Here is a 541,217-nt window from a genome sequence, read left to right as displayed (position 1 = left end):
TCACCAATGAAAAGCTCTATCAGAAGATACAACCAAAACAGAATCTAATGCAGAAGATTATAAAACGGAAGCTGCAATTATTTGGACACATCTGTAGAAATACCAAACATAAAAGACATTTATGTTTGGTATTTTGGATGGTTTAAACAGAAGAGGTAGACCATACAGAGAATGGATAGACGATATAAAAGACTGGTGTGGAATGGGTGTACAAAAACTGCAACACTGTGCACTGGACAAAGAAAGGTGGAAGAAGATAGTGAAACAGGCATCAGACATCAACAGGCAGTGAGCTCATGGTTCGTGATGATGACCAATGCGACTCCATGGTAATACAAATTACTGGTATCCATGATATTTATATACGATTATAGGTAGGCTGACCATACGCATCGTTTTGAAAGGGGACAGTACTGTCATATTTCCTGGCCGTCCCTTCGTTTTAATAAAAATGTCCCATTTTTAATAAAAACTATAATTAGATTTTAATATAGATCAATCATAAATTATTATTCATAACCTATAATCGTATATCAATATCATGGATACCAGTAATTTGTATAACCATGGAGTCGCATTGTTTTATACTAAATACCGATATCCGCAGTGATTTGTTCAGAGAAAATAAAAAAAAATACATGTTGGCAACACTTGCGTGTCTCAGACGCGGCGTCTGTTCTGCTGTAGCGTTAGTTTTTGTTTTACCTGTATGCAAACCGGTGGCTTTATTATTCGATGCCAGTGGTTTATATATATTTTTTAAAGCTTTAAGTCTATCCTTGCAATGTCAGAGCGGCGAAACTGCAGTTTTAATTACGATCTCAAGAAAGAATTCAAATTAGTGATGGAACAAAAGTCGTATGCCAACATTGTAATGTCCATGTAATGTCCATTTTCTTGTTGTTCGTGGAGGCAGAAGCGACCAACATCAACCGACATCAACCAACATCTCCATAGCCAGCAACATGTGGAAGTTGAAAAGACTTTGGCTTCATTTAAAAACATCAGCTCGTTTATGGTGAGACATGATGTCGATAGTGAAAGCGATAAAATTGTAGCAAATGAAGCTCTTGTTGCTTATCACACTGTGCATCACGGCCAAAGTTTTCGCACAAATGACTGCTTGTCGATATTGATAAAGAAAATTTTTGAACCAAACGTTTCTTTAGCATGCCCCAAATCAGAAGCATTAATTACCAACTTTTTATCATCATACATATTGGGCAAAGTAATAGAGAATTTGAATGAAACAGAAAGCATTACAGTCAGTTTTTAGATGCACAACTTTTTTTCAATCTTATGGGCTGTGCTTTGTTGTCAAATTGTGGTGTTCAAGACGAAATTAGAGACTTCCTATTTCCTTACCTGGTGAAATATTCGACCTACAGTGTGTTATGTTGAAGGAAGTAAGTGACGAATTTGCCTTACAAAAAGAAGTTGTTGCTTTCTATGCAGATAACGCAAACACCAATATTAGTGGCTGCAAAAGACTTGGTAAAAATAATGTGCAGCAAAAAAATTGAAACTGAAACTGAAGAAGCAGATTATCTGCAAGCTCAATATGTTTATGTATTAAAACTTTTTTATCGTCTTACTTTTTCATGAATACAGAATATTACATAACTGTCGTATTCCCGTTTTTGACTAAAGGAAATATGGTCAGCCTAATTATACATTATGAATAATAATTTATGATTGACCAGTATGAAAATATATTTATAGTTTTTATTAAAACGGGACAAAATTGATATTTTTATTAAAACGACGGGATGGCCGGCAAATAAGAAAAAAACGGTACTGTCCCGTTCAAAACGGTACGTGTGGCCAGCCTATGCAAGGAGGAAGTAACTGAATGTGTCCCAAGAGTTCGAAGAATAAATTGAGTGGGCAGTGAAATGGATGTGCAGCCATATTAAGGAAGGATCGATAAAAAGATGATATGGAAAGAATATTCTGAGGACACGATTGAGAGAAGTTGCGAAATATATAAAGCGCAAGCCAGAAAAGTTAGTCGTAGGACTAATGTAAGGAACGCTAAATTGAAGTATGAAAATAAATTAGCCGTGCGGTTAAAGACAGCTAACAAATTTAATCGCTATACTACAGTAAAAGAAAAATGAATGTGAAAGATTAACATTAATCAATGGAGACGGTATCCTATTATCAGAAGTAGATGATATTGTTCAAGTAACAAGTGTTCACTTCGCTAAATCTATCAAAATCTATCAACCAGGTGTATGTAGCAGGGTGCACAATGCTACGCCCACACTGATGAATAAGAAATTGGGTCAACAGTTGTTGCATTATCTGCATATCGATTCAGCAATAGCTCAGTTGAGATATCAGCCAGTTGAGATATCAGCACGTGTACTAAAAGAATGTTCAACCGTATAACTTTAGACTCAGCTCAGCACAGATCTACAGGAATGGAAAGGTTGTAATGTTAGTTCCGTTGATGTACAAGGGTGAAAACCTGATGTAACTAACTACCAACTTCTCAATATCTCTGGTGTGGTGGTCAATTTAGAAACGTTGGTAAGAACTCGCCTACACAAATGAGTAGACAAACAAGGGAAGTCATGTTTTAGCGATTTGTTCATATTATATAATAATATTATGGCTAAATCGGATAAAGGGAATGGATAACCTATTATATTGTTAGAATTTGCTAAGCAATTTGATATGATATCACATGAAATGATGTTGATTAAAGTGGAGAATATGAGATTAGATTACATTCTGTTGACTTGAATAAGTAGTTGACTGATTTATAGGTATATTGTGGTTATGTTCTTGGGCCACTGTTGTTCAATTTAAGCATTAATGATATTGGGAAGGAGCCGACAGGACATGTTCATTTGTTTGTTAATGATGCAAAGGTATGTAAACCAATCATGGAAGCTACTGATATCAAGCATTTACATAATGATTTGAATATGTTGGAATTTTCAAGAAATGATAATGCCTTTCAGTTCAATGTTAATAAGTGTATACTTATACACATCGGTGTGCTGAGATTTCCAACGGCATATAATAATGAGATTATGTTAAATGATATTGGTGAGACTGAAGATCTTAGAGTTATGGTGAATAAGAATGGTGAAGGTCGCATATCAAAAATTGTAAACACAGCTCAGAGGATAATTGAGAGATTGAAATGACCATATACATCTAAGATTAAGGAAGTAGTTTTGCCTCTAAAGAGTTTGATACGAATGCACCCGAGCAACTGTCTGCACAGTTGTTTTCCTGCATTCAGAAGGGATAAAAAAGTTGTGGAAAGGGTGTAAAGAATGGTAAAAAAGATTATATCGGGATTATGGAATGCAGATTACAATTTGACAGTGGTAAGTTTTATAGTAAGTTTCAGGGATTACACATGCAAGAAAAATTATATACAATTTATTCAAAAATATCAACATATTTCAACCAACGTTTCGTGGACATCGTCCGGGAAATTAACTACAATTAAAAGATTAATCAAAATAATGATTCAAAAGTAACATGCACATTAGCTCGTGCCTCGGTCGCAGCGAAAGTACAGTATATGATATTGCACAATTAGAATATCAAAAGAACAGTTGTAGAAAGTCGGGTAGATTAATGTATTTATCAGCTAACGCCTTTCAATCCCATATAGGGGAGAGGCGAGGCCGTTTTATCCTTTTGGAGATTGAGTGGGCAGTTCAATATCCACTGGTAGCAAATCAGAGATAGCTGGCCCAAGGCTATCACTAATAAAGCGGCACGCAATGAAGATACAGCTCAACAAGTCCTGTCATAGGTGGTCCCTGATGCTAACACAATATTCTTAATATCTTAAAATAGCATGTATTTTACGGTCGATTTTATTGAGTTTACGGGACGAAAAACACGAGTATCCGGGAGAAAAAAAATCACTTGCCCGTGCCAGAGATCAATTAACTCGGAAACCTGTCGAAAGAAGGGTTAGAAAAAGCTCCTTTAACTGACGAGTAGAAGCAAACTCGTGACGCTCTTTCTTCAGGCGGTTTAGCGCTGAGGAGCGTAAACACCACTTCCACCGAGCTGCATATAATTAATAATTCAGCTGCGACCGAGATATGAGAGGAATTAATATACGTATGATTTATGACTCATTATTTTGACTAATCTTTTGAATGCAATTAACTGTCTATCTCCGTGGCGATGTCTACATAACGCAGGATGAAATATATGAGTTTTTGAATAAATTCTATACAATTTTTGTTACATGGGTAAGCCATAAAACTTATTTTTAATATGGTAAGCAAGCGAACCCTCATATCAGGTATGTCTTCCTTTGGCTTTGAAGCAGATTTCCTGCACCTCCTGCAAAGGGTGGCCTTCCACCAACAAGCGGCAGACATCAGGTGGAATTTATCTCCATTCCTCCATAAAAGAGCACTGAGTTCAGCGACAGCTCGAGGTCGTGCTGCTCTCTTCAATCGCTGCTCCAATTCGTCCCATAGGTGTTCAATGGAGTTGAGATCAGGACTCTGTGCAGGCCACGGCAGTCGTTTAACATCCATCTCTTCATACCATTTCATAACGACTGCAGGTTTGTGGCATGTGGGAATTGTCCTCTTGATAGTAACACGGATCTGTTCCATAAAAATTCCAGAGTGTAGACTGCACCTAATTATCCAGAATATCAAGGTTTCCAGTATGAAGGTACTGAGCTGCCTTCATGGAACCATGGAAAACGACCAGTGGTCCCACTCAAAACCAGCTGAATGCACCCCACACCATTATTCTTCCACCACCAAACTTGACTTTGGGTACAACACAGTGTGGTAATAACCGTTCGCCAGGCTTTATCCACACCCACATCCTGTCAGCAAACTGGAAACAAATTGTTTCCTGGTTAATTGTTTAGTTCACACGCTCTTTACACCAGGCCAGACGAGCCGCCGTGTTCGTTGTTGTTGTATTGTTCGTCTTGTGTGTGCCGCTGCTCTTCCATAAAAACCAAGTAAATGGAGTTCTTTTCACACAGTATTAGTATTCACTGTGGTGTTACGAACGCTCTGGAACTCATGGGCTTAGCCGATTGCAACCGATATTTTGTATGCCGAGCGTTTTAAGAAACTCCTGTCCGTCAGTCATTTTCGGCGGCCACCCTGGGTGTTTTCCTGCACTAGTTATGCCAAAACGTCTCCATTTGTTGATCACATCGCCAACTGTTGATTTTGGATGCTCGACTGAGCGACAATGACACATACTGACATGACACCAATGTCACAACCCACGGTCACATCTTTCTCGAAGTCAATTCAGGTCGTTTGGTCATACCACCTGTATTCACTGCTACAATGAAATGCTGCTTTGTACTGTTGCTTCCTATTTTCTGTACACCGATTTTCATGTTATTAGTAAACCTGGAATGTTCCATATCTTCAAATAGGAAGGGTGTCCAGACAATAAATTATCATTAATTGTAAGTATAAGCTGATGAAGAGACTGGCAGACAAATGCTGCTAACCCATGTTCCCAAGCCTAACATAATATCTTATTGCTTGAAATATAAGTGTGTGTGTGTGTGTGTGTGTGTGTGTGTGTGTGTGTGTGTGTGTGTGTGTGTGTGTGTGTGTGTGTGTGTGTGTGTGTGTGTGTGTGTGTGTGTGTGTGTGTGTGTGTGTGTGTGTGTGTGTGTGTGTGTGTGTGTGTGTGTGTGTGTGTGTGTGTGTGTATAAACGTTGGATAACATGTTGGGTCGTCCGCTGTGAGTTGCACTTACAGTTGACTCTACACCAGGGGCCTTCAACCTTTCAGACAGTGCGGGCCGCATTAAAAATTTCAATGAAGTCCGCGGGCCACCAAGCTATACTGCGGTATTTAGAATTGTAAGATGCTTTCCAGATTCACAAGGAATGCTGTGCATTTGATACTTTACCTAAAATCCTATAAAAATAAACAAACTCAGCTTTAGGAGCGTAGGTAGGAGTTAAGTTCATGATAAGTAAATACAATCAATACTTGAAAAACAGATAATTTAACGAAGAAAACATTCATTTTTTACAATGTCAATGGGAAACTTGGCAATGTTTTTTCTTGACCAGCTTGTCGATGTTGGCATCAATATTGGAAGTCGCTATGCGCAAAGTATTCTCGAGATGTTGGTCTGTAATCTGAGTTCTTGTCTTGGACTTCATGTGCTTCATTCTGGAGAACTGCTCACATAAGTATGTGCTTCCTTACAAAGCGCACATCTTCAAAGCATGCCGGCGAAGATTAGGGAATGCGTCCTCAGAAATTTAGTCTTTGTAAAATGTAAGCAAGAGCACTAATTTTCATCTCAAAGAAGAATTCTTTTGAAGTTCGTGCAGCTCCATTTGTACTGAGCCTGGCATTTCAGCATCGACACTGAATGGCATTGAAAATAATTCTAAAGAAACTGTTGGAAATGAAAATCACTAAATCTTTCTTCGAACTCACTTCTCAAATCTCGAATCTCAAATCACATCTCGTCGTCCAAGATGGCTTTCGATTTTTTAACATGTTTTTCAGCTATTACATAACTTACTTTGACGCACGCTTCGCTCTCTGCCTTCTAAACGTACCCTGCTGGCATTTTAAATCAATTTAGAGACGGTTTACTTTATCCCCACGAAGCTGCCCTCGAAGATGATTGAAATTGGATGCATACTTTGTCTTATAGTGTCGATTTATATTGTATTATTTTGATACAATATAACACACTGACACTGTGTTCTCACACTGACTCATGACAAATTAAACACACTGACTTATCGTCGATTGGCACAAAAAAATATACAAATTGGTCCACTTTTCATTAAAACCCCGACAAGAATCACTTGATTTACGCTTTTTACTAGACCCCATAATGATGGAAGGTGAACCCAAAAAATGATCAAAATGGCTGTGTAACGGTTATTATTATTATTATTATTATTAGACACCTCCAGGGAGTCTAAAGACTCATCGATGGAGTCTTTAGTGGGCTAAGTGGGCACGAGGTGTGAGGACATTTGCGAGATATAGGGATATTCCAGTTTATGTATACTAATGCCAGAATTTGTCGAAATAACGACGAGGAGTTTTTAGCATTGGTTAGCTCAACTTAGCTTAAAGATATCAGCATTAGTAAGACTTTGTTGACTGACTACAGTATACTTATAGGAATATAATGCCCATGATATAATCTTCAAAGAGGATAGAAGGAACAGTATATGTGGTGGATTTTGCTAATGATAACAGAGGAATTGAAGCCAAAAGTAGAAAAACATCAGGAGGACAGAAATGCTATCAGTTCATATGAGGATATCTGCTGTGAGATAGATGCTTAGAGGACAAATTATATAACTGGTGCTGCTGTAATCCAGGAAAGGGATATGAGGAAGAATGTAGATGACGTGCATTGGCAAATTAGCATGATGAGCGCAGGTGAAGTAATTATAATCGGTGATTTCAACATGGAGACATATATTGTCTGGAGAAGAGGAGAAATGGTCACAGTGAGGAAAGAAACTGGTATTTATACAACTGATAATAGATAGTCAATTTCTTGAGACAACATGTAATGGAAGGGACACGAGGTTCGAGCATGCTGGATTTGGTCATAGCATGACCTTAACAATACTAATCTAGCTATGATGCCTCTGCTTTGAGAAACTTATTATTATCAAGGCCTTGAATTGCGAGATTGCCAGATATGCAGAACTTTCTGTTAAGAAGGGATATTTGTGGAATTCCAATTAAGTGATTATGACAAGCTGATGCATCAGCAATGCCATGGAATAAGAATTTGATTTGGATGGGAGAGAGGTTCATGGTGCATGAGAGATGGTCAAGTGGTGTTTGAAGAAAGCAGCATCAGAAAGAATATTCAGAATCAGAAGGATAAATCAGATATGTAGGAGTGAGATGGATGAATAATATCATTATTCAGGAGTTGTAGACAAGCAAAAGTTATGGAGAGAGTATAAAGGAAAAAGGTGATCAGCCTGCCCCTGAGCAGTACAAAGCACATATAAGAAAGATGAACTATATGGTAAGGAAGGCCAAAGCTAATTATGAGATAAAGCTAGCCGATGAGTCCAAAAGAAATCCTAAAGTTCTTTTGCTATGTTATAAGTAAAAGAACGAATGACTGTGAAAGAATAACTAAAAAAGTGCTGACGATAGGGGGTAACAAAAGCAACCCAAATACTTGAGTTAGTGGGTGATAATTTTGCAAGGGTCGTTTTGACTGACGAGAGAATGGAGATTGTAGAATTTTGAGATGCTTAGATTATTGCAGAAAATCAATGTTAATATGTTCAAGGGAATAGATGGCACATTGGCTGGTATGTTACAAGAGTGTACAAGGGAATTATCGGTTACGCTGTTGACTAGGCAGTTTAAGTAAAGCCTCAGTACTAGGAATGTGCAGCCATATGTGCCAGTAGGCAAGGAAAGCATTGGTGATGATGACTGGGAATGTACTACTGGTGTGGAAAAATGACAAAATAGTCTCGCTGCCTAAAGGAGGTCCATGACAGGAGTTGAAAATTATAAGTCAATCAGCATGTAAGGAGTGGTGGTTAAGGAATTGGAGAAATAGTTAAAAGACAGAATTCTGGACTGGGTGTTAAGCAGTATGATACTTAATAAGGGGAAACACGGTTTTATGAAGGATAGGTAGGTCTTGGTTTATTAATTTGATAATAAAGAATCAGCAAAAACGGCTTTTAATCCCCTATAGGTGTAGGTGAGGCCGTTTTAGCATATTCAACTTTTGGAGAATGAGGGGGGGGGAGTTCAATCTCTACCGGTAGCCAACAGAGATAGTTGGCCCATGACTGTCACTAATTATACACGCACCGGTGAGGAGATGCGGCTAACAAGTGCCGTCATCTTGTGGTCTCTAATCCTAATATATTTTACTGTATGAAAACAGTGTGGGTTCTACAGTTGATTTTTTTTTTTTTAGTTCACGGCAAAAAAACCGATTGCCGTCCCAGAGATCTACTAACTCGGGGACGGATCGAAAAAAGACAGTAAAAGTTCCTCTAGTCGGCGACTAGAATAGAATTTGCATCGATCTTCCTTCGGGCAGTTTAGCGCTGAGGATGACCTTCCACTGAGCTACATAGGCACTTTAATGAGGAGGATGCTTCGAATACTAAGTATACTTTAGATGTCACTACAACAGTGGGACTGGTGAAAATTCAGCATGTGTTATAAGAGAATGTTGCTTAAAGAAGTGACTGTACCACTGACATAGCCATTTAATGAGTCTTGTAAATGGGAAAAGTTCCCTGAGAAGTGAAAGAAGGATAAGATAGTGCCATTGCGTAAGGACATGGTAAAATGGAGTTATCAGACTACTCTTTGATTTGCATCTTATCAATTTCCTGCAATTTAATTCCATCAGTATAGTCCACTGTTTGTGATGTTTCATTTCCAAACTAAAGAATCGCTTTACAATTGACCATATTAAATTTGTAGCCATTTACTTTTGTCCATACTGCCAGTCTTTTTAATTTATCCTGCAGAATCTCTACATCATCTTCATTAACTATTATTCTTCCCAACTTTACATCATCAGCAAAAAACTGAACATTCCCACTCAAATCATTTCCTATATCATTGATATAAATTAAGAAAGGACTAAGTACCAAGCCCTGTAGTGCACCGGTGATCACCTGTCCTTAGCTCCTCCACAATTTGCTAATGTGATTTATTATTTATTATTTGCTAATTTTGCTTTATTATAACAACTTGATAATAAAGTGACAATGTAGTTGGATAAGAGAAATTGGTACTCAGTGGTACTAAGGGACATTGCAAAGGCATTTGGCAGAATTCCACATAGAACTCTGCCACATAAATTGAAGTAAATAGGTATGAACATGAATCTGATGATTAGATCAAAGGGTGGCTGATTGACAGATACCCAAAAGTGGTTTATTTTGAAGTTGAGTACAGCAGAAGGTAAGTGAATAGTGGTGCTCCACGGGTCTCTCTGTTGTTTAATTTGTACACCAATGATATGAAAATGATTTAATGGGAAATATTCAGTTGTTTTCTTATGATGCAAAAGGAACTGCAATAGTAAATGAAGGTGATGTAGAGATCCTGCACGATGTTTTAAATCGGCTAGCATTATGGGCAAATGTACATTGCTGCCACTTTCATGTCGCCAAGTGTAAGCTGATCACAAGCTGTGTACTATATTGGTGGAACTGAACTTCAGGAAACTGATGAAGCCTCTAACTTGGGGTGAGTGTTTACAGGAAGTTGATATTCAGAGGGCATATCAGAAAGTTAGTCAAAATAACACATCACATTACGTGGTTGTTGAACACACTAAAAAGCAGGGACAGAGAAGTTATTGATCTCCTTTATAAGACTTTTATAAAGCCATATCCGGACAACTGCACGAAAATCTAGTCTCTAGGATTCCGTGGGGATGAAGAGGTGGTGGAGAGAATCCAGAGGCGAGTGACAAAGATTGTGGTAAGTCAATGAAATGTACCTATGAGAATAGATTGACGTTTTGTGAGGTTCAAAAACTAGCTGAATGGAGGGAGGGGGGGGGAAGAACGTGATGGCAGAAGAACGTAAGTTATTAAAGACGTTTTACAGGATTACAGTGCCGTAACGTGGCGAAAGAGGCGTCCGCCACTGGCGCAACTAGGTTTGGGGCGCAAAACGTAAAAAATAAAAATAAATAAATAGGTATAAAAGTCCGCTATTTTATACAGTATTTTTAAATTTCGGCAATACGAAGCTTTAAACACGCAAATTCTGCAACACACTGCAACTCATTTTGATGGGGTTAATAGTAAGTATTTAACATATTGCACTCAGTAAAATTTAACTTGTTACAGTTAAATTATTTAAAATTTTTGTCATTTTTGGGTTAAGGGGATGCAAGTAAGACACTTACATTGGATTAGGGGGAGGGGGTTCAAGTTAGACACTTGCCACAGGCGCTGTATGCCCTCGTTACCGTGCTGCAGAATTGTGTAATAGTGTGGTTAGCAAGAGTTTTAGGGCTAGATTTTTTGCTTGGAGGAGTTGTGCAGGGTTGCAACAGATGGTTGGGAGTGCTTCCTCAGTGAGTGAGTTTAAGGAGAAGCATGATAGTTATTGTGTGAATAATGGGATGAGTCTTTTCACTCCTTGGATTATATCTCAGTTTTTTTTAAGTTCTAACCTAGTTTATTATATACAGGAAGGATAAATATATGGCTAGACATTTAAATATACACGATGCTATAAAGGACGAATGAAACTACTTCATCTTAAATCATACACCAGTGAAACATGTCCTTAGGACACAATAGGAACCCCGTAAACTTTTAGTGATATTAAAGCATACCACAAATATTTATCACGACTCTGCATTCATCATTGATGTATTGTACTGATGGAAGAACTTTATGCCATATTCATATGTACTGATCATGATCACATGCTGGAGCAACTTTCACCAAACGTGGCACAATACTAGTAAACCATGATGTAAAACCACAGCTAATATACAAATTTTTTAACAGGACAAATGTGGAAGCCTTAGGATTATTCTTACTTATTTTACTTATGTTTTCTCCTAGCTATATCTGTCGATGCGTCTTTATTACCTCTAACTCTTCCGTTTGATGTAGCTTCAACTGTGCCAGATGCTGCACCACAAAAAAGCTGATTCAGAAAGCGGGTTGTTGCTGCTGATTCAAATATTTTTTTAGTGAATCATGACTGGCCCAATACAGTGAAGAAAATGGTACATCTCTTAAGACAGTTGGTCCTCAACCTCGCCACACTGACAGTATACCCTGGGCATGTACTTGAGCACAAACAGCTTGACCAATTTCTAAATAACTAAGTTTTTTTACTGCATTTTTGTTCGGATTAATTCCAAAGGACAAATAGCAATGGCTGTAAAGTCTCTAGCTCCGCCGGCTGAGAGAACAGAAATCCAAAGTGGCTGGTGGGAATTCTGCAAGTAATTCATTATCCTTTCTCACATTTGATTATAAAAAAGTCACATAAAGAACAGCTGATGGAGCAGCCATGAAGAAAGTTGGTGGTAAACTACTCCACAGTGAACTAAGCCCTTCAGATCTTGCTATTTTGACAAAATCATCCAGAGTTTCTTTAAAATGTTGTGATTCACACCAATAAGCCATTTGAAAAGCAGAGTTATGACTTCCTCCACAGCACATTTCCAATTCACCACACCACTTGATGCATTTATTACTACTGGTTAGGAGTTCTTTCTTCTGAGCTTGAAGACGAACTTTTACCACATCGAAAGGTGTAACAAATAATAAAGTAACAAAAGCGCCTGTACAGGAAGAAATCATTTGCTGAACTGGTGTAATGCATTGCGGTTGTCATGCACGTGGCTGCTTAGAACAAATTTCAAACATTATCGGGGATAATTACATAAAAGAAGCAATTAAAACTGTAATTAAATACATATGTAAATATTTACAGACTTGCAAATATTGCGCAGGTTACAACTAAAGTTAAGTAAGCGGAGCATTCTTCAATATCTTTGTTAACCACATGCCGAACCCTTTCAAGCTTTCAATAATAATAATAATTTCATAGGGTGGTGTGTGATTGGAATGGATTGCCATTGGATGCCGTGAGTGCAAGCAGTATGAATGAATTTAAGAATAAGTATGATGGCTGATGTGCAGTGGCGTAGCTAGCGGTGGTGGTGGTGGGGGGGTCCGGTCTGTGCGGCACTTTGAACCTTTTTGAACTTTTGCAGTTAATTCTAAAATACAGTCTCGAGAACTCCGTTCCAAATATTGTAATACTACTGCGAATTTTCCTCACAATTGCTGTAAGTGTTGCTAGTTGTGAGAGGAATTTTTCTAAATAAAACTGATTAAGAATTATTCATGACTTATTTTTCACGGTATTAACAACACCACAAACACTTTTAACAACAAAGATGTTTTATTAACGCTTATATTTCGCTGATTTTCAACTCAGCATCATCAGAGCACAACACACATGTGAACGCGACAGTGAGTGAGTGAAACAATATAATTGCAAAAGACAAAAGATCTGAAGTCCTATTTTTGGCGCCCTCTAACGAAAAAAAGAACAACAGCAGTTATCCAGGAGTTTTTCTTAGGATAACCGTCTCCCAACTATAACGACTCCTAAATAGCACATTCGTTTTCCTCCATCTAATCCTGTGTGAAGGAGTGTCCAAAGCGTGGTCTGCAAGTCCCGACTTGCCATAGTAATAGTAGCGAATGTATCTTTAATGTTCTTCCAGGCGGATGTTCACTGATCTTCCTGTTTGCCCATAATAGGCCAAATCACAGTCACACGGAACTTCATACACTCCTGGGTGTGTTAAGGGTGAAGTTTATCCTTAGGCGAGCGGATCAGAGTTGCCAGCTTGACATGAGGTTTGAAAGTGGTGCGAAGGCCATGTTTCAACAATACTTTGGCTATCTTTTCCGATGTACCTCTGATATACGGAATAGAAATGGTCATGTTGTATTCTTGTGTATTAGGGGAGGGCAGAGTAATGGGCCTATGTAGTATTTTATCTATTTTGTAGGGATTGTAGCCGTTGGCTAAGAACGTATGGCGCAGGTATTGGAGTTCAGTGGTCAGAGCTGTATCGTTAGAACATATGGCTCTGGCTCTGTGTGTGTTTTTAAAATGCCGTACTGTTGGACATTAACATCTCCAATTTTGATATCAGGTTTAATACCACATTCCTTCATAATGTGATCCATATAGATAATGAATAACAGAGGGGATAATGTACATCCTTGTTTCACACCGGATTTAACATTAAACCATCTTCCTGTACTTCCTTCAATTCTAACTGCTGACTTACATATCAAGCAATACTTTGTCTTTATTTGAGTTGTAAGCAGCAGTTAGAATTGAAGGAAGTACAGGAAGATGGTTTAATGTTAAATCTGGTGTGAGACAAGGATGTACATTATCCCCTCTGTTATTCATTATCTATATGGATCACATTATGAAGGAATGTGGTATTAAACCTGATATCAAAATTGGAGATGTTAATGTCAGCTCTTTGCTTTATGCGGATTATGTTATACTTCTATATAAATCCGCTACAAGTCTGCAAGATTCTCTGACTAAATTGAATAGCTGTTGTAATAGATATGGTATGAAGGTCAGCAATAAAAAGACAAAGACAATGAAAATAGGCAGAATCATTGAAAATATCAACCCTGTTGTGAATGGAGAACCTGTGGAACAAGTAAAACATTTCAGCTACTTAGGCACGATTTTTACTGAAGATGGTAAATTAAATATAGAAATAAACAACAGAATAAGCAAAGCTGGTATGGTGGGAAGTCAATTGAATAAATTCATATGGAATAAGAAAGAAATTAGTCGGAACACTAAATTAGCTGTATACAAGACAGTGTTCAAACCAGTTTTAACTTATGGATCTGAGAGCTGGGTCAGAAGTAAAACACTTGACCAAAGACTAGAGACCGCAGATATGAGAGTCCTGAGAAAGATTAGAGGAGTGAACAGATGGCATCAATGGCAATATCATATTAAAAATGAGGATATTAGGAAAGAACTTGACATTGTCAGCATCCAGGAATGCGTTAGCAGAGCTAATCTCAGGTGGTATGGTCACTTAAATAGAATGGGAGAGGAAAGATTAGCAAAACAAGTGTTCTCTGCCAGGTTGACAGGAAAACGACCCAGAGGAAGACCAAGATATAGGTGGATTGATACGGTACAAAGTGCCTTAGACGATAGAAATATAAGATCTGATAATATTGGAGTCTTGACAAGTAACAGACTGATTTGGAGGAAAATTGTAGATAGGAAGTTAGTAATGATGTAATTTTTTCATGTAGTACTGTCATATCCTGTACACCCCTTGAGGGTACATGGCAGGAATTTGATGATGATGATGATGATGACGATGACGATGATGATGATCATGATGTACTGTTGGACTGGATGATGATGTGATTGTTTATGTAGGTATCTTGCTGTGTGTGTAGGCTTTCTGTAAATAGAAAAAGATAGTGCACCATCTGAAAGGCGGGTGACTAATGTGTCAAGAAATGGTAAACAGTTATTTGATTCTTTTTCTACTGTGAAGTGAATTTTGAGGTTTTGGCTGTTTAGGTAGGTGACAAAAGCATCCAAAGTGTCTTGTCCATGGGGCCAGATGGCAAACACATCATCTACATAGCGTAACCACACTTGTGGCTTGTATGTAGCTGTGGTAAGTACTTTGTTTTCAAAGTGTTCCATGTAAAAATTTGCTAACGGGGGAGAGAGGGGGGGAACCCATAGCAGTACCATTAATCTGTTTGTAGAATTCTCCCCCCCCCCATGTAAAGTAACCTGCATTCATGGTAAATTGAAATAATTCAAAAATATCTGGGGGAAATTTAGACTTGATTAAATCAAGAGTGTCTATAAGTGGTACATTGATAAATAAGGAGGTGACATCGAAACTAACCATTATGTCTGAATCTTTTAGGATTAGATTTTTAACCAGTGTTTTGAAATGGATTGAATTTTTTACAAAAGTAGAGGAGTTGCCGGTAAGGGGGGCAAGCGACTTGGCTAAATGCCAGGCCAGTTTATATGTGGGACTATCTATGCTATCAACTATGGGGCGAAGGGGAATATTAGTTTTGTGGATTTTTGGTAATCCATAAATACGGGGTGGTTTAACATGAATTGGTTTTATTTTCTTGATGATTTCTTTGGGCCATAATGTCACTTTTTTCAGTAATTTTCGGACTTTTTACTTTTGAGACATCGTAGGGTCTCGATGTATAATTTGATATGTGAAACTGTCACATAGGAGATCTTGCATTTTTCTGTTATACTCTTCTTTATTCATGATAACTGTTGCATTTCCTTTATCGGCTTTTGTAATAATAATATTTTTATTATTATATAACTTTTTTTTAGGGCAGTTATTTGTTTACGTGGCATATTGCTTTTTGGAGGCTTAGCCTTGTTTATAATACTAGCTATATCTAGTCGCACGTTGTTGGCCATTGCTGGCCGAAAATCGTGGATACCCCGTTCTACTTTCATCATAATTTCTAGTTTAGGAATTTGTCTGGGCGTGACGGCAAAGTTATGTCCTAGACTGAGAGCGTTCTTGGCTTCTTTAGTGAGTGTTTCAGACGAAGTTGAAAGTTGGTCTCGTCGAAGTTGCGGACGCGACTTCGTATGCTGGCGTTGTTGTAGGAGTTCAAATTTCTTTAGGTGTTTGCTTTTTACTTTTGTGAATTTTTTTTTGCTGCAATTTCGGAGATGTGTTGTAGGACAGTCCACATTTCAGGATTTAACACGTTTATTAGTTCTTGTTGTAGAGCTGTGATAGAGCTGTTTAGCTTACTAAGCTCTATGAGAATTGCGGCGATTTGTTCTCGAAGAAGCGCTAAACTCGCCCGTCGATAAATACGATGTGCCTTTGCCGATTGCAACTTTTCTTTGAATTTCAGAAAAGATGGAATTATATCGTTCTCGCGGCATCGTTTAAGGAAGGCTAACCTGTTCAATTTTCTGGACAATTTCAGTTTCAACTTACCGAACCGTCGCACTTTGTAAACAATATCTTCTCCGTGCAGAATGTTCAATCTAACAGATAAGCTTAGGTGTTGATGGTTATTCATGACTTATTTTTCACGGTATTAACAACACCACAAACACTTTTAACAACAAAGATGTTTTTTTTCCGTTAGAGGGCGCCAAAAATAGGACTTTAGATCTTTTGTCTTTTGCAATTATGTTGTTTCACTCACTCACTGTCGCGTTTACATGTGTATTGTGCTCTGATGATGCTGAGTTGAAAATCAGCGAAATATAAGCGTTAATAAAACATCTTTGTTGTTAAAAGTGTTTGTGGTGTTGTTAATACCGTGAAAAATAAGTCACGAATAACCATCAACACGTAAGCTTATCTGTTTGATTAAGAATTACCTACATTGCTATGAAATACACTTCGCCAATGTCATCGACGATTTTGCTAATAGAAAAGCAAGAAAAATAACATTTTAGAATGTTGAAATTAAAGTTTTACTTCAAAAATAAACATAGTGTTTTAATTTATTTCTCTATACGTCGTTTCGACTTTTTGTAGCATTTTTGGTGTATATTGAGACGGGCGACAAACTCAGGGACCACCCCGGGGAGCAAAAGCTCTAGCTACACCACTGCTGGTGTGTGTAGTATGTGGCCTCCCTCGATGAGTCTCTAACTCCCTGGAGGTCTCTCTCTTAATAATAATAATAAATCCCAAATGACTGGAAGATAAGCATCATAATAACAATTATCAACAAGGGAAATAAACGAAGGTGTGAAAATTATAGACCCATAACATTGCTAAATCATAGCTATAAAACTTCACACGCATTATTCAAAATCAAATCTGGACTAATGAATGAGATGGGAAAAAATCAAGCAGGATTCAGACCTGGAACGTCTACTATAGATAAAGTGACCATATTTGTTTGGAGAAAATAAAGGACAAATCGGAAATTGTTTCATAATAATAATAAAAAAAGCCGGTTGCGTTTATTTATTTCACTAAACTAAAAAGCTTTATAACATTTATTATAAAATATAAGCATATACATAGCATTTTAAACAATCATATTATTACTTTAAAATAATTAATTTTGATACTTTTCACAAGAATGAACTTTTTAAAATAAATCAGGTTTGTGTTTTAAAAATTGATAAAACTGTATACAAAGTTTTATAAATTTCAAAGCTGCACTAAGTCATGTCAAAGTTGCATTTGGTATAAATGCATGCTTTCAATGTTTTGATTTTTAATTGGTTTTTTCCACTGGCCCACATACTGTTCACTAATGAAAATATTCATTCAGTGGGAACATTAGATCCAGGGAGACATAAACAAAACTTCAAGACTTCAACTCACTCCTACCACAGATTCTACACTGCGCACATAGTCAAGTACAATATGTACACATGGACATCAACGAATCGTTGATGTGCATGCCGCGCCTCTAGCGAGTGCCGGTGAAATGACAGTTTCATAAAGTTACTTAAATATAACGAGCCAATAGGCTTCACTTCGGCGATATATATATTATTTAAATTAAGGGGATATTAAATCCCACATTGTTTTAAAACCAAATAAGAAACTCAAAGATTGGAATCTTTGAGTTTGGAAAGAATTGGAACCTTTGCTGCGAGTTGCCCGAGTTTGTACTGCGTACTAGGACTACTTGCATTAGCCCACGCTAGTAATCGCCGATACTTTTATAGCTTACTATATTCGGCATGAAACTCTCTGATTCCAATCTTTGAGTTTCTTATTCGGTTTTAAAACAATGTGGGATTTAATATCCCCTTAATTTAAATAATGTCTATATCGCCGAAATGAAGCCTATTGGCTCTTTATATTTAAGTAACTTAATGGGTGCACCTTTTTGACAACTCGTATAGCAGAGTATATAAGTTCTTTTCGCTATACCCTTTGGTATTAATTTAGTCTAGCTACTCACTGATGAAGCCTCAATAAAGGCTGAAACTGGTGGGGGCTAATATGAGTTCCCTTTCTTAAGGTTTTTGCCTTAAGGGAGCAAATTGCGTCTCTGGGGAAAGTGTTTTCCGGCACGGCCCGGTGAGGGGCTTTGTCAGTGAATGCTTTTCTTCAGAATATGAGCGGTTCTGCTCGGTGGTGGTGGTGGAGAGTGGAAGGCCATCACTGAGTGGAGCCAACGCTGAGATGGACGGTCTTTCGCCCACAGTTGAGTGGCCTAGAGATCGTCCGAATTTTTAGAGACGGCTTTTTTTATTCATAAGGCTGAAACCGATGAGATTGCTAATATGAGTTCGCTGTCTTACGGTTTTTGCCTTAAGGGAGCAATTTGAGTCTCCGGGGAAAGTGTTTTCTGGCACTGCCCGATGAAATGACAGTCGGTGAATGCTTTTCTTCGGAATATGAGCGGTTCTGCTCGGTGGTGGTGGGTGGAAGGCCCTCACTGAGTGGAGCCAACGCTGAGATGGACGGTCTTTCGCCCACAATTGAGTGGCCTAGGGATCGTCCGAATTTTTAGAGACGGCTTTACTTATTCATAAAGGCTGAAACCGGTCTGGGTAGTGACCTCCCACCATAATGTAATAACAGCATACATTTCCTAGGAAATGTGTTTTTGCATTATGGAAAATACCAGGAATAGTGATCAGAACTTTACCACCTTTGCTGCGAGTTGCCCGAGATTGTACTACGTACTGGGACTACTTGCATTAGCTCACGCTAGTAACCGCCGATACTTTTATAGTTTACTATATTCGGTATGAAACTCTCTGATTCCAATCATTGAGTTTCTTATTCGGTTTTAAAACAATGTGGGATTTAATATCCCCTTAATTTAAATAATGACAGTTTCATGTTTCTATGGGCCGTGTGCTGCGCGCCAATATTCAATATTCAATTCCCACGATGAGTCTCTGACTCCATGGAGGTCGAGTGTTGATGATAATAATAATAATAATAATAATAATAATAAAAGACTGTCCTCTTAAATAAAGGACGTATGGTCACCGTAACCACTGACCATATTTTTACAGTTAATAGCCTAGCAGAAAAGTATTGGGCGTACAATTTACCTATATATTGCAGTTTTATTGACTTCAAACACCCATTCGATTCCTTTAACAGGAACTAAATGATAAATATCTTAAAATCTATGACGTTAGATCCAGAACTACAAAACTTTATTATGAATTATTATAAAGATACCAAAGCAACTGTCAAATTTAATAAAATAAAAACAGACAAATTCAAAGTAGAAAAAGGAGTCATGCAAGTTGCCCTTTCACCAAATTTATTTATTATCTATCTCAAAGAAATATGCAAATTCATAGCTGAAGATCCAGGTCTACAAATAAATTATCAACCACATTAAATAATTAGAAAAAAAAACAATAAAATATTTAACTTCAATAAACTTAGGAAATCACATACTTGAACAAGTAAAACAATTTACAATCTGGTAGTTTCATTACTCCCAACCTCGGCAACACAGCAACATTAAAATACAAACTTTAATTTAAAAAAAAAATGGTCTAATATGAGTAAATTAAACAAAATATGGAAAAATAGCAGGATTTCAAGAAGCCTGAAACTAAAACTCTATAAAACCATTATTATATTTACGGCAACGTATGGAGCCGAGGCTTGGACACTCAATCAGAAAGAAATACAGAAAATCAGAGCATTCGAAATGAAATGCTTAAGAAAAAAATAAATAAGACTAAATAAATAAACAAAACAAAATGAGAACTTGGCTCAGTCTTTGAAGGAAAGGTCATAATTATCGAGCTTCAGAGAAAGATGACAAAAATGACCAGGGACAGAACTAGACGGCAAAGATTTGCACATAAGCGCCTCCGTAGCGCAATTGGAAGAATCTTTATCTGGACGATTTTCAATCGAAGGTGAGTTAGCCGATCTCATACGGAGGTAGCAGGGTTTTTTCCCCTGGAAACTAGGGTTTTTCATCCCGCATACAGACAAATCGGCCCTTCAGAACACACGCAATTTACAGACATAGAATAGCAGTTGTGGTGGTGGTAGAGGTGGGCGGTAGATGGCGTTGATGGAGACGATTCGTAGTAGAGGTTCGATGTAATGGTTGAGACAATTGTGGGTATCCTCCCGCGATGAGTCTTCGGACTCCTTGGAGGTGTCAGGAATAATAATAATAATAATAACATAAGGGACCCAACCCATCATCTGACAGATGAGAAGTATTAATAATAAAATAATAAATGATTTCCGACTGAAAGTGAATAATGTAAACAGATCAAGTGTAAGACAAATTTTCTCCACTGTTATTCATCAGCTGCGAGATGAAAAAGCTTTGTCGTTTCGACATTCAAATAAGTTTATTTACTTTGTTATGAGTTGTATTGTGTATAAATATTAATTACGTACACCAATCGGTGAAATACTGATGATTATTATGTTGATTAATACTATTATACCGACGATTAATACTACATATTATTATTATGCTGAGTAAGTACACAGATACCTAAAGTGTGGAAAAGGAGTGTATATGCTGGTTCATATTGTAGTTGGATAATTTACTGATCTGGTACTCTAAACTGCTCTAACTTATTAAAAACAAATAATGCGGCTGTTGAGAATTTAAGTATACAAGGTGTGCGAAGGTTTATAGATACAGAAATGCATGCAAAGAAGAATGAAGTCTATTTAACTATCGAAAATCAGCTAAAAAAAAATATCGATTTTTCATTTATAACTATCATCCTGGCGAACTGCATTTGACTTTTTTTTGCTGCCCGTTGATAGTATTCTGATAGATAATATTAGAAATGGATAATTAAGTCAGCACTGGCATGAACTGGTGAAATACTATCAGTGTTTGTAAACCTAACAAACAGCAGCTTTAGCATTTAGAAAAGTTAAAGATCTATATCACACTGCATCTGCCATGCGCGCGCGCGCACACAAACAAACACACACGTGTGAGACAATAATACAACATCATATGCATTTGTGTCTGTCAACTGACAGACACAAATGCATAAACCATTTTTGGTGACGCATTATTCTTATACGTTGCTTTCTGTTGAATCATTTTTAGAACGTTCTGTAATGGTCAGGTGGCATCGCTGAGTGTGAGAAACGGATAAAATCTGGTACATATATTAATTGTAGATTATTTCGAGTTTTGGACTTTCCCGACTTTGTAACAAACTGTCAAACAAAAAATCCCCACTTCCAAAATTACGCAATAAATATGCAACTCTAACCTCTGACCCACGGGATTCTTAAGTGAATAACATAACAGTAACCTAACATAACCTACAATGATGTGACCAAAAAGAAACATATTAGGGAATGGAGGTTGGAAAGTTAGTTTCTAAATATATAAAAAAAAAAACCCTGTATTAGTAATTTGATAGTCCTATTCTAAAGACCAAACTGGAACTTTTTTCAAGCCATTTCGGTCCTCCAGTAAGTGGGGTGGTTGTCTCAAAACAGGCGATGAAATGCATTCCTTACAATCACAACGCATCCATGTTCACAGGCATGACTCGGACGTGGAAGATCCTGTTGGATGAAAAAAGATTGAGGAAAATGAAAAACGAAAAAAAAAAAAAGTATCATCTACTGACAATATTATTTTCTGGAGACTTAAATACAAGAATACCAAAAAAAGTGTGCCAAAGATTCAGTGAAGTAACTGAAACTGAATGGAATAAAATTACTTCAATTTTGTACATATAACGACTTTAAAATAAATTATGCCTATTAAAGGGATAAAAAGTGATAGAAGAGTGAGGGATCTTGCTCCACCTTTGCTTCGAATTAATTGCCTTCGCCGATAGTTTTTCGGCATTGAAACTCATAGAGATCGTAGTTCTCGATCTTGAGTTTCACTTACTGGCTATATAACAACATAGGATTTTTATCCCTTTAATATCTATTAAATTGCCAGAAAACTAGCCGTTTGGCTTTTCATTTTAATTATAAATTATGCCTGTTTTAATACAGGAATAATAAAAAAAAATAACTTGGATAAATAACAGAGAAGATTACCAGCAAAGGTTAGTCGATTGGAAGAGCCTCTGCTACTAATGGCTTACACGAAAAGTTAAGCAAGTTTGAGCGCGGTTAGTAGTTGGAAGGGTTAGAATCGTTCGATGCAGTTGGCACACTCTCCCTCGATGAGTCTTTAGACTTCCTGGATTATTATGAGAATATATCATAACAGATAGAACAGCAACACAAAATGAAATATTGGATATTCACGTTCTAGGGTCTGTAGATATATCACGACTTATTTGATATGAAAATTTCGGTTCTAATAAAATATAAATGAAATGAAAAAGAAAATCAACGAAATCCAAAGAAAGAAATTTGAGGTGGAATTATTTCAAGAAGATACCATAAGAATATGAATAAATCAATAAAAAATAAATAAATATTTAATTTAATTTAAAAAAGAGTGAGAAAAAAAATCAATAATAAGGAAGATATTTGTATGTCTACAATAGTAGCCAGTCTTATATCTTATATCAGTACAGTATATATAAATCTATGTATTAATTCCATGCTTTCTTCTGACCGGTTTGCCTGTTTTGCAGGACTGGTAATTTAGACCTTAGCGCATAAAGTATATAAGAATAAAGAGACAGGTTTGAAACAGTACAATTTGAAACATTTTGTTAAAAATAAAATAATAAAATCATTACTTACATGATTGTTTTATATAAAAAAATAAAATGTTGAAGGAAATAGACGTTAGTTGATTATTATTGATTATTTATAAATTAAAAATATAATCAAATCGATTCAGAGCTTTTTCCTTTCTTTTTTTTTTTTTAATTTTTAATTTTCGTCGGAGAAACGATCCTGCTTCCATCCTACTGAGCGAAAATTATGTATTTAGGCCTTTATATAATATTCTCAGGTACTTATGGTCGCTCTTCGTTTTTTTTTTTTTTTTTTTTTTTTTTTTTTTTTTGTGCATGTATAACAAAGCTAATAGGTAGATTTTGATGATTTCATAATATTCGGAATCTTTCTTAAAATGTGTTGAACACATTTAAATTTCGGTTTTAAATTTGAAATATAAAAAGATAATAATAACTGGAACCAGACCAGAACTGTTTTCCGTGATATTCGAATAATTTCTATACTCGTTTTTAACATTATACGAAAGTTGGGTTTCAAATCCAAAATGTGATCCCAAAAGTTGTTGTGATCACGACATTTTCGTTTATTGAAAACTACAAGTCTAATCATGATTTACGATATAAAAAAGGAATTGGTAGCACTTCATCATTGATTTGGTGAGCTTTCATCATTCTTCTAACGAAAATAGAGAAAAGAGTATTTAAAAGAAGGAATATAATTAAAAGGTAAGAGTCAACAGTTATAATAGTTCAGATACTGTTAGTTTAATAGGTCGCCACTGATGAATTTAGGCTTATTAGTAGCGACCTACTGAACATCACTACACAAAAATGGATGGCAACCAATGGAATAGCGACTTATTCAATAGAGAACTTTATCTAGCACTTCTCAACATCAAAAACGAACATATCGCTTACCAGGTCATCAGGGTTGAAAACTAGGACTACACTGACCTATAATGGGAAGCACGAGGAAAGTATTAAGGAAACATTCCGAAAATCCTATAAACACACGCAACTTATTTTATGACGTTCCTGTCCAAAAGCCAATGACACGGAAGAGGGAAAATTTCTCTTTGGACTAGTATCACTAGCGGATGAGAAAGCTCCGAACAAACAGACAGTGAACGTTTTGTGTTAAGTAAGTAGTCAAGCTGTATTCACACGAGAACTGGAAGATTTTTTTTACCAGTAAAAGTTAAAATTTCGTTATGCAAGGTAAGTATTTTCATGAAAATCTTTCTATATATATACATATATATATATATATACAAATTTTATCTCTCTCTCTCTCTCTCTCTCTCTCTGTGTGTGTGATATAAGATATATATATCAATATATGCATGTGCGCACACACGCACACACACCCACACACACACACACCCCCACACCCACACCCACACCCACACACACACGCGCGCGCGCGGCCGCGCGCGCGCGCACACACATATCCGCCACTGAATTACCACAAAAATCAGTGGTATAGTCATGCGGCTGCCAATACGGATCCTCTTCAATTCACTGCGCACAGTTCGGTGAGATATTTGTCGGAAAAAGCCTTCATTAAATTAACGGTGATTTCGTTCCTGACAGACTGACTGTCTTAGGACCATAGTTACGGCTCTTAGACAAGCAAAGTGTATTATTTTTTCATTGATTAAAACCCGGGATATCTCACATTTTAAGAAATCAGTCAGCTCTGCTGTTTTCAAAATCGTGGCTGCAGCCAGACGGGCACCAATTTTTATCGAACTGCGAAAGATCCTCTGTGTTCTCCCGTGATCGTGATCAAAACTGTGGACGATTACTGACCGGCATCATCCTTACATAGTTGGCGAGAACACGTGGTGACGCAAGTGACCAAGTATTTTGCACATATGCTGCGAAGTGACGTTTACGTATATCTGCATAAAGGTTTCAAATTCAGTGGCCAGTGTGTGTGTGTGTTTTAGCACGACAAACTTTGAACTGTCATGCTAAAAAAAAAAAAAAACTAACCTCTCCACTTTTCCATATTAATGTTGTATTCTTCATACCATAAACACTGGCAACTGGCATTGTACATTCGCCTCCCTATTTTTTTCAAAAGGAAATGTTTTCGTTTCTTCAATCTTCTCCACATTTCTTAAATTACTCAAAATGCTTCCCCCCTCACATTACTTCAATCAACTGAACGTAATCTCCACCGAACACACTTCAGATTTATTTGACATTCTTAAAGAAGGAAGCAAGAAAAGTACTCTATAATATTCTTTATATATATATATATATATATATATATATATATATATATATATATATATATATATATATATATATATATATATATATATATATATATATATATATATACTGTATATATATTCATTTTTTAAATTAACTGACTTAAACCCGAGAATTATAACACAATGACATTTATTTGAAAAAAAAAAAAAAAAAAAATTATGACTTTGTAATTGTATAGCTTTGGAGTGTGTCAATGTTAATTTAAGTGTCTTTTATTATCTTTTCTATGTTCTTATCGCCTGAAGAAGTCATTTTTGACGAAACATGTTGCGTTTTTTTTTTTTTTCAAATAAATGTCATTGTGTTATAATTCTCGGGTTTAAGTCAGTTAATTTAAAAAATGAACATATCCCAACCCCGAGTTAATAGTACGTTTCATATATGAAACATATCGTCCACATATCGAAGCCAAATTTTTGGTTTTAAAGTAAAAGAGGAGATCGCCTTTTCTTCAAAGTCCTCGAAAAAAATGTTGGCTAACACAGGAGAGAGAGGGCTTCCCATAGCTAATCCTTTGACCTGTTTGTATAGTTTTCCTTCGAATTCAAAATAGCCAGAGTTTACACAGTGAGATAACAGAGAGAACATTTTATTTGAAATCTTGTTTTTTAAAATATGGAGAACGTCCTGTGTCGGAACGTTCGTAAAGAGTGCTACCACATCAAAGCTCACCATGATATCAGAAGATTTTAGTTTTAGGTCCTTTATTTTAGAGACAAAATCTGTTGAGTTTTTAATATAAGAAGAAGATTTTCCCGCATAAGCTTTTAATGATGACGCCAAATATTTGGATAACCTGTATGTGGGTGAGTCAATGCTGTCTACTATAGGTCTCAGTGGATAGTTTTCTTTGTGTACCTTCGGGAGGCCATATAACCTTGGAATGAGTGGGTGTAAAGAGCGGATGGAGAGCCGTGTATTCCGTGGAATTTCTGTGGTCTTTTGTAGGAGATTATTTGTTCTATTGTGTATTTCTCTTGTTGGGTCTCTCTCAATTTCCAAATAATTATCTGAATTTAACAGTGCTAAGATTTTTTCTCGGTAGTCTATTTTATCTAGAACTACAGTTGCATTCCCCTTATCAGCCTTTAAGATGACAATGTCCTTGTTAATCCGTAGATTTTTAATTGCAAGTCTCTCACTAGGGGATATATTATCAGAAGGAGGTTTTGCGTCGTTGATTGCAAGAATTGTTTCGATTCGAAGTAAACTCGCGTCTGCGGTAGGAAGTAGCGAAGCTGCCTTCTCCATCTTAGTTAAAAGCAATTCTTTAGGGATGCATTTTGGTGCTAACACAAAGTTTAGTCCTTTTTCGAGAATTTTCTCTTCATCGGGACTTAGCACGTATGACGATTTGTTAACCACCAAATTCTTAAGACCGCTATGACAATTATTTAAGGTAGATCTTTCTTGTTTTGACTTGAGAAAGTTGAATTTTCTGATTAGCTTTTGTTTGTTTAAGTTTTGATAATGTAATGCACGGTGTGCACTTAAATATTATTATATCAACTCTAGCGAATCGTGCAAGATCTGTACTGTCAGATGAAGAAGAACTGAAAAAGGAACTACAACATCTTAAATGGACCTTTAAAAACAATGGCTACTCTCTAAAAAGTATTAACAACCAATTATCCCGACGTCAACGTAACAACGTAGAGACACAGGACGACTCCAAAGGTCATATCGTCTTGCCATATATCAGCACACTATCCAAAAAGCTGAGCAGAATTCTAAAGAAGTTTAACATAAAAACGTGCTTCTCGACTCTGCCAAAAATAATATCACGCTTCAAGAACTATAAACAACCTCACAACCTTCTACAATTCCCAGGTGTATACAAGGTCACTTGTGAATGCGGAAAGCCTTACTATGGGCAGACAAAGAAATCTATCTTACTACGTCTCGAAGAGCATCAGAGAGACATTGCTTATAAGAGAACCAGAGCAACTGCTCTGTCGGGCCATGTCCTGCTTTCAATAAACACGAACAACGAAGGCCACCAACATGAAATAAATTGGACATTGACTTCAAACCTACACGTCTGCCATGATGAAATAGAGCGCCGCATTGTCGAGTCAAGGGAAATCACCTTAGACCCTTTGCATTTGAATAATAATCTTAGCTATAATTTGGCTGACTCTTTCAACTCTATTATTAGATACTGGAGATCGCGTGATTCCACACACGCACAGGTGCACAACAATAGAACATTAACTCGGACTGTAGTTCAAGCTCATAACTGTAATTTACAGTCGAATATTATGACTTTGTAATTGTATAGCTTTGGAGTGTGTCAATGTTAATTTAAGTGTCTTTTATTATCTTTTCTATGTTCTTATCTTTTTTCTGCTTCACCTTCTAAAAAATATTTATACTAAGCAACTTAAAATTAAAAAAAAAAAAAAAAAATCCTGTCCGATTTTCCTTAACAGACGCTTGACTAAATTATGCTCGCGTTGATATTCCAATTTGTTTGTTGCCGATGTGCTGTTTACCTTCTCAACTCCTATTGCACTTGTGATTCTACTTTTGATATTGCTTTATTTCGTGTTGTTCCCATCCATGCATAACCTATCACACCTGATCATTTCCTCCACCCCATTTTTGTTACTGCAAGTTGTGTTGAAACCAGCTCTGGTTATCTAAAGTGGTTATGTAATATTTTGGTTAACCACCCTGCACGCGCGCGAGCACGCACGCACGCACACACGCACACACACACACACACACACACACACACACACACACACACACACACACACTTCTATTTCTTGTCTGTCGTATTGATCATAGAGCTATTCTGGTAATTTACGTTTCTTATCCTTTGCTCTTTTTTTTTTTTTTTTTTAGAATTTATTATTATATTATTATTATTGAGATATCATTACATTACATCTCCATTTAGTTTTTTTTTCCAAAATGATAAAATTGTAAAACAATGACATCCTATGTAAAGCTGAAGAGCAGTTTCATGAATTACACTGAAAAAAAAAAAAAAAAAAGTATTTATTTTGTGCTTCTGTGTGCCCTGAATAGATAGTTATGTTAATGTTTGAACTAGTTAGTCAAGCTATTGAATAAGATAAATTTCTTCTCTGTGAAATTTGATTTTGAGTCATATCTGCTGAGTAAGCATAACTGTTGTTTGATATATATATATATATATATATATGTTAAAGATACCAAGCAATTTTAAACTTGGTTTTACTCCATTTCCCAAGTAAGCAAACAGACAAAAAGTCAAGTTTTCGCCTGCAATTGATGCAAGTCTAACTGATCCTAAAGGTAGTGCAAGACCAGGGCAACTCGTGGTAAAGGTGTGGCAAGCTCCGATCACTAATCTTAATATTTACCCTTAATGCCAAAACACATCTCCAAGAAGGGGATGTATGATGTTTTGTATTAAAGGCAAGGGGCCACTACCCAGACCGGTTTCAATGGAGTAAAACCAAGTTTAAAATTGCTTGGTATCTTTAACATAATTTTACCCAAGGTAAAAATACTTTCTACATTTATATCTCCTCCAGAGATTTTTGTTTAATAAGGTTAAAACACCTTATGGTAACTTGTTTTGGTAAAATACTTATAAGCTCTGTATTACTAAATCTTGGTATTCTAGCCTAGCTCCCACTGATGAGGCCTCAATAAAGGTTGAAATCGGTCTGGGTAGTGGCCCCTTGCCTTTAATACAAAACATCATACATCCCCTTCTTGGAGATGTGTTTTGGCATTAAGGGTAAATATTAAGATTAGTGATCGGAGCTTGCCCCACCTTTACCACGAGTTGCCCTGGTCTTGCACTACCTGTAGGATCAGTTAGACTTGCATCAATTGCAGGCGAAAACTTGACTTTTTGTCTGTTTGCTTACTTGGGAAATGGAGTAAAACCAAGTTTAAAATTGCTTGGTATCTTTAACATAATTTTACCCAAGGTAAAAATACTTTCTACATATACAGTAAAACCCTCTTTTTTACACTTTTCAGGGGACTGATGGAAAAAAGTGTAAATAGCAGGAAATGTAAAAAAACATTTAAAAAAGGCTAAAAGATGACTTACTGCTAGTATGTGAGTCTACATACTCGATTATAAAATTTAATTACTGAAAATAAATGAATTTACAATTACTTACATTTATCTATTTAAAAAAATCTTTAATTGTTCATTGTTTTTACTTTTTTTTTTTTTTTGCATATATTAAGATTAGTGATCGGAGCTTGCCCCACCTTTACCACGAGTTGCCCTGGTCTTGCACTACCTGTAGGATCAGTTAGACTTGCATCAATTGCAGGCGAAAACTTGACTTTTTGTCTGTTTGCTTACTTGGGAAATGGAGTAAAACCAAGTTTAAAATTGCTTGGTATCTTTAACATAATTTTACCCAAGGTAAAAATACTTTCTACATATACAGTAAAACCCTCTTTTTTACACTTTTCAGGGGACTGATGGAAAAAAGTGTAAATAGCAGGAAATGTAAAAAAACATTTAAAAAAGGCTAAAAGATGACTTACTGCTAGTATGTGAGTCTACATACTCGATTATAAAATTTAATTACTGAAAATAAATGAATTTACAATTACTTACATTTATCTATTTAAAAAAATCTTTAATTGTTCATTGTTTTTACTTTTTTTTTTTTTTTGCATAGAGCCAGATTGCTTTGCATTGAGTTCAATGCTTGACCTGTTTTTTACTATCGTGTTCAAAGTGGTGGACAAAGAGTCCAAGATCTTTTGCTAAATGCACACGTGTTCCGGCATGCCAATCTACACGTTGCAGAATTGCCGTCTTTTCTTCTACCGAAATACATTTTCTGTCTTTTTTCTCCATATTACCAACATGGATAATTCACCACCTAATTTGAAAGCAACTTTCACACGCTAAATTACGTAGCAGAAATTCTGCAACATCAATTCTTACTGTGATTGAAAAATCACGGTATCGCTCATCACTACATTACTGTTGCAAGCGTGCAGGTCACCGTGATGGCGGAAACGAAACTACAGCTGAAAGCAACACCATCTGGGAAGAGAAATGCACAGATTTCTTCATAAATCGATTCGAAAATCAGTAAAACCCAAGAAAAAAAACGCAAATTACGGGAAATAACATCCACATCAAGTTGTTAATGGCGGGAAAATATATCGTAAGAATAGGCCTTAAGACGGGACCAACGGAAAATGACGTAAATGGCAGGTAAACGTAAATTGCGGGAACGTAAAAACGGAGTTTTTACTGTATATATATATATATATTTTCACCTAATTAATAATTAAAAAAACAAGCCAGAATTACCAAGATAAATTATTTAAACACCAATCAGCAGAAAGGGGCTTCGAAAAATTTCTGTATTGTGCAGATTAATTCATTTTATAGAGTTTATGGAAGTAATAATATTTAAATAACTGAATAAGGAACTTTTCTTGGGGGGTAAATTGCTGTTGCAAATTCCATAATTCCAGATTTAATTATTTATTTCGCTTTCGGCACATGCAGTACAAGCAAATAGAATAATAATTAAAAAAAAAAAAAGAATACAAGCATGAACAGAGCTCCAGAAATCCACTCGCTCGCTCTCCACAGGCGATTAAACAATTTACGTGAATACCCAACATTAAGAAAAAAAAAAAAAAATTTTTTTTTCATCATATGCTAGCTATTTTCAGTACAGGTGCAGAAAACAATCGCATATAATTAACAAAGTGATACGAGATGCATTAAGCTGTCAGCCAGAAAGATCTACTAGAGCTAATAAAAAAAAAGTTAAAAAAGTAAGACCTCTAGTATGAAACTCAAGGTAACAAAAAATTGTAACCTCGAGTCTCATACTAAAGTATGTGGTCCTTCTCCGAATCAACTTACAAACCAGTCAGAGAACACATGTGATAAACATATATTTAATAAACGAAATAGAATTGGTGGATTGTATAGTGTAGCCTAGTGCAATGTAGCATAGTTACTCGTTATGAATCCAGAAATTCCAATCTTCTTCTCTCCTTAACCTTATGGTTGGTAGGATAGCAATATGCTGTTTTACTAGGGAATAATGATTATGGAACAAGGTGGTTTTCCATTGTCTTCCTTACCTTACATCAAGTATCTATGTCTGTAGATGTGTGTGTTCATGGGACTAGTTAGCCTGTTTTGAGAGATGAAAAACACGAGTTTCCAGGAGGAAATACCCTCCACCTCCATATGAGGCCCGCGTGATTCCAATGAGATGCCCAATAAATACATCTAATATCTTTTTTTTAATTATTTATTCTACAAAAGGAGTAGACCTCTTTAGCATTGAGATGTCCACTTTTACACATAGTCGATAGCTGAGTTTATAACTATCGATTATTTTGAAGACTTCAGGGTTAGAGTATGACAGACAGCTGCTATAAACCATATTGTGATCTAAACTTTATTATCTGCAATAGTGCTGAATGTGACAATATCATGCTCTATCATCTCCCCTTTGAGAAACTTGGCTTCCTGTAAGAGAAAAAAAAAAACACTTGCTTGTGTCATAGATCAAGTAACTTGGACAGAACCGACTGAAAAAAAAAGCTTAGAAAATGTTACTCTAGTAGAAAACTAGAATCGAATCATAACGGAGTTTGATTCGATTCTAGTTTTCTATTTATGTAGAAAATATATACAATTAAATATATTTTATATTTTAAAATAAATTAAAATAAATTTTTTTTTATATTACTTTCTAAACTGTTTATACATATAACTTTGACACATAATCTCTCAAATATTTACATATATACAATTATCATCTTGAATAACATTCAGTATATTATTTTACAAGGTTCAGCACCAAGTGCTACATATAATGAAATTTCAATAACAATGATGATAACATAGTTTTTTTTTTTGCTATATTTTAAAATAACAATCACAGTAACAATTTAGAATTATAGTGTTCAGAGGTACACACGTTATATAATATTTTATAATATAATATTATAATATATAACATAATAATACACAGTTATACTATTACATGCAGTTTACTTTTTTTTCTTCAAAGTTTGAGAAAGAGTGATTATACTACAGTATTTACACATGTGCAATTAAAAGATGATAAAATATAAAAATAATAATTTTTTTATTTTTTTAATTTACAATGGCAAAGTTTATTATTCTCATCACAAATTATTTACAAATATATAGCTGAAGTATTACTATCACATTTTCTGTTTACTACAAGTATTCATTACAGAGTGTTAAATAAATAATGTTAGATAAATACTACTACTGGGATGTAATGTCTCAACTGCATCCCCGAAGTTTTGTAATTAGCTTATCTGAGGATGACACTGGTTTTATATATATATATATATATAAAACCAGGCTTTTTTTTTCACTGGGGCAGCCTTTCTATGTCTTCTGAGCTTTTAATTTGTATCGGCTTTGAGGTTTGTGACTTCATTATAAATATCTTGGCATTTCTGGTCCACAAAAATTGGTATTTTTTTTTCTTCTATTTTTGCTTTCCTTGCTTGGTACAACAGATTCTGGTTGAATGGTGTTAAATATTCGGATAGGAAGATTGGTGAATTGTCTTGCTGTGCGTTCAAGTCCTTGGCAACTGTTTTATTCTGCCTGCTGGCTTATATGAGATTGTCTCTTGTGGACTTGCTCGTAAGATGAATTATGACTGGTGCAGGTCATGGCAAGCCTTGGTTTTTGCTCTTCCTAGGAATCCGATTTACGGTCTGAATGTCGTTAAGCTGCAGGGGGATATCAATTGCATGGCCTAATTTTAAAACCACGTCTCTGAGATTTTCTGTAGGTGCCGTTTCAGGAAGACCGTTTATGACAAGATCTTCTTTATGTTGTTGCTGATTTAAACGTTCGTATTGTAGTTTTAGAGAATGAAGTTCTTGACGGAGTTCAGATGTCTCTTTCGTCAAATTGTGTTGCCCGTCATTTAGTGCGTTAATGCTCATTTTAATGTCTTTTACCGTTTGCAACACTTCTATCACTGCTAAATTATTATGTTTTACGAAATCTTCATATTCGCTAGATTTCTATATTTGTTCGTTCTGTTTATTAAAGAGTTCTTGCACAAGATCTACTAAGCTGGCTTTTATGGTCTCTAGACTTTTCTATTAGTACATTTAATGAGTTAAAATAATAGGACTCACCTGCATTTTTTTGTCTGTTCAATTCGTCATCTGATTTTGCCTCCGGTATAATCGGCTGCGTCGTAGGTGGCTCTTTAGGTGCGTCTTTGTTCTTCCTACAGAGTACACACTTCCATTCCTCGCGCGTTGCATTGGATTTATATTTATGTTGCCTGGTTGTTTCTGAAAAGCCGGCACACATTTTAAGTGTTGAATCCTACTGCATTTCGTACAAGTTGTATTATTTCCGTCGGACTCTACTGTCCGACGGAAATAAACAGAAAACTCTACTGACACTAATAATAATAATAATAATAATAATAATAATAATAATAATAATAATAATAATAATAATAATAATAATAATAATAATAATTATTATTATTATTATTATTATTATTATTATTATTATTATTATTAGAGGCCTGTGTAGCTCAGTGGAAGTGGCGCTTGCGTCCTCTGCGCTTGGTCGCTTGAAGTCAGACTTGAGTTCAAGTCTAGTTGCTGACTGGAGGAACATTTTCTAAGCAAATCGACAGTAGAACCCACATTATTTCAGACATTAAATATATTGTGTTAGGGATAGGGACCACGAGATGGCGGCACATTTGAGCCGTCTCTCTTCACTGTGTACCGCTTAATTAGTGATAGCCTTGGGCCATCTATCTCTGATTGGTACCAGTGGAGATTGAACTGCCCACTCAGTCTCCAAAAGTTAGATAGGGCTAAATGGCCTCGCCTACTCTCGTATATGGGAATAAAAAGGCGTTAGCTGATATATATATATATATATATATATATATATATATATATATATATATATATATATATATATATATATATATATTATTATTATTATTATTATTAATTCTAGCCAAATAAAACCCGAGAAATTAAAATTTAAAAAGATGAAATCGATAGTTTCACATGCTTGTAGAAACAGGATAACTCCAATAACTATTATGTCTGGCTTCAGCTGCATTACTTTTTATGTCATAAATACTTTTTATCCATTCGAAGCATGAATTGATTAGCGATACTACTATTCTCCCATTTGGATACTGGGATGATCACTTTCAAAATAACGTTTTTATTACTCCATTTGGGGGTGGAAGGGGTGGTGAAGTGCAATACATAGCCTCTCCCACTCAAATGTGAACCTTACCTCCCCATGGTCCATCCTGTTCTAAAAGTACAAACGAGGCACTGGCGACCGAGTATGGGCGGTATAACCCTAACATCCTAACAGAGTAAATGTTGTTAGATCTGCCTGTCCAGAGGCGTTAGGTAGCAGCCCTACCACTGGACTTACCCAGCGACAGGTTAGTAACCTGCCCTGGGGAAATTCAAAATACTTTCAAGTTTCATGCAAAGAAAAACCGGACGGACTGTCAGGGAAAAGACCACAACCCAGGAAACGGTAAACGAAATTGGAAAAAGGAACACATAATGAAGATTGCAACATCCAATGTGAGAAGCATTGCACATAAAGAAAAAGAACTTGATAAACAACTAAACCAAGCTAACATAAAGATATGTATAGTAACAGAAACAAAGAAAAAACAAAAAGGTACAAAAGAAACAAACAACTATATACAAATCTACAGTGGGATAAAAAAAAAGAAGAAAGAGCAAAAGCAGGTATAATGATTATGGTACATAAATCCCTAACGAACAATATTGTATATTACAACTATTTGAATGAAAGACTAATAGAAATTAGACTCAAGACATTAAGAGGCCACATAACAATAATTGGTGCATATGCACCAGAAGAGGGAAAAGAAGAAGACAGTAATATATTTTATAAAGAATTACAGAATGCCATAGATAAAACAAACAAAACTGACTATTTACTGCTAGCAGGAGACTTAAATGCCAGAATAGGAAACAAAAAATACGAAACAAACATAGGTAAATTTGGCGAAGATACATGTAATCAAAATGGTCGCAGATTGCGCGATTTTGTCATATATAATAATATGAGAATAATGAATTAAATGTTTAAACACAAAGAAATACATAAATATACTTGGTCAGCCAGAGGATACAAATCAGTAATCGACTACGTTATCACAAATTTTAAATTAGCGGAGTTAATTTTAGACGTAAGAGCATATTGAGGCTTTGAATTAAACTCTGATCATTATATGGTATCGGCAAAAATTCGCTTTAAACCAAAGTGGCTAAAAACACATAAAATTGAAAATGCTTACCAACCAAGCTACAAAATTTCTTCATTACAGGATCCTCAAGTTAGACTATAATATCAAAAATGCAGAAACTTGAAAACAGAAACCACACATGAATCAAGTGACATAGAAGATGAATGGGAAAATTTGAAACAAATTCTCACAAAAGCAGCAACAGAAACCTTAGGAATAAAGCACAAGTGGATTAGAAAAAGAGGACTACGAGACTGGAACAAAGAAATAGAAAATATAATAAAAACCAAAAAGGACAGTTACCAGAAATGGCTAAATTCCAAAACAATAGAAGCAGAAATAGAGTATAAAAGAAATAGTGCAATTGCAAAACGAGAAGTAAGGAAAAAACATAGAGAAAGATGGAACAATTTCGTAACAGAACTAGAAAAGGATTTATTTAAGTCACAAGCCACAACCTATAAAGTAATAAAATACATGAATAAAGAAATAAAAGAAAAGATAAAAATACAAACAATAGATTTAGAAAATTGGGTGACCTATTTCCAAAATCTCTGGACAGATGAGAACAATGAATTAAAATTTTATAAGACAAAGAATGACCTAATAGAAAATATCACAATGTTAGAACTGAAAAATATAATAAAGAAGATGAAAAATAGGAAAACGCCAGGAGAAGACAATATAAATATAGAACTATACAAAAATGCAGGTGAAAAATTTAATGAAAGGCTTATGAAATTTTTTAATATGGTTCGGATGTCCGGAAAAACTCCTAACTCTTGGGAAAAAGCACTGTTTATCCCAATCTATAAAAAAGGAAATAAAGACAAATGCAATAATTATAGGGGAATTAGCCTGCTGAATACAGGATATAAAATATATGCAGGAATATTAAAAGAGAAACTAAGCAGCATTGTAGAAAACTAATTACTAGAAGAACAAAATGGTTTCCGAAAAGGCCGATCCTATTTACTTTAAAATTATTAATAGAAAAGAGAATTTCAAAAAGAAACACACGTGGCCTTTATTGATTATGAAAAAGCCTTTGACAAAATTAGTAGACAAAAATTATTTAAAATATTAACCGATTTATACATACCAAACCAACTTTTACAATCTATTCAAGAAATATATACAGGAAATAAAATAGCAGTTAAATTAGAACACACCTCAGAATGGAAAGATATATCAAGAGGAGTACGACAACGATGTACCCTCTCACCTCTGCTTTTCAATATATATATATATAAATGAAATATTAACAATCTGGAAACAGCATAATTCATTTGGTATACAAATGACCCCACAAATGAAGATAGATACACTACTATTTGCAGATGATCAAATAGTATTAGCTACATCAGAAGATGACTTACAAAGATCATTAAAATCATTAAATGATATCTCAAAGCAATATAATATGACAATATCCAAAGGAAAAAAAACAAAAATAATGGCATTCAAAGGAGAAAACCCAATAAGAAGTAAAATAGTGATAGATAATAAAATACTAGAACAAGTAAATACTTTCAGATACTTGGGATGTGATCTATCATACGAAGAAGAAAAAGACATAGACACTAAAATATCAAACTTTGTCAAAGTAAACGGCATAATAAATAATATATTTAAGCCATCCCTGGTACAAAAACACACTAGAATCAGACTATACAATGTCTTGTCAAAACCAACTCTACTATACGGAAGCGAAACATGGACCATGAAAAGGAAAGATGAAAAACGAATTCAAACAGCAGAAATGAAGTTCCTCAGAAAAACAGCTGGATATACCAAGTGGGACCACAAAACAAATGAAAAAATCTTACAATCCCTGAAAATAAAACCAATTAATTACTACATAAGACAGTATAAACAAAAATGGCTAGAACATTTAAATCGAATGGACAACAGCAGACTAGCAAAAATATCATACAGATACAAAAAAAGTGGAAAAAGAAGAATCGGAAGACCAAGAAAGAGATGGTATGAGACCGGAACAGGCCACATGGCCTAAATTCCATGTTAGGAAGAAGAAGAAGAAGAAGAAGATTACCCCATTTTTAGTATTATGAATAAAATGGTTATTATATTAATTTGAAGAACCCACAGAAGTGATAATGCCCGAAGGGACGACAGAAAACAACCTTTTCGAAAATGACGACGGTGTTATTTTGGTAGTTCTCTTAAAGCAGTTGCATCAAAATACAGAAACTTCACAAAATAATGCGATTAGTTTAAATGCAAAATCCAAATGTGTGTGTGTGTGTACAGTGTATATATATATATATATATATATATATATATATATATATATATATATATATATATATATATATATATATATATATATATATATATATATATATATATAAAACAAGTTTAATGACTATTACCGAGAGAAAAGATGGCAAGATATATTTAACAAGATACTACTAGTTTACTAGTTTCGTTACAAGAACATCATCAGGTATCATACTCAAAGAAATATATAAAAAATTACAGAGACTTAAAATTGTATTAACAGAACAAGTGAAAAACAGTAGCATGTTTGAAAAAATGCAAGTATGAGTTCCATACAAACGAATACTACGCGCTGTCGCGAGTGCGCCAGTACTGAACAGAAGCAACGTGTGCGTCCGACAGATTGTAACTCAGGCTGTTGTTGATATGAGAGGAATCTAGAGAAATTTCTCTTGATTCAACAATCTTTCTTACGAGTTCATCGTAGCACACATGGATATTAGCAGTTTGAGTCCAGTTTACAATGTGCTGGCGGCCTTCGTCTGAGTTAGCAGAAAAGAGAACGTGGCTAGAGAGAGCGCTAGCTCTAGTCCTATTATAGGAGATATCTCTACGGTGTTCATCCAAACGTAGAAGGATGGATTTGGCAGTCTGTCCATAATAAGGCTTTCCGCAATCACACAAAATCTTGTAGACTCCTGGAAACTGAGTAGGAAGATGTTTCTGTTTATGTTTGCAAAGTAATGAACGAAGTTTTGGAAGCGTAGTGTAGCACGTTTTGAAGTTAAATTTCCTGAGGATCTTTGCCAGTTTTGGTGAAAGAGAGCTGATGTAAGGCAAGGAGATGAAGGCTCTTGGGGGAGGGGGATCTTCAGCAGTAGTTGAGTGCCTGGGGGAAAGAAATTTGTCAATCTTCTTTGGAGAGAAGCCAATGTTAATAAACGTTTTTTTAAGAAAACTGAGTTCATTTATAATTTCTGTTTCTTCGGTAAGTAATGATTTGGCTCGGTGGGCTAAAGTGGAAATAATACCACATTTTTGTGGAGGATAATGATGGGAGGAAGCATGAAGGTATCTGTCAGTATGAGTAGGCTTTCTAAAAATTGAGATTTTAATGTTCTCAGCACATCTGGTAAGTTTGAGGTCTAAAAAGGGAAGACAGTCATCCGATTCCAGTTCGAGGGTGAAAGAGATCTTTTCGTGGCACTTGTTTAGGTGGTCTAAAAATAAATAGAGGTTATTGACGCCGTCTTCCCAGATGAGGAAAATATCATCAATATATCGGTACCAGACTTTTGGTTTAAAGTGAAAGGAGTTAATAGCTTTTCCTTCAAATTCGTTGAGAAATATATCCGCAAGAATCGGAGAGAGTGGGCTGCCCATAGCCAGACCTGCGTTTTGTAAGTAGATCTTGTTATCATATTTGAAGTGTCCTGATTTTATGCAATGGGAGAGAAGAGCAAAGAGTTTTTTTGATAATTTATTCTTGAGAAGATCGAGGACTTCTTGAGCAGGAACATTTGTAAAGAGAGAAACAATATCAAAACTTGCCATTAAATCTGTTTTTTTAAGTTTGATGTCCTTGATTTTAGAAACAAAATCTGCAGAGTTTTTAATATGTGAAGAAGAAATTCCAGAAAGATTTCTTAGAAAACTCGCTAGAAATAAATTACCTCTATTTATTTTTAGACCACCTAAACAAGTGCCACGAAAAGATCTCTTTCACCCTCGAACTGGAATCGGATGACTGTCTTCCCTTTTTAGACCTCAAACTTACCAGATGTGCTGAGAACATTAAAATCTCAATTTTTAGAAAGCCTACTCATACTGACAGATACCTTCATGCTTCCTCCCATCATTATCCTCCACAAAAATGTGGTATTATTTCCACTTTAGCCCACCGAGCCAAATCATTACTTACCGAAGAAACAGAAATTATAAATGAACTCAGTTTTCTTAAAAAAACGTTTATTAACATTGGCTTCTCTCCAAAGAAGATTGACAAATTTCTTTCCCCCAGGCACTCAACTACTGCTGAAGATCCCCCTCCCCCAAGAGCCTTCATCTCCCTGCCTTACATCAGCTCTCTTTCACCAAAACTGGCAAAGATCCTCAGGAAATTTAACTTCAAAACGTGCTACACTACGCTTCCAAAACTTCGTTCATTACTTTGCAAACATAAACAGAAACATCTTCCTACTCAGTTTCCAGGAGTCTACAAGATTTTGTGTGATTGCGGAAAGCCTTATTATGGACAGACTGCCAAATCCATCCTTCTACGTTTGGATGAACACCGTAGAGATATCTCCTATAATAGGACTAGAGCTAGCGCTCTCTCTAGCCACGTTCTCTTTTCTGCTAACTCAGACGAAGGCCGCCAGCACATTGTAAACTGGACTCAAACTGCTAATATCCATGTGTGCTACGATGAACTCGAAAGAAAGATTGTTGAATCAAGAGAAATTTCTCTAGATTCCTCTCATATCAACAACAGCCTGAGTTACAATCTCTCGGACGCACACGTTGCTTCTGTTCAGTACTGGCGCACTCGCGACAGCGCGTAGTATTCGTTTGTATGGAACTCATACTTGCATTTTTTCAAACATGCTACTGTTTTTCACTTGTTCTGTTAATACAATTTTAAGTCTCTGTAATTTTTTATATATTTCTTTGAGTATGATACCTGATGATGTTCTTGTAACGAAACTAGTAAACTAGTAGTATCTTGTTAAATATATCTTGCCATCTTTTCTCTCGGTAATAGTCATTAAACTTATTTTATAATATTCCTACCTAGTAAAAATGAATTCTCCTAATATATATATATAATTTGCATACATGCTCGCTTTTTTTCCCTTCCGAAAAATTAAAATTCGGGTTTTTTCATGCCATAACTCCAAAAATCGATTGTATAACACAGACTATTTGACAGTATAATACAAGAGCTGAAATTTATGTCATAATGTCTTGGTGCAAAGCCAACTTTCTGTTTGATCACAGTTTACCGTCATAAATTATTCCACAATAGGAATACCATTATTAGAAATGTTCTTCATGTTTTCGCTTTGGTGTATAGAAAAAAGTGAAAACAAGTTTTCATTTTTTTGTGAGATGACTTCTTTTTATTTGCAGAAATGAAAAATGACATTACTAAAGTCTTCACCATCTCAATTTAAAGGTTACTTAAAGACAAATACCTATAAGGTCTTCATATTTAGCATCTGTTTGGCCATTGCACTCATAGGAATATCATCGAACATAAGCTGGCCACAGTAAGTTGCATAATTTATTTTTTCATTTAAATTAGCCGATACTTTTGCCTGTTAGATATATTTACATGGTGTTATTCTGGCAGTTCTCTCAAACCAGTTGCTTCAAAATATAGAAACTTCAGAAAATAATGCGATTAGTTTAAATGGAAAATTTTTGAAATCAAGCTGTTTTAGTTTCACTGACTCAAAAGTAGGCTGACCATATGTACCGTTTTGAACGGGACAGTACTGGTTTTTTTTTTCATATTTACCGGTCGTCCCGTCGTTTTAATAAAAATGTCAATTTTGTCCCGTTTTTAATAAAAACTATAAATATACTTTAATATCGATCAATCATAAATTATTATTCATAACCTATAATCGTATATCAATATCATGGATACCAGTAATTTGTATAACCATGGAGTCGTATTGTTCGATACTAAATATCGATATCTGCAGTGATTTATTCAGAGAAAATAAAAAAAAATTACATGTTGGCAACATTTGCACGTCTGAGACGCGGCGTCTGTTCTGCTATAATGTTAATTTTCGTTTTGCCTGTATGCTAACCAGTGGCTTTGTTATTCGATGCCATGCTTTAAATTTCATATTTTTTAAAGCTTTACGTCTATCCTTGCAATGTCAAAGAGGAGAAACTGCAGTTTTAAACGATCTCCAGCAGAAAGAATTCAAATTTATTAAACTGAACATGCTGTGTAGTGATGGAACAAAAGTGGTATGCCAACATTGTAATGTCCATTTTTCCGTTGCTCATGGAGGTAGAAGCAACATCAACCAACATCTACATAGCCAGAAACGTAAGGATGCTGAAAAGACTCTGGCGTCAGTTAAAAACATCAGCTCGTTTATGGTAAGACGTGATGATGATGATGATGATAGTGAAAGCGATAAAATTGCAGCAAATGAAGCTCTTATTGCTTATCATATTGTGCGTCAAGGCCAAAGTTTTCGCGCAAATGACTGCTCGCCGATATTCATAAATAAAATTTATGAACCAAAATTTTCTTCATGAAGTACCAAATCAGGAGCAAGAATTACCAACGTTTTATCACCATACATATTGGGCGAAGTAATAGAGAATTTGAATAAAACAGAAAGCATTACAGTCAGTTTAGATGCATCAAACTTTTTCCAATCATTGTGCGGTACGTTTTTGGAAATTGTGGTGTTCAAGACAAAATTATAGACTTTATTTCCTTACCTGGTGAAACATACCTACAATGTGTTATGTTGAAGGAGGTAAGTGACAAAGCTGCCGTAAAACCAAAATTGTTGCTTTGTGTGCAGATAACAATCACCAATTTTGATGGTTGTAAAAGACTTGGCAGAAATAATGTGTGGGCAAAACTTTAAACTGAACTGAAGAGGCAGATTATCGGTATTTGTTGTGGGGCTCATATTATACACAATTGTTTCGACTGTTTACCAATTGATATTGAATGTTTTGCAGTGAAAGTGTACTAATACTTCAATATAAACTCAAGTCAGAGTTGAAGAACTGAAAACATTTTGTGACTTTGCAGGAAACAATTACGCTAAATTGTTAGAGCATGGAAATACAAGATATTTGTCCTTGGGTCCATCAATTGACAAAATTTTAAGCATCTTTGATGGGATTCGTTCTTATTTTCTTTCTCAAGAAAAATGTCCTGTTATGTTGTAAAAATGGTCTGAAGATCCCTGTTGGAAATTTTGGTTGTCATTTGCAAGAGATCAAGTGTCTATGTTCCAAACATACATTAACTTAATTGAAAAAGATAATATTTCAGCTACAGAAGTAGCCATGAACATTGAAATCTTGTAAACGATATAGAGTCTAGAAAAAGTGAAGTGTTTGTAAACAGTGCTTTTGAGGCTGTTTGGTGTGAGATACAAGCTAATACGACAAAGTATTTGGTTGGCTGCTGCTGCTATGTGCCAGAGAATGCAAAAGATGATGGAAGTGATATGCATCAGCAAATAAATTCAATAATTAGAGGAAGGGTAATTATTATGGGCGAAGTTAATTATTCCGAATTTGATTAGAAGGAGGAAAGGTCATGTGGAGCGGAAGGAAATGGAATTTGTGCAGCTTCTTAGAAATAATTATCCTAAAGGATCGAGAGTGCTGGATCTTCAGGGATCTGGGTGTAACTAAGATGATATATTGCCGCCAATCGGCGAGGTCGATCATTCAGTTTTGACTTGGAAGGTGACTAAGCATGTGGAACTGAATTTTCAGTAATGAAAGGTTTGATGTCGGATTACAAAGCTGGGAACTAAGAGAAACTTGGAAAAATTATTGGAGAGGTACTATAGGAGGATATATGTCATCAGAGCCGCAGAGAGAAATTTTCGGTCCTGTGACAAGTTTGTGGTCTGGGCCCCCCACTTAAAAAGTGCATCACTTTTGTTTAATAAAAAAAAGTCATAGTAAACATTTATTTAAAAAGTGTACAATAAATTAAAAATTCGATACATTACATACCATACAAAATACAAACATTAAATAAAAAGTTAATTTTTAAATTTTTATTACCTCATCTACTTTCAGAACCTGTGTAGCTCAGTAGAAGTGGCGTTTGCACTCTACAGCGCTTGACTGCACGAAGAAAGGATTTGGTGGTTCAAATCTAGTCGCCGACGAGAGGAAATTTTTCTAAGCCTTTTTTTCGGCCGGTTCCCGAGTTAGTCGATCTCTGGCACAGGCTAGAGGGTCTTTTCTCCCGGAAACTGGGGTTTTTCATCCCGTAAACTCAAGAAAATCGACCGTAGAACCCACACTATTTTCAGACATAAAAAATATTGTGTTAGAGTTAGAGACCACGAGATTGCGGCACTAGCTTGCCGCCTTCTTCACTGCGTACCGATGAATCAGTGATAGCCTTGGGCGAGCTATCTCTCTGATTGGCTACCAGTGGAGATTGAACTGCCCATTCAGTCTCCAAAAGTTAGATACGGTAAACGGCCCCGCCTACTCCCTATACGGGAACAACATAGGCGTTAGTTGATTTTTTTTTTCATCTACTTTCTTACTTTATGGTTAGCGAAATCTTTAATCACCTCGTCATAATCAATTTTCATTGCCAGGTCATGTTCTATTGATAGCAAAGCTAGGTCGTTTAATCTTTCCTGGAGCATTGATGATCTACTGAAGCTCTTTATTGCTGAAAGTTTACTAAACGCTCTTTCATCTTCGGCAACTGTTACTGGTATTGTGCAAAAAATTCTGCACAATTCGGGAACATTACTGTCAATGCAATTACTAGCTAGCGCTAGCGCTCCCGACTTTTAGTGCAACAAACTTTCACAAACGCCTATTGACGTCATCACCCGCTATAACTACAGCGATCCGCGCCGAGAGAATCAATGTCTTCCAGACGCTCACAGCGAGCTAAAGAGCGTAGCCGTCTTTCTAAAACAAAACCCAGTATCATTCTCGATATGCCATTATCCTTTATCATTGTTGTATCATTACGAGAATTAAAACCATGCATTTTAAACAGTTATGTGACACTTCGGGCCCGTGACAAAAGTCTCAGATGTCGCCCCCTCTCGTCGGCCCTGTATGTCATGGAAAAAAATATTAATAATCCCTGGGATAGGAGTTAAATGGATGCGTTACAGCATTAAGCAGGAGTTAAAAAGAAAGAGAAACACGTGGAAGAGATTCATACATACAGTTGACCAGCAAGCCCACGAGTGCTTTAAAGCACAGGCTAGAAGAGTGACTGGCATGGTAAGGAAGGCAAAATCGGAATGTGAGAGGAGATTAGCCGAACGAGCCAAGAGTAATCTGAACGAGTTCTTTCAATATGTGGCAACCAAAAGAAAGAATATATATATATATATATATATATATTTACACTTATCCCCTTGTGAGAAATATAAGAATCTAATTGCACGTTTTCTTACTGCATTTACATCTTCACATTTTCCATGAAGCCGATTTCCATCTCCTTGGTGGGCGGTTCCTACAGCCGAGGGCATTGATGTTTACCTTTTTTTATGGGACGTTACACTTCTGTTTGTGATATTGCTTTATAACGCCTTCTTTCTTTTAACACAAAAAATAAAAATAAGTTTAGTGTTAACCTAGCTGTTAACATGTAACAATTTTCGAAGTCTTTCTTCGGCCAGTTCCGTATATAACCAATATCTTGCGTGCAAGAAGAGTTTTCATTCAGGAAAGTGGTTTCTAACCATTATTCAAGAAAAATGATCTCAGAATTCATACTATTACAGTCGATAATACAATAATAGTAATCCTGAAAAGCTTGTATTTGTTCATGCTGTTGGCTCACTCTCTCAGTAAATGATTGAACAATCATTTACTGAGAGAGCTTGCAGACATCCTCCTTCTTCATAATTTGACATCTTAGTTTTATATGCCCCCTCAAAGATGGAAAGGAAGACCACCTAAACAATTCTGGAAGCATATTAACCACCTTATCAGCACAGATACTCTCTCTCCACGAGAAGAAACTCAACTGGCTCAAAACAGAGATGCCTGGAAAGCTACACTGATAATAATTAACTTTTTCTTATTGCTATTTATTTAGTTCATTTCCTTATTTACAAATTGTAAATAAACCATGATGATGAACCGCCTAGACAGCATATCCTCTCCCACCAATGAGATGTGGATTCGGAACGCGCATTAGGCATTGATGTTTGTAATCAGTCGCGCACTCAGGATTTAATCTTGGAGGGGGCCGAGCATTCGAGATTTAATCTTGGGGTGCGGGGGGGGGGAGTTGAGTAGACGATTTGAGAATACACGCTATGCATTGCATACGAGCTATGACTGAGCATCTGCAATGATCGCCAATACATGACACCCGTGATCTCCTCTGGCTCGGCTTGGGTAAATGAAGTAGCGCCCGAGTACTACTTAGTTCCCCTTGCGTTCACAGAGGCCAGGATTCCTGAATAGGGTATTCGCACCTTATGTGACCGCTAATTCATACGTAGCATAGAAATAGAAGACACGACACACCATAAAATTAAAATAATAATAATAATAATAATTTTAATTAGGAAAAGATATTTGGAAATTTTTTTAGTGTTTTTTCTTTTGGGGGGGAGCCAGGGCCCCTTGGCCCCCTCCCTGGGTGCGCCAATGTTTGTAATTGTTATTAGGGGAGAGATGAATTTCTTCGTCTGAAAATACTAGAAATGGAGGAAAAGGTAAAGACGTTTTATGGCCGGAGATGGCAATTTAGCTTATGCTGATTTACATCATTATGATAGCATTTTCGAAAATTCATTATAATTTTCTTTAATATAACTACTCAAAATTGCACCTATGATCTTAACTAGCTCTGTAAACGATAACTGCGTACAACATATCTTTTCTATGCAGGAAAAGTGGTAAATTTTCAAAATACAAGTGTATTCAATAACTGAAACATCTCATCTTCTGAATTAGTTCAGATAAAATGTGCGTATACAGAGTCCGTTAAGAAAAGCATACACACTTTAACAGATGTCATCTATGGACTTTTTTCGAAGTTGGATCGAATTACGGTAGTAATGTGTAGTATGATGTTCTCTCAAAAGATGTCATCACTTACATGAATTTATCATGTAAGTAATGACATCATCAACACGTGACTGGTAGGACAGTCAAACAAAATGGCCAAGGCATGATTGATGTTCAAGGAATGCAAGACCATTTTAAAATGGTCTTGCATTTTAGGTATTTAAAATTGACAATGTTGTTGAAGTTCAACGACAACGGAGGCGTGAGTGTGCAACACAACCTCCAACACACCTGACTATTGCACGTATTCGTGATAAGTTTGAGACCCCATGGTACCGTGTGTAATGTGCACAAGGGAAGATCCGGGAGGCCTTGCACAGCAACAAGTCCTGCTTCCTCGGCTATGGTACCGAAACAGTTTACACACACTCGCCACAGGTCCACCACACATTGTGCACGTGAGAAAGGAGTTAGCAGTGCAACATACATCACATTCTTAAAGCTGCTAAATGGAAAGTTTACACCCAAAGATTATTACATGCAATGAATGAAGACGATCCTGATCGAAGAATGCAGTATTGTGAGTGGTTTCAACACATGGTAGATGAGGAGTTTGTGAGGAAGATCGTTTGGTCTGATGAAGCACATTAGACCACACAATTTAAGCCTAATGGAACAGTGAATCGGCATAATTGTGCTTACTGGACTCAAGAAAATCCAGGCATTCATGTGGACAAGGCAGTCAGTTTATCGGGGCTCAATATCTGGTGTGGATTGTTATCTAGGGGTTTAATAGGACCATTCTTCTTTGAAGGTACTGTTACTGGTCAAGTGTACCTAGACATAATGACAGGTAAAATGCACATCCATTTTACCTGCCATTCATGCATTTTATGGGAATGATCAATTTCTCTTCCAACAAGATGGCACACCACCACACGAGACGTGAGAGGTTACCTCGATGAGTTTGCAGGGTCAATGGATAGGACGAAGAGGTGCAGTTGAGTCCCCGCCCCCATGTTATCCTAATTTAACACTCTTGGACTTCTACTATGAGGGACTCTAAAGGATGTAATGTATTGTAGAAAACCAGCTACACTGGTGGCCCTTCGGAAAGAAATTGAAACGGCATGTGCAGCAATCCGACTGGACACTCTGGCCAATGTTTCCCAAGCAGTAATTCGCCATAATAATAAGTGTCTGAATGCTAATGGTAACCACTTTGATCACTTCGTGTAATTGAAGAAGTCAAAGGTAGCTTGTATTCATCCCTTGATGTCTGTATAAATTTAATATTACAATTTTTATACAGGATTTTCTTTTGCTGAAGTGTGTATACATTTTTTTGACGGACTCTGTATATATCACATCTGGATGGGTGTCTAAGTGTGCAGAAAACCAATGAATGGTTCGCAGAATAAATATTCTTAAAAATAGTGCTCTTTCTCCATAAATCACCCTATTCCAGTTTTGTAAATATTAATATTCTATCAGCAGAACCCGTAGTTATCTAAGTAAGAAAGAATATTTACAACTCTTTAAGACGAAACAGAAATGAGAAAATTCACCAATCATTAAAATACAGGTAGGCATTCAAAAATCCAGTTCCTTCAGATATCCGGCATGGATTTCAGAGCGCATTTTCAAATTTACCGCGTCACTGTTTTCTCTTTATGTTTTGATGGCGCTGTAGTCGATAAGCATTGCGATAACTTGCTTATTCCTTCTCATTTTATCATTTATTTGCTGCTGTATAGCCCCATTATAGATTCAGCAAAGAAAAGAGGTGGCGTAAAACGTAAGCATCGTGCGTCGTCGATCGCAGAGAGAGTGGAAGTACTAAAAAAAACTTGATAGCGTCGTGTCTGTGAGAACCATTTGTGAAACATACGACATTGGCTCTTCAACAGTGTATGATATTAAAAAACAGAAAAAAAACTGTTAAAGTTCTTTTCTAACAGTGTATGAAAAAAGCAAATGTTTGTGAGGAAGTCAATGACGGAGGGAAAAAGTTCGGAACTGGACCAAGTTCTCATAACCTGGTTTAATTTTCATGTAAGTGAAGGTGTGGAAATTTCTGGTGATTTATTAAAGGAACAAGCCAAAATGTTTCATGAAGAGCTGGGATTGTAACACAAGTATGAATATTCAGGTTGGCTGCATCGTTTCAAGTCGCGGCATGGCTTACAGTTTCGTGCGGTGTGTGGGATAAAACGTTCAGCAGACAAACATGCGGCTAGTGCATGTGTGGATGAATTTGCAAAGTTAGTTAGTGATGAACATTTAAGTCCTGAACAAGTGTACAATGCTGACGAGACTGCCTTGTTTTGGAGATGTACACCAAAAAGAACTCTAACAACTGAGGATGCAGAATTGCCATCGGGGTCTAAAGCTTCGAAGGATCGCGTCACGGTAATGCGCTGCTCTAATGCTGCGGGTACCCACAGATGTAAGTTGCTCGTTATCGGAAAAAGTTTACATCCGAGGGCCTTCGAGAGTATGAAACACAGTTTCCTGTCCATTACCTTGTCAACAAGAAGGGGTGGGTTACCACTGATATTACATTGGATTGGTTTCAAAATTGTTTTGTTCGTGAGGCTAGGGCTCACTGTAACTCGGCTGGATTAGACCCTAAACGCAAGTTACTTATTTTAGACAATTGTTTGGCACATCCAAAAGCCGATCTTCTAGAGAAAGGTAATGTTTTTGTCTACCTACCACCCAACTGCACATCACTAATTCAACCACAGGAGGATGGTATTATACATTTTATGATGTGTAAGTATCGATCCCTGTTAATGAGGCGCCTAGTGAGTTCAATTAATTTAGGCACCCCCAGTACAGTTCATAAAAGAATTCAACATTAAGGATGCAGTGTACTGTGTTGCCAATGCGTGGAAGTCTGTGAAAACATCAACACTAAAAATAATATTGCAGGGTTTAGGGTTCCCAAAGAAAAGCAGCTTATACAGGAACTTCTTGCTTATGTTAAAGATGTAACTAATCCTGATGCCAAGGAACTTTCATCAAGGATAAATGAAGATGTTTTAACGGAATGGATGAATGTCGATGATAATGTGCCTGCAGTTCATCATTACACTGATTCCGAAATTGTAGATATGGTTAAAAGTCTGGAGAGAAATGCCTTTACAGGTAGTGATGAAGATGAAAGCAGTGACAAAAATGAGGAAGATGTGAGAGAAAGAATCTCTATTGACAGGTTAATTACGTTGACAACTGAACTGCTGGCTGGACTAGAGCAACGAAGTTTTGTAAGTGAACAAGAAATCATGAATGTTTACTTGCTCCAAGATGAACTTATTAGAAAAAGACCCAAACCAAATATATGAAGCAGCAGACACTGCACGATATATTCAAGAAAATAGCTAGGAAGCATCAATGGTGTCCACACTTGATAATCCACTGCCATTAACTTCAAGTCAACCAGATGTGCTGTCACCACCATCAACATTTTATTAATTAAAATTCTGAGGAACTATTTTATTCAGTTGAACTAGAATTCTGTAGAACAGTTATATTTAGTTGGTGAACATTAAAATTTCATAAGCTTTTCATTTTCTTTAAAGGACTGTACAGGTAGTCATTTTCTGTTAAAAATATACAGCATATATAACCATCCAAAATCCGGCACCCTTCAGGTCTGGAGGATGCCAGATTTTTGAAAACATACCCGTATTACTTTCACTGTATAAGAATAAAAAAGATTATGCAAATCTAATTAAAATCGAAATAAATAATACATATATGCATAAAAAAAACTATATTTTGTGAAATTTAACTTGTACTGCATTTACTTTTTATATATTGGTATCAATGCAATATCATTAAAGTTTGCCAACAGGAAAATATACCCGAGGAATAGAGGGAGAGTACCCTTGTCCCAATCTACAAGGGTAAAGGGGATGCACAAGACTGTAAAAATTACAGAGGAATAAAGTCGAAGTCCCACACAATGAAAATCTTAGAAAGCATTCTTGCTGGAAGATTGAGGAAGGAGGTGGAGATTGCAAAGGAACAATTTGGCTTCATGCCTGGTAGATCAACAACAGATGCTATCTTTGGGTTACGGCAGACGATGGAAAAGTTTCGACAGAAACAACGGGAGCTACATCTGGAGATGTAGCTACTGTTTATTGATCTGGAGAAAGCTTACGATAGAGTGCCAAGGCAAGAAGTCTGGAGGTGTCTGAGGGAGAAGAAGGTTCTGGAGAAATATGTCAGGTTGGTGGGGGAGATGTAAGGAAATGTGAAGACAAGTGTTCGGACCTGTCTGGGACAGACAGAAAGTTTTCAAGTAACAGTTGGCTTGCATCAAGGGTCAGCATTGTCTGTTTCTGTTTAACATTGTGATGGAGGTGGTGAGAGAAGATGCGCCTTGGACAATGTTGTATGCATATAACATCTTGCTGTGTGCAGATTCAAGAAAAGCAGGAACAGAACTGGAAAGATGGAGAAAAGTACTGGAAGAGAGAGGTATGAGACTGAGCAGAAGTAAGAAAAAGTATATGTGTTGCACAGTGGGCGGCGCCACAGTGGGCGGAGCTGGAAGGAAATGTCATCAGGAAGGTGAGGGACTTTAGATATTCAGGTTCAACAGTGAAAGAAGATGGAGGAGCTGAGAAGGAAATAGGATGCAGGATACAAGCGGGTTGGAGGAACAGGAGAGAGAGATGGCTGAGGTGTTATGCGATAAGAGGGTGCCGATCAATCTGAAAGGCAAAATCTATAGGACAGTAGTGAGGCCAGCTATGACGTATGCTATAGAAACTGTGGCCCTGAGGAAAAATAACATCAGCAGGATGGAAGTAGCAGAGATGAGAATGCTTAGGTGGATGTGCTGTGTGACCAGAAAGGATCGTCTGAGAAATGACTATGTAAGGGAAACAGTGAAAGTTATGAACTTAGGAGTGAAGAAACAGGAGGCAAGGTTGAGATGGTTTGGTCATATGATGAGGAGGGAGGACGAATATGTGGGAAGAAGGGTCATGCAGATGGATGTGCAAGGAAGAAGCATGAGCAGCCAAAAGAAGAGATGGAGGGAGCTGGTAGAAGAGGACTTGAGGATGAAGAACTTGGATGTGGTGACAGCCCAAGACAGGATGTGGAGGATACTCATCATCAACAGTGACCCACCCCACTTAAGTGGGAGAAGCTGCAGAAGAAAAAAGGTATCAATGCAATATCATTTCAATTTTCTAGCAAATAACATTTTCAGCAAATTTTTTAGGCAATCAATTGTCCGTGAACCATCTCATAATGGATGGCTTCTTGTCCCACTGAAGTTCAGCATTTAAGAAAAACAGCATTCAATTAAATTTCTTGAATTGCATGTTGCATTATTCTATACTTGGTTTTAATCCTTTACCCAAGTCAACAAAACAATGTTCATCATCATCATCAAATTCCTGACATGTACCCTCAAGGGGTATGCAGGATATGATAGTACTACATGAAAAATTTACATAATTACTAACCCTATCTACAATTGTCCACGAAATCAGTCTATTACCTTGTCAAGACTCCAATATTATCATTATCAGATCTTATATTTCTATCGTCTAAGGCACATTGTATTAAACCTATATCTTGGTCTTCCTCTAGGTCGATTTCCTGCCAACCTGGCAGAGAACACTTGTTTTGCTAATCTTTCCTCGCCCATTCTGTTTAAGTGACCATACCACCTGAGATTAGCTCTGCTAATGCATTCCTGGATGCTTACAAGATGCCATCTGTTCACACCTCTGATCTTTCTCAGGACTCATATCTCCGGTCTCTCGTCTTTGGTCAAGTGTTTTACTTCTGACCCAGCTCTCAGATCCATAAGTAAAAACTGGTTTGAACACGGTCTTGTATACAACTAATTTAGTGTTCCGACTAATTCCTCTCTTATTCCATATGAATTTATTCAATTGACTTCCGACCATACCAGGTTTGGTGATTCTGTTGTCTATTTCTATATTTAATTTACCATCTTCTGAAATGTTTTACTTGTTCAACAGGTTCCCCGTTCACAACACAGTTGACATTTTCAACAAATCTACCTATTTTTCATTGTCTTTTTAATGCTGACCTTCATACCATATCTATTACAACAGTTATTCAATTTAGTCAGGGAATATTGCAAACTTGCAGCGGATTTATTTAGAAGTATAACATAGTCCGCATAAAGAAAAGAGCTGACATTAACATCTCCTATTCTGATATCATGTTTAATACCACTTTCCTTCATAATGTGATCCATATAGATAATGAATAACAGAGGTGATAATGTACATCCTTGTCTCACACCAGATTTAACATTAAACCATCTTCCAGTACATCCTTCAATTCTAATTGCCAACTTACAAGTCAAACATAGACTAAGTATTGCTTGATAATGCCCCATTGACATCATAAAAGTGTAGCGTATTGAATAACTTCTCTCTTGGCGCCTTGTCATATGCCTTTTCCAGATTGACAAAACTTAAATACAGATCTTTGTTATATTTCCATGCTTTCTCGACTATTTGTCGTAAAGTGAAGATCTGATCCTGACAGCCTCTATTTGGCCTGAATCCAGCTTGTTCTTCACCAAGTTTTCTTCCACAATTCTTCTCAACCATTTCGCAAGTATACTTGCAAAGATCTTGCCAGGAACACTCAGTAGGGAAATACCTCTGTAATTCTCATATTGTTTTATTTCCCTTTTTATATATGGGCACTATTAGAGTTCTACTCCAATCATCAGGAATTCGTCCCTCTATCCAGACTTTCTGAACTATGCAGTGTAGCAACTGCAAGACTTTTATACCACCACACTTCGGCATTTCTGGTCGAATATCATCTACTCCTGCTGCCTTTCCACATTTCAAGCCTTTGATGGCTTTTTCTACTTCAAGTATGGATATGTATTCCTGACTGCATGCCTGGTCAGTATTTTTTACCACTGTGCTATCACTACTTGTTTCATTTAGCAATTTTTCGAAGTAATTACTCCATACTTCATGGATATCTTTGGTATTTTTGGTGTCGCACTGATTAGATCGTCGGCTTGTCGAGAGCTCCTGAAAAGATTAGTAGTATTTTGTGTTAACATTAGGAATTTTACTAGAATTTTAAGTAATATTGTTTGTTTTTTATTTCTTGGTGTGTCTGTGCAATTTTTGCGTGTTTTCTGTTATTTTAATTATTAATTTTAGGATAAGATAGCGTACATATGGCACCGATAAAGAAAAAATGGCGGCCAGGTCGCCATGTTTGTTTAAGAGTTTTGATGTAAACGATTTTATGCAATGTGCTGTCTGTGAGATGTATGCCTTGCGAAGAGCGGTGGGAGTCTGGTTAGAAAGTGATAGTGGAGTTAATATGTGCAGAAAGTGTAAAGAGAATGAGGATTTCAAGCGTGTTCGTGTGGCGAGAGTGATATCGTTAACGATAGTCAGAATGCAGAAAATGGCGGTGTGCTAGAGAAATGCGTGGTAGTGCAAGATAGGTGTGAGAGCGTCGTTGAAAGTGTAAATGAGGGTTGAAATACAAAACGAATGGATGATTTGATTGATAATGAAAATGGTGAGATAAATGCGAGTAGTGAAATTGCACGTTTGAACGGTGCGATACACGGAGCTAAAAGGCAACTGGAGCGTATGGAAAAATGTGTGCTGAACGTACCGACAAATAACCGGCGAAAGTCTGTGACGGCAAATAATAGAATGTTCTTAAACGTCAATAAAATGAAGGAGCGAGTGCTGTATGGGAATTCGCTATTAAGAAGCGTAATAGTTGAGAGTTTAGCGAAGTCGTACCAGCCGGGTGCGAACATAAAGGATGTCAGCGAATCTATTCGACTGCAAAAACAGAGGGTGAAAGAGATGATAATCGTGGCAGGAACAAATGATTTGAAAGAGGACAAAATGGAACAGAGGATGTGAGGGAATTATTTGAGGTAGCAAAAGAGAAGAGTGAAAGAGTTAGGATGGTATCTTACCGCGGTATGACAGCGAAGTGTTTAGAAGGAGGGCCATAATTGCCAATGACTTTATGCGTGGGTTATGCATGGAGAGTGGTGTGGAATTTGTGGAATGAGTTCGATGGGCAAAAGGACTTATATAAGATGGGTGGGTTACATTTGAATGGAGTTGGTGTACGGAGACTTGAAAAAGTGTTAATGAATGATGTGGAAGTGGATGTACAGACTCAGGGAAACTAGATTTATTAAGAGGGGGGGGGGAGAGTAGATATGCAAACTTTAGGGAGGCAGTTGAGTGTATGAATGAGAATATTATGCCCGAGTGTGTACAAAGGACAACAAATCAGAATGGGATAGTTAGTATAAGGCATCAAAGTAGGGATAGGACAAATGGGCTTCTGCAATTCATGTACACTAATGCCAGGAGTATTAGGAACAAGAAGGAAGAGTTTTTGGCCATGGTTGGCACTTCCAGGCCACAGGTTGGTATTAGTGAAACATGGCTGAAAGAAGAAGATAACGCTATTGGAATTGAATGCAACGGGTATAGCGTGTTCAGGAGTGACAGGGTGAATGAAAAGGGTGGAGGAGTGTTATTGATGATAGCTGATGAGCTGCAGCCAAGGAGTATAGAAGTTGAACTGCAGGATACAGAAAAGAGCACATTTGAGGCTGTTTGGTGTGAGATAGAATCTAGCAGAACAAAATATACAATTGGGTGCTGCTATAGACAAGGTGATGGAATAGATGGTGGGGATAGTATGCATAGGGAAATAGAAGAAATGAGTGGAAGGAGGGTAATTATTATGGGTGATTTCAATTATGGTAATATTGACTGGAAAGAGGAGAGGGAACATGGGAGGAAGGAATTGGATTTTATGCGGTTATTAAGGGACAACTATCTACAGCAACATGTAGTGGAAAATACCAGGGGGCAGAAAGTGCTGGACCTTGTAATTGCAACTGAGAATGTGGCTGTAACAAACATGACCATGTTGCCACCAATTGGTGAGAGTGACCATAAGGTCATGACTTGGGAGGTGGCTAAAGGAGTGGAATTTACAATTAAGACAGGGTACATGTGGAATTACCGGACTGGTAAGTATGACAAGCTTAGGTGTGTGCTTGGCTCAGTGCCATGGCCTGTAAAACTGCAAGGGCTGGATATTGATAGTGCATGGGAGGTGGTTAAGAACTGTTTGCAGGAGGCAATGGTTGACTGTATACCAAGAGTCCGAATAATAAATCAAGTAGGGGTTAAATGGATGAATAACACTATTAAGCTTGAGCTGCAAAAAAAGAAACAATTGTGGAGGGAATTTAAGGAGAAAGGTGACCATCAGGCGCAGGAACAGTATAAAGCTCAGGCCAGGATGGTAACAAGGGTGGTAAGAAAAGAAAAAGCAGATTACGAAAGAAAATTGGCCATGCAGGCTAAAGAGAATCCCAAACAGTTTTTTCAATATGTTGCCAGTAAAAGGAAAAATGCTCATGGTAGAATGATCTTAAAAAATGCTGAGGGTAGGGAGGTAACCGAATCAGTAGATATTGTGGAATTACTGAGCGAGCACTTTGCAAGAGTATATCATCCAGGTGGTGACTTTGCAGGAATGGAAGAACCAACAGCTAATACTAGAATTGTGATGAATGAAGTAGAGGTAACTAGCCTATTACAGAACCTCAATGTCAATACATCTGTGGGATTGGATGCTATACCAGCTTGTGTCGTACGTGAATCGGCTAAAGAATTGTCAGTGCCCTTGACCATTTTGTTTAACTTGAGCCTCGTGTCTGGGTCAGTCCCAAGGGGGTGGAAAGAGGGGAAAATAGTTCCGCTGCACAAAGGTGGTTCCAAGGCTGCTGTTGAAAATTACCGGCCAATCAGCATAACAGGAATCATTATCAAGGTCTTAGAGAAAATAGTCAAGAGGAAAATACAAGATTGGATAGAAGAAAATGGGATACTGTATCGGGGACAGCATGGTTTTGTGAAGGGTAGGTCATGCCTCAGTAACTTGCTCACGTTTTATAACACAGTGACGGCTGAACTGGATAAGGGTAATGGGTTTACAGTGATTCTACTGGACCTTGCTAAGGCCTTTGACAGGATACCACATGGAATTCTAATCAGTAAATTGCAGCATATTGGGATGGACATAGGGTTGGTGAGATGGATAGGAGGGTGGTTGACGGAGAGATATCAGAGTGGTTTACTCAGGAGTAGAGTCCACAAGATGGCCTGTGACTAGTGGTGTGCCAAAAGGATCTGTTCTTGGACCACTGCTATTTAATTTGTTCATTAATGATATAGGAAAGGATCTGAGAGGAACAGTTCATTTGTTTGCGGATGATACGAAGTTGGGGAGGGCAATAGTGAATGCAGATGACGTCAGAATTTTGCAGGATGATTTGGATAGATTGGAGTTCTGGGCTGAGGAGAATGGATGTCAACTTAATGTGGCAAAATGTAAAGTTGTGCATTTTGGGGTGAAAAGATTGGCGTCAGTTTACTGCATTGGTGGAACTGTGCTCCAGGAAATTGACGAGGCACGAGTTTTAGGAGTGTTGGTGGATAAGGAATTGAAATTTAGGGGACACATTGCAAAAGTGGCCAAAATCAGCTCATCAAATCACTTGATTGCTGAAGAATACGTTGACAAGCAGAGACAAGCAGGTTATTGTTCCTCTGTATCGAGCCTTGATAAGACCCTATCTCGACTACTGTGCCCAGATTTGGTCACCTAGGTTTCTTCTTGATGGGGAGGAGGTGGAGAGGATTCAGAGGCGAGTGACCAAGATGATAGCAGGTCTGTGGAATTAACCTTATGAGAACAGGTTGAGGATTTGTGGGTTGCAAAAATTGGTTGATAGGCGGAGGAGGAGAGATATGATTGAGACATTCAAATTACTGAAGGGCTTCTATAAAATTAATTCAGAAGATATTTTTGAGAACAGGGCTGATTGTGGGACTAGGGGACATCCATGGAAACCGGGCAAAAGTGTGGTTAGTAAAGGTGTTAGAGCTGGGTTATTACTTTTAGAGTAGTGAATGAGTGGAATGCGCTCCCAGAGTCTGTGGTGGATGCTGTGACAGTGAATGAGTTTAAGGCGAGGTATGATAGATACTGTATGAATGTTGAATAGTTGTGATGAATATGATTTGGGGCCTCCCTCGATGAGTCTAATGACTCCCTGGAGTTGCCGTAATAATAATAATAATAATATCTTTTTCTTCTGTTTTCATGTCACCTTTATCATCTCTAACTCCTTTTACAGCACTCTTTCCTCCATTTCTAAGCTTCTTCAACAACCTCCAGAATATCTTACCACCTTCTTGATATTTCATTTCCATGTTCTTGCCCAAGTCCTCCCATGACTTTTGTTTAGCTAGTTTTACACAGTGTTTCGCTTTCTTACATTTGTCTCTGTATTCTCTAAGAGCACAAGCTGACTTATTTGCCAGGAACTTTTGATATGATTTCTTCTTTTCCTTCACTGCACTTTAACTTCCTGTGTCCACCATGGAATTCTGATTTTTCTATCCTTGCAGACAACCTCACTACATGTCTCTCTGGCTGAATCAGTCAGGGTTTCTTCAAGGCTTGCCACTGAATCTCCAAGGTTTGGTTCCTGTTCTCAAACTCTTTCATTTTTCTTCAATAATCTTTGTATATGTTAGTCTACAGTTCACATCTGAGAGCTTCTCAACTTTTATTCGCTTTAAAACTTTCTTACATGTTATTCTTTTCAATATGACATTCAATTTTATCCTGCTCAAGACTAAATAGTGATCGCTTCCAATTTCAAATCCTCTGTATACTCCGGTGTCCTGCACCAGGGAGAAAACACCACTATCAACAATAACAGTCAATGAGACTTTTCTTATTCTTTGCCTCTTCTCTCCATGTGAATTTGTGCACATTTTTGTTGGAACATGGTGTTAGTAATAACCAGTCCATGTCCTAAGCAGAAATCCAACAGGTATTTGCCATTATTATCAGCTTCGCTCTTTTCTCCAAATTTTCCCAAAATATTTTTGTATGTCTCACACTCATTTCCTACTCTGCTATTTAGATCCCCAACAAGGACCAACTTTTCCTTTTTCATTGTGTCAGTTGCTTTTTCTAAAGCATCAAAAAATTCCTCCACTTCTATATTAGTAGAAGCTTCTGTGGGACCATAGGCACAAATAAGTCTCATTGTCCAGTTCCCCATTCTGATATTTGCCCACATCACTCTACTTGAGACTGCCTGCCATTCAAGAAGATTAGCCTCGTATTTTATGTTGAATACTATGGCTACTCCTTCTTTTCCTTGTCATTTCCTGAATATAACATTTTGTCTTTATTGTTCAGAAAGATCTCACCAGTTTCTGTCTTTTTTCTTTCAGTCACCCCTATTATGTCGATCTGGTACTTATCTAATTCCTCAGCTAGCTCCATTTCTTTGCCATTCAGGCTTATGTTGATAATACCGACCTTTAACTCTGATGATGTTGAGTTGGGGTGTGTTTTCAGATTTGTTCCAGTAGCTTACTTTTAGCCGTTCGCCTTGGTTCCCTGGCGAAAACAACGGGGGCCTTGCTTAACCGGGTGACGCCCCAGCCAGCATGAAATTTTGTCATGTTGTACCATCATTTTTTATTTTGGTTTAACGAATAAGAATACAATTTGTTTGATTAAATCCCAAATTGACAGCCCATCCTCGTTTGTTCAGTATCCAGGTAGATACCCAACAGGGTGCACCACGAGAAGGTGAGGACTGGACATTAGGTCAGAAGCCCTGGTCGGCTTTCTGCATTCCTTTAAAGGATATGTGGAGGTCTCCTCTCAGTTATACAGCTTTAACCCTTAAGCACCCCCAAAACAACGTTTTACACATGAAATATATTCATGTCCGAGTTACTTGTATATAGAGGCTAATGACGTCACATCACCTTAATATGAATCCCATAATGCAAAGCACCCCCCCCTTCTCTTTGGGATGTTAAAATGATATGATGTCATTAGCCTCTATATAGAAGTAACTCAAACATGAATATATTTTGAACACTGTTTTGCTTCCTTGGGTAAAGGATTAAAACCAAGTATATAATTTCTTGGTATCTTTAATGTATAGTAAAACCAAGGTTAAAAAACTTTCAACATTTTTTTGTCATCCAGAGCTTTTTATTAATAAGGTCTAGCATCTTTTGGATACTTGCATATGAGATATATGATTTATGCATTACTTCAACTTTGGAAGCTCTCCCAAGTCTGGCTCCAATTGATGAGACTTTGATAAAGTTCGAAACCGGTCTGGGTAGTGGCCCTTCCCATTATGCATAGTGTTTTACATTTCTGAAAGGATGTGTGCTTTGAATTATGGGATTCATATTAAGGCAAGTGATGTGATGTCGTTAGTCAGATTTTTTTTCATCTTGGTTCTGCAATACATTAAAGGTACAAAGAAATTATATACTTGGTTTTAATCCTTTACCCAAGGAAGCAAAACAATATTTTGCACATGGAATATATTCACGTCTAAGTTACTTGTATATAGATGTGAATATATTTCATGTGCAAAATATTGTTTTGCTTCCTTGGGTAAAGGATTAAAACCAAGTATATAATTTCTTTGTACCTTTAATGTATTGCAGAACCAAGGTAAAAAAAAAACTTTCAACAAGATGTTTTTGTCTGATTTGTTGTAGGTACAGAACGAGAGGAATGATATTTGCAACAATGTAGTAGTGACCATGGAAGTATCTGCAGAAGAGATAGAGAGATGAAATAGTACATCTCTAATATAGGCTGGGGAATGACAGATTACCAAAAGCATAGCAAACATTTTTTACTTAAAGTGTATTATAATTATTGAGATCAACTACAACAGTGCTTCCCAAACTTCTGGATGTCAGGGCCCCCTTTGCAAAAATTAAAATATTTCACGGCCCCCCTTCGAAAAAAATCGTAATAGAGAGATATATTATTATAATATTTATTGTATTTATATTCGATACAAAACATGCACAGCGAATATTGCAAAAATCAAATGCATATATTACATTTTTTGCCTCTTACCGTTTGGTTCTGAAGACGATGCGGGCTGTTCTGGTAAAATATGAAATACTATCTTTTTTTTTTTTTTTTTTGAGTTTGTTTCTGCTGCTTCTGATTGTTCGCGGGATTTTTTTGTATTTTTTATCAGCCACTTATCCATCTCAGGGTTAAATTTTTTAACGTAGAATAGATCAAATAATATCACCACTTACCGATACTGGCACACCGAATACTGATAACATGAAATTAGTGAATATTACTTGCATAAGGGGATCCCCGGACCAGGAACATTTTTCTCTTTTGTGACTTTTCTCCCTTTACGGTAATTAAGCCTAACGCGAAACAGACAAAGGCAGGTTATTAAAACGTGCATATGATTGGTGCAGTATTAACAAAAGATCGCGCAACTGAAAAATAAAAGCATAGCTGACAATTGAGTTGAAATGCTAACTCTCTTCAACCGAATTCCATATGTGAAACTGCCATAACATTCATTATATATATATATTACTTAGTTTTAACACTTTTACGAATTTTAACGCGTTCGGTTGAATTTTATTGCTGCCTTGGGAAATCGAACTCACACACATCTAATTAATAACAATAGTTTTTAGTTAGATACTGTGTTTGCCCATGCAACATATGGTTCTGTTTGTCTATACAGCATAGTTTCTATATGAGGGGACATGTGATTCATTAATTAGTGTGTTTTTATCCCAGTTGCCTCTAATTGCACTATTTGTTGAGAAATATATTACACAGACTCCTCATACCTTATTCACTGGCATAATAAAAGTACTTGTTTTTATTGCCTCTGCAGTATAGTGGCTCTTAGGGAGGGCGTGTTGTTTACCACTGCAAGTGAGTTACTATATCCCCACATGAACTTGTTTAAGCTTTTTTTATGTGTGAAGTATATGCGAAACTTTTATTGGTAACAGAAAACTAGCTCGGATGACTGACAAACGCCTGATGAAAGGGACAGGAAGATTTGGAGCTTCCCTGGAGAGCATTCGAAGTAAATACAATTAACCACCGCTTTGAAATGAAACATATGAATAAGCATATATTTACTAATATTGATTAAGTGCCGACAGGAAGCAAAGTTTGTGAACCAACACCAATGTGTGAATTTTTCCATTAAAATATAAAAAATAACAAAAAAGAAATAATAAATAATAAAAGTTAAATACATTTCTTTTAAAATAAAACAATCTACGTAGTCTTAAAACATTTTAAATTTTTTATCATTATTTCGTGGCCCCCCTCAACAAAACCTACGGGCCCCAAGGGGGCCGCGCCCCACAGTTTGGGAAGCGCTGAACTACAACATAGTGCCATCTACCACTACTAATAATAGTGCATTTTGTTTTTAAATTGTATGTATTCTAGATGAAAAACTTGAGTTTCTGGGAGGAAAAACTCTGCTACCTCCATATGAGATCAGCTAATTTACCTTCAATTGAAAAAGTCTATATAAAGATTCCTCTCATCATGGTGAGAATCAAACTTGGGTCTTTTCCAATCAAAGGGCACTTTTTCCAGTTGTGCTATGAAGGCTATATTTTTTCTCTCTGTCTTGTATTTCTTGAACAGATGGAAGTTGTAGTCTTTGGGACAAGTATGAAGCTGTGTTGTCTGGGATTATGGCTGAAGCAGCTAAGGCTAATTAATCCTGTATGTTCGATAACTGCATGCAAAGAAGACTGTTTCAATGAACAGGGATACATGAAATGAAAGAGAAGTTGTTTTAATGAATTTGAAGCTGAACTGTGTATGGATGTAGATGGTTGCTTGTTTGGGAAAGCAGCATCCCCCCCCCCCCCCCCCCCAAAAGGCATAAAACAGAAACAGACAATTTATGAGAAAACAATCAGAGTGAGGCATGTAAGAAAGGCATTATATATTAGCTAGATCTCTCTTCTGGGATAATTATCACACATTTTGAAGGAATTTAATACACTGTTAATAGTTTTAAAAGAGAAATAGTCTTCAACAGAAAAAGAGGCACAAGTTTCTGCAGGCCAAGGAAAGTATCAATATGATGTCTTTGTGCCAGGAGAGACTAGTTTGTAAGTCAGAGCAAAACATTTAATCTGACTGGAGATCACAGCATTATCAAAAGTGAGAGTAGATCTTATGAAAAATAATACAGCACTCTGTTTTAAAATGTAGCATTCATAAGAATATACAACATACCATTGGAGAACAGCAAGATGAGTATTAGAGGGACTGGTTAAAGAAGATCGACATATGAATAATTTCGGCACACTTAAAAAGGTTTGTCCAATGAATAAAAATAATGGAAAAACTATAGATGAGATCAGTAAGATAAGATCATTTATATACAGGAGGAAAGCCCTGGGGTACTCCAGCATCAGTGAAGGAATCTGGAGGTGTCATGTAATAATAATAATAAATTATTTTAATTATATTTCAGATTAACCAGCATATTTATTTATATTTAGATACCTGACTTACTGGTGGAGATGTATAGGGCATTTCAATCAAAACACTTGGGAGATAATCTACTGGTCCTGTAGAGGAAATCACTTCTCTTTGACAGTATGGGGTAAGTTTTTGGAGATTTTTTATTAATCTGTATTTAATTTCATGCTGATTATATATTAAATGGATTCAATACAGCTGATTTGATCTGTTATACCACACTATCTGGACTAGTACTAGATATTTTGCATCTGGAGTTGAATATCTTTTCAGGTGGCAAAACATAAAAGCCTTATCAGTATCTGTGCCATCATCAGGCAATTATCATCTCTTTGCATTGCTGATACTGGTCATACTGACATTCAGATGGAAGTACCCAAAAAATATCATAAGAAAATCATTCTTTGGTAATATTGACTAGGTTCATCCCCCTCCCCTCCACATATTACATACCCAATATTTGATCTAGCATTGTTAGATCAAATGTATTTAAGATACAGTGATCAAATGCAAAACAGTTTGCAATATAACTTCTGAAGCAAGATAAAATTGGGGAGAGGAAAAAAAAAACATTCACTTCTAAAGTGATACTACTGGTTTGGGAAAACAGATATAAGTACTGCATGGTATATTAAAAAAAGAATTTTTTTTTTTTTTTTGAAACACTCACTACCCATGAGAGAATTATAGCTTATCTGTCATGGTCTAAGAGTTAGACAATTTGGGGACTTTGCCTCAGCAACCAACATGACACTTTTTTCCCTTTTCCAAGTCATTTCAGACCTCCACAAAGTAGGGGATGAGATGAGGTAAATGTACTCATTGTGTGTGTGCGCGCACGCACACACACACACACACATATATATATGTATATATTTTTAAAAATAATAATTATACTGACTAGAAACACCGACTTCTTCAGGTGTGTAAATAACTATAAAAGAACTGGAAAAAATAACAAGTTAAAAAACATGGACATCTCATATAAAACAAATTGGGAATAATAACAGTCAAATTTGAACTAGTGTCCGTGTGGCAGGTCTAGCATGAGTGGCTACTGACTGGAGAGCGCCAGAATTGAATCGTTGTGCTGTGAGAGTCAGGCAAGCTGTAGCTTAAATTATTGTTCGTGTGTGATGGGTCCAGAACTATTTCTTTTGATTCTAAGATACGCCTCTCTAGTTCGTCACCGCATTTATGGATAGTGGTCGTAAGGTTCCGGTCTATCTGGTGTTGGCAGTCTTCTAGATTGGAGTTAGCGGAGAAAAGAATATGACTGGAGAGGGCACTCGCACGGGTTCTCTTGTAAGAGATGTTGTTATATCTAATTCTTGTTTTTATTTATACACTTAGGTTAACTTCCTTATTCTTTATAATCCTACCAGTTGCGCCATTTATGCTGTGACTTTTTCTTATCCTTTGTCTTTACTATCCTCTCGACTCCGTCATTTATGCTATTGCCCTTTTCTTAACTTATTTGCTTTTTCTTTACTTAATTAGTTATTTACCCTTTCTTAACTAATCCAATATTCTATCTTTCTTAAATTCAAAACTCGTCTAACACTGTACCTTACTTATACACATTTATCCCTTATAATTTAAACTCTACAATCAAATATTCTCTCATTTGCAGTCCTATTGGCCTCTCTATGTCCTAAACAAACAATCTGAAGAAGTTCACCCTATAAGTATTAACACATTTATATTTATGCTGTGCCAGCTAATACCTAGGTAGAAAGGATTCTTGTTCAGGGTGACCCCTTTAGAGAGTTAATGATTATTTGATCAAGCATAAATTTATCTCCCCCTTGCTTGTCCTTTTCTTTCTTACAGTCGCGGCTTACTTATTGTATTAGTATTCATGGGTTTATCCCGTCTTGGTTCGTTTGTTAATTTTATGAGCGGTAGTTTTGAATTCATATAATTTAGGCAGATCAGGCAAGTACATGAATGAAACAATTTAATTAGCTTTAAGGTGATACACTATGATACATTTCAAAACAGGATAATATGGTTGCGCTCTACTCAGATCAAAAGCTCTAATTAACTTGTACTTATCACACATACTAAATCTCAATAACCTTAAAAACAATCATAAAATACAATTCATAGATTATCATTAAGCCATTCGGATACACGTGGCTATCAGTGAACACATCAGCACAATTACACTTTTAGTTTAACATAATCTTGTATCTATTCGGCCTCTTGGGCAAACAATTCTTAACTCTGTCTCGGACACGTATCTAGTTGTAGGCCACTCTTAGAGTTCTTTAAGTTCAGTCCAATTTAAACGTTCACACAGGAAATTCACTCTCTTCTTACAACTGGAATTGGTATTTCAAAAGTCTACATTACCATTTCTGTCCTTGAACTCTTAAAACTTGTTCCTGCCTTGTCTAATCATCAAAGCCTTCAAATGTAATCGCTTTGGAGGATATCTTCCGTAGATCTGTGCGAGTAGAATCTCCGAGGAAAACATGAGAGGTGGCACGGTAACGTCGCCTTGAATGGACAGCTCAATTTAGTCCCTCCGTCGTACGACAACATCACAGCTATCCTAGGACACGGACATAGCTTGGCCCAATACGAACGCTACGATGGATGAACTAAGTGCCTTCTGCGACTGGCCAGGGACTTCCCTCCTACGACGAGCAGGACCACTCCGAGAGATCAGGAATCCAGGACAAAAAAAGATAAGAGAGCTCGAATCTTCATGCATGGCCTTTTTGTTCAATTTTCTCCTCTCGTTAAATCTCAATATTTGCGATACGTGCCAACTTGGTCACGTGTGTCCACGTCAATCTCATTAGCTCCCTCTATTATTTCTTTCACACATGTGTCTGCCCCCTATTCCTGGAAGACGCTTAGGTTTCTCTTTCCGATACTTTCATAATGCAGGACGGTAAAGTGACCCTTGAACCCTGACTCACAGGCTTTACTATTTCAGTGCAAGAGGCTGGTTTTTTACAAATGGATTTTGCCAGGTTACATGGATTTCTATTATCAGGCCCACACAAAATACAGATTATATTTAAACACTCTATACAATTTTATACAATTCCTTAAACTTTATCTTGACTTGTATTCACAAACAACTTATTTTTTCTATTGCCAACGTTCCATGTTCTCTGCCTGAGTAGAAATAATGTTGTGACCTGAATATTTTAATATAAACCTTTTTAATGCTTATTCAGGACACAACAATGTCACGTTGATGCAATTCAAGATGTAGTGAGACAGACTTATCTGTTTGTCCATAATAAAGTTTACCGCAGCTACAGATGATTTTGTAAACTCCTGGAAATTGAAGTTGGGTGCGTTTTTGTTTGGGTTGACTCAGGAAAGAACGAAGTTTTGGTGGGGTAGTGAAGTAAGTTCAAATTTGACTGTTACTATTCCCAATTTGTTTTATATGAGAAGTCCATGTTTTTTAACTTATTTTTTTCCAGTTCTTTTGTAGTTATTTACACACCTGAAGAAGTCGGCATTCCGATGAAACTAGTTGTGCTTGATTAAAGTTTTTATCATACCGTTTTTGGTGTTCCTAGTCAGTATAATTATTATTTTTTAAAATGTTTACAAGCCGAGTGAATAGAAGCTATAATAAATATGTGTGTGTGTGTGTGTGTGTGTGTGTATATATATGAAAGAATTGAATGACTAGAACCGAGATTTAAGTAAAAAGGTTTTAATATAAAACACGACTAGTTTCGGCTTGTAACAGCCATCATCAGGTGATTTTTCATGGTTTTATTATTATTATTATTGCACCTCCATGGAGTTGGCAGAATCATGTGGGAGACTCATTCAACTGACAACATATTTATCATACTGAATATTAAAATCCTTAACACTCCTTGCATTAACGACACATTCTGGTATTGTGTTTCATTCAGTTCTCCACGTAAAAAAAAAAAACCTATTCCTCACACACCACATGCTTACATAACCTCAGGGGATGGCCTCTGGTGTTTCTCCTCTTGTGTTTTACTCTTTTTATAATCCCATTTTGATTAATCCGAAAAAATCCTCTCACTAACTTAAATGTCTCTACCACATCACCTCTTTTTCTCCTGTCCACCAAACTCTGCAATCCACATTTCTTCAACCTCTCTCTCCATAGCCAGAATTCCAAATTGCCTTAATCACTCATCTCTAGGCACCCTCCAATGTTTCCACATCACACTGAAAACTAGGTAACCAAATTTGAGCACAATGGTCCAGGATTTGTCTGACCAGTGCTTTATAGAGTGGCACAACCACTTCCTTATTCTTACATGTTCAAGTACTTCTTATCATAGCAGTACTATGACGTGTGGTCTTTGCAACACTTGTAATTATGGCCTCTAAACTTCAGTCTAATGTCAACCACCATCACTCCCAAATCTCATCCACTTCCTGCAGTATGATACTGTCAGTATAGTACACAGCCTTATATTCCTGCACTCTAAAATTCAACACCTTGCACTTAATTAATATTAAACTTGCAACACCACTACTTTAAGTCAAAAGTCTGTTCAAATTTTCCTGAAGGGAATTAACATCAGCAGTGCTATTTATAATTCGCCCCAATTTTGCATCATCAGCAAACAACTGAAAATCCCAGTCAGTCCACATAATATATCATTTACAAACAAGTTAAACGGCAGAATCCCAAGAAAAGAACCCTGGGGCACACCACTGGTTACCCTCCTTTTTTGAGACACTGCTCCATCATACAAAATTTGCTGGTATCGTTTCATTGAGCCAAACTCCGATCCACCTAACTACTATCTATTCCCATCCTCTGCAGCTTTTACAACTTATCATGTGGTAATTATCAACTGCTTTTGCAAAGTCCAAGAATATCACTATATGATTTTCCCTTATCTACCTTATCTAGACACTCGTTACCTTATCATAAACTGCAGGATCTACCCTTAACAAATCCATGCTGACCATCATAAAGAATGCTATGTCCATCAACCCAATCCTGTATTCTATTCCTAACAAATTTCTCCAACACCCTGAATACAACTGCAGTTGTTCAGACTGGTCTATAATGGGATACTTCTGTCCTAGAACAATGCTTGTGGAGTGGTACTATTTTGCCTTCTTTCCACTCCTTAGAAATCCACTGCAAGACTTTCATTAAAGAAACAGGTCAAGGGCACAATTAACTTTGTGCACATTCCTTAAGAATACGTGGTGATATGTCATCCATTCCATAAACTGCAAGATCTACCCTTAACAAATCCATGCTGACCATCATAAAGAATCTATGTCCATCAACCCAATCCTGTATTCTATTGCTTAAATTTCTCCAACACCCTGACTACAACTGCAGTTGTACAGACTGGTCTATAATGGGATACTTCTGTCCTAGAACAATGCTTGTGGAGTGGTACTATTTTGCCTTCTTTCCACTCCTTAGAAATCCACTGCAAGACTTTCATTAAAGAAACAGGTCAAGGGCATAATTAACTTTGTGCACATTCCTTAAGAATATGTGGTGATATGTCATCCATTCCCTCAGCCTTATTAACATCTAACCCAATCAACAGTTGATACTCCTTTGATTCTTTCACTTCCAGTTCTCTTAATACTTACCTCCCTTCTATATATTGCACTGTATCATTTACACCAGTATTATATATACCTTGATGAAGTGCTCATTCAATAATTCTACTATATCCTTTGCAAATGTCATTCTGCTGCCATGACTATTCACCAGTGTCATCTTGCCATAATTCTCTTGTTTGCAATATAGAGGAAAAATTCCCTTTACTTTACCTAAGTTACTTTACTTACAATCTATCCTTTAACATTACTGAAAAAATTAGCACTGCCAAACAGGTAGAATAAATGAAAGATACCAAAGAAATTATATATTTGGTTTAATCCTTTATCCAAGTGTAAGCAAACAAGTTTGCACTTGAACTCTTTATATGCGTTGCCCCAGTCCAGTTCAGGTGCAAAATTATTTGCTTACATTTGGATAAAGGATTAAACGAAGTATATAATTTTTTGGTATCTTTAATTTATACGAGTTGCTCCAGTCCTGAAAATAGTTCAGGCGCAAACTTATTTGCTTACACTTGGATAGAGGATTAAACCAAATATATAATTTCTTAGTATCTTTAATTTATAATATAACCAAGTGGGGAAAAAACTTCCAAAAACAGGTAGAATAATAATAATAATTAACAATTCAGAATAACAGAAAAAAAATTCCCATTAATGATAAGATGCTTCTATTGATCTGTGCATGGAAAAGTAAAGACATTAACCACCTAGCCAATTTGACTACACTGCTAGTAGTAAGATTTTGGATTTGGCAATTGAAATGAGTGAGCCTTGTATCAACAAAGGCTATTAATATTAAATTCTTGCTTAAAAATATGTACAATACTAAATTATTGCCTAAAAGAATGTCTCAAAGAATAGAAAATGCAGTAGAAAGTTAGTTGCAATTCTTATATGATGGCTTCTATGAGAATTTGTAAGCAGCAAAACTATCATATTTTGCACACTCCATCAACCTATGTTTATAAGCTGGTAACATCAGAAATGCTGCTGTCTTTACTGAATAAATGCATGTGGATTTTGATGGGCCCAATATGACTAGTGATATTCAAAAATATCATTTCAGGTGAACACTGCATCTGTGGGAAGTACACAAGGGAAATCAATAATCCCTAACATACACCGTTGCAGCCGGTCCCAATTCCGGATAAATGGGGAGGGTTGGCGTAAGGAAGGGCATCTGGCCGTAAAAAACATGCCAAAACCAGGGATGAAATGTCAAATAACAGAGAAAGGACAACAGCTAGGGCGTTGTCCTTTCTCACAGTCTTCGGGCGACGCGCAGTTCTGTCGCCCGAGGACTGTGAGAAGTGGGCTTGGGCTACCGAACCAAGGACGGGTTCGATTAACGAAGTGAGTCCAACAGAAAGAGAGTTTAAAGTAAGAATCGGGTCGCTGAATGTGGGTGCAATGAATGAGAAGAGTAGGGAGATAGTAGACATGATGAGAAGAAGGAAGCTGAAGGTCTTGTGCATGCAGGAGACAAGGTGGAAGGGAAATAAAGCAAAGGAGCTGGCAGAATGATATAAATTGTTTTACAGTGGGGTGAACGAGAATGGAAGAAACGGAGTTGAAATCATCATCGACAAGGAGCTGAAGGGTGGAGTCTGTGAGGTGTGCCGGAAGAACAATCGGATTATGAGTGTTAAACTTGAGATTGGAGGAAGCATGGCTGTGATGAGGAGGAAAAAGAGGCATTCTGGAGAGAACTAGACCAGGTAGTAATGGGAATTCCTGATGGTGAGAGAGTGATCATCGGAGCAGACCTGAATGGGCATGTAGGAAGGCAACGAAGTGGTGAAGAAAGGGTGCACGGGGCTCGGAGTAGTGGTGAAAGAAATGAAGAAGGTAAAAAAATTGTAGAGCATGCTGTGGCCTTCGACCTGGCTATAGCTAACAAGTGGTTTAAGAAGAGAGTTGGATACCTGATAACTTATAAGAGCGGGGATAGGATGAGTCAGATTGACTATACTATGTGCAGAAGGAAACATCTGAAGGAAGTGAAAAACTGTAAAGTGATTAACGAAGAAAGTGTAGTGGCACAGCACAGGTTGGTTGTTGTAGACTGATATAAAAGGGGAAAAGAAGAATAGACGGAAAGATAGGAAAATAAAGTTGTGGAAATTGGAAGAGGAAGGTCCAAGGAATGAGTTTAAAGAAAAGGTATTGGAAGGAATGAAGTTACAGAGGATGTGGAAGAATGGTGGGATGTAAATAGTTGGAATATTAGAAAAATTGGAGAAGAGGTGCTCGGTATAACATCAGGAAAGGCCGCCTGAGGATAAGGTGGCATGGTGGTGGAATGAGGAGGAGAAGTTGGAGATCAGGGAAAAGAAAGAGGCAAAGAAAAAATGGGACATGATTGGAACCAGAGCCAACAAGGAGGCATATAGATTAGCAAAGAAAAGTGCAAAGAGAGCTGTGGCAAGAGTGAAGGTGAGGGCAGTTGAAGAGGTTTATGAAGTACTGGAGAGAAACGGTGGTGAAGCTAAGTTGTTGAGAATAGAAAAGGTAGAGATAAGGCCTCAAAAGACATAACATCAGTTAAGCAGATAAAGGATGCCACAGGAGTAGTACTACAAGAGGAGGACAAAATCAGAGGAAGATGGGAAGAATATTTTTGTAATCTACTAAATGAGGAGAATCCAAGAGAGAGGTGTGAGGATGGAGAGGCAAAGGAAGGATCGGTGCAGGACATAAACAGAGAGGAAGTGTATTGGGCACTGAGAAAAACGAAGAATGGAAAGGCTGTGGGGGGGCAGACTAGATACCTGGAGAAGCTTGGGCAGCGAGGGCATAGGCATGTTATGGGATCTGATGAAGAAAATAGCCCAACAGGAAAAGATACCAGAGGAATGGAGGAAAAGCATTCTCATCCCAATCTACAGGGGAAAAGGAGATGTTCAGATTGTGGTAACTATAGAGGGATCAAGCTGATGTCACACACTTTGAAGATATGGGAAAGAGTAATTGAAGGAAGGATACGACGGGAAACAAAAATTGGTGAGGAGCAGAGGGACAACGGATGTAATATTTGCACTAAGGTGATTGATGGAGAAATATAGGGAGATGCAAGCGGAGCTACATATGGTGTTTATAGACCTGGAAAAGGCATACGACAGAGTGGCCAGACAGGAGGTATGGAGGTGTATGAGGAAGAAGGGGGTGTTGGAAAAGTACATGAGGTTGGTGAAGGAGATGTACGAGGGAGCGAAAACTCAGATCAGGTCTAGTATCGGCATGACAGAGGGGTTCCCCATTGTCACAGGGCTCCATCAGGGATCAACTCTGAGCCCCTACCTCTTTGTGTAGAGGCTCAGAGTTTTTTTGACTAGTGGAGGACGTCAAGAAGGAGGCGCCAGGGAGCATGATGTTTGCCGATGATATTGTTCTCTGCGAATCATTCCGAGAGAAGCTTGAAAAGACCCTGGAAGAGTGGAGAAAGGTATTGGAGGAGAGAGGCATAAAAATTAACTGGGTAAAGACTGAATATATGTCAATGGGGAGTGACGAGGATATGATCATACGAACTCCAGGGTGAAAGGTTAACTTCAGGGAAAAAATTCAACTACCTTGGGTCGGTCGTTGAGAGGAATGGTGAGCTGGATGAGGAAATACAGCACCGAATAACATGTGGCTGGATGAACTGGAGGAAGATGAGCGGGATCCTGTGCGACAAGAAAGCGAGTTGTAAGATGAAAGCAAGAGGTGGTGAGGCTGGCGATGCTCCATGGCGTGGAGACGTGGCCTATAACAAAGGACAGGATAAGGAATGACTACATCAGAGGGACAATCGAGGTGGGACCGATCAGTAAGAAGGTACAAGAAAGCAGGCTGAGGTGGTTCGGTCATGTAGAGATAAGGAGTGAGGAGCATGTTGGTAAATGAGTGGAGCATATGGAGGTGGAGGGAAGGAGGAAAAGAGGCAGGCCCAAACTCAGATGGAGGGATAAGGTGGCAGAGGATCTTAGGGAAAAAGGATGAAGTCGGGAAGATGCCCTGGACTGGAGAATCTGGAAGAAGAAGATTAAAGATGGGAACACTGACCCCGTTTAACATGGGATAAGGCATAGTGGAAGAAGATTAAAAATTATAATCATCTGGCAGATATGCTTAAATCCTGCTGGAAATGAAACCAGAAGAGGCCAAATTTCATGGGATATATGTTGTATGGGAACCCCTCATACAACTGCTTTGGGGATACCCTCTTCCATAGCATTCTGCATGTGCTCGCATGTGCATTATGTGCTACTAGATGCAGTACATTTCCCTCAGTTTCCAGCACCCTCATTCCTCTCCTTCAATTTCATGGTGCAGTAACAGTAACTATTTCAGAGCATGAATTTGACAACTAGGGAAAGCCTCTTGATAAAGCTATATCCTTTGTGTATTTTCATTAGCATGTTCATAATAAAAGTACACATCAGCCAATTCAGTAAAAGTGAACTCATCAACCATTGCAAAACACCAACATATGACTTAGAAATGTTGGAACAAATAGTAACTATTATTTGCTCAGGGCAAACCTACTGGACTTAAGAGTGAAAGCAACTCCAGGCTCTGGATGTTCCCAATCATGTGATTCTTCAAGTTATATCTATCTGCTTTGATGGTTGTCTGTGTTTGTGCTCTTGGAACTGCATGGCTTCTAGATTGGGACCTTTTCATTAATTCTGACAGGGTTATGGACCTGTCTTGTATAATTCTGAATCTGTATGGACAAACAGGCCGACTGTATGCTCAACACCCTACATGCAATAAGATGGAGAAAAAACAGTTATCTTAAAAAAAAAAAGTCTTCACTTCAAAAGTGACAGAATCAGTTTATGCAACACTTCTAACTTAAATAACTGCACGTGTAAAAAACTGGAAGAATGACGTCTTCTACCCAAATCCACAAAACAGTCATTTTAACTGCACCCAGAGGCTGTTGTAAAAATATCTGAATTAAGTCCTAATTGACATTACCAGGTTAATTAAGATTCAAGGAACTCTTAAATGTCAATTGGAACAGTGCATATAACTGATCACAAGGAGTTCGCGTTCCACTTAATATCAAAACTGTATGCTTTCCTTCTTTTTCTTATTATTATCATCATCATCAATGAGTGCTCCTCTGAATAAAAACTGGAATATCTATTTATAGGTGGTCACCAAGAAATTTTACTTCCTCACTCTTTTTACAACAGAAGAATCATGATGTTATTCACAATTTCACATCATGTAGCTGTTCCTAATGTTGTTTAATTGCAATCTCTAGTGGACGATTTCACCATTTGATCTGTATGTTTTACTTTAGGTCATCTTATTTTTGCTTCCACTGAAAAAACTACCCTTGCAAAATGTTTTTTCCAGCCTAAGTGTACACACTTTGGGGTGAAAATTGCATACTTTACATTTTGCCACACAGAACTAGCAATATTATCCTTTGCTCATTGTCAGTCTGTTTAACTCAAATTTTCAAGATCTCCACATCACTATTACTTCCTCAGCATAGCATCATCAGAATGGGAATGCTAATGAGCTGGTGATACATAACATACAGCCTCTCCAGTCATCCCAATTCTACCTTCCTGTGGTGGGTGGTCTGTCTTCATGAAAAGGGCTCTGGTAAACAAAGTGAATATTGCTGCATCAAAAGCATATCTTCCCTAATTGGAGGAAATATAGCTTGACCTTGTGGTAGATAATTTTCATAGCCCAGTAAAACTCCACTGCCTTGCTTATTGGAGACTAAAGTGGTTGCTGCTATGACTATCTATCCAAAATCAATGAAGAAATAGAAGAACAATGTAAAACTTTAATAAAGATAATTCATAAAGCAGCCTCTGAAGTACTTGGAAAGAAAAATAAAATATTAAAAGAAAAACATTACAAATTTGGAACACAGACAGAGAAAATGTAAAAAAAGAAAAAACAAATAACATACAAATCACTCTTTCAAAAATGTACAAAGAAAACAGAAGAAATATACCAAAACAAAAGAAAAATATCTACAACTATAATACAGAAAGCTTACCAAGATTCTTGGGAAAGATTTATTAATAAAATAGAAGAAGACATACATGGAAGACCAGACACAGCTACAAAATATTACGGAAACTTAACAATGAAGAAAGAGATGCAGCACAAATCAACATAATACAAGAGAAACAATGGATAGACCATTATAAAAATTTATGGTATGACCCAAATTTAATAGCAGGAAATAATAATAAAGAAATCATTACTGATATAGAACCAATAAAATTGGAAGAACTAAAAGGAGCAATAAAGGTATCAAAAAATAGAAAATCAACTAGATTCGATGGCACAAAAACAGAGCTTTGGAAATATGGCAAAGAATATTTACATCACAGATTCTTAAAATTAATAAGTAACTGTTGGAGGAAATGTGAGGTTCCATTAGACTGGTCCAAAGCTAAGGTTATATCTTTATTTAAGAAAGGAGACAAAGATGATTGTGGAAATTACGGAGGAATAAGTTTATTAAATGCAGGTTGCAAAATTTACAGCAAAATCCTGAATAAAAAAACTTAGCAATATTGCAAACAATTTACTCTCAGAAGAACAAAATGCTTCCAGACATGGAAGATCATTGTGTATAGACAATATTTATGTCAGAACAAATTACTGAAAAAAAGATAAGAATTTAATTTATGGCCTCATCTGGTCTTTATAGATTATTAGAACGCTTTTGATTTATCAAAAGCGTTCTAATAATAGAGAGAAAAATTATGGAATATAATGAAAAAACAAGGGTATCCAATACATTTACACAAGCTATACAAAGTTTATATAAAGATATAAAAATACAGTTAGACAACAAGAGATTGAAATTAACCACGATGTTAGACAGGGTTGTAGCTTATCTCCAACTCTATTCAATACATATATTGATCAGATTATTAAAATATGGAAAACAACAATAAAACACGGTATCTGGTTAACCAGAAGAACCATTATCAATAAAATGCTGTATGCAGATGATCAGATTACATTACAAGACAATGAAGATGACTCTCAAAAATCAGCTTACAAATTAAACAAAATAAGCCAAAAATACAGTTTAAAAATTTCACAAAAGGAAACAAAAATCATGGCATTTAAAGGCTGATATCATGTTAAATCAAAAATAGTCATAGAAAATAAAATAATACAACATGTGACACAGTTTAATTATTTAGGCTGCACAATAACATATCTAAAAGATAAAGATAAAAAAAATAAAGAAATTTCAGGAAAAAAAATCTGTGGAACAACAATAAAAAATAATAAATGATGAGAAACTCAACTCAAATTTTAAAAAGTAATGGCCACTCCTACTCTGTTATATGGGTCAGAAACATGGACCGTTAAAAAGAAAGATGAAAGCAAAATACAAGTTGCAGAAATGAGACTTAAGATCAATTAAAGGATGCACAACACTGAACCATATGAAAAAATAAAGACATCAGAGAAGAGCTAGATATTTACAACATAAATGAAAAGCTCAAGGAATACAGAGAGAAATGGAAAGAGCATCTATTTAGGATGGAAAGATATTGGCTCCAAAAGAATTGTATACTCCCAGATGAGTCTTTGACTCCATGAGGTCTTGTTTAATAATAATAATATAAATATAGACCAAAGCGAGAGAGAGAGAGAGAGGAAGACTAGCTGCAAGATGAAAAGACCAGTGAAGCCAGAACAGCAAATCTCTAACACCATGTTCTTCTCTTGAAGAGAAGAACATGGTGTTAGAAACATGGTTCAACTAATTTTTCATTATCGGCTAGAACTGTTAATTATAGCAGAAATGAGCAGCTATAAATTCAGCAGTAACTATAGTATTCATCTCTATTAAAGTTTCTTTGCTTCCTTATAATATCCTCTTTGATAACAACATTATCTATTTATGCAAATCCCATCCATGAAGGACTATTAGCCTACAGCATCTTAATAAAAATTTTACATGTATGATAAAATAATTATAATGTGCATATTTCTTTTAGTGTCTCTGATGATTATGCTGGTTATGTACTGGACAGTGGGAACACTTTTTACCATAGTTGATCTTAGAGGGAAGCCAGGATTCATAATGAAATATAAGATTCGAGATTCTGTTTATCCTGTAAGTAATAATACAATTTTGCATACTTTGAAATAAGCTAGTAACTTTATTTTGAAACCACTTTATGAAGATATATTTTTTAGAATCAGCCTATTTAAAAAGAAGACCAAAAAAAAAATTTTTTTTAAAAGAAAGAGAAGTAATGAGAAAGGAAAGAGAGAGAGAGAATTAATGATAAGCTATAATTTCTTACTAAAAATCCTCACCAAGATCACATAGCAGCAGCAGCAGTGCTGTTTATAGGTGAATACTGTGTCAGTGTAGTAACAGCCTGGAAAGTAGTCATCAGTGTGTCCAGGGTGTGTGTGAAATGTTACACGGCTTCAGAACTTACTTATTACTAAAGAATTCAGAACTGGGCAAAATTGCATTAATAATAACCCAAAATTTATTAACTATTGCAATGCTTTTATTTACAAAGGCAAATATCAAAACACATTTTAACGTGTTTTGATATTTGGTTGGTCAGAACTATTAAACATCATCAATTTCCTGATCTGTATCCTTTGAGGATACAGATCAGGAAATAATATTATGTACTATTAAACATAAAAATTATAAATGTTAAACCAACAAAGTAATAAAAATGAATAGGCTTACATTGTTAGAACAAAATCTAAAATTGAAACTGTATAAAAGATTTTTTGCTGTGCTCTGTTGTATCCATCCATCCATCCATCCATCCATCCATCCATCCATCCATCCAACAGCGGCAGTTAACAGGCACTTAAGCCCCATGGCCTTCCAAGTATCCTTGGACTTCCCAACCATAATACGAGGATAAAGCAGTTACCCCTATGCCTCTAAGTATTCTTGTGTGTAAATTGAGTGTGTTCTACTGGCCAGTTTGTCTGTTTTGAGGGACGAAACTCAAGTTTCTGGGAGGAAAAAACCCTCTATCTCCGTATGAGACCAGCTAACTCACCTTTAGTCGAACGAGACCTGATAAAGTCACTGACCTCAATAAAGTCCTCAAGTCACTGATGGGAATCAAAACCCAGGTCTTTCCAACCAAAGGGCTTCGTCTATACCAGTGATTTTCAACCTTTTCCATAATACGGTACACCTAGACTAATTATTAAAATTCTGCAGCACACTAAAAATATATTCTTTTAATTTTTTTGATGATCTGGCAAAAAATAGGCATAATTTTGATTGATTTACACACACACACAAGAAGAGGGAAGACCAGACACTAATAAATAAATGAGTAAATTACGACATTATTATTTCAATTAATTTGTTTTCATAAATTTCGCGGTACACCGGTTCGTATTGTATTGTATAGCATGGTTTAATTTCATGTCATACTTGAATGAAATTATATTCTTGTTTTTATATACATATTTAAACCAAAGTTTGCACATGAAGAATTCTTATTATTATGAATACTCTTCCAAGGACTCATTGAGAGAGCATTAATTTAGAACACGATAGTTAAATATCTATAACATTTTTTTTTTTTAACACATTCACCGAAGACATACTCACAACATACCATAAGCCTAGCCCTAATAAGCTTCCTAACAATACCCCTGGCCAACTTCTAGGGATGACCAAGGGCTCTACCTCTGCCATCCATAAGCTTCAAAATCTCTTGATTTGTATTTCTTATTGTATCTCATATCCTCCATCTCTTCCTTAAACTTTGAAAACAACATTCCTTCAATTTATCTTCAAATGAACAATTCCATATGCCAGTTATCATTTTGGATACTTGCATCTTGAAAAGTGAGTAACGAAAATGTCAACTGCTCTATGAAATTGTAATGATGATAAATGATAATATCTTCCCATCTCCTTGGAGCCATATCTAAGCACAGTAATCTAGTTGTGGTCAACCAAATCCTTGTAAATTAGTAGAATAACTTCCTTATTTTATTCTTATAAGTCAGTGTTCTTTTTAATGTGCTTCTTAATCACAGTAGCAATGTTCCAGGAGCACCCAAGTCTCTAGCTTCATTAACTGTTTAAAACAAATTCCCACTAATACCATACTCAATTTATTAACCTGAATGGAACTGTGAATGCATGCACACACATTGGGTATTTTCTATGCTGCTCTGTAAGGTCTCAAGATATTACAGATACTAGTTTTATATTGTTCAACTAATTTTTCATTATGAGCTACAGCTGTTAATTATAGCAGAAATTTAGTTTGAAAGTTTCTTAATTTTAGATTTTCCTCTACAGAATGCATCAGAATGAAATCTATTTTTAATGAATTTTGGATTTTAACTTCAGCATGCCCCTCCCCACCATTTTTTAATTTCTTGTATTAACTTTATATTGTATTTTCTTTTATGTAAACACGTTTTTTTATTTATAAATTTCTGTATCTGGTTTATATTTTTAAATATCAGAATGGTAGAAAAGAGTAACAAAGCCAATGGAAATTTCAGGGAGATTCACTTTACTGAATAGAGAGGGTGGATGAATGACTAATGTGAGATGATATAGTGAAGCTGTTTAGAGTAGTCATTTCAATTAGAATATTTTATTCTGATTTTCAAGGAAACAAACTGTGATGATGGAGAAGGGGAGCAAGAGAATCAAGCAAATAAATGTGCTGCAGATATTTGAAATTGTAAAAGTTTTTCACTTGGTTACAAAGTAAATTATACTTGACAAGAAATTATATTTTGTTTTTATCTTTTACTCAATGTTGTAATAGGTTTCACGGTATGATAAGAACACAGATGGTTAAGAAAATAACTATTTATTAACTTAAAAGCTAATATTTCGCTGGTATTATATCCAGCATCTTCAGAGCACACAACACAAAGTTTGTTACAAATGCAAGACAACCACAATCCAGTGTAACAGTGGGGCTAGTATAAGTGATTGCAGCGTGCAACACAAGATTAAAGTCCTAATATGGAGCCATCTAGGTTAAAAAAAAAAAAAAATTCAAGTTTTGAAATTTTTTTTTTTTTTTTGCTATTTCAAAACTTGAAATTTTTTTTTTTTTTTAACCTAGATGGCACCATATTAGGACTTTAGTTTTGTGTTGCATGCTGCAATCACTTATACTAGCCCCACTGTTACACCGGATTGTGGTTATCTTGCATTTGTAACAAACTTTGTGTTGTGTGCTCTGAAGATGCTGGATATAATACCAGCGAAATATTAGCTTTTAAGTTAATAAATAGTTATCTTAACCATCTGTGTTCTTATCATACCGTGAAACCTATTACAACATGTCTGACAAACACATAAGCCTATCCACACGTCTTTTACTCAATGATGAGCAAACAAAGGTTTCTGCTTGAAGTAACTTCATGACTAGTCATGACTTGGATATGGAGGCAGATGATTACACATCAAATTTCCCTCTATCCTATTATTCATTTTAGACAAATTATGGAAACTACAAGTGTGTTAGAAATAATTACTTTAATTTCCCAACATTTCGACCACCATGTTAGGGTCATCATCTGGAGTATACACATATATATATATACAGAGACAATGATTTGATCAACTGTTATTCTACTGGCCTGATCTCTAGTGAAAAAAAAAACTACATCAAAGCTATATTCTATTTATCACATTATCAGAGAACAAATTCATACAGATAGTAATATAATAAATTTAGTTTAATCCTTTATCCAAGTGTAAGCAAACAAAGTTTGCGCCTGAAAATATCTTCAGGACTGGGATAAGGTAGTGCAACACCACTGACGAGATCTCAATAAATTGAAACCGGTCTGGGTAGTGGCCCTTCCCTTAATGCATAGCAGTATACATGTCCGCAAGGAGATGCGTTTTGCATTATGGGAGATACTGAGACAAGATGTGATGAGAGCTTGGTCCACCTTTGCTTGGAGTTTCCTGGTGCTGCACTACCTTACTCCAGTCCTGAAGATATTTTCAGGTGCAAACTTTGTTTGCTTACACTTGGATAAAGGATTAAACTAAATTTATTATAGTCTAACCAAGTGAAAAATAAACTTCAAACATCATATAGATAGTTTTATTACAGCAAAAGTAGTGTCCTAATTTAACATGAGAGTTTTTATATTACAGTTAAGATCCTGGATTACTTGCAGTTGTATTTATAATTAACTCTTGGATGAAAAAGTTATGTGTGTAGAATATGCCTTCCATATTTTTGGGATTTTTAGACCATCATTATTGTTAAGATGAGGGTGGTGGATAAGAATTTCACAGGCCTCCTTAAATTTATGTTCATACTAAGTTTTGATGTGATGTAAACAACAAGTGCTTTTCCAGTCAATTCTATGTCGAGTATTCAGGATGATCAGAAAGGTCTGATTTACCATAGTTATTAAATTTAATGTGCCATCTATGTTCTTATGAATGTAAATTTAAGCAGGCCTATCAACCACCCTAATCTTAATAATAATGATGATCTAATAAAAATCCCAAGAATATGGAAGGCAGGCACATATTCTACCCACATAACCTTTTTGTCCAAGAGTTAATTATAAATAGGACTGCAAGTAATCCAGGATCTTAACTCTAATATAAAAACTCTCATGTTAAATTAGGACACCACTTTTGCTGTAATAAAATGCTTTAATGCAGTCCCCCCACTAGAGGTCAGGCCAGTAGAATAATGGTTGATCAAATCATTGTCTTTTTGGCATACTGTTTGAAATGTAATATAACTTGTCTCTGTATATATATACGTGATACTCCAGATGATGACCTTAATATGAAGGTTGAAACATCGGGACATTAAAGTAATTATTTCTAACATGGTTGTAGTTCCAATAATTTGTCTAAAATGAATACTAATCACTGTGTCTAAAGGAAAGGACTCTATTCTATTATGTACAGCATGCCTTTTGGATGTGTATGAGGTCAATTTGAAAAGTTCTAGGACTTAATTTAAAATACATACAAAAGAGCTTATGGACTATAGAAACACATCCTCCTATCTCCAGAAAGTGCTTTCAGAGTTTTTCCCAAATGCTCTGTCACATTCTGTTTAATTTCATTTACATATTGAAATTTGTCTTTTAAGTACAGATTTTAGCTTTTTATGGAGAATAAAAAGAAGTCACAGGGGGGCCAAATCTGGAGAAAGGTGAGATACAACTGTGATGTTTTTTTGAGCCAGAAACTCCCAAGCTGAAAGAGCTAATGTATTGTCATGATGCAAGAACAATGATCCACTTTGCCATTGCTCTAGGCATTTTTATCAGATGTTTTCTCTCAACTGATTCAAAACCTCTTTGTAGAATGCACAGTTGATTGTCTGACCACATGGAACGAATCTGTAATGAACCACACCTCCAGAGTCAAAGAAAACAAGTGTGCACTCTGGGCTGTAGCCATAAACCCAAGTCTTGTCAACCATGATGATGCTCCTGATGAAATTTGGATCGTGAGAAAAACAATCTTTGAGCTCTCAACAAATTGCAACTCGATGATCCTTTTTGGTTCTGAGCCAGAAATCTAGGCACCAACTTTGGAGCAATTCTCATTTCCAAATCTGTTAGAATTTGGTTGCAGGATTCAAATGAGATTCCTTTCAGGCTAGCTCTTGAAATCAATTGTTGATGACATTTTTGCGAACATGAGCTACCAAACCACCAGTGCAAGATGTTAATGGTCATTCAGAGCAATGTTCATTTTTAGTTGAAGTCTGACCATCTTTAAACCTTTTGAACTACTTGAATATCTTTGAGTAGCTTAAGTAGTTGCCCTGAATATGATGATAATCATAGTTGAGAAAATACTTAAGTCGCATCAAAAGCCACTTTAAGCATAACCAGATGCACACACATTGTTTATTCCTGACACTGTGACACTCAAACAGAAAAAATGTATGTTCATTCACCAAAACACTGCAGTTGATGCCATGACTCCAGGCTTGACATTTTCTTTGTAATAATAATCATCCCAGAAAGTTTTGAACAAACCTGTATATCGATATGATTTATGAAAAGGATCACCATCTAGAAATGTTTTGACCTTTATTGAGGTCGGAGCTAGGCTCATGGAGATGATCAGAGCTGAAATAATGGCCAAAATCAATTTTCTTATATAACAGGAAAATGGTGAATCACCATATTATTAAAACATCCTGGATGAGAGACAGCTGTAGCAAGCTCCCCCCCCCCCCCCCTTGTAAGGAACAATTATTTTTATAACCAAACAAAAAATCTTGATAACTATCATTGAGCGTTCTTTGATAATATGATGATACATGTATATGGAAAACAATGAAGAACTCTCAAAAGTAAACTGTAAACAGAATCTAATGCTAAAAACATAAGAAAACTAAAAACATTTTTTAGACATAGTTGTTGGACAGATGATAGCAGAAAAGTTAAAATTTTCATGTTTGTTTTAATAGATGGCATGAAAGAAGAGGATGGCTCAGATGATGTAAAGGAGTGGTGTGGCAAGCATCTGCAAATATTGAGTCACCTGGTGATGCACAGAAAGGGATGGCAGAAAATAGTGACACCTACAATGGACACCAATAGGCACCGGTGCTGATATAAATAATGATATGGAAAATATCACTTCTGCCACTGATTTAGCTCTCAGTATCTATGTGACTAAACCTACAAATGAGAATTCAGTGAATGTTGAAATAATCTAAATAACCCCTTGCATAATGTCTGTCAATATATACCTCCAAAAAGGAAGTGCTATGCTTTATGGGTTACAGAGCAATTTGGTGTAGTCATCAGCATTCATAGTCTAGTTGTAATAAACTTTTGTTTGCTCACACTTGGGTAAAGTATAAAAACAAGAATATAATTAAAAAGATATTTGAAATATTAAGTAGTCTGCATGAGTTTTCAAAATGTTTTTTTTGGAAGTGGTATAAGAAACTAACACTATCTTACTGAATTCTGCTTCAAAAGGTTCAAGCAGTATAGCTTCCCGCTTATCTGCAGGTTCATTTATTCACGGTCAACCCCAGCACAAAAATATTAAATTGAAAATTCCAGAAATAAACAATTCATAAGTTGTTTTAAACTGTGCACCGTTCTGAGTAGTTCTTGGTTATCAGATCGACTGTTGTGGTATCGCAGTGCTTGTGTTCAAGTAACCCTTATTTTACTTAATAATGGCCCCAAAGCGCAGGAGTGGTGATGCTGGCAATTCGGATATGTCAGCATCACCACTTAGTGCTTCCTTTCAAGTGAAAAGGTGAAAGCTCTTGACTTGATAAAATAATAAATAAATAATAATAAAAACCGTACGATGAGTTTGCTAAGATTCCATTCATATTCAGATAACTTTATTACAGTATAATATTATAATTGTTCTATTTTATTATTAGTTATTGTTGTTAATCTGTTCCTCTTCTTCTTTGAGTGCCATCTCCTATCAGAAGTCAGCGACTGCCTTGGCAAATTTTGAACGATTCTCACCCACCACTCTGAGCAGTCTCTCAGAGTTCATGCCAGTCCACTGTTTGATGTGGTGCACCTTGATGGGTATCTACCTGGATACTGATCGAATGAGGATGAGCTGGCAATTTGTGATTTAGCTGAAAAAATTGTATTCTTATTGGCTTAAACCAAAATACAAAATGATGGTAAAACATGACAAAATTTCATGCCAGCTGGGGCGACGCCCAGTTAAACAAGGGCCTTGTTGTTTTCGCCAGGGAACCAGGGCAAACAGCGAAAAGTCAGCTACTAGAACAAATCTGAAAACACACCCCAACTCAACATCACCAGAGTTAAAGATCGGTATTATCAACATAAGAAGCCTGAATGGCAAAGAAATGGAGCTAGCTGAGGAATTAGATAAGTACCAGATTGACAAAATACGGGTGACTGAAACAAAAAAAAAGACAAAAACTGGTGAGCTCTTTCTGAGCAATAAATACTAAATGTTATATCCAGGCAATGACAATCAACAAAAAGTAGTAGTAGCCATAGTATTCAACACTAAATACGAGGCTAATCTTCTTGAATAGCAGGCAGTCTCAAGTAGAGTCATGTGGGAAAATATCAAAATTGGAACTGGACAATGAGACTGATTTGTGCCTATGGTCGGTCCCACAGAAGGTTGTACTAAGGTAGAAGTGGAGGAATTTTTTGAGGCTTCAGAGAAAGCAAGTGACACAATGAAAAAGGAAAGTTGGTCCTTGTTGGGGATCTAAATAGCAGATTAGGAAATGATTGTCAGACATACAAAAATGTTTTGAGAAAATTTGGAGAAAAGAGCATAGCTAATAATAATGGCAAATGTCTGTTGGATTTCTGCTCAGGACATGGACTGGTTATTACTAACACCATGTTCCAACATAAAAATGTTCACAAATTCACATGGAGATAAGAGGCAAAGAATAAGAAAAGTCTCATTCACCATGTTATTGTTGATAGTGATGTTTTCTCCCTAGTGGAGGACACCAGAGTGTACAGAGGATTTGAAATTGGAAGTGATCACTATTTAGTCTTGAGCAGGATAAAATTGAATTTCATACTGAAAAAAATAACGTGTAAGAAAGTTTTAAAGAGAATAAAAGATTAGCAGCTTTCAGATGTGAACTGTAGCTAAAATACACAAAGATTATTGAAGAATAAATGAAAGAGTTTGAGAACAGGATCCAAACCTTGGAGATTTAGTGGCAAGCCTTGAAGAAAACCCTGACTGATTCAGCCAGGGAGGCATGCGGTGAGGTTGTCTGCAAGGATAGAAAAATCAGAATTCCATGGTGGACACAGGAAGTTAAAGAGGCAGTGAAGGAAAAGAAGAAAGCATATCAAAAGTTCCTGGCAAATAAGTCAGCTTGTGCTCTTAGAGAATAGAGAGACAAATGTAAGAAAGCGAAACACTGTGTAAAACTAGCTAAACAAAAGTCATGGGAGGACTTTGGCAAGAACATAGAAAATAAATTTCAAGAAGGTGGCAAAATATTCTGGAGATTGTTAAAGAAGCTTAGAAATGGAGGAGAGAGTGCTGTAAAAGGAGTTAGATATGATAAACGTGGAATGAAAATGGGAGAAAAAGATATCCTTGAAGTATGGAGTATTTATTTTGAAAAATTGCTAAATGAAACGAGCAGTGATAGCACAGTGGTAAAAAACACTCGTATCCATACTTGAAGTAGAAAAAGCCATCCAAGGCTTGAAATGTGGAAAGGCAGCAGGAGTAGATGATATTCGACCAGAAATGCTGAAGTATGGTGGTATAAGAGTCTTACAGTGGCTGCACTGCATAGTACAGAGAACCTGGACAGAGGGATGAATTCCGGATGATTGGAGTAGAGCTCTCATAGTACCCATATATAAAAAGGGAAATAAAACTGAATGTGAGACTTACAGAGTATTTCCCTACTAAGTGTTCCAGTAAGATTTATGCAAGTGTACTTGAGAAATGGTTGATAAGAATTGTGGAAGAAAAGCTTGGTGAAGAACAAGCTGGATTCAGGCCAAATAGAGGCTGTTAGGATCAGATCTTCACTTTACAATAAATAGTTGAGAAAGCATGGGATATATAACAAAGATCTGTATTTAAGTTTTGTTGATCTGGAAAAGGCATATGACAAGGTGCCGAGAGAGAAGCTATTCAATACGCTACAGTTATATGGTGTCAATGGGGCATTATATCAAGCAATACTTAGTCTTTCTTTGAGTTGTAAGTCAGCAGTTAGAATTGAAGTACAGAAAGATGGTTTAATGTTAAATCTGGTGTCAGACAAGGATGTACATTATCCCCTCTGTTATTCATTATCTATATGGATCACATTATGAAGGAAAGTGGTATTAAACATGATATCAAAATTGGAGATGTTAATGTCAGCTCTTTGCTTTATGCGGACAATGTTATACTTCTAAATAAATCTGCTACAAGTCTGCAAGATTCCCTGACTAAATTGAATAACTGTTGTAATAGATATGGTATGAAGGTCAGTAATAAAAAGATGAAGACAATGTAAATACAGAATGGTCGAAAATGTCAACTGCATTGTGAATGGAGAACTTGTGAACAAGTAAAACATTTCAGCTATTTAGGCACGATTTTCAGTGAAGATGATAAATTAAATATTGAAATAGGTAATAGAATCAACAAAGCTGGTATGGTAAGATAGTCAATTGAATAAATTCATATAGAATGAGAGAGAAATTAGTTGGAACACTAAATTAGCTGTATACAAGACAGTGCTGAAACCAGTTTTAACTTATGGATCTGAGAGCTGGGTCAGAAGTAAAACACTTGACCAAAGACTAGAGACCGCAGATATGAGTCCTGAGAAAGATTACAGGTGTGAACAGGTGGCATCAATAGCAATATCATATTATTAAAAACTAGGATATTAGGAAAAAACTTGACATTGTCACGATCCAGGAATGCATTAGCAGAGCTAATCTCAGGTGGTATAGTCATTTAAACAGAATGGGAGAGGAAAGATTAACAAAACAAGTGTTCTCTGCCAGGTTGGCAGGAAAACAACCCAGAGGAAGACCATAATATAGGTGGATTGATACAGTACAAAGTGCCTTAGACGATAGAAATATAAGATCTGATAATGTTGGCATCTTGGTAGGTAATACACTTAATTAGAGGAAAATTATAGATAGGAAGTTAGTAATGATTTAAATTTTTCATGTAGTACTATCATATCCTGTAAACCCATTGAGGGTACATGGCAGGAATTTGATGATGATGATGCTGATATATTTCATTGTGAAGTAGCTGACCAAGATATGCAGTTTTCCTTCTTTTTGTTGTATCTAAAAGTTCACGTGATTTCCCTATTTGTTCTAGTATGTCCCGATTGGATGTCTTTTGCTGTCCATGGGATTTTTAATATTCGTCTGTATATAACCACATCTCAGAGGCTTCAAGTCTTTTTATTGACATTGTCTTCAAGGTCCAAGTTTCTGCACCGTACAGCAGTATAGATCATACATAGCATTTAACCATGCATAGTCTAAGCTCTAAATTTAAACTGCAGTTACACAGTGTTGATTTCATGAAGAGAAAATTTTTTCTTGCCATTTCTGAATTGCAATCTTCAATTAACCAGCATCCAAGATAATTAAACTTTGCCACTCTTTCTATTGGTTTTTCCATTTAAAGAAAGTGTTGAATTAAAAATTGGTTCCTTGCTTATTACCATGAATTTAGTTTTGGTGATATTTATTTTTAATCCCATTTTTACACTCTCTTCATTCACTAGTTTCAGAAGATTTTGAAGATCCTGAATATTGTGTACCAGGAGAGCTATGTCATCAGCATATCGGATGTTACTGATGATTTCACCATTTACACTAATCAAGACTTTTTGAAATATTGCTTCTGAGTATATGTTAAAAAGAAGAAGTGACAGTACACATCCTTGCCTTACTTCACATTTGATGTTAATGGAGTCTATAATAATGTCATCAACTTGAACTGATGCCTTTTGGTTCCAATATAAGTTTTCAATGATCCTGATGTCTTTACCATCTAATCCAATTCTTTTTAATTGTGCAATCATTTTAGCATGTTGGACTTTGTCAAATGCTTTCTCGAAGTCAACAAAACAAATAAATATTTCCTTGTTTTGGTCAATACATTTTTGGAATAAGATCTGAGAACAGAAAAGAGCTTCTCTTGTTCCCAAACCGTTTCTAAAGCCGAATTGGTATCATTGATAGTGTCTTCGCATTTTCTGTATATATATATATTTTTTTTTAATTATTTTCAGAAACATTTTGAGAACAAGACTCATTAGGCTGATCATTCTATAGTCATTACAAGTTTTCGCATTTGCTTTTTTAGGTAGCATGATGAAGGTCGACTGTAACCAGTCTTGAGGGATTATGCCTGTATCGTAGATCTTATTAAATAGCTTTACTAATATATTAATGTTGTCACCTTCTAATAATTTTACTATTTCTGCCAAAGCCTTAGGCTTTTACCATTTTTAGCTGAGTTTAGTGCACATTCTACCTCTGATCTTAGAATGCATGGACCTTCCATATGTTTATAAGCATTTTTTGGGCTCTGTCTGTCATCAGTAAAGAGTTCTATATAATTCACCCATTCTTGTATTTTGTCATCTTTTTTTTTGGATATCATTTCTCTCTCTTTGTTTCGAAGGATACAGAATTGTTTTTTCTTAAATATACCTGAGGTTTCTTTCAGCTTTTTGTGTAGATTATATCTATCATGCTTTTCTTGTGGAATTTCTATTTCTTTACATTTTTCATTCATCCAGATTTCTTTTGCTTCTTTGATCTTGAATTTAATAATTTTCTGAACCTCTTTATATTTTGTTGGACTATGGTTTTTATATGATCTGCATTAATCCATGAGAGAAAGAATTTCATCAGTTATCCAATCTTTCTTTTTTACTTCTCTATTAGGACACAAGGTATTGGTACATTTCTCTGTGAAGACAGATTTTAATTTGTCCAATGATTCATCAAACTCATAATGTCGTCATTCTTGATAAGTGCCACCCCTTGATTAAGATCTTGACTTAATTTGTTTCTTATCTCTTTTTTTTTTTTAATTTTCCTAAATCAAACCGTTTTTGTTGATGTTTCTTAAGTACAGCTTTCAGTCTAAGTTTTAACTCTGCCACCAGTAGGTGATGACCAGAAGCAATATCTGCACTAGGATAAGTTTTTGTACTCTTTATAGAACTTCGAAATCGTTGATTAATTAATCTGTTACTGTGCCTAATTTATAAATTAAACTTTATCATAGGAAAAAAACATAGTATATATATAGGGTTTGGTACTATCCGTGGTTTCATGTATCCAAGGGGGGGGGGTTTCGAACATATCCCCTGCAGATGGGGGGGAATACTGTACATACAGCTGCCAAGCCTGTATGATTCACTGCTATAACCCAAGCTTGGCAGTTGTATATTTCTTAAATTTAAAGAGGGAAGTAAAGTTTTACACACACTCACACATTATTTATGTATTTATTTCTTATGTGAGGGCAGGCCGAGCAGTTATGCATTTCTTACTGACAACAGGTTTATACAGAGTGGCTCATAAGTCACAAAGGGGGTTTAAACATTTAATAACTTTTTTATTTAATTATTTTTTGCTATAATGAAATGCAGAACCTGGAGATCTTAGTTACGAAAAACCACATCTATAAATGCCTTCCATTTTTGGCTTCACAAAAATAGGCATTTTCTATGACAGCTGTTAATGTTTCTGGTTGCAGTGCTCTAATTTCTTCATGAATGTTCTTCTCCTTCAGATGCTGGATCTGGAAAATGTGATTGCAGATCTTTGTAAAATTATTCACTCATAATCAAATGCTGATATTCAAAATAAAATTGCATGATTCTGGATTGTTCTCGATTGCAAACTTCTCCATGATTAATATCCTAAATGTTCCTTAGAATACCTGAAAAAAAAAATTGAAAAAATGAATAATCAAAAACGTTATTCACATTTTAAATCCCTTTCTGTGACATACAAGGTGTGACAAATTCATGGAACAGGCTTGTACTATTTTGTGTATGGTGAGTCAGGAAGATCCTGTACATGTTTGGACCTGTCTGTGCTAATGCCTCGAGTTGTATCAAAACAATCAAACCACTAGTTGAAAGTGTGGTAGAGTTTGCACGTGCATGTTTGTTGCTTTGCCAAAAAAATGAGAGAGGAATTTAGAACAGTGTATTAACATCAAGGTTTTGTATAAAGTTGGGCAAAAGAGCAAGTGAAACTCTAGACACCTTAAGAGTGGTTTATGATGATGATGACGTCATGAAAAAATCTACAATATTTTAGTAGCATAAGAGGTTTAAAGAGGGAAGTAAAGATGTGAGAAAAACAAAAAAAGAAAAATATTTTAGCAAGAATTTCATGCCGGCTGGGGCATCACCTGGTTACACAAGGCCCCTGTTGTTTTTGCCAGGAAACCACAGTGAACAGCAAAAAAAGTCAGTTACTGGAACAAATTCTGAAACATACCCCAACTCAACATCACCAGAGTTCAAGATTGGTGCTATCAACATAAGAAGCCTGAATAGCAAAGAAATGGAGCTAGCTGAGTAACTGGATAAATACCAGATCGACTGAAACAAAAAAGATAAAAACCAGTGAGATCATTGCGAGCAATAAATACAAATTGTTATACTCAAGTAATGAAAATCTAGGAAAAGAAGGAGTAGCTATAATATTCAAGACTAAATACGAGGCTAATCTTCTTGAATGGCAGGCAATATCAAGTCAAGTGATGTGGGCAAATAGTCCATATGTGGTCTAATCAGAGCATTATACAATGGAAGCAGAATCTCCTTACTTCTACAAGTCAGTGTGTTCAACATCATTGCCAAAATGCATTGTGTTGTCCTCACAATTTTGGCAATATGTCCTCTAAATTTTAGATGCTTATCCACCATCACCCCCAAGGTTTCTTATTTCCTCCAACTCCAACAATATATCCCCACCAAGAGTAAATTTTACATCCCATCTTTGTTTTACAAATTTTAAAACTTTACATTTTGCAACATTGAACTGGCATCTGCACTCCCATGCCCGTTCACTCAGTCTATTCAGGCTTCTTGTATGGCCACAGTATCTGCTCTACTCCTCATAGTTCATCCTAACTTTGCATCATCTGTAAACAGCTGTATATCCCCATTCAACAGAATTCAAAATGTCCTATTCAAAATGCTCCACATAGATTGTTTTTTTTCTCATGAACACTCAAAATCTGCTGAAATGATGAAACATCCTCTACAGTGCAATAAAAAACAAGGGATGATTTTTACATAAAGTTTAGTCTTCAAATATTCATCGCAGCATACTTGTATCTACCAATAGTATACAGCAACCAGCATAGTAGTAAATGCACACTTTCTATTGTTTAGTCTTGTTCAAATATTTTCACTAGAGTTGTCAACTGTTATTACTTTTTTTCTAGTTTTTCAGTTTATTCATATAATTATCCTGATGAACTGAAACAAAAATATCATGAAAGTAGTCGAGAAAGTAAAAAATAGTTTCTTATTCAATGCGATTTTTTTTTTTTTTTTTTTTTTGAAAAATACTGGAAGACATTTATTTTTTATGTGAATCTTACCTGCAAAAGGTTGTAAACCTATAGCACATTAGTACTAAGCATGGACTAAAAGTTATATAATCAACATGGAACTTTTTTTCAATCAATTTCAGGCCTCTGATAAGCAGGATGGTGGAATTACCTTAACCATCAGAGATAAATAAAGGATTTTATGTAGTACATGGTGAAAAGAAATCACTCACATTCAAAAGAAAGTTTTGAAATTTAAAACTTTTAAATCGCTAAAATCTCTGCCCAGTTTCTGGTCAAAAGCAGTTCTGTTTCTTGCATTAATTGTTTATTAATGCAAAATCAAATGTTAAATCAAAATTGTAATGTTGTTTATTACAGTTTTGATTTGCCTATTTCCCTCTAGGATGGTGAATGAGGCATGGACAATGAGGTCATACCCCCAAAAAGTGGTACATGACTGCTATTGCTATGAGAAACATTGTCTTAGGTGATGAAACTTATCTTCTACCTAATGACATTCACAACATTCCATGCCTGCAGTGGGACTGAAATCTATGACTTATTTGGTCAAATAGCAGAAGTGCTATTACAAATCAGTTCATCAAATATGACAGTCCAATTATACTGATCACTAAAACCACATTAAATGAAAAGGAAAAACATTCTGAATTAATTTCCATCATTTCATTAAGTAAATGAAAATTAAACACTGTGTATGTGTAAAATGATGTTTGCACAAAATCTAGAATAATCAATTTATTGTTATAAATTTCATAATGTTACAAACCATTATACTTTGACCTCAATGTAAAATACAATTAAGCCAAAGGCCAAGTAGGTTTAGAATACATGAGGGTTGAGTGTTTATATAGTGAATATTTGTTGCCTATAGATACAAGTATATTCTGTTGTCAAGAACAATAGGCAAACATTGATGACATAGCTAGCATGTTAAACATACTGAATTTCTATATATCCACATATATGTATAATTTTATGGTATAGAACAGTTTTATAGTTTATAAAGATTTTTTTTCTCTAAATATTTCAGCGGGTATCACTTCAACGTCTGAAGCAGGTAATAATGCAGGTATTGTTTAACCAAACTGTAGTGGCAGTGCCAGTAATTATTTTGTGTTATTATTTGAGAAAATGGAGAGGCTACGATTCAAGTTTACAGATTCCACCTTTCTGGAAAATATTGTTGGACCTTCTTATATATGCTATAGTAGAAGAAATTTTCTTTTATTATTCTCATAGGTAGGTATAAATGCAAATAAACTCAAATAGTCATGTTATATACCACATTTTTCCGCATATAGGATGAATCCAAAATTAAGAAATCAATATTTTAAAGATAAAACAGAACACATTTGATGTTTTTTTTTAAAATTCAAAGTATATTTAGTAATTAGGTAATATTTTTAAGATATATACTAAGATGCATTTTCTGGGTTAACTTGGTTCGTGTTCTCATGGCCAACCCTTCTCTCTTCATGAAGTTGAAGTACCATTTTGCCTTTCCTGTGAAATCGACAATGTTCATTTTTCTTGCAAATCTTTTTGCCTCATATTGAATAAGCTTGGTTGACACACATATCCCACTCTGGCGCTGCTCCATAATCCAAGTCTTAAGCCTCTGCTCCAAGTTTGGCTATTTTGCTGGTTTTCCTCTTAAGTCTCTCTTCTTTTTTGGCATCTTGAGTAGTTGTTCTTCCTGTTTTCTTCACTGTCCAATCATACACTCAGTGAGAGGAGGTCCAAACTGTCTCTCTGAGGTTTATTTCCATTATTTTACATAATTGATGACTTTTCACTTGAATATTGAAGAATATGACAACCATTTTTTATTTTTGGACATTTTTATGGGCTAGTGCTCAAAATATTGTTAATGCATTAACTTACCCTGCCAATGGAGTTGCTGATGCATGAATGCTTTCAGAGTTCTGATTGCTTTATTCAGAATCAGAGTTAATATGATGTCATTCGACAGGTTAGTGATTGGCAGAAGCCTGTTTCACAGAGATAAGGTACCTGCAGTTTTGGCATGGCAACTGCGGGTTTCTCAACCAGTTACCCCCCCATGTATAAGACAACTCCCAATTTTTGGTCTAAAAATTAAAAAAAAAAGTATTGTCTTATATACGGAAAAATATGGCATTTTCTTTATATACTGTAAAATCATTAAGATTTAATTGAAATTTAATGCATGTCCATAAAATGAAAATTATTTAAAACCAAAACAAAGCAATCAAGCCTTATAATAATTACACTTCTTTTTAAATGGGCATGCTGAAAAAAAAATTTTTTTTTTTTGGGGGGGGGGGGGGAGGGGATTTCAGTAGAATTAAATATCTTATTCACAGAACCATATTTTGATAAGTGTTTGACTTTATTATCATCTAACTCAACGTGATGTCCTGTCAAATGTTTGAACAGTTTCAGTTAATCAGAAAATTGAGAAAAGTTTGTTTGAATTGTACAGTAGATGCTTCCAGACAGTGAAAATGTGCAGTCATTTGTGTGCTTGTATAAGGCTGCACATTATCCTGTTAGAGGAACAGGATAATGTGTTAAATGTGAATTTGTACCTTCAGTTTTCGCGTTGTTCCAATGTAGCTCTCAGAATTAGGAGTAGTGTTGGTAGATTTGATTCTGAATTTACACTGACCATTTTCTTTCCAGAAATCAGTGAAGAAGTGCAATCTTGAAGTTCTTTAGTCTAATCTTTAGAGGTACCTGTGGCATAATTAAAATTAATAACTTAACACGTATAAAAACCAACAGTAATAACTTTAATGAATTAAAGGTACAGATATTTCATACTGAAAGTAATAGTACATCATCAGTGTAGAACAAATAGTTAAAGGAATGGAATGCAAAGTAGAATGTGTGAGTGAATTTGAAGTTCTTTAGTCTAATCTTTAGAGGTACCTGTGGCATAATTAAAATTAATAACTTAACACGTATAAAAACCAACAGTAATAACTTTAATGAATTAAAGGTACAGATATTTCATACTGAAAGTAACAGTACATCATCAGTGTAGAACAAACAGTTAAAGGAATGGAATGCAAAGTAGAATGTGTGAGTGAATTTGAAGTTCTTTAGTCTAATCTTTAGAGGTACCTGTGGCATAATTAAAATTAATAACTTAACACGTATAAAAACCAACAGTAATAACTTTAATGAATTAAAGGTACAGATATTTCATACTGAAAGTAACAGTACATCATCAGTGTAGAACAAACAGTTAAAGGAATGGAATACAAAGTAGAATGTGTGGGTGAATTTGTACAGAACAGTTGGTGGAATACCAATTAAATTGTTGCCGAGTGCCAGAAGATTAATATTAATAAAATATTATCAAATAATTCTTAAAAACTATTTCATTGATAGCTGCATAAGATGAGCATCTCCCAAACTTTTGGAAGAGAGAGAGAGACAGTTATTTTGATTCAAATTCGGCCGATGTAAAAGGGCTTCGCAACTTTCTTTAAAAAGGCATTCATATTTAAACCTGCATCTGTGGAGAAGACAAGCTTTATCCCACTGGATATTATGTTTAGTGTCAATGCTATGTTGTGCTAGACCAGACTTATGAGGTTTCATGTATTCGATATAATACTGATGTTCCTTCATTCTTTTTTCCACAGAACTGCCTGTTTGTCCAAAGTAGGATAAATTACGTTCACATGGTATCTGGTAAACGCTAGCTAATGATAGAGGTGCCAGTTTGTTTTTTGTAGATGGCAACAAGTGAGAAATTTTGTTGATAGGAAAATATGTGGGAATAAGATGATACTTCTTCAAAATTCTGCCAATCGGTTCTGAGATCTGAAATAAAAGGGATTGGAACTCTGCGGTCTGTTGAAGAATCCTGAGGTGTTGGAACATAGGAGTCAATTTGATTAGGGTTGTAACCATTAGATTCTATTAACTTTTTTATAGTGAAAAGTTCTTGTAAGCTTAATGGGGAGGAGCACACTTTATGTGCTCTATTAATTAAGGATTTGATAGTGCCGATTTTTTGAGGTGTGATGAGACTTTTGATGAATGTATCTGCCAGTAAAGTTAGGTTTTCGATAGATGCTTGTTGACAAAGCACCAGAGAATGTACATGTAAGGAGAATGTCCAAGAATGGTAAACTACCAGACTTTTCTTTATCCATGGTGAACTGAATGCATGGGTGAAGGCTATTTATCTGTTGTAGAAATGTGGTAAGTTCCTCTTCAGCATGTGGCCAAATAGCAAAGACATCATCAACATAACGAAACCAAAGAGAGGGTTGGGGATGAATGGAAGAAAACAAGGTGTCGTTGAGATGTTTCAAAAAATAGTTTGCCAAAGGTGGAGACAGGGCTACCCATTAAGGCAGTACCTTCAACTTGTTTGTAGATCTTGTTTTTCCAGCTGAAATATCTTGAATGTATAACAAATTCAAAAATCTTTGCAATATCAGGAGGGTAATCATCATATAGTAAGTTGACAGTGTCAGCTAATGGAATATTGGTAAAAAGGGAAACAATACCAAAACTGGCTAACAAGTCAGACTCTTTGATTTGTTCAAGAAAACGTGTCGAATTTTTGACGAATGATCTATTATGTCCAGTAAGGGCAGTTAATGAATGTGACAAAAATTTAGCAATTCGATAAGTGGGAGACCCATCGTCAATACAATTCACGATGGGTCTTACTGGATAACCTTCTTTATGGATTTTTGGGGGGGGCCATATAAGCGAAGAGTTCTTCCAAAATGAGTGCTCAGTTTATCCACAGTGTTTTGATCCCAACTGATAACTTCATCAAGCAACTTATTTAGCTTAATTTGCGAATTTGTAGGATTATGATTGATTCATTAATTCATTAAAGTGATTACTGTTGGTTTTATACATGTTAAGTTATTAATGAAGTTCTTTAGTGCTGATCACAGTGGCAGCTGGCGAGTGGGGGTGCTGCATATACAAAATAAAAAAAATAAATAATTATTATTTTTTTCCTAATCAGTAACCAATTTATTAATGAATAAATTTACATATTAAAAAATTGCTTTATTAAAAATATTTCACCCCACCACGAACACACACAAATAATAAAGGTTTTGCATTTCACAGTTGAGCAGTGTCGGATTCACTTGTTACGTGCAATGACAAGTGCAAATGAATATCGGCAAGTTGAGCTGCAGTTGGCTGAACGTGATAATTCCAACACTGTGTTAGATTTCAGTGCATTTGTTTCGTAATCTAAAGCGTTAATCGAACAATTCTAATTATTAACTATTCAGTCAATGTCGAAACATAAGCTGTAACCTTTTAACATGTTGTATTGCATTTATATAACATTGTAAGCATTGCTATTATTTATAAACACAAACAAAATTTAATTTTTCCTTTTTTTTCTTTGGAGATGCTGCAGTGTCGCAGTGCTTATGTACAAGCTGCCACTGGCTGATCACCAACAAACAGTACCAATGTCTATGTACTTATGCTAATTCAAATTTTCACTCACAAATGAATTTCAATAATTTGAATGCCTTTCTGTAGATAGAAATTCAATCCCTGCATGGTGGAGTAAGGTGGCTTTTTTCCCCACTGGATCCTGTGCTGGTTATCCCACAGGGCATATTCTGCTAATCCTGAGTAGCCATAGTGGTGATGTAATCAGATGTAATCCTGGCATTCTGATATACAGATGTTGGCTGTCCTATCTATTTATTCATAATAGGAAAGGTTGCAGCTGCAGGGTGCCTGGTAAACTCCAGAGGCTGTAGTTGGTCTTTGGGGGAGCAGATAAGGTTTGCTAGCTTGTTGTGTGGTTTATAAGTGGTCACAAGATTGTACTTTAAGATCTTGGTCACCTTTTCTGAGACACTATGGATATAAGGGATGGTCATAGATTTGTTGTAATCTATGTTTGTGAGGGAGGGGAAAGGATGATGTGAATATGCAGTGTCAAAATTCTTTGCATTTGGTGTGAGGTGTAGCCATTGGACAAAGAAGTGTTTTTTTTTTATGTGGGTGAGCTATGTGGAGTGCATTGTTATCTGAGCAAATGAATTTTGCTTGGTGGAACTAAGGTTTTTATACTTCCAAACAGTTGGGAGGGAGGGGTGATGTGACTATTGATCGATGTATCTTCCTGTGTGCATGTGTATGGGGAGGAGGGGGGTCTGTAGACTGAAGATCAGGGATCCATTTGGTTGTCTAGGAAGGGCAGACTGTTGTTACTTTCCATTTCTGTTGTGATTTGGATCCTTGGATATTGGCTGTTTAAATGGGATAAGAGAGTGTCCTGGCCAAGTGGCCAATACATTATCCACATGGATGGCCAAATAGTGGGGTTTATGGAGAGGAATTTAGAGCATTCTTTTCAAATGTCTCCATGAAAAGTTCACCAGAAAGGGGGGGGGGGAACCCATGGCTATACCCTGAATTCATTTGTAGAATTTTCCTTGCCAAAAATAGCCTGAGTTCATAGTGAACTGAAACAGGGTTGAGATATCTGGAGGAAATTCTGCTTGGATAAGTACCAAGGTCTTTACGTGGGACATTTGTGAATAAAGAGGAGACATTAAAACTAATCATTAAGTCAGTGTGCAAGATCTTGTATACTGGACTAAAAATGGGCTGAGTTGCTGATATGTGACGAGGTATTGCCAGTAGTACAGGAAAGCACTTTGGCTAAATGTTCAGTTAGTTTGTAGGTGGATGAGTCTATACCAGCTATAAGTGGGCATAAAGGTACATCCTCTTTATGGATTTTTGGAAGTCCATAAATATGGGGGATGGGTCTGGAATTGTAGAGTTTTAGTTTGTTAGTTAAATCTGCTGGCCAGGAAGTAACACTTTTTAATACTCTATGGATGGTTGTAATCTGTGTATGGGTGGGGTCATAATTCAGTAGGTGGAATGATCTTTAAGAAAGGTGGTTATTTTTTTTTTTTTAATAATCCTTATGGCTTAAAATGATAGCAGCACTGCCCTTGTCTGCTTTCAGGATTATTATTATTTTGTTATTTCTTAGATGTAGCAGGACTTTATATTCCCTGTTGGACAGTTTGCTTCAAGGAGGTTTTGCCTGTGATAGCATGTTAACTACATCAGGCCTAATATTGTTGTTCTCAGTGGTGGGAAGGTTGTAGATTCCATGCTTGATCTGGATCATAAATTCACCACTACTCTTGAAGCAGATGACATCGCACTCAGTGGCAGCCAAACTTTGCCATTGCACCTAGACACATACCAGCTAAAGAATTTATGATCCAGATCCAGTTTTTCATCTTTGTCGCTCAAGTGTGCTTGCGTCTAATATAAGTGTATTAATCCCTGATTATGAAATATAGGAAATAAGAAGTAAATAATTTTATTTATTAATAAATACGTTAATTTTCTTAAACAATATATGATGCTTCACACTAAACAGTGAGAAAATGTAGTGAATGAGCACTTTTTTATTTTTATGAATGCTGCTACAGTCATACCCCACTTACGCGAATCCGGAGTTACGCAGTTTCTTATATGTACATATTCCTGTCCAGCTTCACGCCTCACCACTAGTTGTATCTTTCTGGCGCCAACCGCATTCACCAGTGTTGCACATGCTGTGAACAAGCACTGACGTGTTTCGCATGGCCTCCATTCATGCATGATTTTTATAGTCTACAAACCTTGCGATTGTTTGACGTTATGTTCTTGATAAAACATGTTATCACATAAAAAATAATAATGGCATCCAAAGAAAGCAAGTCTGATTCTTCTACAGCTAGCAAGAAAAGAAAAACATTGACTTTGGAAACAAAACTCAACATTAAGGATTTTGAAGGTGGAATGAAAATTTGTGAGCTAGCAAAGAAGTTCGATCTACAGGAATCCACAGTAAGATCAATCATAAAAGAAAGGTTTATAGATTTTGGAGGACATAGATTCTAACGAGGAAAGAATTGTAGCCACAAGGTAAGGAATAAAAAAATCATTAGCTTGCTATGAAAAAATTTTGCATGACAAGAAAAAGACATTATGCCGTCAGACGAATCTATTAGATTTTATGAAACCATTGACATCGAAATAACTTTCTTTTTTTTTATGTACGAAAAACTACAATTATGATTATATTTCTTAAAAAATATAGGTGTTTTTGTAAACCTTTGGTCCCAATTAACTAATATTTTGTATGTTTGTATATATAAATTACATGCAAAATTATACCCAGAGTTACGCGAATTTGACTTATGCACTTTTTGTTGGTCCCATCTACCTCGTAACTTCGGGGTATGACTGTACATGGTTGTTTTGCAGGGAAAAAAGAACAGCATTACTTTCAGAAATTCTATCAATATCATAGTTGCCTTCATGATAACTAAGTATTTTTTGACAATTTTCAGGCTTCTTCACCATCCGCGGTTCTACAAAAATTATCATAAACGTCACCATGAATGGATATCACCAATTGCTGTCACTGCCATTTATTGTCATCCAGTAGAGCACGTGCTGTCAAATGTTCTACCATCTTATCTTGGACCTGTTATTGCTGGTTCCCATATTGTTAGTCAGTGGTTATGGATGGCATTGACAACACCTTATGGAGTAATAGTTCATTCTGGATATTATCTTCCTCTATTACCATCGCCTCTAGCTCACGATTTTCACCATCTTAAGTAAGTATATTCATGAAATATTTATCATGATTATTCACCGTAATAAATGATTACTCTGATTCTGTGTCTAGACATTTCATCATGGGAAAATTGATTGCAAAAAATTCATTGTGGAGAAATTTCATTTCAGGGAAATTAATCACATGAAAATTCTTTGCGAATATATATGAAAAAAATAAACATTTTATATATTATTTGATATTTCGATTTTATTTAGCTTTCTGAAATTTTTTATTCCGTATAAAGTTATTAATATTCTTTATTCTACAGGCTCTGTAGAAGGAATTAGAATAGTTATTAGGGAGAATAAACTATTTAAGAATAGTTAGAGAGAAAGGGAACAATATTTAAGAATATTTATTCTTCTAACCATTTACTACTTTTCTTTTTCTGTGCATTTAGACACCCGCCCAGATGTGATATCTTTTTTTATCTGAAACTAATTCAGAAGATAAGGTGTAGATGAAATTCAATAATTGAATACACATGTATTTTGAAAACGACTCCACTTTTCCTGCATATGAAAGATATGTTTACATCATCATCAAATTCCTGCCATGTACCCTCAAAGTGGTGTACAGGATATGATAGTACTACACAAAAAATTTACATCATTACAAACTTAATATATCTACAATTTTCCTCGAAATCAGTTTGTTACTTGTCAAGACTTCAACATTATCAGATCTTATATTTCTATCGTCTAAGGTACTTTGTACCGTATCAATCTACCTATATCTTGGTCTTCCTCTGGGTCGTTTTCCTGCCAACCTAGCAGAGAACACTTGTTTTGCTAATCTTTCTTCGCCCATTCTGTTTAAGTGACCCTACCACCTGAGATTAGCTCTGCTAACGCATTCCTGGATGCTGACAATGTCAAGTTCTTTCCTAATATCCTCATTTTTAATATGATATTGCTATTGATGCCACCTGTTCATGCCTGTTATGCTCAGGACTCTCATATCTGTGGACTCTAGTCTTTGGTCAAGTGTTTTACTTCTGACCCAGCTCTCAGATCCATAAGTTAAAACTGGTTTGAACACCGTCTTGTTCACCAAGCTTTTCTTCCACTTGTATACAGCTAATTTAGTGTTCCGACTAATTTCTTTCTTATTCCATATGAATTTATTCAATTGACTTCCTACCATACCAGCTTTGTTGATTCTGTTGTCTATTTCCAAATTTAATTTACCATCTTCAGTAAAAATCGTGCGTAAGTAGCTGAAATGTTTTACTTGTTCCGCGTTCAAAACACAGTTGACATTTTCAACCATTCTACCTATATTCGTTGTCTTTTTAGTGCTAACCTTGATATCATATTTATTACAACAGTCATTCAATTTAGTCAGTGAATCTTGCAAATTTGTAGTGGATTTATTTAGAAGTATAACATTGTCTGCATAAAGCAAAGAGCTGACATTAACATCTCCAATTCTGATATCATGTTTAATACCACTTTCCTTCATAATGTAATCCATATAAATAATGAATAACAGACATGATAATGTACATCATTGTCTCACACCAGATTTAACATTAAACCATCTTCCTGTACTTCCTTCAATTCTAACTGCTGACTTGCAACTCAAATAAAGACTAAGTATTGCTTGATATAATGCCCCATGGACACCATATAACTGTAGCGTATTGAATAACTTCTCTCTTGGAACCTTATCATATGGCTTTTCCAGATCGACAAAACTTAAATACAGATCTTTGTTATATTCCCATGCTTTCTCAACTATTTGTCGTAAAGTGAAGATCTGATCCTGACACCTCTATTTGACCTGAATCCAGCTTGTTCTTCACCAAGCTTTTCTTCCACAATTCTTCTCAACTGTTTCTCAAGTATACTTGCATAGATCTTGCCAGGAACACTCAGTAGGGAAGTACCTCTGTAATTCTCAGATTCAGTTTTATTTCCCTCTTTTATATATGGGTACTATTAAAGCTCTACTCTGATCATCGGGAGTTCATCCCTCTGTCCAGGCTTTTTTGAGCTATGCAGTGCAGCCACTGTAAGACTTTTATACCACCATACTTCACCATTTCTGGTCAAATATCATCTACTCCTGCTGCCTTTCCATATTTCATGCCTTTGATGGCTTTTTCTACTTCAAGAATGGATATGTATTCCTGACTGTATGCCTGTTGAGTGTTTTTTTACCACTGTGCTATCAGCTATCACTGCTTGTTTCATTTAGCAATTTTTCGAAGTAATTACTCCATACTTCAAGGATTTCTTTTTCTCCTGTTTTCATGTCACCTTTATCATCACTAACTCCTTTCATAGCATTCTTTCCTCCATTTCTAAGCTTCTTCAACAACCTCCAGAATATCTTACCACTTTCTTGATATTTATTTTCTATCTTTTTCCAAAGTCCTCCCATGACTTTTGTTTAGCTAGTTTTACAGAGTGTTTCGCTTTCTTACATTTGTCTCTGTATGTAAGAAACCACATGTCTCTGGGTGAATCAATCAGGGTTTTCAAAGTTTGCCACTGAATCTCCAAGATTTGGTTCCTGTTCTCAAACTCTTTCATTTTTTCTTCTATATTCTTTGTGTGTTTTAGTCTACAGTTCATATCTGAGAGCTGCTCAACTTTTATTCACTTTAAAACTTTCTTACATGTTATTCTTTTCAATATGAAATTCAATTTTATCCTGCTCAAGACTAAATAGTGATCGCTTCCAATTTCAAATCCTCTGTACACTCTGGTGTCCTGCACCAGGGAGAAAACATCACTATCAACAATAACATAGTCAATGAGACTTTTCTTTTTCCTTGCCTCTTCTCTCCATGTGAATTTGTGCAGATTTTTATGTTGGAACATGATGTTAGTAATAACCAGTCCATGTCCTGAGCAGAAATCCAACAAGTATTTGCCATTATTATTAGCTTTGCTCTTTTCTCCAAATTTTTCCAAAATATTTTTGTATGTCTGACAATCATTTCCCACTCTGCTCTTTAGATCCCCAACAAGGACCAACTTTTCCTTTTTCATTGTGTCTGTTGCTTTTTCTAAAGCATCAAAAAAAAATAGTACCAATCTTTATTGGTACTATTAACATAAGAAGGGCTGTTCGCCCTTATGTTAATAATAGTCTGGGCGAAAACAGTGAAAAGTCAGGTACTGTTCCAGTAGCTGACTTTTCACTGTTTGTCCAGGTTCCCTGGCGAAAACAACGCGGCGGCGGCGGGGGGGGGGGGGGGGGGGGGCGCATTGTTTAACTGGGCGAAGCCCCAGCTAGCATGAAATTTTGTCATGTTGTACCATCAATTTGTATATTGGTTTAAGCCAATAAGAATACAATTTTTTCAGCTAAATCCCAAATTGCCAGATCATCCTCGTTCGTTCAGTATCCAGGTAGATACCCAACAGGGTGCACCACAAGAAGGTTAGGATTGGACATTAGGTGAGAAGCCCTGGTCGGTTCTCTGCATTCCTCTAAAGGCTATGTGGAGGTCTCCTCTCAGTTATACAGCTTTGACCCTTAAGCACACCCAGATATGTTTACGTTGTTTTTAATTACAGAGCTAGTTTAAGATCAGAGGTGCACTTCTGAGTAATTATATTAAAGAAAATGATAATAAAATTACATATATCCTATCCTCATTATGTAAATCACCATAAGCTAAAATGTCATCTGCGGGTGCAATATTAGTCTTTACCTTTTCCTCCAATACTAGTATTTTATTACACTAAGAAATTGTAAATTTTATATTTAGTCTTCTTTACTGAAAAAAAAAAAAATAAATAATTATATATATATATATATATATATATATATATATTGTAACTGGTATTTACTCGGATTGTAGACATTTTAAATCATAATTTTACTGACTAAGAACACCGAGGTAAGGTAAGATAAAAACTTTAATTAAAACACAACTAGTTTTGTCGGAATGTCGACTTCTTCAGATGTACAAATAGCAAGATAAAACATGGGCTTCTCATATAAACAAGTTAGGAATAGCAGTCAGATTCGAACTTGCGTCCGCATGGCAGGTCTAACATGAGGTGTTAGTGAGTGGGAACTATCTCGAGAGCACCAGAACTGAATTACTGCGCTGTGTGAGTCAGGTAAGCTATAACTTAAATTGTTGTTTACGTGTGAGGGATCCAGAATTATTTCTTTTGATTCTAAGCTGCATCTTTCTAGTTCGTCAGTGCATTTATGGATATTAGTAGTAAGATTCCAGTCTATCTGATGTTGACACTCTTCTAAATTAGAGTTGGCAGAGAAAAGGACATGACTGGAGAGGATGCTTGCATGGATTTCTACAACTGCAGATGATTTTATAAACTCCTGGGAACTGAAGTTGGTTATGCATTTGCGGAAAACCATATTATGGGTAAACTGATAAGTCGGTCTCACTACATCTCGAAGAGCATCGAAATGATATCTCTTACAACAGACTCATGCAAGCACCCTCTCCAGTCATGTTCTTTTCTCTTCCAACTCTAATTTAGAAGAGCGTCAATACCAGATAGACTGGAATCTTACTATTGTATCCATAAATGCACTGACGAACTAAAAAGATGCATCTTAAAATCAAAAGAAATAGTTCTGGACCCCTCACACATGAACAGCAATTTAAGTTATAGCTTACCTGACTCACACAGCGTAGTAATTCAGTTCTGGCACTCTCGAGATAGTTCCCACTCACTAATGCCTCATGCTAGACGTGCCAAGTGGACATAGTTCAAATTTGACTGTTGTTATTCCTAACTTGTTTATATGAGAAGTCCATGTTTTATCTTGCTATTTTTCCAGTTTGTGATAATTTGTACACCTGAAGAAGTCAGCATTGTGACGAAACTAGTTGTGTTTTAATTAAAGTTTTTATGTTACCTTATCTTGGTGTTCCTAGTCAGTAAAATTATGATTTAAATTTTATACATATACAGTAAAACCTGTTTTTACGTTCCCGCAATTTACGTTTTCCTGCCATTCATTCATTTTCTGTTGGTCCCATCTTAAGGCCTATTCTCACGATGTATTGTTTTCCCACCATTAACAACTTGATGTGGATGTTATTTCCCGTGATTTGCGTTTTTTTTTCTCGGTGGCAATACCGATTTTCGAATCGATTTCAGCAGAAATTTGCACATTTCTGTTCTCAGGTGGCATTGCTTTCGGCTGTAGTTTAAATAATTTATCTTAGTAATTCTGGTGTGTTTTTTTAATTATTAATTAGGTGAAAAAAATATATATACAGTAAAAACCCGGTTTTAAGTTCCTGCAATTTACATTTTCCTGCCATTTACGTCATTTTCCGTTAGTCCTGTCTTAAGGCCTATTCTTACGATATATTTTCCAGCCATTAGCAACTTAATGTGGACGTTATAACCCGTGATTTGCATTTTTTTCTCTGGTGGCAATACTGATTTTCGAATTGATTTCTGCAGAAATCTGTGCATTTCTCTTCCCAGATGGTGTTGCTTTCAGCTGTAGTTTCGTTTTCGCCATCACGGTGACCTGCACGTTTGCAGCAGTAATGTAGTAATGAATGATACCGTGATTTTTCAATCACAGTACGAACTGATATTGCAGAATTTCTGCTACGTAATTTAGCGTGTGAAAGTTGCTTTCAAGTTGCGATGGTGGATTATCCATGTTGGTAATATGGAGAAAAAAGACAGAAAATGTATTTCGGTAGAAGAAAAGACGGCAATTCTGCAACGTGTAAATTGGCATGCTGGAACACGTGTGCATTTAGCATAAGATCTTGGACTCTCTGTGTCCACTTTGAACACGATAGTAAAAAACAGGTCAAGCATTGAACTCAGTGCAAAGTAATCTGGTGCTAAGTAAAAAAAAAAAAAAAAAAAAAAAAAAAAAAAAAAAAAAAAAAAAAAATTAAAGATTTTTTTAAATAGATAAATGTAAGTAATTGTAAATTCATTTATTTTCAGTTATTAAATTTTGTAATCTAGTATGTAGACTCACATACTAGCAGAAAGTCATCTTTTACCCTTTTTTTTAATGTTTTTTTACATCAGTCCCTTGAAAAGTGTAAAAAAGGGGTTTTACTGTATATACGAGATTAATTACTTCTCTTGTGAAACACTCAAAAATAAACTGTAACCAGAAATATGTCGTTAACAACTGACTAGATAGCGTAACCTCTTCCACCAATGAAATATGGATTTGAAACTCGCAATGGGCACGGATGTGTGTAATTGTTTTTAGTTAAGAGATTAATTTCGTTGTCTGATGTGAGACCACAGCACTGCTTATTGGAGGACTGAAGTGGCTTGAGTGGTCTCCATGTTAGATCATGGAATTTGAGCAGGATTTTTGAACCAGGTTAAAATGAAACAGAAATTAGGAAACTTACCATCAATAAATATATTACTTTCATTGTATAAGAATAAAAATATTATGAATATCTAATTAAAACCTAAATAAATAATACATAATACATAAAAAACAAAATAAAACTATATTTTGTGAAATTTATCTTGTACTGCATTTACTTATCATATATTGGTATCAATGCAATATCACTTCAATTTTCTAGCAAATAACATTTTCAGCAAATTTTTTCTGCAATGAATTGTCCGTGAACCTTCTGATTTTCAGGATACAATATTTTTTAATAAACAGATCTTACACTTTTTAGAAATTTATTTCATTTCATTTTAACTTACACAGTGAGAACAATCCCCACTGAAATATAACAGAAATTATTATTATTGCAATATGTTTTGTAAAACTATTAAAGCACTTAATACTAGTAACTATTAACCTCCATATTAACCTTGATTTATAAGTCAATAAATGCATGGATGCAAATACTACTGAAATTTTTGTATATACAATGCATAAATTATTTGATATATTTCATCCCTATAAATGTTTAGGGATGAAACATTTATAGGGATGTTTAATTCAGAATGTGTGGTATGGTCTGTTTTATATCATTATTGAAATCAGAGAACCAACTACAGCTGGTTCCCTGATATTTAGTTAACTAGATAGTGAATGAACAAATAAGGCCCAGAGGTTTGATATTTAAATCACATTGGCGCGTAGTCCCATTAAACAAGGAGTTTTGGTCTTGTTCTCTTTGGGGAATCAGAGCAACAGCGAAAACTTAGCTACTGAAATTACATAACACTCAATGAAATGAGGATTTATATAATGTGGAAAAGAACTATAGCGAGCAGAGGAATTACAAAAATACCACATTGACATAATTAGTCACTGAGCTACTTCCAAACAATAACCATAATTTATTGTTGGGTTCACGGACAATTCATCGTGGAAAAAATTCACTGAAAACGTTATTTGCTAGAAAATCAAAATGATATTGCAATGACACCAAAATAGTTTTTTATATGTATTATTTGTTTAGATTTTAATTAGATTTTCATAATATTTTTATTCTTATACAATGAAAATAATATATTTATTGATCGGTGAATTTCCTAATTTCTGTTTCACTGTAATTTTTATTCAATTTAACCTGGTTCGGAAATCATGCTCAAATTCCATGACCAAACATGGAAACCACTCAAGCCACTTGAGGCCTCTAATAAGCAGTGCTGTGGTCTCATATCACATGATGAAATTCATCTCTTACCTAAAAACAATTACAAACATGTGCTCATCACGAGTTTTGAATCCACAGCTCATTGGTGGAAGAGGGTAAGATATCTAGTCAGTTGTTAACGACATGATATTTCTGATTACAGTTTATTTTTGAATGTTTCACAAGAAAAGTAATTAATTACGTACTTTATTTTGGGAGCATCTATCTATCTACCTATATATATATATATATTCTATTTTTTTTTTTTTTCGGTAAAGAAGATTAAATATAAAATTTAAAATCTTCTTCGGCACTACAGCCCCATACAGGGCGTTAGGCTCCCATTTTTGGGCTTCATAACTCACCACAAGGTGGGGTCATTACCCCCACACTCAACCAAGTATAATTGTCTGTGAAGTGTTGTGTTCTTAAGGCCGGTTTGCCTGCTTTGTGGAAGGAAAAACCCTGCAGTCGACCAAGACCGGCTAACTTGGCCATGTCTGAGAAAGATCCTTAATTCCTCACATCAGTGATGAGAATCGAACGCAGCACATTCCTTTCCCAGGCATATGGTTGTGGAGCGTGTAACCAGTCAGCTAACCATGCAGATAATTTAAAATCTTAGTGTTATAAAATACTAGTATTGGAGGAAATGGTGAAGACTAGTAATGCACCTGATGGCAATTTAGCTTATGCTGCTTTACATAATGATGATAGGATTTACGTAAATTCTTATGTAAATAGGATTTACGTAAATAAATATAATTATTCAAAAGTTAACCTATGATCTTAAACTAGCTCTGTAAATGATAGTAGAGTTCAACATGTCTTTTGTATGCAGGAAAAGCAAAGTCATTTTCAAAATACATGTGAATTCAATAATTGAAACACGTCTCCTTCTGAATTAGTTCAGATAAAAAAATATATCACACCTGTATGGATATCTAAATGTGCAGAACAGAATGTCCTGTCTCCTTAACTATTCTTAAATATTTTATTCTCCCTAAATATTCTTCAATATGGTGCTCTTTCTCCCTAACCATCCTATCCCAGTTCTGTAACAATTAATAGTTCATCTACAGAGCCTCTAGTAAAAAAGAATATTAATAACTTTATACGGAATAAAAATTTTCAGAAAGCTAAACCACCACTGGTATTTCTACAGACAATCACAAAGATCCATGACCATGGCAGGATTCGAACTCACAGCCTTTTAGCTGGAGAGCAGATATGCTATCTACTCAGCCAACCAGGCCGGTTGGCTGAGTAGATAGCATATCTGCTCATCTGGATTTACGTAAATTCTTATGTAAATAGGATTTACGTAAATAAATATAATTATTCAAAAGTTAACCTATGATCTTAAACTAGCTCTGTAAATGATAGTAGAGTTCAACATGTCTTTTGTATGCAGGAAAAGCAAAGTCATTTTCAAAATACATGTGAATTCAATAACTGAAACACGTCTCCTTCTGAATTAGTTCAGATAAAAAAATATATCACACCTGTATGGATATCTAAATGTGCAGAACAGAATGTCCTGTCTCCTTAACTAGTCTTAAATATTTTATTCTCCCTAAATATTCTTCAATATGGTGCTCTTTCTCCCTAACCATCCTATCCCAGTTCTGTAACAATTAATAGTTCATCTACAGAGCCTCTAGTAAAAAAGAATATTAATAACTTTATACGGAATAAAAATTTTCAGAAAGCTAAACCACCACTGGTATTTCTACAGACAATCACAAAGATCCATGACCATGGCAGGATTCGAACTCACAGCCTTTTAGCTGGAGAGCAGATATGCTATCTACTCAGCCAACCAGGCCGGCTATTTCTTAAATTTTTTAAAAATCTCTCTTATATGAGAAATATTTCTTTTCTTTTTTTTTTTTTCACATCTATCCACGATGAATAACTTTATACTGAATAAACATTTGCAAAAAGCTAAATATAATCGAAATAATAAATAATATATAAAATATTTCTTAAATTTTTTAAGAAACATTTTGTAAAAATATTTCTTTTTTTTTTTCACATATATCTGCGATGAATTTCCATGCAATTAATTTTCCCGTGGTGAAATGTCTGGACATGCAATATTGTACTCGGGTAATAACTATCAGAAAAAGGAAGTATACAATTACACACACACACACACACACACACACACACACACACACACACACACACACACACACACACACACACACACACACACACACACACACACACACTCCTTGAAAGGCAGACAATTTTAAACAGTGATGTGTAAAAATAGTAAGTAAGTAGTAAAAATAGATTCTTAAATTTAAATATGTTAAAAATATTATATTTTGCATGAATGCAAAGCACACTACAATATGGTATTTTAAGTTGAGGAGTCTATCACACAATGCTGAAACCTCTAGTTTCAACTCAGAATAAAGTAATTCAAATCTTACCTAGAAACAAATACAAGAATACTGCAATGTGCAATACATGCACCATACTAAACATACTACCCCGTAGATATTAATATGCTTATAAGGTACTGTTATTCATAAAAAACAATAATGAATACATGTCAAGCAAGATGCTTTCCTTAGTAGATATAAGGACAGAAAATATCCAACTTAATTTATTCAAATTAAGTAGATATTCAATCCAACATTGTTTCACAGCCAAATAGAAACTATAAGCAATTCATGCTGAATATAGAAACTATAAAAGTTTTGGCGGATCCAAGTGTAAGCAAGCCTTTCATGACAGGGGCAACTCATAGTAAAGGTGGAGTAAGCTCTGATCACTATCCTTAGTATTTTCCATAATGTAAAACACATCTCCGTTTTTGGATTTTGTGATGTGACCTTTTTTGGCAACTCGTATGCTAAAGTATAAGTTCTGCATCACTTTAACCTGAGTATTTATCTGCGTCTGGCTTCCACTGACAAGATCTCAACAAGGGTCGAAACTGGTCTGGGTCGGTTGGTTGGCTTCTAGTTTATTTGGTACAAAAACTACAAAGGTCATACTGTACCATACTAAAGGTTATAAGCATTTACAGAAAAATAATTTCATAAAGCAGCATCGCTAGGTAAACAGAACTCCTGCAGAGGGCACAGCAACACACAAGATCAGAGGTTATTACAGTAGTGCAAAAATAGTTAACAATATAAGTTAATACATAAAATATGAAACACTAAGCCAAGGAACACAGTATCTACATATATGTAAAATTATAATAGATGCCTTTATAGCAGTACAAAAATAGGCAAAAAGGGATTATTATACAATATGCATGTATGAAAATTATATTTAGTAATGCAGTAGAAACAGAATTTAGAATACATATAAACAGAATTACTAGAAAGTACACAAATACGTAAGATGTCCTACAGCATTACATGATTATTCGAAAAATAAAGCAATAAATAAGATGCATACACAAAATGCATGTTAAGTGATACAGTATCTACATATAAACAAAATTACTGCAGAGGTTTCAGCAGTACATAAATAGATAATTATAGGTTAACATATGTATATACAAAACAAGTCAAGGAAAGCAGTGTCTACATCTAGGAAGATTACAACAAACATTATTATACTAATAAAAGGAATTATTATATACAGCATTGATGCATAAAATTTAAGTTTAGCATTATGGTATTTACATATTAACAAAATTACAGCAGAGTGATACAAATATACAAGATCAAGGCCTATGATAATACATAATTGGTCAGATATATTACAAATAAAAGATAAAAGTTAAGTTAAGCAAAAAAGTATTTACATATAAACAAATTTATGGTCAAATGTGTTTGTACAAATTAATTCTTTCTAAAAAATTAAAAACATCATGCAGTTTGCCTGAGTCTGCTAGCATTTCCCTGAGTGTTAGATAGGTGAAAATTTCATTCCTCTCTCGTGTAAAATTTTGACAATCTACCAGAATATGATGAATACTAAGATGTGTGTTGCATTTTTCACATATGGGAGGGTCATCAGCTCTCAGTAAATGAGAATGCGTAAGGTGACTGTGACCTATGCGGAGCCTAGCAAGGACAACCTCCTCCCTTCTCTTTGTACGTTGACTAGAAAGCCAATGTTTAATTTCAGGTTTAATGTTATATCATTTGTTTGTTGATGTTTCTTGCCATGTTAACTCCCACTGAGCAATTAGCCTTGATCTTATAAGTTGTCTGTATATGGAACTGTCAAATAGTATGTGGAGAAGGTATGGGCTGATTTAGCAGCCCCCCCCCCCCATAATGTATAACATCATACATATCCAGTAGGAGATGTGTTTTACATTATGGGAAATACTAAGGATAGTGATCAGAGCATATACCACAGTTTGCTTACGCTTGGATCCACCGAAATTTTTATACTTTCTCTATTCGGCTTTGAAATAACGTTGGATTCAATATCCACTTAATTTGAATAATTTTGCATCACTGAAGTGAAACCTTTTGGCTCTCTTTTTTCAGTACTTTGTTTTATTTTGTTCCAATACCTAATTAATGTTATGCATTTTTTTCTGTACATATTAGCAAATGTCTCCTATGATTTTATTATATTCTATATTATATATACATGTACATATGTGTATATAATAATGATGATGCATTACATAAAACATGATTATTCAAAATGTTGTACTACAATATGAAGCTTAGAACAAAGAATAGTTATCAGAGAAAGGAAGAAGAGGAAGAAGTATACTATTACACACACACACACACACACACACACACACACACACACACACACACACACACACACACACACACACACACACACTTCTTGAAAGGCAGACAATTTTAAACAGTGATGTAGGCAACTATCAAAACAGGAAATTGGTTACGATGGTTATTTGTGCTTATGGTACAGAGAATAAAATAAATCCCAGACATATCAGAAATGTTTTGGGAAAATTTCAAGAGAAGAGCAAAGCTAATAACAGTGAGTGCTTGCTAAATTTCTGTTCAAGTATAACTTTTAGAAAATTATAGCTCACCACTACATTTTGAATAATTCTATTTCAAAAATTGAACTCTTTTCCTTCCAACGGTCGTTTCATTAACATGGGAGTCTATGGGAGACCGCAGCAGATGCATCCTGCGTGAGCAGGCAGTTCATCTCCATTCGCAACCAGATGTGATGTTACCAGAAGGAGGATAAAACAGAAGTTATGCACATTTGACATCAGGATGATGCACAGCTCTGGAGGAGGAGCGGCTCACTAATTGAATAACAGCAGCAATTTAAAAGTGAACATTTTGTTTTATGTTCAATTCAGACCTGTGTTTATATATATATATACACAGATGTGATATATTGGGTATTTCAGAAATGAGATGGACATTGTGTCAGGGGAATCAAATGATGGAAGAGTTCTCTGGTCAGGAAATGAAAGTAAGCATGAAGCAGGCGTAGGTTTAATGCTAAGTAACAAGGCCTGTCAGGCAATGATAGGATACAAACCAGTTAGTGAAAGAATAATGGTTGCAAGATTCAGTGCCCAACCATTTAATATCACAACCATTCAAATATATGCACCCACTGCAGAGAGTGCAAATGAAAACATTGAGAAATTTTACAGGATCTACAACTCGGAATTGATGAGCTGCCGAAGCAAGATATACTCATCATTGGAGGAGACTGGAATGCAAAGATTGGCAAAAATAACACAGGATGGGAAAAGGTTATAGGAAAATTTGGATATGAAGAAAGAAATGAACGTGGAGAGATGCTTCTGGAATTTGCCACAGATAACAACCTGACGATTTGCAATACCAAATTCCAACAAAAAGATTGTCGTAAATGAACGTGGCGCTCCTTCGATGGCAAACAAAGGAATATGATCGACCTGATATTAATAGATCTGCACTGTTGAACTGAGAGGAGCTGCTATTGATTTGGACCACAGTTTAGTGATTGCGAATATAAGACTGAAACTGAAACAGAAGTAAAAAGAAAAGTTCCAAAAAGCTAGAGACATCTCAAAACTAAATGAAGACAGGCTAAGAACAGCATATAAGAACATATTGGAAACTAAGCTTAAGACCGCAAGTGAAAAACAAAATATAAATACAAGAGTAGAACGACTGACTACAGTGCTAAAAAAAGCAGTAGAGGAAGTAATTCCTGAAAGAGAAAAAATCAACAAGAAATGGATAACTCAGGAAACCCTAAAATTGGTACAAGAGAAAAGAGAACTGAAACTTAAAAGAGATAATTCAGAGGCAGCAGATGAGTTATACCGTCAAAAATGCAATGAAGTACGGAAAGCAACAAGATGTGATAAAGCTAAATGGTTGGGGGACTAGTGCAAAGACATTGAACAGTACTATGGAGAACACAATACTAGAGAGGTCTACAAACTTATAAGAAATGTCAATAGGAAGTGGCAAACAAGATCAGTAGCAGTCAAAGATGAAAATGGTAAAGTATTGATGGACAAGATATTGCAGCGAACTATATAAAAATCAACTAAATGATACTGCAACAGAAGTAATCAAAGAACTAAAAGCAATCTCTCCACCAGCAGAGATCTTTGAAAATGACATCTTGGAGGAGGAGGTAAATAAGGCAAAATGACAACATAATAGGCGAGATACTAAAATATGGGGGAGAATCAGTTGTAAAAGAAATACATCAGCTATGTAATGATATATGGAGATCAGGATATGCGTCCCTCCCCCCCAAAGAGTGGAAAAAATGGGTCTTGGTTATTCTTCATAAGAAAGGCAGTGCTTTAGAATGCACCAATTACAGAACTATTGCATTAATGAGTCATCTTGGCAAAGTGCTGATGAAAATACTAAAAGAATGCCTGAAGGGGCATATGGAGGCACATCTTCCGGATGAGCAAGCCGGATTTTGACAAGATCGAAGTACAGTGCAACAAATACTCGCACTAAGACTAATAGCAGAGAAAGCTTGAAGAAAGAACAAAACGATATATTGCTGTTTCGTGGACTTCCAAAAAGCATTTGATAATATTCACCAAAATATAACATGGGCTGCCTTGGAATCCTATGGTGTGGACAATAAATTAATCTGCCTGCTGAAAGATATAAACAGCCAAGCACAAGCAAAAATCAGGATAGCAGGTGAGACTGGAGATTGGTTTGCCACTAGTCAAGGCACAAGACAAGGGCACCCAATATCACCAATCATCTTCATCACACATCTGGGAAGAACACTAGATAAGATTAAAGAAGAGGGTGGAGGGATTTCAATAAATGGCATGAGAATAAACTACCCCTGCTTTGCAGATGACATCATCCTGATTGAAGAAGATGCAGCAAGGCTGGAACAGACATTGCAAACACTATACACAGAAGGAAAAAGATATGGACTAAATGTCAACTTTGAAAAAACTAAAACAATAATATTCAGACAACAAGAGTTACTGAACAGAGTTACGATAGACAGATTTCAACTGGAAAATGTGGAACACTTCACATATCTTGGAAGCCACATGATGCATAACTTTGACCCCAAAAAAGATATAAAAATTAGAATAGCCAGAGCAACAACTATTTTAAAAGTCATGGAGAAAATATGGAAGAGCCAAGCTATAAAGATGCAAACTAAACTGCGCATTTGTTGTTTATTATTTTAACGGTATAATAGAACACAGAAACTAAGTAAATAATTAATTTATTCACTTGATGCTGATATTTCGCTGGTATTATAACCAGCATCTTCAGAGCACAAAAACACTGTTTGTCACAATACGCGAGACTAAAACAACATGGTGTACATTAACAAAATTGTAGCAGCAACACAAAGACTAGAGTCCTGATTTTGGCGCCCTCTATCTGAAAAAAAAAAAAAAAAAAAAAAAACGCTATCATATATTGCTAGAGTCCTAGAAAAGTGCTAGTTTTTCCTTAATATGACTGTCTCCCAGATCTTCGGCAAGTTAATACAGCCATATTTGTTGAGATTTGGGGGGGGGTGGGGGGGGGGGGGGGTGGGGGGGGGGGGGGGTGGGGGGGGGGGGGGGTGGGGGGGGGGGGGGGTGGGGGGGGGGGGGGGTGGGGGGGGGGGGGGGTGGGGGGGGGGGGGGGTGGGGGGGGGGGGGGGTGGGGGGGGGGGGGGGTGGGGGGGGGGGGGGGTGGGGGGGGGGGGGGGTGGGGGGGGGGGGGGGTGGGGGGGGGGGGGGGTGGGGGGGGGGGGGGGTGGGGGGGGGGGGGGGTGGGGGGGGGGGGGGGTGGGGGGGGGGGGGGGTGGGGGGGGGGGGGGGTGGGGGGGGGGGGGGGTGGGGGGGGGGGGGGGTGGGGGGGGGGGGGGGTGGGGGGGGGGGGGGGTGGGGGGGGGGGGGGGTGGGGGGGGGGGGGGGTGGGGGGGGGGGGGGGTGGGGGGGGGGGGGGGTGGGGGGGGGGGGGGGTGGGGGGGGGGGGGGGTGGGGGGGGGGGGGGGTGGGGGGGGGGGGGGGTGGGGGGGGGGGATTTAGCACTCCTGAAAGATAAGAAACTTTTTTGTATTTTAGTTGATAATGCTAGGTTAACTTATTGTAGTTTTTTTTTTAAATGGGCATGTGATTGACTGCGCTATTTAGTTTGAAAGTAAACCTTTTACTATTTTTTTGTTTTGTTTTAATACGATTTTGTCAGTATGGCACCAATGCATGTTAGAACAATGATGGCAAAGACCACGTTGTTGGATGATTTGAATTTGCGGGATTTTGTGTAGTGCAGTATGTGTGAAATGTTTGTTGAAAAAATTAAAGGATATGTAGAAGGAAATTGAAACTAGAGAGAGAGTGTGTATTAAATGTTTCAAAGGTGAGTGCCTACTATCCTTTTCTTTAGTGTTACATGGTGAACAGCATTCATTTTTGCATTTAGAACAGGTTGAAGATTTGTGGGTTGCAGAAATTGGTTGATAGGTGGAAAAGGGGAGATATGATTGAGACATTCAAATTGCTGAAGGGTTTCTATAGGATTAATTCAGAGGATATTTTTGAGATCAGGACGGGTGGTGGGAGAACTAGGGGACATCTATGGAAACTAGGCAAGAGTGTTAGAGCTGGGTTCTTTACTTTTAGAGTGGTAAATGAGTGGAATAAGCTGCCAGAGTCTGTTTGTTCGGTGCTATCACAGTTAATGAGTTCAAGGCAAGGTATGATAGATACTGTGAGAATGCCGAATAGTCGTGTGGACATGATGTTTAGGGCCTCCCTCGATGAGTCTGAGGACTCCCTGGAGTCGCCCATAATAATAATAATAATAAAAATAATTTTAGACAAATTATGGACTCTACAACCGTGTTATAAATAACTATTTTCATTTCGCGACCTTTCGACCTTCATATTAAGGTCATCATCTGGAGTATATACACATATACAGAGACAAGCTGAATTACATTTCACACAGTATGCTAAAGAGACAATGATTTGATCAATGGTTATTCTACTGGCATGACCTCTAATGAAAATAGAATATATATATATAAAAAAAAATTAAATAAATGAATAATACAAGTACAAATAAAAGATTAATTAATTAAAAACTACATCAAAGCTATATTCTATTTAAAATAACATCAGAGAAACATTATTTCATATAGATAGTTTTCTTATAGTAACAATGATGTCGTAATTTAACATGACAATTGTTATATTAGATTTAAGATTCTGGATTACTTATGGCCCTTTTTATAGTTGACTCTTAGGGAGAAAGGTTAAGTGAGTAGAATATATGCCTTCCATATGCTTGGGAATTATAGACCATCATTATTGTTAAGATTAGGGTGGTTGATAAGAATCTCACAGGCTTCCTTAAATTTATGTTCATACCATGATTTGGTGTGATGTAAACAACTGGTGCTTTTTCAGTCAATTCTATGTAGTGTTCAGGGCATGATCAGAAATGCCAGCTTAAACATAGTTATCATCAATCAAGGCCTCATCAATCTCTTGGAGTACAGGAGATTGATGAGGCCAGGGACTTGGGAGTGTTGGTGGATAGGGAAATGAAGTTTAGGGGGCACATTGCAAAAGTAGCTAAATCAGCTCATCAACTCACTTGGTTGTTGAAAAATACCTTGACGAGCAGAGACAAGCAAGTTATTGTACCTCTGTACCGAGCCCTGATAAGACCTCATCTCGACTACTGTGCCCAGATTTGGTCACCTTGGTTCCTTCTTGATGGGGAGGAGGTGGAGAGCATCCAGAGGCGAGTGACTAAGATGATAGCAGGTCTATGGAATGAACCATATGAGAACAATTAGAAGATTTGTGGGTTGCAGAAACTAGTTGATAGGCAGAAAAGGGGAGATATGATAGAGAAATTCAAATTGCTAAAAGGATTCTGTAGGATTAATTCAGAGGATATTTTTGAGATCAGGACTGGTGGTGGGAGGACTAGGGCACATCTATGGAAGCTGGGCAAGAATGTGGTTAGTAAGGGTGTTAGAGCTGGGTTCTTTACTTTTATCGTGGTAAATGAGTGGAATAAGCTGCCAGAGTTTGTTGTGGGTGCTATGACAGTGAATGAGTTCCAGGCAAGGTATGATAGATACCGTGAGAATGTCGAATAGTTGTGTGGACATGATGTTTAGGGCCTCTCTCGATGAGTCTAAGGACTCCTTGCAGTCGCCCGTAGTAGTAATAATAATAATAATTATTATTATATTTAATGTGTTGTTTATGTTCCTTTTGTGTGATAGGAATTGTGCATCCTATTTTCCCTATATAGAGTAGATTAATTACAAGTGATAAATACAGTATACTCCAGGGTGGGCCAGAGGAGGAAGTGGATCCTTGGATGAGTTGAGTAAGTTTTTTAATTTTGCAGGAGGTTTAAAGGTGGCTTTAAGGTAGTATTCTGTTTATTTCATCCGATATTCCTTTAATGTATGGAATGGTTACAGTTTTGTTGTAGTCTAGTTTATTTTTGTTTTTAAGTGAGGTCTTGTACAGAATTTTGTTGATAATATTTTGGCTGTAACTATCTTCTAGGAAGATATTGCTGATAACTTTTAATTCGTCTTTCAGTGCTTGCTCACTGGAGCAGATCTTCAAAGCCCTGTTTTTTAGTGTATTAATGGCATCTAGTTTTTGTCTTGGGTGGTGGTGGTAGGAGTTTATGTGTGTATATTGACCAGTATGTGTTGGTTTCTGGTAAACAGTGAAGGAAAGACTGCCAGAGGGAAGACGTGTGACAAGTGTATCTAGAAACGAAAGTGTGTTCTGCTTTTCAATCTCAAATGTGAATTGTATGCATATGTGTTGTTTGTTTAAGTGGCTGAGGAAAGTGTCTAATGTCTGGCGGCCATGGGACCAGATAGCGAAAACATCGTCAGTGTATCTAAGCCAGACTTTTGGTTAAAGGCGAAGAATCTAGAGCATGTTGCTCAAAATATTCGATGTAAAAGTTAGCAATGGGGGGAGGTGATGGTGAGCCCATGGCTGTGTCTTCTTTTTGTAGGTAGAAAGTGTTTTGCAGCACAAAATAGCCAGAATGTAGTACAAGGCAACAAACTTGTGCAAAGTGCATTTTGATATCGAGGGAATTTGTCCTGATAGAAGGATTGTGTTTGATTGGGACATTTGTGAAGAGGACAGAGATGTCAAAACTGACTAATAAATCATCTTTTTCCAGTGTGATGTCTTTGATTTTGTTTACAAAGTGTTGTGTGGTTTTAATTAAAAAAAAAAAAAAAAAAAAAGGATATTATTTGATGTGGTGACTCCATCATAAAATATGCTGTTGATGAGGAGGTTGTAGCTTCAAGTTTCCTCAGAGCAAAAATTAAAAATATAGCACAAGCAATTCAAAAACAGAAAAGAAAACTAAACAAGATTGTAATTGTAGTAAGTAATAATGACTTAACAATAAGTTCAGTATTATTATTATTATTAGACACCTCCAGGGAGTCCAAAGACTCATCGAGGGAGGGCACCTGCTCTACAGCTCTGTTTCCACCACTCAATCCACCAATGCCATCTACTGCCGACCACCACTACCACTAGTTTTTCCACAGACAATCACAAACATCCATGTCTATGGCAGGATTCAAACCCGCAGCCTTTGGCTGGAGAGAGCGGATACGCTAACCACTCGGCCAGCCAGACTGGGAGGATATGAAAAGGTTGTTGGAAGAGGAGAGACCGAAGAGTTAGAAAGTGAAAATTTTAAGTATATTACCTCGATAGACTAAAAATAAATTAAGAAGAAGGGCTATTGAGGATGGCAAACAATTCAATGCATCATAGGCAGTGCAGAAGGAATGGATGTGTGGAGTGAGTTCGAGAGAATTTGTATAAGAGGGATGGCGTAAACTTGGATGCATTTGGTAACAGGAGTCTTGAAAAAACTAATAGTTGGCATGAGACCTAACACAGAGAGTCAGGGATACTAAATTATGATGGGAGGAATGGTGAGAATGTAAGAGTGATAATGTTATGTAACTGTGTTAACGATGGGAGTTGGCATTATCACAAAAATGATTACAAGGACAGAATGATTTTTTGTGTTTGTCAGATTTGGACCAATCAAGAATGTATAAAGATGTCTGCACATATAAAGTACTAGAGGAGAACAAGGATCTGCAAGTTGTTTAACTGTGTCATGCACACTACACACAAGAGTATACAAAAGAACATGTAGGTTGTTTATTATGTTTGTACACAAATGTTAGGAGTATCAGACACAAAGATAGAGTTTTGCCTTGGTCAACAAACTCTACCCCTAGTAATATGTTGGAACCTCTGATTGTAGGTATTAGGGAGACCTGGCTATCAGAATCAGACATAGTAACTGGTATTGGGTGTAAAGGGTGCAGCATTTTTAGGAAGGATAGACAGGATAGAAGAGGAGGAAGGAGGGCATGCTGCTAATGATATCAAACAACTTGAATCCAGTTAATGTTGAGACCTATGACTTGCAGTATTCACTTGGGAAGAGGCTAAGTTTATGAATGTTCCATTCAGAAAAGGTTACATGCTGAACTACAAAGCAGAAAATTATGACCACCTGAGGAGTATACTGGGTTCAGCGCAATGGTATTGATTGCTGGATGGGAATATTATTGACAGTACATGGAAAGCATTTAAAAAATACTTAAATGAGGCAATATCAGAATATGTCCCGAGAGTTCACAGAATAAATAGAGTAGGAGTCAAATCGATGTGTAATCTTATCAGGCAAGAGATTCATAAGAAAAAGATGATGCAAAAGGAATACCATGTGCATAAGGATTATGTTCGTTATAAAAATTATAGGCAGCAGGCCAGAAGAGTCACAAGTGTTGTAAGGAAAGCTAAGTCTGAGTATGAAAAGAAACTGGCTCTGCAAGCTAAAGACAACCCCAAAGAATTCTATCATGATGATACAAGTAAAAGAAAGAATGAATATTAAAGAATAACTCTACTGAATGCAGATGGTGTGATGGTGACAGATGCAGAAGAGGTTGATCAACTAATGAGTGCCCATTTTGCTAAAAGATATTAACCTGGCATATGCAACATTGAGCTCACTGCTATCTCTTCACTGGATGAAGTAACTCAGGTGTATGAAGAGGAGGCATTAGAGCTGATGCCCAAACTGAATAAGAATTCAGCAATAGGGACTGATGGGATATCAGCGCAGATGCTAAAAAGAGTGTTCAGCTGATCTGGCAAAATTTTTCACCAGGCTATATAATTTGAGCCTCAGAACAAGAAAGATTTCACAGGAGTGGAAAGAAGGTATGGTGTAATGGGATTACACAAGGGTGGTACAAAGACTGTTGTGTCCAACTATTGACAAATCAGTATGACAAATCTTCACAAGGAAGTGAAAGATTTTGGAAAGGTTGGTTAGGGTTTGCATTCGGAAATAGGTTGACAGAGAATCTCTACTTTGCAATGAACAGCACTGGTTTATTAAGGGAAAGTCATGTTTTAGTAACTTGCCCACATTATATTATAATGTTATCATTGAGCTAGACAAGGGGAATGGATACAAAATAATACTTTTGGATTTTACTAAGGCTTTTGACAGAATACAGCATGGAAGATTTGCATAAATTGGAGAATATGGGATTGGATTATAAACTGGCATAGATAAGATGGCTGACTGACAGATATCGAAAAGTAGTTTATGGGAGGGTGTAAATTTGCAAGATTTAAGGTAACCAGTGGTGCACCACAAGGATCAGTACTTGGTCCACTGTTATTCAATCTGTAGATCATGACATTGGGAAGGATTTCACAGGTGACATACAGCTATTTGCTGATAATGCAAAGATAGGTAGGGGAATCAAGAGTCCTACTAATATGCAGTACTTGCAGAGTGATTTGAATAGACTGGAATTGTGGGCATGGGAAAATTGACATCAGTTCAATGTCAGTAAAGGTAAAGTCATGCACTTCGGCATGGTTATGCTAGAAGACCATGTAGCAAAGTATATGTTTAGTTTAATCCTTTATCCAAGTGTAATCCTCAGGACTGGGGCAACTCGTGACAAAGGTGGACTGAGTTCTGATCACTTTCTGCTATAAATTATATGTTTACTTTGTTTGCTTACACTTGGATAAAGGATTAAACTAAATATATAATTTATAGTCTAACCAAGTGAAAAAAACTTCCACCATCTTTCTCTAATCCAGAGTAATTTAATAATAAGGTGTGACAGCTTTTGGCAACTGGCATATGGAAATATGACTTCTGCATTGCTTCAATCTTGGTATCACCTCTGGGTATAGCTCCCACTGAAGAGACCTCAATAAAGGTTGAAACCAGTCTGGATAGTGACCCTTCTCATAATGTATAGCATAATACATGTCCGCAAGGAGATGTGCTTTGCATTATAGGATACTAAGGAAAGTGATCAGAACTCAGTCCACCTCTGCCACGAGTTGCCCCAGTCCTGAAGATACTTCAGGTGCAAACTTTGTTTGCTTACACTTGGATAAAGGATTAAACTAAATATATAATTTATAGTCTAACCAAATGAAAAAAACTTCTAACATGTAGCAAAGATTGCAAATTCAACTCAAAAAATAACTGCAATTCTGAAAAGACCTTTGACATGTAAAGATAAGGATGTCATTTTGCCTTTTTACAAGGCCTCACTTGGACTATTGTGCACAGCTCTGGTCTCCTGGTTTCCGTTGTGATTCTGACAGAGTGAAGAAAGTACAAAGGACAGCATTAAAAATGATATCAGGATTGTGGAATATTGATTATGAAGACAGATTGAGAATTTGTAGACTGCACACACTAGCAAACAGGAGAAAGAGGGATGATATGATTGCGACTTATAAACTTCTGAAAGGATCGTACAGGATTTCTGCTGATGAAATTTTTTCATTTTATGGAGGGTGGGGAAAGGATGAGAAGCTGAGAATGATTGCTGCCAAGAGGGGGGGGGGGAATGAGATCTAAATTTTTCTCTCATAAAGTGGTGCATGACTGGAATGGATTGCCAATAGATGTGTGTGTGCAAGCAGTGTATGTTAAAAATACTAAGCTATTTTAAACCTGGTTTTTACTCCATTTCCCAAGTAAGCAAACAGACAAATAAGTCACGTTTGCGCCTGCACGTAATGCAAGTCTAGGTGACCCGCAAAGTAGTGCAAGTCTAGGCAACTCGTGGTAAAGGTGGAATAAAAACTTTCTACATCTATCTCTCATCCTGAGATTTTTATTTAATAAGGTCAAAGCACCTTATGGTAACTTGTTTTGGTAAAATACTTATAAGCTCTGTATTACTTAACCTTGGTATTTCTAAGACTGGCTCCCACTGATGAGACCTCAATAAAGGTCGAACCTGGTCTGGGTGGTGTTCCCTTGCCTTTAACGCATAGAATCATACATCACCTCAAGGAGATGGGCTTTGCATTAAGGGTAAATATTAAGAATAGTAATCAGAGCTTATTCCACCTTTACCACGAGTTGCCTAGACTTGCACTACTTTGCAGGTCACCTAGACTTGCATTATGTGCAGGCCCAAACTTGACTTATTTGTCTGTTTGCTTACTTGGGAAATGGAGTAAAAACCAGGTTTAAAATAGCTTGGTATCTTTAACATATATATATATATATATATATATATATATATATATATATATTTATATTTCCCTCCATCTTTATTGCAGATTTCATGTGAATTATGGAGTAATAGGATTACTTGACTGGCTTCATGGCACAGATAGCATGAGAACAAAGCTGAACAACTGAAGAGAATGCCTTATTTTTCTTCCAGTTAATACATTCCAAGTTACTAGTCACTAATCACACCAATGGAAATATATGTAACTATTTGATAAATTTGAATTAAATTACGAGTACTTGTGTTAAATAATTTACAGGTATTCGTAATAATTATGTTTGATTACAAGGGGAATGTTGCATGGATTATGGGTTATTAAAAATGGAAAAGAAGATTAACTGGTGTTTTTTTTATTTATTATTATTTTTTATTTTTAAATTCCAGCTCACAAAAGGTATCAAGAATAGCCACATTCTGTTCAGAATCATCACACCTAGAGTTTCAACTTCTACTAAACCACGATGCCACTTTTTTGTTTTCCTGCAAGTCTCAACAGCTGTATTAGTTAGCATACCTGATATAATAGCAGCTATTATCCACTACTCATTTTGGAAATCAGACAACAGAAAAGAAATTATTTCTATGAAATTAGGAACCAGTCCACATATAAAGACAACAGAATGGACATAGATTAGCCACTAGAAATGAAATAGAAAATAGATGGAGAGAGTACCCTAACAAACTTCTAAACTGTGATGAACCTGTTGAGACTTTTAAACAGAATACTTATTATACTTGTCATCCAGAAATATTTAAACCTTCACTGATGGAATAATAGCTGAACTTGTCAATTATGGCCAAAGTGAATTGACTATATACATAAATTAGTCTATTTTAATTGGGAAAATTAAGACATATCCTCAAAATGGAAAGAAGCATTAATTATTCCATATATAAAAATGAAAACAAAAATGAATGTGAAAATTACAGAGAGATATCGCTCCTGTCAGTAGGCTACAAAGTTTTATTTGAAAAGAATCTCACCCTCTCCTGAAGAAAATATAGGTGGATATCAAGCAGGATTCTGAAGAAACAGATCAAGAGCTGACCAGATTTTTATACTAAAACATATACTAGGGAGGAAAAAAAGGAATATAATCAGCAGGTTTAAACTTTATTTATAGATTTTAGAAAAGCATATGATGACATTCATGAAAAGGCCTTTGTTGTGTATTAGATGAACTGGGAATACTTTATAAGATAATATGTTTAGTCAAAATTTCTACCACTGACAGCTGAAGCATAATATTGGCTAATGAAATTAGATCTGAACCTTTCAATATTAAGATAGGACTGAAGCAAGGAGATGCACTTTCACCCATCCTTTTTAATTTAGCTTTAGAAAAATGTATTAAAAAAACTTTTAAAGATAACACAAAGAAAAGTAATATTAAGATATGCAGATGATATCTTAGACAAGGTCTACTTAGTTGGAGAAAATTCTGAAGACATTAGAACAACATTTAGAAAACTGCTGTAGAAAAACTAGGATTACCAATCAACCAGGACAAAACTGAATATTTAAAAGTGCCATTTATTTCAAATATCTTGGAATACTGATTACTATTTTCCAAAATTCTGTTAAGCAGATTTAAAACAAAGACAATCATTAGACCTACTGTTTTATATGGAGCAGAAACTTGAAGCATAACAGACCAAGATGTGAAAGCTTTTAGATCTTTGAAAATAAAACTCAGAAAAGTCTATAGATGTCAAAGATAACACAACAGGTGAAAAGAGAAGAAGACAATCAAGAAGCATATGAACTCTGATGATACCAGAGCTTGCAGATTGGAAGGAATGGATAAGTAGAAAATGGCTAAACTAAAAAGAATTCAAGATGAGGCTAATGGAAAGTGACCCAGAGGAACCCCACAGCAGAGTTGGGAGGATAACATCCAAAAAGACTTAGCTAGGATGGGAATCCTGGAATGGACTGAAAGAGGTCAAGGCCAAAAGGAATGGAAGAAGTTGGTACTTGCAGCAAAGAACCTTAGAGGTTCGGCAAGCTAAAGGCAGAAGAAGAATATTGTGACGAAACAGAATGGGAGATTTCCAGAAGTGTTAATTTTATTTCTATGAATTTAAATAAAAGCTACAATAAAAAGTACTGTTCTGCTATATACTAATTCAATTCATGAGTTTTACCTCCAGTTGCCAGTATTACACACACTTCTGTTAGATTTTTGCTGTGGAAATAGGTTATTTTCCTTCATTCATCTTTGTTTGTCAAATTTCATGTACAGGCCCAGCACCAACTTAATTACAAAATACAATTACTCGAGGAATGATGTTCGTGTACTGATCAGAGAGAGAAAAGGAATCTTACGTAGTGAAATAAACTGTAGTATTATTTAAATTAAGGGGATATTAAATCCCACATTGTTTTAAAACCAAATAAGAAACTCAAAGATTGGAATCAGAGAGTTTCATGCCGAAAATAGTATAATAAACTAAAAAAGTATCGGCAACTACTAGCGTGAGCTAGTGCAAGTAGTCCAAGTACGTAGCACAAACTCGGGTAACTTGCAGCAAAGGTGGTAAAGTTCTGATCGCTATTCTTGGTATTTTCCATAATGTAAAACACATTTCCCAGGAAATGTATGCTGTTATTACATTATGGTGGGAAGTCACTACCCAGACCGGTTTCAGCCTTTATTGAGGCTTCATCAGTGAGTAGCTAGACCAAATTAATACCAAAGGGTATAGCGAAAAAAACTTATATACTCTGCTATACGAGTTGTCAAAAAGGTGCACCCATTAAGTTACTTAAATATAAAGAACCAATAGGCTTCATTTCGGCGATATAAACTATTTAAATTAAGGGGATATTAAATCCCACATTGTTTTAAAACCAAATAAGAAACTCAAAGATTGGAATCAGAGAGTTTCATGCTGAATATAGTATAATAAACTATAATATAAGTATTTATAATATGAGTATATAAGTTTTTTCCGCTATACCCTTTGGTATTAATTTGGTCTAGCTACTCACTGATGAAGCCTCAATAAAGGCTGAAACCGGTCTGGGTAGTGACATTCTTAATGGAAAGAATGTCAATTCCAGAATGTTTTAGCAGTCTTAGGGTTAAGCACAGAGTGTTATAGTATTGAGGAACAATCTCAGCTTTTGGACCATTATAATCATTCGACAACATTTCTACTGGTGAAAGACTAGCTATCAAAAAACTTAAAAGGAATAGAGATATTCTCTCCAAGCAGACAAGGACAAGCAAGTTGTACTAAATAAAACAGTTTATCGCAAAAAAATTCTGATGTTACTAGAATCAGATACCTACTCTGAACTAGACCGAGATCCAACAAGAGAGATACATAATCAAACAAACAATCTCCTTGAGATGACAACAGAACTTCCAAGAAACACACCTTTCTCTTCAGGCCTTACATCCACTTATTCCAAGATTACACGGCCTTCCAAAGGTGCATAAAGCAAATTGTCCACTCAGGCCAATAGTTGATAGTATTGATTCACCGACATATAAATTATCAAAATATCTAGCATGCTCCTTAAAAGGTCTAGTAGGAAAATCTTCCTCTTACATTAAAAATTCAACGGACTTCACTTCTAAAATCAAAGATATAAAGCTGAAGACTTCCGATATTATGGCAAGCTTTGATGTTGTGGCACTTTATACAAATGTCCCAACGTAAGATGTTCTCAGCATTTTAAAAAACAAGATCTCTAAAAAGATTTTTGCTCTCCTCTCACACTGTATTAGTTCAGAGTATTTTAAGTTCGAAGAGAAAATTTATAAACAGGACATAGGTAGCTCTGTCTCCAATACTGGCCAACATTTTCTTCGAGGAAAAAGCCACCTCTAAAGCAATATTAAAACCTAGAACATGGCTCCGCTATGTGGACGATATATTCCTTGTTTGGGAATATATCTTCACATCTTCTTAAATCATTTAAACAACTTCCACCAAGACATAAAATTTACTGCCGAGATAGAAAATGGTTCCCTTTCATTTCTAGACATGAAGCTTACTAAGATGTCTGATTCTTTAAGGATCTCAATCTTCAGGAAATCAACACACACGGATAGATACCTACATGCATCCTCGTATCGCTATCCCGCACAAAAGTTAGGTATCATTTCCACATTGGCTCTCCGTGCTCGCTCAGTATTGTCCGATGAAGAAGAACTAATAAATGAACTAAAATATCTAGAAAGAACTTTATAAAAACATGTTTTTCAACTCTTCCAAAACTAAGGTCAGTTCTAAGCCACCCAAAACAAGCTCATAACCATCTTCAGTTTCCTGGTGTATATAAAATAATATGTGATTGTGGGAGGTCATACTATGGCCAGACTAAGTCAATCCTCCTATGGCTAGAGGAACATCAGAGAAACATTTCATACAATAGAATCACAGCAAGTGCATTCTCAAGTCATGTCTTATTTTCAGGGAACACAAACGATGAAGGTCACCAACACGGAGCAGATTGGAATGCAACATCAAACGTTTATATTTGTCACGATGAAGTGGAAATGTGCATAACTGAATCCAAAGACATTGTCCTAGACTCTTCTCAGATCAACAGCAACCTTAGTTATAGTCTACCTGACTTGCATAGTTCTGCCATTACATATTGGCATACACGTGAACTCATATGCTAGCATTTGCAGAACAATAGAACTACAGAAGAGACTATAACGACAATTCAAACTTAACTTCAGTCTACAAGTCTGTTATTATAATGGCACAGTGTTTTTAAGGTTTTTTTTAAATTTGCTTTAACCACACCTGAAGAAGTTGTTTTGAAACATGTTGTGTGTTCCATTAAATTAACTTGTTATCTATTTTCTCGGTTTCAGTCAGTCAAAAAAAATGAACATATCTAATCACCGAGTCAATGTAACTAATGATCATATATATATATATATATATATATGGGATCATTATCCTTCAAAGTTCCCACTACATCATTGGCATATGCTAATACCTTATTTTCCCTTTATAATTGAAGGAACTGTTATTCCTCGCACAGCATGTATATTGTCAACTTCCTGTAAGAAAGGTTCAAGAACCAATGCAAAGAACAGTGGACTAAGAGGACAGCCTTGCTTGACTCCCTTTGGAATTTTTATTGGGTCTGACAGGAACCCATTAACTAGGAGGTGGGTAGTTGAACTGGCATAGGCTCCTTTGATAACAGATAGCAGCTTTTTACCTACACCAATTTGCTGGAGGATGTGGAACATAAAGGGATGCCAGAAATTATCAAATGCTTGAGTAAGGTCTCCTGATAGCATGGGCATCGATTGCTTTTTTTGTGTTAGCTGAGTATATCACATGGCAGAAATAGATTAAATTCTACTGCTCGATTTGGTACTCCATACACCTGTGTGCTTTTAATTATCCATCTCATTCCCACTTTGAGCATGTTATTGATAATGCAGAAAAATATCTTGTAGTCAGTATTAGATAGAGAAATAGGTCTCCAGCTGCTGATTAAGGTGTGATCTCTATTAGATTTTGGAATGAGAACAGTATGGCTTGCTACAAATTCACTTCATATTTGTCCTGATGAGAGAAAGGAATTAAATAGTGTAACTAGAATGGGAAGAACAAAATCCCAAGCCTCACAATAAATTTCTATCTCTAGACCATCAGGTCCTAGGGATTTTCTTGTCTGGCATTCTTTATAGGCTGTGGTAACTTCAGATGCTGTAATGGGTCTGTCAAGCCCATCTTGGATATGAACAGGAAAGCCATTAATATTCCAAGAGTTATAATTTCCAACAGTACTATTGTCTTTAAACAGATTTTTGTTTGATCACAGTGAGTGTTTTTGAAAGGAGTCAAGGATGTCTTGAGTGGTGGACATGTCTTCCCCATCAACGGAGATTTGAGTGATAGTCCTTTCTACCTCACACTCATTTCCTACTCTGCTATTTAGATCCCCAACAAGGACCAACTTTTCCTTTTTCATTGTGTCAGTTGCTTTTTCTAAAGCATCAAAAAATTCCTCCACTTCTATATTAGTAGAACCTTCTGTGGGACCATAGGCACAAATAAGTCTCATTGTCCAGTTCCCCATTCTCATATTTGCCCACATTACTCTACTTGAGACTGACTGCCATTCAAGAAGATTAGCCTCGTATTTTGTGTTGAATACTATGGCTACTCCTTCTTTTCCTTGATTGTCATTGCCTGAATATAACATTTTGTATTTATTGCTCAGAAAGATCTCACCAGTTTTGATCTTTTTTGTTTCAGTCACCCCTATTATGTCGATCTGGTACTTATCTAATTCCTCAGCTAGCTCCATTTCTTTGCCATTCAGGCTTCTTACGTTGATAGTACCGATCTTTAACTCTGGTGATGTTGAGTTGGGGTTTGTTTTCAGATTTGTTCCATATATATATATATATATATATTCCTTAGTGGTTGTTTGTATGAAATAATCTCTGAAATGCTAAAAGCTATAGCCAACAAATTACATTAGTTTCTTTTGGTAGCCCAACTTAAAGACATGAATGGCATTTTATCAGAAACAGTTCCTGCAAAATGACTTCATGTTGGTTTCAAAAATGCATTTTGTGTATACAGTATATAATGCACTCAGAAAGCTATTCCTATGTTGTATAAATGTATAAAATTTTATCTCATCTCTCAAGCCAATAGCACCAACTAGTTTTTTCACGGTATTCACAAAAACTGTTTTGCACATACGTTGAGTTTGGGATAGTTTGAATATAACTAGTGAAGGGTATAAAAATGGTTAATGACATTTACACCTACTACACTGATGTGCACTTTACTTCTTTTATCCTATTATATATTCCATGCAATCATAAATGTCTTGAGTTCATATGTACAACTCAAACTATAGTGACCACTACAAATAAAAAATTCATTTATATCTTCTACACCACAACTTGGTATGAGGGTATATGGAGAATACTGACAAAGTAGTCTATGCTAAATTAATGCAAGGGCATTTAGACACTAGGCCCTGCTTCAAGAAGTAAAATTATCTGCTCAATAAAACAATGAAGACTGCAAACTGAGTGACAATAATGAACCAACAAATCAGATAAGGATTTGGTCTAACATTCCAAGTTAACATCTGGAATGTTTGAATATGAATTCAAAAAAGATAAACTAATTAAAGAAGTTAATGAAAGCAACATTAAAATAGTAGTACAGGTAGGTCTCGATTGGTGTGAATTTATTCAAATTCGCACTATTCAAACTTATAATTATATGTAAAATATGGTAATTAATTCCAGATTGACAAAAATAGGCAAGTTTTTATTTTTTTATTAAAGAATATTAGAGTAAAGGATAAATAGAATATACTTATAATTTAAATTTATTATTAACAGAGTAGTTATAGACAGAAAAATAAAAACCAAAAAAATTCTAAATATTACACTGATGAAAACATCTTTGCTGTATTTCCAAATATTTCAGCAGCAGAGACTGAACTGTTTTTTTTCTTTCTTTCTTAGAAATGTTCTGGAAGGCATTGTTTTCCACCAACACTTGTATTAAAAGTTTCTTCTACTTTTTTAAAAGTTTTCTTGTATTTTTTTTTTCTTTCACACTCTTAAACAAATTTAAAGCTTTTGTCTGATTGGCTGCTCTGCAAAGGTGGATGTGATTTTGATTGCAGTTCTCAATCCATACAGTTAAAAATGCTCTATTTCTATCATTGCAACACCTCTATTCCTTATAGATGTTTACAAACCACAAAAAACTGATGGCAATTTTACTTTTTCTTTTATTTCCCCATGTGTTTTTGGTTCGGATTAAATGCGACTTGGTATCATTGTACAATTCACACAAAATCAAATATCACATTATTTGAATTCACATTAACCACTACCTAGCTGTATTATCTGAAACTAAGAAGAAAGGAAAGATATAAAACAAAGATATATATACCAACAAATAGTGAAGTAAGCAACGAAGACAGGGCGAAAACAGGCATAGCAATAAATACAATGTGAGCATATATCATTAATAAATTTCATGAGTGTTTATTAGTCCTGAAGAGGGGAAACAAAAAACAAATAAATGCATTTTATTAGGAATTACAAGAAACTATAAATTTAAAAAAAAAAAAATCACTGCAGGTGGAGATTTAAATGCCCAATTGGAAATTCCAGATGATAGCAGGAATATGTCCAAAAATAAGTGCAAAATAAAAATGGAATTGAAATATTACAGTTCTGTACAGAAAATGAACTGAGAAGAAGCATGAATTGTACCAACATAAAGAAAACCATAAAACCAGCATGGAAAAATACCCTTTAGAAAAGTCACATACAAAACAGACTGAACAAATAATTGATATCACAATCATTTTACACAAATTATGGACTCTGCAAGCATGTTATAAATAATTATTTTAATTTCCCGACGTTTCGACCTTCATATTAATGTCATCATCTGGAGTACACACACATATATCGAGAGACAAGCTAAATGACATTTCACATAGTATGCTGAAGAGACAATGATTCAATGGTTAATCTACTGACCTGACCTATAGTGAAAATAAAATTACAATAAATAAATGAAATAAAATAAATTAAGTACATCAAAGCTATATTCTATTTAAGACAGTTTTGTGTCCAACTGTATGTTAGAATAATGGCTGTGATATCAGAGCTCTAGCATGAGATGATATAGGAAGTGAACATGCTTTATACAGAGAAACTGTTTAAACAGAATATAGTTTGATGTAGTTAATTTATTTTATTTCATTTATTATTGTAATTTTATTTTATTTTCACTAGAGGCAGGCCAGTAGAATAACCGTTGATCAAATCGTTGTCTCTTCAGCATACTATGTGAAATGTAATTTAGCTTGTCTTTGTATATATATGTGTATACTCCAGATGATGACCTTAATATGAAGGTCGGAACATCGGGAAATTAAAATAATTATTCATAACATGGTTGTAGACTCCATAATTTGTGTAAAATGAATGCTGTTCACTGTGTAACACTAAAGGAAAGGAAGTGATATCACAAACTTTATGTTATACTTTTCCTAAATGCATATGTTTCCAAAATTCCAAGTCAAACTGCAAATATTTTTGTATTCTGTGTAATACTTTTAACTACACGAATTTTAAATTCCCACTACAAATTTTGTGTCCAACTGTTTGTTAGAATAATGGCTGTGATATCAGAGCTCCAGCATGAGATGATATAGGAAGTGACCATGCTTTATACAGGAAAACTGGAAAATGAATCTTAGAAAAGTATTATACAGATAATATTAAAGAAAGAAAAATTTTCAGGTTTAACTATTACAAAAAGTATTAAAACATGAAGAATAAAAGAAAAAGGTAACAAAAACAGTTCTGATGAAAGAAGTGAACCAAAGTCAGGATATGTTTAAAAATAATACTACAAGCCAAGTAGCAAATGAAGAATGTAGCAGAGAGAACAGGAAGTTAAACTATTATCATAAATTAAAAAAAAATCCCGCTTAAGACATATGGAAAACAAAAAGAATTCTGGGCTAACTATTCTAAACAGCTGACCTCTGATAATTTTTTGGAGATTTCTATCGTATATATTTCCTCTACTTTTACAAGTTCTTTCCCTAGGTATTTGATGTTCACTAAGCCACATAAATGAAAACTAAGTTTTCTATCTATATATTTTATTAACAAAGTGCACTGGTATCCAAAAGCTAAGGACAAACTATATATATTTTACCTGTATATGAAAACATTTTCATGGCTACAGCCAAATATGGACATAAATTTATTGCCAGCATACTAATAAATTATATTACACAAAAAATGTTATAAATTTCATACAAATGAAATTGCAATACATTTTTGGCAAAAGTTACAAATTTCCTCAGGAAATAGGTATGTAGTTAAATCCTTAACTACATCCCTAAGGATGTAGTTAAGGAATTAACAATTCCTTAACAATACAACAATTCCTTAACTACATCCCTAAGGATGAAGTTAAGGAATTAACAATGCTTACACAAAACTATGAGGAGAGACATTTCAGTATGGAATATATCCACCCAAACTGCGATGCAGCTCTCACAACATCATACCATTCTTAGCACTAATCCATCACCATTCCCTACATCCGAGGCACCTCAGAAAAAATTACCAAAATCTTAAAAAAACATGACCTAACCACCTGTTACAGACCATACAGAAAATTGGCATCCCTTATCCGCTCCACTAAAGACCAACCACTTCCCCTAGACCTACCTGGCATATACCAGGTCCCTTGCAGCTGTAAACTGTCTTACTTTGGCCAAACAGGCAGGACAGCGAATATCAGAATTTCTGAACACAAGGACTACATCTGTTTTCACAAGTACAGCGATTCTGGTCTTGCAGACAATGCTCTGGATACACATGCCACAGAATACGGTGGAAGAAAGCTACAGTAATACACCGTAGCAAATACAAATTCGAAAGACTATTCATGGAATCAGCCTCAGCCCTAAGAAACTCTCCAAACCTCAACAAATTTGGTTGTATGACACTGCCCCAAATTTGGGAGGCTTACATCAGCAAACCTTCAGCCCAACAGCCAAGAACACCTACATAGCCTGCTAGGGGGCACCATCAGGAGTTTTAGGAGAACAATAGCTTCATCGCTTCATTCTCAGTTACTGTGTTGTAGTGCCTACGTGCATGTGCCTTTTTTGTAAGTTCCTTTTGAAAATGGCAACGTGACGCTGCCGAAATATCAGAAATATTTATTAAAGTGTAATTTAATTTATATTCTTATCTACGTTGTCAATTCCTTAAGTGATTTAGTAATTATCTCTCTGAGTATTTATTTCACACAAATGGAAGGATGGGGCAGGCTATAGCAGACTTTGCACTATAATAAAGTGAACATCTACTATATATATGTTCTGGTATAATACACATACAGTAGATGCCCACTTTATTATAGTGAAAATTTTGCTGTAGGTAATTGAGGGAAAAATAAAAAAAAAAGACTGTCCCCATTCTTCAATTCCTGGGAAACAGATACTCTGAATGGTATCAGCATTCAGTTAGGTAACTATAGCTTCTTGAACTTATATGCACACCATGATTTAATGAGTCTGTAAGATCTTCCCCACTGCCAGCACTTTAATCAGTCCTTTTAGGAAAAAAAAAACATCATGTGCATCATGTATGCACTTCTGCAGGAGCAGTTCAACACTTCTGTTGAACTGAAAAAGAGAAGAGTTTGGTTATACTATGATCTAAAGCACAACGCAGTTCAGCTAATATTAAAAGAATGTTACTGTTTATAATTATTGAGAAGCTAATCATACTTATATTGCTATGTACATATTTTAAAATAGTGAAGAAATTCTTTATTACCAGGTGTTGTTTACTGAGAAATAATTTGAATATCAAAATTTTATTAAATATGATATGTACAGGCAATCTCCAACTTATGCTTACCTGGAGTTACAATGTCAGGAAACTTTACACCAATCAAAGTTATGAACAATCTAAGGACAACTTCCAATAATTTACAGACAATGTAATGACAGCATATGTGTGCATGCATGCATCTATACTGAGATTTACATTCTTCACATTTATTGGTAATTCATTCAGCTACTATAAGTCAGCACTCAGTGTTAATCTTGGGAAGAAATACAGTCAACTTTCACTATAGCAAAAAACATAGAGAACACAAGAATAATGGTTACAGTGAATTGCTTTTAGCATTTTTCCAATGGGTACAAGGACTTTTTTTTTTTTTTTTGGCAGTTTGCTATAGCTAGTGAGAGTCAACCATAATACCATGAGAGTTATCCAAGACATTTAGGAAATGTATTTTGCCTCTATGAAGTACTGAAACTATTTTCAATAACTAAAAATTTTAGGTCAGATTTAACTTTGTCATAAGTAACAGAAATATGCCGATAACAGTACATTATTTTCTGTTCAGTCATGTAAGTGTATTTACTAAAAGGTGTTAAACATTTATCAAAAAATATATATATATAATTTTAATTACAAGCATATATGACATCAGGAAATATACTGAAGCTACAAAATTACTTACAGAAAGAAAGAACGACTATAAGCAGTTTTTCAGATCTGCTATTTCAGTTTTTGAGTCCAGTCATATGGTTCCCATAATTTTGAAAATTCAAGAACTTTTTTGCACTGCTCTTCAAATTCATCACTGTGTAGTTTTCTCCAAAGTCGGGGTTCAGCATCTAACATTCCACCTACAATTTCCTGAGGTTGGAGGGGGGCGAATTCATACATATATATATACATACATCATGTTAGCTGTAGGACACTGAAATGTGTCCAAGTGTGCTGATTATAATATTTAAATTTAAAGGTCAGTAGTGGGTAATGTATTAGAGCACCAGATCTAAATCAAACCATTAATAACAGAATGCAAAAAGAGAAGGTCTTGTCTTACTATAGAGAGAGAGGGCAGGTGGGTGAGAGTAAAAAAGGTGGGCTATATATTAAATGGAAGGAGGGATTGATCCTTTTACTTTGTAATGCTGTTAGACCTGGGGATAAGTGGAAAAAGAAATGTTGATGTGCATCCCCTAGTAGCTGAGGTGGGGGGGGCAGTTATTTTGAGAAGGTGGACAGATTTCATATCCACTCTATACTCCAAAACATATATCCTCATTCCCTCTTATTTTCATCTATAACTGCCTGTTATAGATGAAAACTGAAAAATTATTCAGTTTATCCTGATAATTAATTATAATATATAAAGCATAGCAAACTCAATCTCAGGTCTTTACACTGCCTTCTGTTTATTTCTTCCTTTATTAATATTTTAGTGCTTGAGTTTGTGCTCTGGTAACCTTCTGATACTGGTATTATTTTCAGGAGTGTAGTAAAATGTATAACGAAAGTACAGACAATCAATCATTAATTAATGCATTTGAAACAGCAATTTCTATAGTGACAAAGTTTATTATAATAACAACAGACAATACTTCAAAAAAACATCTGTCTGTGTGTTAGGATCAGTTGGTAAGTTTAATTTACTTTCAGCCGATAGTGAAGTATCAATTTTTTTCAGTGGGATGTCTGATGGTTTACATTTAAGTGATATCCTTGCCATTTGTTCGCTGATGATGCAAAGTTGGGTAGGGCGATAGTGAACGCAGAAGATGTCAAAGTCTTGCAAGATGACTTAGATAGATTGGAGTTCTGGACTAAGGAGAATGGATGTCAATTTAATGTGACAAAATGTAAGGTTATGCATTTCGGAGTGAAAAGATTAGCAGCAGTATACCACATTGGAGGAACTGTACTCCAAGAGATTGATGAGGCCAGGGACTTGGGAGTGTTGGTGGATAGGGAGATGAAGTTTAGGGGGCACAATGCAAAAGTAGCTAAATCAGCTCACATGGTTGTTGAAAAATACCTTGACGAGCAGAGACAAGCAAGTTATTGTACCTCTGTACCGAGCCCTGATAAGACCTCATCTCGACTACTGTGCCCAGATTTGGTCACCTCGGTTCCTTCTTGATGGGGAGGAGGTGGAGAGGATCCAGAGGCGAGTGACTAAGATGATAGCAGGTCTATGGAATGAACCATATGAGAACAGGTTGAAGATTTGTGGGTTGCAGAAACTAGTTGATAGGTGGAAAAGGGGAGATATGATTGAGACATTCAAATTGCTAAAAGGATTCTATAGGATTAATTCAGAGGATATTTTTGAGATCAGGACTGGTGGTGGGAGAACTAGGGGGACACCCATGGAAGCTGGGCAAGAGCATGGTTAGCAGGGGTGTTAGAGCTGGGTTCTTTACTTTTAGAGTGGTAAATGAGTGGAATAAGCTGCCAGAGTCTGTTGTGGGTGCTATGACAGTGAGCGAGTTCAAGGCAAGGTATGATAGATACTGTGAGAATGTTGAACAGTTGTGTGAACATGATGTTTAGGGCCTCCCTCGATGAGTCTAAGGACTCCCTGGAGTAGCCCATAGTAATAATAATAATCTTTTTGACAAGTTGGTTCTGATCGAATGAAACCATTTTTGGAGTTGTTTCTGGTGTGAGACTGCAGGTCATGTGATTGATTACTCAACAGATCAGGTATAGAAAAATTATCAGATGGTTTGACAGACATATGAGTTTGAGTTGCAGTTGACATTTTCTTAACTGCCACCTTTTCCACATAAGGGGATTTAAGAACAGATGTGGTGGTGATTGACTTCATTTTTGCATGCTGATATGATATATTTGTTTTTGTTTTAATCTTTTTTAATACTTTTTTCATCTTTTCCCTTCTGAGATGCATGAGAGTAAGCTGGATCATCTCCCTGACAGCTGACATATTCAGCTTTCTTTGCAAAGTAAGATTTATCATGTCCTTTACTACCATATTGGGCTCAGGTGGAAACCATGACAGGCAGTTTGGGCAAGTCCACATTTCTGACATTTAAAGCATCTCAGTGGATTAGGAATGTACAGTCTAACAGGACAGTTCAGACACTCTGCTTTTATGCACAATGAGGGCTTAAGTGTATCAAAAGTATGGATGACGTTCCTGGTTGGAACCAAATGACTATTCCTTTGGATCAGGATGCATCTCATACCTGTCACTCCCTGATTTTTAAGTTCAGAACGTGTCTTCTCATCAGGAGCATCAAAGAGATCCCACTCTGAAATCACTTCCGAACCATCCAGTAATCCGAACTGCGGTTTGAAAGAAAAAAAAGTTTCATTTATTATTTTTACTATATTTATTATATATTATTATTTTGTGTACAATTATTTTGCCTCCAAACTCTACTCTATTGTTGCAATCAATCGATCAGAACATAATCATCATCATTAGTGTTCTGTCTCTTGACAGGTCCAATGGTAAAACTCAGCAGATTCTCTTCCCCCCAATTTCCTCTGTCTCTTGCTTCCTTCTTCATTTCCTGATATCTTCTTGTTCCCATTATATCATTAAGCATCGTTAGGCATCGTCTTCTTCCTCTTGGTCGCTTTCCTTCAATTTTCCCTTCTATCATTCTTTTCAGTACGCTGTCTCCTCTTAATACATGTCCTATCCAGTTAAGCTTTCTTCTTCTTCTTATGGTCTTTAGTAAATTCCTTTCTTCTTCAACTCTTTGTAATACTTCTTCATTGATGATTTTTTCAGTCCACTTTATTTTCTCCATTCTTCTCCATAACCACATTTCAAATGCCTCCAACATTTTAGCTTCTTTCTTCCTTTTGTCCATGTTTCTGACCCATATAAAGTCATACTCCATATATAGCACTTAATAAGCCTTTTCTCAGCATCATCATCAAATTCCTCCCATGTACCCTCAAGGGGTATACAGGATATGATAGTACTACATGAACAAAATTACATCATTACTAACTTCCTATCTACAATTTTCCTCCAAATCAGTCTGTTACTTGTCAAGATTCCAACATTATCAGATCTTCTATTTCTATCGTCTAAGGCACTTTGTACCGTATCAATCCACCTATATCTTGGTCTTCCTCTGGGTCGTTTTGCTGCCAACCTGGCAGAGAACACTTGTTTTGCTAATCTTTCTTTGCCCATTCCTGTTTAAGTGACCATACCACCTGAGATTAGCTCTGCTAACGCATTCCTGGATGTTGACAATGTCAAGTTCTTTCCTAATATCCCTGTTTTTAATATGATATTACCATTGATGCCATGTGTTCACGCCTCTAATCTTTCTCAGGACTCTCATATCTGCGGTCTCTGGTCTTTGGTGAAGTGTTTTACTTCTGACCAAGCTCTCAGATCCATAAGTTAAAACAGGTTTGAACACTGTCTTGTATACAGCTAATTTAGTGTTAAAACTAATTTCTCTCTTATTCCATATGAATTTATTCAATTGACTTCCCACTATACCAGCATTACTGATTCTGTTGTCTATTTAATTTACCATCTTCAGTAAAAATCGTGCCTAAGCAACTGAAATGTTTTACTTGTTCCACAGGTTCTCCGTTCACAACACAGTTGACATTTTCAATGATTCTTCCTATTTTCATTGTCTTTGTCTTTTTACTGCTGACCTTCATACCATATCTATTACAACAGCTATTCAATTTAGTCAGAGAATCTTGCAGACTTGTAGCGGATTTATTTAGAAGTATAACATCATCCGCATAAAGCGAAGAGCTGACAATAACATCTCCAATTTTGATATGTTTAATACAACTTTCCTTCATAACATGATCCATATAGATAATGAATAACAGAGGGGATAATGTACATCCTTGTCTCACACCAGATTTCACATTAAACCATCTTCCTGTACTTCCTTCAATTCTAACTGCTGACTTACAACTCAAATAAAGACTAAGTATTGCTTGATATAATGCCCCATTGACACCATATAACTGTAGCATATTGAATAGCTTCTCTCTTGGCACCTTGTCATATGCCTTTTCCAAATCGACAAAACTTAAATACAGATCTCTGTGATATTCCCATGCTTTCTCGACTATTTGTCGTAAAGTGAAGATCTGATCCTGACAGCCTCTATTTGGCCTGAATCCAGCTTGTTCTTCACCAAGCTTTTCTTCCACAATTCTTCTTCACTGTTTCTGGCAAGATCTATGCAAGTATACTTGCATAGATCTTGCCAAGAACACTCAGTAGGGAAATACCTCTGTAATTCTCACATTCAGTTTTATTTCCCTTTTTATATATGGGTACTATGAGAGCTCTACTCCAATCATCGGGAATTCGTCCCTCTGTCCAGGCTTTCTGAACTATGCAGTGCAGCCACCGTAAGACTCTTATACCACCATACTTCAGCATTTCTGGTCGAATATCATCTACTCCTGCTGCCTTTCCACATTTCAAGCCTTTGATGGCTTTTTCTACTTCAAGTATGGATATGTATTCCTGACTGCATGCCTGGTCAGTATTTTTTACCACTGTGTTGTTATCACTGCTTGTTTCATTTAGCAGTTTTTCAAAGTAATTACTCCATACTTCAAGGATATCTTTTTCTCCCGTTTTCATGTCACCTTTATCATCTCTAACTCCTTTTACATTTCTTTCCTCCATTCCTAAGCTTCTTCAACAACCTCCAGAATATTTTGCCACCTTCTTGATATTTATTTTCTATATTCTTGCCAAAGTCCTCCCATGACTTTTGTTTAGCTAATTTTACACAGTGTTTAGCATTCTTGCATTTGTCTCTGTATTCTCTAAGAGCAAAAGCTGACTTATTTGACAGGAACTTTTGATATGCTTTCTTCTTTTCCTTCACTGCCTCTTTAACTTCCTGTGTCCACCAGGGAGTTCTGATTTTTTTATCCTTGCAGACAACCTCACCACATGCCTCTCTGGCAGAATCAATCAATGTTTTCTTCAGAGTTTCCTACTGAATCTCCAAGGTTTGATTCCTGTTCTCAAACTCTTTAATTTTTTCTTCAATAATCTTTCTGTATTTTAGTCTACAGTTCACATCTGAGAACTGCTCAACTTTTATTCACCTTAAAACTTTCATACATGTTATTCTTCTCAGTATGAAATTCAATTTTATCCTGCTCAAGACTAAATAGTGATCACTTCCAATTTCAAATCCTCTGTACACTCTGGTGTCCTGCACCAGGGAGAAAACATCACTATCAACAATAACATAGTCAATGAGACTTTTCTTATTCCTTGCCTCTTCTCTCCATGTGAATTTATGCACATTTTTATGTTGGAACATGGTATTAGTAATAACCAGTCCATGTCCTGAGCAGAAATCCAACAGATATTTGCCATTATTATTAGCTTTGCTCTTTTCTCCAAATTTTCCCAAAATATTTTTGTATGTCTGACAATCGTTTCCTACTCTGCTATTTAGATCCCCAACTAGGACCAACTTTTCCTTTTTCATTGTGTCAGTTGCTTTCTCTAAAGCATCAAAAAATTCCTCGACTTCTACCTTAGTAGAACCTTCTGTAGGACCATAGGCACAAATAAGTCTCATTGTTCAATTTCCCCACATCACTCTACATGAGACTGCCTGCCATTCAAGATTAGCCTCGTATTTTGTGTTGAATATTATGGCTACCCATTCTTTTCCTTGATGGTCATTGCCTGAAGATAACATTTTGTATTTATTGCTCAGAAAGATCTCACCAGTGTTTGTCTTTTTTGTTTCAGTCACCCCTATTTATGTCGATCTGGTACTTATCTAATTCGTCAGCTAGCTCCATTTTTTTGCCATTCAGGCTTCTTATGTTGATAGTACCGATCTTTAACTCTGGTGATGTTGAGTTGGGGTTTGTTATCAGATTTATTCCAGTAGCTGACTTTTCGCTGTTCGCCCTGGTTCCCTGGCGAAAACAATGGGGGCCTTGTTTAACCGGGCGATGCCCCAGCTGGCATGAAATTTTGTCATGTCGTACCATCATTTTTATTTTGGTTTAACCAATAAGAATACAATTTGGTCGGCTAAAACCCAAATTGCCAGCCCATCCTCGTTCGTTCAGTATCCAAGTAGATATGCAACAGGGTGCACCACGAGAAGGAGATTGGACATTAGGTCAGAAGCCCTGGTCGGTTCTCCGCATTCCTTTAAAGGCTATGTGGAGGTCTCCTCTCAGTTATACAGCTTTGACCCTTAAGCACCCCTAAGCCTTTTCTTTAGATTTTTATTCATTTTATTAATAAACAAATTTTTCTTGCTATAAAAGGCATATTTCCTTTGTTAATTCTTTCTTTTATTTCCATGTCACATTTTCCATTTTCTTGTATTATACCACCAAGGTATTTGTATTGTCTCACTTGCTCTACACTTTCTCCATTCATCATCACCTTGATACTTCCTGGTTTCCTGGAAACTCTCATCACTTTCGTTTTCTTTGCGTTAATTTTCATACCATATTTCTTGCATATATTTTCTAATTTTGCATGAGGTGCTGTAGTTCATCTTTGGTATTAGCTAATATTGCTTGATCATCTGCAAATCTAATATTTTGTATTGTTCTTCCTCCAATAGTGATTCCTCTTTCCTCTTCATAAAATGCTTCTTTTATCATTTCTTCTGCAAATATATTGAAGAGCGTTGGTGACAGGCAGCATCCCTGTCTTACACCTCAGCCAATCACACATTTTTTTAGTTTTTCCTACTTTTGTCTTTATTATGGCTGTCTGGTTCATATATAATTCAGCTATTAACCTTTGGTCTCTCCAATCTAAACCTATTTTGCGTAATATTTCCATCAGATTTTCCCATTTCACCATGTCAAATGCTTTTTCAAGGTCGATGAAACAAATATAAACGTCTTTATTTACTTCTATATTCCTTTCGCATATGGTCCTCATTACTCCAATTGCATCTCTGGTTCCTCTGTCTTTTCTAAATCCAAATTGATCATCCCCCAGAAAATACTCCACTCTATTATACAATCTCTGATTTAATATTCTTAGCAGTACTTTGGAGGCATGTGAGAGTATGCTTATAGTTCTGTAGTCACTGCACTTAGCAGGATTGCTTTTCTTTTCAATTGGTATAAGAATACTCTCTGTGAAATGTTTAGGCCATACTCCTGTTTTGTAAATGAGGTTGCAGAGTTTCCATGTGTTTCTGTTATACCTTTGTTCTCCAGTTGGTTTAGGATTTCACTAGGTATTCCATCCACTCCTTCCATCTTTCCACTTTTTCATTCCTTAATTGCTGTTTCTACTTTTCTCTTTAGTATTTCAGGACATCTTTCTTCTGTTGAGATTTCATTTTGCTCTTCCAATTCAATTTTTGTTGGTGTTTCATTTTTTTCATAAAGTTTTTCAATGTATTCCTTCCATCTTTCACCCTGTATTTCAATATCATAAATCAGTTTTCCTTGCTTATCTTCCAATGGCAGATTTCTTATGCTTTTTTTAATTTGTAATTTCTTTTGCTTTTTCAAACATTTTATCATATCGCCCCCTTTTTTCCATTTTTTCACATTCTGTTTTCAACCATTCCTCTCTTGCTTTATCAGTTTCTCTTCTCAGTTCATTATTTAATACTTTGTATTTTCTTCTTCCCTCTTCAGTGTTTACATTTTTCCATTTTTCTTATCATTTCATCTGTAATCCATGGCTTTTTAATTCTTTTCCCTTCCACAAAAACTTTCTCTTCAGCAGCTGTTTCATATATCAAGTTTTTCAGTTGATTCCATTTTGCATTAACATCCATAGTTTCTTCAGATTCCACAGTTTCCTCTTTGTTCCTTATTTTATTTTCCAGTTCTTCTCTGAATTTCCTACCTGCATCTCCTTGGAGTTTTTCTAGGTTCCACCTTTTCTTGCTTTTACCTTTGTTTATTTTCTTATATCGTATTCTTAATTCCATAACAAGCAATTATGGTCTGAGTCAATATCAGCTCCAGGATATGTTGATATCCTTTTTACACTGTTTCTGTACCTGTTTTGTATTAACATATAATCAATCTGGTATTTTGCGATATCATCTGGCATTTTCCATGTATATCTTCTTCTCTTTGGAAGTTTAAATGAAGTATTACCAATGATTAGTTTGTGTCTTTTACAAAACTCTATAAGTCTTTCACCTCTCTCATTCCTTTTTCCAAGGCCATATCTTCTAATAGATCCAGAACATAATACAATCCATTAAATTAAAAGATCTTAAACACCTGCTTTTAAATGTAATTTCCCAAAATTATGACGTTACCACATCAATAAAAAATATAAATTTGAAGGATGTAGCATTCTCAGTTGATGCTGTTGCTTGGGAAGCCTCGAACCTGAAGCAATTCGAGCATCATGGAAAAAACTGTGGCTTTCTAGAATTTAACAAGATAACTACGGTGATATACAAAAAGAAGAAATTCAAAACGTTCATAATTTAGTTAAAAATATAAATCCATATGTTGATATTTCACAAACAGATGTTAAGGAATGGATTACAGGTAGAACTGAAAGTGAATTCAAAATCAAATCAGATGCTGAAATTATAAATAGGATGATACAGAATGAATTAGAAGATGATGATAATAAAGAACTCAAAGAAAAAAAAAAGTAAAACATGAAGAGGCAGTTGACAGTTTTAATATGTATATAGAATGGGTTAAGCAGAATGATACACCATTGCACAAAAATTTTATTGCTAATGCAGCTCCGAGAAGAAGCATTTGAAAAAAGTTTAGCTTCCAAGAAGCAAAAGAAAATCAGTGACTTTTTTACAGAGAAATAAAAAAAAACTTTTTTGTGTGTTATTTTGTGAAACTTTTTTTGTGTTGTGTACAAGAAAGTGATATTTTTTGCGCAAATTAAGTTATGTACTGAACTATGCAATTTTATTAAATCAGAATCATCAACAATACAGATATATATATATACTAACTAAATTTTTTACTAAAATAAACTTGTATTATTTCTTAAGTTTTGCATTACAGTACAGTAGCATTTTTTCTACCAGTTACTTCATTTATTTACAGAATTAAATTGATGTACAATTAGTATCCGATTATTTTTGCCTTAAATGCTAATTATTGTTGTCTCTTGGGGGAAAATTTGCTAATCCGAACGACCAGTTTTTATTAGTTTGGAGTAGCGAGATACTACTATACTTGATTGGTGCCTTGTTGGGAACCCTGAAACATTTGAGAATGAAGGATTCATGCTAAAGGTTTTTTGTTTGTTTGGCACAAGTGCTCCCCACCCACCCACCACAGAGCCACATGGACACTATACCAGCATCATAGCAAGCCTTGGATCCTAACCCTGGAGTGAGAGACTTAATGCAATACCATTAACTGTTGCAGGCAACTCCACTAGCCATTTGATCCTAGCTGGGCCATCCAGAATTGCCCGTCTTGCCAAAGCAGGAGCCAAATTGGTGCAAGCCTACCAGGATCCCTCTTTCCGGCTGTCCATGGGTTGTTGCATCATATGGTATATGCAGCAGGGTATTGGATCCAAGAAATGTTGGTCTGGAATGAAAAAAAAATAGAAGAATGTAAAGAGCCTCACAGGAAGGGGAGATAGTCAAGGATGGGAATCAAAAGAATACTGCTGAAGATTGAGTTAATGTCAAATTAACCATCATTTGAAGAACACAGTTCTTCAAATGATTCATTTTCAAGATAAATATAAATCTGGCAGTATTTATGATAGATCATAGGAAAGTCCTATAAGTGGAATCATAAAAGGAGTTTGGAAAGGAACATAAAAATTTCATAAGAATGGCTCTGTATGGAGTCAACAACTAGCCTGAGGTGGGGGGGTTGTGGCATCTAGGTTTCTGAGAACAATGGCAAATTATGACCAAATTAAAACATTAAGGTTCATCATTATAACAATAAATTTGAGAGCATTATCAAACAGTCTCCTTGATCAAGTAAGTTTTTATATGATAAACAGGTTATTAATCTTTCTAATCAGAATAACAGAGAACAAACTTTATTTTTTTAGCACAAGGCTAAAATTTCTGTTATTCCAAAATGCTTCTGGAGTGAGACCATAGGTCATGTGTTTGATGCGCTCAACAGAGACGCACTCATGATCATAAAGTTCAGGTATGGCAAAATTATCAGATGGTTTGATATACATATGAATCTAAGTTGCTGTTGACATTTTTTTAACCGCCACCCTATAAGATTCTCACAAGGCACACTCCACAGAAACCAAGGAATGATTCTATTGATATTTGGAGTCACTTATTAGATCTTTTCATGCATCAGATTTTAACTTTTCTGCCAACTATCGTGCACATTTACTGAATAATGACTGACCTGTGCCAGCTTCTATGTTCATGTTTTCTGTTTTTTAGTTTTGTGTAATAGTTTCCAACATGTTATGAATTTTAGTTATATAATAGTTCATGTTTACCTCTCTGCATGTGGATCATATAATGAAAGCAAGTGGCATTAGGCCTGATAATAGAATTAGAATGTCTTCTTCTTCTCTTCAAGAATTAGACATTTGCCTATTCTTGTTTCACTGGTCTTTCCATCTTACAGCTGTTCCCTCCCCCCAGCCTATATCTATCCACCTCTTTTGGCAGCTGATATCTTTCCATCCTAAATAGATGTTCTTTCCATTTCTCAATTAGAATATGTTATACTCCTAAGCACATCTAGTGCAAGTCTCCAGGATTCTCTAATTAAATTGAATAACAGCTTTAACAAATTTGGTATGAAAATCAGTAATAAAAAAGACCAAAACTATGAAAATATGCAGGAATACAGAAAAATTCATCTGCATTTTGAATGGAGAGTCTATAAAACAAGTAAAATATTTAGCTATTTAGTTTTTAGTGAAGATGGTGGGTAGCTAGCTGAATTTATATGGAATAAGAGATAAATTAGCCAAAACAATAGTATACAAAACAGAATTCAACCAGTTTCAGTTATGGATTTGAGAGTTGGGTTAAAAATAAAGCTCTTTATTGTCAAAGACAGTTATGAGGGCTCTGAGAAAAATTGGGGACCTGAACAGGTAGCATCAATGGCAGAATCATATCATATTAAAAATGAAGATATTAAAGATGAACTTGACAATATTAACATTTAAGAATGTTTAAGCAGAGCTAATCTAAGGAGTTATGGCCATTTAAATAGAAGGGGTGAGGAAAGGATAAAAAAACAAATCTTTGAAGGCAAGATGGCAGGATTAAGACCCAGAGGAAGACCAATGTCTAGAAGAATTGATTCAGTCAGAAGTGCCTTAGAAGCACAAAATGTCAGATATGACAATATTGGAGTGCTCACCAGTAATACACTAAATTTGGAAGAAAATTGTTGATAGGAGATTAATAATAATGTTAACTTATCATGTACTGCTGTCACAGTAGCCTGAACATTCCTGAAGGTAAATATCAGGAAAGTGATAATAAAACTCTTACCATTACAAATGCATGCAGAAATAAGACCAGACACTAGGAAAACAAGACAAATGTTAAACACGGGTGAAATGAATATATTAAGAAAAATAGTAAATAAAACTAGATTAGATAAAATAAAAAATCCAGATATAAGAAAATAGTGTGAAATACAAGCAATAAACAATTGGGTAGCAACCTGAAGAATAAAATGGATTGAATGAAGAAGTGAAGATAGAATAAAAATCAATGAAGTCTTGATCACAACAGATACTACGTGAAGAAGAAGAAGAAGACCATTGCAAAAGTAGATGAAGGCAATCTCGTTGTTCCCGACTCTAGGTTGATACAAGCAAAAGATAGATGCATTCTGCTGAGATCATAATATCTACACTCTCAGCTTAACAAATTTACTAACTTGCTAGATAATATCATCTCGAATTAAACAAATGTTTAAAAACTCAAAACTCATCATGCCAAGCCTGCTAGATCATATTGACCTAAATGACAAGTCTAAATGTCCACTTCAGCAACAGTTGACTCCATAGTGAATCCAACATATAAAATCTCTTAGTTCCTTTCAAACCTCATCATTCCTTTTATATGACATTCCTATTCTTTTATCAAAAATACTATTGAATTTATCCTGAACTAACAAAGACTTAAAACTCAATTCCTCTGATGGGATAATCAGTTTTTATATCAATTCACTTTTCATCAATGTTTGTTTAAATAACACCCTTGAATATCTATCTAATGAATTATCAGTTGATATTGATAACCCTTTTAAGTTTTCTATGAATTCAGAATATTTCACTTAGAATGGAAAACTTTAAAGAAACTGAAGGAAATGCTATGGGCTCACCACTGTCTCTGACTTTAGCTAACATTTACCTAGCACAATTAGAAATAAAAAGAATGTAACAAATGATAACTAACACTGGGTTTAATAGGTTGTAATATAGAAGATAGTTAAATCAACTAGTTTTGCCATATATGCTAGTGGTTTCTTCTGGGTTAGGAAGGAAAAAAGTATGCAGTAAGTGATAAACATAAATCATTACATAGCTAAAAATTAACATGTGGGAACAGTTACACAAAAGTAAAAAAAAAAAACAGAAATATGTGGAGGATAGAAGCTGGCACAGGTCAGTCACTGTTCAGAAGGTATACATGATAGCTGGCAGAAAAATTAGTCTGACATGTTGAAAGAATACTTTTTTTTTTTTTTTTTTTTAACTCTTTGACACCTCTACTTACACTCCATTAGATTATGACCCTATTCATGCAACGTGATTATATGACCTACAGATCTTAAAAAAGACTGAAATCTATGTACCAAGGTACCAAGGTACATAAGGCTAATATTCCTCTTCAGTCCATCGTGGATGGTATTGGATTGCATACTTATTTGCTATCAAAACACCTGGCTAATCTTCTAAAGAAGCACATCAGACATATGGACACTTTCACTTTGAAATTTCTATCTTACCAACAGACATTCTAGCTAGTCTAGATATTGTATCTTTGTTCACAAATGTTCCTGTAGATGAAATTATGGCACTTGTAGATAATGTGTTCCCTCCTGGCATCTCCCAACTATTTAGACATTGTTTCAACTCAATTATTTCCGATGGAATAGGAAAATCTACAAACAACTATTTGGCCTTGCAATGGTAAGCCCTCTATCTCCTCTATGTGCTGATTTATTCATGGAAAACTTTGAAAAAGATTTCCTGCTATCTACAAATCCTAAACAGTCACTTTGGTGAAGATACATAGATGACATATTTATAATCTGGAAACATAAGTGTGGCCGAGTTACACATTCTTTCATCTATTAACTCCTTCCACCATAAAATTAAATTCATTTTAGAACTTGAAAACAAAGAAAAATTATCTTTCCTAGATGTTTTAATTTTGAAAAAAGCAGAAGGAAGGTGTATACTATAAGTTCGCTCATATAGGTCATTACCTACATTTCGCTTTGTGGCACCATATATCACAAAAATTACGTATTATACATACATAATTTTTATACAGTGTGATTAGATATCCAATGTCGTATTATATGGGTGGAATTAGGCTAGGGATCTTGGAATGTTAGCAGATAGGAAGTTGAAGTTCAAGGACTATGTAGCAAGGATTGCAAAGGGAGTGAATGTTAAATTTTTCTCTCATAGCGTGACAGGTGACTGGAATGGATTTCCATTAGATGTTGTGTGTGCAAGCAGTGTGAATGAATTTAAGAACAAGTATGTTAGCACATGTGTGGTATGTGGCCTCTCTTAATGAATCCCTGACTCATGGAGGTTTCTCTCTTAATATTAATATATGCTGAAAAAAAAAAAAAAAAAAAAAAAAGGACAAGCTCTGTTACAGGAGATGAAGAAACACTAAAAGAAGAATTACATTCTCTTCTCCAACTCTAATAAAATGATACAAAGAATACTATTCTCTACTCCTCCACAACAGATCCCTGTCATTTGCAACAAAGCCTTTACCATTCCTTATATTGGCAAACTTTCTTTCAAAATCACCAATCTCCTCTCCTGAAATCTCATGACATAAGAGTGGCTTCAAGCCCACTGTGACTATGCGAGTTCTGTTACATTCACCTAAGGACCACCACCCTTTCAACAAACATCCTAGAGTTTATAATATTCCATGTTCTTGTGGCCTTGTTTACATAGCGCAAACATCTAGATGATGCTTGGAAATTAAACAAAAAGAGCATATTAGAGACATTAATAACAATAGAGAAGACAGCTCAGGCCTAGCTTTCCACTTCTCCCACACTCACTACAATATTGAATGAGACAAGTTCCATGCCTTACACAAAAGACAACTTCAGGGCATGCAATAATCAAAGAGGCTATGATGGTTATCCACTCATGATGCACACTCAACAGAAACCAAGGAATTATTTTATGTGATATTTGGAAGTCACTTATTAGATCTTTCAACATATCAGACTTGAACTTTTCTGCCAACTATCATGCATACCTTCTGAACAATGACTGACCTGTGCCAGCTTCCATGCTCCAAGTGTTTCTGTTTTGTTTTTTTACTTTTGTGTAATGGTTCCTACACATCCATTTTTAGTTATGTAGGTTCATGTTTACAGCTTATTGTATATTTTTTTGTTCTTCCTAACCCAGAAGAAGCCACTAGAATATGTGACATCAGATAGTTGGTTTAACTATCTGTTTGTGAATGGGCCGGTCCATTTTAAAATATATTTCAAAACATGAAATTAACAATGCTAACCAAAGGATCCTTCAGAATTCGACTGAAAATCAAGACATAAGTGGAAGAATTCATTATAAAATATTAATACCAGAAACACTTACATTTCATAACCATTGTCCATACAGTAATAGGAAAACTCAAAAAAGAACAATTTAATTAAAAGCATGTGATATTTTGTGCAATATCAGCTGTAGAAAATAGCTCCATCTGCATTAATAGACATTCAAAATAAATTACAATAAATTTATTTAGCTAATTATTTTTAAATTATAAAGAAAATTTAATTACAATTATGGAATGCATGAATGGTATGTTAATATAACTTCCCAAAATTGAGAAGGTATTAGGCAATTGTTTTTTTTTGTGCAGATTCAAGTTGTGAATTTGTGCCTCACAGCTTTGTAGAATCTTTCTAGAAGAAAGTAACTTTTGTGTTCAGGTTTTTCTGACAACTGCTAATAAATGGTCATCAATTCTGATTCTGCAAGTCAAAATCCACAACAAATCTTATCTGCATCATCAATACTAAAATGGAAAGGTTTGGAGAAAGTTGTGCTGATGTACTTGACATTTTCAAAGCATTTGATAGATCATATCATTAAGGAATTATCAACAAATTGCCATCTTATGGTTTTCCATCCACTGTAAACAACTGCCAGTTTTCTCTCAGGTCATTCACCACATGTGATGGTGGAGGATGTTCTGTTTTTCTCTTCAGATTTTTCCTGTTTTCTTGAAGTATACAGGGCTCTGTTTCAAAAACTCTCTTCCTCATATACACAAATGACATTCTCTCACTGATAAATCCTATTCACAGTTTGTTGATGACAGTATTCTTCATTTCTTGTTACTCATGTGATAAACCATGCAAGTGGTCATCAAGTTTCAAGATTATCTATTATTACCCTGAACACTGACCTGCATGCCATCCTTAAATGGGAGTTATAACAGCAGTCACCTGTGTTGCTTCCAAAACACAATTACATATTTTTTTCTGAAAAAAAAAAAATGTAATTGTGAAAAAAAAAAACTTTCTCTCCTTAGATTTGATAATGCTCAGTATAACAGTCAAGACCCCAGAACTTGCTTTTTAGATTGACACTCACTCCTAGCCTTTCCTGGTACAAATACATCACTTTTAGAGCATCCTCAGTTTCTAAAAAACACAACATCCTTTTTATTTGTTCAAGATGCACTTCTAATCTGTCATTACTTATTCTGTATAAATCCCAAATCCACCAACCTTGGCACACTACTCTCACATTTTGGTTGTTCACCTAAAATTGCCATCTTGATGCTGTCCAGAAGAGAGCATTTCACTTACTGATGACCCTTCTCTCTCTCTCCAGCTGCTGTCTCGTCAGCTTCCACAGATATTTCCAACAGTGCTGTTCAGCAGAACTGGCATTCATGATGTGTACCCCAATTTCTGATAAACCTACAATTAGCAAACATCCTTTACCAGATGAATTGCAGACTCACCAAACCTGCTATTCCTATTCATCTTTCATTGTATTTTCTCAGCTCTGTGAAACAGCCTTCCACTATGAAGTATTTCCCAAAGACTGCAATTACCAACTATTTAAATAAAGAATATCAATGATGAAAATGTGAAAAATAAGTATTATTTCTAAGCAGCTATGAGCCTGCAAACACAATTAATCAAAACTAAATGGTTAGTAGGGATGCATTTTGTATTGGAATTAAGTATATTCTGATATAAACAAACTGCAAATCATCCAAAACCATTTCAGCTGGTGAACAAAATGAGATGTGTTTTGGACTAAATGAACTGCTGATTTATGAGATGACAGAATTTACTATAGATGGTTTCTATATCTGTCATTCAAAAGGAGAATGCAAAGAAGAACAAGAGACTTTAAATATACTGTACAGTATATGTAATACATTTAATCTCATGTTTGTGTGTTTTATTAGACTAGGATTTTTACAGTTAATAATCAAGCAACTAAGACCAACAGTAAATGTATTTATGTCAGTCAGCTTCATGCATTTTAGAATATTTCCATTTATGTGCATGTGTGTGGGCTAATCAATCATATTTGGTGTCTGCACGGTTAGCCTAGTGGCTGTGCACTTCACAACCATATGACTGGGGAAGGAGTGTCCCAGGTTCGATTCCCGTTGAAGATGTGAGGAATTTGAGGATCTTCCTCAGCCATAGCCAAGTTAGCCGGTCTTGGGCGTGGGCAGTAGGGTTTTTTCCAAAAGTTTATCTGGCATTTTTCATCCCGCAAGCAGGCAAACCGGCCCCATGAACACACATGGATCTACAGCCATAAATACTTAACCCCTACTTACCCCCAATAGGGATGTGGGAGAAAAATTTTAAATAAATAAAAATTATATTTGGTTGCAGTGAATACCAAACTATTCTGCAAAAAAAATTTCTTGTATATGCTACAAGCAGAAGAAACCCCTTCATAATTATAAAATCCACACAACAGCCAGCTTTCTTGACTGAGTGGATTCAAATCCCACTGTCGGCATGGATGTTTGCACTTGCCTTTAGATAGAAGATGAATTTCATCACCTGGTGTAAGACCACTTCCCTGCTAACTGGAGGCCTGAAGTGGCTCAAAAAAAGTTCCATGTTTCATTTCTAGAGCAGGATTTCAGACTATTTAAAACAAAAAATTTTAAAAAAATGATAAAAAATAGAATAAAATTCCTTAGCTCATATACTATAGTCTTATAATCTTTCATGAGTGGGAACCATGAAAGATTATAAGACAAATAATTAAAAACACAACTAAAAATAGGTCACAATCATTATTTTGTACGTATCTTTTATTTTTATTTTTTTAAATTTTTTTGGAGCTTAACTTACTTTTCCAAAATATACTGGAAACATTTTTTCATCTTCAATGACATGGGCAAAGCCATCTTGTAGACCAAAATCAACACTAAAATATGGTAATCCTTTTGGCACCTACATCAAGAAAAAATAAAAATAAATAATAAACCTAATAAATATTTAGTAACTTATTTCACAGCCATCCCTTCAGTAATACATAATTTATTCATATTTTTAATACACATATTATATATGGAGAGAAGTGATTTTGCATATGCTGAGTTGACCAGTGTGGTGGGTTGAAGGATAACATGTAAAAACCACCATTCACTGGCAAATACACTGAATGCAGAATTCCAAACGTTGATTGGAACATGAATCTGCACAAACACAGAGAACTGAGCCTCACAACACAGCCAGCAAAGGTTGGTCGATTGGTAGGGCCTCTGCTACTTAATGGCTCGCAAAAAGTTAAGCTAAATTATACATGTTTTTGGTTGTAAAATGTTACAAAATATAAGACTTATTATTAAACTGATCATAGATTTTTAATTCGTACAATATTGCCTACCGGTTTCGCTAGTAACTGACTAGCTTTTTCAAGGCTTGCACAGTACAAAAAAAATGATAAATGCAAAAAAGGTTTAAGAATACAAAAAAAAACAAAAAAAAAAACATTAGTACCTGTTAGGTAGCTAAGGTAACATGTTCATGAACACGCATTGCATGCAAACGCATAATATGATTATTCGCGTACTGTAGTTCTGTTGAACTAAGGGAATTATTAGATTTTTCCAAGTATCGTTCAGTATGGCCCTTGATTTCTGTTTAGGTTGCTGCCTGTACATAGCACTACTGCTGCTTCTTTAAATAATCAATGTCTGTAATCTACATCTATGTAGGACATAGAGCTGTTATTCCAGTCTATAGTGTGGAATAACAGCTCTAAGTTGAAAAGTGATGCGCTAACCCAGAGGTGAGCGTTCTGTTGTGATTTACATATTTCGTGTGCCAACATGTTCTTTCTGTCTTATTTCCATTTCCAGGCTTCTCGAAGACTGCACGTGCATGGAATATTATACACACCTGAATATTTATAAAATGGAACACTGTCTTTAGGAGATCTTAGAACCTGTCTGATGCCAGTAGTTGGTTTAAATACAACCCTGATGTTATGGGCCTTTAACAATCTCGCAATTTTGATGGAAATTGAACCAATAAAGGTGATGACTGCTGTTGAAATTTGCTGGGAGACTGTTCTTTCTTGTTGGTTATCTTTGTGTAGAAATTTGTTGATGTTTCGAAGAAAACCATTTTGCGATAGTGTTATAGCGATTTGGGACAGTTCTGTTTGAACTTCTTCATCGTCGGAGATAAAGTTTCTGGCTCGATTTCTCAACATGTGGATGATGCTGTGTTTATGTGACCTATGATGGTTTGAAGAGTAATGTAGATATCGACCAGTGTCTGTAGGTTTTTTGTAAATGGACAGTTTGAAATTGTTACCTTGTCTTTTAGTATGTCCAAGAAGTGTAGCTGTTCGTTGTTTTCTACTTCCAGAGTAAATATAATTTTATTGTGGAGTGCGTTGATTCTATTGACAAACATATGTAGGTTTTCCATGTTGTCTTGCCATATGATGAAGATACAGTCTACATATCTCCACCATATTGAAAGTTTAGGAGTAATGCTGGTGAAGATTTCATTTTCAAATTTCTCCATGAAAAGGTCTGCACATGGTGGTGACAGAGGGCTGCCGATGGCTATGCCTTCTAATTGTTTGTATACCTTGTTGTTAACGTTGAAGAAATTTGATTGTAGGCAATGCTTGAATATCTTTGTAATATCAGCAGGAAAGAGATTTTTGATAATGTTCATGACTTCTTCTACTGGTACATTAGTGAGCAAGGATACTACAAGGATATCACAAAATGGTTATCCTCGAAACATCATCAACAAATTTCTATACAAAGATAACCAACAAGAAAGAACAGTCTCCCAGCAAATTTCAACAGCAGTCATCCCCTTTATTGGTTCAATTTCCACCAAAATTGTGAGATTGTTAAAGGCCCATAACATCAGGGTTGTATTTAAACCAACTACTAGCATCAGACAGGTTCTAAGATCTTCTAAAGCCAGTGTTCCATTTTATAAATATCCAGGTGTGTATAATATTCCATGCACATGCAGTCTTTCCTATATTGGACAAACCTTGAGAAGCTTGGAAATAATACAGAAAGAACATGTTGGCGATGCAAATCACAACAAAACGATCACCTCGGGTTAGCGCATCACTTTTCAACTTAGAGCTGTTATTCCACACTATAGACTGGAATAACAGCTCTATGCCCTACATAGATGAAGATTACAGACATTGATTAATTAAAGAAGCAGCAGTGGTGCTACGTACAGGCAGCAACCTAAACAGAAATCAAGGGGCCATACTGAACGATACTTAGAAAAAAATCTAATTAATTCCCTCAGTTCAACAGAACTACAGTACACGAATAATCATATTACGCGTTTGCATGCAACGCATGTTCATGATACTGAGTAGAAATGTCACGCGAACGTGTTACCTTAGCTACCTAACAGGTACTAACATTTTTTTTTTTGTATTCTTAAACCTTTTTTGCATTTATCATTTTTTTGTACTGTGCAAGCCTTGAAAAAGCTAGTCAGTAACTAGCGAAACCGGTAGGCAATATTGTACGAATTAAAAATCTATGGTCAGTTTAACAATAAGTCTTATATTTTGTAAAAGTTAAATAAGTTTGAGCAGGGTTAGTAGTTGGAAGGGGATCAATTGTCCGATGCTGTTGGCACACTCTCCCTCAATGAGTCTTTGGACTCCCTGGAGGTGTCACATAATAGTAATAATAATAACATGGGTTCTCACAGTTGGACCAAAACATGCAGGACTCACATTATGCAAACCAACATTCAGCATCATCTTCAGTGGTGCGAAGATTGTGTACAGTAGGATATGGAAGCTTGGAAAGCTGTGTTATGGAGCAATGAATCACGCTACACCTTCTGCCAAGAAGACGGATGTGTATGACAGACAACACCTGAATGGTCTCCACATGGCACTGATGTCAATCCTATTGAATGTCTGTGGGATGAACTGGAGTGTTCAGTGAGGTCAAGGGACATCCACTCCACAATAGTCCAGGACCTCATTACATGCCTACAGGAAGAATGGTCCAAAATTCCCACTGATCACTATCGTATGCTTGTGGAAAGTAGGCCTGATAGATTGCTACAGTCATCGCAGCGAAAGGAAGTCCTACATCTTATATAGGTGGGTGCCATGGCTGTTTGTTCCTCACACAATGGTGTTCACTGACTTCTTTCCAAGCAGTGTATTTGCTTTATATTTTATTCAATCTTTCACACTGAGGATAGTAAGGTTCCAATTTACAGAATTGTAAAAACAGTTCAGATGTAAAATTTGCTCCTTGGTCTGAAAGTAATGTCTGAGGAGTTACATATCTCCAAAAAATCATATTTACAAACTTTCTTGCAGTAGTCTCTGCAGTTTGGTCTTTCAATACAACTGCTTCAGGAAATATAATTAGCATATTGATGGCTACTAGATTATACTTATTACCGTTTTTAGTAGTTGGCAACAGACCCACTACACCAATAGCAACAACCTGAAAAGATCTTGTTGAAATAGGAAATAGTTACAATGGAGCTTTTCCTCCGAAAGGTTATCTTAATTGGCAATTATGGCATGATATTACATATGTGAGTATGTCACTCTTCATACTTTTTCAGATGTACTTATCCTTTATTCTTTTCCAAGTTCTAGAAAATCATTGGTGTCATGCCAAGTCAGAATCATGGAAAGTATACATAATCCAAAGAATCATTTGAGCTGGTGTTAATGTTTTCACTTTTAACCATCCTTCTTCCATTTATCTGAATAAGAGTAATCCATGCTTATCGAGATAAAAGTTTTATGCCTTTAAAAATGTATCTAATTTAGTTTCACCTCTCAGTACTGCTTCATAAATAGTTTTCAGTACAGGATCATCCTTCTGAGTTTGAATAATGTGATGGTTTCTCAAATTTGTGAACTACGTTTCTTATTCATCTTACCAATAACATGAATTTGGGACTTCTCTTCGTCTTGATTTAAAATATTATTCCTATATGATTAATCACCATCATATTCTAAAGATCTAGATAGGTAATCTGATACCACATTTCTTTTTCCTGGAATATGTCATTTCAATATTATATTTTTCTAGTTCCAATGCCCTAATTATCCACTGATTTTTAACTTTCATAGTACTTAAGCATGACAAAAGCTGGTGATCAGATGATGGGTCTCAACAGCTATAAACAATTGGGAATAAATTTTCTATAAAAATTCAACATGCTTATAAATCTACAAACTTGCATAACTAATTTTGAAAGTTTAGCTGATAATATACCTTCGTCATTGAACTGAGTTGGCATAATTCCATTTTTTGCATAATAACCTAAATATTCAACTTCCTTTAAGAAAAATTGACATTTAGAGCACTTTAAAGATAGACAAGCTTCATCTAATCTCTTTAAAACAATGACTATTCACATCTTTTGAATATACTAGGTCATCCTGAAAACAGATAATTCCATTTCCCAACATATCTGATAACACAGAATTCACTAAAGATTGACATGATGGCAGAATTTCTTGCACCTTGTCATAACCGATGGTATTTCTGCCATCTAGTAGTAAATGCAAAGTATTTCATCTTTTTATCTTGAAAGGGATCTGAAGGTAGTCAGTATTTAAATCTAGTTTTGTGAAATACTGTGCTCTTTCTGGACAGATCAATAATTTCTCAATCTTACAAAAGTGGGAAATCAACAGCCTTTGTTACCATATTGATGACTCTCAAATCTAAAACAAATCTTAGGATTCCATTTGGTTATTCAATTAAGATGAATGGGCTATTCCACTGCGAATATTTGATTTCTCAATTATTCATGCTTTTCCATATTCCTACAATAGTTTCTGAAAACATTTCATGTACTTCATTGGACAGTGCCTGATATGAATAGGAGATTGAAAAAACAAAATTTGTAAATGAAGAGTATTTTGTATAATGAAACCTCTGGAGCATTCATGACTAAACGTACACACATAACCACAGTAATAAGATTTTTTAATAAGTAAACATTTGTCCGAAGTATCATAGGAAATTGTCAGTACAGTTAGGGCACATGCTTACAATGGAATCCCTCTATGTGTGCAGTAGCGTGTTATAGAATTAAATAAAAATATATCTGGAGGAAAAAAAAAGATTACACTGAAATGAGATAACATATATAAATTATTTTACACAATTTAGGATGACAATTTCCCAGACTTTAGGGATAGTAAGAACGTCATTACGGTTTAAATTCATGTTTATATAAAGATCTTTGTAGAAGTTTTGTCTTTTTCCAATGGATCCTATGGTTTGGGTTTTCAATTCTGTGTTGTGCAAGGCCAGATTTCTGTGGTTTGATAAGACAGATGTGGTCTTGATGTTCAGAAATGCGTTTGCTAATGGATCTACCTGTCTGTCCATAGTAGGACAATTTACAGGAATATGGGCCTGCGTACATGCCAGGTAGCATCAGAGGTGAGAGTTTGTCTTTAGGAGAAGGTAACCAATTGTAGATCTGGTTGAGTGGTTTGTAGGTAGCAAGCAGCCAATTTATATTTCTTCATAATTTTTGAAAGACATTCGGAGATGCCTTTGACATAAGGTATTGAAATCCTATGGGCCTGTTCCAATGCTGACAGCTATTTTGTCAGTCAAGTATGGCCTCAGGCATAACTATCATTTACCAGCATCTACACTGAGTAATATTGGAACGATGGCCACATATAATAAAGCTGAAAATCTAAGTGAAAACGTGGGTGAATTAAGCACAGAAGACAACATGGAAGATGTATTTAGCCACTTATATGCAGGTATCACTTTAACTTGAATAAAGTAAATAACTGAAAAGTATCAGCTACTACTTTTAAAATTTTAGCTTCAAATTTTTATTTTTAACTCCTTTTTAGCTCCTTTTTTTTAAAGATTTAGCTGTTTTTAGTCATTTTTATTTGACAACACTAATCATATATTGCACATTTGAAACACGAATGTTATTTTAGATTAAATTAAAAATTCATTGGCATGCTCCATAACAGCATTAAATTTTTGAATATAATGAGTCTGCACCATAAGTTAATAAACCATGAAGGTGTTGATAAACTTGCATTTAACAACCAAGACAACTATTAAAAAATGTGATGCTTCCCTTGTCTCCACAATTCACTCACAGTTCAAACAAAGATCTTTGGCTGAATCCTGTTTATGTTGCAAAGAATCCTTATAAGTGTTCTCATACAGGGGTGAGAGTGTTTTTCACTGGAAAACTATAAGTTCTTCACAGTGCAAAAGACAGTCACAAACCTCCATGCTCATGACAGGATTCAAAGCTGCAGCCTGATAGTTGGAGAGCAGATGTGCTAGCCACTCAGTCAACCAGCTGTCAGTGAGAAAGTGAAAATGTATCTATGAGAATTAGGGAAGGATTTCCTTACTGCAAGCAAACAGGAGAGAAGCTAAGAAAAGTTCTAGAAAACAGGCATGGAGAACAATCTTGATGGTCAAATAGAGGTTGTCAAGATAAAATTTCACTTTAAAATAAATAGTTAAGAAATCACATTATGAAGTGACATTAAAGAGATATCAAAATTCCAAACATTCATCTCAGCCCTTCAATTTACGTAGATGGGTTATACTCCTAAAGAAATCTAACCCGGTATGGATGCATGAACAATGATTATCATCATCACTCGTGTTGTTTTATCAAACAACAGGCACCTAAAGTTAATAATTAACTAAATTTATTTAGCTAATTAGATTAATAAGACAATATTTTGCCTTGGTCAGCAAGTTATCTTTCTGGACATGAAGAGCAAGTGTATGCAGGCACACAGACTGACTGTAAAAGGAGGGGGTCCTACAGTCCTAATTTGAGCTCTCTATGAGTGTGATGACCACGTGCTGATGGTCTCCCAGAATTTTGGCAATAGAGTGTGGCCAAATTTGTTCAAATTCAGGAAATGTAGTTCTGTGGCAGATTAAACAGTCCCTCTGATTTAACTATGTTTCTGTATAAGAGGAAGGTTTTCTTCCACTGGATCCAGTGATGGTCAGCAACCCCAGAATTACTGTAGTGTAGATGAAAGGTGCATTTTCTGTGTTCCTCTAGATCAGTGGTTCTCAACCTTTTTCCACTTGTTTACCTCTTTTAAACCCATTTCTATAAATTATACCTGTTGTTTTTAAAACAGCAGATTCAAACTTAATGTTTATTGTTCCATAACTAACATTTTGCATTTTGTTTACTTTACTTGTTTTTCCGCCATCACTGATTATTTTTGGTGTATCCCTGAATGGCCCAGGACGTATCCCCAGGGGTATGTGTACCACCGGTTGGGAACCGATGCTCTAATGCAGTGTTTCTCAAAGTGTGGTACGTGTACCCCTAGGGGTATGCGAAAGGCCGTTAGGGGGTACGTGGCAATTTTCGGCTATGCATAATTAAAGGAGTCATTATATTTTTCAACAAATAGTGCAATTAGAGACAACCAGGATAAAACGGCACTAACTAATGAATCATATCCCCTCTCCAACAGAAAGTGCCGTATAGACCAAGCAAAACCATATGTTGTCAGTGGAACATATGGTTTTGCACCACTCCCGTCACTAACGTGTTAAAACTAAGAAATATATAGTGAATGTGTTTCAGATATCATGGAATTCGGATGAAGGGAATTAGCATTTCAACTCAACTGTTGAAATGCTAATTTGTCTTTGGTTCGCGCGATCTTCTGTTAATGCCGCACCGATCATATGCAGTTCTTCGCTGCTCTACGTATCTCAAGTCTTGTAAATAACTGGTAATTTTTGCTTGAAATAATGGGAAAGAAGATGCTATTTTGGTAGATGACTTTGACGATGCACACAAAGAAACTGTTCTCGATGCCAAAAGTAGTGATAGCAAGTAGGAGCTTCTTGGTAAGTCACACCATTTTCAGTTTTTTTCTGAAAACTTTAGTTTCCGAAAATTTCCGCACATATCTCGCAACACAATTTTTTAGCTTTAATTTTGGGAAAAAAGTTAGCGCTATATTCGACTAAATACAGTATTTTTTTTTAGCTTTTAAATTCTTACGTACGGATCATTGGTTAAAGATTGGATTTATAAAACCCCCAAAAGAGAGAAATATAGCAAATACAAGTAGCTTTAAGCAACAAGAAAACGATATTGCATCTGGATAGAATGAAATTGATAAGAGTGTGTCGTCTGACATCTCTAGAGAACCAAAATTTAAAAATAAATCATATTTTTTGTTTACATGAACATATAAATTCAAATAAAATAGAAAATTAATTTTAAGTATTTTTTAATTAAATAATGTATTTATTTTTAATTAATTAATTAGAAGGTACTTGGTAATAATAAACATTTAAGAAGAGGTATGCGGATATCTGAAGTTTGAGAAACACTGCTCTAATGGATACTGGCAGTTCTTCCTGTTTGTCTGAAGTATTTATGGGATCTACATTATCCCTTGCAAGAGCAAGGGATAATGTAGATCCCAGGATGGTCCAGATGGTGGAAAAAATCTTTAGGTGTGTGGATAAGAGTAGCAACTTTTTGATAAGGTCTAAAAGGAGGTCTCTATGTTATACTTTTTCAGAATTTTTTCAAGTGCCCTGGATGTAGAGAATGGTGATCGATTTTTTGGGTTCTGGATTGAGCAAATAGGCAGAAAGCTTTATTGATTTTTTTAAGGGGGGGGGGGGAAGGCCACTGACTAAAAATGTGTCCGGAATGTGCTTAATTCCAGTGGAGAGGATAATACAGTCCAAGAAGATAGTTCTCTGTTTCCTAAGGTTTTCATAACACCATACTGCTGGGAGAGGTGGTGTCATAGGCGGTGGATGTACCTACCAGTGTAGATGAGTTTTCTGTATACTGAAAAGGAACAAGGACTGGTTTGGTAGCCAGGTAATTAGGGTCAAGGTTACTGTTTTCAATTTCAATGGTGAAACGGATCATTGGGTATTGACTATTGAAGTCGGCTAAAATCTTCTAGTGCATCTCTTGCATGTGACAAAATGGAGAACATGTCATCAGCGTAGTGTAGCCACACCATGGGTTTGAGAGGGACAAGGTTTAGGACCATGTTTTCAAAATCTTCCATGTAAAGATTGGCAAGGGAGAGCCATCACTGAGCCTACAATCTGCTTATAGGTTTTCCTCTGCCAGGTAAAATAGCTAGAGTGCACAGTGAATAATGAGGATGCGTCTGGGAGATTGAGAGTCTAAATGAATCCTGAGGTTTCTTTAAGGAGTCCACTAGTGAACAGGTAGCTATATCAGAACTAAGCATGATGTCAGTGTCCCTGAGGATCATACCTGACAACAAGAGTTTGAAGTGCACAGTTTTTACATGGGAAAAAAGTGTGGCCAGTAATGAGAAAGCTTTCTGGTTAAGTGGTTGGGTCACTTTAAAAGTAGAGGGACTAATACTGTCTACTAAGAGTCTCAAGGTTAAGTTCTGTTTGCATATCTTTCCTTCCTTCCTTCCAGCTCTCTCAACCATCCCTTAGGGTGGGTTGAGTCCCATCCCCTTAACGAGAAGCAGTTTACGATGAATTAATGCAGCTGGCTTGTCACTTTTCTGCTGCATCCCCTGAGGGCAAGTATTTATGACTGAAAATCCATGTGTGTTCACAGAGACGTTTTGCCTGTTCTGAGGGACAAAAAACCCGAGTTTCCAGGTGAAAAAACCCTCTATCTCTGTATGAGACCAGCTAAATCACCTTTAGTTGAAAGAGACCAGATAAAGGTTCCTCAATTTACAGGCAGGAATCGAACCCATGTCTTTCCAAAAGGGCTCCATCTATACCAACTGAGCTATGGAGGATCTCGTTTGTATATCTTTACTAACTCATAAATCTGGAAGGCTTTGATTATTATTATTATTATTACTGTACAGACATTTCCATGAAGTCCTAAGACACATCTAGGGAGGCTCAAACTATTAATACAATAACTATCATAACTCTAAAATTTAAAGATGCCAAGAAATTATATTCCTGGTTTTATCCTCTATCCAAGTGTAAGCAAACAAAGTTTGTGTGTGAAGTCACTTCACAACTGGGATGCTTGTATATGGAGGCTAATGACTTCACATCAATTGCCTTAGTATCTCATAATGTAATGTACATATCCTTACAGACATGTATAATGCATTATGGGAAGGGCCACTATCCAGACTTGTTTCGACCTTTATAGAGGTCTCATCGGTGGGAGCCAGATCCAGAATTACTTTTGGGTCTGGCTTCCCAAAATCATTTTATGACTTGTTAAAGTACACTGGTTTTCATAAATTAAGGAACTAAGAGAAAAATCACAATAACGTGTGTGTGGGGGGGGGAAGCACCTCATTGGGAGGGTGTACCATTCTATATATGTACTTTCCAGAACCATGAATGCTGCAACTTATAGAGACAAGGTCTTAGACCCCCTATGTTTGTCCATATGCAGGTGAGATGAGGAGACATTCATCCTACAAGATGATAATGCTCATCCTTATCGAGCGAAGCTTGTGGACCAACATCATGTGCTGCTGCTGGTCTCAACTCTTCTCCCCAAAACTTTAAGGATCTTAGGAGAGTTTGCAGAAGGAATGATTGTTATTATCAAATGAGATTGTGGACACCATAATAAACAGCATGTCATGACAATACAGTTCTCACAATGATGTTTCATTGTGAAAAATTCCTTACTGATGGATTTTGACCTCTTGTTTTTGACTGTTGTCTTCATGTGATAGTTTGTTACTGAATTAAACTATTCAGTAACATATATGATAACTATTGAGCTATCATATTTCTCTTTGTTGCTTGCTTTATGAAAACCAGTGTATTTCTAAATATACCTAAGCTTTCCTACTTTTTTTCTCTATATTCTCTAAGACAGCATCTTAACTAGCCAAAAGCTTCCTATACAATTTCTTCATTATTTTGTGTTTTTCCATCCTTGGTTACAATTTTGTCTACATGCTTCCCTAGATGAGGTAATATTTGCTCCAGGTTCTGTCACAAAATTTCTAAGATTCATTCTTATTTTCAATCTCTTGCACTTTTTCCATAATATTATATGTATATTTGAGTCTACATCTACCAGATGAGAGTTCTTTGTTTTGGATTATTTTTAAAACTGTACATACATTTTTCACTTCAATGGAATATTTACTTTTGTGTGTGTGTTAAATATCTTGCATCTTGGTTCAACCTGAAGAGGTCAAAATGTCTGAAGATATCAAACATAAATAAAGAATAAAACTTTTCTTTATTTGCTTTTCTGTATGCAAATTTATGAATATTAGACTGTTGTAAATTAAAATTGCAACTGAAAATGAACTAGTGTCCCAACAAGATACACTCTAAGGGATGGATAGAAATGCAATTAGTTTGGAGAAATCATGCTAAATATGGTCATGGAATGACTATCGCTAAGATCTTTGGCAAATTAATGCAGCCATATTTATTCAGTTAGGTGAGTGTTTGTAGCTGTTGCTGATTCTAAAAAGTCTTTCACACCTACAGCAACTTCTATGTAACACAATAGTGGCAGACTGGGAACAAGCTAGGTCTGGCAGACCAGACCTAGCTTGTTTCTAGATATTCCAGCATATGATCAGCCAGCCCTGATTTGCCAACAGCTGATTGCAAATGTAGATTTTATGTTCTTCAAGGTGGATGTTAAGAGATCAAACATTCTATCCAAAGTAGGCTAAGTTGCAGGTACAAGAATGTTTATAAAATGCCAGGATGTGCAACATCATGAAGCTGATCCTTAGAAGAATGGAGGACAGTTGCTATCTGGACATGTGGTTTCAACGTAGCAAGGAGATTATATTTGCAGAGAACTTTTTCCAATGTATGTTAAACATAAGGGATGGGAATAGTTTTGCTGTGATATCTGTTGGTGGCAGGAGGGATGATATGCAGTATTTTGTCTATTTGGGCTGTGTTATTTGAACAAACAGCCTTGCACTCTGGATGCCATACCGTTGGGGTGGGCAATGATGTGATTGCTTATTCATGTTTGTGTGGGTTTCCTGTGAACAGAAAAGTACCTCAATGCCACTTTAATGAGTACAAGGATCACTTTCATCTTCTTGAACATCCCAGAGCATATAAAGTTCGTTGACCTAGAACTCAGCCTACTTTGGTCATATAGGTAGATCTGTTAACATCCTTGAAGAACACAAAAACTGCATTCGTGATTATCTGTATGACTAGTCTGGATTAGCAGACTATGTTCTTGATATTCCTTTACACAAGATTCAATGGAAGAAGATATTTATCCTTCATAGAAGTCACCTATTAAGTCTGAGAGACTATTTTTAAAATCAGCATCAGCTATGAAGAACTCCCCTAACCTCAACATGTATGCCTGTAATAATTTGCAAAAAATCTGTGAAGATTTGTGAGAGTCATTCCAAGACAATATTTAGTCCGATTTCTCCAAATTAACTTTGTTTTATCTGGTCCCTATAGAAAGTGGGTGCCTTGTTAAGACATTTTCTTTTCAGTTACAATTGAATTACAAATCTGAAATATATCTGAAAAGGAATGCTACTTCTAACAACCTAATTAAGTGTGTGCATTTACCACAGTTGTAATTTGTGCTCGGAAGATGATTGTTAGAAATCCAGCAAATTATTAGTAAGTTCAACAAATTAGTTATTTGTAAAAATTAATTTTTATAAACATGGCAGTTTACATACCTATTTTTTAAAAAAGTTATTTTCTTTTAGCGTTGTTTATACCACGAAGAGCTGTTATGAACAACCACCAGCACCCAAGTCTCTCGACATTCTACAAGGAGAAGCTGTCACATGTAAAGCATGTCAATGTTTCATGCCATGATGACTGCCACCGGGAAATTAACTTTAATCTCATAAAGTATCAGTAGTCTGTCAAAAAAGTATGACCCGATTTGGCAGCTGTATCTGCAGTCTCAATTCCCTTAATTCCAATGTGGCTGGGAATCCAGCACAACTGAACATCAAAATTAAGTTTTTGTTTTGTATGACAGTTGCAACACCTCACAAAGAACTGGATGTAAATTATACATAGGAGAGGAGATAGCCTGTAAGGAACTTAAAGAGTCTGTATAAATTACAAACTTTTTGGTAGTGGTTTTCTTTTATATGTAAAAGTGCAAGCTGAATGGCATGCAACTGCTGTATAATTACTGCAGTCAGATGGAATCTGGTTGGAGATAGCAATGTCAAGAAACTCAGCAGCACAGTCAAAGCAGTTGTCAGTTTCTTGAACCAGCTTAAGGAGATGGCAAGCAATCAGAGTAGGCTGCTCTATGTGCATTAAACAACTGCAGGTAGACAGATGATGGAGTATGCAACTTCTTTAGTTGTCAAAGTGAGAAGTTGCAAGATGGAGTGCAACCTGCCATGGAGGGCTATTGTTATGTTTGGGGCAGGCAATGTTATCAACATCCATGCCAACAGTTTGCAAAGTCTCTTTAATACACATACCAAAAGGACGTACGACAGTCTGACGTGTGTTATATTCAGTTTCCTAATGCAGAGAAAAGAGATTAGTCCATGTAGGATACTCTAAAAGTGACGTTGAGTGGGTGATGTGTGAAAGGCACCAGTAGCTATCCGTATACCCTGATGATGGATGGAATTCAACCATCGCAGGCTATTCTGCCTTGCAGAACCATTCAGACCCATAATCCAATTTTAATATATAAGCAAACATCAAACACAAAGCAATAAAGATCTGCACCCCATTCAGTAGAGGAGAGAATGCGAAGGAGATTCAATGCTCTCTTGCACTTTTTTCTTAGTTGACCAATGTGTACAAGGAATATAAGTTTTCCGTGAAAGATAATTCCCAATAACTTGGTTTCTGTTACTGCTAGAATAACAGTTTGTCCCATTCTTAATTCTGGGTCTGGGTTAAGAGTGTGTTTTTGACAGAAGTGCACACAAACACTTTTTTTCTGCTGAAAACCTGAACCAATTACTAAGAGCTCATAGAGAAACATGATCATGATGAAGTTGTCTTTCAATTACCCTCATGTTAAGAGAGTGACAAAATTGTGAAGTCATCAATGTATAGAGCATTATCTACAGTGGGAGGAAGCTGTTCAGTGATTGAGTTAATTTTGATAGCAAAAAGACAGAGCCTTGGGGAATGCCCTTATTGATGAGATGGGCAGGATAGTGTACTTCCCACTCTGACTTGGAAGTCTGCCTGGACAGAAGGTATTAATAAATACAGGAATGTGTCCTCTGAGACCTAGGTTATAATAAGAGGTCCTTCAATATGTCATATCTCCAGGCTGTGCCATAAGCTTTTTGCATTTCAAAGAAAACTGAAACCAGATGTTCTTGTTTCAGGAATGCATCTCTTATAAGGTTCTGCACAGAAGTCTGCAAGTTTCTATAGAGAAGTCTAAAGTTGAATGATATCTACAAAAGTCACCTTGTGTACTGGAGAGAAGATTGTTACTTTCTAAATACCAGAGAAGTCTGGCATTAACCATTTTCTCTAATATTTTACAAAGACAGCCAGTCAGAGCATTAGGTCAATAATTATTTGTTTGTGGTGGATACTTTCCTAGTTTTGGAAGAGCAATGGCAACTGACTTACACCAAGAATTCAGAAACTCTTCCTATGCAAGCAGGAGTAGAGTCCAAAAGACAGCCTCTGACTAGTGGTGTGCCGCAGGGTTCTGTTCTTGGACTACTACTATTTAATTTGTTCATTAATGATATCAGAAAGGATCTGAGAGGAACTATTCATTTGTTTGCTGATTATACAAAGTTGGGTAGAGCAATAGTGAATGCACATGATGTCAAACCTTTGCAAGGTGATTTGGATAGATTGGGGGGACTGGGCTAAGGAGAATGGATGTCAATTTAATGTGACAAAGTGTAAGGTTATGCATTTTGGAATGAAAAGATTAGCAGCAGTTTACCACATTGGTGGAACTGTACTCCAGGAGATTGACAAAGCCAGGGATTTGGGGGTGTTGAAGTTTAGGGGGCACATTGCAAAAGTGGCTAAATCAGCTCATCAAATCACTTGGTTACTGAAGAATACTTTGACAAGCAGAGACAAGCAAGTTATTGTTCTTCTGTATCGAGCCTTGATAAGACCCCATCTTGACTACTGTGCCTAGATCTGGGCGCCAGGGTTTCTTCTTGATGGGGAGGAGGTCGAGAGGATCCAGAGGCGAGTGACCAAGATGATAGCAGGTCTATGGAATGAAACTTATGAGAACAGGTTGAAGATTTGTGGGTTGCAACCATTGGTTGATATGCAGAAGAGGGGCGATATGATTGAGACATTGAAATTACTGAAGGGTATCTATAAGATTAATTCAGAGGATATTTTTCAGAACAGGTCTGGTGGTGGGAGGACTAGGGGCCATCCATGAAAATTGGGCAAGTGTGGTTAGCAAAGCTGTTAGAACTAGATTTTTTTTGCATGGAGAGTGGTGAATGAGTGGAATAAGCTGCCAGAATGTTGTGGGTGCCATGACTGTGAGTGGGTTCAAGGCAAGGTATGATAGATACTGTGTGGAAGCTGAATAGTTGTAGACATGATGTTTAGGGCCTCCCTCGATGAGTCTAAGGACTCCTTAAAGTTGCCCGTAGTAATAATAATAATAATTTTGTTGTATATTAAGAGAAGGAGATCCATAGAAGATGATGTTTTATCATTTCATAATGGATGTTACCAGCCCTACTAAACTAGAGTTGGAAAGTAAAAGAGCTCTTTTTAGTTCCTCCTTAACATATGGATGATTGTATGGTTCAAGACCATTGGTAGAAAAATTTAGTCTTTGATTCTCTTGCTGCTCTTTCAATAATAAAAAATTCAGGAGGATATGAAGCTGTTGCTGAGATTCCTGCAAGCATTTTTCCCAAAGTGTCTGCAACAGCTTTGGGATCAGCAACACATCCATTATGGTCTAAGGTAGACAAATGGTGTATTCTATATCTACCTTTCATTTTCCAGATTTCATCCCATACAATTTTTGCACTGGTCATTTGATTAATAGATGAGGGAAAACTGGATCCAAACCTTTTTGACTCTGACATCTCACATAATGCGCTTTGGCTTGTGCACTCTTAAAAGCTATTAAGTTTGATGTGGTGGGGTATCTACGAAATATACCCCATGCTCTGTGTTGATCTTTTTTTAGGCTGCCTGGCATTCTATGTCCCACCAAGGTTTTGGATAAAGTGGAAATTGAGATGATGTTTTTGGAATGGAAGCTGTTGCTGCCTGGACAATGCAGTCTGTTACATAAATACATTACTGCTTCTTTGATAGGTGTTTGACTGGCTGTATCATCATTAAATTTTGCAAGATGGTAAAAAGCATTCCAGTCAGTGTGATCCATTTTCCAGATGGGGATCCATTTAGGAGAACATGGTGCCTGTGAAGACACTGTGCAAAGAACAGGAAAGGGATTGCTTTCATATATGTTCTCATTGATATCCCAGTGAGCAGTGGAAGAATGGAAGGGGAGCAGGTTGTAAGATCAGTTGCAGAATGTGAGCAGGTAGGCATATGGAAAGGGATTGGTCATTACTATCAATGACTCTTTCAATGATATGACCTTGTCTATTTGTGTAGGCACTACACCACAGAGTATTGTAACCATTAAAGTCATCCACAAGAAGTATGGGTTCAGGCAGTGCAAGATAAGGTTATCAAGATCAATTTCATTTGACTCAGCACTTGGTGGTAAATAAATCAAACATACTTGTAAGATCAATTGCGGAATATGAGTGGCTAGGCATATGGAAGAAATTATTGAATCTATTATTCAAAAGGGATAGGTCATTGTTGTCAAAGATTCATTTAATGATATGACCTCCTCTATTTGTGCTGGCACTACCCTACAGAGCATTGTGACCATTAAAATTACCCATAAGAAGTATGGGTTCAGACAGTTGAAAGAAAAGAAATTGCTTAAGGTATTGTACTTATTGGGTCTTAAGTATGTTTCCAGTAGACAAAAACAGGACAGTTAAGATCGATTTCATTTAACTCAGCGATAAATAAATTAAACATACTGTAATAAGAAATCCTACAGATAGGCAAATTGCTGCTTCCAAAGTAGTATTAAGCTGGACATGATGGAAAGGAGTATAACTGCCCACTAGGACAGCTACTCCTCTGTGAACAGGACCACCACCACCAGTTCTGTGCTTGCATACAAGAGTGAAATTGCTTAAGGTAGTGTACTTATTGGGTCTTAAGTATGTTTCCAGTAGACAGAAACAGAAAAGTCTGTGCTTCTGCAGTAAAATCTTGATATCATTGATATTCTGGCAAAGCCTGTGACAGTTCTGTTGTAAAAATTTTCCTATTGTTTTGGATTTATAGACTTGTCTGTTTTTCTGGAGGTTGAGGGCTGACATTTGTCAGGTTTATATTTATCAATAGTTTTTAGGAAGTATGGATGGCCAGTGTACATCTCTTTCCCTGGTAAAATATTCAATATCTGATGTGTCAGGGTCACTTAAGAAGTTTAATTTACTTTCAGTGGATACTGAAGTATCCATTTATTCTGTGGGGGTGTCTGAGGGTTTATCTTTAAGTGATATCTTTGCCATAATTTTTTGACAAATGGGTTCTCGTCGAATGGAAAACCATTTTTGGAATGGTTTCTAGAGTAAGACCTTAGGTCATGTGATCAACAGATGCACTCAAGATCATGAAGTTCAAGTATGATGAAATAGACATACATGTTTGAGATGCTGTTGACATTTTCTTAGCTGCCACCTTTTCAGCATAAGAGAATTTCAGAAAAGATGTAGTGGTGGTTAATTTCTTTTTTGCATCCTGATATGATATATTTTGTTCTGTTTTTATTTTTATTTTTTACTAAGTAATTTAAGGAAATTACAACGTCACTAGGATATACATTAAAATAAATTTTAATATACTTCAATATTTCGGCAATGTCATGTTGCCATTTTCAAGAAACTTAACAAGACACGTGCACGCAGGCACAACAAACAGTAAATGAGGAAGAAGCAGGAGGCTATTATTTCTCCTAAAGTACTGATGGTGTCCCCTAGCGGGCAATGTTGGTATTCTTGGGCGATTGGGCTGAAGGTCTTATGATGTAGGTTTCACAAATTTGAGGCAGTATCATGCAGCCAAATTTGTTGAGGTTCGGATTGTTTCTTAGGGCTGATGCCGATTCCAAGAAAAGCCTTTCATACTTGTATTTACCACGGTATACTATCATGGCTTTCTTCCACTGTATTCTATGGCAGGTATCCAGTGCATGGTCAGCAAGACCAGAGTGGCTGTACTGGTGAAACCGGATGTAGTCCTTGTGTTCTGAAATTCTGATATTGGCTGTCCTGCATGTTTGGCCAAAGTAGGACAGCTTACAGCTGCAAGGGACCTGGTATACACCAGGTAGGTCTTTAGTAGAGTGGATAAGAGATGCCAATTTTTTATATGGTCTGTAACAAGAAGTTAAGTCATGTTTTTTTAGGATTTTTGTAATTTTTTCCGAGGTGCCTCGGATATAACGTATGGTGATGGATTTAGAGTAATCCTTGTTGTGAGGGTGGGGGGGTTGTGGTTTACTGGTTTCAATATTTTTTGGATTTTTTTGAGATGCTGTTGACATTTTCTTAGCTGCCACCTTTTCAGCATAAGAGAATTTCAGAAAAGATGTAGTGGTGGTTAATTTGTTTTTTATTTTATTTTAGTTTTTATTTTTAATCTTTATACTTCTGACATGCACAACAGTAAGCTCGATGATCTCCCTAACAGTTGATTGACACGTTTAACTTTTTTTTCAGAACAAGATTTGTTATCATGCTCTTTATTACCACATTGGGCACAAGTGGCAGAGCCATGGCAGGCAGTTTGGACGTGCCCATATTTCTGATATTTAAAGCATCTTATTGGATTAGGGAATATGCTTTAACAGGACAGTTGAGATACCTTGTTTTTACAGACGTTGGAGGCTTAGGAGCATGAAAAGTAAGGATGATATTGCTGGTTGGAACCAAGTGACCATCTCTACGTATCAGGATGTGCCCCACACTTGTCGCTCCCTGATCCTTAAGCTCTAAACATATCTCCTTGTCAGGAACATCAAGGAAATTCCATTCTAAGACCACTCCTCTAAAAGTAGTTAAGTGTTTTATGAGGTATTACTATGACTGGTATTCCACCCATTGATGTTGCTCTAAGTAATTTCTCAGAATGTTTCTGCAAGGATATCACCAGACCGTAACTTCTTAACAGTTTTGGAAGATCCTGCCAGTCCTTCTAAACCCTTTTTGAATTAAGATGGGCGACATTTTCGCTATTGGCTTTTCACTGGTTGTATGACTGATCAAAAACACTGGTACATTTATACTAGTATTACATGTCTTTTGTTTCTTACTTGCATTATAAAATAATGTATCTATGGCATCAGTCTTGGGAGGAACCTTGCTAGGACTCATGATCAAAGGGTTTTGGTTCGGTGCCAGAGCTCCCCACCCACCAGAGAGCCACATGTGGATCCCACTTACTGGAAAGCAATGACTGCACTCAGGAATGGAATGCCAGGGCTAACCTACAGAAGCAACCAGAGTTGTGATTCAAGCCTTGAATCACAACTCTGGACTATTGGGTGAGAGACTTACTGTAACACTATTGATTCTTGCAGGCAAGCCTACTAGCTAACAAATACTGGCCAGGCCATCCAGAACTGTCCATCTTGACAAAGTAGAGCAAGAATGCCAGGATCCTCCTTTTCCAGATGTCCACGGGTCACACTGCACAGCAAACATGGCAGCAGGGTATTGGATTTCAGTGTTCGTGATTTAGAAGAAAGGATAGTAAAGAGACTCAGGAGAAGTAAAGCAAAGAATATGGAAAGAAAAAGAGGAAGAATGAAAAGGACCAGTACCATCACTGGGAGGTCCTTTCCACCACAAATAGTTTACCCACTAGGAGGGAATTAATTAAGAGAGATGATGAGTTGTAGCGGGGTGGCGTGCACTTCCATGACGAGTCCTTGGACACCTTGAAGGTGTCATGTAATAATAATAATAATAATAATAAAATATCCTTTAAGTTGAAACTTTTATTAAACTTCCAACATGTAATTAACAATCTTGATTTGGATTTTATTACATTAGTACAAGTGCTGTTTCTAAACTTCCAAACGGAGCTAATAGTATATGAAGAGCATTTTTCTCTCAGTCCAATAACATATAGATGTTTCAAGAAAGCACTCCTACTAAGTAACCCTCAGAACTGTCACATCTGGGCTACAAAGAATCCCATGCATTTCAATTTCAACAAGCTCCCTTATATTTGATAAAGGAGGGGATTTATGGCCAAGTTAGTTATTGGGTCGTTTTTCTTTGAAGAAATTCATTGAACTATACCTGTGACCTGTACAGTCATGGCTGTGTGTTATTGGGACATATTGAGCAATTTTGCCACCCTGCAACTGCAGTAAAGAGGGTGCCTGAACAAAACAGTGTTGATGCAAGATGGAGTACCTCCCCACATAGAATGTAAAGTTCAACAATTATTGCATCAACATTTCATAGAGGACAGAGTATTCATTCACTCATTTTCTATGAAATGTCCACTGCATTCATCAGGCCTTACCCCATTTGACTTTTGGCTTACCTAAAAATAAATAATAATAATAATGTACAAAATAAGCATCATCAGATAACTTCATTATGTGTGTGTGTGTGTATCTCTCTCTTATTTAACATTTGTACTCTTTCTCCCCACCTTCAACATCTGTTTACCTTTTGTCTAATTTTTTTTCAAGTGACCTATGTAACTCATGTATGCACAAAATATTTTGTACACTTTTGTTGAGTAGGTGCTGTGGATTCTAATTTGAGCAATGATTTCAAGTACAGTGACCAAATGTAGTGTATTCTTTCTAATTAAATTTATGCTGATTATGTTCTAAGAAGAAAACTAGGAGGCAAAATGTTAATTGGCAAAGAGAGATAATGAAGTCAGGACATTTTCTTCCTCAATGAAGTAAAAGAATCCCATGATTAAATCAGGAGAGTTAACAAGTAAGAAAATCATTTCTGTATAAAAGCCAACTTAGACGTGCAGACAATCTGGGTATGGAAATTACTATACTAGCTTTCAAATCATTCAATATGAAAAAAGAAAGAAAAAAATGGAATGTGGATAAAGATAAGCATAAAGGGATTGGGAGAATGAGGAGAAAGAGAAATGTTATTATACAAAATTGCATGGCAATCATATAAATATGTTATTGCGTGATACTCACAGAATGACGAATGTCTTTCTTGGAGAGATCTACTAACTTCTTGTTATTCACCCATTCTGTTTCACATTCCAGGATAGCTTTCTATTAAGACAGTATTTTATTTTTTAAGATTTAGACATTAACTTCAATAATTATTGACATAATAAGTAACTGTTGTAATATTAGATAAACAAGGTTCCTTAAGGATACAGACAGAAGAGTGTTGAAATGATTTGGGCACACTGAAAGGATGGAAGGAGGACTTCTCAAAACAATAATAGAATGTAAAGTTCTTGGGAAAAAAAAAAAAAAAAGACAAAAGGGTAGAACATCAATGAGATGGTTGGATGGATGGTGAGTGACTGATCTTCAGAGTTGAGGACTGATGTGGCATATCACTGAGTTACCATACAGCATATGTTGATGTCCAATGAACAGATTGAAGAGGACATTAACATACTATACTGACAATTTTTTATTATTTAATGCCAAAGCACTAAGCAAGTGTCTCAAGAAATGCTATTTCATATTCAAGCATTTAAGTCAATATACAGGAACATTTTAAAATATTATAATTATAAAGTCAGAAATTATTCTAAGTATATCAAAATAAATAATTTAATTAAGAATTATTTACAGTAATTATATAAATTATATACAAAATTATTAGTAAATATATGGACACAAGCATATAACTGTAAATTAATAATGATTTAATTTTACACCCTTTCACTTGTCAATCAATTTAACTGTTTAAAATAAAAAAAGAAATGCATATTGAGTAACTAATCAAAATAACTGAATAAATCATAATGAGAAAAGCACAGGCCAAAAATGATATCTGCAATCCATAACAAATTGCATTCCAAGAAATATGCAAAAAAAAAACCAACACCATGTTCTCTGTGGATAGACAAAGGAGAGCAGGTAAAATTTAGTTTCAATTCTTTTGGCTAGTAATTAATTTTAAGTTCAAATAACAGTGTTCTCATTCTTTCCATTTCTAACAAGTGAGATGATTTAATTAAAGAAACAAAATAGTCCTACCTTCCACTAGCAGAAAGAGAGAGAAAGAGAATGCTGACCAACAGAAGTATATTGCCTTGTATATAAAGTTCTTACACAGCATAATGGAAGCACATATATTAAAATAGTTTTTTTACTCCAATTACTGAAGACAACAAATAATCAAGAGTTACTTTGCTTTCTTTAATTAAACAGCAAATCTTGTATGAAGTACAGGATTTCAAAACCGTGTTAAGCAAGGTACTTGCTTAACACGGTTTTGATTATCGCAGTGAAATTAATTGTGGCAATCCCTTGATATACGCGGCAAGAGTTTTGATTAATGCACTTTTAACCCTGAGGAGCTTGCAGCTGATCTGACAGATACAAGCAAAATGCTTAATATAAATATTCTCACACAATTCAGTGCATAGCTTGGAGGTCATGAGCAGTTGTGCATTCATATGTTATGAGTGATATTCTGCACTATTTTTTGAAGTTTGGTTTAACACATGTTATGTAAAGGTTTGTGATATTTGACAGTAAACTGTATCTGAGAGATACCGTGACCTCCGATGTCAGTATAGTATGGTTTAGTTTTTTTTTATTCTTTGTTCAATAATTTTTAGATTGTAACTGAAAATAAATAAACCATCATGTATTACAATAGAGAGCCAAAGACTTATTTATCATACATGTCCTCTAGGAGATGTGCTTTACATTTATGGAAAATACTAAGCAAAAGTAATCTGGAGCTTACTATGGTTGCCCATAAGGTTGGTTATGCTTGCATCTGCCGAAACTTTTAGTTTCTATATATTCGGCACAAAACTCTTGTAGTTTCTATATTCGGCTATGAGATAATGTTGGATTCAATATCCACTTAATTTGTACCATCATGTATTATATTTGCAGTGTTTTTTCTTTATGTTTTGTTGCTTTTTTTGCAGAGGTCTGGAGAGTCATTTTGCTTGTTATCACAGAATTTATGCCGATAAGAAAAAAACTAAAACTGTTCAAAAGACTCTTGATAACTTCTTTTGATAAAAAATTGCAGTAAATAATGTAGGTACAAGCATTTATTAAACATTTACTTTGCATTTATTTTTTATCTTTCCTAAAAGAGTACCATATAAAACGAACTATTAGTACAGTAATCGATCAGGGACGAATTGTACTTTTTCCCATTGATTATTAGATTTGATTAATGCAATTTTGATATATGCGGTAACATCGAGGGATTAATTAACCACGTTAATCGAGGGATACATGTACTTTGAAAATAACAATATATCAACTGCTTTTAACGGACTATATACCCATGTACTTCTTAATAAAATATCTTTTTCTATTCTTTAAGAAGTTTTACAGAAGGTTTCAATCCATATTATTATTATTATTATTACCTGAGACCTCCAGGGAGTCAAGGACTCATAGAGGAAGACTATAAATCACCCAAACCAGCTGTCATACCTTCCCTTAAATTCATTCACACTAGATGCACTCACTATCCCTAAGGATAAATTATTCTAATCACTCACTGCTCTCTGGGAGAAAAACCTAGCTATTACCCCTTTCTTGGCTGCAAATAAATTTAACTTCCATGTAAAATTTATGCACCCGTGTTCTCGCCCCACCTTCCATTAATGCAAAATTTCATCAGACGACATCCTATAACACCCATTCAAAAGTTTATAGAACTCTATCATATCACTCCTCTTTCTCCCCTTAATCAGAGTCTGTAATACACACACTCGCAATCTCTCTCTCTCTCCTCATAATCTAAATCCCATAATCCGGATATAATCTTTCTAACTCTTCTTTGCACCCTCTTATTGTCATTTTGCCTAAGAGGCAAAATGACTTTCTTATCCTTAGATGTCAAGGTTCACTTCAACATCACAATTATCCTCTGAGAGATAACTGAACTGCAAAAGTTGTATTTGCAACTTTTGCTATGTGATCTCTGAACTTCAAATTCCTATCCACCAACATGCCAAGATCCCATGTCTCCTCAGTTTTATAACCCTGTTGAAAATCTCATCACACCAAACTTTACACTTAATAACATTAAATTGATAGCCATTTTTGTTTGCCCAAATTTCTAGCCTATTCAAATCATTTTATAAGTGCCAAATATCAGTAGCATCCCTGATTGCCCTGCCTCTCTTTGCATCATTGGCAAACAATTTCACATCTAATGTTAGACCCTGCCTGAAGTCATTAATGTATAGATTAAACAATAATGACCCAAGGACTGAACCTTGAGATTCACCACTGGTCACCTTAAATCTGGCAGATTCACACCCACTGTATATGACTTTTTGATATCTGTCTGTCAACTATCTCCTGATCTAAGTCCAATTCATATATCATTCATAATATATGAATTTCTACCTATTTTTCTCTCTTCTAACCAGCTATTTTTTAGCTGATGTATGCTGCATGATACCATAAGAATTGCACCAGTCACAGATAGGCTGTTCACTTCCATATTTGCTGATACCATCATCAACATGTCTTTGCTAGAAGAATAAAATTTCATGCATATTCAAAAGAACAGAAGAATTAACTTTCAGTTTTGGAATTACTCTGTTTTGTCATGATTTATATAGCAAAGTGATGTTCATATCAAGTACGCCTGTAGTCAATCATGAGTCACATCATGGTAGTCAACCTCCTGGATGGAGATGATACATGATGATAATGATGCTGTTCATATCACATTTTGATTTTCAACATTTAATAATACATGAATATATTACTTTTGAGACTTTAGTGGTCTGAATATATGTTAATCTAATATCTGGTCTGGGAGAATATTAGTTCTTCAAACATTATTAATCTTGTTAGTTTAAATCGACATATAAGCCAAAGGTGTTAGTACCAAACAATTCAATACATTAACAGTACAGTGTATGGTAAATTCAAGATTTATTATATTAATTGTAATTTACAACAACAAAAACTTGAAAAATTTCAAGTTTTTGTTGTGAAATTTTTAAATTAGTAATTGTGTAGACTGTGTAAACAAAGTCTGTGTGTGTGAAGTATCTTCACATCTAGTCTACATGCATATAGTGTTGATATCATATCAATTGCCTTAGTCTCCCATAATGTTTTCCTTTCAAACATGTATTTCATTATGCATTAAAGGAAGAATCGCTATCCAGATTGGTTCTGGCTTTTATTGAGGTCTCATCAGTGGGAGACAGTCCCAGGAAGATGCTAACTTTGAGAACTCACTAAAGCCAAAACTGGTCTGAGTGGTGACAATTCCATTATAGAATATGAAGGCAACTGCCTCTATATGAAAGTAGACTAGCTGAGAGGATACTTCCTACATAAACTGTTTGCTTACACTCGGGTAAGGATTTAAATAAGAACATAATTTCCTGTCAAGTATAATGTATAATATACTTTATAAGCAAATGAAAACTTCCTACTAAATAAATCTCTACAAGAGAAAACAATTATAATTCAACACAAATTAACTCCAACTACAGAGATACAGTGATGCATGTAGTCATAGTGAATTTGTATGAAAGTTTTTAATTGTACGTTAAAGATTCCAAGAAATTATATACCTGGTTTTAATCCTTCTCCCAGGGAAGCAAAACAATGTTTAGCACGTGAAATATATTCATTCATGTCTGAGCTACTTTGTATATAGAGGCTAATGACTAAACCTTTACATCTTTCTTTCATATAGATTTTTATTAATAAGGTCTAGCACCTTTTGGCTACTTGTATATGAAATATATATGACTTCTGCACTGTACTGTTGACAGGGTATAGCATAGAGGCTGCCTGCCTGACAGCGGCGTGTTACGTCAACAGGATATTTTACAAATATACACCGTTTAGTTTAGTTTATGTGCTTATATTTTAATAATAAAAAAATTATAGTCATACATACTAAAACTAAACATCTTAGAACCCATGCCTTAGAGCAGTTTGACACCATCCTGAAATTTTAACTGATTATAGGAAAAACAGATTTCAACAAATGAAAACAACTGCAGCTGAAATTGCAGAAAAACTTGATGTACCACTGAAATTTATTCATGTAAGAATAATAAGAAAAAGAAAAATGTTTTCCGATGAGAGCCATAATGAGCCACAAGCGACCCCAGAAAAACTTTTTGAAGTTAACGTTTTTAACGTCTTACAGCTATAAATAGCTTACAGAATAGATTTGAACAGCTGAGATCATACAATACTGGAATTTGGACAATATATTAAAACACTGTAAAGACTTGGAAATTGCTTTGAGCAGTGGCAAAACATCTGATGTAGATGCAATAGATTTTTTGAAGAATTAAATATTCTCTCAAAAACAATAAAAGAGAAAAGTGGTCATCACAATATTTTATCATATATATAGATAACCAAAATCTTGTAGAAATTTATCCCAATGTAACCGCCGCCCTAAGGATATTGTTAACAATTCCTGTTAGTGTAGCAAGTGCAGAAAGAAGTTTTCCAAGCTTAAACTGATTAATAATGATTTGCAAACAGCGATGACACAAGAAAAATTGGTTGGTCTAGAACTATATCGTTAGAGGCAGACATAGCTTAAAATTAAATTTAGAAGAGCTTATAAAACAGTTTTATTGTGTGATATCCTCATAGAGCAAACATTTAATTAATATTATTATGCAATTGTTTTGCATTAATGTTTCTCTTGTAATAAAAACAAAATAGCAACTGGAGATTTTCTTATATTTTTGTTTTAATAATTCATCAGGGATGATGCTTAATTGTTTGCCTCAGGACATAATCTAATCTGGCAATGGCTCTGCTTCTGCATTATTTCAACCTTGATATCCAAAAAACTTAGTATTCTTTTTACTTAGTACTATTATGTATCATAATAGTACTAAGGTCTCACATTTAGAGCGGTGCATCAATACCCTCCCTCTTTCTTTTACTAAAAATTAAAAAACTAAAAAAAAAAACTAAAATTAGAGCTATCTAGCTACATTAATTCTGAAATTTGGGATATTTTAGACAAGATCACAGATGTTACGGCCAAGCACCTACTACTCAAAAACAAGGAAAAATTAATAAAGAAGTTCCAAGCACTAAAACAGCAAGAAAGCACAAGACAATCAGGACATCATAACCAAAGGAGCAGCCAATTACCAACAACTGAAGGCTAGAAGCAACCAACTGCCATTGGACCACGGCCTGGTTATTAACAAATCAAGCTACATCCTCACCCAAGGTGAACTCTCGCCACTGGAAAAAGGCCTAAAACTACACAATTGTCGATAAACAAACTGGATATCATTTATCATATCAAGAGAGATCTAAGATCCCTTCCCGCCAATCTAGCTGACAAAATACATATGGAAACATCGTGCATTAAACGCAAACAAAAAACTAAGCAGCAACTTAAACAAAACGGAAAAACTGGCCGTTAAATCCCTAAAAAAATAACACGGACATTATAATCACAAAAGCAGATAAAAGGAATGCTACTGTTGTCTTACATCGGACAACGTACATAAAAAAATAAACCATTTGGTATCGGACCACAACACCTACCAAATGGTAAACTAAAACCCCATGAAACATATCAAAAAGAAAACAACTGAATTAATTAAATCCGTTAATACATAGCCAGAAGAAGCTACCAAAAAACTAATACTTCATTAAGCCCAGAATTTACAGCCTGCCAAAAATACACAAAACAAACATGCCACTACGTCCAATTGTTGAAAGAATCGACAGTCCGAATTACCACTTAGTCAAAAAATTAGCAGCCACACTCAGGGAATTGGTTACATAAAAAATACACAACATTTCATAAGCAAAATTAAAAACATTACACTCAACAATCAAGATTTATTAGTCAGCTTTGACATAACTGCCCTTTTCACCAATGTCCCGATCAACGATACTATTGTGCTCCTACAGAACATATTTCCAGACGACATCATGGCCCTCTTTGCCCATGTACTCCGCTCCAGATATTTCGTGTGGCAAAACAATTTTTACCTTCAAAAAGAAGGTACAGCCATGGATCGCCACTCCCCCCCCCCCCCCCAATAGCTAACTTTTATATGGAAGACTTTGAGCAACAAGCTCTAGAGTCAGCTTGCCTAAAGCCCAAAATTTGGCTCAGATATGTTGATCATATTTTTGCCATTTGGCCCCACGGCCGCAAAGCACTAAACACATTCCGTAGCCACCTAAACAAACAACACAAAAGGTATCGAATTCACAAGTGAAATAGAAATGAAAAACTATCTATCTTCCTTTCCTAGACACACTTGTCACACGTCTTCCCTCAGGCTGTCTCTCCTTCTCAGTCTACCGCAAACCCACACACAGGCCAGTACATACACAAAACTTCCTACCACCACCCAACACAAAAATTAGGTGTCATAAGCACCCTTAAACACAGAGCTCAAACTATTTGTTCAAATCAGCAAGCTCTAAACCACGAATATGAGATTATCAACCATACATTTATAAAAAATGGATACAGTAAAAAACTATTCACAAGATCCTCCACAGAGACACCACTAAAAACAAAAAAGATTTCAAGAATGCCATTGCCGTTCCTTATGTTAGAGGCATTTCAGAAAAAATAGGTAGAACACTACACAAATACATCAAAACCACTGATTTGTTCAAATCAGCAAGATCTAAACCAGGAATACGAGATCATCAACCATACATTTATAAAAAAACTATTCACAAGATCCTCCACAGAGACACCACTAAAAACAAAAAAGATTTCAAGAATGCCATTGCCATTCGTTATGTTAGAGGCATTTCAGAAAAAATAGACAGAACACTGCACAAAAACATCAAAACCACCTTTAAATCCCAACAAAATTATGACACCCACTCAGTTCTTCCAAAGATCCTCTTCCACACCTAGCCCACCCAGAGGTTTACAAAATACAATGCACATGTAACTTACGATACATAGGGAAAACAGGGCAAACCATCCCAATTAGGAAGGAAGAACACAAATGACACATTAAATAACTCCATTTTGGAAAAACTGGCCTTTCAGACCATGCACTCCAGACATGTCACAGAATTGACTGGAAAGGTACCAAGTCCCTACACTGCACCAAAACCTAGTTTGAGAGGAAACTTAAAGAAGCATATGAAATGCTCAAACACAATCCTAATCTGAACAAAAATGATGGTCTAACCGTTCCAAGAATGTGGAGGACCCATTTACAACCCTTATAGCAACCAGAACAAGCCAAAGAACAATCTCAATACAAGAAGACTTGGTGAAGTTTTTTTTTTAAACATTCAATAGCAACCTGAACGGTACATGTCCAGAAGAAAATCTCAGTATAGCAACCTGAACTGTACAAGTCCCGAAGAAAAGCTTAGTATTGGAGGACTTGAGCAGGATTCATTATTTTTTTTTTTTATAACCACTAGAGGTCAGGCTAAGTAAAAGATCAATTAACAGCATAGATTCAATTTATCTTCGTAGAGAGCAAGAGCATGTAGCTTGTCTTCATATACACATGTATTTTTCTGGTGATGACCTCAATACAGGAGTCGAAACATCAAGTGTTAGTTTATTAATAATAAGTAAAATAATCATTTCAACACGTGTGTTTTGTGTCCCTAAATTCATAAATATGAACCTCCTTCAGAATGCTTAACAGTATCCAGAAAAGAGCTATTCACTTAAGGGATTATTCCTTTCTCAATGACCCTCTCTAATTCCTTTCCCACTGCTGCTATGTTTCTGCATTGTCTTTTCTGTAGGTATTTCTATCAGTGCTGCTTCACTTCCAAACTGGCCATCAACATTACTGCACTTTCTTCTAATCATATATGAAGATCGGTACCTATTGGTCAAATTACAAATTTCTTAACAAATTATATATAATTAAACAATCTTTAATAAAGAAATCATTAATGACAGCTTAACTATATGCAAAACAATTAAAATGTACCTTAAAATAAATTGGAGCCAAATCTCCAACTTCTTTAGCCACAGGAATGCATTCAATATAAGCATGAGGATGTCGTTTAAGATTCATGCTGGTTTCCATAAAAATTACATCTTGTCCTAATTTTTCAAACAACTTTACCAGTTCTCTGCGAAATGTCTAGTTGATTCAAAAAAATAAAAAATAAACAATAATAAGAGAATGAAGAGAAATTTTTTTCAATAATTATTTGAGCCTTAATTTTTATTTATGAATATTAATATTATTATTGGCTAGTATCTATTCTAATCCACTTAAAATATGATCAGAACAGTTTCTAATGATTAAAATTAATCACCTATAGTTACAATTAATTTTACAACTTGCTACTTAACTGCTGGTAATATGTCACAATTTTCTTAAACATCATTCACCAGTTTCCATTTTGTTATTTATGTTAACTTCTTTCTTTTTCTTCCCCTCTTTTACCTTTACGGTGTTGAGGGTTTCTATTCCTTATAACTGCAACTATTATACGAGGATAAGGTAATTAGCCCTATGTATTCTATGGTGTATATTCTATGTAAACAGTGTTATGTTCTCAAGGCCAGTTTGCGGGAGGAAAAGTCCCAGATAAATTGGGGAGAAAAACCCTGCAGTCCATGCCTAAGTCTGGCTATGTCTGAGAAAGATCCTAAGCTAATCACATCAGTGACGGGAATCGAACCCAGGACACTCGTTTCCCAGGTATATTCTTGCGAAGTGCACAGCCAATCGGCTAACCGCACAGACTATTTATGTTAACACTACATTAAAAACTTCTACTGAAAACAAAATCTGAGAATTACTTAGCTAATATTAAACTGAGATAGTCTCTTAATTCATGCACATCTTATATAGCAAACTCATTAAAACAAACTTGTTATATACAACATACAACATATCACTTAAGATATAAAATAATTTATATAATTCTTTCCATAAAATTTTCTATCCCAAAATAAACAATTCCTTTGTTAAATCGTCTAAGTGTTACAAGCTTGGTTTTCCAATACATTAAATTTATTTAATTTCCAACATGGAAGCTATCGCACTAACTTAAAGCCAACATTCTTATCCTAGCTCAGTAAACTTCAATGTAAACAATTATCAGAAAACTTACCTTTCTTCAAAAAGTTATCTATGAAAAGAAAACATTTAAAGTAAACTGTGGCTTTACAGTTCTCTAAACCTTCCTTCATTATGAATTCAGTCCCTTTCTTTGTCTGAATAATACAGTTTTCTTCTTGTCTTCAGTATTTTGTAATACACCCCCATAATGAAGAAATACTATTTAGAAGAAAGCACAACTTTCTGCTCAATACAAAATGTTCTGTTTTCAGTTTCATCTAACCTTGACTGGTACAAACACAGGGTTAATAAACAAACAGTAGATCAAAACCAGAAGCTGAATTTGCTCTTTCCAAACTTGAGCTACCTCATGTTGGAGGCTTAATGGATTGTATACAATAATCAGAAAGGATTAAAAACAGAATTTAATTCTTCTTATATTTTGTCTCAGTCAATGAGACATCTTCAGGGATTACAAAAAAACTAATGTAACATAAAAACAAACAACAAACAATACTAAACCCAACCACATGGGAGACACTCAAATCCTATCTAGGTGGAGCGCCCTCTAAGGGCAGTTGTAGGTGACCTGGAATGGAAAGTGGGATCTCTGGTGATAATCATCATCAAATTCCTGCCATGTACCCTCAAGGGGTGTACAGTACATGATAGTACTACATGAAAAATTTACATCATTACTAACTTTAAAACTTTCATACATGTTATTCTTCTCAGTATGAAATTCAATTTTATCCTGCTCAAGACTAAATAGTGATCACTTCCAATTTCAAATTCTCTGTACACTCTGGTGTCCTGCACCAGGGAGAAAACATCACTATCAACAATAACATAGTCAATGAGACTTTTCTTATTCCTTGCCTCTTCTCTCCATGTGAATTTGTGCACATTTTTATGTTGGAATACTGTGTTAGTAATAACCAGTCCATGTCCTGAGCAGAAATCCAACAGGTATTTTCCATTATTATTAGCTTTGCTCTTTTCTCCAAATTTTCCCAAAACATTTTTGTATGTCTGACAATCACTTCCTACTCTACTATTTAGATCCCCAACAAGGACCAACTTTTCATTTTTCATTGTGTCAGTTGCTTTCTCTAAAGCCTCAAAAAATTCCTCGACTTCTACCTTAGTAGAACCTTCTGTGGGACCATAGATACAAATAAGTCTCATTGTCAAGTTCCCCATTCTCATATTTGCCCACATTACTCTACTTGAGACTGCCTGCCATTCAAGAAGATCAGCCTCGTATTTTGTGTTGAATACTATGGCTACCCCTTCTTTTCCTTGATTGTCATTGCCTGAATATAACATTTTGTATTTATTGCTCAGAAAGATCTCACCAGTTTTTGTCTTTTTTGTTTCAGTCACCCCTAACATGTTGATCTGGAACTTATCTAATTCCTCTGCTAACTCCATTTCTTTGCCATTCAGACTTCTTATGTTGATAGTACCGACCTTTAACTTTGGTGATGTTGAGTGGGGGGTGTGTTTTCAGATTTGTTCCAGTAGCTGACTTTTCGCTGTTTGCCCTGGTTCTTTGGCGAAAACAACGGGGGTCTTGTTTAACCGGGCGACACCCCACCGGCATGAAATTTTGTTATGTGTACCATCATTTTGCATTTTTGTTTAATCAATAGGAATACAATTTGGTCGGCTAAATCCCAAATTGCCAGCCCATCTTCGTTCGTTCAGTATCCAGGTAGATACCCAACAGGGTGCACCATGAGAAGGTGAGGATTGGACATTTGGTCAGAAGCCCTGGTTGGTTCTCTGCATTCCTTTAAAGCTATGTGGAGGTGTCCTCTCAGAAGCGTTTTGCAAATCTTAGGAAGCTTAATGCAACCATATTTGTTAAGATTTGGTTGATTCCTGAGAGATGCTGCTGATTCTAAAAATAGTCTTTCTCTTTTAAATTTGCTGTGGTGGAGCATGGTGGTTTTTTTTTTGCTCCACCACAGCAAATTCAAAAGAAAAAGACTATTCTTAGAATCAGCAGCATCTCTAGGAATCAACCAAATCTTAACAAATATGGTTGCAATAAACTTCCTAAGATTTGGGAAACGCTTATCTCCAGAGGTCCCACTTTACATTCCAGGCCACCTACAACCGCCCTTAGAGGGCGCTCCACCTAGATAAGACTTTAGTGTCTCCCACATGGTTGGGCTTAGTATTGTTTGTTATTTGTTTTTATGTTACATTAGTTTTTTTGTAATCCCTGAAGATGTCTCATTGACTGAGACAAAATATAGGAAGAATTAAATTCTGTTTTTAATCCTTTCTGAGTGCTGTATACAATCCATTAAGCCTCCAACATGATGTTCTCACAGCACTTAAACCTCTACACATGGACACAAACTTGAGCTACTGTTTACTATCCCTCCCCCTAACTTTTTTTTAAACGGACAATATTAGAGGCTTGTTAAATTTTTATCTTCTGGTGGTTGTACACCATTTGAAAGAATTTACTTTCAAATAAATCTATAGGCTTCTGATCCATTTCTTCAAGCTTATTTCCTTCTCTCTAAAAGGAACAGAACTCGCATTCTTCTTCTGGTGTCTCCACAACAATAAACAGAAAAAACAGCTGATGCCTTGATGTGTATGTGTGCACTAGCTTCAAACTCCAGTTAACTTCAACAGTGCTCTCTTTGAACGACAGGACAAAACAATGTGTAAAATACACATTCAGGTGTTGAATTCTGTTTGAGAAAATTTTGAAGTAAATTATGCTCAATCAGGATTTAACATATCCACCATTTCCCCAAGGTTAAAGTGATATTCAGAAAATATACTTCTGTAGAAAAATACTGTTGTAAATACTCTAATTCTAAGTTTATTTAACCTGTAAGTCAAATATGTAAATTGTGTGTTAAAAATTTCCACATATCTTGTAAAATACAATTGGGTCCAGACAAGTTTCCTGGAATTTAATCCTATTAACATGAAAGTCTGCCTTCGGCAATGCACGTGAAATGAAATGTGCAAGTCACGATTCCGACGATAAAGTTGTCCACCAAACGCGTCTGTGGCACTATTTTCAGAGTACAGTTATATTTCTGATCGCAAGAGTACCTTTTGGCGCTATTGGCTTATGGTACGATAGATGATTTGTTGTGTGAACTGATCCAATGAAAGACTGAGGCGGAAATATAAAAATTATTACCAATCCAAGAAGCGCTCTCTTGTTCTAGAACTTCTTGCCTAATGTGTCATCCCAGATGAGTCGCTAATGTCAGAAACTCGGAGCACTCAGATAGGAACCTCATGCTACAGGACTTAGTGTTGAATCGTCTGCAACAGCTTTTCAACAAAAAGATTCTATATCCGAGCAGGCAAAATCCGAGATGCGTCCAGAGTATTCTAGAGATAAGAAACTTTGCTGACCAAGGGATCCCCCATATGCCATAACCAATGAGAACTGTGGTTCCCGAGAAAGGGTATATACTAAGAAGCTAAAGAATTTGTTAAAGAACAATCTTAACTTCTGTGAAGAGCTGCAAATGGCAAGAGAAAATTTGTTCTTTCCTTTTGATATTATCATGCCTGGGAAAATGTGCCGTGAATTAGTACAAAGACTCTAGAAAAAAGGGGGACCTCAAGGCTTAGTTTTGTTCCATGTGAACGTGTCTAAATTAAAAAAAAAAAAAAAAAAAGGAAAAGGAATTTGTCAGAAGGCTAGATATCTTGAAAACTATATAATACTGAGATCTGTAGAGAAAACAGTGCCTTATAAATTAGAATATTATGGTCCCCAGGAATTTATGTAAAGGAGGGTAAATAAGAAATGTTAGTTCCTTAGGAACAAGTTAAGTTGACATGAAGTTAACTTGGAATGTTAGTTCCTTACGAACGAGTTAAGTTGATATGAGGTTAACTTGGAATGGAAAATTACTGTAATTAGAATTATATGTCTTGATAAAATGCTAAGGAATTCTGATTGCCATTAAGAATTGTATACTATAGAGCATAATTTTCCATGTGGATAGAATAAATCGTGATAATTGCATTAGATAATTGAAGGGCTTGTTGCAAATGCTTAGATAAAAGATCATGTTTTGATCAAATGGTTGTCCTAAGGAAGAGGGAACTTAAAAATCTATGTGAAAGGGCATAAACTTTATTCTTAATGTGTTATGGATATAAGACAGTGTATTTTATGACCTTTGTATGTTTTAATGTGGTAAACTTTATATACTTGCATTGATTCAGATTCCCTTATATTTTACTTAAGTTGGATTTAATTTGTCTTTCTTTTAATTAGTTGTGAAATTCATGTACCTTGATTCCGATTGGAATAATAAATGTTTTGTATAACATATATTCAAATGCCTGCCTGAATTCTATTCATTGTACCTATCATAAAAATTTTCGAGTCTTAGTGGGAAATCCAAATATTGAAGTTAGAGTGTATTAACTTCGGTCACTTCTGTAAGAAAGAAGTCTAGAGAGAATTAAGAGATCTTTATCCAGTGTAAAATAGTGCTTATCAGTTACTTACTCCTAGAAAATATGTCTGATAATTTCTAATCATAGAGTGGCACAGAGACAAATAAATTTCTCTATGTTGATAAAGGATTATAGTAATTGATGAGAACCCGTAGAGTAATAGTTAAAATTAATGACTGTTATTTTACTAAATTCTGATAAGTCTATCCTCACACTTATAAGTTTTGATTGCAACTTATCTTCAAGTCTGAGGGATGGCTGGAGATTTTTGAACTAAAAAAGGTAAAATATTTTAAAATGGTTTAAGAGAAATTATAGACAGAATTATAAAAATAGATAAAGAATTGACATGATAAAAATTAGAAAGAGATAAACCATGGTACAACACAGGTAAGAAACACAGTTTTATTATACAGCTTGTCTGTTTAAATACAGTGATAATTCCTTGATATTAGTTAGCTGAAATTATGTGCAGTTTTTGATCTTGAAAATTGTCAATTCCATGTGTTGTCTCCATCTCCATTACAAAACTTGTCAAAGTTTAATGATACTTTATAACATAAAGTTACAAACTGCTTTAATAATAACAATATTTTACAAAACAATTTGTTAGAATAATTGTTTATTCTCTTTGTGGAGACGAAGACAAGTAAATTTAATTATAATTATTACATAACACCTCCAGCGAGTCCAAAGACTGATCGAGGAAGAGCATCTACTCTACAATTTTATGTCTCACTACTCCACCAACCTTCATCATCTAACACCAACGTCATCAACTGCTGACTACCATCACTAATACTTTCACAGACAATCACAAACATCCATGCCCATGTTGGGATTCGAACCTGCAGCCTTTTGGCTGGAGAGAGGATATGCTAATGGCCAACCAGGCTGGCCAATAATGCTAAATTAAATTCTGCAACAGAGTATTAATAAAGAAACTATTAAATTCTGATAAATGAGAGAGAGGGGGAGGAAACATACATTTAATTATCCCAATTTCTTTCCATTTTTTTTAAGACTGCTTAATACATAACTCACCTAATTTATATAAAAAATAAAATGCAGTGTATCTGAGTGAAAGTCAACAGATATTCCAGATAATTACAATATACTAGAAATCTTAAATTTGTACAAAAATTACAACATGAAGTCTTGTTTATAATTACTCAATTTCACACTTACTTGGATTTCATTCCAAACATCTTCATCCAACAGAATTCCAGAAGAAACATGGCTTAGTGGTACAATCATACAATGACCCCTGGTGAGTGAGTGGTATGCAGGCAAGCATAGGTAGGCCTAAAAAAAGAAAACATTATTGCTGAGGATAAGTCAAATACTGTGTATCAATGTATGTTGTCTGAAAGACAAGCTGAATTTTTTTTATCACTCATTATATTCAGCAAATTTGTCATTTCAGAGCATACTTAGATCAGAGATCAGATTCGATTTCTTCATATACTATACTCAAGTGAAAAACTACACAGACTGAATCATGATCCTCTGTGTGCATGATCAGTTTTAGATAAACTAATATATGCTGTGCAAATTTTTTTTTCTTTTATTTACTTTCATCATGCATAGGAGGAAATAAATAATTTACTATTCATATATATTAGTGAACTCGAGTTTTCTTTCTTTCTTCTTCCTTCTATTCCTGAATTACAGCATTAAGGAACTCAAATATCTGCAATAAATTCTCACATGGTTATCTGGACAAGCTGCTGACATAGGGTCCAAAGGGTAACATGACATATTCACAATATAATAGTAACAACATTTAAACTATTTGGCTTTAAGTTGACAATGTTATAACAACTCTTTCCTCAATCTCCTCACTCAATCATTAATTTGAGTGGGGAACTCAATTTAGTAAAATTTACTACAATAACACTTCCGTGACTGTAACATCCCTATTCCAGAACATTTAAACAATAAAAAATAACAAAAAGAAAATAGGATACAAAGTACAGGAAAAACTGAAATAGCAGCCCACACCCTTGAACAAAAACGTACCCTGCAAATCAACAAGGCCATAATATTAGACATATAAGACAACAAAACAATGCTTAGAATATCGGAAATGACAGCCATAAAATGTGACGAAGACTTGATAAACATCCGCTGACCTAGATAATCTCCGAGAGTTGGAAGCTCCATAACATAAAAATTAGGTAATAACTCCGACAAATAGGAGACAACACAAGTACACCGAAGACAGAAACACCTAACCGACATGACATAGCATCAACTTTCCCGCGAGTTCCAAAAACGACGCCTGTTGAAATGGCTCACACCCTGTTCCTCCCACCCGACTTTTCTCCTTAAATCTCCTCCTCTTCCCCAAGAAAAAAACTTCTATCTACGGATCCTTCTCTCACCCCCCCCCCCCCCTTAATAATAATAATATTATACATATAATCAACCTGTTTTTTTTTCAAATAATTCCCCCACATTACTTTATCTCCCCACACAAAAAAAAAAAAAAAAAAAAAAAAAAAAAAAAAAAAAAAAAAACTTCCTTTAACAGCAGATGAAGGCACATCACTGGGATAAGGAGAAAGAAAACAACATCCAAAAAATGTATGTCCAAATTTTTCCTCCTTTTTTTTATTCTTCGTATATTAGTTTTATAACACTTCGGTAACACCCTCACTTTTTGGGTAAAGGGACACTCCTAAATGAAAGTAGGCTATATTAGTCATTAAAATAATAGTTCATCATCATCATCATCAAATTCCTGCCATGTACCCTCAAGGGGTGTAAAATAATAGTTTATAAATTAAAATATTTTAACCACCTGATTAGCCTTACTGGTGTATACATCAAAGTTACTATGGATGCAAAGTGCATATTAAAATTTTAATATCCTTGATAATAAATGAGGTTAATGACTGAGTGAGGAGACTGAGGAAAGGGTTGTTATAACATTGTCAACTTAAAGCCAAACAGTTTAAATGCTGTTACTATTGTACTGTGAATATGTTATGTTACCCTTTGGAACCACTGTCAGCACTTGTCCAGATAGCCATATGAGAATTTATTGCAGATCTTTGTGTTCCTTAATGCTGTAATTCAGGAATAGAAGGAAGAAGAAAGAAAACTCAAGTTCACTGACATATATGAATAGCAAATTATTTATTTCCTCCTATCCTTTTTTATTCTTCATATATTAGTTTTATAACACTTCAGTAATGTCCTAAGTTTTTGGGTAAAGAACCAATGACATTGAAAAAAAGGGGCACTCCTAAATGAAAGTAGGCTATATTAGTCATTAAAATAATAGTTTATTTTAGAGGAGTAACATGGGAATTTTCCCAGAAATAATACCTATAATATTTTAATTTTTAAATATTATATATCAATCAGAATAATTATGAATATTACTGTCCAACCACAGATCTAAGACCCTAGTCTAGAACTTACCAACAAGAGTCAATTCATGTTGAAGGGGAAAAAGAAATAATTGAATTGGTCACTGACATGCAAAATCACGTGCTTTATACATAAAATTTTCCAACTGTTATACAAGCAAAATAGTTACCACTTTAAAAACTACAATGTTCATAAAAGAAAAGTTAATTTTCTGACGTGTAATAATAAACAACTCATCCCATAAGACGGATTGATTACCCTATTATAGGAATGGATTCTCCTTCTTCTGACATGCACAGAAGTGTCAAAGGGTTTCGTATCTGTGGACGTACATTATTTAGATAGATGAACTGCATAACAATAATATGAAATGGCTGGGCTAGCCCTGTGCAACTCCAACTTTCACAAGTTTTAGTTCAAGTGTATTTCTGAGAGTTAGTGAGAGTGTTCAGTATATGTTTTAAACCAGTTTAATAACTCACTGTTATTTGTTGATTTTGTCAATTTCTTGCTCTTGTATACTGTATGCTATGCACTAATTCACTATGCAGCTGATTCTCACTACAGAGACTACAGAATCATTTGTTATGGTGATAATTTCCTATAACCTCCTACAGTCCTGATCCAGAATATTTTAATAGTATGATGATAGGAACTATGAATAATCAAGCTGATTAAACATATAGCACTTTATTAATTTAAACCAAATGTTACTTTTAGATATTTTGCTGTCTGTTTTTGGATGACAGCATCTTTAGGAAGATAATGAACACAAACAAAAAAAAAGATCAAATGTTTCCAATGGATGTTAGTTTTATAAATCAAAGATATCTAACTGATAGTTTAATCATCCATATCATCAAGCAAAATCTATACATACATTGTACATAACTACTGGAATAGCATTAAGTCCCGAATGTTACATTCAGGACTTATGTTATTCTACTAATTAATTTATTTAGTTATTCTAGATATCATGAAATATAATTAAATGTCATATAAGTAAATTATCTCAAATGACTCCTTGAACATTCTGACAAAAGTATTCTTTTATAAGTAAGGCACGGAAGATACTTGCCAATCTACAGTGTGATGTTCTGTGAGGATGTGTGCCCAAGTCTGCTTCTTTCTTCTCCCTATTTCTTTAATTAACAAATATGATGATAGAGCATTTCATTACTCGGATTTGGAAAATAGATAAAAATCAATGTTAATTTGGACTCAGGAAGATATAGATTTAATCTATATCTTCCTGGGTCTAGCTCCAAATGATGAAACCTCACAAAACTAGTCTGGGAAATGACTTCATAATAGGATGTTAAGGCAACTGACATGAAGTCAAGAGCTTCTATTATACAATGGTTTCATTATGAAGATACTTCATGTGAGCTTTGTTTATGCTTGGATTAAAACAAGAGTATAATTTCTTATAGTGAATAATTTTGTGTAAATTTTAAGAACAGGATTTTATCTAATATGGTCTTGGGAAGATTGGTGAGAACAAAGATAAACATCAGGAAGGTTATTAGTTATTACAACATTCATGCATAATTGCTTTCACATGAATACCAAAGGAGCAAATGGCAGTCTGGAGTGTGCAACATAGAGAAAAAAATACTAATACATGTACGATGTTTTGGAAGATATTTCATTTTATGGCATAGTAAGAGACAACTTACTATGCCCTACACAGCAATGTCAAACAAGGTCTGCATCCTCAATTGAGTAATCAGGATTGGATCGAAAAATCAGTTACTGAAAACAAAGACAAAGAAATCAAACTCAAGCCTGTAGGGGATGGAATATCTATACTATGGACAACTGGAAAATTGCAGTTGTTTCAAGAAGAAATACAAATGCGACATCTTGGGTATTTCAGAAATGAGATGGACGCTGTCAGGAGAATCAAATGGTGGAAGAGTTCTCTGGTCAGGAAATGAAAGTAAACACAAAACAGGCATAGGTTTCCTGCTAAGTAACAAGGCCTGTCAGGCAATGATAAGATACAAACTAGTTAGTGAAACGATAATGGTTGCAAGATTCAGTGCCCAACAATTTAATATCATGACCATTCAAAGTATATGCACCCACTATGGAGAATGGCGATGAAGACATTGAGAGATTTTACAGAGAAATTGATGAGGTGCCATAGCAGGATATACTCATCATTGGAGGAGATTGAATGCAAAAATTTGCAGAAATAACACATAATGGGAAAAGGTTATGGAAAATTTGGATATGGAGAAAGAAATGAATGTGGACAGATGCTTCTGGAATTTGCCACTGATAGCAACCTGATGATTTGCAATACCAAATTCCAACAAAAAAGGTTGTTGTAAATGGACATGGTGCTCCTTTGATGGCAGGCATAAGAATATGATCAACCTGATATTAATAGAACAGAAATGGAGAACATCAGTTCAACAGTGCAGATCATTCCAAGGAGCTGATATTGATTTGGACCACAGCTTAGTGATTATGAATATAAGACTAAAACTGAAACAGAAGTACAAAAGAAAGTTCCAAAAAAAAAAAACGCTAGTGAAATCTCAAGAATAAATGAAGACAAGTTAAGAACTTGTCTTCATTTATTAAGAGCATATCAGGACATACTGGAAACCAAGCTTAAGACCACAAGTGAAAAACAAAATATAAATAAAAGAGCAGAATGACTGACTACAGTACTAAAAAAAAGCAATAGAGGAAGTAATTCCTGAAAGAGAAAAGATCAACAAGAAATGGGTAACTCAGGAAACCCTGAAATTGTTACGAGAGAAAAGAGTACTGAAACTTAAGAGATAATTCAGAGGCAGATGAGTTATACAGTCATAAATGCAATGAAGTACGGAAAGCAGCAAGATCTGATAAAACAAATGGCTGAAGAACCAATGGAAAGACATTGAACAGTACTATGGAGAACATGAAACTAGAGAGGTCTATAAAATTACAAGAATTGTCAATAGGAAGTGGCAAACAAGATCAGTAGCAGTCTAAGATGAAGATGATAAAGTATTGATGGACAAGACCAAACTCATACACAGATGGACAAGATATTGCAGCGAACTATATGAGAATCCACTAAGTAATACTGCAACAGAAGTAATTAAAGTAATTAAAGAACTAAAAGCAATGTCTCCACCAGCAGAGATCTTTGAAAATGACATCTTAAAAGAGGAGGTGAGTGAGGCTATAAAACATCTCAAGAACAACAAGTGTCTTGGAAATGACAACAGGTGAGATGCTAAAATATAGGAGAGAACTGTTGTAAAAGAAATGCATAAGCTATGTAATGAAATACAGAGATCAGGGTATGCCCGAGAAGAGTGGAAAAAATCGGTCTCAGTTGTTCTTCATAAGAAAGGCAGTGCTTTAGAATGCACCAATTACAACTATTGCAATAATGAGTCATCTTGGCAAAGTGCTGATGAAAATACTTACAGAATGCTTGAAAGGTCATATGGAGACACATCTTCCTGATGAGCAAGCTGGATTTCAAAAAGATCGAAGTACAGTGCAACAAATACTCACACTAAGACTAATAGCAGAGAAAGCTCGAAGAAAGAACAAAAAGATATACTACTGTTTTGTGGACTTCCAAAAAAGCCTTTGATAATATTAACCAAAATATAACATGGGCAGTCTTGGAATCCTATGGTGTGGACAGTAAATTGATCTGCCTGTTGAAAGATATAAACAACCAAGCACAAGCAACAGGTGTGACTGGAGATTGGTTTGCCACTAGTCAAGGCACAAGACAAGGGGACCCAATATCACCAATCATCTTCATCACACATCTGAGAAGAACACTAGATAAGATTAAAGAAGAAGGCGGAGGGGTTTCAATAAATGACATGAGAATAAACTACCTCTGCTTTGCAGATCACATCATCCTGTTTGAAGAAGATGCAGCAAGGCTGGAACGACACTGCAAACACTACACGCAGAAGGAAAAAGATATGGGCTAAATGTCAATTTTGAAAAAACTAAAACAGTGATATTCGGAAAACAGGAGTTATTGAACAAAGTTGCCATAGAAGGATTTTAACTGGAAAATGTGAAACATTTCACATATCTTGGATGCCACGTGATGCATGATTTGAACCCCCCAAAAAAGGTAAAAATTAGAATAGCCAGAGCAACAGCTATCTTAAAAGCCGTAGAGAAAATATGGATGAGCCGAGCTATAAAGATACACACTAAACTGTGTACTGTGGAAACCTCCATTTTCAGCAGCATTCTCTATGGATGTGAAGTCTGAGTACTCCTGAGACAATCTGAAAGGAGGAAAATAGCATTGGAGAGGAAGTGCTATAGAAAGATCTTGAGAATAAGCTGGATCCAGAAAGTGAACAATAAGGAAATCTATAGATGAATACAACCAAAAGGAAACCTGATCCAGAAAATAATCAAAAGGAAACTAAGTCTATTTGGTCATATACGTAGAATGAATGATGACAGGAAATTAAAAATGCTGTTCTTTGGGATGATAGAAGGAAAGAAGAAAAAAAAAAAGAGGAAGACCAAACAGAGAATGGGGAAATGACATTGTCAAATGGTGTGGAAACTCTGTACACAAACTGAGTTGTCTTGCACAAAACAGAATGCAATGGAAGAATCATATCAAGATAGCATCAGACAGCTATAGGTGTTGAACCCAGGGTTGTTGAAGAGATGTTTCTGCTGAAGTGACATAGCAAATTAGCTGGCTTCAACATAAACTCTGAATGAACTATGTGAAAAAAGTACCACTACCTATTTGTATATGATTTTCAATAACCCTCAGATAATAAGAATGACAGTATATTATGAAGTTAACTTATAAAGCACAGCCTTCTGTGGAAGGAAGTTGTTCAGTGATTGCATTCACTTTGACAGCAAAGAGTGGCACACTTTAGATAGAGCTCTGGGGAAATACTTCAGGCAGAAAGGCCAGCCTAGTTGGCCTAGTGGTATCTACTCTCCAGCTGAGAGGCTGTCGAGTAGATATGCTAGTCGAGGCTTCGAATCCCACCAAGGGCATGGATGTTTGTGATTATCCTACTAACCAATTACCATACATACTGCTGCGAACTGTGTCCTGATACGGTATGACCCTTGATGTCTTTGCACCATAAAAAATCAAATAAAAAAATCAGACAGAAAGAGCCACAAAAAGCTTGAAATGTAGGAAGGTGGACAGAGTAGATGATATTCAATCAGAAATGCTAATGTATGGGGGTATAAGTTTTACATTAGCTAGCTGCATAATTCAGAAAACGCTTCAGGTAGAAAGAGTTATCAAAAGCCTGAAATGTACGAAGGCAGTGGGAGTAGATATTATTCAACCAGAAATGCTTACATATGGAGGTATAAAAATTTTACAGTAACTACATTACATTTAGAAGATCAAATTCCAGATAATGGGAGTAGAATTCTCATAATACCCACCTATAAAAAAGAGAAATAAAATTGAATGTGAAAATTACAAAAGAATTTCCTACTGAATGTTTCATATAACATTTATGCAAGTGCACTTGAAAAGAGAGTGAGAAAAATTGTGGAAGAGAAACTGAGAGAATAAAATGCTGAATGGTCAGGATTAGATTTTCATTTTAAGAAAGATAGTTGAGAAATCATTAGATTATAACATGAATCTGAATTTAAGTTTAGTAGATCTGGAAATGGCATATGCTAAGGCTCCAAGAGAAAAGTCATTCAAAATGCTACAATTATATGGTGTAAATAGGACATTGTATAGAATGACAGTCTATATTTAAGTTATAAGTAAGCAATTACAATTGAAGGAGGTACAGGAGGATAGTTTTATATATAATCAGGTGTGAGACAAGGATGTATATTATCTCCTATGGTATTCATCATCTATAGGGTCACGTTATGAAAAAAAAGTGGCATAAAACGAGATATCAAAATGGAAATCAACCTCCGCTCTTTATTTTATGCAGATGATGTTATACTCTTAATAAATCCAGTACAAATTGCTGGATTCTTTAACTAAATTGAACTAAAATAAACTGCTGTAACAAATATTACAATTAACAATAAAAGATAAATTTTGTGAAAATAGGCAGGAACATAAAAAACTTCAACTGTATTCTGAAATGGAGAATATACAGAACAAGCAAAACATATCAGCAATTTAGACACAACTTTTAGTGAAGATGGCAACTTAAATATTGAAATAGCAAACAGAATCAGGAAATTATATGGAATAATAGAGAAATTAATAATACCAAACCAGCAGCATACAACACGGTGTTCAAGCCAGTTTTAACTTATGGATCTGAGAGCTGGGTTAGAAGTAAAACAGTTAATCAAAGGGTGACTGTAGATATGAGAGTTCTGAGAAAAATTATGACAATGAACAAATGGAATCAAATGAAGAATCACATTAAAAGTGAAGATATTAGGAACTTCACATTGTTATAATCAGGAATGTTTGGGCAGAGTTAATCTCAGGTGGCATGATCACTTAAACAGAACAGGACAGTTAAGATTAGCAAAGCAGATGATTGACGCCATAGAGCAGGAAAAAAGATGTAGAGATAAAAAATCCACTAAGATATAGGTGGATTGATGCAGTTAGAAGCAGAAATATATGAACTGACAATATTGAAGTCCAGACTGATAACAGACTAATTTGGAGGAAAACTCAACAGAAATTTAGTAATAACGTAAAATTCTCATGCGATACATCTTTTACCTGATATCTTTTATACTTCTTGAGAATAGATATCAGGAATTTGATTATGATCATGAGTAAGGTTGTTATAATGGTTTGTTGTAGTGAGAGTCAAACCATTTAAAATTTAAATTTTAGACAGTAGACAATTTTCATATGAAAATGGGCAGAAACATTGAAAACATCAACTGTATCCTTAATAGTCAACCTATAAAACAAGTAAAACATTTCAGCTATTTAAGCAAACTTTTTAGTGAAGATAGTAAATTAAATATGGAAATAAACAACAGAATTAGTAAAGCTGGTATGATAGGAAGTCAGCTGAATAAATTTATATGGAATAAGAAAGAAGTTAGTTAAAATACTAAATTAGCTGCATACAAGATAATATTCAAACTAATTTTAACTTATGGATCTGAGAGCTGGGTTAGAAATACTTTATCAAAGACATGAGATCACACATACGAGAGTTGTGAGAAAGATTAGTGGAATGAACAGATGACATCAATGGCAGTATCACATTAAAAATGGATATTAGGAAAGTAGAAAATGGCAGTATCAGATTAAAAATGAGAATATTAGGAAAACATCTGGCATTATTAGCATTGAAAAATGTGTTAGTAGAGCTAATCTCAGGTGGTTAATAATTGTAATGCAATCTTTTAAGGCACTTTTTACTGTATCAATCCACCTAGATCTTGGTCTTCCTCTGAGTCTTTTTCCTTCCAATCTGCAAAGAACACTTGTTTTGCTAATCTTTCTTCTGCCATTCTGTTTAAATAACAATAGATTAGTAATTGTGATAAGCGAGTGAGTTCAGCGAGTTATGTCATACCTTCTTGGCCAATGGATCTAATCCCCATAAGATAGACAAAATACTAAATGCTCCCCAGACCCCCCCCCCCCCCACTCCCACTGTCTACCACAGAAGACTACAACAAAACTGTCATCATCCCATACATTAAAGGCACATCTGAAAAGATATCTAGAGTGCTTAATAAACATCAACTAATGCACAGCATTTAAACCATATGTAAAATTGGCAACTCTCATGTGTTCACCCAAGGACAGAATCTCTCCTTTATCAATCCAGGAGTCTATAAAGTGCCTTGTTTGTGTGATCGAGCTTACTATGGACAGACAGGGAAAAACTGTGGACATCTGCCTCAATGAACATAAAAAATACATCTGGCACCATTGCATGTCAGGTATAGCAGACAATGCTTTAGATACCCCCTGCACACAAGATTGACTGGAAAAAAAAACAAGTGCTGCACAGAAGCCTTTATAAGTCAGAAAGGTTATTCTTGGAATCAACAGAAGCCTTGATACATACTCCAAACTTCAACAAGTATGCTATATAAATTTGCCAAAGATTTGGGAGACAATCATCTTAAGACCAAATTAATACCTGATTTCTCTCTCTCTCTGTTCCCCCCCCCCCCACACACACACACACTATAACATAGATGGCACCTAATTTAGGACTTTAATCTTTGAGTTGTATGTTACAATTGTTCAAATCAGTCCCATTGTCATATCGGATTGTGGTTGTCTCGTGTACTGTGACAAACTGTTTTTGTTCTCTGAAGATGCTGGATAGAATACCAGCAAATAATCAGCAATAAGCTAATAAATAGTTATCTTATCAGTCTGTGTTCTCATCTATAGTTAAAATTAATCAACATGTATGATGAACACATAAGCCTTCCCACATGTTTCAAGAATGAGTAAGCAGAGTAAATCTCAGGTGGTGTGGTCACTTAAACACTTAGCAAAGTGAATGTTTTGATGCTATATGGCAGAAAAAAGACCTAGAGGAAGACTAAGATATAGGTGGATTGTTGCAGTTGATACAATTTCTCTCTTCAGGATTTTATTAATTAATAATGTAGCCATTCATTACCTGAACATCTCTTAAATGAGCTGCTTCTCATTCTTTCTTGATGTCATCACTAGATATGGCACACAGTCGGTCTTTAAAGGTTTTCATGATACTTCATTTTTAGGGAGGATAATGGTAAGAAGTGAAACATAAATATCAACTAGTGCAGATTGTGTGTGTGTGTGTGTGTGTGTGTGTGTGTGTGTGTGTGTGTGTGTGTGTGTGGTGTGTAAACTAAAGTTAATCTGCTTAGCAATTAAAATTAGTATCTCAAGGAATGTGTTTTGTTTTCTTCAATGTCTAGTGAAAAGCATATTTTAGGATTTAAGCTGTTGAAGTAAGCATTGAATTAATTAAGTTTCTTTTTAGCTCCTGGGTGGAGTGAGAATATTACCTGCATAATGTAGCCACATAGTATTTGTCAATCATTTTCAAAGGATTCCATATACATATTCACCATATGGTTACCCATTAGAAAAATTTTGTTTGGGGGTGACTGCTTTCTCTGAACACTGCTTTTATGAACTAACTGAATACTTGCAAATTCTGGCTAATATGTAAACTGCTAAGAGTTTGTTCATGTTATAGGTGAACAGTAACTAGGGTTTTTAAAGAAACATGTACAGTAGATGTACTACACTGTTAATAATACTTATAATTATTATTATATGGGTATCTCTACAGAATCAAAAAGATTCACCAGGAAAGATCCATGCTGACCATTATTCACACAATACCAGCCACACCTCTCCTTAAATTTATTCACTGTTGGAGTGCTCACAATTACTTCTGGCAATCCATTCCACTCATTTACCACTCTCCAAGCAAAAAAAAAAAAAAAAAAAAACTAGTCTGCACTCACTCTTACACAATTTCCAGGGAATGATCCTCTTCTTCTCTCCCTACTGTAACGAATTGGAAAATTTCATTTGTGTCGTTCTTATGGAATTACTTTAGTAACTCAAAAATGTCTATCATGTCCCCTCTTTTCTACATGATAAAAATGTATTAGTTACTAAAGCACTTGAAGGTGTGTGCAAACCCACATACCTTCAATCTGTTCTCATAAGAAGAATTCCACATACCAGTCAAAGCTTGGTCACTTGTCACTGTATCCTCCCCACCACCTTCTGATTCCCAAGGAACAGATGATGAAATCAGGGACAACAGTAGTCACGATGTAGCCAAATCACAGCCTGACAAAGAGGGATAATAACATCCCTAATTTTACTTGTCAGTGTCAACATTCAAGAAATCCCTTTTGCAATATGCCCTCTGAACTTCAAATCTCTGTCCACCATTGTCCCAAATCTCTAGTATCATTAGTTTCCTGAAATCCAGTATTATCAATGATTCCATTCATTTCATTCCATTCAGAAACCAACAATATATTTCGTTCTAATTAGTCTCTGTCTCACACAATATAGTCTCAAATGAACCATCTCCAAGATCTCAAATCCTCCTTAACTTCTATTTTTCTGTTCAAGTTCTTAAGCAATCACAGTAATACCCATCCTCCTGTCATATTCCTGGTATCCTCTCTGAAAACACAGTATCCCTTACATTCTATTCCTGTAACTATATAATTTTCTGTCAACCAGGTCTCCCTGATAATGGTCAATACATGTACAGAAAAACTGAACTTATTAAATTCTATTTATTTCTTCCTTGCTACAAAAACATCATAAGGGAGAGAAGATAAGATGATCAAATTTACAACACGAGTGACAAGGAGAGACATGTATCCTGTTGACTCAGTCACAGTTGAGTCACTAGAATACTACACTATTAGAGATAAAAGGGAAACTGGTTACCTTTTGCAATTCAAATACAAAGTTAATCATAATTACTGGCTTTTGTTAGCCTGATTAACAGAGAGTGATTACCATCACGAAGTTATGGGTTCAAATCCCATCATGGATAGAGATGTTTGTGATTATCATAATAACAAAATAATACGAAAAATCCTTAGTTTGCTCATGGTACTAATGTATCATAAGTAAACCACCTTTCATCGGAAGTCACATTGGTTAGATTCAGACAATGTTGCACTTTCACATGCTTCAAGGAACAGACAAAATTTAAGTTGACTGGAGTGCAAAATCTTAGTTTAATTTCAAAGAACTGTGACTTGGTAACAAGGCCAGACTTTTACTCAGATTTGTAATTAGATTCCAGAAATCTGATGAAGTCCTGTTTTTTTTTTTTTTTTTTTTGGATTCTAATTTAAGCAGAATAGTCAACTGTCAAAAATAACAACATGAACAAAACACTTGATAGATACCAAGCAATAAAAGAGGTAGTAATTTATTCTTGGTGGATGGCAGAAAAACAAGACAGTTTTCAAACTGGTTTATGGATGGTGACTATACTCTCGCAAAGAACTCATGCTGGATGAGAGATGGTATCAATTAGTTATATCCATTAGTAGTCAAGTTGGTTTTTACTTTATTTAAATTATTTACTTAACAGGTTTCTTTCTTAATACATGCAAAAGGTTACAAAATCTGCTGCTTACACACACACACACATATGGCACATTAGTACCATGCTTATGTGTGAGTGTTTAGGCAAGAGATTAGGAAAAGCAAGAATCTATTAATGTATAGGGTGGCCATAAAACAACTTTCCTTCTTTGGAGGCATCTGTAGCTAAAACCAATAAACAGAATGAGACCAAATTTTATATTGAGACTTGAAGGCATGGGGAGATGATTTCCATGAAAAAAAAAAAGTACCAAAAGTCGTTGATAGGGAAAATTTTGGCGCTGGCAGAGCCAAAAACAAGAATATTAATAATAACATTTCGGATATTACATTAAAGGCAGATAAAATGGAATAATAACATTTCAATGGTGTAAGCGACAGCTGCATCACTCATTCCAGCTGGATATGTGGCGCGTTACAATGATAATAAGAATCATAATAATTCAACTAAAACAACAACTTGCGAGAGACACAAAAATTAATGCAGTGATTGAACTCACAGGAAATAATGTTTTATTCATCAGAATCAGGCAAGAAACATTAGCGCAAAGGTCATGCGCATATCATAATCTGTGGTAGTTAGTGCTTGCACATAACTGAACTTATACGGACAGAAATGAAGCATTTTCCGTAAGATTTTCCAGACTGTACCATAAGCCACGTCACATTTGCGAGCTATGGCACGAGAGCTTGGACCAATACTGGTCCCGGTGTTATCAAACACCGCAGCAGCAATGTCTGTCACTGTCTCTTCTTGCACTGCTTTCTGTCCTCTGCCAGGTCTAACTCCTGGTGATCCAGTTTCTTCAAACTTCTTAATCATAGCTCTCAGTGCTACAGCTGACATAGGACTTGTACGCAGGTTATGAAGCCTTCTAAATTCCCAAAGGGCTGCTACAGCATTGCACTGTTTAAGGTAAAATAACTTAACAAGTAAAGCACGCTGAGGTAAGGTAGGATGTATTGAGCACAATTCGTCAGTCATTCGAATAACTGACTGAACGTTCCCAATCCCTTTTTAAGTGGAATTGGTGGCACTGCTGTCATGCACGCACAGTAAAATTTGCATAATCCTTTTTACCTGCATTTACTGCAAATATCTGACTGCTTTTGGCTCCACCAGCACCAAAATTTCCCCTATCGTCGACTTTTGGTACTAAATATTTTTTTTGCAGAATTCATCTCCCCATGCCTTTGAAAGTCTCTGGTCTCATTCCATGTATTAGTTTTAGCTACAGATACCTCCAAAGAGTGAAAGTTAATTTATGGCCACCCTGTATTTATTGAGCAGCTGGAAGTTACAGTCTTTGAAGAAGACAATGTAAGGAAAGCTATTCGAAAACAACTGAAGTACACAGAATGAAAAAAGGAAGAAGAGAAGTTAGAAACAACTTTTCTTTCTTCACAGATTTAAAGCTGAATGGTAAATGGAAGTTTACCAACAGGTGTTTTGTGTTCTTATAGTCTTCTATAGTCATCTAGAAGGATGTGGAAGAATGATGATGATCAGTACGAGCAGAATACTGCCTATGAAAATACATAGAGAAGAGGTATAAGGCACGAACAGAACATCCTGCCTAATCTCTCATGAGAATGTGGATACTGTTATTATTGGAACTACAACCAAATTAAGGATAATAAGATCAGTGTATTATGTTTGTTAGTTGTGTGTGGTGTTCTGGTTGCTTTGTAGGATGAAAAACCTTGCCACCTTAATATGACACTGGCTAACTGATCTTCAGTTGAAAAACCTTTATAAAGACTCTGCATACTAGACAGGATTCAAACCCAGGTCTTTCCAACTAAACAGCATCACTGATACTGACAGAGTTGTGGAGAATCCCCTCCTATTAGAACCACATCTTGGCGTTATCAGACTAGGAAAAACTGTTAATCAAAAGCACTCATATAAGGCAGATATATCTTCTGGACAGATTTCATAATGTTTTAAGTGTTTATTGAAGGCAACTTGCATGCTAAATGTTATATTCTTATAGCTATGAATATAATATTCTCATAGAATATATTCATAGTAAATTTTGAAACTTTGCTATAAAACAATGATAGATATTTATTATTCTTTCTTTTAATGGAATTATGTTTGATCATGGCATGCTGCATACATACACTCACCTTCAATCCAACAGTAACAATAAGATGTTTTTTCCTATGTGGACTATTGAGACAGTAGTAACACTTTTCCAAAGCACTGCTGATTTGCTTATATTCTAAATATCAATAGATAAATAAAGAATAAACATCAAAAAATGACAATCAATCAAATATAGTACTGTAATCTCTAAGATATAGCATATATTGATTGCAGTTAACAGCAAATGCACAAACACACTCACTAGTGACTACAGACGACATTATTATCTTAAAGGTTTGGTTCATGCCTTCTTAAACTCACATATTCAAACATATTGTATGTACTAGATCATGAAAATATGAAATTCTAGTATTGGATGTTTGATATAATATACTAAATAGTATATTATAAACAACTAACTGATATCCACAACCAAGAACTAACTAAAAGTGGATACCTAAATTGACTCCCTACATTCTATTTTTATTGCTGATTGTTTATTTTAATAATTAATAAGTTTAATAATTTCTTCAAATATCTATAACAGACTTACTAAATAGTATATTATAAACAACTAACTGATATCCACAACCAAGAACTAACTAATTAGGTATCCACTTGCTAATCAACTAACTGATTACCAAGTGGATACCTAAATTGTCTCCCTACATTCTATTTTTATTGCTGATTGTTTATTTTAATAATTAATAAGTTTAATAATTTCTTCAAATATCTATAACAGACTTACTTTCCTTTTTTCTATCACTGTCATTTTTAAAAAATTATTTTTGCCACCTCCCCCTTAGTAGTTATCAGAACATTTTCCACCTTCATGACTTTTGTTTAGTTACTTTTGCAAGTAACATAGCTTTTTGTATCTTCTTCTTCATATTATTCAAGGTACTAAATTTTCAGTATGATTTATTATTTTCCTGGATGCATTTTTAACTTTTGGAGTCCACCAGTTTTGTTTTTTTTTAATCTATGCAGACAATTTTAGCATGATTCCTTGAGTCCATACTTTTTCTTTAGAATTGGATGTTCAATCTGTAAAATTTAGCCTTTGCTTTTGAACTGCTTCTCTTTTCTCCAGTGATATAGTACAATATTCTGAATCTAGTTTCCAACAAGTGAACTCTCCCTTTTTTAAAATACTATTTTTATATTAAAATACTTCTTAACATTCACAGCATTCATAACACATTTCTTTATAATAAATCCACTTTTTTTTAATCCTAGGTATTTGAAATAAAAACTCCCTACAAGCACATATAACAGATATTATCACTGAATTTTTTTTTCTTTTTTCTTCACTCATTTAAATATCACACTGTTGGTATTTTTTTCTCCATTTTTATGTCTATTTGTAATACACTCTGCTCTTATCAATAAATCAGGGAGACAACCTTAGGCCACCAATAACCAATATAAACAGTAATGCACAAAGATGTGAGAATAATAGAGAGCTATTTCTTTCGTGATATAGAAATTTATTAACTATATCAAAATCTTATAAAATTAGCCCAAAATGGCAGAAAGCGATAACATCAGTAATCAAAATTCTATATTGTTTAATATCACATTATTTCACATGAAAATAATTTTTGAACTGGTTAGTAGCTGCTCAGAACAAAACAAATTAGCTTTTATACAGCTTCTGCAAATGTTTAAACACTTTTTCACTTAGCTATCATCAAAGATTTTACAGAATAATTACAAACAGCTATTGAATCTTAAAATGGAAGATCAAATTTTATTCCCTAAAATCTTGTAGCTAGATTGAAAACCGCAATATTTTAAATAATATCTACCATGTCACCATTCCATATGTTAAAGGCATCTCAGAAGGTATAGCCAACTACTTAGATCCATGACTTACAAGTGTCTTTCTGTCTTATCAACAAGATATCTACTTTTCTAGCCTCAGTAAAGATAAATGTCTGCCTTTGGACCACCCTGAAACATATCAAATTTCTTGACAGTGTAGATTATTGTATTATGTTTTGGCAAAACAGGTAGATCTGCAACCATGTGTCATTATGAACATTTAGACTATGTTAAATTCCACGAGCCAGAGCAATAGGGACTGGTGGAGGATGCAATCACCACCAGACACAGGGTTCTTTCGAAGAAAATTGAGGTTCTTCATAAAAGTCAAAAAGTCTTGGAACATTTATACAAAGAGAGTTGTGAGACCTTGCTGCATCAACCAATTCTAAATAGAAATAATGGACTTAAATATCCCTCTTATGGGACATAGTTCTTCACAAATTTTCCAGAATTGAGAGAGAGAAAGACAGACAGAATCTTGTTAAAATTATTTTTAATGGAACCTTAATATGATTAAACCATAATGCTCTACATCATGTATATGCCGTTCACATGTGTCATTATTGGATATACTAATTTCTGTTCTTGTTTAATTTGAAAGTCATACTGAAGATGCCTTTGATACTAGGGCAAAAATTTTATACTAATAAAAATATATACGAAAAGTATATCCATTTTATGTTATTTATTAAATAATATTGAAGCCAACACATTATCTGCTATAATAATAATCCCCCATTTTATCTAGTCATGCTGGAAATTAATTTTCTGCTTGACAAACTGTCCGTTATCTTGAAGGGATGCTGCATAAATTACATGCACCAATCCAGGAGCTATTTCAGTAAGTGAAAGCTTTTTGACCATTTGCACTTTTACAACAATCTAAATAAAAAAGTTAGTTCACATATAATATTTAGTTTGTTTTTAATGGAAAACTGGTATGTTAACTTCTTACTCCCTTTCAATTAAATGGAGAATTCTAACATCCCCCACCACAAATTATGGGTAATTTCCTTTGCAATGTAGCAGAAAGAATTTAGAGTAAATAGCTACTGATGCCTGGTCTGCATATAAAATTCATGAAACCCATCCACTAACTTCCTCAGATTTAGAAAAGGATTGTCAATATTAAAGTAGAATGAGAAAATAAACTGCAATCAATGAATCACAGGATTATCAATCAGTGTGAACTACTGTTTGAAAATCAAAAAAGTTCAAGCTTCTTATTCATTTGATTTTTATGGCATATTCTTTTTTGCTATCACATCAAGCAATTAGTTTTGTTTTAATTTCTCCATATAAACAAATGTTTCCTTATAAAGGATTCTACTTTCATACCATCTCACTTCCAACTGAAAAATCAAACTTTCTTCTAAATAGGTATTTCTTTATCTGCAATGTCTTCATTATGTAGCCTTAATGTTTTCTGTCAATTTCTTAAAGGATAGTTTTACAACAGTCTTTTATAATAATCAGCAGAGCACAGTTTACCTATGTGCAGTTGCCAAGTAACTGCAACAGTTAATTGTCTAAAAAACTGATGAAGATGATATTATAACATGACATCATGGAGTTTCAGGACTCATCACAGGAAGACACGTGCACAATACACTGACAACGTTATATGATTAGCAGCCATTTACACACACACACACACTATACAGTACTCTGTATGTTAATTGCAACAATTATACAATTGGCAGGTTTATCTTTGTGAGAGAAAAAACACCATTACCTCTATATGAAATGGCTGACTCACCTTCAGTTGGAGTAAATATAAAGATTACTTCATAAGAAGAATCAAAGCCAGGTCTCTTTTAAATCTAATTTGTGTTGTTGTTATTGATTTTTATGGCACAAAGACATCAGAGGTCATACTGCGTTAGGACACAAGTTACAGCAGTGCATACGGTAGACCGTTAGTAGGACAATCACAGACATCCATGCCTTTGGTGGGATTCGAACCCACAGGCTTTTGGCTGGAGAGCGAATATGCTAACTACTCGGCCAACCAGGTCGGCTCTAATTTGTGTAATATAATTTAGAAACTGAGTGTTACACTACAAACATTTGATCTAGTCTAAGATACACTGATTGGAAAGAAGCCAACAGATACCCCTATGGGCAAGGTGCATCGTGCTATGTAACTAGTCACGTATTTATAACAAGTATAATTTGGAGGAATACGATGTTCCCAAGTCAGTGCAACTGTGTCCAGGTGAAACGGCTGCAAGAAGGGAACTGATGGAGTTTAAAAGGGCCATTATGATAAGATGGCATGTTGCAGGCCTATATGTTCAGGCAAACTGTTGACAAATTGCCCCATCCCAGGTCAACAGTGATGCCATACCAAGAAGGAAGCACAAGGAGTCAACTGCAAGTGCTACCTGCAGTGGACAACCAACCACACTCATCAAACATGACCATAGGGTGCTATGAAAGATAATATGTAAAAACTGCTACTCATTGGTCAAATGGCAGTTTTCACATTGTTGAATGCAGAGTTCAGGGCACTGACTGGAACATGTATCTGAACAAAAACATTCAGAATCGAGGCTTATGACATGGATTTCCATGGTAGGATGCAATATGTAAGCTCAACATTACCTGAACCAACATGCAGCGGCATCTTAAGTGGTGCAAAGAGTGTGTACAGTGGGATGTGGAAGCTTAGAGAACTATGTTATGGGGTGATGAATCATGCTACACTTTTTACTGAGCAGATGGATGGGTGTGGGTGTGACAGACACCTGGTGAACATCTCTTACCAGAATGGTAAGAGATGTTCAACTTCAACCATGAAACTTGGAGGTGTGATGGTATGGTCCTGTTTTTCCTCAAACAACCACTGTTTGTGGTGCCACAAACACCGAACTCTGAGAGGTATATGAACATTCTAGACAATGCAATGCTTCCTAATTTTAGTGGAACTTCTATTCAGCAAGACAATGCACTATGTCATAAGACTGCTGCTGCAACAGCATGGTTTGTGGACATGAATGTCACCACACTTAAATGGCCTCCACAGAGCCCCAATCTCAACCCTATTGAACATAAATGGGATGAACTGGAGCATCGGACGAGGTCAAGGGATGTCTACCCTACAACAGTCCAGGATCTCATTACGTGCCTAACAAGAATGGCCCAAAATTTCCATTATTTGTTATTGTACACTTGTGGAAATATGTCCTGTAGGACTGCTGCAGTTATCACAGGGAAAGGAGATCCCTAGATGCTATTAAGGTGAGTGCCATGGCTGTTTGTTCCCCACACTATATATAACATTTGTTGACTTCTTTCCAAGCCATGCATATTATATGTACTACCTTTTATATCTTGATCTGTATAATTCCTGGTAAAAAATAACCTCTTTTACACACTAATGAAAAAAACGACACTCAATTTTTGATTAGTTATGTCACTTGAAAGTATGTCAAGTCGCATAACTTGAAAACATGTCAAATGGGTGCACCCTAATCAAGAGAGGCCAGACCTGAGTTTATAATAATCATCACAGAAAAGAGTGTTATTTTTCTTTATAGCTCAAATTACGTATTGCAGCAGAACAGAGGCACTTTTTGATCTTGAGCCTATATGTTATATCACACTGGTGTGTTGGAAAAAAATTACATTTAGAATGGTAGTACCTTTAGTATCTACCCAAGAAAATTGAAAGGCTTCACAGTATCTTTCCACACCTGGCAAGCCAAGATTACCTTTGTCCATCAAACAAAGAAACACTAAAATTTCTTTTGTGTTCAGAAACTGTTCCACTTGTAAGAGAAAAATTCCTAGAGGAGACACAGGAAGTATTTGAGTGTTATACAATTCTTACATTTGGGTTTGACAGGGTACTTGTTTATATTCCTCTCTTCTTATTTCCTTCAATGGCTTACTGGTTTTCATATTTTACAGTAATATTTGTTCACAGTATGATAACTAGCTTTATTGGCTAGTTAAGTCAATGACTAAACTATAAAGTATAATGATTAAACAATCAATTCCTTGACATTATCATAACCAACCTGCTAAATTGGCTTTCCAAATTAATACTATAATAAAGTTTGATTAAATCCTTATTTTCTTTTAAATTTCTGTAAGTGCTGTATCTTTTTTCTTTTTTTTAACTGGATAATAAACAGAAAGAATTTATAAATATTATATCCTTTAAGTTCAGCCTCCATAGCTCAGTCATTATAGATAAAGCCATTTGGTCGGAAAGACCTGGCTTCGATTCCCGTCAGTAACGTGAGAAAACTATCTGGTCTGTTTTGATGAAAGGTAAGTTAGCCAGTCTCATACAGAGGTGTGTGTGTGTGTGTGTGTGGAAGGGGGGGGGGGAATCACCTGGAAATTCGAGTTTTTCGTTCCCTAGAACAGTCAAACCGGCCCTGTTAAACCATGCATCTACAGACACAGAACATGTTGGGAGGCACAGGGCCAACCATCTTATCCTTGAGAAGGTTGCAGTTGCAAGAATAAAAAAACTCGACACCATGAAAAGGTAGAAGAAGAGGATTAAGAAAGAAAGAAATATCCTTTAAGTTGCTTCGACATGGACTGTTTAGCCCTTCCAACAGTTGTTGGAAGGACAAATATAATAAGTTATTCATTTTCTGGAAGTAAGTGACACAAAGTTTACTTATGCAAATAATGTTATACTGTTAAATGAATACAAGTCTTTTAAGAATCTTTAACATCATCAAATTCCTGATATGTACCCTCAAGGGATGTACGGAATATAATAGTACTACATGAAAGATTTACATCATTACTATCTACTTACAATTTTCCTCCAAATCAGTCTGTCACCTGTCAAGACTTCAACATTATCAGATCTTATATTTCTATGTTCTAAGGCACTTTTTACCATATCAATCCACTTATATCTTGGTCTTCCTCTAGGTCTTTTTCCTGCCAACCTAGCAGAGAATACTTGTTTTGCTAATCTTTCCTCTCCCATTCCATTTAAGTGAACATACCACCTGAGATTTGCTCTGCTAACACATTCCTGGATGCTAACAATGTCAAGTTCTTTTCTAATATCCTCGTTTTTAATATGATATTGCCATTGATGCCATCTGTTCATGCCTCTAATCTTTCTCAGAACTCTCATAGTTGCGGTCTCTAGTCTTTAGTCAAGTGTTTTACTTCTGATCCAGCTCTCAGATCCATAAGTTAAAACTGGTTTGAACACTGTCTTGTATACAGCTAATTTAGTTTTTTAACTAATTTCTCTCTTATTCCATACAAATTTATTCAGCTGACTTCCTACTTTGTTGAACCAGTTTTGTTGATCCTGTTGTCTATTTCCATATTTAATTTACCAACTTCACTAAAGTAGCTGAAATGTTTTACTTATTCTATAGGTTTTCCATCAGAATACATATTTTCAATGTTTTCAAAAGTTGATATTTTCAATGCTTCTGCCTATTTTCATTGTCTCATCATCATTCATCAAATTCCTGCCATGGGTGTACAGGATATAATAGTACTACATGAAAAATTTACATCATTACTAACTTCCTATCCACAATTTTCCTCCAAATCAGGCTGTTACTTGTCAAGACTCCAACCTTATCAGATCTTATATTTCTATTGTCTAAGACACTTTGTACTGTATCAATCCACCTATATCTTGGTCTTTCTCTGGGTGTCATTTTCCTGCCAATCTGGCAGAGAACATTTGTTTTGCTAATCTTTATTCTCCTATTCTGTTTAAGTAACCCTATCACCCAAGATTAGCTCTAACACATTCTTGAATGCTAATAATGTCAAATTCTTTTCTAATATCCTCATATATGATACCTGTCACTGATGCAATTTGTTAACTCCACTAATCTTTCTCAGAACTCTCATATCTAAGGTCCCCAGTCTTTGATCTTCTTCTTTGAGTGGCATCTCCTATCAGAGGTCAGCAACCACCTTGGCAAATTTTGAGTGATCCTCAGCCACTCTCTTAGAGTCCCTCAAATTTGAAAAAATTTGAGAAATTTAAGTATCTTATTACTAAAATAAAGAGCCAAAAGGTCCCCAGTTCAGCGATGCAAAATTACATAAGCAAAGTGGATATTAGATCAAGCATTATTTCAAAGCTGAATGTAGAAATTATGCAAGTTTTGTCAGTTCACCAGAGAGCTGGCAGGAATACATCCCATGGCATTCACCTTATTGTGGACTACTTAAAAGATATAGGCACTGCTGAAGCATCTATATATTCACCTTTTATTAGTCCATTTTGATAAGGTTTCACTGGCCTGACAGCTGTTTCAAACCAGTTGGTTCTCTTTAGAGACCAGACAGAGGTGGCCTTTTGGCTCTTTATTTTAGTAATTACTTTTATGCACAGACCGAGAGTTTGCTTATGAAAAATATATTTCTTTGACATTTCAAGTTACTTAAATTTACTTAAAAGCTCTACAAGAGTTTTTGATCTCTTAAGGTTTCTGCCTGGTCTCTGAAGAGAACCAACCAGTTCAAAACAGCTGTCAGGCCAGTGAAACCTTATCAAAATGGACTAATAAAAGGCAAATAAAAAGACGTTTTGGCAGCTTCTGTCTTTTATGTAGTCCACACTAAGGCGATTTGTGAATGCCGAGGAATGTATTCCTGCAAGCTCTCTAGTCAACTCACGAAACTTTCATAGTTTCTACATTCGGCTTTGAAATAACAAAGTATCTTATATTTTTCATTATGAAGTAAGTGACCAAGATATGCAGTTTTTCTTCTTTTTATGATATCTAAAAGTTCACGTGATTTCTCCATTTGTTCCAGTACTTCTTGAATGGATGTTTTTTGCTGTCCATGGGATTTTTAACATTCGTAAAACAATTTGAGATGTATAACTACATTTCAAAGGCTTCAAGTGTTTTTTAAATTGAAGTTGTCAAACTTCAAGGTCAAAGTTTCTGCACCATACATAGCATTTAACCATGCATACCCTAAGCTCTAAATTGAAACTGTGGTGACACAATGTTCATTTCATCAGGAGAAACTATTTTTTTCCCATTTCAATTCTAACTTCCATTTCCATTTCTGGATAGTATTTTTCATTTAACCAGCATCTGAAATATTTAAATTTTGTCACTCTTTCTATTTCTTTCCAGTTTAAAGAAAGTGCTGAATTAAGAATTGGTTTCTTGCTTATGACTATGAATTTAGTTTTGGTGATATTTATTCTTAATCCTATTTTTTCACTTCTTCGTTCAGTAGTTGGAGAAGATTTTGAAGATCCTGAATGTTGTCAACCAGGAGATCTGTGTCATCAGCATATCGGATGTTACTGATTTACATCAATCCATTCCTCTCTTCCTTTTAAGATTTTTTGAAATATGGCTTCTGAGTATATGTTAAAAAGGAGAGGCTACAGCATGCATCCTTGCCCTGCTGCTTGTTTGATGTTAATGGAGTCTGTAATAATATCATCAACTTGAACACATGCGTTTTGACTCAAAATATAAGTTTTTGATGATGTCTTTACCATCTAATTCAATCATTTTAGTATGCTGGACTTCGTCAAATGCCTTCTTGAAGTAGATTAAGCAAATGAATACTTACTTACAAAGATAATAAGCCAAAAGGCTATTTTACCGGCGAATTTGTTAATTAAGAGGGAGATGTTAAATCCCATTTTATTTTTATTTTATAGTCGGGTACGAAACTCTGGTCAAAATCCATTGACCTCCAAAGAGTTTCAATGCCGAAAAACTATCGGCAGAACCAAGTGAAAATGATCACTTGGATAGTACAACACTAGGGCAACTCCATGCAAAGGTGGAGCAAGCTCCGTCATTAACTTGAATATTCTCTCATAATATAAAACTCAGCTCCTAAGAGATGTATATATATTGTTTTACATTATGAGAAGAGGTCACTACCCAGACTGGTTTCAACCTTTTTTGAGGTCTCATCAGTGAGTAGGTAGAGCTGGAATATCAAGGTTTTAAGTTTTAAGTGAACAGAGGTCGATGGATTTCGACCCAAGTTTCGTACCTGGCTATAAAATAAAATGGGATTTAACATCTCCCTCTTAATTGAATACTTACTTGTTTTGGTCACTACATTTTTGGAATAAAATTTGAGAAAAGAAAAGAGCCTCTCTCATTCCCAAACCGCTTCTAAAGTTGAATTGGTTTTAGAAGCTTTGATCAAGTGTTTTATTCCTAACCCAGCTCTCAGACCCATAAGTTAAAATTTGTTTGAACACTGTCTTGAATACAGCTAATTTAGTGTTTTGACTAATTTCTTTCTCATTCCATACCAGTTTTACTAATTCTGTTGTCTATTTTCATTCTAATTTTCTATCTTCAGGAAAAATTGTGCATAAACAGCTGAAATGTTTTACTTGTTCTATAGGTTCACCACTTGATGGTTTCTGCCTATTTCGTTGTCTTTATTATTATATATCTCTGACCTCCTCTGATGGAGTCAGAGATTCATCCAACTGTGCCGTAAACTGATTCAATGTATCTACATTCACAACATACTCAGGTAATGCATTCTCCCTTACAAACCAATCTCCATGCAAAGAACCTGTTCCTCACTCGTCTGCTCAAATACTCACAGTTTCCAATGATAGCCCCTTGTTCTAAACCCTACTCCCATTCTATGAAAAATCTCTTTCATGTCAATCTGAAAACAACCTCTTACTAGTTTATATGTCTCTATCATATTACCCTTCTTCCTCCTATTCAAAAGGCTTTGCAACTAATATTCTCACAATCTGTCCTCATACTCCACATTCCAAAGACCACTGACCACCTTTGTGAATCTTTTCTGGAACCTTTCCAACATATCATTGTCACCATGAAAACCTGGCAACCAGATCTGTGCACAATAATCCATATGAGGCCTGATTAAGGCCTTATACAATGGCATCATAACCTCTCTATTTCTGCATGTCAGGGTCCTCTGCATCATTCCCATTATCCAATGTGACTCTTCATAACTTGTGCAATCTGTCACTTGAATTTCAGGTCTTGTCAACCATCACTCTTAGATCTCTCATCTCCTCAACTTCCTTTAAAGTGTTTACTTTGCATCCCATCGTTGCTTACCAAATCTCAAAAACTTACACTTTACAACATAAGTGGAACTGACAGTCCCACCTACCTGCCCATTCATGAAATCTATTCAGGTCCTCCTGTACAGTCATAACATCCACTTGATTCTGCATTGCTCTCCCCAATTTTGTATCATCTGCAAACAGCTGCATATCACTAGTTAAACCCATCTCAATATCATTACCATACAAACTGAACAACAATGGTCCCAAAACTGACTCCTGTGGGACACCACTAGTGACCTTCCTCTATTCGAATACTGCACTCCCATATACAACTTTCTATCTGACAGCCCAGGCACTGATCCAACTCAGAAGAATGTTATCCAATCCCATCTGTTTCGATTTATTTAACAGTTTGTCTCGTGTGACAGTCTATCAAAAACTTTTGCAAAATCCAAGTACACCACTGTATATGCATCTCCCCTGTCAAAGGTATTTGTCACCTTGTTATAATACATAAGTAAGTTAGTAAAACATGATCTCACTTTAACCCATGCAGACAATACTGCTGTTATGAATCCATTTCTGTATCCTACTCCTAATTCTCACTAATCTCTCCAGTACCTTCACCACAATCCCAGATATACAGATTGGCCTATAATTAGAGGCTACAGCCTTATCACCACCTTTATGCAGTGGAACAATTTTACTCCCTTTTCACTCCCATGGAACCTGTGCTGTTGTAAGATTCTTGTTAAACAGGCACGCCAATGCTACTGCCAATTCCCTGGAACATTCCCTTAAGATGCATAGTGATATAGCATCAAATCCCATTGCCTTATGTCAATAAGGCAATGGGATTTGAAGAAATAAATAAAGGTTATTTATTTCTTCAAATATCTCCTGCTCACTCATAATTAAGCCATCCTCCCCTATGTTCTCTATACTTAAGTTCCTCATGATTCCAACCTGATCAGGATGAAACATCCTTATAAATTGATCATCACCAAATATCTCAAAAATGTCTTCTGCAGCAGTTACCATTTTACCATTTCATCCAATAACATCATCTTACCATGATCATTCTTCCTTTTACTTGACATATATCTAAAAAAAACTCTCTGGGGTTTTCTTTGCCTGATTTGACAATTTCTGCTCATACTGCCCTTTTGTTGTTCTTACTGAGTCAGAACAGATGCTCAACTGTGAGTCTTACCCAGTGGAAAATACTAAAGAATGTCATTAGTGATCATAGACCTATTCTCACAACCATTAATTTGCAATTAGACCAAAAACCACAGACAAAGAGATCTTGGAACTTCAGAAAAGCAAATTGGCCCAAATACACACAACTATTACAAACATACTGCACTGGCACATCCACTAGTAAAGAACTTGATCAGCAACTACTAGAACTAACTAACAACATACAGAAAGCTGAAAAAAATCCAATTCCCAGAGGTCTCAGGAAAAACAACTGGGTTCCATTTTGGAAAGATCACAATATCAGTGCTACGATCACTGGAAGAGATATTATCAATGAACAGTTAAAACAAAATAATACAGAAGACAACAGAAAGAAGTTAATAGAATTAACTCAAAACACAGAAGATGAAATTTCTAACTGCATACACCTTATTAAGTGGGAAGAATTCTGCAATAGACTAGACCCAAGAAAAGACTCACAGCACTGGAACATCATCAGATTATTAAAGAACACAATACTTCCAGATACTGATCACTCCTCAAACACAGTCTCCTCAGGACCAATACAGCAGAAACAAACAAATAGATGGCAAATTTACTAGCCAAACATTACTCTAATGAAAGTAAGCTGCAATACAACAAAGAAGACAAAAAGTGCAGGAAAACTTCAAAACAACTGCTAATACAATCCAGAACCTATCCTTCTGAAGACATCTTTACTCAGGACCTCACAATGACAGAATTAGAAACAGCAATTAGTCAAATTCACCCTGACAAATCACCCAGAATTGATCTTTGGACATAAGATTAACAACATGAGAAAAATAGCCCATTCTGAAGATATTAAACACTTCCTGGAATGGAGGTAAACAACCAAAAATCTGGAAAACATCAGTCATTATACCCTTACTAAAACCTAACAAAAACCCTAGTGACTGTAACAGCTACAAACCAATAGCTTTGACTAGCACTCTCTGTAAACTAAACAAAAGAATAATACATACCAGACTTATGAATTGGCTCTCAGAAAATAATAAGATCAACTTCTACCAAACTGCATACAGGTCTCAACACAGTACAGAAGATCAATTATTTTATCTTTGCCAATCATTCATAGATGGCTTTCAAGAAAAACCACCAAAGACGACAACAGCAATATTCTTGGATCTAACAGATGCCTATGATCGTGTCTGGAAACAAAAGTTAATAAAAATTGCATAAATACTAGAATAACGGGGAATGCATTAATTTGGATTTCAGATTTCATGAAAGGAAGAAAAATGAAAGTTGATGGAATTTATTCCAACATGCATCAAACTTGGGCTGGAGTCCCACAAAGTTCTGTTTTAAGCCGACTCCTATTTCTCATCTATATGAACAATATCCATCCTCATATAATAAATGACACAAAAATAGCATGCCATGCAGATGATATAGCAATCTAGCACACAAGCAGTAATCCTCAACAATCTGAAAAAGGTCCTAAATAGTTCAATAAAAGGCTTAGAAAGATGGGCAAAGGAACTTAAACTACAGATAAACCCAGAAAAAACAAAACTGAGCATCTTCTCCACCGATAGAAAAAAAAGGACACAATCAAATTACAACTCCCAAATTAAAATATATAACACCAAAATAGAAAAAACAGTCTCCAAAGTACTTGGGCCTAACCTAGATACTGAGCTTAGATTTACAACTCATATTACAAATATATCCAATAAAGCTCCTAAAAAGGTTAATATCATCAAAAGGCTTTGGGGGGAACAAAGTGGGGTGTGCAAAACCGAAGACACTCAAACTATGGAATATGCCTCATCAATCTGGGCTCCAGCTTCTACTAGCTTGAAAGAAAAACTTGACATAGTACAATCAAGAGCAGCAAAAATTATCATAGGTACTGTCTCATCCACAAATAATTTAAAAGCTCAACAGGAGTGTGGGCTTCACATACTAGAAGACAGAAGAAAACTCTCCACAGTTAAATTCGCTAACAAAATCAGGAGCCACAACAGGATCACATTTCACTCAGGACTTTCGATGCCTGGACAAGAAAATCTAGACTAAAGAGATTATCTACTTTACAATATGATCATGAAATTAGAAAACAGATTGACTTAGAGCACCTATCCACTGAAATAAGCAAAGAGCAATTCTTTTCCAATATTCTATCAAAAAACACAATGATAAACTTAAATCTCCTCAAATGTTGTTCAAAAAAGGATTCACAGCAACAAAATAAAAGAAAAGGACTTGACACTATACATCACTTAAATCAGGGTTTCCCAAAATGTGTTCCACGAGAAGTTCTCCTGGAATTTGTCATTTTAGTTTTCTAAGCATTTTTCATGAATAAATATTTTATAGTGAAAATATTCTGAGGAGAATAATATTCGTGAATATGTCAAAAAGCTCAGACCCAGAACGCCTAATAACATCAGTGTATCATTAATTTTCACACATTGAAACCTTTCAACATTTGGGAAAGGGAATATTGCTATTTATGACCTGTCATAAAAATTGCCTGCAAGCGGATTATAACAATGGGCAGTGTATCCTCTGTTCTCAAAACTGAAGGAAGGAAATGACATCTGTGTAGCAAACGTCAGTGACCAAGCAGCATATTTTTAAACATGGAAATATTCATGAATTATTGTTAATTTTCACAGATCCAAATCTTTCAATAATCGGAAAAGAGAATACCACTGTTTATGGCCGATCATAAAAATTGCCTCCAAGCCGATTACAACAATGGGTGGCATATCCTCTGTTCTCAAAACTGAATGAAATAACATCTGTGTTGCAAATGTTAGTGATGACCAATCAGCAAGGAAGCATAAAGAAAATTTTTCCACTAAAATTGAAGATCAAGGTAGTCTGTATCCGGTTCTCAAATCTAGTAATACCTGAATACTTTCATTGCAAGTTCGTATTGTAGGGTGAAAGTTTCGAAACCGTAGTGCCGTGATTTTTTAAAGTAGGCCTGCAGATTTAAATTTCAATATGAATAAGAGACAAGGGACTTTGTTTAATTTTGTATTAAGAAATCTCTTATTGAAGGTGTTTGTGATGCAACAAATAGTGAGTCATCCACCACCAGCCTACAAAGTGATCTCCAGGATGTACAAAAGGAGGGGAAAACTACCAGCACACAGGAGAAAAAGTCTGCATCCATCCGTAAGTACTTATAATGATATTATAAATTTTTGGTGATCAGAATAGGATATGTCAATGAAAATCAGCACAAATTAATTTAGCAATGTTTATGTTTAATTAATTATTAATTAATAATAAAAATCAGCTAAATTAACAATTAACCTCCCTACAGGCTGATGTGGATGAAATAGTGACACCAAATTGTACTTCTTATCAATGTTATTCAATGGGTGTTAGAGCTTTGTATCCAGATTTAGCTGAACGTCTATAGACGTCGTGGCCGGTTGGGGGGGTTAATTACTAATTAATACATTACAAAATAACCAAGTTCAGTGAACATTTTAGTGTTTGTGAAGTGTTCCGTCATAGGAAAAGTTTGAGAAAAGCTGATTTTAATAATCCAAACCATGTCATTGCCTATACTGATGGATCATCTGATGAAGCACTCAACTAAGGAGGTTCAGGGATTTTTTCTAACTCTACCTGGAGGCGAGGAAATGCAAATCAAAACCACAGCTGGCAAAATAGCTTCAAACTTCACTTGTGAATTAACAGCCATATAAACAGCTCTCAAATCCAGTAATAAACATTACAGAAGGAATAACCATCTACAGAAAATCAAAATCTGCACTTGAGGCATTAAAAAAATGGAAAAACAAAACTCACACAGGAAATTCATGAACTACTAACAACCTTAAAATTGAAAAATTTAAGACATCATGAAGTTTGAAATAAATTTCAAACTTCACTTGTGAATTAACAGTCATACAAACAGCTCTCAAATCCAGTAATAAACATTACAGAAGGAATAACCATCTACAGCAACTCGAAATCTGTACTTGAGGCATTAAAAACTGGAAAAACAAAACTCGCACAGGAAATTCATGAACTATTAACAACCTTAAATTTGAAAAATAAGAGCTCTGCACTACAATGGATTCCAACCTGTGTAAATATTGAAGGCAATGAAAGAGCAGACAGACTAGTCAAAGAAGAAAGATACTTATCTCAGAAATTACACCCAATATCACTAACTTATGCTAACTTTGTTGCCAAAATAAGATTGATAAAATAAACTATCAAGTAGAATCAGTGAAATTAATAAAAATAGAGAAATAACCACAATCATCACCAGACTAAGGACAGAACATTTTAAAGGCATGAAAATTTAGCCAGACGGTAGTAGGAGCTATGAAACATACAAAAACTGTCCAGGAGTTGAACTAACACCTGTCCATATTTATTCTTGTCCAGCAAATGCTGCTGCTCTACAGAAAATTGACAATAACCTTAGAGAAAAGCTCTACTCCACCAAAGTTCAACAGATTGCCAAAGCAGTTCTACAGATCCACGGTCATATCTAGAAGCTCTTCAATGGACTCGACAACAACAACTAACTGGGTCACTCTCCTGGCTTGTTCTTTGTGCAAATGATTATTACCATTATCCATCTTGTACTGCCTCCTAAGCACCACCTTCTCCCAGATTTCATGCTTAAGCTCCTCATTCATCCATTCTACACCAATCTTATTCAGCCTTTTGGTCTTCGGAGTACATTCACACTTTGAGGCTGCTCTGTATTTCTTTGTCAGTTTCCAAGCAGCATTTATTTCCTTACCATTCAACAGCTCCAAGCTATCTCCTAAGCTTGTCATAATAATCAGCCTTATAATTTCACATACATCCTTTCCTCACAAAACTCTGCATATGGCTAGCCACAATATAGGTGATCACTTCATGTTGCCTTAGTTATCTCTCAAGAACTGGAGAAATTCATTTTCCTTATTCCTAAATGATATCTCTTCAATCTAATCTATACTGCTATAATTAAAAAATAACCATAATAATTACCCTGCATTTGTTCACTAATCCAAGTTGTTTATATATTTCTTCATCACCAGCCTCCACATTTCCATGACTATAGCAACATCCAACTAAATACATCTTCCTGTCAACCTCCATGTTACACCATGCTTCCTCATAACTATTACCACTATTTCCCTCTTTCATGTCTACCTTATGACAGCACTTCCCCCCACTTCCTGTCCTTACAAAAAATACTGTATCCTTCCATTTGTATTCCTGTTATGATATCATCTTCATTCAACCGTGTTTCACTTATTCCAATGATTTTAGGACAAATAACCTCAATCAGTGAGTCCATTTCATCTCCCTTATTTCTGATATATAAAAACAAACACTGTAATTCATTTACAGGTCTATAATCCTAACCAAGCATCTTGTTGATTGTGATTTCTCCACCACACCTGTCCAATCACCTTTATCACCACTTACCACATGTATCTGCTGAGTCTCAACTGAAGTTTAGACTGAGCAGATATATTGAAGCACATAGCTCAGTGGCTATGTGCTTCGCAACCATATGCCTGAGGAAAGTGTCTTAGGTTCGATTCCCATCGACAATGTGAGGAGCTTAAGGATCTTCCTCAGCCACAACAGCCAAGTTAGCCTGTCTTAGGCGTGGACAGCAGGGGCTCCCCCCCACCAGTTTATCTGGAGTTTTTCATCCCACAAGCAGGCAAACTGGTCCCGGTGAACACACACACACAGATACAGTCAGGAATACTTACAACAGTTCCTCCAGCCATAGGTCTGAATTGTCAGCTATGCCGGTGCCCAGATAAAAATAGGGGGGATTGAGGTGGTGTCGTACCTCCCCATAAAAGGGGCTCACAGCCGTTGAATCACCATATGAAATGAAATGAATGAATGAACAAATCAGATTTTTTTTTTTTGATATAGTGTATAGGTTTTTTTTTACACTAAAATATGAGAAAGAGAACTTTCCCACAGTATGTTTTACCAAAATGTGAATTTTTTTTGGAGGGGGGGGGGGAAAGGATCTAAAATATCACTAAACAAAACATATAAAGATAAACAACTTGAAGCTCAACAGAGTTTCTGATTTAATCTTGCAGGAAGTGGTTTTAAATCAGATACCATATATTGCACGACTCCTATCTGTTTCATTTCTTTTACACTCTGACTGTTTTGCTGCCTTATCAACAAATTCATCATCGATATTATAGTATTCATCTGTATTCTGAAAGAACAAAAAACAATTACCTCATAAAAGTTTACAATTTCCTTAGCAATGAAGCAATTATATACATATATTGTAATTTTTACATCTCCTCTTTTAACCACATAAATCAGAGCTGTTGGCTCATTTTTATTTATTATTTTGCAAATGGTTAAGGAAATTGAAGGAATCTCATAACATACTTATCGAATGACCATAGGTCAACGGGTCCTTGGAGATTAGTCTCCAAGAAGATTGTTCCAAAAAATAGAAAATAAGAGGAGAATGGAAGAGAAGAGAATGGAGGAGAAAGCACAAGAACAGTTTGTCACAGTAAGTTGGTTCAGTAAGTCTGAAGATGAACAGTATGGACATTGACCATCAGTTGCTTGAGTTTTCATCTGTTTAGAGGAAAGTAGAAGAATGGTGGTTGCCAGATCAATGGAACAGCACCCATCAAAATATCTACAGAAAAAGTGTGCTTGCAGAAACAGAGCATCTATAAATAACTGAGTTTGTGAGAGATTGGTCATCTATTAAATGGACTGTTCTCTTCTAGGTAGCATTCTTAAGGAGGTTTTCAATGCACCATCTCATGTGTGAGAACATCATCCTAAGGTTGGATAGATTTGGAATTTATGGTGCTAGGCACTGTACAGACAAAAAGTGTCATGAATATAAAGAGGTGTGAGTTTTTTGGAGACACTAAGTAGGACACAGATGTTGATGTGTTTTTATCTAGAAGGTTTCATACATGTTTCATGTAAGAAGCATAGAGAAATCTAATCTTACTTGGAGATCGGATTTGTTAAAGGCAAGGAAAAGTAAACTGGGATCTTTATTCTAGAATTGGATCTAGAATTAAAAGGCTATCAGTGCTTAATTAGTTATGGAAGAATTAAGGATCAGATTGTTTAGGAATGAGGGTTGTCAAATGAAGAAGAGAAATGGACCTTAATGTCAACAGATTGATGATAGCCTTTGGCCACATGATATAAAAGAGCTGAAATCTTTTTTCCTCTCTCTCTCTCTCATACTATCCGTCTTTTCTTTCTCCTATCACATTACAGTGCCACAAGTGGGCAAGTGATTAAGAAGAAAGTAGCCCGTTGATACGTTACTTAAAGAATGTGATTTTGTACTCAGTGGAAAAAACAGTATGGGGAAACTTAATTTATTTTCATGGTATTGATTACAACACGGAATGATAAAAAAAATTAATATTTAATTTATTAGCTGATATTTCACTGGAATTATATCCGGCATCTTCAGAACAAAAGAACAGTTTGTCACAGTACACGAAACAACAATTGGTATAACAGTGGGACTAGTTTTAAAAAAAAAAATTGTAATGGACAACATAAGGAACTCAAGTCCAAATTACGTGCAATCTCTGTTTGAAAAAAGAGAGAAAACACGTATTAATTAGATGTTAAAATGACTGTCTTCCAGATTTTTGGTAGAATTTAGCAAGTTTAGCGCTACTGCGTGTGCAGATTAGCACTACTTGTACGGAGCTCTCAAAAATAAATGCAAATATCAATGCTCTATGTGATGAACTGTGTGATATTTTAAACTTGGAGCTGTGGAATATCCTTGACATATTCTGAAGCAGCGGCAGATAAAGAATTCATAAAAGTCAAAAACCGGCAACAGAAAAAATCCAAAATCCTCCAAGATAGTAGTGCTACCGTATTTCCCTGAAAATTAGCCCTAGCATGATTTTTCAGGATGCTTGTAATATAAGCCCTACCCCCAAAATAAGCCCCAGTTAAGATCGTCAGCCAGATGGACGCATTTAGTACATCGTTGCAACACATGACAGACGTATTGAATTATAAAAAAATATTAATAATATTTGTTGAGATTTGGAGTATGTTTTAAAACTTGCTGTTGATTCCAAAAACAATCTCTCTGACTTATGACTTCCGTGTAGCACTTTTGCTTTCTTCTATTGGATCCTGTGTGAAGGAATATCCAAGGCATAGTCTTCTAGACCAGACGTGTCATAACAATAGTCCCAGATATATTTTTTTACGTTCACCAAGAAGATGTCAACAGTTCTTCCTGTCTGTCCATAGTAAGCCAGGTCACAAGAACAGAGCACTTCATAAACTCCTGAATGTGATAAAGAGTTTATCCTTAGATGAATGAATGAAAGTTGCCAGTTTGACATATGGTTTAAATATTGTGTGTAGCTAATATTTATTAAGTACTCTAGATATCTTTTCAGACTTAACTTGAATGTATGGGATGGTAACAGTTTTGCTGTAGTCTTGTGTGATAGGCAAAGGAGGGGATTTCTGAGAAAATTAAGTATTTTTTCTATCCTATGGGGATTATAGCCATTGGCTAAGAAAGCATGACACAAGTGAGTGAGTTCAGCAGTAAGAACATTGTCATAAAGAGGTGCTGAGACAACAATACAATACCAAGCTGTGTTAGAATTAAAAGCAAGATTCACTCAGCCAAAGCCTAGTGTATTTACAAACGGGAAAGTTTAGCATTACTGCGTGCGCAGATTAGCACTATTTGTATGGAGCGCTCAAAAATAAATGCAAATATCAATGCTCTATGTGATGAACTGTGTGATATTTTAAACTTGGAGCTGTGGAATATCCTTGACAGTATTCTGAAGCAGCGGCAGATAAAGAATTCATAAAAGTCAAAAACTGGCAACAGAAAAAATCCAAAATCCTCCAAGATAGTAGTGCTACCGTATTTCTCTGAAAATAAAACCTAACCAGAAAATAAGCCCTAGCAAGATTTTTCAGGATGCTTGTAATATAAGCCCTACCCCCAAAATAAGCCCCAGTTAAGATCGTCAGTCAGACGGACGCATTTAGTACATCCGTTGCAACACGACGGATGTATTGAATTATAAAATAATATTAATAATATATAATTAAATATAAATAAATAATATTATTGACATTAATACTTAAAATAAATGATAATATAAATTATAATTAAGTATTTGTAAATGCCCAAGTGGGCACCTTTGGACGAGAGGTAAGCGCCTATGCAAACAGATGAACTCGAGACTTATTGCCGAATGACCAATCTGAGTACAGACACAATGCATGAATAACGTGCACACGATAACGAATGGACATGTTTGTGTCTAATATGAATCTTCATAATTCAATACATCATGTGTTGTAACGGATGTACTTAAGGCACTCGTGCGAAATAAAGAAACATTTTCTGAATTTTGGTGCCTGCAATTTTTCGTTGCTTTTGTGTGGACCATCATTCTTAACTGTCATCATTTTTGTTGCCACTCCTGTCTCGTGAGTCTTCAATTAACACTTGATTTAATGGTAGACTTAAATATACATATTTAATATTATTTTGACGCCCAGTATAGATCAGGTCGGCAACCATTATTTCCTGAGCTGGAAGACATCATCTGTGAATGGATTGCTAAGAGGAGAACAAAGGCTTTGGTTGTGTGCAGGGATATTCAAGCATTTGCCCTCTAATTGTAATGGCACCACAGTTAGAAATATCCCCATAATTTGAATTATTTCTAATTCAAATTATTTCTAATTTGAATTAGAAATAATTCAAAGCATCATAACACTAGCTGGATGGCTTCCTTCAGCGATATGAACTGTCTCTAAGAAGATCGACAACACTGTTCAAGCTGGAAGATACTAAAGTTATTAAACATGCACTTGCATTCAAGTCCTTTGTTGATGGTATCGACTTTTCTAAATACCAACTCTCCATCGTGATTGCTATGGATGAAACTGCAGTGTTTATGGGCCAAGGATCTCAAACGACAATTGATCAGAGGGGTGCCTCGTCAATCTACATTCCTTCCACTGGTTACGAAAGTGCACGTGTTACCTGTATTTCGGCAATTCGTCTAGATGGAAAGAAAGCCCCACCTCTAATCATCACTAAGGGCAAGAAAGATAAGATTGAATGTGTTTCAAGCATTTATGTTCTTGAAACCAAAAAAGCCTGGTGCACACAAGTTATAAGGAAGTGGTCGATTTAATGTTGCCACTTGTTTGGCGAGGTGGCCAAAGAGGTCTGGTAGTCTGGGATTCTGCCAGCATTCACTGCAGAACTTCCTTGCAGAGAGAAGAATAGATCAAATAATGATTCCAGCAGGAATGACTGCCTATCTCCAGACTCTTGATATTGCAATAAACAAGTCATTCAAGGACCATTTGCGCATAGAAATCAATGACTACAATGAAAATAGAATGGAGAGAAATCAGCATGGAAACTCTGTGAGGCCTAGCCTGCAAGAGGTCACGACATGGGTAAAGAATTCATGTAATAAAAATCACTGACAGCTGTGTTGCCAATGCACTATAAGCAGGCTACATGGACAAGAAGTGCTCATTTAAGGAGAGCTCTATTGCTGGACATGAGAGATTGGGGACCAATGGTTCTACAGGAAATGGAGTCGCAAGAAATTCAGGCTGGAATTTGGAGAGTTATGACGATGTTCCAGAAGAAGATGACATGACTATTTGAATAAATGTAGATTGTTGTTGTACATGAAAAAATAAGACATCCCCTGAAAATAAGCCCTAATGCGTCTTTTGGAGCAAAAATTAATATAAGACCTGGTCTTATTTTTGGGGAAATATGGTACAAAACAATTGCAATTACAACAACATTGTGTTGTTGTGAATTTATTTGGTAGCCTTAACAGATGAAGCTGTTAGCATGTTAAACCGAGGACCTAACTTTGCTGTTACTCCCAGACAAATTCCAAAAGCCAAAATAATGGCTTCTGTTAAATGGGGAATATACGACCTGCTTCCAGCAATAGCCAATAACATTCGTTTGGATGTGGCCAACGTCTTAATCCATTCCAAGCCTCCCAAAAATAATATCCCAAAAAAAGGAAATCAGTGCTTTAAAACTAACTTTAATACAAACTTAAAAAAAAACCGATACAATAATATCAATATTGTCATAACTAAAGCAGACAAAGGTGATTCAACGGTGGTGATGAATTTAGCTGAATATGAAAGTAAAATGTACATACTTTTACAAAATCAGTCTACATACCAAATCATAGATCATGAGCCTACTAACTCTCAAAAGAATAAAGTTTGCAAATTACTGAAAAAAGTCACTTCCTGGTCAAAAGAAACAGTCAACAAACTCAAGTATTTTCATGTTAAAACACCCAAAATATATGAAGCACCTAAAATTCATAAACAAGGTAGACCCCTACACCCTTTTGTGGATAGTATAAACAGTCCCACATACAAACTTGTTAAACATTTAGCTAAATTACTAGCCATCCTCACAAACAATTCTCACTCTTTTTGTTAAAATTTCTCTTCACCTAAAAAAGTATTTTAGAAAAACATATCTTAAAAAGTTCAGAAATAACCAGTTCTGATATTACTTCACTATTCACAAATTTCCATTTAATTGAAACCCTTGATTTTCTGAAATCACATTTTCCCCCAGATATATTTGAACTATTTAAATTTACAATACGTGCTGGTTCTTTTGCCAGCACCATGGAGCTGAGTGACCATATGGCATTTAATGATGTCAAATGAAGCCATGGATGGATTGATTCCATCTGTTCACTCCCTTAATTTTTCTCAAAAACTTTTATATCTGTGTTCTCCGGGCTTAGATCAACTGTTTTTACTTCTAACGGAAAGTAGTGGATTATGCTAGTTTAGAGCTTCAACTAATTTTTCTCTCTTATCCGGGTGATTTCCCCATCACAAACTTTGCTAATTCTATTGTCTATTTCATATTTAATTTGCCATCTCACTAAAAATTGTGCCTAAATAGCTGTAATGTTTTACTTTTACTTGTTCTTTAGATTTTCCATTCAGAATGCAGTTTTCTAAGTTCCTGTCTATTTTCATAGATTTTTTTTCTTTTCTTTTTGCTGATTTTAATACCATATTTGTTACAGCAGTTATTCAGCATAACTAAAGAATCCAGAAAACTTATACGGAATTTATTTAAGAGTATAACATCAGAGGTATAATGTAAAGAGCTGAGATTAACACCACCACCACTTTTGATATTAGGTTTAATGACACTTTTCTTCATAATGTGGTCCATATACATGATGAATAACAGTGTAGATAGTTTACACCCTTGTCTCATACCTGATTATATATTAAACCATCTTCCTGTACCGCCTTCCATTCCAAATGCTGACTTGCACATTAAATACATCATGCATATTGCTCATAACGATGTCCCATCTATGCCATATAAATTTAGTGTTTTAAACAGCTTTTCACTTGCAATCATATGCCTTTTCCAGCTCTACAAAACTTAAGTATGGATCCTTCTTATATTATCATGATTTCTCAACCATCTTTCTTAAAAGGAAAATATGATCCTGATAATTCCCATTGAGTCTGAACCCACTTATACTTCTCCAAGTTTTTCTTCAAAAATTTTCTTAGCTTCTTCTCAAGTATGCTTGCATACATCTACCTGGAGCACTCAGTAAGGAAATTCCTTAATTCTCACATTCAGTTTTACTTTCCTTTTTCTACTCTTATCATATGGAATTTGACCTTCTCATTATGCCTTCTGAATTATGCAGTCAGTGTAAAAAATTTTATACCTCTGTACTTAAGCATGTCTGGTCAAATATCACCTACCCCAGCTGCCTTCCCACATTTGAGGTTTTTGATAACTTTTTCTACCTCAAGTATTCATATGAATTGCAGAATGCATTCCTCATGAATACTTTCTACCTCTGTCCTGTCACTTCTTGTTTCATTTAAGTCTTTCAAAATAAGTACTCCAAACATCTAAGATATCTTTATATTGTTTTCATACTATCTTTATCATCTCATATTGCTTTTATAGCACTGTTTCCTCCATTCCTTCAAAGCAAATTATTACTTTATAATTTAAAATTTTTGTTCTAGTGTTAACCATTTATGTTTGTTAGGTTCACAAGCTTTGTTGCATTTCCCCTTTCCACTCTTAATTGGGTATAAAAGGATATAAAAATAAAAAAAATATAAAATTTTGGAGAGTGACCACGACTTTGCTGCACCAAAGCTAAAATAATACTAAAGCATGCATCATTATAGCTGTTAATGCGATGCCACATCATCAGAGTACCATACTCCTGTTTAAAAAATTTTTAAGTGTGAAAAATTATAAACTGTGCTATAGTCAAACTTGTGCTGTTCAAACTCACAATATGAAAGGTATTGTTGTAAGCCAATGGTGTATATTATCACAATACTCCTGAGAGACAGTTGTGGTAAGTTTTTTTTGCTAGAAATAAAAATAAATTATACTTGACAAAAAATAATATTATTATTTTCCCTTAAGTATGGGAAAATAAAAGTTTTTATGTGAAATATCTTCACAACTTGGCTACATGTAAGCAGGCTGTCAGTTACTTACCCCATGACTAAATAAGAACAAAGACAATATAATTTTTTATAACATATAATTAACTTTCCTTCCCTTAATATGATGATATATTTTGATGGAAATATAACTTTTGTGCCACTGAGTGACCTCACTAATGCTTACAATTTTGGTCTCACTACATCTAGCAATGTTAAGAAATCCTCATCTGCATTCCTGACACTTCTGGCATCAGTGTATATGAATGCATGATGACAACCAGGTTCATGTGTATTCAGGTAATAACTCTTGAAATATGATCAGTTCTAACAGGAAGTTGGAGCTGAAACCATATTCCCTTCCCTGTTTTCACAGTTTACACTTTTCTTTCCTGACAAAATTAGTCCTACATTTCCTGGGCATCATCTTGAGTAAACTATCATTCTCTTCTCTGTCTAATCTTTAAAGATAACTGTAGCATAACTATAAGCAACGAATTATACAACCACAGTAATTAACTTTAACGAAAGTACAGATATTTCTTACTGAAAATAACAGTACATCATCAGTGAGTAGAAACAAGCAAATCAAAGAACAGGAATACAACTGATTGTTGTATGTACAAGGTACATGCAACAATCGGTTTACAAATTAAACACGGTTGCCATGAGCTAGAAATTAATATTAATAAATTATATTAAGACTATTTTTGATGTTTACATAAAATGAGAATCTCCCAAACTTTTTTGGGGGGGGGGGGGGAGGAAAGAGACAATCGCACCAAATCATTGTTGTTTATCATTCTCTGTCTCACTCTGTCATTACACTCAGAATTTCTATTTTAATGCATCCATGCTTTCCTGCAGCCACCAAATATATTTAAGTTTCCTCTGACTATTCACATTCACTCCTTCATGGGACAACAATTTCTCCAAGTCTGACACCAAACCATTCAGTGTAATCCTCCTTTCAAGTACACATCCTTTAACCATCAGTTGCTCCATACATCAACATAGTACATACTATTTCTCTTCCAAATATTTTTACAAAATCATTCCAAATTGCAGTTCTCCTCCTCAGTTTGCTCTTGTCATATTATAGCAAAAGCCTCACAAACTTTTCTGCCACACTCAAGAACTCTTTCCCATACAATATTTATCTCCTTTCAAATCATTCATTCTGGGCAATTACACTATCTGATCAAAAGTATCCGAACACCTACTCGAAATTGTAATCAGACTTTCCCTATGACACACTTTCCAATAATGGACATTAATACAGGGTGGGTCCACCCTTTTCTTTCAGCCTTAACTCTGCCGGGGAGACTTTCTACCAGGTGTCGGAACGTCTCTGGATGAACGGCAGCTCATTCTTCCTAAAGAGCTGTAGCCAGAGCAGTTCGTGATGTGGGTCATTGGAGTCTGGAGCAAAGTCAGCATTCTAATTCATCCCAAAGCCATTCTATGGGATTCGAGTCAGGGCTCTGGGTCAGTCAGTCCATTTCTGGAACGTTATTGTCCACAAACCATTCTCTCACAGACCTTGCTCTATGGTGGGTAGCACTGTCATGCTGATACAGACAATAGTCATCACCGAATTGATCCTCTATTGTAGACAGTATGCAATGGGTCAGAAAGTCCTTGTATCCTTTCGCATTTAGATTTCTGTGTAATGTTATGAAAGGGCCAAGTCCACTCTATGAAAAACACACCCACTTTAATACTACCTCCTCCAAATTTCACTGTTGGCACTACACACGCATTTAGATTTCTGTGTAGTGTTACGAAAGGGCCAAGTCCATTCTATGAAAAACACCCCCACACTTTAATACTACCTCCTCCAAATTTCACTGTTGGCACTACACATGCTTGCAGGAATCATTCTCCAGGCATTTGCCACACCCCGGCCCTCCCATCGGACTGCCACATGATAAAGCATGATTCATCACTCCAAATCATGTTTCCAGTTGTCCAGTGGCGCTGCTCTTTACACCACTGCAGGCAGCACTTATCATTCACAGGAGAAATGTTTGGTTTATGGCAGCTGCTCGACCATGGAATCCCATTCCTCTTAACTCTTGACGCACAGTCACAGTGCTGGCTGAACAGTTAGTAGCACTGCAGAACTCTCGAGTGATTGTTTCACTTGATGCCTAGTGATTTCTATGAACCACCACCTTCAATGCTCGATGGTCCCTGTCTGTCATTAAACGCGACCTACCCGACTGGTTTTGTTGTGCCTTCACGTTTCTGGTGACATGATTGTGAAGGCACAATCATGTCACCAGCTGTTGACTTGGGCAACATGAGGAGGGTTAAAATGTCTCTGACAGATTTCTTACTAGTGTGGCAACCAATAACTCCACGTTCAAAGTCACTGAGCTCCCTTGACCTAGCCATTCTGCTCATACTTCTTATCACTGAAAAACACACAGCTCTGTGCCTCCTGTACCGGTAAAGTGAGGTCATAGTGACATCTAGATGTTAGTTTATGAATTAAGGAGGGAAGTGTCTGAATAATTTTAATCAGGTCGTGCATATCATCCACCTGTTCTGCTTGCTGATATATTGCTTTGGTCAGGCGACAAATTTTTGCTCCTGCAAAACATACTTCCTTTGCTTGCTCACCCAATGTCCCTAATAAAGGAATAAACATATACGAACTATTTATGTTTTTTTCATCTGTTGATTCGCTTATTAGGGACTTGTTTGTTGCATACCTTTCTGCTTGAAAACGACATGGATTTCTTCTGAAGTGCCTTTTAAGTGTCTCCAATTCCAATGTGGTATTGTGAAGCACTTGTTGATACCACAAATTTCAGCATTGTGCTGGAAATTTTAGGATATTAGCAAGCACTAATATTTCCCATGCCATCTCATTTGAAATTTCACTCACAACATTTCATGCTTTTCTAGCTGCATAATCAACACACATTTCTGACACATTCTTTGCATCAACAGCTTCTTTCCAGAAACTACTTTAACTTGTCACACATACATTCCACTCATACTGCTATATCACCTGAAATTTTTCATCTCAAATTCGATCTAAGGACTCAGAATTTCTGCTGTTATACTACATACATCTATCAATATAAATAAATAAATAGCAACAACAAAAACACTTCACTATATATACAATTAATTTGTAATTAAAAATAATCACTCATAAAGGCTAAATATTAGCAACACATGTAAAAAAAGTTATTTTTACAGCAGTCAGTGACTATGAATATGATTTGTAACAAACAATGCCAATAGTATCCTCAATTATTATACAATCCTCTAAATGTTACTAAACTAAAACCAACTAAAACTAAATCTAAATTAATTAAATTGAATATAAATTAGAAGGCAATATCACTGTTTTAAAATAAAATAAGCTTATCTTTCCTGAGCACTTTTAATACTATTTACTTCTAGCCATCTAGCATCTATTATGCTGTCCAAGAGGATACATTAAGAAATTGATGATCTCTTTCTCACAAATTTACTCCAACCACTATATATGTTAAATTTGGCAACCATCCCTTCCACTTTAAGTCTACAATAATGCAAACAGCAAATGTGTAACATCCAGGCAGAATTCAACTGCTAACCCATTTCATTCCATTTACCTCTATTTTTTTGGAATAGCCTTCTTCAAAAGTATTATTCCAGGATTTACAACCTACAGCTGTTCAAAAAGAATATTAATAAATTTCTTCTCTTAATATTAGCCTACCCAAAATGTTGTATAAATAACTTAATATGGTAGTCTTAATCAGAAACTTAGATAAAAATTTGATAAAGAGGACAGCACTCGATTGTAACATCCCTGTTAGGAGAAACAATCACTGTTTGCAAAAATGCAAAATGAAGAACTCAAAACTATATGAAATAAAGCAGGGAAGAAATACTAGACAATAATCTTCTTAGCTGGAGGTTAAGGCTAAAAGCTTAGATTGCTCTCAATGCTACTGAGAAAAAAAAAGACCACTTCTTCAGAAGTTACACTAAAGAGCCTCAAGCAGTAGTGCATAATACATCATCAATGTCCTGTTTTGTTTTCAATTTTTTTATTTGAAATATTTAAAATTTAAAATTTAATATTTATATTTAATATTTAAAATTTAAAATACTGAAATTGAAAACATTGTTTTCAATGTTTTCAATTTCAGTATTTCCATATAGAAATACTGATATTTCTTTCACAGTCTGATACAATATTTATGTCAAAATAATTTCCTAATTTATAATAATCAAATTGCATTTTTATTATTGCAAACTTATAAATTATTTGATGCAGTTATTTAAGAAAGAAAGAAATATTTTAATTTACAAAAATGGTGTGTTGCATAAGCATACAGCTTTTTTTTGGGGGGGGGGAAGACGTGGAGAACCCACCTACTCATCCTATTGATGTTTGAAATAATTTATTTTCAAAACTGTTCACAAGAATTAATAACAATGTAAATCACTTGGAGAGTATACTCATACATTTTAGTGCAAAATTGTAGTAAAAGTACAGCTATTTTGTCATCTATCTAAACTAGCAGTAAATGTTTTTTCCAAATATGCAGTCATTTCTTCTTTGTACTAACAGACAATGCCAGATGATGATGTTTCAGAATGAAGTGTGATTTATAACGTACTTTCTTTGTGTATTTTTTGAAACGAAAGTGCATGTGATTATTTTCTTGCTATTTTTGTCGATTGAACACCGGAAATAATGAGAATGACTAACTGTAGCGGATTTACCAGGAAATTCCAAGTCAACATTTTGGTTATTTAAAAGTATATACATCTGTACACATACACACATATATATATTCTACCCACCGCAAGGTAAAGGCCTCTCCCGTTGCAGGAGGTTTTGGGTCTACTACTCCCATGGTGACCCAGTCGATATTGGGAGAAGACAATCACAAACATCCTTGCCTACGCAGGATTCGACCCTGTTGCCTCTTGGCTGGAGAGCAGATACGCTAACTGCTCAGCCAACCAGGCCTGGAAGATGTGTTACAGAAAATATTGTGTAAATATTTTTGCAGTAATTTCTGCCTTGCATTAAAAAATTGTTTTAAAATGTTTTGGAAAAAGAATGCTATCAAGCAAAATTCATTGTAATAAATAAAGTTTGAACATTAGTTTTTGTTTTACCGTGCAATACTGCGACATATGGAAATATGCATGTCACGCTATTATGCTTACAGATTTAGATATACTGCTGCTTGAGAACAATGCATTACATTCTTATTTCAAGGCTACTTTTAAAATATCACAAAATTGTATTCAGTAGTATTTCAAATAAACTCGCAGTTGAAAAACGAAACAAATCGTTATTATTATTGCTATTTGTAGGGTGCTCATTTCAATAATAATAATGCTATTTCTTTACCGTTGTAAAATAAACTTTCGTGGGTGTAAGCAACATAAATATATATGTGATGAATTATCTGAGACATGTCCTATTGGGAATTGATTAAAATTTTATTTGTTTTGAAGTATCCTAACCTTCCCTCCCTCCTGCTGCCAGAACCGCTCATAGTAACTGAATTATAAATATCTATTTTCTTCTAATTTCGTATTTCATACTTTTCAAGCATGTACACTTTACATTTGATATGATTAAAAATTTTCATATTATTACTCCTGTTAAATTGTGAATGAAGATACTTTGTATGTTTAAATACTTCATTCACATTTACATAATCCACCATGTCATAAGCAAGACTTGTAAATTAAAATTCATATAATTACTTTGAGTTTATTTATTACTGTTTAATTATATAATTTTGAGATATGTATTAGTAATGAAAGAACTCTGTGTTAAAATGTCATTCAATTTATTTTATTTATTCCTGTATTAATATTATAAGAAACTGTGCAAATATATTATAAGAATAATTATATATCATATTTAAATGTATATTATATGAATTGTAAAATATCCTTTTATTTTGTTTCTGTACGTAAGAGTGATTTTACGTAATTCATCTGATTGAATTTGATTGGCTGCTGAAGGAGAAATGGAGTTCGTTTTAGTCAGCGCGTGTTTAGAACGTGAATGGCTGTGATATGGAGTGAAGAGAGTAGATGTAAGCTGAACTGGTTAGAACCAGATTTTAGCAGAAAGAATGAATGTATTTAATTGGAAAACGAAAGTAAAGAGGAGAAGAAGCGTTCAGGACAGCAAGAAGGAAGTAACGGGTGGCAGTAAGGGGATTTGGAAATGCGTAAATCGATTAAGAAAGGACTGGGACTTAATAGGCAATTCGGAATATTTCTACGGAATTCTAAAATTACGACGAATTCCAATTGTTCTGAGGAAGAATAGTGCAAAGCTGAATTTAATGCATAGAAGAAAATAAGGAATAAGTAGACATCATCATCTGTGGTAAATTTGTTTTTTTTTAAGTGTTTCTTTAGGAAATAGTCAGATTGGGGCAGGTCTAGTGAACTGGGTGGGTGAGGCAGATATGGAAAACCTAAGTTGTGTATTGTCTACTGGGTTTCATGAGCAGCGTGTGAGCAGGTATGTTGCCCTGTAAAAGCACCATGCCTCTGCTCAGTTTGCCATGCTGTTTTTCATCCAGTACTTCTCTCACTTCCTTCAGAGCTGTTGAATAAACTGTTGCTATAACAGTTTCACCTTTATTTGAGGTACTCGGTAAGGATTGCACCCTCCATATCCCAAAAGACAATGGCAAGAACTTTCCCTGCTGACACTTTTGGGTTCAGAACTTCTTTGGCCATGGGGGACCTTTGTGTCTTCACTCCATCGACTGTTATCTGGTCTCTGGGTCATAGTGATAAAGCCATGTTTCATCAACAGTCACAATACAAGCGAAAAAATCTGCACCCGATTTCTCAAAATGACACCAAATCCCTTGAGATGACAGCATATGTTCACTTTAACTGCTTTAATTTTTATAGTATCATGATCATCAAATTCCTGCCGTGTACCCTCAAAGGAAGTACAGGATATGATAGTACTACATGCAAAAATTACATCATTACTAACTTCCTATCTACAATTTTCCTCCAAATCAGTCTGTTACTTGTCAAGACTCCAACATTATCAGATCTTATATTTCTATCGTCTAAGGCACTTCGTATCGTATCAATCCACCTATTTCTTGGTCTTCCTATGGGTCGTTTTCCTGCCAACCTGGCAGAGAACAGTTGTTTCGCTAATCTTTCCTCGCCCATTCTGTTTAAGTGAGTGACCATACCACCGAGATTAGCTCTGCTAACACATTCCTGGATACTGACAATGTCAAGTTCTTTCCTAATATCTTACATTTGTCTCTGTATTCTCTAAGAGCAAAAGCCGACTTATTTGCCAGGAACTTTTGATATGATTTCTTCTTTTCCTTCAATGCATCTTTAACTTCCTGTGTCCACCTTGCAGACAACCTCACCAGATGCCTCTCTGGCAGAATCAATCAATGTTTTCTTCAGAGTTTGCCACTGAATCTCCAAGGTTTGATTCCTGTTCTCAAACTCTTTCATTTTTTTTCCAATAATCTTTGTGTATTTTAGTCTACTGTTCACGTCTAAGAGCTGTTCAACTTTTATTCGCTTTAAAACTTTCTTACATGTTATTCTTTTCAATATGAAATTCAATTTTATCCTGCTCAAGACTAAATAGTGATCACTTCCAATTTCAAATCCTCTGTACACTCTGGTGTCCTGCACCAGGGAGAAAACATCATATCAACAATAACATAGTCAATGAGACTTTTCTTATTCCTAGCCTCTTCTCTCCATGTGAATTTGTGCACATTTTTATGTTGGAATACTGTGTTAGTAATAACCAGTCCATGTCCTGAGCAGAAATCCAACAGATATTTGCCATTATTATTAGCTTTGCTCTTTTCTCCAAATTTTCCCAAAATATTTTTGTATGTCTCACAATCATTTCCTACTCTGCTATTTAGATCCCCAACAAGGACCAACTTTTCCTTTTTCATTGTGTCAGTTGCTTTTTCTAAAGCCTCAAAAAATTCCTCCACTTCTACCTTAGTAGAACCTTCTGTGGAAACACAGGCACAAATAAGTCTCATGGTCCAGTTCCCCATTCTCATATTTGCCCACATTACTCTACTTGAGACTGACTGCCACTCAAGAAGATTATGTTTCAGACATCACACACACACATATAAATGTAGGTAGAGCTGAAGCGCAGACTCCAATTTAAACCTAACTACAGTTTTTGATAGGTCTGTTGTTAGTGTGCAATGTTTCTGTCAGTCTTTTTTGTATTATTATTAGCTTTGCTCTTTTCTCCAAATTTTCCCAAAATATTTTTGTATGTCTCACAATCATTTCCTACTCTGCTATTTAGATCCCCAACAAGGACCAACTTTTCCTTTTTCATTGTGTCAGTTGCTTTTTCTAAAGCCTCAAAAAATTCCTCCACTTCTAGCTTAGTAGAACCTTCTGTGGGACCACAGGCACAAATAAGTCTCATTGTCCAGTTCCCCATTCTCATATTTGCTCACATTACTCTACTTGAGACTGACTGTCATTCAAGAAGATTAGCCTCGTATTTTGTGTTGAATACTATGGCTACTCCTTTTCCTTGATTGTCATTGCCTGAATATAACATTTTGTATTTATTGCTCAGAAAGATCTCACCAGTTTTGGTCTTTTTTTGTTTCAGTCACCCCTATTATGTCGATCTGGTACTTATCTAATTCCTCAGCTAGCTCCATTTCTTTGCTATTCAGGCTTCTTACATTGATAGTACCGATCTTTAACTCTGGTGATGTTGAGTTGGGGTTTGTTTTCAGATTTGTTCCAGTAGCTGACTTTTCGCTGTTTGCCCTGGTTCACTGGCAAAAACAACAGGGGGGCCTTGTTTAACTGGGCGATGCCCCAGCTGGCATGAAATTTTGTCATGTTGTACCATCATTTGTATATTGGTTTAAGCCAATATGAATACATTTCCTTTCTTTTAGGCTTGCATGGTGATCCGAATGCATTTTTGGAAATTATGGAGACAACTACCATGTTTGAATAAAAACTTCAGTTTACTATTACTAAAATTTTACAATTCGACATTTTGACCTTTATGTCAAGGTCATTTTCTGGAGCGTACAAATATACACAAGAAACAAGCTATACTACAATCATACTGGTTCGTTAAAGACACTGACTAACCGCTACCACAATTGTTGGCCTGACCTCTGGTGGAAAAAAAAATATACATCAATGCTAGAGTCCTATTATTTGTGTTGTCTACTATATACATATATTAACATCATTCCAGCCAGTTGGAGTGGAATGGTTTCTAATACTAGCGGATTGGCTAGAGTCCTGACTTATGTTGAATCTTTCATATTAGGTTGGCTGAATGTGTGCCATTCAGATCCTTGGAATTTTCATACCATCTTTATTGTTGATATTTGGGTGGTTTATCACGATTTTGCAGGATTCTTTAAATTTTCTTTCGTACCATGTTTTTGTACGGTGTAAGGAGCAGGTGCTTTTCCAGTTGATTTGGTGTAAGGTGTTAAGTGCATGGTCTGAGAGGCCTGCTTCACGATAATGATTATATTTAATGTGTCTAATGTGTTCTTTCTTGCGTATAGGGATTGTCCGTCCTGTTTCAGGAACCCCATAGAATGAAGATCCAAACAGTCCGCCGAAACCTAGCTACAACACAAAATCAAGTTTCTAAATTACAATCAGAACTATCGAACTATGTTAACCCAGACATTCTACGAACACTTGAAAGAATTACTGACAATTCGGCCAAGCATACCCTGGAAAAGAACAAAGAAAAACTCAAGAAAAAATTCCACAGGTTGAAACAACGGCAAAATATGGCGGCCAATCAGAGGACTTCCTCCCCGAGAAACAACAATGAACAACAAACAAGGGAGACAAGGAGCGACCAACCACCAACAAGCAAGAACCATGTGATTAACTTATCAAGCCACACCCTGAACAACGGCGAACTCACGCTGCTGAATAAAGGACTGAAATACGCAATAGCGCCTAAAAAGGTAAACAAATTAGATTTTATCTACCACATTGAAAGAGGCATCCGATCCCTACCTAACAACATAGTAGACAAAATACGACTAGAAACCAGTAATGCCCTAAATACCCAGAAAACCATACAGAACAACCTGACTAAAACAGAATTAGCAGCAATTAAATCATTAAAAGCCAAACAAAACATAATAATAACGAAAGCTGATAAAGGCAGTGCCACTGTTGTCCTTGACATGTCAACATACATACTGCAAATGAACCAACTAGTAGCCGATAACAACACACATAAAATGGTAAATTATAACCCAACAAAGAGGATAAAGGACAAAACAGAAAAACTGCTAAAGTCCGTCACTTCTTGGCCACCAGACACAGTTAAAAAACTCAAACCCCACTACGCCCCCCCCCCCCCCCCGAATATATGGGGTTCCGAAAATACACAAACAAAATGTCGACCAATAGTGGAAGGAATAGACAGTCCCAATTACCACCTAGCCAAGAAATTAGCGGCAACACTCAAGGAGTTGGTAGGACATTCCCCCTCCTACATAAAAAACACACAACACTTTATAAACATAATCAAAAACATAACACTCGACAAAGACGACTTATTAGTCAGTTTTGACGTTTCTGCCCTTTTCACTAATGTCCCCATCAATGACACAATTCTCCTACTACAGAACAAATTTCCACCCGACATTACAGCCCTCTTTACCCACGTACTAAAGTCCGGTTACTTCGTGTGGCAAAACAAATTCTACCTACAAAAGGAAGGTACAGCCATGGGCTCACCATTATCCCCCCCAATCGCGAACTTCTACATGGAAACCTTTGAGCAAAGGGCTCTTGATTCCGCCACGCTTCGACCGACAATCTGGTTCAGATATGTTGACGACGTGTTCGCGATATGGCCGCACGGGTGACAAACGCTAAACACATTCCTCAGCCACCTAAACAAACAACACGAACGCATACAATTTACCATCAAAATCGAAAACCAAAATTCGCTCCCGTTCCTAGACACACTAGTTACACGTCTTCCTTCAGGCAGTCTATCCTTCACAGTCTACCGAAAACCAACACACACGGGCCAATACATACATGCGAATTCATACCACCACCCAGCACAAAATATGGAGTCATAAACACCCTTAAAAACAGAGCCACAACTATTTGCTCTAACCAGCAAGCCCTGAAACAAGAACTAAAAATCATTAGTGACACATTCATAAACAATGGCTATAACAAAAATACTGTCAATAAAATACTCTATAAAACCACAACAAAAACGAATCTAGATTACAGTAAAGCCATAGCCATCCCATACATTTAAAGGGTTATCGGAAAAAATCAACAGAATCCTACAACATTATAACCTCAATGCCACCTTTAAACCACCCACTAAACTTAAAACCATATTCAGCTCATCTAAAGATCCTCTCCTCCCATTAGCACATCCTGGAGTCTATTGCATCCGCTGCACCTGTAACTTACCGTACATTGGTGAAACAGGACAGACAATCCCTATACGCAAGAAAGAACACATTAGACACATTAAATATAACCATTATGGTGAAGCAGGCCTCTCAGACCATGCACTTAACACCTTACACCAAATCAACTGGAAAAGCACCTGCTCCTTACACCGTACAAAAACATGGTACGAAAGAAAATTTAAAGAATCCTGCGAAATCGTGATAAACCACCCAAATATCAACAATAAAGATGGTATGAAAATTCCAAGGATCTGAATGGCACACATTCAGCCAACCTAATATGAAAGATTCAACATAAGTCAGGACTCTAGCCAATCCGCTAGTATTAGAAACCATTCCACTCCAACTGGCTGGAATGATGTTAATATATGTATATAGCAGACAACACAAATAATAGGACTCCAGTGTTGATGTATAATTTTTTTTTTTTTTTTTTTTCACCAGAGGCCAGGCCAACAATTGTGGTAGCGGTTAGTCAGTGTCTTTAACGAACCAGTATGATTGTAGTATAGCTTGTTTCTTGTGTATATTTGTACGCGCCAGAAGATGACCTTGACATAAAGGTCGAAACGTCGAATTGTAAAATTTTAGTAATAGTAAACTAAAGTTTTTATTCAAACACGGTAGTTGTCTCCATAATTTCCAAAAATCCAATATGGATACAATTTGTTCGGCTGAATCCCAGATTGCCAGACCATCCTTGTTCGTTCACTATCCATGTAGATATCCAACAGGGTACACCAAGAGAGGGTGAGGATTGGACATTAGGTCAGAAGCCCTGGTCGGTTCTCTGCATTCCTTTAAAGGTGGAGGTCTCCTCTCAGTTATACAGCTTTGACCCTTAAGCACCCCCTATAAAATTATGTATCCTAAATATATATATGGTTTAACACTCCTGGAACAAGAAAAAAAAAAGATTCTGAATACAGTAAAGTTTAAATGCAATCTAACTTTCATATAACAATCAGTGAATTGGTGCAATTCACTGATTGTTATATATCCGCTATCCAAACAACAGGCTGCAGGTTTGAATCATGGGCATCGATGTATGTGATCATCTTTATGTGGTAAAAAAATTTCAACACCCTCATGTAAGACACCACTCCACTTACTAGAGGTCTGAAGTGGCTTGAAAAAATTGCATGTATGGTCTAAAAATTAATAAAAAAAAAGTAAGGGGACAAACTCTTGGCCTACCCACAGTACTAATATAGTATAGGTTTACAGCCTTTCTTGAAGTGTGATATTTAAAAAAAAAAAAAAAAAAAAACTTTTGGAAGTATTTCTAATAAAAAAATTGTCTGGTGGCATTAGTGACTGAAATATATTAAATATAATTGCCATTATATGATGGTATTTATTTCATCATCATCAAATTCCTGCCATGTACCCTCAAGGGGTGTACAGGATATGATAGTACTACATGAAAAAAATTACATCATTATTAATTTCCTATCTACAATTTTCCTCCAAATCAGTCTGTTACTTGTCAAGACTCCAACCTTATCAGATCTTATATTTCTATCATCTAAGGCACTTTGTACCGTATCAATCCACCTATATCTTGGTCTTCCTCTGGGTCGTTTTGCTGCAAACCTGGCAGAGAACACTTGTTTTGCTAATCTTTCCTCACCCATCCTGTTTAAGTGACCATACCACCTGAGATTAGCTCTGCTAATGCATTCCTGGATGCTGACAATGTCAAGTTCTTTCCTAATATCCTCGTTTTTAATATGATATTGCCATTGATGCCATCTGTTCACGCCTATAATCTTTCTCAGGACTCTCATATCTGTGGTCTCTAGTCTTTGGTCAAGTGTTTTACTTCTGACCCAGCTCTAAGATCCATAAGTTAAAACTGGTTTGAACACTGTCTTGTATACAGCTAATTTAGTGTTCCGACTAATTTCTCTCTTATTCCATATGAATTTATTCAATTGACTTCCCACCATACCAGCTTTGCTGATTCTGTTGTCTATTTCTATATTTAATTTACCATCTTCAGTAAAAATTGTGCCTAAATAGCTGAAATGTTTTACTTGTTCCACAGGTTCTCCATTCACAACACAGTTGACATTTTCAATGATTCTGCCTATTTTCATTGTCTTTGTCTTTTTATTTCTGACCTTCATACCATATCTATTACAACAGCTATTCAATTTAGTCAGAGAATCTTGCAGACTTGTAGCAGATTCATTTAGAAGTATAACATCATCCGCATAAAGCAAAGAGCTGACATTAACATCTCCAATTTTGATATCATGTTTAATACCACTTTCCTTCATAATGTGATCCATATAGATAATGAATAACAGAGGGGATAATGTACATCCTTGTCTCACACCAGATTTAACATTAAACCATCTTCCTGTACTTCCTTCAATTCTAACCGCTGACTTACAACTCAAATAAAGACTACGTATTGATTGATATAATGCCCCATTGACACATATAACTGCAGCGTATTGAATAGCTTCTCTCTTGGCACCTTGTCATATGCCTTTTCCAGATCGACAAAACTTAAATACAGATCTTTGTTATATTCCCATGCTTTCTCGACTATTTGTCGTAAAGTGAAGATCTGATAGCCTCTATTTGGCCTGAATCCAGCTTGTTCTTCACCAAGCTTTTCTTCCACAATTCTTCTCAACTGTTTCTCAAGTATACTTGCATAGATCTTGCCAGGAACACTCAGTAGGGAAATACCTCTGTAATTCTCACATGCAGTTTTATTTCCCTTTTTATATATGGGTACTATGAGAGCTCTACTCCAATCATCGGGAATTTGTCCCTCTGTCCAGGCTTTCTGAACTATGCAGTGCAGCCACCGTAAGACTCTTATACCACCATACTTCAGCATTTCTGGTCGAATATCATCTACTCCTGCTGCCTTTCCACATTTCAAGCCTTTGATGGCTTTTTCTACTTCAAGTATGGATATGTATTCCTGACTGCATGCCTGGTCAGTATTTTTTACCACTGTGCTGTCATCACTGCTTGTTTCATTTAGCAGTTTTTCAAAGTAATTACTCCATACTTCAAGGATATCTTTTTCTCCCATTTTCATGTCACCTTTATCATCTCTAATTCCTTTTACAGCACTCTTTCCTCCATTCTTAAGCTTCTTCAACAACCTCCAGAATATTTTGCCACCTTCTTGATATTTATTTTCTATATTCTTGCCAAAGTCCTCCCATGACTTTTGTTTAGCTAGTTTTACACAGTGTTTAGCATTCTTGCATTTGTCTCTATATTCCCTAAGAGCACAAGCTGACTTATTTGACAGGAACTTTTGGTATGCTTTCTTCTTTTCCTTCACTGCCTCTTTAACTTCCTGTGTCCACCAGGGAGTTCTGATTTTTTTATCCTTGCAGACAACCTCACCACATGCTTCTCTGGCAGAATCAATCAATGTTTTCTTCAGAGTTTGCCACTGAATCTCCAAGGTTTGATTCCTGTTCTCAAACTCTTTCATTTTTTCTTCAATAATCTTTGTGTATTTTAGTCTACAGTTCACATCTGAGAGCTGCTCAACTTTTATTCGCTTTAAAACTTTCTTGCACGTTATTCTTTTCAATGTGAAATTCAATTTTATCCTGCTCAAGACTAAATAGTGATCACTTCCAATTTCAAATCCTCTGTACACTCTGGTATCCTGCACCAGGGAGAAAACATCACTATCAACAATAACATAGTCAGTTAGACTTTTCATATTCCTAGCCTCTTCTCTCCATGTGAATTTGTGCACATTTTTATGTTGGAACATGGTGTTAGTAATAACCAGTCCATATCCTGAGCAGAAATCCAACAGATATTTGCCATTATTATTAGCTTTGCTCTTTTCTCCAAATTTTCCCAAAATATTTTTGTATGTCTCACAATCATTTCCTACTCTGCTATTTAGATCCCTAACAAGGACCAACTTTTCATTTTTTTTTGTGTCAGTTGCTTTTTCTAAAGCCTCAAAAAATTCCTCCACTTCTACCTTAGTAGAATCTTCTGTGGGACCATAGGCACAAATAAGTCTCATTGTCCAGTTCCCCATTCTCATGTTTGCCCACATTACTCTACTTGAGACTGACTGCCATTCAAGAAGATTAGTTTCGTATTTTGTGTTGAATACTATATCTACTCCTTCTTTTCCTTGATTGTCATTGCCTGAATATAACATTTTGTATTTATTGCTCAGAAACATCTCACCAGTTTTGGTCTTTTTTGTTTCAGTCACTCCTATTATGTCGATCTGGTACTTATCTAATTCCTCAGCTAGCTCCATTTCTTTGCCATTCAGGCTTCTTACGTTGATAGTACCGATCTTTAACTCTGGTGATGTTGAGTTGGGGTTTATTTTCAGATTTGTTCCAGTAGCTGAGTTTTTGCTGTTCGCCCTGGTTCCCTGGCGAAAACAACAGGGGCCTTGTTTAACCGGTCGATGCCCCAGCCGGCATGAAATTTTGTCATGTTGTACCATCATTCTATATTTTGGTTTAACCAATAAGAATACAATTTGGTCGGCTAAATCCCAAATTGCCAGCCCATCCTCGTCCGTTCAGTATCCAAGTAGATATCCAACAGGGTGCACCACAAGAAGGTGAGGATGGGACATTAGGTCAGAAGCCCTTGTCGGTTCTCCGCATTCCTTTAAAGGCCATGTGGAGGTCTCCTCTCAGTTATACAGCTTTGACCCTTAAGCACCCCTGGTATTTATTTTAAGTGGCCATTTTATTTCTGATGAAATGGTTTCACACAAAATAAAAAAAGCTTCATATTAAAGAGATGATATTAAAAAACTGAATTCATTCACTTCACTTGTATACACCAGCTAATCAGACATGAATAATACCTAAAAAAGTGACTGATATCTCACTTCATATCTCTTACCTCTACAATACAGCTTATTCTAAATTTCAGATCTATACCTTATAATTTTTAAAGATGAACTGTATGTGCAACATCAAAGAATGGTTAATAAATAGTTATTCCATCCCTTCAGTCCACAAGAACTTGCCTGCACACACACTGAGAAATTCCGTTTCTCCCCCTCCCCCCTTCCCATCTCCCTCGCTCTCTTTCTCTCTCTCTGATACACTTATTTAAATGTTGGTTATATATATATAATTAAATATATATAACCAACAATTAAATACTTTTAATTAAAGATAACATTTAAAAAAAGAACAACTAATATTTTAATTCATATTGCATGTATACTAAATTAGGAATTTTCATGAATAAATAACAAATGCAAACAAAACAAAAGTGAACATTGAATAAGAAAACTGAGTATTTTCAAGCAAGTATTCAAACATTTTTAACTATGCCTTCTTGCTGTTTTTAAGGCAGAGGATAACAGCCATCTAGATATTTTGCATATGCAAAATATTTTCAGCTGATTCCAAGAATAGCTTTTCACTTTTGAAGCAGTCTTTTTAGGAGAACAGTTTCTCTATTTTCTCTATCTTACTGCATATAGGATGTCTACTATACTAGTACATGGTTTGCAAGTCCACTTTGTCTACACTTATACATAATAATATAAGTTTGGTGATGTTCTTGCCTTTTATCTGTGGATCAACCAGACTGTCAACTATCCATAATAAGGGGGCTATCATTATCAGTACTCTTAGTACTGATAATGAGTGCATTTGGAGAATGGATAAGGAAAGCTAGTTTAAACATTCCTTCATAAGTAGAGGGACTGGAACAGAGTTTACTGACATTGTATACTGCACAATGCTACTCAGATAATGAATGCCATTATCTTTTGGAGAGCAGATAAAAGAAGCTAGTTTAAATATTAGATTTTTAAGTAGTTTTTAACTTATAGCACTTTGCTTTATATAACTACTTAAAAATCCAATATCTAAACAGCTTTTCTATCTACTCTCCAAAAGATGAAGTCTACCCATCATTAGTACCAGGAGTGTACAAGACACATTGCCAATGTTACTTAAGGAAAGTCTGGTATATTAATATTATTACATGGCCCTCCAACAAGGAATCAATGCTGAAGGGCACTCTACTTTAACCACTACACACCAACACATCTCACTGAGCCCCCTACTACTTAATTCCCCAACATGCACGAAACTGCTACCACCATCAACATCATATAAATTATGAAGATAAGTCGAGTTGATGTCCACCCTCTTCTCACACCTGATATAATAATAAACTATCCTCATGTCTATAGCTAAATGAGTGAGCACCACCAAAAATTATATAATTATGAATTGATATGGATAAAGTGGCTGGCAGACATGTTCTTGATACCCTATATATAGTAAGATACAGAAATTGTTACACTTAAGCCCCTACATCAGAAATCAAAGGTTATCTCTTGAAAACTAATTTAAACAAATTTGGATGTTAAAAAAACAAAACAACAACAAAAAAACTGCCAAATATATGGAGACTGTCATCCACAAATGAAAAAACACCACCTTTAACTGCATCTAGAAGACATAGTCAAAATATTCAATACTAGCTTGAAATTTCATGTTCCTATTCAATATTGCTTTGTTTGCCTATGTTATATCTTTGAAAAATGCCTCAATCACTATAGTAAAATTAAGATACTGAAATTGTGTACCCCCCCTCCCACTCTCTTACATATACAACATATGATGATAGCTGAGAGGTTCAAATTGTTGAAAAACTGAAATGTTGAAAATAATAATAATAAATAATAATAATAAAATAAATTACCTTGCCAGAAAGTCCAAAGTACATTTTATTTTGATCTTCTGCTGTTCTTAATTTCTCTTTCACAAACTAGAAGAAATACATTCATAAAAGTATGTATAAATAGATATAAAGAGAAATATGGACAAATTTATTGCATATAAATGTAAAATTATGCATATAGATTCAATAGGAATTCCATAAAGTTAATGGTGCTGCATTTGTGCTTTCTTAAAGTTAAAAAGATTTTGTTTAGCAAGTTATTTTTTATTAAATGAAAAATATTCTATTCTGTCCAGTCTGCAACTATTCGCCAGAAGGAAAATCTTTGTCACTTGTGCATGAGTGAGTATATTTGTTGAGCCCTGCCTATCAGCCTTATTAATATCATTAAAAAGAAATCGGCACAATAGTCAGCTTATCAAGTACCTAAGCAATCAAGTGGCATTCCCTGTATCCCTCACAACAAGAGGGTGGTAGTTTCAGTGATAGCCCACACCAATGTCAAGTGACAATCAACACACTAAATCACTCAGGGCTGGGCCATTATTGCATTGAACCATATCCACATATTTCATCAGTATCTTTCTACCTATTTTCTCTATACTCGGAATGGATATGGTGATTTATGACAAAATTGTAAATTCCATAGAAAATAAAAGTTTATCTAATAAACTGATCCCCTTCAGTATATCCTTTTATATATATTTTTATAATGAACATCACTTATTTACAAAAATTAATCAACAAAAATAAAAGAGAGCATTCCACTAATTAAATTAAAAATTAACTAATGCAATAGATATGGAAAACAATAATTTAACAGTCAATATCTTTGTGTAATTTCTCAAAAACTACTTGGTTGATTAAAATTCCCAATTCATTCTGAATTTAACTTCCAGATGGTTTGGCATATTTTGTTACTGTTCCCAAATTAACTCACAGTATCGATGCAAGTCCATACCCAGTGAGTGATGAAATCCATGCCAGAATATTTACAAGAGCATTTTTAACATGTATGGAATTATGTATTAAGAAAAGGATGAAATGTTAAACACGACTTACCTTCAGTCTCACATGCAGCATGTTAAATCATATGCAAATCAGCAGTAAGAGACCTTATCTGGTCATGGCAACATAATCCAAAAGAAATATGCACCAATATTGCAATCAACTTAATCATCTCTACCGATCACATGACTTTCAGAGAAGTGAATATAAGCTTCTCTGAAATATCAAGAAATATAAAGGAAAATGGGAAAGGGGACAAAGAAAGTGAGACAGTGGCATGGAAAGAACAGAGAATTATACAGCATATTGCCGGCCTGGTTGGCCAAGTGGTTAGCGTATCCGCTCTTCAGCCAAAAGGCTGTGGGTTCGAATCCCACCGTGGCCATCGATGCTGTGATTGTCTGTGAAAATACTAGTGGTGGTCGGCGGTAGATGGCATTGGTGTAGATGATGAAGGTAGTTGTGGTTGGTGGAGACAGAGAGTTGTACAGTACATGCCCTCCCTCGATGAGTCTTTGAACTCCTGGAGGTGTTACATAATAATAACAATATTCTACTCTCATATCAGGTCAGGTGTAAGATATACAACTGTAACATCAGAAACCACAGTGGAAATATTAAATACATACATACATACATCTTCAAGGCCCACTCTTTCTAATTTGGTTGTGGGGGCAACAGCTGCAAGAGAAAGAACTTCCAATGGTCACGATCCTCTTCTGCCAAGCTCAGGTGTTCTGGTGGGATTCCCAAACGTGTCCACCCAAGGTTTTGGATGTAATCTATCCAGCGAGTCCTTGGCCCTCCACCCTCTGGCTTGGCAAAGAGGGCCTGCTGAGGGAGCCTCTCTTGTGGCATTCTGACCAGGTGCCCGTACCAACGTAACTGTGATCTCTCAACACGGAAAAGCAGCAGTTGAGTATTGAGAGTTTCCCAAATTGCAGAGCTTCTGACTCTGTCGAGCTTTGTCAGCCCAGCAACCCCTCGAAGGAACCTCATTTCAGCCGCTTGGATGTGTCCGCATTTTTTCGGCCCAACTCTCATGACCATAGGTGAGGATGGGGACATAGACTGTATTGAAGACAGCCAACTTTGCCTTCTGGCTTAACTTCCATTTCAATACTACCGAACGGCCAAGCTCCCGCAATATTGAGCTTGCTAAGCCAATTCGAGTATCTAGCTCTATGTCCCATTTTCCATCATTCGTGAATATGGACCCAAGGTATTTAAACTTCTCCACCTGCCTCATTGGGACTCCACTTACATTTAGAGTGCACTGGGATGGTTGTCTTGAGACCACAAATGGTTCAGTTTTGGCCACACTGATCTTCATTCCGGTGTCTGCACAAACAGTTACAAACCTATCCAGGGTCTGCTGGAGGTCATCTGTGGAAGAGCTAAGCAGAACTAGGTCATCTGCAAAAAGCAGACGTCCAATGCTACATTTTCCAATTCTGACACACTCACTGCCTCGGCTGTGCCTATCAATCCAGTCCATAAATATTATGAAAAGGAGGGGTGACAGAACACACCCTTGGCGGAGGCCAACGGAGACTGTGAAAGGTTCAGCCTTTGTGCTGTTTACCCTGACACAAAACTCTGGGCATTCATACAGGGACTTGATGGCAGCTAATAGCTGACCATCCACTCCATACTCCTGTACTACTTGCCAAAGCTTATCCCGAGGAACCCGGTCATATGCCTTCTCCAAGTCCACAAAACATGTGTAGACATTCTTGGCACATTCCCAAGATTTCTCAAAGACTTGCCTTAAAGTTAAGATTTGGTCAGTTGTGCTTCTACCAGGACGAAAGCCACATTGTTCTTCCTGGAACTTTGACTCAACTATGCTCCTGCACCGTCTTTCCAAGCACTTAGCATACACTTTTCCAGGCAGGCTGAGCAGTGAGATGCCACGATAGTTACTGCAATCCTTCTGATCTCCCTTCTTAAAGACTGGTATTATTATGCCTGTCTGCCATTGCTTTGGTGCTCGCCCAGATATCCAATCAGCCTGACACACTCGAGTCAGCCATAGAACACCATCTCGATTTAAGGCTTTTAGCGATTTTATTGCTAAATGGACCTCTTCTGCTGTGAGACTAGTCATTGCCCCGATCTGCACTTCTTGGATGTCCACAACTGCTGGGCCACCCGGGTTAAGAAGGCTCTCAAAGTATTCCCTCCATCTGTGGAGGATATCCTTCTCGGTTGTTAAAAGTGCACCATCAGAGGCCTTAATTGCCCTTGCTGTGCACGATTTCCTCCCTCGAAGGCGGCGGATGGTCTGCAGGAATACTTTGTTTGCATTTGTATAGGAAATGTTAAATTAGAAAGAATATTCCTTCGATTTAATTCAGAGACACTTGATGATAAACACTCCAACTGGGAATTAAGTAGCAATTAACTCCCTCCGATGTCAAAATAGCTATAGAGCTAATAAAGTAAACTGACTTCTAGGTATCTCACAATGTAAGATATTCTTTCTTTCTGTGTATAAAAGGAGAGATAGTGAAATTTATGATGCATGTATGAAAATGCACATTGTGTTGGACTAAATTTCATTTCTACGATGGTAAAAGCTCTTATAACTACAATTCTCATAAAAGTTAATGAGTAGTTTTATAAATTGAGGAGATTGATTTATGAAATTTGCTAAGTGTATGTTTGAATATGAAATTTAGTGACATTTCTTTGTAGCAAACAAATATTAAGTTAATTCAATACATGACAGATAAGCATTTGTTTGTTGAACATAAATGTCTGTCAGCTGCACTGTAAATTTAGACTAAAATGGCAAAGCACTGTATTTAATAAACAGCTGCTGGCCTGGTTGGCTGAGTGGTTAGCATATTTGCTCTCTAGCCAAAAGGCTGCAGGTTCGAATCCCACCATGGGCATAGACGTTTGCGATTGCCTGTGAAAATACTAGTGATAGTTGACAGTAGATGGTGTTGGTGTATTTCGTGCAATTTGCTGTAGTTTGAATGGTGGAGACAGAGAGTTGTAGAGTAGGTGCCCTCTCTCGATGAGTCTTTGGACTCCATGGAGGTGTCATGTAATAATAATAATTAACATTGTGTATTGAATGTTATTACATAGCTAAGCTAAATGACTGCATTTGTGTGAAACTACGATTAAATCATTTGAAGTTGGATAATTAGTTCTAATGTTCAGTTATTAACTCTTTGATTTTGTAAATTTTTATATTAAGCATTTTGGAACTTTGCTAATCGCTGAATTATGTAGGGTGTATATCAAGTATTAATATTAAATTAAGTTATTGTTGAACAGAACTGAATCTTTCCCTGTTATATAGTGTTTTTGAAAACACTATATAACAGGGCAAAATTAATCTGTTCAGATGACAATGCCCTAACTATGGAACTAAAACACATCCTTAATACTTTCTTAGCCAATGGCTACAACCCCAAAAAAATATTAAAACCAGTAAAACCAGTTTTGCATGTGCTCCAACTGCTGTTGCACACTGTGTATCACTGCGCGAAACCTAGCGATCTCACTCCCTACAAATAATTCCTCATTTTTTTTCATCATTTAAACCATTTTCTCTCTCTCTTTGTATAGTTGCTTTCACTCTCTCTCTTTGATCACCACTCTCATTGCCATCTTGTTCAACATCGCAATTCCCTATCAAGCCACTATTTTCACTCACATTCTGGCTTTCTTCAACCATAACTATCTCATGACCTGACACATATTTCAATTCCTCAGTTTACTTACACTTTCTGCACATTCTCCCACCACTATCACATTCCATCCAAACTCCTTCGGGAATGTATACATCCCACACACATCACATTGGACAAACTTCCTCACATTACAGTTTTTGAACAAAGGCGTCGTATCAATCACCATTCCCTACATCGGGGGGCACCTCTGAAAAAATAACCAAAATCCTTAAAAAAAATATGACCTGACTTCGTATTACAAACCATATAAAAAGTTGGCATCCGTTATGCGCTCTACCAAAGACCAACCACTTCCCCTGGACCTACCAGGGGTGTACCAGATCCCTTGCAGCTGTAAACTGTTCCTACTTTGGCCAAACAGGCAGGACAGCGAATATCAGAACACAAAGACTACATCTAGTTTCACCAGTACAGCCCCCCTGGGCTTGCAGACCATGCTCTGGATACAATAGGTTGGAAGAAAGCCAAAGTAATAGACCACAGCAAGTTCAAGTACAAAAGATTATTCATAGAATCAGCCTCGGCTCTAAAAAACATTCCAAACCTCAACAAATTTCGGTGCATGAGACTGTCCCAAATTTGGGAGATTTACATCATGAGAACATCAGCCCAACGGCCAAGACAACCCAATACAGCCCGCTAGAGGACACCATTAGGACTATGGGAACAACAGTAGTTTCTTATTTTCTGCCTCATTTGCTTTTTGTAGTTCCTGCATGCACGTGTCATATTTGTATGTTCCCATGAAGATGGCAATGTAGCATTGCCAAAATACAGGAAGTAGTTATTAAAGTTTATTTTAATTTATATTACAGTATATGTTGTGAATTCCTTAAATAATTTAATAATCATCGAATATGTTTCCCTAACACAGTGTTTCTTAAAGTGTGGTACGCATACTCCTAGAGGGTATGTGAAAATTTTCAGCTATCCATGATTAACGCATGGAATCATTATTAAGAAAAAAAATAATTCTTTTAAACATATATATTTCTCAATAAATTGTATATTATGTATGAATTCTCATGCAATCACTGATGAATCTTCATTCAGCTTAGTATATGAATGAAATTGATAAGGGTGCTGTTATATTGTGATTGATAAAATTCCTAAGAGAATTTATTCTTTCATAATTTAATAAGTAAAAAAACCTATAATAGAAAATTTGCTTGCATCTAAGAGTGTAAACTACATATATGTAATCAAAATTGTATATATTAAACAAAAGGATAATAATTGTGAAAATGCAAAAGAAAGAAGTGTTATTCCATTATGTAGAAAGATTACTTTAGCTAGTTAAATATTGGAGGTAAAATTCTAGCGGTATCGACTGTATATATATATATATATATGTTAAAGATTCCAAGCAATTTTATAAGCTAGGTTTTAATCCTTTTTCCCCAAGTAAGCATACGAACAAGCAAGTCAAGTTTGCGCCTGCACGTAGTGCAAGACTGAGGCAACTCGTGGTAAAGGTGGAGTAAGTTCCAATCACTTTCCTTAGTATTTTCCCCTAATGCACTTTGCATTGGGGGAAAATATCATACATCCCTTGCAGAGATGTATGATGCTATGCATTAAAGGCATGGGCCACTACCCAGACCAGTTTCGACCTTTATTGAGATCTGGTCAGTGGAAGCCAGACCTAAAAATGCCAAGGTTGAAGTAATGCAGAGCTTATAAATTTTACCTAAACCAGTTGCCATAAGGTGCTTTGACCTCGTTAAATAAAAATCGCAGGATGAGAGTAAGATGTAGAAAGTTTTTTTATCTTGGGTATATACTATGTTAAAGATACCAAGCAATTTTATAAGCTAGGTTTTAATCCTTTTCCCCCAAGTAAGCAAACAGACAATTAAGTCAAGTTTGCACCTGCATGTAGTGCAAGGCAAGACTACAAGTCCGGAACTCGGGGGGGGGGGGGGGGGGGCACCCTTTCAAGCCATCAGAATTCAAGGAGAACCAGTCCGGAACTGTTAGTAATTTATTATTAATAAATTATTAAATAATTTATTTAATATATTAAATAAAGAAGTAAATATATTGTGCTATATATAGGAGAAATACTTTTCTGTTATGGCAAATACTTAAGAAATCTATAGTGTAATTTCTAATTACTGAAATGTAAATGTATTTTCTCGTTTGCTATATATGTTTCGTTGCTTGCAAAACAGCTAGAAGTTAACTTAAGAAATTTATGGTCTACATAAATTACTACTTCTAATATAAAGTGTGGCTTACATTACAAGTAATAATGTAAAAACTGCAACATAGCAAAAGCAAACTATAACTTTGCTTTTGCCATGCTGCAGTTGTGTAATATATGATGGATACTAAAACTGATGACTAATACCAGTATCATTGAAGTCTATCAATTACAATACCTGAACCTCTCAGAAGAATTCAGAGTTCACTTTTATAACACACAAGTTTTGTTATAATGTTCTCTACAGATCAAACACTGAACTTTTTCAAGCGATTTTGAGATTCTAAGAAATGAGGCAGTGAGCTCACACAAAGTGATAAGTCATCTCCCATCTAAAAACATTCATAAACACCCATGCCCATTGGAAGATTCAAGCCTAGCCAGAGATTGCAGAGTAATACATTAAATACCCGGTCAATCAACCCAGCATTCGTGAAAATTAATACAAACCATATTCTGCAATTAATTTGTCTTGTAATATTGTAAAATTATTTTTAAGAAGGACAGCAATTTAAAGTACAGCGTTTTTTTGCATGTAATTAGATTAGATATGGTGAAAAAAAAAACAAAAAAACTTCAACACTCCCTTCAGCATGCACACTATGAGATATGACGTTTGACTGCATGCACATTAATAGAAGAGCACATGTAGAGTCTATGCCATTACATTTAGCTGTAGCAATGGTGTTGAGCATTATTTTCATTTGTAAGGAGTTAATAGAGCAAATGGTCAAGCCTACATGTTTGTGAGCAGTTTGTCCATCATTTGCGAAAGCATGCACTAAGCAACAGGGTCATCATTGCCTTATCAAGAGGTTCTGACATACTGGGATGTTCTGCCATAATGCAAAGGGCATTCGGAGAGACTACGAACTGTTAACTTAACTCAAATGAGAATCACGGGCATGTGCTGGAGCAAGTGGTCTCCAAAACACAGTCAATGCCAAACAGTGGTAAAACTTGGGATACCGAGGCAGTTACTACAGAGAATCCTTAAGGAGCCAGGTGCCTTTTTTATACATCATTCAGGTGGGTCAGTGTTTAACAGCAACTCGCTGTGCCATGGAAAAGCAGTACAAAAAGTAAAATATAAATAAAAATATTATATACAGAAAACATGTGAACAAAGCAGTGGTATATGTATATGTGTTGTGCACTAAATTAGGCAGTCATACTGAGGTGGCAAGGTGTTTTTTTTTCTCCTTGAAACTCTCAAAACAGATAAACCAAACAGAACAAGTACAATTAACAGATATGCATATTTTGCAGATAGCATTAGCTATTCTATCATAGTTTTATTAGGTTCCTACGAAGCCAAGTTAATAATCTTGGAAATAATGGGCCAGCGAGTAACATGCTGAGAAAGATGAAACAAAAATATTTTTTCTATCCTCACTCCCACACATGAGAAATTGAAAAACACAGCAATGTTTTGCATGGGTAAGCAAGTGATTAGGGAGAAAAAGGAATCTGTCTGATGCATTTCCTAAAGGTCGTAGTTGAAGGGCTTCAAGAGAACATACGCAGAATGAAAGAGCAGAATGGGATTTTTATAGATGCTTCTTACCCTCCTATTATTTTACATCCAGTATGTAGATATATTCAGTATATATCCATAAGCCCACACATGCAGCATTTCTTTGCTATAGTTCTTATGGTCTCTCATGTGAGGTAGTGAAATAAAAATATGGATATAAAATAAATTAATAATTAGATTAGCAAAACAAGTGTTCTCTGCCAGGTTGGCAGGAAAACGACCCTGAGGAAGACCAAGATATAGGTGGATTGATAAGGTACAAAGTGCCTTAGACGATAGAAATATAAGATCTGATAACGTTGGAGTCTTGACAAGTAGCAGACTGATTTGGAGGAAAATTGTAGATAGGAAGTTAGTAATGATGTAAATTTTTCATGTAGTACTATCATATCCTGTACATCCCTTGAGGGTACATGTCAGGAATTTGATGATGATGATAATAATTAGATGTAATTATACAAACTGATTCAGTAAAGTTAAAAATCCTGCCTGAGTGTGAATGGCTTGGACATAGTAGTAGTAAAATTAACAAAAGTCAATCCTATTCTTGAAAGTGGTGCAATCCACTACACACGAAGATGGTTATTGGCCTTTATCCTTTTTTTTAAGGAAAAAAAGTACTGTTTTGTCTATTGTTATGTTTTCATAATTTTTTTTCTACTTTTCCTCTATATGACAGAAATTTGTTTTTCTTCTATTTTGTTATTTTATTGAAGAAATTTTAGTAAAAACAAAACTACTCAACAAAACTTTTTTCTAGGATCAAAACAGATATACTTTAAAGTAGCTTTCTTTATATATATGTGTATACTCCAGTTGAATGATGACCTTAATATGAAGGTGGTTATTCATATCAAGTGATGTGATTATTTTAGTTTATATTAAACTGAAGTTATTATTATAATATGGTAGCTGCTTCCATAATTTATTAAAATGAAAGAATGCAGGAAGTATAGAAAAGAGTAAGAAAGAAAAGTATACAAAAAGAGTAAGAATGAAAAGTCAGTACCACCACAGGTGGGTCAGAGGTCCCATTCACCACAAACAGATGATCATGACTAGAGGGGGGAGCCCAAGTAGTAATGTGTGTACACATGGGGTCATTGTCAAGACCACAACACAGCAAGAAGATTGAGTGCTCTCTCTCTCTGTATAAGAAAAGATAAGTATAGAGAAAGAGCAGGATGAAAAGTATAGAAAAAGTGTAAGAACCAGTACAAGGAGGTGAGAGGTCCACTTCACTACAAACAGGTGCCCCATGCAGAGAGGGCCTTAATCAGACATCGTGTGGATTATTACAAGGAGATTATCTAGTCACCTAGTTTTCATGGGGTATGCTGCAAGACTGACTAAGTATTTTCCAGTCTGCAGAATACTGGGCATGAGACAAATGAAAAAATATCATTGTAGAGCCTCATGAATAGAAGGAGGGAAGAATGGGTGTGTAGGATATGACTGGGTGAGATATATCAGTTGGTAAACAGTTATTACCATATTAATGTGACAGACATTTCTTCACAGACTGGAGGGGGGGGGGGGGGGTAAACAATAGGACTGCCTTGGAAAGCAAAGGATCAAGAGCAGCTTCTCTGTATGGACAGTGGTTAATGCGTGGAATCCATTGCCTGAGAGTGTGGCAAGTATGGAAATGCTTATCATGTTGGAGGCTTAATGGATTGTATACAGCACTCAGAAAGGATTAAAACAGAATTTAATACTTCCTATATTTCGTCTCAGTCACTGAGACATCTTCAAGGATTACAAAAAAAAACTAATGTAACATATATACAAATAACACACAATACTAAGCCCAACCACGTGGGTGACACTAAAGTCCTATCTAGGTGGAGCACCCTCTAAGGGCGGTTGTAGGCGGCCTGGAATGTACAGTGGGACCTCTGGTGATAAGCGTTTTCCAAATCTTAGGAAGCTTTATGCAACCATATTTGTTAAGATTTGGTTGATTCCTGAGAGCTGCTGCTGATTCTAAGAATAGCCTCTCTTTTTTGAATTTGCTGTGGTGGAGCATGGTGGTTTTTTTTCCATGAGATCTTGTGGGATGTATCCAAGACATGGTCAGCCAGGCTTGACTGACCATAGTCGTGGTTGCAGATGTATGACATATGATGTTCCTCCAGGTGGATAGTAGCTGATCTGCCTGTCTGTCCAAAGTATGCCAGTTTATAGGAATAGGGTATTTTATAGACACCAGGCACTGAGAGAGGAGGGGAGCTGATCTTTTGCAGAGCGTATGAGGGGTAGCAAGTTTGCAGTGGAGGGGGGCTTAAATGCTGTGTAGGTTGTACTTTTTTAAAATCTTGGCTATTTTTACAGATGTGCCATGGATGTAGGGTATCGTGACGGCATTTCTAAACTCTTTCTGAAGAGAAGACCGGGGAATGGGGGAGGACCTGATTATTTTTTTAATACTGTGATTGCTGTAGCTATTGGAGAGAAAAGTGTTGTGTATGGTCAAGCTCAGTTGTAAGGCTGGTTCCACTTGAACAAAGATTGTGGGCTCTTTCGTAAGAGTTTTAATAATGCCATATTGTTGAGCACGGTAGTGGTGGGAGAGAGTTTGTGAATGTATCTGCCTGTGCGTGTGGGTTTTCTATATACAGTGAAGGAAAGTGTACCGTTAGGAAGGCGTGTAACTAAGGTGTCTAGGAAGGGTAAACAATTGTTCTTTTCCTTTTCCATTGTAAACTGGATTCTTGGCTGTAGGCCGTTGAGGTGACTAGGGAAGGAGTCTAATGTGTCTGGGCCATGAGACCAAATAGAGAGCACATCTACATATCTTAGCCAGATAGAAGGTTTGAGAGAGGTTGAGGCTATGGCTCGTTTTTCAAAATCTTTCATATAAAAATTGGCAAGAGGGGGTGAGAGAGAGAGAGAGAGAGGGGGGGGGGAATCCATGGTGGTTCCTTCTATCTGCTTGTAGATTTTGTTCTTCCAAGAAAAATAACCAGAATTGATGGCAAAGGAAAAGAGATCTAAGATGTCAGAAGGAAAAACGTTTTTTAAGAGTGTTAAGGTATCAATTAAGGGAATATTGGTAAAAAACGAGATGTCAAAGCTTACCAATATGTCTGTGTTATTTAAAGTTAAATTTTCTGTGAGGGTTTTAAAATTGGGTAGAGTTTTTTATATAGGATATGGAAAGTCCAGTGAGGGTGGTGGTGGTGGGGGGGCAGTCAAAGAGATGGCCAGCTGTTTTGACAGTTTGTAGCAAGGTGCGTTAGTGACATCTACTATAGGTCTTAGTGGGGAATTGGGTTTGTGGGATTTTTGGTAAATCGTATATTTGGAGTTTTTTCGTGATTTCTGGGGGCCAGGAACACACTTTTTAAGTAAGTTTTTTAATTTTTTAACTTGTGTTTTTGTGGAGTCGTTTTCTAGCAGAGTGTAGGTAGAGCGATCTCGCAGGATAATTCCATTTTTCGATTGTATTCCACGGCATTAAGAACCACTGTAGCATTACCCTTATCCGCTCTGGTAATGATACTTTTTTCTTTTTGTAATTTCATGAGAGCAGTGCATTGGGCGGACGATAAATTACTTTTTGGAGGCGAAGACTCGGCGAGTATATTGGTTGGAAAGATTAGAGGCATGATCAGATGCCACCAATGGCAATATCATGTTAAAAACGAGGATATTAGGAAAGAACTTGACATTGTCAGCATCTAGGAATGCGTTAGCAGAGCTAATCTCAGATGGTATGGTCACGTAAACAGAATGGGGAAGGAAAGATTAGCAAAACAAGTGTTCTCTAGCAGGTTGGCAGGAAAATGACCCAGAGGAAGACCAAAATATAGGTGGGTTGATAAGGTACAAAGTGCCTTAGACAATAGAAATATAAGATCTGATAATGTTCTTGACAATTAACAGGCTGATTTGGAGGAAAATTGTAGATAGGAAGTTAGTAATGATGTAAATTTTTCACATGTAGTAATATCATATCCTGTACACCTCTTGAGGGTACATGTCAGGAATTTGATGATGACACTGGACGAGGATATTGGTGACGTCAAGTCTGATGTTTATTGCTATCTCCGGTGCTAAGCAACAGATCCCGCATTCGACATTGAACATCACATCGAGAACCGGCAATTCTTTCGGAGAAACCGCGAAATTATGGATGAGTCTTAGGGCACTGATGGTATCGTCGTTGAGCCTTTTGGATGATAAGTTAACTATCATCCAAAAGGTTGATAGTTAACTTACAGAGCGGTTGAATTTGCGTTTACGGCTTTGGCTATTCACAGGTTTTTAAATTTCTTGATATGTTTATTTTTTATTTTTTGAAATTCTTTCTGTGCGGAAGCTTCTGATATGCCAGAGAGAATAGACCAAAGTTCAGGGTTAAGTACAACGGAGAGCTTTGATTGTAGGGAACTAATGGCAGCGTTCATCACGGAGAGGATGGCATGAGTAGCAGCGATTTGTTCCCTCAGTAGTGCCAAGCTGGCGCGGTTATATATGCAGAGGGCTTTTTTGGAATGAAAGTTGATCTTTAGCTTAACACAGTTCGGTATTACTCTTGTATCCCGAAATCTTTTTAAAAAAGGCCAGCCTATTTAGTTGCCTAGATAGTCGTAGTTTTGACTTACCGTATTGTCTGGATTTGCTTGCTATATCTTCTCCACGAATGATTAGAATCCATGTGTAGAGGCTTAAGTACTATGAGGACATCATGTTGGAGGCTTAAGTGCTATGAGGACATCATGTTGGAGGCTTAATGGATGGCATACAGCAATCAGAAAGGATTAAAACAGAATTTAATACTTCCTATATTTCATCTCAGTCACTGAGACATCTTCAGGGATTACAAAAAACTAATGTAACATATTAGTTTTTTTGTAATTACCCACATGGTTGGGCTTAGTATAATAATACTAAGCCCAACCATGTGGGTGACACTAAAGTCCTATCTAGGTGGAACGCCCTGTGTGAACTACCCTTACAACTGAGCTTGACCACATACACACTTTCCAACGGCTACAGCGATAACAACAAAAAAAAAATAATAATCAGGTCCTCCCCATTCCCCGGTCTTCTCTTCAGAAAGAGTTTAGAAATGCCGTCACCATACCCTACATCAGTGGCGCATCCAAAAAAATAGCTAAGATTTTAAAAAAGTACAACCTACACAGCATTTAAGCTCCACCGCAAACTTGCTACCCTCATCTGCTCTACAAAAGATCAGCTCCCCCCCCCCCCTCTCTCAGTGCCTAGAGTTTATAAAGTACCCTGTTCCTATAAACTGCTGTACTTTGGACAGACAGGCAGATCAGCTACTATCCACCTGGAGGAACATCATAAGTCATACATCTGCAACCATGACTATGGTCAGTCAGGCCTGGCTGACCATGTCTTGGATACAGCCCACAAGATCTCATGGAAAAAACCACCATGCTCCACCACAGCAAATTCAAAAAAAAAAAAATTATTATTAGAATCAGCAGCAGCTCTCAGGAATCAACCAAATCTTAACAAATATGGTTGCATAAAGCTTCCTAAGATTTGGGAAATGCTTATCACCAGAGGTCCCACTGTACATTCCAGGCCACCTACAACCGCCCTTATTAGAGGGTGCTCCACCTAGATAGGACTTTAGTGTCACCCACATGGTTGGGCTTAGTATTGTGTGTTATTTGTATATATGTTACATTAGTTTTTTTTGTAATCCTTGAAGATGTCTCAGTGACTGAGACGAAATATAGGAAGTATTAAATTCTGTTTTAATCCTTTCTGAGTGCTGTATACAATCCATTAAGACTCCAACATGATGTCCTCACAGTAATTAAGCCTCTACACACAGAAATGTTTAATGAGTTTAAGGCATATTGTTTGGTAAACAGGTAGATATAGAGGAGCAATATATGATCCTGTGAAGTAGGACCTGGAACCTAAGCAACCAAGTGGAAGATTTATACTAAACCTAGTGGGAAGATTGATCAGGTACAAACAAGAGAAGGGAGACTTAAGGCAAGTTTAGAGGCCCTAAGGTGGCAGCCCCACTATCAAACTAGGGAGGGGATGGCCGGTAAACAAAGCTCCAACTGAATCTTTTCTTACTCCAAGGTCTCAAGAAAGAAGTAAATGGACTGTGAACTCTTGAAAACAACTTGGACAGGTTAACAGATATGAGCAGGATAAGAAAAGGGGAAAAAAAAAAAAATGAAAATAAACAAGAATACCCGGAATGTTACTAGTGTCCATCACAAATATCAAGATCTAGACAAAACCCTAATAGAAAGAAATAAAATTAGGTAGTAACAGAAACAATGGAAAACAAAAAGATTTAGATAAGATGGATAATTACATCTATATCTACAGCGAAGTAAAAGGAAGAAAGAGCAAATGCAGGAGTAATGATTTTTATTCACAAATCAATGAAAAAAAAAAAAAATCACAATTACAAATACTGGAAGGAGAGAATTCTAGAATTAATGTTGGTGTCCCAAAGGAAGGAAGATACCAATGCGTTTTATTCAGATTTACAAAAAATAAAAGATAAAATAAACACAAATGATTATCTATTAATAATGGGAGATTTTAATGCCAAAGTAGGGAACATTCTACTAGGAACAAATGGTGAAACAACATACAATAAAAATGGATACATGGATAAATGGAGACTTAAGGATTTTTGCACATAACTTAAAAATTACTAACACTTTTTTCGAGCATAAAGACTGCCATAAATTCACTTGGGAAATAATAAACCTAAAAAGTATAATAGCTAACAGGGAAAACAGCTAATATGATACTAGGAATATACTAAATACCCAGCTAAATAGCTGGGTATTTAGAAGTACGGAAATAGAATCTGATTATTATCTCTTACAAGGAAAATTAAGAATACTCCCAAGATGGTTTAAAATTGACCAAATTAGTGCTAAGAGAAATAATCTCCAGGAATCTTTTAGATTTCAACTCTTGGATGATAAAAGTATCAACTACCTTTATTTGCAAAGAATAAATGGAAAACTAGAGCAAATAGCAAGAAAATGATGATATAGAGATGGAATGGAATAATTTATAAAATTTATTAATAAATGCAACAATAGAATGCCTCGGAACAAAAAGTAAATGGAAGAGGAGAAAGGAAATAAGAAACTGGGATGAAAACATTGAGGCAATAATCAAAGATAAGAAAGAAGCATATAAACAATGGATAAACACAAAATCACTAGAAGCAAAAATTAATTATAGATTTATAGATACAAAAGAGCAATAGCAAAAAAAAAAAAGCATGTCAAAAAAAGAATAGAGAAACATAGGATAACTTCATAGCAAAATTGAAAAGAGATCTTACAGTGAAGAGACCAAATACATACAAAATTCTAAGGAATATGAATAAGGAGGTAAAAAGAAAAAGTGAAACTTGAAATTACCAAAGAGAAAACTTGGCTGGGCTTCTTCCAAAACTTATAGAAAGATAGTAATGAATCTAAAACTGACCTAATACTTACTACTAACTATACAGTGGAAGAAATAACATTACAAGAAATCCAACAAGCAACAGAGCAAAGCAGATCAGGAATCCCTTGGAGACGATGGAATAAATATAGAACTTATAAAATATACAGGCATCCTATTCATCAAATGACTTTTTAAATTTTTTAACAATATCTGACAGGAAGGAAAAATCCCAGAAATTTGGAATAAGGCAATTGATGATCTGATCCTGTAGCTTCCTCTCAATAAGGCAATTATCTTCCCAATATATAAAAAAGGCGATAAGTGTAACTATGAAAACTACAGAGGAATAAGACATCTAAATACTGATTATAAGTTATATGCACGAATATTAACTTCAAACCTTAAATCATATGTAGAAGATACTTTTGAAGAACAAATGGTTTGAAAAAGGATAAACGTGCACTGACTCAGCTTTTACATTAAAAGTCTTAATAGAAAAACATTACAAATACAACATAGAAACACACATAGCATTTGTAGACTACCAGCAAGCCTTTGACAGCCTTAAGGAACAAATTGCGACCATATTCAAGAATCATAATCAAGACACATTCCGAATATCAGCTGCTTGCTGCAATAACTAACATGTAGCAGAACAACCAAATATCTGTAAGAATGGACAAAAAAGTTACATAATGGACAGAGGAGTCCATTATGTAACTTTAAATAGAGGGGTCCTTCAAGGATGCCCAATGTCAACACTGTTATTTAATACTATACAGATGAAATAGTAAAGAAATGGAAGGAAAATATAAAACAGGCATTTAAACTGGATCATAGAATTATACTTAATACTCTTTTGTTTGCAGGTGACGAAATAATCATAGCAAGAAGGGAAGATGAACACCAAAAATCAATATACGTCTTAAACATAAGTGCAAAAAAAATCTGGAATGCAAATATCAACAGACAAAACAAAAATCATAGCTTTTAAAGGCCATTTCCAGTCAGAAGTAAAATCATGATTGAAAATAAAATTTTAGAACAAATTAACTGCTTCAAATACCTTGGATGTATGTATCATATACAAAAGAAGCTGACATTGACATCAAAATTTCTAAAGATAACAGGAACGATCAATAATATTTTCAAACCTAACAGGGTTCAAAAGCATACAATAATAAGAGTTTATATAAAGTTTTGACAATAAAAACTTCAGAAGAAAAAAAGAATAGAAATTGGATATATGAAATTCCTGCAAAGGACAGCAATACTCCGATACCACCCAGTTGGATGGAGGATATAATATACAAGTCAAGGACAACCAAGGAAAAGATAGAAAGAAACCGGAACAGGTCACTGGGCCTAAATCCCTGAAAGGATGATGATAGGCAGATATGGAAGAAATAAGAAGTCTTATTGACAGTGTTAATGTGGATACCTTCGCACTTGTTCTGAATACAACAGTATACCGTGGAACTATAACCAGAAGTGACCACCATTTACTTCTAAGCAGCATCATACTCTCCAGATCATGACTAGAGTAGTGATGTGTGTGTGTGAGAGAGAGGGGTTCGTTGTCAAGACCACAAAATGGCGCAAGAAGATTGGGTGCTCTCTCTCTCTCTCTGTGATCAATATGTATAAGAGTCTATTTCTTCTAACTGTATGTCCCAGTTTTCTTTCATTTAATTGTGAAAAGAAAAAATAATAATAAAATAAACAAATAAATTACAAAAGCACACAAAATCTAGTAGGATCATCTCTAGAACTTCTACTCTTTATAATTAGATTACTCTCCACGTTCATCTCTTTCTCCATATCCAAATTTTCCCATAACATTTTCCCATCCTGTGTTATTTTTGCCAATCTTTGCATTCCAGTCTCCTCCAATGATGAGTATATCCTGCTTTGGCACCTCAGCAATTACTAGTTGTAGATCCCTGTAAAATTTCTCAATGTTTTCATCTGAATTCTCTGCAGATGAAAACAGTGGACGCATATATTTGAATGGTTGTGATATTAAATGGTTGGGCACTGATTCTTGCAACCATTATTCTTTCACTAACTAGTTTGTATCCTATCATTGCATAACAGGCCAAGCCTTGTTACTTAGCAGGAAACCTATGCCTGCTTCATGCTTACTTTCATTTCCTGACCAGAGAACTCTTTCATCATTTGATTCCCCCTGACAATGTTCATCTCATTTCTGAAATACCCAATATATCACATCTGTATTTCTTCTTGAAGCAACTGCAATTTTCCAGTTGCCCAGAGTGTACGGACATTCCATGTGCCAATTGATATTCCATCCTTTACAGGCCTAAGATTGATTTTTTTGTCTTTGTTTGCAGTAACTGATTTTTCGATCCAACCCTGATTACTCGATTGGGGACGTTGACCTTGTTTGACCAGGAGCTGTCCGAGCTGGCATGAGTCTTTTTTTCTTGTACTTTGGCATCAGCAAAATCCCACTAAATATCCTGTCTTGCCCACCTCTACCTTACACCATATGCTTTCAAAACCATTAATGTCACTGCCTTCCAAAGCCTCCACTGACACATTCTGGCTATTATACTATTCATTATTACTTCCGCTCAGCTTGTCACTATCATACACTATCACTATCATATCATACACACACACACAATCTTTCCTCTCTGCGTTTTTTTTTTTTTTTTTTTTACTTCAAGCAAGAATCTCAGATCTCTCACTACCTGATTTATATTGCCTCTCAAGTCATTCGTGCACACACATCACAATCATGTCATTCACCCTTTCACCACGCTTAATTGCCATAGCCACACTCTCTATCATTCCTCCAGGCAAACACTCCTCTGGCATCCTATCTTGCACACCATGAAAACGTGTTCTACGTTGGCAGAACGTAGTAAACCAAAACCAAAATTATTGTGAGATGAAACAAAAACCAAACCAAAACCTTGACGAATATTAAGCTTGTTTGGATTAATTTGTTCACTACTGTGATGTGTGTTGCTTTAGTAACATGCAAAACTGGTATTATATTAATTCGTTAGCATCTATATCACATCATGCAAAAATTAATTAAAATTTTTTTTGGCTATGCAGAGTGCTTCAAAAGAAAACAGAGCTCTGAAAAATTAATTTCCATACACTGCACAAATGTAATACCTCTCTGTCTATGCATTTCTGTCTCTTTTTCTCTTGCTTTCATACAATTCTTTGAGGGTACAGATTTATTACTGTTCATTTATTTTCATATGAGAAAGATTGTAAACTACAGTTTTCATGAAAAGAAAATTACATACCATCTCTTTTAGAGAATATTTATCATCATCTGGAAAATAACAAGTTCTTTTTCCACTAGAGTCATAAGTTTGAACCTAGTAATGAAAAAAAAAATTAATTAATTAAATCAAAATATAAACATAAAGCACTTACAAAATAAAATTTTGTAAGTGTTTTATGAGTCAAAGAAAAAAACAAAATATGAAATCTGGATCAAAAAAAAAAAAAAAATCGGAAATGTAGCACAATTCTTCTGAATGACATTTATAAAGAGGAAAATGGGTTGGTAAGAATGCAGCCAAAGAAGAGTGTTAAAAGTGATATCAGGATTGTGGAATACTGATTATGAAGACAGAGAATTTGTAGACTGCAGACACTAGCATACAGGAGAAAGAGGGGGTGATATTACTGGGCCTTACAAACTTCTGAAAGGGTCCTACGTGATTTCAGTTGATGGAATTTTTCAATTTATGAAGAGTGGGGAAAGGACAAGAAAGCATTCTTGGAAGCTGAGAATGAATACTGCTAAGAAGGAGGGGTGAGGACTAGATTTTTCTCTCATAGGGTGGTGCATGATTGGAATGGACTGCCATTGGGTATTATGTGTATAAAGTGTGAATGAATTCAAGAACAAGTATGATAGTTTGTGTGTGTGTGTGTGTGTGGTATGTGGCCTTCCTCAATGAGTCCCTGATACCCTGGAAATTTCTCTTAATAATAATCTGTGAGACAGTACTGGTGCACACAAATGTTTGCACCAAATAGCATATGGTAAGAGTCTTTCAAGTAAATATTCAAGGACTATTAGCAACTTTTACATGAACATCCCATTTTTTTTCTTTTTTAGCTTTTAGAAAATACATTCAACTACAGACGTTTTCCTAGTAACAAACTAACTGCACTTTTACAAGCATGTAAGGAATAGACATAAAGGAATAACAACAGATTTCAGTTGGGTAACTGGTTTTAATGTAACACTGATATATAGTGAATAGGGATCTCTCATTTTAAAAGTGAAAATTATTATGCAATTAATTTTACATATAATATATTTGACATGTAATTATTGTATGCCCACACTTCGTAGAACTGACCTTGGCTTTGTAACAAAAATAGTCAATTCATGCTGAAGGAAGGAAAGAAATAAAGGATGTATGAATCCGCCACCAACACGCAAAGTCACGTGCTTTATACATAAATTTTCCAATTGTTGTACAAGCAAAATAGTTACCACTTTAAGAACTAGAAGTTTCATAAAAGAAAAGCTAATTTTACGATGTACAATAATAAACACTCATCCCACGAAACTCACTGATTATTACCCTAATATCGGAATGGATTCTCCTTCTTTTGACATGCGCAGAAGTGTCGAAGGGTCTCGCATCTGTGGGCATACAGTATACCGTATACATGCTCAAGGCTAGGAATTAATTTTAAAAAATTAATTAACAGTGATAAACAGAATTCAAAAGAGTTCAGAAAATGCCATGGATTTTTAATTTCAACTAATTTGATACTGAGTATAGTGCCATCTCTCAATGTCCTTTATGCAAAAAACGGGACTTGGACAATAATATCATTGCAATTTTGAAAGCCTTGCATGTTAAATTAAATGACTTTTATATAAAAAAAATGATTCGTGAAAACAAAATACTTCTGAAAACAGAGTGTTCAGAAGTGTTTTCTTCAGAAGTACTACAGCACTTTTAGAGAAAGAACTTTTTTTTTTTCAACTTCCACCCATGAAAGTTTCAAAACCTATAGTACTGTGAGTGTTTTTTACATAATCCAGAAATCCCTAGTCTAGAGACCAGACATAGAACTTCTCACGTTCTATATCTGGTCTTCAGGCTTCAGTCTAATACAAAGGAATGAAATTCAACTCTTGCCTAAAGACATTCACAAATTCCATTCATGGCTGATTTAGAGCCACTTCACCAAAAAAGGCTGGCTTGTATTAAAGCTACTTTTCTCCTCAATGGTTATTAGTCAGAGTTTATGCAGGACTATAAACAACTACAGATCTCTGAAATTTCAGTAAAATTTCTGGAATTCTAAGAAATGCCACTCATATGGTACATTCTAAGTGGCTTCATCTGCCACCTAACAAATGCAAACAAAAATTTGCTGTCAACAAAGCCATGCTTGTTTCAGTCAAACTGAAAGACCAAGAGGAAAAGTGCAGAGAAGAGAAACTGCATTTGTATCATCATGAATATTCAAAACTTTGTGAAACAGGTCACCAGCAGCATACATGCAGTCCAATGGAAAATGGATAAAATTCTTACATGGAAACAAATTTTTATATGAAAGACATTTCAAAGAGAGTGGTAAGACCCTTCTCTCTCTTTCTCTCTTGGAAATCACTGTATACCACTTATACATTTCTGGGAAACAGTTTTTTTTTTTTTTTTTTGTGTGTATAACGTTCATCAGTATAATATTAAAAAATGAATGAATAATGATCAGCAATGCATCGTCAACTTTCTATTATTAAAAATGAAAAAGATTACATGTATCAATTCAAAAACTTTTATTTGCACATGATTCGGAATTCAAATCTGATTACCATCATCCAAGCGTCATACAAGAAACGAAACAAAAATAAATAAAAAATGTGAAGAATATATATTGCTTATATAGTAAATCAGTGACCAATATCTAAATAAGTTTTTAGGAAGATTCAATACTTTACAATGAATTACATCTGGCTTGTTGCCAGTTGCATCTAGAATATCAAATACTCAAGTCAGTTTTTCATAATTTTTAATGAAATGACTTTTTAGTTACATAACTTTTAAATCTCTAAACGCATACATTTCTATTAACAATAGAATATGAAATAAAATGAGTCAATTAAAGGTCAGCTAGATAACTGGGAGGAGGCCCAACATAGCATATAAGAAATGCAGGAAAAACTGACTGTATCTTCTGATGAACTGTCCAATCTTTACTTTCTCATAATGTGTTCCATTATTTGGTAAACTGGATACTGAATGAACAAAGACAGGCTAGTAATTTTGAGACAGTTGAGTGAATTACATTCTGTATTGGCTTAAATTACACACACACACACACACACACATGCTAGACTGATGTAATGAAATTTCATGCCAATTATGACACTGCTTAGTTAATGCCAGGAAACCAGAGTGAACACTGAAAAATCAGCAACTGAAATAAACTTAACTTTAACAGAATTGATAACGGCCATCAACTTAAAAAAAGAAGAGTGAATACAGTAGAAAAATTAGAGAAGTATCATTTCAACATAACTGGTAATGCTGAGATGAAGAGACTAAATAGCTGAGCTATTTCTAAATAACAATTATGAGATGTTAGTTATTACATTATAATTATAGTCAGCCAACAAGATCAGGGAAAGAAATGAGTAACAGTAGCATTCAAAACTAAACATAAAGATAAATTTCTTGAATGGCTGGCCACTTTGGGCCAGCAATGTAGGTAAATTTCAAAATGGACAATGCAACTTATGAAAGAAAGTTCTATGGACAAATCTGTCATCTTTACATAGCACAGATAACATAAAGAAAAGCTGGTCCTTGTTGGAGAGCTAAAAGCAGAATACAAAATGAACACTAGACATATAGGAATGTTTTGTGAGATTTAGAGAATAGCTAAGATTATAATAATGGTAAGTACCTGCTGGATTTCTGTCTAGGACATGGAAAACAGTAACAATTTTCCATTTTTTTAAGTTAAGAGATATTAATCCCATATTGTTTCTTAGCCGAATATAGAAACTATATAAAGTTCGGTGATTCCAAGCGTAAGCAAATACCTGGATAGTGCAACCCCTGACCCATTTGGTAGTGCAAACTGAGGCAACTCATAGTAAGGGTGGAACAAGCTCCGATCACTATTCTTGGTATTTACCCATAATGTGAACTTAGCTCCTAGGAGCTGTATTACTGTTCTACATTATGAGAGAAGGTCACTACCCAGACCAGTTTCAACCTTTATTGAGGTCTCATCAGTGAGTAGGTAGACCTAGTTAATACCAAGTTTGTAGCAAAAAGAACTTGCATCCCTTCTATGAGAATTGCCAAGAAGGTGTCCTAATAAATTACTAATTACATGAAGAGCCAAAAGCTTTGATTCAGCGACATCAACTTATTTAAGTTATTTACATATCTTAACTTAAATAAGTTTATGTCGCCGAATTGAAGCCAAGCCTTTGGCTCTTCATATAATTAACAATTTTCCATGTTTTCAACATAAACATAAATTCGCATGGAAAAAAGAACACAGAAGACAACAAGCAGTTGTCTTGTTGACTACATTATTGTTGATAGTGATATCTTCACACTGGTTCAGGATACAAGAGGATCCTAAATAGGAAGTAATCACCATTCAGTTTTAGGTAGGATAAAAATGATCATATTGAAAAGAAGAATATGCACAAAAGTTTTAAAAATAATACTAAATGTTCAGCATTTAGCATTATTTTTTTTGCTGGTGACCAACCAGCTTTTGTAGGTGAACTGAAGACTCAAATAGAGGATTAAAAATTATAGTATTGGAGTAAAAATGAGAATTTGAAAACAAGAACCAAACCTTAGAGATCCAATGGTAAAATCTCAAGAAAATCTCGACAAATTCAATCAGACAAGCATGTAGTAAAGTTTTTCACAAGGAGACAAAGTTCAGAACTTTATGATGGACTCAAAGAGACAGTCCTGGAAAAGAAGAAATTACATCAAGTTTTCTGTAAGTAAGCCAGCAGGTGGGTACCCTTACATACAAACATGTAAGACTGGGCTATGTGTAAAAGCAAACAAAAACACAGGAAGACATTTCATGGCTAGCCATTTGGTATAATGCAGAGGAGTGCATTATAAATATTCCATAATGCAGATGATTTTTATTAGATCTTTCCTAGCAAGTGTCAGCTCAGTTTAATCAATTTAATGTTGTTGCTCTGATAACAAGCAATTGTGTCACACTTATTTAACTTTGACTCAGACAACAAACAAACAAAAAACAAACCTAATTATATATTGTGCAAGAGGCACTAAAGAGTCTCTGCAGCTTAGTTGGTTTCAACAATGCCCTTCAGTTGGAAAGACCTGAGTTTGAATATGTCTAAAACATGAACATTTACCAGGATTTATTTATTTTATATAGCATATAACTCACACATGAAAAGTTACATTACATTAATCCTTAATATATATGGACATAGTGATAGACATATGTACAATAATAAGACATAATACAGTCATCAAAGAGACACTCAAGAATAGGCTACAACTGAATGTCTAGGTTGATTATCCAGTCGACTGCACTGGTGTAGCATGGATGAAGTCTGACAGGTTTCCACTGTATGCACATAGGACACATTCTGCTATAATATGATTAATTGTCTGGCAGGGTGATCCACAGTCGCACCTGGGTGAGGCAATCATGCCCCATTTGTAAAGATGGTCTGCACATCTGCCATGGTTGGTGCGGATTCGGTTAAGGGCAGACCAAGTTTTTCCGAAGGTATCTGTGTTGGGTCCATTAATTCATGGAAGATCCCTGTTGAAGTGTTACACCAGGACTCTTTCCACTTCTCCTTCATGTTGAAACTTGTCTCTGCAAGATTTTTTGCTGTTAAGATTGGAGAGTGCCTTGACAATGAAGATGAATTAACCAGTCTCATATGGAGGTGGCAGAATTTTTTCTCCCAGAAACGAGTTTCTCATCTTGCATACAGGCAAAACTGGCCATTAAAGCACATGTAATTTACATATGAAGCATACTTATAAGCATAAGGCTAATCACTTTATCCTGGCATCGGTGTTATGAAATCCAAGGAAAATTTGGACGGTTATCAGAAGAGTCTGTTAAGAATAGAAGCAGCAGCAGCAAGGGGACACAACAATTTAGCATGGAGCACTCTGTGTTTTGAGTAATTTCAGTTAGTGTGTTCAGTGAGTGTCTCATTATTTCTAAATAATACCAGCTTGAGTTAGCAAAATGTTGGCATATAACTTTCAATAAATTACTGACAAATTTATTACAATCCTGGTTGCATAATTCTGTGCAACTGGGATTATAATAATAATAGTTATGGAAATTTGAATACAAAGAAATAAATTATTTCTCATCAATTGTTATAACTTTCTATTAAAAAAAAATCGCCACTGGGTTTTATTTTTGTGTAATTTTTCAAATATGCATATACATGTATATAATATACTTTTATATTTTTGTAACACGTTATCACTCCCGACTCATTTTCCCAGTTATAGTCTTCAGGTTTATTTCAGTCTCACATCACCTCTTTTAAGGGTCATAGGGTTTTCTTTTGTTTCTCCCATTTCTTCCTTTACCTCTTTTAGTCTATATGGTAATATTCTATGCATATGGTATACTTCTAAAATTATTTGTTTGGCTGTTTATTAAGGCTCTGTTATTTTTTACATTTATTGTAAAGCTGGTCGTGTCATAATCCTTGCAAAATTTCTTTTCATATCTAGTTTAGTTCATACTGCTATTTTCAATATTGTTGTATATATATCCAGATTCCAACAGACTTATTTCTCTATAAGACTACCTGACTACTTTTATTCTATTATTCCTCTTTAAGACTAAGTCTAATAGAATTATTCCTATTCTTTTAACAAATGGCATACAAATATCTGTTCAGTGAAGTGACATCTGACAAGCAAAGTGTTACCAGAAAATAAGACTTTCTAGAATTTTTCATAAATATAGACTTTGCACATATAACATTTAAACTCCAGTATGAGAGAATAATTTCCATCAATATGTTGAGATTTTATTCAAGATATGAAGATATCATCATTAAATTTCTCTTATATACATACACGGAGCACAGCATACTATGATAGTACTACAAGAAAAGCTTGCTATATTACTAACTTTCTTACAATAAAAAAACACATTCAAAGTAAAAATTTTAATAAAGATACAAAATTAGATTGAAGTTTCTTAAACCATCATCAGTGTGAAAGAATGAATAATCGAAAAATTCCAAGACGATAACGTAAGCACAAGGAGAGTAGTATCTTTTTTGAGTCACGTAAGCAACAGATGAACTATTGCATTATGAGGATCCTATCTCTCTCTCTCTCTCTCTCTCTCTCTCTATATATATATATATATATATATATATATATATATATATTTGATGCAACAGATTTACTTAGCTATATGACATAATTAAATAAATTTAATGACTATAAGCTGAGAAATACCGAAATAGAAAAATATTATTTATTATTTGATCACACAACTAGTTTCGTTCACTGGGTACATAACATAAAAAGATAAATACAAAAATATACATTGAAAGAGGCAGCTATAAATTACTTGCAAATGTAATGCTGATATTTGAAGTCATTCTGGATGCCATAGTATTGTTGGGTACATTGAGGCCAGCATGATCACATGTGCACAAAAGCTGGATAGTTGAAGAGTGAAAATCATATTGATTATAGCTTAAGGTTAGTATTAAGATGGACTGCATTGGGGATAATTTCTATTGATTTCACAATTCTTCTTTCCAGTTCATTGCAACATTTGTCTTTAGGCTTTTAGTTAAAAACTTCCATAATTTCTCTCGTAAGTTTGTTCTCACTGAATGGAATCATTTTCTGAGTGGGACCACTACATTGTGCAACTGATGCAATCAACAGAGAAACAGTCAAGATCATAAAATTCAGATATGATGAAATTATCAAATGGCAGAATAGACCTGCAAATTTGAGTTGCTGTTGCCATTTTCTGAACTGTTCAGCATAAGAAGATCTCAGAGCAGGTGAGGTGGTGGCTAACTTCCTTTATGCATCCTGATCAGATACATTTTATTCTATATTTATTTTCTGCATTTCTTTCTCATCTTTCCATTTCTGGCATGGATGAGAGTACGGTGGATGATCTTGATGACAGTTTACACCTGTGGCTTTCTTGGCAAAGCAAGACTGGTTATCGTGCTCTTCACTGCCACACTGGGCACAGGTGACAGAACTATGACAAGCAATTTGGGTATGTCCATTTCTGGCATTTGAAGCATCTTAGTGGATTAGGGATGCACAGTTTAACAGGACAATTGAGATACCCTGCTTTAACAGATGTTTGAGTATCAAAGATAACGATTCTGTTTCTGGTTTAAACCAGGTGACCATCCCTATGGATCACATGTGTCACCACCTGATCTTTCAGCTCTAAACATATCTCCTCATCAGCAACATCTAGGAGATCCCATTCTGAGATCACTCCTCTATAGGAATTGAGTGTTTTATGGGGTGTAACTGTTACTGGTATTCCACCCATTTCAGAGTAATTTTTCAGAATGCTGTTGACACGATGTTTCTATGAGGACATTGCCAGAAAATGGTTTTTTAACTGTTTTGGGTGAACCCACCAATCCTTCTAGACCCTTTTGAAATAAGAAGGATGACATTCTCCTAATTGACTTCTACCTTTTGCATGGATGATTGGAAATACTGGTACATTTGTACTGGTATCACGTCTTTTGTTTCTTATTTCTGTTATCAAAAGGTGTATCAATGGTATCATTACTTGGTTGGGATTTTGTTAGGATCCCTGAAACAATCAAGAATGGAGGATTCATGCTTGAGAGGTTTTTTGTTCAGTGTCAGAGCTCCCCACACACACACACAGATGCCCACTCACTCGCAAGCAATGACTGTGCTCAAGAATGGAAAGCCAGGATTAATCCAGATGCTACACAAGCAGTACAGCAAGCCTTGGGCTCTGTTCCCAGTTCATTGGGAAAGACACTTCCTGCAGCATTCCTGACCCTTGCAGGCAAGCCCACTAGCCAACTGATCTTGTCTGGGCCATCCAGGACCGTGCATATTGCCAAAGAAGAGGCTAAAGTAGTGCAAGACAATCAAGATCTACCCTTTCTGGATATCCACAGTTGCACCACATAGCAAACGTGGCAGCAATGTTGTCAGTGAATTCCCAGTGCATCTGGAAGATAGAATAGTAAAAAAAAGCCTCAAAAGAAGTAGAGCAAAGAATACAGGAAGAAAAGCAAAGAAAATGGGGAAGAATGAAAAGACTCAGTACTATCACTGGGAGGTTCCCCTCTACTACAAATAATTGCCTCACATGGAAGGGAGGGGTTAGAAATTTTGTATGTAGGACTTCTTATTGATTCAAGAACCGATCTAAAAGGGTATCCAGATCATATATCCTGGATGACCTAACATGATAAGTTAAGTTTTTGAACAGTATCCAGATCAAGAGGGATGATGTTATATTTAGTACAGAATGGTAACATAGTACTATGTTATAATCTCAGGGAAAGAACACTCCTTTTATGTTTGTAAGTTGCAGAAATAGAATAACTGCTATATTTCCATTATCTGCTCTTGTAAGGTTAAATTTTTGTTATTCCAACCTCCTGACACTCCTGATGGTTTTAATCAACATTCTCTCTCTCTCAAACCTCACCAATGTTCCCCTTAATGACAACACTCTTGAACTTTTATCTCCTAAAGTCTCATCAAATCTTGCAGATTTTTAGCTAAGTTTGTTGACTCTGGTTATTTTAGTTGGAAAGGCAAACTCTATAAACAAATAGAAGGAATTGTAATGGGTTCTCTACTAGTTTCTTTCTGAGAATACTCAGAAAAAATTCATAATTTAAAAATTCCTAGCTACCGAGAATTGAATTTTTTTTTAATATTCTCAGAAAAAATTTAATTTTTTTTTAATGATCTTGTCGAATATCATAATCCCGGTCCCTTCATGCATGTCTATTCATATGCAGCATGATACTGAAGTTAATAAAATAATTATTGATAATGATTTTTGAATAAAAACTAATTTCACTTACTTTTATTCTAGTTATCCCTAACAATGAGTACAACAGATGAAGAACATCAGCAGTATTTAAAAAAAAAAAAAAAAAAAAAAAAAAAAAAAAAAAAAAAATCAGACAGCTCATTGTCAAATATGTTCCAAAACACTGCTATGTATCGAAAAGTGGACTTCACTACCATCTCAAATTTATATTTATGGCACGAAAAAAAAAAGCAGTGAAGATGATGCACAAACTCCTTCTACTTCAAAAAAACCAAATACAATGTTTCAAATTGTCAAACAGCATGTGCTATAAATAGATGAATTAGTTGCCAAACTTGCAGCAGTAGTAGATGGAATATCTATTAATATTATTGTAAAGAGTGATTTTATTCGAGAAAGTTTCTCTAAAAGAGATTTGCAATTACCAAAAAAATGCATCACCTGTTATGACATTAATATATAATTATTATGAAAAAATACAGGAAGTCTATACTGAAAAATTCTCAACTATAAAATGTAAAAATTAGCATTTCTATAGATGAACTGACCAATAATAGAAACTGAACATAAAAGAACTGTCACATGTTACAAGGAAAGCTCCCTGAATCTTGGCCAAATAAGAATTAATGGTACTTGTTCTGTAGAAAAGGGCTATTATTTAGTTAAAGAAAGACTACAGTCCTTTAAGATCTATTTTGAAATAGATGAAATTGCAACTATAACTAATGGCACAGCAGTTATGGAAAAATTAGGAAAATTATCACCAACCTTTCAGCAATAATGTTACAATCACACACTTCATCTTGCTGTGATAAGTGTTTTGTCAAAAAACTCAAATGTATCAATAGCAACAATAGTAACAAAAGTGATGACAAAGACAATGTTGAATCTGAATACAACAATGAATTATATTCTAATAATGTAGAATATGCTTTACCAGATGATGTTTCTGTGACAATATCTAGTATAAGAGAAATTGTTAATTCATTTAAATATCCTCCAATAAGAAATTCTGTTTTGAAAAAAAAAAAAAAAATGAAAAAAATAGTTATATGTCATTTTATACAAAAACACATTAGAATACATAAGTATGACTGATAGATTTTTAAGGATTTTAAAACTGGTAGTAACTGTTTAGCAAGAATTACAACTCTCTTATTTATGGAAAGATGACTATTCAAAAATTCGTGAAAATACATTAAACTGTTTAAAATCCTAAGAGTTGTAGTTGAAGAACTAGTAAAGCACAAGTTCCTATTTAAGCACAGTTTTTAGTGGAGATAACAAATTAAATTTGGAAATAGACAAAAGAATGAGCAAAGCTGGTATGGCAGGGAGCTAGCTGAATAAATTTATATGAAATAAGAGAAAAATTAGTCAAAACGCTAAACTAGCAGTATACAACACAATGTTCAAGCCAGTTTTAAGTTATGGATCTAAGAACTGGTTAAAAATAAGCACAATCAAAAATTATGAGACCAGAGTTTAGAAAACTTAGAAGTTTAGATGGCATTCATGAGAGAATCATATTAAAAATGAAGATATTAGGAAGAAGCTTGACATTGTTTGCATTCAAGAATGCATGAAGAAGGGTTAGCAAAACAGGTATTTGACAGGATGATAGGAAAAAGACCCAGATCAAGACCAAGATTGTAGGCGGATTGATTCAGTCAGAAGCGTGCTAAAAGGCCAAAATATTGAATATGGCATCCCTCAGTAACAACTATTTCTTTAGGAGTTATGACAAGTAATCTAATTTGGAAGCAAATTGTTGATTAGAAATTAGTAATAATGTAACCATCATCACGTAGTACTGTCATAGTGGCCAGTAAACCCCTTGAGGGTTGTTGTTCCATCGAGTCATTTTCAACTCCTGGTGATTATATGAACATACATTCTCCATTCAGATCTGTCCCAGGCCATATCTTTCAGAATTTCCAAGTATATTCCAGTTGCTTCTTTAACTCCATTCACACATCTAATTCTTGGTCTTCCTCTTCTGCTTCCATCAACTTTAGCAAGTATCATCATCTTCTCCAGACTGTCATTTGCTCACATAATATGTCCAAAGTATGACAATTTTTGATGATCATAGCTTCGAGGGGGCAATCTGGCTTTAATCTGTCTATCACTGATTTATTGGTTTGCTTTGCAGTCCATGGTATTCTTAGTAAGTGTCTCCAAACCCATAATTTAAATGCATCTATCTTCCTTCTTTCACTCTTTCTCAGGGTCCAACTTTCATATCCATACAGTACCACAGAGAATACTGTTGCTTTCACGATTCTGATTTTTGTTGCGAGCTAATATCTTTAACTTTAAAGAACTTGCTTAAATTTGTCATTGCTTTCTTTCTGAGTAATAATTTTCTTCTTCTAACTTCTTCAGTATAATAATCATCTTTATCAATTTGGAATCCTATGAGCACAAAATTGTTAACTGTTTTTCCATTTTCTCCCCATCTACTTCAAAATCGTTAAGTTTAAATGTTTTGTCACAACTTTTGTCTTTTTGAGGTTAAGTTTAATACCATATTTAGCACTTTCTTCTTTAACTTTCCTCCAAATCTTCTTTGCATTCTTCCACCAATTTTAATTCCAACTGAAGACTCCTCCAGCCCTGGCATTCTTAAAATGTATTCGCTGTACAAGTTAAACAGGTACGGAGATAAAATACATCCTTGTTGCACCCCTTTACCTATTGTGAAATACTCAGTTTTACCAAGATCTGTTTGGACAATAGCTTCTTGTTCATAATAAAGATTCCTCAGAAGGATAATGAAAAGCTCTGGTACTCCCATTGTTCTTAACACATTCCACAGTTTCACATGATCTACAGAGTCAAAAGGCAAGGCTTTTGACTCTGTAGATCTTGCATTCTGACCCTGTAGTTAAAAACAAAGGTAGACATTCTTTTACTATTCCTGTGCTCTTTCTATTATCTCACATTGGCGATTTGATCTCTTGTTCCTCTGCCTTTTCGAAATCCTACCTATTTATCTGGCATTTCTCTCTTCATGAATGGTTCCAGTCTTTTCTGAATGATCTTAAGTAAGACTTTACTTGCACGAGAAATCAGTTCTATAGTTCTGTAATTTTCGCACTCTCTTGCATTGCCTTTCTTCAATAAAGGTATATAAACTGATTTTTTCCATTCCCTAGGCCATGTAGTTGTGATCCAAATTTGTTGACATAGAGCTGTTAATATTTTAACTGGGAGAAGAGGCTGCTCAAAGTTAAAATTTTAGCTGCTCAAAGCCCTGGGAGAAGAGGCTTTGAGCAGCTCAACAGGTATTCCATCTCCTTCTGGTGTTTTCTTACTGGATAGCTGCTGCAGTGCCTACCTCACTTCACTCTCCAGTGGTACTCGCTTCTGCATATAATCCTGCTCTTCAAATTTCTCAGTAATTTTGGAATCCTTTCTGTATACTCTTTCCATCTTTCTTTGATGTATGCAGCTTCTGTAAGATATTCTTTGTGTTTACTTTTCAATATTGTCACCTTGGCACTAAACTTCCCTGTTAGTTCTCTGATCTTTTTGAAAAGATCTCTTGTTTTAGTCTTCTATTTGTTGGCATTCCTGGTTAAAGTATTTTTCCTTGTCTCATCTGGTTTGTCATTGAAACTCTGCATTCAAATGCCATACTTCCTGCAAATTTCCTGTGGCCTTCATTTTCCTCCTTTTCTGAGTAGTTTTGATGGCATCTTCTGACAGCCATTTAAACTTCTTACAAACTGTTAGAATATTCTTCTTTGCTTCTGTTTTAATTATATCTTTAATCTCTTCCCATAGTTCATCTGGTTCTCTTTCACACAAATTGAGTGTGTTGAATCTGTTCTGTATACTAATATTGTATTCAGCTGGTATGTTTCCAAGATTATACCTGATTGACATTTGTGTTGTTTTTAGTTTCCGTAATTTCACATGTATCATAGCCACTAATAACTCATAGTCTGTTCCACAGTCTGCACCTGGAAAAGTCTTGACAGACTGCATTGCACTTTTCCATCTTCTTTGTCCAAGTATATAGTTAATTTGATTTCTGTATTGTCCATCAGGTGATATCCATTTGTACAATCTTCTTTTGTGCAGAGAATTCTTTGTTTGTTGCTAAACAAACAAAAATTCTCTGCATAAAACTCAACTAGTCTCTTCCCTGCAATGTTACGAATACCTAAACCCAAACGACCTGTTATTCCTTGTTCTTCAGTCTCTACTACTTTTGCATTCCAATCTCCGATAAGTAGCCATAAATCTCACTTTGGTGTTGCATCTATCACTTATTGTAACTTGCCATAAAATTCTTCAATGTCTTCTTCTGGTGCCTCTGTAGTGGGTGCATAAACCTGAGGGTACATATCAGGAAACTAATGATGATAACCTACACACACATCTAGTTCATCTATTTCTATTCTCACATTGGCAAGCAACTGCAGTGTCTCCACTGCAGCTTGCTAATGTGATTCCTCAGAAATTCAACTATTTCTTTTGTTTCTGCCACTGAATGAACACAACCAACATTCGTAACTGTCATCCTTCCATAATCACTCTTTGTCCTGCACACTACATTGAAATGATTCATGGGAATTTTAATGAACCTGATCAGCTAACATAAATATAATTAATGCACATTGTAAATATCATAAAACTTAAACTCCATGGATCTTCTGAGAAATTAGATAAAAACATCAGCTGCCATCAGAAATTTTGTAATTTAGTTTTACTTACAATTTTAATAACAAAATATATTATAAAAATGGTAAATGAAATTAAATTACTTATTGTCAGGTTCATTTCTTGAAAATAAGAAGTTATAATCCATGAAAAATCAACTAATTCAAAAGTATTACATTTTAAAAAATATCATGATAATATCAGTAAACATAATTACCTTCTGTCTTTTTCCACGTTTAGAAGATTCCTCTTTCAAGTTTTTACTACCAATGCAAGGTAAGAAAATAACCTTTTCTTCTTCAGGACTTGTTTGCTGTTTGGCAGCTTTTTCATAATCTTTCTTAGCTTTTCTTGCAGCTTCTAACTTTAATTTAAGTTCAGAAACTAGTTCATTATTTCCTAGCAGTTCAGCTTTTAACAGTTTTGCTCCTAATTCATTCATTTCTTTGTCTGTTAGCAAAGTTTCAAATGGATTTGATATTTGCAGATTACCTTCCTGCTTATTAGAATCATTCTGAACTAAAGCAAAAAAAATAAAATAATAATTAGATAAATGAAATTTTGTGCCAAAAAAAAAAAAAAAACATTGTGTGTGTGTGTCCAACTTCAAAACAAAAGAGAATTAATGTGGTAACGTTCTCACTCCCAAAGAGAGGATGGCATTTGTGAGATCAGTTTCTCAAATTTTGGTGTTTAAGAAGACTATAGATGGCAAGAAGTATGAATAATTGTTTGTCAGAAAAAGGTCTATTCACATATCAAGAAGCTGAGACCTACATGTGAGGCTACTGTTTCAATGTTGAAACATGCACTGGTGTCTAACACAGTAAAGGCATGTGTCCAAAAGTTTTCATGAGGATTTCAAGATGTAAAACATTCTTAAATGTCATCTTTTGTTTATGGCATTTCAATCAGCTTGAATATATGATGAAATGGGTAATATGAATTTATATACCTCTGTATAGATGCAGTCAGTAAGTGACAGGCTGTAGAGATTCAGGTTCAGTTTCAGTGCTATTCAAGAGGAATCTGAAGTAGAATCAGTGAGCTTTCAAGTCAATGGAGTCACAGAAGAAAGAACTATAAGTTACTTCAAGCTTAACTCAGATTTTTGCCTTATATCTGCAGCCATGCAGAAGTAGGAAGAAACTATGATGTGCTTAAACCTTTTACTGAAGATACTTCACAACCTATACTGAATCAAGATTTGTTTTTCTATAACTACAGTGTTTGCTGCTTTTGAATTATACAGAACAATGTTCAAACCCTTAATGATAGGAATAAATAATATTTCTTGTTACACATATTTTAGCAATTTTACTGCTTAGTATTATGTTGGCAACTACAAAATACAATGTTATGTCTACGCTTTCTCTTGGTTTTGTTTTACTATCTTTCTTTTCTTTACTTCTATTTTTAGTTTTATGCCTTAAGGTTACTTGTACCAGAAGTTAGCTTCCGACAAATTTATTTACTTTAGATCGATTGCGCCAGCCGGTAACTAGTTCCTGATACTTAAGTTTACTCTACTAACTATCTTGACAATATGACAATATTATTTAGTATTGGGAACACGTGGTGTGCAGTCGCAGCTCCCCATTCCTTTTTTTTTTTTCATCAAATGTCTCCCCCCCCCACACTTACACGAGTTTGAACTTTTATAAGTGGTAAGTCACTCTCAAACAACAGGATGTACAAACTTTGATTTAGAATAATGCAATTTAATACAACTAAAAATCATGTAATAATAATATAAAAGAAACAAGTTCATGCACGAATGCTCACGCAACTGCAATAAGCTCACTCAATCCCTCTCACATACTTCTTAATATGCAGGCTCATACAATTATATTCCAGGAGCATCAGTTAATCAATCTTATTTCCGTGGTTTGCATTAAGATCAAACGATACTCCAGTGGTTATGCAAACTTTGGCAATGCAAAGTTAACTAGATTACACATGATATGTTCACTGAATTTTATCAATTACTATTTTTGTTGAAACAAACTCCTTGCTATAAATCTTATACAAGTCACAGGCTTAACGTACAAAGCAGTGCCTTCACTCATTGTATCTCATATAATAAATCACCTCTTAACTGTCCCACTATAGTATCACTCGAACATGAAATTACATATTACAACAGGAACAGCCTATCAAGACGTTCAGTCCAAAAACAGATCTTCTAGTTGGGTCGAGCAGGGCTATCCCCTTTTTGCTTTCTCTGGTTTTACAGCATTTGATATATATATGTATACGGCAAAAGATATGCACCTTACCGGCTATTTTCCTTAATGAGATGGTTCCTTTTTTAGATCTGGTCCTTCTTCGGACATGGCAAGATTTCCTTGTCGCTCCACTGTCTATCTTTATTCATTCTTTTCGAAATGTGGCTCCTTCGCTATCGTCACATTGGCGGCAAACTCGCCAATGGCCCTGTATGCTGTTTCCCTGCTGTTCAGTTGGACATCCTGTACACATCTTATATCTCAACGGCGAGCAACCTCACTCTCTGTCTATGTCACTCACTCAGCCATCTTTGATTCGTCAGATAACAATGAGGTCATGTCCTTTTCTCGGCGGCCCTCTCAACGGAACTGTTACTGTAGGGGTTACCGGATGACTTTTTCGGGTTTTCTGCAGTGTCATGGACTATTGCGTAGTGATCAGATCTTCTGCTGATTGGTTACCATAATTTTCCCTGTATTGGGTATGATTCTAAACAGTATTTGGATTACACTACAAGAACATTATCAATTAAGTTAATATACCTTTCAATTACAAGTTATTTAATACCTCTCTGCCTCTGCTCTTGAGAGTTTAAGCATGTCTTTATGTTAAGATACTATTTTCTCATGTTGTGTTTGAAAAAAATGGCTGACTTTTAGTGGGCCAGTTATTTCCGACACAACAAAAAATAATGCTAAACTAGAAAAGATAGCTGATTATTTGCAATCTTGTTCATACCAAAGAAATCTAATGTGTATTCTATGGAAGATATCCAAGTAATGAACATTTTTTTCTCCATAAAAGAGCTGGGCCATAAAGCAGTAAGTCTATATACCAGACATCATAGTTATTAGCTCACTACATACAAAAATGCATAAATAAATAACAATTCTGAGACAGACAGATATTCATTGGGTAGGAATTCCATAACCAAACCCATTAATTAACAGGCATAAAGTATACTTGGGTTTAATTTATTCCTTATTAGGCAGTGTAAAATTAGGTTAAAAAATTCTCAATATCCAAAATTTGAAAATGTATTAGGTGATAAGTCACTAATCAAACTAACCATATATGAAAAACTATAAGTTTCTATTAGGCACAATTTCTGATGTAAATACTGTTTTCAGCTTGAATATAGATAGCTACAATATGTCAGTTGTGGTTAACATAACTGTCATGGAAATAAAATTAAACTACCACTTTAATCTTGTTTGTTAAGTAGTGGGCAATGGTTGGTAAAAAAAAAACAATGGATTTCTTGTAAGACATAGTTCACATTATAAAGGCTAACTTCAATTTAAAAGTTTCAAAGACACCCACACATATAAATTCATCAGTGCATTAGAGATGGAAACACAATTAGTGGTAATTTGTAAAACTTTCATATGAAGTAAAATTTTTAATTTACGATTTCTTAATTCATGATCCACATTATATATTATATATAAAATAGATCTGTAACAGTTCTATTAACAGGTTAATGACTTGGAAAAATTGATGAAACATTATAATAAGAATGATTATTTATTAATTGCGGGAGGCCAATGCTAATGTAGGGAACCAAGTACACGTAACCCTCGTATAATGTGGTACTCATACAATGCAGTCTACAAATTGTGGTATCCCTTGTTCATCATAGTCTACAATTTCTAGTAACCCTTTATTTTTTTTTTCATATTTTTCACCGTGGGACTTAAAAATCAAATTTTATCTTCGTTAAATTTGTGTCTGCCCGTATTGTGCAAGTAGTTATAAGTATCGAATTTAGTTTTATTGTATCACTGAATAAGGTACTGTACAGAGGGCTTTTGTAGTCTGTGTCATTCTAGAGACAGATGGAATAAAAATGGCACTAACTAATAAATCACATGTCCCCCTCTCACAGAAACTACTCTGTATAGACTTAAGCAAAACCATATGTTGCACTGAAACACAGCATCTAACTAAAAACTATTGTCCAATTTTTCAATTATGAAATAAATGTTTTTTTTATTGCATTTGAAATTCTCGATGTCATTATGGCAGATCACAAAGGCTAACTTAAAATAAAAGACTACCAAGAACTGAAATATGCCATATAATGAATATATGAGTTTGCCTGCCACCTCAAACGCAAACAACTTGAATATAGGATGAAATATTCAAGCCATAAAATTCAACCAAGGGTTGAAACGTTTGTGTGAGTTGAGCCAGTCAGTAATGAGAAGTTCCATCGGAACAATAAATGACACCCTGTGTGAATGTGTTAAAACTAATAGTGAATGTTGTTATGACAGTTTCAGATGTTATGGAATTCGAATGAAGAGAATTAGCATTTCAACTCAACACTTATCGGGTGCTTTTGTCTTTGGGTCGCGCGATCTTTTGTTAATACCGCACCAATCATATGCACGTCCTTATAGCTGCTGTCTTGTGTAAAACAAAATTCAGTTTGTATGTATTTTAACAATTAAAAAAAAACCTAGAATAATTTATGAGCGTATAAAAGGATATTACCTGTAAACTGTTGACGTGCCATCAAAATTCTCAGACGTGCCACCTCTGGCACGAGTGCCATAAGCTCGCCATCTAGGGTTTACTGTATAAAGTGTTTATTGTTGAAAATTGTCTTCGTTTTTTGCTAGGAAAGTGCATTTAAAATCATAAGTGTGTTATTCTCAAGCAGAGCAGTTTATTTTCTGTTGAGTTACATACATATGTAATGCTTTTTTTTTTTAATGTAAAAGTTTATTTTTATTGTAATGGCCACTAAAACTGCAACGAAAGGGAAAAAAACCTAACAAAATTAACATCTTGGATCAGTTGAAAATTGGAGAAAAACCAAGAGTTGTTGCAAGGACTCTGAATTTAGTGAATCAACAATTCGAACAATCAAACAAAATGAACATAAAATCCGAGAAAGTGTTATTGCTGGGTCAACGATAAGTGCAAAGCGCGTTGCTCGTGTTCGCGATATTCTAATAGAAAAAATGGAGAAATCTCTAATGATTTGGATAGAAGATTGCACTCAAAAGAAAATTCCTTTGGATGGACACCTTATTAAGCAAAAAGCTCTCAAAATTTATAAACATTTAAAAGAACTTGATCAAGATTCTTCAGAAGAAATCTCTCAGCATAGATTTTCTGCCAGTAAGGGTTGGTTCGAAAACTTTAAAAAGGGGTTTTCTTTGAATAATCTTAAAATCTAGGGAGAATCAGCATCAGTAGATGTTGAAGCTACCCGGAAATACCCAGCAGAACTTTTAAAAATCATTAAAGAAGGTGGTTACAGTGCAGACCAGGTGTTCAATGCAGATGAATCTGGGTTATATTGGGAAAAAAAAAATGCCAAAACACATCTATATTTCGAAAAATGAAAGATCAGCTCCTAGATTCAAAGTTTCCAAAGATAGAATTACTCTACTATTTTGTAGTAATGCATCAGGTGATTACACGACAAAACCAATGTTTATTAACCGATCTGCAAATCCTCATGCGATGAAAGGACTCGACAAGTCCATCCTACCTGTTTATTGGCAGGCCAACAAAAAGGCATGGGTTACAGCTAGCATGTTTGAAAATTGGTTTTTCAAGTGTTTTGTACCCGATTTAGAAAGTTACATAAAGAAAATGAACTTCAAAATTCTACTTCTTAGATAACACACCGGGCCACCCAACAAATTTAAGCCATCCGAATATTAAAATAACTTTTTTGCCATCTAATACTACTTCACTTATTCAACCACTCGACCAAGAAATAATATCAACATTTAAGTCATATTATATTCAGCAAACATTTCAATTAATTTTGAAAAAAATGGAATCTAATCCAAACATGACACTGCCTCAAGCGTGGAAAGAGTTTTCAATATTGAATTGTGTAAAAATTATTTCTCTGTCCATTAAGGAATTACAACCCTCTACTCTGAATGCTTGCTGGAAAAAAATATGGCCTGAAGCCGTAATGGAACAAAATTTCGTACCTCCAGTGGATGCCGAGCTACGTCGTATAATAAACGTCGCACACATTTTCGGTGGAGAGGGTTTTTGCAATATGGTTGAAAACGAAATTAGTGAATTAATTGATGGAGAACAGATTTAAATGAGGAGGAACTGGTACAATTAATATATGGCGTCGAACCAAATGGTGGGGAAAGTTCTGCCCAAGATTCTGATTGTGATGAATCTGTTAAAGAATTCAGTTTAAAGAAATTAAGAGAAGGATTGGACTTGGCAAGAAAGTTAGGAAGTTATTTTACAGATAATGATCCCTCAATGGAGCGCTCGGGAAAATTCACGAGCCAATTTAATATTCGTTTAGTGCCATATTATGAACTTAATAAAAAAATTGCAACATAGTGGAAAGCAAAGTCTTATTACTGACTTCTTGATGACTAAACCAGCCGAAGTATGCAATGAGAATTATACAAATGATGTCCAAGAGATTTCAAGTGATGATGACCTCCGGACACTTAAAGAACATCTACGAAATGTTATTTCTGAAGACAGTGATAACGATTAAAATATGCGCTTTATTTTATTGTATCTAAAACATTTACGAATTATGCGCAATGAAATTTATGTACAATTTGTAATTTTTATAATTTTATACTACGTATTTGTCATACTTATGTTTTCTTAACTTACATGAATTAAATAAAAATATTGTTTTTGTTGGATATGTCATTGTTGTTTATATAATTTAAAAAAAAAAAATGATTTCGGAACCTAACCCTACTTTTTCTATGTGATCTATGTCTTGTATAATGCGATTTATATAACGCGGCATTTCTATGGAACCTAACATCCGTGTTATACGAAGGTTACCTGTATATCACAAGTTGTAGGTACATATGGAGAACAAAATTTAAATAAAAATGGAAACAAATTGAGAAATTTCTCATCAAAGAAGGGGTGAGGTCTAGATTTTTCTCTCATAGTGGTGTGTGATTGGAATGGATTGCCATTGGATGTTGTGTGTGAAAGCAGAGTGAATGAATTCAAGAACAAGTATGATAGCTGATGTGTGTAGCATGTGGCCTCCCTCGATGAGTCCCTGACTCCCTGGAGGTCTCTCTTAATAATAATATATCATCTTGTTTTAACATATTAATAGTCAGTGGATTGAATCAATATTCAGCACCAGTAATTTCAAAATAAAGATAATTAGAAATACACTTTACACTGTTAGCATTGATTAATATGAGATGATAGATTTAGATTTTGCAAAGGCTTTCAATAGATTACTACATGACAAACTAGTAGTTAAATTGGAACAAATGAAGTTGAATAGATTAGTGTGGATTGAAGATTGGCTGTCTGATAGGTATCAATAGGTTGTGTATGGGAGAGTGATATCCCGGAAGAGGAAAGTCACTAGTGGCAAACACTAGGGATCTGTTTTGGGGGCCAGTGTTGTTTAATCTGTATATAAATGACATTGGAAAGTGCTCAAATGGTGATATACAGTTGTTTGCAGATGATGAAAAGTTGAAGAGAGTTAGTAGAGTAGGTATTGTTGCTTTGCAAGAGGACTTAAATAGACTGTCTAAATGGGCAAGTGTGTGTGTGTGGAAAATGTTCAGTTTAATGCTACAATGTGTAAGGTTTTAAAATTTGGGAAGCAAAGATGGAATGCAGAGTATAGAAATAGTGCGATATTTTGGAGGAGGTGGAGAATTTGGGGGTTGTGGTGGATAGAGACTTGAAATTTTGTGAACATTTTGCTAAAATTATGAGGACAACACAACATTATGGGAATGATGCAGAGAACTCTGACATGCAGAAGTAAGGATGTTTTGATTCTATTGTACAAGACTTTGATCAGGCCACATATGGATTACTATGCACAGATTTGGTCGGCACCAAAAGGATGATGAGATGTTGGAAAGGATCCAAAGACGATTGACTAAATTGGTATCTGGTCTTTGGAATGTGGAAAATATTGGATAGATTGAGAGAATGCAAATAACATAGCTTAGTGGATAGAAGTAAGAAGGAAGACATGATCAAGATGTATAAGTTGGTAAGGGATAATTACCAGATTAGCATGGATGAGATTTTTCATAGAATATCTGGAGACAGGGTAGAACGAGAGGCCATCCCTGGAAGCTGCATAAGGTGCATGTGTGTGGGGGGGGATTTTTGCACGGAGAGTGGTGGGTGATTGGAATGCATTCTAAGAGCATGAGACTATCTTGAATGCATTTAAGTCGAGAGACAATTAGCTGTGCATGTGAGAGTGGAACTTCCCAAGATGAGTCTCTTGACTCCATGGAGGAGTGTTAATAATAATAAGACAACAGAATAAACAAAACCCATATGGTGGGGAGAATGCCAGTTAAATAAATTTATATGGAATGAGAGAAGTTAGCAAAAACACTAACTAGCCATATAGAAAACTATTGTAACCTATGGATCTCTGGGAGAGTTGGGTTAGAAATAAAACAGTTTATAAAAAGACTAGAAACCACAGCTACAAGGAGTGAACAAATAATTTCATTGGAAGAATCATAATAAAAACAAAATAGTTGAGAGGCACTTGACACTGTTGGCATTCAAGAGTGTCCAATCAGAGCTAATCTAAGAGTTTGGTCACTTAAACACAATGAAGAAGTTAGCAAAAAGACTCAGAGGAAGACCAAGATCTAAGTGAACTCATGCAGTTAGTGCAATACATACCAAAATGTAATATCTGTTAATACTTGAATCCTGACAAATAACAGATTTGAGAAAAACTGTGATAGGAAACTAGTCATATAGTAAACTTCATCGTGTAATACTATCATAACAGCCTGCACATTTTTTGGGAGTACTCCATCACTATCACAAATTTAATAGTTAAATGATGAGTTACTCACTCCTTTCTGTCTTATTTACAAAGTAGCAAATCTTGTAATTTACAATTCCTCAATTCTATTATTCCCATAGTTAAATTCCATAACTATGTTAGTTAGTGTCTCCAATACATTATGTTGTTTTATAATTTGACTTTTTTAATAGCCAAATATGTGACTGTTGAAAATCAAGGTAATCAGATATGCACAACAGTCTACATTGGTCTTATAAGTCATGACAGTTTTTAATGAATTTTTCATTGTATATTCAAACAAACATAAGAAAGTGGATTTTCATGTCCTGAAACTAGTTTATATTAATCTAGATTTTTGTTCTTTTTTTAATAACTAATTATATTAAAAAGTAATATTTAAAAAAAGTGCTTTACCTTGAATAGTTGTTTCAGTATTTAAATCTGGTTTTACATATTTCTTTTTCATCCAAGAGTGTTTACTGCTGACATTTTTATTTTTATTTGACCAAGGCACAGGATCTTGGTCCTCATCATTTGGTTTTGAAAAAATGCTAACAGGTGAAGTTTCATCTGAAACAGATTTTACATTTGATGAATGCTGGATATTCTCAAATTCAGCAGTGGAGTTGATTCGATTCTTTTTTGCTTTCATCAGGTTCTGTGAGTTGTGTTTGTCAAATTTATCATTCTCTGTTTTAGTGTTAAAGTCAATATCTCTAATCTCATTATATCTTTGTTTTATGTGTGTTTTTTTATTCTCAAAAACTCTTCCTTCAGCTTCTGCAATAAGCGATTCCAACTTTTCTAATGACTGGGAAAAAAAATAATAAATAAACAAATAAATAAATATACAAGTAAATAAACAATGAAATTTTGTTTAGAAAATCTAAATATAAATTAAAGATACCAAGAAATTATATACTTTGTTTAATACTTTATCCAAGTGTCAGTAAACAAGTTTGCACCTGAACTATTTTCAGGACTGGAGCAACTTGTGGTAAAGGTGTGAGGCAAGTGATGTGAAGTCATACACATGAGTTGCCCCAGTCCTGAAAATAGTTCAGCACAAACTTGTTTGCTTACACTTGGATAAAGGATTAAACCAACTATATAATTTCTTGGTATCTTTAAATAATACAGAGTGTCCCAAAATTCATGCAAGAAGTAATTTTGATAGAAAACACAGGTTTTTAATTAAAAATTGTAATTTCTTATTGATTCATAAAGTATACAGTATAGGGTTATGCATGGAATAGCATATTGGGTAAATGGCCTCCACGGCTTTGCTGGCACATACGCACTCTTTGTCGAAATTTTCCATGACCGTTTTGCATAAATGTGGCTGAATTTCATTGATACAGCACTCAATTTCCTCCTTCAAGGCGTGGGGTGGTCGTGGGCTTGTTGGCATAAACCTTAGACTTCAAAAAACCCCAAAGAAAAAAGTCCAGCGGCGTTAAGTCCCATGATCTGGGTGGCCAATTCTGATCACCAAAACAGGAAATTACACGACCAGGAAATGACTCATGCAGTAATTGAATCGTTTCTCGGGCTGTATGGCATGTGGCACCGTTTTGTTGAAACCACATGTCGTCCACATCCATATTTTGCAATTTAGGTACAAAAAACTGGATTATCATGTCGCTATCGCAACATGATAATCCAGATTCGACATGATAATTTGTAGATTTTCTGAACCCCAAATGTGACAATTTTGTCGATTAACGAAGCCATCAAGATGAAAATGAGCCTCATCGCTGAAGATGATTTGTTCGAAAAATAAGCATCCACTTGTTGTTTAGAAACAACATAATCCATTCAACAAATTCTCTTCACTGTGTGTGGTCAGTAGGCTTCAGTTCTTGAGTCAATTGAACTTTGTAAGAATAAAGATGCAAATCTTTTGTGAGAATATGCTGTAGAGAGCTTCTCGAAATGCCCAATTCAAGACCATGGTGCCGAATTGATGTTCCTGGACTCTCAACAACACTCTCACGAACTGCTTCGATGTTTTCTGTTGAACAACTTGTTGAAGGATGGCCAGAGTGTATAAGATCACTAATTGATCCAGTTTCCTTGAATTTTTTAATTAATCTTTTCACAGTTGATGAAGTTAAATCACTATTCCGACCATATTTTGTACGAAAATTGCGAACTGTAGCTGCCAAACCTTCATTATTTTTAAAATATTGCTCAACAGTGAAAATGCATTGTTCTTTCGTGTAGCGCTCCATTTTTAATAACCCTGAACTGTCAGCTGTCACGCTATCTTTTTTTTCTCGTTGGCAACACTTTAGCGCACAAATGGCGCTAAATTTAAATCTTGCGTGAATTTTGGGACACCCTGTAGAATAACCAAGTGGAAACACAACAAAAATCTAAATATAATGAAAAATCAATGTTAAAAAAATCCTGCAACTGTGAACTTTATTTTGCACTTTAATTTACCATAAGAATGACATACACCAGAGGTTTTCAACCTTTTTTTTTTTATCTTACGGCACACTAAAACCAATTACTAAAATATTACAGCGCACTGTTCAAGTATTAAGAAATATATTGACTGTTTCAAATAAAGATGAAACATCTCTTTAAAACTCCATTTATTTATGACACTTTGTAATGAAATACAAAAGAATAGTCAGTTATTTATGACAGTTAATTATTTATTAATTTTTTCTAATATACATACATGTAACATAAATGTATTTTTTTTAATCAATGAAACACCTCAGCTCGGCATTGTTTCATTATGTCCCTTGTGCGGGATCAGATTGTAGATAGGCATACCCTCAAATCTTCTTCCAAAGTTTCAAGCCATGAGATATTTTTTATATGGTTCATTGCAGGAAAAACAAACAGATCGCTTACCCAATCTAAGTATGATACATCAAGTGAGGGAAAATATTTTTCAATATTTTTGTAAAATCAGATCTATAAGATTTTTATCCAATCTGCAACCATTTGTCAGTTCAAACATTTGTGCTGTTTTCTTGTTTGATTCTTGCTTTCCAAAGCATTAATTTTGTTGGTGCAAGTAAGAATATTTCATGTTTCCTTGCATACTTCTACTAACAGTGTTCAAAGTTTGAAACAAATCAGCAAGGAATGCAACCCTTTTGCAACACAGATCATCGCTAAGAAAATCAGCTAACTCAGATTACTGAGTTGTCAAAAAAGTTAGAAGCTCATTTTTGAGTTCATAGAATCTTGAAAGAATTTGCACTCGGGATAACCACTTCACTTCTGTATGCATTAGCAGCTGCATGTGAGAAACTGCCATTGAGGAACATAGTGCTGCAAACAATCTCAATTCTAACAGTCTACTTTTGATATAATTAACAATTTTGACCTTCTTGTCTAGTACTCTTATCGGCTCAGGTACTAATGATTTTGAAACTAGTACTTTGTACTTCTCTGAGTAGAAAACAATGAGTAAAAACAATTCTGGGGTTCTTTTGTTAAGCCAGTATGACAAATCCTTTTACATTTCCCGACATAGAGCAAGCACCATCCATACAAATACATGATTGCCAGGATAAGTTGTGAAAATTGAAATAATTATCAACAACATAAAAAATGTCTTGGCCCTTTGTTGTTTCCAGGAGTGGACAATGGTTGACAAAATAAAAACTGGTTGACAAAATGATATCTGTATTATAAATAAATCTACTAAATGCTAGAAGTTGAGCTTCTCCAGTGATGTCAGTTGACTCATCCAGCTGAATAGTAAACATGTCGACTTCTTTAATGTGAGCTATCACTTGCAGCTCAACATCTTCAGATATATGTTGAGCTGCAAGTGATAGCTCACATTAAAGAAGTCAACATGTTTACTATTCAGCTGGATGAGTCAACTGACATCACTGGAGAAGCTCAACTTCTAGCATTTAGTAGATTTATTTATAATACAGATATCATAGAACAGTTTTTATTTTGTCAACCATTGTCCACTCCCGGAAACAACAAAGGGCCAAGACATTTATGTTGTTGATAATTATTTCAATTTTCACAACTTATCCTGGCAATCATGTATTAGTATTTGTATGGATGGTGCTCCTGAATATGTCGACTAATGGTGTTATATCTGACATAGGGATTTTTAAAATCTCTTTTTCACATTCCCATTCCTCACCAAACACAATAATTACAATTTTACAGCATGCTGGTAAAATTGCAGATTTGGCAACTGTGTGAGATTTCATCTTTCTGGCGAGTATTTCAGTGACAGCATAACTTGCTTCTTGTGCTTTTTCCGATATTTTCAACAAATTGGGTCCATTTTTGGCCTGGAGAGTTTTATTGAGTACAAGTTTTTTGAAATATTCCACTGGTTTCTCACACGAGTGGGAGTATTTTGACTGCAGATGTCCCTTCATTTTGCTAGGAATGAAGGGACATCTGCAGCCACTGCTCGATTTGCAGTTTTTCACCACATACAACACGTGGAATGTGGTGGTTTATCTTCACTTGAAATAAAGTGGAACAACAAATAATCTCAATTGTACTGACAGACAATGGTTTTAGATGTGCTAACATCACTTACTACTTCGCCATCATATAATTTTTGTTTTTTAGTTAGAAACTTGTCCATGTTGAATCGATCCTTATAAAAAAAAAGAAATCAACCAAAGTCAAAACACAAAAATTAATGAATTAATTCTTACCAGTTAAAGGAAAATATGGGTATCACTTGCAATTACTGGTCTCATAACATTTTAAAAGTGCAGCACTCATAGTTTTTGCTAAAATTCAACATTGCTGAAACACAACAAAACAGATCTTGCAGAATTGAAACTGATTCAGCTGTGTCAATGAGAAAAATGCTCAAAGATTTCAGTTGTTCACTGATTAAACCTGTCTCGTCTTTATATAGCACCGATGCTACGGTGTAAGTGCAGCATATGCTATAATTGTCACAACTATAGGAACCTGTTAACACATACAATAATATATATCTATAATAACAGGTATAATAAATCTATATTATACCAATATAATCATAAAATTTATTCACAACTAACAATTCCGTTCGATGCAATATAAACATTATAGCTCCTCATATACTTTGTAGGTAAAATGCACAAAAAAACTTCTTTTACGTCAATTTTTATTCATTTATATCAAAACCTTGCTGCACAACTGTGATTCTTTAGCAGAACATCAGTTGAAAATTTGATATACACTATCCTACCAAACATCACAGGTACTGTATAGATATAAACATTTTTAATTTATATTTATAGAATTTATAGATAAACATCATTGCTGACAAATTAATAACAAAGTCTTGCAAACAGCCATAATATCAGTGTAAATGTACAGCAAAACATTTTCTACTAATTTCTGGTAAAAGATTACCAGCATATTGCTCCACTCCACCTTAAGCATCAGTCAGCTTAACAAAAGAAGATGAAGATGATCATCTTGAACATGTCCTAATTTTAAATTTCAGCTCATCTTATAGATATAATTCAGTCAACTCTCACTATCGCGAACACCACTATAACAAACTAACAAAAAGTCCAAACAAATGCCCTTCGTATGCACAATACAATTCTAAAAAAAAAAATAACTAAAATTACAATGGCCAACTATGCACTTTAACAAACTATTCTTATGGCATCTACAAGTTTGTTACAGTGAGACTTAACTGTATGAAGACATACAATCTTCATACAATTAGCGTTAGGGTCTGTGGTGCCAATGCAGTGTTTCACTATTCTTTCTCTTCAACTCAAGTTTTACAACCATTATTTTGTGAAATGCAGCATTAGTAAACTGAAAGGTACAAGGGCCAGTACCATAAAATTACCACAATGCAGGATAAGCATTGTTGAAACCATCAATGTAGAGACTAGCAGTCATCATTCCAAACCATGACAAGAGCAGACATAATCCACTGCAAAAAGCAATTGCACATCATTACCACGACTACCCACAATTTACATACATATATATAAAACATTCTGCAGACATCTTCATACCTTGAACTTATTTTGACCCAGAAAATGAATCAGCATTCATTATCAAAATTATGAATTTTACAACTGTATTATAACTAACTCTTTTTATTATCCCGACATTTCGATCTTCGTATCAAGATCATCATCTGGAGCATACACAAATATACAAGACAAGCTGAGTTACATTACAAACCTTAAGCTAGAGAAACAATGATTTGAACACATGTTATTCTACTGGCATGACCTCTAGTGAGAAAAAAAAAATTATTTACAAATTACATCAAGCTAGATTTAATCCTCATGGGCTCACTTTAGTGAGTACGGGCATGGTAAACCCGAGGTACCTGATGCTGTACCATGCCTTACTTCATGTAATATACATCTGTTATATTATCTGTAGACTGGTCCTCTCCTCTTCTTGCTCCTTACCCCCAATGCTATTAGAGTATTCAAGGGCTAGGGGTGAAACTTTCCTATCTTGCTATATCATTTCGCCTATTGCAGCCACTGAAGGGGGCAAGCTAGTCCCAATAATTGCCAGTCCCAAGCCCAGATAAATGGCAAGGGTTGACATCAGGAAGGGCATCCGGTCATAAAACTTCACTGCCAGCTCTAGCTATGATCAAATGAGTCGAAAAGAAAGTGATACAAGGGCTAGGGTGTACCCCTTAAGTGACATGCAGCCACATCATCCTACAGCTGCGAGAAGTGGATGAGGGCTACCGCATCAAGGGCGGGTGTGGTTAAAGAAGCGAACCCAACAGGTGGAGAGAATGTTGCAAGTGGGAACGTTGAATGTTGGCAGTATGACTGGAAGGAGAAGAGAGGTGGCAGACATGATGAGGAAGAGGAAGCTGGACATTTTATGCGTGCAGGAGACGGATATAAATATTCGCTACAGAGCAGAAAATAAAGAGGGAAGAAATGGTGTCGGAATTGTGGTGTGTGGCAGAATGAAGGGCAAAGTACTGGAAGTGGGTAGGAGGAATGACAGAATCATGCGAACGAAACTGGGTCTTGGAGAAGAGCAACTGGTCGTCTTATGTGTATATGCCCCACAAGTTGGCTGTACAGCAGAAGAGAAGGATGAATTCTGGAACGTGCTAGATGAAGAAATGAGGGAACTGGAAGAAAACGAAATGGTGATTGTCGGAGGAGACTTGAACAAACACATAGGGAGACAGAATAAGGACTGTAAAAGGGTGCATGGTGGCTATGGAGTGGGGATGAACCAGGAAGGAGAGAGAATTTTGGACTTTGCAGTAGCGTTTGATCTGGCAATTGTGAACTCCTTTTTCTGTAAGAGCATTTGATAACATTCAGAAGTGGCAACAATAGTTCACAGATTGACTACATTTGGACTAGAAGAAAACATCTTAAGGCAGTAACAAATTGTAAGGTAATCCCAAAAAATCAGGTGGCGCAGCAACACCAGCTGCTGTGCGCAGACTTTAAAAAAAGTCTAAGATAGGAACCTTTGGAAGCCATGAGAGGAAGAAAATTAAGTGGTTTCTCTTAAAAGAAGAGGGCACGAGGAACCATTTTAGGGAGAAGGTGTTAGAAAGGATTTCGGATGGACTAGAAAGTGTACAAGACTGTGTTGGATTCTAAATGAAGAGAAATGAAAATTATTAATACTTCTTTCAGAATCCAACATAATCCTCCACATTAAAGGCAAGACTTGTAAATATTATTTATTATTATTTAATAATATAATCTTAAGTAATGTAATAGTAATAATAAGGCTCTGTATAAAAATATTATTCTTTTAATTTACTTTATTATATAATAATATTGTAAGAAACTGTGCATGTATGTTATAGAATTTGTGTTTATTATGATTGAATGTGATTTATATGAACTATGGATTATTTTTTCATTTGTATTTCTGAAAAAGAATGTATATATGTAAGTTTAATGTACCCTATGAACTATGATATTTTTTATTTAACATTACTGAAAGAGAAAGTAATTTTATGTAATTCTTCTGATTGAATTTGATTGGCTGTTGTCAAGGAAATGGAGTTAATTTTAGATAGCACATGCGTGGAGCGTGAGCTATGGTATTCGAAGGGAGAAGGAGTTGATATGAGCTGAACTGGCTAAAACCAGATTTTGGCGGGAAGAATGAAGGTATTTTATTGGAAAACGGAAGTAAACAGAGGAGAAGCATTCAGGACAGCACGGAGTGAAGTAACGGGTGGCAAAAAAGGGAATTTGGAAATGCCATAAATAAATTAAGAAGGGACTGGGAAATTAATAGGCAATTAGGAATGTTTCTACAGAATTCCAATTGTTTTGAGGAAGAATAGTGCAAAGCTGAAATTAATGCATAGAAGAAAATAAAGAATATGTAGATTACATGAAACGAGTGCGTCAAGACTTGTGAAGCTCTACGTTTAATATTTCAGTTATATAGTGAAGATTCCTTTTGAATAGTGTTACTTCAAAGTGATAGTTAATTTCAATTTTAAGTGTGCTTATAGTGAATCCAATGTGCAAAGGATGCAACCCGGTAAGAGCAATCCATTTTTTTATATTTCAGTGTGAAGAAATAAGAGTTAGCTCCGCCTGATATATCTTAACATTAACTGTGGCGTTCTACTAAAATTAGCCGAAGTATGGAGCTTTAAAGTGTTTCCCCCTTGAAGTGATAACTGCCTCATAATTGAATTAAGTGTTTGTTGACTAAGACAAATTAGAGAATTCTACTTTAAGAATATTTACTGTAAGATTCTGTAATGTTGAACTGTGTGAACCATTTTTAATTATTCGGAAGAATGTAAAATTGACAGCTGGATGTCTGATGCCTAAAGTTTTTTGTTTGTTATGAGTATTTGAACTAAGTTGATTTGCATTATCTTGTTTTCAAAGTTATACTGAATGTACATGTTATGTAACCCTGCATTAAATGTTTTGTTTTATTGATTCCAATTTGGTGTTTGCCTGATTCTCTTTCATTGCACCTCTCATAAAGTTTATCGCACCTTGCGGAAGCCTTAAATGATAATATTAACCTTGGCCTGTAAAAAAGTGAGATTGCAAAAGTTAGTTGATGATTGATTCCACTATATTATATAGACTAATCTGAATATAGGGTGGCGCAGGATAATATAAATTTCCTTATATTCGAATCAGTATCAATCAGCATCTAACAAAATAAAAAACGGGTAATTTAAATAAAAATAATGTTCCAACAAGATGGCGGATTCAAAGCCAGGATGTACGACACAACAACTGGTGGAGACATAATTCCAAAGTAATTCTAAGCTGTGCAATTGAGATGCTTGGTGAAACATCCGGAAAGATTATAAAGCAGAAGGAGGGTTAGTGGTGGAATAATAATGTACAAGATGCAGTGACAGCTAAGAGAAAGGCAAAGCAGAAGTGGGATGTGTCAACAGTGGAAGAGGAAAGAGAGAAAAAATGAGAAGCCAAAAGAGTTGTTGCACAGGTGAAGGCCATGGCATATCAAGACCTTTATGATCAATTAGAAACAAAGGAAGGACAGAGAAAGATTTATTGATTGGCAAAATGTAGAAATAAAGCATCAAAGGACATCGTACATGTGAGGCAGATCAAAGACTCTGGAGGAAGGGTATTAAGGAAGGATGTGGATATAAGAAACAGATGGAGAATATAATTTGAAGGGCTTTTGAATGAAGAAAATGCAAGGACTCACAAAGAAGATGAGGAGCCTAATGAGGAGATGGTGCAGAACATTAGTAGAGTGGAAGTGAAGGAAGCCGAAAAGATGAGGAAGATTGGAAAATCGGTAGGACTCGACAGGATCCCAGTGGAGGCATGGAAGGCGCTAGGGGAAGAGGGAACTGACCTGCTGTGGGACCTGTTAATAAAAGTTTGTCACCAGGAAAATATACCCGAGGAATGGAGGGAAAATAATCTTGTCCCATCTACAAGAGTAAAGGGGATGCCCAAGACTGTAAGAATTACAGAGGAATAAAGTTGATGTCCCACACAATGAAGATCCTAGAAAGAGTTCTTGATGAAACACTGAGGAAGGAGATGGAGATTACAAAGGAGCAATTTGGCTTCATGCCTGGTCGTTCGACAACAGATGCTATCTTTGGTTAATGACAGATGATGGAAAAGTTTCGAGAGAAGAAATGGGAGCTACATCTGGGTTTTATTGATCTGGAGAAAGCTTATGATAGAGTGCCAAGGCAAGAAGTCTGGAGGTGTTTGAGGGAGAAGAAAGTACTGGAGAAATATGTCAAGTTGGTGCAGGAGATGTACAGAAATGCGAAGACAAGAGTTCGAACCTGCCCGGGAAAGAGAAAGTTTTCCAGAGACAGTTGGCTTGCATCAAGGGTCAGCATTAAGTCTGTTCCTGTTTAATATTGTGATGGAGGTGGTGACAGAGGAGGTGAGAGAAGACATGCCTTGGACTATGTTGTATGCAGATGACATCGTGCTGTGTGCAGAATCGAGAGAAGAAATGGCAGCTAAACTGGAAAGTGGGAGGAAAGTACTGGGAGAGAGGTATTAGACTGAGCAGAGGTAAGACAGAGTATGTAGTGCAAAGTGGATGGCAGCCAGGAGACAGATCTAGAGCTGGAAGGAAATGTCATCAAGAAGGTCAGTGACTTTAGATACTTAGGTTCAACAATGAAAGAGGATGGTGAGGATGTGAAGGAAGTGGGATGCAGGATACAAGCAGGTTGGAGGAACTGGAGGGAGATGGCCAGGGTGTTATGCGATAAGAGGGTACCGATCAATCTTAAAGGTAAAATCTACAGGACAGTTGTGAGATCAGCTATGATGTATGCTATGGAAACTGTGGCCCTGAGGAAAAATAACATCAGCAGGATGGAGGTGACGGAGATGAGAATGCTTAGGTGGATGTGCGGTGTGACCAGAAAGGATCGTCTGAGAAATGATTATGTAAGGGGAACGGTGAAAGTTACGAACTTAGGAGCAAAGATACAGGAGGCAAGGTTGAGATGGTTTGGTCATATGATGAGGAGGGAGGAAGAGTATGTGGGAAGAAAGGTCATGCAGATGGATATGCAGGGGAAGAGGAAGTGCGGACGGCCAAAGAAGAGATGGAGGGAGATGGTGGAGGAGAACTTGAGGATGAAGAACTTGGATGTGGCTACAGCCCAAGACAGGAGGTTGTGGAGGAGACTCACCACAAACAGCGACCCTACTTAAGTGGGAAAAGCTGCAGAAGAAGAAGAATCAAAATAGATTTAATTTAAGATAACATGAATAAACATTTTTTCTTATAGTTTTCTTCTTTCAGTAACAGTGATATCTTTTTTTTTTTTTTTTTTTTTTTTTTTTTAGTATTACAATTGTTATTTTTGATTTAGGATCCTGGATTTACTACAGTCCTGTTTATAGTTGTTCTCAAAGAGGAAGGTTCCGCGGGTCGAATATATGCCTTCCATATGTATGGGATTTTTTAGACCTTCGTTATTGTTCAGATTAGGGTGGTTGATAATGATCTCACAGGCTTCCTTAAATTTGCGTTCGTACCATGTTTTGGTGTGATGTAGACAACTAGTGCTTTTCCAGTCAATTCTATGTAAGGTGTTCAGGGCATGATCAGAAAGGCCAGCTTCACCATAATTATTATATTTAATGTAATAAATATAAATTATAATAATTATTATAAATAATTATAAATATATTATAGTTATATATTATAATTATAAATATATTATATATTAAGTATAAATTATAAATATAAATTTATAAATATTAATAATTATAAATATAAATTTATAAATATTAATAATTATAAATATTAATAATTATAAATATAAACATTAAATATAATAATTATGGTGAAGCTGGCCTTTCTGATCATGCCCTGAACACCTTACATAGAATTGATTGGAAAAGCACTAGTTGTCTACATCACACCAAAACATGGTATGAATGCAAATTTAAGGAAGCCTGTGAGATCATTATGAACCACCCCAATCTGAACAATAATGAAGGTCTAAAAAATCCCATACATATGGAAGGCATATATTCAACCCACGGAACCTTCCTCTCTAAGAACAACTATAAACAGGACTGAAGTAAATCCAGGAACCTAAATCAAAAATAACAATTGCAATACTAAAAAAAAAAAAAAAAAAAAATAGGATATCACTGTTACTGAAAGAAAACTATAAGAAAAAATGTTTATTCATGTTATCTTAAATTAAATCTAGCTTGATGTAAATTTGTAAATATATATTTTTTTTTTCACTAGAGTCATACCAGTAGAATAACATGTGATCAAATCATTGTTTCTGTAGCTTACGGTTTGTAATGTAACTCAGCTTGTCTTGTATATTTGTGTATGCTCCAGATGATGATATTGATATGAAGATCGAATGTCGGGATAATAAAAAGAGTTGGTTATAACACGGTTGTAAAATCCATAATTCAGAAAACTTTCTAGTATCTTATCAAGTTTTCTTTTGTCGAATCCTGCCACCACTTTTTTCTTTTTCCCACTTGGATTGTTATATCAAACCCTACAGAGAACCTTTAAAAATTACTGGCTAACCTCTCGCATACCACATTCCATGACGAGTGTCTGTTCTGATCACAAACTTACTATGTCTGGGGTAGTCAACACGTGAATAACTGCAGTCTGGGATCTTGATGAGAAATATACTACGAGGACTCTCAACATACTTCAGCTAAACATCAATAGCACTCAAAAAAAGATGGAAGAAATTAAGAAGAACATTTAGATCCTTTCAGGAGATCTAAATGCCAAAAGCCCAACTTGAGGAGCCCCACAACTAGATCGGAAAGGAGCACAAATAGAGAACATAATTGATGATCTAAACCTTCAGATCATAAACAACAAGCAAAATACATATTTGTCAAAAACATCATTAGACATCACAGCAGTAGATTATGAAACTGTGAGTCTTACCCAGTGGAAAATACTAACGAATGTCATCAGCGATCATAGACCTATTCTCACAACCATTAATTTGCAGTTAGACCAAAAACCACAGAAAAAGAGATCTGGGAACTTCAGAAAAGCAAATTGGCCTAAATCCACACAACTATTAGAAACATATTGCACTAGCACACCAACTAGTAAAGAACTTGATTAGGAACTACTAGAACTAACTAACAACATACAGAGAGCTGCAAAAAATTCAATTCCCAGAGGAGTCAGGAAAAACAATTGGGTTCCATTTTGGAAAAATCATAATATCAATGCTATGATCACCGAAAGAGATATCATCAACGAACGGTTAAAACAAAATAATACAGAAGACAACAGAAAGAAGTTAATAGAATTAATAAAACATAGAAGATGAAATTTCTAACTGCAAGCAAAAAAAGTGGGAAGAATTCGACAATAGATTAGATACAAGAAAAGGACTCATAACACTGAAACATCATCAGATTATTAAACAACGCAACACTTCCGGATACTGATCACTCTTTAAACACAGTCTCCTCAGGAACCAATTCAGCAACAGCAAACAAACAGATGGCAAATTTACTTGCCAAACATTACTCCAATGCAAGCAAGTTGCAATACAACATAGAAGACAAAAATGCAGGAAAATTGCAAAACATCTGCTAATACAATCCAGAACCTATCCTTCTGAAGACATCTTTACTCAGGACCTCACAATGACAGAATTAGAAACAGCAATTAGTCAAACTGACCCTGACAAATCACCCAGAACTGATCTTATCTTTGGACATATGATTAAAAATGTGGGAAAAATAGCCAAAAACTGCCTTCTAAAGATATTTAACACTTCCTGGAATGCAGGTAAACTACAAAAATCTGGAAAACATCAGTCATTATACCCTTACTAAAACCTAACAAAAACCCTAGTGACTGTAAAAGCTACAGACCAATAGCTCTGACTAGCACTCTCTCTAAACTAAACGAAAAAATAATACATACAAGATTTATGAATTGACTTAGAAAACAACAAGATCAACTTCTACCAAACTGCATACAGGTCTCAACACAGTACAGAAGATCAATTATTTTATCTTTGCCAATCACACATAGATGGCTTTCAAGAAAAACCACCAAAGAAGACAATAGCAATCTTCTTGAATCTTACATACAGCTGCCTTTGATCGTGTATGAAGACAAAAGTTAATAATTGCATATGATACCAGAATAAGGGTGAAAATGTATTCATTGATTTCAGACTTCACAAAAGTAAGAAAAATAAAAGTAAAAGTCAATGGAATTTATTCAAACACATACCAAACTCGGGCTGGAGTCCCACAAGAACTCCAGCCCAAGGTTTTAAGTCTACTCCTATTTTTCATCTATATGAACAATATTCATCCTCACATAATAAATGACACAAAAATAGCATGCTATACAGATGATATAGCAATCTAGCACACAAGCAGTAATCCTCAACAATCTGAAAAGTCCTAAATAGTTCAATACAAGGCTTAGAAAGATGGGCAAAGGAACTTAAACTACTAAACTACAGATAAACCCAGAAAAAACAAAACTGAGCATCTTCTCTACTGATAGAAAAAATGGACATAATTAAATTACAATCCCAAATCAAAATATATAATAGCAAAATAGAAAAAACAGTCTCCAAAGTATTTAGGCCTAACCTAGATACTGAACTTAGATTTACAACTCAGATTACAAATACATCCATAAAGCTCTTAAAAAGGTTAACATCATCAAAAGGCTTTTGGGAACAAAGTGGGGTGCAAAACCGAAGACACTCAAAACTATATATACGGCACTCATACGACCCACTGTGAGTCGATCTGGGCTCCAGCTTCTACTAGCTCAAAAGAAAAACTTGACAGAGTACAATCAAGAGCAGCAAAAATTATCATAGTTGCAGTCTCATCCACAAATAATTTAAAAGCTCAACAAGAGTGTGGGCTTCACATACTAGAAGACAGAAGCAAACTCTCCACAGTTAAATTCACTAACAGAATCAGGAGCCACCAACAGGATCACATCTCACTCAGGACTTTCGATGCCTGGACAAGAAAATCTAGACTAAAGAGATCATCTACATTACAATATGATCATGAAATTAGAAAACAGATTGACTTAGAGCATCTATCCACTGAAATAAACAAAGAGCCATTCTTTTCCACTATTCTACCAAAAAACACAAGGATAAACTTAAATCTCCTTGAACCTTGTTCAAAAAAAGGATTCACAGCAAGAAAATAAAAGAAAAGGACTTGACACTATACATCACTTAAATAATCCAAACCATGTCACTGCCTAAACTAATGGATCATCTGATGAAGCACTCAACCAAGGAGGTTCAGGGGTTTTTTCTAACTCTACCTGGAGGCAAGTGCAAATCAAAACCACAGCTGGCAAAATAGCTTCAAACTTCACTTGTGAATTAACAGCCATACAAACAACTCTTAAATTCTATCTCTCAAATCTAGTAATAAACATTACAGAAGGAATAACTATCTACATTGACTCAAAATCTGCACTTGAGGCATTAAAAAATGGAAAAAACAAATCTCACACAGGAAATTCATAAACTATTAACTACCTTAAATTTGAAAAATAAGAACTACACACTACAATAGATACCAGCCCATGTAAATATTGAAGGCAATGAAAGAGCAGACAGACTAGCCAAAGAATCAAGATACTTACCTCAAAAATTACACCCACTATCACTAACTGATGCTAATGCTGCCGCCAAAATAAGATCGGTAAAGCAAACTATCAAGAAATAGAATGAAATCAGTGAAATTAATAGAAATAACCACAGTCATCACCAGACAAAGGACAGAACATTTTAAAGGCATGAAAATTCAGCCAGATGGTAGGAGCTATGAAACATGCAAAAACTGTCCAGGAGTTGAACTAACACCTGTCCATATTTATTCTTATCCAGCAATTGCTGCTGCTCTACAGAAAATTGACAATAACCCTAGAGAAAAGCTCTACCCCATCAAAGTTCAACAGATTGCCAAAGCAGTTCTACAGATCCATAGTCATATCTAAAAGCTCTTCAATGAACTCGACAATAACAGAACCATTTTCTCACAGAATTATTTTTGACACCACTCAAATTTCCAGACAAGATGAGATTTCTCTTCTTGGAATCACCCTGACACGAAGCCTCTCCTAGCATAAACACATCATAACCATTTCATCCTCAACTTCTAAAAAACTAGGATTTTTTGACATCACCTCTGAACAGATACTGTTCTTACATTTGGAGTGGGGGCTCTAAGAGCTCCTACAAAATGCTTGACTGAATAGAGGAGAGCAATTAGATTGATTAATAATCCATCTCTCTCTCTCTCTCCTACTAACTCACTCCTCCCACTTTCTCACAAACATCTGGTTTCTAGAAGATGTGTATTCTATAAATATTTCTATTGTAAATGTTCATCTGAAATAGCATCGATGATTCCCCCGCTCAGTACTAAATCCATCGGAACATATTCAGCTGCTGCCCCAAACATCACTTCACAGTACACTTCAAAACCCAAACTCACAGAATAAATTTCTTTTCCTCCTCCTGCATCCTTGCTGCTGCTGTTTTGTGGAAGTCTTCCCCCCTGATGTGTTTCCAAGGGATACAACACACAGGCCTTTAAATCAAATGTAAACAAGTTTTTCCTTTCCCAACCCACTACCTATACTAACATATTATAGGTTGATTAACCAACCTCTCGTTTATGGGCTCAACATAATAAAAACATGTTCATCATAGAAATGTTGCATTACATTAACCCACAGAACTGATTTCCATTGCTTTAGAGTCGGAGTTTTGTTTGCTTTGGACACAGTAACAAACCTGGTGAGCCTGCAGCTCTTTAATGAAAATTAATGGCATGAAGCTCTCTGAATTTTGTAGACACTTATTGGATTGTATTTAAGTTGCATCTCCAAAAACAGATTCTTTGGAGGACTATACTAACATATTATAGGTTGATTAACCAACCTCTCGTTTATGGGCTCAACATAATAAAAACATGTTCATCATAGAAATGTTGCATTACATTAACCCACAGAACTGATTTCCATTGCTTTAGAGTCGGAGTTTTGTTTGCTTTGGACACAGTAACAAACCTGGTGAGCCTGCAGCTCTTTAATGAAAATTAATGGCATGAAGCTCTCTGAATTTTGTAGACACTTATTGGATTGTATTTAAGTTGCATCTCCAAAAACAGATTTTTTGGAGGACAAGATGATGGAATTAGCCTTCTTATAGGCAATGGTCACTTCAGTTATCATTTCTGGCCAATTTTATCTTAATATGGGCAACAGTGCACAAATATAATCAATCAGCTAGCTCTCACCATAACCAACACCATTTATAACACTGGTCAGGACAGAAGAGTATAAAGTGAATATGAAATAGGCAGTGATCAACATTTAGTTCTGAGCAGAATAAAAAAAGAATTATCATACTGAGAAGAAAAATAAGTACAGCACAACATGCCCTTATAACAAAGTTATAAGGGCATGCTATGTCAGGACACAGGTTACAACTAATATATAGGGTGCTGATAAGTAAATAAATAGTTACAAGGAGAGAAATTAGTGAATAATATCAAATATATGTACAAATTTATAAGAAAATATATTAAAAACTTTTGTATTTATTGTTTTCTTTCACATCCCACATAAGAAGGGGGAAGGAATAGATTGTAAGATCCGTGGCAGAAAATCATTGACCATTAAAGTCAATGATAAAAAGTATGGGATGAGGCAGTTCTAATATAAAATTGATCAGGTTCAATATCATTTAACTCACAACTTAACTGATAAATAAATGGAATATATTGTAATAAGGAATCCCATGAATAGGTGAATTGTTCCTGCTTCCAGAGCAGTATTAAGCTGGATATGTTGAAATGAAGTATGTTGCCCATTAGGATAGTTACTTCATCATGAGCAGGACCATCTCCAGTTCTGTCCTCATGAAAAAGAGTGAAATTCCTCACTGGGTTTTCAATATGTTTCCTGCAGGCAGAAAGAGAATGGCTTGTGTTTATGCAGCTGAACAACCTTGATATCATTGATATTTGACAAAACCCATAACTGTTACGCAGTAAAAATCTTCTTATTGTTTTGGCTTTGTAGATTTGTCCAATTTCCGAGCTGCTGAGGAGTAACTTACCATCAAGTTTATTTTATCAATTTATTTTGAGGAGTATGGAAGGCCAGCTTCAATTCACATCCTCTGAAAATTTTTTTTGGAGTTGTTTCAGGAGTGAGGCACTCCACAGAGAAGTACTCACAATCATAAAGTTCTGGGGTAGTTGATTATCAGGTGGTGGAATAGACATGTATTTGAGACTTTCTGATGTTGTCTTAACTGCTACCTTCTCATCATAAGCAGATTTGAGGACAGGTGTAGTCGTGGTGGCTAACTTCCTTTTCGCATCCTGATATATTTTGTTATGTTTTTACCATTCATATTTCTTTTTCAACCTTCCACCAATGACATGCCAGGGAATAGGCTGGATGATCTCCCTGACAGTTTGCACATTCAGCTTTCTTGGCAAAGCAAGATTTATTATCATGTTCTTTACTGCTATGGGACACAGATAGCAGTCATGACAGGCAATTAGGGTATGCCCATATTTCTGTCATTTAAAGCATCTCAAGGGATTACAGATATGTAGCCTAATAGGACAGTTGATATAAACTGGTTTTACAGATCACTCATAATACAATTTAATGGAATGACTTTAGCACAAAGAGAAATAATTAAACAGCAAGTTTAGTCATTTCAATATTTCATCTCTGTCAGACAGATATCTTCATGAATACAATATTAAAATTGTAATAACAAACACAAAACAATAAACAGAAGAAATGAAATTAGACTCTATTAAGACTAGTCTTATGAGGGGGGGCACCCTCAATGGGTGCCGCTAGTAGCCTTAGCTGTTATGTGGGAAGCCTATGAATTAAAGTTAACAAAGTTTGGGATGTTTAATACAAACATATTTATTAAGACTAGGCTGGTTTTTAAAATCTGCTGCTGAATCTAAAATGAGTCTTTGAAGTTTGTAATTACTGTGAGGGAGCATAATAGTTTTCTTCCATCTGATTCTGTGCAAGGTAACCAAGGCACAGTCTGCTAGACTTGGCTAACCACAGCTACAGCTGATGATTTTTTGTGTTCGTCTAGGAAGATGTTAGCAGATCTCTCCCTCTGACCATAATATAAATTGCAAGAACAAGGAACCTTGTAAACACCTGAAACAGAGAGGAGATGAAACGAATCCTTAAGAGAGAGGATTGATTGATTGATTGATTTGGGGTTTTATGGTGCAAGGACAGCAAAGAGCATGCTGTACCACGACACAGGTTACAGTTAATATACAGGGTGCTGATAAGTAAATAAATAAATAGTTACAAGTAGATAAATTAGTGAATAATATCAAATATATGTACAAAGTTATAAGAAAATAAATGACCAAATAAAATGTATGTACAAGTTTAAGGTATCTACATGTAAACAAATCCATAATCAAATGTCTTTGAATAAATTAATGATTTGTAGACATCTAAAAATGTCATGCAATCTGTCCAAGTTGATAACATCTGGCTAAGTGTATAGGGTTGTCCTATGACATTTTTACTTAAGATAAGTAAAAATGTCATTTCTCTCTCACGTGAAGAGCTTGCACTCCACCAGAATGATTAATGGTAAGAAGAGCGTTGCATTTCCACATAGGTCATCAGCCCTCAGTAAATAAGAATGTGAGAGATGACTGTGACCTGTGCAGAGCCTAGCAAGAACGACGACTTCTCTTTTATGTTGACTGCCAGTGCTTAATTTCAGGCTTAATCTTTGCATTTTGTTCCTAAGTGTTTCTTGTCAAGAGTATTGCTTGGACAATCAGATAGGATCTAGTAGTAATATCAGGAAACAGCAGCACAGCAAACGGAGATCTCCGATTCTTGAATCATCAGTATAGATGGGCAAGAAATCAGAGTGGGCTGCTTTGTGTGCATTAAATAATTGAAGGTAGATAAATGAGGATGCAGGAGACTTGTGTAGTTGACAAAGTGAGAGGTTTCAGGATGGGGGTACAAGCCTACCATAGAGGAATGCTGTTTTGTTTGATGCAGGTAATGTTCAATAGCCATGCCAATAGATTCCATAGCCTCTTTAACAGGCATACTAAATGAACAGATGGTAGCTGGCCATGTGTGATACAGGACATCCCAATGTAGAGAAAACAGACTAGGCCATTATAAAGTAAGTTAACAGCTTACAGATGTAGCAAAATTAAAGAATTTTATTTAAAAACTCCAATACATTTCATCCAACGTTACCTGTACTTCATTAGGGAAACAGACCGTTAAACTAATTCAAAAGATGTATAACAATAACGAGTCATAATTCATGCACATATAGCTTGTGTCTCAGTTGCAACTGAAGTACATGATACTACACTATTAGAGTTTGAAGGAACAATTATAAAAAGTTGTGTAGATAAAAACTTATGAACAGTTAAGAGTGATCACTTCCCGAAGTTTGGATACTGGCATGCAGTCTGATCAGTTCAGTTCTGGACAATTTCGTAGAGTTTCGCATGTTTCTAGGAAAAGAATATCAAATTGAACTTGCTGGAATGAAGAAGTTTAACCTAGTTCCAAAGAACTCTGTGTCTGGTGTCAATAGGGCGTGAAGCAAGACTAGACTTGTTGGATTCCAAAAACCTAAATATGGTCTTGATGTTCTTCAATTCTAATCAATGCAAAATGGCCAGTCTGTCAAAAATAACAAAGATGGCATCAGCAGGGCACTTGACAGACACCTGGTAAGGAAAGAGGTGGTAATGTATCTTTATTCAAATTAAGTGGATATTGAATCCTACATTATTTCAAAACCGAATAGAGAAACTACAAGAGCTTCATGCCGAAGATAGAAACTATAAAGGTTTCGACAGATCCAAGTGTAAGCAAACCCTTCATGACAGGGGCAACTCGTAGTAAAGGCAGAGTTAGCTCCAATCACTATCCTTAGTATTTCCCATAATGTAAAACACATCTTCTAAGAGATGTATGATGTTATACATTATGGGGGGGGATCACTACCCAGACCAGTTTCCCTGTTTAAGTGCAGGGATACCTCTCCAAAAACTCGTGAGATCCCTGGATCACCCAATAATGAGTGACCCGCAGGATCAAAATTCAGAAACTCAGCGTTGTTCTTCTCAGTACCAGGCTCACCCTGCCACTGAGAAGAACTCTGAGAACTGGTTGGCTCTACACCTTGGCCGGCTCCCCCACCACCGAGCAGAGCCACTCATTTGCTCTTCTGAGGGGCATCAACCGTGCCTCAGTTAACTTCACAGGCTAATGAAAGTTAGTTAATCTAATGAAAGGGGATCAGAATAGCAGATCATATGAGCTCCATGTATAAGATTCTTGATAATACCCATTTTTTGTGATTCCCTTTTGTTAGATGAACTGAATAAAATTAAAAGCAATCTGATACGTAATGGGTACAACAAAACTACCGTTCAAAAAAATTATTGATAATTATCATCCTTCCACCAGACTAAAATCTGATGTGAAAAGAATTTCGATACTCTACCTTAAAGGAACCTTGGAACAAATAGCAAGGATTCTTCAAAAATTCAATCTATATGCTATCTTTAAAACAGCTCAGAAACTGTCTTCCTTCCTACCATCAACAAAGAACAAATTACCATCTCTTTCCTTACCAGGTGTCTATCAAGTGGGATCCGGAAAGATCGCCCCCCAACATTTCGATCCCAGCACATTTCACCCCCTGTAGATAATGAGTAAGCTACAAAAATGTAAATAATACACCTAATTTTTTAATAATTCTAATTTATTTTGTTTTAATAAAATAAATGCACATTATTATTGTTTAAAACTCGAAGTGGTATGCAATGCCTCTAAGGTAATCAATTACATTACGATTTTGAAAATCTTGGACTATTGTTTTGATTATAGCAGAAATTGCAGCATACTTCTTGTTTCTTTGATTGCCTGAATTATCGGCAATTAGTTATGTAATTTCGAAATTGTGCAGCCCTTGTTGTTTCTTTAAAGAATCAATGAATCGGTAAATATTTGGGAATAAAGTAGCACAAGTTTCCTGAAATCCCCTGTGCCACCCCATTGTTGGTACGTTGCTGATCATTCAGTGTTCGTGTGTAAACATTCCACAATTCGATGGCAAAAATGGGTAATTGCCGGCCTCTCGTTGTCTTCTTCCAATATGTGTATCTTCAAAGTAGTTTGCAATCATCATAGCTTCAATGGGGAAGTCATCAGCTTCAACTAAATTTTCAAATGATTGAATAACGTTAGCAGGAGGAATAAATGCCAATGCCGGAATCATTCATATCCAATGAGCAAATTCATGGTGTTGTTCGTATCGGGCTTTTAAACCTTCATTCTGTACCTTTCGCCAAACGCTTTGGGAAAGATGAAAAAAACAACCGGTATTTACAATACTAGGAAATTCTTGTTGGAAGGCTTGCGTGGCACTTCATTCGAAATCTGGGGTTGGAGACCAGGTTGTAGATTTTTAACTTCTTTAAGCAACTTGACATATGTGGCATGAGTTTTGTTTGGCAGAAGCGTGTAGACCACTGGAATAACTGCATTGAATTGAACCACATGAATTGTATAAAGCTGCTGGAGCATTGTATAGAGCTACATGTGGACACCTACTATCCAGCAAGCAATAAATGCACTTGGAAGCAGGATGCCAGAATTACCCCATTTGTTATACGAGTACCACAATAACCCCACTGCTGATTCTTCCAGGCAAGCCTACTAACCAACTGATCCTGGCCGGACCATCAAGGACTGCCCATCTTGCCAAAGCAGAGGTCAAACTAGTGCAAGACAACCAGTATCCCCCATTCCAGATTTCTACAGATCACAATGCATGAAATATGACAGCACATTGTTTGTTCTCAATGATGGTAGTCTGGAAGACAGGATAGTAAAAAAAGACTCATGACAAGTAGAGCAAAGAATACAGAAAGAAAAGCAAAGAAAAAAGAGAAAGAATGAAAAGGGAGAAGTATCAATGGAAGTCCCCCCCCCCATACCATGAATAGGTGAACTGGAATAAGGGAAGAGATTTCAAAATTAAAATGGATATGAAGATGGCATATTGTATGAATGAAAAACGACTGATAGAAAATTACTAGGTGACACCCATATGAATGAAGACAAATGCATGGATGATTAGAGAAGATGAAGGGAGATAAATGGTGATCATCTTCCCACAGACGATGGTAGGATAACCTCCATTTAAGGAGATTAATGGAGAATATTGACATCAGAAAGCCTGCTACAGAGAAAGATGGAGACAAATGGGGGAGGCATATAACTATAAATGGTTATCAGAGGGCTAAGAAGAAGATAGGATTGACTTTGATATATGGTAGGAAAGAAAATAAACTGGTCACCCTTGGAAACAGTGTAAGAGTATGGTTTATTAATTTGGGTTATGGATTAGATTTTTTGCTTAGAGGGTGGTGAATGGCAAGAGGAAATTTTGCACATTTCATTGGTGAATGAGTTCAAGGAATAGTATAACAGGCATTGTGTGAATAATGTCAGTACAAACAACCTCCAATAATGACTCTTTGACTACAAGGAGATGCCTGAGAAAATAATGATTGCTCTGGACCCCAGGGATTCACTATAATTAGCACTAACTGCAATTATAAAGTATGCATTTGTTTTAAAAATGCCATTACTACTCACCCCCCATCTTTCACCAGCTATCTCTTCCATACTTCTTCCATCTTCTTTTGCTTGTTCTTTAATTCTTTGGTATGCTCTTTTAAGCCAATGAAGTCCTCCATCACCAACTGATTTTCTTGGGAGAGCAACAGTTTCATTTTTTCTTACTGATTCAGTAGGAAGTCCTGAGCCACCACATTTCCAGTATGGATTTAACTCTCTTTCATGTTGTCCTGGCTGCAGTTATTAAGACATTACAATGATTAATAAAATAACTTAAAAAAATATTTTATAACTTTGAAATAAACTTTAACTGAATATTTTAACTATCTTATCAAATTTCTTATATCTTACATCTAGGAATTATTACACCATTTCCAATCAGAAGAATATTCTGTCCAAATAAAATTTTCATAGATGTGCTGATATATTTTTTCCACAGAAGATTAAACATTACAGTTAATTCATTAATTGTATCGTGTATAGCATAAGTGTTGGAATGTTTCCTTGAAATCACATACACAAACCACTACATGTTAGAAAGATACTGAGGAATTGTTGAAAAAATCAAAATATCGTTAGAGTCGTCAGGATTATTCTTATGATTTTTTCCAGTTAAATTAGTTCTAGAGTATTCTGATTGGCAAAAAAACATAGAACCAAACAGCAGTTTTCACAGAATGCTGAATTCGATAATCTGTATCTATCTTAACAGAACAAAACACACACAAGATAAAGAGAGGAGAAGCTCTCCATACAGTCTTAATGGAATGCAGAGAACCAACTGGGACTTTTGGCCTAATGCATAATCAGTATAGTCACATGGAGCATCCCCTTAGTAGATATCCACTGGGTATTTAACAAACAAGGATGGGCAGGCAAATCAGGGAAGGATGTAGTAGAGTACAACCAAATTGTACTCTACTGGCTTAAACCAGAAATACACAATGGTACAACATAATGACTGGTTGTAAATAGCAGCAATAGTTAAACAAGGCCCCATTGCTTTCATCAGGAAACAAGGGCAACAGTGAAAAGTAAGCGAATGAAAAACTCCAACTCAACATCTAGAAAAAAATCAGAAGAAATGAAGATAGGAACTATCAACATAATGAGTATTCATGGAAAGAAATCTGAACTTGCAGAGGAAGTGGAAAAGTACCACATGAACATAACTGGCATTGACAAAGAAGACAAAAACAGGTGAGATCAAGGAAAGGAACGAGCAGCAATAGCATTCAACATGAAGATAAATTTGTTCATTGTAAGGCAATTTTGAGTAGAGTCATGTGGGCAAACTTCAAATTAGAGAAATGAACATGAAACTTATTTATGTCTATTGTCCCACAGATAGTTCTCATGAGGAAGAAGTGCAGGAATTTTACAAAGTCAAGATCAGAAAGCTAATAAAGAAAATGGAAAAGTGGTCCCTGTTGGATATAAACAGCTGATTAGGAAATGAATCAATTGACTATTTAGACTTATGTGCTGATAAATAACACACACACACACACACACACACACACACACGTGTGCACAAATAATTAAACAAAATGTTTAATCACTCCTATATTTCATCTCAGTCACTGAGGCATCATCAGGGAAACAATATTGAAATTGCAAAAACACAAAAATTTGCACAAACAATAAGTGGATATGAGTAGACTTGAAGCCTCAAGACTTATGATGGGTGTCCTCAATGGATACTATTGGCTAGCCTTAGCTATGTTGGGCCTAAGAATTAGTTTCCCAAATCTTGGGAAGTTTAATACAATCATATTTATTAAAATTGTGTCAGTTTTTAATTCCGCTACTAAAAGAAGTCTTTCAAATAAAAATTTGAAAGACTATTTTTTAGAATCAGCACCAGAATTAAAAAACTGACCTAATTTTAATAAATGTGGTTGTATTTTGTATTTGTAAGACTTTTTTTTAGAATCAACAGTAGAATTAATAAAAAACAACGACAACCTAATCTTAAACTAGTGCCTCTACATACCATCCTTCAATGAGGTGAGAACCATCTTTTCACACTAACTGCTACCAAAATACAGTCTTGGCTTTTCTCTCACAAAAGAGATCTCAGCTCACCTACCCTTACATGCAATACACAAATTGCCAGACAATATCAGATCTCTTTTTTTGAACTAACATTTACCTCCAGCCTTTCTTGGCATAAACACATCACATCAACAGCTTCCTCGGCGTCCAAAAAACTAGGCACTCTTTTGATAAGATGCTATTTTATGCCCAACCACCTCTAAACTATACACAAATCCTAAATGCACCCATGCTTAGAATACTGCTCACATGTCTGGGATGGTACACTTATAAACATTCTTGGCATTGTCCAGAGGAGAGCAATTTGGCTGGTAGATTATCCCCCTGCCTCCCTTCTCTCTCTCCTGCAGATTCACTTCAATCTCATCTTCTTTTGCTCCACTGAACTGGCAGACATCATTCTTCCACTTTCTGTTACACCTGTTAATACAAGACTAGCACCTGCCCAGCAGCCCTTTACTATGCAATTACAACATAACAAACCTGCTTATAGGTCCTTCCTTTTTATTCCATCTAGCTCTGTCTGCTGGAACAGCCTTCTGCAGTATTTTCAAACAACTACAACTTGCAACTCTTCAAACAAAATGTCAGTAAACTTCTGACCTGCACCCTATACAGGGCACTGATCTGCTTATAGGTCTTTTGAACTCTCTTATATGAGATCAAGGTATAAAAGAAAAGAAAGTCAGAGAAAGAAAGAAAGAAAGAGAAAAATGACAGAAAAAACAATAATGTCGAAATATGGTAAGAGGATCTTGATGCCAGGGCTTAAAGAAACTTCTTGAACTGTCCTTGAGCAGTAAGTGAGATGTTTTCCCCTCTATTAACAGAAGTGATAATATCGTGATGAGTTCAAATTTAAATTTAACAAAACCTGGGGGGGGGATTTTCAGGATGTATTAGAATCCAGTAATCAAGGAGAATCCTGTACCTGATTGGCATATTTAAATTGCTAAAAGGTGTAAATAGACATTAGCCATGTGTGAATAGAAATGCTTTCGGTTATTTAATGTCTCTTTACTGTTCATGTATGAGAGAATAAATGATTCAATTTAGGATAAATCAACTGATCTTCTTTTGTAAATATTTTTCAACATTTAAACAACTTTGTTGTTATCTGTTTTTATTTACATGACGACCTGGTTGGCTGAGTTGTCAGCGTATCCACTCTTATACACAACATTTATTATTATTATATATCTGCACGGTTAGCTGAGTGGCTATGCACTTTGCAACCATATGCCTGGGAAAGGAGTGTCCTGGGTTCGATTCTCATTGCTGACGTGAGGAGCTTAGGATCTTTCTCAGACATAGCAAGTTAGCTGGTCTTAGGCATGGACCACAAGGTTTTTTACCCTAGTTTATCTTCCTACAAGCAGGCAAACCGGCCGTCAGAACTCAATGCTTTTCACAGACATAGGATACATTGAGAGGCATAGGGCTAACCATCTTATCCTTGTGTACAATTGCAGTTAAATGAGTAGAAACCCTCGACACTGCAAGGTAACAGAGGGGAAAAGGAAGAAGAAGATTATTATTATTATTAAGAGAGAACTTCAATGAGTCAGGGACTCATCAAGGGAGGCCACACACTACATGCACCCAGCTATCATACTTGTTCTTGAATTCATTCACACTGCTTGCACTCACAACATCAATGATAATCCATTCCAATCATGCCCTACTCTAGGAGAGAAAAATCTAGATCTCACCCCCTTCTTAGTGGCATTCATTCTCAGCTTCCAAGGATGCATGCCCTCTTGTCCTTTTCCCACCTTCCATAAAATAAAAAATTCCATCAAATCCTGTATGACTTTCAGAAGTTTATTAGTTTCGATCATATCACCCCCCCATCTCTTTCTCCTGTTTGTTAATGTCTGAAGTCTACAAATTCTCTGTCTTCATAATCAGTATTCCACAATCCTGATATCATTTTTAACACTCTTCTTTGCACACACACTTTCTCTCTCTCTCTATTCACTGTAGCAGAAACACAATGGAAACCACAAGACCAGACCTGTGCACAATAGTCCAGGTGAGGTCTTATCAAGGCCTTGTAATGAGGTAAAATAACATACTTATCTTTATATATGAACGGTCGTTTCAGCATTGCAATTATCTTTTGAGTTGTATTTGATACAACTCAAAAGTTGTATCAAATACAACTTTTGTATTTGATACAACTGTCATATTATATTGATAACCACCAATATAATATGACAGAACTGACATCCATTTTTCCCATGTCCACAATTCCAGCCTATTCAAATCATTCTGCAAGTACTGCATATCAGCCACATTCCTGATTATCCTACCTATCTTTGCATCATTAACAAATAGCTGTATGTCACCTATCAAATTGTCAGTCCAATGTCATTAATGTACAGACTGAATAACAATGGACCGAGGACTAATTCCTGTGGTACACTGCTGGTTACCTTAAATATTGTAGACTCACATCCCCTCTATACTACTTTCTGATATCTGTCAGTCAGCCATCTTCTAATCCATGCTAATATTTTATAATCCAAACCATATTCTCCAATTTATGAAACAGTCTTCCATGCTGTATTCTGTCAAAAACCAAAAGTATTATGGTGTATCCATTTCCCTTATCTAGCTCATGGTAACATTATTATAGAATGTGAGCAAGACTGGTAAAACATGACATCTCCTTACTAAACCCATGCTGTTCTTTGCAAAGTAGAGATTCTCTGTCAACCCATTTCTGAATGGGAGCCCTAACCAATATTTCCAAAATCTTACCATTCCTGAGATAATGATTGGTCAATAGTTGGATACATCAATCTTTGCAACCCTTATGCAATGGAATTACCATACATTCTTTCCATTTCTGCAGAATCTTCCCTGTTCTGAAACTCATATTAAACAGTCCAGTCAAAGGAATGGCCAATTCAGCCGAACACACTTTTAGCATATGTGCTGATATCCCATCAGCTGCTATTGCTAAATTCTTATTCAATTTGTGCAACAGCTCTAATACTTCGTCCTCATATACCTGAGTTTCTTCATCCAGTGAATGGTAGTTGTGAACTCAATGTTGCATACACCAGATTCATAACTTTTGGAAAACCTGGCACTCATTAGTTGAACAACCTCATTTACATCTGTCACCATCACACCACCTGCATTCGGTAGAGTTATTCTTTCATGTTCATTCTTTCTTTTACTTGCAGCATATTGAAAGAATTCTTTGGGATGATCTTTAGCTTGCAGAACCAGTTTCATTTAATACCCAGATTTAGCTTCCTGTACAATAGTCGTGACTCTTCTGGCCTGCTGCTTATAACTTTCATAACATACATCATCCTTAGGCACACAGTATTCCTTCCACATCGTTCATTTCTTAGAAATCTCATGCTTGGTAAGATTACAAATCCATTTGACTTTGCAGCATTTAAGCATTTTTTTTAACTGCTTTCCTTGCACTGTCGATATTCTTCCCATCCAGCAACTGATACCATTGTGCTGAACTCGGTATACTCCTCCGTTGGTCATAATTTCCTGCTTTGTAGTTCAACATGTAACCATTTTACTGAATGGAACATTCATAAACTTAGCCACTTCCCAAGTGAGTACCGCATGATCACTGTCACCAATTGGAGGCAGAATAGTTTTTGTCTTTAACTGAAACACCCTCTGACACTATAATCAAATCTAATGCTCTTTGATCTCAAGTTCCTTCTGTCTCATGCTGCTTGAGGAAGTTGTCTCATAATGAATAAATTCAGTTTCATTTTTCTCATGAGATTTTACTGCTACCCAACCAATGTTTGGATAATTAAAGTCCTCCATTATGATTATTCTTTTTTTACCCAATGTCTTTATTTGGTGATGCATTTCTTCATCACTAGCAACCGATCCACCAGATCTGTAACAATACCCCATTATGTATTTGATCTTGTTAGATTCCACCTCATACTAGATGGCTTCATCAAACTCACTGCCACATGAAAAACTATTACTAGTATTACAATCATAGGTCTCAACATTAACTGTATTCAAGTCATCCGATATTATTAGCAGCACATCCCTCCTCTTCTATCCTATCTTTCCTTCCTAAAAATACTTAAATTATGATGGGCATATGTTTCTTTTTTTGATCCTGTTTCACCTATATAGGACAAATTACAAGTGTAATGAATACAGTATACCTCAGGGTGAGCCAGCAGTGGAAGTTGATCCTTGGATGAATTGAATAACTTCTTCGTTCTTTCGTCACTGAGAACAGGAAAACTGGCCCCATGAACACACATGAATACTTACAACAATATGTGGAAGAGATAGGGTCCTCACCACATGTCATTATGCTTGTAGTTATCCATGAGTCACATCATGGTAGTCAACCTCCTAGATAGGAGATGACACATGAATGGGGAATATATATACATTCATACCCTGACTTACGTGAATCCGGAGTTATGCGGTTTCTTATATGTACGTATTCCCGTCCCGCCTCACCACTAGTCATATCTTTCAGGCGCCGGCTACATTCGCCAGTGTTGCACATGCTGTGAACAAGCACTGCCATGTTTCGTGCGGTCTCCATTCACACACGATTTTTATAGTCTACAAACCTTGCGATTGTTTAATGTTATGTTCTTGATAAAAATTTTATCACATTAAAAATAATAATGTCATCCAAAAGAAGCAAGTCCGATTCTTCTACAGCTAGCAAGAAAAGAAAAACATTGACTTTGGAAACAAAACTCAACATTATTAAGGATTTTGAAGGCAGAATGAAAATTTGTGAGCTAGCAAAGAAGTTTGATCTACAGGAATCCCCCAGTAAGAACAATCATAAAAGAAAGGTTTACAGATTTTGGAGGACATAGATTCTAACGAGGAACGAATTGTAGCCACAAGGCAAGGAATAAAAAAATCATTAGCTTGCTATGAAGAAATTTTGCGTGACAAGAAAAAGACATTATGCCATCAGACGAATCTATTAGATTTTATAAAACCATCGATATCGAAATAACTTTCTGTTTTTTATGTACAAAAAACTACAATTATGATTATATTTCTTAAAAAATATAGGTGTTTTTGTAAACCTTTGGTCCCAATTGTATTTGTATATATAAATCACATGCAAAATTATACCCTGAGTTAAGCGAATTTGACTTGCACACTTTTTGTTGGTCCCACCTACCGCGTAACTTCGGGGTTTTACTGTGTATGTATATATATATATACATACACAGTAAAATATAAAATAAAATTCTACTGTAAAAACTGCAACTGATATGAAATATTATTATGGAAAAACTGTGCAAAAATGTACCCACCTGATGCAGAAGGGATATAATATATGATAGCATGATATCTTGCATGAAGCAAAACATGCACAAAACAGTGTCCAGCATAAATGTGTTAAAGAAATGGAGGTGGTGGTTTTTTGGGGAATACTTCATGGGGGAAAGACTCTTTCACAGAACTGAGGTAGATGGAATAAAAGAAAACTGAGAGTAACAGGTCATTGAGTCAGTAACTTTAAAAGGATGTTTTTCAACTGGTGCTGATGGCTGAAGTGTTTGAAAGAGAGGTCATCAGTCAACTGAACTGCTCTCTTCTGAACAGCATCAAGATTTTAGTGAGATCTTAGGTGCACTACTCCAAATTTGAGAACAGTATTTTAAGCCTGGGGAGGTTTGTATAGAATATGCAACTGGATAGAAGAGAAATAGCATCTTGAGTGAAAAAAGGATGCCAAATTTTTTGGAAGCTGAAGATGCCATATAGGTGATGTGATGATGCCTGGAAAAGCTAGTAGAAGAGTCAGTCCAATTGTCTTGACTTAAGTTGAGGATTATCATCAAAGGTAAGTGGAGAATAACTAAGTTCTTTTTTGTGAGAAAACAGAAACAGCTGTTTTGGTAGCTGTAAACAGGATTTCAGGTCAGCAAGAGTAGGTCATTTATATATACGAGAAAGAGGGTAGGTGAAATAACAGAGACCTGAGAAACATCTACATTAAGAGAAAAATCTGAAGAGAGAACACCATCCACCATTACATATAGTGGTTGTCTTGAGAGAAAACTGGCAATCCAGTTACAAAGGGAGGAAGGCAGATGGAAATTTGGTAAGAAACTCTCAAAGACCTTGGAATATCAAGTGTTACAGCACAAAAAGTGTTACAACTCTCTAACACTATTCAAATACACTGCTACTTCTTCTTGAGACACTGATTTGCAGTGTCAGATTATACTTGACAAGAAACTACATTCTTGTTTGAATCCTTAACCCCAAATGTAAGGCAAACATAATTTACATGCAAAGTGTTTTCATGACTAATCTACTTGTATACAGAGACATTTGTCACTTTACATCAATCAATTGCCTTAACACCTTCCCAGAGCTAATTTTTTTTATATTTTTACAGGAATTTGTAGCCCTAGGCTAAAAAAAAAAAAAAAAAAAAAAAAAAAAAAATGACATCATTGAGTTCTGTGTTAAGGGCTGTGTCAATGAACAAATAACCTCCAACATAAATGTCAGTTTTTTAAGGATGAGGAATTGTTGGACTGAATAATGGTGTGACTGCGTTTATAAAGTATTTTCCATTTTGTTGGCTTTCTGTGAACCGAAAATAAGATAAACTATTGAAAGACATATGGCAGATGTGTCTAGGAAAGGCAGATAATTATTTCATTCTTTTTCTCTATTGAAGTAGAGAAAAATTTTAAAAATTAAATGTATTCAATATGTCTGTGCCAGTGTTGAATTGAAGCAGTTTTGCTCCATATAAATACTGGCTAAAAGTCAAGAAAAGGGAACCATTACATTATCATCTAGTTTGTATATTTATTTTTCTATGTAAAATAATTAGAATGAACATTTAGTATGTAAAATCCAATAAGTTCAGGGATCTGATTCTTCCCCCCCCTCCTTCACAAAAAACTTGCAAAAAAAAAACTTGCAAAACTTCACAAAAAACTTGCAAACTTGCAAAAAAACACTTTGAATTATTTGCATTTATGCTGGATATATTACATGAAAAGGAAAACTATAACCAACTATGCTATGTGTGCATGCAGTGGCTAAATAGGTTGTTGAGTTCCCTTATCTTTTTTAGCCACTTTCTCTATAGGATACTTTTCAATTCAGCGACACTCAGAGATTTAGTTTTTTATACTGATCCCATACACAAGATGTTGAAAGGTGCCATGTGTGGGATGCATGACTTAGATAGAAATTTATATATCCATACTCCACTGAAGGATAGTGCATACATCAATTTAAGGAATTGGTTCTAGATGATCTTGAAACTTGCAATGTCTATGCACAGTATGGTTTGTCAGGTGATTAGGATGAATGGAAAATGTTATCATCTGCAAAGCTATGGATAGGATTAGTGGTAACTGAGTGGCTTGATCATGTACAGGAAAAAGAGAGTAGGTGACATACCCTCGAGGTACTCCTGCATTGGTGGTAAAGCATGAAGAGAATGAGCCATCTACCATGACACACAGTGATTGATGAGATAGGAAGCTGACAACACAATTACAGAAGGTGGCAGGTAGAACCTAAGGATGGCAATTTGTTCAGTACCCCTGATTCCAGACAGAGTCAAAAGCTCTGGAGATGTCGAGTGACAATACAGGTTTCACTGAGCTTTTCATCTGAGTCTTTCATCACCAATTAAGTGTTGGGCATCTAGGTAGTGGAGAAGTTGGCTATTGGTAAATTTTTCCATTATTTTGAAGAGGACTGAAGTGATGACAACTGGTGAGTAGTTTGACAGTAGAGTTCTATATTCCTTTTTTTTTGGAATAGGCTGGACATGTGATTCCATTAATATGCTGGAATAAGTAACAGCTATGTATAATTGTAGAGACAATTCAAGACTACTATTAACTCTGGAGCACAATGAGAACAACTGGAGAGATGCCATCAGAATATTTTTTCATTAGGTATCACAATTCATGGCTCCCCCTTAATGTTCCCAGCAATGTTTCGAGCACTTTAGGGTTCTTTATTCTTGTCCACATTCTTCCTTCTATACATCATCCACCTTTTCTCTCTTACTTTAAATTCTATCTGTAAAGATCCATGTTTAGAATTCATGTCTTATTATGAATTCATACAAATAGTAATGTATATATGTTTTTATATTTGCAGTAAAAAAAAAAAGACTTATAATAAGTATCCATGTTTCACAGAGCCTGTGTAGCTCAGTGGATGTGGCGTTTGCCAACCACGGCGCTTGGCCGCACGAAGGAAGACTTGGTTTCGAGTCTAGTCGGCGACTAGAGGAAATTTTTCTAAGCCTTTTTTCGACCGGTTCCCGAGTTAGTCGATCTCTGGCACGGGCAAGCAGGTTTTTCCTCCCGGAAACTCGGGTTTTTCGTCCTGTAAACTCAAGAAAATCGACCGTAGAACCCACATTATTTCAGACATTAAATATATTGTGTTAGGGTTAGGGACCACGAGATGGCGGCACATTTGAGCCGTCTCTCTTCACTGAGTACCGCTTAATTAGTGATAGCCTTGGGCCATCTATCTCTGATTGGTACCAGTGGAGATTGAACTGCCCACTCAGTCTCCAAAAGTTAGATAGGGCTAAATGGCCTCGCCTACTCCCCGTATACAGGAATAAAAAGGTGTTAGCTGATTTTTTTTTTTTTTCTAATGTTTTGATTTAAAATATACAAGCAGATGAATTAATTCAACTGGATTTATCTTTTATAATAAATTTAGTTTAATCCTTTCCTTAATGCATAACATTAGACATATCCGCAAGGAGATGTGTTTTGCATTATGGAAGATACTCAGATAGGAGTGTTGGTAGCTTGTTCCACCTTTGCAAGGAGTCGCCCTGATGTTGCACCATCTTACCCCAGTCCTGAAGATACTTTCAGGCACAAACTTTGTTTGCTCACACTTGAAGGATTAAACTAAATTTATTATATTCTAACCAAGTGAAAAATAAACTTTCAACATGGATTTATCTTATATGAATTTCTTTGAGAAAAATACTGACAATTTAAAAAAAAAAAATCAAAGTTAGTAAAAACTAATGAAAAATTGGTCTACAAAAAAATGGTTATATTTTAAATAGCGCACTGTATACTTACGCTACACAGAAATGTATTGGTGGCAAGGAGCTATTCTAAGCATGCATAAAGATACTGTCCCATTAATAGGTCTCCAAAACACAGGAAGAGAGAGAGAGTTGAGAAAGATGATAAACAGCTGAGGACAGATATCAAGAGGAATGGGGAGTGATTGCTAGTTGCATAAAAGAACAGAAGAAAACTAAACAGAAAAAAATATGGAGAGACTGCAGTGGATAAAAAAAAAAAATGTTTTCTTCAAAGAAGAAATGTTTTTTAAAATCCCTCCACATAAGAAATGTCTTATGTGGAGGGATAAAGTTGCCATAATAAAAAAAAAAGGGAAGGAAAGGAAAAGAAATGTAGTGTTTTAAAAAAAAAAAAATAATAATAAAAATTTATAAAAAGGTATCAGAATGACTGAACATTTAAATTGGCAAAGTAAATATATTTTTCTACAGATGTTTGGAGCATACTTCTAGATATCATTCCTGTGATTAGTGTCATATAAAGAAAACACTCGTAGTATAAAAGTATTTCAAAAATATAAGGAAATTCATTGCTCTGAATGCTGAAGAGGAAAGTAAGTTGATTTGGATGAGTGCACTGTTCATTTTAAAGTAAAGAGGTAAGATTTTTTCCCTCCTCCCCTTTGTTATTTTGAGAAGGGGGGAGAGAAAGGAAGAGCAGCATTTAACACTGAAGGATGCATATGAAATTTTGATGATCAGTCAGGCAACTTTTTTTTTAGATTGATTTCCAACCACCACCACAAATAAGAAATCTGAACTTTAATTTCAGTGGATAAAAAATTCACTGAAATATATCAATCAACAGTTTGAATTCAAAGAAAAACTAATCTGGGAGTTTAAATGAATAATTTTCTAAAATATACTCCTTATCTGAGAAATATAAATTGACCAATGATGAAATTTTTTTGGCAACAAAGCTGTATACAGTTTTTCAGTTTATATTTATTTACTAACTTTGTACATTAATTTTGATTGTTTTAAAAGTATACTTTATTTATTTGCATGCAAGTCTTTGCTGAAACCTAGAAGAGAAGTTGTATTCTCATTCTACTATTTGCTCAGTAACATAAATTACATTATCATCTGGAAATAAATATTTCCTTACCACTCAGAATAAAAGAGGAACAATTAAATTTAAGAAACTCATAATTTTTTTTGTTTTTAATTTAATAATAATAATAAAATAAATAAAATCAATCATAATAAAAATCAAAACATATTCCTGTGTTTTGATCGCATTTACACCCTCTTAATTTTGAAAATGTTCCAATTTCCAGGCAAGTTTGAGTTTTCTCTGAACTTTTCATCTACGTTCCATCTACATCTGTTGTTTAAAACAGCCGTCTCCATATTGTTTTCTCCCAATGAATATAATGTCTAGCTTTTCAAGAAGCTTGTTAACAGATTCCTCCTTTCTTCTTAACCACACACGGTACTGTTGTATTACAGGTTTTGTTGCTTCTCATTATGTGGGGTATAAAAAAAAATGAAAATTTACCACTACAATCAAGATGAAATAATTGGCTAACATTACATACCTTATCTAGTGTTAAGAGGTCTTGAGATACTTTATGCATTTCTCCTTTGTTTCTTTTTCCTGTTGTTTTCAGTTCTTCCTTACTTACTGTGGGAACAAAAGACTCAGGCAAATCCATCCAGGCTTCTCTCTGAATATATATATATATATATATACACACACACACATATATATAAAAAAATAAAAACACAATAAATAAATGAATATGCATACACCTCACAAAAAATATACAAGTTGTAAAAAAAAAATTATTAGCATTATACTAGTGATTTCTCAATAGGCTCAAAACTGATTAGCAGGTTTGAATTTACTTTTATTTTAGTTTTTTTTTGGGTTTGATCTTATCTTATATTCCCTACTGGCCATAACATGTTGACATGGTCACCAAAATATCGATATGAAGCATATGAGAATTAATGGAACATGGATAAGAGTGCAAACCATCTATTATCTCCAATACAAGGTAGGAAAATCTTTCACACTCAGGCAAACACTTAACTGGATTAACTTATAATTGCATTCATAGCTATGTCTCAAAGCAACCATAATTTTAAATAGAGATATTAGAGACTAAAGATATACAATATACGCGTGGATAGGCTTATGTGTTTGTCAGACATGTTGTAATAGATTTCAGTTATGCTGGATATAATACCAGCAAACTATTTATTAACTTAATTTATTAAGCTAATATTTTGCTGGTATTATATCCAGCATCTTCAGAGCACACAACACAAAGTTTGTTACAAAAGCAAGATAACCACAATCCGGTGTAACAGTGGGGCTAGTATAAGTAATTGCAGCATGCAACACAAGACTAAAGTCCTAATATGGTGCTATCTAGGTTAAAAAAATAAAAAATTTAAAAAAAAAGGTTCAAAGTTTTGAAATAGTAGTCCAAATGATAGTCTTAGAAAGTTTGAAAAATAAAATAAAAGTAATAAATATTAATTTGGTCTTAGGATGACTGTCTCCCAAATCTTTGGTAGTTTTATACAGCCATACTTGTTAAGATTTGGAGTATGTTTTAAGGCTTCTTTTGATTCCAGGAACAACCTCTCTGACTTGTAGAAGCTTCTGTGCATTACTTTTGTTTCTTTCCAATTGATCCTGTGTGCAGGGGTATCCAAAGTATGGGCTGCCAGACACGACTTGCCATAGTGAAAGTGTGAGATATATTTTTTGTGTTCACTGAGGCAGATGTCCACAGTTCTTCCTGTCTGTCCATATAGGCTTGATGACAAGAACAGGGCACTTCATAGACTTCTGGATGTGATAAAGGAGTGCATTTGTCCTTAGGTCAACGGATGAAAGTTGCTAATTTTACACAAGGTTTGAATACTGTGTATAGTTGGTGTTTGTTAAGCATCCTAGATATCTTTTCAGATGTGCCTTTAATGTATAGGATGGTGATAATTTTGTTGTAGCCTTTTGTGGTAGAAACAGGGGATTTCTGAGTAGCATTTAGTATGTTATCTATCTTATGGGGATTATAACCACTGGTTAAGAAGGTGTGACGTAGATGAGAAAGTTCAGCAGTGAGAGCAATGTCATTGGAACAGATTGCTCTAGCTCTATGGATTAGTGTTTTTAAGATACCATATTGTTGAGAAGGGTGATGGTGTGATTGTTTGTGTAAGTATCTCCCTGTATGTGGGTTTTCTATAAACCGAAAATGATAAGGAACCTTCTGGAAGACGTGTGTCCAGGAAGGACAGGCAGTCATTGGCTTCTAGTTCCATTGTAAAGTGTATTTTAGGGTGCTGGCTATTTAGATGCACTAAAAATGTATTCAATGTGTCTGGGCCATGTGGCCAAATAGCAAGCACATCATCAACATAGCATAGCCAGAGACTAGTTTGAGAGTGGCTGTGTTGATAGCTAATTTTTCCAGATGTTCTACGTAGAAGTTGGCTAAGAAGAGAGAAAGGGGCGAACCCATACCTGTCCCATCTAATTGTTTGTATATTTTCCCTTTCCATGTAAAATAACCTGCCTGTACTGTGAATTTAAATAGCTGAAATATATCTGGGGGAAATTGTGAATTTAGTAAGTTAATTATTTCAATCAGTGGTACATTAGTGAATAATGAGGTGATATCAAAACTCACCATTAGGTCTGAACTATTTAAGGTGTGGTTTTCTAAAATACTTTTTAGGTGGGTAGAATTTTTAACAAAAGAGAGAGAGAGAATTGTTTGTGTAAGTGGTTAGTAATTTGGCTAAATGTTTAGCTAGTTTATATGTAGGACTGTTTATACTATCTACAATAGGATGCAAAGTGTACCTTGTTTGTGTATTTTAGGAGCACCATATATTCTGGGTGTTTTAACGTGCAAGGGTTTGAGTTTTTTGACAATTTCTTTTGGCCAGTAAGTGACTTTGTTCAGTAACTTGCACGCCTTATTCTTTTTTGAGTTGGTGGGATCTCGACCTATGATTTGATATGTAGACCGGTCTTGGAGCAGTGCATGCATTTTGCTTTCATATTCTGTTGTATCCATTACTACAGTGGCGTTTCCTTTGTCTGATTTGGTTATTGTAATGTGGTTATTATTGTGTAGTATTATATTGCGTTAATATTTGCCTGGCCAAAAGAAATTGTCAAAATACTCAAATCTTTGAACTTTTTTTTTAACCTAGATGGCACCATATTAGGACTTTAGTCTTGTGTTGCATGCTGCAATTACTTATACTAGCCCCACTGTTACACCGGATTGTGGTTGTCTTGCTTTTGTAACAAACTTTGTGTTGTCTGAAGATGCTGGATATAATACCAGCGAAATATTAGCTTAATAAATTAAGTTAATAAATAGTTATTTTCTTATCCATCTGTGTTCATATCATACTGTGAAATCTATTACAACAGGTATACAATATATTTTCATATTTCTACTAATACCAATGTTCTGTTTAGGAATGATAGGAGTAAAAACAAAATAAATATTGTATATGTAATTTTGATTAGAAGTCTATAATTATCAAATAACTAAATTTATTGTTAATGGCATGATAAAAAAGGAGAAATTTCCATAAAGAGTATGGCAATTTCTCTAATTTATAACATGTTCTGTTTTTTTTTTTTTTTTTTTTTTTAAATCTCGAAAAAAACTAAATAAATGGACATTGATGGATACAGGAAATGGTTGTAATCAATTACTGAACATAAAATATATCAGTCTGGAAATGCAATGCCATTATCGCCTTTTTCTTTCCTCCTTTCTTGCACAAAGTGTATTCAGAACAAAATTAAAAATAAAATTTTGTTCTAAAAAGATCATGTGATGTAGAAAAGAAAGAAAATGTAGCATATTTGTAAATAAAAATACATTTATTACTAATTTTGATATTGTGCAGCATTCTTGAAATAGCTATATATTTATTGCTGTTTTTACACTAAAAAGTTGACAGTATATTTTCAATTCTCTTGTTAACAGTTAGGTAGCCATTCTTAAATTTGAATAGCTACATAAAGTCTCACTATTACATATATTCTATTTTTAATAACTGAATATGTCTACAAAAAAAAAAAAAAAAAAGCTTATTAATGGCAATATATTTCTTCCTTGTTACAAGGACACCAGTTGATCACATTCAAAACATGAGTCATGTGCTTACTTGCTCATGTCTCTGTCATAGTTGAGTAAAGAGGAGAATACACTATTAGAGTGAAACAATAATTTTAATTATTAACATGTGACATCATTTTGATGCTGCATAATCACCACCTGTACCTCAATGGATTTTTTGGGAGTGAAGCCTTCTCTTAGTAATAGGGTTGCAGATGCCCTTCTCCAGGAGAGTCAGTGGGATGATCACAGGCATCCATGCTCCTGGCAAGATTGGAATCTTCAGCCTCTTGGCTGAAGAGCAGATATGCTAACCACTCAACCAACCAGGCCAGCAAACAATGATTAGCTTTTGGAATATCAGATACAAGGCTACATAACTTATTCATTATTACTTAAAAAAAAAATTACAAAGACTTAATCATGTCTACTTCCCAAAACTTTTGAGATATGCATGCAATCAGAGCACTTAACAACAGGGACAATTTCAAAGTTTCACAAGTTTAAAGAAATGGACCATCAAATTTAAACTGAATGGGGTGGAAAATCTTGGTTTGATGCCAAAGAACTTTGTGTTTAATATCAGTGGCATGGAAAGCAAGGACAGATATCAGATTCCAGGAATCTGATATAATCATGATCTCAGCAGAACGGCCCACCTGTCCCAAATAAAGTCAATATGAATAGGGCACTTAACAGACAATGGACAATTTATAGTAGTAATTTATCCTTGGTGGATGGCAGAAAAGAAGACAGTTTCAGAGCTGGTGTATAGATTATACTTGACAAGAACCAGTACTGGATCTTATTTGTTTGTTCCAAATTAACTTTACAGTTAACTAGCTCATAGAAAGAGACTTGTTGGGACATTAGTTCTATGTCAGTCACAAACTGAATTAATTCTAATGTTTTAGTGTAGTGCCAGCACGCTTGTCATAGTTATAATTCCCTAAAACTCATAATGTAAATCAGACATCTTCACTTTCCTCTGTCTTTTTATCTCCTTTAAGGTTCAGAGCTTTATTTGCATTGATGCATGCTCGAGCATTACATTGTCAGTTTTCACTTTACTCATGAAGCAAGAAAACTGCCATTACATGTTATCATTACAGAGATTTAACTGAAAATAGTAAATCTTCAAGCTAAACAAGTTTTAAAGCAAGCACAATCTAATTAAATACTGTAGAACATCTTTGCATCCTATTCTTCAAACACTTTATCCCTTAAAGTAGGTGTCCAATTTAATATAGTATTATCCTAAGCTTATTTTCACAGCTCACAACATGAATTAGCTTATATGTAATTAAATAACTGAACATTTTGCATAGTGAAAAAGCTTTTAAATAATGTTATTTAAAAAATACAATCAATTATCTTGCAAAATCAAGTCAAAGACCAGATCATGTGACTGAGTACATTGTGAAAAGACATTGAATGGGTGATGTGTTTTTTGCACATCACCCATTTTCAATACATGGCCAGAACAAGAAAGAATAATTATGGAAAGATGGTACTAGCTGGGGAGAATGGTAGAATGATAACCACTGAGAAGAATATAAAGGAGATAGTGAATGAGTGGTTTATAAAGGTATTTCATCACTGTGAAAGTAACATCATGCAGAACTTGAGAGCAGTGGAAAAGGAGGAGGAGTCAATGATGGTGAGTAAGCAGGAGGTATATAAGGAAGAGAGTAAACTTGATGTCAATAAAGTTTAGCTTTCGATGTAAACTTGAGTAAAGACATGATGATAATAAAGCCCTATCACTGTGTCTTGAGGGAATGTTCCAGGGAGTGAACAGTTTTAAATTACCTCTTTAACTTGGGTCTTAGACTTGCCCAAGTTTCAAAGAAGTAGAAAGAGGACAAAATTGTTCTGCTTCATAAAGGGTGTGATAAGACTAAAGTTTCAAATTACTGGCCAATTTGTTTGTTTGGAGTTGTGATAAAGGTGTTAGAGAGGCTAGTGAAAACAAGGATTCAGAATTCGGTTGACGAGAATGCTCTTTGATGGACAGCAAAGGTCTGCTAAAGGAAGGCTGTGTTTTAGCAATCTACTAAGTACAGCAAGATGACAGGTGCATTGGATAATGGGGAAGAACAGACAGTGGTATATTTAGATTTTGCTAAAGCCTTTGATAGATTGCCACATGACAAGCTGGTAATTATACTGGAATAGATGGTGTTTGATAGTAGATTAGCGCATTGGATTGGAGACTGGCTGTCTGATTGGCATCAGCAAGTTGTGTATGGGAGAGCGATATCCCAGGGGAGGAGGAAAGTCAGCAGTGGTGTGTCCCATGGGTCTGTTTTGGGTCCATTGCAGTTTAATTGATATGTAAATGATATTAAAAAGGGCTTGAATGGTGATATATAGCTGTTTGCAGATAATGCAAAGTTGGGACTATGAGGAGTACAATGGATGCTGTAGTCTTGTAAGAGAGAGTTTGAACAGATTTTCTGAACACTGCAAAAAAAATGGGGCTTCCAGTTCAACACAACAAAATAAAGGTTTTAAAGTCTGGAGAGGAGCATCCAGGAATGTGTTAGCAGAACTAATCTCAGGTGGTATGGTCACTTAAACAGAACGGGAGAGGAAAGGTTAGCAAAACACGTGTTCTCTGCCAGGTTGGCAGGAAAAAGACCCAGAGGAAGACCAAGATATAGGTGGATTGATATGGTAAAAAGTGCCTTAGAAGACAGAAATGTAAGATCTGATAATGCTGGAGTCTTGACAGGTAACAGACTGATTTGGAGAAAAATTGTAGATAGGAAATTAGTAATAATGCAAATTTTTTATGTAGTACTATTCATATCCTGTACATGCCAGGAATTTGATGATGAAGTTTGGAAAGCACAGATGGGATGTTCGGGGACATTTTGCAAAAATTGTGAGGACAGCACAGCACATTATGATGGGGAATGATGCAAAGAACATGAGATGTAAGAGTAAGGATGTTATGTTTCCTTTGCATAAGGCTTTGATCAGATCACATATGGATTACTGTGTGCAGATTTAGTCAAAAAGTTTTCAAAAGGATGAAGGGATGACAGAAAGTTCAGTGATGATTGACTGAGGTGGTTTCTGGAATGGAGAGTATAAAGGCAGATTGAGGGAATGCAAATTGCAGTCTAGTGGATGGAAGTACAAGGGGGGGGGGAGGGATCGAGACATAAGTTCACAAGGGATTATACCAGATTAATGGATCATATTTTTCATAGACTGGGAATGTGATAAGTGTGACACAGTGAATGCATTCATGTCGGTACAATGAGCTGTGTGCATGTGTGCTGAAGGCCCTCCAATGAGGAGGTCTAACAATAATATAATATACATAAGACATGAAAGGATTTATTAAATAACTAATTGCACAGAAGAATAAAAATTAAAATATTAAACAGATAACAGAATCTAAAAATCAGTTTCATGCCAAAATTTTTCACTTATGTTAAAAGTATCTCACATTTAGCATTTTTTTTGGGGGGAAGGGGTTCAAACTGGTTTCCTTACTTTTAAAAATCTTAAAAGCAATACTAAATGGACATATAGGAGATACAACTTTTAAGGCAGATAACAAGATGACCAGAGAAAAGCTTTTCAAACACTACAATTATGTGGGGTGAATGGAACATTGTACAGAGCAATACATAGTCTAGATTTAAGTTGCAAGTCAGCAGTTAGAATTGAAGGAAATACAGGAAGATGGTTTAATGTAAAATCAGGAGTATGACAAGGATGCACATTATCTCCACTCCTATTCATCATATATATATGGATTACATTATGAAAGAAAGTGACACCAGGGCCTGATATTAGAATTGGAGATGTCAAACTTAGTTCTCTGCTTTATGCAGATGATGTTGTACTCTTAAACACACACAGTGCAAGTCTACAGGATTCTCTAATTAAATTGATGGAAATGGACTACAGAATAAGCAACGCTGGTATTGTGGGAAGCCAGCTGAATAAATTTATATGGAATAAGAAAGAAATTAACCAAAACTAATCTAGAAGTACAAGATAGCGTTCAAACCGATTTTAAGTTATGGATTTGAGAGGTGGGCTAGAAATAAAGAACTTGATCAGAGATTAGAGGCCACATATATGAGAGTTCTGAGAAAAATTAGGACAGTGAATTGATGGCATCAATGGCAGAATTTGACACTGTTAGCATTCAAGAAAGTGTGAGTAGGGCTAATCTAAGGTGGATTGATTCAGTCAGAAATGCCTTAGAAGAATAAAATGTTATATACAACAATATTGGAGCTGACAAGTAATAGATTAATTTGGAGGAAAATTGTTGAAAGAAGATTATTAATAATATAAACATATTCATTTAGTGCTGTCATAGTAGCCTGAATGTCCCTGTCATCATAAGGAAATTGATGATGATGACTATATGGACAGTCCAAGTATGACAATCAATTACTAGACACATCAGTCAAAAGAGATATTTATACCAGCTGACACCAGGGATCATCAAATGGCCAGTTTGAAATGTGCATACTGAACAGTTAGTTCTAACAAAGCATCATGAACTTGAAATTTCTCTGTTAGTATAAACTAATCGCCTTAGATAATGCAAGACACAGTTTTTTTATTTTGATTCTATACATAGAATGCAGTTTCCCCTTGTGTGCCAGAGCCAACGGTGGATTATTTTCTAGTTGTTGGTGTACTACCAAGCAAGTTGCAAATAAATGGTTATACTGCTTTATCCACTCTAGAATGGGTGTTGGGGATCCATTTTTAAACTAGGATTTGTAAAGAAGATATGTTTTGCATGTGTGTGTGTATGTGTGTGGTAAATACACATTTAGTTTCAAATTTTCAGACAATGCTCAAAAGGACTGGTGGGTGGGCAGTTGTTTTTCTCAGTAGGATTTCAGTTACAAAGTTATGCAGAAAATGCAGCTGCATGTCTTATTTCAGATTCCTGACAATTTACAATGTTTCTGAAGAAAAAGAATATACATAATTAGATATAATACATGGCTATTGAGCATATATTCTTAACAATTTTCTCTCTTCTTGTTACACAGATTTCTCTTTATACATTTTTATCAATGTGCATGCATTTTTTCAAAGTTAATTCATTTAAAAAAGAAAAAGTCAAACCTGTGTGTGAGATGATAATACAACTGATGGGGCTTCAATCCATTCTTCTTCACTTTCTGTATGTTCCTATTTAAAACAACTTTTCTTAATGAAATATGTATTAGTATACATTTCACATACTAGAGCGAGCATGATTTTTTTTTGTTAATGTTAACTAATATAACTAAATATTATGCTTCAATTAACTAAAACTGAAAAGCAAACCAAAATATCTGACTTAACTGAGCCTGGGATGGATTTCCGTGGTGGGCTGGCAACCTACGACACGGTCAAAAACCCTGATGGAACTGATATAGAGGCAGTGCCAATATTTCGGTGCAGTCCGGAGGGCCATACCCAGGAAGTCTTAGTATCATGCCTCCACGTGGACCCCCCCCCCCCCGGGAAACATGGTGTCGTAATGAGCCATGGCAAAGTTGATACTAAGCAAAGAGCTGGCAGAAAGCTGTAAAGTGCATCACCCAAAACGTTATGTGGCCAGCGTGGGAGATGTTAGGACTGCAATAACATCTGCTGTTTCATCATTGGCGGAAGAATTCATATATCAATGGCAATGTGAAACAACTGGCAGGCGGAAGATTCTGAATACAGATCAATGGCTAACAGAGTGAGCCAAGTTAGCTGGCTATTGCAGATGTGAAAGAGATTGGAGCCTCACCAGGTTACTATCCTCTATCCTACAGTTGACCATGAAGAAACAGAAATATTTTACAAGCTATGCTTTGGAAGTTGAAACCTCTGCAACGTCCCAAGCTGTAAATAGTTACAGGGAAGAAGACACTGAAACTGTGATTAAAACGAGCGCTGCAAGTGCACTCTATGATGATGTCAACTTAAATCCGAAAGGAAGGTTGGCATCTGATATTCCTCGTTTGAAAACAAGAAACAGAGTCTTGAAAATTGGAACGTGAGAACATTATATAAACTAGGGAATTTTGACAACCTTATACAAGAAATAAAAAGACTTAAAGTTGATGTGATGGGAATTAGTGAAACAAGATGGCCTAACATGGGGAAAACTAGAGAATGCAGGAAGGTTAAAGACAAGTGGTTAAATGAAAAATGTAAAGAAATAGAGGAATTGGACAAGAAACACAATAGCAAAGAAATGCATAAATCAATCCAAGCCCTGACAAATAAAAAGAAAAATTTCAACCATAATCCTTGTATAAAAGATCAAAATGGAAAAATGCTACTAGAGACACAAGATATCATAAAAAGATGGAAAGAATATGGAAAAGAACTGTTTGACTCTGATCGCACAGATGATGGTGAACCAATTACATATGAAGAAATAGAATACGCTCTAAGCCAAATGAAAACAGGTAAAACACCAGGCCCTGATCAGATCCCTATTGAATTGTTAAAGAAAGTAAATGAAAACACACTTAATGACCTAAAGGTTATTTTTAATAACATCTATGATTCAGGATACATCCCTGATGATCTAAGGAAATCTATCTTTGTCACTATTCCCAAAATTCCAAGAACTTTTGAAAATTAGTCTATATACAGAATATAGACTAATAAGTTTAACAAGCCATGTTACAAAATTACTACTGAGAATAATCCTAGAAAGAATAAAAGGCACTTTGTCAGTAGAAATAGAAGACACTCAATCAGGTTTTCAAAAAGACAAAGGTACAAGAGAAGGAATCTTCAATTTGAAAACATTATGTGAAAGAAGCCTTGACAACCAGAAAAGCATATATCTTTGTTTTATTGATTACACCAAAGCATTTGATTCAATAGATCACAAGAAATTAATACATATCCTACAGAATAATGGGCTAAAAGGAAAAGATCTACATATAATTACAAATATATACTGGAATCAAATGGCCTCAATAAGATATAAAAATACATATTCTGGCAACTTTGAAATCAAAACAGGAATAAGGCAAGGATGTGTCTTATCACCCTTACTGTACAATATATAGTGAGCAAGTTTTTAAAAATATTTCAGAACTGAAGGGTGTAAAAGTTGGAGGTAGGAACTTCAACAGCTTCAGGTATGCAGATGGCACAGTTCTTATAGCTGAATCTGAAGATGATCTTCAAAACTTAATCACATAAATTTACAACAGAAGCTTAGACATGGGACTAATTATTAACCTAAAGAAAACAAAGTGCATGATTATATCAAAAGAACCAATAAATAAGAAACTGAACATAACTGTTAACAAAAAAAAAAATTGAACAGGTTCAGTCTTTTATATATTTGGGACAAATGTTTACAGACAGAGGAAATTCCCTTAAAGAAATAAAAAGAAGAATAGAGATAGCAAGAAAAGCCTTTACTGATATGAAAACTGTTCTAACATCCAGAGATATTAATATAGACACAAGAAAAAGATTAATAAAATGCTATATCTGGTCAAGCCTTCTCTACAACAGTGAAACTTGGACTCTAAATAAAGAAGCAGAGAAAAAATTAGAAGCTTTTGAAATGTGGACCATCAGATGAATGCTGAAAATACCATGGACAGAGAAAATGAAAAATGAAGATGTTTTAGAGAAAACAAAAATGAAAAGAACATTAATGAAAATAATTAAAGAGCGAAAACTTAAATATTTTGCACATCTAACCAGACAAGAAGGCATTCAGAAATTAATATTAGAAGGGAAATTGGATGGAAAAAGAGGGAGAGGTAGACCCAGGAGAATGTGGTTCGAAGACATTAAGGACTGGACTGGCTTGAATTATCAAAAATGTTCCAGAGCAGCAAAAGAAAGAAAAAGGTTCCGTGACATGGCTGCCAACCTCCTTCTAGGAGATGACACTTGAAGAAGTAGAACTGAAAAAAAAAAAAAAAAAAAGTCCATCATATTTAATATGTAATTTTAACTGAGACAAGACAAAACTGTTTAGACTGAGAAACAATGGTTTGAGTGGACTTCAATTAATGCCTGTTTTTTAGTAGTAGTTATCTCACAAAAGCATATATTAGGCCAAAATGACAAAACTATAATTATATTAAAGTTACTGATATTTTGCAGAACTCAAGCATGTAGTATCCTTAAAATGCCAGAACATGAGCCACTACAATTAAGTATATAGTAGAAAAAATTCAAAACTGTAACAGAAAAAGCATAAACTAAAATCTTGGTTCTTGAGTCCCCTGAGATTACAAGTAGCAGATAACAGACCCATTTCCCTAAAGATCTATTAGATCTGCAATAAAACAGATCTAAACCAGATCAAAGCTCCTCCACATCATACTGATGACATTTGCTATTTGGCCACACTGCCACAACTCATAAGGTGTGTTCTTAGGGCACTTGAATAATCTTAACTCTTGATAAAATTTACTTTAAAAATTAAAAACTCTGCTTTTAATTTTTAGACATGTCAGTTAACAGACTTCCATAAGAGAGATAACCAGAAAATTTTAACAAAGGGTTCGCATCATCGAGCAAAAAAAAAAAAAAAGCCGTATTTCACACAAAAATTTTTATTAATACAGCTTGTGTAGGGGAATGCCAATCAAAAAGTATGAGGGGACAATCAACCTGCAAAGGCTATCATTTAAACATGAAATATTTGCACACAATCATCTGTATTAATTTATCTTACATAAGAAAAACATTTAACTATCAAAAATAATAAGAATAAAATCTTTTATAATCATGCATATGCAATAGTCCGCATTTTTTTATAAACAAAATAAATTTGTTTTGCTTGCAATAGAAGTTTTTATGACAAACAATCTATAAATAATAAATAAATATTATCTAAACACAATAATATTGAAATGCCTTATATTTCTCTTTTGTTTTTATACTTCAAGTGATAATCAATGGTTTTACCATACGACTAATTACCAGAAGGGTAAAGATAGCGCATGCGCTTATTTTATTTTCAAACTTGGGCACATTTGTTATAGAGGAATTGAAACAATAATTCCAAATAATTTATACACTGCAATAGACTAATTTTTGTTAGATTAACTTATGAGTTTGTCACTTAATATATTTCAAAAAATTATGTTTTTTTTTTTGAAAAAATAAAAAAAGTAAACAAGAAGAACAAGGGGGCTCGCAAATTTGAGAAACATTTAACAAAGAGCTCACGCAAGCCCCTTATAGCTCACTAGGAGTTAACCATCCAGATGCTATCAACAAAAAAACTCACAGATATCGCACATTGATATCTGAACATTAATTCACACCACCGCAACTATCCTGTGAAAGTATATGCAATAATAAAAAAAAAAAACATCAGCACACAGAGCTAGAGCTTATTTCCTTAAATGACAGTTTACACTCCAAAAGAAAATCAAAATACATTTGTGATTTTATCAATAATGGTTACAATCCTAAAAATATAAAGAAGTTATTAAACCCTATAACCTAATTGGAGACAAACTAACAGAGAGCCATTAAATCACTACAAAGTGTAGCAGTCATTTATATTAAAGATGTATCTGAAAACATTAAGTATGCATGAGCGCACACACACACACACACAATTTTTTTTTTAGTTATATATGTTCAACAACAATTTCTATAAGCAGAATTATCAGCAAAACATTAAAGATCAATATGAATGAATAAGGGAAGCTAATATTAAAGTGTTCCTTGTTTGTTCTTCAAAAAGCAAAGTTGATCCATTCTCAATAATATCCATACAATAAAAATGTAGAGTAGAGGATAAAAAAAAAAAATATTTAGCAAGGGTCAAAGCTGTATAACTGAGAGGAGACCTCCACATAGCCTTTAAAGGAATGCGGAGAACCAACCAGGGCTTCTGACCTAATGTCCAATCCTCACCTTCTCGTAGTGCACCCTGTTGGGTATCTACTTGGATACTGAACGAACGAGGATGGGCTGGCAATTTGGGATTTAGCTGACCAAATTGTATTCCCATTGGTTAAACCAAAATAAAAAATGATGGTACATGACAAAATTTCATGCCGGCTGGGGCGTCGTCCGGTTAAACAAGACCCCCGTTGTTTTCGCCAGGGAACTAGGGTGAACAACGAAAAGTCAGCTACTGGAACAAATCTGAAAACACACCCCCACTCAACATCACCAGAGGTAAAGATCAGTACCATCAACATAAGAAGCCTGAATGGCAAAGAAATGGAACTAGCTGAGGAATTAGATAAGTACCAGATCAACATAATAGGGGTGACAAACAAAAAAGACAAAAACTGGTGAGTTCTTTCTGAACAATAAATACAAAATGTTATATTCAGGCAATTACAGAACATTAATCTTCTTGAATGGCAGTTAGTCTCAAGTAGAGTAATGTGGGCAAATATGATAATGGGGAACTGGACAATGAGACTTATTTGTGTCTATGGTCCCACAGAAGGTTCTACTAAGGTAGAAGTGGAGGAATTTTTTGAAGCTTTAGAAAAAGCAACTGAGACAATGAAAAAGGAAAAGTTGGTTCTTGTTGGGGATCTAAATAGCAGAGTAGGAAATGATTGTGAGACATACAAAAATATTTTGGGAAAATTTGGAGAAAAGAGCAAAGCTAATAATAATAATGGCAAATGTCTGTTGGATTTCTGCTCTGGACATGGACTGGTTATTATTAACACCATGTTCCAACATAAAAATGTGCACAAATTCACATGGAGAGAAGAGGCAAGGAATAAGAAAAGTCTCATTGACTATGTTATTGTTGACAGTGATGTTTTCTTCCTGGTGCAGGACACCAGAGTGTACAGAGGATTTGAAATTGGAAGTGATCACTATTTAGTCTTGAGCAGGATAAAATTGAATTTCATATTGAACAGAATGACATGTAAGAAAGTTTTAAAGTGAATAAAAGTTGAGCAGTTCTCAGATGTGAACTGTAGACTAAAATACGCAAAGATTATTGAAGAACAAAATGAAAGAATTTGAGAAGGAATCAAACCTTGGAGATTCAGTGGCAAGCCTTGAAGAAAGCCCTGATTAATTCAGCTAGAGAGGCATGTGGTGAAGTTGTCTGCAAGGATAGAAAAATTAGAACTCCGTGGTGGTCACAGGAAGTTAAAGAGGCAGTGAAGGAAAAGAAGAAAGCATATCAAAAGTTTCTGGCAAATAAGTCAGCTTGTGCTCTTAGAGAATACAGAGATAAATGCAAGAATGCAAAACACTGTGTAAAACTAGCTAAACAAAAGTCATGGGAGGACTTTGGCAAGAATATAGAAAATAAATATCAAGAAGGTGGCAAATTATTCTGGAGGTTGTTGAAGAAGCTTAAGAATGGAGGAAAGAGTGCTGTAATAGAGATGATAAAGGTGACATGAAAATGGGAGAAAAGGATATCCTTAAAGTATGGAGTAATTACTTTGAAAAACTGTTAAATGAAACAAGCAGTGATGACACCACAGTGGTAAAAAACACTGACCAGGTATGCAGTCAGGAATACATATCCATACTTGAAGTAGAAAAAGCCATTGAAGGCTTGAAATGTGGAAAGGCAGCAGGAGTAGATGATATTCGACCAGAAATGCTGAAGTATGGTGGTATAAGAGTCTTACAGCGGCTGCACTGAATAGGTCAGAAAGCCTGGACAGAGGGACGAATTCCCAATGATTGGAGTAGAGCTCTCATAGTACCCATATATAAAAAGGGAAATAAAACTGAATGTGAGAATTACAGAGGTATTTCCCTACTGAGTGTTCCTGGCAAGATCTATGCAAGTATACTTGAGAAACGGTTAAGAAGAATCGTGGAAGGAAAGCTTGGTGAAGAACAAGCTGGATGCAGGCCAAATAGAGGCTGTCAGGATCAGATCTTCACTTTACGACAAATAGTCGAGAAAGCATGGGAATATAACAAAGATCTGTATTTAAGTTTTGTTGATTTGGAAAAGGCATATGACAAGATGCCAAGAGAGAAGCTATTCAATACGCTGCAGTTATATGGTGTCAATGGGGAATTATATCAAGCAATACTTAGTCTTTATTTGAGTTGTAAGTCGGCAGTTAGAATTGAAGGAAGTACAGTAAGATGGTTTAATGTTAAATCTGGTGTGAGACAAGGATGTACATTATCCCCTCTGTTATTCATTATCTATATGGATCACATTACGAAGGAAAGTGGTATTAAACATGATATCAAAATTGGAGACGTTAATGTCAGCTCTTTGCTTTATGCAGATGATATTATACTTCTAAATAAATCTGCTACAAGTCTACAAGAGTCTCTGACTAAATTGAATAACTGTTGTAATAGATATGGTATGAAGGTCAGCATTAAAAAGACAAAGATAATGAAAATAGGCAGAATCATTGAAAATGTCAACTGTGTTGTGAATGGAGAACCTGTGGAACAAGTAAAACATTTCAGCTATTTAGGCACAATTTTTATTGAAGATGGTAAATTAAATATGGAAATAGACAACAGAATCAACAAAGCTGGTACAATAGGAAGTCAACTGAATAAATTTATATGGAATAAGAGAGAAATTAGTCAGAACACTAAATTAGCTGTATACAAGACAGTGTTCAAGCCAGTTTTAACTTATGGATCTGAGAGCTGGGTCAGAAGTAAAACACTTGACCAAAGACTATAGACTGCAGATATGAGAGTCCTGAGAAAGATTATAGGCGTGAACAGATGTCATCAGTGGCAATATCATATTAAAAACGAGGATATTAGGAAAGAACTTGACATTGTCAGCATCCAGGAATGCGTTAGCAGAGATAATCTCAGGTGGTATGGTCACTTAAATAGAATGGGAGAGGAAAGATTAGCAAAACAAGTGTTCTCTGCCAGGTTGGCAGCAAAACGACCCAGAGGAAGACCAAGATATATGTGGATTGATACGGTACAAAGTGCCTTAGACGATAGAAATATAAGATCCGATAATGTTGGAGTCTTGACAAGTAACAGACTGATTTGGAGGAAAATTGTAGATAGGAAGTTAGTAATGACGTAATTTTTTTCATGTAGCACTATCATATCCTGTACACCCCTTGAGGGTACATGGCAGGAATTTGATAATGATGATGATGATGAAGGTACTAAGTGAAAAGCTGTTTTAACTGCTTTTCTCTTGTTTCCTCTTCTAGGTTTACAAAAATTAAATACAGATCTTTGTTATATTCTTATGATTTCTCAACTATTTTTGTCATTATCATCAAATTTCTGATACCTACCCTCAGGGGAAGTACAGGAAATTATGACAGTACTAGATGAAAAGGTTACATCATTACTTACTTATTGACAATTTAACTCCAAATTAATTTGTTGTTTATCAGGACAGCAATAATATTTAATCATTTTAGTTTTCTAAGACTCTTCTCATTGCATCAATTCACCTAGATCTTGACATCAAGCACGTCATTTGCTACCTTTCCTCTCCTATTAAGTGACCATACCACATTAATAAAACACTCTTGATATTAACAATGTCAAGTTTATTCCTGATATCCTCATTTCAAATATGATCTGCTACTGATGGCATCTATTCACTCCCCTAATCTTTCTCAGAACTCGCATATTTCCAGTCTATGATCAAATGTTTCATTTCTAACCCAGAGATATTCCTCTGTAATTTTCACATTCAGCTTTATATCTTTTTTTTTTATATAGGTGGAAACTATGAGCACTACTCCAATCATCTGGAATTCACCCTTATGACCATACCCTCTGGATTATGCAGTGTAACCACTGCAAAACTTTTATACCTTCATATTTGAGCATTTCTGGTCAAATATCATCTACTCCAGCTGTTTCCATATTTCAAATTTTTGATAGTTTTTTCTTCCTGAAGTATTTATATGTACTTATGTTTGCATTTCTCTTGAAATTTTTCTACTATGGTTCCATTACTAATTGTTTCATTGAACAGCTTTTCAAAGTACTTACTCCAGGCATCTAAGATATTCTTATCTTCAGTTTTAATGTCACCTTTATCATCTTTGATTCTTTTTATAGTACTCTTTCCTCCATTTCTAAGATTTTCTTTTTTTCAATAGCCTCCAAAACATCTTGCTATATGTATCTTCTATATTCTTACTGAAGTCATCCCATGACTTTTATTTAGCTACTTTCACACATGGCTTAGCTCTCTTACATTTTTTTTTCTCTGTATTCTTTTAGGGAATCTGGCCAACTTATTTGCCAAGAATTTTTAGTATGCTTTCTTCTTTTCCAGAACTACTTGTTTAACTTCTTATGTCCACCATGGAGTTCTTATTTTTCTATTCTTACAGACAGCGTCACTACATACCTCCCTAGCTCAACCAACGTCATCTTCAGTTTGTCACTGAGATTTCAAGATTTGGTTCTTGTTTTCAAACTGCTTCAAATTTCCTTCAATAATGTTTATATAGCCAAGTCTAAAGTTTACCTGTAAAAGCTGCTCAACTTTAATTATTTTTAAAACTTCTTATATACTGTTCTTTTCAACATAATATCCATTTTTATCCTGCTTAGCACTAAGTAATAGTCACTTCCAATTTCAAATAATCTGTACACTCTTCTATCTTCAACCAGCATGAAGATAGCACTATCAACAATGACACAGTCAATGAAGCTTTTCTTATTTCTTGTGTCTTCTCTCCATATGAAATTGTGCACATCTTTAAGTTGGAACATGATGCTTGTAATAACTAGTCCATGGTCTGAGCAGAAGTCCAGCAAATACTTATTATTAATAACTTTGTCCTTTTCTCCAAGTGTTCCTATATGTCTGGTGGGATTCATTTCTTATTCTGCTGCTTAGATCTCCAACAATGACCATTTTTTCAATTTCTTTGTAGGCTGCCTCTTCTAATGACTTGAAAATTTCGTTCACTTTTTGTGGGACTATGGAGTCAAATAAGTTTCATTGTTCATTTTCCTATTTTGAAATATGCCCACATCATTCTACTTGAAACTGCCTCCAATCAAGGTTTATCTTCATGTTTGGTGTTGAATGCTATCACTACTCCTTCCTTTCATTAATCATTACTGTCTGAATATAACATCCTATACTTACTTATTAGTAAGATCTCATCTATTTTTGTTTTCTTTGTCTCAGTAATGCCAATTATGTCCACCTAGTACTTTTCCAATTTTTCTGCAAGTTCTATTTTTTTTCCATTAATACTCCTTATATTGATTGTTGCTATTTTCAGTTCTGATGGGTTTCTTCTTCTATATGTTGAATTGGAGCTTGTTACAGTAGCTGGCTTTTCACTATTTGTCCTGGTTCCCCGATAAAAAATAGTGGGGGATCTTGTTCAACCAGGCAACGCCCCAGCCAGCATGAAATCTCATAATGTTGTACCATCAAACACATTTGTGGTTTAAGCCAACAGAGCATACGATTGAGTGGGTTAAGTCCCACATGGCCAACCTTCGTTTTCATTCACCAATATACAGTACTAATGTACTATAGGTTGATCAACCAGCCTCTCGTGTATGGGCTCAGCATAAATAAATAAATAAATAAAAATTTCAATACCCAGTAGATACCTACTAATGGGATGCACTAAATGAACATGAGGATTAAACATTAGGTCAGGAGCCCCAGTCAGTTCTCTGCATTCCTTTCAAGAATGCAGAGAACTGACTGAGGTTCTCCCAGTGTGGAGGAGACCTACACATTATTTGGCTTAAATCCATAAGCAAATCCTTTTCAAAATAAGTCAGTTCTTATTAATAATACAGTCAACTCTTACTAGCAAACACCACTATTACAAACTACTGAAAAGTCCCAACTGAAGCCCTATGGGTAGAATGCTGTGGTAAAAGAAATTCACTATAGCAAATTATCAACCATAACAGACCATTCTTGTGGTTCCTATGAGTTTGCTATTATGAGAATCAACTGTAATATGCAGATGGCACAGCAACAGTACCTGGACAAAATGTAAATTGTAGTTTAATGGATATGCAGAAAATATGTAATATAACAGAGACAGCATTAATATGGCAGAAATTATGCACAGGGTACAAAACTGACAATTCTGAAGAATTTTGAATAGGTTATGTCAAACTTACAGAAAATATAAAATGAAGACGAATTTCAATAAGACAAAAGTTATTGTAATATAAAAAGAAAAGGATCATATGTAAAATAAACAATGGGATACAACACAGTGCACAGAACAAATTTTTGAATTCAACTACTTCAGCAGTTTCATAAATAAAAACTTGGAATATATGGATACTACTAAACATAAAATAAATGATGGCCATATAGTCAATAGGAAGACTTTAAAAAAAAAAAGATTTGAGGAAATCACACTCGCAAAGGGCTCAAAATGACTCAATGATAAAAATTTTGTTTTTTTTTGAGAAGAAAGCAGAAGAATTTTAGCATTGCAGAAGATATGTTCAAGATAGATCAATGATACAAAATGGATAGGAAAAAAATACCACAGAAATGAAAAAAAGCATTGAAAACCAAGAAATAAAATGAAAACTTAAATCAACATATCATTAAAATGAAAAACAGCTTCAAAACCACTGATGTCATCGTTTTCTTTTATCTCCACAATGATAGGACACTCGTCTTCTCCTTCTGCAATCATTAAAAATAATTCTTCATATTATCAATCTTTTCAGAAATGCTACATCCAACATGTTCTATTCTCATCTGCAAGTCATTTTCTGTCAATCATGCTTCATAAGCTGATGAAAATAAAAATAAAAAAGTATGAAAATTAACAACACTTTATTTCTATGTCTAAGGTTTCTAATATATATATATATATATGAAAAAATATAGATTTAATGACTATAATACCGAGATAACATATAAAGATTTTAATGATAAATACTACTAGTTTCGGCATATAGCAGCCTTCTTCAGGTATTTATAAAGGAAAAGAATACTAATAAATATTGAATTATTTAAACAAACTGGAAATTACAGGTACAAATTGCCTCACATAATCGATACATAAAAACGTTGTATTTTTTCAAGTTGTTCCAACTGGCGTGCCATTGTTTGTTGCAATTGTGCGTGCAGGTTCACGTGAACGCCAATATTGAATAACTGCAGCATGGCTATCTGGGATGTTATAACTTAAATTGTTGTTTAAGTGGACCGGGCTCAGTAGGATTTCCCTTGATTCTACGATTTTCCTTTCAAACTCATCATCACAGCAAAAGATATTTTCTGATCTATTCCAGCAGACAGAGTGGCTTCGTTGGTCATCATTAGGATTATTTGAAAAAAGAACATGACTGGATAACGCAGTTGCATGAGATCTTTTGTAAGAGATGTCTCTCTTATGCTCTTCTATTCGTTGTTCAATAGATTTGTTAGTTTGACCAAAGTATGGGATATTGCAATCGCACCACAATTTATATACTCCAGGGTACTTAAGGTTGTGATGAGTAAGTTTTGGATGGCTGATTAGAGAACGGATTTTTGGAAGTGTGGTGAAGAAGGTCCTGATATTATATTTTTTAAGGACTTTAGCTATTTTCTTAGAGACTGTGCTAATGTATGGAATGCAGATGCTACCTTTAAAATTAATAGTCTTCGTTGTGCACTGCCTAGGAGGATTCAGAAGAAATTTCTTAATTGTTTTTTCAGAGTATCCATTTTGTTTAAAAATAAGAGTGAGGTGATTCATTTCTTTTTGTAGTTCATCTTGTTCATTTAAGAGAGAACGTGCTCTGTTTCCTAAAGTAGATATAATTCCAAGTTTTTGTGGTGGAAAATGATGAGAAAGATTATGCAGATATCTATTGGTATGCGTAGGTTTTCTGTACATAGAGATTTTTAATCTTTCAGAGCATCGTGTAAGCATAACATCCAAGAAAGGTAAGGAGTTATTATTTTCTAGATCAGCAGTAAATTTTATATTAGGATGTTGGATGTTTAGATGACGAAGAAAATCTGTGAGAGATGTGTGCCCGTAATTCCAAATAATGAATATATCATCAACATATCTTTTCCAAACTTTTGGTTTAAATGAGAAGGAAGATATGGCTTTCTTTTCAAAATCTTCAAGGAAGATGTTAGCTAGCACTGGGGACAAAGGGTTGCCCATTGTCAGGCCTTGTTTTTGTTGGTAAATGGAGTCCTGATATCTGAAGTAACCAGAATGAATGCAATGCTTTAATAAAGTGAACATTTTTTTGGATAATTTGTCCTGTAGTAATGTAAGTACCTCGTCCGTAGGAACGTTAGTAAATAAAGATATAATGTCAAAACTAGCTAGAATGTCATTTTCATCGATGGGAATATCTTTAATACGAGAAATAAAATCTGTGGTGTTTTTGATGAAAGATGAAGATTTATTGGAGAAATACTTGAGGTACTTTGGTAAATAGTTTGAAAGTTTATATGTAGGTGAATCAATTCCTTCCACAATTGGGCGAAGAGGGATGTTTTCTTTATGAATTTTTGGAACTCCATAGATGCATGGGATAAGAGGATGTAGAGAGCGTAATGAGAGGCAAATATTATGAGGAAGTTCACTCGCAGTCTTTAACAAGTTGTTTGTACGGTTTTGTAATTCTCTTGTAGGATCTTCCTGAAGAATTGAATTTACTAACGAATTTAGGAACGTTAGTAAATTCTTTTCTAAATTCGTTAGTAAATTCAATTCTTCAGGAAGATCCTACAAGAGAATTACAAAACCGTACAAACAACTTGTTAAAGACTGCGAGTGAACTTCCTCATAATATTTGCCTCTCATTACGCTCTCTACATCCTCTTATCCCATGCATCTATGGAGTTCCAAAAATTCATAAAGAAAACATCCCTCTTCGCCCAATTGTGGAAGGAATTGATTCACCTACATATAAACTTTCAAACTATTTACCAAAGTACCTCAAGTGTTTCTCCAATAAATCTTCATCTTTCATCAAAAACACCACAGATTTTATTTCTGGTATTAAAGATATTCCCATCGATGAAAATGACATTCTAGCTAGTTTTGACATTATATCTTTATTTACTAACGTTCCTACGGACGAGGTACTTACATTACTACAGGACAAATTATCCAAAAAAATGTTCACTTTATTAAAGCATTGCATTCATTCTGGTTACTTCAGATATCAGGACTCCATTTACCAACAAAAACAAGGCCTGGCAATGGGCAACCCTTTGTCCCCAGTGCTAGCTAACATTGTTATGTCCCTATCTTATGATTTTGTTTTTGTCTTGCAAATTGCCTTTGTCTATATTCTTCTAACTTCTACTTTCAAGACATCACCAAAATTTCTACTAATATCTGAGTTATTGTTCCCCGTAGTATCCCTAGTATTTGTATTTTAACTGCACCCTTTGGGATATTTAGTTTAAGATATTTTATACATAAACAGAGAAAAGGAACTCAAATATCTGAAAGTGTAACTATTGCAGTCGTGACACTATTTCTTGTTACTCAACATTAATTCCTTAAACTTCCCGTTTCTTAACATTAATTCCCTGCGTGATTAGGCTTGAATGTTTCTAAGCGGTGCATTGGATTAGCAATATCAGACAACTTTTTTTTTTTTTATTAAACAAAAAGGTTTATTATTTCTCTAAACATGGTACATATCAAAATACTCAACTAAATTACTAACACACTAAAATTAGCTTAATACAAGTAGTTGGGCTATGATTCGACAAAAGTTACTACGATCATGCCGCCACAAAATTTCATACAAAACATGAATTCACTTAACATGGACAAATTAGATCACCACACATTATTAGATTATTCAACTTCAAGTACACTAACAAAATCATTAACTACACTAGCTCATACTTATGACAATTCCGATTCTCTACACATCACACTAGGCATTCAAATTCCTCAGGCTACTTGATTACTCAATATTAACAAAACCATTTACTTCATTAACACACAACTATGTCATTAACTTTCCTTTTACAATATAGTAGGCACTCAAGATTCTTAGGATAATTAGTTACTCACAAATTATCAACACTAGCTAGCTTACTTTTAACACTCTCTATCAAATTCTAAAGTCCTGTTATAATTTCTCCCTAATCACTTTAACAGTTCCGTATTATGACAATGGTACCTATCACAAACTTCTAGTTAACATAAGACAAAATTCACAATACCTTTCTTTAGCTTCACTTACGGGCCTTTACCTTCTACTGAACGAACTTGCTTGCATAACTTCTTGCAATTCAGGGCTATATAAACATCTGCGCCGTCGGCTGTACTATCCGAAACGAGGACATCGATATCTTCACAGTTTCCTATGACTCTATGGCATATTTCGCTTTCTACATAGGAATACGGGAATAGCTTTCCCGCTCACCTTCGATTCCTTGTTGTGGCATGAGGATATAAGCCATATCTCTCCACTCAGGAACACCGTGAAATCCACTAGAAAACCAAACCAAAACCACCGCGACTATCCAAACGTTTCTTCTCCTCTGGCAAAAAGGCCTAAAGCTTCCTTGACTATCTAAACGTCTTCTCCAAGACCCAAAAGAGCCTACTCTTTTCAAAAGCCTCGAGGGGGGGGGGGGGGGGTTACCAACCCTTTTATAGCTGCTCCCCTAACGGCGCCCTTTCTTACTTCTTTCTCCCACCTCCTACTTGTTTTTCATCTGTCTACCAATTGGGTAGCATTTTGCCGCCATACGTCATTTTGATCGGCAACTCGTAACGAAGTTTCTATCCGGGTATAGGCCCTAAGCGATATTCCATTATTTCTCTTGTTAGCCTCTATCTTAACCGCTTTCAAATACCTTTCTCAGAATTCTACTTAATGCTTAATCTGTAGCCTCTCACATAGTGTATTTCATGACTCATTCTTTTCTACTTATGCACTTAACTCTTTCATTCTTAATCGCATTACTATATTAATTCTTAGTTAGCTACTTATTTAATACAAATTCCTTGTTTAGTCATAATACATCTTAATACATTCCATTCTTTTGTTATCTTAACTAAACAACAGACCTTTACATTTTACTCAATTTATACTGGATGCAAGAATATTTTTTTAATTAAATTATTCCTTTTATGCAGGGGTTTTTATTTATGTTATTTTTCATGTTACACCATGATAACTGAGAATATTATATTCTCAAGATATCAGGTGTAACAACATCTTCCTTGAAGATTTTGAAAAGAAAGCCATATCTTCCTTCTCATTTAAACCAAAAGTTTGGAAAAGATATGTTGATGATATATTCATTATTTGGAATCACGGGCACACATCTCTCACAGATTTTCTTTGTCATCTAAACATCCAACATCCTAATATAAAATTTACTGCTGATCTAGAAAATAATAACTCCTTACCTTTCTTGGATGTTATGCTTACACGATGCTCTGAAAGATTAAAAAGCTCCATGTACAGAAAACCTACGCATACCAATAGATATCTGCATAATCTTTCTCATCATTTTCCACCACAAAAACTTGGAATTATATCTACCTTAGGACATAGAGCACGTTCTCTCTTAAATGAACAAGATGAACTACAAAAAGAAATGAATCACCTCACTCTTATTTTTAAACAAAATGGATACTCTGAAAATACAATTAAGGAATTTCTTCTGAATCCTCCTAGGCAGTGCACAACGAAGACTATTAATTTTAAAGATAGCATCTGCATTCCATACATTAGCACAGTCTCTAAGAAAATAGCTAAAGTCCTTAAAAAATATAATATCAGGACCTTCTTCACCACACTTCCAAAAATCCGTTCTCTAATCAGCCATCCAAAACCTACTCATCACAACCTTAAGTACCCTGGAGTATATAAATTGTGGTGCGATTGCAATATTCCATACTTTGGTCAAACTAACAAATCTATTGAACAACGAATAGAAGAGCATAAGAGAGACATCTCTTACAAAAGATCTCATGCAACTGCATTATCCAGTCATGTTCTTTTTTCAAATAATCCTAATGATGACCAACGAAGCCACTCTGTCTGCTGGAATAGATCAGAAAATATCTTTCGCTGTGATGATGAGTTTGAAAGGAAAATCGTAGAATCAAGGGAAATCCTACTGAGCCCGGTCCACTTAAACAACAATTTAAGTTATAACATCCCAGATAGCCATGCTGCAGTTATTCAATATTGGCGTTCACGTGAACCTGCACGCACAATTGCAACAAACAATGGCACGCCAGTTGGAACAACTTGAAAAAATACAACGTTTTTATGTATCGATTATGTGAGGCAATTTGTACCTGTAATTTCCAGTTTGTTTAAATAATTCAATGTTTATTAGTATTCTTTTCCTTTATAAATACCTGAAGGCTGCTGCTATATGCCGAAACTAGTAGTATTTATCATTAAAATCTTTATATGTTATCTCGGTCTTACAGTCATTAAATCTATATTTTTTCAAATGTATAACAACCGAGTAAAAGCTGATCATCACACACACACACACACATATATATATATAGTAACAGAGTTTTATTAGCATCAAGCTCCAATGATAAGTATTTTCTGGAAAACCATGTATGTTATGATTTCAGAAAATTATATTAAGCTTCTATTTTGAAACAGAAGTGTGTGCATGTGTATACATAGATAAATTCAGTTAATTCTATTTTGAAAGCCATTTGTGGAAATGATCTACAATAAAGATATTTATATATACATATATAAATATATAAGAAATTTCTACATATATAATTACCTGTTCATGTTCTGAAGAGTTGTCAGCATCACTAGATTTATGTTTATGGTGCTTTTTTCTTTTCTTTTTCTCCTTTTTCTGTTTTTTCTTTAATTCATAAAAAAAAATAATAAGAATAACAAGTCCCAAAAAATAAGTAACATATGAAAAAGTACTAAGTCAACTGGAAAATGCACCAAATCAAAAGTTTACATGTGAGAATGTTTCCTTCTATTTTATGAATAGTAGATCAGTTAAGGATAAAATAATCCAAGTACTTTACATCAAGGAGGATAACATAATCCAAATATTCTACTTCAAAAACCAAACTGATACATTTTAAAATATTTTCAGAATGGCAGTCTCACACATAATGCAGAAAGTGTGCCCCCTCTTACCAGAAGATATTCATAAACACCCGTGCCAGAGGAATTTTTTTTATTTTTTATGATGGGGTCATACATCAGAGGTTGGTTGGTCAACCTATAGTACATTAGTACCATGTATGGGAAGAGAACTGGGAAACAGGGAACTTGTTCATATTGGATTTTTTTCTTGAGAAACACGAGAGGAAAGGCTATTCCACAATGCAGCAGCAGTAAGAATGATGGAGGGACATGTTTTATGAGTATGGAGTTTGACTGTGAAGGGATGTTGGGTGGTTAGCTGCATGTGTTTGAATGGATTTGGTAGAGAGAGAGGAACTATTGAGAATAGTTCTAATGAACACTGACCATGGAAATCAGTGTTGCAGAGTCAGAAGCAATTCTTGGTTTACTGGAGTCAGAGTTGGAAAAAAATGTACCCACAAAGATTCAATACACCGAATTCCAATTCCTTACATTTACAGGATTTCAGAACCAATTTCAAGAATTCTGAAGAAATATGATTTAACAGCCACTTATACTCCTATTAACAAATTATCCACCTATTTTCCTTCATCTAAAGAGAAATGCTCAACCTTGTCTCTACCTGGTGTGTATCAAGTTCCTTGTAATTGTAACCTTTCCTACTTGGACAAACTGCACGTTCTATAGAAAAAAGAATTCAAGACCATCAGTCATCAATTCAACACAACAAACCTGAGAAATCTGGATTAGTTCATCATGGATTAGAAACAAGTCACAACATCCTTTGGTCCAAGACTCTCCTCCTACACAGATGTCGCTACAAATTTGAACGTTTATTTAAAGAAAGTGTGGAGGCCTTACTTCAACGTCTTAACTTGAATCGTAATGACTGTATATCTATATCAAAAATTTGGGAAAGTTTAATTAGGATAAAACATTAATTTTTTTTTTTTTTTGTAAATTTCCTATATTAATCTAATGTTATTTAAGATTATTATATGAATTTCTGAATTAATATCTTTAATTATGACTTTAAAAATGTTTACTCTTCTAATACTTAGCGATATGACATCACGTGGCTCGTTCTATGTGTGAATGATCAATTGTTCGTATTCCACTTTGTTTTTTAAAACTATTCCTATGTAGCCACTGAAGATGGTCTGTAATATTCAGACTGAAATATTTGGCAAATTAAACATTATTCTTGTGTTAACGTGTATATATTTCTAATCTGGAGAATTAGGGACTTATAGGAGGAATTTAGTATGGAATGGGGAATATGTACTTTCATTCTGGAGAGGATTACTTCAATGATGATTCAGTGCTTGGGTTGGAAGACATAAAGCAATAATTCAACCATGAGAATGAGGCACAGAAATCTTAGAGGTTATCACTTGGCATTCTTATAATGCCAGATGACTCATGGCTGAGAATTACTTGTGGATGCTGCTTGGTGGGGTAAACATAAGCACAAGATTGTGGTCTGAATTACCAAAGGGAGTACAACCGTCACAGTATATTTGGAAGGATCACTAGTGAGGAAGAGGTCCAGAGTGTTTGGAATTATTTGGTACTCTGATGTGAATAATTTGCATAAGGTCATTTGTGATGACAAATGTCTCAGAATCTGTACCTGCTTGGTCTGTGCAGTAGAAGGAAAGGTATTAATATCGGTAAGTCGATATATTTAGAAAAATGAAACACACAAAAACTTACGTGACATAAATTTAATAGTTATAAAATTTTTGACTATGTATCACAGGCATCCTCAGTACATTGTAAATGGAACACAATATAAAATTACAATTAAAGAATCATTTTCAAAAATACCACTATAGCATTAATAGGACAAAACAGGTCAGTAAAATTCCCAATTAAAAAAATACAATAAATATAATAATCAGGAATTTGCATAAAAATGATGTAATAGTATTTCTCATAAATGGGATAACTGAATGCCATCAGAGCTGTTTAAATTTGGTTGGTGAAGAAAGGTCTTACAACTTTCTTTATATATAGTAGGTGCTCTATGAGAAACCTACTTCTATGTATTGGGTTGGCAAATAGTTTGTTCGGTTTTTCAGAGTGGAATGAAACACATTTTATTTAATATATATAATACATACTAGTCAGTTATATATTGACCCTCTTTATCAATTACCTCTTACCATCTGTCTATCAACTTCATCAAACTCCTGAGTTTTAATGGCGAAAAACTGATCCAGGTGTCTTTTGACAGCCTCCTCATTAGTGAAGGTTTTCCCGTTCAGAGAATTCTGCAACGATCAAAATAATAAGTGGTAATTGGAAGGTGCCAGGTCCAGTGAATACGGAGGATGCGGCAAAACATCCGAGCCAAGATGTAACAATTTGCTCTGGGTTGTTAACGACGTGTGGGGTCTGGCGTTGTTGTGGTGAAAGTCAACTCCTTTCCGATTTGCCAATTCAGGACATTTTGTGCTAATTGCACAGGCCAGTCACATTAACTGTGAGCAATAGACAGTTGAATCAATCATTCTGCCTGACAGCAACATCCTGTAGTGGACAACACCTTTATAATCCCACCACACAGAGAGCATGATCTTCATTGGGTGCAATCCCGCTTTCGAGGTCATAATCTTTTGCGTACCACGTTATCGCACACGACCCATTTTTCATCTCCCATAATCATCTGCTTCAAAAATGGGTCATTTACTTGGTGACCACAGCAAATTACAGATTCGCTGTGGTCACCAAGAACACAGATGTGACCACAGCGAATCACAGATGGATATGCGAGCAGTGATATTGGCCTCATTTAATTCATGTGGCACCCAAACATTGAGTTTTGAAACATATCCCAGCTTGGGCAAAGGTTTTCAATGCTTGCATGGGATATGCTCAGTACTGCAGCAATCTTCCGTCCTGTTTGTGATGGATTTTTGTTGACGATATCCTTCACAACACTGGAATCAACCTTGGAAGGGCAACCGGCGCGAGGCGCTTCACTGACAAATTTGGCAAACCACTTTTGGCATACGCGTTCTGTTAAAGCACCATCCCCATATACGTTGCATATTTTTTTTATGGGCCCCTGCAGCTCATTTGTCTTTTTTGAAATAAAAAAGCAAAATATGCCGGTAATGTACGTTATTTCCTTCCATTTCTAAAAATATGTTACACACACGCAACTGAAGTAGGCCAAACGAAAAGGTTATGTGAATGACACCTTTCAACTGCGCAATAGTGACAGGCAAAGCTGCGTAAACTCGTACTAATGCATAAACTGAACAAACTTATTTGTCAACCCAATAAAAGCTTAGTTTTGTTCCAAAAAACTACATTTGGTCGAGATGGCATGTTCTGCTAGGCCAGACTGTTCAGGTTCATGGGAAAGGATGTAAGATTTATGTTCTGGCATATCTGTAGATATGCCAGACTCTCCTGCTTAGGAGACAAACCACAGGAGCATGCGTTCTTGTAGAAGCCTTGAAGATTGTCTTTAGTTGAAGAAAGGAAGGCAGAAATTTTCCTGACAGGACAAAAGGGCCCTACAATATTAAAAGGTTTTAGAACTTTGGCTATACATTCAGAAATAACTTTAAATATAAGGAAACCGAGTGATATTTTCAGATCTAATTCTCATCATCACCATCCTAATCAAAAGATTAGAACTATTAAAACCCTGTTACATCAAGTTCAAAATATTTGTTCCAATGAAGACCTTTTACTGCAATAATTGAATTATATCAAATTTGCTTTCATGAATTTTTTTTATTAGAAAAGCCTTTAACAGCTTTAGACAACCTCAAACAGTCTCTTTATAATGATGTAATATGAACTTAGGTTATCTTTGCACTCATAAACCCCAAACCTACCCATCTACCTACCTATTCACTACAATTCAGTCTAACATTGTATGATATTGCATTCACTAGCATGTAAATTTGCTGGCCTGGTTGGCCAAGTGGTTAGCATATCCGCTCTCCAGCCAAAAGGCTGCAGGTTCGAATCCCGCCGTGGGCATGGAAGTTGTGAAAATACCAGTGGTGGTAGATGGCATTGGTGTAGTTGCAGTTCGTTGTAAAACAGAGTTGTAGAATGGAAGCCCTCCCTCGATGAGTCTATGGATTCCCTGGAGGTATCAGGTAATAATAATAATAAATATATTAATAAAATAATTAATATATAATTAAATACCTAAATAAGCAAATAAATAACATGTACAAACAAGCAAATACATAAATTGATAATGAGATGAGTGGTAATGTACCAACTCTCCAGCCAACATGCTATAAGTTTGAATCCAATTATATATGCATGTTTGTGATTGTCTTTAGCTGGGAAAAAAATCTCATCCCTTTGAGTGAGATCTTTTTCCCACTTACTGAGGCCTGAAGTGGTTTCAAGAATTTTCACGTTTAGTCTCTGGAGAAGGATTTTCAGACTGCAAAATATACAAAAAAAAAAAAAAAAAAAATTAAAAAATACTTCTTAGTCTACCCACAGTGCTAATGTATAGGTTTACAACCTACTGTGAGTGAAAAAAAAAAAAAGATGTGACTGTACAAATGAATTCTTTATGAAAAGTTAAAAACCAGCAAAGTGGTGTTGCTAACACTTCACAAGTGGATAGCACATGGTAAGACAAGCATTACATTGCTCATCATATGGAGTCATCTGCCCTCGGAAGATAAATAGATGTAATATGACTGTAGCTCCTAGCAAGAAGAACATCCTCTGTTTCTAAGTAGACCAGACTGCCAATGCTTTATTTCACACATTTTGTCAGGCAACGTACACTGGTTGGAAAGAAGTCAATGGACACCAAAGTGTGAGGAACAAACAGCCATGGTGTCAACCTTAATAAGATGTATGATCTCCTTTCATTGCAGCAATCCTATGGGGTATACTTTCCACAAGAATGATCAATTGGAATTTTGAACCATTCTTCCAATAGGCATGTAATGAGATCCTGGACCGATGTGGGATGGATGTCCCTTGACCTCCACCAATGCTCCAGTTCATCTCACAGATGTTCATAAGAGTTGGGATCAGGGCTCTTCGGGGGTCAGAAGTGTGGTGACGTTCATGTCCACAAACCATAGTTGCAACAGTCTTATCTAATGGTACATTGTCTTGTTGAAAGAATATTTATATCTTTCCGAGTTCAATGTTTGTGGTACCACAAACAGAGGTCCGAGGCCAAACCAGGATAAACAGGACCATGCTATCACACTACCACCTCCAAATTTCATAGTTGGGGTTAAGTACTCTCGTAAGAGATGTTCACCAGGACACATTCACAGCTGTCCATGTGCTCAGCAGAAGTTATGGAGTGATTCGTCACTCCATAACACAGCTTTCGACATCCCACTATACATGTTATTTGCACTGAAGATGATGATGCATGTTGGTTTGCATAATGCGGGGCTTACATATTGCAGTCCTGCCATGGAAACCCATATTGTGGGCCTTGATTATGAATGCTTTTGTGCAGATTCATATTTCAGTCGAGGCCCAGAATTCTGCATTTAACATGTCAGCGAATGAATGGCAGTTTTTACATATTATTCTTCATAGTCACATTCAGTTATAGTACGGTGGATCATCCAGTGTGGTTAGCACCTGAATTGACTCCTTCTGCTTCAAACTCAGTATGGTATCACTGATTGTTGATCTTGAATGGCCCAATTTTTCAACAATTTGCCAAAACAGATAGGCTTGCAACATGGCATAACACCTCTTTCAAATTCAGTCAGTGCCTTCTCACAGCCATTTCAACTGGACACAGTTGCAATGCCTTCAGAGCATCATATTCCTCCAATTTATGCTAACTACATGTGAGACTCGCTACATGGCATGCACCTTGTCCATGGGGGGGGAGGGGTGTCCGTTGCCTTCTTTCGAAGCAGCATATTAGTTAGTAATCTTCTCCAGACTGACTGCCACTGATGAGGATTCTGCTTTTATTAACTATCTAAAGTCAGCATAGGGCTATACAGACTAGAGATTGTTAATAATTAAAATAAGAGAACATGTAACTTATAAAGAACTCAATGAGCCTATTTAAATCATGTAGCAGTTTTCATTATTGTTACCACATTGAAGTGGAATCTGACTAGAAACAATATGGGAAAAAACAGGCAGATCCAACAGAGGACTCATATCTGAAACCATCACTGCAGAATGTTAAGCTGAAGATGCTGAAAAGGGACATGGTTGCCCAAGAGGATAGTGATTCCTCCACAAGATGATCAATCTCCAGTTCTGTCCTTATGAATAATAGGAATATGACTTAAAGCTGAGTCCTCAGTGGATTTTAAATGTTTCCTGTAGACAGAAGCATAGATTTATGTTCCTGAAAAAAAAAAGTCTTAATATCACTTTATTTTAGTGGAATCAACAACAGTCCAACTATAGGAATGTTCTCTATTCTTTTGGCTTTGTAAATATGATTTCCAGGAGATAAGGGCTTACCTTTGTCTAACTTGTGTTTTTCATTTCATTTTTTGGAAGTATGAATGGTCAGGGTCCATCTTTTCATCTGGAAAAGTGTTTAATATCTAATCCTTATGTCTAAGTCAGTTATCGTATTTACTTTAATTTCGGTGCATTTTTCGTGTGGATGTATATGGTGGTCTTTTGTTACATGGTGCTCTTGCTATTAAAAAAAAAAAAAAATCATCTAACGCCTTTTTATTTCTGTATACGGGGAGTAGGCGAGGCCATTTAGCCCTATCTAACTTTTGGAGACTGAGTGGGCAGTTCAATCTCCACTGGTACCAATCAGAGATAAATGGCCCAAGGCTATCACTAATTAAGCGGTACGCAGTGAAGAGAGACGGCTCAAATGTGCCGCCATCTCGTGGTCCCTAACCCTAACACAATATATTTAATGTCTGAAATAATGTGGGTTCTACGGTCGATTTTCTTGAGTTTACGGGACGAAAAACCCGAGTTTCCTGGAGGAAAAACCCGCTTGCCCGTGCCAGATATAGACTAACTCGGGAACCGGTCGAAAAAAGGCTTAGAAAAATTTCCTCTAGTCACCGACTAGACTCGAAACCAAGTCTTCCTTCGTGCGGCCAAGCGCCTTGGTGTGTAAACGCCACATCCACTGAGCTACACAGGCGGAGCTCTTGCTATTATTATTATATTTTTATTTTTTTTGACAAGTAGGCTCTCATTTAGCAGAGTCATTTTAGGAGTGATAAAATAAGATAGTCTGCACAATTAATGTGCTCTTTAAAAAAAAAAAAAAAAAAAATCACGATCATAAATTTTACTTGCCAAGACATTATATTAGATTCCTTTGTTCAAGTGTAAGTGTCCCTTACTCTCCCCCACTCCTTTTTTTTTTTTTTTCATTTTCCAGATAAAAAAACATTTCAACTGTTTAAGCTGGTCTACCAGAAGGAACTATTGTACTATAATTTGATTAGTTGATACAAACAAGCAACTACAGAAGAATATATAAGCTAATCCAATTACAACTGAAAGTGCTAATGGAATGGAAAGAGGGGCAAAATAGTCCCACTGCAAAAAGTAGGCTCCAAGACAGAAGAAGCAAATTATAGGCCAACCAGCATCTCAGGAGTGGTGGTTAAGGAATTGGTGGAAAAATTGGTGAAAGATAGAATTCAGGATGGAGTGGATAGGAATATGATACTTTATTAGATACGACATGGTTTTGTAACTTGCCTTAGTAATTTACTTACTTTTTATAATAAAGTAACAATGAAGTTGAATAAGGGAAAAATGACTTCTCAGTGATACTGCTGGACTTTGCAAAGGCATCTGACAGGATTCCACACAGCAGTTTATAGAGGAGTTGAGTCCAGGAGAAGGCAGGTGATCAGTGTGTAACACAGGACTCAGTACTTGGTCCTCAGTTGTTTAATTTGTACATCAATGATATAAGAAATGATTTGATAGGGAAATATTCAGCTGTTTGTTGATGATGCAAAACTGGGAAGAGCGATAGTAAAAGAAGGCGATATAGAGATTCTGCAGGATAACTTGAACACAGTAACAGTACGGGCAAAGGTAAATGGCTGCCAGTTTAATGTGGCCAAGTGTAGGGTGATGCACTTCAGGAAGAAAAGATCAGAAGATGTGCACTATACTGATAAGAATGAACTGCAGGATAAGAATGAGGCCAGGAACTTTGGGAGTTTGTGGATAAGGAGTTGAAGTTAGTGGACATATTGCAAAAGTAGATAAAACAGCACATCAGATTATATGGTTGTTCAAGAATACACTAACAAGCAGGGACATCCAGATTCCATGGAGATGAAGAGGTGGAGGATCCAGAGGTAAGTAACAAAGATTGAGGCAGGTCTATGGAATGCTCCCTATTACATTGATGGTCTGTGGACTTCAAACATGAGAGGAGATATAACAAAAGCATATAAGTTATTCAAGGGGTTTTATAGGATTGATACTACTGCAGACATTTTTCAGTACATAACAGGTAGAGACACAGAGAAAGAGAGCAATGGGTCATCCATGGAAATTGTGTAAGAGTGTGGTTAGCAATGGTGGTAAGATTAGACTTTTTGCTTAGAGGATGGAGAATGAGTTGCCAAAGATGGTTGTGAGTGTTTGAGTGAATGAGTTTAAAGAGGTACAATGAGTACTGTGTGAGGAATGGCTAGTGTGTAAATGATGGATCTCCCCCAATGAGTCTAACTCTATGGAGATACTTGTAAAATAATAATCATAACAATTTGATAGCGCAGGAATTCTTAAAGGCAAGTTTCATAAGAATGTGCCAAACTGAAGACTTATCTAATTCCATATAGCAATGTCTGGTACCATTAAACAGTATGCTGTAGTCTTGGTGCATAGTTATTATAGTATCTCTGTAGCAAATGGAGAACAATGAGATGTATTATTCAGTTAGAAAAGACTTGAATTCGAATCTTTTCATGATGAAAGGAATCTTTATATGGCTTTTTTTAATTGAAGGTGACTTAGTTGACTTCATACAGAAGTAGCAGGGTTTTTTCCTCCTCCTGCAGAACATGCAAACCACTAGAGAACAACTAATTAATAGGCAAACATACTACCTAATTGGTGTAGAGTAGACAATGGATTAAAAACCTCTAGAATGGATGAATCAATTTTGATTAAACTAAGTTTTCACACAAAATTTTTCCTTTCAGAATTTCTAATTTATAGTGAATAATTTTTAATGTACTATAAAAAAAACAAATTATATGATGGATCATACTTGTCACTTATTGAGTAATTTTTCCCATGCCACCACTCCAATTCTAATTAGTTACTTTTAGCCTGCACCATGTGGTGAACTGATGACGATGTCAGTAAATTGCAGAGCCATTCCCAACCCTTTTTTGCTCCATGCACACCATTTACCATATGTTTGAATATCATTCCCCCCCTTTCCAAGACTGTCTGACTAAAAAGGGCATTTAAATAATATGGAGACAATACTGAAAATCTTTTATTAATTTTTTAATAAATTTAGTTTAATCCTTTATCCAAGTGTGAGCAAACAAAATTTGGGCCTGAAAATATCTTCAGGACTGAGGTAAGGTAGTACAACACCAGGCAACTCGTAGCAGAGGTGGACCGAGCTAACATCACTACTATCTCAGTATCTCCCATAATGCAAAACACATCTCCTTGCAGATATCATATATTGTTATGCATTATGGGAGCCAGACCCAGAAGTGAAGTTACCAAGGCAGAAGCAATGGAGAGGTCATTTTTACCTATAGGAGTTGCCAAAAGGTGTGCTACCTTATAATTAAATTACTCTGGATTTAGAGAAAGATGTTGAAAGTTTATTTTTCACTTGGTTAGACTATAATAAATTTAGTTTAGTCCTTTATCCAAGTGTGAGCAAACTTTGTTTGCTCACACTTGGATAAAGGATTAAACTATATTTATTATAGTCTAACCAAGTGAAAAATAAACTTTCAACATCTTTATTAATTTTTAATATTTAGTACATATACATCCACTGGAATTATTTTTATTGTGGGGCTTTACAAATTTAGTAGCAATAGAAAATGTTAATGGCTTTTAAAAGTTGAATAAAAGCAGTTTTCTTATATTGAAAACTAATTAATGGGCTAAACTAAAGCATACTTCAATAAACAAAAAGTTCAAATGAATGCTAGGATATTGTAATTCATTTTATCCTTCACCAAATCTTGGATATGAGGAGAAGTGCTTGAAAGGGGACAACACAGTTCATTTTCACCCAACCTACTTCGTTGTTTCATTTGCAACAAAGTTGAAAAGCCTGACTCACAAACATATGTACACAAATGGAAGCAATGGTTCTGTCTACCACTTTTGGGTAGGAATCACACATCAAGGGCGAAAATTCTGCGCCTGATTCCTCATTGAACATATCTCTTGCGTCCAAATCAGTCTTCAGCTCCTGAAAACTTGAGCTTGAGTCGAATACTAATGTTCATGTGGACAAATTCGTGCATGACACTTAAACATCCCCATGTTAAGTTATTGCGGAACACAGCCAACTTACTTTGTTTGTCCTAGACACAAATTTTTATTTGTAAAGCAAACAGTATTTAAAATTCTTGCCTAACACATAATCCATCCCCATTATAGCCCCAATTCCCCTCCCCCGGAAACCCCTGGTCTGGACAGTACTGTCAGTTGAATGCATGCAAACTGATGGATTTTCGTAGCAGTGCAGATTTAAGCAAATTAATTTAGTGCTTGCAATTTTACAAGTTAGAGCTAAACGAAAAATGGGCAGTATTACTATGAGAAATATTACATTAGTGTGCACACACGGAGTCTGGGACTGGAAACAAAATGTTTTTCATGCGCACAAGGGCCGGCAATAATTAGAGGAAACATTGATCTTCAACATCTGACAGAGATTTACTATCAGTGTCAGTGTCATTGAATGCCTCACAAGATAAGCAAATAATGTTTTAAACTGCTTTATATAGTAGCTCATAATGGAGGATATAATCCGGTATCCGAGATAAAATAAAAATCAGGGAGAACAATAAATCGTGGTATAAATGTTGTTTCGAGGTCGAATATTCTAAGTAGCACACGCAGAGAAGTTACCCATGGGCGCCGGCAATTTTAATCACTGCCAGTGAATGTGATCTTCAACTTTACTGAATCCAAGAGTGAAGCAAGATGCTTTTCGTATTCCCCGCTGTCTGAAATGGTTACAGCTAAGGAAAACGTTTATGAGCAATATGCTTGCCATGAGAGGGGTGAATGTCATCCCGTTAACCTCCTCCCTTTTATTAAATAACACATTTTCAAAGCATGCGCGAGCCTGAAACGTTACCAAGTCTTTAGGTTTTACTTATACAGTATATATATATATATATATATATATATGATAATTCAATTATTAGCAAACAAATATTTTTTTTAAATGAACTGGGCTCTAGTAGCCATACAGAGTTGTACAGTGCTTTTATACAAAACATCAACAACATAAATCTTATTTCATTTATCTGTTGATGTATCGGCAGTTTAGATGTAAATGCTTTTCGAAATAATGTGTGGAATAGCTGATTTTAATACTAATGTTCGACAAATTTGTGCATGACACTTAAACATCCTCAATTAATGAAAATATTACGCTATATCTTACTGCCTGTAAGTTATTGCGTAACACAGCCAACTTACTTTGTTTGTCCTAAACTTGGAATTTGCTTGCAACAAACTCTCCATCACACTGAACACAAATATTATATTTAAATTTAAACCTCACAAATTGAATGTACAACCTTGACCATGCCACACCAGAAATCAAAAAAGTAACCTCGTTTTCTCTTGTTTATGAGAAATGAACTTTGGCTAACGAGAGTACAAGGATTCTATTATGCGAAGAAATGTCGTATTTCTTATAATGCGTTGCTATGAAAGGTATAACAGTGGGAAGTAAAGATCAACTATATCATGTTTCAGCCTATGTAACAAGTTTTATATTATGTGTGTGTGTATATATATATATAGTAATGAATATATAATGTTTTATGAATCATAAATATTCATATCAGAAATATGGAGTTTTGAGAATTTTTTTCTTTTTCCTTTTTTTTTTTTTTTTTTCAATGATGGTAAGACTGGCTAGAAACAGTGACACCGGAAAGCAAATCGATCTTGAAGCATCGAAAATGGTGTCAACTCGCGGCGTGAAGTTCAAATTCTCAGAGGGAGAAAAAGTGTTGTGTTATGAACCAGATCCAACGAAAGCCAAAGTACTATATGAATCAAAGGTAATCGTAAATTTGGATCCTGCTTACATGTACTGTTTCCAACAGTTGAAGTGTATTTAGGGCTACAAATTTGTAGACGTTTATATATATATATATATTGATATAATTCTTGCGTCATTTATGTGCATTAATAGCTAGTAATTCAATAAAGTAAATTCTACAACACAAGTTAGAGCTTACGTAGGGAGTTTTTTTTTTTTTTATCTTTATGTGTGTTATTTTTAGGGTATCTGGAAACCATTGACACTCCCCATGTTGCACGTGGGTGCAAGTTTGGACGGAATCACTCAGAAATTTCACAAAAAAAAAAAAAAAAAAACTGACATTCATCAATTCCTTACCTCTAAACAACTTCAGAATGGCCACGGAAATTCCGAATGGTAACAAAAAAAAGACATCACGAATTCAGTTTCTGAAACTGAACGAACTGCCAGTGTTTTGTCATCTTATATAATTGATTTATCTTATAAAGATGTAATAAAGACAAAAGTAAGATAAAGATGCAATGTATTCTTCTTATAACTATATTTTTTGCATTTCATTTGGTCATTAGATTTCATGAATTTCAGAGCTGACATTAGAATTTCCATACCAAAGAGTGGAACATAAAGGGAAAAACTACTAAAATCAACAACCCTTCATTAAGAATTTTAAAAAAATCATATGGTTATGGTAAACAATAATTCTTTATTTACACCATACAAATGAATAAAATTTCTTTGAGAACTTCATGTGGTTTAGGAAATCTGTGTTATTCATTAATTTTTTTTCTATAAATCTTCCATTGATGAATGATTGAAAACCTTCCATGTTAATCCCTTACTTTACTAATCTGCACTCTCTTTATGCAAACCCATCTTTTATTTCTTTCTATCAGCCCATTCTCTTACACCAGCATGTGTGTGTTTGTATGAGGAATTCATTTACTCACAATTCTAAGTTCAGTTTTGGCTCAGTAAAATAGTAAGGTAATTTTCCACATGAAAAAGTGTTTAGTAATCTGGCTTGGATCATGTCTTGATTCATTATAGCATACCTGGGGATTAACTTCAGGTAGGTCCATTAAAGAAATTCAGATTATATCCTATATTTTGCATTTGATATAAAAAATAAACGTTGTTCAGAATCTTGTGAAGCATATAATAACATACTTTCCAGCCAGAAAACTGGAAACTCATATCTCACTGTTTATAGTCCTAAACATACTTTATTAACAGTTTTTATTCTTCTACTCTCTGAAAAAGTATGTGATAATTCAAAGCCAATCTTTACCTTTAGTAATGTACTGCTCTACCTTTTAGTAATGACAAGTATTCTAATATATATATTACAAATTTTCAGTAATGATTGTCTTCAGGGCTAACATGCAGTTTGTCAGAAACACTTCATTGTTCCACTGTGGTCTCCATGCCATTTGTGTGCAGAGAGTAAATCTGACCTTTTCCAATATCATTTTCCCAACTTGGGTAGTTTACATTACTATTCACAGTTTATGAATATGCACCAATTGCCGATTCTGACATATTTCATATATTGTTCAATATATATATATATATATATATATTTATTATTATTATTATTACCATCCCAAGACCTCATGGAGTCAAAGACTCATCTGGGAGGACCTTTTATCACACACACAGCTCATCATACTGTGTTTTAAACACATTCAAACTCTTTGCAGACACCACATTCTCAGGCAAGGCATTCCAATCATTCACAACTCTGCACGAAAAAAACCTGCCTCTCACTCCCCTACTCACACCCTCTTTATACAGTTTCCAGGGATGACCTCTGGTTCTCTCCTGACTCCCACTATTCTCTGTAAAACTTCTCCAGCATTGATCCTATACCAACCTCTTACCAACTTGTAGGTCTCTATCATATCTCCCCTCTTCCTCCTGTCCACCAGACTCTGCAAATTACATCTTCTCAATCTTTCCTCATACTCGACATTCCACAGGTCAGAAACTACCTTAGTCAGTCTTCTTTGGCCCTTTCCATCATCTCTTCATCCTTCTGAAACCGCGGTGACCAAATCTGGGCACAATAGTCCATGTGTGGCCTAATCAGAGCCTTATACAACGGAACAAGAATCTCCCTACTTCTACACGTCAGTGTCTTCTGCATCATTCCCAGAAGCCTCTGTGTTGTCGTCACAATTTTGGCGATGTGTCCCCTAAATTTTAGATCCTTATCCACTATCACCCCCAGATCTCTTATTTCCTCTACCTCCAACAATATATTCTCACCAAGCATAAATTCTGCATCCCATCTTTGTTTTCCAAATTTTAAAATCTTACATTTGGCAACATTGAACTCACATCCCCATTTCTGTGCCCAATCACTCAATTTATTCAAGGCTTCTTGCAAGGCCACAACATCCTCACTACTCTTTATGGTTCGTCCCAACTTTGCATTATTTGCAAACAACTGAATATCTCCATCCAAATCTTTACCAATATCATTAATATACAAGATAAACAGCAGTGGGCCTAAAACAGACCCCTGAGGCACTCCACTAGTGACTTTCCTTTTCCTGGATATCGCTCCCCCATGCACACAACTTGTTGATACCTATCAGATAGCCAGTCTCCAATCCAGTGCACCAATCTAATATCCAACCCCATCTGCTCTAGTTTGACTGTCAACCTATCATGAGGTACTTTATCAAAAGCCTTTGTGAAATCTGAGTATATTACTGTGTATCCTTTTCCTCTGTCCAAGGAAACAGTCACTTTATTGTAATAAGTAAGTAGATTACTAAAACATGACCTCCCTTTAGCAAATCCATGCTGTCCATCAAAGATAATACCATTGTTATCAACCCAACTCTGGATCCTAGTTCTCACAAGCTTCTCCAACAACTTAACCACAACACCTGACACACAGATAGGCCTATAGTTTGATGCTTGAGTTCGATCACCTCCTTTATGAAGTGGCACAATCTTGCCCTCCTTCCACTCCTTAGGAACTTGACTGAGTGCAAGACTCATATTAAAAAAATATGTCAAGGCAGATGGCAACTCCCTGGCACATTCTTTCAGAATACGTGGGGATATATTATCAAGTCCCACAGCCTTATTTACATCTAGTTTGCTCAACTCCCCATACACCTCTTGCTCACCTATAGTCAGTCTCTCCTCCCATCATCAACTGCTCTCAATCCCTCCATGAAGTCACATTCACAAGATTGAAAGATCTTTATGAACTGCTCATATTAAATATCTCCACCACACATTTTGCATCAGCTGTCTTTATACCATTTTCTCCAATCAATGTCATCCTTCCATAATTATTCTTTCTTTTGCTGGCTACATATTGAAAGAACTCCTTAGGATTCTTTTTGGCTTCATTAGCCAACTGCTGTTCATACCTCTCTTTAGCTACCCTCACCAACCAAGTCACCCTCCTTGCTTGGTCTTTGTAGACCTCATGGAATTGGTTATTTCCACTTCTCTTATGCTGCCTCCACAATGCCTTTTTTCTCTGTATCACATGCTTAATCTCTTTATTCATCCATCTCACACCCAAATTATTTAACCTTCTCACCCTTGGAATACATTTAGACATTGCATTTGCTAAACAGTTTTTGAAAATCCTCCAAGCTGCATTGATTTCTCTTCCAGCTAACTCCTCATTCCACGCTATACCTGCAAGCTGTCTCCTGAGCCCTTCATAATCACCCCACCTTGTAGTTTCACATATACCCTTTTCTCACAGAGGTCCTCGCACTGCTGGCAACCACCCAGGTAATCACCTCATGGTCACTCTCGCCAATTGGTGGATGATTTGACACCTCATTTACAATTACATCCTCTGATGAGATGACCAAATCCAAGACCCTCAATCCTCGTGTGTCCTATGTTACATACTGTCTGAGGTAGTTATCCCTCAAAAACTCAAGAAACTCATTTTCTTTACTTCCATTTGATATATATATAGATATGTGTGTGTGTGTGTGCACGTGCTTGTTTGCAGTTTGTTACTACTAGATAGAGCAAAGAGAACTACTGTTGGTCATGGCCTATGATGGTATCACTGCCTCCACTTATTTTAAAAACAATATAAGCATTAGGACCTTACCTGCTATGCTTCCATCTTAGCAGCATATTGTATGATAGCTTATGGAGAGTTGATGATGGTTGAGAATAAATGGAAGTAGATTTTGGTTTGTGTAGCTAAGAAGTAGGTGTTTCCAGTCATTCATTACCTGAAGATTACTAGCATACTGGAACAAGTTGTATTGCAGTGGAGTAATTGTAGCATGATGATGTCATTTTGGTAAGCATCAAAGATAGGTTTGTAGGTAATGCTCTTTAATCACCACATGTGTTGGCTAACAGTTTGGTTTGTGTTTGTGTGTATTTGTATGCAATCCATCTTGTATAGCAATCAGAAACAGCAAAATGTCATTTCAGTGTTGGTATTTATTTTATTATTGTTATTTGTTTAAGGGTTCTGTTTTTTTGAAATAAATGTGTGTCAGGCATTTCCATCTCCCACATTTTTATGATTAGAAGGCAGCCACAAACCGATCTTTAATATAGATCAAATGAGTTACCACCATTCTCTAAATATTGTTTTATTATTATCTTCCCTGGACTCTTTCCAACATATCCTCATCACCATGAAAACCTGGTGACCAAATCAGTGTACAGTAATCCATATGAGGCCTGATCAAGGCCTTATACAATGGAATCATAACCTCTCTATTTCTGCATGTCAAGATCCTCCACATCATTGCCATTATCTGATGTGAAGACTTCACAACTTGTGCAATGTGGCCCCCTGAATTTCAGGTCCTTGTCCACCACCACTCCTAGATCTCTCGTCTCCTCTACTTCTGTTCAAGTTCCCCCACCAAGTATACTTTGCATGAACTGACAGTTCCACTTACCTGCCCATTCATGCAGTCTATTCAAGTCCTCTTGTAAGGCAATAACATCTGCAAACAGCTGGATATCACTAGTTAAACCCAACCCATATCATTAGCATACAAATTGAACAACAATGGCCCCAAAACTGACCCCTGCAGCACACTGCTAGTGACCTTTTTCTTTCAGGATATTGCAACCCCATATGCAACTTTCTGATATCTATCTGACAGCCAGTCACTGATCCAACTCAGAAGTCTGTCATCCAATCCTATCTGTTTCAATTTATTTAAGAGCTTGTTGTGTGGCAGTCTATCAAAAACTTTTACAAATCTAAGTACACCACTGTATATGTGCATCTCCCCTGTCCAAGGTATTTGTCACCTTGTTATAGTACATAAGTAAGTTATTGAAACATGATCTCTCCTTAACAAACCCATGCTGATAACCACAGAGAATACTACTGTTATCAACCCGTTTCTGTATCCTACTTCACACCAATCTATCCTGGACCTTCACCACAACTCCAGATATACAGACCGGCCTATAATTTGAGGCTACAACCTTATCATCACTTTATACAGTGGAACAATTTTACCCTCTTTGCACTCCATTGGAACCTATGCTATTGTAACACTTATTAAACAGGCATGCCAATTCCCTGGAACATTCCTTTAAGATGCGTGGTGATATGTCATCAAATCCTATTGCCTTATTGACATCAAGATTATTTATTTCCTCAAGCACCTCCTGCTTACTCACAGTTAAGCTATCCCCTCCTATGTCCTCATGATTCCACCCTAATCAGGATGAAACATCCTTATAAATTGGTCACTGAGTACCTCAACAATTTCTTCTGCTGCAGTTACCATTCTGCCACTTTCATCCCTCGACTTCATCTTACCATGATCATTCTTACTTATACTTGCCACATATCTAAAAAAAAAACTCTAGGGTTTTTCTTTGCTTGATTTGCCAATTTCTGCTCACATTCTACTTTTGTTTTCTTTACTAACTGAGTCATTCTCCTGGCTTGTTCTTTATACTCTTCATGTGACTGATTATTACCAATATTCATCTTTTACTTCCTCCAAAGTACTTTCTTTTTCCAGATTTCATGCTTAATCTTTACATTCATCCATTTTACACCTACCTTATTTAGCCTTTTGGCTTTTGGAATACATTTGCACATCAATGCTGTTATGTATTTCTTTGTCAGTTTCCATGCAGCATTTATTTCCTTACTGCTCAACTCCTTGTTCTATGTTATAGCTCCAAGCCTGTTTCCTAAGCTTGTCATAATCGCCAGCCTTATAATTCCAGTGGTCTTCATATGACTTGCCACAACACAAGTGATTACTTCATGATCACTTTCACCAGCTGGAGGAAAGTGTGAAATCCCCTCTAATAATTACATCCTCTTGATGAAATGATGAGATCTAGAACTCTTGATCCTCGTGTACCATTCTTTACATGCTGTCTGAGATAGTTATCTCTCGAGAACTAAAGAAATTCATTTCCTTATTCCCAAATGCTATCTCTTCATTCCAATCTATTCCACCATAATTAAAATCACCTATAATAATTACCCTTCCTTTGTTCACTAATCCAATTCTTGCATTTCCTCATCACCACATTCCCAGGCCTATAGCAACATCCAACTAAATATGTCTTCCTCTCAACCTCCCATACTTCCTCATAACTATTGCCACTATTTCCTTCTTTCATGTCTACCTTATGCAGACTTAATTCCCCTGCTATCATCAGCAGCACTCCTCTTCCCTAATTGCCCTTTCTATCCTCATGAAAAATGCTGCACCCTTCCATTTCTATTCCCATTACGATATCATCTTCATTCAACCATGTTTCACTCATTCCAATGATTTTGGGACGAATAAAACCAATCACTGAAATCATTTCATCCCCTTTATTTCTGATGCTTCTGGCATTTGTAAACAAACACAGCAGTTCATTTTTTGGTCTGTAGTCAGTCCTATCCAAGTCATGTGTTGGTTGTTTCCCCACTACACCTGCCCAATCACCTTTATCACTGCTTATCAACTTCTCCACCCACATTGCAATATACTCCATTTTCATACACTCATTCACTGCCACTTTCAATATCCACTCTCCCTGTGCCATGTCTCTCTGTTTCCCTACATCTCTTGTATTCCCATTCTCTCTTCCTTCTCACATTACTGTTTCCACTGACAAGCACCTGTCTTCAGTACCACTCTCCTGATTTTTCCCTTCATCTCTTTCTTCTGATCTCTGGCATGCATCACACACCCTATTTCCATACGCAATACCTTCATCCAACAACACTTTCTCCAGTACACTCACTCCAAAGCCTTTTAAATGCAGCCCATAACACCTGTATATTTTCATTCTTCCCTCAACACATGCCTACATCCATAAACTCAACTTCCTTCTGCTCACACAGCTCCGCTAGCATACTATTCATGATTTTGGCTCTCCCTCACCAACTCATCGTCATACCTGGGCGACATACTGACAACCTTTCCTACTACATTATTATCTTTCACTCTTCTCAATAGTCTCCTGATATTTGTCCCCACATCCTTCTTATGTCCACTTAGATCATTCCTTCCTATGATCGCAACTCACTCTCTTGCTCATTTCTTCCTCATGTCTAACACCTTAATTATTGTACTCATTCTCCAACCCAGATAGCAGATCTTATGGACTCTGTCAGTAACTAGCCCTCTATGGAGTCTCCATATACTGCTATCCTGGAATCACTCGGCACTTCTTTTACTCTTTTTTCTTTCATTCTGTTCTCTTGCACACTTTCTTTAGTTTCCACTAAATGTCTAATATCACTTCGCATATTTTTCATTTCCAATAACTGTTTCATTAAATCTTGCATTTCGACAGTTTCACTCTCAATCTCGCTACCTCTCATTCTGCTACACTTCCGTTTCCTCATTCATACTTTTTTCTCTCTGTTATCACTAACTTTGCTTCTACATCTCTGCATTCTTTTACTCCCTCAGTTTTTGTTGTTTCATTTCATTTCTTTTTTTCGCAACTTTTTCTGTACAATATATTGCACTTCCGACAATATATTGTCCTTCCGACAAATCCATGCTTTCTCTCCATAAAGACATCTCTTACACTTCGCCATGCATAACGCACTCGCGACATCGAATCAGTTTTGAAAAGTCAATGTCGCCAATGCTGCTTGACTTTTGCGACGCTCGCCTAGTAGCACTGGTCAGCGCCTGCGTGGTTAACCTCTCGTGATTGCCATTGTGTGATATTAAAAAGACAATTTAGACTAATACGACATAGCAATTCTTCACACTCCTTTATTCTGTAATATTTTTATTTATTACCTAACCCCAGAGTTAGGTAATGCAGCTAACTGCTCTTCAAACAAATGTGGAACTTCCTCTTCTTTCCCCCTCCCCCCATGACACTTTGATTCTCAAACAAGCAGTCTGGTGGCCTTATAACAGGAAATAAAAATTATCACCAGTGACCTAAAATGTTTAGCTGGAAAGTTAGGTAATGCAGCTAACCCCTGGAGTTAGGTAATGCAGCTAACTGCTCTTCAAACAAATGTGGAACTTCCTTCCCATCCCCCCCATGACACTTTGATTCTCAAACAAGCAGTCTGGTGGCCTCATAATAGGAAATAAAAATTATCACCAGTGACCCAAAATGTTTAGCTGGAAGTTTTATTATCTCTTTTACATTGCTGTATAATGGTGGATGGATCACTCACTTCAAACTTTGGAACTATTTTCATCCCACAAGCTATGCTTGTTGTCCTACTCCAGTTCTTCTATACTTCAATATCTTCCAGTTGATTGTAGATCTAATCAACAGCTTTGCTGATAAATAATAGATTGTACTGTTCTCATTTGAAACCTGCATGACAAAAATCATAAGGACTTCCAGAATATTAACTTCATTCTTCCCAAATTCTGATATCCAAACCTTTCTTCAGTGAGGTTCTGATAACGTTGTTAATTTCAGTGCTAGTAAAACTTAGCCCTGTCTTATTTGTCATAAAAAAATCATTGTTACTCTACTTCTGAATTTGATGCAGTACACATCATAAATCTGTCCATGGTTAGAATAATTGTTAATAGAAACTTGCTTGTGAGAAATTAAATGAATAGTTCTGTGGTTTTGAAGGTTTATGCATACCACTACTCACAAAGGGTGATGTGAAATATGAATAAGAGAGCAATTCGATTTATTTAATGACTCATCTCTCACAAGTTCAGTCCACTCTTTTTCACCCATATATCAGTTTATGCCTACTTTTTTTATATATAAATATTTTTCCTTCTCTGACTGGATGTCTTACTAGTGTTCTCTGTATAATCTCCTATATTCTTTAATCTGTGTAAAGCTTTGTTTCCATGTCGACATTCTCTTATTCAAATCCCAATTCGAGATTCTAGGGTCCTTGATTTCCCTCTTCTCATTTAATCATGATGTTTCTTGGGCTATATTATGTCTTTGGCTCATTTCCAAATTATTTTAGGTATGTGCTCTTCATCATTCTCCAAATGGGCCTCAAACTTTTTGTTGAGCCCTACAGGCAAGTTCATTCTGACATCCAGTTTCGTAGATGGGCATTCCCTTGGGAGGTTGAGTTTTATTGTTTGATTCTTGCTAGTTAATGAACCATGCTACAGTCTGCATCTGAACAAGTGTGTACATCAAAAATTTTACTTCCTTCCATTACTGCAGTGCCAGAATCTAATCCTTCTAGCATCTTAACCCATCGAAGTGTTGAGAAATTGTAGAGGAAAACATGGTAATGATCACTTCACACTCAATAAACATGGTGATGATATTTCACAATCAGTGGAGGTTATCTGCCACTTAGTAGCTTTATTTGACATTTCCTCCTACTAGGATGATATCCTTTTACATTAGGAATGCTTGCTGACACCATAGCCTCTTTGATGGAAACAGGACGCACCTTGAGATGACAGAATTTACTGGACCAAGAGAGGATGTATATTATGCATCACTAGCCCATAGTGGCTCCCATAATAATAATTTGTGTAAAATAAATTACTTGAAAAAATATTAAAAAATAAATATATAAATTACTGATTCTAATGCTTAATTTCATAGCAGTTTTTTTCAAAGTAAAATATTATTATTACATGACACCTCCAAGAATCCAAACACTCATCAAGGGAGGGCACGCACTCCGTCTTCACCACTCAATCAACTACAGCGAACTACCATCACCATCTACTGGCCACCACCACCACTAGTGATGGCCAGTAGATGGTGTTGGTTATTTATAGTATTACCAAGTTTTTCCACTTGGTTATACTTAAATTAAAGATACCAAGAAATTGTATACTTGGTTTAATTCTTTATCCAAGTGTAAGCAAACAAAGTTTGTTTGCTTCTTTGGTATCTTTAATTTATGATTCTAAGCATATAACTTCTAAATGTGTGCATATAAAATGATAATGGCTAAATATTGGGCCATGTACCATTAGAATTCAGCATAAAATGAACATGCATAACTATTTTCTGTTTGAATGTTATTTCTAGTCAGTTTTGCATTATAGTAATTCATTGGTTTTATAATGCCAGAATACTGTTATTCAAAATAGAAAACAGTTAATGAAAGGATTATTCCAGTGAAGTATTGTTTCATGTCTCCAATTAGCAAGATAGTGGTGGTGTTTCACTGTCGATGAACAGTCATTTACCATCCATAGGTCTAGTTAGCATATCCTTCAGTTTTAGGGCAGAAGCAATCATGGCTGAGTGTAATAACCATCTGTTCCAATCTTTACCACTCTCCAAGCAAAAAATTTAAATCTAATGCTTTTACTAATCAATCTTATAGAATTTTCAGCAGTTTCTCTCTCTCTCTCGTCATGTATGTAAACATTTCTTCTGTATGAAACTTCTTAAAACCTCTTCAATAACTTATGTTTCTCTCATATCCCTTTTTTCCTTCCTATCAAATAACTTTAAACCTCAAAAGTCTTCAATATCTCATTATAGAGAGCATTCCATAGACGTGTAACTCATCTTTGGATACACTCCACCATTGCATTCCACAAGAAACTGAGGCAAACAAATCTGTGTAGTGGTCTGTGATAGGGAGTGCATTTCAGAGAGCATATTACAAAAGAGCTCATTTGCTTAGTTAAGCAATTGAAAATGTCTCTGTAAAATTTTTACCATGTTTGCAGCAAAATTTCATGTACACATTGTTTATCAATCTTTCATTGTCACTAATCCAATGAACATCCTGTGCACATGCTCACTTCAGCAGATGTAACTCGACAATTAATGCTCATAGCAGAACAGGGCAAATGGCAATTTGTTGTCAGCTGCCAGGTGTGATCAGTAGCCGCAGCACACTGTATGTGCTGGTTGGCGCACTATTTAAAAAGTTCAGGTCTTTTTTTAAAATGCCTTGTATTCCCCTTCATAGTATTTATTTTTATTTTTCAGTTCCTGCTTGATGATTATGCACATCCAATTTAACTTCTCCCAAATTTATCCTCCTCACTCTGGGCATATATGTGATACTGCTTTGCTCCCCTCAAATTCTTATGCCATGCCACTAATTCAAGTTACCTCCTCAGCTTGTCATGATTATGTGTTCTGTAGTTCTCCTCCATATGTGTCCTTCTTAACACGTTCGCTGCCAACTACGAGTATACTCGTAGTTGGTGTATGAGCCTCACAAGCCAACTACGAATATACTCATGACGCTTACCGTCGGCAATGAGATTACTTGTACTGACCTTGAAGAAGTGAAAGTGCTTGGCATGTGGAGCGTAGCAGCGAAAGTGTGTATACTCGTAGTTGGTATATGAGCCTCACAAGCCAACTACGAATATACTCATATGTCAATTACCGCCGGCAACGAGATTACTCGTACTGACCTTGAAGAAGTGAAATTGCTTGGTGTGCAGTAATAACAAACTGCCCGAGGAGCATGGCAGCGAACGTACTAACTGTAAATTGCATGTTTAGCATCCTCCCCATGGTCAACTGCATTGTCACTCTACCAAATTGGAAGCCATCTGGCTAACTTGTTTATTCGCAAATCCTCTGATACTTTTTCCAGAACATGCATTGAATAGGACAGTTCTACTGTCCTATTCAAATTTAGGAACTCAGAGAATATATTTAGCATTTTTTACTCCTTTTCACAGTTGCTTGTTTGTGTATGCATTCACACGTGCACACACACAGTCTGTTGTTTTGGTTTTCCTAACTGCACTTCCAGTCTCTCCACAAACAGCACTTTCTCCAGGCACCTAATTCCAAATATATTCCAATTCTATTCATCAGCGTTATTAGCACTGTCATCGATTAAATTTACTTTACATCCACCAACTGCCTGCCATGTGCGCAACTATTGATTCATTTGTGATTGTGGTCCTTCTGGACTTGCTGCAATGGCTGTATCATGCCATTGCAGTAGAATGCACGGTCTTTGCACTCCTGTTCTTCTTTTTTACTTCTTCCATTAATTCTTTAATATATTATCTCATACCATATTTCACCTTTCAACTCATTCTTTCTTTGTTTGCCCAAGCGGTTAGCCTACCTTCTCTCCAATCACCAGGCTGTTTGTCTGAATCCTACTGTGGGCATTGATGTTAGTGATTGTCTTTAGGTGGGAGATGAATTTCATCACCTGGTGTGAGACCACTGTCCCACTTATTGGAGGCCTGAAGTGGCTTGAAAAAGTGCCATGTTTGCTCTCAAGAGCAGGATTTCTGGACTATGTAAAAAATTAAAAAAAAAAAATAGGGGAAAAAATCCTTAGCTCACCCACAGTTCAAAATGTACTAGAGGTTTGCAAACCTTTCATGGTGGGAGCAACATAAAAAAAAAAAAAAAAAAAATTCCAACCTTAAACATCTTTAATCTTTCAATGCTCTTATTGAGTTCAAGTGCTCCTGTTATTGAATTATCTAAAAAACCATTTTCTTGCCTTTGATTTTTCACACTCTTCATTTTTGACCTCCCACTTTTTTTTAGTGCTGTATCGCAACTAGACATTTCTTCAGTCGTATTCTCCGGATTACATATATTATGCTTGCTGCTGAATAATATTTGATTATCATAGTCATGGTATAATCATAATTATGTCATGTTTCATAATTTTCAGCAAAAACATAAACAAAAAGTTTGAAAATGCTTAAATATAACATCATGCTTCACTGAAAACAATCAGAATAATTGAAAATCGTGGCATAATTAAATAACAGTTGAAATTTCTTATAAAAATAAATTTAAAAAAAATCCTACTTAATCAAAATGTTTACTTAAGAGCTATATTAGTCAGCATATTAAAAATTCTTTTCACATTTATAGGTTTTAGAACTGGTTGTAAGTCGTGATAGCCGAGGACGTAAAGTGCCAGAGTATCTTATTCACTTCTTTGGTTGGAATAGTAGGTATGCATATTTATTTAATAGGCATTCATCTCATAGGAATAAATAAGAATAATAAAAATAATGCACAAAAATGAGGGAAAGGAATGAAAGAGGAGGGAGAGAGAGTCAGTAATGGAGGTAAGTGAGAAGCTATTAACGTGATTATATGTCCGTTTATACACAAGCAAAGGGAGTCTTGAATTACATGTGTTGAGTTTGTTAAGCCATGTACTGAGGTTTATTCTGATCAGTTTTTCCTCTCATAGACAAAACTGACCTTGAATACATCATTTGTTATGGTAAAATTTAATAGCAGTAACCTTTTCTGATACCAGAAAACGTAAACAGCTTGCTCTAGCTTCTTCCATAACAAACTCCGTCCCATCTGGAAATCATCATTAGTATCATTAAAGACAAAATTAAGACTATACCATGCAACCAGTAGATCCATCTTCTTGTATGGTTCTCAAACCTGGACAATAAGCACCAAAAAAACTACAGATCTAATTAACTCCTTTGGAACTACATGTCTCAGACTGATCCTTGGATCCACCTGGATGGACTGCATCACTAACTCTGCTGTGCTAAATCTGGCTAAGCAAGAACCACTTGTCAGTATAGTCAGAAAACTACAACTCAGATGGCTTGGGCATCAACTCAGACATCCTGAAGTCTTGCCCTCTTTGGAATCCCTCATCCTGTACAAACCAGAAGGTAGCAAATGCAGTAGAGGAAGACCATGCAAACAATTTTGGCAATACATGTGTGAAACCATCAGTAGGTTGAACTCCATCTGACATCTAACTGTTAGCTCAAGATAGAGAAACTTGGAAGACCATAATTTGCAATATTTAATTTTTAATATAAATCTTTTCTCTTTTCACATTGTATCATTGTGAATAAACTATGTATGTAAGAAACACATTATCATAGGGAGTCTAAATTCTTTTCTGTGATCTGTCTAAGGCAAAGGATATGATCTCTGGTACCCTTTCCTGATGGCACTTTTCCTGCTTGTTCCTCTGGCATCTCTGCTTCAACCTTGGCCTCAATCCTATTTAGAATGATCATCAATAAAATCTTGCTTGCATGAGATATTAAACTAATAGTTCTGTAGTTCTTGCAATCCTTCATATCTCTCTTCTTATGTAATGGTATGAAAACTAACTTCTAGTCTCTAGACCATGATCCTATCTCCCATATCCCTGTAATCAATCTCTGGAACACTCTCATCCCTCTATTCCCCTGTGGCCTTACTTAACTCTGCTGGGATTCCATCTGCACCTGCGGCCTTATTGCTGTTAAACTGCTTAACTGCTCTTTCAACTTCATGCCTAAGTGGAGGAGGTTCCAAATCGAAATTTTCCTAGTAAGAGGGGCTCCTCCACATTTTTTGTATTTACTCTGTTGTACAGTTCCTCATGGTATTCTTTCCATCTGTTTTTTGATTTCCAATTCTTCTGTTAATAGTCCTCCATTCCTGTCTTTGATGACATTCAATTTGTGCTTAATATGGATGGCACATAATTATAATTTGTTGTTCTAAACAGGTCATAATAACTAGGGCAACTGTACTCCACAATCTTAGTCTTAATTTGCTGATCATAAAGCTCTTGTTTTAAATACCAATTAGACCACCACTAATGCTTCATCATAAAAAGTTAATAAGAATATGATCTCTGGCCATGTAAAATACGACTGAATCTTTGATTTTGTTTAAGCAGAGGTCAAGCCAGTAGGATAATGATTAACGAAATTAGTGGTACTTTGCCATAACATTTGAATTGCAATGTAACTTCTCTCTCTCTCTGTGTGTGTGTGTGTGTGTGTGTGTGCGTGTGTGTGCATGCACATGCACAAAATGGTGGGAAATTAGTTACTATATTACTCTTTGCATGCATAGTAGTCTCTTTATATTACAGTAATGCCACTGAATAGAATTTACAGTTGATCACAGGAATTAGTTAGTTCTAGTGGATTGAAAGTAAAATTGTTCCACTGCATAAAGGTGGTGATAAGGCTGTGGCTTCAAATTATAGGCCAGTCTGGAGTTGTGAAGGTACTAAAGGTAGAGAGATCATGCTTTACTAACTTAGTTATGTACTATAATAAGGTGACAAATGTCTTGGACAGGGGAGATACGGTGGTGAACTTGGATTTTGCAAAAGCTTTTGATCGACTCTCATATGGCAACTATTAAAAAAATTGAAACAGATGGGATTAGATAACAGACTTCTGAGTTGGATCAGTGACTAACATAGATATCAGAAAGTTGTATGTAGGGGTGCAGTATCCCGTAAGAGGAAGGTCACTGATGGTGTACCGCAGTGGTCAGTTTTGGGACCATTATTCAATTTGTATATTAATGATATTGGGATGGGTTTAACTTGTGATGTGCAGCTGTTTGCAGACAATGCAAAATTGGGTAGAACAATGCAGAGTCAAGCAGATGTTATGGCCTTGCAGGAGGACTTGAATAGATTGCATGAATAGGCAGGTAAGTGGAACTGTCAGTTTAATGTTGTAAAGTGTTTTGAAATTTGATAAGCAACAATGGGTTGCAAAGTATACACTTAGTGGGGAAGCTTTAAAGGAGGTAGAGGAAATGAGAGATCTGGGAATGGTGGTGGTGAACAAGGACCTGAAATTCAGGGCAACATTGCACAAGTTGTGAAGACATCACATCAGATAATGGCAATGATGCAGAGGACCTTGACATGCAGAAATAAAGAGGTTATGATGACATTGTATAAGGCCTTAATCAGGCCTCTTATGGATTATGCACATATCTGGTTGCTAGGTTTTCACCGTGACACGGATATGTTGGAAAAGGTTCAGAGAAGATTCACAAAGGTAGGCAGGGGTCTTTGGAATGTAGAGTATGAGGACAGATTGAGAGAATGTAAATTACAAAGCCTAGTGAATAGGAGGAAAAGTCGGGGTATGATTGAGACATATAAGCTAGTTAGGGGTTGTTATCAGGTTGACATGGAAGAGATTTTTCAGAAGATGGGAGATGGTGATAGAACAAGAGGTCATCACTGGAAACTGTATAAGAGGGTATGAGCAGAGGAGTGAGGAGAAGATTCTTTGCATAGAGAGCAGTTGGTTAGTGGAATGTATTACTTGAGTGTGTTGTGAATGTAGACATATTGAATCATTTTAAGGCATGGTTGGATGAGCATTGTGTGCAGTAGTGTGTACTTCCGAGTCTCTGACTCCATGGAGGTCGGATGTTAATAATAATAATAGTTAACCTGAATTTCTTTTTATGTAGCATTATATCAATTAGACCTTTATCGAGAATTTTTTGGCAGTTTGTTATAGTGAATTTTTTTTTTTTTTTTTTTTTTAGTAGTCTTTGCTATAGTGAGAGACTGTAATAATAAATGGGATTTAAGATAACAGTAGAATGTGATTTAGTTTTGGTTTTGGTAAATAGTCAAATAATTTTTATTGGCAGAAGTTAGTAAAGAAATAAAACTGATATTAATAATTCTACACCATTTGGATTTGGGGTTGTTTTTTAAAATATTTAAAATTGTGTCTGTTTCAGTTTCATTTTGACTATTTATAGTTATAAAATTAGACAAAACAAAATTCTTTCAGAAATGTATTGATGCACAATAACTTTTGAATTATTGGATATTTACAAAAATGACCACTGGTTAGTAGAGCTCTTTAAATAATGTCAATTTAGCACAGATGTGATAATTCTTATGAAAACAGTGAGAATATTGACAATCAAAAAATTCAGCACTCAATTTGAAACAAAGGTGGAATGTTGCTCTTACATTGAATAACAATGAAGTTGTCAGAATTCTATAAACATCCATATAAGTATTGTCAGCTACTGTGGGAGATATCCAATTTCTTGTTGAAATGGCAGAATTATGACATTGACTGAAGGCATTGAGAGTCTTCTTTAAGTGATTGCAGTGATGAATTCACTATGTGATCCTATCACATAGTGAATAACTTGAAGTGCTTATTTTTTCCAGTGATTTTTGATTTGTTAGAATCATCTTCATCAATATTAATTTCATAAATAGTCATATAATGGCAATCCTGTTTATATATAAATAGCATTACTTAAAAATTTTGCCTTTGCTGTTATTGATGTTAATCTGACAATGATTATCAAGAAAAAGTATTCATGTAAAAACATACACAAGATACTGATAAACAATCCAAATGCAGTCATTAATCATTGTTGAATATTTACTCTCATGGTTACTTTTCATTATTCCTATTGCCTGTTGCAGCCTGTGTGCATATTGTTGCCTGAAATTTCACTTTGTGGTTGAGCTTATTGTGAAACACCAGATGAAGCTTTAAAAATATGACATTGTATGATCTTCTAGTGAATAAAAAAGTTTCCTGTTCCATTAAAATTTGCTTTCGGACTACGAACAGTGACCTAATGCTGTTTTTTTTTTTTTTTTTTTTTTTTTTTTTTTTTTTTTAAGTTACACCAGAGATGGATACATGCACAAACAAATTGTTGATGTGATATTACAGTTCATCACCAGGCAGGGTGTGCATTTGAAATAAAGAAGGACCGTCTGAGGCAGAAACACAGGCAAAGCAAAATACGTGTTGTTCCTTATATCTTGAACTCTAAATTCATCATTTGAATTTAAGCCATTGGGCTAATTATTTGGACTTCAAGCTTGTTTGCTTTTTCTCAAGAAAAAATCATTCACTTGAGAAAAATCTTGAAGATCTTGGAACTCGTCCACAGGATGTCTTATCAGAGATATTAGGTGCAGTTTTATTTGCTAAGTTTATCAAGTTGTACAGACTAACTGGAGTGCTGTGAGAAACAAGAATAGAGAGGGGCAAAAAAATTTTTTTTGTTTGAACACTGCTAGGACAGTTGACTTCAGTATGTTTTTCTGTTGAGTTTTACAAATCATATTTTTTTTTCTAAGGATGGTAGTCTAATTAATAGCAGTGGTGGCTGAAATATGACATTTTTTATGTAATGCTCCTTATAAATAAAGAGGAACATTATGGAAATATTTTTATAAAATTCATGTAAATTATATTTGAAGTATATACACAAAAAATTATCATTATTTATTTAGTGCTTTTTTTGATTGTTAATTTTAGCTGGGATCGATGTGTATCGGAAGATTTCATCCTTCCAGATAATGAAGAAAACAGATCACTTCAAAAACGCTTGGCTGAAGATGCAGCTCAGTCGCTGTGAGTATGAACAGCTGTAATGGTTTGAAAGCATTTGAAAACCTTGTGTTTTCATATCCCTTGAGGGATATGAAAACACAAGGTTATCAAGGTATATATCAGGAATTTGATGGTGATGTGTTTTCATGAAGATTTTATGTGATTGCTAATATTTATAATGTCATAATCATAAATAGTTAATATTTATAGAAATACCTATTGGTGTTAATTGATGCAAAGATATATAACTTAACATCTGCAATTAATTTCTTCATCATCATCATCAAATTCCTGCCATGTACCCTCAAGGGGTGTACAGGATATGACAGTACTACATGAAAAATTATATCATTACTAACTTCCTATCTACAATTTTCCTCCAAATCAGTCTGTTACTTGTCAAGACTCCAACATTATCAGATCTTATATTTCTATCGTCTAAGGCACTTTGTACCGTATCAATCCACCTATATCTTGTTCTTCCTCTGGGTTGTTTTGCTGCCAACCTGGCACAGAGCACTTGTTTTGCTAATCTTTCTTCGCCCATTCTGTTTAAGTGACCATACCACCTGAGATTAGCTCTGCTAACACATTCCTGGATGCTGACAATGTCAAGTTCTTTCCTAATATCCTCATTTTTAATGTGATATTGCCATTGATGCCATCTGTTCACGCCTCTAATCTTTCTCAAGACTCTCATATCTGCGGTCTCTAGTCTTTGGTCAAGTGTTTTACTTCTGACCCAGCTCTCAGATCCATAAGTTAAAACTGGTTTGAATACTGTCTTGTATACAGCTAATTTAGTGTTCTGACTAATTTCTCTCTTATTTCATATGAATTTATTCAATTGACTTCCCACCATACCAGCTTTGCTGATTCTGTTGTCTATTTCTATATTTAATTTACCATCTTCAGTAAAAATTGTGCCTAAATAGCTGAAATGTTTTACTTGTTCCACAGGTTCTCCATTCACAACACAGTTGACATTTTCAATGATTCTGCCTATTTTCATTGTCTTTGTCTTTTTATTGCTGACCTTCATACCATATCTATTACAACAGCTATTCAATTTAGTCAGAGAATCTTGCAGACTTGTAACGGATTTATTTAGAAGTATAACATCATCCGCATAAAGCAAAGAGCTGACATTAACATCTCCAATTTTGATATCATGTTTAATACCACTTTCCTTCATAATGTGATCCATATAGATAATGAATAACAGAGGGGATAATGTACATCCTTGTCTCACACCAGATTTAACATTAAACCATCTTCCTGTACTTCCTTCAATTCTAACTGCTGACTTACAACTCAAATAAAGACTAAGTATTGTTTGATATAATGCCCCATTGACACCATATAAATGCAGCGTATTGAATAGCTTCTCTCTTGGCACCTTGTCATATGCCTTTTCCAAATTGACAAAACTTAAATACAGATCTTTGTTATATTCCCATGCTTTCTCGACTATTTGTCGTAAAGTGAAGATCTGATCCTGACAGCCTCTATTTGGCCTGAATCCAGCTTGTTCTTCACCAAGCTTTTCTTCCACAATTCTTCTCATCTCAAGTATACTTGCATAGATCTTGCCAGGAACACTCAGTAGGGAAATACCTCTGTAATTCTCACATGCAGTTTTATTTCCCTTATTATATATGGGTACTATGAGAACTCTACTCCAATCATCGGGAATTCGTCCCTCTGTCCAGGCTTTCTGAACTATGCAGTGCAGCCACTGTAAGACTCTTATACCACCATACTTCAGCATTTCTGGTCGAATATCATCTACTCCTGCTGCCTTTCCACATTTCAAGCCTTTGATGGCTTTTTCTACTTCAAGAATGGATATGTATTCCTGACTACATGCCTGGTCAGTGTTTTTTATCACTGTGCTGTCATCACTGCTTGTTTCATTTAGCAGTTTTTCAAAGTAATTACTCCATACTTCAAGGATATCGTTTTCTCCTGTTTTCATGTCACCTTTATCAATCTAACTCCTTTTACAGCACTCTTTCCTCCATTGCTAAGCTTCTTCAACAACCTCTAGAATATTTTGCCACCTTCTTGATATTTATTTTCTATGTTCTTACCAAAGTCCTCCCATGACTTTTGTTTAGCTAGTTTTACACACTGTTTAGCTTTCTTACATTTGTCTCTGTATTCTGTAAGAGTAAAAGCTGACTTATTTGCCAGGAACCTTTGATATGCTTTCTTCTTTTCCTTCACTGCCTCTTTAACTTCCTGTGTCCACCAGGGAGTTCTGATTTTTTTTATCCTAGCACACAACCTCACCACATGCCTCTCTGGCAGAATCAATCAATGTTTTCTTCAGAGTCTGCCACTGAATCTCCAAGGTTTGATTCCTGTTCTCAAACTCTTTCATTTTCTTTTCAATAATCTTTCTGTATTTTAATCTACAGTTCACATCTCTGAGAGCTGCTCAACTTTTATTCGCTTTAAAACTTTCTTACATGTCATTCTTTTCAATATGAAATTCAATTTTATCCTGCTCAAGACTAAATAGTGATCACTTCCAATTTCAAATCCTCTGTACACTCTGGTGTCCTGCACCAGGGAGAAAACATCACTATCAACAATAACATAGTCAATGAGACTTTTCTTATTCCTAGCCTCTTCTCTCCATGTGAATTTGTGCGCATTTTTATGTTGGAACATGGTGTTAGTAATAACCAGTCCATGTCCTGAGCAGAAATCCAACAGGTATTTGCCATTATTATTAGCTTTGCTCTTTTCTCCAAATTTTCCCAAAATATTTTTGTATGTCTGACAATTATTTCTTAATCTGCTACTTAGATCCCTAACATAGACCAACTTTTCCTTTTTGATTGTGTCAGTTGCTTTTTCTAAAGCATCAAAAAATTCCTCCATTTCTACCTTAGTAGAACCTTCTGTGGGACCATAGGTACAAATAACTCGCATTGTCCAATTCCTCATTCTGATATTTGCCCACATCACTCTACTTGAGACTACCTGCCATTCAAGAAGATTAGCCTTGTGTTTTGTGTTGAATACTATGGCTTCACCTTCTTTTCCTTGATTGTCATTTCCTGAGTATAACCTTTTGTATTTATTGCTCAAAAAGATCTCACCAGTTTTTGTCTTTTTTGTTTCAATCACCCCTATTATGTCGATTTGGTACTTATCTAATTCTTCAGCTAGCTCCATTTCTTTGCCATTCAAGCTTCTTATGTTGATAGTACTGATCTTTAACTCTGGTGATGTTGAGTTGGGGTGTGCTTTAAGATTTGTTCCAGTAGCTGACTTTTCGCAGTTCGCTGTTCCCTGGCGAAAATAACGGGGGCCTTGTTTAGCCAGGCGACGCCCCAGCTGGCATGAAATTTTGTCATATTGTACCATCATTTTCTATATTGGTTTAAGCCAATAAGAATACAATTTTGTCGACTAAATCCCAAATTGCCACCACATCCTCGTTTGTTCAGTATCCAGGTAGATACCCAACAGGGTGCACCACGAGAAGGTGAGGATTGGACATTAAGTCAGAAGCCCTGGTCGGTTCTCCGCATTCTTTTAAAGGCTATGTGGAGGTCTCCTCTCAGTTATAAAGGTTTGACCCTTAAGCACCCCTTTGTTAAGTGTTTGTCCTTAATAAATTTAACTTAATATTAATAGTGAAATTAAAGAATAGATCCATAATAATGCTTTATGGTATAAACAACACCAAGAGAGAAAAAATGCATTAAACATATTTATTAAACTTTCTGGTTTTCTAACCAGCATCATCAGAGCAAGATTATAACTGTGATAGGCACAAACACTTGACTGTGTAATTGAGGAAAACAATTTAAATTGTAACTGATAACAGAACTAATGTCCTTATAGGAAGAGTGTCTGGGAAGTTCTGATAATCACCTTGAACAAAAATTAATTAATTTTATTTCTTCACATATATCCTGAAAGAAAAATACCAAATTATTACAATTTGATAAAACATGGGGTTCAAAGGGTTTTATGATATGTTCTTTCTTGTGGTTGTATCAATTACCACATATACCTCCCTCATATTGTGCCCTTTATTGAAAACTAGCAAAATATTAGTGAGTTCAATAAATATATATTTTTCCTCTTTTGGTGTTGTTTATACCATAAAACATTATTATGAATCATCAACAACACCTAAGCCTTTCTACATACACAGGATAGATCAGATAACAGACTGTCTAGTCGTCATCCGCCTGCTTTTCTGAATATAGATGCACTAATGATACCCCCCCCTCCACACACACAATGACTCCAACTGATAATTAAGTTCAAACATTGCTGAGTGTTCCACTATTATTAAAATGCCAACAAACCTGATATATGATTCTTATATTGTAATTTAATTATGTATAAAGTTTTAAAAGAACTAAAAACAAAATCAATTGAAGAAAAACTATAAACAAAAATGGATTGAACATGTAAACCAAATGGCCAACACCCGATATCCTAAACAAAAACTAAAATATAACTAATTGGAAAGAGAAAGCAGGGTAGACATCAAAAAAGGATATTGGATGGATAATGAGACTGGAACAGACCAGTATGGTCTATACCCGTAATTAGTATTATGATGATAAAGTTCATATTTATTGGTGCATCATCAAATTCTTTTGCAATCCAGGTGCAACCTATAGGTGATAATTTGCGCATTGATGTGGTTTAGTGTTAAAAGATTTCTTTCAAGTTGGGCAGTTATTTGTTAGCCATCTGATTTGCCATCAACTTGTGTGTGTATTCACTTATCTCAATTGCTAATCTTTCATCTCCACTTTTGTTTAAATGACTATACTGTCTTAGATATAGCTTTGTTTACACACTTTTAAATATTAATGTCAAATTGCTTTATTTCATCAAATTTCCCTGGGTTAAGCTGAGTTGTTTATCACATCCATATCACTTAACTTTAGGGAATGTTAGTAGATCTGTGGTAATACAGTTTATCCTATCTACTATGTCTGGCAATATGTGTATTCTCTGGCCAAATTGCTGTTTCATCTTAGAGGCTAAAAATTTTATTTCTTCAAGGAATAAACCCTGTCACCTCCATATCATCATCAAATTCCTGACATGTACCTTCGGAGGGAGGGGGGGGCAGTATCTTATCATAGTACTACACAAACAGTTATATCATTACTAACTTCCCATTGGCAATTTTCCTCCAGATTAGCTTGTTATCTGTCAATATTCCAATATTATCAGATCTTATATTTCTGTCTTCTAAGGCACTTTTTACTGTATCAATCCACCTACATCTTGGTCTTCTTGTGGGTCATTTTCCTGTTATCCTGGCAAAGAACACCTGTTTAGCAAAACTTTCTTCTCCCATTCTGTTTAAGTGACTATACTGCCTGAGATAAGATTATCTCTTTCAGTTTGCCTAACCTTCAGTGTACTATTTAACAATAAGTTCTTTCCTAATATCATCATTTTTAATGTGATACTGCTATTGATGTCATCTGTTCAGTCTCCTATTTCTCAGGACTCTCATATCTCTGGTCTTTGATCAAGAGTTTTTATTTCTAACTCAGCTCTCAGATCCATAAATTAAAATTGGTTTAAACACTGTCTTGTATATGGCTAGTTTAGTGTTTTGACTAATCTCTCTCTCTCTTATTCCATATAAATTTATGCAATTGACTTCCTGCCATACCAGCTTTGATAGTTCTGCTATTTCCAAATTTAATTTGTCATCTTCAATAGAAATTGTGCCTAAATAGCTGAAATGTCTTACTTGTTCTATAGGTTCTCCATTCAGGATGCAGTTGATGTTTTCATTGTTTCTGCCTATTTTCATTGTCTTTGTATTTTTGATGCTGATTTTCATATCAAATTTATTACAGCATCTATTCAATTTGGTTAGGGAATCCTGCAGACATGTCCTGCATTTATTTAAAAGTATAACATCATCTGCATAAAGTAAAGAGCTGAGATTAACCTCTCCAATTTTGATATCAGATTTAATACCACTTTCCTTCATAATGTGATCCATATATATATGATGAATAACAGTGGGAATAATGTACACCCTTGTTGCATACTTGACTAAACATCAGTCCATCTTCCTGTACCGTCTTCAATTCCTACTGCCGATCTATAACTCAAATAGAGACTCGGTATTGCTTGTTATAATGTCCCATTTTATTGTTTGTTTACATCACACCTCCGGGGAGTCCAAAGACTCATTGAGGGAGAGCATCTACTCTACAACTCTTCGTCTCACTACTCCACCAATGCCGACTACCACCACTAGTACTTTCACAGACGATCACAAACATCCATGCCCACAACGGGATTTGAACCAGCATCCTTTTGGCTGGAGAACAGATATGCTAACCACTCTGCCAACCAGGCCATTTACACCACATAACTGGAGCATTTTGATCAGCTTTCCTCTCGGCACCTTGACATATGCCTTTTCTAGATCTACAAAACTTAAATACAGATCCTTGTTATGTTCCCATGATTTCTCAACTTGTCTTAAAGTGAAAATCTGATCCTGACAGCCTCAATTTGGCCTGAATCCAGCTTGTTCTTCTCCAAGCTTCTCTTCTGCAATTTTTTTTAGCCATTTCTCAATAATACTTGCATAAATCTTACCAGGAACACTAGTAAGGAAGTACCTCTTTACACATTCAACTTTATTCTCTTTTTTTTTTTTTTATAGATTAGTGCTATGAGCACTCTACTCCAACCATCTGGAATTCGATCCTCTGACCAGGCCTTCTGAATTAATGCAGTGTAGGCACTGTAAAACTTTTATACCTCTGTATTTTAGCATTTCTGGTCAAATATCATCTATTCCAGCTGCCTTCCCACATTTCAGGTTTGTGGTAGCTTTTTCACCTTCAATTGCAGATATTTTCCAAATGACATTCCTGTTGAGTGCTTTCTACTAACATGCTGTCACTGCATGTTTCATTTAGCAATTTTTCAAAGTATTACTCCATACATTAAGAATATCTTTATCCTCAGCTTTCATGTCCCCTTTATCATCTGTAATTCCTTTTACAGTACTCTTTCCTCCATTTCTGAGCTTTTTCAATAGCTTCCAGAATATTTTACCACCTTCCTAGTGATTCCATTTACTCTTCTTATATGTGACTTTCCGTGACTCTGGTTTAGCTAATTTTACACAATACTTTGCTTTCTTACATTTTTCTATGTATTCCTTAAGAGCACAAGGTGACTTACCTTGCCAAGAACTTTTAACGTGCTTTCTTCTTTTCCTTGACTGCTTCTTTAACTGACTGAGTCCACCATGGGGTTCTCTTTTTTTTTTTTTTTTTTTTCTTGCAGATTACCTTACCACATGTCTCTGGCTGAATCAATCAAAAGTTTCTTTAAGGTTTGCCACTGAATCTCTTTGGTTCTTGTTTTCAAATGCTTTCAGTTTTTCTTGAATGATGTTTGTGTATTTGAGTCTACAGTTCAAATCTAATCCCTGTTCAATTCAACTTTGATTCTTTTCAGTATGAAGTTCAACTTTATCCTCCTCAAGACTGAATGATCATCACTTCCTATTTCAAATCCTTTGTATATTCTTGTGTCCTGAACCAGTTGGAAAACATCACTGTCAACAATAACATAGTCAATAAGACTTTTCTTATTCCTTGCATCTTTTCTCCATGTGAATTTGTGCACCACCTTTATATATGATATGCTAAGTCATCTCTATTTGAAAAGCTCTTACAGAGATTCTTTGCATCCTAATGGGATTTGATGCCAAGTATTTTCCAGCCAAAAGGTATCTTCCTTACTAACTGAACCAACATAAGTTCCCAACTTGTTTTCTAAAAATCAAATTTTTAATTCATTTCATCCTTTAATACTATCTATTTGCTCTTCCAAAATAATTCTGGACACTATATTATATACTACTAATAAGGCAGATATCTGTCAATTTTGATAGACATAGGGTTACCATACCAGACTAGATATTAAGACTATAATATCATCTGCATAAAGTGAAGAAATGAACTTTTTCCTATTTTGACATCAAATCTATTAACATACTATTAAGGTCCTTGACCCTGTATTGGCTTTTGCTACCTTAATTGCCAGCCTGGCTGGCCGAGTGGTTAGCGTGTCCGCTCTCCAGTCAAGAGGCTGCTGATTCGAATCCCACCGTGGGCATGGATGTTTGTGATTGTCTGTGGAAATACTAGTGGTGGTGGTCGGCAGTAGATGGCATTGGTGTAGTTGCGGTGAGTGGTGGAAGCAGAGCTGTAGAGTAGATGCCTTCCCTCGATGAGTCTTTGGACTCCCTGGAAGTGACAAATAATAATAATAATAATTTTAGGATACTCATAAGAAATATGTATATTTATGTGTGTAAGCTGAATGTAGTCTCCTGATTGGTTTGCCTGGCTATGGGATGAAACACGCAAGTTTCCAGAAAGGCCCTTCCACTACAATATGAGACCAGTGGCTTTCAAGTCTTTCAAAGCAAAGAGCATGTGCATAGGTGTTATACATAATCTTGGATATTGGTTACACTCTTTGAACCACCTATTTTTACTATTATATTTGAAGCTTGATTGCTCCATTATCTAACCTATATATTAAAGTCAGTAATAGAGTAAGATGACATTGTGTTATTTATATATAATTTTATTTTAGTTGGTTAGAATGTTTCATCATATCTGTGATGGTGCATTGACTTCAAAATCAGCATGTTGTGTATGTTCAGCGAACGATCTCAATTATAAAAATAATAAAATATTTACTGTAAATATATAAATATATATAACAGGTACAATTCTTTCTAAGGAGATCAAATATTCATATTCTCTATGGAATTACAATTGGTGAATTAATTTCTACTATCCTGAACATGTATATCTGACTTAATACATGCAAAGAACAATTAAATGGCCATTCTAAAAATTATTCACTATGAGCTCATTAAAATTCTTTCACTCTGACTCTCATAGTTAAAATACATTTCTAAGGAACTAACATCAAATACTTTACAAAACACACTAAGCATGAGATTCAGTAAAAAGTTCTGTAGTTTCATTTAGCCATGTGAGCAGCCTTTTGAGCACTTATTTTATTTTTGGCTCAGTCATTCATTCTGGCTTATCACTCAGATTTCTTAGAATATACAAAGTTAAAAGGCTTCACTATACTTGAATATGTCTACTTTCAGTAAGCAAGTTTCCTTAATGCTACTTTTCATTTTTCTGCACTATGCATGGAGAATGATAGTTCAGACAATAGGAATACATTTCATTGTGCAATTCCAAATGTACTTTCAATAAAAGGAACTTGACTATATACTCCATCTTATTTCTCATATGCATTAAGGCTTGATACAACATACTGGGGTTCAGTTATTGACTGCACGTTCCTCCTTGGAAATAGTTAAAGTTGCATATAAAAACTTTTCCAAAGTTAGAGAACTTAACTTAGTAGTTTGTTATACCTTTTCAGCTCTCCTTCCCTGCTTGTCTACTCTTTGCTTACTAGTGTTCCTGCTGCCCAGCGACAGCTGTTTGTTCTAAGAACAACTGATGCACATGCCCATTACTGAGATTGAAAACAAAACTCAAGTAATAAAAATGGTTGCTGTTACTACAGTATTGGATGAGGGGAAGGTGATTGTAAAATGAAAATGGGAATGAGTAGGACATTGCACAAATAAAAAGCAATACATCAAAAAAGGCAATCACCCACTGGCATTCGTGTGAAGGATGACCTAGTGGAGATGGTTGGAGAATATTTGTCATATGGAAATCTTCAACAGAGAAACATGGAGACAAATATGGAAGGCCTATAACTAAAAAAGGGCAAAGAAGAAGAGAATATTTTTTCTAATAATTCTGGTTTAGTTCTTTGAATATGACCTTTTTTTTTTTCCTCCTTGTATTATAACCTGCTGTTCTTAATTATTTCATCCCCGCTGCAATGATTCTATCTTATCTCTTTCTCCTATTGTGTATGCTTGATTACACATTCTTAGTCTTTTTTGAATATTATTGATCTTCGTGGGTTATTTAACGTTCCATTTAATTTCATCATCAACAGCTTTCTTCAGTCCACTGCTGAACGAGTTTATATCTGTGCCATAAATGACCATAATATCTCTCATTGGCCCATCTATTTTTGACCTGCCTAACCTTCAGTGTACTATTTTTGATGCCCATTCTGTATTCTCATCTTATTTCTGACCTGTCAAACCTTCAATGTGCTGTTTTTGATGCCCATTCTATATTCTCTTTGTCCATCTGTTTTCGGAGACTCTCATCACATCCTTTATCTGGCACTAACATACAATCTAAATTTGAAAATGATGTTCTGTAACCTGCATGTTCTCTTACTTCAGAAGTTAAAATGTAAAATAATATAATAGCCTACATATACACAAACCTAACCTGGAAGATGAGAGGAAAAGATATTAAAAGTGTGAAATGCATTCATTGAACCAAGAACCCTTCACCGAAGTATGTCTCTGTCTCTCTTTTCAGGAAAGGGAAACGTAGAAAAAAGTTACCAGCAATTATTAAAGAAACACTGACCAAAAAGGTATGTGTAGAAGATGTAAAAGAGGAACAGTGTCCTATACCAGTAAAAGAAATCCAGGAAATGTCTTCTGGACCAGATTCATCTGAGGTAAAATAGAGTTACTAATTTTGCAGAAATTGAAACTTTCAGTTTTTGATGAAAAAGTGAATTGATTTAAATTCAGTTTTTTCATCTGTCAATTCAGTCCTTTCTTCTCATTTACAGGCTGCCATTTGAAGTGAATAAAATTTACTTTATTTTTTTTTTAAAGGTGGGTTCTAATGGTTATATATAACATTCTTTGACATGCATCACTTGCTATAGAGCTGATTGCTCAAAATATCATCTTGTTGTGTAAACATAGTTCACTTCTGTGCTGAGGATGCAATAATACAATTATTCCAAAATGTTCTCTTATCAATATATTAATATTCATTTAACTTGTATATACTATAAAAGTGGTATATGTTAATTTTTTTTTATGCAGTGTCGATTTTTTTTTTTTTTTTTTTGTTGAGAGTAATAGTCGTTTTTCATCAAGAGTGATTAATTAATAAATTCTTTCCATCAGAAATTTAATTCATATAAGTAATTAGCTGGCCTTGTTGATTGACTGACTGGTTAGATATGAACCAGCAGCCTGTTAATTGTATTTAAGTGAAAGGTGAATTGCATTGCCTAGTGTGACCATTACCGGACTTAATGGAAGCTTGGAATGGTTTGAAAAAAAAAAAAAATCTAGATCTGTATAGCAGGATTCTTGTAGAGAGGCTTATACGCTGGTTAAACATGATAACTAATAATTAAGGAATTGACAGCGTATACTAGAAATATAAATTAAATAAACTTTAATATATACTTTCCAATATTTCGGCAAATGTCACATTGCCATCTTCTTGGGAACTTAATACAAAGACACGTGCACACATGTACTACATAACAGCAAATGAGAACCGAAGCTAGGAAGCTAACGTTTTCCTAAAGTCCTGATGGTGCCCCCTGGCGAGCTATATTGGTAGTTCTTGGCCTTTGGGCTGAAGTTCTTCTGATAAATGTTTCCCAAATTTGGGGCAGTCTCATGCATCCAAATTTATTGAGGTTTGGATTGTTCCTAAGGGCTGAGGCTGATTCCGTGAATAGTCTTTCATATTTGAACTTGCTGCTGTGCGAGTATCCAGAGCGTGGTCCGCAAGCCCAGAGTGGCTGTACTGGTGAAATCAGATGTAATCCTTGTGTTCTGAGATTCTGATATTTGCTGTCCTGCCTGTTTGGCCAAAGTAGGACAATTTACAGCTGGATGGCAACGTGACGTTTGCCGAAATATCGGAACGTATATATTAAAGACAGCTGTAAATTGTCCTACTTTGGCCAAACAGGCAGGACAGCAAATATCAGAATCTCAGAACACAAGGATTACATCCGATTTCACCAGTACAGCCACTCTGGGCTTGCAGACCACGCTCTGGATACTCGCCACAGAATAAGATGGAAGAAAGCCACAGTAATACACCGCAGCAAGTTCAAATATGAAAGACTATTCATGGAATCAGTCTCAGCCCTTAGGAACAATCCAAACCTCAACAAATTTGGATGCATGAGACTGCCCCAAATTTGGGAAACATTTATCAGACCTTCCACCCTAAGGCCAAGAACTACCAATATGGCCCGCCAGGGGGCACCATCAGGACTTTAGAAAAATTAGCTTCCTAACTTCGGTTCTCATTTGCTGTTATGTAGTACTTGTGTGCACGTGTCTTTGTATTAAGTTCCCAAGAAGATGGCAACATGACTTTTGCCGAAATATCGGAAAGTATATATTAAAGTTTATTTAATTTATATTTCTAGTATACGCTGTCAATTCCTTAATTATTAGTTATCATGTTTAACCAGCGTATAAGCCTCTCTACAAGAATCATGATCATCCACGGAGATTCAAGGAACAAAATTCAAAAAAAGACTCTTATTATTTTTAAATAAAATTTACTCAACTGGAATCCCCCCAATAGAATGGAAAAAAGCAATTGTGATTACTATCTTTAAGAAAGGTAATAGAGATGACCCTAAAAACTATAGAGGTATCAGTATACTAAATTCCTCTTACAAAATATATAGTAGAATCTTAAATAACAAACTAATGAAATATTCCGAAAACTTTATTCTAGAAGTACAGAATGGATTTAGAAAATGACGATCATGTATAGACCCAGCCTTTTGCCTAAAATTAATAATAGAGAAAAGAAGAGAATATAATTTAGAAACACATATTGCATTTATTGACTTTGAAAAAGCATTTGACAAAGTTAAAAGAAACATATTATTTAACATATTAAAAGAAAGACAAATACCAAATAATATCCTAAAAGCTATCACAAGTATATATGAAAATAATCAAATACAAATAAGATTAAATCACAAGCTATCATATACAAGAGAGATAAACCAAGGGGTCCGACAGGGATGTCCCCTCTCAGCAACTCTTTTTAATATCTACTTAAATGAAATAATAATAAAATGGAGTAAAAATTTACATCAAGGAATTAAACTTTCACCTACAGTTAACTTAAACACTCTCCTCTTTGCAGACGACCAAATAATAATTACAAATTCTGAAGATAACTTACAGAAAGCTATTTTAAATCTAAATGAGATATCCAAAGATTATGGTATGATAATATCAACAGAAAAATCAAAAACTATGGCCTTTAAAGGACCAGATCCAGCAAGAACTAAAATAGTAATAGATAACAAGATCTTAGAACGGGTGAATTCATTTAACTACCTAGGATGTATGATCACATATGAAAATGAAAAAGATATAAACGTAAAAATTGCAAAATATTTAAAAATAACAGGTGTAATCAACTCTATATTTAAACCAAACCTAGTTCAAAAACAAACCAGGCTAAAAGTATACAATACATTAGCCCTACCGGTCTTAATTATGGAAGCGAAATGTGGACAATAAAACAAAATGACAAACAAAGATTAACAACAGCAGAAATGAAGTTTATGAGAAAAACTGCAAAGTATACCCTATTTGATCACAAAAGAAACGAAGATATTATGAAAGAATTAAACCAAGAACCAGTAATAGAAAAAATTAAAAAATATAAACATAAATGGATGGAACACATCCAAAGAATGAAAACAGAAAGATTACCAAAACAAGCCACTAGGAAAAAGAAAACCAGGACGTCCTCTTAAACGATTTAACAATGACTTCTAATGCCGGAACAGGCCATGCTAGGACTAAATCCTTGATACGTATGATGATGAACCAGCGTATAAGCCTCTCTACAAGAATCATGATCATCCACGGAGATTCCTTCGCACGCAAGGCCCGCCATTACGGCAAACTGAAGCTAAAGTTATCCAGACAACTTAACCGTCTAGCATTCCTAAAACGCTGTCGAGATAATGAAGTCATCCCTAACTGTGTAAAATTTAAACACCGCTTCGTCTCACAGAAAGCTCTCCATCTACAACCGGGCAAGCCAGGCTTTACTTCGGGAGCAAATTACTGCTACATGCGGTTCCCTGGCCGACATAAACAGAGCTATTTCAGCACTAGAAAATGAGCTTTCACATACGCTTAATCACGAGCTTTGGTCAGTCTTACATGACGTCTCGTATACGGTGGCTAATAAAGACTTCGAACGAATACGGAGCCGACATATCAAGAAGTTTGAAAAATTAATAAAGAACTCGGCGTCCAAACCTAAACTACAAGCCAACACTGTAGTTAACCTTTCTTCAGTTATCTTGAAGCCTGAAGCACTCAACGCTCTATCACGTGGTCACAACTTTGCCATTGCTCCTAAGAAATTACCGGCCAAGGAATTAATGATCCAAATTGAACGCGGGATTCGCCACCTTCCAAACCACATCACCAACGATATTAGATTGGATGTAGCCTGTGTTCTCACAAAAGCAAAATCTCCAAAATCCAACATATCCATTAATGAATACAAGTCACTACAAGAATTGAAAAAAAACAAAGAAATAGTGATCACTAAAGCGGATAAGGGGAACGCCACTGTGGTACTCAATCTTAATGACTACACAGGTAAGCTCAAGGCTTTACTATTAGATTGATCCACTTACCTCCCTATTGAATACAATCCCACCAACTCTCAAATTAGAAAACTCCATAGGTTCCTTAAGAAGGTCACTTCTTGGCCTGTGCAGATTACCAACAGACTGAAACCATACAATTCTAGACCCCCCCCCCCCCGCATATATGGACTCCCAGAAATACATAAAGAAAATGTGCCATTACGTCCCATAGTGGATGGCATTGATTCCCCCACTTACAAACTAGCCAAGCATTTAGCCAGAGCGCTCTCACACTATACTGGCAACACACCATCACACATAAAAAACTCAGCCCACTTCAAAGCCAGTATAGAAAACCTTACATTGCAACATAATGACATAATGGTCAGTTTTGACATCTCCTCCTTATTCACGAATGTCCCCCTCAAAGAAACCTTAGAGCTAATCCAAGCTAAATTTCCTCCCGATATCTCAGCCCTATTTCAGTTTACAATGAACTCAGGCTATTTCGTTTGGCAGGAAAAATTCTATAAACAAATAGAGGGGACAGCCATGGGTTCTCCACTCTCCCCACCCTTGGCTAACTTCTTTATGGAGACTTTTGAAGAGAAAGCCTTAAACTCAGCCCCACAAAAACCTACCATATGGCTTCGCTACGTTGATGATGTGTTCGCTATTTGGCCACATGGCCCAGATTCATTCCTCTCCTTCCTAACACATTTAAACAACCAACACCCTAGAATCAAGTTCACCCTGGAAAAAGAGGAAAACAATAACCTCCCCTTCCTAGACACACTAGTCACCCACCAACCTGATGGAACCTTGGTTTTCTCAGTTTATAGAAAACCCACCCATATAGGCAGATATATTCACCAACAATTCCATCCCCCTCCCCCTCCTCACAACAATATGGAGTTATTAAGACACTATTCAATAGGGCAAAAATAATCTGTTCAAATGATCAAGCCCTAACCACTGAACTAAATCACATCTGTGACACTTTCTCAGCCAATGGCTACCCCCCCCCCCCAAAAAAAAAAAAAGAATCCAAAAAATATTTAAACCAGTTACCCCCCTTCACAAAAGAGATTACTCTAAATCCATCATTATTCCCTATGTCCGAGGCACCTCGGAAAAAATTAACAAAATCTTAAAAAAACATGACTTGACCACACAGAAAATTGGCATCCCTTATCCGCTCCACTAAAGACCTACCTGGTGTATACCAGGTTCTTGCAGCTGTAAATTGTCCTACTTTGGCCAAACAGGCAGGACAGCAAATATCAGAATCTCAGAACACAAGGATTACATCCGATTTCACCAGTACAGCCACTCTGGGCTTGCAGACCACGCTCTGGATACTTGCAGAATAAGATGGAAGAAAGCCACAGTAATACACCGCAGCAAGTTCAAATATGAAAGACTATTCATGGAATCAGTCTCAGCCCTTAGGAACAATCCAAACCTCAACAAATTTGGATGCATGGGACTGCCCCAAATTTGGGAAACATTTATCAGAAGAACTTCCACCCAAAGGCCAAGAACTACCAATATAGCCTGCCAGGGGGCACCATCAGGACTTTAGGAAAACGTTAGCTTCCTAGCTTCGGTTCTCATTTGCTGTTATGTAGTACTTGTGTGCACGTGTCTTTGTATTAAGTTCCTAAGAAGATGGCAACGTGACTTTTGCCGAAATATCGGAAAGTATATATTAAAGTTTATTTAATTTATATTTCTACTATACGCGGGCAATTCCTTAATTATTAGTTATCATGTATAGCAGGGTTTGTGGACTATAAAAAATCAGTAATATATGTATATATGTAGAGAGAGAGAGATTCTTTTGTCACTCACAGCACTGATGCACTGTTGGTTTACAATCGTTCATGAGTCAGAGTTGCATAAAACAATACTAATAATTTATGATTAGAACCAAAAAATTACAGTGAGCAGCTCTGTTGGTTGCTACAATGGCTTTAAGTTGTAAAAACCCAAATTTGAATTCTGTCTATGATATGAAGAACGTTTATTGGGTTTTTTTTCAATTCAAGGTCAGTCAGACAGTGTTGTAGAGAAGTTGCACATTTTTTTCCTCCCAGAAACTCAGGTATTTCATCCCACTGAAACATTAAACCAGTTATAAAAACATGTATAGTAAAAAAGCAAGAGAAAAATAAAATAAAATGCTTTCTTTCTTTTTCAAGCAGAATTCATAAGAATTCTTCTGCCCTTCCTTATTCTGATCTCTCTGGTATCCCGATGATACTATGTTAATCTCACCCAAGGAAATGGCATCTGTTTTTTCTCTAATTGGCTAACCAAAGCAAATCGCCTCCTGTGCTACCACATACTGCCCAATGCATGCCTCCTCTGAACTTTTGTCAGAAGAACATCAGGAAAACCCTGATTAATTTTGATACCAATAAGGCTCCGGTCCAGGTGGTATTTCTCCAGATGTGTGCCTGACAATTGCCACCCATCCTGTATTGCCTATGTAAGCTGTCATATTTATCTGTCCAACAAAATGGAAGCAAGCCTTTATCCAGCCTGTACCTAAAAAGAGAGATAAAAGTCAGCTCCAACTATCATCCCATTGCTCTCACCTCAGTACTTTAAGAAGTGATGGAGGAGGTTATCAACAAGTTTCTTCACTACTTGGAAACTCATCAATTAATTAGCAATTACCAGTATGGAATTCAACATTCTTGTTCTGCATCCGACCTCCTCGCCAATTTCACCCACTTTTGGACACAAGCCATTCTTGAAATTTAAAGGTTCAATCATATCTGGCATCCAAGCATTCTGAACAAGCTACCATCCTACACTTTGTGATTGGATTGTCAGCTTCCTCACTGGTCATTCATATCATGGTGAGTGATTTCCTCTCATCAGATTTTCTATAAACCCTGAGTACCCCAGGGTTTTGTACTCTCACCCATGCTTTTCCAACTTTATATCAATGACCTTCTCTCACTCTTGACTTCATATCCGATTAACATTTTTGCCATTGACAGCACTCTTCATTCATTGTTCAAGAAACTGTAGTACTCGAATGATAGATGCCTCAAGATCTTCCATAACCACTGACTTAAATACTTATCTCCTCAAATGGGATGAAGGCAACGTAGTAAATTTCAGTGCCATAAAAATTTAGGCCTATCTAGAAAGATCCTACTTCACTTACATTTGATAATGTTTCAATTTCCTTTCAAAATCAGCTTTCTCTTCTTGAGCTGACTGTCACATCCAGATTATCCTGGCACAAACATATTACATACATAACCTCCTCTGCTTCTAAAAAAAACTTTTTTTTTTTCATTCTTCAAAACATTACTTCTCTTCTAAGCAGCTCCTAACACTATTTCTTACCAGTAACTAGCTGAATGCAAGTTCATTCAGCTAGCTACCTACATCCATTTTCCTAACGATCACCTTCATCCTCTTGCATATCCTGAAGTGTATAAAGTTCCTTGTGCCTACAGTTTAGCATTCTTTGATGAGACTGAGAGATCAGTTAATATACACAGTCATCTCTATGGCAAGTTAGGATTGGCAGACCATGCTCTGAATACTCCTTGGCATAGGATTAGCTGTAAGAAGACATTAATATTATATAGAAATCATTATAGGTCTGAGAGACTATTTTTAGAATCAGTATTAGCTATGAAGCAGTCATCCAACCTTATGGTTGCATTAATTTGCCAAAGATCTGGGAGATGGTCATTTTGAGACCCGATAGCCTATTTCTTGGAATTTGAATTGTTTTCACAATTATTTAGTTTAGTAATATATGCTTGTCACAATTATAATTTGTACCCTGAAGATTCTGGGTAGAAAACAGCACAATGTTAGTATGTTCAATAAATGCATTTTTTTTCTTTTCTTGATGTTGTTTATACCATAAACACCACCAATAGTGAACAACTGTTTATTCCACAGTGTACTTATCATACTTATAGTGAGTGCTTTTTAATAATGTTGTTTGTGTAGTCTGCTTTGCTACTGGATTAAATATGTTAATAAATATGAAACATGCAGTAAAGAATCCTTTGAAAGTTTTGTATATATTTGCACAATTTGAGTTATGTCATATGTTTCTTTGGTCTTCATGTCTTATACTCAGTGAAGCATTAATTTCTGTAGTAAAATAAAATATGACTCTTAAGAATATAAAATGTTTCAGGATGAAGATCCCGATCATATGGTTGATGTAGAAATACCACCTGTTTTAAAAGCACGATTAGAAGATGATTGCTATTTGATAACAAAAAGCAACAAAGTAAGAATTTAATTATAAAATACTACTACAGAATAATTTAATATATATATATATATTTATATATATATATAAACCATTGATATCCTTATTTCAGAAACCTTAAAAGTTGTATTTTCCAAAATTCTCAGTTTTCTGAGCTTCAACATGTATTATGAATTCTGTTTTGTTTAATTTGTTTTATCATTGAATCATCTAACCATAACTGTATAACTGGGAGGAGACCTCCATGTAGCCTTCCAAAGAATGCAGAGAACTGACCTGGGTTTCTGACGTAATGTCCAATCCTCACCTTCTCATGGTGCACCTTAGGTTGGAGGAAGGAAATAAAAAAGTAGCAAAAGAGAAGAATAGCATTTGGAACAAGGGGAAGGGAAAAGGTGCATATTAGGTATATACCTAGATACAGCAAATGTGGTTGGGCTGGCAATTTGGGATTTAGCCAAACAAATTGTATTCTTATTGGCTTAAACCATAATGTAAAATGATGGTACAACATATGACAGAATTTCATGCCAGCTGGGATGTCACCCTGTTACACAAAGCTCCCGTTGTTTTTGTTGGGGACAAAGGGCAAACAGTACAAAGTGAGCTACTGGAACAAATCCTGGAATTCATCTCAACTCAACATCAGCAGAGTTCAAGATTTGTACTATCAACATAAGCAGTATCGATGGAAAGAAAATGGAACTAGCAGAAGAATTGGATAAGTACCAGATTGATGTAATAAGTGTGAATGAAATAAAAAAGACAAAAACAGGTAGGATCTTCTAAGCAACAAATACAAAATTCTGTATTCAGGCAATAACAATCAGAAAAAAGGAGTAGCTATAGTATTCAATACTAAATACGAGGATAATCTTCTAGAATGGCAGGTAATATCAAGTAAAGTGTTGAGGGCAAATATCAGAAAATGGGGAAACTGTACAATGAGACTTGTTTGTGTCCCAAAGATTTTACTAAGGAAGAAATGGAGGAATTTTTCAATTCATTAGAGAAGGCAGCTGACACAATGAAAAAGAAAATCTAACAGATAAGCTTAGGTGTTGACAGTTATTCATGACTTATTTTTCACAGTATTAACAACAGTGCACAATTTTATCAGAGATGTTTTATTATCTGTTTATATTTTGCTGAATTTCAACTCAGCATCATCAGAGCACAACATACTTGTACACACGACAGTGAGTGATTGAAACAATACAATTACAATGGACAAAAGATCTCAAGTCCTATTTCGCCCTCTAACGAAAAAAAAAAAAAAAACAGCTATGCAAGAGTTTCTCTTAGGATAACAGTCTCTCAAATTTTTGGCAAATTAATGCAACCATATTTGTTAAGGTTGGGATAATTCTTCAAAGCCATTGCTGACTCAAAAAATAATCTTTCAGATCTGTAATGACTTCTAAATAGCACATTTGTTTTCCTCCATCTAATCCTATGTGAAGGAGTGTCCAAAGCGTGGTCTACCAGTCCTGATTTGCCATAGTAATAATAGCGAATGTATTTTTCATGTTCTTCCAGGCGGATGTTAACTGATCTTCCTGTTTGCCCATAATAGACCAAGTCACAAGGAACTTCATACACTCCTGGGTGTGCTAGAAGGTGAAGTTTATCCTTAGGCAAGCGGATCAGAGTTGCCAGCTTGACATGATGTTTGAAAGTGGTGCGAAGGCCATGTTTCATTAATACTTTGGCTATCTTTTCTGATGTACCTCTGACATAGGGAATAGAAATGGTCATGTTGTATTCTTGTGTCCACTGTTATCCTAAGAGAAACTCCTGCATACTGCTTTTTTTTTTTTTTTTTCCCGTTAGGGCGCCAGAAATAGGACTTTAGATCTTTTATCCATTGCAATTGTATTGTTTCACTCACTCACTGTTGCGTGTACAAGCATGTTGTGCTCTGATGATGCTGAGTTGAAATTCAGAGAAATATAAGCAATTAATAAACCATCTCTTTGATAAAATTGTGTGGTGTTGTTAATACTGTGAAAAATAAGTCATGAACAATTAAAAAGAAAAGTTAGTCCCTTGTTGGATTTCTAAACAGCAGAGTAGGAAATGATTACCAGATATATAGAAATGTTTGGGGAAAAATTGGAGAAAATTGCAAAGCTAATAATAATGTTAAAACTCTGCTGGATTTTGTTCAGGACATGGACTAGTTATTACTAAAACCATGTTCCAACAAACACATGCACAAATTCACATGGAGAGAAGATGCAAGAAATAAGGAAAGTCTGATTGAATATGTTAGTTGATAATGATGCTTACCCACTTATTCAGGTCACAAGAGTATACGGAGTATTTGGAATACGAAGTGATCACTATTTAGTTTTGATGATAATAAATGTCATATTGAGAAGAAGAGTATGTGAGAAAGTTTTAAAATGAATCAAAGTTGAGACTTTCAGAAGTGAACTGTAAAATGATTAAATATAAAAGCATCATTCAAGAAAAAAATGAAATATTTGAAAACAAGTATCAAACCTTGGAGATTCAGTGGCAAAACCTGAAGAAAACATTGGTTAATTGAGCCAAGAGAGGCATGTGGTGAGGTTGTATGTAAGGATAGAAAAATAAGAACTCTGTTGGACTGAGTAGTTAAAGAAGCAAATCAAGGTAAAGAAGAAAGCATATCAAAAATTCCTGACAAGTAAGTCGGCTTGTTTGTGCTCTTAGAAAATACAGAGAAAAATGTAAGAAAGAGGGAAGCACCGTATAAAATTATCCAAACAAAAGTCAGACAACACTTTGGTATGAACATAGAAAATAAATATTCTAAAGGCTATTGAAAAACTTAGAAATTGAGAAAATATTTTCTAAAAGGAATCAGAGATGATAAAGCTGACATGAGAACTGAAGATAAAAATATATTCTAGATGTCTGAGGTAATTATTTTGGAAGATTGCTAAATGAATCAAGCAGTGTCAGCATAGTGGTAGAAAACTCCTAGCAGGAATGTAGTCTGGAATACAAAGCCATCAAAAACATGAAATGTCGAAAGGTAATGGAATAGATGATATTTTGATGAGCAATGATCATATCTTCTTCTTTTCAGCCATTTTCTGTCCACTGTTCGATGAAGACCTCCTCCAGTTCCTTCCACCTTTTTCTGTTCTTCGCAGTGGTTGACCCATTTTTTCCCAACAAAATTTGACAATTCATCACTCCACCTTCTTTTACGGCATCCACAGCCTCATTTCCCTTCTTCTGGAATCCAGTTCATTAGTATGGTGGTCCATTGCTCATCTTCTATTCTGGATAGATGTCCAGCCCATTTCCATTTTAGTCGCTTGTGGTGAAGAATAATGTCAGTGATAAGAGTCTGACTTCTTATCCAGGCATTTCACTTCTTATCTTGTAATGTGATGCCTAGCATCAGCCTCTCCATTTTTCTTTGAGTTGTTGCTAGTTTATTTGTCAGTTGTTTATTATTTTAACGGTATAATAGAACACAGAAACTAAGTAAATAATTAATTTATTAACTTGATGCTGATATTTCGCTGGTATTATAACCAGCATCTTCAGAGCACAAAAACACTGTTTGTCACAATACGCGAGACTAAAACAACATGGTGTACATTAACAAAATTGTAGCAGCAACACAAAGACTAGAGTCCTGATTTTGGCGCCCTCTATCTGAAAAAAAAAAAAAAAAAAAAAAAAAACGTTATCATATATTGCTAGAGTCCTAGAAAAGTGCTAGTTTTTCCTTAATATGACTGTCTCCCAGATCTTCAGCAAGTTAATACAGCCATATTTGTTGAGATTTGGGGTGTGTTTTAGGGCTTCTGTCGCCTCTAAGAACAATCTCTCTGATTTATATGGGTTTCTGTGTAGTACTTTTGTGTTTTTCCAGTTGATCCTGTGTGCAGGGGTATCCAGAGCATGGTCTGCTAGGCCCGACTTCCCATAATGATATTTCCGGACGTATCGTTTATGTTCGCTGATGCGGATATTCACAGTTCTTCCTGTTTGACCGTAGTAGGCTTGATTGCATGAGCAGATAACTTGGTAGACTCCTGGATGTGATAAAGGAGGAATGCTGTCCTTGGGTGAGCGGATGAGGGTGGCTAATTTGCTACATGGTCTGAATGTAGTGCGTAGTTTATGTTTAATGAGAATTCTTGAGATCTTTTCGGATGTGCCTTTAATGTAAGGGATGGTGACTGTTTTGTTGTAGTTCTCTGTGGTGGATGGTGGGAGGGGTTTCTTAGGAGTGTTTAGTATTTTGTTTATTTTTTGTGGATTGTAGCCGTTGGCCAAGAAGGTGTGGCGTAAGTGAGTCAGTTCAGCAGTAAGAGCCTTGTCATTTGAACAGATTGCTCTCGCTCTATGGGTTAGCGTTTTTAAAATGCCATATTGTTGAGAAGGATGATGGTGTGATTGTTTGTGTAAGTATCTGCCTGTATGTGTGGGTTTTCTGAAAACTGAAAATGATAAGGAACCATCTGGGAGACGTGTAATGAGTGTATCCAGGAAGGGCAGACAGTTGTTGGCTTCCGGTTCCATAGTAAAGTGGATTTTTGGGTGTTGGCTATTTAAATGTGCTAGGAATGTTTTCAATGTCTCAGGGCCATGTGGCCAAATGGCAAGCACATCATCAACATAGCGTAGCCAAAGTGTTGGTTTGAGAGTGGCTGTATTGATTGCTTGTTTTTCCAGGTGTTCTATGTAAAAGTTGGCTAGGGGGGGAGAAAGGGGGGAGCCCATGGCTGTCCCATCAATTTGTTTGTATATTTTCCCTTTCCATGTGAAATATCCTGCATGTATTGTGAATTTGAATAGTTCAAATATATCAGGGGGGAAGTGTGACTTCAGTAGATTGAGGGTTTCTATTAGTGGTACATTTGTGAATAGTGAAGTGATGTCAAAGCTTACTATTAAGTCTGAGCTTTTTAGGGTGAGGTGTTGTAAGATGCTTTTTAGGTGTGCTGAATTTTTGATAAAGGAGGGAGAATTGTTAGTGAGAGTGGCTAGTAGCTTTGCTAAATGTCTAGCCAGTTTGTATGTGGGACTATTTATACTGTCCACAATTGGGCGTAGGGGTGCAAAGGGAAAATATACAAACAAATTGATGGGACAGCCATGGGCTCCCCCCTTTCTCCCCCCCTAGCCAACTTTTACATAGAACACCTGGAAAAACAAGCAATCAATACAGCCACTCTCAAACCAACACTTTGGCTACGCTATGTTGATGATGTGCTTGCCATTTGGCCACATGGCCCTGAGACATTGAAAACATTCCTAGCACATTTAAATAGCCAACACCCAAAAATCCACTTTACTATGGAACCGGAAGCCAACAACTGTCTGCCCTTCCTGGATACACTCATTACACGTCTCCCAGATGGTTCCTTATCATTTTCAGTTTTCAGAAAACCCACACATACAGGCAGATACTTACACAAACAATCACACCATCATCCTTCTCAACAATATGGCATTTTAAAAACGCTAACCCATAGAGCGAGAGCAATCTGTTCAAATGACAAGGCTCTTACTGCTGAACTGACTCACTTACGCCACACCTTCTTGGCCAACGGCTACAATCCACATAAAATAAACAAAATACTAAACACTCCTAAGAAACCCCTCCCACCATCCACCACAGAGAACTACAACAAAACAGTCACCATCCCTTACATTAAAGGCACATCCGAAAAGATCTCAAGAATTCTCATTAAACATAAACTACGCACTACATTCAGACCATGTAGCAAATTAGCCACCCTCATCCGCTCACCCAAGGACAGCATTCCTCCTTTATCACATCCAGGAGTCTACCAAGTACCCTGCTCATGCAATCAAGCCTACTACGGTCAAACAGGAAGAACTGTGAATATCCGCATCAGCGAACATAAACGATACGTCCGGAAATATCATTATGGGAAGTCGGGCCTAGCAGACCATGCTCTGGATACCCCTGCACACAGGATCAACTGGAAAAACACAAAAGTACTACACAGAAACCCATATAAATCAGAGAGATTGTTCTTAGAGGCGACAGAAGCCCTAAAACACACCCCAAATCTCAACAAATATGGCTGTATTAACTTGCCGAAGATCTGGGAGACAGTCATATTAAGGAAAAACTAGCACTTTTCTAGGACTCTAGCAATATATGATAGCGGTTTTTTTTTTTTTTTTTTTTTTTTTTTTTCAGATAGAGGGCGCCAAAATCAGGACTCTAGTCTTTGTGTTGCTGCTACAATTTTGTTAATGTACACCATGTTGTTTTAGTCTCGCGTATTGTGACAAACAGTGTTTTTGTGCTCTGAAGATGCTGGTTATAATACCAGCGAAATATCAGCATCAAGTTAATAAATTAATTATTTACTTAGTTTCTGTGTTCTATTATACCGTTAAAATAATAAACAACATGTTCGACGAACACATAAGTCTGTCCACACGTTTATTTGTCAGTGCTGTTGTTAGAGACCAAGTTTCACAACCATATGTGATGACTGGAAGTATACACTGGTTAAATGTCATCCTTTTTTAAACAGAATGGGAAATCATTGTTTTGAAAAATGCTTTTCAATTTTCTAAATATACTCCAGGCATGTTGAACTCTTCTATTTATTTCCTTTGGAGTCTACAGTTTAGATCAATGAGATGACCTAAATATGTATATGAAGAGACTCTTTCCAAGAAATCGTTTTTTCTCTGTTCATTTTTATTCCAACTTTTCTGCTTTCGTGATATAGGTATTCTGGAGCGTTTGCAAAATTTAAACTATCATCTGCATATCTTAGGTGTGTTAAGTTTCTGTTATTAATTTTTATACCAAGGTTTGTCCAGTTCATATTATTAAATATTTCTTAAAGGACTGTTGTAAAGATTTTGGGCGATAGTCTCCTTGTCAGACGCCGTTTTCAACTAATATTTTATTGCTACTCATGTGAAAGTTGAATTTTCACTGCTGCAGTGTGGTATATTTCCTGGAGGAGGTCCATGTATTCTCCAGGAACTCTGTGATTTTGGAGTGCTTTGATTATTGCATTAGTTTTGATGGAATCAAATGCTTTTTCATAATCAATAAAGGCTAAACAGAGAGGCAATTGGTTTTCTTCTGCTTTTTCTATTATTTGTTTTACTGCATGAATATGATCAGTTGTGTTAAAGCCTTTATAGAATCCTGCTTGTTCTGCAGGTTGATTTGAGTATAGAAGAGGGGTTAACCTGTTTGTTATTACTTTTGTGATGATTTTGTACAGATTAGAGAGAATACTAATTGGTCTACAGTTCTTTACTTCTTTGTCTCCTTTTTTTATTTCCAGTTTTCTGGTATCTTTCCCTCTTCTAGGCATAGATTTAGTAAGTTTGGCATGGTGAATTATGTTATTTCCTCCTCATTCAATTCTATGTGAAGTAGGTCTTCACCAGGACATTTTTCATTTGTTTTAATGCTTGTTTTATTTCATCTGAGGTGAATGGGGTGGGGACGAGTTATTTATATTTTATTTATCTATTGAAGGATCACTATAGAGTTCTTTATAAAATTCTTCTAGTTTCCTTAGGATTTGTTCTTGGTTCCTGGTTGTAGTTCCATTCTTATCTTTTATTTCAGTTATTTCACTTTTACCAACTGATAAATGTTTTCTTAGTATTTTCATATTTTTATTGTTTTCAATTGTTTATTTTATTTTTGTAGTGGTATAAGATGTTATTTCATTTCTCATCTTTTTCCTTATTGTTTTGCATAGTTTCTGTATATGCTATTTTAGAAGTTAAGTTTTTGTCCTGTTTCGTATTTCGTCTCTTTTTTAGTAGTTGTAAGGTTTCCTCTGAAAGTTTATGGTCTTTTTGTTTGTTGGCTGCTGAGATTATTACTTCAGTTAGATGTTTGCTTATTTTATTTATGTCTTCGTCAAATATGTTTATTAAGTCTAGTTTTTGATTGAGTTTTTCTTCATAATCGTTCTTCTTGATTTTAAGATGTTTAGCCTTTTTATTCTTTCTAATTTGGGGTTTATTTTAATTTTGGCTCTCGCCAGTTGGTGGTCACTTCCTGTTTTTACTTGATTTAGTACTGAGGTATCTTGAACTATTTCTTTATTATTACACAGTATATAATATATTTCATACATCAAAAATATTTATGAGAATCTTAACATGAAGAATTGCATCTAAAGTGGAAGAATTTCTTGGAGAAGATCAGTTTGGTTTCAGGAAAGGTAGGGGAACAAGAGATGTGATTGGACTGTTAAGAATAGTAAGTGAAAGAAGTCTGGAAGTGAATAAAGAAGTCACTATCTGTTATATAGATTTTGAAAAAGCTTTTGACTTTGTAAAATGGGATACGATAGTGGAAGTAATGGAAAAGATTGGTATAGATTGGAAAGACAGAAGGCTAATTATTTCACTATATATGGGACAAACTGCCATGGTGAGAGACATATATGGTACAACAGAACCAGGTATCATTGGACGAGGAGTAAGACAAGGCTGTTCTCTGTCACCAATTTTGTTTAACATTTATTCAGAAGCAATGTTAAAAGAAGACGCACTGGAGAATTCGGAAGAAGGAATAAAGATTGGACGTAGACAGATATTTGCAATAAGATATGCAGATGACAAGGCATTACTATCAAATACTGAAACAGTTCTACAACATCTGTTGAATAGATTACTGGAATCCTGTGTCAATTATGGAATGAAAATTAACATAAAAAAAAACAAAGGTAATGAAAATAGCAAGGAAAGAGGCAAATATGGATATCAGAATGGGGAAAAATTGAATCAAGTTAAAGACATTTAAATATCTAGGAAGTGTTATTAGCAGTGATGTAAGATGTAAATTTGACATAAAAGCAAGAATAGTGATGGGAAGAGATGCCTTTAATAGAAAAATGGAATTTATTTGGAAGTAAAATGGATAGAAACCTAAAGAAAAGACTAATAAAACTGTTCCTCTCTATGCGGCTGAAACTTGGACATTGAAGAAAGAAGAAATTAAGATTTTGGAAAGCTTTGAGATATGGATTTGGAGAAGGATGGAAAAAATCAAATGGATAGATAAAATAAGTCTTAAAACGAGTAGAAGAATAAAGAAATCTGTTAAGGAGGATAAAAAGAAGCAAGGGAAACTAGATCAGCCATATTCTGAGAGGGAATGGAATCATCAGAGATGCCATCAAAGGAAAAATAGACCGAAAAAGACCCAGAGGAAGAGTAAGGAAAACAATGCTAGATGACATGCTGAATGGAGACAGGTACACAACCTTGAAAGAGAGTGGAAGGAAAGTTTCTGCTACTAAAAGAAGAACCTGCTCAATTGCAGAATACTCAAGAAGAAGATAATCTATATAATTTTTTATTTCTCTATTTGGACTACTCCATGTCCATTTTCTTTTGGGGACTTTCTTAAAAAATATACTCATAATATAAAGCTTGTTACTGATAGAGAATTCTGTAAGAACCATTCCAGAGTTGCTGCTTGTACCATATATGTATGTATGGTTCTATTGTGTCAATTGGGTGAGAGGAATGCCTACTTTGGCAATAAAATCGCCCATTACTATAGTAAAGTTTCGATTGCTTTTTTTTTTTTTTTTTGTCTAGAGTATGCTGCAGTGAGTCATAAAATGCTTCTATCTCTTCATTAGTGTGGGAGCATATATTTAGATAAAACCTGATTGATTGATTTTAAGTTTGCAGTTTATTTTAAGTGTGATTTCTATTATTCTTTCATCTGTATAATTAAATTCTTCTGTAAGGTGTGTAATTGTTTTCTTAATTAGAAATCCTACTCCGTATTGTCCTTTTGCTTTCCCATAATAATATAAATAATCTCCATTTTTTAGTTTTATTAAATGTTCATCCTACCTACATACTTCACTTACGTCTATAATATCCCATTTAATATGTTTTAGTTCTTGCTGTAAGATGGTAAGGTCTTCCTGTTCAAGTGTTTGACAATTAAATGTTCCTATATAGAGGAAAAGAGGATTGCCTTGATTATTATTATATTTATGAGTTCTTTGGGCTATTCCAGTATTGCTTATTATTTGGGAAAGCTTCCCGACTGCATCATGCTCTGGCCACAATAAATGGCTTCGATCAGAGTAGTCATATACAGGGTGTTCGGGATAAATTTGACATATTTATAATTAATTATATTTTTCCGTAAGTTACATGTATTAACACACACTTCTCTTCATTTAAAAGTTTGGACCCTTCTTCATTCATATACAAGATGTCAGAAAGGATGGATAGCTGGAACCCACCTGAATCATGGAAGAGAATAACTTGTATCATGATGATTCGTGCCCGCCATCAAAATAAGGATATTACGACTGCTGCCCAATGCTCCCTGAATACAGTAAAAACAATCAGGCATGAACTAGAGACTTGCAATGGTGACTACGAGGATGTAGCAAGAAGAAAGATCCCTAGCAGACGATCTGATTGCGTTCGTACAGCAGAATTCCTCGCAAATCTGCAGGAACAGGTGTTGAAGAACCCTGGCATTGGAATTCGGGCTTTGTTCGTGGAGTTGCTAACTGTAGTCAAGCCCTGGATAACAAGGGTAGCCAATGGTAGGCCCCTTGCCACACCTCTGGGAAAAGTCAAAAATGGTTGTCTGAAAATTTCTACGACTTCACCAGTCCAAATGTTTGGCCTCCAAACTCCCCAGACCTTAACCCCATGGATTATTTTGTATGGGGCGCAGTTGAAAAAGACACCAATCGCACTTCCAGTAATACAAAAGCCCAGTTAATGGATAAAATTAAAACAGTTTTTGCGGCCCTTCCCAGGGAGACTGTAGCATCAGCTTGTTCGAGGTTCCGAAGCAGAATTGAAGCTGTGATCGATGCTAATGGTGGTTATTTTGAGTAAATCTTGTTGATAGTATTGTAATTAACTCTGCCTGTAATGTTTTTTTGTCAATTCATTAAATTTAATAGATACAAAGAAGATTTTCTTTTTCCTTACGAAACTGTCAAATTTATCCCGAACACCCTGTACTTGGGGGAATTTAGTCATATCCAGTGTCTGTCCATTATTGCCGTAGTGGAGGGGTTGTGGTCTAATCTCCCATGCTGGTCACATAACATCTTGGGAGATGCATTTTATGGCCTTCTGCTAGCTCTTTGTTCAGTATCAACTTCGCCATAGCTCATTACGACACCATGTATCCCGTGGGAGGGGGGGGGGGGGTTAAATCCTGAATGAAACACTATTATATTATAATTCCTTTCATTCAGGATTTAACATAGTCTGCCATTCTCTGAGCCAAATTTGCTCATCAGACAAATAGTAAATTATTTCCTTCCTGATATATATTCCATAATTATAAAATAATTGTATGTTCTAATAGTTGTTAGTTATTTATCTTGTACTAATTCTTTGTAGAGTATATATATCCTATGTAAACTGTGCACGGAAACTCGGAACTTAGTCCATTTATGTAAACCATTGCCAAGGACATAGCCAGTATAACAGAAATTAAGTGCTGTATGAAATTACGAAGTTATCCGTCAGTGCACATTTTGCCGCTAGTTACTATTCCAAGCTAATGAAGATCCATGAGGCAGATTTTGGCACAAAGAACAAAGGAGGAGACATGCATGCTGTTGAATAAGGAGAGAAAGGAGGCGCGAAGGATAGAACCGGGTTGAAAAGACAAGGGAGCTCTTTGTTTTTCTCTTACTCTTTTGTGGGCTCTTGTTCGTATCCTGATTCTAATTCCCTCGTCTTGTAATTGTGAAAGACGAGCGGCATGACAGGGATTGCCAAGGAAACCTGAAGGATAGTCATTTTACAGGAAGCAGACATGTATTCCTGAGCTAACAAGATCGTTATGGTGAATCTGGAACAAACAAACTAAAGTGACCTAAGAGAGAAAGCTATTGAGAAACAAGGAAGTGTTTTCCAGAACACATGATAATAGGCAGAGTTTTTCAACCATCCTAGTAAGCAAATCCTTTCTGTGTCTTTTGTAAATGTAATTACAATAAAGGAGAAGTGTATTGCCATAATGACAGTTCAAGTTTGAACATGTGATATCTTGAAGCTTGTTCCAAGGGAATGTGATATAAGTTAGAAACTGACTTACTAAGATTTACTGTAATAGATTGTCAGGACTTTAGAATTCCTTGGTATGTATTTAGCGATATGTGCTTTATAAATCCTGAACGGCTAAGCAGAGTCGACAATTGAAGTATATTGAATAGATAACCTTTGTCTAATAGTTGTGCTTAGAAGCTTTTAACTCTAAGAAGTATAGAAATCTATATGTTAAGAATTTAACTGCGCTGAGTATACTCTACTGTGAAGTTACTATTGTCTTAATAAGAACTTCTTTAATTCATGATCATTTTAGTTATGTTTAGATCTTCTTTGATTAATGTAAATTCATGTATTAGTGTATTAAATGTTTTTATTTCAATTGAATCTTGTGCTTGCCTGAATTCATTTCATTGCACTGCTCATTTTAATAGTTCAGATCTAAGTGGAAACTCTACTTAATGTAAAAGTAAGGAAAGATTAGAGAACTACGACTACTATATAACTTAAAGGTAATTTGACTAGGGAAAGTTCTGTCTTATTTAGATTATTGTACATGCTGATGATTGATTCCTTAACATTATTCTTACAACCATGAACACAGATTGGTGCAGTTAAATATAAATTTTCTTTGTGTTCAAAATGTAATCAATCAGCAGAAAGAACTAGGGAATTACCGACCTCGTCGATAACCTCCCTTATGGTTTTAACCCTTGTATACAGTATTATCCATATAGAGATTAGGCCTAGAATGTCTCGTGACTGAATACCAAAAATATATTGGAAAACTGCACTAGGCGAAAAAGAACACACAACGAAGAAGAAAGACATTGCAACAAAATGGCGCAGTCGGCCTTCAGGTTTCCTTGGCAATTCCTGTCATGCCTCTAGTCTTTCACAATTACAAGATGAGGGAATTAAAATCAGGATATGAACAAGAGCCCGTGAAAAAGTAAGAGAAAAACAATGAGCTCCCCTGTCTTTTCAACCCGGTTATATCCTTCGCACCGCCTCTCTCTCCTTATTAGCAACAGTGCATGTCTCCTCCTTTGTTCTTCGCGCCAAAATCTGCCTCGTGGATCTTCATTAGCTCGGAATAGTAACTGGCACCAAAATGTGCACTGGCAGATAACTTTGTAATTTCATACAGCACTTAATTTCTGTTATACTGGCTATGTCCTTGGCAATGGTTTACATAAATGGACTAAGTTCCGAGTTTCCATGTACAATTCAAATAGGATATATATACTCTACAAAGAATTAGTACAGGATAAATAACTAACAACTTTCTGCAGTGTTTCCCAACCTGTGGTCTGCGGGCAGACAAATTAATTAAATATATATTTTTTAATTATCCAAACAAAACAAATTAAAACTGAATAAGTAAATGAAAATTATTGAAATCAAATGGACACTTAAAAAAACCCAACAAATAGTGTCAGAATGTTCAAAGGCAGAAGATTAAAAACTATATTGTTGTTCACCCCTCTTTTATTATTCATCATTCTGCCGCTAAATTTGTAGCGGCAAAATGACAAATAATAAATTAGGGGTGAAGTGACCAACAATATAGTTTTATTGCCATAGACAGCACAACAAGATTTCTTAAAAGCAAAAAAAAGTGCCACCCGAAGCGTTTCCCCCTCCCTCCCTCCCCCGCTACGCTTCTGTAACTTAGTGGTCCGTAGAATCGTTTTACACATTTTACTGGTCCTTGGGCTTAGAAAGGTTGAGAAACGCTGTATTAGAACATACAATCATTTTATAATTATGGAATATATATCAGTAAGTGAATAATTTACTATTTGGCTCAGGGAATGGCAGACTATGTTAAATCCTGAATGAATCACTATTATATTATAATTTCTTTCATTCAGAATTTAACAATGTTGTGTTGAATTGAATCACTTTGGTATGAAAATCAGCAATACAAAGACAATGAAAATAGGCAGAAACATTGTAAACATCAACTGTATCCTGAATAGAGAATCTAGAGAACAAAAACATTTCAGCTATTTAGGCACAATTTCTAGTGAAGACGGCACATTAAATGTGGACATAGTGAACAGAATTAGTAAAGCTGGTATGGTAAGAAGTCAGCTGAATAAATTTATATGGAATAAGAAATAAGTTAATAAAAACACTAAAATAGCTGTATACAAGACAGCATTCAAACCAGTTTTAATTAATGAATCTGAGAGCTGGTTTAGAAATAACACACTTAATGAAAGACTGATGACCATAGATCTGGGAGTTTGAGAAAGATTAGTGAAGTAAACAAATGGCATCGATGCCAATATCATGCTAAAAAATAAGAATATTAAGAAAGAAAGTACTCAACATTGTTAGCAGTCAGGAATGTTTTAGCAGAGCTAATCTCAGGTGATATGGCCACTTAAACAAACTGGGATGTGAGAGATTTAGCAAATTAAGTGTTCTTTGGCAGGAAAAAGATGCAAAGGCAGACTGATATCTAATTGATATGGTAAAAAGTGTTAGAAGTCAAAAATGTAAGATCTCATAATGTTGAAGTCTTAACAGTTTAATTTGGAAGAAATTTGTAGATACAAGTTAGTAATAATGTAACTTTTTCGTGTACTGCTATAAAAATATCTGTTACACTACAAGGGTACATAAAGAATTTAATGATGATGATTATCTACCATATTAATTTCTTTTTTTTTTATAGTATGAGGGTAATCTGAAAAGTTCTCGGTCTCGACCATAGATGGCTACACTATCGGCAAGGTTTTTTTTTTCTAAGTTGGTACATCTGTCATAAGCATCCATGTGAAATTGAAAGTCATTCTATCAAGTGGTTTGTTTTATATAGCTGTCTGAGGCATAAGTGTTGTCTGTATCCCTTGAAATGGATAAAATTGAGTATCGTGCGGTTATAAAATTCTTTGTAAAAGAAGGTTTAACGACAAAAGAAATTCATTCGAATTTCATAAAAATTTATGGGCACTCTTCACCTTCGTTTTTGCCAATTAAGGAATGGGCTGCCGAGCTTATATGTGGCTGTACCAGCCTTGAAGATGATCCATGTGAAGGATGCCCAAAAAGTGTCACAACACTAGAAATCATTGATCAAGTGCAAGATATGGTATTGGATGACCTGTGAGTCAAAGTGTGTGAAATTGCTGAGACTATAGGCATTTCAAAACAATGTGTAGGATAATAAAAGTTTATTTTCTTGATCCTGAGAATTAGTAATAATATTTTTGGTTTACAGATCAAGTGTTGATCAATTTTTTTAACTTAACCAACTAGTTTCGCCAAACTTTAACTGTTGGCATCTTCAGGGCACTTACATATAGGCTGAAACAATCTCACAATTATGTGTAACTATAAAACTGACTAGAATAATTACAAATAAAATAGTATCGAATGTGCGCGAAACACGTATCGCATGTCCAAGATTAGCTAACTGTTGCTAAGAAACTTTCTGTAGTTTGTATTAAAGTTCATTTCTTTTGTTTTTAAAGATTTGATTAGGGTTTTCCATATCTCTGGGAGTATTAGGCCTTGATTTCTGTTAAGGTTGACAGTAGAACGGGCGACTGTGGCTGATTCTTTGAAAAGAAGCAGCCACAGTCACAACAGCTACTCTTGTACATGCAATACGTGTTTCACGCACATTCGATACTATTTTATTTGTAATTATTCTAGTCAGTTTTTTACAGTTATTCTTGTCAGTTTTATAGTTACACATAATTGTGAGATTGTTTCACCCTATATATAAGTGACCTGAAGACGCTGACAGTTAAAGTTTGGCGAAACTAGTTGGTTAAGTTAATAAAATTGATCAACACTTGATCTGTAAACCAAAAATATTATTACTAATTCTCAGGATCAAGAAAATAAACCTTTATTATGAATAGAGTCAATGATGACACGAAAATCAAGGTACGCCGTTTTGAAATCCTAAAATGTAAAAGGATGAGGTTACTAAACCATCTCACTTTTATAAAACGTTGCCGAGATAACTGTATAATTCCTAAGTTTTTACTTCTTAAACTTCTATTCAATACTAGACGAGCTAAAAATATTTATTTCAAGACATCGATGTTACTCATTCGTGAAAGGTTACATCACACAGGATTTGTGCTTAGTCATATTGACTCAATGTTATGAACTGTTCATGGATCTCTCCAGCTCTTTAGATGAGGAAATTTGGCAAGTCTTAGATAGAATGATTAATACCAGTTTCACCAAAGCTTTCAACAAAAGCAGACAGACCCAGATTAAAAAATTCAACTACCTTTATACCACCCACAATGAGGTCTGAACCTTCTCTACTTGACAACCAAGTTATTCTTAATTTCTCAAACTACATCTTAAAGAAACCTGAAATCGCTATTCTCAAGAAAGGTTTCAACTGTGCAATAGCTCCTCAACAGATTCCTAAGGTGGATTTCATCTGTAGTGTAGAAAAAGGAATCTCATTATTACCACCTCACACAGCAAATGATCTAAGACTAAAAAGTTGTATAACACTTCCCTCTCCCTATTCCACAAAACAAAACTTCTCCTCATTGGATAGAATAACTATTCATAATTTAAAAAACAAGGACATCATAATACTTAAAGCAGATAAAGGAAACAGTACTGTAATACTGAACTCAAAGGACTATGAGGACAAAGTAAACCATCTACTATCTGACTTGTCCGTTTACCATCTTTTAACAAAATATCCGAAATTAAAAATCCACCATGATACCAATGAATTACTATGCAGTTTATCCAGCTGGCCAACAGGCTTGATTAAAAAACTAAAAAACATAGTAAACCATCTACTATCTGACTTGTCCGTTTACCATCTTTTAACAAAAGATCCGAAATTAAAAAACCACCATGATACCAATGAATTACTATGCAGTTTATCCAGCTGGTCAACAGGCTTGATTAAAAAACTAAAATCCATGCATTCTTTAATTCCGATACTCTATGGCGTTCCAAAAGTGCACAAAGATGGTATTCCTTTACACCCAATCATTGATGCAATAAACTCTCCTACCTACTTATTGTCAAAACATCTCTCGAAACTCTTACAACAACACGTCCACAACTCAGAGAGTTACATTAAAAACTCTGAACATTTTATGGAAAAGCTAAAAAAACATCAACATATTGGATAATGATCTTCTAGCCAGCCTAGATGTCACCTCTCTCTTTACTAACGTTCCTGTAGTGGTCTTTAAGACTTTAAGGTTCCTTAAGAGATCATTGACATCTTAAGTACCTTGTTCCCACAAGATATAACCTCATTGTTTGCTCACTGCCTAAATTCTAACTACTTTTTGTGGAAAAATAATTAACAGACTTGGCGATGAGGAGCCCACTCTCACCTTCATGTACTGACCTCTTTATGGAAGACTTAGAAAATAAAATCCTATCCCAAATTATTCCCAAACCTAAAATTTGGTTCAGATATGTGGACGATATCTTCATCATGTGGAACAACAACAAAGATGACCTATATGATTTTCTCAAAATGATCAACTCCTTCCATCATTCTATTAAATTTACTCTGGAACTTGAAAGAGAAAAACAACTACTGTTTTTAGACATCTTAATCAAAAAAATTGATGGCAGTATAAATCTATCAATGTACAGAAAACCGACCAATACAGGTCACTACCTACATTTCAGCTCCTCTCACCACATCTCACATAAACTCAGCATTGTACACATGTTAAAGAAGAGAGCGATTCGCATCACAACAGACAACGAGACCCTTCAAGATGAGTTAACATTAATTTCCAACAATCTGTAGTTGAACGGCTATCCAAAAAGACTAGTCAATAAAGTCCTTTTCTCTGAATCACCACAAAAAGAACAAGAAGATATTCAATATATAAAAACTATTGCAATTCCATTTGTAAGTGGCATCTCCTACAAGCTCGCCAGCCTCCTCAAATAACACAAAGTAACATTTAAACCAATAGAATCTATTTGTAAACTACTAAGATCTCCAAAAGACAACCACCCTTTCTATAAATATGCTGGAGTTTATAATATTCCATGCTCGTGTGGCTCTAGTTACATCAGACAGACTTCGAGAAGCCTTGAAATCAGGCAAAAAGAGCACATTGGCTATGTCAAAAACAACATACAGGACATTTCTGGCCTATCGTCTCATTTCTCTACAACTAACCATGTTCATTGAGTGGTGCAAAAGTTGTTACCCTTACTTAGAGGAAGATTACCATTCAAGAATTTTCAAAGAAGCAGTCGCCCATTCTACTGTCAACCTTAACAGAAATCAAGGCCTAATATTCCCAGAGATATTGGAAAACCCTAATCAAATCTTTATAAACAAAAGAAATGAACTTTAACACAAACTACAGAAAGTTCCTTAGCAACGGCTAGCTAATCACGTATGTGCAATACGTGTTTCATGCACATTCGATACTATTTTATTTGTAATTATTCTAGTCAGTTTTATAGTTACACATAATTGAGATTGTTTCAGCCTATATGTAAGTGCCCTGAAGATGCAAACAGTTAAAGTTTGGCGAAACTAGTTGGTTAAGTTAATAAAATTGATCAACACTTGATCTGTAAACCAAAAATATTATTACTAATGTGTTGGATATATTTTGCATGAAGAATTGCAAATGAAAAAGCTTTGTGCAAGATCGGAGCCACACTTGCTCACAGCAGATGAAAAACACACTCTCATGAAAATCTCTGAACAGTGCTTGAAGCATTTTAACAAGAATAAAACTGATTTTGTGCATCGATTTATTACTATGGTTGAGACTTGGATTCACCATAACACACCAGAATCCAATCAGCAGTTAAAACAGTGGAGAGAAGCTGGTTATTCAGTGCCAAAGAAGATAAAGTCGGTTCCATCAGCAGGGAGAATCGTGGCATCAGTGTTTTGGGATGCTAAAGGCATTTTGTTTAATAATTATCTTGAAAGGGTAAAACAATAACCGGGGAATGTTATTCCAATCTTTTAACCAGACTAGTCGAAAAAATTCATGAGATAAGACCCGGTTTTCAGAAGAAAAAAATCATATTTCATCAAGACAATGCACCTGCCCACAAAGGTGTTTTGGCAATGGGAAAATTAAGGGATTGCACTATGAATTGTTGGAAAATCTACCTGTTCACCAGATTTGTTTTCCTCTGACTTCTATCTCTTCCCAAAACTAAAACTCTTCCTCGCTGGTCAGCATTTTTCTTCGAATCAAGAGATAATGGCGCTGGAATAAATGTATTAGTCTAAAGATATATTATCATCAAATTCCTGATATATACCTTCAAGGAGTGTATACGATACTATAGTACTACATGAAACATTTATATCATTATTAACTTCCTATCTACAATTTTCCTCCAAATCAATCTGTTAAATGTTAAAACTCCAATATTATCAGGTCTTATATTTCTGTCTTCTAAGGCACTTTTTACTGCATCAATCCACCTATATCTTGGTCTTCCTTTGGTTCTTTTTCCTGTCGACCTGGCAGAGAACAATTGTTTTGCTAATCTTTCCTTTCCCATTCTGCTTAAGTGACCATACCATCTGAGATTAGCTCTGCTAATGCATTCCTGGATGCTGACAATATCAAGATCTTTACTAATATCCTCATTTTTAACATGATATTGCAGTTCATGCCCCTAATCTTTCTCAGGACTCTCATATCTGCGGTCTCTAGTGTTTGGTCAAGTGTTTTACTTCTAACCAAGCTCTCAGATCCATAAGTTAAAATTGGTTTAAACACTGTCTTGTATACAGCTAATTTAGTGTTTTAGCTAATTTCTCTTTTATTCCATATAAATTTATTGAATTCTAACTACTGACTTCCTGCCATATCAGCTTTGTTGATTCTGTTGTCTATTTCCATATTTAACTTACTATCTTCACTAAAAATCGTGCCTACGTAGCTGAAATGTTTTACTTGTTCTATAGATTCTCTATTCACAATGCAGTCGATATTTTCAATGCTTCTGCCTATTTTCGTTGTCTTTGTCTTTTTAATGCTGATATTCATACCATATGTATTACAACAGTTATTCAATTTAGTCATGGAATCTTGCAGACTTGTAGCAGATTTTTTTAGAAGTATAACCTCATCCTCATAAAGCAAAGAGCTGAGATTAACGCCTCCAATTTTGATATCAGATTTAATACCACTTTCCTTCATAAGAGAGGGGATAATATACGTCTTTGTCTGACACCAGATTTAACATTAAACCACCTTCCTGTACTTCCTTCAATTCTAACTACTGACTTGCAACTCAAAGAAAGACTAAATATTGCTTGATATAATGCCCCATTGACACCATATAACTGTGGCGTATTGAATAGCTTCTCTCTTGGCACCTTGTCATATGCCTTTTCCAGATATACAAAACTTAAATACAGATCTTTGTTATATTCCCATGATTTCTCAACTATCTGTCATGAAGTTGAGAAATCTGACATCCTCTGTTTGGCCTGAATCCAGCTTGGTCTTCACCAAGCTTCTCTTCCATGATCCTTCTCAACCGTTTCTCAAGTATACTTGCATATATTATTATTATTACATCACATCTCCCGGGAGTCCAAAGACTCATCGAGGCAGGGCATCTGTTCTACAACTCTCTGTCTCTACCAAACGCAACTACCTTCATCATCTACACCAACGCCATCTACCGCTGACCATCACCACTAGTATTTTCAAAGACAATCACGAACGTCCATGCCCATGGCGGGATTCGAACTCGCAGACTTTTGTCTGGAGAGTGGATATGCTAACCACTTCATTTCATTCAGGAACACTCCTGGATGTAATGCAGCCACGACTTCTATACCTCCATACTTCAGCATTTCTGGTCGAATATCATCTACTCCTGGTGCCGTTCCACATTTCAGGTTTTTGATGGCTTGTGTAAAGATAGATTATGTTGAAAAATAAAATTAATTTTGAAATTATAAATTTGTTTGGTCATTGTTAGGCCTAGAACTTTTCAGACTAAGCTTTTATTCGAACACAAAAACAACAAATCATAAAAAAAATCATGTAAAACATTTATTAACTAGCTTATATTTCATTGGATTTCAAACCGACATCCTTATTGCTATGTGGAGACTGTAATAAGTAGTTATGTTCTGTTTTGAAACCCAACAAAATATGATGCACTTAATAAATATCTTTCTGTGATTTTTCATGATTTATTGTTTTGTTTTAATATTGTAAAAAAAAAAAAAAAAAAAAAAAGTACGAACAGCATTTAAACCTCTCCACAATATCCCATATTGTTATAGTGGAATATTTTTTTTAATTTTTTTTTTTTATGGACCTCTTTTTTTTATACTTCCTAAAGTTCATTACTGAAATCTGAATTTGGATATACTTCTGTATCTTAATTCAGAAAAGTGGAGCAATCTTGTTTTCTAAATTAAAGTTTGTAGCTGAGTTAGTAACTACAATGCCCTTTGGCTGAAAAGACCTGTGTTCAAATCCTGTAAGAAGTGAAAACTTTTGTAAGAGCTTATGAACTGATGGTGAGTTAACCACTTTTATTCTGAGATAGTATGTTTTTTTTATGAAACTGGTTTTTCATCCTAGAAATCGGGACAAACATGCATTCAGTAAACAGATATAGTTGATAGCTATGTATCTCGGATTAACCACTGCTATCGTAGCATTAAGCCTAAAATGTGATGGGAGGAAGTAGACTCCAATTGTAATATCAGGTTTAATTGTCGCTTTCTTTAATAATGTGTATCCTTATCTCACGCCTGATTTTAAATCGATCCATCTTCCAGTATTGCTCTGTATAATGTTCCATTTACTCCATATAAATGTAGTGTTTTGAAAAGTTTTTCCCTGGACATCTTGTCATATGCCTTTTCCAGATCTACAAAACTTAAGTATGCAGATTCTTATTATATTCCCATGATTTTTCAACTATTTGTTTTTAAGTGAAAATAGATCCTGACAACCTGAATCCATCTTGTTCTTTTCCTAGTTCCTCTTTCACAATTTTTCTCACCCTCTGTTATATTTCAGATATGGAGATATATCTTCGTATCTAAGCATTTCTGGTTAAATAGTATTTATGTTCAGTATCTTCTACTACTTAGCTGTCACTGGTGTTTCATTTAGCAGTCTTTCAAAGTAATCAGTCCAAACATCTAGAATATGTTTATTTTCAGTTTGTAAGGCACCTTTATCATCTTGATTCCTTTTAGAGCACTCTTTCTAAGTTTTTTCAATAGTCTCCAGCATATTTTATCACCTTCCTTATATTTATTTTCAGTGTACTTATCAAACTTTTCCTATGACTTTTGCTTACCTAATTTTAGGTAAACAAAATTTTTAATAAGGAAATTTCAATATTCTTCTTTTTCTTGATTGCTTGTTTATCTTCCTAAATCTACCATAGAGTTCTGATTTTTCTATTCTTGCAGACTATCTCACCATATGTCTTCAGGGTTTGCCACTGAATCTCCAGTGTTTGATTTTTGTTTTAGACTTTTTTTTTTTTGTGAATAATGTTTGTACATTTGTGTCTACATTTCACCTCTGAAAGCTGCTCAACTTTGATTTGTTTTAAAACTTTCTTACCCACGTTTCTTTTCAGTATGATATTCGATTTTATCCTGCTTAAAACTAAATGGTGATCACTTGTAATTTTGTATACTTTTGCATCCTTAATTAGTCAGTGAAACTTTTCTAATTTTTTGCATATCCTCTCTCCATGGAAATTTGTGCACAATTTTATATCAGAACATGGTGTTAGTGATAGCTAACACCATGTTCTGAACAGAAATCCAGCAGGTACATAACATTATTATTAGCTTTGCTCCTGTCTCTGAGTTTTCTCTTTCCTTAATTATATAAAGATTTCTGTATATGGCAATCATTTCCTACTCTGCTGTTTAAATTTAAATCGCCAATAAGGACCCACTTTTTCTTTTCTGTTGTCAGCTTCCTTCTCTAATGTATTGAAAAAATTCCTCCACTGCCTCCTTTGTAGAATTGTCTATCTGACCTTAGACACATTGTCGAGTTTCCTCTTTTAATATTTTTCCATATTACTCTACTTGATACTGCCTACCATTCAAGATTATCTCATATTTAGTGTAGAATACTTTAGCTGCTCTTTTCCTAGCTTTCAAATAGCTAAAGTTAAAATTGATCTGAACACCATCTTGTATAGTACTAGTTTAATGTTTTGGCTAATTTCTCTTTTATTCCAAATAAATTTATTCACCATATCTCAGTACTAGTTGTGTTTATTCTATCAGCTATTGAACATTTCATTTGGCATCGCTACAAAAAAAATTCTATATAATTATGCTTGTTTTATCATATGCATTCTTAACAGGGAATCATTTTTTAAGAATACAGATCATGTTTTATAAGCTACTTTTATACATATTAGCTTTCTTATGTTTTAATCTATATTCTCACATGGCACATTCTTACTTGCCAGAAAATATTTCAGTCCATTTTCTTCCTTTCATGGAACACCTGGAGGCTAATTATTGTCTGATTTTTCACTGCTTCAAATTACTTCCTGTGTATACTCTTGTATCCAGAGTTGATTCAAAGATTCTCCTGTCAACAATAGTGTAGTCCCTTATTTCTTTTGTGTTGTCCCCATTTCATTGCTAATATGCATAATGCATATTAGCAATGTAAAGTATTTCTTGAGTAGAAATTTGTAAGGTATTAATAGTTTTTCACTTCTTTCTATTTTTTTCCAAAATATTTCTTATATGTCTAGTATTCATTTCCATATCTACTGTTGAAATTTCCAACAATAACCAGCTTTTCCTTATCAGCTACTGGTGGTTGATAAGGAAACAATGAAAAAACGGATTTATAATTTCGAAATTATTTTTATTTTTCAACATAATCTCCCTTAAGACATACATTTATTCCAGTGATGCTTCAGCACCATTATCCCATCCCTGTGGTGTTTCTCAGTAAGATCTGCAAAATATCCCTCTATAGCTGCAATTATTTCTTGATTCGAAGAAAAACGCTGACCGGCAAGGAAGAGTTTTAGTTTTGGGAAGAGATAGAAGTCAGAAGGAACCAAATCTGGGGAATAGGATGGATGTTCCAACAATTCATAGTGCAGATCCCTTAATTTTCCCATTGCCAAAGCACTTGTGGGCAGGTGCATTGTCCTGATGAAATATGATTTTTTTCTTCTGCAAACCAGATCTTTTCTCATGAATTTTTTCATCTAGTCTGGTTAAAAGATCGGAATAACATTCCCCAGTTATTGTTTTACCTTTTTCAAGATAATTAATAAACAAAATGCTTTTAGCATTCCAAAACACTGACGCCATGACCTTTCCTGCTGATGGAACCGACTTTGTCTTCTTTGGTGTTGAACAACCTGCTTCTGTTCACTGTTTTGACTGCTGTTTGGATTCTGGTGTGTAATGGTGAATCCAAGTCTCATCCATAGTAATAAATTGATACACAAAATCAGTTTTATTCTTGTTAAAACGCTGCAAGCACTGTTGAGATTTTCATGCAAATGCATTTTTGAACTGCTGTGGGCAAGCATGGCTCCCATCTTGTGCAAAGCTTTTTCATTTGCAATTCTTCATGCAAAATATATCCTACACGTTCTTTTGAAATGTCTGTAGTTCAGCAATTTCAACCACTTTGACTTGCTGGTCATCCAATACCATATCGTGCACTTGATCAAGGATTTCTGGTGTTGTTACACTTTTTGGACATCCTTCACGTGGATCATCTTGAAGGCTGCTACTGCCACATTTAAGCTTGGCAGCTCATTTCTTAATCGTTGAAAACGAAGGAGAAGAGTGGCTTTAAACTTTCTTTTACAAAGAATTTTATAACTGCACAATGCTCAATTTTATCCATTTCAAGGGACACAGACAACACTTTTGCTTCAGACAACTGTATAAAACAAACTACTTGATAGAATGACTTGCATCACATGGGTGCTTTTGACAGATGTACTAACTTAGAAAAAACAAAATCTTTCCGATAGTGTTGTCATCTATGGTCGATGCTGAGAACTTTTCAGACCACCCTCGTATGGTGCTATAAGCACACATAAGTTTCATTATCCAATTTCACCATCTTGAAATTTGTTCAAATCAGCATACTGAAAATTGGCTACCATTCATGAAGTTTTTGCTCTTGTGTCTTGAATACTATAGCTACTTTTCTTTTTATTGATTGCAATTATCTGAATATAATTTTATATTTATATTAGTTATTTAGCAGAATCTATTCTGTAAAGGTTTACGTTGGTCTCTCGGAACGTTGACAGAACAGCTATTTACTGCTTAAAGCTCATCATCTGGGGTGGGGAAGCTTGAATTAACAGATTAAAGTATCTCTAAAAAAACTATTCATTAAAGAAAATAGATTTTTTAAAATAACTTGACCAGTATAGCCTGTGGAAAGGGACATTATTGTGTAAGGAATCAGGAGACAGTTTCACAGTAGTCATAATATGTTACAAAAAATCATTTTCAGGCATAATTTTTGCCCACCCGTTCAAGACAAAAAAAATCAAAAATTATGTGCTTTTTTTTATGTGAAACTTATCCACAAAATATTTGGAAAACTAGTATATTTAGTTTATTCAGTGTGGTTGAGCTAAGGGTTAAATAATCCAGGAACATTTCTTGACAAATCAGTTAATATATTACAGTTCTCTAATAAGCAGGTAATTAATCTTACACTTTATGATCCAAATCATCTATCACTTAAATATAATTGCTCTTACTGGGCAAGATAGATGATTTGTATATATTATGAGCAATTAATAAAAAGCATTAAAACAAATGGAAAATGTCCTCTCGAAGACCTAATTCACATAGAATTAATTAAATGGGGAAGAAACAACATAATTCACCATGTCACAAACTTACTAAATCTATGCCTAGAAGAGGGAAAGATACCAGAAAACTGGAAATATGCTACTCTGATACTGTTATTTATAAAAGGAGACAAAGAAGAAGTAAAGAACTATAGATCAATTAGTATTCTCTCTAATCTGTAAAAAATTATCACAAAAGTAATAACAAACAAGTTACTCTCTTCTAGACTCAAATCAGCCAGCAGGATTCACTAAAAGCCTTTAACACAATTGATCATATTCATGCAGTAAAACAAATAATAGAAAAAGCAGAAGAAAACCAACTGCCTCTCTGTTTAGCCTTTATTGATTATGAAAAAGCATTTGATTCCATCAAAACTAATGCAATAATCAAAGCACTTCAGAATCAAGGAAATCCTGGAAAATTCATGGACTTCCTCCAGGAAATATACTGCACTGCAACAGCTAAAATTCAACTTTACACAAGTATAATAAGATTTCAATTGAAAAAGATGACTGACAAGGAGACTCTCTATCCCCCAAAATCTTTACAGCAGCCCTGCAAGAAATATTTAATAATATAAACTGGACAAACCTCGATATAAAAATTAATAACAAAAACTTAACACACCTAAGATATGCAGATGATATAATTTTTGGAAACACTCCAGAAGACCGATGTCATGAAAGCAGAAAAGTTGGTCTAAAAATGAACAGAGAAAAAACTAAAATCACGTTTAATCATTTTGTAACCAAAAACATAATAATAGAAAACAATTTCTTGGAAAGAGTCTCTTCATATACATATTTAGGTCATCTCATTGATCTACACCAGTGGTTGATATTGACCCCCAGGAGTCGATTCGAGCTCAGGGGTCGATAGAAAAATATAAGACATCATTGTACGGGTAATATTTAATTCGGTTAACTTGGATTACCTCCATCCTGAATGACAATGCAATTAAGAGTGAATCGTAGGAACAGTGACATGAATAAGACCTGTAAGATGGAGCAAGGTCATGAAAATAGTTACGGAGGCCAATGAAGTAGGCCAAAATGACATATTTTACCAATAAACGGATGCCTGTGGTTCCCACCCGGCCGGTGCAGCGAAGGGAGATGGCAACACGTGCACAGTTGCTTATTTACTTATACTTACACGTATTCGATCCCAGTCTCATTTTTGCCATCGACATAAAAGTGAGCGTTAATATTCTAAAATTCATGAACATATATATTATAATTCAATCGTTATTCATTCACGAACTAAACTTCTCTATGTTAAAGAATTGAGAAGGGCTGGTAGTAATACCAGTGAAATTACTAGTGATAGTAATAGTAATATAATAATATATACTATATTATACATACAATAAACACTGTAACTATAAAATAAACAATTTAAAAACTAACATAAACGTATTTTTCGCTTGTCCTATTATAATTACGTAATAGTAAAATAGAGGGGGTTGATAAAATATCAAGAAACTCTTGAAGGGGTCGACAGCCAAAGAAGTTTGGCGACCCCTGATCTAAACTATGGACTCCAAAATGAAATAAATAGGAGAGTTCAACATGCCTTTAGTGCATTCAGAAAATTGAAAAGCATTTTTCAAAACAATGATTTCCCACTCTCTTTAAAAAGGAAGACATTTAACCAGTGTATACTTCCAGTCATCACATACGGTTGTAAAACTTGGTCTCTAATAATAGCACTGACAAATAAACTAGCAACAACTCAAAGAAAAATGGAGAGGCTGATGTTAGGCATCACATTAAAAGATAAGAAGCGAAACACCTGGATAAGAAGCCAGACTCGTATCACTACAAACGACTAAAATGGAATGGGCTGGACATCTATCTAGAAGAGAGGATGAGTGATGGACCACCATACTATCATCATCATCAAATTCCTGACATGTAAGGGGTGTACAGGATATGATAGTACTACATGAAAAATTTACATCATTACTAACTTCCTATCTACAATTTTCCTCTAACTCAGTCTGTTACTTGTCAAGACTCCAACATTATCAGAGCTTATATTTCTATCATCTAAGGCACTTTGTACCGAATCAATCCACCTATATCTTGGTCTTCCTTTGGGTCATCTTCCTGCCAACCTGGCAGAGAACACTTGTTTTGCTAATCTTTCCTCGTCCATTCTGTTTAAGTGACCATACCACCTGAGATCAGCTCTGCTCCTGGATGCTGACAATGTCAAGTTCTTTCCTAATATCCTTGTTTTTAATATGATATTTCCATTGATGCCATCTGTTCATGCCTCTAATCTTTCTCAGGACTCTCATATCTGTGGTCTCTAGTCTTTGGTCAAGTGTTTTACTTCTGACCCAGCTCTCAGATCCATAAGTTAAAACTGGTTTGAACACTGTCTTGTATACAGCTAATTTAGTGTTCCAACTAATTTCTCTCTTATTCCATATGAATTTATTCAGTTGGCTGCCTACCATACCAGCTTTGTTGATTCCATAGTCTATTTCCATATTTAATTTACCATCATCACTAAACTTCGTGCCTAACTAGCTGAAATGTTTTACTTGTTCCACAAGTTCTCCGTTCACAATGCGGTTCACATTTTCGACCATTCTGTATTTTCATTGTCTTCATCTTTTTATTGCTGACCTTCATACCATATCTATTACAACAGTTATTCAATTCAGTCAGGGAATCTTGCAGACTTGTAGCAGATTTATTTAGAAGTATAACATCATCCGCATAAAGCAAAGAGCTGACATTAACATTTCCAATTTTGATATCATGTTTAATACCACTTTCCTTCATAATGTGATCCATATAGATAATGAATAACAGAGGGGATAATGTACATCCTTGTCTCACACCAGATTTAACATTAAACCATCTTTCTGTACTTCCTTCAATTCTAACTGCTGACTTACAACTCAAATAAAGACTAAGTATTGCTTCATATAAAACTCCATTGACACCATATAACGGTAGCGTATTGAATAGCTTCTCTCTTTGCACCTTGTCATATGCCTTTTCCAGATCGACAAAACTTTAATACCGATCTTTGCTATATTTCCATGCTTTCTCAATTACTTGTCGTAAAGTGAAGATCTGATCCTAATAGACTCTATTTGGCCTGAATCCAGCTTGTTCGTCACCAAGCTTTTCTTCCACAATTCTTCTCAAGTATACTTGCATAGATCTTGCCAGGAACACTCAGTAGGAAAATACCTCTGTAATTCTCACATTCAGTTTTATTTCCCTTTTTATATATGTGTACTATTAGAGCTCTACTCCAATCATTGGGAATTCGTCCCTCTGTCCAGGCTTTCTGAACTACAGTGCAGCTACTGTAAGACTTTTATACCACCATATTTCAGCATTTCTGGTTGAATATCATCTACTCCTGCTGCCTTTCCACATGTGAAGCCTTTGATGGCTTTTTCTACTTCAAGTATGGATATGTATTTCTGACTGTATGCCTGTTGAGTGTTTTTAACCACTGTGCTATCACTGCTTGTTTTATTTAGTAATTTTTCGAAGTAATTACGCCATACTTCAAGGATATCTTTTTCTCCCGTTTTTCATGTCACCTTTATCATCTCTAAATCCTTTTACAGCACTTTCCTCCATTTCTAAGCTTCTTCAACAACCTCCAGAATATCTTACCACCTTCTTGATATTTATTTTCTATATTCTTGCCAAAGTCCTCCCATGACTTTTGTTTCGCTAATTTCACACAGTTTTGCTTTCTTACATTTGTCTCTCTATTCTCTAAGAGCAAAAGCTGACTTATATGCCTTCACTGCCTCTTTAACTTCCTGTGTCCACCATGGAGTTCTGATTTTTCTATCTTTGCAGACAACATCACCACATGCCTCTCTGGCAGAATCAATCAATGTTTTCTTCAGATTTTGCCACTGAATCTCCAAGGTTTGATTCCTGTTCTCAAACTCTTTCAGTTTTTCTTCAATAATCTTTGTGTATTTTAGTCTACAGTTCACATCTAAGAGCTGCTCAACTTTTATTCGCTTTAAAACTTTCTTACATGTGATTCTTTTCAATATGGAATTCAATTTTATCCTATTCAAGACTAAATAGTGATCTCTTCCAATTTCAAATCCTCTGTACACGCTAGTGTTCTGCACCTGGGAGAAAACATCACTATCAACAATAACATAGTCAATGAGACTTTTCTTATTCCTTGCCTCTTCTCTCCATGTGAATTTGTGCACATTTTTATGTTGGAACATGGTGTTAGTAATAACCAGTCCATGTCCTGAGCAGAAATCCAACAGGTATTTGCCATTATTATTTTGCTCTTTTCTCCAAATTTTCCCACAATATTTTTGTATGTCTGACAATCATTTCCTACTCTGCTATTTAGATCCCCAACAAGGACCAACTTTTCCTTTTTCATTGTGTCAGTTGCTTTTTCTAAAGCATCAAAAAATTCCTCCACTTCTACCTTAGTAGAACCTTTTGTGGCACCATTGGCACAAATAAATCTTATTGTCTAATTCCCCATTCTGATATTTGCCCACATCACTCCACTTGAGACTGCCTGCCATTCAAGAAGATTAGCCTCGTATTTTGTGTTGAAATACTATGGCTACTCCTTATTTTCCTTGATTGTTATTTCCTGAATATAACATTTTGTATTTATTGCTCAAAAAGGTCTTACCAGTTTTTGTCTTTTTTTGTTTCAGTCACCCCTATTATATCAATCTGGTACTTATCTAATTCCTCAGCTAGCTCCATTTCTTTGCCATTCAGACTTCTTATGTTGATAGTACCGATCTTCAGCTCTAGTGATATTGAGTTGGGGTGTGTTTAGGGTTTGTTCCAGTAGCTGACTTTTTGCTGGTTCCCTGGCAAAATCAACGGGGGCCATGTTTAACCGGGCGATGCCCCAGCCGCCATGAAATTTTTATCATGTTGTACCATCATTTTCTATATTGGTTTAAGCCAATAAGAATACAATTTGGTCGGCTAAATCCCAAATTGGCAGCCCATCCCATCCTCGTTCGTTCACTATCCAGGTAGATATCCAACAGGGTGCACCACGAGAAGGTGAGGATTGGACATTAGGTCAGAAGCCCTGGCCAGTTCTCTGCATTCCTTTAAAAGCTATGTGGAGGTCTCCTCTCAGTTATACTGCTTTTATCCTTAAGCACCCCACCATACTAACGAACAGGATTCCAATAGAAGGGAAACGAGGCCGTGGATATCCTAAAAATAGTTGGAGTGATGAATTGTCAATTTGTGAATATTGAAAATCTTCTTGGCAATGGTCAACCTTTGCCAAGAACAGAGAAAGGTGAAAGTAACTAGAGGAGGCCTTCGTCCAGCACTGGACAGAAAATAACTGTGAAGAAGAACAACAACCTGACAATTCCATAAAATAAACATAAGAAAAGTAGTAGGTAATAAAAATAGAAGTGTGAAGAGAAGTACAGATAAAATAATAAGATAAAAATAATAAAATGAGAAAATAATGTAGTAAATTAAAAACATAATCATCTGTAAAAGAAAGTATAAAACAAATGATCTCTGCATTAAATTCAGATCCTACTGTTCTATTGATATTAAATTATATTGCATAATACTTGAAAAATGCAGCACATTCCAATATTTTGTTTAGTAGCCATTATAATGACTATCTTCACTATGCTTGTAACATTGTTTTTAACTGATATATTATAAATCAGATACCTGTGTACTTCAAAGGTAATGAACTATTTGTTGAAGATTATCAAAGTCTTATTCCTCATTATGACTTCTGCATCATAGAAAGGATACAGTTAACAGTATGGATCCTCATCACAGTCTGTTCTTGGCTCAGTACACTGCCATAAGAGGTCGTCACCATATAGAACATAAGCAGGCATGGAAAAAGATTTTCATTTCAAGTATTACCTTTAAAATAATTTAAATTATCATGTGGACATGGTAATTTATAAGAGGATTAAATGTATGCTACTTGATCTTCTGACTGGTATAGTGCAAAGTTTTGTAGCTGAATCTATTGATAATGATTTTTAAGAAAAACTTTCTTCTATTTCAGTAATTTTTTAAAACAGCATAGGAAATGTTTATTATTATTATTATTATTTCGGGCGACTCCAGGAGTCCTTAGACTCATCGAGGAAGGCCCTAAACATCATGTCCACACAACTATGCGATTACATTCTCACAGTATCTATCATACCTTGCCTTGAACTCGTTCACCGTCATAGCACCCACAACAGACTCTGGCAGCTTATTCCACTCATTTACCACTCTAAAAGTAAAGAACACAGCTCTATCACCCCTGCTAACCACACTTTTGCCCAGCTTCCATAGGTGTCCCCTAGTTCTCCCACCACCAGTCCTGATCTCAAAAATATCCTCTGAATTAATCCTATAGAATCCCTTTAGCAATTTGAATGTCTCAATCATATCTCCCCTTTTCTGCCTATCAACTAGTTTCTGCAACTCACAAATCTTCAACCTGTTCTCATATGGTTCATTCCATAGACCTGCTATCATCTTGGTCACTCGCCTCTGGATCCTCTCCACCTCCTCCCCATCAAGAAGGAACCGAGGTGACCAAATCTGGGCACAGTAGTCGAGATGAGGTCTTATCAAGGCTCGGTACAGAGGTACAATAACTTGCTTGTCTCTGCTCGTCAAGGTATTTTTCAACAACCAAGTGAGTTGATGAGTTGATTTAGCTACTTTTGCAATGTGCCCCCTAAACTTCATCTCCCTATCCACCAACACTCCCAAGTCCCTGGCCTCATCAATCTCTTGGAGTACAGTTCCACCAATGTGGTATACTGCTGCTAATCTTTTCACCCCAAAATGCATAACCTTACATTTTGTCACATTAAATTGACATCCATTCTCCTTAGCCCAGAACTCTAATCTATCTAAGTCATCCTGCAAGACTTTGACATCTTCTGCATTCACTATTGCCCTACCCAACTTTGCATCATCAGCGAACAAATGAATTGTTCCACTTAGATCCTTCCCTATATCGTTAATGAACAGATTAAAAGCAGTGTTCCAAGAACAGAACCCTGTGGCACACCACTAGTCACAGGCCGTCTTTTGGACTCTACTCCTGAATAAACTACTCTTTGATATCTCTCCATCAACCAACCACCTATCCATCTCACCAACCCTATATCCATTCCCATATGTTGTAGTTTACGGGTTAGTATTCCATGTGGTATCCTGTCAAATGCCTTTGCCAGGTCCAGCAGTATCACTGTAAACCCATTTCCCTTATCCAGTTCAGCCGTCGCCTTGTTATAAAACTTGAGCAAGTTACTGAAGCATGATCTACCCTTCACAAAGCCATGCTGTCCCCTGTACAGTAATCTCATTTTCATCAATCCATTCCTGTATTTTTCCCTTGACTACTTTCTCCAAGACCTTGACAACGACTCCTGATATGCTGATCGGTCAGTAATTTGCAACCGTAGTCTTGGATCCTCCTTTATGCATTGAAACTATTTTCCCCTCTTTCCACACCTTCGGGACTAAACCAGACCTGAGACTCAGATTAAACAACATGGTCAAGGGCACTGATAATTCCTTAGCCACTTCACGCAAGACCTGTGCCAGTATACCATCCAATCCCACAGATGTATTCACATTAAGGTTCTGTAATAGACTAGTCACCTCCACTTCATTCATCACTATTCCCGTATAAACTAATGGTTCCTTCATTTTTTCAATGTCACCACCTGGATGATATGCTTTTGCAAAGTGCACGCTCAGTAACTCCACTATATCGACTGATTTAGTGACCTCCTTACCATCGTCATTCCTTAAAATCATTTTGCCGTGTACAGTTTTTTTCTTGCTTGCAGCATATTGAAAGAACCGTTTGGGATTCTCTTTTGCTTGCAAAGCTAGTTTCCTTTCATAATCCGCTTTTGCTTTTTTTACCACACTCGTTACCTTTCTGGCCTGCACTTTATACCGTTCGTGTGCCTGCAGGTCACCCCTTTCTTTAAATTCCCTCCACAGTTGTTTCTTTTTTTGCAGCTCAAGCTTAATGGTGTTATTCATCCATTTAACCCCTACTTGTTTTACTATTCGGACCCTAGATATACAATCAGCCATAACCTCCTGTAAATGCTCCTTGACCACTTCCCATGATCTGTCGACGTCCAGCCCTTGCAGTTGTACATGCCATGGCACTGATCCAAGCAATCTCCTAAGCTTGTCATACTTGCCAGCACGGTAATTCCACATATACCCTGTCTTAATCAAAAATTCCGCACCTTTAGCCACCTCCCAGGTCAAGACCTTATGATAACTCTCACCAATAGGTGGCAACATGGTCATATTTATTACAGTCAAATTCTCAGATGCTATTACCAGGTCAAGCACTCTCACACCCCTGGTATTTTCATTTACATGCTGTCTCAGATAGTTATCCCTTAATAATTGAATAAAATCCTTTTCCTTCTTCACATGTGTCCTCTCCTCCTTCCAATCAGTGTTACCATAGTTGAAATCCCCCATAATAATTACCCTCCTTCCACTCATTTCATCAATTTCCCTATGCATACCATCTCCACCATCTATTCCATCACCTGGTCTATAGCAGCACCCAACTGTATATTTTATTCTGCCAGTCTCAATCTCACACCAAATAGCCTCAAATGAGCTCCTTTCACTATCCTGTGATACAACTTCAATTCTCCTTGGCTGCAGTTCATCAGCTATCATCAATAATACCCCTCCCTCCATTTTATTCTCTCTGTCCCTCCTAAACACACTATAACCTACACATTCTATCCTACTAACTATATCATCTTCCGTCAGCCATGTTTCACTAATGCCAATAACCTGTGGCCAGGAAGAGCCAATCAAGGCCAAAAATTCTTCCTTCTTGTTCGTATACTCCTGGCATTAGTATACATGAAATGCAGTGATCCCTTAGTCCCACCCCTATATTGATGTGTTATTCTAAATGACCCATTCCCATTTTTTGTCCTTAGTGCTGGCTCAGGTACATTATATACATTCTTACACTCATCTGCCTCACTGATGTCTGCATATCCATTCCCCCTCCCTCCTTGGTAGTTCTAGTTTCCCTGGTTTTGCACATCCATTTTCACTTCATTCAGCAACACTCTTTCCAGTCTCCGCACACCAAGTCCATTCAAATGCAGGCCATCCATCTTGTATAAGTCCTTTCGCCCTTCAAACTCATTCCACACGTCCACGAATTCCACACCACACCGTCTGCATAACCTACGCATAATGTCATTTGCGATTATGGCCCCTCCTTCTAAACTCCTCTCTGTCATACCATGGCAACAGACTAACTATTCTAACTCTGTCACTCTTTTCTTTCGCTACCTTTAACAATACTTTCAAGTCCTCTCTCATAAAAAATTTATCACCTTTCAATTCATTCGTACCCACCACAATTATTAATTCTTTCACCCTCTGTTTTTGCACTCTAACACTCTCACTTACATCCTTAAATTTTGCACCCGGTAAGTACGATTTAGTTACACTGCCATCTATCACCCCTCTTAATAATGAGTCACCATACAAAAGATGGATAGCATGAATAAATCTTTTCTTAAAAATATTAATACATTGTAGTAATCATCCATAAAAATTTAGATAAAGATTATGATGAAATCAAAACATATTTAAGTAAAGTAATGGAAGATTGGTGAAATGAATTTACTAAAAAAAAGCTTAAGATAATTTGAATCGATTAATAAAGGCATTCTCAACTTTTAGTTTGCTTCTTTGCTCTCCAGCTTCATCATCATTACGAACCTTGGGCTCACTGCCCATTGGTGTCCAATGCCTCCTTCACTATCCTCTTCCACCTTTTTTTGTCCAGTGCACATTGTCGCAGTTTCTGTAAACCCATTCTACACTAGTCCTTTATGTCATCTATCCATTCTCTGTATGGTCTGCCTCTTCTGTTTACACCATCCATAATACCAAACATGAATGTCTTTATCTTCCATCCTCACTCATTCTGCAGATGTGTCCAAATAATTGCAGCTTCTGTTTTATAATCTTCTGCATTAGATTCTCCTTTGGTTGTATCTTCTGATAGAGCCCTTCATTTGTGATTTTCTGTACTCATCCTGTGATAGAATCTTCCTGTAATAAGTTCTTTCAAATGCTAAAATTCTTTTTCTTGATTCCTTATTACCCATGTTTTCAGATCCATACAGTACACTGATGAAGATGCATATTTCCAGTACTCTTAGTTTTGTTTGCAGGCTAATCACTTTATGTTTCTAGATGTTATCCATTGCCTTCAGATTTGTTCTTCCCTTTGTAATCCTGATCTTTATTTCTTTTTTACAGTCCAAATCATATGTCATTTTACTTCCCAAATATGTGAACTGTTCTACATTTTCTATATCAGTTCCATCCATTTGTATCTTTTGTTTCATGTTCTTCTCACCAAATACCATTGTCTTTGTTTTTTCCAAATTCATAACAAGTCCAAATCTCTTCCCTTCCTCATTTAAAAGATTCGGTGTTTTTTGTAGTTCTCTTTCGCTTTCTTCAATAATAATAATGTCATCTGCAATCTCAGATTGTTAATTCTCATCCCACATACTGATATTCCTTTTGCATCTTTCTTTAACAATCATGTTTTTTCTTTATGGTCAGAGCATCAACACTCATCTGACTGAACCTCTTTTATCCAGGCTTGGGAGTGGCATGAGATCCATAAGGATCCCATGGTGGAGTTTTGCAGGCTGTAATTTGGAATCCGACTGCAACATAGATATTTGTTTTTAGTTGGTAAGTGATTTTATGACCTGGTAGGAGATAATCACCCTACTTAATGGAGGCATAAAGTGGAAAAGCTTCTTCATAGTGCCTTTAGGAATTGTAGCATTTTCGCCTAGATCATTATCCAGATATGAACTCTGTTTAGAATATAAAAAACATTTATAAAAGCACTCTTTCAACTGAAAGTGAGTTACTCAGCTTCTTATGGAAATTTTCCTACCATGGAAAAAAAAGGAGGGGGGAGGGGTCATCCTGCAGACAGACATAAGCACTACATCAGTCTTTCTGGCTTGTCTAATCTTATTTCAAAAGTGGCATTATAGTTTTAAAAAAATAAATAAAACCTATTATGACTCATTCAATATTGAGGAACAGCTATAAAACACCAAAAATTAATAGATAGCTATACTCTATATAAGATCACATAATTTATGAATGAGCCTGTACAGTAATCAAACAAAATTAAATTTTGTAAATTAAAAGTTTAAATTATTTATTTAAAAAAAAGTTGGACATGAATTTCAGAGGCTGCACTTTCAGACTACAAGGCATCCCAGCCTTTTCTCAAATGAATTAAACATGTGGGTCTGGTTTTTTCCCTTCCAAGGAAAGTAGGGTTTATCCTTTTCCAAACTATCCCTAGAATTGACTGGGAATTTAAAATATACCCTTCATAGATAGTGCATGCAAAAATCTCTTGGCCTTAGTATCCTTTACAATAATCAAATTAATCAATAAACTACCATCTTTATTTCTGATCAACTTTGAAAAGAGATACTGGTGTAAGCATCTGAGACGGATAACAAAGCAGGGAAGACTAATTGAGAATATAACTTTCCTTAAATATTCAATAATTGAAATATCTGAAGAAGGTAAATACATTTCCACCATCAATAATATTTTAGAGAAAAGAAACCATAAAAATCACTCTTTCTTTTTCAAAGTTGCCAATTTCTATCCTAGGCTATTTTTCTGGGACCATTTCTTTTCATTAAATATTGAACATACTCCATAAAATACATTTTCTCTAAGAGGAGGAGGTTGGTGTACCTTTACATTATTCAGTTTTGCCAAACCTTGAATTTGTGATTAGATTTCCAGAAATATTATATAAAGAATAGGAATATAGAAATGTTTACTAATTTTCTCCCCATGTTTATATGTAACATTTATGGGTGTATACATTTCTTTAGGTCGTTAAGATTCCCTGTGAACCTAATGTGGTGTCTGTACTTCAGGCCTTTGTGAAACACTTTGCTGCTGACCTACTCTGTGCTTTTCCTCCAAAAGGTTCTAGGCATCAGCATGATACCTTTATCATTCCAGAGGATGTGGAGAATAAGTATGTAAAACCTCCATGTCATTTTTACATGAGACTTAGTAAGTTGTTTGGCACAATTATGATTTTCCAACATTTAACATGAATGTGTTTCAGAAAGAATGGATTACAATTTTAAAATGTTGGATATTTTTGATAACATTTTAAATATCTCATTTTTCTCTTTAGTTATACCCCTATAATCATGTAAATATCATTTTATAGTTTTTTTATTGGCCATAAAATATATAAATCATGTGTAATAATGAAGTAATAAATTATATAAGTTAAATAGTCATGTAGGGATTCTAAATACACATAGAATAAGTGATACAAAAAAATAATCTAAATAAAATAAATAAAAATAATTTCAGACATACTTGCACACTTGACAGTGTGGAAAGTCAGGTTACATAATTCAGGTCTGAAGTATGCACGGAACAAATCTGAAAACAAACCTCAACTCAACATCACCAGAGTTAAAGATCGGTACTATCAACGTAAGAAGCCTGAATGGCAAAGAAATGGAGCTAGCTGAGGAATTAGATAAGTACCATATCGACATAATAAGGGTGACTGAAACCAAAAAGACAAAAACTGGTGAGATCTTTCTGAGCAATAAATACAAATGTTATATTCAGGCAATGACAATCAAGGAAAAGAAGGAATAGCCATAGTATTCAACACAAAATACGAGGCTAATCTTCTTGAATGGCAGTCAGTCTCAAGTAGAGTAATGTGGGCAAATATGAGAATGGGGAACTGGACAATGAGACTTATTTGTGCCTATGGTTCCACAGAAGTTTCTACTAAGGTAGAAGTGGAGGAATATTTTGATGCTTTAGAAAAAGCAACTGACACAATGAAAAAGGAAAAGTTGGTCCTTGTTGGGGATCTAAATAGCAGAGTAGGAAATGATTGTGAGACATACAAAAATATTTTGGGAATATTTGGAGAAAAGAGCAAAGCTAATAATAATGGAAAATATCTTTTGGATTTCTGCTCAGGATATGGACTGGTTATTACTAACACCATGTTCCAACATAAAAATGTGCACAAATTCACATGGAGAGAAGAGGCAAGGAATAAGAAAAGTCTCATTGACTATGTTATTGTTGATAGTGATGTTTTCTCCCTGGTGCAGGACACCAGAGTGTACAGAGGATTTGAAATTGGAAGCGATCACTATTTAGTCTTGAGCAGGATAAAATTGAATTTCATATTGAAAAGAATGACATGTAAGAAAGTTTTAAAGCGAATAAAAGTTGAGCAGTTCTCAGATGTGAACTGTAGACTAAAATACACAAAGATTATTGAAGAAAAAATGAAAGAGTTTGAGAATCAAACCTTGGAGATTCAGTGGCAAAATCTGAAGAAAACATTGATTGATTCTGCCAGAGAGGCATGTGGTGAGGCTGTCTGCAAGGATAGCAAAATCAGAACTCCATGGTGGACACAGGAAGTTAAAGAGGCACTGAAGGAAAAGAAGAAAGCATATCAAAAGTTCCTGTCAAATAAATCAGCTTGTGCTCTTAGAGAATATAGAGACAAATGCAAGAATGCTAAACACTGTGTAAAACTAGCTAAACAAAAGTAATGGGAGGTCTTTGGCAAGAATATAGAAAATAAATATCAAGAAAGTGGCAAAATATTCTGGAGGTTGTTGAAGAAGCTTAAGAATGGAGGAAAAAGTGCTGTAAAAGGAGTTAGAGATGATAAAGGTGACTTGAAAATGGTAGAAAAAGATATCCTTGAAGTATAGAGTAATTACTTTAAAAAACTACTAAATGAAACAAGCAGTGATGACAGCACAGTGATAAAAAACACTGACCAGGCATGCAGTCAGGAATACATATCCATACTTGAAATAGAAAAAGCCATCAAGGGCTTGAAATGTAGAAAGCCAGCAAGAGTAGATGATATTCGACCAGAAATGCTGAAGTATGGTGGTATAAGAGTCTTACAGTGGCTGCACTGCATAGTTCAAAATGCCTGGACAGAGGGACGAATTCCCAATGATTGGAGTAGAGCTCTCATAGTACCCATATATAAAAAGGGAAATAAAACTGAATATAAGAATTACAGAGGTATTTCCCTGCTGAGTGTTCCTGGCAAGATCTATGCAAGTATACTTGAGAAATGGTTGAGAAGAATTGTGGAAGAACAAGCTGGATTCAGGCCAAATAGAGGCTGTCAGGATCAGATCTTCACTTTACGACAAATAGTCGAGAAAGCATGGGAATATAACAAAGATCTGTACTTAAGTTTTGTCGATCTGGTAAAGGCATATGACAAGGTGCCAAGAGAGAAGCTATTCAATACGTTACAGTTATATGGTGTCAATGGAGTTTTATATGAAGCAATACTTAGTCTTTATTTGAGTTGTAAGTCAGCAGTTAGAATTGAAGGAAGTACAGGAAGATGGTTTAATATTAAATCTGGTGTGAGACAAGGATGTACATTATCCCCTCTTGTTATTCATTATCTATATGGATCACATTATGAAGGAAAGTGGTATTAAACATGATATCAAAATTGGAGATGTTAATGTGAGCTCTTTGCTTTATGCGGATGATGTTATACTTCTAAATAAATCTGCTACAAGTCTGCAAGATTCTCTGACCAAATTGAATAGTTGTTGTAATAGATATAGTATGAAGGTCAGCAATAAAAAGACAATGAAAATAGGCAGAATCATTGAAAATGTCAACTGTGTTGTGAATGGAGAAACTGTGGAACAAGTAAAACATTTCATCTACTTAGGCACGATTTTTAGTGAAGATGGTAAATTAAATATGGAAATAGACAACAGAATCAACAAAGCTGGTATGGTAGGAAGTCAACTGAATAAATTCATATGGAATAAGAGAGAAATTAGTTGGAACACTAAATTAGCTGTATACAAGACAGTGTTCAAACCAGTTTTAACTTATAGATCTGAGAGCTGGGTCAGAAGTAAAACACTTGACCAAAGTCTAGAGACTGCAGATATGAGAGTCCTGATAAAGATTATAGGCACGAACAGATGGCATCAATGGCAATATCATATTAAAATCGAGGATATTAGGAAGGAACTTGACATTGTCAGCATCCAGGAATGTGTTAACATAGCTAATCTCAGGTGGTATGGTCACTTAAACAGAATGGGCGAAGAAAGATTAGCAAAACAAGTGCTCTGTGCCAGGTTGGCAGCAAAACAACCCAGAGGAAGAACAAGATATAGGTGGATTGATACGGTACAAAGTGCCTTAGACGATAGAAATATAAGCTCTGATAATGTTGAAGTCTTGACAAGTAACAGGCTGATTTGGAGGAAAATTGTAGATAGGAAGTTAGTAATGATGTAATTTTTTTTCATGTAGTACTATCATATCCTGTACACCCCTCGAGGGTACATGGCAGGAATTTGATGATGATGATGAAGTATGCACGGATACCCTCATAAAATAGAACTATAAACCATACTAGCTTCTATTGATATCCTTCATAAATTGGGTTCTTTATTCTCTAGGAATAGTAATGAGAATGCATTTAATGCTTTCTATTTTCTTGCCATACTTTATTGCTTTCATCTCTTTTGTTTCTGGTTTTCTTATTACTTTTATTACAGCAATTTAACAATGGATTAGTTAAAGACGTCTTGATGGTGACTGAAGGGATTTATTTATGAACATAATATCATCTGCTTAGAATAAGAATTAGATTTATTCTTAGTTGAGATATAATCCTGAAGAAGGATTATATCTCATTAGTTCTCTGCATTCCTTTAAAGGAATGCAGGAACCAACTAGTGCTTCTGACCTAATATCCAATCTTCACCTTCTCATGGTGCACCCTGTTAGATATCTACCTGGATACTCAACGAACGAGGATGGGCTGGCAATTTGGGATTTAGCTGACCAAATGGTATTCTTATTGGCTTAAACCAAAATAAAAAATGATGGTACAACATGACAAAATTTCATGCTGGCTGGGGCGTCGCCCGGTTAAACAAGGCCCCCGTTGTTTTCGCCAGGGAACCAGGGCGAACAGTGAAAAGTCAGCTACTGGAACAAATCTGAAAACAAACCCCAACTCAACATCACCAGAGTTCAAGATTGGTACTCTCAACATAAGAAGACTGAATGGCAAAGAAATGGAGCTAGCTGAATAATTGGAAAAGTACCAGATTGACATAATAGGGTTGACTGAAACAAAAAAGGGCAAAAACTGGTGAGATCTTTCTGAGCAATAAATACAAAATGTTATATTCAAGCAATGACAATCAAGGAAAATGAGTAGCCATGGTATCCAAAACTAAATACGAGACTAATCTTGAAATGGCAGGCAGTCTCAAGTAGAGTGATGCGGGGAAATATGAGAATGGGAAACTGGATAATGAGACTTATTTATGCCTATGTTCCCACTGAAGGTTCTACTAAGGTAGATGTGGAGGAATTTTTTGAGGCTTTAGAGAAAGCAACTGACACAATGAAAAGGAAAAGGTGGTCCTTGTTTTGGATCTAAATAGCAGAGTAGGAAATGATTGTCAGACAAACAAAAATATTTTGGAAAATTTGGAGAAAAGAGCAAAGCTAATAATGATGGCAAATGCCTGTTGGATTTCTGCTCAGGACATGGACTGGTTATTACTAACACCATGTTTCAACATAAAAATGTGCACAAATTCCCATGGAGAGAAGAGGCGAGGAATAAGAAAAGTCTCATTGACTGTGTTATTGTTGAGAGTTATGTTTCCTCCCTGCTGCAGGACACCAGAGTGTACGGAGGATTTGAAATTGGAAGTGATAGCCATTTAGTCTTGAGCAGGAACAAGAACGTGTAAGAAAGTTTTAAAGCGAATAAAAGTTGAGCAGCTCTCAGGTGTGAACTGTAGACTAAAATACACAAAAAGTATTGAAGAAAAAATGAAAGAGTTTGAGAACAGGAACCAAACCTTGGAGATTCAGTGCAAGCACTAAAGAAAACACTGATTGATTCAGCCAGATAGGCATGTGGTGAGCCTGTCTGCAAAGATAAAAAAATCAGAACTCCATGATGGACACAGGAAGTAAAAGAGACAGTAAAAGAAAAGAAGAAAGCATATCAAAAGTTCCTGGTGAATAAGTCAGCTTGTGCTCTTAGAGAATACAGAGACAAATGTAAGAAAGCCAAATGCTCTGGAAAACTAGCTAAACAAAAATCATGGGAGGACTTTGGCAAGAACATAGAAAATATATCAAGAAGGTGGTAAGATATTCTGGAGGTTGTAGAAGAAGCTCCAAAATGGAGGAAAGAGTTCTGTAAAAGGAATTTGAGATGATAAAGGTGACATGAAAGCAGGAGAAAAAGATATCCTTGAAGTATGGAGTAATTACTTCAAAAAATTGCTAAATGAAACAAGCAGTGATGACAGCACAGTGGTAAAAAACACTGACCAGGCATGCAGACAGGAATACATATCCATACTTGAAGTAGAGAAAGCCTGAAATGTGGAAAAAGGCAGCAGGAGTAGATGATATTCATCCAGAAATCCTCAAGTATGGAGGTATGAAAGTCGTACAGTGGCTGCACTGCATAGGACAGAAGGACAAATTCCAGATGATTGGAGTAGAGCTCTCATTCTATCCATATATAAAAAGAGAAATAAAACTGAATGCGAAAATTACTGAGGCATTTCATTACTGAGTGTTCCTGGTGAGATATATGCAAGTATACTTGAGAAATGGTTGAAAAGAATTGTGGAAGAGAAGCTTCTGTGCCAAGACAGAAGCTATTCAAAATGCTACGGTTATATGGTGTCAATGGGGCATTATATCAAGCAGTATTTAGGCTTTATTTGAGTTGTAAGTCAGCAATTAGAATTGAAGGAAGTAGACTAAGGTGGTTTAATGTTAAATCTGGTGTCAGACAAGGACGTAGAGTATTTTCTCTCGTATGAAGGAAAGTGGTATTAAACCTGTTATTCTATGTGGAATAACAGGTTTAATACCACTAAATTTATATGGAATAAGAGAGAAATTAGTGAAAACACTAAATTAATCTCAGCTCTTTGCTTAATGCAGATGATGTTATACTTCTAAATAAATCCGCTGCAAGATTCCATGACTAAATTGAATAACTGTTGTAATAGATATGGTATGAACGTCAGCATTAAAACGACAAAGACAATGAAAATAAGCAGAAACATTGAAAATATCAACTGCATTGTGAATGGAGAACATATAAAAGAAATAAAGCATTTCAGCTACTCAGGCATAATTTTTAGTGAAGATGGTAAATTAAATATGGAAATTGACAACAGAATCAACAAAGCTGGTATGGTAGGAAGTCAACTGAATAAATTTATATGGAATAAGAGAGAAATTAGTGAAAACACTAAATTAACCATATGCAAGACAGTGTTCAAACCAATTTTAACCTATGGATCTGAGAGCTTGGTCAGGAGCAAAACATTTTACCAAAGACTAGAGACTGCAGATATGAGAGTCCTGAGAAAGATTAGGGGCATGAACAGATGTCATCAATGGCAATATCATATTAAAAACGAGGATATTAGAAAAGAACTTGACATTATCAGCATCCAGGAATGTGTTAGCAGAGCCAATCTCAGGTTGTATGGTCACTTAAACAGAATGAGAGAGGAAAGATCAGCAAAACAAGTGTTCTTTGCCCAGTTGGTAGGAAAAAGAACCAGAGGAAGACCAAGATATAAGTGGATTGATTCAGTAAAAAGTGACTTAGAAGACAGAAATATAAGATATGATAATATTGGAGTCTTGACAGGTAGCAGACTGATTTTTAAGAAAATTGTAGCTTAGGCGTTAGTAATGATGTAAATTTTTTATGTAGTACTATCATATCTAGTACACTCCTTGAGGATATATACTAGAATTTGATGACAACGATGATGATATATACAGGGTGTTCGGGATAAATTTGACAGTTTCGTAAGGAAAAAGAAAATCTTCTTTGTATCTATTAAATTTAATGAATTGACAAAAAAACATTACAGGCAGAGTTAATTACAATACTATCAACAAGATTTACTCAAAATAACCACCATTAGCATCGATCACAGCTTCAATTCTGCTTCGGAACCTCGAACAAGCTGATGCTACGGTCTCCCTGGGAAGGGCCGCAAAAACTGTTTTAATTTTATCCATTAACTGGGCTTTTGTATTACTGGAAGTGCGATTGGTGTCTTTTTCAACTGCGCCCCATACAAAATAATCCATGGGGTTAAGGTCTGGGGAGTTTGGAGGCCAAACATTTGGACTGGTGAAGTCGTAGAAATTTTCAGACAACCATTTTTGACTTTTCCCAGAGGTGTGGCAAGGGGCCGAATCCTGCTGCCATACATACGGCCTACCATTGGCTACCCTTGTTATCCAGGGCTTGACTACAGTTAGCAACTCCACGAACAAAGCCCGAATTCCAATGCCAGGGTTCTTCAACACCTGTTCCTGCAGATTTGCGAGGAATTCTGCTGTACGAACGCAATCAGATCGTCTGCTAGGGATCTTTCTTCTTGCTACATCCTCGTAGTCACCATTGCAAGTCTCTAGTTCATGCCTGATTGTTTTTACTGTATTCAGGGAGCATTGGGCAGCAGTCGTAATATCCTTATTTTGATGGCGGGCACGAATCATCATGATACAAGTTATTCTCTTCCATGATTCAGGTGGGTTCCAGCTATCCATCCTTTCTGACATCTTGTATATGAATGAAGAAGGGTCCAAACTTTTAAATGAAGAGAAGTGTGTGTTAATACATGTAACTTACGGAAAAATATAATTAATTATAAATATGTCAAATTTATCCCGAACACCCTGTATATATGTGTGTGTGTGTGTGTGTGTGTGTGTGTGTGTGTGTGTGTGTATAGCCGCACGGTTACCCAGGTGGCTATACGCTTTGTAACCATATGTCTGGGAAAGGAGTGGCCTGGGTTCGATTTCTGTCACTGATATGAAGAGCTTAGGAATTTTTGTCAAACTTAGCCAAGTTAGTTGGTCTTGGGTGTGGACTGCAGGGTTTTTTCCTCCCCAGTTTATCTGGGGTTTTTCATCCCACAAGCAGGTAAACCAGCCTTGAGAACTCAATACTTCTATAGACAGGATACACCGGGAGGCATAGGGCTAATCACCTGATCCTTGTGTACGGTTGCAATTAAATGAATAGAAAACCCATGACACCATAAGATAAATGGGCGGGGGGGGGGGTATATACTAAAGATATATACTACGGGGGTGCTGCCTACGGCAGCCAACGCCCCATTCCCCCAAGTTCTGGAGTGGTAGGCCGGTTCTCCTTGAATTTTGAAGACTCGAATTGGGGGTATCCCCGTTCCTGACTGGTAGGCTGGTTCTCCTTGAATTTTGAAAACTTGAAAATTGGGGTTCTGGCACCTATGCCGCCCAAACTCCCTGAGTTCCGGACTGGTAGGCTGGTTCTCCTTGAATTTTGGTGACTCGAATTTTGAAGACTCGACACGCAGGGTAGCCCCTGAGTTTCAATATGTTTCAAATAACTTGACAAAAAACGTTACACAAAAAGGCTTATCATTTTGTATCTATAGGGTAGATATATATATATATATATACATACATACATACATACATACATACAGTCAGGTCTCTTTTTATGCAGTAGAAACGTTCCACAGAAAACCGCATATAAAAAATCGTACAAAAAAAGACCTAACTTAACATTGAAAAATTAGTGATATGTTCCATATTTTTCTAAAATTGCATAAAATCGAAGCAGTGAATTTAAATAAATCTGAAATCTCATAAAAAAAATATTTATGAAAATTCAGGAAAATAAAAATGCCTAAGTTTGTTTTAAAGCTTTATTCATTTAATTTTATTGAAAAGTAACATTGTTTTTTTTTTTTTTTTTTACATCAGAATTATCATCACTATTAGACAATATTCAGCAACGTTTGCAAACTGATGCGAAATCACTTTCATCACCAGAAGAGATAGTCAGTGCATCAGATCTGTGACGAATAAAGAATAAAGGCAATTCTTCGCAAACAGAATTAGCTTCACACTCGTTCTGTGTTGATTTTTTTCTTCTGGCAATGTAATCAGTGATTAAATTTTGCAATGATGATTTCACTAATTTTTTATACTGCTCGCAATATCCAGACATACAGTTCTTCAGCTCACGTTGGAATTTAAATTCTCGTTCAGAATTTGTGTCATTAACAAGAAAATGATTTTCCAATTTATTGCACAGTTTCCTTCTCGAATTATATTTGCAGTGAGGGGGATAGTTTTTCTTCCACTTCACTATCGTTTTCTGGATCTTCAACGATATCTAAAGTCAATCGATATCCAATAATATCATTGTCTTAAGGCATTATCCACAAGCAATTCGTCTACATCGTTCTGGCTAAATGTATCAAAACCTTCTCCACCAATTTCATGTGCCAAAATAATGATTTCAGCTGATAATGTAGATGTTTGCATGGTTGCACTGTTTGCAACACATCCAGGCCAAGCTGCTTTCCAGCAGGCATTTAAAGTTTGTGGTCTTATTTCAGCGATAGCAGATGCAATATGATTTAAGTAGTTCAAAATAGAAAATTTTTTCCAAACGTCTGTTACTGTTAATGATTCATTTTCTAGTTTATCTAAAATAAATTGAAAAGTGTGCTTAACGTAATATTTTTAATAAAAGTAGCAATTATGCCTTGATCTAATTGGCTGAATAATGCTTGTTGTATTGGGTGGAAAAAACACTACCTGCACATTTGGATGTTCTAAATGTGGATGACTTGGTGCATTGTCAACAATTGATAAAACTTTAAAATCAAGAGCTTTTTGCTTCATATATGTTTCCACTTCTGGTACAAAGCAATTATTGAACCATTCAGTAAATACAGCAGTTGTTACCCAGGCCTTTGTATTAGCCATCCAATATACCGGTAGCTGTTTAAGATCTTTGCCTTTTAGAGCACGTGGTCTTAGGAATCGATTTACTAGGAGGGGTTTCAACATTCGATCACCTGATGCATTGCTACAAAGTAACAACGTTACTTGATCTTTGCTTGCTTTAAACCCACTTGCTTTTTTCTCAGACTTTGTGATGTAAGTTCGACTAGGCATTTTCTTCCAAAACAGTCCTGTTTCGTCAGCGTTAAACACTTGATTGGAACAATAACCACCATCTTCAATAATTTTGGCTAACTTCTCGAAAATTTTTGGCTGCTTCTTCATCTGCTTCTGCAACCTCACTTGTAATCTTCACGTTATGAAGTGCATTCCTTTTTAAAATCCCGGTTAACCATTCTTTGCTAGCCGAAAATTCTTTATCAGCCTGGGAAGTGGAAGTAGTCGGCTCCAATAGCTTCATCTGTTCATAAAACCGAAGAGTTTTTTGTGTTATTAAATAACCACTTATAGGAATTCTTCTTTGAGTTAATTCTTCAATCCAAATTACGAATAGAATATGAATACGTTTTTTCCTAATAAAGCATCTCTTGAGTGATGATAATTTGGCACCTTGTTTTGTTCCAAATTATCATTAAAAAGCCAGAAATGACAAATTTTCTTATTGTGACTTTATTCTTTTTAATTGCCTCTTATAGTAGATTCACCTAAATTAAAATGTTTACCAATTGCAGTAGATCCCTCTCCTTTTGCTAAGTGATCTAAAATTGCAATTTTCATTTCCAAAGAAATTGCTTTTCTTTGGTGCTTTTTCTCTACCATTGGGCCAGATTTAATTAATAATTAATGATCAATTATTAATTAATTAAAACAGCTAAATTAACAATTAATTATTAATTCACGCATTACAAAATAACCAAGGTGTTCCAGTGTTCCGTGAAAATTTCAGGATTTGTGAAGTGTTCCGTCGTAGGAAATGTTTGGGAAATGCTGGATTACCTTATTATAGGAATGGATTCTCCTTCTGTTTTTCATTTCCAAAGAAATTGTTTTTCTTTGGTGCTTTTTCTCCACTATTGGGACAAATTTAATTAATCATTAATTAATGATCAATTATTAATTCACACATTACAAAATAACCAAGGTGTTCCATGAACATTTCAGGATTTGTGAAGTGTTCCTTCATAGGAAATGTTTGGGAAATGCTGGATTACCCTATTATTGGAATGGATTCTCCTTCTGTTGACATGCGCAGAAGTGTCGAAAGGTCTCGTATCTGTGGGCTCACTACCACATAACTTCAAATCCGCATAAAAAGAGACCGGAGTGTGTGTGATTTTTTTTTTTTTTTTCCATGATCCATTATGGCAGTTTGTATACCAGGGGCAGTTCTATGTTAAATCTGCTCTGCAAACATAGTTGTTCTGTACTTATTTTCAGAACTGCGTGGGGAGAAGTAAGATTTCTTAGACACTGGCTCCTTTCTTAAATTCAAATGAACAATATATGATTTTGAAGAAGTTTTCATCATTAACTTGATAGCAATTCATTATTGTAAACTAGCACCTGATGGGGAAAAATTATGTGCATTTTTTATTTATTTATTTATTTTATTTTATTTTTATTTTTTATTTTTTATTTTTTTTTTTGCAATTGGCATCAGATTTACAGTAATAATTGTTACTACAGTGGGATGAAACAGAAATATCAACATCATCATAGTACAAACCTCCAACTACATCTGCATTTGTTCAGAACCAAGCAGGAACAGTTCTGTTTTTTGTTTTTGTTTTTTTTTTCCCTTCCAAAGACCAAATATGGAACAAAAAAAAATGTTCTACATACTGCATATCATTAAATGCATCTCAGCTGTTACCTCCTTATTGGAGATAACAGCCGAGATGCATTTAATGATAGTTAATAATGTGTTAATTATGCATTATTGCATAATTTTATATTAATATTATTTACATATGTTAAAGAAATGGAAAACCATCAAAAAACTTTTTTTTTAAGTCTTGGACTGTTCTGCCTCTTATTACTTAATGTATTTTTGTGTTCCTTGTGATGAGCAGCTGTAGATCATCTGTAATGGCTAAAATAGGATAGATCACATATGCAAGGGATTTGATAATAATCAGGGAATGTGAATAGTATAAAGTATTCTTACCAGCATTTTGGCCAACTACCTCAGAGAGGAATACTAAGTAGCACCTAATCAAAATCATTCATCTCAGCATTCATCGTGGTACAGATAAAGTGGTGATATTTTACAATATGGTATGGTTCAATACCCGAACTCCAAGAATTTTCTCAAAGAAACAGTTCACACTAAAAAATCAAAAGCAATAATTGTATGTCCTTCTTCAGTTTTCTCGTTTTTCAAAATCCATTGGAGATCTTCAGTTCTCGCTATCATCAGTGTCATAAATCTATCACTATAGTGATTCTTGCATCCATCAGGTTTGCCCTCTTTGCTCCACTGATTTTTCATCTAATGGTATCAGTAAAACTTCATTAACAAGACCATAAATAAATTTAGGTATCCTTCTTCAGCTGCTCAAGAAGAACTCAACTGTATTGTCAAGATACTTAAGAGCCTGGACACTCACATATCATTCTGTCCTTTTAAAAAATTTTTAGCATTTTTAACTTCTAACCAAGGATAAGATACCATATAAGCATTATATGCTTTTTATCTGCATCTGTGGTCTGTTCTATTTTGGCATTCAAAAGGGAAAAAAAATAATACATTAAATAAGTAAGGTCTGCACGGTTAGCCTAGTGGCTGTGCACTTTGCAACCGTATGCCTGGGGAAGGAGTGTCCTAGGTTCGATTCACATCGGTAACATGAGGAGCTGTAGGATCTTCCTCGGCCATAGCCAAGTTAGCCAGTCTTAGAAATGGACAGTGGGATTTTTTCCTCAGTTTATCCTGGAGTTTTTCATCCCGCAAAGCAGGCAAACCGACCTTGAGAACTCAACACTACGGACATAGGATACACCAGGTCTTGGGGCTTGACCACTTTATCCTGTGAATAGTTTGAGGTCTGATGATTAATAAACCCTTGACACCACAAGGTAAAAGAGGGAAAAAGGAAGATGAGATGAGATTAAATAAGTAAATACTATGAGTGAGAATAGTGTGGATTTACATAATGTCACTTCCAGGAGTAGGTTCCTTATAGGGCTTAATTTTTCTCTTTACCTCATTATCTGATGAATTGCATGTATCTCTACACTTGTTAAGACCTAATTATAATTTGGCCCATGCTGTTTACTAAAACTTATAATTTCTTGTCTGCTTTGTTAATCCTTCTGTAATGTATGCTTATATTTTTGTTCCATTGTTTAATACTAAAGATGCCTATAAAAATTTTATGAATAAGTGTTTTTCACATAAGTAATACACATTATATGAGCAAGAAAGGATTATATGTTGGAAGTTTATGTTAAGTTTTTTATAATGGATTTTAATTCACAACTCAAGAATAATAAGAAAAATGGAAATGGAATTTATACAGTTGCCAAGGGATAATTACTGGATGGAATGTCACCATGTATTATGTGAATGTGCAAGACAGTTGGCATTGCCTCTGATGAAGTTTCAATCTGAAACTCAGCTCTAATTATTACCTCATAAAACTACATGTTATAGATGCAATGTTTAAGCATGTTGGATCTGGTAATAGCATCAGAAGATATATCCATAACCAAGGTAGACACTCTGCCTCCAGTCAGGATACGCAACAATGCAGTCTTATTCTGAGAAGTTACTAAACATTTGGAGTTCTCTGTCAAGAAAGAGTTTATGCTGAACTGTAAAGCTGGTAATTATGAGAGACTTAGCAGGCATCTTGGAGCAGTGTCATAGCTAGAGAACTACAAGAAAAAAATGTCAGTAGTGCATGGGAAGTGGTCGGAGATTGAGAGTAGTAGTATCAGACTGCAACCAAGTGGGGTTTATGTGGACGATTAGAGATATAAAACAAGAGCTGGAAAAAGAAAATGCTGTAGAGGGAATATAAAAAAAAAAAAGGGAGATTGGCATACTCAGAAGTACAAAATGCAAGCAGAAAGGTTGACTAGTATGGTAAGAAAGGCCCAATTGGATTATGAGAGAAAATTAGCTAAGCAGACCAAAGTAAAACGAAAAGAGTTCTTTCATTATGTAATAAGTAAAAGATAAAATTACTGTGGTAGGATATGACTTTAATGAATGATATAGTAGGAAGGTGATAGAGTCAAAAAAAATTGTTGAGTGATAATTTTACAAAGGTGTTTCATCCAGGTGGAGATTTTGTAGTTAATGTGCAGAGATGCATGTCAAAATCGGTAGATGAACAGGAGGTGTTCAGCATATTGAAAAATATCAATATGAATACAACAGTGGGACTGGATAGAATGTCATCCCATGTACTATAACAGTGGATTGATAGGGGTACAATACTCTGTAGTGGACAGTACAGCTTTGTGTTGGAAGGTCCTGTCTTAGTAATTTATTCACATTTTATAATTAATGTGAATGATTCCATGATTCTGCTGGACTTTGCAAAGGCATTTAACAGAATACCACATGGAGCAAATGGGAATGGATATGAAGCTTGTAGCATGGATAGGAGTGTGGCTGAGAGACAGACATCGTATCACTTGCTGATGTGTATCTGATGACAGACAGACATTAGAAAGTGGTATGGAAGAGTGGAATATGGTTCTGTACTAGCACCAATATTTTTTAATTTGTATATCATTTAATTTTTAATTAATTTGTAATACAGAAAGATTGAGGGGGGGGTTCTGTTTTTGCAGATGATGCAAAACTTAGGAAGGCAATAGTTGATAAAGGTAATGTAGATATTCTTCAGGATGATTTAAATAAATTGGCATAATGGGCAAAGGATAATGAGGTCAATTTAATGTTGCAAAATGTAAGGTCATGCACTTCAGATTGAAAACACTTATAGCACTGGATTACAGGAAGTTGATGTGGCTTGAGAATTGGGGATAATGGTGGACAGCGAGTTGAAGCTCAGAAGGCATATTGCAAAAGTTGGTGAAATAGCTCAAATGATTACTGGGATGTTGAAAAACATGCTGACAAGTAAACATAGGGAAATTTTTATTCCTCTTTATAAGGCTATAATTTTGCTGCATCTTGACTTTTGTGTACATATTTGGTTACCTGGGTTTTTTGAGGTCAGGAGGGGTAGAGAATATTCAGAGATGAGTGGCCAGTCTGTGCTGTGAAATTCTGCTTATGAGGATAAGTTGAAGATGTGTGGGTTACAATGTTTAGTTGGTATATGGAAAAGAGGGGACATGATAAAAACTTATAGGATATTAAAGGGATTATTTAAATTAAGGGGATATTAAATCCCACATTATTTCAAAGCTGATATATATAAATATTAAAGGGGTTTTATAAAATTGATGCAGATGAAATTTTTCCATATATGACAAATAGTCAGAGAAGTAGGGATCATCTGTGGAAGTAATATAAGAGCTTGGGTAGTAAGGATGTGTGGACTAGATTATTTTGTGTGGAGAGTGGTAAATGAGTAGAAGAGATTGCCAGAATTAGTTGTGAGTGCCCTCACACTGAATTTGTATAATTTCCTATTCATACATGAATAAATGATGAAAGAAATCAGATTCACCTGATGGTGCTCCTATGCTCAAATATGACAAGAAATGATAAAGAAAAAAACTTGTTTGTTATCAGAAAATTGTTAAAAGCTTGGTATTTCAAAAACATAAGGAAACTTCCTATGAATTATACTGAGAACAAGAAAGCTTGGATTATTTTGGATATTTTTCAACGGTACTTGCATGATTGGAATAAGGGGCTTTTCAAAAAAGAAGTAAAATCTTTTTTATTGTTTATTGAAATAAACCATATTTAGTATTAAATGTCTGGTTTTAAAATTATGGACAAATAAATTGTTTAATATTGAGTTATGCAATTATGTGAATTTTCCTCTCTAATACTTTTTTTTTTAATTGAGAATTTAAAAAAAATTAATTGAGTTGGTTTTATACGTGGTAAGTTATTAGTGGAAGTATGGAGAATTGAATCTTTACGCATGCAGTTTTGAGAATGCCAAGTTAATATTATACGATTGAGGGGGGGGGTAAAAAATAAGAAACGCAGTTATAATGATTTTCCAAAGTTTGAGCATTATAATTTATTATTGAGGTAACAGTGAAGAAGGTCCAGTTAATTCCAGAGAATCCTGGCTTGTATTGAATTATCCATGTTCAGTGAGGTCAGATTTGTTCCTTTTCATAAGTGTTTTTTTTTTTTTTTTGTAATTTTTTGAGTTCAGTTTAGAATTGGAGTTCTGAAATGCGTTTTGCAATGGATCTGGCTGTTTATCCAAAGTATGCTTTATGTTCAGTCTCAGTAACAACTTTATCATCTCTAATTCCTTTTACAGTTCCCCTTCCTCCATTTTGAAGCTTCTTCATTGGCCTCCAATATTTTGCTACTTTGTAATATCTCTCTTCAAATTCTTACCAGTCTTTCCACAACTTCTGTTTAGCTACTTGTACACATAGCTTAGTTCTCTTACATATCTTCTCTGCATGCTTTCTTTCTATACTCTCAGTGCATCTGCTTACTGATTTTCCTATCCTTGCAGATGACTTCCTTTTCTAGAAGACTGAATCAGTCAATGTATTCTTAAGAGTCTGCTGCTGAGTCTCCAAAGTAGGCTTCTTGTTTTCATGCTCTCTTTTTTCTTGAATAATATTTGTATGTTTGGGTCTATATTACACCTTCAATGGGTGGTCGGTTTTCATTCTTTTTGAAACTTTCTTGCACATTTGATTTTCAATATGATATTCAGTTTTATCCTATTCATGACTGGTAACACTTGCTATTTCAGTTCTCCTGTAACTCTAATATTGTGAATCTGCAGGAAGATATATGCTGTGAACAATAACATAGTCAGTGAAATTTTCCTCATTTCCCATGTCTTCTCACCATGTGACTTTTTGCACATTTTTATGTTGGTATTAGTAATGACTAGTCTATGTTCTAAACAGAAATCCAGTAGGTGCTCTCCATTATTAGAATTAGCTTTGTTTTTCCCTCCAAATTTTCACAAAATATTTTTTTGGTAATCAGTTCCTATTCTACTGTTTAGATCCCCAAGATGGACAACTTTTCATTTCTCTTCATTAGCAAAACCTTTTGTGGGATCGCGGGTGCTGATAAATCTAATTGTTTTAATCTCCATTTGGATGTTTTTTCATGTCGCTCTACTTGTTATTGTTATTGCCAGCCATTCAAAATTATCTTCGTGTTTAGTTTTGAATACTTTAGCTACTTCTCCCTTTCTCTGATCACTGTTGCTTGCATATAACTTTTTATAGTCTATTTAAAGAAATTTAACTGTTTTTGTCTTCTTTGTTTTGGAAGCCTTTTAAAGATACCTTTCACCTTAAACAAGATTTGCATATTGATTTTTCAAAACAAAATACATTGTTGATATTAACCGAACCGCACCATTGATAATGACTGAAGTGAGTTGATTCTTCAGTATGAGAAAGGTACTTAATTAGCTGTGAATATTAAGTCGATTTTAGTGTTAGTGCATATTGCATATTACTACCACTAATGTAAATTGTTTTTCTTCTTATGAAATACATTATATGCTAGACCTTAGTTGTAGATTAACAGTGCAAATCATATTATTAACAACTTAATTACTAAATCATCTATTCAATATTAGAAGCAGTATTGGACTGAATATCCATACTCAAAAGGATAAACTGAGTAGAGGTTAAATGAATGAGTAGCGATATAAAACAGGAGCTGCAAAAAAAGAAAATAGTGCAAAGTGAATATAAACAAAGAAGTGATCAGCATGTTCATGAGCAATACAAGTGCAAGCAAGAAGAATGACTAGTATGGTAAGGAAGGCTAAATCTGAAAGAAAATTTTCTAAGCAAGCCAAAGTAAATCCAAAAGAGTTTCTTCACTATGAGCAAGTAAGAGAAAAAAATAATTATGGAAGTGTAACTTTACTCCTTTACTCAATGCTGAAGGTACAAAAGTGACAGAAGCAGGAGAAATAGTTGAGTTATTAAACAATCATTTTGCAAGGCTGTGTATTAGCTACTTGAAGTCTTTGTAGTTACTGATATATGAATTGAAGTAGATGAACTGAAGGTACTCAGCATGTTGAAATAGTCATCCCTCGACTTATGTCCATTCGAAGATACATCTGTGATCTCATAAGGGAATAAATAACATTTTCGGCTATACTTTCGAACAAGGTGCAAGCGAGCGTAAAGTAAAAAAGGTTTCAATTTAACAACACTGCATCATGTGCAGTGGCAACAGTGCATTCAGCAGCAACCTCCCTCCCTCAGCAGCCGTCACGTGGCTTCAACAGTTCCTCTGTTAATTTTATGTTTGAGAAATAGGGTATTTATGTATTTATCATTAAATATTTCACATTATTTTCTGCAGCATGGCCCCTTACACACCCGATCAAAAAACCTAGTGAAGAATCGCAGAAAAAGAGGCGAGCAATTGATCATGAAATAAAGTTGCAAGTTCAATGATAGTGACGAAGCAACGACAAGGTCCTATCAGTGGTTGGAAATGCTACTTGCATCATGCAGAGATGACCTGAACCAAATGCACATACCTCTTAGCACCATGACTATAACTGCTAAGGTACTAAGTCTCTTCAACATGTTGAAGGAGAAAGCAGGACCCGACTACGAATTCATCGCGTCTTCTGGTTGGTTCATGAGATTCAAGCAACGTTTTGTGCTGCATAATGTGAAAATGTATGGCGAATCTACAAGTTTCAATGAGAAGGCTACCAAAGAGTTTGTAGAGAAATTGGTTAAAATTATTATGGAGGAAAATTATTTGGCACAGCAAATATTTAATATGGATGAGATCTCCTTGTTTCGAAAAAAAATGCCCGAGCAGACATTCATCCACAAAAAGCTAAAATCTATGCCTGGTTTCAAAGCTCTTAAAGACTGCATTACAATTCTGTTGGGGGGGGGGGGTAATGTGGCTGGATGTAAACTGAAACCATTTGTGATATGGCACAGTGAGAATCCATGAGCCTTCAAAAACATTAGAAAGCATACTCTTCCAGTTCGTTATTGGAGCAATAAGAAGTCGTGGATGACTCAAAAGTTGTTTGCAGATGCCTTAATCAACTGGTATGCGAGTGAAATAGAAAGCGATTGTGGGGAAAAAAATGTAGAATTTAAAATTTTATTAATTCAAGATAATGCTCCAGGTCATCCGTCTTATATCTGTGATTTCACCATGTTCAAGGTCATGTTTCTCTCTCCAAACACTATTCCATTGATCCAACCGTTGGCTCAGGGAGTTCTTGTAGTGTTTAAAGCTTATTATCTACAGAGAATTCAAAAGCCATTTCTGCTACTGAAGGAAATGACCAGACTCATGCAATTCTGGAAAGCATTCAATATTTTCATGCTATTAAAAATATTGTTGTGACTTGGGATGAAGTGACCTCTCAATGTATGAGTAGCATATGGAAAAAGACATTAAAAAGGTTTGTGCATGATTTTGAAAGTTTTGAAAAAAATGAAGACCTTTGTAAACTGAGTGAAGAAATAGTGGGCCTAGCAAACAATCTGAATCTTGACGTAAATGATGACGACATAGTTCAACTCATAGAAAGTGCCCCTGAAGAGTTGACCAACAAAGAATTGATCGAACTGGAGGAACAACGTGTTGCAGAAAAGGAAGAATGAGGAAAGGAAGAGGAAAAAGAGAAACAAGAAGAGGTAATTAAACATTTCACAGTGAAGGGTCTTGCAGAAATATTCTCAAAATGGCTGAAGATATGGATCCCAATGTGAGTAGAAAGGAAAGTACATGATGTGTTTGCTTGCTATAAACAAATTTATGATGAGAAGAAGAGGAATAAAAAAAAGCACATTGGACATTTTCATCAAAAAATAAAGGTTACATCAGAAGAGCTGCAGTCTGTTCCTTCATATATGGAAGGTAATTAATATGTGATTGTGGAGGATGATTTGGGTGATTATTCTCCTGTTTTACAGTGGCAGTAATGCACAGTACAGTTTTATAATAAGGTTTAAAAATTAAAATGACAGTATACTTATTACTGTTAAGTCTCTAACCCCTATAAATCTGTTGATTTAATGTATCGACTTACATCCTGCCGGATGGAACTGAACCCTGACGTAAGTCGAGGGATGATTAACGTATATCAATATGAATATGAATACAGCAGTGGGACCGGACAGCATGTCAGCCTGTGTACCATTATATAAAAGTGGCTCCAAGACAGAAGTAGCAAATTACAGTCCAATTAATATCTCAGGAGTGGTGGTTTAAGTATTGGAAAAGTTGGTTAACCATCGTCAATTTAATGCTGCAAAATGTAAGGTAATACACTTCAGAATGAAAAGATTACACACTTAGTATCATTTTGACAAGACCTGTAGAAAGTTTTTTTTTAACTTGAGTATACTATGTTAAAGATACCAAGCAATTTTATAAGCTAGGTTTTAATCCTTTTTCCCAAGTAAACAACAGACAAATAAGTCAAATTTGCGCCTGAACATAGTTCAAGTCTGAGGCAACTCGTGGTAAAGGTTGATTAAGCTCTGATCACTTTCCTTAGTATTTCCCCCTAATGCAAAGCACATCCCCTTGCAGAGATGTATGATGCTATGCATTAAAGGCAAGGGCCACTACCCAGACCGGTTTCGACTTTTATTGAGGTCTCATCACTGAGAGCCAGACAGACCCAAAAATGCCAAGGTTGAAGTAATGTAGAGCTTATAAATTTTACCTAAACAAGTTGCCATAAGGTGCTTTGACCTTATTAAATAAAAATCTCGGGATGAGAGTAAGATGTAGAAAGTTTTTTAACTTGGGTATACTATGTTAAAGATACCAAGAAATTTTATAAGCTAGGTTTTATTCCTTTTTCCCAAGTAAGCAAACAGACAAATAAGTCAAGTTTGCGCCTGAATGTAGTTCAAGTTGAGGCAACTGGTGATAACCACAAGGGGATGTGCCTTGCATTAGGGGGAAATACTAAGGAAAGTGATCAGAGCTTAATCCACCTTTACCACGAGTTGCCTCAGACTTGAACTATGTTCAGGTGCAAACTTGACTTATTTGTCTCTTTGCTTACTTGGGAAAAAGGAATAAAACCTAGCTTATAAAATTGCTTGGTATCTTTAACATAGTATACTCAAGTTAAAAAAACTTTCTACATCTTACTCTCATCCTGAGATTTTTGTTTAATAAGGTCAAAGCACCTTATGGCAACTTGTTTAGGTAAAATTTATAAGCTCTGCATTTGGGTCTGGCTCCCACTGACGAGACCTCAATAAAGGTCGAAACCGGTCTGGGTAGTGGTCCTTGCCTTTAATGCATAGCATCATACATCTCTGCAAGGGGATGTGCTTTGCATTAGGGGGAAATACTAAGGAAAGGGATCAGAGCTCAATCCGCCTTTACAACGAGTTGCCTCAGACTTGAATTACGTTCAGGCACAAACTTGACTTATTTGTCTGTTTGCTTACTTGGGAAAAAAGGATTAAAACCTAGCTTATAAAATTGCTTGGTATCTTTAACAAGACTTGCACCTATTCTTCTACAATCAAACAGGCATGACAGCCAATATCAGAATTTCTAAACACAAGGGCTACATCCGGTTCCACCATTACAGCCACTGAGGACTTACTGACCATGCTTTGGACACCCACCACATGATATTCTTGAAGAAAGCTACTCTATTACACTGCAATAAATACAGGTGAAAGACTATTCCTCAAATCTGTCTCGGCCCTGAAAAACTTTCCAAACCTCAACAAATTTGGGAAGCACTCATCCTTATATCTTCAGTCCAACAGCCAAGTTGACCCAATCTAGTCCATTAGGCTCGTTGTAGGACTCTAAGCCTGACTTCAGTTGCATTTCTTCAGCTTCATTTATGCAGTGTTAGTGCCTATGTGCAGATATCATTGTTTTTGTGATGGCAATGTAACATTGCCGAAATATAGGAAAGTATTAATTAAAGTTGTTATAATTAACATTTTAGTATGTATTATTTCCTGAAAAATAATAGTTATCATATTGATGGGATTTGGGATTGATGGTGGATAGAGCTTTGAAATTCAGAGGGCATATTATAAAATACTCATAGGATTGCTTGGATGTTGAAGAACACATTGATGGCAAAGAAAGGGAGCTTATCCCTCCCTCAGCCACATGTTGACTACTGTACACAGATTTGGTCAACTGGGTTTCTCAGAGATCAGGATTTGGTGGAGAGGATTCAGAGATGAATGACCAAGCTGGGCGACAAGTCTGTGGAATTCTTCCTATGTGAATAGATTGAAGGTATATGGGTTGTGCAGAATGTAGTTGATAGGTGGAAGAGATGGGACATGATAGGAAGAAGAAGAATCCTTTGCACGTGCTTAAGCAAGGTGAATGCCTACCATTAGAACAAGTAAATACTTTCGAATAGATTATTTATTTTTTGTAAGAAGACATCCAATTCTTGATGCGAGTTTTTCCAAATGACCACAATGCTTATATGTGCAGGGTTTTGTGTAATTTAAATGAATTAGGTTCCAGTTTATTAACCCATAAAGTGTTCTTAAGTGTGAATTGTTCATATCTTGACATAAGTAAAGCTTTGCCTGTACAGTATAATATAAAGCAGAAAATAAACTGCATAAAGTTTTGACAGTATATTATAGACATATTACTAAAGTTAGAAAGAAAAAGAAAGCATTAAGTTTTAGAAATTATGTAATAATTCTTAAAAAGAGGTATTTTTGCTTGGAGAAATATTCTTTCTCCTTTCTAGAGACAGTGCTGAATGCATGCTATCTGTGGGATATTTTCTGCATAAAAAGTTTATGTAAAAATAAAAGCACTAAAAGTATCAGTATTTATTTTAGAAATATAATTTGTAGAAGCTTAAATAAATCTTAATTGAAAACTTTTCCCCCCCATTTAGGATCCAGTTATGCCAAGAAGTCATGGATGGATTGAGGGTTTATTTTGATTTTACACTACCCCATTTGTTGTTATATGGACAAGAACAGCAGCAGTTTGTTACAGTTGGCAGTGTTTGTAGTCCACTGGTAGGCTTTAAAAAGTATGTCGATCATAAAGTAACTTTTTTGAAACCATTAGAAAAATCATTACATGGATCTGTTATTCTATTTGAAATAGCAACATATTATTTCTTTCTTAATAAAGTGAAGAATTATTAGCTATGAAATACTATTTAATTTAACTAATAGGAGATGAGCAGAACTTAATTGAAGTTTATAAGTTAGAAAATACACAGGATATATGCATGAAACTTTTTGCAATTTAAACAATAAAAGTTTATATATATCAACATATAATGAGATTGGCTAACTAGCCTTCAATTGAAAAATTCCATAATCAAGGGTGGGCACTCTACTTCCAACTCTCCATCTTACATTTAATCTACCAACTGTACAGAATCGCTACTACCATCACCATCTACCTGCCAACCACCATTTTTGATAGTTTATTATAATGATATTTACTATAGTGAGAGTCTGCCATACTAAGTTTACATAACAACTTTTTTGATATTTTGTTATAATGATAATTACTGTTGTAGTATGCTTACTTTCAGGAATGGTTATGGAAGCAGAATACTTAGATAACTTTGAGAGAAAAAAAATTGAATAATTGTTATTAGCAGAGCTTGATTTTTTGGCTGTAAATTGTATGTGTTCTCAAGGCCGATTTGCCTATACATGGGATGTTAAAAACCTGAGTTTCTGGGGAAGAAAAAAAACCCTGCTACCTCTGTATGAGATTGGCCAACTCACCTTCAGTTAAAAAATTCCATATAAAGATTCCTCTCATCACGACGAGAATCAAACTTAGGCCTTTTCCAACTGAAGGGTACAACACACCATAGTTCTTCCAATTATGCTATAGTTATAGTCTGGTTCCTCACAAGCATTTTTATAGTTTATAAACAATGCTTGTGAGGAACCAGGAAAATTGTATAATGTTTGTTGAAGAGAGTTAGAACAAATATAAGGAGTTAATATTTTACTGCGGGGTTTAAAATACTGATGACTATTGCTGTATCAGACTCAGTGGGGACCACAAGAATAGTTTGCTATAGTAAATATTCTTTAGAATTTTCACTGTCGTTGGCCAGACTATTTTTGATAGTTTGTTATAATGATATTTACTGTAGTGTGAGCCTGCATACTAAGTTTACATAACTTTTTCGGTATTTTGTTATAATGATAATTACTGTTGTAGTATGTTTACTTTCAGGAATGGCTATGGAAGCAGAATATTTAGATAACTTTGAGAGAAAAAAAGTTGGATAATTATTATTAGCAGGGCTTGATTATACAAAACCCTACTTGCCATATGAAAAAAGATTTTTTATTAGTATATATATGTCTTAAGTTAATTTTTTATATTAATTTATTACATTAATTTCTGTTACTTGAACAGCCTTTTATGACTCATATTTCCAGAAAAATCACTTATCAGTTGCACATTCTGATTCAAGCAAAATTGATGTCCATTGCAAAATATTGTCTTAAGATTCTGTAAACTGGAAAGCATATTTCTTTTGAGATTTTATTTTGAAGGCTGCTGTGTAGGAAGGAAGGAAGGACTGCTGTTATTGGTATCAGTTTGAAGTGAAATGGGAAATCTGTTCTTCTGTGACTCAGTTGATTTAAGAATGTCATCTGATTTCAGATGGTTACATAATACTTTGTACATTTGTTTAAAATGGCTTCTGTAACTGCACAATTGAATCTTCAGGTGATATTAAATGATGAACATGGCTAGTGAATGTCTTCATTTCGGAATAACCATAATTTCTTAAGTCGCTGCCAAATGGTCAAGTAGGTGAGTATATTTATCAAACCTTGGTTATGAGTGAAGGACAGGATAATTAACATTGATAAATATATGTAATGATTTAATATTGCTGCCGAGTATATGTTATTGTTGTATGTGTATAATGCATGTTTAAAAAATTACAGAATTTATATAAAATATATAAATGATATATATATATATATATATATATATATATATTGTCTTTTTTTTATTATTAATTATAAAATTTCTCTTTTGGTTTTCACCTGCCTGAAAATATTTTAAAATACTTCTGTTAAAGTGCTAGATAAGAATAGAAATAAAATTATAAGTAGTTATGGTTTTTCTTATACAGTCCACTCACTATAACAAACTCATAGGAACCATAGGAATATTTGTTATAATAGGTTGTAAAATGAATTTTGCATAGAATAATTTTTTTTGTTGTGTTTCGGGCAGGACTTTTTGGTATTTGTCATAGTGAGTAAGTTTGTTATAACATTATTTGCTGTAGTGAGAGTAAGCTGTGTCGAAATAGTCATTTTAATGTTACTTTTGTTTAATTAAGCAAAGAATTTTATATTTTTTTAATTAGGGAAGAAATAAAAGGGAATGAGTTGATGGATTCCAGTCAAGAAGAAGCTAATAATAGAAATGCATCTCCTTTATTGTACAGTGCTTCAGTCACTAAAGATTTAATTTCTCCAAAGATAAACGCATCATCATCTTCTCCTAGATCACCTTCTTTATCCCCATCTCCAACCAGAAGTAGAGGAAACCAAAGACAGACTCAAGCTGTTCAAAACCAAAAACAAACTTTAAATGTTGAAAATACTGCTAATGGTGGAGCTTCACCCTCATCACCAAAAATGAAAAATGCTTCTCGCATGATTCAGTGCAAAGAAAATTCAAATCAGCTGCATTCTAGTAAGTTTTGAGTTCATTAGAATTAATATAGTGGATATATAGTTCAGAAATATAGATATACATTGCTGTCATCAAGAATACGTTGGTGGGGGGATTCTCTCTCCCAGCCATGTAAATAATATACTTGTTTGAGACCTAGAACACTTTGCAGTGTAATGCAGCCCATTAATGATATTCATTTGTCTTTAAGAATACTTTAAATGTTTTAAATTATTATTATTATTATTATTACGGGTATCTCCATGGAGTCAGTAGACTCATCGCGGGAGACCCAAACTAGCAAAACAATATTTGTCATATCTCTTCTTGAATTCATTTACAGGCGAAGAGCTCACATCTAAGTCAGGCAATGAATTCCACTCATTCACCACCCTCCAGGCAAAAAACCTTGTTCTGACACCTTTGTTAACCACACTCTTCTTTAATTTCCATGTTTTTAAATTGATTTAAAAACATGTAGGATACGTTGGTAGGAGCAGGTACAAGAGTTAAGGCATGACATTGTACTCAGCAAACACTTTTTTTAATGATTAACAAATTTTCATACGATAAATGATAAACCTACATGTAGTCAACTCTCACTATAATAAACCACTAAAATAGTTTGCTATAAGTAAATTTTCTTTAGTATTTGCATATAGTGCACTGGACTGGATTTTTTGGCAGTTGGTTAAAATCAATAAATTTGTTATAATTGTGTTTATCATAGTGAGAGGGTTAATTGTACAAGAAGAAAAAAACAAATAAAAACATAAGGCAAAATTACAAATATTAGATGTACATCAAATAATGAGCAAAATATGAACATAAAAGTAACATTATTATGCAGCAAACAGAACTAAAAATGTTTGTGCAGATATTTAAGTAGGTAGTCAGTGGTTTAAAAGTTGTAGCTGTATAAATTGTCAGAACAAGTTTGCTTGCAGCCATTTTCTGTAGCAAATACACTGGCTTAAGTGTATTTGCTACAGAAACTTTGCTACAAGTACTAGAAACTTGATAAGATTGCAAGCAGTTAGAACTTATCATAAATATAAGTTGATTTATTGTTTTGCATTTCTCTTTCTGTTGACCCGTGTTTATATTTCTTATATTTGAATATTGATGGCATTTTTCTTATGCTTATTTTCTGACAGCTTCAATTATGGTATTTCAGCTTCTGCTTCTTGCATCCATTAAATTTGGCTTCTTAATCAAAGAGATAGAGGTGATAATTTCAAAAACTATGCTTTTATTACTTGTATTGCAAGAATTTCTTACAATACAAGAAATTTTATTTCTTGCAATCTTGCAATTTTATTGAGATGCATAGATGTATTATGCATCCTCAATAACTTCTAATATGTTTTTAGAGGCACTTGTGTCATATTAATAAGTATTTTTTAACATATAAACATAAGAAATGTTAAAGTACACTTTATTTAAAATGTTTTGGCTTGAAATTAACAAGCTGTATTCAGTATAGGAATGGTTATACAAGGTGGTAAAGTTACACAATTGCTCCAATTTACATCTACATCTGGTGTGACTACATCAAGATATGATTATAGTATTAAAAAAATAGTGATGATGAAGGAGAAGGAGACTTTTCTGTATTTTTGGTAAAGACATACAGTGTTCCAATTTAAGCTTAGAAGGTGTATTAAGGCTTCAGCACCTTGAAAATAATTTGATTAAGAACCCAAAGTAATTGGGTTCTTGATCATTTTTAGTTTATTACAAGTGATATAAGACTGACACTTTTGTACTCTTTTGTCCACAGAAGGGTAAAAGGAGACTGTCTGTCTCTGTAAGAAGATAGCCTTGATCAGAGTTTATTGGCTGGAAGAAGGTATTTGATTCAATCACTGGGAGTAAAAGATTCAGAGGAAAATTAAGATGTAGGTGGATTGATGGAGTAAGAAGCATCTCAGAAGACCAAAATATAAGATTGATAATACTAGAAACTTGATAAATAACAAGTTAATTTGAAGAAAATTGTGAATATGAAGACTGTAGTAAAGTAAACTTTTCATGTACTATTATTGTATTCTGCACCCATCTTGAAGATATATATATCAGGAATTTGACAATGATTTATTTGCAACAATGAGGGATATTTCATTTTCATGAAATACGTTTACTGGTACATATAAGTCAAAAGTTTTTCATGTGTAAATCTGTGTAGGGAAACTCCCAACTATCAATGTAATGATTTGTAACCAGTATTTTTATTTTATAATTATTCTTCAGCTACTGAACACAGTTTTTAGTGAAGATCATCATCACAAACCATGGGCTCATTGCCCGTTGGTGTCCAATGCCTCCTTCACTATCTTCCACCTTTCTTTGTCTAGTGTCGCAGTTTCTGTACATCCATTTCACCCCAATCCTTTATGTCGTCTACCCATTCTCTGTATGGTCTGCATCTTCTGTTTATACCATCCATAATACCAAACATGAATGTCTTTATCTTCCATCCTCACTCATTCTGCAGATGTGTCCAAATAATTGCAGCTTCCATTTTATAATCTTCTGCATTAGATTCTCCTTTTTCTGATGCCCTTCGTTTGTGATTTTCTGTACTCATCCTATTCATAGAATCTTCCTGTAACAAGTTCTTTCAAATGCCAAATTATTTTTCTTGATTCCTTATTTATTACCCATGTTTTCAGATCCATACAGTACACCAATGAAGATGCATATTTCCAGTGCTCTAAGTTTTGTTTGCAGGCTGATCACTTTACGTTTCCAGATGTTATCCATGGCCTTCAGATTTGTTCTTCCCTTTGCAATCCTGATCTTTATTTCTTTTTTTTTTTTTTACAGCCCAAATCATATGTCATTTTACTTCCCAAATATGTGAACTGTTCTACATTTTTCTATATCAATTCCATCCACTTGTATCTTTTGTTTCTTGTTCTTCTCGCCAAATACCATTGTCTTTATCTTATCTAAGCTCATAACAAGTCCAAATTTCTTCCCTTCCTCGTTTAACAATTTCAGTGTTTTTTGTAGTTCTCTTTCGTCTTCTTCAATAATTATTGAAGTATTCCTTTTGATCTGATATTACTGATATTCCTTTTGCATCTCCCTTCATTTTATCCATTGCGCTTTCTAAATGGTCGATGAAAATGTTTGGTGATATTGGGTCCCCCTGTATAGTACCTCTGCTTGTTCAAAACCATTTCCCCAAATCATCACCTATTCTAACTGCTGCAACTGCATTCTTATAAACATCTTTTAATATAGCTATTAGTTTTCTATCAATTCCATGGGATTCTAGCACTGCTAATGTCACTTTTTGGTCGATACTGTCAAATAGCTTTCTCTGCTATTGACTGCATTGTCAAAATCTGTTGACTTGTACTTTTATCTTTCCTAAATCCTGCTTACTCATCTTCCAGGGTATGCTTCCAGTTGTGTTCTCAATATTTCTGTCAATATCATCATCATCACCTTACCAAGGTGACTCGTCAAAGCAATTGTTCTATAATTTTTACATCCTAGCTTCTTTCCTTTCTTGTATAATGTGACTATTATCGATTTCACCCACTCTGGCATTTTCCCTTCTTTCCATGCCATTACATAGGTGGTGCATATAGTGAAGATAGTGAAAATTAAATATGGAAGTAGGCAACACAATTATAAAGATGGTATGGTATGGAGTCAAGTGAATAAATTTATATAGAATAAGAGAGAAATTAGTCAAAACACTAAGGTGGGTATATACAAGACAGTATTCAAATAAATTTTAAGTAATGGATCCAAGAGCCAGGTTAGAAACAATTCAATTGATCGATTACTGAAGACCATAAATATGAAAGATGTTAGAAAAATTAACAGAGTGAACAGGTGACATCAATGGCAAAATCATATTAAAAATGAAGATATTAAAGAAGGAACTTCATGTCAGCATTCAGGAATGAATAAACAGAGTAATCTCAATATAACTTATTATATAATTTAGTGATATATTGATTGGGAAGAACATAACTGATATTCTTTCCAACCATACTCTCATCTTGGTTACCTTCCTGAAAAGACAAGTGAACTCTTCTTACTCTTCCATGCATTTGCCAAGTTCCCTATGATTGTAACCTTCTTTATTTTGGATAATGGAGTCGTTCTGTGAGGAAACGAATACTGGGGTGTCAGTTTTACATTACTTATAATAAACTCGAAAAGCCTTTCTTAGTACAGCATAATGTAGTATCGTCTCATCAAACCCAATTACTTCATCATTGTCACTTTAAATACAATTATTTATTTAACTAAAGTGCTGAAGCCTCTCCAACTTAAATCAGAATTTTTTTTAACCAAAAATATGGGAAATTTCATTCTCCTTAGTCATCACTAGTATCATGTTTTGTTGTGTTTTTATGCCATAATCATATCTCGGTGTAGTCACATCAGATATGCATGTGGCTAATATCATTTTAATTAATTAATTGTTAGCATTTTACTCACTATTACCATTTCTACATTGAATATGGTTTATTAGTGTCAAGCCAAAATATTTCTAAATAATGTTATTTAACATTTTTGTGTTTACATGCTAAATATTTTTATTCATAACTTCTAGCCCATTAGCATAGTGTCCGTTTTGTTGTACATGTATATCACTGAAATTTCTGTGCTGCAATTTCCTGCTTTGCTTTGAAAGCTTGATTTTATGCCATTCTTAGCAACTCACCAAACTGGATTCATGTTATGGCCAGAATTGCTGATTTCTCAGTGCTTGTTGTCAGAATGTTTTTAATTACTTGAATAATGATCTGTGCAAATAGTTGATGGCGCGACTCAGAAGGCATGGTGGTATGACATATTATTTTAAAGTGGAAAATGGAGTTTAAATGTCAGTGAAAACTATTACCATCTAAAGATGAGCAGAACTTTAACAGATTCTTTCCAGGAACAAAACTGTTAATATATATAATTTCATTTATAACTCTTAGTTACATGAACCAATCCCATTTTGATTTCAGTTTTCTTTCTTTTTCCATTAGAAGTATAGGAATTTTGCCCTATTTATTGTAATTTTGTCACCTGTTCACTTTGTACAGTGAGCTAACAATGATTATTCTCGAAATTACAACACACAATCATGCAGATAGGTTCATCTTTCTTCTCTATATTTTTATTATTAATTGGTTATTCTGCAAAATACATAATTATTATTATTATTACGTGACACCTTCAGGGAGTCCAAAGACTCATCGAGGGAGGGCACCTTTCTACAACTCTCCGTCTCCACCAGCCGCAACTACCTTCCTGATCTACAACAACGCCATCTACCGCGACCGCCACTAGTATTTTCACAGACAATCACCAACATCCATGCCCAAGGCAGGATTCGAACCCGCAGCCTTTTGGCTGGAGAGCAGATACGCTAACCACTCGGCCAACTAGGCCGGCTAAATAATCTACATGATTTATTTGCATTACCATTTCTTATGAAGTTAGTAATTTTTAATCTATCTGCATATTGCCAAGATGTCATACTAAGATTGGTAAACAGGTTAACACTGCTCAACCAGGTTGACTGAGTGGTTACTGTCTGTTCTCCAACCAACAGACTGAGTTTGAATCCCACTTGTGACCATTGTTAGTTGTCAATGTCCATAACTTTAAAAGTAAATGGATTTCCTTGTCTGTTTTAAGACTATCCCCTTTTAATGATAGAAATGGTTTAAATCATTTCGTGGCTTCAGTTGTGAATGCCTTTAGTTTAGGTGGTAGATAAATTTCAGTGTTGGCGATAGTCTTTTATGTGTGAAAGACTATCGCCTGGCTTACTTGAAAGCCAGAAGTTACTATAACCATTTCAAGCTTTCATTTTCATGTTTTGTCTTCATAGCAATGCCTTGCAAACTGCTTGGGTTTCACTTTAATTCAGTTTGTTATTAGTGTAAAATATATTACAGTACATTTATTTTAATTTTGTCAGAATTGTAATGACATTGGGAAGGATTTGACATGCAACATACAGCTATTTGGTGATATGCTGTACTTGCAGAATGATTTGAATAGGCTTGAAATAGATTTGAAACATACCTATTAACATATATTTAATCATGTTTTTTGTAACTACACAGTACCGTATTTACTCAAATATAATTCACACCTGCCCATTTTACTTTACAGAAAAAGACATTAAAGAGTTTGGCATATACCTCACACACACAAAAAAAAGTTTAAACATGTTCACGTCGAGGTATAGTAACTCGCTCTCACCACAGTGAACAACATGCCCTCCCCAACAGCCACTATACTGCAGATGCAAGAAAAACGAGTAGTTTTATTGTATCACTGAATAAGGTACAGAGACATTTGTCTGTGTAATATATCTGTCAGCAAATAATGCAATTAGAAACAAGGATAAAAATGGTACTAACTAATGAATCACATCTCCTCCCACAGAAACCGTGCTGTATAGACTCATGCAAAACCATATGTTGTACTGCCAAACACAGTATCTAACTAAAAATTATTGTCCAAATTTTAATTACATGAAATAAATGTTTGTTCGATTGCATTTGAAATTTTCAATGTCATTAAGACAGATCACAAAGGCTAACTTCAAATAAAATTCTACTGCCAAATTGAGACTAAGATGCCTTTTATACAACATTGTGTGTGTGTGTGTCTCCACCCGCCCACCAGCCCGATGTGGAAGTGGCATGCAAACAAGCAGCAATAAAATTCAGCCAAAGGATTGAAACTTTTTGTCAGTTGAGTGTGACGTGGAAGCGATACACAAACGGTAATGAGAAGCCCCATCAGAACAAAAACGGGCGAAACACCACCCCAACATGAATGCGTTAAAACTAATGTTGTTATGGCAGTTCCAGATATTTTGGAATTTGGTTGAAGAGAATCAGAATTTCAGCTATCATCAGTTTGCTTTTGTCGTTAAGTCATGCGATCTTTTGTTAATACTGAACCAATCACATGCACGTCTTCATAGCTGCTCTATCTCTACCAGCCTACCATTGCTGTCCGTTTCATACTCTACTTTCACTTCTCATCATCAGTCATTTGTAAAGGTTGCACTGTAAGTTGAACAGAGAAACATTCAACTTACAGCTGGTTTTAAGCTCAAAGATCTTGTGATTCCCAAATTATAAAAAAGGTCAAGCAAGAATGAAACTGTGTAATTTAAGTTAATTACAAAAGCATTGTCACTTAAGATTCAAATATATCGCATGATAACGATTAGTGACCAATCACATAAATAACTTGGATAATTAAAATTTAAATGCATTCATTTTACAAATAATCTGAGCAATTATAAATTATAATGAATTCTGAGGATTTATTTATAAACATCAATTTAGTTTTTTCCTGAAAAACTTTAGTTTCCAAAATCCTTGCATATATCTCACACCACAACTTTTTAATTTTAATTTTGGTGAAAAAAGTGAGAGTCATTCGAGTCAGTATGGTAATTGTCTGGAATGCATTACACTGAAATCATTTTTGTTAATGCCTGCTTGGTGCAGTTTTAGATAGTACTTAATGCTATCTTCTAATATGACTTTTGATCTGTAACTTAAAATTGGTTTGAATACTGTCTTATGTATACATACTTTAGTATTTGGACTAACTTTTCTCTTTTTCCATATAAATTTATTCACTTAACTCCATACCATCTTTATAGTTGTGTTGTCTATTTCCATATTTAATTTGCTATTGCATGAAAGTTTCATATTATTGTAAATAATACAAAATTGTAACCTCATTATTGTAAATAAGATGTCATCCAGTTCCCAATATGTGTACTCATAGTGGGTACAAAATACAATCTTTGATCTTCCTCTGGATCTTTTACCAACCATGCTTTCATCAAACACTTGTTATAATAAACTTTCCTCTTCCATTCTGTTAAAATTACCATACCACCTGGGGGCAGGGTTTTTGCTTAAAGAATGGTGAATAAGCAGAATGCATTTGCCTGAGTTTGGTGAATTCAGAAGCAGTAAATAAACTTAAGGCACAGTTTATAATTTGACATTTAGCTTGAAAATTAGGACTTCGCATAATGGAACTTTTGACTCCATGGAAAGTTTAGTGATAATAGCAATTATAATGATAGATGTTCTCTGTTGTATATATGCAATTTTTCATGACTAGATGTTAATCACATTGGAATCATTTCACACATAAGTGAAAATTGGACAGAAAATTCTCAGATCACTTTATATGACTTATATAAAATTAACGATTCACATTAAGTATTTATTATTATTATTATTATTATTATTGCTTTATTTAAATTGTAGATGTATTAGACATAAACATTCTTCTAATACTGGAAGACATTGCAGTTAACCTTTTCAATGCTAAGCTCAAGAATACTTTAGCATGCTTTTGAACTTTTTCAACAGCCTCCAAAATATTTTGCCACCTTCTTGATATTTATTTTCTATGTTCTTATCAAAATCTTCCCATGACTTTTGTTTAGCTAGTTTTATGCAGTGTTTAGATTTCTTACATTTGTCTCTGTATTCTCTAAGCACATAAGCTGATTTATTTGCCCAGAACTTTTAACATGCTTTCTTCTTTTCCTTCACTGCCTCTTTAACTTCCTGTGTCCACCATGGAGTTCTGATTTTTCTCTCCTTGCAGACAACCTCACCATATTCCTTGCTGGCTGAATCAATCAATGTTTTCTTCAGAATTTGCCACTGAATCTCCAAAGTTTAGTTCCTGTAATCAAACTCTTGAATAATGTTTGTGTAATTTAGTCTACGGTTCACATTTGAGAACTGCTCAACTTTTATTCGCTTTAAAACTTTCTTACATGTCATTCTTTTCAATATGAAATTTAATTTTATCATGCTCAAGACTAAATGGCTATCACTTCCAATTTCAAATCCTCTGTACACTCTGGTGTCCTGCACCAGTGAGAAAACATCACTTTCAACAATAACATAGTCAATGAAACTTTTCTTATTCCTTACCTCTTCTCTCCATGTGAATTTGTGTACATTTTTATTTTGAAAAATTGTGTTAGTAATAACCAGTCCATGTCCTGAGCAGAAATCCAACAGGTATTTGCCATTATTATTAGCTTTGCTCTTTTCTCCAATTTTTCCCAAAATATTTTTGCATGTCTGACAATCATTTCCTACTTTGCTTTTTTAGATCCCCAAAAAGGACCAATTTTTCATTGTGTCAGTTGCTTTCTCTAAAGCCTCAAAAAATTCCTCCACTTCTACCTTAGTAGAACTTTTCTGTGGGACCATTGGCACAAATAAGCCTCGTTGCCCAGTCCCCATTCTGATATTTGCTCACATCACTCTACTTGAAATTGCCTGCCATTCAAGAAGATTATCCTTGTATTTAGTGTTTGAATATTGTGGCTCTCCTTCTTTTCCTTGATTGGCATTGCCTGAATATAACATTTTGTATTTATTGCTTAGAAAAATCTCACCAGATTTTGCCTTTTTTGTTTCAGTCATCCCTATCATGTGGATTTGGTATTTATTCATTTCCTTAGCTAGTCCCATTTCTTTTCCATTCAGGCTTCTTATGTTGATAGTACCGATCTTGAATTCTGGTGATGTTGAGTTGGGGTGGGTTTTAGGATTTGTTCCAATAGCTGACTTTTTGCTGGTTCCCTGACAAAAAGAATAGGGGTCCTTGTTTAACTGGATGGCAACTCAGCCAGTGAAATTCTGTCATGTTGTACAATCATAAAAATTCTAAATTTACTGGCACTGTGGAAAGTAAATACAGGGAAAAACATAATGTCTAATTTTCATCTGACTCTCTTAAGTGATTTGAAATCTTTCATACACCAAGAGCAATGACTAAAACAAGATGTGTATCGCATGATGACCAACCCTCCAGATAAAGGTAAACATTTTCCAACACCAGTTACTCTTCTGCTAAGAAAAATCTCACGGGGTATTGACATTTGTGTCCGAACATTTGATTTGAAGCGGGGGGGGGGGGGGGGGAGTAGTGAGAGAGACTAGATATGTTTATAACAAATGTTGAGTATCCTGTGCATCTAACCCTGTTTCAAAAACTTTCATTCAATTACTAAATTTTGTAAGAATATAGGTGATGCAGAATGTTCAGTATTGTATAAAAATACTGAGCAAGATTTCCAATAAAACACAATTTATATGTCACTCTAGGTTAAACTTCAGCTGAAAAAAAATTTAATTAATTAAATAATCTAAAGTTTTTGCATATGATTTTTTTTTAATTTAAATTATAAAAGAAAATAGCTAACAAGGAGAATTAGGCTAGCTTATATATTCCTGGAAGTGAAAGGGTTGAATTTAATTATAAATGAATAAAATATAACAGAAAACCTCATGGCAGTTTTTTTTAACATTCTATATTATTTTCGACCATCTAATGAATGCAAGAATTAACATAAACTGGGTTGTATTGGCCGAAGGATTTTAATAATTGATACTAAGTAAAAAACACCAACAAGTTTCGCCAACTTAGCTGTCTGGCTTGGTCAGGGTGTATAAAAGAGATACAAAACAACTTAAACTGTTCGTGAAGGAATGAACCAGACATAATTGTATTTTTTTACAAATACAGAAGAATGCATACATCAAATGCATGGAGCATGTATGATATCAACTGTTGTTATGCAGGAAGTTCTGTAATTAGCAGCGAAATTTAACTCTGGCGTGCTTCCAAATATCAGCTAGAATTAATCCTTGATTTCTATTGAGATTGCATTTAGAATGGATGATTGCTATAGCTTCTTTTACAGATATCTTAAAAAAAAAAAATGGTTGATATTCTTTAAAAGTTTAAAAGTCGCTCATATTTCATGTGGCTTGCAGAGTGTGATGCCACTTGCATCACAACAGAAGAAAATAAATCTCAAAGATGAATTATCCCATATATCAAAAACCCTGATAGACAATGGTTATCAAAAAAAAACTGATCTATAAGATACTTTTCTGCAACCCCGCCACAACAACAATCTGAGGAACCACATTACAAATCCATCATTTGCCATTCCTTATGCTGGGACAGTTTCTAAAAAGATTGCTACACTCTTCAAGCCACATGAAATACAAGTGACTTTTAAACCTTTAAAGACTATCCACCACTTTTTAAGATCTCTGAAAGACAGTAATGCCTTCTTCAAATATGCCAGTGTCTATAACATCCCCTGTTCATGTGGATTAAATTACATTGATCAGACCTCAAGAAGGTTTGAAAATAAGGAAAAGGGAATACGTCGGAGATGTAAACAACAGCAGAGAAGGCAACTCTGGGTTAGCCCTTCATTTCTTGAGGACAAATCATGCCATCAAATGGGACAAAAGCTCCATGCCCTATTTAGAGGAAGATTTCCGCTCCTGAAACATAAAATAAGCTATAGCAGTCATGCCGTTCTAAATGCAACCTCAATAGAAATCAAGGACTAATTCTAGCTGATATTTGGAAGATCCTCATAACATTACTAAGCATGCCAGAGTTAAATTTCGCTGCTAATTACAGAACACTCCTGCATAACAACAGTTGATATCATACACGCTCCATGCATTTGATGTATGCGTTCTTCTATATTGTAAAAAAATACAGTTATATTCGGTTCATTCCTTCACGAACAGTTTAAGTTGTTTTGTATCTTTTATATACCCCGATGAAGCCAGACAACTAAGTTGGCAAAACTTGTTGGTGTTTTTTACTTAGTAACAATTATTAAAATCCTTTGACCAATACAACCCAGTTTATGTTAATTCTTGGAAGTTTTTTTTTATTATTATTATTGATTAAACTCGTATTTTATAATTACAGAAGAAAAACCTGTCACTGCAGCAAGAAGGATTCTTCGTTCATCTTCAAAAGCAGATAATCCTTCAACCTCCCCTAAAATATCATCCGATGTTCAAGAGAATGATAAAAATTCAGTTACAAGGCCAGAGTCACCTGTAATGTCTGGAAGTCCTACACGATCAAGCCGTTCATGTAGTAAAGGTACTGCTACTACACCAAATACATCACCTTCATCCACGACTAATACAAGTAACCAGCTTTCTCAGATATCAAATTCATATTCAGGAATTACCCATTCATCCTTACCCTATAGAGTTAATCCCCCACCACCACTTAATTTTGGTAGTGTTTCAAATAGCCTTAGTTCATCAGCATCTTCGACACATTCCAGTTTGTCTAGTCCTAAATTAGATAGGCCTCTACATCATATTCTCAATACGTCAAACCTTCTGAGTGAAATACTGTCTTGGAATATGTTGCCATCATATATATATGAACAAATACCAGCTCCACCATCATTAATATATGGAGTACAGCATCTTCTTCGCCTTTTTGGTAAGTGTTTATAAGTGATATTTAGTTTTTAATACTGCAGAATAATGTCAGAACTCTTTCATATAAGAAAACCAACTTCATTATTTATTACCATCTAAATAATGAGTAACCAATGAAAATGTAATTATTATTCATTAAGATTCATTGGAAGAGACCCATTCTAGCATTATTCACACAGTGCCGATTGTACTCCTCCTATAAACACATTCATTTGGCAAAGTACTCATGACTCCTTTGCAACCCATTTCTCCTGTTTACTACCACTGCCCTGTAATTCAGTTTCTAGAGTTGTAACCCTTTTGTTCACTCTCTCTCTTCTTAGTCTTGTCAAATGCTGGAAAATTTTCACATCTAACCTAAAACCCTTTAGTAACTTATGTTATTTCTATCATATTCTCTCTCTTTTCTGCCTATCAGCCAAATTTTGTAACCTTCAAAATGTCAATCTATCCTATTGGGAGCATTGCACGGGCTTGTCACTGTGTTGGTCACCTTCCTTTTGAAATGAAATTGATTAGTGATTCAAATATAAGATTACATTTGTGATAGGCAATCAAAACTTATATTTCTATGTTATCAGAATTGTTAATAAAAACAACAAAGACTGGCAATTAAAAAAAAAGTTTGTGCATTGCACATTATGATATTCATTCTGGAAATGGACTGAATGGGAGCTATAATAAACTTCAGAAATCATACTAAATTTCTTTGGCTTAGTTTTTCAAAATAAACATTGACTCTCAAAGTAAACATTTTGTAAATCACTGTTATTTCTCTGGTGCTTACAAGATTTGTTTAAGGGTCAAAGCTAGATAATTGGCAGGAGATGTCTGTATTAGTCTTTAAAGAAAGCAGAGAATGGACCTTCTGATTTAATGTTTAATCCTCACCTTCACATTTTGCACCCTGTTAGTAAGTATCCACCTACAAATGGAAGATATTGAATAAATGAGGATGGACCAATAATTTGGGATGATTTAGCCAACCAAATTGTGTTATTTATTGGTTTAAAACAAGCAAAATAGGTATAAGAATGTTTGTTTTGGGTTAAGCCAATATAGAACTCATTTTGGTTATCTAAGTCCCAAATTTCTAGTTCACCTTCCCTGAGTTTTTCTCTTCCACAGTTTAATTTTCCTTAGCCTCTTCTCAAGTGTGCTTGCATAAATCTTAACTGAAATATTCAGTATGGTAATTTCTCTGTAATTCTCACATTGTTTTATTTCCTTTTTTATAGATGGATATTATGAGAGCTGAGATCAGTTATCTGGATTTCATCTTTTGAAAAAAGGCCTTGTGAATTATGCAGTGTAGCTACTGTCAAACTTTCAAACTTCTTTATATGAGCATTTCTGGTCAAATACGAATATAATACTATCTGGAGTCAGCTTTGCTTTGTGAAGGGTAGGTCATGCCTTAATAATTTTCTCACTTTTTATAATAGGGATTGTTGAGTTGGATAAAGAGAATGGCTGCACAATAATACTGCTGAATTTTGCAAGGATGTTTGACAGAATGTATTACACAAATTGGAATAAATGTGGATGGGTATGAAGCTGGCGATATGGATATGAGGATAGCTGATGGACAGATACCAAAACTATGTGAACAGTAGACTCCAGAAGTAAGTAAGTGGCTAGAGATTATGCCCCAATGCTTGATGCTTGGACCACTGCATTTTCATTTATATATAATGATATAGGAAATTATTTGAAGAGAAATATTCTGTTGGTAATAATATTTTTGGTTTACAGATCAAGTGTTGATCAATTTTATTAACTTAACCAACTAGTTTCGCCAAACTTTAACTATTGGTGTCTTCAGGGCACTTACATATAGGCTGAAACAATCTCACAATTATGTGTAACTATAAAACTGACAAGAATACCTGTAAAAAAAACTGACTAGAATAATTACAAATAAAATAGTACCGAACGTGCGTGAAACACGTATCGCATGTTCAAGATTAGCTAGCTGTTGCTAAGGAACTTTCTGTAGTTTGTATTAAAGTTCATTTCTTTTGTTTTTAAAGATTTGATTAGGGTTTTCCATATCTCTGGAAGTATAAGGCCTTGATTTCTGTTAAGGTTGACAGTAGAATGGGCGACTGTGGCTACTTCTTTGAAAATTCTTGAATGGTAATCTTCCTCTAAGTAAGAGGAACAACTTTTGTCCCACTCGATGACATGGTTAGTTGTAGAGAAATGAGACGATAGGCCAGAAATGTCCTGTTGTTTTTGACATAGCCAATGTGCTCTTTTTGCTTGATTTCAAGGCTTCTCGAAATCTGTCTGATGTATAGTTCACCCACCGTTTGTAGATCTCTCCTTGGCATTTTGCCAAGAATTGTCGATTCATGCTGAAGGGGAGAAAGAAATGAAGGCTGTACTAGGACTAGCTTGATTTTTGTTGTCGCTTTTTTGCATTATTTTTTTATTATTAATTTGTATGATGGATCCAGTACAGTCAACAAGTTATGTTGTTAAACGTTTCAGTAGCTCTTGCAAAAAAAATCGTCTCCTCGTTCCCCTTTCTCAAGTAATAAAACGTGGAAGTAAAATTGCGGGCGTATCGGGGTCGACTGTTAAAAGAATTCGTAGGGAATCAAAAGGTGAAGTTAAGCCAAAATTTAAATCCTAAAAAAAAAGTGCCAGAGTAAAGAAAACCATTGAAACCGTAGCTTTGAATGATTTTGATGTAGACGTTAGAAGAACTATTCACGAATTTTACGTGGTCAAGAAAAGAGTGCCAACTGTTCCGAAATTGATTCCTGTGCTTAAAGAAAAAATTTATTTTTCTTGGAAAAGAGAAACTTTAATGAAAATACTTCATGAAATCGGATTTTGTTTTAAAAAGTCCCAGAATAAAAGGAAACTTGTTGTGGAGCGAGGTGACATTGTTTTATCTAGAACGCAATATTTGAGAACAATAAGACATTTCAGATAGGAGAAAAGACCGATTGTGTATCTAGATGAAACTTGGATTGATAGTAATTTAACTTATGGAAAATGTCGGCAGTCTAAAGAAGAATGTGGAGTGCTACAAAACAGAAATGCCTCGCAGCGCATAATGATTTTGTGTGTGGGTGGAGAAATGGGTATTTTACCGAATTCAAACTTACTATACAAAGCCAATTACTATAGGCAAATGAATTCTACGATCTTCAAAAAGTGGGCAGAAGAAAAACTGATTCCAAACCTTCCTAAAAATGCTGTTGTTATAATTAATAATGCTTCATATCACTCTATTCGATTAAACAAAGTTCCAGATTGGTCTAATAAGAAGCAAGTTCTTATGGATTGGCTCTCTGCAAATATCATTTCTTATTCCCCAGATATGCGAAAAATTGAATGGCTTAATTCGGTCAAAAAAAACTCACCCACAAACTAAACAATTTAAATTCGACACAATGCTCAAAGAGCATGAATTTCTAGCTTTGAGGCTACCACCATATCATTGCAATATTAATGCTATTGAGTATGTTTGGGCAAAAGTGAAAAGTTTCATTCGCCATCGCAACATAACTGGAGATATTGACATGTCGAAACTTTTTAAGCTTTCAGAACAGGCGATTGAAAGTATTACAGTTCAAAACTGGGGAAAATATTGCTTTCGTGTCACCTCGTTGGAAAATATATATTGGGACAGAGACGGAATTATCGAAGAATTATGCGAACCTTTGGTGATCAGTTTAAGTGAAAGTGATGGCGATTCGGACACTGGTTCAGATGACTATGAAGATTAAAAGGATTTGATAATGGTATTTTTTTTTCCAACCTTTTTTTGCATAGGTTTGTTAAAAGAGTCACAACAAGTCATAAATAATTAATCAGTTTAGGACATTAAAGTGTCTCAGTTCTCTCAACTGTAAGTTTAGAATATCTAAGTTCATTTGAAAAAATTTCTGTTTTTCTGTATAATTATTTTTATTTTATAGAAAACTTTCTTAAAAATAAACTTAGTTAAATTTTTGTTTTATGCTATACCTTTTTTAATTTTGTTAATATTCTACGTACATTTTTCCAACTGTTATACAAGCAAAATAGTTGCACTTTAAAAACTACAATGTTTGTAAAAGAAAATCTAAATTTTCCGACCTGTAATAATAAACAAACACATCCCAGAAGACAGATTGATTACCCTATTATTGGAATGGATTCTCCTTTTTCTGACATGCGCAGAAGTGTCGAGGGACCTCTAATCGGTGGGCGAACTAAAACTAGAGCCACACGAGCATGGAATATTATAAACTCCATCATATTTATAGAAAGGGTGGTTGTCTTTTGGAGATCTTAGTAGTTTACGAATAGATTCTATTGGTTTAAATGTTACTCTTATTTTGTGTTGTTTTGACGAGGCTAGCGAGCTTGTAGAAGATGCTACTTACAAACGGAATTGCAATAGTTTTTATATATTGAATATCTTCTTGTTCTTTTTGTGGTGGTTCAGAGAAAAGGACTTTATTGGCTAGTCTTCTTGGATAGTCGTTCAAGTACAGATTGTTAGAAATAATGTTAACTCATCTTGAAGAGTCTCGTTGTCTGTTGTGATGCGAATCGCTCTCTTCTTTAACATGTGTACAATGCTGAGTTTATGTGCGATGTGGTGAGAGGGGCTGAAATGTAGGTAGCGACCTGTATTGGTCGGTTTTCTGTACACTGATAGATTTATACTGCCATCAATTTGTTTTTTAATTAAATTAAAATTTATTTTAATTTAATTAAAATTAAAATTAATTAGGTAAATTAAATTTTAGTGAAGATGGTAAATTAAATATGGAAATAGACAACAGAATCAACAAATCTGTTATGGTAGGAAGTCAATTGAATAAATTCATATGGAATGAGAGAGAAATTAGTCAGAACACTAAATTAGCTGTATACAAGACAGTGTTCAAACCAGTTTTAACTTATGGATCTGAGAGCTGGGTCAGAAGTAAAACACTTGACTGCAGATATGAGAGTCCTGAGAAAGATTAGAGGCGTGAACAGATGGCATCACTGGCAATATCATATTAAAAACGAGGAAATTAGGAAAGAACTTGACATTGTTGGCATCCAGGAATGCGTTAGCAGAGCTAATCTCAGGTGGTATGGGCGCGGAGAGATTAGCAAAATAAGTGTTCTCTGCCAGGTTGGCAGGAAAACGACCCATAGGAAGACCAAGATATAGGGTAATTGATACGGTACAATGTGCCTTAGACGATAGAAATATAAGATCTGATAATGATAATATTGGAGTCTTGACAAGTAATAGACTGATTTGGAGGAAAATTGTAGATAGGAAGTTAGTAATGATGTAAATTTTTCATGTAGTACTATCATATCCTGTACACCCTTTGAGGGTACATGTCAGGAATTTGATGATGATGATGATCAATTTGTTTTTTGATCAAGATGTCTAAAAATGGTAGTTGTTTTTCTCTTTCAAGTTCCATAGTAAATTTAATAGAATGATGGAAGGAGTTGATCTTTTTGAGAAAATCATATAGGTCACTTTGTTGTTGTTCCACACAATGAAGATATCGTCCACATATCTGAACCAAATTTTAGGTTTGGGAATAATTTGGGATAGGATTTTATTTTCTAAGTCTTCCATAAAGAGGTCAGCACATGAAGGTGAGAGTGGGCTCCCCATCGCCAAGCCTGTTAATTGTTGGTAGATCTTATTTTTCCACAGAAAGTAGTCAGAATTTAGACATTGAGCAAACAATGAGGTTATATCTTGTGGTAACAAGGTAATTAAGATGTCAATGACCTCCACTACAGGAACGTTTGTAAAGAGAGAGGTGACATCTAGGCTGGCTAGTAGCATCTCCTACAAGCTTGCCAGCCTCCTCAAACAACACAAAATAAGAGTAACGTTTAAACCAATAGTATCTATTCGTAAACTACTAAGAACTCCAAAAGACAACCAACCTTTCTATAAATATGCTGGAGTTTATAATATTCCTTGCTTGTGTGGCTCTAGTTACATCTGACAGACTTCGAGAAGCCTTGAAATCAGGCAAAAAGAGCACATTGGCTATGTCAAAAACAACAAACAAGACATTTCTGGCCTATCGTCTCATTTCTCTACAACTAACCATGTCATCGAGTGGGACAAAAGTTGTTCCTCTTACTTAGAGGAAGATTACCATTCAAGAATTTTCAAAGAAGCAGCCACAGTCGCCCATTCTACTGTCAACCTTAACAGAAATCAAGGCCTTATACTTCCAGAGATACGGAAAACCCTAATCAAATCTTTAAAAACAAAAGAAATGAACTTTAATACAAACTACAGAAAGTTCCTTAGCAACAGCTAGCTAATCTTGAACATGCGATACGTGTTTCACTCACGTTCAATACTATTTTATTTGTAATTATTCTAGTCAGTTTTATAGTTACACATAATTGTGAGATTGTTTCAGCCTATATGTAAGTGCCCTGAAGACACCAATAGTTAAAATTTGGCAAAACTAGTTGGTTAAGTTAATAAAATTGATCAACACTTAATCTGTAAACCAAAAATATTATTACTAATTCTTAGGATCAAAAAAATAAACCTTCATTATAAATATTCAGTTTTTGCTGGTGGTGCAAATTTGGATAGTATCATAGTTAATTAAGATGATCTAGTGAGTTTGCAGGATGATTTAAATAGGCTTACAGTATTGACAAAAGATACCTGGTGGCGGTTTAATGTGGAAAAGTGCAAAGTTATGGAAAACATTTTGGATGAAAAGATTATAAGCTGTGTACCACATTGATGGAACTGTATGCCAGGAAATTAAGCTACAGATTTGGGGGATGTTGGGGTTCAGAGGGCATATTGCAAAAGTAGCCAAATGAGCCCATAGTATGACTGGCTTAATGAAGAACACAATAAAAAGCATGGATAATGAGGCCATCATTCCTCTCAATAAGGTTTTGATATTGCTATATCCAAATTATTGTGTGCATGTATGGTCAGCTGGATGATCAGAACTTTGTATATTAATTCAAATGTGACCACATCACTTGGATTTCCTGGGATGAGGAAGTGATTGGAAGGATCCAGGAGCAAGCAATCAAAATGGTGAGTGTTCTTTTCAATTCTTCTAATGAGAGATTGAAGGTTTGTGGGTTGCAGAAGATGGTTAAAGTTTGGGGTGGGGGGTGGTTGATAGAAATGTTTTAAGTTACTAAGAGGCTTTTATAAGATTGATGCAGAGGAAATTTTTTTGTCCCTGATTCATTTTGATAAAATTATGGAGACTACTACTGTGTTAAGAATAATTATTTTAATTGTCCAACATTTCAACCTTCATATTAATGTTATCTTCTGGAATACACACACACACACAAGCTACAAAGGACTAGATTTTTCACTCAGAGAAGAGTGAAGAATGAGTCACCATAGTCTGTTGTGAGTGATTTATTAGTGAATGTGTTCAAGGAGAGGTAGGATAGACATTGTGTGGGCAGGTGAATCTCCTGTTATGAATCTTTGGACTCCATTTAGGTTCCCATGCAATAATAATAGTAATATCGTCTGGTTTTTTGGTTTTTGTTTGGAAGTTGTATCAGTCATCTAGTAATTCCAAATTTATTATTTATCATGTGTGTGTGTGTACGAGGGACATCAAGAAAGTAAATTCTGATGAGCTGTCAGAGAAACAAAAATATACTTACAAAAAAAACTTTATTGGAAATTAAAGTAGACATCTTTCACTACTTTTCTACATAATTTCTGCTATTGTTCAGGCACTTAGGGCTTGAAGGGCAGGTTATAGGCAGCAACCTTCATCGTAGAAGGTTGCCGTGTGTGAGCAAACTACATATTGACTGCTTCTTTAACCTTGTTCGTTGTCTTGAAACAGCCAGCCACCAAGGAAAGATTTCAGATGTTTGAACAGGTGAAAGTCGCTTGGCATGAGGTCAGGACTATATGGGGAATGATGGAATTGTTTCCCGCCAAAGGTTGCGAGAAGTTGTTGTGTTATGCTGGCTATGTGTGGGACAGTATAACACAACAACTTTGATAAGATGTTATCATGAATCAAAACAGTGCCCCTGGTAAGCATGCCACGTCGTTTATTTTGGATCGCACTACACAGTTTCTTAAGGGTTTGGAAGTACATACTCGCATTGATTGTGGAGTTTTGACCCAAAAAGTCTACCAGCAAAATTCCTTGTCTGTCCCAAAACACAGTGCACATGATTTTCCCAGTGGAAACCATTGTCTTCAATTTCATCTTGACTGGTGATGAGGTGTGCCTCCACTCCATGGACTGTTGTTTTAATTCCGGGGTTGTGTGCGACACCCAAGTCTGCTCAGGAAAGCATCACCATCCTCATGGTAGCATGACAAGAATTCCAACGCAATGCCCAGCTGATTCACTTTGTGCTGTTCTGTAAGCAACTTCAGCACCCAGCGTGCACACAATTTCCGATAATTCAGTTTCTCCGATACAATTTCGTGAAGACACGAACGTGAAACTTCTGGAAATTGCAGCAAGAGTGACATCATAGTGAATCTCCTATTCTGTCGAATCTTCTCTTCAACCGAATGCACCAAATCGTCAGCCACTAAAGATGGTCGCCTACTCCATTCATCATTGTGCACGCCTGTTCTTCTTTCATTAAAAAGTCTTGCCCATCTTCATACCATTGAATCACTTATTGCGTGTTCTCCATAAACCTCAATAATTTGCTGATGAATTTCAGCTGCTTTAACTTTCTTCGCATTCAAGAAACAGATAACTGAGCTAATTTCACATGCAGCTAGCAATTCGATTTTCTTAGACATTATAAACACACACCAAGAAGCATACGCACTGCAAGAATATTCGTAAATGGCACCAGCTCCTTGCTAAGGAATTGACAAACTCAGCACGCATGCACACCATTGCGATCGCAGTGCTGCAGTGAAAATATTTAAAAATGGAACTTACTTTCTGGACGTCCCTCGTGTATATATATATATTACACAAATAGTAGATGTGCAGATAGCAAATACCACTATGTATCAGTTTTATGATGATGCTTTTTTTTAAAATGCTCTGTTAATTGTATGTTTTGTTTGTAAGTCTTATTTTCATATCAGCTTTAAATAATTATGACAACTTGTGTATCCATTATTAGACAATGTGATTTGTCTACTCTTAGTGGTGTAGAAATGCTGTGGCATTGGGTTAGTTTGCCAGGAATGCCAGTGACAGAATATTTTGCAACTTATTGAAATTACCACACACACACACATACAAAGCTACATAGTTTTGAATTTGCCAAGAGTATCAAAAACCCAGCATGCTACGATATATTTCTTCCATATTTTCTACCGCAGTTGAGTCTCTACCTATCTTATTTAATAATCTTTCAAGGTAATTTACTCAAAGCATCCAGAATATTTTTATCTTCAGTGTTTATATCACCTTTATTATCTTTGATTCCTTGCACTACTCTTTCTTCCATTTCCAAGCTTTTTCAACAACTTCTGGACATTTTGATACTTTTGACATATTTATCATCTTTGAAGTATGCAATGGTTTAAAGCATTAATTGATGAATAGTCTTCTTCTTTGGTGCATCAATCTGAAGATTAGTAATTATAGCAGCACATCACAACATCCTGTCCTGTGATCTCCTCTTTATCTCCTCATAACTCGTAGCGCAAAGTTAGCATAGTTATGTTATTTATATATGAAATTCTTGGTCTGCCTCTTTCCTTCTACAGTCCCCCTCCATTATTTCTATAATCAGTGATGAATAGTAAGTATTGATAAATTAAGTTAGTATGAGATATTTCTTGGTTTATAGTAGGGGTTGTAGGATAAGAATTTTTAGAAATTGCCAATATTTTGGATTTATAGTATATAGTGCCTCATGTTATGTGAGAAATGCATGCAGTGACAGTCTCGCAGCACAAGAGTTTATATTTCTAAGAATAATGGAAGCAGAAACAAAGAAAACATAAAATTGGTGTCAGAAAGAAATGGAAGATTTATTTGACTCATAAACAATAAAAAATATATATATATTTATAATTTATCATGAAAGTAAAAATAATAAGACTGAAACAGTATATTAAACTGACATCAGACACTCACAAATTCTTCCTCTTCGTTGGATGTTTGACATGATTACTTCGGAGCATTTTTGTTAATAAAAGTGTATGTTACTGTTGTTTGTTGTTTTCCTCATCTCTCCTTGTAAACGTCTTCATAACATGTATTTGATTCCTTCATCATCCTTGAAACCTTTTTACATCTTTGTTTATGCAGTTTATATTCAATAAAATATGATGAATAACTTTCAAATGTTGGAAGTTATAGTCAATAGTTAAGATTTTGTAACTACCACTTCTTTCTACATTTTCTATTCTTCATTTTTATCTCTGGCATCTAATATCTCAGATTTTCATCAGTTGGTTCTTGATGATATAACTCTAGCAATCCAACAATTGTTTTCATCATCATTATCAAAACTACAGGAATGGATTTGAGAATGGCAAAAAAACATCAAAGTAAATACAGCTACAGAAATGTTGCTGCAGACTACAGTTGATTCTCACTATAACAAACCTACTAGGACACAGGAATAGTTTGTTACAGTGGATAATTTGCTATGAATTTCTTTTACCATAGCAATTATACCTATGGGTTAGGACTTTTTGGCTGTTTGATATAGTGAGATTCAGCTGTACTTCAAACAAATCTTGCTCCTCGAATTAAAAAAGCATAGATCATAAATATAACATTTGGCAAAAAGAAGAAATGAGGCGTTTGCATTTAGCTGACATACTTAAATGGCTTCGCTGGTCTGACTGTAGAGTCAGACCAGCGAATATTTGCATATTTGAATTGAATAAATGTTATGATTTCACCTGTTTGTGTAAGATGGGTTTATTGCTCTCAATGGAGATGTGTGATTAATGCCTTCCACAATGCTTGCATTTTTTGCAGCTCCTGCTTTATATTGCTATTCATCCACTTAATCCATAGTCTGTTTATCCTCTTGATACTGGGTATGCAGTCTGATACTGCCCTGCTCAAACAATCCCTGACCTCTTCTCATGCACTAATGACATTCATTCCATTTAGTTTCTTATGCCATGGCACTGCTCCAAGTTGCCACCTCACTTTGTCATAATCTCCAGCTTTCTATTTCCACATAAACCCTTTTATACTGAAAATTCCACATGTTGAGCAACCTCCCAGAACAGCATGCTTGGTCGCTTTTGCCAATTGGAGGAAGAGTTGCTACTTTATTTATAGGTAGAGCTTCTGATGCTGTTACCAGAACCTACTTTTTCAAGCCTCTGGTCCACTTAATCACATGCTGTTTCAAGTAACAATATAAATTACTTATTATAAGAGTAACTATATAAATAGAATTTATATAGTTACTTTTACTAACTATACAAATTCAGTTTCCATTTTGCCATATACCCTTTCCTCCTTCCGATCTATATCCCGATAGTTGAAGTCATCATCATCATCAAATTCCTGACATGTAACCTCGAAGGGTGTAGAGGATATGATAGTACTACATTAAAAATTTACATCATTACTAACTTAACTTCCTATCTACAATTTTCCTCCAAATCAGTCTATTACTTGTCAAGACTCCAGTATTATCATTATCAGATCTTATATTTCTATTTTCTAAAGCACTTTGTACTGTATCAATCCACCTATATCTTGGTCTTCCTCTGGGTCGTTTTCCTGTCAAACTTGCAGAGAACACTTGTTTTGCTGATCTTTCCTCGTCCATTCTGTTTAAGTGACCATACCACCTGAGATTAGGTCTGCTAACGCATTCCTGGATGCTGACAGTGTCAAGTTCTTTTGTAATATCCTCGTTTTTAATATGATATTGCCAGTGATGCCATCTGTTCACGCCTCTAATCTTTCTCAGGACTCTCATATCTGCAGTCTCTAGTCCTTAGTCAAGTGTTTTACTTCTGACCCAGCTCTCAGATCCATAAGTTAAAACTGGTTTGAACAGTCTTGTATACAGCTAATTTAGTGTTCAGGCTAATTTCTCTATTATTCCATATGAATTTATTCAATTGACTTCTTACCATACCAGCTTTGTTGATTCTGTTGTCTATTTCCATATTTAATTTACCATCTTCACTAAAAATCGTGCCTAAGTAGATGAAATGTTTTACTTGTTCCACAGGTTCCCCGTTCACAACACAGTTGACATTTTCAACAATTCTACCTATTTTCATTGTCTTTGTCTATTTAATGCTGACCTTCATACCATATCTATGACAACAGTTATTCAATTTAGTCAGGGAATCTTGGAAACTTGTAGCGAATTTATTTAGAAGTATAACATTGTCTGCATAAAACAAAGAGCTGACATTAACATCTCCAATTTTGATATCATGTTTAATACGACTTTCCTTCATAATGTGATCCATACAGATAATGAATAATAGAGGGGATAATGTACATCCTTGTCTCACACCAGATTTAATATTAAACCATCTTCCTGTACTTCCTTCAATTCTAACTGCTGACTTACAACTCAAATAAAGACTAAGTATTGCTTGATATAATGTCCCATTGACACCATATAACTGTAGCGTATTGAATAGCTTCTCTCTTGGCACCTTGTCTTTTCCAGATCAACAAAACTTAAATACAGTTCTTTGTTATATTCTCATGCTTTCTCAACTATTTGTCATAAAGTGAAGATCTGATCCTGATAGCCTTTATTTGGCCTGAATCCAGCTTGTTCTTCACCAAGCTTTTCTTCCACAATTCTTCTCAACCGTTTCTCAAGTACACTTGCATATATCTTACCAGGAAAACACTCAGTAATGAAATGCCTCTGTAATTCTCACATTCAGTTTTATTTCAATTTTTTATATATTGGTACTATGAGAGTTCTACTCCAATCATCGGGAATTCGTCCCTCTATCCAGGCTCTCTGAACTATGCAGTGCAGCCACTGTAAGACTTTTATACCACCATACTTCAGGATTTCTGGTCGAATATCATCTATCCTGCTGCCTTTCCACATTTCAAGCCTTTGATGGCTTTTTCTACTTCAAGTACGAATATGTTTTCCTGACTGTATGCATGTTGCGTGTTTTTTACCATTGTATATATCACTGCTTGTTTCATTTAGCAATTTTTCGAAGTAATTACTCCATACTTCAAGGATATCTTTTTCTCCCGTTTTCATGTCACCTTTATCATCTCTAACTCCTTTTACGGCACTCTTTCCTCCAATAACCTTCAGAATATCTTACCACTTTCTTGATATTTATTTTTTATGTTCTTGCCAAAGTCCTCCCATGACTTTTGTTTAGCCAGTTTTACACAGTGTTTCATTCTCTTACATTTGTCTCTGTATTCTCTGAGAGCAAAAGCTGACTAATTTGCCAGAACTTTTGATATGCTTTCTTCTTTTCCTTCACTGCCTCTTTAACTTCCTGTGTACACCATGGAGTTCTGATTTTTCTATCCTTGCAGACAACATCACTACATGCCTCTCTGGCTGAATCAATCAGAATTTTCTTCAAAGCTTGCCACTGAATCTCCAAGGTTTGGTTCCTGTTCTCACACTCTTTCATTTTTTCTTCAATAATTTTTGTGTATTGTAGTTTACAGTTCACATCTGAGAGCTGCTTGACTTTTATTCGCTTTAAAACTTTCTTATATGTTATTCTTTTCAATATGAAATTCAATTTTATCCTGCTCAAGACTAAATAGTGATCACTTCCAATATCAAATCCTCTGTACACTCTGGTGTCCTGCGCCAGGGAGAAAACATCACTATCAACAATAACATAGTCGGTGAGACATTTCTTATTCCTTTCCTGTTTTCTCCATGTGAATTTGTGCACATTTTTATGTTGGAACATGGTGTTAGTAATAACCACTCCATGTCCTGAGCAGAAATCCAACAGGTATTTGCCATTATTATTAGCTATGCTCTTTTTTCCAAATTTTCCCAAAACATTTTTATATGTCTGACAATCATTTTCTAATCTGCTATTTAGATCTCCAACAAGGACCAACTTTTCCTTTTTCATTGTGTCAGTTGCTTTTTCTAATGCATCAAAAAATTCCTCCACTTCTACCTTAGTAGAACCTTCTGTAGGACCATAGGCACAAATAAGTCTCATTGTTCAATTTCCCATTCTGATATTAGCCCACATCACTCTACTTAAGACTGCCTACCATTCAAGATTAGCCTCATATTTTGTGTTGAATACTATGGCTACTCCTTCTTTTCCTTGATTGTCATTGCTCGAATATAACATTTTGTATTTATTGCTCAGAAAGATCTCACCAGTTTTTGCCTTTTTTTGTTTCAGTCACCCCTATTATGTCAATCTGGTACTTTTCCAATTATTCAGCTAGCTGAATTTCTTTGCCATTCAGGCTTCTTATGTTGATAGTACCAATCTTGAACTCTGGTGATGTTGATTTGGGGTATGTTTTCAGATTTATTCCAGCAGCTGACTTTTCGCTGTTTGCCCTGGTTCCCTGGCAAAAACAACGGGGGTCTTGTTTAACTGAGCGATGCCCCAGCCGGCATGAAATTTTGTCATGTTGTACCATCATTTTGTATATTGGTTTAAGCCAATATGAATACAATTTGTTCGGCTAAATCCCAGATTGCCAGACCATCCTCGTTCGTTCAGTATCCTGGTAGATATCCAACAGGGTGCACCACGAGAGGGTGAGGATTGGACATTAGGTCAGAAGCCCTGGTCGGTTCTCTGCATTCCTTTAAAGGCTATGTGGAGGTCTCCTCTCAGTTATACAGCTTTGACCCTTAAGCTCTTCCATGATAATTGCTTGGCCTGCACTCGTGCTAATCTGCCACTGCATGTCATCCACACCTTCTTTAGGACCCAGGTCTAGTAACAATCAACAATATATATTTTCTCCTCTTGAATCTGTCTCACAGCAGACAGCCTCAAATGAACCATTTCCCTCAGATCTACAATCTGAACTTCTATTTTTGTTGGCTGAAATTCTTCAGTTTTCATTAATAATATCCCTCCTCCTGCCCTATTTCCTCTATCCTCTCTGAAAATACAATATCCATTACATTCTATCCCTGTAACTACATCATTCTCTGTCAACCAGATCTTGCTGATGCCAATAATCTTTGTCCAAGTCAAGCTGACCAATGCCAGAAACTTCTCTCCTTTATTTCTGAGACTTTGGACATTTGTGTACGTGCATTTTAACATCCCACAGTTACCCTTGCATAATGTTATTACCTGCCCATTCATATTCAAAATCTGGGAAACTGTACCCATCTCTTTACAATCATTCCTGCACTCATCCTCATCTTTCTGTATAGTCATTCCTGCACTCACACTCGTTTGTCCCAGGGGTGGCTTGGCACATGCTTGATTGCCCCCCCCCCCAATATCTCTAATTTCCCTGATTTTTCATTATGCTGAAATATTTCTTTCAGATCATTTGATCATGTTTAACTGCATATATTGATGTCATAGTAACAGAGCTGCAGTTATGATGAGTCAGTATGAATTGAGCTAATTGAAGCATTATGTAAAAGAGGTGGTCATCTCTTTTATAATGCTTGGATTAGCTCTTATATGACTGCTCACAATTAGGGATGCAGAAGGCAAGGATTAGTTTATTCCTGCTCATCTCATGTAGTAGCAACATCATTATGTTTTTATGGTATAGAGATATAACCTTATCCCTCTATATTATACTTCCAGAGTGATGATGATGATGTTCACTGGTGCCAGACAAGCTAACTTTGAACATTTGAGAATTTTAGGTGGTTGATGCATTTGTTGCTCAGTTTGCAATCACTCCCCTGCTTGTTGGATACCTGAAGCAGCTTAAAAAGTTCTGTGTTTGATCTCTAGAAAAGAGTTTTCCAGATTATCTACTCCCCACTTATCCACAATGCTTAAAAAAATAATATTAAAATGTATGAAATATAAAACTTAGTGTGTTCCTGGTAAGATTTATGCAAGTATAGTTGAGAAGGATTGTGAAAGCGAAGCTTGAAGAAGAAGAAACTGGATTCAGGCCAAATAGAGACTCTCAGGATTAGATTTTCACTTTATGACAAATAGTTCAGAAATCATGGGAATTTAACAAAGATCTGTTAAGTTTTGTAGACCTGCAAAAGGCATATATGAAAGTGCCAAGAGAAAAGTTATTCAAAATGCTACAGTTATATTATATGGTGTCAATGGGACATTTATAGCAAGCAATATTGAGTCTTTATTTGAGTTTAAGTAGCAGTTAGAATTGAAGGAAGCACAGGAAGATGTTTTGACATTAAATGGTGTCAGACAATATCAAAATTGATTATGTTAATCTCAGCTCTTTACTTTATGCAGATGATGTTATACTTTCAAATAAATCCAGTACAATTCTGCAAGATTCCCTGACTAAACTGAATAATTGTTTTAATAAATTTGTCATGAAAATCAGAAATAACAACACAAAGATAATGAAAATAAGCAGAAGCATTGAAAATATCAACTGCATTGTGAATGGAGAACCGATAGAATAAGTAAAACATTTCAGCTACTTAGGCACATTTTTAGTGAAGATGATAAGTTAAATATGGAAATAAATAACAGAATCAACAAAGCCCGTGTTGTAGGAAGTCAACTGAATAAATTTATATAGAATAAGAGAGAAATTAGTCAAAACACTAAATTGTGTATATGACAGTGTTCAAACTAATTTTAATTTATGGATCTGAGTGCTGGGTTAGAAATAAAACACTTGCCAAGAACTAGAGACCACAGATATAAGAGGCTTGTGAAAGATTAAGGGAGTGAACTGATGGCATTAGTGGCAATATCATATTAAAAATAAAAATAAAAGGGTATTAGGAAAGAACTTGACATTGTTAGCATCTAGGAATGTGTTAGCAGAGCTAATCTCAGGTGGTATGGTCACTTAAACAGAATGGGAGAGGAAAGATTAGCAAAACAAGTGTTTTCTGCCAGGTTGGCAGGAAAAAGTCCCAGAGGAAGATCAAGATATAGATGGATTGATACAGTGAAGATTGCCTTAGAAGACAGAAATATAAGATCTGATTGGATAATATTGGAGTCTTGACAGATAACAGATCGATATCATAATATCCCGAACACCTCTTGATGGTACATATTAGAAATTTGATGATGGGATATACAAACTTTTCATAGGTAACATTCACATATTACACTCATTGCTATAAGGTCTCAAAAGAGACAGTTTTGTAAGGAAAGCTTTATGCTAAGAAACCAAATCTGAAATCCAAATTGAGAAATCAAAATGATTCTTAGGTGTTCCCACCAGATAATCAGTTTTGGTGTCTACAGAATTGTAGCAAGTCAGAATAATGTTTACAATCTGAAAACATGACATGAACTGAAAATATAAACTTTGAGAACAAAGTTTTCTGGAACATTTTAGGATTTACAATAACATCATGAAAATCCTAACATTTTAGGATTTACAATAACATCATTGATATAAAATCATGTGAGAAAAACAGTTAATAAATAAGACTAGAGAACAACTTATAACACTTGTGAGAACAGCAAATTATTCATTTATAATAAAAAAAATATTTGTTATACTATTGAAAATGGTGACATGAAATGAAAGTGGTTGCATTCTTAGCAGTTGCTGCCATGGTACCTAAATAAATTACTGCCATATCCCTAAGATTCAACAAAGCTTTAAAATATATGCACCTTCAACAAAATTTTTCAAAAAATAGCAACTGTTTTGCTTTCATACTTCACCACTTAAGAAAATACTATAAGTAATAGATCCATCCATATTTTCATCAAGCATCATTGAGTGACAGAGCAGATCTACCTAGTACCAGCATATATCGGTGAGTTCTAATTCCACATAAAAGCTAATAAATATATTTTGAGTATTTAAAAAAAAAGTAATGAAAGTTTAATTTTTTGGAAAATCTTTCTTTCTTCTACTGTTGCATATCATGCAGATTATTAATCAAATATTATTTTGAATTACCAAATTTGAAAATTGTCTTGTTTTGCATTTTTTAGTAAAACTTCCTGAATTAATTCATCGAATGAACTTGCCTAGGCGGAAACTTGGACCATTAATGGACTACATCAAAAGTTTCCTGCAGTGAGTAGTTGATTTTTGTTAACTTTGTAACAAAAGAGTAGATCTTTGACTAATGCAAATTCAAGTTTATGAATATCTGCATAATATGTAATGGAAAGATATTTTAATAGTTAACTTTCAGCAGTTGATAGTTTATTCCCAGAGCAAAGTAAAAAATGAAATAAATTCTGTCTGGAAAAAAATTATTTACCATTTTGCATTCAATGTCAGAAGAAAATGTCAGAAGAAGGAGAATCCATTCTGATATTAGGGTAGTCAATGCGTTTCGTGTGATGAGTGTTTATTATTATATGTCGGAAAATTATCTTTTCTTATATAAAAATTCTAATTCTTAAAGAGGTAACTATTTTGCTGTACAACAATTGGAAAATTTACATATAAAACATGTGATTTCATGTGTTGGTGACCAATTTTCTGTAGATATGTCCAAATAATTGCGGCTTCCATTTTATAATCTTCTGTGTTTCTTGTCTAATCCACTTCTTGATCTTCTCTTCTGGTGCTGTTTCTTCAACTGCATCTTCTAATTACTCCTTTCTTCAACTGCATCTTCTTCATTACTCCTATCACTCTTAGGTTCGAATTTTTTTCTTTGTTCACACTTAAGTTTCTTTTCTAACACTGTTCTGTATCTTCTTTCTATTTCTGCTTCTCTTATTCTTGTTGTATCTCTTCATTTCTGATGATGGGGTTTATATTTTCTTTTTAATTTCAACTTGATGTTACAGGGTGCTTAAGGGTCAAAGCTGTAAAATTAAGAGGAGACCTCTACATAGCCTTTAAAGGAATTCGGAGAAGAGAACCGACCAGGGCTTCCGACCTAATGTCCAATCCTCACCTTCTCGTGGTACACCCTGTTGGGTATCTACCTGGATACTGAATGAAACAGGATGGGCTGGCAATTTGGGATTTAGCCGAACCAAATTGTATTCCTATTGGTTAAACCAAAATACATAATATAGTACAACATGACAAAATTTCATGCCGGCTGGGGCGTCGCCTGGTTAAACAAGGCCCCGGTTGTTTTCGCCAGGGAACCATGGCGAACAGCGAAAAGTCAGCTACTGATACCAATCTGAAAACACACCCCAACACAACATCACCAGAGTTAAAGATCGGTACTATTAATGTAAGAAGCCTGAATGGCAAAGAAATGGAGCTAGCTGAGGAATTAGATAAGTACCAGATCGACATAATAGGGGTGACTGAAGCAAAAAAGACCAAAACGGGTGAGATCTTTCTGAGCAATAAATACAAAATGTTATATTCAGGCAATGACAATCAAGGAAAAGAAGGAGTAGCCATAGTATTCAACACAAAATACGAGGCTAATCTTCTTGAATGGCAGTCAATCTCAAGTAGAGTAATGTGGGCAAATATGAGAATGGGGAACTGGACAATGAGACTTATTTGTGCCTATGGTCCCACAGAAGGTTCTACTAAGGTAGAAGTGGAGGAATTTTTTGAGACTCTAGAGAAAGCTACTGACACAATGAAAAAGGAAACGTTGGTCCTTGTTGAGGATCTAAATAGCAGAGTAGGAAGTGATTGTCAGGCATACAAAAATGTTTTGGGAAAATTTGGAGAAAACAGCAAAGCTAATAATAATGGCAAATACTTGTTGGATTTCTGCTCAGGACATGGACATGGTTATTACTAACACCATGTTCCAACATAAAAATGTGCACAAATTCACATGGAGAGAAGAGGCAAGGAATAAGAAAAGTCTCGTTGACTATGTTATTGTTGATAGTGATGTTTTCTCCCTGGTACAGGACACCAGAGTGTACAGAGGATTTGAAATTGGAAGTGATCACTATTTAGTCTTGAGCAGGATAAAATTGAATTTCATATTGAAAAGAATAATATGTAAGAAAGTTTTAAAGTGAATAAAAGTTGAGCAGCTCTCATATGTCAACTGTAGACTAAAATACACAAAGATTATTGAAAAATAAATGAAAGAGTTTGAGAACAGGAACCAAACCTTGGAGATTCAGTGGCAAGCCTTGAAGAAAACCCTGATTGATTCAGCTAGAGAGGCATGTGGTGAAGTTGTCTGCAAGGATAGAAAAATTAGAACTCCCTGGTGGACACAGGAAGTTAAAGAGGCAGTGAAGGAAAAGAAGAAAGCATATCAAAAGTTCCTGTCAAATAAGTCAGCTTGTGCTCTTAGAGAATATAGAGACAAATGTAAGAAAGCTACACAGTGTGGAAAACTAGCTAAACAAAAGTCATGGGAGGACTTTGGCAAGAACATAGAAAATAAATATCAAGAAGGTGGCAAAATATTCTGGAGATTGCTGAAGAAGCTTAGGAATGGAGGAAAGAGTGCTGTAAAAGGAGTTAGAGATGATAAAGGTGACATGAAAATGGGAGAAAAAGATATCCTTGAAGTATGGAGTAATTGCTTTGAAAATTTGGTAAATGAAACAAGCAGTGATGATAGCATGGTGATAAAAAAAAAAAAAAAAAAAACACTGACCAGGCATGCAGTCAGGAATACATATCCATATTTGAAGTAGAAAAAGCCATCAAAGGCTTGAAATGTGGAAAGGCAGCAGGAGTAAATGATATTTCACCAGAAATGCTGAAGTATGGTGGCATAAAAGTCTTACAGTGTCTGCACTGCATAGTTCAGAATGCCTGGACAGAGGGACGAATTCCGGACGATTGGAGTAGAGCTCTCATTGTACCCATATATAAAAAGGGAAATAAAACTGAATGTGAGAATTACAGAGGTATATCCCTACTGAGTGTTCCTAGTAAGATCTATGCAAGTATACTTGAGAAACGGTCGAGAAGAATTGTGGAAGAAAAGCTTGGTGAAGAACAAGCTGGATTCAGGTCAAATAGAGGCTGTCAGGATCAGATCTTCACTTTACGACAAATAGTGGAGAAATCATGGGAATATAACAAAGATCTGTATTTAAGTTTTGTCGATTTGGAAAAGGCATATGACAAGGTGCCAAGAGAGAAGCTATTCAATACGCTACAGTTATATGGTGTCAGTGGGGCATTATATCAAGCAGTACTTAGTCTTTGAGTTGTAAGTCAGCAGTTAGAATTGAAGGAAGTACAGGAAGATGGTTTAATGCTAAATCTGGTGTGAGACAAGCATGTACATTATCCCCTCTGTTATTCATTATCTATATGGATCACATTATGAAGGAAAGTGGTATTAAACATGACATCAAATTTGGAGATGTTAATGTCAGCTCTTTGCTTTATGCAGACGATGTTATACTTCTAAATAAATCCGCTGCAAGTCTGCAAGATTCTCTGACTAAATTGAATAACCATTGCAATAGATATGGTATGAAGGTCAGCAATAAAAAGACAAAGACAATGAAAATTGGCAGAATCATTGAAAATGTCAACTGCATTGTGAATGGAGAACCTGTGGAACAAGTAAAACATTTCAGCTACATAGGCACGATTTAGTGAAGATGGTAAATTAAATATGGAAATAGACAACAGAATCAACAAAGCAGGTATAGTAGGAAGTCGATTGAATAAATTCAAATGGAATAACTGGTAATTAGTTTACGGAATTAACGCATATAAAGTATATTAATTAAAGGTAACTTGAATGAATAACTTCTATATTTCGGCAACGTCACATTGCCATCTTCAGGAACATAAAGATAAGGTATGTGCACTCAGGAACTAACAGAAAGCAAATGAGGAAGAAAGCAAGAAACTAATATTGTTCCTAAAGTCCTAATGGTGCCCTCTTGCGGTCTAATTTGGTAGTCTTGGCAGTTGGGCTGAAGTTCTCATAATGAAAGTCTCCCAAATTTGGGACAGTTTCATGCATCCAAATTTGTTGAGGTTAGGAACGTTTTTTAGAGCTGCTGAAGATTCTTTGAATAATCTTTCGTATTTAAACTTGCTGCGATGAATTATTTTTGTTTTCTTCCAACGAATTTTATGGTGGGTATCTAAGGCGTGGTCTGCCAGCCCAGAGCGGCTGTACTGGTGAAACCGGATGTAGTCTTGGTGTTCTGAAATCCTGATATTTATTGTTCTGCCTGTTTGGCCAAAGTAGGACAATTTGCAGCTGCAAGGGACCTGGTATACACCAGGTAGGTCTAGGGGAAGTGGTTGGTCTTTGGTAGAGCAGATAAGGGATGCCAACTTTTTATATGATCTGTAACAGGAAGTAAGGTCATATTTTTTGAGGATATTGGATATTTTCTCAGAGGTGCCCTGGATGTAGGGGATGGTGATAGACTTGGTGTAATCTTTATTATGGAGGGGGGGAGGGGGGTTGTGGTTTACAGGTTTCAGTATTTTTTGGATTTTTTTGGGGTTATAGCCATTGGCTAAGAAAGTGTTGAGGATGTTGTTTCGTTCATTAGTCAGGGCCTTGTCATCTGAGCAGATTAATTTTGCCCTGTTATATAGTGTTTTTATCACCCCATATTGTTGTGGGGGGGGGGATTGCTGGTGAATGTATCTGCCAGTGTGGGTGGGTTTTCTGTACACATAGAAAACCAAAGATCCATCAAGCTGGCAGGTGATTAAAGTGTCTAGGAAGGGGAGGGTGTTGTTTTCCTCTTTTTCCAAGGTGAACTGGACTCTGGGGTGTTGGTTGTTTAAGTGTGTTAGGAAGGAGTGGAGTGTATCTGAGCCATGTGGCCAAATAGCAAACACATCATCCACATAACGAAGCCAAATAGTGGGTTTTTGTGGGGCGGAGTTTAAGGCTTTCTCTTCATATGTCTCCATAAAGAAATTGGCCAAGGGTGGGGAAAGTGGTGAACCCATGGCTGTTCCCTCTATCTGTTTGTAGAACTTTCCTTCCCAAACGAAATAGCCTGAGTTCATTGTGAACTGAAATAGGGCTGAGATATCGGGAGGAAACTTGGCTTGGATGAGCTCAAGGGTTTCTTTGAGTGGGACATTAGTGAATAGGGAGGAGACGTCAAAACTGACCATTATGTCAGTGTGTTGGAGTGTGAGGTTTTCTATACTGGCTTTAAAGTGGGCTGAGTTTTTTATGTGTGATGGTGTGTTGCCAGTGTAGTGTGTGAGCGTTTTGGCTAAATGTTTGGCTAATTTATATGTGGGGGAATCAATGCCATCCACTATGGGACGCAATGGCACATTTTGTTTATGTATTTTTGGGAGTCCATATAATCAGGGGGGTCTAGAGTTATAAGGTTTAAGTTTGTTGGTGACTTTCACAGGCCAAGAACTGACTTTCTTAAGGAGTCTGTGGATAGTTCTAATCTGAGAGCTGGTCGGATTATATTCAATGGGGAGGTAAGTAGTACGGTCTAGTACTAAAGAATTTAGCTTACCTTTGTACTCTTTTTGATTGAGTACCACAGTGGCGCTTCCCTTATCAGCTTTGGTGATTACTATTTTTTTGTTGTTTTTCAATTCTTGTAGGGCTGTATATTCGTTTTTGGATAAGTTGGATTTTGGAGGTTTGGCTTTAGTGAGAACACCGACTACATCCAGTCTTACGTTGTTGGCGATATGGTTAGGCAGGTTGCGAATTCCACGCTCTATTAGGATCATGATTTCTTCAGCAGGTATCCTTTTAGGAGCTAGGGCGAAATTATGACCAATTTCGTGCGGTGAGTGCTTCAGGCTTTAAAACTGCCGACGAGAGGTTGACTACAGTGTTGAGTGGTGGCTGACGTATGGAAGTAGAAGTCTTTGTCAGGTTTTCGTATTTTTTCACGTGCCGACTACGTATTTTTTCGAATTCCTTTCTTGCCGATGTGCATGAGATGTCATGCAGTATAGACCATAGATCAAGGCCGAGTGTATTCGAAAGCTCTTCCTCTAGCGCCCGTAAGGTTTTGTTTTCATCGGCAAGGAGAACGCGTGTCGCGGTAATTTGTTCTCTTAACAGGGCGAAGCTAGTGCGGTTATAAATGCGTAGAGCTTTCTCGGAAGTAAAACAGTGCTTCAATTTGACACAATTAGGGATCGCTTTGTTATCCCGGCAGCGTTTTAGGAACGTCAGACGATTTATTTGCCTCGATATCTACAACCTCAATTTGCCGTATTGACGGGCCTTTCGTGCGATTGCATCTCCGTGGATGATCATGATTCTAGTAGCAAGACTTATACATTGGTTAGACATAACTGGTAATTAGTTTACGGAATTAACAACGCATATAAAGTATATTAATTAAAGGTAACTTGAATGAATAACTTCTATATTTCAGCAACGTCACATTGCCATCTTCAGGAACATAAAGATATGGTATGTGCACTCAGGAACTAACACAAAGCAAATGAGGAAGAAAGCAAGAAACTAATATTGTTCCTAAAGTCCTAATGGTGCCCTCTTGCGGGCTAATTTGGTAGTCTTGGCAGTTGGGCTGAAGTTCTCATAATGAAAGTTCTCATAAGGCTTGCTACTAGAATCAAATGGAATAAGAGAGAAATTAGTCAGAACACTAAATTAGCTGTATACAAGACAGTGTTCAAACCAGTTTTAACTTATGGATCTGAGAGCTGGGTCAGAAGTAAAACACTTGACCAAAGACTAGAGATTGCAGATATGAGAGTCTTGAGAAAGATTATAGGCGTGAACAAATGGCATCAATGGCAATATCATATTAAAAATGAGAATATTAGGAAAGAACTTGACGTCAGCATCCAGGAATTCGTTAGCAGAGCTAATCTCAGGTGGTATGGTCACTTAAACAGAATAGGTGCGGAAAGATTAGCAAAACAAGTGTTCTCTGCCAAGTTGACAGGAAAATGACCCAGAGGAAGACCAAGATATAGGTGGATTGATACGGTACAAAGTGCCTTAGATAATAGAAATATAAGATCTGATAATGTTGGAGTCTTGACAAGTAACAGACTGATTTGGAGGAAAATTGTAGATAGGAAGTTAGTAATGATGCAATTTTTTTCATGTAGTACTATCATATCCTGTACACCCCTTGAGGGTACATGGCAGGAATTTGATGATGATGATGATGATTTTGCATTCATCGTACATCAGAGATTTACTAGGTTTGATGAGACAGAGAAAAATCTCAAATTGATACTCTCTCTCAAGCTCAAGTAACGAGATCAAATTAGCAGAGATTCAGAAATAATTGATGTTACTTTAGACCAGGGATTGCCAAACCTTTTTGAGCGTCGACCCCTTCAAGAGTTTCTTGACTTTTTATCGACCCCGTCTATTTTACTATTATGTAATTATGATAGGACAAGCAAAAAAGATGCTTATGTGAGTTTTTAGATTGTTTATTTTATAGTTACAGTGTTTATTGTATGTATAATATAGTATATATTATTATATTGGCTTAATGTCAAAGGGATACGTTTTTGTTTTTGACGTCCTTCTTAACATTACATATTTGAAAGGAGGGATAAATAATATTTAAAATATAAAATTTAATTTAGATAACAATAATACAATCTTCCTATAGGTATATATAGGATGTGCCACGAGCGGGAACCACTGACATCCGTTTATTGGTAAATACATCGTTTTGGCCTACATGATTGGCCTCCGTAACTATTTTCATGACCTTGCTCTATCTTACAGGTCCTATTCATGTTGCTGTTCTCAAGATTTACTCTTAATTGCATTGTCATTCAGGATGGAGGTAATCCAAGTTAACCAAATTAAATATTACTCGTACAATAATGCCTTATATTTTTCTATCGATCCCTAACAAGGATTACTCTAAATCCATCACCATTCCCTACATCCGAGGCACCTCGGGAAAAAAAAATTACCAAAATCTTAAAAAAACATGACCTTACCTCCTGTTACAGGCCATACAGAAAATTGGCATCCCTTATCCGCTCAACTAAAGACCAACCACTTCCCCTAGACCTACCTGGTGTATATCAGGTCCCTTGCAGCTGTAAACTGTCTTACTTTCTGAACACAAGGACAACATCTGTTTTCACAAGTACAGCCATTCTTGTCTTGCAGACCATGCTCTGGATACTTGCCACAGAATACGTGGGAAGAAAGCTACAGTAATGCACCGTAGCAAATACAAATTCGAAAGACTATTTATGGAATCAGCCTCAGCCCTAAGAAACTCTCCAAACCTCAACAAATTTGGTTGTATGCGACTGCCCCAAATTTGGGAGGCTTACATCAGCAGCCCAACAGCCAAAAACACCTCCTTAGCCCATTTAGAGGGCACCATCAGGACTTTTAGGAGAACAATGAGAACAATATCTTCATCTCTTCATTCTCAGTTACTGTGTTGTAGTGCCTACGTGCACGTGCCTTTTTTTTTGTAAGTTCCTTTTGAAGATGGCAACGTGACGTTGCCGAAATATCGGAAACATTTATTAAAGTGTAATTTAATTTATATTCGTATCTATGTTGTTCAATTCCTAAAGTGATTTAATAATGTTTTTAATGTGAATAGAATTGTACATAAAGAATTTGTTCCTCCTGGACAGACAGTGAACCAACGTTTTGAGAAGGATGTGTTAAGGTGTGTGATAACCTCCAAGGAGTCCGAAGACTCATTGCAGGTTACCTACTGTACAGCTTTCTCCACCACTACACTGAACCTCTATTATACCAATCATCTCCATCTACCGCCCACCATCACCACAACTAGTATTTGTTTGTCTGTAAATTGTGTGTGTTCTGAAGGCCAATTTCTCTGTATGCGGGATGAAAAACCAGAGTTTCCGGGAGAAAAAACCCTGCTACCTCCGTATGAGATCGGCTAACTCACCTTCAATTGAAAAAGTCAATATAAAGATTCCTTCCGTCACGATGGGAATCGAACTTAGGCCTTTTCTAATTGAAGGGCGCGACGTACTGTTGTTCTTCCAGTTGCACTACAGAGGCGCTAATGGACAAAGTGAAAGAAAAATTGCTGGAGGCCTTAAACAGTATTCCATCTGAGTAGTTATATAACTGTTTCCAGCAGTGGAAAAAACATTGGGACAAGTGCATTTACTCACATGGAGAGTACTTTGAAGAAGACTAGAATATGGTATTATAAACTTTAATAATTTTTTGTTTTAATAATTCAGGTTATTTTTGGGTAACTCCTCATATTCCTTAATAAATCTCTAGTAGAAGTGTTGAAGACCATAAATTGAATAACTGCTGTAAAAATTTCAAAAGAAAGTTGATACTATGAAAATAAGTAGCAACACAGAAAACAGTTGTGTTCTCATTGGAGAACCTGTAGAATATTTAAAATATTTCAACTGTATGCACAATTTTTAATGAGAATACCAAATTAAATATGGAAATATGTAATATAATAGCAAAACTCGTAGCATGGGGGAACCAGTTGAATAGGTCTTTATGGAATAAGAGAGAAATTGGGGTAGTCTGACTATTAACGTGGACAGAATTCAAACCAATTTTAACATATGTATCTCAGAATGGGGCGCTTAACGGTCAAAGCTATATAACTGAGAGGAGACCTCCACATAGCCTTTAAAGGAATGCGGAGAACCGACCAGAGCCTCTGATCTAATGTCCAATCCTTATCTTCTCGTGGTGCACCCTGTGGGCTGGCAATTTGGGATTTAGCCGACCAAATTGTATTCTTATTGGCTTAAATCAAAATACAAAATGATGGTACAACATGACAAAAATTCATGCCGGCTGAGGCATCGCCTGGTTAAACAAGGCCCCCATTTTTTTCGCCAGGGAACCAGGGCAAACAGCAAAAAGTCAGCTACTGGAACAAATCTGAAAACACACCCCAAATCAACATCGCCAGAGTTAAAGATCGGTACTATCAACATAAGAAGCCTGAATGGCAAAGAAATTGAGCTAGCTGAGGAATAGATAAGTACCAGATCGACATAATTGGGGTGACTGAAACAAAAAAGACAAAAACTGGTGAGATCTTTCTGAGCAATAAATATAGTTCGCCCACCGATTAGAGATCCTTCGACACTTCTGCGCATCTCAGAAAAAGGAGAATCCATTCCGATAATAGGGTAATCAGTCTGTATTGTGGGATGAGTTTATTATTACCCATCGGAAAATTAACTTCTCTTTTATGATTATTGTAGTTAACTATGTTGCTTGTATAACAGTTGGAAAACTTTACCTATGAAGCACGTGATTTCGCGTGTTGGCGACCAATTCGGACGTCCTTCATTTCTTTCTCCCTTTCAGCATGAATCAACTATTCTTGGAAAGACGCGAAGCAGGGACCTACAAATGGTGGGCGAACTATGCAAAATGTTATATTCAGGCAATGACAATCAAAGAAAAGGAGTAGCCATAGTATTCACACTAAATACGAGGCTAATCTTCTTGAATGGCAGGTAGTCTTAACTAGAGTGATGTGGGCAAATATGAGAATGGGGAACTGGACAATGAGACTTATTTGTGCCTATGGTCCCACAGAAGGTTCCGCTAAGGTAGAAGTGGAGGAATTTTTTCATGCTTTAGAGAAAGCAACTGACACAATGAAAAAGGAAAAGTTGGTCCTTATTGAGGATCTAAATAGCAGAGTGGGAAATGATTGTCAGACATACAAAAATATTTCGTGGAAAAATTGTAGAAAAGAGCAAAGCTAATAATAATAGCAAATACCTGTTGGATTTCTGCTCAGGACATGGACTGGTTATTACTAACACCATATTCCAACATAAAAATGTGCACAAATTCACATGGAGAGAACAGGCAAGGAATACAAAAAGTTTCATTGACTATGTTATTGTTGATAGTGATGTTTTCCCCTTTCACTTCCAATTTCAAATACAGAGGATTTGAAATTGGAAGTGATCACTATTTAGTCTTGAGCAGGATAAAATTGAATTTCATATTGAAAAGAATAACATGTAAGAAAGTTTTAAGTGAATAAAAGTTGAGCAGCTCTCAGATGTAAACTGTAGACTAAAATACACAAAAATTGTTTAATAAAAAATGAAAGAGTTTGAGAACAGCAACCAAACCTTGGAGATTCAGTGGCAAGCCTTGAAGAAAACACTGATTGATTCAGCCAGAGAGGCATGTGGTGATGTTGTCTGCAAGGATAGAAAAATCAGAACTCCATGGTGGACACAGAAAGTTAAAGAGGCAATGAAGGAAAAGAAGAAAGCATATCAAAAGTTCCTGGCAAATAAGTCAGCTTGTGCTCTTAGAGAATACAGAGACAAATGTAAGAAAGCTAACACTGTGTAAAACTACCTAAAATAAAGTCATGAGAGGTCTTTGGCAAGAATATAGAAAATAAATATCAAAAAAGTGGTAAGATATTCTGGAGGTTGTTGAAGAAGCTTAGAAATGGAGGAAAGAGTGCTGTAAAAGAAGTTAGAGATGATAAAGGTGACATGAAAACGGAGAAAAAGATATCCTTGAAGTATGGAGTAATTACTTTTAAAAATTGCTAAATGAAACAAGCAGTAATAGCACAGTGCTAAAAAACACTCAATAGACATTCAGTCGGGAATACATATCCATACTTGAAATAGAAAAAGCCATGAAACACTTAAAATGTGGAAAGGCAGCAGGAGTACATGATATTTGACCAGAAATGCTGAAGTATGGTGATATAAAAGTCTTACAGTGGCTGCACTGCATAGTTCAGAAAGCCTGGACAGAGGGACAAATTCCCAATGATTCGAGTAGAGCTCTCATAGTACCCATATATAAAAAGAGAAATAAAACTGAATGTGAGAGTTACAGAGGTATTTCATTACTGAGTGTTCCTGGTAAGATATATGCAAGTATGCTTGAGAAACGGTTGAGAAGAATTTTTGAAGAAAAGCTTGGTGAAGAAATAACTGGATTCAGGCCAAATAGAGTCTGTCAGGATCAGATCTTCACTTTACGACAAATAGTTGAGAAAGCATGGGAATATAACAAAGATCTGTATTTAAGTTTTGTTGATCTGGAAAAGACAAGGTGCCAAGAGAGAAGCTATTCAATACGCTACAGTTATATGGTGTCAATGGGACATTATATCAAGCAATACTTAGTCTTTATTTGAGTTGTAAGTCAACAGTTAGAATTGAAGGAAGTACAGGAAGATGGTTTAATATTAAATCTGGTGTGAGACAAGGATGTATATTATCCCCTCTGTTTTTCATTATCTATATGGATCACATTATGAAGGAAAGTGGTATTAAACATGATATCAGAATTGGAGATGTTAATGTCAGCTCTTTGCTTTATGTGGACGATGTTATACTTCTAAATAAATCCGCTACAAGTTTGCAAGATTCTCTGACTAAATTGAATAACTGTTGTAATAGGTATGGTATGAAGGTCAGCAATAAAAAGACAAACACAATGAAAAAAGGTAGAATCGTTGAAAATGTCAACTGTGTTGTGAACAGAGAACCTGTGGAACAAGTAAAACATTTAAGCTACTTAGGCACTAATTTTAGTGAAGATGGTAAATTAAATATGGAAATAGACAACAGAATCAACAAAGCTGGTATGGTAGGAAGTCAATTGAATAAATTCCTATGGAATAAGAGAGAAATTAGTCGGAACACTAAATTAGCTGTATACAAGACAGTGTTCAGACAAGTTTTAACTTATGGATCTGAGAGCTGGGTCAGAAGTAAAACATTTGACCAAAGACTAGAGACTGCAGATATGAGAGTCCTGAGAAAGATTAGAGGTGTGAACAGATGGCATCAATGGCAATATCATATTAAAAATGAGAATATTAGGGAAGAACTTGACATTGTCAGCATCCAGGAATGCATTAGCAAAGCTAATCTCAGGTGGTATGCTTACTTAAACAGAATGGGCGAGGAATGATTAGCGAAACAAGTGTTCTCTCCCAGGTTGACAGGAAAACGACTCAGAGGAAGACCAATATATAGGTGGATTGATACGGTACAAAGCCTTAGACAATAGAAATATAAGATCTGATAATGTTTTAGTCTTGACAAGTAACAGACTGATTTCGAGGAAAATTGTACATAGGAGGTTAGTAATGATGTAAATTTTTGATCTAGTACTATCATATCCTGTACACCTCTTGAGGGTACATGGCAGGAATTTGATGATGATGTGTCTCAGAATTAGGATAGAAAGAAAACAGTTGAGAACCAAGCATTGCAATTTCTGAGAAAAATTAAGAATAGTGATCAGATGGCAACAATAATAAAATGATATAAAAAATGAAGATATTAGAAAGGGGCTTGCCATAATTAGCATTTAAGAATGTATTATTAGAGCGAATCAAAGTTGGTATGGTCACTTAAGAAAGAGGACGGGTAAGCAAAACAGTAGTGGACATCAGTTTAAAAAAAAAAAAAAAAAAAAAACTCGATGGACTGAGAAGTGGGATGATTGATGCAGTTTGTAGTACCATAGAAGATGGTTTCTCAAACCAACTCAATCTTTTAAATAAATATGAAAAAAAAGGCCGAAATCAATAAACTCATCATTTAGTTCTCCATCAATTTAAAATTTTTGTTTTAAATTTAAAAAGTTCGTTTTAATGACTACAGTGCAGTTGTTGTTTTGAACTGCAGTTTTTCAGTCTATAATAGAAATAAATATATAATCAGTTGAAACCACAAAAAACGACTTTTTCAACCACTTAACTAACCTTAAATGAACTTATAAAGTTGGTGTGATATTCACCAACAAATATGGCAGAATTACAACATGCTCCTAATGATTAGAATCTTCCATAAAACTTTTCTGAATATCTCCTAGATAAATTAGAATTTTTCACAAATGATTACTCAAGGTTTCTATCCACAGCACTGGCAACACAGTAGATTGAATACAAAGTAACGGGACAGTGAATGGGCAAATAAAAAAATCTTAAACTCTGCCCCTAAAATCTCTGGCCAATCTGTTGCTATAAAATTTTACATATATGTGTGATGGAGGTAAATGGCAACTACCCATGTTAAGGTGTGTGTGCTGACTCAAAAAAAAAAAAAAATGTTTGCAAAAAAAAAAGATACAAAACAAATAAATATCGCATTCAATTCGTTAATTAAAAAAATAAATAGTATGAATCATGTTTGTAAACAAGATTCACCAAGCCCTACAATTTCAGTTGTGGAGCCTTAGGACTCCATGCAGCCTGCTTTGGGAAACCGTGCCATAGAAGACTAATGTAAGATTTAGCAATATGGAGAGAGACTTGATAAATAATACATTAATTTGAAATAAAATTCTGATAAATTTCTTCCCAAGAGTGTATGGAATTCCATCACAGTATTACACAATGAAGTTTACATTATTAGTAGATTCATCATCGATGATGATGAATCTACTAATGTAAACTTCATTGTGTAATACTGTCATAGAATTCCATACACTCTTGGGAAGAAACCATGTCATAAATTGATAGTGATAATTAATGTTGTTGATGATATTACTACATTCCCATGGTGAGGATGTATCAAGTGAGGACTTCATTGAGCTTACAAGTGACAAGCGGGCAAACAACCTAAAGAAGAAATGGAATTCATGCAAAATTAATACCAGTTATTCTAGAAAATTAGAATTGCTTTAAGAGCCCAATTTTTCATCAAAGTCTTCAAGATTTCACTGATATTTTGACATTACACAAGATTTACCATAAGAAAAGAAATGCAAATGTGCCATTTTTGATAATCTATTTCACAACTCTCCATGCTTCAAATTAAAATTACCCTGAAGAGAGATGTAGAGGCACTGTGATAGTAGTATATAATTAAATTTACATTACTATTAGCGGGGGTACTTAAAGGTCAAAGCTGTATAACTGAGAGGAGACCTCCACATAGCCTTTAAAGGAATGCGGAGAACTGACAAGGGCTGGTGACCTAATGTCCAATCCTCACCTTCTCGTGGTGCATCCTGTTAGGTATATACCTGGATACTGAACGAAAGAGGATGGGCTGACAATTTGCGATTTAGCTGACCAAATTGTATTCTTATTGACTTAAACCATAAGTAAAATGATGGTACAACATGACAGAATTTCATGCCGGCTGGGGTGTCACCCATTTACACAAGGCTCCGTTGTTTTTTCAAGGGAACCAGGGTGAAGAGCGAAAACTCAGCTACTGGAACAAACCCTAAAACTCACCCAGACTCAACATCACCAGAGTTCAAGATCAGTACTATCGACATAAGAAGCCTGAATGGCAAAGAAATGGGGCTAGCTGAAGAATTGGATGAGTACCAGATCGACATAATAGGGGTGAGTGAAGCAAAAAAAAAAAAAAAAAAAAAAATCTGGTGACATTTTTCTGAGTAATAAATACAAAATGTTATATTCAGGCAATGACAATCAGGGAAAAGAAGGTGTAGCTATAGTATGGAACACAATATATGAAGGTAATCTTGAATGGCAAGCAATATCAAGTAGAGTGATATGGGCAACTGGACAGTGAGACTTATTGTGCCTGTGGTGCCAGAGAATGTTCTGCTAAGGTAGAAGCTGAGGAATATTTTGAGCCTTTAGAGGAAGCAACTGACACAATGGAAAAGGAAAAGGTGGTCCTTGTTGGGGATCTAAATAACAGAGTAGGAAATGATTTTCAGACATAATATTTTGGGAAAATTTGAAGAAAAGAACAAAGGTAATAATGATGGCAAATACCTGTTGGATTTATGCTGAGGACATGGACTGGTAATTACTAACACAATGTTAATTACTGGTAATTACTAACTTAAAAATGTGTATAAATTTACATAGCAAGGAAAAAGTCTCATTGATTATGTTATTGATGATAGGGATGTTTTCTCACTGGTGCAGGACAATAAAGTGTATAGAAGATTTGAAATTAAAAGGGATCACCTTTTAGTCTTGAGCAGAATAAAATTGAATTTCATATTGAAAAGAAAAACTTGTAAGAAAGTTTTAAAGCGAATAAATGTTTAGCAACTCTCAGATTTCAACTGTAGACTAAAATATACAAACATTATTCAAGAAAAAATGAGAGTTTGAGAACAGGAACCAAACCTTGGGGATTCAGTGGCAAATTCTGAAGAAAACATTGATTCAGCCAAAGAGGCATGTGGTGAGGTTGTCTGCAAGGATAGAAAAATCAGAACTTCATGGTGGACACAGGAAGTTAGAGTCAGTGAAGGAAAAGAAGAAAGCATATCAAAAGTTCCTGGTAAATATGTCGTCGGCTTATGCACTTAGAAAATAGAGACAAATGTAAGAAGGCTAAACACTGTGTAAAACTAGCTAAACAAAAGTCATGGGAAGACTTTGGCAAGAACATAGAAAATAAATATCAAGAAGATGGCAAAATTTTCTGGGAGCTGTTGGAAAAGCTCAGAAATGGAGGAAAGAGTGCTGTAAAAGGAATTAGAGTTGATAAAGCTGACAGGAAAAGTGGTGAAAAAGATATTCTTGATGTATGGAGTAATCATCATCATCAAATTCCTGCCATGTACCCTCGATGGGTGCACAAGATATGATAGTACTACATGAAAAATTTACATCATTACTAACCTCCTATCTACAATTTTCCTCCAAATCAGTCTGTTACCTGTCAATACTGCAACATTATCAGATCTTATATTTCTATATTCTAAGGCACTTTTTACTGTATCAATCCACCTATATCTTGGTCTTCTGCTGGATCTTTTTCCTGCCAACCTGGTAGGGAACACTTGTTTTGCTAATCTTTCCTCTCCCATTTTGTTTAAGTGACCATACCAGACCTGAGATTAATTCTGCTAACGCATTCCTGGATGCTAGCTATCTCAAGTTCCTTCCTAATATCATCGTTTTTGATAGGATACTGCCATTGATGCCATCTGTTCATGCCACTAATCTCTCTAAGACTCTCATATGATAAATCTGATAGATCTGCAGTCTCTACTCTTTGGTCAAATGTTTTACTTCTGACCCAGCTCTCATTATCTATAAGTTAAAATTGATTTGAACACTGTCTTGTATACAGTTAATTTAGTGTTTTGACTAATTTCTCTTATTATTCATTTGACTTCCTATCATAACAGCCTTGTTGATTCTGTTGTCTACTTCCATATTTAATTTATCATATTCACTAAAAATCTTGCCTAAGTAGCTGAAATGTTTTACTTGTTCTGTAGGTTCTCTATTCACAATGCAGTTGATATTTCATTGTTTCTGTCTATTTTCATTGTGTTTGTCTTGTTATTGCTGACCTTCATACCATATTTATTATAACAGTTATTCAGTTTAGTCAGGGAATCTTACAGACTTCTAGCATATTTATTTAGAAGTATAATATTGTCTGCAGAGAGCTGAGATTAACATCTCCAATTTTGATATCAGGTTTAATACCACTTTCCTTCATAATGTGATCCATATAGATAATGAAAAACAGAGGGGATAATATACATCCTTGTCTCACACCAGATTTAATATTAAACCATCTTCCTGTACTTCCTTCAATTCTAACTGCTGACTTACAACTCAAATAAAGACTAAGTATTGCTTGATGTAATACCCCATTGACACCATATAACTGTAGCGTATTGAATAGCTTCTCTCTTGGCACCTTGTCTTTTCCAGATCAACAAAACTTAAATACAGATCTTTGTTATATTCCCATGATTTCTCAACAATTTGTTGTAAAGTGAAAATCTTATCATGACAGACTCTATGGCCTTAATCTAGCTTGTTCTTTACCAAACTTCCCTTCCACAATCTTTCTCAACCTTTTTTCAAGCATACTTGCATAAATCTTACCAAGAACACTCATGAGGGAAATACCTCTGTAATTCTAAGATTTTTTTATTTCCCTTTTTATAAATGCATACTATGAGAGCTCTACTTCAATCATCTGGAATTTGTTCCTCTATCCATGCCTTCTGAACTATGTAGTGCAGCTACTGTAAGACCTCCATACTTGATCATTTCTGATCGAATATTATCTATTCCTGCTGCCTTTCCACATTTCAGGCTTTTGATGCCTTTTTTTTTTTACTTCAAGTATGAATATGTATTCCTGATTGCATGCCTGTTGAATATATTTTTTTTATTTTACTACTGTGCTGTCACTGATTGTTTCATTTAAGTTTTTCAAAATAATTACTCCATACATCAAGGATATCTTTTCCACCAGTTTTCATGTCACCTTTATCATCTATAATTCCTTTTACAGCACTGTTTCCTCCATTTCTGAGCTTTCAACAGAAAATTTTGCCACCTTCTTGATATTTATTTTCTGTGTTCTTGCCAGTCTTCCCATGACTTTTGTTTAGCTAGTTTTACACAGTGTTTAGCCTTTTTACATTTGTCTTTATTTTCTAAGTGCATAAGCCGACATGTTTTCCAAGTACTTTTGATATGCTTTCTTCTTTTCCTTCACTGTCTCTTTTACTTCCTGTGTCCATCATGGAGTTCTGATTTTTCTAGCCTTGCAGACAACCTCACCACATGCCTGAATCAATCAATGTTTTCTTCAGAATTTGCCACTCACTTCCCAAGGTTTGTTTCCTGTTCTCAAACTCTTTCATTTTTTCTTGAATAATGTTTTTGTATTTTAGTCTACAGTTCAAATCTGAGAGCTGCTCAAACTTTTATTCACTTTAAAACTTTCTTATCTCCTTATTGAAAAGAAGAACATTTCTATATGGAATTCAGTTTTATCCTGCTTAAGACTAAATGTTGATCACTTCCAATTTCAAATCCTCTGTACACTCTAGTGTCCTGTACCAGTGATAAAACATCACTATCAGCCACCACAAGGACTGGTTATTACTGGTTAGTAATAATCAGTCCTTTTCCTGAGCAGAAATCTAACAGGTATTTGCCATTGTTAGATTTCTTTGCTCTTTTCTCCAAATTTTCCCAAAAAATGTTTTACATGTCTGACAATCATTTCCTGCTCTGCTATTTAGATCCCAACAAGGACCAACTTTTTCTTTTTCATTGTGTCAGTTGCTTTCTCTAAAGCCTGAAAAAATTCTCCAACTTCTACCTTAGTAGAATCTTCTGTGGGATCATAAGCACAGATAAGTCTCATTATCCAGTTCCTCATTCTGATATTTGTCCACATCACTCTACTTGATATGAATTGCTATTCAAGAAAATTAGTCTCATATTTTATGTTTAGTACTATAGCTACACCTTCTTTTCCCTGATTGTCATTGCCTGAATGTAACATTTGTAGTTATTGCTCAGAAAAATCTCACCAGATTTTGCCTTTTGTTTCAGTCGCCCCTATTATGTTGATCTGGTACTTGTCCAATTCCTCAGCTTAGCTCCATTTCTTTGTCATTCAGGCTTCTTATATTGATAGTAATGATCTTGAACTCTGGTGATGTTGAGTTGGGGTGTGTTTAAGGATTTGTTCCATTAGCTGACTTTTTCCTGTTTTCCCTGGTTTCCTGGTGAAAACAACGGGGACCTTGTTTAACCAGGTGACCATATCCTGGCATGAAAATCTGTCATATTGTACCATTTTATATTATGGTTTAAGCCAATAAGAATACAATTTGGTCAGCTAAATCCCAAATTGTCAGTCCATCCTCGTTCATTCAGTATCCAGGTAGATACCTGACAGGCTGCAAGCCCTTCTCGGTTCTCTGCATTCCTTTAAAGGCTATGTATAGGTCTCCTCTCAGTTATACAGTTTTGACCCTTAAACACCCTGATTTGTTGAACTTTTTAATGGAATATTGAAAGAAGCAGAGGCACCAGATTTCTGGAGACAAAGCTACTTGATACCAATTTATAAAAATAAAAGAGATATTCAAGATTGTACAAACTACAGAGGTATCAAGCTCTTGAGTCACAAGATGAAGGTTTGGGAGAAAGTCATAGAGAGAAGAATTTGGATGGAAACTTGATTATCAGAAAATCAGTTTGGCTTAATGCCAGGAAGTTCAACAATTGAATCAAATTTTTGCATGCGACAACTGGAAAAGTATAGACAAAGAAGAAAAGACTTGAACATGATGAAGAAAGTTTATTTTTTGCTTGGGTAGTGGCCCTTCCCTTAATGCATAACATTATACATATCCGCAAGGAGATGTGTTTTGCATTATGGGAGATACTGAGATAGGAGTGATGTTAGCTTGCTCCACCTTTGCAACGAGTTGCCCGGTGTTGTACCACCTTACCCCAGTCCTGAAGATACTTTCAGGCGCAAACTTTGTTTGCTCACACTTGGATAAAGGATTAAACTAAATTTATTACTTGATCATGATGTTTATAGATCTTGAGAAAGCATACAATGAGTTCCATTAGAGTGCTCTGGAGAGTACTCCAACGAAAATCAGTCCCATTTAACTATATCTGCATCATTCAGGATATGTAGAATGGAGTGGTAACATCTGTAAGAACCTCCTGTGGCGACACTGAATATTTCCCAGTGAGAGTTGGCCTACACCCTTAGTCCTTATGTTTTCATTGATAATAGATGATCTTACTGAATTTGTGCAGGGAGAGGCGCCATGGTGTATGATATTTGTAGATGATGTAGTTTTGATTGAGCATAAGAGAGAAAGTTAATTCGAGATTAGAAGAGTGGAGGAAGGCCTTGGAATGTAATGGATTAAGATTGAGTTGGACAAAAACAGAATATATACAGTTTAGGTATTTAGGTTTAGTGTTACTGAGAGATGGTGAGATTGGTGAAGATGTGACTGGTAGAATTAGTACTGGATGGTTTGAGTGGAGACAACCAGTACTGAAGCATGTCCTGATTCGTCTAAACTTTCTGAACCATACAACATGGCAGGCCATATTGTATGGTTCAGAAAGTTGGGCTGTAAAGAAAATACATGAGCAAAGGATGAATGCAGCAGAGATGAGAATGTTAAGGTGGATGTGTGGAGTAACAAGAAAGGATAAAATTAGAAATGAATTTATCAGAGGTAGTTTGGGAGTGGTACCAGTAGTTGAAAAAATGAGTAGTTGAACAGGGTTCAGCAGCTGAAAGTGTAAATATGGGAAGTGGTAGACCAAGAAAGACATGGAAGAGTGTGGAGCAATTGAAGAAATGGCAAAAGATAGGAAAGAATGGAAAATGAGAACTTGCAAGACCGACCCCAAATAAAGGATAAGGCACAAGAAGAAGAAGATGATGATGATGATTAACTTAGCACAGGCAAACCACTGGTTTTAGAGTTGCCGTTATTCACAGTTTGGCTGTCGAAGTGTTCTATGTAGACATTGGTTTGGGAGAGTTCATAGCTGTCCCATCTAGTTTGTACATCTTCCGTTTCCATGCAAAATAACCAGCGTGTACTGTAAATATGAATAATTCAAATATGTTTGGGGGGTGGGGGGATAACTTTAACAAACAATCATCATATCATATTCCTGATATGTATCATCAGGGATACAAGATATTATAGTACTATGTGAAAAAATTATCAAGGGTCTCAATTAATGGTACATGGGTAGATAGTGAAGATATTAAAACTAATCATTATGTCTAAACTTTTTAAAATATGTTCTTTTAATATACTTTTTGGGTGAACAGAACTTTTAATAAAAGAGGAAGAATTACCTGTCAGGGTGGGGCTAGTAATTTAGCCAAATGTTTAGCAAGTTTCTACATAGGACTGTTTATACTATCTACAACTGGGAGTTCGGGTATCTTGTTTGTGAACTTTTGTTGCTCCATATGTTCTGGGTGTTTCTGCATGAAAAGGCTTGAATTTAACCATTTTCTTGAGCCATAAAGTGCCTTCAGTTATTTATGAACTTTATTCTTTTATTGCATTAGAAGTAACTCATATTTTCATAGGCTTTGTATTTTTTATTGTTGATTTTCATACTAAATTTATTACAGCAGTTGTTCAATTTAGTTATAAATCCATGTAGACTGGTACTGGATTTATTTAACAGTATAACATTGCATAAAGTACAGCAGAATTTGAATATCTTCATCTAGGTTAATGACACTTTCTTATGTAACGTGATCCCTGTATAACTACCAGTGGAGATAATGTGTTATCTTGTCTCACACTTGATTTAATATCAAACCATCTTTCTGTACCTTCTTCAGTTCTAACTTACAACTTACTTAGATTATCTGCTGTTCAATATAATGTCTCATTTGCATAATATAACTAGCATTTTGAACCACATTTCTCTTGGCAATTTGTTATATTCCCATGATTTTTCAACTATTTGTCATGAAATAAAAATTTGATTCTGACCAAACTCTGTTTGACCTAAATGTGGCTTTTCTCCAAGCTTCCCTTCCACAATTTTTCTTAGCCCTTTCTCAAGTATGTACTTGCATAAATCTTACCAGGGACTCAGTAAGGAAATTTCTCTATAATTCTCACATTCACTTCTACAGGAAAACATCGCTTAACATGATTAATTAATGTGTGCTAAGTAAAATCACGTTAAGCAAATACAATAAACAATAAGAATAATTATAATTCATCCATCAGTTAGCATAAATTTGGAGGAAAAAAAAATTACAGTATAAGCTATATTAGAGGATAAAAATCAGTTGCTTACATTTTTTTTAATGTCTAAACATTTGATTGAGCCACTTTTTTACAAAAAAAATTAAGTAAAGATGTTTGAATCATGCTCAACTTTTATTCATCTTGTCATGCAATTTGCGATAACAATCGCTTTATCAAGATTTCGGTGGACTTCGAAGCTTCGTTCAATATCAGGATCAGCATCAAACAAAATTTCCTTAGCATACTCAATATGATTGAAAACAAGTTCTTTTGCAGTTAGTTTCTTAGTCATAACATTCTCTTCTTGTTTGCACTCCTTAACATATTTCTTCATATGTATGCTGTTCTTCTAGTTGAAGGAGATCATTCTCGCTTAACTATTCTGAATGGGATTCAAGCAAGTTTCTTACATCTTCATTATCCAGTTTACTAAATCCAAGTCCTTTCCATTTGTGCTGATTTCTTCAATAAAGTTAGCTCTTGGATTTTGTGCATGATAAACTAACATAGACTGGAGTTTAAAGTCACCTTCTGCATTGGCTTCTAATCTAATAAAAGTGTAAGATGATCTTTAGATACTTAGTATCCTGGTGAGATGCTTCAGTTTTAGTTAGGAAAGTTTTTGTTGGCATACACTTCAAAAGAGACCAATTTTTTCGACATTGAATATTTGCAGATCATCATAATTACCCTCCTGAATTATCCTTTACAGTTCGTTAGGAAACCTGGCTACAGAATCTTTATCGACACTAGCAGATTCTCCAGTTATACTTGCATTATGCAGTCCAGTTCGATTTTTAAAACGGTCAAACCATCCTAAATTCGCAGTAAAGCTTTCACATTCGTCTTGAAATTTGATCTCTTTTAGTGAGGTAAAAATATTCAGAGCTTTTGCCTGAATATTCTCTATACTAAGAGGTATTCTTTCTTTTTGGTTATAATCCTCAATCCAGAGTGATAGAAGACGTTCCATCTCAATCATTAAATGTCTTCTATTTCGGGAGATGCTTAAAGAAGCAGTAGCAACTTTTCTTGTTCTTTGTGTTTTTTGCTCTTATTTAATATAGTCTGAAATGTAGACTCGATGTATCCCAGGTCTTGCACAATCATTGTATTACCAGTACCACTTTCACATCTCTTAATGACTTCCAGCTTTTTTACTCATTGCAGATTGGTGACAAAAAATTTCACGTAACATAAAATTTTGCAAAAAATCACGTTAACTGGTTAATCACTCGCTTAAAGCAGGAAATATTATTATTTTACTCAATCGCAGTAACTGATTATCGTGCATATCGAATTCATGTTAAGTGAGGTTTTCCTGTATTTCCCTTTTATAGATGTGTACTATGAGGGCTCTATTCTTATCTGGAATTTGACTCTGACCAGTCCTTCTGGATTATGCAGTATATCCACTGTAAAACATTGAATTAGGCAGTGTTTTTCATGGTCTGTCACTGAATCTCAAAGGTTTGGTTCTTGTTTTGTCTTCATTTTGTCTAGAATAATATTCATGTATTTCACTTCACCTCTGAAAGTTGCTGAACAGTGATTTGTTTTAAAACATTCTTATGCACTTTTATTTTTAATATGATATTCACTTTTCTGCTCAAAACTAAATGGTGATTACTTCTTATAGTCAATGTGACTTTTTTTTTTTAAATTATTTCTTATGTCTATTCTGTCCATTTGAAATTGGGCATGCTTTATGTTGGAATATATTATTGACTAGTCCATGCTTTGAACAGAAATCCTGCATGTACTTAAGATTGTTATTAGTTTTACTCTTTTGTCCAAATTTTCCCAAAACATTTCTTATGTCTGGTAATCATTTCCTACTCTGCATTTACATTATTTTCCAACAAGGAACAAGTTTTCCTTTTTCTTTGTGCCAGCTGCCTTCTGTAATGCCTCTAAAATTTCTCCCCTTCTTCCTTAGAACTTCTGTGACACCATAGGCACAAATAAGATGCATCGTCCATTTCCTCATTTTGATGTTTGCCCACATCATACTTAATATTGGCTACCATTTAAGAAGATTATCCTCATATTTTATTTATTATTATTATTTCGGGCTACTCCAGAGAGTCCTTAGACTCATCGAGGGAGGCCCTAAACATCATGTCCACACAACTATTCGACAGTCTCACAGTATCTATCATATCTTGCCTTGAACTCGCTCACTGTCATAGCACCCACAACAGACTCTGGCAGCTTATTCCACTCATTTACCACTCTAAAAGTAAAGAACCCAGCTCTAACACCCCTGCTAACCACACTCTTGCCCAGCTTCCATAGGTGTTCCCTAGTTCTCCCACCACCACCAGTCCTGATCTCAAAAATATCCTCTGAATTAATCCTATAGAATCCTTTTAGCAATTTGAATGTCTCAATCATATCTCCCCTTTTCTGCCTATCAACTAGTTTCTGCAACTCACAAATCTTCAACCTGTTCTCATATGGTTCATTCCATAGACCTGCTATCATCTTGGTCACTCGCCTCTGGATCCTCTCCACCTCCTCCCCATCAAGAAGGAACCGAGGTGACCAAATCTGGGCACAGTAGTCGAGATGAGGTCTTATCAGGGTTCGGTACAGAGGTACAATAACTTGCTTGTCTCTGCTCGTCAAGGTATTTTTCAACAACCAAGTGAGTTGATGAGTTGATTTAGCTACTTTTGCAATGTGCCCCCTAAACTTCATCTCCCTATCCACCAACACTCCCAAGTCCCTGGCCTCATTAATCTCTTGGAGTACAGTTCCACCAATGTAGTATACTGTTGCTAATCTTTTCACCCCAAAATGCATAACCTTACATTTTGTCACATTAAATTGACATCCATTCTCCTTTGCCCAGAACTCCAATCTATCTAAATCATCCTGCAAGACTTTGACATCTTCTGCATTCACTATCGCCCTACCCAACTTTGCATCATCAGCGAACAAATGAACTGTTCCACTTAGATCCTTCCCTATATCGTTAATGAACAGATTAAACAGCAGTGGTCCAAGAACAGAACCCTGTGGCACACCACTAGTTACAGGCCGTCTTTTGGACTCTACTCCTGAATAAACTACTCTTTGATATCTCTCCATCAACCACCCACCTATCCATCTCACCAACCCTATATCCATTCCCATATGTTGTAGTTTACGGATTAGAATTCCATGTGGTATCCTGTCAAACGCTTTTGCCAGGTCCAGCAGTATCACTGTAAACCCATTTCCCTTATCCAGTTCTGCCGTCACCTTGTTATAAAACTTGAGCAAGTTACTGAGGCATAATCTACCCTTCACAAAGCTATGCTGTCCCCTGTACAGTATCTCATTTTCATCAATCCATTCCTGTATTTTTCCCTTGACTACTTTCTCCAAGACCTTGACGACGACTCCTGATATGCTGATCGGTCGGTAATTTGTCACCATAGTCTTGGATCCTCCTTTATGCAGTGAAACTATTTTCCCCTCTTTCCACGCCTTCGGGACTAAACCAGACCCAAGACTCAGATTAAACAACATGGTCAAGGGCACTGATAATTCCTTAGCCGCTTCACACAAGACCCGTGCTGGTATACCATCCAATCCCACAGATGTATTCACATTAAGGTTCTGTAATAGACTATTCACCTCCACTTCATTCATCACAATTCCTGTATAAACTAATGGTTCCTTCATTTTTTTAATGTCACCACCTGAATGATATACTTTTGCAAAGTGTGCGCTCAGTAACTCCACTATATCAACTGGTTCAGTGACCTCCTTACCGTCGTCATTCCTTAAAATCATTTTGCCATGTACAGTTTTTTTCTTGCTTGCAGCATATTGAAAGAACTGTTTGGGATTCTCTTTTGCTTGCATAGCTAGTTTCCTTTCATAATCGGCTTTTGCTGTTTTTACCACACTCGTTACCCTTCTGGCCTGCACTTTATACCGTTCATGTGCCTGCAGGTCACCCCTTTCTTTAAATTCCCTCCACAGTTGTTTCTTTTTTTGCAGCTCAAGCTTAATGGTGTTATTCATCCATTTAACCCCTACTTGTTTTACTATTCGGACCCCTAGGTATTCAATCAGCCATAACCTCCTGTAAATGCTCCTTGACCACTTCCCATGCTCTATTGACGTCCAGCCCTTGCAGTTGTACATGCCACGGCACTGATCCAAGCAATCTCCTAAGCTTGTCAAACTTGCCAGCACGGTAATTCCACATATACCCTGTCTTAATCAAAAATTCCACACCTTTAGCCACCTCCCAGGTCAAGACCTTATGATCACTCTCACCAATAGGTGGCAACATGGTCATATTCATTACAGTCAAATTGTGAGATGCTATTACCAGGTCAAGCACTCTCACACACCTAGTATTTTCAATTACATGCTGTCTCAGATAGTTATCCCTTAATAATTGAATAAAATCCATTTCCTTCCAATTAATGTTCATTTTATTATTATTATTATTATGTGACACCTCCAAGGAGTCCAAAGACTCATCAAGGGAGGGCACCTATTCTACAACTCTGTCTCCACCACTCAATCCATCAGCTACACAAGTGCCATCTACTGCTCACCACCACTAGTATTTTCACAGACAGTCACAAATATCCATGCCCAAGCCTGGATTCAAACTCACAGCCTTTTGGTTGGAGAGCAGATATGCTAACCACTCGGCCAATCAGGCTGGCATTTTTACATCCAACAGGAAATGGGGGGATAAAATAGGATGAAAGAAAAATACAAGAAAGACACTAATAAATCCAAAAAAATAAATAAACCCAATTACTGCAATATTTTCAATACAAAGCAAACCCACCATTCATCTATCTGCCATCTAGAAGTAATAATGTATTATCCTTCCATTTCCACAATCATGACATCTATGATTAAAAAAAAAAAAGTTGTATAAATGCATGCATTGTGGTATACCCTTTTTGATGACAATATTCAATGAAGCACTCTCATATCCTAACTGCTTTTTTATATCTATAATTTAGATTTTTTTTTTTTTTTAATGTCTGCTTGTTTCATTCTTATTGCCTTATAGTTTTACATTACTACTTTTTTTCAGTTTCATGGTTTCTTATTTGTAATTGAAAACATTTATTGGATAAGGAACTTTCAAAACTCAGCTAAGGTTATTTGTCATCAATCTAGTTATCTGGGTGAACCTAAAATTAAAATTTGTCAAATCATATCAAGTTTTTTAAATAGTAAATTTGACAAATGTAGCTATAAGGGCTCTATTGAAACCTTGAGCTTTAGTTTGAAAGATGTCAGTTTGTTTATAATGTGAGAAATGTTTGTAATGAGTTTTTATTTAAAAGATGACTTTGCCAGTCTAATATGAATGTGGTAGCTTTTATCCTTCCAGAAACTTGGAAGGATAAAACAGGTTTATCCTTCCAAGTTTGGAAGGATAAAAGGGTTTTTCATCATGCAAAACAGACGAACCCATAGAGCACTTAAAATGAACAGGCATTAATATACACATAGCATTGATAATAATTCCAACAAAACTAAGCTGATGAAATTTAATATGAATTGTTATTGAGATCACATATTAAAATATGTCATTCAACTAAATCATTTTATGGGCAATAGACAGAAACAAAATCATTATCCATACAATGTAATAGTGAATGTTGTCATACAAGAATGCTGTTACAAAATTCATGTTTCTAGTTTTGTCTTCAGTCATTTCCTTACTTGTACAAATTGTACAAGTACAATATAATTTCTGCTATCAAGTGAACTTCAGTATATCCTTAAATCCAACTTCCACTAATGTGATTCACAGAACATCAGAACTAGCCTTGAAAGTGAGTGACTCCTTCCATAATATAATGCAGTATGCAGAACACTTCTTTAATTAACTATTTTTTGTGGTATAGAAACATGAGCAAACTGAATCAGCTTACCATACTGTGGGAAGCAGTGATATGTAACCAATTAAGGTATTTTAAATATACCATATTTACTTGAGTATAACTCGTCCTCGCATATATCTTTCACTCCTGATTTACTTTACGGAAAAAAGAAATTAAAAAGTTTTGCGTATACCTTGCGCATGAAAAAGGTTTAAAACTTTAAGAAATAGATTTTGAATGTTGTTATGGCAATTTCAGGTATTTTGGAATTCCGTTGAAGAGAGTCATTTCAGTCAACAATTGTTGGCTTGCCTTTGTCACTGAATCGTATGATCTTTTGTTAATATACCCCACCAATCTTATGCATGTCTTCATAACTGCACTATCTCTACCGGCTTACCATTGCTGTCCGTTTTGCACTCTGCTTTCACTTCTCATTAGTTATTTGTGAAGGATTGTTCATAACTTATCTCAGGTCTTGTAAATTACTGGTAATTTTTGCTTGAAATATGGAGAAACATTCAAGTTACAGTGCTGATTTTAAACTCGGTAAAGATCATATGATTCTAAAATGATGAAATGACAAGCAATAATGAAACTGTTTGTTTTGATTTAATTACAGAAACATTGTCGTCAAAGATTCAAATATATCACATGATGGTGATTGGCAGCCTTTTAATTTTCAATGTAAATAACATTGATAATTAAAATTTAAATGCATTCATTTTATAAATGTGAGCAATTATAATGAATACTGAGGATTTAGGTTTTAATGTCAATTTAGTTTTTTCCTGAAAAAAATTAGTTTCCAAAAAATCTCCACATATATCTTGCACCATGATTTTTTAACTTTCATTTTGGTGGTAAAAGTGCGAGTTTATTTGAGTAAATGCAGTAACTAGTAAACTGTATTTTTTCAGATTAGTATCAGGCCAACATTGCTACAATGATCATTTACAAGAAGTCATAATAAACAAAGGGATATCGGATATTTCAGTTTAAGTAACTATAAAACATGATGTGATTTGTGTGATGTTGTACTAGGTTTAATATACCATTAGGATTCAAGAGGAAGATGGTTAAAAAAAAATCGAATGCAATGTTGGGTGATTATCAGAATTACTTCCCAAAATGAGAAACCCTGAGACAATAATTTTTTATTTGATTTGCAGAGTAAGGATTCATATTTCTCTTTGTATATATTTTTCTCTTGAACTCTTGATTGGCAGAAATTGCATGTCGTGCAATATCTTTCTACATAAACAAACACCAGCGCTCCTGTTTGACCAAAGTAACAGAGACTATATGAGCAAAATACTTACATCCAATACTTGTGTATTGGATGATAAATTCAGCTTGTCCTTATCAAGGAAAGAAACTAATTGCAAATATGATAAAATGGGACCTCTGTATTTTCAGATAGCAGAAGTATCTCATTTGTTGTATATACGTTTCCTCAGAAAAGATAGTGAGTCTTCTCTGAGATAATTTGTATATAAAGAACAGAAATCTGGTAGAGATAGAGAATGGTGATTATCTTGATCCTTTTTCTCTGAGATAAATATCAACGATTAGGATGAAATGTGGATTTGATGAACTTTGCATTTATCTATGGAACACACATTGAGAGCACGGTGTATCAAAGTTTTAATTTTTAATATAGCATGCATGTGTGCATCCATTCAACATATGAAAGACTGCAAAATCTAAGTGCATCGCTCTATTTTTGCTTCTTTTAACTTAATCATTGCACCAGTGATGTCTTTGATATTAAGCTGAAAATTTTGTAAGAAATAAATAATTGCTTAAGCAATAATTCAGTCAATCAATGCCAGCCTGGTTGGTTGAGGTTGAGTGGTTAGCGTATCCACTCTCCAGCCAAAAGTCTGCGGGTTTGAATCCTGCTGTGGGCATGGATGCTTGTGATTGTGGGCAGTAGATAGCATTGGTGTAGATGATGCAGTTCACTGTAGTTGGTGGATTGAGTGGTGATGACCAAGAGTTGTAGAGCAGGTGCCCTCCCTCGATGAGTCCTTAGACTCCTTGGAGATGTCACGTAATAATAATAATAATGTCCAATAAATATTTTTATATGTTACATTTCATTAAGTTCTTGCATTACTTTCATGTAAAAGGAAATTGTGAAGTGAAAACTTGTCATGTATCATTCAACTTTATTTATCTTTTATATCACAGTGCATTGTAGAATAAATGGGTGTGATCCATGATCCATCATAGAAAGTACAAGGTGTTGTAAACAGTTTCTGTGGTTGCATTTCTTTTTTATTTTTATTCTATTCCATGCAATATAGTTCCCATGTATCTTGATACAGCATTCATACCACTGGGGAAAACATTCAAGAAGATGTTTTAAACTCAGCAAAGTGCAACTTCTAAATGTGGAACATTTTATCTTATCATGCAATCTTCTCTTTAGTTTCAAACCAAAGTTGTAGCACACCGAATCCTGATTGTGAAGAGGATGGAAACAACATTTGTACTATTTCAGGCCAAAAATTCTTCAACAGATAATAGAATTTTCCTTCACTCCTGGTGTAGATTTTGTCAGAATGTTAGATGATCTAAATAAGATTTTCAATTGACCATCTAACTGTAATACAGTATCTCTCTTTTTTTGTGAACATTACCTTAATCTTCACTGTGTTTACATTTTTCAATCAGTCTTCAATGGATTCCGATAACCTTATTAATTTCAGTGTTAATCCTGTCTCATTTTTGTCTTTTTCTTGAGAAAAAGAACCTATTTCTTTCGGTCTTATTTCTTGGCAACATTCATATCTCTGGACAAGATGAGATTTTCCTTAAGATAACTCTGTTTTTTTTTTTTCTTTTTTTTTTTTTTTTTTTTTTTTTTTTTTTTTTTTTTCATAAACCTATTACAAATGTCACCTCTTCAGCAGCCAAAAAATTAGCACCTCTATTCAAGACATTACTTTTCTCTGAATAACGAACTTTATAAAAAATCATCCAACTATTAATACTGTTCTCACATTTAGGGTAGTTTCCCTGAGATCTTAAAAATACTTGACTTGGTGCACAAAAGAGGATTTAAGTTAATTCCTCTCTTTCCCTGTCTCTCATCAGTTCACTCCACTATTTCACAAAGATTCTGATGTTCACACTTCATTATTGTAGTGTCATTGTAATTTCTCCTCTATCCTCAAAAGACATGCAGTAGCTGTTCAACACTGCTCCACAATTTAAACAAACTGACAGAACAATATTTCTTCCTTTTCATTCATTTTCTCCATTTTAACAGTCTTCTGTCTTATTTTCAAATCCAGTGTCAGTAAGTTTCATCATTCTCCTCAGATCTACCAACAACAGTACTGAAGTACTCGTTATTAAGCAACATTTTTTATGTTATCACTAGAAATTTTTTAAAAAAATCCATCAAAAAACGGACACCATTCCCCTTTATTCATATTGTTTCCTCTCTGAAAATAAGTTTTAACATATCAAAAGTTTAGTTTTTGAGGTAAATGGCAACTGAACCAGTATAGATTCTTCACTTCTTCTCTACCCACCTATTGGAGAGAAGCTTTATGCTAACTGCTGTCAGGTTCTGACTAATTCAGAAATTTTTATCACACCTCATAATTTACTAGTAAAGGATTAATATAATATATTTATCAACAAGAAGATATGAGCAAAGTATAAATTTTAGTTACTTTGTAAAAGAGTTTATTAATGGCAGAAAATTCTTTTCAGATATCTTGCTGAACGGCATGAAGAACTTTTCTTGGATTCTGCTTATGTTGATGCTACTGAAGTTTCATCAATAAAGGTAGAAAACATGACATGACATGACATGACATGAGGATGTAAAATGTACTATAAAAATTGTTTCACTATTGTAACAATGTATCACTGTAGCTACATGAAACTCCTTGTTCATTGTATATATTATCATTTTTGCATTCACCATGTTGTATGATTATTCCTTCACTGTCATCAGTTTTAATTGTTTGTACAAATCAAAGAACATATATGTATATAAAATCCGTATTCATCTCTTCATTTGTATGTTTCTTTATTTTACCTTTAATTTTCAAAATAAACGAAACTTTTTTTGCAGTTTTTATAACCAGCAAGTCCTACAAATTTATAGCAGTAATGGAAACATAGAGATCGATGGTGTAATTATTCCTTCACTGTCATTTAACTGTGTATATAAATCAATATATATATGTATTGAAATCTATATTCATCACTTCATTTTTACGTTTCTTTATTTTACCTTTAATTCTCAAAATGGACTACATCATTTTTGCAGCTGTTTTATAACTAGCCAGTTATGCATATTTCCAATAGAAATGGGAAAACAGAGAATTCAAGGATTCTTTTATTTCTTCCTTACCATAGGAAAGAGAGGGGGGGGGCATTCTGTAATATACAGTGTTTCTTAACTTGTGCTCCACGGATCCCTAAAGTCCATGGCTGTTTAGAAAATTACTTTTTCTCAGCAGATTAATGAAATGTATATATACACATTCAGATTGCAAAAATGACCTATGGATATGCATCTTACATGAGGTTCTCATAAATCAAAAGGTTAAGAGTTGTTGATGCACAAGATTCTTTTCATTGATGGCTGATATTTCCATTCCTTCAGTGCAATTGTATTCTGTATTCATAAAAACATCTTTTGAGAAATATTAATTTGGATTTATATTGGAATTAATTTTGTTCTGTTTCTTTATCATTATCACAGAATTGCATATATGCCTCTTGGCATATATACATATTATAAAGCATATGGTGATATCTGGTGGACCAATTCCAGTTAATCAGGGTAGCCATTTTTTTGGGACAAGTCAATGAGAATATAACAAGAATTTGCTTCATTTATTTGGGACACAGTGCTGTTTATTTAGGCCACTCAGTAGCCTCTATCACATGGAGGATTAGAAAATTTACGTTATCATACTTCAAAAATTTTGTGCTGATGACATCTGCAATGCTGATGAAACAGGTCTATTTTATTGTGCCACATCAGATGTTTCCTTTATAAATGCTACACTGTTTTCGATCATTAAAAGCAGTGGATCATTTAACAGTATTATGCTCTTCAAATATGTCAGGAATTAATAAATGAAAGCTGTTAGTTATTGGTAGAAGAGCATGGATGCTTTAAAGGGATTAGAATGGAGAATTTACCCAGTCATATGAACAAAAATGGGTAGATGACATCTGAATTTTTTAAGAATTGACTTATGAGCTGAGGCATGGAATCACAACAAAAAATTTAAAAAAATTTATTGGTTCTTGACAGTCGCTAAGGAAGTCAGTGCAAAAGGTAATATTTTAAAAGAAACACAGTTTATGGCTGATAGTTTTGCAAAAAATAAGCAAGACGATTCAAAACTGTTTTGCCCACTATGGTTTTAAGCAATTCAGTCATGAATATATTATGTGTGGCGATTAGTGAAAATAACATCCCATTAGACGTAAACCACATCAGAAAGTATGAAGAGGCTGCATTCATTGATGGCAGGTTTCAGTACTATAATGAGAATGGAGAATTTGGGGAGGAAATTACAGCAAAGCATCAGAAGACAGAAGAACAAGAAAGTGATGAGGTTGACACTCATGAGCTTGAATAACTGACTACCCAGGACGCTAGAAAATTTATTACTGGATTGCAACTCTTTCATGTAGGAAGGTAGGTATCTAGTGCATATTTGCACTTAGATACCTGTGCTGATTTTGTTTAATTGCAATCGATGAAAAAAATAAGACTACAATTAATTCCTACACTGTTTAACTGCTAAGAGCTGCATCTGTATTTAATATGTACATAAATGAAATTATTTTTGTGGTAAATATTTTACTTTAATTAAAGCCAACTGTTTATAAGTCAACATTTTGTCTTATATACATACACCTTTTAACCTGTGATGTGCAGCTTTGGAGAAGCCTCTTAATTGGGCCAAATTATGCTATTTCTAATGTGGCCCAGTTAACTAAAATCTACTATATGTATAAAATCCAGGTGTGTGTGTGTATGTAAGACTTAGCATGCATATCACTTGACAAAAATATATATATATATATATATATATATATATATATATATATATTTTTTTTTTTTTTTTTGTCAAGTGATATGCATGCTAATATATATATATATATATATATTCATGAACGAGGAAATAAAGGTCAGTCATGTGAATATTTGGGTGAAATATTTGCAGTTTTTTTTTGCATGCATTTAAATTCTTAAAAGCTCAGAATAAATGTTGTGTTTTTGGCTAATGGCAGAAAATTTCAAGATGTGAAATGCCTATTTTCTAGTGTGGGGAGGGAGGGGTCTTAAGCTTAATTTCTTTGCCCATCTACCTTATACACAAATATTTGCATTGCTGTCAAAGTCAGAATTTAATATGGATCATACTATTGTTCACAACATCAAAACAGAAAATTGGAAACGGGTGAATTTTTATGTAGAAGAAACTGAAATGAATGAGGCAAATAAAATTAAAGCTTTTGTATCCCTAAAATTTTTTTTAAAAGAAAACTTGGACAGCTGCATCATGCACTTAATTTGCAAGAATATTGTGAACAAAATCTGACCTCAATTTCAATACAGTCAGTAAATATGAATATTTATTTGCTTTCTTAAAACTGAATAAAGAACATACATTGTGACATTTCTCTTTCATGGTGTGGGAGAATTACTGATCATTTTATTTTGTTGGATTCCAAATACTACAAAGGGGGGGGGGGGGTCTTTTTGACCATTTCATGTTTCAAAGAATAAATATTACAATAAAATTACTTAAGGGAAAACAGGAGTCAGTAGTCTTCCAACCATAGGTTTGTTGTCTTGGATTTTCAATTCTAATTATTGCTGTGTCCTTTGTTCTTAAAGATCATATCTGTCATTAAATTCCTGAAATTTTCCTTGGTGGGGGAGGGTACAGAATAATGTGATGATACTAGCTAAAAAGTTTACATTATTACTTTTTGACAATTTTCCTCCAGATTAGTGAATTCTAATATTGTCGGAGCATATACTTTGGTGTTATAACACAATTTAACTGCATCAATCTGCCTTGATCTTGGTCTTCCCCCTTGATTTTTTTTCCTGCCATTTTGGCATTGAACACCTCCTGTGCTAATCTTTTCTCTCCTGTTCTGTTTAAGTGACAATACCACCTGAAATTAGTTCTGCTCACACATTCCTGAATTCTAAGAATCTTAAATAAAGTGCCTTTTTAATATCTTATTTAAATATGCTCCTCCCATTAATGTCATCTGTTCATCTCAAATAATTTTTCTCAGAACTCTCATATCTTTGGTATCTAGTCTTTCATTAAATGTTTTATTTCTAACCCAGCTCTCATATCCATAAGTTCATATTGGCTTGAATACTGTCTTGTATATAGCTAGTTTAGTATTTTGACTAATTTCTTCTTATTCCATTTAAATTTATTCATTTGACTCCTTACCATACCACCTTTGCTAATGCTGTTATGTTTTGCCATATTTAAGCTATCTTCACTAAAAATTGTGCCTAAATATTTGAAATATTTTATGCATTCTCATTCAAGATACAACTGACATTTTCATTGTTCTGCCTATTTTTGTCTTTTGTCTATTTATGCCTATTTATGTGTTTTGTATTTGTTACAGCAGTCAAATTCAGTTCAGTTATGGAATCCTGCAAAGTCATGCTGAATTTATTTGTATTTATCAGTATAACATCATCTGCTGAAAGTAAAGAGCTGAGATTAACCACCTCCAAATTTTGATATCAGGTTTAATGCTCCTTTTCTTCATAATGTGAACCATGAAATAGTGTGCATTTTGGATTTTGGTCTTACATTTGAGGTTACATTAAACCTCCTTCAATTCTAACTGCTAACTTTCAATTAAATATAGACTGTGTATTGCTCAATATAATGTTCTGTTTAAACTGTGTCACTGGTGTTTTGAACAGCTTTTCTCTTAACATCTTGTCATCTGCTTTTTCCAGATCTGCAAAACTTAAGTGCAGACCCTTGTTATATTCCTGCGATTTCCCAACTATTTGTCTTAAAGTGGAAATCTGACTTAACAACTGCTGTTTGGCCTGAACCAGCCTTTCTCAAGTGTTCTTGCATAAAACTCATCCTCTGTAATTCTTACATTCTTTTATTTCCTTTTTTTTATAGATTGGTACTGAACAGTAGGTTGTTAAATTTCTCACTATTGTTCTTTGCTCATGCTGATGTCTTACAATATGTAAAATTAAATAATTGTATAGTAAATCATTTTTGCATGTGATTTTATAATTATAGAAACTTCACACTATAAAGAAAGTCTTATTCCTTCATGGCAAAAGAGCAATATTCTAAGCAAGCTATAATTGAAAATTTGTTAGGTATAACTTTTTTTACCTCCATATTTGAGCATTTCTAGTTAAATATTATCTAGTCCAGCTTCCTTTTCACATCTTTATCTTCAGCTTTCATGTCACCTTTATCATCTTTGATTCCTTTCACTGTACTCTTCCCTCTTTTAACTCCTTGAGTTCACCACGGCGTTCTGATTTTTCTGTCCTTGCAGACAACTTCATTGCATGCTTGTGGCTGAAGCAATCACTATTTTCTTCAGATCTCCAATTGAGTGTCCGAGGTTTAATTCTTGTTTTCAGACTCATTTCTTTTTTGAATAATCTTTTTATATTTGAGTCTGCATCTCACTTCTGAAAGCTCTTCAGACTTGTTTCTTTTTAAAGCTTTCTGACACACACACATACACTTTTTTTTTTCAACATGATATTTGATTTTATTCCACTCAAAACTAAATGTTGATACTTCCTGTTTCGTATCCTCTGTATAAATTTGTGTTCTGGACATAAGATATTGCTTGCTATCAATTTAATATAATATAACTTAATCAGCAGTACTTTTTACTTTTCTTATTTCATCTTTCTCCATGTGAATTTGTGCAAATCATCATGTGCCAAATTATTAATAATGACTTGTTCATGTCCTGAACTAGTTTTTATCATTGGTCTTTTCTTCAGATTTTCCCAAAAAGATTTCTATATGTCTAGTATTCATCCTACTCTGCTGTTTAGTTTGGCAGCAAGGACACCAACTTTTCCATTTTCTTTATGTTCAATTGCCTTCACTAATGACTGGGAAAATTTCTCCTCTATTTCATAGAAAAATTTCTGAGGCACCGTAGGCACTGATAAGTTGTATTATTCAATTCCCCATTTTGATGTTTGCCTACATCACTACTTTAAGATTATCTGTATCTTTAGTGTTGAATACTATAGCTACTCCTTCCTTTCCTGTTCATGATTGCCTGGTAACATCTGGGAATTTTTTAGACAAATCTCACCTGTTTTTGTCTTCTTTGTTTTGGTAAAACCAGTTATGTCAAAGTGGTACTTCTCTATATTCTTCTGCCAGTTCCATTTCTTTTCCATTGATGTTTATTATGTTGGTTGGTTGGAGTTTGTTCCAGTAACTGAATTTTCACTATTCGTCCTAGTTATCTGACAAAAACAGTAATGGGTCTTCCAGTATGTCATTTTGTTTGTTGTACCATCATTGTCTTTCTGGGTTAAGACACTAGAAAATACAATTCAGTTGGCTAAATCCCTAATTGCTAGCCCATCCTCATTCATTCAACATCTCATTAATAGGTATCTATATGGATATTAAAGTAAGGATAAGGAATGGACATTAGGTCAGAAGCCTTGGTAGCAAGGCTTCTGACCTAATGTCCATTCCTTTGCATTCCTTAAAAGGCTCTGTGGAAGTCTCCTCTCAGTTATCTAGCTTTGATCCTTAAGTGTTCTGTCATTTGTTTTCTTAATTTCATAACATGTGGTGTGTGGGGGGGGTGGGGGTATACATATTTTAAAATTTTATTTTGGTTATACTGATCACTCGAATGGATAAAGTGGTAGAGAAGCTAATTAGGATCTGCATCCAGAGATTATCCTTTATGGCTTTGTTAAAGATAAGGTTTGCTTTAGCATTATTCTCATTTTATAATAGTGATTACAGGGAGAGTTGAAAAGGTATACTGTGATATGCTTAGATTTTGCCAGGCATTTTATAGGATTCCACATGGGAGGTTCCACAAACTTGTAGAGATGTCCAAGGCTTGACAAACTATGCAAGGCTCTATTTGGCAAACAAAAAATGTACTTGTCCAATTCCTTCCCTCCCCTCACACACCTTTTAGAAGGTATGTCCCAATAAGTCAATAGCAATTCTATAAAGTGATTAGTAGTACTGTATCTGCATTTTCTTAAAGTTAAAAGATTTTGTTTAGAAAGGGTTTCTTTAATTATTATTAAATGAAAAATATTCTAGTTTATCTAGTCTGCAGCTACCTGCCAGCTGGCAAAATCTACTTGTCATGAGTGAGTGGATGAGCGTATTTGTCAAGGCCTGGAGATGGGTATACAACACTGGCTTGTGACATGGATAGGAGAGCAGGTATCAGAAAGTGGTGTATGTCAAGTCAGAAAAAAAAAAACGAGGATGACCATGTGGTACCACAGAGTTCTTAACTTGGGCCATTGTTGTTTAACTTGTGTATTACTACATACACATAATGCTGAGGTCCATCATGATAGCAATATACAATTATTTGACAATCATGCAAAGTTAGAAGGGTGATAAGGGGGTATGTCCTGTTAAGAATCCTTTCATGCCAATCTGAACAGATTAGTTCTGTGGACAATGACAGTGGATTCAGTTCAGTGTTGTTATGCTCAAGGATTATGCCTTTTAGATTGAAGACATCACCTGCAGCATATTCATCAATGGTAATTTACTACAAGTGGTCAAGTAAGCTAGATACGTAAGGGTGGTGGTAAATAGAGTTTAACTTACTCCTACCAATTAGGAAATTATTCTACTTCACAAGGCTTAGATAAAACTCAGATATCATCACCTTGATTAAATGGAGATGAAAATAGACTGAAGGAATGTGGTCTTCAGTATTTGAATAATAGATGAAAACATGATGGAAATGTAAGTTGGTAGGGCGATCTTATAGTATAGGCACAAGCAAGATTTTACAGTTCATGAAAAGTAGGGAAGAACTTGGAATCATTTTTGGAAACTGAGTAAGTGTTATTAAGAAGTCCGTGAAGTCTAGGTTTTTCTCATGGCTTGTGTATGAGTGAGTGAAATCAGCTACTAGTGGATATTGTGAGTACATCTTTAATGAATGTATCAAAGAAGGAGATATGATAGTATTTAGGAATTGTATGATCTGGAATAGACCCTCTCTCTCAAGTCTCCGATTACCTGCAGGTGTCCATATAATAAGAATAATGAATATAGACATTTCAATATGTGGCCATTTTAATTAGGTTCCCTTTAGTGAATGTAACAAGTGTTATAATAAAGTATTAAAATGTCCTTCCTAACAATCTTCTATGATGCTCTTCCTAAACTACTTTGGAAACTATCAGTGAAGTTTGCAGATTACTTAGCAGCAAAATCATAGATCTTCTGTATGACTGAGAACACAGTAGCCCACGGAGTTCATAGCAATCAAATTAGACAATCATCCTTTTATCGCATTCCCAGGTAATGTTCTTTGAAAAGTTTTTCATTAGTTTTGCCAAACATACACCCAGTTTTGTTCTAGTGTTCAGTTGTGAAATTTAGCAATCCCAAAGACATAAACCATTTGAAATACTTTATTGCTATTATTCCAAATTGATTTGATTCCATTTTTGGATAAAACCAGTGTGATTTGCCAGTCATTATGATTCCTGTGTTGACTATTGAATGAAAAAAAAATTATCTTCTGTCAATTTGTTAATAAATGCAAATCAGTCTGTTGCTTGTGGGCAGCAGTTAATAGTAAGGATATATTCCTTCATGAAGAGAACTGATTAGCATTATCCAGTTTTGAAAAGCCTTAGCAGATATGAATCTTGCAGATAGTTGGCTTTCATTGCTTCTTACAACTGGCCACAACTAGGCTTACAAGATTTGTAATCAAGATGTTTTAAAGTGTTCTTTATGATGTCGTTGCAGACTTCATTCACTTTAGCCATCTAGATTCTCAATTTCGTTAAATATCTCATTGGATATTGTTTATGTTTAGGAATATAAGTGATTATGGTCATCTGCTTCCAGGCTTGTCATGATGTTTTAGGATGTAGATTGTTTGTAAGGAGATTTTAAACATTGTTGGCAATCACTTTTGTCACCATTCCTGTCTCAAGGGAAAAGGTCAGAACATTTTGATATTATACACTGCTTGGAAAGAAGTCAACGGACACCTCCATGGGCAAAGTGCATTGTATCATGTAATAAACTACATGTTTGTAGCCAGTATAAATTGGAGAAATATGATGCTCCCAAGTCAGAGAAGGGAACTGATGGAGTTTGAAAGAGGTGTTGTGATAGAATACCATGTTGCAAGCCAATGTTGTTTGGCAAATTGTTGGGTCATCCCAGGTCAGTAATCAGTGATACCATACTGAGATGGAAATGCGGGGAGTCAACTGCAGGTGCTGTCCACAGTGGATGACCCACCAAACGTGACTATAGTGTGCTGCAATGGATAATATGCAAAATCACCATTTGTAGGCCAATATGTTGAATATAGAGTACCAGGCATCAGCTGGAACACAAATCTGCACAAAAACATTCAGAACTGAGGTTCACAACATGAATTTCCATGGTAGAACAACAATATGCATGCCTCACATTACCCGAGCCAATATGCAGTGTTGTCTTTAGTGGTGCAAAGAGCGTGTACAGTGGGATGCAGAAAGCTTTGTTATGGAGCAACAAATCATGCTGTACCCTCTACTAAGCAGATGGATGGTTGTGGCGAATGCCCAGTGAACATCTCCTTCCAGAATGCATAACCACAACTATGAAATTCAAAGGTAGTGGCATGATGGTATGGTCCTGTTTTTATTGATTTGGCCTTGAACCTCTGTGGTGCCATGTACACTGAACTCAGAGAAGTATCTGAACATTCTAGTCAATGCAGTGCTTCCTACTTTGTGGCATTTCTATGGAAAACATTGTCTCATCCAGCAAACTGATGCACCATGTCGATTAAGGCTGCTGCTGCTGTAACTGCATGGTTTGTGGACATGAATATCACCACACTTATCTGTCCTCCACAGAACTCTGATCTCAACACTATTGAACATCAGTAGGATGAACTGGAACATTGGGTGAGGTCAAGGGATGCCTGTCCCACAGCATTTCAGGACCTCATTACATACCTACAGGGAGAATGGTTACATCTTATTAAGATGGGTGCCATGGTCGTTTGCTCCTATCACTATTGTGTCCGTTGACTTCCTTCCAAGCAGTATGTGTGTGTGTCAATACCACACACACACATACTGCTATTAGTGCTATATAGACTATAGATGAAGTTTATGGGGGAAAGGAATCTGTTGACATTTTTCATGAGTGCTTTGCAAGGGAACTTTACCCTGGCCATCAATGCAGAAATTGGAGGAGAAAAATGAAGCCAGTAAGTTTGTCTTGTCTTTTAGTGAGGTGACTACATTATCATCGGGATATGAGAGCGGTAAAAACCTGGGTGGGTATAAATTGTGCCGAATGGCTTTGGCAAGTGACCAGAAGTAGTGATTGCCATTTGGGCAGGAGGTGAGTTTACAGCATTTGGCCCTTTTAAAGCTGACTTGGATTTGGTGATGATTCTTTATATTTTATAATATATTTTTTCTTTATATTTTATAATATATAGCCAGCCTGGCTGGCTGAGTGGTTAGCGTATCCGCTCTCAAGCTGACAGGCTATGAGTTCGA

At 35.4% G+C, this 541,217-nt stretch overlaps 3 protein-coding genes and 1 pseudogene across 9 annotated transcripts; 2 read left to right on the top strand and 2 right to left on the bottom strand.

Annotated features, from left to right (window-relative positions):
* Positions 1 to 11,341: 11,341 nt before the first annotated feature.
* Positions 11,342 to 16,044, bottom strand: LOC150100750 (mitochondrial glutathione transporter SLC25A40-like; annotated as a pseudogene).
* A 73,659-nt stretch (positions 16,045 to 89,703) lies between these two features.
* On the bottom strand, positions 89,704 to 367,456 carry LOC150100748 (pre-mRNA splicing factor CWF19L2). 5 transcript variants are annotated; one of them, XM_090402130.1, is made up of 17 exons: positions 367,277 to 367,455; positions 355,305 to 355,391; positions 337,769 to 337,834; positions 329,084 to 329,212; positions 316,397 to 316,612; positions 293,132 to 293,528; positions 283,913 to 284,214; positions 269,229 to 269,303; positions 250,068 to 250,133; positions 224,461 to 224,563; positions 206,348 to 206,442; positions 190,972 to 191,088; positions 184,234 to 184,389; positions 175,301 to 175,381; positions 153,914 to 154,015; positions 136,083 to 136,261; positions 89,704 to 90,159 (listed from the first exon to the last, which is right to left on the bottom strand). In XM_090402130.1, the coding sequence occupies exons 1-16, from the start codon at positions 367,319 to 367,321 to the stop codon at positions 136,121 to 136,123; spliced, it is 2,178 nt and encodes a 725-aa protein (XP_090258256.1). In that variant the 5' UTR covers positions 367,322 to 367,455; the 3' UTR covers positions 89,704 to 90,159; positions 136,083 to 136,120. The 5 variants fall into 5 exon arrangements, with proteins under 5 accessions (XP_090258256.1, XP_090258259.1, XP_090258257.1 ...); XM_090402131.1 differs by lacking the exon at positions 89,704 to 90,159 and adding an exon at positions 92,907 to 93,017; XM_090402129.1 differs by lacking the exon at positions 89,704 to 90,159 and adding an exon at positions 94,569 to 96,750 and having other exon boundaries at positions 367,277 to 367,454.
* LOC150100749 (fatty acid hydroxylase domain-containing protein 2-like) lies at positions 90,248 to 100,609 on the top strand. The gene is made up of 3 exons (XM_090401827.1): positions 90,248 to 90,277; positions 92,846 to 93,054; positions 100,176 to 100,609. Exons 1-3 carry the CDS (start codon positions 90,248 to 90,250, stop codon positions 100,450 to 100,452), a joined length of 516 nt encoding a protein of 171 aa, XP_090257953.1. The 3' UTR covers positions 100,453 to 100,609.
* On the top strand, positions 367,447 to 531,460 carry msl-3 (male-specific lethal 3). 3 transcript variants are annotated; one of them, XR_016549195.1, is made up of 12 exons: positions 367,447 to 367,516; positions 367,716 to 367,869; positions 381,105 to 381,187; positions 386,282 to 386,377; positions 396,850 to 396,994; positions 405,126 to 405,221; positions 443,036 to 443,184; positions 466,061 to 466,201; positions 468,539 to 468,870; positions 480,640 to 481,173; positions 482,411 to 482,577; positions 499,183 to 499,266. XR_016549195.1 is itself a non-coding variant. In XM_090402134.1 (12 exons), exons 1-12 carry the CDS (start codon positions 367,473 to 367,475, stop codon positions 531,243 to 531,245), a joined length of 1,953 nt encoding a protein of 650 aa, XP_090258260.1. In that variant the 5' UTR covers positions 367,448 to 367,472; the 3' UTR covers positions 531,246 to 531,460. The 3 variants fall into 3 exon arrangements, 2 of the variants coding, with proteins under 2 accessions (XP_090258260.1, XP_090258261.1); XM_090402134.1 differs by lacking the exon at positions 482,411 to 482,577 and adding an exon at positions 531,152 to 531,460 and having other exon boundaries at positions 367,448 to 367,516; positions 499,183 to 499,267; XM_090402135.1 differs by lacking the exons at positions 367,447 to 367,516; positions 482,411 to 482,577 and adding exons at positions 367,538 to 367,563; positions 531,152 to 531,460 and having other exon boundaries at positions 499,183 to 499,267.
* Positions 531,461 to 541,217: the final 9,757 nt, after the last annotated feature.

This window comes from Typopeltis vanoorti, chromosome 12 (assembly GCF_054136105.1).
Source record: "Typopeltis vanoorti isolate ZY-2024b chromosome 12, IOZ_Tvanoo_1.0, whole genome shotgun sequence".
In the NCBI taxonomy this organism is placed as follows: Eukaryota; Metazoa; Arthropoda; class Arachnida; order Uropygi; family Thelyphonidae; genus Typopeltis; species Typopeltis vanoorti.
This window is presented reverse-complemented; position numbering and strand designations above follow the sequence as displayed.

Excerpts from the sequence above, each read along its gene's own strand:
- LOC150100749 (XM_090401827.1), top strand. The coding sequence starts at position 90,248 with ATGGAACAGGCTTGTACTATTTTGTGTATG. Across the intron at positions 90,278-92,845 it reads CTTGTACTATTTTGTGTATG|CGGGTATCACTTCAACGTCT; the intron begins GTGAGTCAGGAA and ends TAAATATTTCAG. Across the intron at positions 93,055-100,175 it reads TTCTTTTATTATTCTCATAG|GCTTCTTCACCATCCGCGGT; the intron begins GTAGGTATAAAT and ends GACAATTTTCAG.
- LOC150100748 (XM_090402130.1), bottom strand. The coding sequence starts at position 367,321 with ATGGAGAGTTTGTTGCAAGCAAATTCCAAGTTTAGGACAAACAAA. Across the intron at positions 316,613-329,083 it reads ACCTCTTAACACTAGATAAG|CCAGGACAACATGAAAGAGA; the intron begins GTATGTAATGTT and ends TAATAACTGCAG. Across the intron at positions 293,529-316,396 it reads TAGCTGGTGAAAGATGGGGG|TCATTAGAAAAGTTGGAATC; the intron begins GTGAGTAGTAAT and ends TTTTTTTCCCAG.
- msl-3 (XM_090402134.1), top strand. The coding sequence starts at position 367,473 with ATGCGAAGAAATGTCGTATTTCTTATAATGCGTTGCTATGAAAG. Across the intron at positions 386,378-396,849 it reads GAAGATGCAGCTCAGTCGCT|GAAAGGGAAACGTAGAAAAA; the intron begins GTGAGTATGAAC and ends CTCTCTTTTCAG. Across the intron at positions 499,268-531,151 it reads TACATCAAAAGTTTCCTGCA|ATATCTTGCTGAACGGCATG; the intron begins GTGAGTAGTTGA and ends AATTCTTTTCAG.